The 576716-nt window shown below is 37.6% G+C and overlaps 7 protein-coding genes and 1 non-coding gene across 29 annotated transcripts; 6 read left to right on the top strand and 2 right to left on the bottom strand.

Moving 5' to 3' along the window:
- Positions 1-37781: 37781 nt before the first annotated feature.
- On the top strand, positions 37782-88585 carry G2E3 (G2/M-phase specific E3 ubiquitin protein ligase). 5 transcript variants are annotated; one of them, XM_058540788.1, is made up of 17 exons: positions 37813-37884; positions 48996-49110; positions 51050-51288; positions 51406-51446; positions 56911-57008; positions 59427-59528; positions 62512-62636; positions 64116-64281; positions 68053-68159; positions 68826-68942; positions 72542-72666; positions 72773-72905; positions 75226-75533; positions 77356-77537; positions 81713-81885; positions 85086-85276; positions 86169-88585. In XM_058540788.1, the coding sequence occupies exons 4-17, from the start codon at positions 51410-51412 to the stop codon at positions 86423-86425; spliced, it is 2121 nt and encodes a 706-aa protein (XP_058396771.1). In that variant the 5' UTR covers positions 37813-37884; positions 48996-49110; positions 51050-51288; positions 51406-51409; the 3' UTR covers positions 86426-88585. The 5 variants fall into 5 exon arrangements, with proteins under 5 accessions (XP_058396769.1, XP_058396773.1, XP_058396771.1 ...); XM_058540789.1 differs by lacking the exon at positions 48996-49110; XM_058540787.1 differs by lacking the exon at positions 51050-51288.
- A 3595-nt stretch (positions 88586-92180) lies between these two features.
- On the top strand, positions 92181-189751 carry SCFD1 (sec1 family domain containing 1). 4 transcript variants are annotated; one of them, XR_009220016.1, is made up of 26 exons: positions 92181-92262; positions 96955-97025; positions 98903-98991; positions 101794-101884; positions 106457-106579; positions 108114-108201; positions 111905-111994; positions 114516-114571; positions 117315-117400; positions 119756-119855; positions 129345-129484; positions 132222-132312; positions 132908-132981; positions 133672-133753; positions 147991-148087; positions 152792-152862; positions 155362-155441; positions 158982-159044; positions 161279-161354; positions 169292-169345; positions 171899-171951; positions 174199-174232; positions 175277-175342; positions 176015-176165; positions 184802-184870; positions 189522-189751. XR_009220016.1 is itself a non-coding variant. In XM_058540792.1 (25 exons), exons 1-25 carry the CDS (start codon positions 92205-92207, stop codon positions 189543-189545), a joined length of 1926 nt encoding a protein of 641 aa, XP_058396775.1. In that variant the 5' UTR covers positions 92182-92204; the 3' UTR covers positions 189546-189751. The 4 variants fall into 4 exon arrangements, 1 of the variants encoding a protein (XP_058396775.1); XM_058540792.1 differs by lacking the exon at positions 176015-176165 and having other exon boundaries at positions 92182-92262; XR_009220017.1 differs by lacking the exon at positions 98903-98991 and having other exon boundaries at positions 92198-92262.
- Positions 114826-116983, top strand: LOC131405244 (elongation factor 1-alpha 1-like). Its single transcript, XM_058540339.1, is given in 3 exon segments — positions 114826-114858; positions 115385-116241; positions 116243-116983. Coding segments are annotated over 3 exon segments (1410 nt in total). The 3' UTR covers positions 116763-116983.
- Positions 189752-276137: 86386 nt separating the features above from the next.
- COCH (cochlin) lies at positions 276138-296238 on the top strand. Of its 3 annotated transcripts, none has more exons than XM_058540794.1 (12): positions 276138-276340; positions 282724-282779; positions 282866-282910; positions 284993-285149; positions 285970-286103; positions 286620-286682; positions 287385-287429; positions 287527-287674; positions 290225-290328; positions 291029-291255; positions 291433-291949; positions 294667-296238. In XM_058540794.1, the coding sequence occupies exons 1-12, from the start codon at positions 276231-276233 to the stop codon at positions 294840-294842; spliced, it is 1782 nt and encodes a 593-aa protein (XP_058396777.1). In that variant the 5' UTR covers positions 276138-276230; the 3' UTR covers positions 294843-296238. The 3 variants fall into 3 exon arrangements, with proteins under 3 accessions (XP_058396777.1, XP_058396779.1, XP_058396776.1); XM_058540796.1 differs by lacking the exon at positions 276138-276340 and adding an exon at positions 282428-282552; XM_058540793.1 differs by lacking the exons at positions 276138-276340; positions 294667-296238 and adding an exon at positions 292611-292646.
- A 2377-nt stretch (positions 296239-298615) lies between these two features.
- On the bottom strand, positions 298616-408642 carry STRN3 (striatin 3). Of its 3 annotated transcripts, XM_058540780.1 has the most exons (18): positions 408149-408642; positions 352729-352832; positions 352158-352231; positions 347530-347611; positions 343825-343998; positions 337809-337938; positions 336434-336575; positions 330605-330715; positions 321709-321849; positions 317024-317157; positions 315501-315676; positions 315259-315306; positions 314845-314966; positions 311094-311261; positions 309382-309522; positions 305256-305363; positions 300427-300513; positions 298616-300344 (listed from the first exon to the last, which is right to left on the bottom strand). In XM_058540780.1, the coding sequence occupies exons 1-18, from the start codon at positions 408428-408430 to the stop codon at positions 300175-300177; spliced, it is 2394 nt and encodes a 797-aa protein (XP_058396763.1). In that variant the 5' UTR covers positions 408431-408642; the 3' UTR covers positions 298616-300174. The 3 variants fall into 3 exon arrangements, with proteins under 3 accessions (XP_058396763.1, XP_058396761.1, XP_058396762.1); XM_058540778.1 differs by lacking the exon at positions 321709-321849 and having other exon boundaries at positions 408149-408639; XM_058540779.1 differs by lacking the exons at positions 321709-321849; positions 330605-330715 and having other exon boundaries at positions 408149-408637.
- Positions 364945-365046, top strand: LOC131406705 (U6 spliceosomal RNA). Its single transcript, XR_009220329.1, has one exon. It is a non-coding gene; the product is annotated as a U6 spliceosomal RNA (small nuclear RNA).
- Positions 407366-452469, top strand: AP4S1 (adaptor related protein complex 4 subunit sigma 1). 5 transcript variants are annotated; one of them, XM_058540782.1, is made up of 7 exons: positions 407760-408029; positions 416740-416923; positions 431178-431386; positions 434327-434413; positions 435317-435385; positions 441963-441974; positions 452105-452469. In XM_058540782.1, exons 3-7 carry the CDS (start codon positions 431249-431251, stop codon positions 452231-452233), a joined length of 435 nt encoding a protein of 144 aa, XP_058396765.1. In that variant the 5' UTR covers positions 407760-408029; positions 416740-416923; positions 431178-431248; the 3' UTR covers positions 452234-452469. The 5 variants fall into 5 exon arrangements, with proteins under 5 accessions (XP_058396767.1, XP_058396766.1, XP_058396768.1 ...); XM_058540784.1 differs by lacking the exons at positions 407760-408029; positions 416740-416923 and adding an exon at positions 407366-407540; XM_058540783.1 differs by lacking the exons at positions 407760-408029; positions 416740-416923 and adding an exon at positions 407366-407645.
- Positions 452470-454274: 1805 nt separating this feature from the next.
- On the bottom strand, positions 454275-536692 carry HECTD1 (HECT domain E3 ubiquitin protein ligase 1). Of its 7 annotated transcripts, none has more exons than XM_058540770.1 (44): positions 536607-536692; positions 535094-535365; positions 516817-517051; positions 513696-513923; positions 512626-512907; positions 512257-512527; positions 511412-511488; positions 511228-511326; positions 508325-508439; positions 507589-507763; positions 500273-500411; positions 499917-500087; positions 496156-496378; positions 495337-495600; positions 495164-495240; positions 491369-491503; positions 490120-490266; positions 488893-488987; positions 487337-487442; positions 485611-485658; positions 484933-485067; positions 483859-483998; positions 483259-483582; positions 482106-482272; positions 481835-482011; positions 477858-478694; positions 476953-477174; positions 472511-472644; positions 471468-471590; positions 470108-470264; positions 467172-467394; positions 465972-466026; positions 465570-465752; positions 464963-465170; positions 464794-464879; positions 464441-464568; positions 462916-463117; positions 461531-461668; positions 460666-461273; positions 459182-459260; positions 458963-459056; positions 458103-458253; positions 456403-456547; positions 454275-456291 (listed from the first exon to the last, which is right to left on the bottom strand). In XM_058540770.1, exons 2-44 carry the CDS (start codon positions 535231-535233, stop codon positions 456154-456156), a joined length of 7881 nt encoding a protein of 2626 aa, XP_058396753.1. In that variant the 5' UTR covers positions 535234-535365; positions 536607-536692; the 3' UTR covers positions 454275-456153. The 7 variants fall into 7 exon arrangements, with proteins under 7 accessions (XP_058396753.1, XP_058396756.1, XP_058396758.1 ...); XM_058540773.1 differs by having other exon boundaries at positions 472517-472644; XM_058540775.1 differs by having other exon boundaries at positions 477858-478553.
- Between the last annotated feature and the right edge of the window lie 40024 nt (positions 536693-576716).

Here is a 576716-nt window from a genome sequence, read left to right as displayed (position 1 = left end):
GAATGATGCATAAAGGCAGCCCTGCCCCAACTCTTGGGTTTCTGCAGACTTTCCACTTGTTGTTTATAGAGCCAACTGACTACTCTCTTTAGCTCATATAGAGATACTGGTTGCCTGTGTACTGATAAGCAGACATTCTAAAACTAAAGCCCTGATTTTTAATGTTGCCAGTTTTCATGGTGTAAATGCTCCCACCATGGCTGATTTCAAGCTACCAACATGAGATCACTGAACAGGAAGTTGGGAAGAATTGCACATAATCTGATCCAATAAGAGCCAGTTCCAGCACACCGCAACTAGTGGCCGTGTTTTAGAGATTTTTTTTTCTGATTATAAAGGTAATTGGCATAAAAATATATTTTTAGTTAATGTGTTTTTCAGTTCTATAATTTTTATTTAGTTCTTTTTTTGGTTTCTAGTTCTCTGCTAAAATTTCCCATCTGTTAATTCGTTATATTTTTCTTTAAATTTGGATTATTTATAATAGCAGCTTTAAAATCCTTATTTTTTTAATTACAGCATCTGAATCATTATGGGACTAGATTTTAATAACTGCTTTTTCTCCTGACTATGGATCATATTTTCCTATATCTTTACATATCTGGTGTTTTTTTAATCATATACTAGACATTATGAAAGCTATATTGTAAAGACTCTGAATTCAGCTATATTTCTCTGAAGAATATTGATTTTTGTTCTATCGGGTAGTTAACTTGGCTAGACTTCAAATCCAAACTATATCTCCCCTATAGTGGGCAGCAGCTATAATCTCTACCCAAGTCTTTCATCTTCACCAGGCTATTGCTTTTTCACCAGGCCCAGTGGAGTCTCTCTGGGGCATGTACAGTGTAGTGGTCAATCAAGTGTTCAAGTGGAATTTATACAGATTCTGAGGTTCACTCCCTCTGCAGCAACTTCTGTTCTAGGATTTTCCCCCTGAATTTTCCAGCTTCTCTGCCAGCCTAGAACTCTGTTGTTTTTTACTTCAAGCCAGTAAAATTGCAACTTTCTGTTACCCAGAGCTTTGTGCAGATTGAGATGTATCCTCAGGCAAAAAAGGGCATACTCACAAATCTCACTGGTTACAGTTCTATCTTTCAAGCGTAGACTCCCTCCAGTATCTGAGTGCTTTGTTGTTCTCCAGTACATTCAAATAGTTGGGGGAGTTTAAATATATTTGGTTCATATATATTATAATTGTTATCTGCAAGAAGGTTATTCTGGCTAAATTACTCTGCCATTTCTGAAAGCCTAAGTCTAATATATATTTTCATATTCTGTTTTTTTCAGTTAATATTATATTATCTGGCTTTTCGCATGGATATTTACTGAGTAATATGCTTTATATGTTCTGATAGGTGTATTCATTACATCTGTTGATTATCTGGATTCAGAGCCTTTAATTTGACCTTCACAATAAGAAATGTGAAGCCTCTCAAGTCCTAACATTATTCCGTGCAGTTCGCTGGGTCTGTAACACCTGGTAAAGCATTATTAGAAGGTAAAAAAATCAGTCAAGTTATGTTATGAGGCCGTATTGAGTCTTTTAATGAATTCAACTTTTAGCAATATAATTTAATGTAAATAATATGTTTATAGTCACAGTCAATAAAAAAAAATTTCCTTGTTTTTCCTCATTAAAAAATTTCTTTTCATTCCTCTGATAAATAGAATTGATTTTTGTTCTTCTATTACACAAATTTGTGGAGAAGTGTTGTATTTTTCCATTTTACTTTTACAGTCCTTGGCAAATTTTGGTATAAGAGCAATCAATAGTGTTTTACAGTCTTTGTGGCAAAAAGTTCACTTTTCCATGGATCACACTAAAGTTTATTCAAGGAAGATTTAGCTACAGTTTCTTCATTCATTTATTCAACAAATATTTCATAAGTGTTTATTATATATAAGGCATTGTCTGAGGCACAAGAGGTAAATGGATAGGCATGGCTGTGTTCCAATAAAACTTTATTTTCAAAAAACAGGCAACAGGCTGAATTTGGCCTATGAGCTCTATAGTTTGCCAACCCCTGGATTAGATGATTTGTCTCAAAGCAACAAGATCAGTTATGAAGTGATTGCCATAGTCTGAGTGATCGTGAGAGCTCGAATAGGAGCAGTGGAAGTGAAATTGCAGAGAAAGAGACAATTCCAGAAACATTAAGAAAGTAGAAATGGTAGGACTTGGTAACCAATTGGATGTTGTGGCTGAGGGGACAGAAATTTGGGAGGACTCCAAAGTTTATAGTTTAAGTCACTGGATAAATCATGTTGCCACCGATAAAAATGGGGAAAATAGAGGATCAGAAGGTCAGTGATGCAAAGATGTCATCAGATCATGAATTATAGTTTTTTTTCAATTGTTGCAATACATTAAGTATTTTTGCTCATAAAGTATGTAACAAACATTTTTAGTAGAAAATTGTATTTTTTCACTTAATTGTAGAATTTATTTGTTATGAGAAATTAAATCTGCTCACTTAAGCTATAAATGAACTAACTCACCAGTTTTGTATTACTTAGGTTCCCTTGATAAATGGAAAACTTCAGATTCTCTTGGTCTAGCATTTTCCTTGCAGACTGCTTGAAATAAAGACTATTTCTAGCAGTTTCAAATCTACTAAACGCAGTGTGAAAACACTTTCTCCCACACCTTGGAGGCCTTGTTTAAACAAAATGCTGAGTCGATGGACCATAAATCTCACCCAATGTAGAAATTCCTAAGTTCCTATATCACGCAGTTGATCTCTAACACTTTAGTACGAATGAGTATCAGATCATGTGAGAGGGGAGCGTGTATAGTGTAAAAACACAGAGGTTGAAACTCAAAAATAAATAAAACCCCCCAAAATTAATCATTGTGCTATGATCCTACTTACAGTGATAGTAATTTGTGGAAGTCAGTTGTCAGTAACTATTTATAAAGCCAGTTGGTATTTTATCCATCCTCTCTTCTTCTCTTGCCTTTCTTTTTTCTGTTCTCTGCTAATTCCTTTCTTTTCTTATACCTCTTCTGCTTTATCTTTCTTCTGTTTTTCAGACTTCACTATCCCTCTTTTCACGTTTCCTTCGTTTTCCTTATTTCTCATCCTATTTTTAGCTTCCCTTCTTCACCCAAACACATATCTTTTTGAAGAAGTCATAATTTTTTTAAAGTTGACTTTCATCAACTAAGGGTTTCCTTTTAAATTGGAGAGAGACAGAGACAGAGAAAAAGGGAGAGAGAGAATTGTTTTCTGATTTTTTAACCTAAAGCATGCTAGATCAATATAATGGGAACATAGGAAAGAATACTACTTTAATTCATTTCATTTCGTATCAGGGACAGATCCAGGTTTTGTGGTACCTAAAACTACATAGTACAAAATTAAGTATGAAAGCAAATATTTATTTTTAACAAGAGCAATCAAAACAAATTGAAAATCTTTAAAAGCTTACAAAGGCTGTATGTACCTCAAATACCAGAAAAATAATATAATTTTTGTGACTTAACTACCTGACACAGCTCTATGATACTTTTCTCCCACATCTTTTGGCTTCATTTTCTTTGATTCCTTCTTCATATGGCAATGATTTTACAACATTCTCTATAGAAAGAATAACAGTACTGCTGTTGTGCCCTACAAACAGGAACATGAAATAAGTCCTATCTCATGCAATTCCTATTAGTAAACAAAAAATGGAACATTTGTAACTGTCTCTGCTCTCTTATCAAATATATTCCTGACAGAAGAAAAATTCCATTCTGATTGGAGTCAGAGAGAACGAAATCCTACACTTTTCCACACATTAGTCCTAGTGGATACATTTCCAGCATATTTCTCCTCCATTGCCCACATGTCACTGGTGGTAGCCTGCCACGACAATCCCAAGCAGAGGAGGAGCACTTCAGGCTTAGAGAAAGGACACTGAAGGACTCTGAACAGCGCTTACTCATCTAATTAACATTTCAAAGAAAATTGATAGCAAGAAATTGTACTGTCCCCATGATTTACTGAGAGTAGTTTACCAGGAGCAACACACTGCTGAGAATCTACTACACTTCTCAAAGAGCAAACCGTTTTCATTCTGAGGAAGGTTTTATTTTTTCAGTGGTGTTTTGACGTTAGCAAAATTGGGGAAAAACAATTCGTTTCCACTAATTCCAAGTAATAGATTTTGCCTATTTTCCCCTTTCTTTCAAAAATCCTGCTATCAGGTAACAATTAGCAATTGGTGCATACCAGAGTCTAGGTGACTGAGAAGAGCATTTCTCAAACTGTTCCTTGGAACACTAGTTTCCAGCAATGTTAGTAGGTGTTATATGAAATGCTGCATACTCTCTCTTCTTTGAGAGTCAATACACATATTTGCATGCTAAAGGCTGTGAATTTTGCATAAATAACCCAATTTAACATTATTTAACTAAGTGTTCCCAAATTTGTATAACCTTGGAATCCTCTGTATGTAGGGGATGGGGGGATGTTTATGGGGGGTTTTTTAGTGGAACTGCTATAGAACTAGTAGTGCTCTATGGACCATGGTTTGGAAAATCACCTCTCCCAAAGAAATCAAAACCAAAGCTAAAGAAAGACACTCAGGCCTGCAATTTTAGGCATCTGGAGACAGAAGGTCTTCTCAAAGCTGCTAAAATCACATCAGGTGGTCATTTGTCATTATTCACCATAAAGACCCTGACCAGGCCTATTGCCATGTCATTAATTCTAAAAGGATATGGTCAGTAATTCAGTCCACCTGATTTCCCAGGCCCTGGGAATGTCTGCTTCAATGTGGCACAGAAAAGCTAGAGCAGATTGGGCACATTTTGAGCCACAGGCAAAATATTCTAAGTTCAAGTACTTATTGAATTTTACTTGCCAGTTTTCATGGCATGTGTGATATTTTTAGCTGACTAGTGATAGTCATTAAATCCAACAATAGTACACATTTTATATGAGAAATGCACTGGTATATTGACAAAGACTCTCTCCTTCACCAAACTTCAGTCAAGCTCCTTGAACTGTCTTCTCAACTAGGCCTCAACCTTTGGCCTTGCCTGTCTATCTTTATATCATCCAACTCTAGCAAAAAATCCTGTTAAGTCAGTTTACCAAGAACCTCTACCCTCAGTATCTGATCATTCTTGATATCCTCATACCCCACCCTCTCCCAGGTGATGTCTGATCAGCCTGGCCTACCTTCAGCAAGAATTCTGTCAAGTTGGTTTACCCAGAATCCTCCCTCACCCCTGATATTTCCTGTTAGTAATTTTCCATCCACTGACCCCCACCCTGCTCCTTGGCTATAAATCCCACTTGCCCATGCCATATTTAGAATTGAGCCCAATTCTATACTGAGGTCTCTTTTCCCATATTGTATTACTTCCTGAATAAAATCTGTTTTTACTGCTTTAAATACTGTTCAGATCTGGTTTTTGTTTAATAATACGCAAGCTTGCAGTAACTAATTTGCAGCAGAAAGTAATGAACACTTGCATCAACTTAGGAAGGCCTTACTAAAAGTACTTGAGTATATTGAAAAATTAGACTGACAGCTTTGAAACACAAAGTCCTCTGTTTATCCGTAAAGCATATATATGATTGCCACCAGCTATTCTGTGCTTCCTTTACGAGTGAACCTCTGTCTGCCCCTCTGAAGAGTGACAAGAGGGTTCAGATTCCAGGCCTATTGAATTCTTGGCTCCTCTGCTTGGACTGCCAATTAGAGCATTTTGTGATATGGACATCTGTCCACTGGACTGAGACCAGCTCATTTCACAAAGCAGTTGTCAAATGGTATCAACTTTCTGTGACAACTTGTGTTGGATTCAAACCCATGCCCTTGGAGGTTACATGGCTTCCTCTCCCATCACTAAGTCCTTTAAATGCCCAGAACTTAGGCACATTAATTTTCAAAGCTAATTAATTATAAAATCAGAAAGTCATCCTCATGTCCCTTAATATGGAAATTTTACTGATACTTGCATTTATTGTAGAAAAATGATCCCCTAAGCACATTTTTATTCTTGGAAATCTTGGCATTTTTCAAGTCATTTTGAAAGAAATTTATATATTTAACATTATTTCACTGAGTGCTTTTTGAGCACCTACTACCTGTTAGGCAATGTGAAAATGCTATGTTTCCATTATTTTTATTTTCCTGAACATGTCTGTTGAATAGCCAAGAAATTCATTTTCTCTCTTCACCATAACTAGCTTTTTTTTTTTTTATTCACTATAATGAAAGGTAAGAGAAGCAAAAAGTTTTATGAGGGGAAAGGTAATGTTTGAAGTTACATTAATTTGAATGTAGTTTAGTTTCTCAACTATATATAATTACTTTGAAGGAGAAAAATTGTAAGAATAGCTTTATTGTTATATTTTTGCCAGTGGGTGTGTGAAGTGATTTAACTTACAGGTAATGATTATGTAATTGTATTGATACAGGGCGTACAGCCTACCAAGCTGAGTGAATCATCCAGACTGACAAGGGGAGGTGCAGAAATTCTGCCTGCGTCTTTTCTGTTTCATATCTCTGCCTTGACAAAGGAGAGAAGTCTTTCTCATAAGTTGGGGAGGGCGGTGGTAAGTGAGGCATCAAAGCTCCAAGATCGCAGATATAAACTCATCAAGACAATGTGTCAATTCCTTGTGGTATATTTTAAAAATTAATTGGGTGGGGGTGAAACAACCCAGCTGAAATGATGACCGTGCCATAAGAAATACAATGCAAAAGGCTGTCAGGAGCTACCTACCATTCAGAAATGAAGTTCTAAACTTTACAAAGCTGAACTAAGATACAAATGGACCTTGCTGAACTGTTCCGTGCTGTTTGCCCCTATTTCACCTCTGTAGGACACATTTGTTGCATAAACCAAATGGTTTGTTTGGACAGGAAGAAGCAATACAAAATATAAAGGTCTAGTTGTAGCACTGTGTCCTAAAGTAATTAAAATTTCTATTCTTGCATCCATTGACCCCTTCAGCCATAGCTGATTAAAAGTGCAAAAATTTAGATTTGGAGAAAAATTGTGCCAAGGACAATGCTTGACCAAATGTAATTAGCTGAATTTAGATAAATTCTCAATCTGGCTTGCTTTAACTTGAATAGAAAAATCACACACTTTATTGAACATGAATGGATTTGAAAATGAACATTTGGATTGTATGTGAGGATATTTTCCCAAAATAATAGACCCAAGATTTTTCGATGTGCTAAGTAGAAGCTCTTTGTTGACCCAAAGTCTATATCAGCCTTCTGTTTTTACTCTCCAGTTCTATTTGCTGATTTTTGTTAATATTTATAATAACAGAAATAATAGGTGAGGGAAAGCAGGAGAATAACAGATCCATTTAAATCTTTGCTCTTTGTTTTTTAGTGCTTCTTGTTCTTTTTCTTAGGGATAATTAGAGATAAATGGTATGGTATTATATTTGCTCAGATAGCAATACAAAAATGCCTATTTCCATCATTTTCAGTAATAGACTTTCAAGCTATATTTTCCTCAAACTTGATCCTCATTATTCTAGTAATATTTAAGCTATTAATTTCTCCAAAGAGTGCTTTTTGAAAATGGTAAATTATAAGACAAATCCCAAAATTACATTTTCTTTAATTTACAGTATTGTTCAAGCTCTACTGTTAGCATCAATGAATAGTCTGAGCTGCAGTCTGAAATAAAGCCCTGAGCTTTAAACAGTTGGCTTGGAAACAGAAACATTAAGAATATGATTGAAATTTTTTACAGAAGATGAAATAACAGCGTGCGCAAAAGCTCATTTATGATAATTCTAACATTTCTCCTGGAGTTATAGAAAAGTAACATCACAAAAAAAAAGAAAGAAAGAAAGAAAGGTGAAGGTTTCACTTTCTAACCAGTTGCAACAATATCAATTTTGCCCTTCGTGAAAACTGATTTTCACAGTTATATAGATTTCCTTTTTTTCTAAGTTGCAAGTTTACCCTTTTGAAGGAACACAAAGGGCTTTTCAAAACAAAAGTCAATTGAAGCAAAGTTGTCTTGTTTAATGTCTAAAATACAATCATATTGTAAACACACAACAAAGCAATAAATACAGTCAAATAGCAGGTTACCCTGAAAGACACTGAAGTCTATAAAGATCTATGAACATCAGCACATTTATCTTATTATAAAAGGATATTAATTATGCTAACGTGCAATGAAATCATACAAAATTTCTCCCTGAGTCTAAAGGTATATTTTAAATCACTTATTTAGCCTGTTTCATTTCACACTAGTTCTATCTGTTTGCTTTACTTTTGTTTTGCCTTTGTTAGGGGTGGGGGTTTGAGAAAGGAAGATAGAAAACACTTTTTATAAAATTATGAAGACTAGTCTTCTTAAAGATATTGGTAATCTGACACATTGCCACTGATAACTATCTGAGGCCTAAGCAAGCATTTCTAATTTTTCAAATGAAAAACTTCAAATTCAATCAGAGACTAAGAAAGTCACTTCCTCCATCTAGTGGTAACTGATTGTAATTCTCCCAAATTCTAAAACACGTTGCAACTTTTTAAAAATGTCATCTTGTTTTTATATCCATGTCTGTGTCAGGTAATCATATTTATGTGGGAAATTAAGCCAAATTTTGTTAATTTTCTGAAAGATTTTACTACAGTCTGAAGAAACGTGGCATTACTATCTGCAGTGTTTCACCCTTGAGCCAAAATGAATAAACTATAGTCCCTGTTTACAATCCAGTCAGGGAGACTTGACATATACAGAAAGGTGAATAAAAGAGAACACATATTAATTATCAAATGAGCAATTAAGGCAGATACTACAAGAACAATAAGTAAGGTATGGTTTTAGATGGTCACTATTGATTGAAAAAGGCTTTGAGGAATGCATGGAATTGAAATGGTCTTTAAAGAGATGGTAGGATAGGTGGGAGGAAGAGTTATAAACAAGACTGGGAGACAAGAATGCACCTGGCTCTGGCATTTTGGGAAGACAATGGGTAAATTCTTTCCCCGCAAAAATGAGTCTGTGTGTGGTCAAGAGGGGTGGGGTAGGGCAGAAAGTAAAGTTAATGTAGATTTGTTGTAGAGGGTCTTGATGTCAAGATTAAAATGCTGGACTACATCTCATTAGGTTCAATTCCAGGAATTATGATGGTGGCATCCATGGACCATACATGGTTCATAATGGGCTTTGATATGTCCAATAATTTCTTGAAAAAGGGAAATTTTTCTATGCCTGAGGATATATGCATTTCTCTAGGGAGAATATCCATAATTGTCATCAGATTCTTAATGGGGTTCATTGCTCTGTTAACAGGCAAATATTAAAGGCTTTGAACAACAAACTGATGTCTTGAGCTTCAGGAATATTCTTCTGGCATTGGTGTACAGGATAGTTTGATGTGAGCAGAAAACTTATTATTCATGTTTGGGCTCATATATTCCCCCAGCACAAGCAATACTGAGACATCTGCTGCCCTCGTTACACGGTACTTTGTTCCTCCCCTCTCTGGGTACTTAATACTTCCTTATGAGATATCTGAAGTCTAGAATTAGCTCTATGATAATTAATAGACCCACATAAGTGATCCTTTCAGAAAATGTCCATGAGCACGTCTAAAATTTAGGTTTAGTGAGTATATCTTTCTCAACACTGATGTCCATTCTGACTGCATTTGGATTTGGGATTCAGACCTCATAACGATAGTAGTAATCATAAAAGTTTCCATTTATTAAGGACTATATACCAGGCATTAAACTAGGTACGTTTGTTCAATGAATACTTATCGAGTGCTTATCATGTGCCAGGTAGGTTGTTAGTAATTCTTACAATAATCCAATGAGTTAATTTTATTCTCTCAATTTTATAGATGAGGAAACTGAAGTTTAAAGAGGTTAAGTAGGGCCGGCCCCGTGGCTTCGTGGTTAAGTGCTCGGGCTCCGCTGGTGGCGGCCCGGGTTCGGATCCCAGGTGCACACCGATGCACTGCTTCTCTGGCCATGCTGAGGCCACGTCCCACATACAGCAACTAGAAGGATGTGCAACTATAACATACAACTATCTACTGGGGCTTTGGGGGGAAAAATAAATAAATAAAAATCTTTAAAGAGGTTAAGTAACATTCCCATAGTCACCTTGTTGATAGCTAATACAACTTTAATTCAACCCAGATCTGTCTGATTCAGTAAGATGGGTCAAAGGTGGAACTGAAAGAATTATTTGGCCAGGATACAAGATTTCTGAATGCCTGTATCTTGTCCTGCCATAGCCATACTTTTCCCTTCCCTCTGTCCAAACTGCCCTTACCCTCCTTAGCCCCCTTGCAAGATGCCCAAGGGATACAGGCATAGAGCCCAAAGCCAGGTAAATGTGACTTCTTTATTGCTACGAAGCTTTTGTCCAAAGCCCCAGAGTATAAACTAAGCAGGAACCAGTAGCCAAGTCCCTTTTCATAGTTTGTTGTTTCTCAAACTCTTCTAAGAAATTGTTTAAAAGACGTTAACTAGTACACCATATTAACGTTTTCCGTGACCAAAAATATCATGGAAATACTGCATTGTATATTTCCCTCTTGGCATTTAAAAATGCACATTAACAGATTAAAAACTGAGAAATCCTGCAGGAAAAGAAAGATTGGGTAAGTCTGCTCAAGACAGTTTTTCTCAAACTTATTTGACCAAGAACTCTCTTACCGGGGCTGGCCCACTGGCGCAGTGGTTAAGTGCACGCGCTCCGCCTAGGTGGCCCAGGGTTCACAGGTTCGGATCCCAGGCGCACACCACCGCACCAATTGTCAAGCCATGCTGTGGCGGCGTCCTATATAAAGTAGAGGAAGATGGACACGGATGTTAGTCCAGGGCCCATCTTCCTCAGCAAAAAAGAGGAGGATTGGCATCAGATGTTAGCTCAGGGCTAGTCTTCCTCAAAAAAAAAAAAAAAGAACTCTCTTATAAAACTCCCATTAATGCACTGCAGAACAGTGTCCCGTGTTTGGGAAACATTGGCTATCACGATAACAGGCTTACACAAGCTACAATCCTAAAAACAGACCCCTCCAGTCTTCCACTGGAATTAATGTAACTCCTTCAGCACCTACAAAATTGAGGTCCTGTGACCCCAAACATTTCATATGTTCACTTTTCCTAAATGCCAGAGGTGCAGCATGGTGCATAAAGAATGTGATTGCAAGCCTCACACAAAAAATTACAAAACACAATTAACTTCCAGAATAAATGTGATGGCTTCTTCAGCAATTTACAATAGGAGCATCAATTATTTGTAACATATCATTTCCCAAACAAAACAAATGCAATCAAATCAGGAAACTAAAATGTAGGCCCACGTGCTTCTTACCGGCCATAAACATAGCAAAGAAAACAGAAGAGAGGAAAGGAGAAAAGCTTCTTGGTTTCAGCTTCACGGGGATGCTCTTCAATCCAGGCCAGTTGTCGCAAGACCCCATCTGTGAACTTAAATTTCACTCAGGTGAAACAGCCCGTGAAGAGGTTAACTGTGACCCTAGAATTCCCTATCCTGAGGGGAAGAGGGAGCAGATGGGAAATCCATCATTTATGCCCATCATTCAAGCACTGCCTCTCTCAGAGAGTACTTGAAACACTCCTGTTTTCTTTCAAATTTTAGAAATTGCATTTTGGACACCTTCACTCCTACAGCTTTTCCGAACCCCATTCTACATCTACCATCTATCCCATACATTTAAAACCTCAAATTTTCTTTCTCCTCCTCTCTTTGGTCCCTGCAATCCTGGCACCCGAGTCTGAATTAACAGTGGCCTCCCCCTGGGAAACAGCTTCCGTGCCTCTGTTGAGCAAAGAACCCCACGTTTGTATCATGCAATCACACAGTCCTAATCTCCCTCACTTCCCTCCGTGTTTCTTCAGCTCCAACAAGATCCCGGGATGTTGAGCTGCGGCCTCTGCCTTCTTCTCTGAAATTCTTCAGGCCAGTCCTTCCATCTTCCTAACAGAGGAAGCCCCTTGTTCCCACATTTGCCCTAGCTGAAAAGAATGACTCAACAGTTTTCTGAACTGGACCTGCTGGTGGTGATGCAGCTTAAGAGGTCTAATAATGTGTAATATCCATGTGCTCGTAGTACAATCTAGACCTGCACTGCTATTCTTAGCTGAAGTCCATAACAGGAGTCATCCGGAGAAAGCAGATAGATCCAAAAAATGGAAGAGAAAAACATAAGAAAAGCTTCATGCTTTTAAACTTACTAGAGTATTTGTCAAGTTAGCCTAGAGAAACTAACATCTTTGTGGTGAGAAACTCTGGAAGGACTTTATTATGAGAGTATTCTTATTTACCATTATTTGGTAATTTAGTGGACAATGCTTTAATTCTTGTTTTGTAGAAAATACAAAAAGAGCTGATGAGATTCTTAACTTTAAAAGACATAGTCTCCTACCTTCCTTAATTGATTTTGATACTTATGTGTCCCACAATATTTGCTGCTAACACTACATAATGAGTGGCAAGCTCAAAGTTACAATAAATTATGCATAATTTAGTCCTTTGGAGGGTCTATAAATACAGTGTGAAGTGTTCAGCTTGTTATTTGTTGCAACATCTGAAATCAGATTGCTTTGATGCAAATGTTTATCTCAATGTTATAATTGTGGCAAAAATTCTTCTGAATTTATTTTGTTTGCAAAGAGCATTTTATTAATTAGTTACACCAGTCTTAAAGGTATTAGATTTTTTTAAAGACATCAGTGTCAAAACTTCTGCAAATATAAAATGTTAACTCATTTTTTTTGTGTGTGTGGGGAAGATTGGCCCTGAGCTAACATCTGCCAATCCTCCTCTTTTTGCTGAGGAAGACTGGCCCTGGGCTAACATCCATGCGCATCTTCCTCTGCTTTATATGGGACGCCGCCACAGCATGACTTGCCAAGCGGCGCGTCTGTGCGCGGCTGGGATCCAAACCTGCAAACCCCGGGCCACTGCAGCAGAGCACGCACACTTAACCCCTTGTGCCACCGGGACAGCCCCGAAAATGTTAACTCATTTTTAAAAGAAGAGAAGTTTTATGAAGTTACTTAAAAAATACTATTTGAAGAGCATAAGTACTCCTATGGGGTATATTTTCCAAACATTTCTGGGCATTGAAGAATTTACTAATTTTATTACTTATTGCGTCTCCTTATCATACCATGTTCTTTCTTTTGACAAAATCAGAGTGCAAGGATCTTATCTTTGTGTTCAGTTCTTATGAAATATCCAAGAAATTTTGCCTTATTTTATGATAAAATTCTCTGTAATTTTTGCTTTTAATCCATTCATATGTATTGTCAAACTATCGATTGTGATAAATCTTTGTATAGGACAATTTTGCCTCCATTTAGGGATCTGACTTTCATTCTTGAAAGACATATGTTTTGTGATTTTTTTATTGAAAACTCATGCTTATTGGAACTTTATGTATGAAATTTATTTGAGGACTGAATTTAAGGTGAGTTTCTTCAGAAAGATTTGCGTTTGCATCTAAAAAGTGCCTATGGGAACTACCAACCTGGAATCGCTTTAAAAAAAATTCTTACCTTTTTATTTTGGGAGAGGAGGCATATAGATAGTAGGAATTCCCGCTCCACAACCCCACTCTCAGTACGACTTGTATCAATTCAGTTCTTCCAAAAATTAAATGCCCAAACAGAATTAGATATATAAGAAATTTATTGGGAAAAAATGCCTGCGAACAATAAGGGAGAGAGAACAGGAGTAGATGAGGAGAGCCTCCAGAACACAATGCAGGAAGATGTTCAGACTGTAGCACCATTCTGAGAAAGACTTGGCCAAGCCAATGGGGTGTCCCTGTGCAAAGGGTACCATTGGAGGAGGCCCATGTTGGGCAGAAATAGCTCAGCTCTGTACCCCTCCTGTGCTTAATCATTGACTGGCAGCAGCCTTTAAGAAGCATGACCTCAGCCTTTAAGAAGGATGACCTCAGCATAAATGCCACAGTGGATCCAAAGGTGCAGCAGCTGGAGGCTGTCAGTCAACTAAGCACACAACAATAGATTCTCTAGAAGGGAGATCTGAGAGGCACACCTCCATGGCCGGCACACCCACATGTGCTGGGGAGAGTATTTTTCTAATTTCACCATGGTGGTGTCTCCTGAATTAGAATGAAAGAACAGGCATGCCACCTTCAGAAATTTCAGAGTTGTCATCTCACTGTTGTCTTGGGAATCCCATGAGTTCTACGTGAGGTCCCCAGGAGGGACGTGAAAAATCAAGAAATGAAACAGAAACAGGAGCTGTCTTCAAGAGTCAGTACTCAACCAGGGGGCCAGTTCACGATAGCAGCAGGGAAAGACAGAGATAATGCTCCAGGACAGAAGAAGTAGGTAAGTACGGCCACTTGCTAGGACACATGAAACAGGTCAGTGATATCATTGAACCAGGAAGAAACAATATGAGGCTACATTTCCAGCTAGTTAGACAAGATCCAATTTTAAGTCTGTTGTTTGAATATTATTTTATGACCCAGCCCTGTGGGCCCAGGGCTACATACATAGCTTTAATTTTATTTATTTATTTATTTTTTCCCCCAAAGCCCCTGTAGATAGTTGTATGTCATAGCTGCACATCCTTCTAGTTGCTGTATGTGGGACACGGCCTCAGCATGGCCAGAGAAGTGGTGCATCGGTGCGCGCCCAGGATCCAAACCTGGGCCGCCAGCAGCAGAGCACGTGCACTTAACCGCTATGCCACGGGGCCGGCACCATACATAGCTTTAAATGGGAACCAGTCATCTCCCCTCCGATGTCCCACTCGAAGACCCAGTATACAATACATAGAACTGAACAGACTATGTCACATACTCACATAAAACAAAACATACAGAATGTCTCCTGACCCCTATATTTTCCATCTCATTTGATGGCGTAGTCATCATCTAGTCACCCAGCTAGAAAACTAAGAAGTATCCTTCTCTCTTCACTTTTACTCCCCACAATTTAATCAAGTTTAATCTTATCAATTCCACCGTCAAAATTATCTTTTTTGTCTACTCTCTCTTCCTCTTACTTTACTGTCTTACTTTACTCTTGCAGTAGCTGGTCTGGGTTCAATCTTTCCCCATCTCAATCCATTCTTGTTGTTGCAAGAGTTCTCCTCTCTCAAACACATCACTAATTACAATGTTTTCCCATGTAAGAACATCATATAGCTCCATATTACATGTAGGATACATTCCAACATTCTTTACAAGGCATAAAGATTTATAACCCAGTGTAAACCTCACCTTTCTAGGCTGACCAACACTCTTCCTTCATTCATTTATTCAGCAAATATTTTTTGAGTGCCTACTCTGTGTTAGATATATTTTAGCCACAGGGTCATCTGAACTTGCCATTCTCTTAATCAGGTATTGTCTTTGCACATGATATTTCTGATACCCTTGACTTCACACTCTCAATCATTCAGGACCTAATTTAAATGCCACATCTTCTGTGAAGCCTTCCATGACCCCCTTATACTCTCCCTCCTCTGTGCTCCTTTAAATATTTGTACACAACTTAATATAACACTTATTACAATAGAATATTCAACTACTTAACATTTATTAAGTGTCTACTATGTTGCAGGAACAGTGCTAGGCGCTGAGGATACACGAGTGAGACGTGGGCTCTTCTGTTGAAGTCCTCAGGATCTGTCTGTGTGTTTTTTCTTCATTAGACCATAAGCTCCTCAAGGACTTGTCTTTCTTGGTTCCTAAAACATGGCAAGGATTCAGCTCTTTGTTGGGGAAACAAATTATCAGGTTTGGTTCTGATGCTTTCTCTCTTTTTTAACCTTATATTTCACATGCTTTTCTTCCAAAACTCTGTGTCCTATTGAAGCCAGGCAAAGAAAACTTGTCCTTTCAAGTCCCAGACATATTACTAAGGCTATCCAGTCTGCCAATTCAATTTGCCTCATAGTGGGGTTTGATGTTCTTCCTATCAAAAGTGGCAACTAATTCTCCGATTCCTGATTACGGGCCGACCTTACAAACTTGCTTCTAACTAATGGAAGGCAGCAGAAGGGATGCTGCATGACTTCCAAGGCTAGGTTAGGAAAGGTGATACTGCTTCCACCTGGCCCACTCTTGGAACCCAGCCACCAGTGGGATGCTGGCTCTTAGAACTAAGCCACCATGCTGTGAGGAAGCCATGGAGCTACATGGAAAGACCACCTGTAAGCGTTTTGACCACAGCCACAGCCAGCTGACAGACAGCATCAAATGGCAGATGTGAGTGACCCAGCCTCCAGATGATTCCAGCCCTCTCAGCTGACGCCAAGTAGAGCAGAGGAGATCTGAACTGATGAGCCCTGCCAAAATGACAGATTTGTGAGAAAAACAAATGTCATTATTTTAAGCCACTAAGTTTTGTGGATATTTATTAGGTAGCAATAGACAACTGGAACAACACTGAAATGAGTTGCAACCCAAATGCTAAGAGCGGCTCCTCAGAGAAGCTGCCTAATGGGAACAAGGGCTGTTTTGCAGAGCCTCAAACCCAGAAAGCACCAGAGTAGCATTGGTTCACTTGCCCTTTAAATTTACACTTGAATTATATTATCAGCAGAGCATAAGATGCAGAGAGTGGATCTAAAGCTTTTCTACGCCATGTTATTTATTACAGGTCTCCTCGCTTCTTCCCTTGACTCCCACGCGCTCTATTCTCAACACAGCAGCCAAAGTTATACGTTTCAAACACTAGTCAGATAATGTCCCTTTCCTGCCCCCAAACCCTTCAGTGGCTTTCCATCTTACACAGAATAAAATTGGAATTACTGTGGCCTAAAAGTCTACATAATCTGGCCCCTCAGCTACCTCATCTCTTCCAGTTCTGTCTCATTCACTCTATTTCAGCCAGTTGACACCTTTCCTATTCCCAGAACCTGCCAAGCATATTTTTGTCTCAGGGTCTCATTCTCTCACCTTATTCATATCTCTTTTCAAATGTCACTTTATCAGAGAGGACTTCAATGATCTCTCATTTTAAAATAAAACCTCCCCTCTCTCTATTACTTTGCTCTGTTTTAGTTTTCTTCACAGCACTTGCCATCATCTGACATGTTACATATATATTCGTTTACTTGTTTATTTTGTGTCTCCTTCCATTAGAATGTGAGCTCCATGGGAAAAGGGACTTTGTTTACTGCTCTGTCCTCAGGACTTAGAACAGTACCTGGCACTCAATAATTATTGTTGACTGTATGAATGAATGAATATTTTTAAAGAGAGCCAAGATATAAACATTTTAAACCATGTATTATTGGATTTTATTCAGTCAAAATTCCATTTTTACTCATTCTGATTGTCACCAGAGTACTAGTAAATGATGTTAGCCATATGACTAATGTTTCTGTTTACAGAAATACAAGGACTTGTAAAGTGATTTTAATAAGAATCATAGACTATGAATTGACTATGAAATATATGAGATGAAAACTATCACATACTTAAAAGATACAGCTTGAAAAAGCTGAGATGTAGAAAAATTAATTGGCAATATTTCAGAGGATGTAATGGGAAATGTTTTTCCATTTATTTTATCTGTCATAAATTTGCTTCAAAGATATTTAACTTAATGCTATAGTTAAAGGCTGAAGGGGCACAAGCAACAGACAGTTCCTGGAAACAACTTATAATGCTGTGATCATTCTTGACACTGTTTTACCCATTTCCAGAACTCTTCATCTCTTTGCAAAGATCCAAATCTCCATCTGGTATCATGTTCATGTTCTTTCTGTCTGAAGAAATTCCTTTAACATTTCTTATGGTAGGGGTCTGTAGGCAATAAAAGTCTTAATAAGTTTGGAAATATCTTTATTTCTCTTTCATTTTTTAAAAAGATTTTCATGGGGTATAGAACTCTGGGTTGACAGTGTTTTTTCTTTCAATACTTTAAAGATGTTGCTTCACTGACTCTGGCTAGTGTAGTTTCTGTGGAGAAGTAAAAGGATGGAAATAGATATATCATGCCCACAATAAACAAACAAACAAAAAAGTGGCTATGTTAATATATTCATGGCATATAGAGTAGACATCAGAACAAGGATTACTGGAGACATAGAAGGCCATTTCATAAAGATAAAGGGGTTCAATCGTAAAGATGACATAGCAATCCTAAACATATATGTACCTAATAACAGAGTTTCAAAATAAATCAAGGAAAAACCTATAGGACAGCAAGGAGAAATAGATAAATTCACAATAACAGTCAGAGATTTCATACCTCAGTCTCAGTATTTCATAGAAAATGTAGACAGAAAATTAGTAAGGATATAAAAGAATTCAACAGTATAATCAACTGACTTGACCTAACTGAATTTATAAAAATGCTACCAAAGAACAACAAAATACATATTCTTTACAAGTATATATGGAACATTTACCAAGATAGACCACACTCTGGGCCATGATACAAGCCTCAATAAATTGTTTTTAATTGAAGTATAGTTGATATACAATATTACATTAGTTTCAGGTGTACAACATAGTGATAATTTAATGATTCAAGTCATACAGAGGATATTCTCTGACCACATGGATTTAATTAGAAATTAATAACAGAAAGATTTCTGGAAAATTCCCAAATACTTGGAAATTAAATAGGATAGTTCTAGGGGCCGGCCCAGTGGTGCAAGCGGTTAAGTGCATGCTCCACTGCGGTGGCCCCGGGTTCACCGGTTCAGATCCTGGGTGCACACTGACGCACTGCTTGGCAAGCCATGCTGTGGTGGTTTCCCATATAAAGTGGAGGAAGATGGGCACGGATGTTAGCCCAGAGCCAGTCTTCCTCAGCAAAAAAAAGAGGAGGATTGGCAGATGTTAGCACAGGGCTGACCTTCCTCACAAAAATAAATAAATTAATTAATTAAATTAAATTAAATAAATAAATAAATAAAATAAATAGTATAATTCTAAATAACCATGGTCAAATGATAAATCAAAAAAGAAATTGAAAACATTTTCAACTAAAAGAAAATGAAAATACAACATATCAAATCTTGTGGGAAGCCATTAGAGCAGTGCATAGGGAGAAGTTTATAAAACTAACAACTATATTAGGAAAGAAGAAATGTCTCAAATGGCCTTAGTTTCTACCTTAAGAGACTAAAAAAAGAGATCAAAGAAACACAAAGTAAGAAGAATAAAGGAAATAATAAGAAAAGGGCAAAAATTAATGAAATAATAAACAGAAAAATGATAGAAAAAATCAATGGTTATGGTTTTTCAAGGATATCAATAAAATTGATAAACCTCTAGCGAGAGTGACAAAGAAAAAAGGAAAGAAAACACATATTACCAATATCAGGATTATCTTTAGGTAATGTCACTAAAGATACTCCAGATTTGTAAGGAAATATTATGAACAACACTATGAAATAAATTTGACAATTTAGATAAAATGGAAAAATTCCTTGAAAAACACAAACTACCAAAACTAACTCAAGAAGAGAGAGATAGCCCAAAATAGCCCTATATTTATTAAAGAAATTGAATTTGAGGTTGAAAATCTTACCAGAAACAGAACTCAAAGCCCAGTTAGCATCACTGGTGAATTCTATCAAATATTTATAGAAGTGTAACTGGACTGCAGAGTCCAATCGCCCAGGTTCTTGGTCAGCGTAAGAGAGGAATTGAGACACCTACACAACAGCAACAGCACGCAAGCCAAGATTTATTAGAGGAAAGTTCAGATACACTCCAAGTGAGGAGCGAGCAGTGCCAGAGAATGCATCTGCCTCGTGTCTTGGGTTAGTTTTATTTTCATTTGGGCTGTTTAGAAGGAACTTAGAGTTATCTAGTTATCTGCCAATCATGGTTTTTCCTCCTCCCACATGTCTAGAGGGGGAGTCCTTGACCTTCTAGGGGAATCTCCAGAACTGTCATGGCAGTCATCCCCCATGGGCGGGGGGCTAATGCATATAGAATTTGTATGTAAATTAAAGAAAGGTCAATGTCCTCTAGAGGTGTCTAGCAGAAGGCTTTGTATGCTCTGTTTGTGCACCTGTTATTTTTATCATCACGGTTGATGGCCTCAGACTCTAGTGGTGGCTCCAGGCAGGTCTCAGCTCCCCTTCATCTGCATTTGTAGGATGCCAGCAAGACGCTTCACTGATGCAGCAAGGTCTCCAACTATGATCCCCTGCTCATGTCTACCTAGCTAACTATCTCAGAAGAATTAATACCAATCCTATAAAAACTCTTCCATAAAATTGAAGAGAAGGGAATATTACAGAATAGGACCCCACCTAAGGATGATGGCTGGTTGCCAGGAAAACCAACTATGTAATTAGAGGGTTGAGGCTTTCAGTGCCACCCTCTGACCTCCAGGGTGGGGAGAGGGGCTGGAAGTTAAGTCAGTTGCTAATGGCCAATAATTTAATCAATCATGCCTATGTAATGAAGCCTCCATATAAACCCAAAAGGATGGGATTCGGAGAGCTTCCAGGTTGGTGAGCATGTGGAGATTCGGGAAGAGTGGCACCTGGAGAGGGCATGGAAGCTCTGCCCCCTTTCCCATATACTGTGCCTTGTGCATCTCTTCCGTCTGGCTGTTCTTGAGTTATATCCTTTTATAATAAACTGGTAATATAGTGAGTAAATGGGTTTCCTGAGTTCTATGAGCTGCTCTAGCAAATTAATTAAACCCAAAGAGGAGATCATAGGAACCTCTGATTTATAGTCAGTCAGTCAGGGGGATAGGTAGAGTCTGAAGTCCAAGGAGGGGTTTGTTGGAACCACCAATCTATACCCAGTTGGTCAGAAGCACAGATGATAAGCTGGGCTTGCATCTGGCATCTCAAGTTTGGGGGTAGGGGCAGTCTTGTGGGACTGAGCCCTTACCCAGTGGAATCTGATACTATTTCCAGGTAGATAGTGTCAGAATTGAGCTGAACTGTAGGACACCCAGCTGGTGTCTGAGAGTTGCTTGATAATGTGGGAAACCATCCCTCACCACACACACACACACACACACACACACACACACACACACTGGAATTGGGTCCAGAACATTTAGGCTGTGTTGGACATCCTTTATGTCTCGTCTTACATCCTCTTGGCTCACATTTTGTACAATAGGATAAAAACAAAGAAATATTTTTCTGGCTCATATTTGACTACACATTCTTATGAAAGATCTAATGTATTAGCTGTCTAGAAAAATCTACTATAAAAATTTCAATTAAAATTAGGAGCCTGGAAAAACACCATGTGTAGTGTTTGGCTTCTAATCAGAATTTTTATTGGAATGAGCCTATTATTTCTTCTGCAATGAAAATTTTTATTTACATCTTCTCTCTGCAACAAAATGTTAGCAAGAGTTAGCAAAGGTTGATTGAAGGCAATAGAAGGATAGCAGGAGGGAACCTGAATAAATGCTGGCAAGGACTCCCCTCCTGCTGACTTCACTGTTTTCAAAAGGCAAATGAGGAAGTATGGAATTTATTTAGTGGGATGTTTAATAGTTTTTAAAGGGGTTAGTTTCAGTGTTAAAACATTGACAAGGGCTATTGACGTTAATTTACTTAAATAGATGGAAACATAGTGAAACTTTTATTCCTGGATGTTATAAACAATAAATTTCATGAATATTTATTGCAAAATCTACCAAATTATAATTCTTTACAGTGCATTGTTCACCTAAAATTTCGCTGTCATGAAGTCATAGCACAGTTAGAGTCTGGAATGCCTGGTATAAACATTTACTAAATCAATTAGAATCAGGGGAGATTTCCCCACTATTCTGACTCCTTCCGATACCACCAAGGCTTTTTCTTCTGTACTGCCACACCCAGAGGTGCTCTAGGAGGTAAAGGACCCCATCCTCCAAGAGAGGAAGGTGCTTACTAGTGTCCTGTTAATAAGGGGAACGTGTTCATACGGTGCATTAGATTGGATCCTCAACAAAGTCTCAAGGCGGAAGTAGATGTCCTGAGGAGGTGGCAAGGGAGCTTGGAAGAGAACAGGTATATCTGCATGTATTTTAGTCTCTTAGCTTTGTCTTGGTACTAATTATGGGCTTCTATCCTTTCAGGACCCTAATATTTTATTCTTAAGAGACTTAGCTGAAGTCTTAAAAATAGTAGAACTTGCATTGGTTTCTGCTATAACAATTTTAATTTTGCCCAAGATAATAAAGATAGCACTATCAACTAGAGACCACATTAGGAAGTTCAAGAAAGAAAGAAAAACACACAACGAAAGAACAGATAAGTCAGAGAATCAGAAAGCCTTCGTGTTGGAAGACGCTGTAAAATTGTTGTTCCCAACTACTTTTCAGTGGGCCAATGCACAGAGTGAAAAAGTTTTCCCCAACCTTTGGTTGATGAGAGAGACAGAAAGAAACAAAGGAAGGGAAGCATAAAGAAGAGTCACATTATTTACAAGGTTTCTTTTTGAGGTAATCAAAATGTCCTAAAATTGGACCGTGGTGATTTTTGAGAAAATCTGTGTATGCTAACTACCATCACATTGTACACCTAACATGGGTGAATTTTACGGTATGTGAATTATAGCTCAAGAAAGATGTTTATTAGAAGTTAAAATACAAAGAAACAAAGACAGACAGACAAATTCAAGAGTTTGCTGAGCACTGACAAAGTAGAGAAATGCATTGTTCTGAGGTCTGGAGAGAGGGGTGGATGTTGAAGAGTCAGGGACTTAGAGAAACATTGTCTAGAACTTGCACTGGATATTTCCTTTGCTGGAAGGCTCTTTCCGCTCCTCCACATCCATAAGGCTGACTCCTCTTATCGTTCACATCTCTGGTTTAATATCACCTTGTCATAAAAATCTTCTCTGAATGCTTAATCTAGAATAGCCACCCATTCACTCTCTATCACATACTATATTTTAATTCTGGCATCACAGTTTTAACTATCTGATGTGTTTATGATTTAAAAAGATATCTATTGGTTTTAAAAATTGAAACCACACACCCCTATAAGTTACTGTCTACATAAATATTACTTTATTATTCTGCTGTCTTCACTAACAAAACTTTATTATTGCTCTGTCCTCATTGACATGATTTATTTTTCCAGGAAACTCTTATCCAAGAAGATAAAAGTTACAAACAATTTGTTTAAGTAGCTTTATTGAGATATAATTTATGTACCATAAAATTTACCCATGCCAGATATACAACGCAATGGCAGTTATTATATTTTTAGACTTGTATAAAAATCACCACAATCTAATTTTAGAATACTTTGATCACTCCAAGAAAGAAACCTCATGCCTGTTAGCAGTCAATCCCCATGTCCTCCTGACAACTCTAGGCAACCACTAATCACTTTCTGTTGTGAAAGATGACATGTGTGGAGCCATATTATAACAGACAGCTGGAGCAGCCATTTCAGATGAATTGCCTTGCATGTGTTGATTTCTTTATCTTCCAAACTGGACCAAACTGCCAACATTCCAAGAAATCAGTAAGGATAAGAATATCCTGTTTGTAAGGACTGGTAAAACCGGACTTTGCTGGTGACCAAATCTGAAGCCAATCTATGAAGCACAAACCTAGCCTTACCTTATCTAGCACCAATGAACTCTTCTTTAACACAATTTACCTCATCTTCCTCCCTTTTTCCCATTAAAACTATGAGCCCCTCTTCTGTAATCGGGATGCTATTTGGGTTTCTACCTGAATCTGTGCTCCCTGAATTGCAATTCTTTGATCCCAAATAAATTCTTTGCCCCTTAAGCTGGTTTCTGTTTTTGTAGGTTTACACTGTCTCTATAGACTGGCCTATTCTGGATATTTCATATAAATGGAATCATACAATATGTGATCTTTTGCACTTATTTCTTTCATGGAATATTATGTTTTTGAGACTCACCCATGTTGTAGCATGTATTAGCACTTCATTCCTTTTAATTGCTAAATAGTATTCTTTGTGTGGGTATACTAAATTTTGTTTATCCATTCATCAGTTAATGGACATGTAAATTGTTTCCACTTTTTGGCTATTATGAATAACAATGCTATGAACATTTGTGTACAAGCCTCTATGTAAGCATATAATCTCATTTCTCTTATGGAGATTCCTAGGAGGAGAATTGTTGGGTCTTATGGTAATTCGATGCTTAACTCTGTAAGAAACTGCCAAACTGTTTTCCAAAGTGGCTGCACCATTTTACATTCCCATCAGCACTACATGAGGGTTCTGATTTCTCTACAACTTTGCCAACACTTGTCATTTTCTATTTTTTTAATTATCCCTCTTCTAGTGGCTATATTTCTTGTGGTATCTTTTGTGGTTTTGATCGGCATTACCCCACTGCCTAATGATATTGAGCATTCTTTCATGTGGTTATTGACCATTCGTGTATCTTCTTTGGAGAACTGTCCATTCAAAGCTTTGGTCCATCTTTTAATTGGGTTTTTTGTCTTCTTATTGTTGAGTTTAAAGTGCTTAATATATTCTGGATACAAGTCTCTTATCAGATTATATGATTTGCAAATATTTTCTTTCAGACTATGGGTTTGTCTTTTACGTTTCTTCGTGGTGTTCATTGAAGTGCAAATCTTTTTAATAATGATGAATTTCAGGTTATCAAATTTTTATTTTATCACTTGTGCTTTGGTGTTAAATCTAAGAAATCATCTCCTAACCCAGAGAATTTTATGAATTTCAATTTCTAATTGTTCATTGCTGGAATATATAAATATAATTCATTTTTGTGTATTGATCTTGTATCCAAAAGCCTTGTTAAACTCATGTATTAGCTCTAGTTGCTTATTTGTAGATCCCTTCAGAATTTTACATAGACAATCATGTCATCGGCAAATAAAGTTTTACTTCTCCCTTTCCTATCTAAATGCCTTTTATTTATGTTTCTTTAAATCCCTTGTTCTTAATATTAGTTTTTCTGCTTTTAGTCACTTGTTGGTATGAATCCAACATCTGGCTGCAGTTTACTCACGAAGTGACTAAAGCAAACAATCTTACTGACTCTTGGGTTTGTATATATTTTCCTTTGGGAGACGCTCACTTTCCTTGGCACCAGTTTCTTGTAATGACTCAGTTTCTTGTAACGAATGTCTGGGTAACTGGACTCAAACATTAGGTAATATTTAGGTGGTAAACAACATAATAAGCCAGATAGCCATAAATCTAAAATCCCCTATCATATCGTTTCTGTGATAGAAATGGAGTTGTCTATCTTTGCTGAAACAATATTTGGGGTGCTTTCACAGGAGCTAGCTTTTGTAACCAATTTTTTACAGAAATAGAACTTCAAAGAGCTCTAAGGAGCAGATAGTATATATTTGGAGGCTGTCTCACTGCCACAGACTTTACAAATAAGACACACTATCTCTCTTTTGCTTTCAGTCTATCTAAGCATCTCAGTTTTACAAATAGCATTGTCTAGTGCCAGACCATGAGTGATGCCAAAATGTTACCACACTATTTGACAACTCCTGCAGGTATTCTAGCAGAAAACAGATCATCCAGTGGCCCTCAGTGACTGATATTGGATTTGTGGTACAAAAGCCTACTAGCTACTACCTGAAAACTGGGCAGGGCTTGTACCTTGGTGAAATGATGCCAGACATCACTCGGGATTCATTTTAGTCATCAATGTCCCCTCTTGGAAAAATAAATCTTTAGATAGCTTAGTTAAATGGGCAGAAGAACTGAAGCTTGATTTGAGATCCAAACACTGTCTACTCAAGGGGAATTCTGGACTGCTTCCTTTTCTCCTTAATTTTCTTAAATATATGCTTTACCAAAGGCCACAAAAGTTGGTAGGATGTTAAATGAGATGGGTTAGAGAATAGTAGAAGTGTTAGACAATGTCATCTGGGCAATTGAACTCCTCTCATGAGGTTCATAAAATTGGACAGGCAGTGCTTCAGAATAGAGCCACATAGGTATGATATTGGCCTCTCGAGGGGAAACACATGCTATTTTGAGAGAAGAATGTTGTGCTTACATGCCTGCAGATATCTCTGGAATCTTTACTGTTACTAAAATGATCAAGGAAGCAAACAAAGAAATCTGTGGTATCTCCACATTGGGGATAAGATTTATTCTCTTGGTTTAATTTTGACACTCTTGATTCCTGGTGAGAAGTGGACTTCAAACTCTGATCATGACCCTTCTCTTAGCTAAATCTCTTCTCTTAGATAAATATCTGTGATGTAGCGTTCATATGTGTTGTCTCCAGTGTGTTAAATGATGCTGCATAGCCAGTGTGCCATCAAATGATTCAATAAATAATCCTACTAAAACAAAGCAAAAACAATATCAACAACAACAGGGAACCTGAATATTTATGGAGATTGAAAAGCCAAAACCACACCTGAAAACCTGATTCGCAAACATGACACCTCAAATAGAATGGAAGGTATGACTGATATGTCCCCAGACATGAATGGTCTATCCTTTGGCTTAGACTGAAAATGACCACAATGGAGGAATATTGAGAACAGGAACCATCTACATGCACCCAGCTTACTGTCTTCGTTAATACAACTTTATTATTCTGCTGTCTTCACTAATATAACCTAACTTTCTACTGTCTTCTTCAACTTGATTTTACAATTCCAGGAATCTCTTGCCTAGGAAGGTAAATATTACAAACGACCTTATTTTTGTTTCAGGAACTTGCTGGAAAAATCCATTTAAATGAAATCAAACTCTCAAATTTTCATTAGATGGCATCAAATAACTGTTAACTCCCCAAATCTCTTTGAAACCCTTGCTTCAAAATCTTCACCTTGCTTTGTCCACCTTAAGCTTATATAATGATCCTTACCCAATCCTGACCAAGTCTCCCCACCTCCATTGAAAGAACTCCCTTAACCCAAACTCTAAAACCTTTTGCTCTCTTCCTTTGGAAATGGAATGAATATTCAATGAACGTTGTGCTCTCCTTTACCATGCTAAGAATAAATGAAATTTCGTCTTATCAACCAGTTGTTTGGCAATATTTTAGGGGAGCCTTTCAACAGTATGATTATAGTTTTTCTCTTCCACTATTATGTATGCTCCATGAGAGCAGAGGCCTTGTCTTGCTTGTTCATCACTGAATCTCCAGTGCCTAGAATAGGCCCAGCAATATGAGGAGCTCACTACTATATACATTATTCATTAATACACTCATATTACTGTGCATGGGAATTAATGTGAATTTTTAGAATAATGTTTACTATGCTTAATCTTAATCTGCTATGCTAAATTTAGAACTTAATTCCCTTGCAAAATGTAATTTCACCATATTGAATTTTTCCTAAAAGCTAAGCATTTCAAAGTACAGTCTTCTTAATTAGTTCCTTCCAATTTTTTTTAAGGCTTCAATACATGGTTGTGTATCCTAGTTGTTAGTTTTAGTTCTCTCTGTGAGCCAGCGCCACAGTATGACAACCAACAGATGGGTGATGTGGTTCCACTACTGGGAAATGAACCTGGGCCACAGTGGTGAGAGTGCTGCTGAATCTTAACCACTAGACCACCAGGGCTGGCTCCCTTCCAACTTTTTTGGTGGTAAAATATCCTTTCTTTTGTGAAAAGGTCCTCCTGATAATGATGGAAGTCTGTTTTCTTTTCAGTGTTCTTACTTGGTGTTATAGGTTGGATTGTGTGCCCCCAAAAAGGATATGTTGGAGTCCTAACTCCCCATACCTCAGAATGTGACCTTATTTGGAGCTAGGATCTTTTTTTTTTTCTTTTTTTTTTTTTTTTGTGAGGAGGACCAGCCCTGAGCCAGCATCCAATGCCAATCCTCCTCTTTTTGCTGAGGAAGACTGGCCCTGGGCTAACATCCATGCCCATCTTCCTCTACTTTATATGGGACACCGCCTCAGCATGGCTCAACATCAGTGCGTCGGTGTGCGCCCGGGATCAGAACCGGCAAACCCTGGGCCGATACAGCGGAGAGCTCGCACCTAATGACTTGCGCCACCAGCCAGGCCCCTGGAGCTAGGATCTTTACAGCAGTAATCAAACTAAAATGAGGTCATTAGGGTGGGCCCAAATCCAACATAACAGCTGTCCTTATAACAAAGGGGAATTTGGACACAGACGTGCACACAGAGAGAATGCCATTTGAAGATAAAGGCTGAGATACTTCCGCAAACCAAGGAACGCCAAAGATTCCTAGCAAATCACCAGAAGCTGGGGGAGAGTCATAGAACAGATTCTTCCTCACAGCCCTCAGAAAAAACCAACGAACCAACACCTTGATCTCAGACTTCTAGCCACCTGAACCGTGAGACAATAAATTTCTGTTTAAGCCACTCAGTGTATAGTACTTTGTGAACTGAAGCCCTAGGAAACTGATACACTTACTATCAGTTTACTATTAATATACAGTTAATATCAAGTAAAATAAAGAGTGTTTGTCCTCAAAATTTGGAGAGGACTTTTGGCTTGTTTTTTTTTTTTTTTTGCTTGTGTTTACTGGCCCTTAAAAATCAAAAGCCTAGAAATACCTCTTTAGAGATTATCTAATTCTGCAGCTCTAGACCTTTTTGAATATTATGCTTTTAAAAGCTGGGGGCCCCAAAAGTTTTTGTTTATGTGGTTTACAGTTATTGACATTTACCATATTAGAAATTAAAACTGAGAAATTTAAAAAATAGATGTTTAATTCATTTAAAAATAATAATGAACCCATTACATGTTAACATAAATATTTTTATTTTCCAAAACAAAAATAATTTAGTGGGAAGTGTGTTCCACATTTATGCAAAACTCTTTAATGAATGACAATAAAAACAACTAGATTCTCATATCAGTTTCTGCATTCAGTCTTGCAATATCACACCTCAGGTAGCCTCCAGAAAACTCGATTGTACACTTGTGAGAGAATGCAAGTGAAAAAAAGCAAACAATCTTAATACTATTATGTAAATGATTTGACCTCATGAACCACATTTTAAGAATTGCTGATCTAATTCATTCTCCAACTTAGTACTGGAATCTTCTCTGTACTATATTAATAAAGCCTCTACCTAACACTAGGTGATATCTAAGGTCCTTTACCAAATTAGCACCCTAAAATTCTACAGATGAGTAAGCAAATTTCCCATAAAAGCCAAACTATACTATTAGCTGATTGTTTTAGGTTAATGTTAGTTTTCATATAGCTGCTCATATCTCTCATGGGGTGTGTGAATTAAAATATTGTGGTAGAAAAAGAACAGGCTTTGTATGCAAACAAGCAGGAGTTAAAATAACAGTTCTGCCTACTGTGGCCTTGGGCAAATTACTTAATGACATTAAATCCTAGTTTCATGACCTATTTTATTACTCAGGATTAAGTAAATCAATATCTGGATAATTTTAGCACAGTGTTTGCAACATAGAAAGTGTTAAATAAGTGTTAGTTCCCTTTCTCGTTTCCAACCATATGCCTTTTGTTAGTTAATCTCATTTACGAGAAGTCTAATTGCCCCTTGTGATCACTATCTACATACTGAAGTTTAATATCTATTACTGGACAAATACCAAAGAAGACAAGAGCAGCTTCTGAGACACCAGACTCGCAAACCCAAATTTTTGAAAAAAGGAGGAGGGAGAGTTAGATAGCACACATCACATCTGACTACCCCCAAATGCTCACTATCCATTTGAGCTGCAACATAGCTTGTTATAGCTAATCCATTAATTGTTTATATGAACAAGGACAAATTTTGCAGATTAGTTGCCAAGGTAGAAAGTAGACAGAGAGTCACTGAGGAATTTATCAGAGGCTCTGAAGGGAAGAGGAAAGGAGCAAGAAGCTAAGATCCGGTTGGGAGGAGAGGCCCCGGTGACTCTAAGTGGACCAGCCTAAGGGGACTGGACTTGGAATGCCACGTGCCACTGAGAGGAGGAGGAAGGGGATGCTGCTTGTATGTTTTGCCCATTTTCCTAATGGTAATTACCATTATAAATGTCCTCTCATTTAAAGTTCACAACAAACCTGTGAGGTAGTTATTAAGATTTACATTTTATAAACCAGTAATGACGCTCAGAGGGCTGGGTTCTTCATAGGTAGCTTGTAAGCAATAGTGCTAGTATTTAAATCCCAGCATGTCTAGATCTAAAGTCCAAGCTCTTGAGGTTGTACTATTTGGTCTCCTTGAAGAATTTTCCTGAAAGAACAGCCATAAAGGTCTAAGCTAAGCTTTATGCAAGTGTAATTCTGTGCCCTGGACCTTTGTGCGAATTTGAAGTTTTCTTCCACTCCCATCAAGACATGCAGGTGAGAATCCGGCTCTTTATAAATGAATCGCTTTATCAACTCACTTGAGAAGTCATTTTCTTCGAGTATTCTGGGAGGGATTAAAAAATCAAAGTACACAAAATAAACTGAAAACAGTTTTGATTGCCAGCAATTGTATCCAAGCATTTTTAAGATTCAGTTCAAACATGTTGTTCGTTACTTAATTTATTCCAGGTGGCATTACCAGTGTGTGCGCCTGCATTTGGAGTTACTCTTAACTGGAAAGAGGCTCTGATTTCTGTGTAAACACTTCAGGCCAAAAGATAGCAATTAAGAAAAGCAATTCAGACAACCATTTGTTTCAAACACCAACCTGGAGAAGAGAAATGTTACCGTGAACATATATACCTTTGACCTATATTGGAACATCGTGTCTCATATTGGCTACAAGCAAACTTTGAGCCCTTCTTGCTAAAATCACGCAGTTACCCAGCAGGAACAGTATCATTCCAAATCACTGCTGTTAATAAACCTACTTATTATCCAAACAACCCTGAAACAAGAGACCTGAAACTGCTGTTTTGGGTGGTGCTTGCTGCTGCCAGGAGGTGGTGTGTTTGACTTAAAAGACACGGAACCACAGTTAGATTAAAAATTTAGATCAAAACATTCACGTGACTGAGACTGAGAAAAAATTCTGTTTGGTAGCAAACAACAACCTGCTTTTCCTAAAATACATTTTGATTCCAGTTCAAAAATTGATGTAAAAAGGCTATAAGGAACATTTTAATGTACACATTGAAAACTCCATTCAGAAATTTATTAGCACTGCTGATAGCATAGTAGATGCTTGAAAAATACTTATTGATCCTGGGATCATACGCTAATAATGGTCATATACTTATTTTTACAGTATTCTCATTATAATTTGCACACAAGTGGTGATCAATTAATGGGCTAATTTCTTTTGCAACCATGGGATGAAAACTCTGTGGCATTAATGCCAAAATTAGAGATATTAAGTATATTCCAAAGTATTCAAATATTGCTGAGAATCATAGAAGAAAGCTTAAGAAACAGACAAGGAGAATGAGCACAGATAGGGTAAGAAAAAAAAAACTTCATTAAAGGAAGAAGTGAAAAAAACAAATCTGAGGTAAATATGGAAGGAATAACAAAAAGATCATGAGTAGAGTAGGAATAGTTAAGATACAAAGTTAGTTAGGGAAAAAGTAATTACTTCTATTTGTTGCTTTCTAATGTTTGTTAGAATTTAGTAAAATAGAATTTGGGGAATAGAGTCCCATTGTAAGTGAGCATAAGTGAGGCCATCTTGTTACACTAAATGGCCCCAGCCCCCCTCCGCGTGACTACTCACTGTGCTGCATGTACTCCAAAAAGTTCCCATGCTCTCCTGATTTATGGCCTCCATTTACGTACGTACTCCCCAATAGCTTGATAAATTAAAAACTTGGTTCTATGAGTTTCTCTCCAGGAACAGGCTGACCACAGGCGGGAAACACAAAGTATCCATCAGAGCTGACAGAAGAATGGAACAATGTAACACCTGGGGCTGGTCATACCTGGAGACCAACATCCCTGGACCCCCTCCTCACTGCCCATTTTCTCTATATAACTGCCTCAAGATTCTGTAATCTTTGAAGATGGGTTTTTGAGACATTAGTCACCTGTCCTCCGATTTGCCGGCTGATCTAGTTAAATTTCGTTTCTTGATCTCTAAGTTGTTTTGATTAATTGGCTCAGATCACGGCGAGCAGAGCGAGCCCATTGCTCGGTATCACCATGGTAACCTGTATTCTTAAGAGGGACTAATTGTGACATATTTTAAGCTATGCTGGCCAATATGGTAGCCACTAGCCATGGGTGGCTAATGACCACTTGAAATGTGGCTAGTACAAATTGAGATGTGCTGTAAGTGTAAAATATACACCAATTTCAAAGACTTAGCACCAAAAAAAAAAGAATGTAAAGTATCTCATTAATAATTTGTTCTACTGATTACATGTTAAAATTCTGTTTGCTAGCAAACATAATATTTTAGATGTATTGGGTTAAATAAATATATTATTTCAATTAATTTCACTTGTTTCTTTTGATTTTTTTTTAATGTGGCTACTAGAAACTTGAAAACTATATATGTGGCTAACATTTGTATTGGGCAATGCTGGTCTAAAGAACTGCTGAGGAGAGACTGAATGGGACCTATTCTAGAGTTCCCAAAAGCAGGAGCAGACACCTTGCCTGCTTGTTGTTTCTTTTCTCCTGTTTTTTAGTTGTTTTGTCACCATTGCACATAGTAGACTAGTAAGTAGAACAGAGGAAAAGTGGCATATAAGGGATAGGAGAAGAGGGAGAGGGGAGCCATCTGTTGCTCCCCTAGCATAATCTCCAAAAGAAGTACATTTTTTGTGAGGCAGTATGTTGATACTAGAGTTAAGTCTATAACGATATAATAAAAGATATTGAAAAAAGAAGTGTGAAAGCAAGACTGGGCAACATAAAAGTGACACCTTCTTTACATATTTGCTCACTTCCCCGTCTACCAATAGCCTCAGCCCCCTCCCAGCCCCCCAACACACACCCACCCTCTCTTTCTAGGCTAGGAATTCTATTATAAGAACCTGAGTAAGCCTCTGATTAGACTTTTTGAATGGTCTCTTCTAGAAGTACGCTTCTCATTGTATGACTCTGCTAGGGTTCTGAGTAGCAGGAAACTTAATGTAATAAAAAGTTTTGTTCCAAGATCTCAGAGATGGTCACTAGTCATGGGAGCAGATAGATGAAGTGACCTTGGGTACCAGGCAGAATATTGATAGGGATTGATTTAAGGGCAGAAAGCTAGAAATTTATCCTCAGCGTGGACAGACATTCAGGGACCTAGCTGGGTATAAGAAGGGGAGACGAGGACCTGCCAAAAGTATGAGTCAAGTATTTGCTACAAGTATGGGTAGGAGATGATGATCAAGAAAATCTGACTCATATGAAAGGCAGAAAAGCTTATGAGAAGTTCAATATGGCTGACCCAGGGAAGGAATGAGTTGCTGTAAAGGACGATTTAGTCCAACAACGTGTACTGATTCTAGGCGAGTGCTAATGGAAAAATGAGTGCCATGCTGCAGGGCCATGTTTATCAGCATTACTACAGAGCAGAATATTCCTACTTTTCTAATTAGATAATACCATTCTTCATTTTCATTTGTTTGTCTTGGGGGGTTCAATAGCCCTGACTCTGGAGGCAGCAGTTTAGGGGGCAAAGCAACACAGCTTTGTGAAGTCTCCTAATAGCATGGATGTACCACAACTTATTCAATCACCTCCCTCCTGATAGACAGTTGTTTCTTATTAGGAGTGCTTCAAAAAGCACTCGGATGATTAATTCTATGGGAAAATCCCAAAGTTTAGAAGATTTGGTCAAAGTGACTTTCCAAAAGAGTTGTAGCAGTGCATGCTCCCAGTAGCTGAGGATGTGCCTTTTACCACCACACTCTCCCAATATTGGATGTAATGAATTGTTTGAATTTTTGCCAATCCAAGAGAGGAAAATTCATTTTTGGTTGTATGGTAGTGAGATTGAGGATTTTTTTGTTTATTGTCCTTTCTCATTTCTTCTTCTGTGAATTATTTGTTCATTTCTTTTCTCCATTTTTATTACTTTATGAAAAAATAAAATTATAAAATTTTTTACATGAGTTGTTAACCTTGTATCATATGTATTATAAATATTTTCTCACAGTGTCTCATTTATCTTTTGATGTTTTATGGTGAATCTTTCCAAAAAATTACTTTAAACTTTAACATAGTCATATATATTTGGAGGGGAGGAAAAATTTTGTCTCTACCCTCTTATGTTTAGTATGAAAGTCCTGCAAATTAAACTGATCAAAGGCAGATTAATAGAAAAAAAGGCATAAAAATTTTCGTTTTAATTTTACATGCACAGGGGGGCCACAGAAAAGAGGTGAAAACCCAAAGAAGTAGTTAGGCATATACCATTCTAACAAAGAGCAATAAATTGTGAACTGGCTAGACAAAGGAAGAGGTTTGGGCTTCTAGGAGCAGTAAATTGTGGGATGGTAAATATACGGGAGAAACCAATGGTAGATAAGTGGAGAAACCAATGGTAGATAAGTGTTACTTAGTAAAGCTTTCTTATGCAGACTCATCTCCGTGCCATCTCCATCTCCAGTGATATGGGGTGTTTTCTTCCTCCTGATACAAGAGAGAAAAAGGGGACACCTTCACAAAGGTAAATTTATGCCCTGCTCTTAGTTAGATAGGGAGAGGGCAGAGAGTTCTTCCTGTGTCTGCTCTTCCTCAACTGCCTTCAGCTCAAAATAATCTTTATGCCAAAGTGGCATATTTTGGGGTGGCATATTTATCTTTTATTTCATGGCTTTAAATTTCCTTCCTTCTTTAAGAAGTCTCTTCTAACCTAAAGTTTTCTAATTTTTCTCCCAATACATTTTTGCTACTTTTTTTATATTTCAATCTATGATCTTTCTAAAATTTATTTTGGTATATGGTGCAAGGTAGAGGCCTAACTTTGAATCTTCTGTATAGATAGCCAGTTATTGCTATTTCTTGTTAATTTATGAATGAAAACATCCTTTTCCCACTAACTGAAATGCTACCTTTGTAATTAATATTCCATGTATGGTTGATTTTTTCTGGATTCTCTATTTGTCTTTTTATGCTAATAATTTTTTCTTTCACTACTACTCTTTGATCATAGTAGCTTTGTTGCAAGTTGTACTATTTAGTAAGCCAAATTGTCTATTCCCAGCCTCTGCTAATCTTCTTTTTCTAAAATGTCTTAACAATTCTTATATATTCATCTTCCATTTGTAAATATTGAAATCACCTATGTTCTCCAATTACATCTTTTAAAATATCAGAACCTATACTTTTCTATAAAATTTATTTCTAGGCATTTTATTGTTATTGTCATTCATGTCAGTTGTGATAAGAAATTTTCAAAGTAGGTTCTAGGAGCTTTTCTGCTAAATCACTTTGTATTGGCTCTTGTGTGTGAGCTGATGACCATTGGCCCCACAAGTGTTTTTGTTTCATTTTCTACTGCACATGGTGTGAGTAGGAGGAGGAAAGCAGGTAAGAGAGAAGTAATTTGATTCAAATTTTCTATAGAATCAGTTCTCAGCTAGTTCAGATAACCGTGGGGTTATCAGAAACTAAGTAAAATTCTTTGTCTATTTTTCTTCCGTTTTTGCAGCTTTTATTAAGTGGAATACTCATATCAGTATATTTCACTTGACTAAAAAAATTTGTTAGCTATCAGAATGTCCAGTCTGATGGCTTGATTAGATTTAAATATGTCGTATAATGAATATTTTCTTTAGAAATTTCTTAAATCTGTATTTACTCAGGCTCCTTAATTTAGTCAGTGGGTATTTATTGCAGATCTTCTTTGTTCACGAAATGCTGTCACATTACTTGAATACTGATTTGTATTCAAATTCACCTATACTCACTCTTGGAAAAAAACAGGAATAACAGTTTAAATAGTGCAAATAACCTGATATTCCACTCAATAAACACCAGCCCTAGACAATTTTTGCAATTAAGCCTGGCTAGTCCTGTGGGAAAAAATATGTTAATGACTTTAAGGGGCTCTCCACTGCTGATGAGAAATTAATTGCATTGGTCTGGCTGATGGGGGATGATAACTTTATCAACATTTTGATGGAAAAAAATTGAAGAATTCATTAAGGATCCTAAAGAAGGACTGCCTAAGGAAAACTCAGAGGACGAACATTAAAAAAAAAAAAAGTATAAAAAATCATATATATATGTAGTATTTTACGATTGTTTTGGGGGCTTTCAAGGGCAATTTGAGTATATTTAACTTTTGCTTGCAGATTAACTTGAGAATTTAATTCCTGTGAAGGATGAAACTTAATGGTCGAAAGGTGACAAGAATTATGAAAGACGTAGGAAAATATGTGACACAGTTTCTGCCTTTAAGGAACATGAAAGAACAATACATTTAATGGGGTCATATTAGAAATGGGGGACACTAAATAATACAACACATCGTGAATGACAAAATATGCCGTCAAACCATTACTCTATAATTGTTGAATGAATCAATAAATGAATGAAGGGACACAAACTATTCAAACATTATACATGTAACATTTATTAAACCTGATTCTGTATCTAGAATATACTCAATTTCTAACAATCTTCTTTTGAAAACAATTAAAATTACAAGAGTAAAACATGCTTGTTATTTTAAAGATTCACCTAGTTATAAAGCAAAGGGTAAACAGTGTCTTCCCATCCCCATTCACCAATCTGACTCTCAGAGATAACTTTTTACAATTTATGTATCCATTCAAGAAACTTTGTATGCCATTCGCATACACATACTTTAAAAGAAGGATACAACATACAGTCCTCCTAAAGCTGATTTTTTTCGTTATTTCATTTGAGTACCTACTGATCTACTTCATTGTTTTTAGTGCCTGAACAGTGTCAGTATATTAGATCCTAAAGTATCATAACTTATTTAATCATTTCTGTATTGGTAGACATTTAGGTTATTTCCTATGTTCCACTATTAAAAACAGTATATCACTTAATAGCTTTGCACTCCCTTGTGTCAGATTATGTGTAAAATAAATTCCTAGAAATCGAGTGAATCTTTCCAATGGCAGTTTTGATGGAGGCTTGAAGGTGTTCTGTCATGGCTTGGTCTGAATTGAGCGGTTGAGGTAAATCAATGCTAGCAGAAGTGAGGATGATCTAGGGGGCAACGTCAATATCAGAGTCATTTTCTTTCCTTTTTTTCTTTTGGCCTAAGAACATGTTCAGTCCTTCCTTTCCTTTCTTAAAGCTCCCAGATGTATCCCTTCAGAAGCTTGAGACGTTTTGGATCAAGGATATATCGTGCGATCCTTGGTAACGGAAAATTACACTGTTGTCCCAAGAATCTCACAGGCCAACTACGTAACAATCTCGTAAAACGGTCTCCTACAGAGGGGGAAAAAAGATTCGTCGCTTTCTAACACTTATCCTCAAATATTTTACTTGGGACCAAGAACTGGTCGGACCACTTATTTTCAATTTGTGGCTGGAATAAGGCTGATTGGTGCACTTGGCATTTTTTCTTCCTCAGACAGGGGAGGGAAAGAGCTTAAAAGCCCTGACTGTGCGGGGATAAGACTAAGGAGGCCCAGGGAATCCCCGTACTAAGTGTGTGGAGGGCTTGTGTTTTCTTTCTTGCTGTAGCGTTGTGTACATGAGGGCGAGGGGAGGATAAAAAGTCTGGCTCCATTTCTCTTTTTATTTTCTCCATTCTGTGAAGGAAAGAAACTTCAGCAAGGCTCTGTCCATTTCAGACACAAGAGAATCCCCTCAAGAGCCACGGGGCAGAAACACCGACCCCCCCCCCCCCCCCCCGTTCCCTGTGGACTTAACTAGAGAAAGACATAAGAGAAGCTCTGGCGAAGACGAGCGGACCTCGCGGCTGAGGAGCAACGCCACGCCTCGGCCTGCCCCACCTCCCGCGTCGTCGCGGGCCCCGCCTCCCGGGGGGCGGGGCCAAGCACTGCTTCCGGGTCGCGGGCGGAAGTGGAGAGATTTGAATCGTGTGGGCCGTTGGATGGGGCTGCTCGAGGTTGGCGTGCGGCGCTGCGCGAAAAGGGAAAGGTGTCGCGGCGGCTCTGGAACTTCTGCCCAGCGCGCCTTGGTGAGTGGACGGGGAACGGGAAGAAACGGAGTATTCCAGGGAGAGAGGCGGGCCCGTCGGGTGGGACAGGGATCGGGAGGCGGGACAATGTAGCGGGGGCCTCAGTGCTTTTGGGGGTGTGGGGCGGTCGGCGCCTTGGGAAGTCGGGGCGCTGGGGAGCGTGTCCCGGGCCAGCGCTCCCCACGGTCGGCGCTCACAGGCCGGCTCTGAGTCTTGAGGGTTCGGAGGCCTGACTGCCGCCGAGACTAAGCCTTGTTTAGTCTCTCACTTTCGGGTAATCGCAGTTCAGTATTTCCGCCAGTTTGGCTGGAATGCTGAAGCTTCAGCAGCAGTTAAATCTCGTTGCGACAGCGTTACCACAGGAAGAGAATCTGCCTTTATTAAAGATGGAAGGTTAGGGGCAGGTTTCGAGTGAGGAGATGGTCTACGTGGCTCCGAGTTCTAAGAGGGGTACCCGGAGTAATCCGTATTACTCTCGACTGCAGGCAAGTGACAGTCTTTGAAATGCTGGTGGGGATTTAAACTGAAATCTGAGTATCCTGTGTATTTAAAACCCGGATAGTGTTCTTTCCCGGTTGACATTTTTCGTAGATCGCAAAAATCCGAAACTGTTGCTCATTTAAACTGGTAACAGCGGTGACTCACGAGGGTCTTGGTTTGCCAACAATAGGGATAAGGTTTAGTTAGTTCCGCAGACCTGCCTTTTCACCCCGTTCATTCATTGGCCAGCGGAGTTATTGTGGAGTCATTTTGAAAGTACTCGACTAATATTTCCAGCATCGGGTTTTCTTTGTTTTGGTTCTTTGGTGTTTTTTGTTTTTGTTTTATTTATTTTTAGTGATGAACTACCTCACATATCTAACTCGATCCAACCCCGTAGCAAAGCCGTAACTTCTGAAATAGTTTAAACGTGTACCTTAAATGTAAACTGTAAATGAGTACTTTAAATGTCTAGAAATTCTATATCTTGCCTTATTGAAAACTGTCAGACTAATTTTTTGTTTTTTTAGAGGAACAGGTATTTTATGTTCCTTTAAAGATTTTAACGCCACGGTGTGTATATCCCATACTATATAAATGTATAAATATCTTTTAAAAAGTAGGACTTAATAATATTCATAATAGACAGTTCTCCATTCAGTGTTGGCTACTCCCACTCTCTGATCCCTGGTAATGAACTTTTGTTTCATTATAAGCCAGGAAAAATAGATTTACATATTCAGCATGTGTGATAGTTGAAATTTAAACATTTTGGGTAACACTGCAGGAGACTTAGCTATAGTACTTTCCTAAGGATTGCAGACAACTATTCAGCTCATTTCATATAAGCTACCAGCAAATGGTAATTTTTAAAAAAAATTAGTCTCTAGATTTTAATCTGTTCCTTTTCCTTACCTGAACTCTTATATCGTTGAGTTTTTGCTCTATCTACCGAGATCAGTGAGTTTCAAATTTCAGTGTGTGCACATTACCTTGAAGGGTTTCTTAAGTGCTGATTCCTGCGCTTCAAATTTCAGAGATTCTGATCCAGTAGGTCTGGAGGATGTGGTTGAGGAATCTATAAGTTTAACTGGAAGGCTAGAAAATTTGACTGAAATTTAAATTCAGAATTTTAAGAACACTGACTTGATCTTTCCTAGCGAGTCATCATGATATATTGGTTAAGGGCATGGAACTGGAGCCAGATTGCCTGGGTTTGAATTCCATCTCCAACCACTGAGGAGCTGTGTGATCCTAAGCAAGCCGATTAACCAGTCTGTGCTGCAATTCTCTCAACTATGTAATGGGGATAATAGCAATACCTATCTTGTAGGTATTGCTACCTACCTGTGAGAATCAAATGTGCCAATATGTATAAAAATCTTAGAATAGTGTGTGGCACGTAGTAAATGATACATATAATCTCCTATTATATTGAGTTACTAAACATTGTACAAAATACATTACATACATTATCTCATTAATCTTTACAAATAACACTGCAGTATGTACTATTTTCGGATAGAAAACTGAGGCTAAGGGGGCTTCAGTAATTTGTTCTCACACAACTAATAAAATGTTTGATCTGGGTCAGGAACTAGATTTAGTATAAGAAAGTTTATGCCTCTTTTTTTTTTTTTTTTTGAAGTAATTCTTCCTGCCTCTCTTTGCAGTCTCTCCTTCCAGATGTTGCTCTGTAAAAATCTCTAGTGGCTTCCCATTGTCTACCATATATAATTCAGATTTCTTAGCTTTTTCTTTTTCAATCTGATTCCAACCTCTGTTTTGGAGCATCATCTGTATAATATTCCACCCCTCTTTTCCAACCTGTGAGCTCTAATCATACAATTATAATTCTCCAAATCTATTCTCTGTCTTTTTTATGCATTCTTAGCCATCAATCTTTTTTATTTCCCCTTAAAATTTTACCCGGTGGGTTTCAGATACCTTCCTAGACTTCCCCAGGCACAGAGTACTTCTTCCTCAGTGCAGTTTAGTTGTAAACATAGCCCTAGACGGAGAGCTCCTGTCCTGTTTGCCTTTATATCTGCAGTTCTTGGTGCAGAACAGTGAGTGCCCTTCTACTCTGAAACTGTGTATGTTCAATGAGTGCTTGTTACTTTTACAGTTGAACACATTGTGTCTTGTTAATGCTGAAAAAGTTAAAAGAAAAAAAAACAGCTTTGCTTTTTTACTGAGATGATAGACTATAATTCTGTGTGGCTTAATAGAAAGATTTTAGTGATATCGTATGGTTTGTAAATTTCACAAATGTGGAAAAATAAGTATTGAAATTATAGGCTCAGAAGACATTACAAGTGGGAAAAAAATTAAGAGCAGTATTTGGTAACATTCGCAGAACTCCAAATGCTTTATATGTGTCTTCTCACTCCTTAAAGCCATTTTAGTATTATCCCCATATTAAGATGAAGAAACCGAGGTGAAAGATTTAGTAACTTAAAATAATTTTTTTTTTGCATTTAATTTCTCCCAGTGCAGTTTTTTTAAATTATAAGAATAATATATGTGTAATGAAAAAATTAACTTTATAGTAGAGAATTACCTTCATTTGTTCATGAATGTTCATTTCTACATTAATTCAATTAGAAATTAAGAAAATATTGGAGAATTAAAAAACAGAAAAGTTTGCCTTTCCTTTTCAGTTTGAACAGTTAAGACTGTTGTTACCTGACCTCCTTGCCTACAACCTTTTCTTTAAACACCTGCCCAGCATTGTAGGAACATCATTCTAAGGGCCAGTGAGTGGGTAGGGGTTGATCAAAGGAGCATATGATTCTAGTATGCTCCCATCCCACACACCTTCTCCAGCCAAAGTAGTACCAGGTATTTGAATCAGAGCTGAATATCTGGTGTAGGCTAGACGATTCACATTATTTTTCTTGAATTTTGGAGTTGGGATACCAAAAGACTGTTGGGAGCCAAGCTGGAAAGGTCTTTATGTGCTGAGATGACAGTGGAATCATGAAGAAACATGGACACTGGGCATAGGGAGCCAATATGCAGCGCGGTGGGGGGGACCTGTTTCCTGAGGACTAGTTAGTTATAAAGTAAGTCAGTATAAACTTGTAATTTTATTGCTTTCCTCTTTTTTGTTGAGGCTTTATTTTTTTAGAGCAATTTTAGGTTCACAGCAAAATTGAGGGGAAGATAATAAAGATTTCCCATGTACCCTCTGCCCCCACGCATAAGTAGCCTCGACCATTATCAACATCCCCCACTAGAGTGGTACATTTGTTACAATTTATGAACGTCCGTGGACACACAATAATCACTCAAAGCTCATACTTTGAACTATGGTTCACTCTTGGTGTTATACACTCTGGGTTAGGACAAATGTATAATGACATGTATCCATCATTATGGTATCATAGAGAATATTTTCACTGTTCTAAAAATGCTGTGTATGGTGCCTATTTATCCCTCCCCCCACTTCGCAACCACTGATCTTTTTACTGTCTTCATAGTTTTGCCTTTTCCAGAATATCATATAGTCGGAATCCTACAGTATGTAGCCTTTTCATATTGGCTTTTTCACTTAGTAATATGCATTTAAGTTTCCTCCATGTCTTTTCATGGCTTGATAGCTTGTTTCTGTTTAGCACTGAATAATATTCCATTGTCTGGATGTACCAGAGTTTATTTATCCACTCACCTACTGAAGGACATCTTAGTTGCTTCAAAGTTTTGGCAATTATGAATAAAGACGCTGTAACCATCCATGTGAAGGTTTTGGTGTGGACATAAGTTTTTGCTTCCTTTGGGTGAATATCAAGGAGCATGATTGCATCATTGAGGTAAATCCCACTTGGTTGTGGTGTATAATTCTTTTTATACGTCGTTGGATTTGATTTGATAATATTTTGTTGAGAATTTTTGCATCTATGTTCATGAGAGATATTGGTCTGTAGTTTGTTTTTTTTTCTCGTGATGTCTTTGTCAGATTTTGGTATTAGGATAATAGTGGCCTAATAGAATAAGTTATGAAGTGTTCTCTGTGCTTCTGTCTTCTGAAAGAGATTGTAGAGAATTGCTATAATTTCTTCCTTAAATGTTTGGTAGAATTCACCAGTGAACCCATCTGGGCCTGGTGCTTTCTGTTTTGGAAGGTTATTAATTATTGATTTCTTTGATACAGGCCTATTCAGATTGTTTATTTCTTCTTGTGTGAGTTTTGGCAAATAGCGTCTTTAAAAGAATTGGTCCATTTCATCAAATTTGTGGGCGTAGAGTTCATAGTATTCCTTTATTATACTTTCAATGTCCATAGGATCTGTAGTGATAGCCCTTCTTTCATTTCTGCTATTAGTAATTTGTGTGCTCTCATTTTTTCTTAGCCTGGCTAGAGGCTTACTGACTTTATTGGTCTTTTCAAAGAAACAGCTTTTGGTTTTGTTGATTTTAACTGTTGATTTCTTGTTTTCAATTTCATTGATTTCTGCTCTAATTCTTTTTACTACTTCTGCTTAATTTGGATTTAATTTGCTCTTCTTTTTCTAGTTTCCTAAGGTAGAAACTCTAGATGATTGATTTTAGAGTTTCTTTTCTAATATGTGCATTAAATGCTGTAAGTACTCTTCTGAGCACTGCTTTCACAGCATCCCCCAAATTTTGATAAGTTGTGTTTTCATTTCCATTTAGTTCAAAATATTTTGTATTTTCTCTTGAGATTTCTTCTTTGATGCTTGTGTTATTTAAAAATGTGTTGTTTAATCTCCACGTATTTTGGAATTTTCCAGTTATTTTTTTTGTTATTGATTTCTAGTTTAATTTCGTTGTGGTCTGAGAGCAGATATTGTATGATTTCTATTCTTTTAAATTTGTTAAGGGGCCTGCCCGGTAGCATAGTGGTTAAGTTCATGCGCTCCACTTCAGCACCCTGGGGTTCATGGGTTTGGATCCCAGGTGTGGACCTATACACTGCTCATGAAGCCATGCTGTGGCGGTGTCCCATATACAGAAAAATGGAGGAAGATTGGCATGGATGTTAGCTCAGGGACAATCTTCCTCACACACACAAAAACACATTTAAATTTGTTAAGATCTGTTTTATGGCCCAGAATGTGGTCTGTCTTGGTGAATGTTCCATGTAAGCTTGAGAAAAACGTGTATTCCACTGTTGTTGGATGAAATAGTTCATTATATCCAGTTGACTGATGGTGTTGAGTTCAACTATGTCCTTACTGATTTTCTGCCTGCTGGATCTGTCCATTTCTGATAGAGAGGTGTTCAAGTCTCCAACTATGATAGTAGATTCATCTGTTTCTCTTTGCAGTTCTACTAGTTTTTGCCTCACATACTTTAACACTCTGTGATTAGGCATATACATGTTAAGTACTGTTATATCTTCTTGGGGAATTGACCCCTTTATATCAGGTTTTTCTCCCCCCTTATGTGGGACAGGATGGCTAGAGTTGGCTGGAGTTGGGTATTTCTCTTCCCTCAAGTCATTTAGGCTCTGATAATACTCCAGCAGGAGTATTAACCAAGGTAATACTCTGGTTAACTCCTGAGGGTAGGCCTTGTTAAGAACAGCTGAGTGCTTTGGCAAATTTGAAAATGATACAATTTCCCCTCTCCCTGCCAAAATCACAAGGGGGTTTTTCTGTGGTATTCACTGTGGGATCCTGGTCAAGTTCGTGGTGATAAATCTCACAATATTGTGAGAGGCCCCCATGACTGGGTACCCCTGGAGTTTTTAACTCTCAAAGTTATCCACATTGAGCCTCCAGCAGTTAGTCAATTACAGTTCAGATTTTCTTACCGCAGCACTGGATCCCACAGCAATTTCAGCTGGTAAGTCTCTGCTCAGGTAAGCTGTGACTCCCTGTATTCACCTGTCTCTCCAGTATTGGGGCCAGTGGTTTGCCCTGTGTCCTCCCCTCTTACAGATCCAGGAAGTGTTGTTGATTTCTTAGTCTTTTCAGCTCTTGTTAGGTTGGAGTGGCAACTTACAAGCTCCTTACATGCTGCTTTTCCTTTTAATTTAAACAAATATCTTTATTTTTTAATGAAGGTGGTTAACTTTTAAACATCTATCTGGTAATATAATTTGTATAGAATCAAATTCACCCATTTTAGGGGTATAGTTTAGTGAGTTTTAGTAATTGTATTCCATTAAATGAATATACCACAATTTGTTTTATCCATTGTCTGTTGATGGACATTTAGGTTGTTTACAGTTTTTGGCTATTACAGGTAAAGCAACTATGGACATTTGTGTACAGTGGGCATATGCCTTTATTTCTCTTGGTTGCATCATATGGTTAGCTGTACATTTAACTTTTTTTTTTTTAAATAATTTTATTTATTTATTTATTTTTCCCCCAAAGCTCCAGTAGATAGTTGTATGTCATAGCTGCACATCCTTCTAGTTGCTGTATGTGGGACACTGCCTCAGCATGGCAGAGAAGCAGTGCGTCGGTGCGCGCCCGGGATCCAAACCCGGGCCGCCAGCAGTGGAGTGCGCGCACTTAACCGCTAAGCCATGGGGCCGGCCCTAACTTTTTTTTTTTTTTTTTTTTTGTGAGGAGATCAGCCCTGTGCTAACATCCGCCACTCCTCCTCTTTTTTTGCTGAGGAAGACGGCCCTGGGCTAACATCTGTGCCCATCTTCCTCCACTTTATATGGGACGCCGCCACAGCGTGGCTTGCGAAGCAGTGCGTCGGTGCGCGCCCGGGATCCGAACCAGCAAACCCCGGGCCGCCACAGCGGAGCGCGCGCACTTAACCGCTTGCTCCACCGGGCCGGCCCCAACTTTTTTTTTTTTTAATTGAAGTAAAATTCACATTCATAAAAATTAACCATTTTAAGGTGTACAATTCAGTGACATTTAGTACATTCATAATATTGTACAACCATCACCTCTATCTGGTTCTGAAACATTTTCATTACCCTGAAAGGAAAACTCATACCCATTAGGCAGTCACTCTGCATTCCCCATTCCCCCAGTCCCTGGAAACCACAAATCTGCTTTCTGTCTCTATGGATTTACCCATTCTGGAAATTTTATATAAATGGGATTATACAATATGTGGTCTTTGGTAGTTGGCTTCTTTCACTTAGCATGTTTTTGTGGTTCATCCATGTTGTAGTATATATGAGTACTTCATTCCTTTTCATAGTTGAGTCATATTCCATTGTACGGATGTACCACATTTTGTATAACTGTTCATCAGTGGATGGACAAATGAGTTGTTTCTGTTTTTTAGCTATTGTGCATAGTGCTGTTATGAACATTTGTGTACAAGGTTTTGTTTGAATACCTCTTTTCAATTCTTTTGGGTAATTACCTAGTGTAATTGCTGGGTGATGTGGTAGTTCTATGTTTGATGTGTTGAACAACTGCCAAATCCAAGGTCATGGATATTTACATAACCCTATGTTTTCTGCTAAGATTTTTATAGTTCTGGCACTTACATACTAAGTCTTTGATCCATTTTGAGTTAATTTTTATATATAGTGCAAGATAGGGGTCCAACTTGATTTCTTTGCATGTGGTTACCCAGTTGTCCCAGCACCATTTGTTGAAGAGACTCTTCCTACTGAGGGGTCTTGGCACCCTCTTCAAAAACTAATTGATCATAGATGTATGGGTTTATTTCTGGACATTTACTTCTTTTCTATTGATCTATATGTTTATCCATGTGCTGGTACCATCTTGTTTTGATTATTGTAGCTTTGTAGTAAGTTTTCAAATTGGAAAGTATGAATCCTTCAGCTTTTTCTCTTTTGGATTGTCTTGACTATTCGGAGTTCCTTGCAATTCCATATGAATTTTAAGGTCAAGTTTTCCGTTTCTACGAAAAGGCCATTGGATTTCGATAGAGATTGCATCGAATCTGTAGATTGCTTTGGGGAGTATTGCCATCTTAACAATATTAAGCCTTCCAACCAGGAACACAAAGTGTCTTTCCATTTATTTGGGTTCTTTAATTTCTTTTAGCAGTGTTTAGTGGTTTTCAGTGGACGAATTTTGCCCCTTTTTGGTTACGTTTATTCCTAAGTAGTTCTTTTTGATGTTATTGTAAATCGAGTTGATTTGTTAATTCTTCTATGGATTGTTTTTTGCTATTGTATAGAAATACAACTGATTTTTGTGTGTTGATCTTGCATCCTGCTGCTTTGCTGAATTTGTTTATTAGCTCTAACAGTTTTTTGGGAATTCATTAGGATTCCCTACATATAAGATCATGTCTTTTGCCAATAGAGCTACTTCTTGCTTTCAATTTGGATGCTTTTATTTCTTTTTTTATCTAATTGTTCTGGCTAGAACTTCTGGTACAGTGTTGAATAGAAGGGGTGAGAGTGGACATCATTGTTTTGCTCCAGATCTTAGGTGGAAACTTTTAGTCTTTCACCACTGAGTGTGAATAGATGCCCTTTATTATGCTGAGGGAGTTCCCTTCCATTTCTAAATTGTAGAGTGTTTTTATCATGAAAAAGTGTTGGGTTTTGTCAGACGCTTTTCCTGCATCAATCAAGATGAGCATGTGCCCTTTTTCTTTTATTTTGTCAATGTGATGTGTTACATTGACTGATTTTTCATGTAATGAACCACCCTTGCATCTTGGGATAAATACCACTTTCTCGTGGTGTATAATTCTCTTAACAAGGATCTAGTTTGCTAGAATTTTGTTGATTTTTGCATCTATGTTCATAAGGGGTATTGGTCTATAGCTTTTCTGTGATGTCTTTAGCTTTGGTTAGCACAGTAATGCTGGCTTCATAGATTGAATTAGGAAGGGTTCTCTCCTCTTCTGTTTTTGGGCAGGTTTGAGAAACATCGGTGCAGTTCTTTTTAAAATAATTGATAAAATTCACCAGTGAAGCTGTCTAGGCCTAGACTTTTCTTTGTTGGGAGATTCTTGAAGTATTGATTCAATCTCTAGATATAGATCTGTGAAATTTTCTATTTCTGCTTGAATCTGTTTTGTAAGATTATCTAACTTGTTTAACTAGTTAATTATCTAATTTGCTGGCATACAATTATTTATATAATCCTTTTTATTTCTGTAAAGTCTATAGTAATGTTCCCTGTTTTTTATTTTAGTAATTTGAGTATTTTCTCTTTTTTTTCTGGGTCAGTCTAGCTAAAGGTTTGTCCATTTTGATCTTTTTAAAGAACCAGCTTTTGATTTTATTCTCTCTATTATTTTTCTATTCTTTACATTTATCTCCACTCTAATCTTTATGAATTCTTTCCTTCTACTGGCTTTGGTTCAGTTTGGTCTTCTTTTTCTGGTTCCTTCAGGTACAAAGTTAGGTTATTTTTTGGGGAATCTTCTTTTTTAATGTTTACATTTATAGCTATAAATTTCCTTCTGATCACTTTTTGCTGTACACTGTAGGTTTTAGTATATTATGGGTTTGTTTGTTTTTTTATATTCATTCATCTCTAAGTATTTTCTAATTTCCCTTGTGATTTCTGCTTTGACCTTTTGCTTGTTTAATTGCCACATTTTTGTAAATTTTCCAGCTTTCATTCTTTGGTTTGCTTGTTTGACCATGTTGTATTTGTTTTCTAAAGTATATGTTCAACTCCCAAGCTCATTTTCTGAGACCAGCATTACCCTGATACCAAAGTCAGATAAGGACACTACAAGAAAAGAAAACTGCAGGCCCATATCCCTGATGAGTATAGATGCAAAAATTCTCAACAGAATATTAGCAAACTGAATTTAACAGCACAGTAAAAGGATCATACACCACGATCCAATGGGATTCATCCCTGGATGCAAGGAAGGTTTAACATATGCAAATCAATAAATGTGACATATCACATTAATAGAATGAGAAATAAAAATCAAATGGTCATCTCAATAGATACAGAAAAAGCATTTCACAAAATTCAATGTCCGTTCATGATAAAAATTCTCAACAAATTGGGTATAGAAGGAATGTACCTCAACGTAATAAAGTCCTACATGACAAGCCCTCAGCTAACATGATACTCCATGATGAAAGGTTGAAAGCTTTTCCTGTAAGATCAGGAATAAGACAAGGGTGCCCACTCTCACCACCCCTATTCAACATAGTACTAGAAGTCATAGCCAGAGCAATCAGGCAAGAAAAAGAAATAAAAGGCATCCAAACTGGAAAGAAGTAGTAAAATTGTCTGTTTGCAGATGACATGATCCTATATATTGAAAATCTTAAAGATCCCACCAAAAAGCTGTTAGAATAGCAACCCAGCTAGAATGCGAGGCAATTTGGCTTACTTGATTTTATTACCTGTCTATTCCTGTGTAACAGATCACCCCAAAACTTAGTGGCTTAAAACAATAAACATTTACTATCTGACCGTTTCTGTGGGCCAGAAATTTGGGAGCAACTTAGATGTGTGGTTCTGGCTTAGAATCTCCCATGAAGTTGCTCTCAGGCTGTCAGCCAGGCTGTAGTCATATGAAGGCTTGACTTGGAGGATTTGCTTCTAAAATGGCTCACTCACATGACCGTGGGTAAATGCTTCAATCCTTTGCCGAGTGGGCCTCTCCAAGGAGCATTATGACATGGCAGCTAGCTTCCTCTGGTGCAGGTGATCCATGATAGAGAGCAAGGAGGAAGTCACAATGCCTTTTATGACCTAGTCATACATTGTCATTTCTGCCAGGCTTTTTGGTGCTAGCAGGTTACTAAGCACAGCCACATCAAGAAGAGGGAAATCAGGCTCTACCTTTTGAAGGGAGGAGTATCAAATATGAGGATCACTCACTGACCAAGTGGAGGTAAGCAGTGGAAGAGACTCACAATACCTCTTGACAGTGGCTTCCTGGAACTCTTCATTAAATTGTTAATGATTTCTCAAGGAAGGGGAGAATACTTTGATATTATTTCTAAAACCAAGTCTGTTGTTAAAGAGTTGGGCTGTTATTGAGATATATACTTACATACATCGTTTTCTTCCTTGTGCTTAGGAAGTCTTAAAATTCATGTACTGGATGCAAAACAAATGATAAAATCCAACTAAAAATGTGTGAATAGTCCTTATTTTTCTGGCTCAAGTTTTGTATTGGAGACTGTTGTATGAGACAAAGCAATCATCGATCAGGATTTAGAAACAAAAGTTTTATTTCAGGTGCTGGTTATTAGAAAGAAGGCTAATGTGAACTGGTCAGAAGTATGAATTGTGTAATGTCTTTAGAACATCCAATTTGGGGGTAACTTTTAATTGTGATATAATATTAAACTGAGACAGAAGTTATAAGAATAGTATAAGGAGCTCCTATATACTCCTTATCCAGATTCACCAATTGCTTATGTTTTGGGCCATTTGCCTTATCATTCTTTCTCCAGTCCTAGCCCAGTCAGCCTAAAACCACTAGGGATAAACCTGTAGTGTGATAAAGTTAGGTTTATTGACTCATTGCAATGAGAGAGATTGCAGACCAGAAGAACCACAGGGCTTCTCACCAAACAAAGAGTAAAATAAATTTCTTATAGGATTTTGGAGAAGGGTGGCATTTAGGTGAAATTTGAAGGAAGTAGTGTTTTGATGGGGTCAAAGCAAAGCCAAGGCTGTGTGTAAAGGAGTCAACATCAGGACTGGACTACAAAGTGGACCTAGGGTGTTTACTTGTTTTATGAATTCTTTTAAGAAATACCAATCTTGATGGCATGGGTGATTTTGTAAGGAAGAACCAGAAAATATTGAAGACTGGGAGTCAAAGTGATTCAAAAGACTTGGACTGTGACTTTTTCTGAAACCACAAAAGTGATCTATGAGAAAATCAGTGTTTAAACCCAAAACAGTTCTTATAATCAATATGAAATATAAATTCTAAATTGTAAGAAAGCATTGATGAAATTTGATAATAATCTTTGTTTTTTTGTCCTTCCTTTGATATTTACTATTCTGTATTATTTATTGTGCTCTTTCATTATTTTCATGTGAAGTGGCATAGTCACTCAGTTATGGGTTAGTCTGTTCCCACTGACGACTCTGTGACCTTGGACAAGTGTTTTAACCTCTCTGAGCATTGGATTTGCAACTATAAAATGAGATTACATTCACCTAGTAGCATTGTTATGTTTATTCTTTTCCACTTAAATTCCAAGAGCTTACACATACATTATTGTACTTGAATCTCATAACATTTCAAGTAGGCTTTCTTATAGCCTTGGTAAAGTGAAACTTTGATGTTATTAAGATATTGTTCTTCCTTCATTTGATCTTTTAGCACTAGAGAACAGTTAGAGAAAGTTATATTTCAGTAATGAATATGAGTAATTTCATTTGTTAACTAGTAGGGAGTGAGGAGACAGGCAGATCAGTGTCTTTCAGTATGTAAATGGTTGAGCACTGTGCTAGAAGATGTGATGTGGCAGTCAGATGCTTGCAGCTCTGTATACAATCCCTGCAAATGCACTAACCATAAATATAGCCTGATAAAGGGTTGTTTTGTAGGCTACTCAAATACAAATGGCATTGCTATTAATGTTGTGATTTTTTTTTTTTCCCCTAAACAATGAACACTTCTTGGTAAAATTATGAACAAAAATAAAATACAGATTTCATTGACTTACATAGGAGTTGTAGTTTGGAAATACTCATTTTGTCCTAAAATAGCAAGAAAAAAAAAGAGTTGATATTTATGTGTAAACTGCCTGTAGGTTTCTAGGTTGATGTAATTATAAATAGGTTGTTTTTTTTTTTTTTTTACCTAGTTGAATGTCCAGCTGGAAATTTGGAAGTCTACAGTATTCTTTGTTGTATAGGTCTGTTTGGTGCATTGCAAGATATCCTGCAATCCTGGCCCTTTTCCACTAAATGCCAGTAGTCATCTTAATCTTTCTGACATCTGAAAAACATTCCCTCCGATTTTAACAATGTCTTCAGACTTTACCACCCTTATTGAGGACTATTGGTCCTAGATGTGTGAAAGATGAGGAAGTTAAGTACTAGAGTAAGAAATGATTATGCAACTTATTTGCAATTATGCATTGACTAAATTTAATTAAAATGGATAACTTGAGATTTTTAAAATTAAGATGGCTGTATTGTATGTTTTTATTTTTCCTAGTAAAATGAATGAAAATAAACCTGGTGACTCACAGAATCTTGGTAAGTAACTGTATTTAAAATACTTTCAAATATGATTTAAAATATTAAGATATTTTACTCTCAGTTTTTTTATTACAATAAATCCTTTTAGAATGCTACTCAAACAATAGGAATGAATTCCCTGATCCATGCTTAGTTCATATATTCATATACTAAAGTATAATATTGTATGTATTCATTTCAACAAAAATCTACTATAAGAGGACAATTTGCCAAATTTTATTTGTATTCTCTATATGTATTTATCAGGTATGGTTTGTATCTGAATAAAACAGTGTTATTTATTTAATAAATATAATTTTTTCACCTTTTTGTGTGACTTTTTCTTACAAAAGGAAAAAATCCAGGTGAGAACAATTTAAACAATACACACAAGTTGAACATGAAAACACACAATGAAATTGCTCACAAAAGTCTCCTCTAATAGATGCAGACCTTTGCTTTTAGTTGTTTTCTTCATTTATTAGTTATAAACAGTATATATTGACTTGCTACTGTGGAAGATGAGAAATTTAAATTGTTACTTTATACTTTTCTGCCACTACTTCTCCCCTCATCTACCATTTTTAAGATTTCTTTTTGGATTCCCTTTCAAGTTAAAGTGTTACGCTTCTCTCTATCTTGACCATCACTTACAGAGAGTATCTCTTAACTCCACACCACGTTGGATGAGGAAATTGTGCTCTTAAACCTCTCTCTGTTTTGCTTTTCTGCTTTTGCCTATAGACTTACTAAATATAATGAAGTCAGAACAATTTTATTGGAATTTAAATGTTAAAATTAAACAACAACAAAATCCAAATAAAAAACAAAATCTGCTTATAAAATGCATGCCTGAAACCTAGTCTGTTTGCATCCAGAGTCTCCATACTGGGTGAAGGGAGGAGGGGAGCAAACGGAAAGCCACAGGTCCACAGCATATAGCAGATACAGTTCCATCCAGTGTTCATCATGAGGACTCCTCTTCTGTTTCATTTGTTAGTGCCTTCAAGTAGATTCCGACTCGTAGCAGCCCTGTGTACAGCAGGGAGGAATCCTGTGCCATTGTCTTCACCATCCAGCGGTGTATCAGACAATTCTCTGCTGTATGCATAGGGGTTTCATGGCCAATTTTTTGGAAGTGAGTGGCCGGTTCTCCTTTCTAGTTTGCTTAGTCTGGAAGCTTCACTGAAACCTGTCCACCATGGGTGACCCTGCTTGGTATATGAAATAGCGGTGGCATAGCTTTCAGCATCACAGCAACATGCAACTGCCACAGTATGACAACTGACAGATGGGTGGTGTGGTTCCCTGACCAGAAACAAAGCTGGGCCTTAGCAGTGAGAGCTCCAAATCTTAACCACTAGACCACCAGGGCTGGCTCTTCTGTAGTTCAGCTAATGCCTTGTATTCCTCTTCCTCTTGATAACTGCATGCACACTTATAGCTAAAAGTATAGGCACTGGAGATGAAGGAGTTAAGGCAGGAGCTGCTGGTGTCAGATGTCCAATAAGCACATGGCAATTTGCTGGAGTTAATGTCAGTGACTTTGTATGGGAAAGGAAGGGGGGCTGAAATCTTTTAAAAGATGGGGGGAAGGGGCTTATAGTTATGGCTTATCTCATTAAACTGGAGTGAGGGAGGGCAAATATAGGGGGGAGATTTCACAGTATTAAATATTAGCTCATGCTGTTTCTTTCCAGTCCTGGAATCTATTTTGTGAGTAGCCTATTAACGAATATACTAGTACCTTTCAACACGTAACGTCCATTCTTGATTCATGTATTAGTTAAGGTGAATAAGACTAGCTGCTGTAATTGGTAAACTCTCAAGTCTTAATGGTTTAACACAATAAAAGCTATTACTTGCTTATGTTGTAGTCTAGTGTGGATTGGTTAGGGGAAAGGGGATAGATAGGGAATTTCTGCTCCATGTAGTCATTTAGAGATTCAGGCTCCTTCCATCTCGTATTGATCTGCCTCCTTGAGATCCTCAGTGTTTTTTTCTCTTCAGCTAGTGATCTTCTCATTGTTTTATTAATATGTTATTAGAAATTTTTTATACAAGTAAACATCTTAAGGTAGAAAAGATTGATAATTATAATGCTAACATTTATTTAGTTCTATCTATGTGCCGCACTCTTTTAATTATATTACTATATACTATCTCATTTAATCCTTATTAAGGTGTAGTTTGAGGTAGGTACTGTTGTTGTCCTCATTTTTAAGATGAGGAAACAGAGCCATAAAGTGTTTATGTGACCTGCCCAAGGTTACATAGCAAGAGCGTGGAGCTGAGTCTTAGCTCAGATCTCTCTGACTCTACAATTTACCTTTTTAAAATTATATTATTATTGTGGTAAAATTCACATAACATAAAATTCACCATTTTAACTATTTTGAAGCGTACAATTTGGTAGCATTTAGTACATTAACAGTGTTGTGCAACCATCACCACTATCTAGTTCCAAAACATTTTCATCACCTCCAAAGGAAACTCTGTACCCGTTAGGCAGTCATTTCTCATTTCCCTTGTCCTCAGCCCCTGGAAACCACCACTCTGCTTTTTGTCCGTCTCTGTGGAGTTACCTATTCTGGATAATGTAATCTATTGTGAGCTTTTGTGCTTGGCTTTTTTCACTTAGTGTAATACTTCTGGGCTCCTCCATGTTGTAGCCTGTATCAGCACTTCATTCCTTTTTTTTTTTTTAATTAATTAATTATTTTTTCCCCCCAAGCCCCAGTAGATAGTTGTATGTCATAGATGCACATCCTTCCAGCCGCTGTATGCGGGACGCAGCCCCAGCATGGCTGGAGAAGCGGTGCGTCAGCGCGCGCCTGGGATCCGAACCTGGGCCGCCAGCAGCAGAGTGTGGGCACCCAACCGCTAAGCCACGGGGCCAGCCCACTTCATTCCTTTTTATAGCTGAGTAGTATTCCATTGTATGGATATACTGTATTTCTTTATCTCTTCATCCATTCATGGATGGACATGGGTTTGTTTTCACTTTTTGGCTGTTGTGAACAGTGCTGCTATGAACATTAGTGTACAAGTATTTGTTTGAACATCTGTTTTCAGTTCTTTGGCATATATACTTGAGTGGAATTGTTGTGTCATACAGTAGCTATGTTTAACTTTTTGAGGAACTGCCAGACTATTTTCCAAAGTGGCTATACCATTTTACATTTCCACCAGCAGTGTACGAGGGTTTCGATTTCTCCAGATCCTTGCCAACATTTGTTATTATCTGACTTTTTTTTGTTGTTTTTTTTGAGGAAGATCAGCCCTGAGCTAACATCCATGCCAATCCTCCTCTTTTTGCTGAGGAAGACTGGCCCTGAGCTAACATCTATTGCCAATCCTCCTCCTTTTTTTTTTCCCCTTTTTCTCCCCAAAGCCCCAGTAGATAGTTGTATGTTATAGTTGCACATCCTGCTAGTTGCTGTATGTGGGACACCGCCTCAGCATGGCCAGACAAGCAGTGTCTCGGTGCGCGCCCACGATCCGAACCCGAGCCACCAGTAGCAGAGCGCGAGCACTTAACCGCTAAGCCACGGGGCTGGCCCTCTAACATTTTGATTAGAGCCATCCTAGTGGGTGTGAAGTGGTATCTCATTGTGGTTTTGATTTGCATTTCCCTGATGACTAATGATATTAGACATCTTTTAATGTGCCTATTGGCTATTTATGTATCTTTGGAGAAATGTCTATTCAGATCCATTGCCCCATTTTAAAATTGGGTTGTGGTTTTGTTATTGAGTTGTAAGACTTTCTTATACATTCTGGACACTAGACCCTTAACAGGTATATGATTTCCAAATATATTCTCCCATTCTGTAGATTGTCTTTTCACTCTCTTGATAGTGTCTCTTGATGCACAAAAGTTTTAAACTTGGATGAAGTCCAGTTTATCTTTTTTCTTTTATTACTTTTGCTTTTGGTGTCATGTCATATCTAAGAAACCATTGCCAAATCCAAGTTTATGAAGATTTACCTCTATGTTTTCTTCTAAGCATTTTATAGTTTTGGCTCCTACATTTAGGTCTTTAATTTGTTTTGAGTTAATTTTTGTATATGGTGTGAGATAGGGGTTCATTTTTTATTATCTTGCGTGTGGCTATCCAGGTGTCCCAGCACCATTTGTTGAAGAGACTATTCTTTCCCCATTGAATGGTCTTGGCGTCCTTGTTCAAAATTAATTGACTATAGATATATGGGTTTATTTCTGGACTCTTCTTTTCCATTGATATATATGTCTGTCCTTATGCCAGTACCACACTGTTTTGATTTCAGTAGCTTTGTCATAAGTTTTGAATCTTCTCTCTTTTTTTTCTAGGTCACTCTAGCTAAAGGTTTGTCAGTTTTGTTGACATTTTCAAAGAACCAATTTTGGTTTTTATTGATTCTATTTTTCTATTCTCTATTTCATTTATCTCTGCTCTAATCTTTATTACTTCCTTCCTTCTGCTAGCTTTGGGTTTAGCTTGCTCTTCTTTTTCTAGTTCTTTAAGGTTAAATTAAGTTAGTGATTTGGAATCTTTCTTTTTTCTTATGGGTTTGCACAAGCCTAAAGATCAACTGGAGGTGAAAGCTTAGGGTTTCTGGGGTCTTTTCTGAGCATGCATCCAGCCCTGGGCATGTGAGTGTGCTTCTAGCTTCCCTGGTGTGTGTGGGAGCTTTTCAAAGTCCTTATTCCCCTTGTATCCCCTTTTCCCAGCCTCCTCTTTCCTAGTTTTTTTGCTCTGTTACCTGCTTGTCCTTTCTGTTATCCTTTGCTCCAGGCCACTACAGCTAGTATATTTGTCTTAAATGCTTTTGGCAAACAGTCAGGCTCCAGCCCGGAGAAAGTTCTGAGGCAGGTGAAACAAAGGCAAGCATCTGAGTCCATCCCTCAGGGAGCCACCACACAGATCAAAACACACAATCACATTTCTTTGAGAACAAGGTCCATATTACCTCCTCTTGGACAATCCATACCAGGAACATGGGCCATCCTACCTAAGACTATTGCCCAGCTAGAGAGTGGGGGGATGGTAGGTGAGTAAGTTAAAATGCCACAAAGCTCTCATCAAAATTTAGCAGCTTGTTTCTTTAAAGCATTCTGCTGATTGTTGTAAGGTTTTAAATTAGATTTCAGGGTTTCTGAAAAGTTGATTCTGACAGTTTTTGGCAGCTTAATTGTTGCTTTAGAGGAAAGATGGAGTTTTGAAGTGTTCTAATCTGTTATTTTCAGTGATGATACCCTACAAGTTGCCATTTTAATGACATAGTGGAATTCATCATTAAAGATTAATGAAAAAAATTTCAAGTCACATTATTGTTTTAGAAGTAGATATTGGAAATTCTAAGTTACTGATAAACAATACAATGTGATTTGCTCTCAGAAAGAATTGAATACATCAATTGAGAGAAGCGCCGATTCCATAGGTTCTTTTTGAAAAATTAAAAAAATTTTTTTGTATCTATTTACTTTTTTCACTGTTAGCTTGTGTTTTCTGTCGGAAAAATGATGACTGTCCTAATAAATATGGAGAAAAGAAAACTAATGAGAAATGGAATCTCACTGTACATTACTATTGTTTGGTGAGTATAATTTATAATTAAATCCTAGAAATTTGATATTCTTCTAAAGAAGAGAATTAGATCCTGATGGCTGGTTTCTGAGAATTGGATAAGTCATTTAACTTCTCTGGATCTCATTTTGCCTATATGTAAAAATAAGATTTTTTATTTATCAAATTCTAAGATTCTGAAATTATTTGGTATGTATAAAGACCTGTCATCATTACCTGTTTATTTTTGTCTAACCCTTTAGGGCCTGAGTGAAAAAAAGGAGAAAATGGTTAGATCTCCAGGGGAGTTTGTTCTTATTACCACTTTCTTGTTTCCATTGTTGCTAGTGATAAATCTCAGAAAAGGCTAGTTTGAAGGTTCAGGGAGTAGAAGAAAAGTATTTTATTTCACAGAGAACCTGGAAAGAAAAGTTCTGACTAAAGACAAATATTTGTGGGAAAGGGAATAGACTAATATGGGTCGCTCAGAAGATAGAAGAAGTGATTTTAGACTGAGAATTAGTCTCTCTTTTGTTCCCCCTTAACTCCACCAACTTCTCACATCACTGAATCTGTGCCCTAAGGCATCAGTGGCACCATCACGGCGTTAGCATGCCAAGGTTGCATTAGTACACACACACAATATTTCTTGATATTCTCTTAGTTACATAGTACCGCTTAACGAATTATCCTGAAATTTAGCAGCTTAAACAACATTCATTATCTCAAACAGTTTCTGAAGGTCAGGAATCTGGTATTGGCTGAGCTGGGTTGTTCTGGCTCAGGGTCTCATGTGGTAGCAATTGAGATGTTAGCTAGGGTTCAGTCATCTGAAGGCTTGACTGGGTTTGGAGGATCCACCTCTGATGGCTCATTCACATGGCTTTTGGCCTCAGTTCCTCCTACCTGTTGGCAGGAGGCCTCATTCGTTACTTCCTGTACACCTCTGTAAGGCTGCTCACAGCATGGCATCTGGCTTCTCCCAGAGCAAATGATGAAACAGAGAGCGAGAAACCAAGACGGAACCATATGACCTAGTTTTCACAGTCACATACCAGTGTCACTTTTGCTTTATTCTGTTTGTTAGAAGTGAGTTATTAAGTCTAGCCCACACTCCAGGGGAAGGGAATTAGGCCCCACCTCTTAAAGAAGGAGTATCAACAAATTTGTGGACATATTTTTATACCCACCACAGCATCCATGTTAAAACTCTTTAGATAGCTTCATTGAGAAGCCATCTAACATATTCCTTGGTGGTTCTCTAAGACTACAGTTTTATGTCTCAGGTACCCTGTGGGTTAAATAGACTTATAGACTGGTCTAGGAACCAAATTACTTTGTACCAAGACTTAAGGGAACATGAAGTTAGCATTCTATATTTGTAAGTTGGAATCTGTTATATTTTGCATCACAAAAAAAAAAACCTTTTCATTTTTTTAAGTTTATTTTACTTTTTATGCAGTAGAATTAGGAGAGCTATTTTATTAGTCCGTGGGTTATTTTTTCATAACTAATTCTTAAGTAATATATATCACTTTTGGTCTTCTTTAGGATGTGTTATACTGATTAAAATAAGCGTCTTCTCTAATCACAAATTGGAAGTATTTTTGAATTATTTAATATATTTAAGCTGATCATATCAAAATTTCCCTTATATTGTCTTATTTTATTAGTGAGTATAATAATTTGAAAACATACTGACCCTAGGCTCAGCACTTAAAAGATTCTATTTCATTGTGAACAGGAAAGTATAGTAATGTTACAGATGGTAATGGAATGTTAGAGCTGAAAGAGACTTAGACACAATCTAGCCCAGTGTTATTATTTTTGTGTTTAAGGTCAGAGACATTAAATTACTTGCCTAGGGTTCCAGAAACTTGGACACAGAGCCTGGTTTGCAAGTCATGATTTCTTACTCACAATTCTGTGCTTTTTCTTGATTCATGCACTCTTAACATATGTAAATTGAAGTTAAAATCAAATTTTAAAAAATTTAAACATTTATGTTAACTGCAATTTAATGTTTCCCTGTAAAAATGCCTTTTATGATTCAGAATCCAGCTAGATTTAAAGGTAGCCTGAAATATCACCGATAATGTGAATTATCTCTATTGTATTTACTGTTTTGCACCTTTCAGTGTTTACCACTTTTTTTTTCTAAAACTTAATTATAGGTGTTTTTTGTTTTCCTGCCTTCCTTTTTCTGTTATTTCCTGGAATACTTTCAGAAACCAGTTTGGTTATATGAACTGTTAATGCACAGTGTCTTCCAAATCAAAGAATATGAGTAGCCTCTTACTCTGACCATGAAAAATAACTATTGTAGATAAAAGGTGCTTGAAATCTAAATTATTTTATGTTCATTTTTTATTGGAATATTATAGATATGTAGTTTTTATTCCAAACTAGTTTCTTAGAGTTTATTTTCTAATTGAGAATATATTCATAGTTGATGTCAAGTGGAATTTGGCAGAGAGGTAAAGAAGAAGAAGGAGTTTATGGTTTTCTAATAGAAGACATCAGGAAAGAAGTGAATAGGGCTTCTAAACTGGTAAGTAAATTATTTTACTCATTACACTAAATGCCATAAATATTGTCAATACTAGGGACGCCTTTTTCCATCAGTTTCTCTACTAGAAATTTATGACTGATTCTGTGTTCCAATGCTTATTTTTGTCAAATACAATAAATTTTAGAAGAACATTTTGTATTTTTGCAAATGAAAGAGTTTAACTGACCCTGGATAATATATGTGACAATACTGATTTTACTTCCTTATGTTATTCCAACCTATCCATGATTTCACTCACTTTTACCATCAGAATTACGACCATACTTCCACTCTGCTGTTCTTCAAACCTTCAATCCTGAGTCAACCTAACTGTTCACTTTTCATTCTTATATGGGTTGGAATGATGGGTTGAAGTGGATATTACACAACTATACAGACCAGTAAATTATGATCTCCACACCCCTTATGGCCCTTCTGTGGCATCGTGTGCTTGTGTTCAGTGCCTTCTCCTTGTTCTCCAAGATAAGTACAGGCCTACCTAGTTTTATTGCATTTCGCTTTATTGCACTTCACAAATACAGTGTTTTTTTACAAACTGAGTGTTTGTGGCAACCCTGCGTTGAGCAAGTCTATCGGTGCCATTTTTCCAACAGCATTTGCATTTTTTAGCAATAAGGTATTTTTTAATTAAGGTGTGTACATTGTTTTTTTAGACATAATGCTATTGCACAGTTAATAGACTACGCTATCGTCTAAATATAACGTTTATGTGCACTGGGAAACCAAAAATTTGTGTGAATCGTTTTATTGCAATATTTGCTTTATTGTGGTGGTCTGGAACTGAACCCACACTATCTCCGAGGTATACCTGTATTCTAAACTTTAACCCCTCATTCATTCAATGATAATTTGTGAATCTTCTGTGTGATAGCTACTATATTATGTGCCAGGAAAGGACTGTGGGTCTCCATGTGGTATAGAGTTAGAGAATAAGAAGGTTGGAAGCATAGGAGTTCTGTTCAGAGAATTTGATACTGGAATTGATGATTTCCATGGTGGAGCAGTTTTGGGTGATGATAGGATTCATCATTACACAAGAGTGGACACGAAGGGCATTGACACAGTATAGTTTAGGAAGTCCAAGAAAGGTTGTTTCATCAATGCAGAAGTTGTTTAGAATGATAGCAAGAATTAAAATACAGAGAAAGGTGCCAAAGTCTGGAGGAGGGGTGGTGACCGGGAAGTTAGCAGGTGGCAGAGGGTAAATGTCCTTAGGCTCAAAGGACCAGATTTTTTAAAGTATGAAGATAGAGTGCTGACCTACAGTCTACGACAGAAAAGTAAAATAATGTTCTATTTGTCCACCTTCCTGTCTCTGTCCGTATCCCACTCCCACCCCTTGCCGAGTCTGGAAATTAAGGAAGATGGGAAAATAAGCAGCTTCATCAAGCAATTCTCTAAGGGAAGCATGTAGAGACCTTTATTTTAGTTGAGGCAAAGAAATGGAGGCAGTTATCTTTGAAGATGTTGAGGATGCAGGACTGGATGGTAAAATAGAGGCTCTGGGGCACAAGGGAAAACCTTGGGAGAAAGGTTAGCTGTAGCATTTATCTAAGGGCCATGTGACAGTGTTAGTATCAAAATTCCTCCACCTCCTAATGATGGTGAACTTGTGAAAGATGGCTTCTAAAGGTCCCCTTATGGTTTGGAAATACCTGTTTTCTTAAAACATCTGAATCTTTTCTGAGTATATTATGAACCTTTGAGAGTATCTTGATCCTGAAGAGGTATCTCCATTTTTGACCTTAAACTAGAATTCCATATGTCAGTGGGAGACCCTCCTGTTGACAAGGTGTTCTCTCTAACGGGGTGGTGCTTTAGGAGTCAGCAGTAAGACTGTATAATCCCTCCATCAGTGACTATTATAGTGGCCATCTCAAGGGTTCCAAGATGTTTTAAGTACTGTTCTGTATTTTAGTAATGATTGGTTCATCTAATAGTCTTTCTGTTTATATACCACTGTTATATTTCAGTTAGTGGCAGTGGTGTTGTATTTGTTTCCTAGGGCTGCCGTAATAAATTACCACAAACTGGGTCACTTAAAACAAATTTATTCTCTCTCAATTCTGGAGACCAGAAGTTTCAATTCAGGCTGTCAGAAGGATTGATTCCTTCTGGGAGCTCTCAGGGAGAATTCATTCCATGCTTCTCCCCGAGCTTCTGGTAGCTGCTGGCAACCTTTGGCATTCCTTGGTTTGTGGCAGCATAACTCCAGTCATTGCTTCCTTTTTCACATGGCCTTCCCGTCTGCCTTTTTCACATGGCCTTCCCATCTGTGTGTCTGTGTCTTGAATCTCCCTCTCCTTTCACTTACAAAGGACATCAGTCATTTGATTTAGAGACCACCCCAAATCCAGGATGATCTCGTCTTGAGATCTTTAACTTACTTATATCTACAAAGATCTGATTTCCAAATAAGATCACATTCATAGGAATTCAGGAATTAGGACTTGAACATATCTTTTTGAGCATCACTATTTAACCTAGTTTGGGTATCTAACACTTTTTCATTTGTTTAGGATAGAGTGATCCTAGCCAATTTTTTACAGATCGATTTTTAGTATAGTTTTGCTGTTCTCCTTGGTGAATATTTCCTAATTTATGTGTTTTCTATTGAGATTTGAATGAGACTTTCATGTATACCCATTATGTTTACAAACCCTTCAGTTTAAAATATTTTAGCAGGTAAGAAGGAAAAGAAACTTATCAGTCTCATCCACATGTTAGGTTACAGATGTTTCCTTTATCAGAAATTGTTATAGGGGTGAATCTTTAGTGTCTTTAGATTGTTTCTGGGTAGAACCGTTTTTTCAGGAAATTTCTTTAATATACCATCATCACAGCTGTTGTATGATGAAAATAATTTTCAGACTCCCCACAAGGAATATTCATTTGTACCTTGGTCATATTTTATACTCAATTTTTTGTATGTAGTGACCCCTATTTTCATATTTTCTTTTAGAAATGCTGTGTTTGCAAGAAAACTGGTGCTTCAATTGGATGTGTTGCACCTCGATGTAAACGAAGTTATCATTTCCCATGTGGACTTCAGAGAGAATGTATTTTCCAATTCACTGGCAATTTTGCGTGAGTTAATTAACTATTGAATATGAAAGATGAGTGTTAAAGAAAATTGGAAAATGGATATGGCTATCTCAGTGATATAATACCTTTGTAAAATTTCTTTTCAAAGCTGCACTGAGTTTATACATATACATTATATATATATATAATTTCTCCCCTCCTTTTTTATGGAATCATTTCTGTCTGCAGAGTCTTGAGAATTGCCATGTCTGGAATGGGCTTAATGATTAGTATTCACCTTCAGCTTTCAGCTCTAGAATATAATATGGAACTGTTAATTTATTCATATTCAGTGAAAATTTCCACCTTACGAAATTCTAGATTTTTGTGTCACTCTTTAGATTTAATAGTCCACTTTTCTTTCACAGGGCCATATATATTTCTCATTGAGTAAATTGAAGGCATGTAAGTTGGTGGAGTCCAAAAAATAAATAGTATGCCCTAGGATACCCCTGAAAATATTTACTTCTCAAGTCCAGCTTTAAACATCAAGATTTTATGAATTTTGGTATCGTAGTCCCCCCTTATCCATAAGGGATACATTACAAGACCCCTGGTGGATGCCTGAAACCGTGGATAGTACCAAACCCTAGATATACTATGTTTTTTCCTATATATATATACCTATGATAAAGTTTAATTTATGATTTAGGCACAGTAATAGATTAACAACAATAACTTATAATAAAAAAGAACAATTATAACAATATACTGTAATAAAAGTTATATGAATGTGGTCTCTCTCTCAAAATATCTTATTGTACTTTAATTACCCTTCTTCTTCTTGTGATGATGTGAGATAATAAAATGCTTACATGATGAGATGAAGTGAGGTGAATGATGTAGGCAGTGTGATATAGTGTTAGGCTGCTATTGACCTTCTGACCATATGTCAGAAGGGGGTTTATCTGCTTTAAGATCACAGTTGACCGTGGGTAACTGAAACCGTGGAAAGCAAAACTGTGGGTAAGGGGAGGGTCTACTGTATTTGGTATCAGGAATGTTCTATTTATTTTAGTCTTTGTGTTCTTGAACTATTTAATGGATTGTTAGCATGCACAAAAATGAAAGTTTAGAAATACAAAAGAAATTTAGTGGATTAGAAGTAAGTTATTATTTGTATTTTATTTGTTACATGATTAAAATATTTATTTTTAAGTTCTTTCTTTAATTTTATACAGTGTTGAGTACAATGGTGTATATACTCTGTTGCTAACAATATTACATAGGATTCTCAACGTAATATTAGTTACTGAAATTCTGTAAAGTAAGTCTCATCACCAAAAGTTCACATTTTGCAAGTCCAGCTCTCCTTGATCATAGATTGTAAGACTGATTTATAATGCCAAGGTTCCAGTCTATAGTAGGTTAATTATGAAAGAGATACAAATGAATTTTCTCTTACAAATGTGAATTGTAATGCTAGTCTATTTGTGCTTTGTCATTTATTAGATGTTGTTTTTAAATAATTTGCCTTTTTAGATCGTTTTGTTGGAACCATCGACCTGTTCAAATAATTACATCTAGTAATTATAAAGACTCTTTACCATGCACCATTTGCCTGGAATTTATTGAGCCTGTTCCAACGTATAGCATATTACGAAGTCCTTGTTGTAAGAATGCTTGGTTTCATAGAGACTGTTTACAGGTAAGAGGTTTTGTAAGCTTTTTCTAATATGAAGTTTGTTGCTTGCTGATTTGAAATTTTATTTATTTATTTTTGCTGAGGAAGATTCGCCCTGAGCTAACATCTGTTGTCAATCTTACTCTTTTTGCTTGAGGAAGCAACATCTGTGCCAGTCTTCCTCTATTTTATATGTGGGTCACCGCCCACGAGTGGTATAAGTCTGTACCCGGGAGCCGAACCCGGGCTGCCAAAGTGGAGTGCACCAAACCTAACCACTAGGCAACGGGGCCGGCCCCTGATTTGAATTTTAAATTGGGAAGAATTGACGTGTATATTTTAGCTCTTACTACTTGTAACTTTTTAAAACAGCTTTATTGAAGCATACTTTACATATAACGTTCACCATGTTGAAGTGTACAATTAATATTTTAATAAATACTTTAGATACTAACTTTTAATATATAGTCACACTTAAAAAATTTTGTTGGTTTTATCTAAGGATTTTGTTTGTATTTCACAATGAATAAAACACAGATTTTAATTCCCAAGTTCATTTACATATTTAAGCTTAGAAAACCAAGATATGTGAGATGATAATTTAACTGTAAGCTAAGGTATTTAAATGTTAACAAGCTTTTTTTTTTTAACTACAGTAAACACTTTATCATAACTTCTTGACAGGGAAGTGATTACTGTCTAATGAATTAAAAGTATTAGTTCTTTGAGAGCCACCTTGTATGTCAAATCTGATGGCAAGTTTTCAAGTAAATGAAATATAAAACACATGAAGTTAAACAATATTTAATATTTCTTTGATTCAGAAGGTACTTGAAAATTTTTTAAAGATCCCGGTTATTGATAACATCACGTGTAGTATACATGTGTGAAAGTTCCAACTGATAGGCAGTTGTCATTAATAGGATGCCAAAGTAACAAAGGATTTATTTAAGTTTAATACTGGTTTGTAAAACCTGGCTTTTATTATTTTTTAGTAAAATGAAATGTTATTATTGATTACAAATTATCCAGAAAAATATGTTTTAAAGTTAGGAAATGTTGTAAATCCTCTTATATTTCAATAAAGTCATAAAAGTACTAACAATAGTCAAAGTAGTAAAGCTTGATTACTTTCTGTTCTTTTGTGTGAGCCTTGAACTTTTATATTTAGGATTAGTCAGTTAAAATGGCAGGATGGAGCCTTTGTTGTTGGGTAAATGTTAGAAATTCTGTTAATTCTTATAAAGAAGTCTTTGTAAAAGGATCCGGAGAGTGCAATTCGTAAACATCATGAAGTGTTATCTTTACCTATTGAGGAAGAAGTTCACATTATATGAGAATCTTAAAAAAGTAATTTATCTAAATTAAGCATTTGTATTTGAATAAATGTAATTGCTACCAAATGTATCATATTGTTAATTTTATAACAAGTATATTTTTTTCAAGATGAATAAGATTTGCCTCATTTATGTGTTAATAATGAAACAGAGAGGTTCTCAAACTTGACCTAGTATTCATAGGGCTTTTTGTGAACACTCTGAAAATATCAAGTTTCTAATTCAGTCATTAAAAAGTAGAAATAATATTTCTAACAAAAATGTAGGTCTGCTTTATGCAAATAACATATAAAATCACAGCCACATGGACACCTATGGTACAAATATTAATAAGCAGTTGTTATATGATTAGAACACACCAAGACGAAGCTAATTCTTGAGTCATGTTCTCTAAAGGAGCTTCAGTGGCTTTTCCACTCAGGTACTAGAGTCTTAACTGAAATAGTAAATGGAGTCTACGCTGTCTGGATAGCTGTAACAATACTTGAAGAAATTTTTTTAAATCTCTGAACTTCATTAATATAAGAGTCAAAGGAAGAAAAAACCTATGCAATAGAATGAGAATTGTATGCAGTTAAGCAAATTCATTATTTGTTACTGCTACAAATGCTGTCTATGTTGGGATTTTGTGAGGAGAGACTACAGATTAATATCAATGAAACTGATGGAAACTTCACTCTGTGTATGTAGAGAATTGTCACTATTCTTGTTCAGGTTGGATTTCTCCATCGTTGCTATAAGTCTTGTTGGTAACTTCCATATGTCCTATGTTGTTTTTTTCCCTCTATTCTAGACCCTTCCTTGTATCATATCCTGTATTCACTAAGATCTTGGTATCGGGGTACAAATGCGTGAAGATCCTTTAGGTTCAGGGGTTTCAATAACTTGTTGCTTCCCTTGCATGTGCTATGTGTATATGCCCTTGCTAGTTGTTTTGAACCTGGATTCCTCTTTATTCATTCTTCACCATCCACAAATCATTCCCCAAGTCTGTCAGGTCTATCTAACCAATATTTTGTGGGTATCCTTTTTTGTTACTACCCTGTGCTTTAAACCCTACGTGATTTAACTTGAAACACTTTTTTCTTTTTTTTTTAACTAGACTTTTGCAGGAGCCTACTAAGCTGGTCTTTCTCCTGCATGCCTTATTCCCTGTCAATTCTTCACACCGTTGGCTTTGATTTACCTGTCTATCCTCATTACTTGGTTCAGTATGGCCGCCATGTAATCCCAAAGTATATTATCATTAGTTCCCTAATCACAGGTGCTCTTTCCACTGAGACTTGATATGTGCTATTCCTTATCCTTGTGATGTCTTTTGTCCTATTTTCCTGGCAAACCCCTATTGCTTCTTCCAAACTTAGCTTTGACCTCACCATACCTGTAATGTTTTTGTCAGCCTCTTATACAGACTTAGATACTTACTCCTCTCTCTTCCATGAAGAGACTTTTTAAAAGACTTTATAAAAACACTTGTACGGGCCAGCCCAGTGGCGCAAGTGGTTAAGTGCGCACGCTCTGCTGCGGCGGCCCGGGGTTCGCCAGTTCGGATCCCGGGCGCGCACCAACGCACCGCTTGGCAAGCCATGCTGTGGCGGCATCCCGTATAAAGTGGAGGAAGATGGGCACGGATGTTAGCCTAGTGTCAGTCTTCCTCAGCAGAAAAAGAGGAGGATTGGCAGTTGTTAGCACAGGGCTGATCTCCTCACCAAAAAAAAAAAAAAAACACTTTTACGCTGTATTATATTGTATACCTGTGTGACTACTCACAAGGATTTCTTGAAGTAGGGTCTAAGTCATTTTATGTTGCTATTTTTGGTACATAGCATATTGTTTAGCACCTATATCGTAGGGGTTACATGTTTGTTAAATGAATGTGTACTACACATTTTTTGGGGGGGGATGGTCTACTCTTTCTAGTAGGCTTATAATTTCCTGTCTCCTTAAGTACCTCTGCCTGCTGCTTCTGTATTTGTTATTTGCTGAAGCAGTGAGAATAGATTTTATACTTTGACCCTCTTAGGAAGAAAACTAACTTAGAGATTGAGTTAAAAACAGAACCAGGGATGCTGTATATGTAACACTTATTTAAACATCCTTCCTAGATGAAGTAACTCAAGATTTTTACTGTGTTATTCACAAAGAGTGATGGACAACACAATATTTGGAGACAGAAATGACATTAGATACCAAAGGTTGAAAAAAATATATGGGTGATAGATGTAAAGCTGAAAACAGGCAATTTATTAGCTTACTTTTTTTTTTGACCATTAGGAAAAAAGATCTCCAAATTTTAGCACTGGGATAACTTAGTTTATCAAAATTTGAGAACTACTAGCATAGAGAATGTTTTCATAATAAATTAAGTGAAAAATAGCACATGTTCTGTTAACTCTATAATTCATAACCTGATAATCTGTTAAATTGTTAACGACAGATTTTCTGTTTTCCACTGTAGGTTCAAGCAATAAATGCAGGAGTGTTTTTCTTTAGGTGCACAATATGCAATAATAGTGATATATTTCAGAAAGAAATGTTGAGAATGGGAATTCATATTCCTGAAAAGTGAGTAACATTTAGTTTTTTAACAAAAAGCTGTTTTAAATGTAGGATTTAATAACAGTAGAATTTATCATTTCTGTCTGATTAAGTGATCGTGGACAAGTAGCCATTTCAAATGGGGAAATGTAAAGCCGTCCCGCCACCTCCCCCTTTTCCTCTCCAGGTTGCTAGTTCTTGAGGGCAGGGACTGTGACTTCAGTGTCTCATTAGTTGATTTATCTCTTAATAAACACCTCAGTTGTTACAATATAAATTGATTGATTTATACACAAGTATAAGAGACTTCCAGATGGTATGTATGAATTATCTAAGAGAACCAAGTTGTGGTTTAAAATGTATGAGAAGAATTTTCTTAATACTTAAAGATGAGGAATCCAGAAATGATACTAAACTTGAAATTAAAAAATTGGAAGTAAAATATTAGGAAAAATTTTAGAAAATTTCTGCTTAATTTTTCATTTAGCGTTTGAAAATTCACTGAGACTAATTATCTGTAGGATAAAATGACACTAATGGATTTATATCTTGAAGAGAATGATTACTTCTAAAAAGAACAAGTTTTATCCTTGTTCCTAAGTATGTGAGAAGTTTTTATTTTTAGATTCATTACCAATCCTTTTATGTAACATTTTAGGTCAAAGTATATTTTATATCCTGCTTCAATTACAGAGACGCATCTTGGGAATTAGAGGAAAATGCTTATCAAGAGCTTCTGCAGCACTATGAGCATTGCGATGTCCGAAGATGTCGTTGCAAAGAAGGGCGAGACTATAATGTGCCTGATAGGTATACCGGGCAGTTTGTTTGTGCTGAGTGTCCTTATTTAAACCTTCAGCTGAGAAAGTAGGTTTTCTAGCTAGTAAAATGTACTGTTGCTCTTGGATGTTTGAAGTTTTAACTTGAGATGAGGTATATTTATTAAATGTATATTTACATCTGTTGACAGAGAAATTACTGCAGTCAGCATAGTTGTACCTTATTTTTGTGGTGTATTTTCATGAGGCTCCATTTTCTAGAGCTATGCTGTCCTATGTGGTAGCCACTAGCCCCATATGGCTACTGAGCACTTGAAATATGGCTATTCTAAATTGAGAGGTGTTGTAAAATACACACCAAAGATTTAGACTATATCTTAGTTTGCTAGGGTTTCCATAACAAAATACCACAAACTGTGTGGCTTAAACAACAGAAATTTGTTTTCTCACCATCCTAGAGGCTAGAAGTCCAAGATAAAGGTATTCGCAGGTTTGATTTCTTCCAAGGCCTCTCTCCTTGGCTTGCATGTGGCTCCCTTCTAGCTGTGTCCTCACATGATTGTCCCTCTGTCTGCATCCTAATCTCCTTTTCTTATAGGGACACCAGTCATAGTGGATTAGGACCTATCCATATGACCTCATTTTATCTTAATTATCTCTTTAAATTATCTTAATTATCTCTTTAATTATCTCATTTATCTTAATTATCTCTTTCAAGGCCCTGAGGTACTGGGTGTTAGGACTTCAACATATGAATTTTGGGGGACACAATTCAGCCCATAGCAGTAAGAAAAAAAGAACTTAATAAAATATCCTGTTAATAATTTTTTATATTAATTACATGTTGAACAAAATGATATTTTGAAAATATTTAAATTCATTTCACCTGTGTCTTTTATCTTCTTAAATCTGGTTATTAGAAAAATGTAAATTACATATGTGATTTGCATTGTATTTCTATTAGATAGCACTGTTCTAGAAGTTAATTTAACTAGATTAATCTAGCAGTGTTTCTTTTGGATCACTATAAAAATGGTTTGGTGTTTGAAATTTATTGATTACTCTTTTGTAATGTCAGTAGATACTGGCTCTAATTTTAATCAACAATCATTTTTGTGCCTTTTATGTACACTATACTGTGTTAGATACTAGAAATCAAGAGTATCTTCATTTTTTAAGATGCAGAATAAAAAGTAACAAATCCAGTTCTGTCAAAATTTATGTAGGAAATTTCAATAAATTTTATCCCTGTTATACAATCTTACTTAACATGGCAAACTGGAGCTTAAAGTGCAGAGCAGAATATTAAGAACCTTGTTTCTCATGGAAAGTGATTGGCTGGATCACCTACTACTTATTTGTGAAGACTCAGCTGAGGTCTTGCCAGCTTTGGAAAGTTTCCCCTGAGCAGCTTTTACCACTCCTGATTCTCCATTCTGGGCTGGGTTTTCGCTTTATCATGCTTGTTACAGTGTAATAAATTTGTCTTTGCCATTAGACTAAAAATTCTTTAATGGCAGAGATCTCATTGAAGATGTTGAGTAATGTGTATTCTTGCCTGTGTTACTTAATCTGGTGACCCTGTTTATTCATTTATAAACACTAATAATACCCCTCTCAAGGGATATGCTGAGGCACAGATGAGATAATGTGTATAAATGAGTTTTGTAAGCAGTAAAGTGCTTTAGAGTTTTAAGAAGCAATACATTCATTGGGCCGGCCCCTTGGCTTAGCGGTTGAGTGTGCGCGCTCCGCTGCTGGCGGCCCGGGTTCGGATCCTGGGCGCGCACCGACGCACCGCTTCTCCGGCCATGCTGAGGCCGCGTCCCACATACAGCAACTAGAAGGATGTGCAGCTATGACATACAACTATCTACTGTGGCTTTGGGGGGAAAAAATAAATAAATAAAATCTTTAAAAAAAAAAAAAAAGAAGCAATACATTCATTAATATTGATATTTGCTAAATTCATTTAGACTGTTTTAATTAACCTATATATATTTGTTGTAGACTACTGGTCACCCAATCAGTAGTTACCAAACTCCCATTTCTGTCTGGCAGCTAGACAGAGGCAAGATTGCTATCCCTTGCCTTTTCTCCTGGGATACAGATACCTGCCATCTGAATGCTTTCTTTCCTAATCTCACTTGCTCTCATCCTAGTGATAGGAAGGCAGTTTTGCTGAAAGACAGCATGGTGTGGTGGTTAGGAGCATGGGTCTGAAGCCAGGTAAACTGGGGTGGAAACCACACTATGAGACTTATGAGCAATGTGAACTTGATTGGGCAAGTTATTTATCCCCTATGCCTTGGTTTCCTCTTCTTTAAAATGGATGTCACGGTGGTTTTCCCTGCCTTTTAAAATTATGAGGATTGGGTGGGCCCTGTGGCTTAGCGGTTAAGTGCGCGCGCTCCGCTGCTGGGGGCCCGGGTTCGGATCCCGGGCGCGCACCGACGCACCGCTTCTCCGGCCATGCTAAGGCCACGTCCCACATACAGCAACTAGAGGGATGTGCAACTATGACATACAACTATCTACTGGGGCTTTGGGGGAAAAAAAGGAGGAGGATTGGCAATAGATGTTAGCTCAGAGCCGGTCTTCCTCAGCAAAAAGAGGAGGATTAGCATGGATGTTAGCTCAGGGCTGGTCTTCCTCACACAAAAAAATAAATAAAATAAAATAAAATTGTGAGGATTAAACTTTTCATGTAAGAATGAAAATTGGGCCTGGTGTATAATAAGCACTCATGTTATCTGTCATCTTTCTTTCTCCTCATCATCAGTTGGCAGAACTATCTGGGGAAGAGGGAGGGACACATACCTACACACCCATATCCACACAGAGGGAGATTTGCCCACACCTACCAGAGGGGAGAGTATCCAGCTACCTCTCTTATCACTCACACATCCACGTAATCACGGAGTATATCCATTTCTATACAGAGAGGGTGTGCTCATAACCATGCAAAGAGGAGGCCCCACACCACAACCTACACCCACACTCGTACAGGAAATGTGAATATGGACGGCACACGTCACACAACACAGTGGGGAAACATGGGCCTGAGGGGTTAGGGGGAATAAATGAGAGAGAATACGAATGTGGGCCAGTTAGTAAGTCTGGATCCTCTTGAGCTGCATATACCTGAAGTGTCTGAGTAAGCTTATGGCAGGAAATAATTTATCACCTTGCATGGGAAAGATAATGTTTTAGGTAAAATGATGAATTTACTGAATGGTTCTTCCAAATTAGGCACACTGACAGAGCAATCTTTCTATGAACAGAGTCATCTCCAAATATAAAAGAAAAATTTTTTTCCTCCTTAATCATATTCTTTCTGATGTTCATATTTTGTGTGTCTGTGCATGTGCCTGTATGTGTTGGGTATTTAGGTTAGGTATTTTAAGTTAGAGAATATTTAGAAGAGGAGGTCACAAACATCATAAATGAAATAAAAAAAAAATACTTTAAGGAAAAGTAATGCAGTTTCAAAGCAGATAATCTATTTTTCCTGCTTTAGTAAAAGGGTCAGTTGTTTGTGTGCAACAGACAGTGAGGCCTGTGGCAGTGGTTGGAATTAGACTAAGTTAATACCAAAATGTAAACATCTGCTTCCCTTTATGTCCTCAGCAAATGGGAAATAAAGCGCTGTCAGTGTTGTGGTTCTAGCGGAACACATTTAGCCTGTTCCTCACTACGATCATGGGAACAAAATTGGGAGTGTTTGGAATGTAGAGGTATTCTCTATAATTCAGGTAATATTTTGTAATTTTGAATAAAGATGTTTTCATTCAAATGCATATTACTAAAAAGTTTCTACCTGTTTTTCTATTATGCTAACGTTGGGATTTAAATCTGCAGGGGAATTCCAAAAAGCCAAAAAACATACGTTACCCAACACTAATAATGTGGGCATAACCGATTGTTTGTTGGAAGAATCATCACCTAAATTACCCAGACAGTCACCTGGAGCCCAGCATAAAGATCTGCTGAGGTGTGTATTTTGAATTGGAGAAAAATATAAAACTATTTTGAGAAAATTACAACAGAAAGTGGCTGTATACACTTAGAATATTAGCTGATCTTACAGAAGTCTGGAAGAATATTTTTCAGACTCTAAGACCCAGCATTTGGTAATGAAATCAATGCAAACAACATTAAAAAAAAGAAAAAGAAACAGGATAGAATAGAATATAAAATATCAGATTGCATTACTAATAGAACGTATATGAAATATTTTTAGTCGTGTACTGAGTCATGATGAAAAATATATTTTTTATTATAGATCATTTTCAAGATAGTTTAAAAAGCACTGATCTAGCAAATGTGCTTAAAATTTTATTTGATTATAGAGTAAGACAGGAAATTAAAATATCAAGCATACCATGTTACTTTGTTAAAAGGAAAGAATCATATTTAATAAGAGATGGTTTACTTTTTAATTTTATAATCATTTGTTTAATATACATTTAGTGTCAAGGTGTAAATGTCAGCTCTTTAGAAAGCTTAAGGCATTCTTACAAGTATTATGTATTAATGCCTAACTTTTTGTAAAACAGCAAAATAAGTAACTTGCAAAATCATTCATAAACATTTAAATAACACTAAAATTACGTCTTCATGCTGTGTCAGGTATTCGTTCAGTTGAAGTTAGTATTTTTAAGTACATGTAGCTTTGCAAAAGGGTTTGTATAGAACGTTGCTTTTAGCCAGTAGGAAAAATAGACAAAAATAACATTAGTAGTTAAGCATGATGAAGTACTTCCTTGTTAAAATAGTATTGTTAAAAGTGAGAGGGAAGAGAGAATTTTTATGAAAATATTTGATAACTAGATTTGTAGATAGAAGTGAATAGTAGATTACTATTCAAAAAGTGAAGAATTGCGGTTTTAAGATACCACTTGTGTTAACTGAAAATTTTTATAATATTTTTATTGTCAAAAAATATTCACATTAGTTTTAAATAATTTTAATATTTAGGTTTCCAAAGATGTTTGATTTCTTGCTCCTGCTTTTTTTTGTGTGTGTGAGGAGATCAGCCCTGTGCTAACATCTGCCAATCCTCCTCTTTTTTTTTTTTTTTTTGGCTGAGGAAGACTGGCCCTGGACTAACATCATGCCCATCTTCCTCCACTTTATATGGGATGCCGCCACAGCATGGCTTGCCAAGTGGTGCGTCGGTGCGCGCCCGGGATCCGAACCGGCAAACCCCGGGCCGCTGCAGCAGAGCACATGCACTTAACTGCTTGCGCCACTGGGCCAGCCCTCTTGCTCCTGCTTTTAACTTCCCATCATATTCTAGAATAGCATGGGCATTCCCATTCCAGGCAGGAGCAAGGAATCAACCTGCTACAAGAAGGTATATTTCTGAAGGATTATTGTCAGAAGACTTTGGATTTCCTTCAACCTGGGTTAATGAATAGGGCGTTGTGTGAAGAAAGAAAAAGCAAAGCCTTGCCCACACTAGGCTATTATAATGTCTTAGGATGGGAAAAATTGATACTTGATATAGAAAGATGATCCATGGACGTTGCCCCAAACAGGATTATTTTGAGTACATCAATCTCAATTACAGATGGAGAAACTGAGGCAGGGAGCAATTGAGTTAGTTCATACAGTCGCCTGGAGGTCTTATTAAGAGACAGATTGCTGGGCCTCATGCTCAGAGGTTCTGATTCTGTCTTTCTGCTGTGGGGCTCAAGAATTTCTATTTCTAACAAGTTTCCAGGTGTTTGCTGCTTCTGCTGATCTGGGACCACACTTTGAGAATTACTGGTATAGACTAAAAAGTACTATATAAAGAGTTGTGAATTCTGTTTATCATATTAGCTCTACTGTTAATTAACTTTATGATTAAAAATACATTGTGTAATCTCTTAAAGCTATAGTTCTCTCATATAGTCAGCAGAGATTATGTTTGCTCTATTTTTAAAGGATCTAGTGAACGTGAAATATAAGATACAGTTAGGCGAGTGTATGTTTTAGTCATTGGCCAGAAAGGTGAGAGTTTGAGCTTCTGAATCCACTGAATTGATCAAATTGAGATAATCATCTATCGGCATTCTCATAAATCATTTATGACATTAAATGATTTTAATTTGATAAGACTGGGGAGAGGAAATCAAGAATTTAGAACTAAGGTTATCAAATAACTGTTTTTGGTTTCAGTGGCAGCCATTGTCTGCTTTTGGGTGGGAGTTGGGGAAGAACTTCCTTTTAATCTTTTGTTCTATTCTTTTTTATTGGCTGTATAACTATTATGTCACATAAAGTACTTTAGAGTACTTACCTCTGTTTAAATTCATGTTTTATAGGCAAGGCAGCAAATTTAGAAGAGATATTGCAAGCATTATAATAGAACTAGGATTTCAAATTAAAAAAAAAACTAAAAGATTATATGTCAACAAAGCCAATATCTGGAATAGTGCCTTAAATGGATTCAGAAATAAAAACTTTAATCCTTCATACACAATTGAAGTAGTATATGTTGATGAAAATGATAATTTTGGAAGAGAATATCCTGGATCAAAGCAAGAATTCCTAAGTCTCTTAATGCAGCGTCTTGAGAACTCACCGTTGTTTGAAGGGTCCTTGTCAAAGAACTTGTCTCTAAATTCTCAAGGTAATTATTTTATTTATTATTGTACATACTGAATATACCATGTGTAAAGAAAGAGATAGCTGATTAGAATTAATACTCAATACCTGTGGTCAAATGTGTAATTCACTTTGTTAATAAAATACCGATAGAATCACAGGAAAGAGAGGAGGAGATGTGATATTTTTAAAAGTAAATTTTGTAATGACACGTTTTGTGTGTAATTTCTTTATAGCAATATCCTCCTTGAAGTGATTCCATAATTAAGTGTAACTTCTTAAGAATGTACTTTATATTCGTTCTAATTTTGTTTAAATAGAGTAGCCAAATAGGATGGATGATTATTTGAGCCCTTCTTGTTCAAATATTCGGAATTTGCATTTGGCCTATTTCTTTACAACCTAGGGTTTTTATAATGTAATTTTCTGGTCCACATGAAACAGATTTTTTAATGTACTTTAGCTTTCAAGAATTTTTCTTACACAATTATGTATATGATACTTTTCTATCTTTACTTCTTGCTAGGAATTGATGTGATTAAAACAGATATCTCAAAACACTGATTAATTCTGGCATTCTTTTTTAGGAGCTTTTATAAAAAAGAGAGTGAGAAGACTTATTTCATTCCATTTGAGTTTCCTCCTATGTATTCCTTAGAACTTCCTCACCATTGCCTGAAGCATCATTAAAATAATTGAGAAACTACCAAGGATCATTTGTACTATATACAATACGCACAGCTTAATTCTAAACTCCCTCAAAAAAAAAAACCGCTCCAAATAATCAGTAATGTTCACTCAAGGCAGTTTTGGTACAGTGGAAAGTACATGAATTTAAGTCACAAAATCTAAGTCAGTGTACACACATCTACTTCAGTAGCCTTATATCCTTGGATTAATTACATAGCCTCTCTGGATCTCAGTTTCTTCATCTGTAAAATGTGACTACTAATATGTAGTATATAAGGTTATTGTTGAGATTTTATTATTAGTTCAGGTATTGTTATGTTGCTTGTTAATAAATTGCTTTGAACAATTTTCAGAAAAAAAGGAAAATTTACATATCTTTTTGACTTAACAAAGTAGCTAAAACCTTTTAAATGACAATTTAAAAAATATTGAAAGCTGTGATGATATGGTGATAGAACATACATTGTTGGGAGTAAATTTGTGCTATTTTGGAAGATAATTTAGGACTATGTAATCAACAACCTTAAAAATGTTCATATGCTTTGAACCAGGAATACCATATGTAGGAATCTATCCTAATCAAATAATCAAAGATATATAACCAAGAATATGTAAATAGATGTTGATTGTAACATTGTGTCTCATAGTTGCAAATGTTACTCAGCCAGGGTAGCCAGTAATAAGGGGATGGTTTACATAGTAACACCTCTGTAAATTAGTCTTAATACATTCATTAGCTGTAGATTTGAATAATTTTGAATAATATAAAAAAAGTTTACAATATAGTAAGTGGAAAAAAACAGAAGTCACACTATTTATATTTATATACACAACGGCAAATACACCAAAGTGTGTACACTGGTTATTGTGGTGGTAGGATTATAGGTGTTGCTTTTTTCTTTTTTTAAGATTTTCTGTATTTACATTTCTTCTACAATAGGTTATTACTTTATATTCAGAAAAATATATTTTTTGTATATTTTAGGTGAGATCCGTATTTTATACATGATTATAGCTTCTATGAATTGTTATTTTACATTTATCTACTGCTTAGGGTTTTTTATTTTTAATTTATTATATATGTATTCATTATATATGATGGTTATCTTATAATAATAAAAGAAGTATATTTGATGTATTTTCATCTGTATTTACAGCTCTGAAAGAGAATCTTTACTATGAAGCTGGAAAAATGCTTGCCATTTCTTTGGTTCATGGTGGTCCTTCACCTGGTTTCTTTTCTAAAACCTTGTTTAACTGCCTTGTTTATGGACCAGAAAATACCCAACCAATTTTAGACGATGTTTCAGACTTTGATGTGGCACAAATTATAATCAGGGTAAGAAATGTACCTGTGTATTAAAATGTAGCCTACATCCTAGGTATATTTGAATATAAATAATGGATCTGCAATAGAATAATAATGCTCTTTGTGGAGTAGTTAAGAAGTGTCAATATTTCTGTTTACCAGCAGAGTTCACAACCAGTTAAGAGATAGATGTAAAGGTCAGACAGCTAGAGATCAAAGTACAGGTTTAATGTGATAAAACCAGTTGGATACTGTGACTTCGATCTGTGGTCAAATGGCTTGCTAACACTCCTTAGAACTAGATGGATTTATCTACCCGGCCAGAGAAAATATGAAGCAACTTCCTTGTTGCAGCTAGAGAGCAGATGAAAGTGCACTTTCCTGCAGGCAGGTGAATCTGAAGAGGGGAAGGACTTGGCTTACCGGTCAGAAAACTTATCCTTCCTCCTACAAGGAGGTATGAGTGACAGGTGGAGAGAAAGACCAGGCTGAATTTCTTCTATATGGAAACAAGTGGGGAGGCTCAATGTTCCCACCTAAAAATAGTTACCATTTATTGAGCCCTGTACTACACGTTACATGTACAAATTGTTTAGTTATAATGCCCTATGAGATAAGTATTGCCTACATGTTACTGATTTGGAAATTAACTGAGACATTGAAAGCCATTCAACTTTTCTTCCCTCAACCTCCCCCCTGCTTAAGCCTACTCTATCCGTTGTCTTAATTAATAAGCAGTATAGTTGAGGGTCCGGCCCAGTGGTGCAGCAGTTAAGTGCGCATGCTCCGCTTCTGTGGCCCAGGGTTCGCAGGTTCGGATACCGGGCGCACACTGACACACCACTTGTCAAGCCATGCTGTGGCGGCGTCCCATATAAAGTGGAGGAAGATGGGCACAGATGTTAGCTCAGGGCCAATCTTCCTCAGCAAAAAAGAGGAGAATTGGCATTGGATGTTAGCTCAGGGCTGGTCTTCCTCACCAAAAAAAAAAAAAGAAAGAAAAAAAAACAATGTAGTTTAATGGTTAAAAGCAAATACTCAGAAGTCAGATTTTAGTTTGAAATGACTGCTATAAGCTGCGTGACCTTGGGCATGTTAATCTTGTTAAACCTTAGTTTCTAAACCACAAAGCAAGCAATATGGAAGTGTGTTGTTATAATAATTCCATTTATTTGGCCCAAGACTTCTCATCCTAAAATGGTAATTTAAATTGACCCTTTAAATCTTCAACTTATTTTTCCTTTTCTCCTCTTTACCAAAAAATGTACTTTAGTTTAACTTCATTTTCTCTACTTTCTCTTTCCTGTTATTTCTTAACTTCTTATCATTATACTTCTGTTCTCACCACCACTCTTCCAAGTTAGATAGTCATAGCTGATATCCAGGGATCTAAATCTCCACATGCAAAGGCCTTTCTTCTAATCCCTCATCTTCTCTGACTTCTGCAATCACCACTGTCTTCAAATTCCTCTCTACTGTTTTCTTTAATGTTGTACTCCCTCTTACTTTTGACTGCTACTGTCTTTTTTAATGTTTTTTCTTCCTACCCCTGAAACTTACATATTTTTCAGTCTTGTCTTAACAGTCCTCATTCTATACTGTTTGGAATGCTTCCTCTCACCCATAACCTTTCTTTTTTTTTAAGAAATGTTTTTTTTGTTTGTTTTTTTATAAGCTTTATTTTTATTTATTTTTTGTGTGTGAGAGGAAGATCAGCCCTGAGCTAACATCCGTGCCAATCCTCCTCTTTTTGCTGAGGAAGACCGGTCCTGAGCTAACACCTATTGCCAATCCTCCTCCTTTTTTGTTTCCCCCCTTTGCTCCCCAAAGCCCCAGTAGATAGCTGTACGTCATAGTTGCACATCCCTCTAGCTGCTGTACGTGGGACACCGCCTCAGCATGGCCGGACAAGTGGTGCATTGGTGCGTGCCTGGGAACTGAACCCCGGGTGGCCAGTAGCGGAGTGTGTGCACTTAACCGCTAAGCCACTGGGCTGGCCCACCCATAACCTTTCTGAATGATTCCTAGACCTGTATTTTTGAGCCCCTAGACTTTTATATCTAGATAAGATCTGAGTCTTGCTATCACTTTGAGCCCAACATGTTTAAGACAGAGCTAATGTTTTTCCCTGAATTTGTTTTTGGCCTGATTTTACTATTCTTTTCAAGAGATTTCTTACTTCCAGGCCATTCTGGAGAAGATACTGTTTTCATTCTTCCATACTCCATTTATCAGTATGTGTCAAGTCATCTGTCTCTAAGACTGGCTTATCTTCAGCCTTTCCTTCTTATTTCCAGTGTGTCTACTATACCAAACTCAAATTATATCTAGCCTTAAACAATTAGGATATTATTCTAATCTTCTTATTCAGTGTGATTCTTTCAAAACTATCATTTTGACCACATTCTTCCTCTGGAATCCTCAGTGGCTTCTCGTTGCCTGTTGAACCAAGTTAAAGCTCTTCATTAGGGCATTTAAGACTTGCAACTCTCATGGCTTTATATACTCCTGTTTCTGTACTCCTATTCAGTGTTTGTTCGTTCATTTAGTCAACAAATACTCTGTACCCTGTACTGTTTGATCACTGAAGACAGAGTAGTGAACCAAACAAAATCCTTACCTCCATGGGATTCATTTTTAGAGGGTGGACAGAAGATAAATATATAATATACTGTCATATAGTAAAATGTATTATAAAAATAAATAAAAGAAAAGAAAGGAGATACATAATGCATAGGTATAATAAGTTAGAACTTAGGCTAAGCCTCTGTAAAAAGAGACTCCAGAAGACAATGGCTCAAAAAAAAAAGCAGATAGTTATTTCTCTCTAAAATCTCTTATCTAGGGCCGGCCCGGTGGCTTAGCGGTTGGGTGCGCGCGCTCCGCTGCTGGCGGCCCGGGTTCCGATCCTGGGCGCGCACTGACACGCCGCTTCTCCGGCCATGCTGAGGCCGTGTCCCACATACAGCAACTGGAAGGATGTGCAGCTACGACATACAACTATCTACTGGGGCTTTGGGAGGGGGGGTAAATAAATAAAATCTTTAAAATCTCTTATCTAGATTTTAGGGTAAGGGTTGGCAAATTATGGCCGTAGGCCAAGTCTGTGCTACTGTCTCTTTTTGTAAATAAAGTTTTATTGGACTACAACCACACCCATTGCTTGTGTGTCTATGACTACTTTCTCACTATAATAGCAGAATTGAGTAATTGTGACAGACACCAACCATATGGCTCACAAAGCGTAAAATGCTATATCTGGCCTTTACAGAAATGGCTCTTATTTTAGAGATACAGTTGTGATATATCAAGTCATCCAGAGAACGGGATTACTTCCTGTCGTTGTTGTGTAATCACTTAGGATATTGTCTTCGTATACATGGCTGAAGCTTGCTCTTAAGAGGGAAAGTGGAAATAGGGTACAGGGAAGTTTGCCGCATTTTCACTCACATCTTATTGGACAGCTCTTAGTCACATCTAGCTGTAAGGAAAGTTTGGCTTTGTGCCCAGCTAAAACTCAGGGTGGTGGTTTGGAAGGATGAGGCAGCATAGACCCAAGTATTAGTCTCTGACAGAGTGTGATGGTGGTATTTTGAACCGGGTAGTCAGGAAAAACTTCTGAGATTTCAGCAGAGATCTGAAGTGAATGAGGGAATCGTGTAAATATCTGGGAGTAGAGTTTTTTGGAAAGAAGAAATAAGAAGGAAATTTTCCATTCAAATGTACTATTAACTGCCTCCTGTTTTTATCTTTCTCCCTCTGTAACTTTGTCCAAGAACTAACCTATATGAACATATGTGGCATATAAAATGGTCAAGTATTTCTTTGTTTATGCTGTTCCCTGAAATACTCTTTCAGTTCTCTCCATCTTTTAAGTCTCAGTTGATATTCTTTCTCTTTCATGACATCTCCTCAGGTCATCTCTCTTGCGCCTCTAGTGGTATATAACTGTTCTGTGTCAATTATTGCCTTTTATGTAAATAATTTCCTGGGTTAAAGTGGCGTTATACTCTAGATTTCTTGAAGGCAGAAATATACAATATTTATTGAACTAAATTGTCAAATATTTATTCTAAAAAGATAATTCTTTGTATACTTTCACTCCACCTTGGTGTACTCAAGAATTGAGTATAAAGTAATGTGTCATTTGAAATGTAAATATTCACAAGTAAATGGGTAAGCTGCATATATTTTCTTCATTACAGATAAATGCTGCAACATGTACAGCTGACTTAAACTCAATAGTAAATGAATGCTATAACTACCTAGAGCTTACTGGATGTCTAAGAATTATAACATCATTAAGTGATAAATATATGTTGGCAAAAGACCTACTTGTTTGCCATGTAATTAAGAGAGTCCAAGCACCCTTTGAAAGGTAAGTTGTTTATATGTGAAAGATACTCTCAAATTACGTGTTTAAAGTGGTTAATGGTCTTATAATGGGAGATATATTTGATAAAATAACATTTAAATTTTTATTTATTTAAATTTATTTTTAAAGATAAAAATTCTTTTTATTCCTGCCTCTGAATTTCCTGTTTGGTTGTTTATGTTTTGGATTAGGTTAGTTTCTTCCTTCTTGTGGTCATTTTTTTTTTATTGAGGTAACATTGGTTTATAACATTATATACATTTCAGGTGTACATCATTAGATTTCAGTTTGAGTGTAGATTACAGCATGTTCACCACCCCAAGACTGATTACCATCCATCACCATACACGTGTGCCTAATCATTCCTTTTGCCCTTCCCCCCCCCCTTCCCCTCTGGTAACCACCAATCCAATCTCTGTCTCTATGTGTTTGTTGTTCTTTTCATCTTCTATTTATGAGTGAGATCATACGGTATTTGACTTTCTCCCTCTGACTTATTTCGCTTACCATAATGCCCTCAAGGTCCATCCATGTTGTCGCAAATGGCAAGATTTGTCGTTTTTTATGGCTGAGTAGTATTCCATTGTGTATATATACCATATCTTCTTTATCCATTCATCCTTTGACGGACATCTAGGTTGCTTCCACGTCTTGGCTCTTGTGAGTAATGTTGCGATGAACATAGGGGTGCATGTATCTTTACACATTCGTGTTTTCTTGTTCTTTGGATAAATACCCACCAGTAGAATAGCTGGATTGTACAGTAGTTCTATTCTTAATTTTCTGAGGAATCGCCATACTGTTTTCCATAGTGGCTGCACCAGTTTGCACTCCCACCAGCAGTGTATGAGAGTTCCCTTTTCTCCACATCCTCTCCAGCACTGGTTATTTCTTGTCTTGTTAATTATAGCCATTCTGACAGGTGTGAGGTGATATTTCATTGTAGTTTTGATATGCATTTCCCTAATAATTAGTGATGTTGAAAATATTTTCTTTTTTTTTTTTAAAGATTTTATTTATTTATTTTTTTCCCCCCAAAGCCCCAATAGATAGTTGTATGTCATAGCTGCACATCCTTCTAGTTGATGTATGTGGGACGTGGCCTCAGCATGGCCGGAGAAGCGGTACGTCGGTGCGCGTCCGGGATCCGAACCCGGGCCTCCAGCAGCGGAGCGCACGCACTTAACCGCTAAGCCACGGGGCCGGCCCGAAAATATTTTCTTGTACCTGTTGGCCATCTGTATATCTTCTTTGGAAAAATGTCTGTTCAGATCTTTTGCCCATTTTTTAATTGGGTTGTTAGTTTTTTGTTGTTGAGATGTATGAGTTCTTTATATATTTTGGATATTAACCCCTTATCAGATATATGGTTTGCAAATATCTTCTCCCAATTGTTCGATTGTCTTTTCATTTTGTTGATGGTTTCCTTTGCTGTGCAGAAGCTTTTTAGTTTGATGTAGTCCCATTTGTTTATTTTTTCTATTGTTTCTCTTGCCCAGTCAGACATGGTACTTGAAAATATGCTGATAAGACTGATGTCGAAGAGCATACTGCCTATGTTTTCTTCTAGAAGTTTCATGGTTTCAGGTCTTACATTCACGTCTTTAATCCATTTTGAGTTAATTTCTGTGTATGGTATAAGATAATGGTCTAGTTTCATTCTTTTGCATGTGGCTGTCCAGTTTTCCCAGCACCATTTATTGAAGAGACTTTCCTTTCTCCATTGTATGTTCCCGGTTCCCTTGTTGAAAATTAGCTGTCCATAGATGTGTGGGTTTATTTCTGGGCTCTTGATTCTGTTCTATTGATCTTTATATCTGTTTCTGTGCCAGTACCATGCTGTTTTGATTACTATAGCTGTGTAGTTTGTTTTGAAATCAGGGAGTGTGATACCTCCAGCCTTGTTCTTTTTTCTCAGGATTGCTTTGGGTATTCGGAGTCTTTTGTTGTTCCATATAAACTTTAGGATTCTTTGTTCTATTTCTGTGAAAAATGTCATTGGAACTTTGCATTGAATCTGTAGATTATTTTTGGAAGTATGGACATTTTAACTATGTTAATTCTTCTCATCCAAGAGCACAGAATATCTTTCCATTTCTTTGTGTCTTCTTCAATTCCTTTCAACAATGTTTTAAACTTTTGTACAGGTCTTTCACTTCTTTGGTTAAATTTATTCCTAGCTATTTTATTCTTTTTGTTGCAATTGTAAATGGGATTGTATTCTTAATTTCTCTTTCTACTACTTCGTTGTTAGTGTATAGAAACGCAACTGATTTTTGTATGTTGATTTTGTATCCTGCAACTTTACCGTATTCATTTATTATTTCTAAAAGTTTTTTAGTTGATTCTTTAGGGTTTTCTGTATATAAAATCATGGCATCTGCAAATAGTAGCAGTTTCACTTCTTCCTTTACAATTTGGATCCCTTTTATTTCTTTGTCTTGCCTGATTGCTCTGGCTAGGACTTCCAATACTATGTTAAATAAGAGTGGTGAAAGTGGGCATCCTTGTCTGCTTCCTGTTCTTAGAGGGATAGCTTTCAATTTTTCTCCATTGAGTATGACATTAGCTGTGGGTTTGTCACATATGGCCTTTATTTTGTTGAGATACTTTCTTTCTATACCCATTTATTTATTTTTATTTTTTATTTTTTTGGTGAGGAAGATCAGCCCTGAGCTAACATCTGATGCCAATCCTCCTCCTTTTTGCTGAGGAAGATTGGCCCTCGGCTAACATCCGTGCCCATCTTCCTCTACTTTATATGGGACGCCGCCGCAGCATGGCTTGATAAGCCAGTGTGGCGTTGTGTGCCTGGGATCCGAACCTGTGAACCCCGGGCCGCTGAAGCGGAACGCACATGCTTAACCGCTGCACCGCCAGGCCAGCCCCAGTATACTAACTAGCTTTGAAGTGTAAAATACTTCAGATGTCTACTTTTTTCTTCTTAATAAAAAATTGTTGGCTTAATTTTAAAACTATTCTATAAAGCCAAATAATGTGGCATATAAAATATTCATTTTATATTAATATATTTGCTTGTTATTGATTTGAAAGTATCATATCACGTATAGTACACCCATATTTTTATATCTTTTTCCTCACATTTAACTATCTGTGGTAGTATATTAGCTAGAAATGTTAATTCCCTATTCTAATATCAAACATGTGTATAAATGTTGGCTCATTATTTTTCTTCTCTTAAGTTTTAAGCAGGGTCTGAAAACTCTTGGTGTTTTGGAGAAAATTCAGACTTATCCAGAAGCATTTTATAGCATCTTATGTCATAAACCTGAGAATCTTTCCACAAAAATCCTTAGTGATCTTTTTACAGTACACACATTATCTGACGTACAGGCTTTGGGGTTTTGGAACAGTTACTTACAAGCTGTTGAAGGTATGTGGATGTTTTATTTTTGTTTAACTGTCTTAGAATGTTTGTTTCAGGATATTAGTTTATTTGTTTGAGTTTTGCTTTTTGATAATAAGACTTTATCTGCTAACTATATATTTACAAAACTTATTTCAAAACAAGTTTATATGACTGAGTTGAAAGTGATGATGAGAAGTTACAGAGTAAAGTTATATTTTGCAGTTTTTTTTCCTCTAGCTAATTTGGGGTGAAAGGCATTCTTCCTAGAAAACTTTAAATATATGGGTGATTGCCACAGCATAGAATAGTGTTAAAACTTATCATCTATTTCATCTTTTTTAGTTTTAAGTTAAATTGAATTATTGTTCATCCATTGGTTGGGGCTATGATAATGATGTTTATCACTGAGCATTATCAATGTAAAGTGATTCCATTTAATAGAGTGGGAAAAAATTTAACTTTTAATTGCAGTTTTTTTTAGCTAGGTTGTTTGGTTGTTTTACACCATTTAGTTTTTCTCTCTGCATTGGTTGAACTAGTTTATCAAATAGTGATGATCTAGAAGTGATTTAAAATTGTTTTTAGTATCATACCCCCAAAAAATGGAGTTTCAAAACCCACAGAACCTGTTGGACTATATGATAATTTTATATTAGAGAAGGCATTCAAATATACAATGAGTATTTCAACTAAATGATTTTATGAGTCCTACTTTGAGATTCAAATAAACGTTTATTGACTGTACTGTTTTCCTATTACAACACTTGACTTAGTGATTTAGTTTGCCCAAGATAAATGTGGGAGACTCTTGCCTTTCAACATTCCTAGTCTAGTTGAGGAAGAGTCTATGATGGTAGCAATATATAACATGGATTTATTTTTCTTTCTTTTCCTCTTCTTTTGGTGAACTTTTCAGATGGTAAATCTGCAACAACAGTGGAAGACATTCTTAGTTTTACAACTGGTTGCAATTCTATTCCACCTGCGGGATTTAAACCCACTCCTTCAATTGAGTGCCTTCATATGGATTTTCCTGTTGGAAACAAGTGTAATAACTGTTTGGCTCTTCCAATCACCAATACATATAAAGAATTTCAAGAAAATATGGACTTGGCCATAAGAAACACTCTAAGACTAGAAAAGGAAGCAAGTTCTCATTACGTTGAACATTAAAATGTTTTGAACAAAGAGATGCTTCTTTAAGAGCTGCTGTTGATGCTTTTTGTTTCAGAAATCTGTCCATCATCACTTTTGAACAAACTTGTCAGCTTCTTGGCCCAATAAAACTGTAATATGAACATAAGGAAATGTTTTGGCCATTTAAGCTAAAAAAATTTTTTTGTTAAGGTGTGCCAGTCGAAGTTGATGCTATTTTTCTGTTTTCTTAATATACTTTCTTCTTAAACTTCAATATAAATACTTTCAGAATGGCTGTACAGACTTACTTCAAGTATAATAGCATGGTATATATATAAGAGAAAAACTTGTGCTCACTGTTTTTGTAAATTAGGGTTAGCTATAGGATGCCACAGTGATTTTTCTAGTTATATGCAATTTTCAAACTATTATTTTAAAGTATTAAATAGGAAAGCTAAAATGATAAATCCTGTTATATAAGTCAAAAGCATATATTCTGGGGTGTCTGTTATATGTATCCGTTTCTAGGATGGCACTAAATTGGTTGTTAAAATGTTTTTAGATTACTGATTTATATTAAAATAGACCCACACTGCAATTAGATTATGCCTGATGTGAAGTATTATATAAAAAGCAGAATTGCACAAATATTCTAGAATCTATGGACATTCCATAGACTTAAAAATACTTCTGAGGTGGGTAAAATATAGTTGGAAATACCTAAGAAAGTGTCTTCTTTAAAGCTTTGGCTTTGACAGTTAATTATCTTCAAGATGTTTGTATGATAGGTAAGCTGGCATCATTGCATTATACAGTTATCTTCTTTGATCTTGAAAGATATCTATTGTATAAACAATGTAGAAATATGTAAGAAAGAAATACAAATAGAATGAAAAAAAAACACTCTAATCTCACCATGCAGAAGTAACTACTGTGTTTCTGCGTAATCTTCTATAAACTCTTTAGTACTTAGGTTTCCTTTCTTTAACTTGATTAATGCCACTAAAAGTCAAAGAATACCTAAAAGTAACAGGAAATCATGTAATAACAATTTGAAGATACATAGTTCCATAGTCATGTCCTCATGTTTATACTCTTGCAAAAGAAAAAATTGGAAAAGTCTAATGTCTCTAATCTATTATCAAATATAAATGGGCTTTCCACCAAAGTAAATCGTATGAGAAGTAAATCATTATGAGAGGTAAACTGCTTGGTTTTAACCACATTTTCCTTGATACACAAAGCAGTTATCATCTGTTGTCAAATTCTCATTCTCCCCAAGAAACATCCTTAAATTATCAGTATTTTTGAAGAAAAATAACAGGATTGATTGGATACTGGTAATATATCTCAATACCAAAGGAAAACTAAAACATAATCCTAATATAGTTTTCTTTATTACACTTACTAACAGACCCAGCAAATTAAAGTTTCACTGTAACTTGAAGTTTTTAATTACGTTAAACAAGGCATTTCTTTGTCTTGTGTTGAATTCTGTTAGATTATGGAAAGTAATTAAAGGATCAATTATCAAAAAAGAATTTGAGTATCAAACTCGCCATACAGCTTTTATTCCAAATGTGTTGATAAATTGGGTATTTTATGTCTTAACTTACCTAGTTTTTATAAAATTTAAAAAACCATTAAACCAATACAAACCAAAAAACCTAATTAAAGTTATTTTATGGTTATCTGTAATTTTAGTTAATTTCCCCTACAGTGGTAATTAAAGCTGGTGAACACTCACACACTTTTTGGGTGAGGAGGCATGTTGGGGAGGCAGTGTGCTTGGGTTGGCTACAATTTAAAACAGTACTTCAATTCCTCATTTCACTCACTTTATGTGTAGACAAGGCCTTAGGGATAAGGTGGTGTAAATAATAATTTAGAATATTCACATTTTAAAGTGAAGCATAAATATTCATATTGCAAAATGTTTTCTGGTTTTAAGAATGTTCCATTAGTATGACTTTTGGATTAATATGTGCAGTCAAGGCATATCAGAGAAACCTGTAGGTTATTTATTTTCTGCAGCGTTACTATGTCAAATGGTCGGTATTATGATTGTTCTTTTTCTATTCATTGTTATAGCCAGTGCACAATGCTTACTGACATTGATTTTAAAAAGGAATTATGCTATAAACCTTTATAAATGTGTATATGTATTTCTTAAATATTTCAATCATCTAAATGCCATATATTTCAAGCTTGTTTTCTGTTGCTTTCAATATCTAGGAAAACCATATAAATTTGCCTGTTATACATCTACTGTTAATGGTCTGGTTAGTTTTATTTTCACTGTTTTTAAAGAGTTTTTAAACCTTTTGTTGTGGTAACTTCGTCTGAAGGCTTTTTATACAATTCTCTACTATTCTTGTACTCAAGTCATTTTACTCTTTTAGTATTTAAGGTAAAGATTCTTTAAAATATCAGAAACTAGCTTATGATTTTATACTTTGTAATATTTAATTTCCATATTATGAATAAGTCATTATTTGTTGGGGTCAAGTAAAAAGCCCTCATTTGATTACTAACCTGAGAATCCACTTTGGCTTCTACTTTATGCCAAAACTTTTTATATAATTTTTTTTAGTAATTATATGGAAGCTATTGACACTTTTGTACTCAATGCTAAATGCTAAGTAAAGGAGAGCATAATGGGTAAGTTTTCTCAGTGACTTTGCCTTTAGCATTCAGTCTTTATAAGAAAATGATTAGAACAAGATTCTGTTTATAAATATGTAATTCTTTTATATAGTGATTATCACATGCTTCATTGTTACTTTTACAATAAGCTATTAAACTAGTTTTTATGCTTCAAGTCATGCAATACAAAGCATAAGAACACACTGAATGATGATTTACTTGAATGTGTATTATTATTATTCCTTTCCTGTAGTTTAGGAAAATTTGGAATGCTTTAAAGAGACATGACTTTCAAGTTCTCGTTTTGACTATTATCTTTTTTTTTTTTAAAGGAAGATTGGCCCTGAGCTAACATCTGTTGCCAATCTTCCTTTCTTTTTTCTCCCCAAAGCCCAGTACATAGTTGTATGTCCTAGTTGTAGGTGCTTCTAGTTCTTCTATGTGGGACTCGGCCTCAGCATGGCTTGATGGGTGGTGAGTAGGTCCACACCCAGAATCCGAATCACTGAACCCCGGGCCACTGAAGTGGAGCGCGCGAACTTAACTGCTACGCCACCAGGCTGGCCCCAGTAATACCTTTTCTAGTTGACAAACATTCCAATATCTACTGTATGCCAGGTATTATCCTGGGTAATAGTTGATGTGTCATCTTATTTCTTCCTTTTTTTTTTTAAGACTTCAGATGTAACCAAAAAACATGATGCTTATAATGAAGTTTTCTAAATGAATATGTTTATGCTACTAAATGTGAAGTGCTTACATAAACTAAATTAATTAACTTGTTAGGATTTAACAAGGTTAAGATTCTGACAATACTAAATTACAAGATCCTTTCCTCTCCACATTTGAGAGATGCTTTCAGCAGTTTGTTGGCTGACACCTAGGAACCTCTCTTGAATGAGTTGTTCTGACGTATTCTGTGTTTATCTATCCCCTAATATAAAATAATAGTTTGCCAGAAAAAATTACTTAAGCCAAATATCTGGATAGGTAGAATCAGTTAAAAGGCTGCAGTGAATTAAGTTACCTAACACTTTGAAGCCATAGTTTATTCTTATTATTTCTGATTCTAATAATAACAAATACCTTAGTCTCAGCCTTACGGGGAGTATTTTTCTACTGCCATTGTTCTTCGGTAGGGCATATTTTTCTATTTATTGCCCACACTATGTGTACTCCTTGGTCAGTTTTTTATCATTTTATATGTATATACTGTAAAGGTTAAACATTGTCTTAGCATTTTATTATTAATATGGCTCATATAGTCTTGGGAAGAAGTTTGAGATGGAGCTGAAATGGTTAGATGATAGATTTGCATTTGAAAGTAGAAGTACCCAATTGGACAAGATTGGGCTCTCAGATATCGGAAGGTGGGAAAGCCTGTATATTTCATATTCCGTGGAGACAAAAAATGAAGTAGAACTTTCCCATAGGGCAGTAACTCTCATTTCTGTTTAATTATAACACACCTAGATCATTGTCGAGTCCTTCAAAATATTAGTAATAGCACTGAATAAAACAGTAAATATGCCAGTTAATATGCTAATTAGCTACAAAAATGAGAGATGATGCAATCCTTAAAGGTAAAAAATGTGGGTTCATATCCTTTTACCAACCTCTCCCTATTCCCCACCCCAGCCTCTAGTAACCACTTTTCTGCCGTTTCCGTGAGGTTGACTTTTTTTTAGATTCCACATATAAATCCTATGATGCAGTAACAAACTTTCAGTTATAAGGTAAATGAAGTCTGAAGATCTAATTTATAACATGGTGACTATAGTTGATAACTACTGTATAATTGAAATTTGCTAGGAGAGCAGAACTTAAGTGTTCTCACCAAAGCAGGAAAAAAAAAAAAAATAGGTGAAGTGATGGATGTGATAATTAACTAGATGGGGGGAATCCTTTCACAGCGAATACGTACCTCAAATACCTCAAATCGTCACAATGTACACTTTAAATATCTTACAAATTTTATTTGTCAATTATACCTCAGTAAAGCTGGAAAATAAAAAAAACTTACACTAGGGGAAAAAAATGTAGGTTCAGTTCTAGGGCGTTTCCTAGTGGTGGTAAAATAAGATCACCTGTCTACGTTTCACAAAAATAACTGACTTATCTGTAAATAGAGAAGTTAGTGTCTTATTACAGAATTTTGCTTTTTATGTAATCAGGATAACAATTCATTTCTCATAAATTGGAAAGTTAAGTTTTCAAAGCAGTTTTTGAGGCACAGTAGAATTTCATTTCAGAATTTGGTGCAGCTTCAGAATGAACAGCTAATGCAGTGTCAACAGTGAACTCTATTGAACTATGGGAAATGAGTTGTCATTGTGTATCCATTTTTGACATCAACTAAAAACCTATGGATTAAATTAGAAATCATCAGTATCGGATACACTGTGTCATCACATGGCTTCAAGTGTACATTAAAACACCAGCACTATCACTTACCCCCTCTCCCCAAACCAATGTTTTGTGATTTTGCAGTTACTAAAAGGAAGGGGGGGGAAATACCAAATTGCCATTTTGCACCTTCCTGGCTCCTGTGTCCATGTAGGCAAAACAACACCATAAAGCTAGACCATTTTGCCTAATAGATAAGATTGAGAAATCTGTCAGATTAGAGCAATGCTCCAAAGCCCGTCTGTTACTCCGAAAAAGGGAGCAGAGGGGAGGCCTCTCCTGCTGCACTGGGAAGCAGGAGGGAGCTAGCGTGTAAGTGCCTACTTTGTTCCAGGAGCTTCAATTACATTGCTTAAGTAATGAAGGGTGATCATCTAGGGTGATCCTTAAACCCCTACAGTATTCTAACCACTTAAGTGATCTATAAACGACCAAATTAACAGTTCAGTATTTAATTAGGTTCTTAGAACTACACCACACTCCAACCCTAAGAGCTCAATTTAAAGCAGCTGCCATTTGAGAGGCTGTGGCTTGACAGGATAAAAATTCCTACTATTCCGCAGCTGAAAGGCACTCTACTCGGTGTTCGAGCATTAACCCCCACTGGGTCTCCAAATTCTGCGGAGGGAGCTGACGGCTCGGGAGAGGCACCCTAGAGGAGGCGGGGTCCGGTCTCCTTGGGCCCCGCCCCTCCGGGCTTTGCTTCCGGGGCAGTCGGGCTGGCCACGTCATCGTAGGGCTCCGCTCGCTTGCCGGGCTCCGGATGGTGGGAGTCAAGATGGCGGCGGCCGCAGCAGCCAGTATTAGAGAGAGACAAACAGGTACCGACTTATTCCCCTCTCCTCCCTGCGGTTTTGTGCCCTGCCGTGGGGACATCCTCTTCCTCTGCTTGTCGCCCTCACTCGGTCGCGGTGCGTGCAGCTCGGAGACGGACCTCCAGGAGTTTAATTCAATTCCCAGAGCATCGAGGGCCCCTCCCCTTTTGAGTTTTTAGGGAAGAGATGCCATTAGCTTGAGAACTCGGCCCCTCGTCCGTGGTGCAGGATCGGGGGCTTCAGGGGTGGGCCGGTTGCTACAGTCCTGCTCTTGTCTCTTTCCTACTGGGCCTTAAAAGGCCATCATGACATCTGGCATTTTTTCCCTCTGTTGCCACCTATGAGGTCTCCGGGTTTCTTTCTGTGCGTGGTTCGGTTCTCTCCTAGTTTTAATGTTGAAAGAGTTCATTTTCCGGCACTTCCACCGCAGTTAAAAATTTAGGTATTCTTTTTCAGAGCAGCTTGCGTTTTGCCGTTTCTCTCCTTTGGAACAATCTTTTGGGGATACCTGACGAGAAATGCCTGATGATAAAGATTCAGCTTGCTGGAATGGGATTGAAGAATGACAAAATAAATGAATTAATAGTTTTCCCATTTTAACTGTTTGATGAATTAGTGTTTTAAAACTACATATTACTAGTTTCATCTTCGATAGAGCATGGCTATATAGCTTCTATTTATGCAGTGAAATGTAAAAAAAAAACAGTACATATTTCTTACTTTGAGCTTTGATAGTTTTTTCCAGTTTAGGTATTTTTAGTTTTGCCTTATTTTTTGTGACCATCTGATAAGAACTTGGTTTATACCTGTTAGCTAATTGTCTTGCAAGTTGGCAAGCTGTTACCTCTTAGGAGTTAATAGAAATAAGCCATCAAGAATGTGCATATACTTGGAAATTCTGTCTCTTGTAATTATGTTCTTTTGCATATAAATCTGAATAGGAAAATAATTAGTTACAATTAATATGACCTACAGAAGGGATTTTTGGCTGTGCTTGATTCCTTTGTTTGGAATTCAAAGGAAAAAATGATAGACTTCAATCTAGTAATGACACAGAGTGCATACTGAGTTGTGTTCTGCTTTTCCCAATAGATAATTTAGTATAAGCTGTCACATGAAGTCAGGCATAACTTAAATATATGAAAGTCCAAATAAGATTTGGAGAATACCTGCCATTCATTTTATCTGTGTAAGTAAATAGAGGCCCCACTTGTTTTTACTGTGTGGTTCTGACAGGTTAATGAAGCTCAATGAATTAGGTCATACTACATATTAAAATAAAGAAAACATGTCAAGGAAAACTACCAAAACAAAGGAGCTTTTGAAAAATGAAATTTGTATGGTAGTAATTTTTATATACAGAAACTTTGTAGAATATTAAAATCTAATGGTATAATTTTATGTTTCTATGGAAGTAAACTTCATTATAGCAAGATTTCACATTCCTGGATAGGTTATGCCAGATCAATCATTTATCAAATTAGTACTCTAGTTGAGTTCTGTCTTATTTTCAGAGAAAGATAAACTCCTTTATATGTGCTGTATAGTAGCAGAAGTAAACATTTACCTAATGCCTATTGAGAATATTTTGGGAAATAACTCACAATGCATTCTCAAATATTTTAGATGCAAGATACTTTGATACAGAGGAGTTTGCAGTCTCTTGGGGTTGATAATAGCTGATATTTATTGAGCGTTTATTGTTGCCAGGCACTGTTTTGAGTGATATTTGTATGTATTATTATCTCCATTTTGCAGATGGGAAACTAAGGTATAGAGAGGATAACTAATATGGCTGTTTTTTGCTTTGCCTGCCTGAAGCATCTTTATTCATCTTTTAAAGGTCACCTCAAAAATCATCTCCTTTGGGAAAGTTTCCTGGATCATTCCGCTCTCTATTCTTACCTTTAGTTCCACAAGCAGAAGCCTGTGTACTGTTGTCCTTCATGCATGCATGCCTTCTGTTGCAGGTTCTTCCTCAGCTCCCCCACTTCTCGACATTGGAGAGCCCCAGATCAACTGCTTTCTCCATGTAGTGACCTTATGTAGCCTCTTGGCCTTAGGTATTATCTATATGCTGATGATCCCCAATTTTATGTCTCTAGCCTGAACCTCTCCTCTGAACTCCGTCTGCCCTGTATCAATTAATTGCAGCTCCATCCCTGTAGTTGCTCAGGTCAAAAACCTTGACGTTTTCTTGACTTCTGTCTTCGTTATTCCACGTCAGATTTGTCAGTAAATCTTGTCGGCTCTACTCTGAAAATATCCAGGATCTGACCATTGTCATTGCTGACACCCAGATCCAAGCCACCAGGAATTTCTGCAGTAACCTCCTATTTGGTCTCTTTGCTTTTACATGCCTGTTCGCCTTTGTTTTTCTTCACACAGTGCTTGAAGTGATCATGTCACATATTTGCTCAGAACCCTCCAGCAGCTTCTTCTTTCAGTCATGGTAAAAGCCCAAGTGATCTTAAAAATGGCCTTACAAGGCCTTATATGATCTGCTCCACACTTAACTTTCTGACCTCACTCCCTATTACTCTCCCCGTTCCTTGAACACACTAGAATGCTTCTACTTCAGAGTCTTTTTATTTGTTTCCTCTTTCTGGAATAGTCTTTCAGAGATATCTGTGTAGCCAACTCCCTTACCTCCTTTAGGTCTTTACTCAAATGTTACCTTCTCAGGAGGCCTTTCCTGGCTACTGTATTTAAAATCATACAACTCCCTCTTCCCCCTTCCCTTCCTTGTTTTTCTCCATAGCACTTATCGTGATCTTACATACCATGTTTTACTTATTTTGTTGTCTTTTTCCCCCAGCTAGAATGAAAGCTACTTGAGGATAGGTAATTTTTGTTCAGTCTGTTTTTAGTGCCAACAGCTAGAGTAGTGTCTGGCAGATGGTAAACACTCACTAAACATTTGTTGAATGAATGGTAAATATAGTTAAATATATAGTGAATGAGTGAAGAAAACATTCCAGATAAGGGTGAAATTACATTAACCAAGCCTAGGACTGTGGATAGTATGTTTAGGGCCAATAAAGAAAACTAGTTTGTCGTTTCAGTTAAAAGCAATGATTTAAGCCTTTAGGGAGTTACTCTGATGAAAATAAGATTACATTCTTATATATTCTTTGAACACAGGCCATGTACTCTATTCCACTCTATTCTAAATCCACTGTGTCAAAATACCTGTTAACAAGTTAGCCAAGGTTCAGGGTTGGGAATATTCACCTAGATGGGGCTGAGAAGGCCGTGTGGGAATATCTGCTCATACTGGCCTCTTTCTGTTGGCTAAGGCCTGGCTCTGGAGAACACTCTATACCTGGGGCTCACATGCAGCCCAGGCTGTGGTTCTTCCTGTTTGTCCTGTGTCAAGAGTGTGAACACCTGTTCTCAGAAGCAAGATTTCCTTTCTTTGGCCATCAGTGCCAGGGGGTGGTGTCTGCATTGCCTGGAGGTGTGAGGAAGAGCTCCGCTAAAGCGCAGTGGGAGAGTTAATCCTGGAGCACTCTCTATGCCTCTTGTGTTATTTCAGTTTTAAGTACCAAAGTGTTGTGTTGTTTGTTTCTGTATTTTTTATATAATACCATAACACCTGTGAGCTTCTGAAGTAGATGTAAATTATTGGCTGAGCATTAGGTATTAACATTTTACCAAAAAATCATCTCTGTATGTGCATACACATAAATATATGAATATATCACTGAAGTGCAGTCTCCTATTATTTATCTGCCTCAAGAAACAAGCATTTAATAGAAGTTTTTCTAGTGAATGAATGAGTATGCTATAACTTGGTACTCAGGTGATTTAAGTATTAGATAGTTCTCTAGTGGGAGTTTGGCTTGTCCATTATTCTGTATTACATAATAAAGCCTAATCCAAATGTTTTTAAAAGTCAACCAAGTAGATTTTAGGGTTACCAATCTTTTAAAAATTAAATCACCTAACTAGTACCCTCCCTTGTGAAGTTGCCTGTTCAACTTCACATAGAAGTATATTGAGATTTTTATTTTCCTTAGAAAATATTTCTGAGTCTGCTGTACAACATGAGCAGATGAGCTCTAAAAACCACAAAATACTATTAACGTGTAGAGCATAGTTGCTGTGACTTGTAGAAATTGTGTATTTTCTTAGCAGAAGTTATCACTTATCCACCATCTCTATGGGAAAGCCTCACTTTTTCCGTGGAGCAGATAATATTAAGCAGTATAACTTCTCAGTGAATCTGACAGGATAAATTGATCATAAAATGTACTGCAAGATAACTAAAAAACAGTATGAAGTTTTTGTATATGAATCATTTAAATATATCATGGATAATTTTTGCTTTTAGAAAGACTGATCTTAATCTATGCTTTCAGCCAGACAGTAGACAACAGCACCAGTCATATATTGAGGCCACTGCAAGTTCATGATTGACCAAATTTCTTTTTGCATCTATATAAAATGTAATGTGGGATCATCAGGAGAAACAGAAAAGGCTTCTTCCTGAACATTTTTCACATTTTCACCTGGGGACAGATGCCTGTCGTATTTTAGAAAATCTCCCAAAGACGTGCCAATTAGCTGTTGATGGAATGGCCTTACAAGAGTGATTTGTGCATTTTGTTTTGAGGTAGTAAGTAATAAATGTGGGGAACAAACGAAGTCCTAAAAAACAATGGTAATATTTAATAAGACTATTTTCATTTCCAGTGGCTTTGAAGCGTATGTTGAATTTCAACGTGCCTCATGTTAAAAACAGCACTGGAGAACCAGTATGGAAGGTAAGAGAGTTTGTTTTAAGGGGGACTGTTTCCTTTTTCTCGGCCCTTATTGGTAGTGATTGGAGGGAATTTCTTGTTAATGCTGAACAGTAGCACATTTTAGTTGTAATGCATGCATAGTTTATGTTTATTTAACATGGCTTCTTAATGTGACTCTTTTTGATAAACGTTTTATGGAATGAGACAGGCGATGATAGTAATATTCATCTAGAGAATCCAGCTGATCTCCTGGATGGGGCCTCACTCATAGGTCTTTACTCTGGTTGATGCCTTGTTCCTTAGCTTTGCAAGTCCAGAATTTGGATCTTGAAAGTTTGCTCAGAGTTAGTCAGACTCAGGGGGACTGGTCCATTTTAACCAACTCAGGAGAGAGTGATCTGTAACCAGAATGCCAGTTTATTAAATTAATAAATTATGAGATGTAAAACTGTTTACTGTCAGTAAAACTGTTAATTGGACCAGAAAGCAAGCTATGATCTTTCTCCCTTGAGAAATGCGGGAAAATCTTTAAAAATTCCTGTTCTTTAGAGGAAGATTGGCACAGATGTTAGCTCCGGGACAATTTTTCTCACACACACAAAAAGATTCCTATTCTTTGAGCTCCTTCATTCTAAACTTCATGCTCACTCTCCTTCTTCAAAGAGATTGTACACTTGATTAGATTTAAACTTACTAGTTTACAATCACTTTATACTTCTCTCTTGCTAACTTGGTTACAGTTCGAGGTGTTTTGAAAACTCTCATGAGTCCTTATAAGTCATTTGGGTTAACTCTAAAGGTAGTTAAAGTCATCTATATTGAATTCATAGTTTAAGCTTCAGCGGGTGCCCTAATTTTCCCCTTCCTTCCTTCCTGTTTGTGGGCATCTTCTTATTGCCCCTTGCATAAACTCTACTTTTTTATTGTTTCTAAAGCCTATATTGAGCTTTTGAATTAAATAACTTGAGAATTTCTTGGGTACAGATATGTGCCAAATTCTTTCCCTACCCATCACTTCTGTATCACAAGATTAATAATACAGATATATTGAGATTTAAAGAGAGAAAATTTTTGAGGGATGCAACCCTCTTATAACTAGAGCAGGAAGATTTTTAGCTTTTCTAAAGGAAATGCTGGCATTCAAGAAAACCATGTTTCTGTGATAACATGTTTCATCCTCTCGTTAGCAGTTTCTTACTCCGTAAAGAATTATTGAGATAGTTATGAAAAACACTTAACTAGTTGAAGTGTCTTTTTTATTTGCCTTCTAAAACTAATTTTGAGTTAGAAGACCCAGTTGGCGTTCTTACTACTCCTCAAAGGTAGTTTTAATACTTTATAATGTGAGGAAATGCATGTGGCAGAATAAGGCTAACAAGTACTCTTTAGGAACTTAATTTTTAAAATGAGTATCTCATTAACCTGAGATGCTTAAATTACTAAATTTTCTTTACACTCTTAGGACTTGTTACACATTAGTTTTGAAAGTAACTAAGTTTTACTTCTCTCTTTCTAGCAAGGATATATGTGAACTGGGTAGGGGAGTGTATGTGAGTTTGCTGTATGTTCAAAGTCCTTTATTATAGCTTAAGATGAAGATTTTTTAATCTCTAGCATATTTTTTTAAACCTAGAAAAAGCATTTTATAAGAAGAAATTTATATAATTATTAATTTATTTTAGCTAAGTAATAATGCTTTTAAGAATGGATTACTACATTAATGGACATTTTGGTAAATAATTATGGAAAATGTTAAATTGAGATAAATATAAGAATTCAATATACATGATTTATTAAAAGAAAATATACTTCGACATTGTCTTAATATGGGTTATCTATTGACTGTTCACTAATAATGTTTAAAACACATATGGGTTTTTTTTTTTTTTCTTCACTAGGTGCTCATTTATGACAGATTTGGCCAAGATATCATCTCTCCTCTGCTATCTGTGAAGGAGCTAAGAGACATGGGAATCACTCTGCATTTGTGGGTTTTAACATGTTTCTAGTAATGGCATTTGTTTTCAAATACATTGTTAAAGATTTCTTTGGCCACCCTGAAATCAAGGTATTAAGGGACATTTATAGGAAAGTATAGAAAATAATGTTAGGTTACAGTACTTGTATAGAACAACATTTTTTCCCCATATCTTTTATTCAACCCTGAGGCTTTATAATTTCAGAATTTAAATTTTCTCTCTTGTTTCTTTTCCTACAAACTGGTTTACCCTCTCATGTGAAGGAAAAGAACTGGTTGTCTTAAGGTCTCTTCCAGCTCTGAGAATTTTTTATTCCTTTAATTTAAATATATTTTTTTAAAAGAGAAATATCTAAATTAGTTTATCATCAATATGAAAAATTTAAGTAACTATGAAGTGATGACTGTTAATCACCATAGGAGGCTATCTATGTTGTCTTCTTTTTTTTTTTGTGACGAAGATCGGCCCTGAGCTAACATCTGCCAATCCTCCTCTTTGTGCTGAGGAAGACTGGCCCTGGGCTAACATCCATGCCCATCTTCCTCCACTTTATATGGGACGCTGCCACAGCATGGCTTGACAAGCGGTGCGTCAGTGCGCGACCGGGATCCGAACCGGCGAATCCCGGGCCACTGCAGTGGAGCGCATGCACTTAACCGCTTGCACCACCGGGCAGGCCCTTATGTTGTCTTCTTAACTACTAAATTCATTTGATTATATTGCTTCTGATATGTTTGATAAATAAAACAATTGCATTACTTTGTAGACTTGGCCTAATATAACATTTGGAGAGGGGCTGTATTCATGAATGGATACTAATACTTGTATGTACTGAAAGAGTCCAGTTTTATGGTGTTGTAACATATTTGCATTTTGTTCTGTTTATGATGCTGTAACCAGTTTTCATTCTCTGATGTTATAATATATTTAATTGAAATGTGCTGTTTTATTGGGAATGTAGTTTTAGATTTCTGGTGAGTAACATATCAAAATCTGGTTAAAATCTTAACTTCTTCAATTTTACATTAAATATTTATTTTAAATTAATAGAATATTATATTGCATTAACTCTAAAATATACTTCTCACTTTTTTATATTTCTGAAATTAAGATCTATCTTCTAATTAATGCCATGTTATAGTTTAATTGACAGCATTTTTCTGCCAATTTTAATAGAAATTATTTTAATAACATTTTAAAATTGATAGTGCCTTAGGTTTGATGAAATACAGTATTTGACAGGTTTTTCCTTTAATTTTTATGTCAGACTTAAAATACAGATTTATTGTTGATAACATGTTAATTCTTATGACCTGAACTGAAGTTTAGATTGAAGCCATCCTTAGAAATGGTGATTTATTAATAAGCATTGGTTCCTATTACTGCCTTACTGTTTAACTCCTTTATTTTGCTAATGAAAAGAATAAAGTTTATAGAGTTTAAGTGATTGTCCCACGATTGTATGGCTAGTTAATAGCGGAGTTGCAACCAGATGGCTTGACCACTAATTGTGTGCTGTTTGTCTGCTGAACCATAATGGCTCAATAACAGTGACTAATAGAGGTAAGGACTAACTCATTACTTCCTTAAGGGGTGACAAGATAGTCTGCCAGTTTGAGAGTCATGGATTCTCTCTGCCCCCCTGTTACTGTTGCCACCAGAGCATGGAAAGATTACGCAGCTACCCTGGTGAATTCCTGTGCACCCTGTCTCTGACTGTTCTTCCTTATTTGCTGGAGTATACTTCATCAGTTACTTTATGCTCTACAAGCTGATGTAGGCTGTTTTGTAGGAAACAATAATTAGAAGTTTCCGGAGCGTGAAATGGTAGTTTCAGCCCCTTAGGCGATTGGACAGCCAGCATCAGAAGACATCAGCCAATGGCTACCATCACATTATAGTCCTTTAGCTGTCAGTAGCAGCAGCCCAACAGTTGGAAAGAAGTTATTAAATGTAGACTCACTGGCAGCATGTGCCCCTTTCACTCTTTTCTTTATAAAACGATGACTAAATTATTGTATATACATAAGGATCTATATAGAAGATTGTATATAGGATATTGCTTACAGAAGAATGACTAGAATGTTGTGGAAATAGAATGTTAGTTATATCTCCTGATGTCAGTGTAGTAAAATCTTACAATGAAGAATAAAGACATTTTGTGATTTGATATTGGGATGTTGGAATGAATATACTCCCTGAATTATAGAAAGAGGAAACTATCAAGTGATATAATCTGTGAGATACTTAGAGGATCTCCTGTGCATTCTCTTATGAAGCAATAAATACAAAAAAATAGATAATCTTAAAGTTTTAAGGAAACATTCATATGCCCTTCATTTTAAAAATATATTTGATTTTACTTACGGTTAAGTTTTTTCATTGCTTCTGAAGACTCTTCCAGCTTTCTGTTTTCCCTCTCTTGAAGAACTGCATTTTCCTCCCACTCACCCTCCCGCCAACATATTTCTATGAAAAATGAGAATAAAATTGATTTTGAATGTGCTTTAGTTCTCATTCAAAGAGAATATTGGTAGAAGAGACTGTCTGACCGTAAGAGGTATTAGAATGAGGCACCTGGAGTAGAAGAAATGAAGACTAAGAAGAGATTAGGATCTTACTAATAAATAATATTAGCGCTGATAAAAGGAGAAAGCTGGGTCAGCTGAGTAATTGCAGCAAGAGCTTTTAGAGTACTGGTCGCTGTCTTTGAGCTGGTAATCTTCTAGTTTGAGAAATATTGTTTTAAACTATCTTTTTAGATAAGTGACTAAGGAAAAAGTGAGTTTTGTGTTCTTTATATCTTCTAGGCTTTTGCATTCTGATCGAGATCCTATTCCAGATGTTCCTGCAGTGTACTTTGTAATGCCAACTGAGGAAAATATTGACAGAATGTGCCAGGTAGTATGGGTTCTTATCTTCCTGACTCTTGAATGTGGAAACAGATTTTTTTTAAAAAAAATTCTTAGCTGTCCACTGTGAAAAATCAGAAATTCCCTTACCAATTTCCCACTTTGAGTTTTGAGACTATCTTTGAATTTTAAATAGACTGAAAGATTTAAAATTTTTTGGCTGAAGAAGCTTATATTGATTAAGACTGAATCTGGCTTTAAAAAACAGAAAACCTATCTATATTAGCTTTTAAAATAAGATTTTGGGGGCCTGCCCTGGTGGCCTAGTGGTTAAGTTCGGCACACGCCACGTCAGCAGCCCAGGTTCTGTTCCTGGGTGCGGACGTACACTACTCGTCTGTCAGTGGCCATGCTGTGGTGGCGACCCACGTACAAAAAGAGGAAGATTGGCAACAGATGCTAGCTTAGGGCCAGTCTTTCTCAGCAGAAAGAGGAAGATTAGCAACTGTTGTTAGCTGAGAGCCAATCTTCCTCATCAGAATGAATGAAAGAATGAATGAATAAATAAATAAATAAATAAAATAAGAAAAGTGAGATTTTATTTTTCTAAGATAATAAGATGTCTGGGAGTAGGAAGTCCAAGCAAGTACAGCAGTTCTATAAGGTAATCAAAGACCCAGGCTCCTTCTGTCTTTCAGATCTATCATCTTTAGTTTGTCACTTTTCATTGTCTTGCTTGTTGCTTCATGGATGCAAGGTGACAGCTGCAACTGCAAACATCACATCTGTGTTCAAGGCAAGAACAAGAGGGAATTGGACTGTGCCAGCCCTCACTCTTCATTGTGATCAAGAAAGCTAAGTTTTCCTAGAAACTCCCAGAAGACTTTGATTTATGTCTTATTGGATAGAATTAGCTTCAGGGGAGGCCACAAAAGTTAATATTTGGATGACTGTATTGCCACCCCAAACAAAATCTGGATTTTTTAGCAAGGAAGAAGGGAAAAATAGATATTGGATAGGTAGCTGACAGTATGTTCCACAAGTCACAAGCATCTTTGCTTGTTATTGACTGTTGAATCAAAGTACTATTTAAATTATTAATGAAGGTCACATATTTTGTGTCCTATGTAGCTAATGATGCCTAGCTTTCTCTTTCACCCTGCATAAACCTGACTATGCCACTTTTAAAGAGGTACAATTTATCAATCCCTTCCTCTTTCCTTTTTTGTAACAGCTTTATTGAAATATAATTCACATACCATACAATTCACCCATTTAAAGTGTACAAAGTGTACAATTCAGTGGTTTTGAGTATATTCACAGAGTTGTACAACCATCACCATAATCAATTTTAGAAGATTTTCATGTTCTAACCTCAACTATTATATCCCCAACACCCCAATCCCCATCCCTAAGCTACTTTTTATTTCTGTATATTTGCCTCTTCTAGATATTACATATAAATGGAATCATATAGGTGACTTGTATCTGGCTTTTTTCTCTTAGCATAATGTTTTCAAGGCTTTTTTCTCTTAGCATAATGTTTCAAATGCCACATTGAAGCATGTATCAGTACTTCATTCCTTTTTAATGCTGACTAATACTCCATTGTATGGATATACGAGATTTGTTTATCCGTTTATCAGTTGATGGATATTTGGGTTGCTTCCACCTTTTGGCTATTATGAAGAATGCTACTATAAACATTTGTGTACAGGTTTCTATGTAGACATGTGTTTTCATTTTTCTTACGTCCATAAGCAACTAGGAGTGGAATTGCTGGGTCAAATGATAACTCTATAGTTAAATTTTGAGGAACTGCCAGACTATTTTCCAAAGTGGTTGCATCGTTTTATATTCCCTCCAGCAGTATATGGGGGTTCGTTTCTCCAGATCTTTGCCAATACTTTTTATTACCTAACATTGGGTTGTAGCCGTCCTAGTGGGTATAGAGTGGTATCTCATTGTGGTTTTGATTTGCATTTCCCTGGTGACTAATGATATTAAGCATCTTTTAATGTGCTTATTGGCCATTTATATATTTTTGGAGAAATGTCATTTAGATCTCTTGTCTAGTTTTGAGTTATCTATTTTGGATATTAGACCCTTATTAAGTATATTATTTGCAAATATTTTCTCCCATTCTTTGGGTTATCTTTTCACTCTCTTGATGGCTTCCTTTGGAGCACAAAAGTTTTAATTTTTATTATAAACTTAATTTTATCCATTTTTTTCTTTAGTTGCTTATGCTTTTGGTATTATGTTTAAGAAACCATTGCCAAATCTCTTTGTTTTCTTCGAAGATTTTTCTAGTTTTGGCTGTTACATTTAGTTGTTTGATCTGTTTTGAGTTAGTTTTTATATATGGTATGAGGTAGGTGTCCAGCTTCCTTCTTTTGCATTTGGCTATTCAGTTGTCCCAGCATCATTTGTTGAAGAGATTATTCTTTCCCCAGTGAACAGTCTTGGCAGCTTTGTCGAAAATTAACAGTAGATACATTGGTTTGTTTCTGGACTCTCTATTCTGTTGATCTCTGTGTCTGTCCCTATGCCAGTGCCACAGTTTTGATTACTCTTGCTCTGTAGCAAGTTTTAAAATTGGGAAATTGAGTCCTCCACAACTTTGTACTTCATTTTCAAGATTATTTGGCTGTTGTGGGTCTCTTGAATTTCCGTATTAGTTTTAGGATTAGTTTATCAGTTTCTATAAAGAAGCCACCTGGGGTTCTGATAGGGATTGCATTGAATCTGTAGGTCAATTTGGAGAGTACTTCTATCTTAACAATATTAAATTTTCTCATCCATCAACATGAGATATCTTTCCATTTATTTGGATCTTTAGTTTCTTTCTTTTTGTGTGTGTGTGTGTGAGGAAGATCAGCCCTGAGCTAACATCCGTGCCAATCCTCCTCTTTTTGCTGAGGAGGATTGGTCCTGAGCTAGCATCCGTGCCCATCCTCCTCTACTTTATATGGGATGCTGCCACAGCATGGCCTGACGAGCGGTGCGTCGGTGTGCACCCGGGATCCGAACTCAGGCCGCCGGCAGTGGAGCACACGCACTTAACTGCTACTCCGCGAGGCCGGTCATTCTTTAGTTTCTTTTAACAATGTTTTGTAGTGTGCAGAATACAAGTTTTGCACTTCTTTTGTTAAATTTATTCCTTCATTTTTTTAATGCTATTGTGAATGGAATTGTTTTCTTAATTCCATTTTTAGGATTGTTTATTGCAAGTGTATAGATATATTTTTAGGATTGCTTATTGCAAGTGTATAGATATCCAGTTGACTTGTAGTATTGATCTTGCTTCCTGCAACCTGTTCAACTTCTGTGTCCTTTTGAAATGTCTGCATCATTCTTTCACACTTCCTTACTTTCTGGTACAATAAGATGTTCCGGTCTCATCTTGTACTTCCTCTGTCCCAGCCCAAGATCCAGCCATTTGTCTAAGGAGCCCTGGTTACTTTTTGTAGAGAGTGGTATTTAGAAATCAGTGTCTGCATTAGGTGTACTCATTGCTACTAGAGTGTCGCAATTGTTAGGCCTTCTCACTGGACAGAGCTAGGAAATACATATATGTACATACATGCACACTTTTATATCTATATTTCATTCTATAAATCCTTCTGCTTATCTCTCTAGATAGATAGACAGTCAGACAGACAGGTAGATAACCTCCAAAACTGTTTCAATTCAGAGATACAGGACTCATTTTAGCTTTTTCTTTTTCCATTTATAAATTTGTAACTCCTCTCTCGGACATTGAGAAACATGGCTCCCAATATCCTCACCATATTTGCTTACTTTCTCAGTCCTCTCAATCCTCAGTCCTTTAACCAATCTCCCAGCCCTTGCTAAACCACTGCCCTGCTCAGCCACCTTCCTCACATAGGCTCCAACCCCTGTTTTTCACATTTCAACATCTGAAATCAGGTGCATCTTAAAATCAATGGTGTGTTATAGAATTTTATTGGCAGCATTAATTCTTTCTTAATGTTACATAAAGTAATGTTGTCTGTTACAATTGACAATATCTTTGATTTGAAGAAATATGATTATTTAGATATCTGTTTGCCTAGAGTTTAAGAAAATAAGTAAATTTGATATAAGAATTTGCATAACTTTAAATTATACTACTTTTGGATGGCTGAGAAGGAATACTTCTGGAATTGGTCATTGAATTATCACATGTCTGTACACAGTGAAGCAAGTATTTATTGTATCATCACGTGAGCAGAGCAGTAGAAGGTAGTGTCTGCCAAATATAATAATCATTTTACTATGTAAGAGAGCCACTTCTGGATACTTTTAAGAAAAATGCACATATGCTATTTCAAAGCCATTTTATGCATTGTTGTAATTAATAGGATTGTATGGATAATATAATATCATAACTTTAATTATTAAAATATATGTCAGTTACACATGGTAACCAGGTAACCAATACTTCTTCATAACTTAGTTCTCTTGGGATACTTTTTTTTATTGTCATTTATGTAACCTGTCTTTTAAATAGTTAAGTTATTCTCCAAAACCGTGCTATTATAGTATCTAAGAGATTTTTATTTGTGGTCATCTTTTATACTATCCTATAAGAATGAAGTATTCATTGTATTTGTAGGATCTTCGAAATCAACTCTATGAATCATATTATTTAAATTTTATTTCTGCTATTTCAAGAAGTAAACTGGAAGATATTGCAAATGCAGCATTAGCAGCTAGTGCAGTCACACAAGTAGCCAAGGTAAGAGATTTTGGTTGGTTGATGACATTTTGTTAATGTAAAATTTAATCATATCCTGAAACCTGTTATTTGACATAGGTGTCTAATTTACAAAGGACCAGAACAACCTAAGAAATATTTAGACTCAATAATTTTAGAAAAAGTTCTGATAATATAAATTATCTTCAACTTGAACTAGACAAAATAAACCAAACTAAAGGAACCTATTCAGTGAGTTTGAAAGACAAAAATAGAAAGCTGAATCAGTTTTTGTTATAGACTGGGAATTGTATATTCTTTTTAGCTCAACTTAGAAATAGTCTGACAATTGTGTTATCATAAATTATACTCAAGATACGTTGACATTGTTTTGTCTATAATCATTATAGTCACCATACTACCTCCAGATCTCTTCTTACTTAGGAGAGAGGATCCAAAGAGGCTGTGTTGCATATTATAAGACAGAAGGAATTTGCAACAGGCCTGCAATTCTACATCATAGTGACTTTTTAATCAGGTTCAGCTTAGTTATAAATAAATCTGTAAAATATATTCTTGGTTATAGCCCTGTTGTGCCATGTGCTTCTTGAATTTGGACAAAACATAAATGAAAATTCTAGGGAATGATATAGGGCAAATAAAAGACTGAACAACCATGCATTTACTTCTCATTTTTTCCCACTGATAGATTTTTCACTCTTAGATTTAGATGGTCCACTGCTAGTTCTGGTTAGTTTTTGATGCTTATGTGTTAATGTTCTGGCTCTTCCAAAGTTTATCATGAATTTTACACAAAATAATAAGAATGGTTTTCAATTTATTTAACTAAATTTAGTGTATTTCAAATAGTTTTCTTAATTTTTCTCCTAATTTATACTCCTAAAGAACTAGTATAACTTTTCCCCACTTATAAATGTTCACAGTAGAAAAACAGTTACTATGACTTTCTTAGGGAAGTGTGATTAAAATGAATATAAAAATTGAAATTGTGGAGCTGCCCTGGTGGTGTAGCAGTTAAGTGCGCGTGCTCTGCTTCGGCAGCCCGAGGGTTCACAGCTTCCCATCCTGGGCACGCTTCGACGCACCACTTGTCAAGCCATGCTGTAGTGGTGTCCCGTATATAAGGTAGAGGAAGATGGGCACGAATGTTAGCCCAGGGCCGGTCTTCCTCGGCAAAAAAGAGGAGGCTTGGCATGGATGTTAGCTAAGGGCTGATCTTCCTCACAAAAAAAAAAATTGAAATTGTGGTTTTTCTTTAAAATTGATATCCTTTCCCATCCCAACCACAATTTTTAAAAAATTTTTATATCTTCTTAAATTTTGTTTTCTGAAAATGTTACTCTCCTCTTTAATTGTTTTGACAAAAGGCGTGCTTTTATTGCTTTTTATAATAACTCCTCATTCTTGCCCAGTTAGGCAGTCTGCTACGTGGTATAATTTTTAGATATTGAATATGATTTTAATTTTTTCCATTTTTACTATTGGTAGATTAAATCAAACTAAATATGCTTTCAATATAATAAAATTGACTTGTAAACCTTTTCTTTTGTTCTAGGTTTTTGATCAGTATCTCAATTTTATTACTTTGGAAGATGATATGTTTGTATTATGTAATCAAAATAAGGAGCTTGTTTCATATCGTGGTATGTAAAAATAGGAATATTGTAATTCATTATTAACAAAATGAATGATGTACTGTTAAAAAAAGAAAGTTAACATGTTTAGTGCACTCCAAAACCAGTTTTGTTACAGCAGTAGAGCTGTAAAAAAATTTTAAAGCACATAAAACAAGTTTCAGACTGAATTCTGTCACATATAAACAACATTTAATAAACCTGTTTTGTAAGGTCAATAAAGTACAATTCTCTGACCTTGTAGGTACTGCGTAGTAACTTGCATGAATGGTTCCCTCATGGCAAGTAAGACAGTATTTTAGTAGTAGGATTCAGTTCAACTTCCAGTACTTTGACCTTTGGACAAGAACAAGTTACTTTGCTTCTCTGCTTTAGTTTCTTCATCCATAAAGTGGGGATAATAATACTCTCTACCTCATAGAGTTTTTTGGGAATTAAATAGATAAAATGTATAAAATGCCTAGAAAAGTTTCTGACACATAGAAAGTACTCAGAAAAGGTTGGATAATGTTGCTATTTATCAAGATCAGACAGCAATCAGGAGTCAGCAGCTACTGTACCACTATGGAATCTTCATTCCATAGTCTAAGTGCCATTCTCAAACATAGAGTGTGAGAATTCCTTGATTCTTATACCTTGTTCACGCAGTAGTAGGGATTTGAGTGTAGGTGTTTGATCAAATGCTAACTACCTCTAAGGTTTATGTTCCCAGTGTTGGTAAACTGACCATTCCTGGGATATAGATTAAAATTAAAAGATGCACATACACGTGCACACATGTTTACACCCACACCATGTTATATTGTCTATGTTGATTTTTTTTTTTTTTTTGGTAAGAACGTTTAACATGAGATCTACCCTCTCTACATTTTTAAGTGAACAATACAGTATTGTTGACTATAGGTACAATGTTATATAGCAGATCTCTAGAACTTATTCATCTTGCTTAACTGAAACTTTATGCCCATTGATTAGTTATATTGACTATTTTAGAAAATTGAAGACTACCGAAGCCAATTTAATTAATGAAATAATCATTAATTTGCTACTTAAGAATTGAGATGTTTGGGGATGAAGAGAATATCAGTGGTTCTTAAGTGGGTAGTGTGTCCCCCTAAGGGGGCATTTGGAAATGAGTAAGGACGTTTTTGATTGTCACAATCACCAGGGCTGCTACTAGCATATAGTGACCAGGAACTAGGAATGCTGGATGTTCTGCAGTGTGTAAGCCATGCTCATACAGAAAATTGTTCTGCCCAAAACACCAGTGGTACCCTATTATAAAACACTGGACCAGATGGTAAGCTCCCTGAGAGAAGAGAGCATGAATCTTTTGGTTTCCTTGAGCTCCATAGCATGCTTTCTTGTTGAAATTAAACGGCATCCCTAGGAAGTGTAAGTATTTGCTGAATGGCCCATGTAAGAGACTTTTGATGGTAGTTGTTATTTACAGAAGTCTATTTACAGTTAATTGAGTTTTAAATTAGTTAGCTACTTATTTAAGTTATATGTTTAAAACCTAGTTTCCCTTAAGTCTTTAAAGTAAACTTGTAAATTTTGTTATATTATTTATAAATCCAGTTACATAAAAACAAGCACATTTACTTTTTTGATTGATTACCTCAGATTGAACAGAGTAAATTCTAATCAGTCCCATTTAACAAGCTTAGTCAGCAAACTTAGTTTATTAAATTCCCTTAAACAGTTTAAATTGCATTTATAAATTCAGTATATTAAATTTTCTTTTTTAAGTACTTCAAATACCAAACCAGGCAAATTTATAAATCTGGCAAGCAAAATCTGCCCAGATATTTAAATAATTCTTAAAAATAATTAAATTTAGTCTAAGTTCACTAAACAATCAAGTACTTATAAGTTTAATTTTCTGCCTCTCAACTTAAAAAAAACAAGTCTGAAATTAGTTATTAGTATAATAATTTAAAGTATAAATTTAACTTATTTTAAAGTATAATCGCATGGTTAATTGCTCAGATTCTCAATAATATAATTATAATAGTACTAATAGATTGCTCTATGAGGACTTTACGGTATAAGCTCATTTACTCCTCAGAATAACTTTGTGAAGTTGGTATTATTATTATTTCCATTTTCCAGATGAAGAAACTGAGGCACAGATATTTAGTAACTTGGTAAGGAAATGGCAGAACCAGCTTACTAGTCCCAGGCACTCACTCCAGAGACAACGCTGTTAACCGTTATGTAATTATATACCAAATCCTCTCAAACATTACAAGTAGTTTAACTGATCATCTTAAACAGATTATTCCAAACATAAATCAGTTATATTTATACCATGGATTTGATTTGGAGCACCTACTTTCCATAGATTGGGAATTTATTTATCCAGTAGAGGAAGCAGATTTATCAGCTCAGTTACACCCAGGCTACTATCTCTGACAAACCAGATTATCACAAGTGAATTGAGGTTATTGATGCATAGTTTTTTGAGTATTCAGGGTAGTTCTCATTCAAAAGTGTGGGACTAAGGTATAGGACCTAAGGGCTCGAGGCTTCCATATAGATTTTACCTGTACCAGTTATTGACAAAATGAACTGAATATTTCCCTGGATTTATGACCCCTGAATTTATATAATTCACATTGTATCCTTATGCCATTTCTATCATCAGATTTGTATAGATGCTACCGAGTAGCAGCACATTTCCTCATCCAGATTCTGTATTGCCTGGTTGAATTCTTTATTATTTTTATGTTCTCTGCATGGACCATACTTCTTTAAATACTTTCATATATCTGGTGAGATTCTGCTTTCCTCTCATGCTAATTACAAGTTGTATTAAATTTTATATTTGTTTTCACATTTAGGATGTTAGGAAATTTAAAATATTGTATAAATAATATTTTAGTCCAGTCAGTCTTTTCAACCAATAGTGAGCATCTACTTGTCAGACACTGGGCCTAGGTATTGTGAGAGATAGGAAGATGAAAAAGGCAAGGTCTTTGACTGTCAAGGACAGTCTTCACAGCAATGTTTCTTAAAATGTACCGCAAGAATCACCTGAAGTGCTTGTCAAAATTGCAGATTTCTTAGAATTTTCCCAAATCTATTGAATCGAATCCCTAGGGGTAAGGGCTAAGAATCTTTAATTTTTAATAGCTTCCAGAAGAACTTCTTTCTCTTCTCTCATATTCCTAGAGTGATTCTTATACCTACTGAAGTTTGGGAACCACTTATGTACAGTCTAGTACATCAGAAAAGAAATTCATATAACTTATTATAATACAAAGAAAATGATATGTGATATCAGTCTTGCCATAATTGATTTGCATTGTGCTTTTCTGGAGTAGTTGGATAATAAGATCAATAATTTCTTGAGGCAATCTAGTGTTTATGAATAAAATTATTTAATAGGATATTTATTTTCTGTTTGCTCTAGCAAAAATTTTGTATAGTTTGTGTGGTGGGTTTTTTTTCCTATTGCTACTCTGATATTGATACTACTCTTATTACTGCTACTGATATTCAAGTTTTTTTTTTTTTAAGTAGTGTAATTTTTAATAGATAGTTCTTCACTTAAAGTTTAAAGCATAAAAAATTTTACTTGTTTGACCATGTTACAAATGTTATCAAACTGGTTATTGATTAGGAGTTTAGTAATAATTTTAAGAGTTTTATAAAGATAAAGTGTAAATTTTGGTCACTTTTTTCTCCTTTACCTATGTCATTTTAGCCATTAACAGGCCAGATATCACAGACACAGAAATGGAAACTGTTATGGACACAATTGTTGACAGCCTCTTCTGCTTTTTTGTTACACTGGGTAAGTTTTCAAATTTTTCTGGTTATTTCTTCAAAGTAAATTAATTATCTCATAACTCATTTTGATCTGTTACACTGTAATATGATCCCCTTTTATCTATTCTGGATCTCCACAGGCTCTTCAGAGTTGGGATAAAATACACATTTTGTACTATATAAAAACATAATTCTTCTAATAGTTTGATGTGGTTATTCCTCTTGAGTTAGCGTTTAGCAGATCTATTGAGTTGTTTCCTTAGATGTTTTTGGTAATTGTAACTTTCTAATGAATTACTCTAATAGTTTGGTGGTGACTTCACCTATGTACTTGCTAATTTTCTTTCAATATCTCATTATGAAAAATTTCAAATACACTTCTAAGTAGAGGGATGTGTGCCTGGTAACTTAATAAGGCAAACTCCCAAGACTCCAGAAAAGGCCAAACTTATGTATAATACTAATCCAATATGCTCTCAAAATTGTAAACATTTCTTTGGAACATCTAAATTTACTTATAGTTACGTTGTGTTAAGTATCTAATGTGTGACTTTATGCTTTACTATTACTAATGGATTTGTTTAGAGACCCTCTAACTGCAGTTTTAATTTTGCAAACACTTAAAACCTTTCAGTTAACATGATTCTCATTAGATTAGTAAAATTTCTCTCCATTTCATAAATGAAAAAATTAAGGAAGAGAGGGATACCGTGCATAGTTTAGATTAGAGACAAAAGTTTGAGAAGAATTTGTATGCAGATTTGGGAGCTCCCTCCTTTCAGGGATTTTTCCCTTTAATTTCCAGCCCTGAACTCCATTCTTTGATTCCTCAGCTCAGTAAGTGTTCTGTTTTCTGCTTGAGCTCTTTATCCTGTGTGCCCTGCAAACTGGAAAGTACCCTCGGGGAAAGCTGGTTAAGAGTATATCTCACCTTTCAAGGATATCTCTTCTTTGAAGAGTTTTGCCTTCCTCCGTTTTCTACCTGCTTTTGATTGCTCTCAGTACCTTCAAGAGGGGTTGTTGTTGGTGTTTTTTTTAAAGAAAGCACATGTATACAACTTTTAGTTGTTAAACAGACATAATTAATCTTTCTATTTTGCCATCCCACACCATCTCCAAAATTTTGCTGAATGCTGGGGTTACTGTGGACATTTAAGGTCATTTTTGCTTGGTTAATGCTGTATTTTCAAGGTGAGGGTAGATTGAAAAAGAGAAGTATAAATCAAGACCACTGAAGTGGTAGAGCACCCTTTATTATGTAGAGTATCAGAAAGTGATTCTTTCAAAGGAGAAGTTGAAATTATTGCCAGTGTGACATGGAAGGACGTCAACAATAAATTGTTAAAGGAAAAAAAACAAATTTAGGAACAGTATATGTAATATCCTATTTTTCTTTTTTATGCACTCCACTCATTCACTTATTTAGACTATATGTGGAAAATAACCTGAAAGCATCCATATCTAATTCTTAATGGGGATTATTTTGGGGTGCTAGAATCAAGAGGGTTAACTTTATACATTTCTAATATTACTTGACTTTTTTATGACAAGCATGTATAACTTGCCATCAAAAGAAAACAAAGTCTTAAAAAATTTGCTAATATTCCACATTTTTACTTTCGCAATTGAGCATGCTTTGTATAGAATCTAAAATGCAACAATTTCAGCATATAAAGATTACCATGTTCTCAGTTTGTTTTATGAAATTTTTAGGGCAATTGGATTTTTTCCTATCATTTTACAGTTTTTTAGCCTTTGATAAAATTTGGAATAATAACAAGAAGTTAAGAGGCCTAATGAGTTGATAATGAATTGAAACCAACTTTTAGGAGCATTTCACGTTATGTGGAGAATGTGTTTTGTGTTATCTTTTAAATTAGTATTTTAAAAAATAGACTATAATCCTCCATTTTGTTAATTTGTAAAATGAGTAAAAAATAACAATACTAAACTGCTAAATTAGCTAAGCTCTTTCTTTTCCTTTAAGTCAAATTAAAATGAACCCTGTGAGTGGAGAGTAAACTTAGTCCTTGAAACTGCCTGCAGGGAATCAAAATTCTGATTTAGTCAATTCATTGAAAAAAATGTGATCACACTGATGGGCCAACACCATATAAAAATAGTCTTTTTCTGACTCCCTGTTTTCTTTTTTAATGAGAAGGTCTATTTCTGAAACCTTGCTTTTACTCTCAAGGTTATATAAGTCCTTTTATGTTTGTAGCCTGCACTTGTATACATTTGTTGTATGTTATTTTTTGATGCTTATGTATTTTATAAGTAACAATCATACATGGCTTAACGAAAAGGGTATGTCTGAGAAATGAGTCATTGGGTGGTTTTGTCGTCATGTGAATGTCCTAGAGTGTACTTACACAAACCTAGATGGTATAGCCTACTACACATGTAAGCTATATGGTACTAATCTTATGGGACCACTATCATATACGCGGTCCATTGTTGACTGAAACATCGTTATGCGGCACGTGACTGTATCCATTTTAATTATTAAGAGCTGAAATTATTGCTAATATCTATTGTTAAAATAGGTGCTGTTCCTATAATCAGATGTTCAAGAGGAACAGCAGCAGAAATGGTGGCAGTGGTGAGTTCATGCAAATATCCATTGGGGATAAAGAATACCGTGTCAGTTGTTTTCCATAGGCACCTCAAGTGTTTTTGTTTATATGAAGTATGTGATTGCTTTGGATTATATATTAATTACCAAAGCCAAATATTTTTATTTTGTAACATTGAGATTCCACCAAAAATAAAAGATAATCATTGTGTACTTCTATGTGACAGAGTAAAATGATTTACTCCAATGTGCTATCCCAGCCCTGTTTCTTTTTTAGCACAATGTATATTCCTCGTTCAGCTTTCTCTCTCCAAGTAGTATTTTACATTTATTTGATCCCCTAAACTGTTTAATATTAACTTCAGTTAGCAAATATTTATTAACAATCATAACCATATTTAAAATGGTAAAGTGCATTTTGCTGCCCCACTATGTTAGAGTAAAATATTTAGTATAAATTGAGTATTCGAAGATTTACTTTAAAGATTAAAAAATAAGTAAAGGATTAGAGAAATTACAAAATTATTGAAAAGGAAGGAGGGTAAGTGGTATGGAAAGATGGAGGAAACTATAGTAACATTTTTGAGTTTTACTAGCTCAAATCCATCATTGCCTCTTGGAGAACTATTTTTTTTTTCACATATTCCATTTCTATTCTGGAGCCTCTTGCAACCACCACTATATAGACACTCTTCTTGATACAATAGTGACTCGTACATGGGGAGAGTGGGGTTGTCATTACGGCAAAGCATTTCCTGAACCTAAAGTAAAAGTCAACAGAGCCTTTTCGCAACGGGTTTGCCGCCAGAACACAGGTGTCGTGAAAACCACCGCTAAAAGGAAAAGACTCATATCAACATCGTGGTCATTGGACACGTAGACTCGGGCAAGTCGACCACTACTGGCCATCTGATCTACAAATGTGGTGGGATCGACAAAAGAACCATCAAAAAATTTGAGAAGGAGGCTGCGGAGATGGGAAAGGGCTCCTTCAAGTATGCCTGGGTCTTGGATAAACTGAAAGCTGAACGTGAGCGTGGTATCACCATTGATATCTCCCTGTGGAAATTTGAGACCAGCAAGTATTATGTGACCATCATTGATGCCCCGGGACACAGAGACTTTATCAAAAACATGATTACAGGCACATCTCAGGCTGACTGTGCTGTCCTGATTGTTGCTGCTGGTGTTGGTGAATTTGAAGCAGGTATCTCCAAGAATGGGCAGACCCATGAGCATGCCCTTCTGGCTTACACACTGGGTGTGAAACAACTAATCGTTGGTGTTAACAAATTGGATTCCACTGAGCCACCCTACAGCCAGATGAGATATGAGGAAATTGTTAAGGAAGTCAGCACCTACATTAAGAAAATTGGCTGCAACCCCAACACAGTTGCATTTGTGCCAATTTCTGGTTGGAATGGTGACAACATGCTCGAGCCAAGTGCTAACATGCCTTGGTTCAAGGGATGGAAAGTCACCCGTAAAGATGGCAATGCCAGTGGAACCACACTGCTTGAAGCTCTGGATTGCATCCTGCCACCAACTCGTCCAACTGACAAGCCCTTGCGTCTGCCCCACCAGGACGTCTACAAAATTGGTGTTATTGATACTATTCCTGTGGGCCGAGTGGAGACTGGTGTTCTCAAACCTGGTATGGTGGTCACCTTTGCTCCAGTCAATGTTACAACTGAAGTGGTGTGTTGAAATGCATCATGAAGCATTGAGTGAAGCTCTTCCTGGGGACAATGTGGGCTTCAATGTCAAGAATGTGTCTGTCAAAGATGTTCGCTGTGGCAGTGTGGCTGGTGACAGCAAAAATGATCCACCAATGGAAGCAGCTGGCTTCACAGCTCAGGTCATTATCCTGAACCATCCAGGCCAAATCAGTGCTGGCTATGCACCTGTGCTGGATTGTCATACAGCTCACATTGCTTGCAAGTTTGCTGAGCTGAAGGAGAAGATTGATCGTCGTTCTGGAAAAAAGCTGGAAAATGGCCCAAAATTCTTGAAATCTGGTGATGCTGCCATCGTTGATATGGTTCTTGGCAAGCCCATGTGTGTTGAGAGCTTCTCTGACTATCCTCCTCTGGGCCATTTTGCTGTTCGTGACGTGAGACAGACAGTTGCTGTGGGTGTCATCAAAGCAGTGGACAAGAAGGCAGCTGGAGCTGGCAAGGCCACCAAGTCTGCCCAGAAGCCTCAGAAGGCTAAATGAATATTATCGCCAATACCTGCCACCCCAGTCTTAATCAGTGGTGCAATGGTCTCAGAACTGTTTGTCTCAATTGGCCATTTAAGTTTAATAGTAAAAGACTGGTTAATGATAATGATGCATCGTAAAACCTTCAGAAGAAAAGGAGAATGTTTTGTGGACCATTTGGTTTTTTTGTGTGGCAGTTTTAAGTTATTAGTTTTTAAAATCAGTACTTTTTAATGGAAACAACTTGACCAAAACTCTGTCACAGAATTTTGAGACCCATTAAAACAAAGTTTAATGACCAAAAAAAAAAAAAAAAAAAAAGTCAACAGAAGTGCTTATTAATGAAATCAGGCCTGAGTCACAGTAGAAAAGGCATTCGTCTTTTCGAGTCCAAGTTATGATGATATTGGATACTAAAGAAGCTAAAATATTTAGCTTTTAGAATTGCTATTTTGTAAAGAAATTCCAAGTTTCTTGGTTATGAATCTAAGAACACATTATGTATTACCCTATATAAAGTTCTATGAAACTGTTCTTTAAGAGTTAATATAAAATTTAATTTTTCAGAAACTAGATAAGAAACTTCGAGAAAATCTAAGAGATGCAAGAAACAGTCTTTTTACAGGTGATACCCTTGGAGCTGGCCAATTCAGGTATTATGTTAGTTAATACACTTATAAAACTTGAAGATGAAACTTTTGTAGAGTTTTTGTGTTGTTTTTCTTGTCTGCTAGAATACTCTTGTAATTGAAATTTGTTTTTATTTTTAATGAGGTAATCAGGATCAGTGTTTTGACTCAAATTGCTCTTGAAATACAAATGGAATATTTTATGTAATTTACCTTCTTTTGTTAGAAATTTCTGTTCTGCATTTCTATCATCTGTAGGAGAAATTTTTCTGTTTATAGAAAAGACTTTGAAAGTCAGAAGCCACTTCCTTTCAATTAACATAAGTGAAAAACTTTTGATGCTTATATCTGTTTCTACCTATTAATTAGTTTCCATTTGTACATTGAAGTACTAATAGCATAAATTTGCAAAACATTTTTGTCAGTTAGCATGTCTAGCATGAGTAGATAATGCCAAAGTTACTGGCTGCTCAATTATTATTGAATAGAAATACTTTTTAAAAACCTATACATTATAGTACATTTAACTTTTGATTATTAAAAATAATAGGCAGTATTGGGATGAAGAAGTAAAGAAACCTACACAAATGGCTGCGAATTATTTAAAGGGGAATCGACAGTATCTTGGAAAATTAATTCTTACCCCCAGTTTTAGCTGAATTAATAAATAAAGCCTGTGAAAATAATTTGATACTCAGGGTATAACTGCCCTCTAGGAATAATAATTTCATGGTACCCTTCCATAGACTTCATTTCAAGCCAGTTTGGGTGGCTCTCCTGCAGTCTTATGTACTATTCCTATAATTTGGAGTTAACACTAATGTGTTGAAATTTGTTTGTTCAGCTATCTCAGTGCCCATGTTATTTTAAACTGCTCTGTGATTTCATTGCTGGTCTTAAATATTCTTCAAAATGTTTCTCATTAAGAAGAGCAGAAATAACAAATTCTGACCTGATTTTTTTTCAACAGAAGCAACCATTATGTCATACCTTACTTAATAGCTCACTTTTTATAGTGCTCTCCTATAAGCCTTAGAAACCAATATAAAGGCACTATTTTAATTGGATAATTTTTAAAAATTTATTCACATTATTATAATATGGTTGTCTTATTTTTAGTTTTTTGAAAGCATTTCTAAATTATTTTAATTAGGGGTCAGCAACCTTGTTGGACTATTGTTAAATACATTTGAGTCCAACTGTAGGCTAATAAATCTCAGCAAAGAGCAATTTTGCCCCCCACAGGACATTTGGTAATGTCCAGAGACAAGTTTGGTTGTCACAACTGGGTAGATACTACTGAAATCTAGTGTTATAGGATGACGATAAACGTCCTACAGTGCACAGGACAACCCCCTGTAATGAGAAATTATCCAACCCTGAATGTCAGTAGTGCTGAGTTAAGAAACCCTGCTATGGGCTATCCTCCCTCAACTTCCACCAGCTCTGGAGTAATAAAGGATAGTAAGGGGTAAGGATGCCACTCCTACTTTTTATCACTGAGTGTTATAATCAGTGCACTTGGGAGAGTCCACTGTTTTACACCCAGTAGGTGTACTGAGTTACTAAAATGGTCAGAAGTCTCTCACTGGAAAAAATATAGTTAGCGTAATCAGATAGCAATGCCTTTTGAAAATTGATGTGTACTCCTGATACAATAGTCCCTGTAAAGCAAATCTCTACAACTTTTGGAGACACATGGTAACCAAATGACTTCGTGCCACAATTTACTTTAGGTGTAGTCTGTTTCACTTCTAAATTGTAATGAATTAAACAATATATGAAGTGTCTGGTAAGTGAATAATTATATAATTAGGTACCATTGAGGTATAATGTTTTAGTTTTATATATTATGGTGGGATAGGGTTTTGTGAGGCTCTTCTCTAGAGTCTACTTTTTTGAATTTGTGTTTACAGAAAAAAATTGTAATTTATAATTTATGGAACTGTCAGACATTTGTGTAAATTTATAAGATCCTGCTCTTTTTAATTGTTTTCCCTGAAGCTGACAGTGGCTATTCTTTTTTTCCCTTTTTTTCAAAATGTGAAATATAAATCTGAGTAGAAGGAACTTATTCTTACTTTGATAACTATAAAAATTATTCTGTAAAAGTATTTGTATAGATTTTTTCCTTTAAGGGAATTCCCTAAGTAAGACTTATAATCTAGTATTAGACACAGGCTTTAAGTAGTCCAGAGCATTACTTTACTTGACTGACTGTAATAGAAAATATTTTTAAAAGCAAACTATTATGGAATGTCAGTATTAGCATACTTATTGTTCATATCAAAATGACAAATATGTACTGGAAAGTATTAGAAAATCTAGATGTATACACTGGTATCAAGAGTTACATAATTTCTTTTGATATATTTACAGCTTCCAAAGGCCTTTATTAGTCCTTGTTGACAGAAACATAGATTTGGCAACTCCTTTACACCATACTTGGACATATCAAGCCTTGGTGCATGATGTACTGGTAAGAGGCTAAATATGCCACTTTTTCCTAAAATGTAGTAACATTCAGTGGTCCCCGTAATTTTAAATTAACATCATGGCTACCAAAACACAGATGAGAAGGATGGAGCTGAGAAATATGAACAAAAAGAGAGATGGGATTTGGTATCACTGGATATGGATGCTGGAGAATAGTGAAGCATTGAAGTTTAAAGTTCCAAATTTATGATGTTTAAATTATAGGATAAATTAATGATATTGTTAGCAGTGATGGGAAAGAAAGAAATGGAGGAAAATGAGTAACTTTTTTTTTTTTCATACTGAATAAGTAAATAACTATGTTCTCCCTGGGGAGAAAAGCTATAATTTCTCCCTTTTTTTCTGCAAGTCAATTCAGCCTCATTTTATGGTCAAAGTAAATAGTATTTTTTATGTTACACCATATGTTTTCTGAAGTAATTCCACATATGCAATTTCATACTTGAAATAAGAATCTGCGTTTATCCACGCATATATTCTTCTGCTAGACATTGTGTATAGCATGTAATACACGCAGATAAATAAAACACAGTCCCAGTATTCAAAAGCAATGGGACGAAAATATGTGCACAAGTAATTTCCTTACAGGACACTGTGTATTAGGGCCAGAAGAGTTCCCATTTGGGAGATAGAAAAATTAAGACTCAGAAGTTAAAGGATTTGGAACAAAATCATTGGCTCTGCCAAGACTAGCACTCTAATTTACTAACTCCTAGCCCAGGCCTCATGGGATTATGGTATTTATTAGTGTCATTATTGCAAAGATTGCCTGAAACGTCATATAGAAAGGAAATGAAAGACATGTAATAGATGGTTTTGGTTTAACAATTTATTTCCTTAAAACTCAGATTCTAGCTGTAAAGTATTTCTTTAAATAAATCAGATTTCAGGATTACTGATGGAAATTGGCAATTCTGCACACTTGTCTATCCTAGAGTCCCTTGCCATTGTCAGTGAAATGGTAGTCAACTCTGATTCAGTAGAGAGGGCAAGAAGAATCAAAGGGACCACTGAATTAAGCCCTGAGTGATGGAACATAGAAGCTAGTTTTAGGAGATCAAGAGTCTGAAGAAGAGGAATTCAATTCAACCACTAGTAGAGTGCCTACTCTTCTGACAGAACATTGTAGACGCTGGTTTTAGCAATAAACAAAGCAAATGAAAATATTCCTTTCTTTCTGGAGCTTACGTTCTAGTAGGAGAGACAGGCAATAAGTAAAATAAACAAAAGATATAACATTTCAGATGGTGGGAAATACTCTGGAGGAAAACTAAGTAGGTAATGGTGAACAGGATTGCAATTTTAAAGTAGAGACATTTAAAATAGAGACATTTGAGGAAAGCTCTAAAGGAGGTAAGCTGGTGAATTGTGTAGCTCTGTGGGAGGCAGCATTCCAGGCAGAAGGATGCCTAATTAGCTTAAAAAGATGGCAAGGCAGCCAAGGTGACCAGAGCAAATTAAGGCAGAGGGAGAGTAGCAGGAGATGAAGTTAAAAAGGACACAGGAAGCAATATAGCATAGGACTTGATAGCCCATTGTAAGGATATTGACTTTTAAGTCAAGGGAATTGGGGAGCCACTCACCGATTTCAGTAAAAGAGTGACATCTGGTGCACATTTTAAGAATATAACTCTAGCTGCTATGTTGAAAACAAACTCTGGGGGCATAGGAAGAATCAAGGACCTATTAGGAGGCTGTTGCAGTTATTTTAGCAAAAGATGATGGTGGCTTACACCAGAATGGAAGTGGTGAGGGTTGTGATAATCTATTGAATGTAGAGTATAGGACTTGCTGATGAATTGGATGTGGGATCTAAGAGAAAGAGAGGAGTCAAAGATGACTCCAAGGTTTTGACCTTTGCAAATGGACAGACATTATTTATTGAGATGGGAAAGAATGGAAGGAGCAGTTCAGGGGGAAGATCAGATGCTGAGTTTTGGACCGTGTTAAATGTGAGATGCCTATTAAGATATTCAGTTGTAGATCTCAAGTAGGTAGTTAGATATGTGAGTCTGGAGTTCAGGAGAAACATCTGATCTAAAGAAATAAATTTAGGAGTAGTCCGTATATAGATGGTGTTTAAAGCCAAGAGATAAGATGAGATCACCAAGGGAAGTAGTATAGATAGAAGAGAGGAGATGTCCAAGAACTGAACTCGGAGACATTTCAACATTTAGAGGTCAGGGTGATGAATAGGAACTAGCAATATAGTGTAGTAAGAAGCCACCAGTGAGGTATGAGAACTAGATCTGTGTCGTTTTGGAAGCCAGTGAATTAAATGTTTCAAAAAGAAGCAGGAATCATCTTGGACATATACCAAGAATTAAGAAGTGACTGTTGCCTGTGGCAATGTCAAGGTTATTAGTGACTTTGGTAAGAGCAGCTTCCATAGGGGGCAAAACACTGGAGTGGGTCTCAGATTGGAAAGAGAGGCATAAGAGAGTGAATATAGACAAAAGAGTTTTGCTGTATAGGAGAGCAGAGAAGAAAGGGTGAGTGCTAGAAGGGAAAGTGAGGTCAAAAAAGATTTTTAAATGAGTTAAATTACAGCATGTTTGTGTATCATTGGGAATAATCAAAAGAGAAAAGTTGACGCAGGAGATAAGAGTGTCCTGCAGGTCTGTAGGAGGCATTAGTGACCAGGATGACTGTAGACCAGGATTACTCAACCTTGGCATTGTTGACATTTTGAACCCAATAATTCTTTGTTTTGGGGGGTTTGTCTGTGCATCATAGGCTGTTTAGCAGCATCCCTGGCCTCTACCCTCTAGATGCCAATAGCTAGGACTCCCTTAGTTGTGACAACCAAAATCTCTTCACACATTGCCAAATATGCCCAGGGGGTGGGGAGGGGCAGAATTGCCTCTGAGAACTACTGATAGAGGCTGATGACAGGAGTTTCACAGCTGGAGTTGTTTTAGGGAGGAGGACATGTAAAGAGTCTGGGAGTAGCAAGGAAGACAGCTATGCCAATCCCGGGTCCAGCGGTATGAGATGTGTGACAATAAAAAAAAAAAAAAAAAGGTTACCGTTTGAGAAGGCTATAAGGGGTACCAAGTTGGAGTTCAGTTAGAGCAAGAAAGTCCAGTGGAAGTTTAGAGTAGATGTTCAGAATAGGAGATTTTGCTGATGACTGAGTAGGAGTTCCAGAGGGTATGACAGAAGGGTTCAAGAGTCGAGTAAGAACGAGAGATGGGATCTGAGGGGGGGTATTAGAAAGAGCCATACAGGGATTAATGGGCGTGATGAGATAGTTTTGATAGTCTCTAATTAGATTTGGTTGGTGGGGCCCTGACTGTTGGGTGGGAGCTAGGGGCGAGGTTTTAATAAGAGAATATAGATCAGGGGTTACCTCTTCACTCCTGCCAGTGGTGTCTGGAGGCTGTATAGAGCATTGAGATACTGGGATCCTTTCTAATTCCCGAACTTGAACAGTTCCTGGAGGAAATTAAAATACATGATGCTTTGAGTGCGGGAGATAAGGTAATATGAATAAGTAATTGCAGTATAAAGGAGCATGCTCTGAGTCCCCGTTGTCAGAAAGACAATTGTCAGAAGAGAAAATTAGGAAATCTAACTTAGGGCAGAAATTCCCCAAAACCAGACAAGGCTAATACCAGCGCTTGAGGTTTTCACTGTTCCAGAGTGAAACAGAAATAATGACTATAACGTGAGTTTTTATGACTGACCTCTATACTAATTTTTTTTTAGTGCTTTACCTTTTATTATCCTTGTGTCCTTGTGAAATATACTAATTTTTATTTCCTACTCTTTGAAGTTAAAATATCTTTTTAAAAATACAAGATGGTGAAAGTAGATGGTAGAGTTCTTTTGGTTTTGTTCTGATCTTCTTCATGTGACAGAATCAAAAGTTGACAGCCTGGTGTCTCCAAAGAATTCGCTTCAACAAATATTTATTAGGTGCCTGCTCTGTACCAAATACTGTGCTGGTCACTGGGATCCAAGGTGAACCCAGCAGACGTGACCCTGCTTGCATGGAGGTTAGAGTAGTGGGTCCCTGTGGACGTGTGGGTTATTGTTGCTTTCATTTTCTGTTGTTATAAATAATAGAGCAATGCACAGCTCTAGTTAACTTCCTTAGGCTAGAGTCTCAGATTCCAAATTGCCCTTTAAGTCTTTTCTCAGTAGCATTATTGTTAGAATATTTAGGTCTGATGAAAATAGTCTCTTTGAAGAGATTTGTACAACTTACAATGACTTAGTCCTGTTCATTAATTTTAATGCAGTTTCTAGATGTGAAGAAACTATAACTGGGATATCATAAATTGTAACCATGCCATTTTTTGTTGATTGATAAAACTGCTGTTTTTGAAGTTTCTTCTGAGCTTTTAAAATTCTTAATAATTACACCCTTTACCTCTACAAGATGGAGTAAAAATTCTAGATAGGAACTGTTAACTTGCAATTGCAGCTTGCTTTTTATATTAAGCATCTTTGCCTGAAAATCAGGAACATTGATAATATTTATATCTCAGACCTTGGAAACAATTAAGAAAATTCACACAGCTTCCCTGTGTTCCAGAAAGGTGATTGTTGTCATTTAACGTGGGAAATACATTCTTCTGGTGAAAAACTTTGCAATGCGTCTTCCCTTTTATCGGGATATAAGAAGCAAAATTAGTAATTTAGAAAGTCATGATTCTTTTTTATTATATCTTGGTTGCGGGAGGGGTGGATTTGATTGTTAGCCGCAGTGAGTGCTTACCCTTAGGCAGAGGGATGGTCATTAATTCATTTCAGTATCTTGTCCCTTACTTGGCCTTTGTTTTTTCAAATCTTAGATGCTGTTTTTGTGCCTTTGGTTCTCTGCTGCTGACTCTTATTATTTGAAACTGCTGACTCATTATTTGAAACATTAAATCAGAATTTATGCTAATATACATAGGGACTTTAATAAAGTTTACTTTTTTCTCGCCACTCAAGAAAAAAAAAGAAAATGGTTACCAAATTAGTATATACTTTTAAAAGATTATTAGAAAAGCATTTTAGAAGCACTCATTTTCTTGAAGATGTGTGACTGCAGTATAACGGATGCCTAAGTGTAGTTCAAAATTTGATGCTTTGGGGGTTGATGCTCTGTGGATGCTCTAGACTTTATTAACACAAAACCTCTTGGACAGCACTATGTTGGACTAGTTTCAGGCATTTGCCTAAAAGTCAAAAGTATAATGTAAAATTTTACTCATTTAATCCAAACAGATTACTGATAACTGTACAAACTGTAGTTGTTCATAGGGAGTTCCTACTAAAGGTGTGTAGGCCATGTACAAGCCCAGAAGACATTCTGGATTTCATTTGTTTTCTTAAAGTGGTATCGTTTCAATATATTTACATATTCATTGCTGTTTCTGAACTTGGATTAAAATTTTATTTAATCTGAGGGAAAGAAGAGTATATATTATTTACTATTTACTAATCTAGCTTTAGGTACTGCCTTATATCCTGGTTGCTTAGTATAAAGATTTTGAGACATTTATTTTATCTATGTTTATGATGGAGCATTTTTATAAGCATTTTTTTCCCAACTAAATGATTCTTAGAAATATTCTAAATTAGATTTTTCTTTCCTTTTTTTGTCTTCTGCACATTTTTTCCTTTCCCTCCCTTCTTGTCCACATTGACCAAAGTTCAGTGTTTCTAAATCAGTGCTGTCTAATAGAAATACAGTAGAACCTACAGATGTAATTTTAGATTTTCTAGTAGCCACGTTAAAAACATAAAAAGAAATAGGTGAAATTTATTTTAGTAATATATTTCATATAACCTAATATATCCAAAATATTGGCAATTTAAGACTTAATTTAAAACATTAAATATTTTATATTCTCTTTTTATATATTAAGTCTTAAAAATTTGGTTTATATTTTATACTTACATCACATCTCATTTCAGACTAGCCACTTTTCAGGTACTCAGTAGCCACATGTGACTAGTGGTAACTGTATTGGACAGTGCATTTCTAAATCATTAAGGCCCAAATTCTTTACTAGTTTAGAGATTGAATAAATTGCTTATGCGTTGAGATTATCACATGAAGACTGGTAGAAAATGTTGCATATTGCCAACAATGTATCTGTGGGGGGTTTTCCAGGTCCTGATTCCTATAGTTAAGGAGAATTCTGCTTTAACAAGAGTGAACAAGCTTATCGAAGTGTGCCTGCCATTGCTGAATCTGTATGGAATACCTTGGCCTTTGAATTAGGATAGGTTAGGTTGTGCTGCTCAATCTAAACCCGCAAACCTCAGTGAATCAAAATAACAAATATTTATTTTTTGTTCACAGTATTTCTTGTTCCTTGTCCAATGTGGATGGGCAAGGGGGAACCCTGCTCATCATAGTCACAACCTCAGGGTGACGAGGCCTCATCTCAGCACATACTTTCACAATCGCTATGGCGGGAGGCAGACAGTTGTAGGTTGTACTTTAAACCCTGTTTTTTTGTTATGAATAAAATTTTAGGACTATTTATTAGGAAACATTTCATATAAAAACACAAAGAGAATACTATTTTGAACCCCAATGTACGTCCTTCGGCTTCCCAGGCAATATGCATCTTATCTCAGGCATTATATGATCTTATGCATAAATATTTTGGCATATATCTTTTAAAAAAATACCATGATTTTATTATCATATCCAACAAAATTAACAATTTTTCTTTGGTAATATCTAATACTAGCTCTGTATTCATTGTTTTCTGTTTGTTTCAAAGGTGCATCTTTACAGTTGGTTTGTTCAAATAGAGATCCAAACAATGGTTGATATATCTTTTAAATTTCTCAATTTACAATAATTCCTCTTTTCCCACTTTTTTTATTGCCTTTTTTTTTGCTAAGGAAGATTCAGCCTGAGCTAACATCTGTTGCCAATCTTCCTCTTTTTACTTGAGGAAGATTTACCCTGAGCTAACATCTGTACCAGTCTTCTTCTATTTTGTACATGGATCGCCACCACAGGATGGCCACCAGTGAGTGGTATAGGTCCGTGCCTGGGATCTGAACTCAGGCCGCTGAAGCAGAGTGTACCAAACTTAACCACTAGGCCATGGGGCTGGTCCCCGTTATTGCTGTTTTTTGATTGAAGGAATTTATTTTTCTAAAGAATTTCCTATATTTCTGCGTTTGGTTGATTGTATCTTTTTGGGATACAATTTGATATGTTTCTCTATCCCCAGCATTTCTTATAAACTGATAGATCTGGAGACTTGATTAGATTTAGCTCAATCCTTTACCAAAATAAAAATTACTTTTATTTTACTTTGCTTTTTTTCTCATGTGAATATAAATCTTAGCTCTACATAAATAGGTGTCACCTATGTTATCTGAAGGTAATTTTGTTCGTCTGGCTCTACCAGTCTGCTTTAACTTGCAAAAGGAAAACAAGACTGCTAAAGACTTATCCTTGTGTTTAACCCTTCCTGATGGGATTTACTTATACCTGGTGATTTGGGACACCTTTCTTCAGTCTTCTAAGTCAGGAAAGTGTGAATATCAGTGAAAACAGGTCAGACTCTATCATGTTAAAACCAATTCTGTTGTTTTTTATTTGTGTATAAATGTTCAGTTTCTTGAACATGGTTGAGTACAGCACAGAATGTTCTAGTTTCCCAGTTTTCAAGATTGAAATTACTTTTCTTTATTTGCCTGGCTATTATGCAATGAAAATGTTCTTGCCACTACTATGTTATTTCTCAAAACTCTTCACAGCTTTTATTCCTTTATCATTTTGTGTTTTAAGTATTCCATCAATATTTCAGTAATAATATGCCTTCCTATTTTTAGAGCAGTAATTTTGCTAACAAGTTAATTTTATTTTGAATGAACTGTGTCATCACCATGGAAATAGAACTTCACTAGAAATTCTAGTTAATAAAGCTTAACTATTTAGAAATGTTTCTTCTTCTTTTGTTTTGTTAGATAATTTGTAAAAACAGGGATTCTTCTCAGATGTAGCTGTTAATATCTATTGTTTTAAATGGTTTTTCACAATTATGCTATATTTACTTTGTTCCTATATGGATGATTTGTTGTGCAAAGTGAGGTTAAGATATGGAGATGGGAAAATGAGAGGAATTAAATAAGGTTACTGATATGTTTATCGTATGATAATATGAGGAATCTATAGGAAAGACATGTTTGACAGTCTTTAGTATTAAAAGGGTAATAGATAGTAGATAGTATTAACAGGTTGAAATATAACAGTATATTCTTCTTTGTCAGTAGACTTGTTACTTACTCCAGTATGGCAATTAGACATCTGCATGTTTTGCACTCTTGTTTTTCATGTCATAGGGGAAAATGGCAAGGAAATAAGCTATTGTAAAGGATTTATTTGTTAAAGTTACCATGGTCTAAGGATCTAGACTTAGTATTGCTGACCTTATTTTATCAGGAGATTAAATTGTATTCAGTTCATTTAATTTGCTAAGACCTAGAATTTAATCATTAATCAAAAATTTATATCTTAGAACTAAGATAATTGTATCAGTCGTGCTAGATAATTTCTCCATATAATTTCTTTCTTGCTCATCATTTACTTAATCACTTATTAATAGCCATGTTTTATCTCTAACTCACTATTCTTCAGAGTAGAGTTGAACTTCTATTACATGAAGGAACCCACAGGTCTAATGCAACAGGGAGAGGGAAAGGATAGAAAAGATATTCACTTTTATTTTGTTTTTCATATAGATTTATTTGTTTGTTTCTTTTTTGTTTCTTTTTTTGTTTGTTTTGAGAAAGGGCAAAAAAATGAAGCTTCGAGTAAAATTAGTTCTAGGCAGGAAAGTTTAACAACTACTGGTCTAACTAGCTCTTAGAATTTATGTGAAAGGGAATTCTATTATTATTGTAGCTTCTGTTATAATTTTTTAAAAGTACAATCCATCACATCAGAATGTTAAGACTCTCTAAGAGTTTAAAAATTATATTTAAGATTATATTTGTTACTAGAAACAACTAAGCATCAAGAGGCCTGGTCAAGTAAATAAGTACAGCCAAATATTGGACTACTGTGGAGCCATGATAAAGATGAGGTAGACATACATATACAGATAAAGAGCTCTAAAATACATTGTTAAATGAAAGAAATAAGGTACAAAATACGTATAATGTAATCCCATTCTTTAAAATTAAAAGGATGTGTATGTGCTAGCATATGCAAAAATATTTTTCTGGAAGGATACATAAGAAACTTAAATGGTTTCTATGTATTTTTTGAAACTTTAATCATATACATCTACTATTTTAATTAGAATACATAAACAATTAAAAGTACATTTGTGTGTAACAAAACATTGGAAGGAGTCTTTGAAATTTCAGATCTGTATTTTGTCCTTGGAAATATTAGAAAACACAGCAAGAATCTGTGTTGATTATTTTCCTTGTTTTAGGAAATGTTATGATTCTTAAATTCAGAAAACTGTTATTTAAAATAGTTACTTTTTCCTAGGATTTCCACTTAAACAGAGTTAATTTGGAAGAATCTTCGGGAGTGGAAAACTCTCCAGCTGGTGCTAGACCAAAGAGAAAAAACAAAAAGTCTTATGATTTAACTCCAGTTGATAAATTTTGGCAGAAACATAAAGGAAGGTAAGTAAGAAAAACATCAGTCAGTACAAGATTCACCTCTTAAAAAAAATGAAGATGTTATCTGACTTAATGAATTTGATTTAAAAAAATCAAAAAGGTCATGATAGTTGATCCTCACAATGAATAGGAGCTATAATTAAATAGTCTATAGATACATATTTTTATTGCTTGATTTCTTTCTGATTCCTAGGTTTTTTGTTAGTTGCTTTGCAGGGGCCACTTTCCTCTTCAGTAAGTTCATACCATATGATTTTGTAGATTTTACAGATAGTCTTTCTAAATTTTGTCGTTATCCTCACTGACCCTCTACTAGACCATTTCTGCCTTTCGTTAAAATGGGGTTTTGTGATAGGGAAACATTGAGATGTGATTTTCCCTTTCTGTTCCATGTTTGCCTTTATACAAACCCAATTTTAGATATCTGTGGAGAGAATACCTAAGCCTGAAAACCAGAGATTTATTCAAAGTATGTTAGAAATAATAGGTGAAAAAATTGTAACTTTGCCACGTGGTTTATTGTAGGCAAATATACATATTCCATGTGTTGCTATGTCCCCTTAAGGTACCTCATGGTAGGGTACCTCATGGGCTCAGGAATTGTTATAAAAGTTTTCTGGTGGTCATTATGGCTAGAGAAATCGTTGTAAACAAGCAAAAAAAATCATTGAGAGAAAAAGAATGTTGCTCATCACTAATTATTGAAATATGATGTTTATTATTACTTTTGAATATTTTAAGTGTTACTGTACCTCTGTATGTGTGTATGTCCTTGATATGGCTGTTCTTTTTGGCCTCATTTATGTTTAATGAGTAGTGCGATATAGACTTGGTTCAGCATGCTGGGGTTTTTTTGTGTGTTTTATCTTTTTTACTTATAACTTTTGTTTTAACATTGGAAAATCACATTGTTATAACAAAGAATTCGATTTTCTCTGCAGAGAAAAGTCACTGTTTTCCTCTTTCTGACTATCGCAATTTTAGATACTGTTATAATTTAAGTAAGTTTTTTCTCTTCAGAATTCCATAGTTTACATTTCCTTCCAGACTGATGAAGTACAAGAAATTACATTTACATTATTTATAGAGGATGTAGGAAATTTTAAAGTTCAGATTCCCTAATAGGAAAAAGCTTAAGAAAAAAATCTGTTCGTTCAAACATGGAAATTTTGAATATTTTCTTTAGACATATGTTTAGGAACAATCTAAGAATTCAGTTGAATAACAAGAACTTTAATCTTTTGTTTGTACATAGGAATAGCCCTGAATAGCCCTTACTCTGAATATCGTACTATAATAATAATGTGGGCACAAAGACACTGAGACAGCATAGAGTTAAACAAGTGACTGAAATCTCTCTGAGCTTCAGTTTCCTCATCAGTAAAATGTGAGGATGCTGATTATACCTGTCGCCCTATTTCAGAAGGTTGTTATGAAGATTAAGTGAAATAATGTAAAGGAGTAACTTGCCCAAAGTCATCTAGCTTTCGTTAAAACCCACTTCTGGCAGATCCCAAAGTCCCTGCTCTTAACTATTAATAGTGTGTACGTCACCAAGACTGTGGTCAGGATTAAATTAGAGAATAGAGACAAATTCTTAGCATAGTGTTTGACATACAGTAAGCACTCAATAAATGTAAGCAGTTATTATTGCCTGTTAGCTCCAAGACCTGAAAAGACTGGAGATTTTAAGAATCATCCAGTTCAACCAGCACATTGTACATGCTCGGTGCTATTTCTTGCCCACATAGACTCTGCTGGAGCTGGGGTTAGTGGGGTTAACCTGTGGTTGTCATGTAAAACTGGACTGTGTTCCTCAAAATCCTTTCAGGAACTTCTGTCATTTCTGTCAGTCTGCATTGGATGAAATGTGCTGATCATTAGTGAAGTGTTACCAAGTGTTAAGGCGGGGGAAGGAGGGAAAGGTTTTTGGTTCGTTGCTGGTGAGACATGACCTTTTCTTTCTTAAAGGAGAAGAAACTTCTGGCCTCCCCTAAGGCTGTAGATGAAAAATATTCATGTTAGGAACCATTTCATGGTCAACATGTTCATCTAGAATTATTCAAGATTAGTGCTGTCTGACACTTTTTCTACCTGAGCTGCTCAATAATTGCAGATCAGTTGTGTCTGAAGTCTGTGGAAATTACTGCTAAACTGGCTTCCCTGGAGGAAGATATCAGGCATTAGACCAACAAAACTTGGCCTACGTTCTGTTTTCACCAGTAGTGTTTTAGGATATTAAGATTACAGAATTAAAAGATTTTTTTTTTCACAATTACTTGATGTAATATTTTTCAAATGCCGTCTTTGTGGTTACACAGACCCTTTGAGAGTATATGTTACTGTGGGTGATAATATTTAGTTGAAGTTTGATATATCATGACTTCTCTTCCTTTATTTTTCAGTGACTTAAATATTTTACTTTTTTTTCTAACAGCTTATAGATGAAGAGAAAATGTGATATGGTTAATGAAAAGAACAGAAATAAAATTTTAATTTGTTTAGATGTATAAGTATTATGATATGCATTTTAAAGAAATAGTATTTATAATATAAATAAATGACAAGGACGTGTAGTTGTATTTATGCTAAATGTTTTCTGCCTGTTGTATATAAAATATATTCAAATCCAATTAAGTACATTTAAGATAGTAAGTCCTTATTGTATGTATTTAAAATTTATACAAAAATCAGTATTTTAATGTCATACTCATAGTTCCTCTGTGCAATGCTGTTTCAGTCCATTCCCAGAAGTTGCAGAATCAGTTCAGCAAGAACTAGAATCTTACAGAGCACAGGAAGATGAGGTTAAACGACTTAAAAGCATCATGGTAAGATTCTGTTTGCTTTCTTAGAATTGTAGAGAAGCAGAAGGAGATCTGGAGGGAGAAAGAGGTTAAATTTTTTTTTTTTGATCTCTTAAAACTCAAGGCAATTCATTGCTTTAATAACAACAAAAATATTCTCAACTTATATGAAAGATCTTTTTCAAAAAGAAATCTAAATACTGAGAGGAGCAAAACTTTTAAAAGAATAATATGAATTTATGATTTGAAAAAGTATATAACGTAACTTTGTTTTAGAGATCTCTATTCCAGTGCTGCTCATTCTATTATATTTGATCTAAGTTCAGATTTCAGCTGTGCTATTTATTACTCTGTGACCTCTGGCAAGTCTCTGGGCCTATTTCTTCATCTGAAAATACCAGCTGATCCTTTTTTCAGTCATCCAACTATTTGTTAGACTGGTGGTGACTAGAACTTTTCTATAACTATCAAGAATGCATATGCTTGCTCCTTAGAGGAGAACTGTTATTCTGAGTGACCTAAATTTTACTGTTTATTGGTGATCTTAGGAGTATATTAATTTTTATGCTTGGGCTTGGTATTTCTGAGTAGTTACTGGGACTTGTTTTTTCTTTCCTAGGGACTAGAAGGGGAAGATGAAGGAGCGATAAGTATGCTTTCTGACAATACTGCTAAGCTAACATCAGCTGTTAGGTAAGTAAGTAATATATCCTCTTTGAAGTCTTTCTATTGATAAGATTTATTTTGAAGGTTAAAAAATTGTTTAATATTTTTAATGATAGGAAATAGTAGGTAATAGTATATACCTTTAAGTTTAAAGAACTAAATTGTGTTTTTAACGTGTTCAAGCTGGTTTAAGTTCCCTGTAGTATATAGCAGATCATTTGCTTCTTTGACTAGTTTGAATTGTGTAAGGGGGTAATTTTACCAAGAAGATAGTATTGGTGATAAAATAATACAAGTTATTATTAATTTTATCATTACTATTATTTTATTAGCTAAAGATTAAACAGTTTCTTTTTGATACTTTAAATGCCATCAAGGAGAGAGGAAACATGTTGTAGAAATATCAGTAAAATCGTATTTCCATTTATCTGATTTTATTCTAAACCTCCAAATTTTGGAATCAGAAGGTGAAATGATGGAAATAATGATATTTGGGAGGCAGAATATTTTAAAATAAGCATTTCATCTGTATTAAAGTAGTAAATACTGTATGTGTTCAAGCCGAGAGATTAAATTCAGTTGACAGTTTGTCATTTTGTCACTGATTTACTGTTCCAAGTTTCCTCAAAGGAAACATGTAGGTGTGGGTTTTATTAAAGTCTGTGTCATTTTCTTAGAAAATTTAATGGTTAATTTTCAGTTTTTTGATACTTGTAGTTCTTTGCCAGAACTCCTTGAAAAAAAAAGACTTATTGATCTCCATACAAATGTTGCCACTGCTGTTTTAGAACATATAAAGGTAAATTTAACATTTTTCTCCCCACAATATAACTTCTGTTTGTATAGGGTTTTATACTTTGTAAGATGGTTTCATATTCATTCTCTCATTGAGTCCTCACTGTAACGTTATGAGACATAATTATTGAAGACAGCATTATTAGTTTCATTTTTTGCAAATGAGGAAACTTAAGACTCCAGAAAGATGAGTGATTGGCCCAACATCACACATTCAGTAAAAAAGTTAGAATCTCTGATATTTCTGTTATGTTGCACTACCTCAATACTGTCTCTGCACGTATTACTGTATTAACAGACGACCTGTATCTATCAGTAATACGATTTAGACATCCCTTTTACTATAGTACTATGTAAAATATCCATTAATAACATCAGTTCATTATGTAACTTGGTTTTGAACTTTTTAGTTTTTTTTTTTTTTTCTTTATGAGGAAGATCAGGCCTGAGCTAACATCCATGCTAATCCTCCTCTTTTTGCTGAGGAAGACTGGCCCTGAGCTAACATCTGTGCTGATCTTCCTCCATTTTATGTGGGACGCCGCCACAGCACAGCCTGAGAAGCAGTGCGTCGGTGCACACCTGGGATCAGAACCCCGGGCTGCCAGCAGCGGAGCGTGCGCACTTAACCGCTGCGCCACGGGTCCGGCCCCTGAACGTTTTAATTTTAAATGAGTCTATTAGTGTTAAAGCTTTTTACTGACTCATGTTGTACTATGATTTTGAAATAGATATATTAGATCTTCTGTATGTAGTTATCATAATTCTTTTTTCTCATTACTTTATTCATGATTGCCCCATATCAGCTTGACTTATTCAGTTCTTCAGAATTCTACTTTTATTTATTCTCTGGACGTGGAGCTGAATTCCAGTAACAGATTAACCATACGCTAGGACGTGGTTATTACTGACCCTACTTTCCATTTGATATGATACATTTGAAAAAGCAATGTAAAAAAGCTGAATATACTTGCTGCCTGTCAAAGATGTTGATAACACCTTGGATTTTTGGAAAAGGGACTTAAACATTTTTCTTTTTTAATGATTTAAAAAGTCATAAAGCATTAGAAAGGAGCTACTGTTGATGGATAATGGGCATTGTGCAGCGTTGAATTTAAACCTGCATAATTTCTATTAAGCTCACAACCTAATTTTTTTTGTTGTTATTCCACATCTTGATATTGATACTTGCTATTTTCGTGTACCTACAGGAATAGAAACATAATTGTGCAGTCTATGGATGATTCTGTTGATGATATTTTCACTTCCAAATGTAGCATCTCTGTAAAGTGGAACAAAGCAGATCTGTTTACCTGAGGTCGTTGTCTCCTGTGGAGATAATATGTATAACCAGGTGAAATACAATAGAGAGCTATATTGAGAATTTCCTTCAGTAGGAGAGAAAAGGCTTTGCTTACAAGACTAAATAGGAAGACTGTGAATCTAATATAAAAAGTTAAAGAAAAATTTATTGCACTAAAATAAAATATAGGTTCTGGTTTACATCTATTAAACTATAATTATGTAGTAAAGATCTTATGATCCATTAAACATTTTTTGAGTACTTTCTGTGTATCAAGCAGTGTGTCAGGTGCTACATGCACATAAATAGACAAGTTAGAACAGATTCTAAGAAGTTATGACAGTGGTTAATAGTCCTGTGTGTGCTTTGAGATTAAAGCTGTTCTGAGGATTTCCTTTGACTTACAGTTTTTTTTTTTATTATTATTATTAAAAGTTTATTAATTCTTACATTTTACTTTCTGACCTCAGTTCTCACAGCTGTAAAGCCAAGAAATGCCAAGCTCGGCTCCTACTACCAAACTGAGTTGTATAACCCAAAGTAATTATTGTACCTATGGCAAGTGCACAGTGTCGTGTTATTCATAAAACTTTACAAATGTTATCCTGCTACAAATTTATATGAATATGCTCTAGGTCAGAGACTAGAGCTTATGGTTTGAGAAAATTCTGGTTAAAGTAATTTACTTATTGAATCATGTTTATTGAGTGGCTCTGTGTGTGTTGTACTGGGCCCTAGAGATTCTGTAGTAAACAAGACAAGTTCTCTGTTCTCTTGGAGCTGATATTGTATTGACAATAAACAAAGTAAACAAATTAGAAAGCAAGGTAACTTTAGGCATTTAGGTGATGTGAGGTGATGGAGACTGGCTGAGAGGGCTACTTTAGGTAAGTGGTTAGGAAAATCACCTTTGATGAGGTGATGTTTGAGTTGAGAATCACAAGGAGCCCATTAGTGAAAAGCTCAGGGCCAGGCGTTCCAGGCAGAGGGAGTAATAAGTGCCAGAGGCCTGAAGGCATGAACAAAGTTGGTGTTTTTGAGCACCTAGCAGAAGACTAATGTGCTTATAGTGAGGAGGGAAGGAGTAATAGACTATGGGGTCAAGAGAAATAGGAATTTAAGTATGATGGGAAGTCATTGGAGATTAATCACAAAATCAGATTTATGTTTTAAATAGAGAATTGACTGAGAAGTGTGAGGGATAGGTGAGTTCTGGAAGTAAGTCTGGAACTGGAAGATTGCTAGTATAGGTGAAAAATGGTGTTAAGGCAAAATTTACTTACAAAATTTTTTATGATGCTTATGTATGATTTTACACTAATGATTTTATATGAGTTTTTCAGAATCAGTTTGTGCTAATAGAGGCCATCTGTCTGAAATACTTTAATATGCCACCATGCCTGACCCAAACAATTTGACTTTAATACCTGGTCACTTGGCTTTCTTTATAAAGGAAGTTTTTTCCAGGGCTGCTAATTGTCTGGCAGAGCATCTTGTGCTAAGAAACTAATTTGTGTTAAGTGGTTTTATATAAAAACTGTACATTTTGGAATAATTATTTTGCTGTAACTCAAGGAGGACACCCTTTTCCTAACAAGATCTGATTTAAAGAAACTGCTATAAAGGACCGTCACTTGCAGAGGGAAAATAATGTCATGTATAGGACACAGTATTTCTCTTTGTGTCATTCTGGGAAACCCAATTAATATCAGGGTTTTTTTATATCATAGATAAAGGAGCATATTTATTTTAAATATTTACATATAAATTTAAGTTGTACTTAATAAACCACATATTGTAAAAGAGCTATCTTGATATAAGAAATTATATTAGTATAGAAAAATTGGTGGGTTTTCTGTGAAGAGTCCTCTTTTAATGTTGACCATCTTTTTTAAGCTGTTCTCCCGTGACAAAACTAGCACATAAACTCCATTGTTTCCATTATTTCTCATTACTCCTAGTTATAACATTTTTTCTTATAATTGTCCATAATTATTAAATTTCCAACTTTATAATATTTACTTTTTTCTTTTTTTGGTGAGGAATATCAAGCCTGAGCTAACATCCATGCCAATCCTCCTCTTTTTGCTGAGGAAGAACATCCATGCCGATCTTCCTCCACTTTATGTGGGACGCCGCCACAGCATGGCCTGACAGGGCAGTGCGTTGGTGCGCACCCGGGATCCGAACCTGGGCCGCCAGCAGCGGAGCGCGCGCACTTAACCGCTATGCCATGGGGCCAGCCCCTAATATTTACTTTTTAATTGGCGTGTTTATTCGTACCATTACTGTATTATACCATCTACCTCTGAAGTATTTTTAAACTTTAGTTAAAATTAAAGAAGTATTTTTCTCCATGATCTCTTACTTTTTTCACCAGAATTTATTGACCATCTGAGCTTCATTTCTTTGTAACATTTATTGACCTAAGCAATAAATATTTTTTATTATTATTAGCAAGAACATTATGACTTTTTATGCAGAGCTCTCAGAACACTTCTCTTGGTATTTGTCTGTATTGCAGTTTTGCATGTTTCTCCTTTTGGAATGTTTAGTTTATAGCTGCTTCTTACATTTCCTTAGATCATTTTCTGAAGCAAAATACTAGAAGAAATGAATTTCTTTATAAGTCCTGGCAGTTATCCGGCAATCAATGTTTTGTTGGAAGGTTAGAATAAGCACACTAGTTTGCAACAACTTTGGCAAATATTATCACATAAGTTTATTGATGTTCTAAGGATTTTAGTGGCTTGAGTAGTTAACTTTGATCTAATAGACTAAAAAGTAAATTGTTGAATCCTCATTTGTTTTGAGTAATCCATGCCTTTTAAACCTCTTCTTTAGCAGTTCTTTCATTTCTAATACAGTTATGACTTTCCCCACTTATTGGTTGTTGGGGAATGGCTTCTGGGATTACTTAAACAATTTATAGACAAATTTTAATTTACTTGATTTTTAGCCCACCTGCATAGTCAAAATGAATTAAGCATCAGATACGTAAGAAAAGGAAAAGATGCCTACGTTAAGTCATGTTAGATAAGAGATAGGAATGGCATTATGTGTTCTTTGTCCTAATGCTCTCACCTGAGAGGAAGAGCTTTAACATCTGAGTGCTCCATCCTGATGTAGCCAGCAAAGAATAAGCTGTTAATAAGCTCTTGTGGATTGAGGCTTCATTGGTGCTGAATTCTCTTTTTTGTTTTGCTGCTTCGTATGGAGAAAGTTAAGAAGTACTCACTTAGATCTAAAGACATCATCTGATCAAGCAAACATGTGCTGCCTTAGGTCTACACTCTGAACAAGGCTTAGCCCTTGCTAGCGGTACTAGCATTTAACTTCAGCCCCTCCTCCTGGGGGCTAATTTTTCGTTTGCTCGGCTTCTATATCTTTCTTAAGGCAAGATAAGCTTTTAAAATAAAGTAGAAACTCTCTTAATTGATCTCCGCTAGTCAACACACCAAATTAACTGATGCCCTTTATTCCTTCTGTAAAACATAGAGGGCTGCTGGCCACATTACTGACATGCTGACAACTGGCAGCTAGTCTGCTTCACAAATTGAATTCTTTGCTTACCAAAGAGTTATTTGTGTTTGATTCCAGTTTATTTATGTCAATTGTATAAGTAGGAAAAGAGGATTGTTTCTATAAAACTTAGTTCCATGCCTTAGAAAGACTCAGTGAAGATGACCATTTAATTATCGTTTAAGTTAGTAGTGAGTAAAAAAAACTTAACTGTGAAAGATTGGAAAGTCTTGAAAAATACTAAAATTGCTTTGCAAATGTCTATAAATTTTTTTGTTCCACTTCAAAGAAAAAAATTTCAGTCAGTGAACCTCTGTACTCAAAGAAAAGGTCTTGAACCTACATCAAGATTGACAGACAGTTGTACATTTTAGGTCTTAAGTTAAAAGGCAATGTTCAAAATGTGTATGTACAAGAGATTCTTTTTTTAATCATTCTTTACAGTAACTGACTTTGATTAATTGATTACTACTTTCCTGATCACAGTAGGGAAGAAATTTTACTGTATTAAAAATCAGAACATTTCTCTGGCTAGATTTTGACTGATCTATTTAAAATGATCTCTTTTCCAGTATACATACCAAGTGAATGTTCATATGACCTTAGTGACTTTTCTTCAAGGCAGGGGGAAAATATATTCTGTAGCAGAAAGACTTCAGTGGAGAAGCTATCATTGTCTTTTACCTCTTCTCATCCCAAATAAGATTAGTCACTATCAGAACTTGAGGAAGTTTTCTTTACTCCAGGTATGACCAAAGACAGCTCTTGAGTGAGTGGAATATCTGTCAGCTTCTCACTCGCTATGAATTTCTGGAGACTACTTCCAATTTCCAAAAGAAAGTGTGAAATTACTTTTCTCTAGCTCTTTGCTCTCACTTCTCTGCCACCTGCTTTTGTGAAGATGAAGTATTGTTATTTAGCAAGACCCAGTTTAATAGATTTATAAAGGTTACTTTCAGATATAAAGACTTCTCAAAACTCAAAATAAACAACCCAATTTAAAAATGGGCAAAAGATTTGAACAGAGACTTGACTAATAAAGATATACAGGTGACAAGTTCAATATCAGTAGTCATTAGAAAAATGCAAACTAAAGCCACAATGAGATACTACTACACATCTGTTAAAATGTCTAAAATTAAAAAGATTGATCATGCCAACCTTTGTGTGGGTCTTTTTTTGCATTCTCATTGATATATTTTGTCTATTTTTTCACCAATACCACACTGTCTTAATTACTGTAGTTTTATAGTAAGTCTTAAAATCAGCTATTGTCAATCCTTCATCGTTTTTCTTCTTCAATATGGTGTTGACTATTCTGGGTCTGTCACGTCTTCATATAACCCTTAGAATCAGTTCGTTGATATCCACAAAATAACTTGCTAGGATTTTAATTGAGATCCCAACAGATCAAGTTGGGAAGAACTGACATCTTGACAATATTGAGTCTTCTGTTCATGAGCTAGGAATATCTCTTCATTTATTTGGTTCTTCTTTTGTTTCTTTCATCAGTTTTTTAGTTTTCCTCCTATAGATCTTGTATATATTTTGTTAGATTTATAACTATTTCATTCATTTATTTTTTGAGTACTAATGAAAAGAGTATTGTGTTTTAATTTCAAATTTCAATTGTTCGTTTCTGGCATATTGGAAAGCAGTTGACTTTTGTATATTAACCTTGTTTCTTACAGCCTTGCTATAATCACTTACTAGTTCCAGGAGTTTTTTTGTGTTTCTTTGGTATTTTCTACATAGACAATCGTGACATCTGCAAACAAAGACAGCTTTATTTCTTTCGTCCCAACTGTATACCTTTTATTTCCTTTTCTTGTTTATTGCATTAGCTAGGACTTCCAATATAGTGTTGAATAGGACTATGAGAGGGAACATCCTTACCTTGTTCCTGATCTTAACAGAAAAGCATCTAGTTTATCATCATTTGCATTCTGTTTTCTGGAAGACATTGTAGAGAATTGGTATAATTTCTTTCTTAAATGTTTAGTAAAGTTCACTAGTGAACCCATCTAGACCTGATGCTTTCTGTTTTGGAACATTATTGATTATTGATCAATTTCTTTAATAGATATAGGCTTATTCAGATTATTTCTCCGTAAATTAGCTTTGGTAGATTATGTCTTTCAAGGAATTGGTTCATTTCATCTAGATTATCAAGTTTGTGGGCATAGAGTTGTTCAAAATATTCCTCTATTATCCTTTTAATGGCATGGGATCAGTAGTGATGGCACCTTTTTTCATTTCTAATATTAGTCATTTGTGTCTTCTCTCCTTTTTTCTTAGTTAATCTGGCTAGAACTTTATTGATTTTATTGATCTTTTCAAAGAACCAGCTTTTGGTTCTGGTGATTTTCTCTATTGATTTCTTGTTTTTAATTTCATTAATTTCTGCTCTGATTTTTATCATTTCTTTTGTTCTGCTCACTTTGGATTTAATTTGCTCTTCTTTTCCTGAGTATATCTTTTAAGCGTTCAACATATTGGTGGTATAAATTAAAACTAAATGCTTCTGAGAGTCATGGTAAAATAAGACAAAATAGTTTACAAGTGCCATGTAAACCTCTGTTCTCTCTGGAAATATTATAGCTAAAGCATCTTTTGGTATTTGTTGTAATAAGGTTGCTAATATTAGTATTTTTAATACTTGTCATCTATAAAGATCACTTCATGCACATTTTAAATTTTTTATTACATAGATCATGTTAGAATTTAAATATTTTTAGTAGGAGTTAATATATAGAATAAATGTATAGATTAAATAAAGTTATTTCCTTATTCTAAAACAGATTTAAGGCAGCTACCACAAATAGTACATCCAACAAAAATAATGAAATAAAAACTCAGAATAGTTGCTATATACTTAATAATGGTAATTCTCAAATTTGGCTTTGAATTTTCTGGCAACCAAGATAAAGAAAAGATGTGATTGGGCCAGCCCCGTGGCTTAGCGGTTAAGTGCACGTGCTCCGCTACTGGCGGCCCGGGTTCGGATACTGGGCGCACACCGACGCTTGGCTTCTCTGGCCGTGCTGAGGCCACGTCCCACGTACAGCAACTAGAAGGATGTGCAACTATGACATACAACTATCTACCGGGGGCTTTTGGGGGAAAAAAAAAAAGGAGGAGGATTGGCAATAGATGTTAGCTCAGAGCTGGTCTTCCCCAGCGGAAAAAAAAAAAAAAAAAAAAGATGTGATTAAATTTTTAAAAACTTCTTATCAAAGAGGAGAATTTCTGCTTTTTATTCTAAACAAAGTGTTCTTTAGTATCATATTACAAAAGACATTGCTCGTATTAGACATTACCTAGAGTAAGTGGAGTGATGTAATGATGCAATATTTTAATATCAATTACTCTCATGGATTTCATATGACAACTTTATTGAAAGTCAAGATTGTAATATTAAAATATAATTCAATGAGGGCAGTTTTATGATTGACCAAGATAGTAAGGTCTAGGTTTATAGCATTCTAGTGTTTTTTCTTAAACTAAGAAGAAAATTTTTAGTATCTAGAGTGGAAAAATGGCATATTCTTTAAATAGTTCATGAATATCACCTTTTTATTTGGGCTTTTGATAAGAGTTATATAGCAGAGAAATTGAGGTTACACATTCTGATTTGGGCCTGGAATGCTAGAAATTTGGTGTTCTTGGTTGAGAGAAAAATGCACATATTTGGAAATGAGGTAAGGTTGATAGCCTGTTAGAGAAATTGAAGATCCTAACCAGGTTCCTCACCTTGACAGTCTGCAGTCCCATCTCTGCACAGAAGTGAGGTAGAGGTATCAGGATGAATTTTACTCAAGACTTCCAAGTCATTCTGGCATATGAGCAAGTTCTCCAGAGAAAATATTTTCAGCCATATGTATTATAAAACACCTTCAAATATATTTTCATGGATTATCCGGGTTTTGTGCAACATAATTTTTCATGTTGACAGACCCACGCAAACCCACCAGTGTGAAATGCAGCAAAATACACACCTAAATAGCTGAAAATATATTAACGTGCTATTTTGTTATATTATATGAAGCAGTTGAGTTTTGGAGAATTCCAGTCTTCTTGCAGGGCACAAGGCATACAATAATGAACAAGTAATCTAGTATAAACTAGAGTTTATACTCTAGTGACATATACAGACCACACACTGTTATAATACAACATACAGATGCTACCCACCTGGAGAAAGAGATATCAAATACAGCCCTGAAAGATGATAGGAACTAAACATGTAAAGAAGAAAGAAAGAACGAGAAAGGCTAGGGTATAAATGATCTTCAACTTAGGTAAAGGTTATATGCTAAAAGTGTAGTTCTCGGTTCATTTTAGCTTAGGGATATTCTTTCTTATAGATAGTGTGTGGTGGATAGGTCCCTGTCCTAAAAATCCTATTTAATTCATAATCTGGAATATTCCTAATGTTGTGTTGCAGCAGAGAAGGGTTTGTCATCCCCTCTCCCTCCTGTAAGAAGTAGGAGGAAAAGAAAATTGGGATTCTTAATAGTAAAAGGACGTATAACTCTCTAATCCCTTCTTGCCTTTACTTGCACTGCTGACTAGTGCTAGGGGATAGAATTGGGGCTTGGAGAAGAGAGAAAGCCAACAAGTACCACTGTAGTTTTTGTCATAACCAGTTACAGACTGAGGTGAGAAATGAGAATTGTAGCTAGCAGGGAGTAGGTAGTCCCAGAGTGGTGGTGTCTGTAGCTAGAATGGAAAGAGGAATGGTAAAGAGAAGGAAAAATCCCCCCACAATTGTAGAAAGGAAAAGGGAATTCCTTTCGTGTCCTGTATGGGTCATTTGGCAAGTGTTTCTAGGTAACGGATTTTCAAAAGGCAAAATATGTATACTGCTTGTGCATCCCAGATGACTCTTAAGAGCCGTTTTGGTGAGTGAATGTTTTTAGAAGAGCCCCCTTCTTTTGTTCATTTCAAACCCAGTAGGCTGTCACCAGTCAAAAAAGGCTATATATATATATATATATATATATATATATATATATATAAATATAACTATCTAATGTTAATTTTATATAAATGTTGAGGCAGTGTACTGAAAAGTGAAAAACATCAGCCTGATTGTCCACTGACAACTCTGGAATTTGGAGAAAAACACTACAATTTTTTTTTAATCAGATTCCTCCCTTAGAAAGCCCTAGTAAAGGGGCTTTTTGAGAAATTCATGGCTCTCAGAGTTTATTTTCACTAGATATAATTTGTATTTCGTACATAGTCTTTGGTTTTCTGTGATAGTCCCTTCTTACTCAATTAATCTTGATATTTATTGAAGCTACCAAAAATCTGTTTATTATCTTGACTATGTCAGTTTTTTATATTTTTAACTTGTCTATTTTCCATGTATCACTTGTTATCCAAATTGTAGTCTCCTTTGAACCCATATTGTATAAGAATAATCATCTTTGGGATTATAGAAGTTGTTTCTCTTAGTATTTTCCCTTATTTCAAGAAATTGAGAAAGGACCTGTAGATATTACATCTCTGGACAAAATAACCTTTGCCACATATACTTATGTGTATTACAAAAAAAAATCAAATATGTACTAATTGACAAATATACTTTCTTTCATAAAGCATTTACAAAGGAAGCAATAAATTGTTCTTGAGGAAAATATAATTTTCCCTACTCTTTATCTGTGGTGTACATTGGAGTCTGACCTGGATTTGAATCTCAACTCTCTACTACTTCTACTCTGGTAACCTTGAATAAATTTATGTTTCTGTGTGTCTGTTTCTTCATTTTTAAAATGGGACTAATAACTCCTAGCTCATAGTGTTATTTGGAGAATTAAATGAGATAACCTAAGTTAGTAGTTGTTAAACACTGTTCTCTGGTCCTCTAGAGCTCTATAGAGACATTTAATGGGTCACTTGTATCTATTTTATGTTTAGGGTTCTGCAGAAGATTTGGTTTCAGAAAGAGGGTCCTGAGGTTCTCTGTTTAAAAACATTTGAAAGCCGTAGCTGTAAGTAAAGTATCTTGCACATAACAGATGCTGAACAGATACTAATTCTCTTATGCAGGTTAGAAAATCTCTACTTCACTCCTTTCCCTCCTACATAGGGCTCCCTCCCAATTAGTATATTGAAATTCTAAGTTACATTTGTTTGACTGCTTTATTGAGGTATAATTCACATACCATACTATTTAATTCACACACTACACCTACTTAAAGTATACAATTTGATGGTTTTTAGTATATTCATAGAGTTGAGTGACCACAACCACAGTGTAGTTTTAGAACATTCTCATCACTTCCATAAGAAACTCCTTACCCATTAGCAGTCAAACTAACTTGCTTTTGGATTCTATTTCCATTGCCCATTAGAAGTTAAAGTAGGGGGCCAGCCCCGTGGCGTAGCAGTTAAGTGTGCACGCTCCGTTGCTGCTGGCAGCCCAGGTTCGGATCCCGGGTGTGCACCGATGCACCACTTGTCAGGCCATGCTGTGGTGGCATCCCATATAAAGTGGAGGAAGATGGGCACGGATGTTAGCCCAGGGCCAGTCTGCCTCAGAAAAAAGAAAAAGAAAAGAGGATTGGCATGGATGTTAGCTCAGGGCTGGTCTTCCTCAAAAAAGAAGTTAAAGTGTAAGTAAGTTAATACATAAGAAGAGCAAAATGAATCTAATGTGTGTACCTGCATAAATCAGTGAACCCTGCTTTTTCACTGATGTATGTAGGTGCAGACATTAGATTCCATTATGGCATTTAGCATACTTAATATTATATATAATAAATCTCTAAAGATTTGATTCTTTACATTTTTCATTTCTAGGAGTTCATTTAGCTACTTCCATGACTTTTGAAGATTACTGCTTGATCTGTATATGTCCTGCTCTTAGCTTAGAAATTCAACAAATATTTTATCAAGTACTTGTTATGAGCCAGGTGCTGTGCTAGACCCCTAGGGTTAAATGATTAATTAGACACACTCTGGGGAGTTTACAGTTTTAGAAATGTGGCATGTAAACCAAGAGAGTAATATGGTGTGATCGTTGTTATTATGGAGAGGTGTGTAAAGTGCTGTCAGTACACACTTAAGGGAGTAATAAATTCTTCCAGCGAAGGAGATTGGGAGAGGGGCAGGAAGGGGCAAGAACAGAGATTGAAGAGTTGCAGAGAAGCTGGACCTTGAAAAATGACTAGAATTCACTGGGCAGGTGATAGAGGGGAAATATATTCTTAAAAAGCTAAGAGAATAACCTGAGCCTAAGCCTAGAGGATTAAAAGCATACACAATGTTTAATGAAAAGTCAGTGAGTTATTTAAGTGACTAGAGGGAACTGACCTAGTGAATAGTGATGAAACAGAAAAGGTTGTCTGGAGCAAATGGTGAGGGCCTGAAAGTCAGCTTAACATGTTATTTTATCGCCTTCCCCCTTCCATTCCTGGCTTCACTCTACAGATAAATTAGTCTTTCCCAATTTAATATTCATGTTAACATAGTTCCTACTACCATCATCCTAGTTGCCTAGGAGTTATCTTTGACTTTTTTCACTACTTTGCTTCCCATATCCATTCTCATGTTAATTATTGAATATCTCTCTTCCTTTCCAGTCCCACAGCCACTTCCATGGTCTCCTTTCTGTTTCTTTTATCCATTTTTAATATTATATTTTTCCATTCCTAGGACTTCACCTCTTGTCTATTTTGGTATTGAAAGTAGCTTTATACAGTAGTTAAAATAGTTTCTATGTCAGGGAGTTTGAAGAATATGAAGAGTTTTAAAAAGGAGGAGTTTATAAAAAGGAAAACACTTGTAGAGTTTATTATACTTTTATCAAGAGCTCACTGATAAGGAAATTCTCCATGTACTGATGTAGAATATATTGTTGAGTGAAAGCAAGGGATAGAAGAGTATAGTATATTACCTTTTGTGTCAGAAAGCAGAGGAATATTAGGATATAGACCCTATTTGCTTATATTTGCATAAAGGAACTGAAAAACTGTAGAAGAAATCATCCAAGTAAATATCCATAGAAGCATGTGGAAATGGGGTGGAAAGAGGACAGAGGTGAAGACAGGTCTCCATGTATATCTTTTTATGTTGTTTTGATTTTTAAACTGAATATTTCATCTTTTTAAGCTCTGGCCTTACTGCGGGGGGGTGGGATTGAGGGAGTCTGATTGATTTCCTGTTGCCTCATGTATGAAGTCACTCCTTAGTCTATCATTCCTTAGTCTGAACAGATTCTCCGTTCTGATTGTGCCTTGGTTCGAGCCCTTTAACTGAAATGAACTCTATCCATCCATGTCTCCAAATCACTTTCAAAACTCAACTCAAAATTCATCACTTCCTCCTCCACAATTGGTTAACTGTTTATTTCATTCTGTCATCTTAGCTTAATATATATATTTGTGTTCTATATTTATGTTTTGGTTCTTTGTTGGTATCTCTAAGTATTCTAATATATTTCATGAATGGTTTCTACTCTCCCTTAGATTGTTAACACCTTCAATAGAAAGCATGTTCTTTTTCCTCTTTCATATTATCTGAAGCATAATTTAATAGATACTTGATAATGATATTTTTTATTTACCTTGGAGGATCCTAACATGTTAATTTCATTTGGATAACTTGAATCAACAAATTTTAAATTAGAAAAGATGTCATACAGAGAAGCTAAGTTGGACTACTTTTCCATTATCTGAAACTTTGAAGTATTAAGTAGGAGAATTAGTGAGAAAACAGTTTTATTTAAAAACCATTGAAAATAATTTAATTAGGGTAGCTTTCTGTCCAGTTAAGGTGAAAATATGTGGATTTATGTACTAAAAAAGTAACATGTTGGGGCCGGCCCCGTGGTGTAGCAGTTAAGTGCGTGCGCTCCACTGCTGGCGGCCCGGGTTTGGATCCCGGGTGCAGACCGATGCACCACTTGTCAGGCCATGCTGTGGCGGTGTCCCATGTAAAGTGGAGGAAGATAGGCACAGATGTTAGCCCAGGGCCAGTTTTCCTCAGCAAAAGGAGGAGGATTGGCATGGATGTTAGCTCAGGCCTGATCTTCCTCACAAAAAAAAAAAAAAAAGTAACATGACTGCCTGACGTTCATTTGCGTGGAATACAGTATGATTTGTATGCTAGTTACTAATTAATACAATAATAGAGATTCGTGTGATTGTTTTTCTGTGCCAATATATATGACATGCAGAGTTAATTCTGAATTTATAAGTCAAACATGGTCAACAAAGTAGTCAATCTATTGTTGTTTTTTATGTTAAGTGTGTGATGAAAAGTAAGAAAATTTAAAATTTAAGTTCTATTGGGAAATGAACATTTGTTTTTAAAATTGATCATAGAAAATAGAATAGTAAGCTGAGAGGGCTTTAGTGTGTTTTTATTACTTGATGTATTCTAATCTAATATTTATTTTGAAACAGGCAAGGAAACTGGATGTGTATTTTGAATATGAAGAAAAAATAATGAGCAAAACTACTCTGGATAAGTCTCTTCTAGATATAATATCAGACCCTGATGGTATGTACCATAAATTTGAGATTATTGTTAAGTTTCACATCTGATGATCTGGCATTTTCAGTTTGAGTAAAATTCTGAATAGAAGTATTATTTTTCTGACAATTTGTGCTAATAATGAAATAATTGAGTTATTTTCTCTTGAGTATTTTATACCATACTAATTCCTAAAGTGGAAAAATGATTTGCATTTTTTTGTTGAACTTTTCTTTGATGGTATTTAAGCGCTTTTTATACTCATTTGTTTAAAGTGATACATCTGAAGCTCAGTTTCTGCTGGTTCCAGGAAGATTTGAAGGTGTAGATTCACAGCAAGTGTCTCTAAGTGATATGCTTTTTAATTACTTCTGTTTAACCCTAAAGAGTTTCCTAAAAAGATGTATCTAAAACTGAATTCTGTTTTAAATATTTAGGGAATTCACTTTTAAAGAAAGTCTGTAGTAAACCTCTTTATGTTTATCTAAATGTATGTAAGTTAGATTTTCTTAAAATAAGATATAACTATTTGTACTTTGAAAATGTAATCTAATTATTGCTTTCAATTATAATGATCATGAGATCTACATATGGTTTTAGCCACTAAAATTCTCTAAACTTTAGTGAACTTGTTGATCATTTCAGAATAGTTTTCAATTCAAATCTCAGGTCTTTTCCAAAATGAATAAAAAGCATATAAGCGATTCAGTGTATATTTTGCATACAGACTATTCAGCTGAATGATAATGGTTTTTGTGTTATAGTTTTGGTATGAGTTTTAGACTTTGTTCCAAATAGGAAAGTAATAAAAAAAAATCCAAATTGTTTGTAATTAAAGGGTTCTAGTCATAAAAACTTCTGAGAATCCATAAGTATTGCTCACACTTTTAAAAAGCTAGATTTGTAGGGAGAACTTAACATTTGAAGGTATTTGCACTTTACAATGAAAAAATGCAAAATATATATAAGTCCATCACTTCAGAGCTATTCCTTATTATTTACCTTAAGTTTTGAGTAAAGTTGAAGCAAATAAGTGTGTTGATAAAAAAGCAATCAGGACCTTTGTTTTTCCTTCTTCTTACTTTCTCAAACAATTTATTTCTCAAGACATTAAGAAGGGCAGAGCAAGGTAGGCATTCATGCCAAGTGGCAGTCTGGTACCACTTTAGCCCAGAACAAGGTGTTAGAACCTGAGCAGGATGAGAGGGGCATTCACTTACAGGGTAGAGAGAGGGTTGGTAATCCAGTGTGAGGCGTTGAACCAAGTGAAGTGAGCACTGTCCACATGTGGGAGCAGTCCAGCACAGGGTATAAGAGCCCAAACAGACTAATGAGGGTGACCCTGCACAGGAGCAGCCCAGCATCAGCCTAGGTGGAATGAGACTTATAGCCATGCGTGTGGGTGGGTCCATTGTAGGAATCAGAGCCCAAGTGGAGTGAGAAGGCATCCAGGCAGGCGAGGGGATGGTGGCAGAGATAGGATATTTGTTACATAGGGGACTGGTTAAATAAGTAAATATACCAGATAATATAAAGGGAGCCAAGTTTCCTTTTGTCAGAGAAGGAAGTTATAAATATGGAAAGGGAGAAAACTAGAATGGACCCTGTAATGTTAGATTGGAATTGGAGGTGTTGGTATGGACTTAGTGTTTTCACTATGTATTTGTCAGCTAGAGAAATAATTATAGGGGTGTGTGTGTGTGTACATACGCCTATGTACGTATTCCCTAGCTGTGCCAACTGAGCAGAGCTAGGAGCAACAATAACCCAGTAGTAAACATTTTAGCTTATAGATATCATTTTCCACTAGGACTCATTGGAGAAGTGGTTGATTCCGGGGCTGAGATAGGGAGAGCCGGGAACATTTTGTTGTGTCTGAAAGCAAGGAAAATAGTCAACACACGATGGGACATGTCAAAAGGACCCAGAAGTCAGTTTGAAGAGGCCCCCAGGGGCCAGATCTTGACAATATGAGCATCAAAATAAATAATGATAATGACAGATTATAACCTACTGAATGGAATAGGAAGCCATGAGTCCATACAGATATAATAAATGAATAAATCGAAATTTTACAGAATATTTACAAGTTTCAAACTACCTCCCTACAAAATACTTATTAATTACAAAAGGAGAAAAACTAACTTTACCGTGGAGAAGCCTGATTTCTTATTGGGTAATCACAGTGAAACATCATCAGTATTGAGACATATTGAAATAGTGCACCACCCAGTAGGATGCAGTACAAAGAATACAGTATCACTTTTGTGATATTCCTGCCAAAGATGTATAACCTGAATCTAATCATGAAGAAGTATCAGACAAAACTTAATTGTGAGATATTCTACAAAAAAAACTAGGCTGTGATCTTCATCAAGGCCATGTAAGTGAAGGAAGGACTGAGGAACTATTTTATACAGAAGAAAACAGTATGGACGGTGTGACAACTGTGTGCAACACATGATTCTGAAATTAATCTTTTTCCCATGAAGGATGTTATAGAGACAATTGATCAAACTTGAAATGGCATCTGAGGATTAGATGGTAGTAGTGTATCAGTGCTAATTTCCTGGTTTTGATAGTTGTTATATTGAGGTTATTATATTAGAAAATGTCTTTGACATTTAGGAGTGATAGGACAGCAGGTCAACAACTTACTTTCAGATTGTTCAGGGAGAAAAGAAGCTCTCTGAACTATACTTAGAACTTTTCTCTAAGATCACTCAGTGAGGAATCTCTGACTTGAAAATAGAGAGCAGTTGCAGTAGAAACTTGTGTGTGACAAGAGGATTCAGGCTATAGCTACTGGCTCTAGAGTACTCACAGTTGTAAAGGGTACATTTTTACAATTTTCATTTGGTTCCCCTGTGATTAACGTCATTACAAGCATCAGTTTGCTGTCCAACATTACCATCCATCATATGACTCGTAAAAATCTTAGCAGAGGTTTTAGGGCATTTATTAACACTGTAGCAATTATAAAATATATTTCTCCTTGAAGAAGAATGGGAACTGTTCCTTCTTTAAGCAGAATAAGTGCCTTTCATTAGAAAAGGCTGTGCTACCTTTACATTTTCATTAGAAAATGCTGAGGGTATTAAAAGCAACAGCAGGGACCCACAGGCCCCTAAAACTCGGAGGGAGGGGAACCTTTTCTCTCCTGTCTTAGGAGCCCTGGTCCCAAGAGACTGCGGCAAGCCCCATTCCTCTTTGTCCTCTAGCTGCTTAGTCATAGTTGCAGGAAATGCACAATGGAGCAGGATAACTAAAGCCAAAGCTTTCTGGCTGGAGCACCAAAAAGGGAAGGCCAAGAAGACTGGAAAGTACGAGGGAGACTGCGGAAGGAAGGAGCTCAGGAAAGGAACCACATAAAGTTGTTTATAAATTCCTGGGCTCACCTCTGAGCTGCACATGCGTGAATCTGATCCTAAACAGCATTCCAAAGACAGAGGTGAAGGGCTAGACAACCTCCCACTTCCCGTATTGGCCCCTGGACGGTGGGACAGATCCCAGTAGCACTTCAAAAGGTTTTGAAAATAGAATCCACAATAGAACCACAATCCACAGAAGGCTGCTAAGAACTTTGGCCTGAACCCTGCTAAAACAAAAATATCAGGTTTCTCCTAGGATTAAAACAAGACCCTGAATCTCATAACCTAATTCAAAATATCCAAAATACAATATTTATTGTAAACATGAGAACTTTGGAGAACCCAGTGTTGATCCTTATTACCATTCCTTGTCATATTTAGGGAATAAGAATAATTTGAGAATGATGTCTGGATTCTAAACCTTATAAAAAAATCGATGGTTCATCAGTCATTGTGTTTTGAAAAAATTATCCTAGTTTTTATTCTCTAATAAAGTATAACAATTCTGAGTTCTTGCATATGAGGACACACTTTGAAGTGAGAGCGCATGTTGTTATTTGTTGAGTAGTGAAACTGCGTCACTCATGACCAGTGCCTTATCACTTTGCACCAAAGTACACACAATAGCAGAAGGGGGAATAAATGAGTTTTTCTGGGCAGTCTTGGGCTTTTGGGTAATAGGAGTAGTAGCTCAAAGTACCCACTGCACATGAGAAATTGCTTTGAAATCTTATGTTTTATCTTAAAATTCCAGGCAAATATATTCTGTTGTGTAATACAACAGTGTTTATGTTAATATAAATGTATGGTTTTCCCAAATCTTCATATACCCTTCAGAAAGAGGAGAAATGTATATTTAGTGGCCCAAATTTCGGAAGCATGACTTCAGGCTCAGCTGGATGATTTTAGCCAGCAAAGTTTCATAACATCGTACTTAGAGTGACCATACAACTGGTTTCCCAGGACGGTCCCATTTTTACACCAGTTGTCCTTACGTAATTATTACTAGCATTGCATTTCCTTCTTGAAAGTATTCTATTTGAGAATTGTATGATTCTCCTTCCTATACCTTTCTATGCTTTTTGAGTTTATATTTGAAAGATAAATCTCAATATTGTAGACAGTTTGGAAGATAGAATGGAGAAACTTCCATATCCCATCCCTTTAATCCCAAAGTATTTAATCTTTTTCCATATCTGTATTTTACGTTTGTAATTTAGTGCCTGTAACCTTAAATCAGTTGACTCAAGAACCATATTTTGTCACGTGTGTATGTGCCTTGAATTTATAGTGTTGATGATAATACATAACAACCAGAATTATGAAAGTCTAAAATTTAAATCTGTTTCCCCCTTTGTAGCAGGAACTCCAGAAGATAAAATGAGGCTGTTTCTTATCTATTATATAAGCACGCAGCAAGCACCTTCTGAGGTATGTCCTCTGTATTCGATTATTGGGAAGAAGGGGGAATACTTGTTTGTTTCCAAAATAGAGGTAAAAATCACTGTGACCAAATAACTGCTTCATTCCTGTCTTTAAAATAAAAACAGTTTGTTAAGGCTGGTTCTCTTTACTGCTGACTTTTATACTAGTATTTATTGTCACCAAGAGAACTATCCACTCATGAAATGTCTGACCACTTTTAAGTTTTTGGAATATGACCGAATTCAAGTTTCCAAAATTCTTGTTTCTGGAAATTAACTATTCTAAACTAATTTAACCGAGTTTGCTATGCTTTTTGAAAGGTTGGTCTTAGCGTTTCTCATGATGTGATGATCTTAGAAGTTCCATTTCTTCAAGATGTAGCCACTAATACATATTTGCCTTCCAAGGAGTTTATCTTTAAACTAAAGTGAAAATTTGGTAATATTTTATGATTGTTTTAAAACTAATGTCCATTATAGAATATAGAGAAGTCACTTGAAGGAAAATACCCAGAGTTCCAAAAAGTTATGTAAATATTATAATTTAATAAGATTAAACTTCAGATTCATATCTATCATGATTCATATAAAAATAAAGTTGAGATACTTTGTATTGAAATAAAATAGCCATGTTTATATCAGAGTAAATTTCTAAGAATGATTGAAAATGCCACATTTTCCTTTCTAGAAGATTTTTTCCTTCACTGGAAGAGTGGATTATGGGTAATTTTGTTGTGTTCTTTTTCTGTAATGAGCCATCAGTTGCTTTTGAGGAAAAAAAATTTTTTAGCTGTGTATAGGTAATTGACTGTGAAGGAAAGCACTGGTTTCAGTCTCCGTCTTGTTGCTGGATTAAGGACCTATTAACTCTAATGTTAATTCAGTATAACTTTACTGGACGAGCAACAAACATAAGAACCTCAGAGATGACATCTAGAATCATATGGCTTTTGTAAACTCCTTTCCTTTGCTGGTAGAAATTATTTTTTTTTCATGTCTAGTAGATTGTAAGGCTTCTTTTTATCAAAAATCTTAGGCATGTTAAAACAGCAAACTAAATCTGGTATTTGCCTTAGGCCAATTCAACTTTGTCCTGGGAATACATCACTCAACTTTTATTTTAATTCAGTAGGAAAGTATAGTTTTCTTTTTATTTTTTTTTTTAATTTTATTTATTTATTTTTTCCCCCAAAGCCCCAGTAGATAGTTGTATGTCATAGCTGCACATCCTTCTAGTTGCTGTATGTGGGACGCGGCCTAAGCATGGTCGGAGAAGCGGTGCGTCGGTGCACGCCTGGGATCCGAACCCGGGCTGCCAACAGCAGAGCGTGTGCACTTAACCACTAAGGCGCGGAGCCGGCCCTAGTTTTCTTTTTAGAAGTAGGATGTACCTGTATCTTTGAGGATTCTAATAGCCTGTTTATAATATTTTCTTAAGAATATATGATTTTAAAACTTAATTTAGTTTCCCTTAATTTGACCATGTTATTTTATTTTCATTTATTTTTGGTAAGGATTATGTCTTTTCATAAGTTTAAGTGATCATTAAGAGGCTTGAAGCAAATTATGCTACTGATGTCAGATTAATAGTCCCAAAAATGCGAAGTAGTGAACATCTCTGGTTGATGGTGAGCTTAAAAGTTTTTCTCTTGTAAAACTGTTATGGTGTAGTCACTATGATGATAGGCTCCTGTAACTTACACAAATTCAACTAGACTTTACCCATCAGGAAATAAAAAGAGCAAGAAAGAAAACAATGATTTAAAAAGTATAGAACACTTGCTCTTCAGTTAGTAAATGTGGACCTCTAGAGTGAATATGAGATGGGAGAACCTGAATCTGCAGTTCCTCTCAGTCAGTGCCGTTCACCTTGTGTTTCTGGTTTTGAAATATTCTTGATCAAACCAAATTTTTCACTTAATGCTTATCCCAAGGAAAAGCAATCTATTTCAACAGTGGAGGAAAAACTGACTCTGCTGGACTTACTGAGGGATGACAAAATACTACACTTCAGGGGCTGGCCTGGTGGTGCAAGCGGTTAAGTGCGCACGCTCCGCTGCGGCAGCCCAGGGTTCACCGGTTCGGATCCCAGGTGCGCACCAACACACTGCTTGTCAAGCCATGCTGTGGCGGCATCCCATATAGAGTGTAGGAAGATGGTCACGGATGTTAGCTCAGGGCCAATCTTCCTCAGCAAAAAAAAAAAAAAAAAAGGAGGATGGGCATAAGAGGTTAGCTCAGGGCTGGTCTTCCTCACCAAAAAAAAAAAATACTGTACTTCATAGGTGATTTGGGAGCCTGTCAAAGGGAATTTTCATTATATGTGATTTTTGCCTGAGGTGCTCACTTGGATACCCACTTAAGATACTACTCTACTCTACTTGGGGGTCTAGAATTTAAACTCATGCCTTTGTTCTAACTTTTTGATAAATCAAATGACAACAAACAAAATGGCCTTCTCTCATGAAAGTAAAATTTCTTGTCGTATCATATTTTCTTATTTCAGGCTGATTTGGAGCAATACAAAAAAGCTTTAACAGATGCAGGATGCAACCTTAATCCCTTACAATATATCAAACAGTGGAAGTAAGTTTTATTTTTTTGTTCAATTCTTATCATTTAAGAAAGTACAATGGAAGTCGAGTTCCCAAGAAAATGGAAGTGTTACTAAGAAAATTGAACAGTGCCTTGGTATCTTTTTATTCAGTGGCGTAAATATTTCCTTGTCTGGCCCACCCCTTCCACAACTTAAAATTACACAAGATAGTGATGCCTTTCTTTCTTAGACAGGTTTACATTTTCTTCATTGATAAGATAAGAAAGTCAAAAACTGAAATGTTTTGAGTCAAATGTCTCAAAAACATTAAAAGAAAATTTTAATTTCACTAGTAATTAGAGAAATGCATATTAACATAATGCAAAGATTTAGAAAATATTGTGCCAAGGATCCAGGAAAATTAATTGGAGCATTTATACTCTACTGTTAGAAATATAAATTGTAGGGCCGGCCCCGTGGCTTAGCGGTTAAGTGCGTGCGCTCCGCTGCTGGCGGCCCGGGTTCGGATCCCGGGCATGCACCGACGCACCGCTTCTCCGGCCATGCTGAGGCCGCGTTCCGCATACAGCAACTAGAAGGATGTGCAGCTATGACATACAACTATCTACTGGAGCTTTGGGGAAAAATAAATAAATAAATAAAATTATAAAAAAAAAAAAAAAGAAATATAAATTGTAACAATTTTGCTGGATGGTATAAAAAGTTGTTTTAAAAAATAGTTCTGACCTAGCATTTCTCTTAAGAATTTATCCCAAACAGGTAATTGGAGTTGTAAAATCTTAGAAGCAATTGTAATAGTGAAATTTTGAAAACCAATCTAAATGTCCAGCAATAGGATTGATAAGTGAATTATGGCATTCCATGAGAGAATACAATTGAGTTATTAAAAATCATGTTGTAGAAGACTTACTTAATGACATTGGGAAATGTCCTTGTTATGTTGTAAGGTGAAAAAATAGTTTACAATACCATTCATTGATTTGTTTGATAAATATTCCCTTTGTCTCTGTGTCTAGGGACTCTTCTAGACATTGGGAATACAGTAGTGAACATGCTGTGGAAGGCCCCTGCGCCCACTGAGTGTACATTTGTGTTGAGGGAACTATAAGTCAACAAAGAAACAAACAAAGGAACAGAGTAATGTTAAACCATATTAAGTGATACAAAGAAAATAAAACTAAGTGATAAGATCTTAATTTGTTGTGAGTGATAGCTAAATTCATTGAGATCAGGGAAAAGCCTCTGGGTAGGTGACATTTGAGCTGGAACTTAGATGACATTTTTTAAGTATGATCCCTGTTATCTATTCATTTATCCATTCGTCTGTGTGTGTGTGTGAACATACACATATATACGTATAATTGCATAGCTGAAATCACATACATCTATATGCTAATAATGGGTAACTCCAAGTAGTATTTTTTCCTTTTGAGTGTTTTTCCCTATTTTCCAAATTTTATACAATACCTTCAAAATATTTCTTAAAATAATTTTTTAAGACTACAAGATTGAATATGCTTTCTGATCTCAACTGTATCAAAAAAAATGCATAGCAAGAGAAACAAACCAAATTAACAGTGGCTATCTCTGAGTTGTGAGTTTATGAGTACTTTTTATTATCCATACTTTTGTTTGTTTTTTCAGATATCCTTTTATTTGACTGTGTTCTTATAGTAAAAAAATTGCACAACAAACCTTGGTTTAACAAGATAAGCTTTTTCCTATTTTTATAATATATACACTTACACATTTGACTATGTGGCATATGTCATTGTGTTTTACGTTATGACTCACGTGGAACTCCTTAATCAAACTTTTGGTGCTATACGAGGAAAGGCAGTCTTGGGCATCATTTTACATGGTTACAAAATATATAATTTCTAATTTGTAGCATTTGTCTTTCTAATTATAAGGGTTACACCCATTTATTGAAGAAAATTTTAGAAAATTCAGGAAGGTATAAAGAAAGTAAAAATTTACCTGTGTAATCTCACCATCCAGATTCTACAAGTAAACATTGGCATATATTCTTTTATAAGCATATTACATATATTTTTTTAAACTGGGAAATCATTATTATAAATATAGTTTTGTATTATAGATACTAGTTTTTTTGTATTATAGATACTAGTTTGTGTTATATATACTAGTTCTCCAATATCTTCCATCATGCCAGTTTTTCATTGTCTTACATAGTCTCCAATGGTAGTATTTAGTGTTTGCATAATATTCAGCCATATAAATGAACTATTATTTGCTTAACCCTTCTTTATTATTTAGATATGCTAGTTTCTAGTGAAAACTTTTTGTTAAAGGCATAAATTTCATAATATTATAAACCAGTGTTGCCTCAATTTTTCAAAAAAGGCATAAATTTTGGTCTGCTGTCAAAAATAGTTGACTTACATCCTCCTTTCTGAACAAGATTGTGATTTTTGTGTTTGGGATTTCTCTAATGGTATTATCAAAAGATTTTGTCAAGATTGAAATAGGATATCTTTAGCATTTCAACTACCCCATCTTAGTGATTCCCCTTCTTTTTTCACTCTCAAGATTTTCTTATATTTTTTTCATTTACAAAAGCATTTGAAATAATTAAGAATCATTATAAAAGAATGTTGATTCACATAAAAATGTTTATGGTATGCTATTGAAATATGTTGTAAAATATTATGTACAATATGATGCTAATTTTGTTTTTAAATTGTATATGGTGTATATGCATATGTCCAAAGATTAGAAAAATATACACCAAAATCCTAACAGTGATTACCTCAAAGTGTTCGAGTTCTTTTGGGAGCATTCTGTTTTCTGGATTTTCTACAGTGAACATATTCCCAGAAGGAAAATATTTTTAAAAACACATCTAAGTGTCATCTTTTTGCCCAGCCTTCAAAGAATTCTATAGTTTAGTTAAAGAGATTATGGAAATTTAGGAAGATTTGAAAATAAATGACTATATGCAATTAAATATAAAAGTATGTGGTATAGAGTATAACTAAAAGGAAAAATCATTGGGTAGTAGAATTAGAATAGTATTAATGAAGAAAGTGATTTTGAGCTGAGTCTTAAAAGGAAATGTACAGTGTTTATTGGAGAGGCAGTGGGTTTATATCCCTAAAGGACAGCATGAGCAAAGGCGTGTATCTGGGAACAAAGAAGGATGGAATGTGGAGAATAGAGACTCATGTACTCATCAGTATATGATTGTTCTTTTAAGGCACCAAGTCTCTTTCATGCTAATGATCAGATATAAAAAAGGAAAAGAAGAAAAATTGTGAAGTTTGGGCAAATGATGCTTTTGTGTTTTTTAAAGAATCTCAGTGTTTCACTACTAATTGTACTGTAGTTGGGCATTATTTTACATGGTTACAAATTATATAATCAATGTTTATATAATTGTTTCAGTGCTAATTGTACTGAAACATTGTATTATATTAGTTGAAAAATTATTTCTTTTCAGAAAATATCTGCATAGTAAAAGTTATAGTCAATAGATATTTTAATGCCGTGATACTGAATACTAGCTCTAATAATCAACTTTTAAATATAACTTTTTTATTTTATAGGGCTTTTGCCAAGATGGCCTCAGCTCCTGCCAGCTATGGCAACACTACCACTAAACCAATGGGGTAAGTCTTTTTAATAATTCTGATTGAATAAGTCTAATATCACAGACCATAATTAGATTTTAATGCCATAAAAACACAGTGTGTGACACTTTGAATGTAGAATGTTTTCACTGTGATACGGAATAAATGTCAACATGCCTTTGGCTTCGTTAGATAGTTTAAATTCTCATTTTAAAATGTAAGTTAGTATATTTTACATGGTACGGCTTTGTATGCTTCCTCATTCTTAAAACATTACGTTTTTGATTTTCAGAAGATAACTTGAAGTTAAAGCTATTTTTATATCAATGTTGATAACTAATATAGACTTGAAGCTAGACGCTCAAGACGTAGCTTCAGGATAAACCTAGGCATACTGCTAAATGATAGGGAGGAAATCCCCAGGGCTGGGTATGACTTCTGACTCCAGAGAATCGTGTAGAGTATGTGTGATTTTCAAAGGAGCTGAACAAGATAATTCTAACTACTCTTTTCCATGCCATACTAGTTTCAAATTTCTAGCTTATTTTTTAGAGCTTAGAACAAAAGTGTGAAGCCCAGGGGAAAACAGGTTTTTCCTAGTACCACCCTGAGCTGCCAGTTTCTTTTGGTGTTTTTTTTTTTGGTGCGGAAGATCAGCCCTGAGCTAACATCTGATGCCAATCTCCCTCTTTTTTGCTGAGGAAAATTGGCCCTGGGCTAACATCCATGCCCATCGTCCTCTACTTTATATGGGACGCCACTGCAGCATGGCTTGACAAGTGGCACGTCGGTGTGCGCCCAGGATCTGAACCTGTGAACCCCGGGCCACCGCAGCAGAGCGTGCGCAGTTAACCGCTGCACCACCTGTCCGGCCCCCTGAGCTGCCAGTTTTAATGAAACAATTTCCAAAAAACAAAAGCATTCATCCCAAGGCAGGACCTTGTAAGTGCTTGGCAGAATGAATCCAGCTGGTCCTACCTTCAGACGGTGCTATATGCAGGTTAGCACACTCCCTCAGAGTTACCTGGGGCCAGGGAATTGCCTCAGAACTATCCATTCCAACAGAGATTACTTTCTCTTGTTTCTGTTGAAGACAAAGGATTTCCATCTTGTCATCTCTTCATTTCAGAGGGGAATAAGGACAAGATAGGGAAAAGGAAAATACATTTGGAAAATCACTCTCATGTATTTAATGAAATAGACTTTCCAGTTTCATGTCTTACAAAATTATTAAATGTTAAAAGCTTGTTAGATTTCTTATGGATTTTGTAGTTGAGGATTTTAATAAAATGTGTTGTAAGAAAATCTTGGATGATTTAAAGGGTATGCCTAGTCTCTGATATCATAATGCAGGTTTGCCATTCTGTCCCACAAAGCATCCTTTGATTCCATGTGAGAGACTATTTGAACCACAAACATAAACCCGTTATGGCAAGTCATTTGTTGGTGTTATATTTGTTGTTAAAAATTCAAACAATTGGGAGCTGGCCTGGTGGCGTAGCGGTTAAGTTTGCACTCTCCACTTTTGCGGCCCAGGGTTCGAAGGTTCAGATCCTGGGTGCGGACCGACGCACCGCTTGTCAAGCCATGCTGTGGCGGCATCCCAAATAAAGTAGCAGAAATGGGCATGGATGTTAGCCCAGGGCCAGTCTTCCTCACACCCACACACAAAAATTCAGACAATAAACATTCTTCAGAGTTGAGGTAAAATTCACTAGGTGTGTTGTACTTCACATTTTTGTATGAGAGATTTTACGTGTGGTGAGGAGAGTACAGTGCAGCACTGGATCCAGCTGCTGTGCTGTAGAGAGCATAGTAACTTTTGACCTCAGAATACTTACAGGCATATATGTTTTCAATATTTAGTATGTTTTGAACTCCTAAAGCAAGTTGTCTAAGTTACTATCTTTAATTTTATTGTTTTAGCATTAAGGCAATCAGAAAAGCAAGGAATTCTCTTTAAGTTTTAATTTACCTAAAAGCTATAGCTAAGGCTAAGCAATTAAAATGTTTTTTTGAGGGTAGCTCTTTATTTTTACATTTTATTAGTAATTATTGACTAGTCAAAATATTTTATTACTATTTTATTGTTAAATAAAATCTCAGCAGTAATATCCATGGAAGCAGAAATTCTCAAGTCTCTTCTGTGTGGTGGAACAAAGGTGTTAGGCACAGTGAGCATCAGCATGTGGTGTATAATCAGGCAAATATTTTATCTGTAACAAGTGGAGAGAGACTTTATACTTAGTGTGATCCTCTTCTTTTGCCCCTAGTCTCTTATCACGGGTCATGAATACAGGATCACAATTTGTGATGGAAGGAGTGAAGAACTTGGTATTGAAACAGCAAGTAAGTACACTTGTTAGAAAACACACCAGCAACTTTTGAACATAAATGTTGACAGGTTGATTGCTCAGCTAGAGCAACTTCTAGATGTATTCAAGTTATAAATATCAGGAATAAAATCAAGGGGTCCTTTACTGGTATATTTAAGAATACGAGAGTATTTTTACATGTGTAGTTCAGAGCTCTGTAATTTTATGCTTTTTTTTTAATTGGCTCATTGGACTTTACTGAAATTCTGATTTTCCTTTACCCTCACAGGTTTGTGAAAGTACATTAATTGACAAAAATGAACTTAACCTATTTAGAATAATGAACTGTTACATAAATGTATATCATTGAAGTTTTAACATATATTAAGAGAATATTAATAAGCTAATGATATTAAGGGCCAGCCCCGTGGCTTAGCGGTTAAGTGCACGCGCTCCGCTACTGGTGGCCCGGGTTCGGATCCCGGGCGCGCACCAACGCACCGCTTCTCCGGCCATGCTGAGGCCGCATCCCACATACAGCAACTAGCAGGATGTGCAACTATGACATACAACTATCTACTGGGGCTTTGGGGGAAAAAAAAAAGGAAGGAGGATTGGCAATAGATGTTAGCTCAAAGCCCGTCTTCCTCAGCAAAAAGAGGAGGATTAGCATGGATGTTAGCTCAGGGCTGATCTTCCTCACAAAAAAATAATAAATAAATAAATTAATTAAAAAAAAAAATAATAATGATATTAATAGTCTAAAGTCCTGTGTAAATTAGAGTAAATGAAGTATTTTAAGTAGGATTTATGTTTTGGGGTACTGAAACTATAGCTTGATTTTATACTTCGTTTGGAATAATAGTCTTAGTTTTACACATAGGACATTTTTTAATGATTTTTGTATTTCTTTTGTTTTTCTGTATTCTAATATATAGATAGTCTGCATCAGAGAGTCATCATTAATTGATTTGGTTTCTTTTCAAGGGGATTTGTTTATTACTTTTTGTTATGGAAATTTTCAAATATACCTTAGTATATCAGACTCTCCTGTACCCTTCACCAAGCTTCAATACTCAACAACCTGCCATTCTTGTTTCATCTTCCCCACTTATATTTTTTATTTTATTTATTTTTGCTGGGATATTTTAAGGCAAATATGAAACATAATATTTCACACATAAATACTTCAGTTTGTAATGAGAAGGATTTTAAAGGCCAAATTAAGAAGAGATGGAGTGAATCATCAGGCATTTAGATCTGAATATTAAGTGTTTACTTACTTCTTTTCAGAAAAAACTAGAAGATCTTTTCTTTCTCTGAACTTCCCCCACACTTTTTATCTTTCTTATAATGTTTGCCTGTGGTCTTTTGTACTGACATTATTATGCTTTATTTCTTCTTGATGATAAGTTCCTTGAGGACAAGGAATTTTTTCCCCCATCTTTGAATTTTCCATAGCACTTTGCATAAAGTAGGTATTCAATTCTTTATTTGAATAAGTGAGTAACATTTTATTATAAAAACCATGATGTGTTAATAAAGAACAGTGAAAATGTTTAATTTGCTTTATTTAATTAAAAGGCCGATTACTTTCTAACTTTCCTGCAGATACATTCCAGATTACATTGTTTCCTAAGTGCTTGGGAATACTTTTTAGCTTCATCATTCCTCTTAGGAATTATTTTCAATTCTTCCCATTATACCTTTCTCTTCCTAGGGAGCTACTACAAAATACTTAATGTACTTTTTTACATTAAGTTCTGGTAGTGGTTCACAGTACTTCCCTGAGTCAGTTTATCTTTACTCTCTTGGACTGCAAAAGGTGAAAAAGCACAAAAATAGCAAGTTGGGCACATTAGAGACCAACATACTGTACTTTACGGTTTAACCTAGCACCTGTTAAGAGAAAAGTTACTTATGACACTTGTTAAAGAACAGTAAAGCAGACTTTATTCAGAGGAAGCACCGCAATGGGATTTTTCAGTCGAGGAGAGAGATCGGGCTAAGCTCCAAATATGTCGAGGAAAAATGGGAATTTATAGCCAAGGAGCCAGGATAGGCATCGGTGGATGGAAAATTACTAAGAGGAAACATCAGGGATAAAGGGGGATTCTGGCTAAACCAACCTAACAGGAGTCTTGCTGAAGGCAGGCCTGTGTGATTGGACATTACCTGGGAGATGGTGGAGGATGAGGACCCTAGTCAGGTATCAAGGGTGATCAGATGTCGAGGTGGGGGATTCTGGCTAACCTGACTTAGCAGGATTCTTTCTAAATTAGACTATGCAGAGATGGACACAGAAGTCCAAAAGTCAAGGCCCAGTTGAAAAAGAGCTCAGAAGAGCCTGAGTAGAGTTTCATCCAGGAGAGAATCTTTGTCACACCACTCTATCATGATAAACTATAGCCAAGATCATTTTGTTATGTGAGACAAAGAAGGAACCTCCAATTCCTAAGATTATGTCATCCTTTTGCTAGATAGACTAGCTATTGTATAACTACATGTAGTTAAATTTATTTTTGAGAGTTACGTATTTTTCTTAACACGTCACTGTTAGAAGAAAATCCCAATAGTAAGATTCCCTAAACAAAGTATTCCTTATCACAAATAACTGATGGCATTGAGAAATTACAGGCTTTAATCTTTGGAATGATGATATTTACTTTTTGAACTTATTACCTTAAAGTCACATAATATATGTCCCCTAACAATGCCTGTAATAAGTGTCTAAACTGATTGACTTAAGTATTTTGTTGTGGTAACACAAAAGTTTGTTTTATTTAAAGTTCATAAAATATAAAAACAAATTATCCTCTGTGACCTCAAATCCTCTTGCTTTCCTTAACATTGCAAATAACATACTGCTTTGATATAGGCAGTTTCTCACTTACGAAAGTAAAATTTGAAGTGGTTGCTGGTTACCTCTCTATATATGACATTTCTGACACCACTACTAGAAGAGCCATGCCATTTTTTTTAAGTGGATGTTAATAAGACTTTTAGGTTCAGAATTAGAGGAAATATTCATTGATTTGGGAGGAGTGGTTCATTTTATATTGTAAAGTAAAAATAAAAGTCACATTACAAAACAGTAATTCCGGTATGATCTTTCTTTGTTGTTTAAAAAAAGAAAAAATAGAGGATACTGAAGGATATACACCTAGGTTTTAAATGTTAGTTTTTTCTGGGTGAGTATTCATCTCTGATAACTACAAAATAATAAATTACTAGAATTGAATTATGGAATCAAAAGGGTGAACATTTCTAATTGTTCTTAATAAATATTACCAGATTGCCCCCCAGAAAAGCTGTACCAATATGCAGTGATTTATAGTGCCTGTTTCTCTATATCCTTCCCAAACCTGGACGTGTATGTGTGTGTACATGTGTGTAATCTTTGTCAGTTTAATACTTAAAAAGAGTCTCTTCTTCTAGAAGTATTTAAACTCAGAGAAATCCATTTTAAAAGTTACATTGTCCTAATGTTCTAAAATTTAGAGGTACTGCTTTGAAATATCTAGGGCAGGTTGGGAAGAGAAAAGAGATGTCAGAGAAGTGACTGCTAGAGATGAATTCTGTCTGTTTCACACTTGTAAAACTGAGTAATTTATGCCTCTTAAATCTCTACATATTGTTTCGGATTTTTTTATCTGAATAAACATTTCACGCTATAAATAAATTAGGAAAAACAAGATGTCATGTCCAGTTTTCTATGTCACTTATAAGAGCTTTTTATATTTTGTTTCTTGGGCAGCATAAGTTTTATACATCACAGGTATCAGCTATCACATAAAACCATTTGAATGATAGTCATAGATTTCGAATATATTTGTGTGAGGATAATTGTACAAGGGTGTGATGATGAATAATGTAGCACAAGGTTGCATGATTTATCTTCTATTTCACTTTCTTTGGCTTATTTGCTAAAATAATCTGTCTTTTAAAAATGAATTAACATCAAATAAATTGCAAGCAGTGGAAGTCAATAGATTAAAAAAGACTTAAAAGATATATCTAATTGTGATGTATGGCACTTATTATCATTTGAACAAAAAAACTGTAAAAAATAAATGTATAAAACAGGAAAATTTTGACATTGGCTGGATATTGAGCTGTATTAAGAAATTATTGTTAATTAACAATTATTGTTAAACAATTGTTATTGTTAATTGTTAATTAATAAGTGGTAATAGTGTTTGGTTTTTTTTTTTTAAGAGTTCTTATATTTTGGATATATATACTGAAATATTTATTGCTAAAATGACTTAATATTGGGGTCTTATTTTAAAACAACCTAGGGGACTGGAGAGTAGGCGAGAGTATAGACAAAATAAGAATTTGCCATGAGTTGATAATTGCTGAAGCTGGTTGATGGAAGGTTGTATGTGTTTTACTGGGTCCATGTAATCCTGTTTCTTGATTTTTTGCCATTAATATGCTAGGATTTTGGAAAAAATGCCACTTTATATATTTTATCATTTCCTCATCTGTAAGATGTTGATATGGATTTTGGATTCACTCTGTAGATCCCTTTCTGATTTATAATTTTAAAATTTTAGAAATAGATGGTCTGTCTTGTTCTCCCTCCTCCTATCTTCACTTCACTGACAACTTTCCACCCCTTCTATCCTTGATAATCCCTCATTCCCACTGTGTTTCTGGTATCTGCAAACTCCATCTTATTCTTTACTTGGCTAATTCAGTCTTTAAGATGAGCGTTATCTTCAAGGAGGTACACATAACTGCTTTTCATTCTCCGGGGCTTTCATAATCAGGACAGCCAGCTGCTCTTGCCCCAGCCCCACTGCAGACTTCAGCATCGGAGTATCATCCCAAGCCCACGGCTGCATGGGGAGAGTTAGGAACAGTCACCGTAGACCAGATGGCAGTATAGGGCAACAAGTGGCTAATTCTAGGGGAACTAGAGGAGAAAACTTTTTTAACTGTTTTGGGTATAGGGCTGTATTACTTTTCTTAGATTGTTTTTTTAATTTCTGTGCATCTTTGTTTCAATTTTGTTTTTAAGCAATTACACCATCAGAGATAAAATTAACATTGTTTTTAAATTTTTCTAGTGACTAAAATCATAAAATATGACTATGGTTTTACATAAAACGAGTTAGGGTTTTTTTCTTCAGGTAAAATTTCTAATTTATGTATTTGAAATTTGAAGATCTTAGGAATAGTGATCCTTAATTTAGGATATTTGTGTGTATAGGATTCTGTCTCTCAAATCTATATATATTGGGGTTTTCTACTAATAAAAATTTAGTTACCTATACAATATTTTTCATTTTATTTCTAAAACAGCAGTTTCCAAAAGCAATGAAAAATATGCTTGGGAATTTTTTTAAGGATTAATGGGGGGCCAGCCCCATGGCTTAGCGGTTAAGTGCGCACACTCCGCTACTGGTAGCCCGGGTTCGGATCCCGGGTGCACACCAATGCACAGCTTGTCTGGCCATGCTGAGGCGGCGTCCCGCATACAGCAACTAGAAGGATGTGCAACTATGACATACAGCTATCTACTGGGGCTTTGGGGAGAAAAAGGGAAAAAAAGGAGGAGGATTGGCAATAGATGTTAGCTCAGGGCCGGTCTTCTTCAGCAAAAAGAGAAGGATTGGCATATATGTTAGTTCAGGGCTGATCTTCCTCAGCAAAAAAAAAAAAAAAAGGGTTAATGGGTTTTTCATTTGATTAAATTTCATTTATATCTCTTTTATTGAGGTACACAAATTTTTTGTTACTAAGGATAAGTAAAGTAACAGACTGCTGAGCGAAGAAAATTGTATGGTTTTGTTCCGATGTTTTCTCTGTTGGCTGCCACAGTTCAGTTTTTTCAATCAGCAAAAGTTGATTTATCATGTATATAAATTATTATTAATATAAAATTTATTTTTAGAAATGATTAACTCAATTCAAGCCTTCATTTAAACAAAGAACGGAGGCTAGGTAGAACATTAGTTGGTGACAGAGAGATATCAGGTTGTTTTCTGAAGTACTCTTCCTTATGCCTTTAAAAACATGTATTTCCTTTATCAGTCTCTACTCTGGAAGTTTTCCTTAATCTGTAACAGTATGTGAATATCATATGGTGCAGCAGTGGTAGATGCTTCTTTTGGTGTTACCTGGTTGTAAAGATCAGACAAACAAAGAATTGTCTCTGGGCTCTTCAACTTTTAAACTATTCTGCTAGAAAGAAATTTTCTTATATTATTTAATGACCTATTTACTGAGGCTTATTTTCAGATATAGCAGAACTATAAAATACAAAGTAAAATTTAATTGTAGCTTTTAGAAAAATCTCATTCAAATTTCCAATTTTCACAAATATATTAAAAGTAATATGATTCTTATGGCTTTACCATTACATAAAATCTTTTCTGAATTTTTCTCCATTGCACAGATCTAATAGTACAATTTAGGGAGCTAAACAGAGAGTTAAATGTAAATAGAGAAATGGATATAAAATTAATTTTAGTAAAATCTTGTAATTTATAATGTTCCCTTACTCCGGAATTTTTTTATTATTTCTTCCTGTTATGTTGCAAAGTACTTCATCATCTTTTGTTAGTGTTATTTGGAACAAATATATAACTGTAGTTTTTTCTTTTGGATAAAGCACTTTTATAGATTTAAATCTGCACCCAGTTATTCTTTAGAGAAAGGTATGGTTTAGACTTTTCTTACTTGAACAAACTCAATTTTATTTGAAACAAAACATAAAAGGTAAAATTTTGAGCTACCTTTTTTTTTGAATTCTAAATAGTAAATTTAGGAAGTACATTCAGTCAGCTTGAACATTTGGTGCTGTGTTTATATTAAGAAGTTCCTGGCCAGCAAAAATATCAGAGAATAATGAAATAGCTTTAGTTTTACTTGCCTAAGATCATTTGAAAAGGTTTTTACTTGCTGATCTAGAAAAGGAAAAAGAAATACATATTTTCTATCTGGGCAAAGTAGCATTTTCCTTAGTGATAGTCTATTTTAGTAAAAATAAAATTTTCTATGACCTGTAAAATAGTAATATATTATCTACAGTTATTCAAATAATCACATTTAATATTGCCTTTGTTGTATGAAGTCTCTACGGTGCAAAACTATTCTTTCCAGAACATCCTGCACAGTTCACAAAGGAAATATCAGTTCAGAGCGGGCAGAATACCGTCCCAGTAGGAATGCACTTTGAATAGGCATAATAGTTACTTGGTAAATTTCTGTACTCCATGTATTATTGTGTTCAAAATAATGATAAAAATAGTCAGATTGAAATGTAAAAATAGTGTTTCTTATCCCAATGCACATAAGCATGTCAAGAGACAATCTTCTGCCAACATCAGCGTTACATATTTCATGTTCAAAGTGAAATTTGTTCCGTAAAAAGACAAGGTGGTATGTCATTGAAAATTTGTCATTTATCCCAGGCAAAATAAAAATGATGGATAAAGTTGTGTGTGTATCCATTTCCCCATTTTTCAAAGAGTGCAAGTATCTTTTTGGCTAAAAGAATATACATTAGAAATGAAAGAACTCTGTTAGGTCGTTTAATCTCATACATTTTCACAAACTTTAAATTACTCTGTTTAGAGTAACTCTTACAGTCCACAAAAAGGAAATGAAAAAAAAAATAACAATGGAGTTCTTATTTGATCAAAACAAAAGCTTGCAATTACTAGTATTAAAAAGCAAACATCCAATAAAGTAAAAAGCCCAAACATGTATTTGTACTAAAACCTGGATACACCTATACGTCAAAAGGAGCTTTTGATTTAGAATTATAATTTTTCTATGGAAACTTGAGTAGTGCCTAGAGTTTATAACAGCATTTATAAAATACTTAATCTTAGATGTGTTTAATTGAAAGGTAAGCATACTTAACTGTAGAATTATTAGGTCATTTTGTTACTAGAGAAGAGTTTTGGTTTATTATTCTTCTGATATTTAACAAAATACTAATCTCTTCCACAGAATCTACCTGTGACTCGTATTTTAGACAATCTCATGGAGATGAAGTCAAATCCTGTGAGTATCATATAACATTGTACTTGTAAATTTTTTTTTTTTTTTTTTTTTTTGGTGAGGCATATTGGCCCTGAGATAACGTATGTTGCCAGTCTTCCTCTACTTTATATGTGGGATGCCACCACAGCATGGCTTGATGAGTGGTATGTAGGTCCACACCCGGGATCCAAACCTACGATCCCCAGGCCACTGAAGTGGAGCGGGCGAACTTAACCACTACGCCCCTGGGCCAGCCCCCGTACTTGTAAATTCTTAAACGTATCAAACTTACTGTAGGAGAGGCAATAAAATCAGGATTTGTTTTGGGCTTAATCACAGCAGACTACATGAGAGAAAGAAAAAAGTCCATGTTCTCAAAGAACCTTTTTAGCCATTATCACAGATAATGGGAATTGGTTTTCTTAGCTACTACAACCATTCTGGCCAGCTCTCATCCAAATTAAATGTAGATTATATCCTGTATGTGTAATTCAATGTAAAATATATCCTAAGGAGCAAGTCTATGTGAGTGAAAAAGAACTAGTGCACATCAGTTGATGTCCTATAAAGAATATTAGACCAATTTAATTTTATGAAAACTAAAGTAGGAAAGGAGTACATAGTGAAATTTTTAAGTGCATGTGTTCAGATGGCACTAAATTGTTTTGGGCTAAAAAAGTAATTTGAGAGAAATAAATTGTTGGATGAATAGACAAATAAATATTGTTAGCATTTGCTTAAAGAATGGGTTTCCAAGCTCTCTGTTTACAATTCAAGAAAGGAATAAAATCATCACAATCTGTTTCATAAAACAGCCCATCCTGTTACTGTGGCCACTAGAGGGTGGTTATCACAAGAGTCTGGAATCGAGAAAGGCAGCGTGATCCTACCCACATAAAATCCTGGTTTGGGTTGATCAGGATCACTATAGACTTGGCATCAAGGTTTAGGATACCAGGCTAAGAAAGAGAGAGAGAACAGAACCTTCAGATTAATGTGTTATTTTTTGTAATTGTTAAAACATGATTATAATAACATTAAAGGAAATTAACAAAAACTAGTTTTAAAATCTGCCCGTGTGAAAACAAAGATATAGAATAATAAAACAGCCCAAAAGGAGGCAACTCCAATTATGAAAGGAATGAGAGAATTGTCCATAATGATAAGCTAAAAAGGATTGGATTCTTCCATCTGGAGATCGATACAGAGAAAGTGGTATACAATGTGGTAATAATAGACTTTGTTACTACCTCCTAGACTATATGAAGAAGGAGCTCTTCTTGAGAAGCCTGAGAGAAGTATACATGTATGACTAAGTATCTTAGAGAACAGTACTTCGTAATAGGGAGTAAATTTCTAGAAGCTTTTATGCCAAACAATAATAAAGATTAAAAATATAAATAAATGCAAAATTTTACGCAGATGCCAAATCCCCCAGGGGTTAAGGAAGTTTAGAATATTTTAACTGTCCCTAATCTTGAAGTTGAGATGATGAATGATGACGATACTAATGATAATAGCTAAATACATTTTATATTTAGATAAAACATTTTATTGTACACTTCTTATGTGCCAGGAACCATTCAAAACATTTTTCATGTATTATCTGATTTAATCTTCATTAGACCCTTCTAAGAAAAATACTAATTTGAGGAAACCATGGCACAACAAGGTCGATTAACTTGCCCAAGGACACACAGCTAATAAATGACAGAGCTGGGCAAGCCATGTTTTTCACCACTGCTGTATTCATTAGGGCAAGAACCATGCCCTTCAGGGAATCACAGAACGTTCTAGTTTAAGGAAACATTAGAAGTAATTTTAGCTGTGGAGAAGAGGAAACCGAGAGATGTTAAGTGACTTTTCCCAAGTCACACTATTTTTAGTAGCAGAATTGGAACCAAAATCTGCTACTCCTGTGTTCCTACCTACTGCTCTTTCCAACATATACGTGCCTTCCACAACATTTGTCTCTGTCATAGACACGTTACATACAGTTTATGTACCATGGTATCTAAAATTTTTCTTAAATTCAAAATTGAGAAATATATCTAATTCCAAAGGTTTCAAATAAGAGAGATTGTGAACCTATATTAGGTATTTTGTATATTCAATAAAATCATGGACATATAAGGATAATATAATGAAATTCTAAAAACAAAAATATGGAAGTACATTAGCTTATAAAACAGGTTTATTTTCAAGAAGCAATATAGTATAGTAGTTAAGAGCTTGGGTATTGAAACTAGACTACCTGGGTTTAAATCCTGGAGTTCTCATAGTTACTTGTCATGTGGCTTGAGGAAAGTTAGATAACCTCTGTACCCCAACTTGCCCATCTGAAAAGTAGGGATAATAATCACCACCTTATAGATGTTATGGGGATTATGTAAGTAATTTCATCTAAAGCAATGAGAATAATGTTGAATACGTAGTAAGTGCTCAGTAAATATTGTTGGTGGTTACAAATTCTACCAAATTAATAGATTCATTGAAATAAAATGCTCTAAGCCAAACTTTAACTTTCTAAAGAGAAATTCCATAGTCATGATAAAGTGCTATTTTTTTTAATAGGAAACCGATGACTATAGATATTTTGATCCCAAAATGCTGCGGGGCAATGACAGGTGAGCAGCTCTTATGTCATTTGCTGTAGGTTTCCCCACTCCTGCCAAGAGTGGAAATAATTTAATTGATTTTTTGTTATAAATCAACAATTTCTTATTATTAAAAATTCCAACTATATAGAAAACTAGTAAGTAAACAGTATGTGTAATTTCATTACCCAGAGATAATCACTGGTTATTATACTTAGCATTTTGATGCCTTTCCTTTTGAGTATATACATACAAAATATATGTTCAGATGTTTGGGGGTTTTTTTCCCCTTAATGAAATGATGGCAGTATTACAACTTATGTGTTGGGGAGGGGAATTTGGGTAACATGTATGTTTTTAAATGAATATTCTTATTGGACCAAATGAAAAGATGGGAGCTTGATGGTGGATACCAGTTGTTTTGTTGGTTTTGCTTTTTATTTAACTGATCCATAAAATCCAAGCCCCTGGGAACCATTGCTGTAAATACTTCTTTATGGCAATGAAACATTCTGCAGATAATTTCTATATTTTATGACAAACATGATGTGATAAGGTATTTGTTTACTTTATTATGGATATTATTTTTCAAGATTTAATTCATAGTGGTATGAAAATAGCCTGCAAGATACAGAGAAAGAATAGGCAGAACTGGGAGGTGAAAAGCCTTCCTGGAGTGATTGTCTAGCACCAAAACTTGAGTGAAGCTGGTTTCTTGCCTATACCTTTTGTTTGGGATCTTCAGAACTTTGGTCTTTGCTTTATCTAAGCTTTCACATCTTTGTAGGTAGTCAGAACAGGTAATCTAGTCACTTGATAGTTGATTATTAGATTGTTTTGGTAATTTAAAAGGTTATTCTCATTTCTGAACTCACCAGAAATACTGCTGAAGTTGCAGAAGAAGCTGCTGAGAGCAGCGGCAGAGAGCAGGGGAGAGTGTGACAAAGAGTAAATTACAGAAGGGAGGGAATGAGGAGTGACAGCTAACGGGGTGGGGCTTCTTTGGGGAGTGATAAAAATGTTGTGCAATTAGACAGTGGTGATGGTTGTACAGCTCTGTAAATATACTAAAACCACTGCTTGTACACTTTAAAACGGTGGATTTGCAACTTTTTTCCTATCTTGATATTCTCCAGCATACATTTTTTCCTTCTTTGTATTTACATATGACTAAGTAGATATATGTTGCTTCTTAGAAGCTTACCAAGGAATTCCTTCAACCCTACCTGTAGTTTATGTGTGATAATGAGGAGGAATATTAGCACTGATAAGACAGAGGAGCTCACAGATTCATTTTTAGTAGACTCAGCCTTCTCATCACGATTAGATCTGTGTTATTAATAACTAGTTAATACTTTGCTGCTTACGTCTCACCTCTCCTCACCCCATGTCTACTCTTAGAGGAACTGAAAGCGCTCAAGTCAGAAGTTAACACTGAGGTGGCATTTTAATCAGGGGGGCTTCTGGCCCCTTCTGAGGAGTATTCAGACAGGCCATAGAAATGAGGAAAAGATGATAGAACTGTGGGATCAGCCTCTGAATAAGGGACGTTATAATACCTGTCTCCTCTCGGCTGAGATTTTCAGTAATTGCTTATGAGGAAAACCTCAGTTGTCTTTGTACAGCCTATTTTAGCACTCAATTATAATATCTGACTTAAAAAAGCTTTTAAAAACGTCTTTAGTAAAAGATCTCTTGGGCATCAAGGAAGTATTTTTAAAATATATTATAAATATATAAATAATATAATTAATATGTATGTATATTAATATATAATGATGTATATAAATATAAAGAAGCTACAGCCAAATGCAGATTCCTCCTGTCCCCCTTTCCTTCCTAACTTGTTGTATCCTTCCCATATATGTGTTTACATGGTTTTTTCACAAATGTAGATACCCACAAACTGTAATATGTTGAGTATTGTAAAAATTTCACATAATTTACCACTAAAGTATATATTTTATCAACTCACCTTATACCCAGATTTCTACTCCTTGTGGGAGCTGCTGCTTAGTCGTTCCTTCTCCCTCTCAGTCTTCTCTAGAATTTTATTTTCAAGTCAACAGGTTTGCCCCATTCCCTTTTAGACACTAAGACATGTACCTCTTCTAGCTTTTTCCTCTGTATCCCAATTCACTACCTGGCTTAAGAAGGTGATGGAGAAAGCATTGTAAATACATATCTAATAGAGAGTGTGTGTGTATTTCCCATGCCTATTTTATCTATAAGAAATGCCTTGGGTGAAATTTTCAGTATGGTTTTTCTTTGTTACAGCTCAGTTCCAAGGAACAAAAATCCCTTCCAAGAGGTAAGTTCCATATAAAAATTCTCTGCCCCTAAGAAGGAAAGATGAAAAGGTGACCAAGCAGTCTTGAAGAATAGCTTTGTCCTAAACATGGCTTGATTATGATTACTGTATGACAATCTTGATAAATCCAATTCTGTGCACCCAAGATTCTTTGAAAGAAAAAATTCTTAGCAACTATGTGTTCCTGATTTATAAAGCTGCTTCTACTTAGAATAGTTTAAGCTTAAAAATAACTGACATAAAATTAATTAATTCACATAAAAAGAAGTCTTTAAGATTGCAGTGAAAGTTTTATATGTGTGGAACTTTTTTCTAAAATGGGATTCCAAACTTTTGTGAAGATATTGACTTCATTTGAGATACAAAGAAGCTTCTCAATAAAAATAAATACATTAAAGAGCATGTACTAGGGCCGGCCCCGTGGCTTAGCGGTTAAGTGCGCGCGCTTCGCTGCTGGCAGCCCGGGTTCGGATCCTGGGCGTGCACCGACGCACCGCTTCTCTGGCCATGCTGAGGCCATGTCCCACGTACAGCAACTAGAAGGATGTGCAGCTATGACATACAACTATCTACTGGGGCTTTGGGGGGAAAAAAATAAATAAAATTAAATTAAAAAAAAAATACATCCAAAAAAAAAAAAAGAAAAGAACGTATACTAGAAATTATATAAATACTAAGTTTTCTCTTTTTCCTACCTGCAATAAATAACCTCAAATTCAGAAATGCCCTTTGGATTTCTTTGCTATTACTTATCTGAAGAATGAGGTTTATTTTCCTCTAAATTGTTTCCAGAAAAAATCTCTACTTCGTTCTACCATTCAACAGACATTAGAAATTTATAAATTTGTAGACTTTTTAGAAATAAATTTCTTTACAATTGAAGTAGCATCACACGCTCAGGATGTGACCTTTTGCTAGCTAGTGTTTTTTTACCTAAGGTATGGAATAAGCTCCAGACTAAAAACCATGTTCCTTGCAAGTTAAAATACTGTTTTAACTATTTCTTTCAACTTACCTGTTTTTTTTTTCTGTTTGCATTTGTAGGCAATTGTTTTTGTGGTAGGAGGAGGCAACTACATTGAATATCAGAATCTTGTTGACTACATAAAGGTACATTTTGGCCTTGTTTTCTTTTATCATTTGATCTTTTACGGTTGTTCTGTGTCTTTAGAATCCTAGCTTTCTCTGGTGGCTCTCCTGTTCTTATATACTCCCTTTTCCAGAGGTAAAATCCTGCATATAGGGAAAAATGCCCCTATGTTCATTGTTTCCCTATTCCTATCACATTTATTTCTGGCCTAAAATTACACTTGATCTGGAAAACAATGTATCTTATTGATGTAACATACTTTGCAGCTATGTCTCTTAATTTGACTTTAAATGTTTAGAGACCTCAAGTAAGCTCCATTTCCAAAACAAAGTCTCCCTTGGTGAAATGATTTGCTGAACCCATTTACCTGAATAATAAGCACTTTTCTCCCATCCTCTTTACTTATAAATCAGCAGCATACCTCTAACACACTTGGAATGTCTGCTTTTTCAGCAAACATGAGCTTTAGAGGTAGCAAATGAGAAGTGGAGTGCTATTCAGAGCTGACAGCAGCAGAGAATGACAGACAACTGAACAAAGGATATGAAGGAAAGGGTGTAACTTGAAGAGCAAAAACACCACTTTACGTGTAGGGACAACAGAATTGGTGGTTGTTGGAATGACATTTTGTAGTCTTCATTTATCCACTTAACATTAAATAATGATCAGTCCTTATGTCCTGTGTTGTGTAGAAGGCTTTAATAAAGGTAGAGGTTTTGGTACAGCAGAATGGAAAAAAGCATAGGCAGAAGAACTTCAACACCACGAGACACAACTCCTGGGATCCTATCTCAGTTGCACAGGACATGCTTCATCTTCAGATTGTGAACCACCAAGATCTGTGTAAGATACCTTGGCCCTCGGGGAAGCATCCATCTTGTACAAGGAGGGGTCTTTTATACCCCTCTCTGGTCACGTAGCCAGAATCAGCCTGCATGACCTGGTGTAAAAGCAGAAACCAAGAGAACATAACTGAAACCAGATGCAAACCATCAATCTACGTTTTCTATAAACAGTGCTGACAAACTAGTGCAAGTTGTCCCCTGGTCTGTCAATGACCCTTGCATAGGACTGTATTAATCACTAGTTGGTATCTTTCATTCAGGTTTGGCCAACGATCAACAGCATGACTGGTTCCAGATGTTCCCAGGAATAAACACAGGATTGCAATAGACCAGCTGAAATTAATCCTGTATTTATACATTCCACACACTCCATCCTTGGTTAAGCTTTCATAATTACACTTGTCAGCATTCTTTCTGCATCGTTTTTTTTTTTTTTTACATTTATAGAACAGAAAAACAAGAAGGATAAACACCAAAATACTAATCATTTGTGTAGTATAGTGACCGAAGTACAGGTATAACTTTAAAGAAATATTGCAGTTTACCAAATATTCCAGTGCGAACTTGCTTTTAATCATCAAGTTTGACTCTTACCTCTTTCTACCACAGTAATTTTAATTTTGTGAAATGTATTAATAAATTGATTCCATGTAACAACTAATTGATTATTAACTAAATTGAGTTCTTTCTCTGATTAGTCACTTCCATCAGAAGAACATCAGGGCTGTCAGTGGTAGGTATGTAAACCCACCAAGTTATCCTTTACTTGGTTTCAATTTACAAAGTATTTTTTGGCCTTAATTATTACCCTCCACCCACAAAAACATGGTGTATAGGTAGGAGGGCACATGCCACTATGACTAGTCGGGCATGCAGCAGATATTTCATGTCCCTGAACCCAGGCACCTTTCTCAACAGATCATCGCTTAGGTTAATAGTTACACAGTGGTCTTTAGCTCTGTTGTTGAGCACATTCTTTTGTATGCATTTGAGCAGCAACAGTGTCCTAATTTTGCCTCCTAAAAAGGATCCTCTAGGATATGTAAAACCTGTAAAAGAAAAAGAAGCATTAGAATCATTCTAAGTGTTTATCCCCTAGATGTTGTTAGCATCATCAAAACATATCACAGGGATAACTGCAGATTAAATCCTCCTTAAACCTCTGGGGACCCGCCTTGGACCTTCAGCTTCAAATGAAGAAGGCAGCTTCTGCAGGCCTCCTGGGTATCTGCAAATACAGCTGAGAGTGTTGTTCTCTTGCTCTCAGCCTCTTACAAGGTATTAAGGTTACTGTTAGCTTTCCTTTTTTGTATTGTTCACTTATTGGCTCCCTTTGAGAGGCAAAACTGCTCTTTCTTTCCATTTGTCATTAATTTTTTTTTTTTTAGGAAGATTGGCCCTGAGCTAACTTCTGTTGCCAATCTTCCTCTTTTTTTTCCTTTTTTTTCCCCTCCCCAAAGCCCCAGTACCTAGTTGTATATCCTAGTTATAGGTCCTTCTAGTTCTTGTATGTGGGACACTGCTCCAGCATGGCTTGATGAGCAGTGAGTAGGTCCACGCCCAGGATCTAAACCAGCGAACCCCATGCCACTGAAGCAGAACACAGGAACTTAACCGCTACGCAGTGGGCTGGCCCCTTTCATCATTAATTTTTACCCAGAACTTGGCTCCTGGTTTAGAAGACCATCAGATTCAGCAGGACGACTGATCCATTGGGTTGGCAGCAGTATGAGACTGGCCAGTGCTTTCTTCTTTGTCCATTCCCAGTCATATGAAGTAGGGTTGGGTAAGTGTGAGCTTATGGGACTGTCCTGTTTATTGGTTAGGAAAGATGCAGAAGTTTAGACAGGTGAAAAGAAGAAACAGCCCATTTCATCATTCCTCACACTGTTAGATTTAGAGGTATTGTCTTGGTGTCGTGTTTGCAACTGATTCTTTCTTCAGAACTTGCAGATGTGATCCATGTCCTTGTACTACAGGATCAGGCAAAGTAAAAGAAAAATTTTTAGAGATGTAGAAAAAATTTTTGTTAGTTCTTGTATTATTACCCCACTTTCTCCCTCCCTTCTTTTTCCTGCAGCATCTTAACAATCTATCCACTGTTGATTCTTCCCTTTAATTGCATGCCTATTATGTTTTAACACACATTCCATCATGAAAGCCATTATTTCTGTTTCTTATTAGAAAGAGATGTGCCCAATTTAAAAAGTAGGTGTTTCAAACATCTGTTTCAGTTTTCAGTCAGTCCACTCTTTCGTGTTTGGTAAAGTATATGATAAGTCAGTCTATTGTGTATGAAGCTTCTTAGCACACTGTTGAACTGTACCTGCAGCAAAATGGGTTTTCTTTATCAAGTGAAATATAAAAAGGGAGTCCAAATTGAAACAATTTCTGCTGTGGCCTCTAATAGTGTTGAAAGTGTATACTTCAGTCACCAGGTATACAAATTCAAATCCAAAATGAGTGTCTATTCTGGATAAAACCTGTTGCCATCCACCTGGAACCATAGGTAATAGGCCAGTGTAATTCTGTGTGAATATATGTTTTCATTTCTCTTAGGTATATACCTAGGAGTAAAACTGCTAGGTCATCCTAACTTTGTATTTAACCATTTGAAGAACTGCCAGACTGTTTTCTAGTGACTGCACGATTTTACATTCCCACCAGCAGCGTATGAGGGTTCTGATTTCTCCACATCATCACCAACACTTATCTGACTTTTTGATTCCAGCTATCCTAGTGGGTGTGAAATGGTATCTCATTGTGGTTTTAATTTGCATTTCCCTGATGACTATGACGTCAGGCACCTTTTCATGTACTTATTGGCCATTTGTGTATCTTCTTTGGAGAAATGTCTATTCAGATCCTTTGCCATTTCTTAATTGGGTTATTTTGTCTTTTTATTCTTGAGTTGTAAGAATTCTTTATATAATCTAAATACAAGTCTCTTATCAGATATCTGATTTACAAATATTTTCTCCCATTCTGTGGTTTGTCTTTTCACTTTCTAAATGGTGATTTTTAAAGTACAAAAGTTTTTTTCGTTTTGGTGAAGTCCAATTTATCTATTTTTTTCTTTTGTTGCTCATGCTTTTGATGTCGTATCTAAGAATCCTTTGCCAAATCCAAGGTCATGAAGATTTACCCCTATGTTTTCTTCTAATGATTTTACAGTTTTTCCTCTTACATTTTGGGTCTTTGATCCATTTTGAAGTTAATTTTTGTATATAGTATAAAGTCAAGTCCAGCCTCATTCTTTTGCATATGGCTATCCAGGTTGTCTCAGCACCATTTATTGAAGAGACTGTTTTCTCCCCATTGAATAGTCTTGGCAGCCTTGTTGAAAATCAATTGACCATACATGTATGGGTTTATTTCTGGACTGTCAGTTCTATTTCATTGACCCATATATGTTTATCCTTGAGCCAGTACTACACTGTGTTGATTACTACTGCTTCATAGTAAGTTTTGAAATCAAGACATGTGAGTCCTCCTACTTTATCCTTCTTTTTCAAGGTTGTTTTAGATTTTGTGAGTCCCTTGCGATTCCATATGAATTTTAGAATCACCTTGTCACCGTCAGTTGGGATCTGACAGGCATTGTGTTGAATTTGTAGATCAGTTTAGGGGAGTATTTGCATCTTAACAATGTTAAGTCTTCTGATCCACGATATGGGATATTTTTCCATTTATTTAGATCTTTAATTTCTGTCAGCAATTTTTTGTTGTTTTGAGGTTTCTGTTGTTTTTTTTGTTGTTGTTTTCAGAGTATAAGCTTTGCACTTTTTTCATTAAAATTTTCCTATGTATTTTTTATGCTACTGTGAAATGGAATTGTTTTCTTAATTTCATTTTTGGATTGTTCAGTGCAAGTGTATAGAAATCCATGTAATTTTTATATATTGATCTTGTATTCTACAACCCTATTGAACTCATTTATTAGTTCTAAGAGGTTTTTTTAGTAGATTTAAAATTTTCTATATATAAGATCATGTTATCTTTGAATAGAGTTAGTTTAACTTCTTACCTATCTGGAATGTTTTTCCTTCTTTTTCTTGCCTAACTGCCATAGCTAGAATTTCCAGTACAGTGTTGAGTAGAAGAGTTAAGAGCAGATCTCCTTATCTTCTTCCTGATCTTAGGGGCAAGGCATCCAGTCTTTCACCATTAAGTATGATGTTAGCTATGGGGTTAGAGCCATTAAATTTTTAGCAGCTACTAAATTTTTAGTTTAATTGTCCTGAGAGTTCTTTTTTTAATCCCTTTTAGTCTTATTGTTTCCTTTGTTGTGAATAATCCTAATCTTTTTCCTATCATTCAGCCCTATTCAAGAGAAACTGAGCTAGTAGGTCTGACGGCCTCCCTCATGACATTAGAAACCCATGTCAATGCAGCCTTGTAGTATGAAACAAAACATGGCTGTGCCTACAAGAGGCTTGTAATCGAGACTTATCTAGCACGGCCATGGCCCTTGATTTATACCAATTCACAATACAATGGGCAAGTGCAATTTTTGTTGAGAAGGCAAAGAAAATATTACAGTAATTCTAACTGATTTATTTAATTTTATTTATTTATTTTTTTCCCCAAAAGTCCCAGTAGATAGTTGTATGTCATAGCTGCACATCCTTCTAGTTGCTGTATGTGGGACGCGGCCTCAGCATGGCCGGAGAAGTGGTGCATCGGTGCGTGCCCGGGATCCGAACCCGGGCCGCCAACAGGGGAGCACGCGCACTTAACTGCTAAGCCACGGGGCCGGCCCTAACTGATTTATTTAGTAATGATGTTAATCTAACTCATAATGTAATTGCTATTTGGTATAATACTGATATATGTGATAAAATTAATTAAACTATATTAACTGTAATTGAACTATATTACAAAGCTGTAGTAATTAAAACAGGATGGTATCGGCATAAAAACAGAAATCAATAGACCAGAATAAAAAGTCCAGAAATAAACCCACATATATATGGTCAATTAATTTATGACAAAGGAGCCAAGAATATACAATGGAGAAAGGACAGTCTCTTCAATAAGTGGTATTGGGAAAACTGGATAGCCACATGCAAGAACATGAAACTCAACCGCTGTCTTATACTATATACAAAAATTAACTCAAAATGGATTCAAGACTTGAACGTAAGACCTGAAACTGTAAAACTCCTAGAAGAAAACATCAGTGGTAAACTCCTTGACATCAATCTTGGTGATGATTTTTTGAATCTGGCCCTAAAAGCAAAAATAGGGGCTGGCCCGGTGGCACAGCAGTTAAGTGCGCGCGCTCTGCTTCGGCAGCCCAGGGTTCGCAGGTTCAGATCCCAGGTGCGCACCGACACACCGCTTGTCAAGCCATGCTGTGGCGGCGTCACATATAAAGTAAAGGAAGATGGACACGGATGTTAGCCCACGGTCAATCTTCCTCAGCATAAAAAGAGGAGGATTGGCATCGGATGTTAGCTCAGGGCTGATCTTCCTCACAAAAAAAAAAAAAAAAGCAAAAATAAGTAAGTGGGGCTACATCATACTAAAAAGCTTCTGCACAGCAAAGGAAACCATCAACAAAATGAAAAGGCAACCTACTGAGTGAGAGAAAATATTTGCAAATCATGTATCTGATAAAGGGCTAATATCCACAGTATATCAAGAACTCATACAACTCAATAGCAAAGAAAAACAATCTGATTAAAAAAATGGACAGAAGATCTGAGTAGACATTTTTCCAAAGAAGATAATGGCCAACAGGTACATGAAAAGAAGCTCAGCGTCATTAATCATCAGGGAAATGTGAATCAAAACTACAGTGAGATACCACCTCACACCTGTTAGAACGGCTGTTATCAAAAAGACAAGAAATAATGAGTATTGGCAAGGATGTAGAGAAAAGGGAACCCTTGTGCACTATGACGGGAATGTATATTGGTGCAGCCACTATGGGAAACAGTATGGAGGTTCCTCAGAAAGTTAAAAATAAAACTACCATATGAACTGGCAATTCCACCTCTGGGTATTTATCTGAAGAAAAATGAAAACACTAACTTGAAAGGATATATGCACCCCCATGTTCATTGCGGCATTACTTAATATAGCCAAGATATGGAAACAACCTGAGTGTCCATTGACAGATGAATGGATAAAAATATTGTGAGATGTAGATAGATAGATAGACAGACAGACAGACAGAATATTATTCAGCTATAAAAAAGTATGAAATCTTGCCATTTGCAACAACGTGGATGGGCCTCGAAGGCATTATCCTAAGTGAAATGAATGAGACAGAAAAAGACAAATACCATATGGTCTTTCTTATATGTGGAATCTGGAAAAAAAAATCAGCAAGCTCATAGGTGCAGAGAACAGATTGATGGTTGCCAGAGGCAGGGAGGGAGTGGGTGGGAAAAATGGGTGAAGGGGGTCAAAAGGTAAAAAGAAAAAAAATCACTTGTACTCTTAGGCTAAGACTTAACTTTCAAAAAAATAAATGAGTTCCGTTTTGGTGAGTAGAATACAATGAATCAGATGAATCCAAATTGAGTCCATTCCAAACAATCTCTCCAGGGGCCAGCCCGGTGGCACAAGCGGTTAAGTGCGCACGCTCTGTTGCAGCGGCCCAGGGTTTGCCAGTTCATATCCTGGGCGCGCACCCACGCACTGCTTGTTGAGCCATGCTGTGGTGGCGTCCCATATAAAGTAGAGGAAGATGGGCACGGATGTTAGCTCAGAACCAATCTTCCTCAGCAAAAAGAGGAGGATTGGCATCAGATGTTAGCTCAGGGCTGATCTTCTTCCCAAAAAAAAAAAAAAACTCTCCAGAAATTTAAAGGAGTCATTACCATATTCACACTGCAAATCACATTTTACAGGTGAATATCACTGTCAGATGTACAAAAAGACTCCTGGAAGCCACATTAGTTCTTCTAGGACACTCAGAAACATCCAGTGAACTACCAGAAGTAGTAATTAACAGGAAAATATTACTAAAAAAGATTGCTGTGATTGGTACATAGAATATACTGGCTTTGTCATAACAATGCATGCCTAAAAGGTGCAATAGATAAACAACACTCTAGTGGCCTCAAAAAAATGAATGTGCTTCCCAAAGGCTTTCACACCTCTGAAGGGAAGATGTACCTGCCCTTGCACGTGAGACGTACTGGAGAACAACTGCACAGAGGCTGGCGTCTTCTACATACTGGTAGAGCCAGCTGTGAAATGAAACCCTTTGTCCTATAAATAACCATCTTCTTAACTTGTCTGATTTTGAGAGCAGACCTTTGCATGTTGAGGTGTATTTATTAAAGCAACGCAGAAGTATAGCTTAGAAATTTATAAAATATGATTCATTCTCCAATAACATATTACCAGACATTTTGACATTGTAGAGGTACATTTCCAAAACAAATCACAATTCAGACTCTTGAGAGTGTCTGAGAGCTCAGGCATTTCCGTAGGCGCTCTGAGCAAATATTTAAGGGACACAATAGGCTTTGAATGTGTGTTTCAGTACCTTTTTTCTCCTTATACTTATAGAAATAATATGCACTAATATCCAAAAGCAATTTGGGAGTAAAAATGCTGACCCCAAAAGGAAAAAAATTTGATAATACTAATATCAGTGACCAAATATATTGGAAATTTGACTTAAAACTGCCACAAGTTGTTCTTTTGTTAGAAGATGATTGACTAAAGAATGAACTAAATTTAGTTAGTAATTGTTACATTGAATCAAGGTATTGCCACATTTCATAAAGTTCAATTTTTAACGGAAGGAGCAAGTATCAAGTTTGTGCATAATTAAGAATAAGTTTACAGTGGAATATTAGTAAACTGCAATGTTGAAAATTAAACCTATACCTCATTAGATAATACAAAAGATTAGTATTTTGGTGTTTATCCTTTTTTTTGTGTTCTATAAATTCTGTAAAAGATACAAAAGGCAAAATGATGACAAGTGATTATAATTAAGAAAGCTTGATCAAGGGTTGGGGAGCAGGTGGAGGAGGTTGGGGAGGGGTTGTGGACTGTTGAAGTATAAGATTAATCTCAGCTAGTTTATTTCAACTCTCTGCTTATCTCTGGGAACACTGGGAGCCATGGTGCTGATGTTTGGCCAACCTTGAATGAAATGGAGTAATTGGTGATTAATATAGTCCTGTGCTAGTGTCCAGGATAGACTAGGGGGCAACTTGCACTAGCTTATCGGCGTTGTTTAATGGGAAATGTAAAGATTGACGGTTTGCACCAGGTTTTGGTCAGGTTTTCTTATTTCTGCTCTTGAGCCTGGTCACACAGCCTGATTTTAGCTATGTGATCAGAAAGGTATAAAAGACTGCTCCTTGGACAAGAAGGGGCCTCCTGTGAAATGTGGCAGTCATCAGATTCCTTCTATTTTCAGTGTAAATGGCACCAGCAGTGTACCATAATACACGTTTAAAAAATCCTATGGCCATTTCACCACTGTATTCCATGCAAGTTTAGGATAAACGTGTACACTAAAATCCAACACCCCCGTAAAAGAAAAAAAAAACCTTTTAGAATAACAAAAGGTCTTACTAGGTTAATCCGTCTTCTTGGGAATATTGAAAATATTACTTGTTACTTATTTGTATCTATGTTCTGTCTCTAATTTTACAGGGGAAACAAGGTAAACACATTTTATATGGCTGCAGTGAACTTTTTAATGCTGCACAGTTCATAAAACAGGTAAAGTGTATCTTTTTAGTTTGCTGCTGTTGACATACCCTAAGTTGCTGTTGATATTTTTCAAAAGAGAGCAAGAGAATCATTATATTCATCTAAATGTGCTAAAACGAAAAGCCATAGAGGTATAAGAATGTAAGGTTTTTGCTATGGACAAGGATGAAGAAAACTCTGATAAGTAAAATTATTTCCATTACCCCAGATATATGAAAAGGTAAATTTAGAAAATTTAAAATTGGAGTAATGTACTCAAATAGACAAAATTCAATTCAGTATTTCCTTATATATTGTCCACATTTCTGACTTTGCCAAGCATATCACAAATTGGGCTGAGAAATTAGGTAACTTTCTTGGGGGTAGTATGTGTTCAGTTGATACAATGGAATTACGTTTACCTTGAAAGTTAAGGACAGCAGAAGCTGAGGTGTACAGACTCTATATGTTCTTTTAGTATTGTTCCTGCTAATGTTCTCGGTAATTATAATGACCTTATCTTTTTTAAGCTTTAACTCCCTGGGATGCTCAGTAGGTGACCAATAATGTCCACTCGCCTTTGCCTTGGCTGCCACAAAAATCATAACTGCACCCTGTACTCATTTCTAGCAACTGTTCCTAGCGTCATTTTCCAGCACTACTTTTTTAACTCCCATTATGTGGTTCTTGTATTTTTAACCTTAATGTAGTGGCCCAATGGTATTACGAGAATTTCAAACACACATAAAAACTGAAGAGAATTTGTAGTGAACTCATGTACACTCCCCATGAACATTTTACTCTGTTTGCTTTATAAGATACCTACTCATCTATCCATTCTTCGTTCTGTTCATTGCTTCAGCTTACTTTATTAATTTCAAAGTAAATCATAGATACCAGTACACTTCCCCCTTAATACTTCAGTGCCAATATCATTACCTAGAGTTCATTATTTGTTTAGTTTAGTTTTTTTTTTTTAACCCTATGGAGGTAAAATTTACAAGAGTGAAATACACGAATCTTAAGTGTACATTCCTGAGTTTTGCCAGATGTTTGCCTGAGTAACCCAAACCCCTATCAGGATATAAAACCATCACACCACAAAGTTCCCTTACAGCCTTTCCCAGTTAATCCTTGCCCCTCGTTAATCCCTGCCTCAAAACACTGTCTTGATATTTCTCTACCATAGATTAGTTTTCCCTATTCTAGAACATCATATAAAAGGAATCTTAGGTTAACTAGAGGATTCTCAATTTTGTTAATCTTTTTAATGAACCAGATGTTATCTATGTTAATTTTCTCTGTTGTTTGTTTTCTGTTCATTTGTTTCTACTCTTTATTGTTTCCTTTGCTCTGATTACTTTGGATTTACTTTGTTCTTCTTTTCCTAGCTTCTGAAGTTGGAATATTATTAAATCATTAACTTTAAGTTTTCTTTTCTAAAATAAGTATTTAAAGCCATAAAATTAAAACTCTTGCCAAATGCTGCTTTAGCTGCATTCCATAAACATTGATGTGTTTTGTTATTATCATTGTTTGAAATATTTTAAATTTTCATGGTGGTGTATTCTTTAGCCCATGTATAATTTAGAGATCTGTTGTTGTTTTCAAGTATTTGTGGGTTTTCTAGATATCTCATTCTTACTGATTTCTCATGTTATTTCCTTGTGGTCATAGAACATTCTCCACATAATTTCATTGTGTCAAAATTTATTTGAATTCCTTTTATGGCCCAACATATGGTCTGTCTTGCTAAGCACTGCATGTACACTTAAAAAAGAGCATGCATTCTGCATTAGTTGAAGGAAAGGTTCTGTAAATATCAATTTGGTCAAGATAGTTGATAGCGTTACTTAGGTCCTCATTGATTTTATGTCTTCATTGATTTTTTTTTTTGTTTTTTTTTTTTTGGTCTAGTTTTGTAGGTACTGAAAGAATGGTGTTAAAATCTCCAACTGTTTTTGTGGAATTGATTCTTTCTCCCTTTAGTTCTGTTGGTTTCTGCTTTTTGTTTTTGAAGCTCTGTTATTAGGTACATACAGGTTTATGATTGTTGTAACTTCTTGATGAATGGACCCTTTTATCATTATGCAGTATTCCTCTACACATCTGGCGTTGCTTTTTGTCTTGGTCTACTTTATCTGATACTAATATAGCCACTCAAGCCTTCTTATGCTTACAGTTTATGTGTTAAAACTTTTCCCTTTACTTTCAACTTGTCTATGAATTTATGTTTAAAGTATATATCTTGTAGATAGCATATAGTTGAATTTTTTTTAACCTTTCTGACAATTTCTGCCTTTTAATTGGATTCTTTGGTCTCTTAACATCTAATGTAATTATTGATATGATTGGATTTAGGTCTACTATTTTACTGTTTCCTTCCTATTCGTCTCCTATGTGGCATTCCTCTGTTCCTCCTTTCCTGCCTTCCTTTGTAGCATTTGAACACTTTTTAGAATTCCATTTTAATTCATCCACAGTTTTTTTAGTTATATCTGTGTTATTAATTTAGCAGTTGCTCTAGAGATCACAATATATACATCTTTAACTGTTCATAAACAGTTATTAACTGTTAATATTGTTCCACTTGCATTAAATGCAGAAACCTTGCAACCATATAAACCTATTCCCTCAGCATTTATTCTGTGATTGTCATATATTTTACATGTACAGACATCATTAACTTCACATGACAGTGGACAGTGTTTATCATTTGTGTTTCAATCATGTGTATCATAAAGAAATAAATCTTTTTCTGTTACATAGATATGATTTCCAATGCTCTTCACCCTTCTAGATTCTAATTTCCATCTGTTGACTGAAAAAATTCTTGTAGCATTCATTGTAGCTCAGATATGCTAGCAGTGCGTTCTCAGTTTTGTTTTTTATGAAAATGTCTTTATTTCACCTTTATTCTTAAAATATATTTTTGCTAGATACAGAATTCTGGATTGACAGTTTTTCAGTACTGTAAACACATTATTCCACTATGTTCTGTCCTCCATTGTTTCTGATGGGACGTCAGCAGTCATTCAAATTGAAGTAACTTTATATGTATTGTATAATTTCTCTCTGGCTGCTTCCAAGGTTTTCTCATTGTCTTTCGTTTTCAGCGGTTTAATTATGGTGTATCTGTTTGTGACTTTTTGTGTATTTATCTTGTTTGGGGATCACTAAGCTTCCTGAATCTATAAATTTATACCTTCACCAAACTTAGGGAGTTTTCAGCTTTTATTTCTTCAAATATTTTTATGCCCAGTTTTCTCTCTCCTTTCCTTTTGGGACTCCATTTACAGCCTTTTATATTGTGCCACAAATCCGTGAGGATTCTGTTCTTTAGAGTGTACAAGTTGCTCTGTATTCAGAATCACTAAGTCTTTCCTCTGTTGTCTCCATTCTACTGTTTGAATAGTGTTGTATTTTCTAGTTCTAGAATTTTCATTTGTTTTTTTTTAATAAAGTTTCTGTTTCTCTGCTGGGATTGCTTATCTTTTTATTCATTGTGAGCGTATTTTCCTTTATTTCATTGAGGATAGTTGTCATAGCTGCTTTTAAAAGCTTGTCTATTAATTACAACACATGGATTATCTCACTCTTGGTCTCCATTGTCTTTCCCCCTAGAGAATGGGTCACATTGTCCTATTTCTTCATGTATTGACTAATTTTAGATTGTATCCCTAACATTGTGAATGTTATGTTTTGGAGGCCGAATTCTGTTTCTCTAAAAAGTGTTGATTTGGGGTTTTAGCAGGCAATTAACTTGTTTAAACTCAAACTTCAAACTCTGTCTCTTGGGCTGCAGCTAAATCCCGCTTATTAGTCTTTCTTATTCATGAGTGGCTCAGGGTTTCACCATAGATTTAAGAAAAGTCTATACACAGGATTCAGGGCTCCCTCTCTCAGACTCTTTCCTTTCCAGGATTCCCCCCTCACTTTCAGTGGCTTTAGTTGCCCCAAACTCTCTCCTCTAGTTCTTCAGGCCAGAAAGACTGCAAGTCTTCTATCCGGGGTTTAGCTGCCTATATAGCACCAACTATGGTTTGCTTTCAGGCTAAGAGCCACAGAACCAGGGAACCTAGTGCTGTTCCCTCCTTCCAACTGTCAGCTGTCTTTCAGAATCTTCCTGCTTTCAGTTGCTCTACATTGCCTTCAGGTAGTTGGTGTTTGTATTTTGTTTAAAGTTTATAGTTGCTATTTCTGGGAGAAGTGGTCCAATAGGAGTTTACCCAGCCTTCCAGAATTGGAAACCTTTTCATTTCCTTTTAATCTTTTACAAATATAAAATGAAAACATATGGGAAGTGAATTGTCAGCAGTGAAGCCACACATGACCTTTTTCTTTACATTTTCATACTGAGTTAATAATCTCTTTATTCTCAGAGTTTTTGTTTTCCATTAGTTGACTTTGCACCTATAATGTTTATACACTTTTGTCATGACAATGTTTGTTACTGTTCAGTTTTAAAATATCTACAAATGCTAAACATTTGAGTTAGTTAGTGGTAAACATTGAAAATTTATTATTATTCTAGGAATGCAGTAAATGGAATAAGCCTAAATTTTACCATGATGAAAGTATGCATTTTTAAGGTGTTTACAGATACGTTTGAATGCATGTCTCTTCTGTGATTTAAAAAAAATTGTATATATGATTTTATGGGTTTTTTGTTTTATTTTAGCTGTCACAACTTGGACAGAAATAACGCAGAAGAACCTTAATATGAGAATCTACTTGGAACTTGGATAAATGTAAAAAGAAAAGTCAAAAGAGCCAGATGTTTCTTTTTCCATCTCAATGTCCTAACAGTGAAACTTAGAGTTATTTGTTAATTTTTAAAGAAATTCTATACTTAATATAATGTATACTGATTAAAAGAATAAAACATTTCAGAAATAAATTTTTAACATTGTGCATTCTCTCTCCTGTTATATTTGACAAATGAGAAAGTACTTGGAAAGGAAGGAAAACTCTGTCTGAATATAATGTTAAAATATTAATATAATAACTAATGTGTTATGATTGAAGCTAGTGAAAGTTTAAGAATATATATTACTTGATTGTTTCATGAATCTCCTACTTGTATGCATTTTGATTGTAAAATTACCTTCCCGTAGTTTGTTGATTTCCCATATTGCCTCTAGATTTTAAGTGGAGATTTTAAAGGCACTTTAATGTCTCTTCTCCCTCTGGCACACCTGTGTACTTTTTTTTTTTTTTTTTTTGGTGAGGAAGATTGACTCTGAGCTAACATCCCTTGCTGCTCTTCCTTTTTTTGCTGAGGAAGATTAGCCCTGAGCTAACATCTGTGCCCATCTTCCTCTATTTTGTCTGGGGGATGCTGCCTCAGCATGGCTTGATGAGTGATGGGTAGGTCCTTGCCCGGGATCTGAACCTGCAAACTCTGGGCCACCAAAGTGGAGTGCACAAACTTAACTGCTATGCAACCGGGCCAGCCCTAAACCTGTGTACATTTTATCACATAAAATCCCTCCTTACTTTATACAATGGCAACAGTCAAACACTAACAACATCTAGAATGGACAAATACAAAACATCCCATAAAGTTCTAAAATAGGGAAAAGTAAGTGTTAAATTTGGTTCCAGCCTTCCTGGTTTTCAGCACCAAGAAGGAATATTGATCCATCGTATAAATAAAGGCAGCCATGAGATAAAAGCAAGCCAATTGCTCCAGAGAGAAAACTGTTCATAGTCTAAAGGCCAGGGAGCTTTTCCACCTAATGAGCCTCATCAAGAAGAATCTGTCAAGTTACAGACAACATCCTGATAATAGATACAAGACTCACAGGACTGTTTCTTTCTGCAACTTCCACCCCCCATGAGTCAATGCCATCAGACCAAAGCACAGGTCAAGAAAATGATAGTTGCAGAGTGGTCTGCTGATCTTAGTCCTGGCATAAAATTTAAAGTATGTCTGGATGCTATAACAAATTACCATAGACGAGGTGGCTTAAACAACAAATATATTTCTCACAATTCTGGAGATCCACTGTCTGGCAGATCCACTGTCTAGTGGGGGCCCTCTTCCTAGTTTGCAGACACCCCTCTTCTCGTCGTATCTTCACATGGTGGAGAGTAGAGAGAGCGCTAGTCCCTTCATCCCCTTAAAAGGTTACTAATCCCGTCAGGGTGCTCCACTCCCATGACCTCATCCAAACCCAGTAACCTCCCAAAGGCACCACCTCCAGATACCATCACACTGGGGATTAGGGCTTCAACATATGACTCTGGGATGGGAGGACACAAACGTTGAGTCCTTAGCACTACATCATCTGTCAAAGTGATCACAGTGGTTCATGCTCAGGGCTTAAGGAGAGAATGTTATGTGGAGACAACAAGGCTAATCGAGGTGATAAAATAGAGGAAATAATGTCCCCATTTCCTCAATATTCCTCAACTATTTAATGTTTATTCAGAAAACATTATTAGGTTAAAACTGCATGAAAGACAAAGGTTCTCTTTTCATGTTGTCTTTGCATTTAAAAATAAGTTAGAGGGCTGGCCCCGTGGCTTAGCGGTTAAGTGCGCGCGCTCTGTTGCTGGCAGCCCGGGTTTGGATCCCGGGCACGCACCGATGCACTGCTTGTCCGGCCATGCTGAGGCCACGTCCCACATACAGCAACTAGAAGGATGTGCAGCTATGACATACAACTATCTACTGGGGCTTTGGGGGAAAAAAATAAATAAAATTTTAAAAAATAAATAATAAAAGTTTCATCAATGAATGTACAGTAATTTTTTTCAAGCATGCCTTAAGTTCACATAAAAGAAGATCATTGCCACGGTTGCCATGGTTCTGAGATGGAAACCTTTCTATGGGACCTATAAAGGTTTGGGGCCTTTTAAAAAAAATGTCTCTGGGGAAGCCTTGGCCTTTCTCAGTCTCCACAGCTTAGCCCCGTCTTCCTCGTGTGGGCTACCCAGCATGGCTATCCACAATATTGCAAGGGCTTGGCTGATTCAGAAACCAGTTTTATCGCCTCCTGAAGGGTGATTTTACTCAGAGGAATTAATTGATTCTTGCCCTGGGAAAGCTCAGACCAGGGGTAGAGGTCAATAGGAAAGGGAACTGCTCTGCCAGTTGACTCAAGCAAATTATGTAGATTAACCCTCACATTAGCACTGACAAGTAGGTGGTACAGCTCCAATTTTATAGAGGGAAACAAAGCTCAGAGGGTTGAGTACCTTGCTCAAAGTCATAGCTGGTACATAGGAGAGCCAAAGATGGAACGCACATCTGTCTGCTCCAAGTCTGTCCTCTTTTGGCTGCTCAAAATTGCCTGGCTGAGGGAGCAGAAGGCTTGGAGTCTTACCAAGCCATTCCTCACAGATCAACCTGAGTTGGTCACTTGACCTCTCTTTTTTCTCCTGTGTGTAATGAGTGGTACAGAGTAGGGGCATCTAACATGGGGCCCTCAAGGCAATGAAGCTCACCTGAACTAGCCAGTTCAGGATGTTCAACAAAACACACCTTCCCTAATGAGCTCACACACACACAAACTGGCAGGCTTAGCCACCTGTCTCAAAAAATTTGAGTAGTTTGGCATAAACATGGGAAAGCTCAGTTCACTGGGCATAGATGGGGCTCGACAACGAAAGGAAAAGGCAAAATTAAAAAAAGACTTACTTAGGGGAAATTCAAGTCAAAATGGAAGTTTCCCCTGAAACAGAAGCTTCCATTTCACCATCAGGTAGTTTGGTCGGTGGCAAGTCGCAAGACAGACTCATATCCTAGTGTGATCAGAATTGTGAATTTTCAACTCATGCCCTTAAAATTTACAATTTTTAGGTAATATTCAAAGGAAGTTGAAGCTGAGTGTGAAGATTTTAATTCACTTACATGTACCCGGATCATCAGACTGTGGACATTGGAGAAAATTTTTCATGATTTTTTTAAATTGCAAGGCACAGAGCAACTTGACCCCAGGGGCTGATGAAACTGTACCGATGTCACATGTGAATAAAAGAAACCGGAAACTGATTTCTGATTCGTTGTAGTGACCACATCAAAATAGATGTAGACTAGGCAGAGAAAACTAGGGGACTACTCGACTTCACGTTGTTGAATTGCCCAGGGTTCAACAGAATCATGGAATTTCAAAAATTGATAACCAAACAGATTCCTGGATGTCGATGAGTGTGTGCAAGGCTTTAAATATTTGTAGCTGCATCTACAATGGAAACCTCAGAATGATTCTAAATTATCAAGCATCAGCCCCACCCACGTGGCTCAATTTGAAGAGCAGCTGATCGCACTAAAAGCTAGCTCTATGTACAAAGATGACCTGGTTTCCGAAGAATCCAGCGACAGCTACATGAACTCTAGAACTCTCCTGAAGAATTATGGCTAAGTAGCTATAACAAGATATGTTGATTTGCCTGCCAGCATCATTTTCCTGACTTTTGTCACCCTGATCTTTTCTTCCTCTTCCTTCACCCATACGTCTTAGAGGGAGATGACGCCCTTCCTGACAACAGTAAATGGTTAAGGGATGATCAATTTAATCATTGCAAAATCCTGCCATTGCAACAACATGATAGACCTTGAGAGCATTACGCTAAGTGAAATAAGCCAGACAGAGGAAGACAAATGATAAATAACTGCACAGTATCACTTGTATGTTGAATCTAAAAAGCTGAACTCATCAAAACAGAGAGTAGAAAGGTGGTTGTCAGGTGCTGGGAGTGGGGAGAGGCGGATGGAGAGATGTTGGTCAAAGGGTACAAACTCAGTTATAAGAAGAATCAGTTCTGAAGATTTCATGTACAGCATGGTGACTATAGTTAATATTTCTGAACTGTGTGCTTGATAGTTGCTGAGAGTAGATTTTAAGCATTCTCACCACAAAAAAGAAAAAAAAAGGGTTAACTATGTGAGATGATGGATATGTTAATCTTGATCTTGATCATTCCACAATGTATATGTATATCAAATCGTCATGTAGACACTTTAAATATATACAATTATATTTGTCAATTGTGCCTCAAAAATAATAAAAATTAGAAAAATAAATTGAAATTAAAATATATTTTGAATTGTTAATTCTGTAATTTTTTAAATTATGCAGTTCACACACAAATGAATTTCTGATCATGTATCCTGTACTTAAAAAAAACTTGGATTAGACAATCCTCAAGTGCCCCACCATCATTAATATTCTAAGGTTACAGCTAAACTCACAGAAAACTGATTTATACCTCTATTCCAATTTATTTATAAACTAACATATACTCAGAATCAGCAATGATCAATTGCATAGGTCATACCTTATGAGAGGCAGAAGAGCAGAGAGGACATTAACACTTTTAAACTTCTGCTACCTGACCAGGACTTTGTTAGGTGCTGTAAATGTTAGCTCATTTAATCCTAATAAAAACCCTAAGAAAGTAGGTAATACTATTCCTGCTTTACAGATGAGGAAATATAAGTTCAGAGTTCAGCCACTATCCAAGGTCATTCAGTTAGTGGTGGAATTTGAACTGGTCAGATCTGAGTCTAGATCTAGTCTTTTCCATTTGAAATGAAGAATTAGAGGATATTGGGAACATTAGATTAGGAATTAGAGGATAGAAAACTGAGAGATACTTCTACCAAGTTATTTCAGCCCGATGACTTGTCCGGGTACATGTCTGCTCAGTAACTACGACTGATTAGCAGAGGCTGGTACTTAAAGTGAGTATTTGATGGAAGGACAGATGATGGATGAATGCAGATTCTAGTCACAAACCCTCATTCATTCACTCTACTTCAAAAATCCAATGTGGCCATGTGCCCTGTTCATTCATTCAAGTAGACAAACATTTATTAAATGCCTCTTGTGTGCAAGATACTCTGGGGATGCTATACTTACAAGGACTAAAAGATTTATAACTTCTCTTGTTGCCCAAAATATTGGAGACAGTATCCTGGCTGCTTCCAGCTGATGTGTAAGGAGGTGTGCCATTTTCAGAAATGAAGTTTCTAAATCATAGTGCAGGGTGGTAGGTTGCAAGAAAGCCCCTCAGATGTAAGCTAATTCTTGTCAGGTTCGGTTAGACCCAGCACGGGTACCCCTTAGCACCTGAATGGTCCTCAGCTCTATCTAAGCAGTGACCTCCAGATAGTGACCTTTCTGTCCTTGAAAGAGAAAGCCCTTTCCAGTATCTTTCCTGGATGTCGGTGCTTTTTTAGGGTCAGCTGAAAACATGTCTTCATTAAATAAATTAGAATACATTCATACCATGGAACCCCATGCAGTTGCAAAAAGTAATGAGAAAGCTCTGACTGTACTGTTGTGGGATGGTCTATAAGACCACAGATATATTGTTAAATTAACAACAATGATAAAAGGTGCAGAACACTGCATATAGTATGATACCCTATGTGTAGAAAAAGAAAAAAAGAGTATATACACTTACTATATGTGTATAGAGTATCTCAGGATGTATGCACAATAAATTTGTAATATTGTTTGCTTCCAGGAAAGGGAAATGGCACCTGGGCTGCAGGGATGGGAGGGAGACCTAGAGGCTTTGCACTGTCTTCCTCTTATGTGTTTTGAATTTGGTACCATGTGTACATGATCTATTTCATTAAAATTGAGAGAAGAAAAAAGACCTCCTTGGTATACCAGAAGACAATAGATAGTTTTAGTTCACAAAATCTAACTGCAAATATGATGGAATCTTTCCAGTTCCCATTTTACTTTCTCTCTCTGCAGCATTTAACATTGTTGTCTATTCCCTTCTTGAAATTCTCCTTCTTTGGCCTCCTTGACTTGAGAGTACCAAACGAGAGTCATTTGATTTGCAGTCAGTTCCCATCACTCCTGAGATTCGGACATCCTGGAGAAAAATCACGGTAAGAAAGCATCACTGGATTTGTCACAGAATGTTCTGTATAGGAGCAGCTAGTTTTACTCTATCTCGCCATTAGTGAAAAATTAAGAACTGCTACTCAACGCCACAAAGGTTGTCACTAATGTCTATATTAACACAACTGAGCGTCGACTGCCTGAGTTCAGTCCCAGCCTCATCTCTCCTTAGCTGTGGGGTTCCGGGGAAAAACTTCATCTCTGTAAGCTTCAATCTCCTCATCTCTAAAAAGGGGGAGGTAGTTGTCCAACCTCATTGGGTGGCTGTGCACATTAAATGACATAATCCGTGACAGCGCTAGTGACAAGGTCTGAAGCTCAGTGCGTGTCAGCTATGACTAGTTCCTCTCTGTAAGTTCCTCGAGGACAGGACTCTGCAATCCACTCAGGGGGCTGCTACGAGTCCCAGCAGAGACCTTGACGGCCACAAGGTGCTCTGGGTCCCTTTGGAGTGGTTCTCACAGACAAGAAGCCAGGAACCAGTCCCTCAGCGCTGCAAGCTTTGGGCTCTATGTGGCTACATCAGAGACATGCCTGAGATCTTCTTAAGGACTCTGGTGTCACTCTATTGTTCAAGAAGTCTTAAGGCCATGACACAAGCTCTAGGGTATAGGCACAAGATTCTGTAGAAAGTAAAGCAACGTTCTGTGCCCCATCCTGCAGCTTCCCCAGCTGCTAAAAGTTGGGGTCAAAGGCGCGGCCCTCCTCTGTGCACACAATCATATTCCTCCAGTTGGGGAGGCAAGTCTCCCTCGCTAGCCTCTGTGTAGGCAGCAGTTCAAATACCTCCTGGTGGAGTACCACAAAATGTTCCAAGTTGTCCCCAAGCTGTAGTAACAGGAAGGCAAGGAAATAAGTCCCCCAGTGTTCTCGGTCCTCAGGTGTCATCTGTGATTTGCTCTGCCTCCCTCCTGGCACAGTGTCTGATGTGATCAGCCCCGTGTGGTCTGCATGTGGGTGATGTGTGCAGCTGTCACTTCTCTCTTGGCTGCCCATGTGGCCAAATCTGCCAGGGGCTACACCCCCTGTGTCTGCCGTGGCATGGATTCTGAATCCTGACGCAACATCAAGAGCCTGCTCCAGCGTCCCAACAGAGAGCAGGATTCAGCCTCACGAGCCCTGGCATTCAGGCTCCTGGATTCAGAGAAACATTTGGGGGCCCACGCCCCAGATGCTGACAGCAGAGCCGATCCCGCCCGGAGACAATCCTTTGGCTCCAGAGTGCTCGATGCTCAGGTTCCTAGTAAACTGCTTGAGTTTAGAAGGAAAGCAATCCAGAGGCCAGAGTGAAGGAGACCACTTTGAATCCAAAGCTGGTAAAAATAAAGATGATAGTTTTCAAAATGTAGAAATAAGCTCCTGCATCAAAGGGACCTTTGTCCTTTGTCCGCTTCAGGCAATGGCCCTTCTCATCTGAGGGTTTCTTTCCCTCCTCCACCTCCTCACATCCCCCAGTTTTCATATCAACAGGGAAGGCACAGGCTGATAGATTTACTCCCAATATGTCTAGAAAATAGATGTCAAAGGATCGGCAAAATTAAAGGAGCTTTTCCCCACTGCTTTTAAATATTCCAATTTAATTTACCTTTTAATCCGCGTGTCCCTATGCACACTCATTAAGGGGCTATAGCATCATATCATCTGACCTCAGACTATGTCCTCATCTCTGCCTGTAGGGGCTGTATGCAGTATTTTCAAAAATTATAATAAAGTCATTTCATTTTAAATGAAAGACAAAGAAAGGATGGTAATAAGTGAATAGAGAGCATCAGGGTTTGGGAAACATCGCTTTAATATTTTCTTAGACAAAAGCTGAAACTACAGAATTAGAGAAGCTCAGGATTGAACGGGACTCAAAATGACCCAGGCTAACTGCTCAAATCCCCTCTGTGACCCATCCACCCACCCAGCCCCACCAAGCCAGTCCGTCACGGTCAGGGCTGTACTTTCTTCCTGAGGCAACCAGAGGCATCCTTGGACTGCAGAGCCGGACAATAGGAAATCTCAGGAAAGTCCACCTTCATATATGCACAAGCAAGTCACACTTCTGACACCACGCCGCTCTTCATCATCTGACTATAAAGGTAACAATCTGGCTTGACGGAAATGCTTATCAATCAGCCATCAGAAAGCAGGTAATTCTAGAACTCCTGGTGCACGTATAAAAGCAGACATCTGCTTACAGAGAGAACTCTCACAAATTCGCCAAAAGTCTTCATTTTCACAGAGCCACTGTGGACCCTGACACAGTGTTTCTGAGCTGCACTTACTGAAAAGCATCTCCTCTGTAGAATAAGGTGGGTTCACATGAAGAGTAGAATCCACCGACATCTTCATATAATAAATAGGTCTGCTGGCATCCTCCCAGATGAAAGGCACACACAGCCACGAAGAGGCAAACACCAGGAATGTGCTGTGAGCACAGGAAAACTCAGGCCTCAGATGCTGCCAACAACCTTCCTTTTGCCTGTCTCATGTTTTCTCTGGTGCCCCACGGACTAAAGAAGTGGTGTTGTGGTCATCAGCATGCAAGGCCACAGCAGGGCTCAGACTCTCACTTGCTTTAAGTTTGTGCGGAGATGTTCAGTTCTGCACAAAGGAGAACAGAAAGAGGAAAATCCAAAAGCCCTGTAAAAGTTCTGCCTATTCTTAACGACAAGGTACAAGTTTCTGTCAGAAGAAATTATATCAGCGATGCACACGCAAAATAAACAATAGAAATCTTTCACTTAATTCCTCCTTAAGAAACTTCTGCCTCATATAAGAGGCGCTAAAGCACTAAAAGCTTAACATGGACCACCTAAAAAGCCTTGAAAACACCAAGTATGCTGAGCAATCAATAGGAGTGGCCGTTATTTCAAAGTACAACTGATTATATGTAAATGTGTGTGTAATGTGTGTGTGTGTGTGTGTATATGTGTGTGTGTATTCTGGAGATATATATACATATATATATATATACACACACCACACAGATAGTGTGATAGTTAATTTCGTGTCAGTTTGACTGTGCTGTGTCCAGATTAAACATTATTTCTGGGCGTGTCTCTGAGGGTGTTTCCTGATGAGATTAGCATTTGAATCAGCGAGCTCAGTAAATTGCCCTCCGCATTGTGCGTGGGCATCGTCTAACCCATCGAGGGCATGAACAGAACACAAGGCAGAAGGAGGAGGAATTTGCCCCTTTTCTTCCTGCCTGCCTGCTTCAGCTGGGACGTTGGTCTTCTCCTGCCCCTGGACTGAGACTTCCCCATCCGCTCCCCTGGTTCTCAGGCCTTCAGACTCAGACTGGAATCACACCACCAGTTCTCCAGGACCGCCAGCTTATAGACAGCAGATCCTGGGACTTCTCAGCCCCATAATCATGTGAGCCTATTCCTCATAATAAATCTCCACATATATAGCCTTGCATCGCCTGACGACAAGGATATATTCTGAGAAATGTGTCATTAGGCAATTTCGTTGTCATGCGAACATCACAGAGTGTACTTACACAAACCTGTATGGTATAGCCTACTACACACCTAGGCTACATGGTACTAATCTTATGGGACCACTATCATGTATGTTGTCCATCATTGACCGAAACATACTTATGAGGGTGCATGACTGTGTGTGTGTGTGTATGCTGGAATATATCACATACAAGTGTATAGATACAGACATATATAAGGAATATATATATATATATATATATATATATATATATCTCCTATTGATTCTGTTTCCTTTTTCTCAGGAGAATCATGACTAATACAGATAGATGATTGATGGATGGATAGATAGACAGATAGATATAGAGACAGATAGATATAACCAGAGAGTAATAATTTCAAAGCAGGCATGGGGCAGCAATAAAAATAGTGATTGTGCCAACCATTGACTGAGCGTCTCCCACGTGCTGGGAAGTGGCCCAGCGCTTTACACACGCACCCTGGGGTTGCAGCCAGACAGGAGAGAGGACTGAAAGGCGCTGGCTGTGGAGTTAAAGCGTCACCCTTCAAGAGCTCTTCTGGGTGCACAACACAACCAAGGACTCCCTGACTTCATGGAGCACTCCTTGGTTTCCCTGAACCTCATGGGAGAGAATCGAGTAACTTGCATTCAGACATGAGTAACGAGCAAGGGTGAGAGCCAAGAGAAGCTACTTGAAGAGAAAAATTGCTCTTAAATTAGGAAGAAATAGAGCAAAACCAGCCCTCAGGGGACTGACTATCTGGGGGTCCGGGAAAGGATATATATATATCTTCTTGTCTATATCTATATTTGTATGTGTTATATTCCAGCATATATCTCTATATCTCTCTATATATGTATGTATATATACACATATATACAGAGAGAGAGATTTATCATGAGGAACAGGCTCACATGATTATGAGGGCTGAGAAGTCCTGTGATCTGCTGCCTGCAAGCTGGAGGTCCTGGAGAGCTGGCACTGGTCCTGAGGTAAAAATAAGCTGCCCACTAAAGCCCGATCCATGCCGCTGGGAGTGCCTCATTCCAAAGACATGAGGTGGGTAATGAAAGCTGCTACCAGCATGGGTTCTGCCAACCAGCCACTAGAACTGGACAGAAGGAGGAAAAGGCTATTTCCCTTCTGGTTGGAGAGAAAGAGTTCAGAGGGAAGATGGCCAGGTGCCGGAAAAAAGACACCAAAATCACTGTCATGTCAAAAGAACTACAGATTCACAGGATCACAGCCTAGAGGAGGTAGATGACAACCTCAGGCCCTACCGGGGACTCCAAAATGGCCAAGGGAACAGAGAGGCCTGAGGACCTGTCCAGGTGACATCAGAGGCATTCAGCAGCAGACCACATGTTTCACACTACGCTGCTGAGCCTGGAACACTCAAGATACATACTTTCTCTCCTCTGGCCTCGCTACGACTCCATGACATAGGCACTTATATACCCAATTTACAAATGTGGAAAACTGAGGCATAGAGAGGTTTTCTAACATCACAGGTATAGAAAGGCAGGTCACGGTGCTGGGATTAGAAGCCAAGACTATGATCCCGAAGACTCTGCTCCTCACCTCACTTTGCTACCCATTCTCTTAGCAGCATTTGGATTATCTGGATGAAGGCCCAGAGACATGTAGGGAGACAAGTGATGTGTTAGTGTGAATTCTGTGCCATCATAGCTTATTTATGAATAGCAGGATGGGGTCTGACATTCAGGAGGCCACATCCTTGATCCTTTGTATGTTATATACTTCACTGCTGTGGGCAAGAGACTATGGCTAGTTGCCTTCCAGTCACAATGAAACAGCACCAGCAAGAACTTTGAGTACCTACCTCTTGTTTGGTCCTCTCTGAAGGAGACTGCTGGCCCTGCTACCTGACACATGTACTGTAGCACATGACCTCCCACTTTGGTCATCGGTGATTGGATTGGAGTGACACCTATAAGCTGGCATGGGGCGATCTCAGCCCAAGAGGGAAATCCCATCTTAGGTGGTAGCTGAACCAAAAGATCCTCTCTCGAAAGGAGTTTGCAGAAAGGAAGGGCAGTCAGTAGCAAGTGTAAAAGCAGAATGACATTCAGAGGCAATCAGAACCAAGAGAAGTCAGAGTGGCCAAGTGCGGGTGATGGTAGAGAACTAGAATTGATTTAGTGAAGCCCTGATAAGGAAGGAAGAAGAAAAGACTCTGCCACTTGAGTCACAAGGCATCCTGATTGACGTTTCAGGGACTGAACTATTTTCCAGACTCATTAGGCCTCATTATAGGACCATTCCTGGGTCCCCATGGGCCTGGCAACATGGCTGCAATCTGGGTCTATGCGGATCCTCGTGGTGAAGCCGCCCATTCTTTGAGTTAGTCTGAGTGAGTCTGTACTCATGCAGCTCACAACTATCAAAAGAATTACGCTGTTAAGCCAACGATCAACCAGGGGCGGTTTCTATTTCAATGAAAATATTTTGGGAATGGTGACTTCTTCCAATACAACCTTGAGACTCGGCAGCGGCAAAGCAGGAAGCAGCCGATAGCTGCAGACGGCGTGGTTTATGGGGAACATGCCTGTCTTGGCTTTTCCACGCTATTGTTGCCTTGTTACTATTCCTGGTCCTCATCCCAAATCTCTCGAGCACTTCTCTTTAGCCTCCACATCTCCACCAACTTATCCACACGCATGACCTTGTTTTCTCTCTGACAATGAGATTCTGACACTCCTGGGAGCTGGGCAGCAAAAAGCACTGATTTAAAAAAAACTATGACTTCAACTGCCATCTCTTTCTTGAGAACATCGTCATGTCTTTTGTTGGCTTTTGTCTACCTCCCTGGATCTATGACCAAAGGCAACAGTGGTCTGGCCTCCTTTCCAGACGCTGCAGAAGATCCCATGTTAGTCAAGCTTTGCCGCTGGAGTTGCTGCTCTCTTCCGAATTTTAACAAATATTACTGCTCTCCCACCTCCAAGGCACGCTGCTGGCCTTAACCAAAAGTTGTTTTGTGCTTTTCTCCTGCCTAGGACTTTGGATGGCTATGGGTCTAGGAAAATCTCAGTGACCCATTAGTCTGGACTCTAATTTATTGCTGTTATTAAAAGGGTCTGAAAATATTTAAATTTTTATTTTGAAGAAAATAATCTTTCTTCAGGTGTGAGGCCATTAATGTATTATTCCTAAGAGTCTCTCTCCACCATTCCAGATCTTGACAATGCCTGCTACAGAACCTAAATGATAAAGGTTGCAATATACAGACTTCCCTGCTCGCCAAACCCTAAGGTGTTACTCAACTGTGAGCCCCTCTAGTATAGTGTCAAAGCCTTATTTATCTCCGTCTTCCCACCTACCCAGCACGATACTTGATACATGAAAAAGGCTCACAGATGAGGGAATGATGGAGGCGGAGGGGAAGGGAAGAGCAGAGAGGGCTGAATGAATGAACGAGTGAATCTCAGGATCATACATCACAACGGTGAGTTTCATTCTACAAAATCTCCCGAACACATCCCTTGCCAGGTGAAAAGGAGAGGAAGCACAAACTGCCAGCCTTAGTCCTGACTCTTCCCAACCAACACACTCTTCTTTCAGGTCAAATTATCCTTTGAACACGTAAACTTTGTGATATAAGAAAATAGACGAAATCTTCAAAGTCCTCAGCCTCCAGACAGGACCAGAACTGACCCGCTTGTGCCTATAACAAGGCGGCTATTTTCTTCCTGTTTTTATGGGAACGTTTGGAGATGTCACTGGGCTGTGTGGTCTTACTGGATGTCCTCTTAAATGCCCCCCCCCAAATGACAGTTATTCTAGAACAGAGCTACTCTGGTTATAATAAGCACATGAATAACTTATTTTTGTGTGTGTGTGTGTGAGAAGGACTAGCCCTGAGCTAACATCCGACTCCAATCCTCCCCTTTTTGCTGAGGAAGACTGGCCCTGGGCTAACATCCGTGCCCATATTCCTCTACTTTATATGGGACGCCGCCACAGCATGGCTTAACAAGCGGTGCGTTGGTGCGCACCCGGGATCCGAACCTGCAAACCCCGGGCCGCCGCAGTGGAGCGCACGCACTTAACCACTGCGCCACTGGGCAGCCCCAGCACATGAATTACTTTTAAGCTAAAATTTAAATGTTAAATTATGTACCTAAAACTTCTGGGGAAAAAAAGTGACTCTTACTAGCCAAACAAGCTCTATTTTAAGAATTGGCAACATCATTATCTAGTTTTTCCAATGTGGTTGAAAGATTGTACATACTGCACTTTTAACTACTTCACTGAAGTTCAAAATCAACATTATTAACATGCAAAATAAAAGCTAATTTTTACTGAGAAGATTTCCACAGAGGTCATATGTCTCTGAATTGGGTTTCCAGCAGGAATGACCTCGATGAGGTGAACAATGAAAACTTTATCCTTGACGGCTATTAGCAGGATGACATTGTGTAGGTAAAGTCATCTCCAAGTTGGCAGAAGGCCAATATAATTTATACAGAGAAGGATACTAATTCCTCACAAATGAAAGGCCAGTAAATCACCCCCATGGAGCTTATAATCTAGAAAGAGGACACAGAAAATAATACATTTGATAAATTACCTATTATATTAAAATATTATAAAATCTATTGGAAAAAGAAGTCCTGCAAGGTCAGGGAGGGGAAGTGTGTTGGAAGAGCTGTAGGAAGTAGGCCAGGGCTGGCTTTGTTGAAAAGGTCAGAGTGGAGCAAAGACTTGAAGGAGATGACGCTTTGAAGAAATGCAGTGAGATTCCCTCATAAAAGGAGTCCTGCCACCATGACCTCAGCATACAGGACAAACTGGCCCTCAGAATTCCGATAGAGACACTGGGGCGACTGACAAGAAGAAAGGCGAACAAGGCTAGCGTTTCTCTGCTCTTCATCAGGGTAGGAGGCTGGTGCCGATTCCACATTAGCTACTTAGCAGCGTTCCCAATGGTGCACTTCAGACTTGCTAGTGAATGGGGATGCCAGCAGGTGTTCTAATGACAAAGTCCCTTTTCTCTCCGCTGCCCCAGGCCACCTCTCTAGTATTTTTGGGTCCCTAGCATCATCCTCCATGGACAATTGTAAGCGAAGCTTTATACTAGGTTCATTCTTTTTTTTTTTTTTTTGTGAGGAAGATCAGCCCTGAGCTAACATCCATGCTAATACTCCTCTTTTTGCTGAGGAAGACCAGCCCTGAGCTAACATCTATTGCCAATCCTCCTCCTTTTTTCTCCCCAAAGCCCCAGTAGACAGTTGTATGTCATAGCTGCACATCCTTCTAGTTGCTCTATGTGGGATGTGGTCTCAGCATGGCTGGAGAAGTGGTGCGTTGGTGCGCACCTGGGATCCGAACCCGGGCCGCCCGTAGCGGAGCGCGCGCACTTAACCGCTAAGCCACGGGGCCGGCTTAGCCGGTTCATTCTTATTAAATAAATTTCTATATGCATACTTAAGATACAGTCATGGTGATGAAAATTGATATCAGGACATACTTCTATATTCGTAACACTGGACTTTCATCTGAGAATTTTACCATTGAGCAGACTTAAACCATACCCACAATTGATAACGGTAGGTAGATCGAGTGATCACTCAACACTCTGCGTCTTAGTCAGTTCAGGCTGCTATAACCAATTACCACAGACTAGGTGGCTTAAACAACAGACTCTTATTTCCCACAGTTCTGGAGGCTGGGAAGTCCAAGATCAAAGAGCCAGCAATCCGATGTCTGACAAGGGCCCACTTCCTGGTTTGTAGATGGTCATCTTCTCGTTGTTTCCTCACATGGCAGAGAGCAGAGGGAGGAAGCAAGCTCTCTCAAGTCTCTTCTTATAAGGCATGAACCCCATGCATGAGGGCACTACCCTCATGATCTAATTACCTCCCAAAGGCCCTACCTCCTAATACCATCACATAGGGGGTTAGGTTTTCAGTATGTGAATTTTGGGGGAACACCAAACATTCAGTACATAACACTGTAAAAATCATTTTTAACAATATTGTAAACTTAGATTGACAGCAGTTCTATAAATGTCTATACACTTTGGATTTCATTATATTATACTTCATTCAGATGTTGCTTGCACTTTGAAATTTTAAAACCCTCTGTAACGTTCTCCTTTCTCTTTGGGTGTCCATCGCGGTTGCCAGATATCCGGTTAACCTTGGCCCACACCCCGGGACCATAGGCCGAAAGGGTCAAAAGGCTTCCACTTCTCTAGGCCTTCCACTTCTTGGTGTTCTTGCAGTTTACTTCCTCTCGCTGATTCCACAGTCCCTTGTCTGCCCTGGCTGCCTCTCCAACCCACGTGCACTCAGAGCCCAGCCCCTACATTTTATGTGTGTGTATGTGGTAAAATATACAACATAAAATTTACCATTTTAAAATCTACAATTCAGTGACACTAAGTACATTCACAATGTTGTGCAACTCTTACTACTATCTAGTTCCAGAATTGATCACCCCAAACAGAAACCTGATAACCATTAAGTAATTAACCCACATTACACATTAGCAACCACTAATGTGCTTTCTGTCTCCATGGATTTGCCTATTCTGGACATAAATGGAATGATACAATATGTGGCCTTTTGTGACTGGCTTCTTTCACTTAGCGTTATGTTTTCATGGTCCATCTGTGTTGTAGCATGTAACAGTACTTCATTCCCTTCAATGGCTGAATAGTATTCCATTGTATGGATGTACCACATTTTATTTGTCCATTTGTCCATTGATGGACACTTGGATTACTGCTACCTTTTGGCTACTGTGAATAGTGCTGCTGTGAACATTCATGCACAAGTTTTCTGTTTGAACACCTGTTTTCAATTATTTCTTATATTAAATTTTTTTGTTTTTTAAAGCCACTCATTCCAAGCATGATATGAAGCTGGTAAGTTTACTGCTGATGTGGAAGATCATGAGAAGGAGTCAAGAGGTGTCACATTACAAAGCAAGCTGCCTTCCATCATCTCTCTCGGTCCAGATTGTTGGTTTCCTGCAGGGGCCACAGACACATCTCCCATCTTTTCACTCACATTTGTTCTCTTCCCAATAAGGTCCCTTGAGGTCTTGTTTTTTTTTGACCCAAGAAAGTTTGTTAAGGAAATTCTTCTAAAGAAAACAGCCCTTTCACTGAAAGGAATTCTGCTGAATATCATTTTCTTCATCTTGTTACATAAGGGCCTTTGCAGAACTGGCATGGGGCAACAAGCTGACAAACCCAAAAGCCAGAAAGCACATACCAACATGGGTTTCTTATGATGAGGGAAAAGACACTCACTGGCAGCACAGGTAACTAATTTCTGCCCCTCAGGTAACCCGTTAGTTAAGTGTGTACTAATAGTCAATGAAATAGCGACATAAATCAGGGAAAGTATCTATGGGGTCTGACATAAAAAGAAAGTAACAGAGTTTATGGGGTTGGCCTGGTGGCATAGTGGTTAAGTTCGCATGCTCTGCTTCGGCAGCCCAGGGTTCGCAGGTTCAGATCCCGGGCATGGACCTACGAGCCACTTATCAAGCCATGCTGTGGCAGGCATCCCACATATAAAGTAGAGGAAGATGGGCACAGATGTTAGCTCAGGGCTAATTTTCCTCAGCAAAAAGAGGAGGAGCCAGTTTTCCTCACAAAAAAAAAAAGGGGAAAGTAACAGAGTTTAAAGCTCCCAAACAAATCAAAGCAGTGGGATAGTCTAGCTGTTGACTGAGGCCTAGGTCCCGAACATATTTCACAGTTACCATCTGTACTGTCCTTGTCTTTCCCTACAGAACAGAGAAAGGACAAGACCACCAGAAAATCTAGAATCTAGCTAAAATCAAAATGGAAGAGTTACTCAGCTTGACACAGCAACTGGAATGGAAATGTTCCAACAATTGTACATTCAACTATAGAGAATCCAAACAGTGGTTGAGTGGCAAGAAAGAGAACAGAACAACTTTCCTGTTGAATTTAATACAACAAACTTGTTGATGCCTACTGTATGCCAGACACTGTATGAAGCCCTAGGGATACACTAATGGATCAGACTTGGCCCATCCCTCAAAGGATTCTCATTTAGTAGAGAGAGAAAGACATCCAAACAAACAATTATAAGGTTATGTGATACTAGACTGAACAGAAGTTAATAGAGAAGGTAGAGAAGTACAGAGAAGATAGAACAAGCACGTAACACGACAGGAGGGGACTGTTGATTGTGCATAAGCCTTTTTGAGTCCATCTCTTCCATCTCCTTTGTTGTAGCCCTATTTCAACCCTCATGACTCTCGTCTGATCTCTTGAATTTATTTTCTAACTGGTCTTCCAGCCTCTTAGGCTCACCTCCCTATGGGCTACCCTCCACTCTGTCACCAGGCTTACTCATATAAAATTCAAATCTGATAATAATGACCACTCATTGAGCATTTTCTATGGGATCAGGAATTGTGTTGAGCATTTTACACACATTCAATCTTTACCTTACAAATGAAGAAACTGAATGACAGAGTTAAATAGTTTGCTCAAGATCACCTAGTTAGTAAAGTTACTGAAAAGGTAAGAGGGAGAGCTGGGATTCAAAACCACTTGTATCTGAACTCTGTTTTGTTTGCCCTTAACTACTACCATACATTGCTTCCTCTCTCAGCCAAGATTGTTAGTTGTGTAGAACTGATTTAAACAGAAAAGGAGTTTATTAAAAGAATATTAAGTGTAGTTCTGCTTCCACTTAAGAGGTAAAAAAACCACAAGACACCCTAACAATATGGAAAACAGAATAATTTAGTGTACAAATTTTTAACTTTTGTTGAGCTTGTTAGATCATGACGACCTGCTAAAAGCTTCAGGTAGAGGACATACACTGAGAAAAGCACTCCAGCATCTGGGGCCGCTCATTAAGCTTAAGGCGACAGCAACCCACCACCAGAGGAATTTGAAGTCTGTGGTGCACTGTAGGTAACCATAGAAACAAAACTCAAGCCCATCTAAACTACTGACTAGATTGGCTCAACTCTCCAGAGTAATGGCCTGACAGAATAAAAGGTGCCCATTTCTGATTTATTTCATTCTCTACTGTTCTATACACAGTGTCCAGTATCCAGTGAAACATTATGAGTATTACAAAAAGCAAGAAAAGACAACTCATTTTTGAGATATAAAGCAGTAAACAGAACCAGATCCATAAATGTAACAGATGTTAAAACTATCAGAAAGGAATTTTACAACAGCTATAATTCATCTACTAAAAGATCTAGTGGAAAAGGTGAACAACATGCATAAACAGATGGAGAATTTCAGCAGATACATGGAAATTAATTTTTAAAAGTCAAATGGAAATTCTAGAAATAAAAACATGATATCAGAGGTGAACTATTCCTTTAATGGGTTTATCAGAAGGCTACAGACAGCAGGGAAAAGAATTAGTGAACTTTAAAACAGGTGAACAGAAATTTTTCAAACTGAAGCACAAGGTAAAAGAAGACTGAGGAAAAATACAAAGTGTCTAAGGCATCGTGGAACAATATCAAATACGATTGATTGAAGATCCAAAAGAGAAAAGATAAAGAATGGGGAAGAAGGAATATTTAAGGAGAAAATAGCCATACATTTTCCAAAATTAATGAACCATGAAACAAGAAGCTCAGAGAACCCCAAACAGAATTAATAAATGTAAAGCACACACACACACACACACACACACACACACACACACACCCCTGAGTTAAACTGCTGGAAATCAGTGTTAAAGAGAAAAGCTAGACAGCAGCCAGAGAAGCAAGAAATATTACATAATAGAGAAAAAGGATAGGATATACAGCAATCTTTTTGTCAGAAAATATTAAAACCAGAAGATAATAGAAATGACATTGTTTATGTGCTGAAAGACAGAAAAGATCAGCTCAGAATTTTATACCCAGCAAAAATCTCTCAAAAATAATGATTAAATAAAGACTTTTTCAGACAAACCAAAAAAAAAACAGAATTCGTTGCCAGCCCTGATACACAATGAATATTAAAGGAAGTTCTTCAGGCAGAAAGATTGAAACCAGATGGAAATCTGGATTTATACAAAGAATTAAAGAGTCCTGAAGATGGTAAAAAGTGGAGATAAATTTTTAAGAGTTTTTTCCTTACTTTTAATTTTTTAAAAGATTATTGGGACCTGGCCTGGTGGCATAGTGGTTAAGTTTGTGTGCTCCACTTCAGCAGCCTGGGGTTTGCAGAATCAGATCCTGGGTCTGGACCTTCACACCACTTATCAAGCCACGCTGTGGCAGGCATCCCACATACAAAGTAGAGGAAGATGGGCACAGATGTTAGCCCAGGGCTGATCTTCCTCAGCAAAAAGAGGAGGATTGGCAACAGATGTTGGCTCAGGGCTACTCTTCCTCACACACGAAAAAAAGATTATTGATTGCCTAAAGCATAAATAATAAGTACCTATTGTGAAGTTAATAACATATGTAGAAGTGAAAAGTAAAACAATAGCACAAGGGACTGAAGGGAAGAAATGAAAGTATACTGTTATAAGATAAATTATTTGAAGGTTAAGTGTGAAAAGTTAAAGATGTATATTGTGAACCCAAGAGCAAAAACTTAAAAGAAAAATACATGTAACTAGGGGCCGGCCCTGTGGCATAGTGGTTAAGTTTGCGCGCTCTGCTTCAGCAGCCTGGGGTTCACAGATTTAGATGCCAGGCATGGACCTATGCACTGCTTATCAAGCCATGTGGTGGCAGGCATCCCACATATAAAGTAGAGGAAGATGGGCACAGATGTTAGCCCAGGGCCAATCTTCCTCGGCAAAAAGAAGAGGCTTGGCAACAGATATTAGCTCAGGGATAATCATCCTCACCAAAAAAAAAAACAGGTAACTAATATAATAAGCCAATAGCAGAGACAAGTGGAATTATTAAGAATACCCAATAAATTTGAAAGAACACAGGAAAAGAGAATAAAAGCACAGAAGAGATGGGACAAGTGGAAAACAACTAGCAAGACGGTAGATGTAAATCCAACTATATCAATGATCATATAAAATATAAATGGTCTAAGACAATCAAAAGGTAGAAATTGTCAGATTGAAAGAAAAGCCATTTACAAGGAGGTCACTTTAAATATAAAGACATAGATATATTAAAAGTAAAAGAAGGGGAAAAGATATACTATACTATGTGAACACCACTCAAAAGGGAGCTAGAGAGATTATATTAAAGTCAAACAAAGTAGACTTCAGAACAAAGAATATTTCCATAGGTAAAGAGAAGCATTATCTATAGATAAATGGGTCCTTTCATCACGAAGACACAACGATCCTAAATATCTTTGCACGTAATAACAGAGCCTTCAAAATACATAAGGGACAACTGATAGAACCAAAAGGAAAAATAGGCAAATCCACAACTATATATGGAGACTTCAACACACTCTTCTCTTAGCATTTGGTAGAATAAGAACCAAAAAAAATTAGAAATGATATAGATCACTTGAACAGCACCATCAACTAAATTGACCTAACTGATATTAATAGAATACTCTACCCAGAAGAAGCAGAATAAAGATTTTTTAAATGAACATGGAACATTCATCATGACAGACCACATTTTGGGCCATAAAATAAATCTCAACAAATTTAAAAAGATTGAAATCATAGAAAGTATCTTCACTGAACAGATTAGGATTAAATGAGAAATCCATAACATAAAGATATCTGGAAGATTCCCAAAGATTTGGAAACTAAACAACCCACTCCTAGATAACCCTTGAGCCAAAAGAGAAATTAGTAAATATTTTGAATGGAATGAAAATGAAAATACAACATATCAAAATTTGTTGAATTGGAGGGAAATTTTAGCTTTAAATGCCTATATTATAAAAGAAGAAAAACCTGAAATCAGTGATCTAAGTTTCTACATTAAAAAACTAAGAAAAGAGCAGATTATATCAAAATAAGCAGAAGGAAGCAAATGATAAAGATAAGAGCAGAAACCGATGAAATAGAAAAGAGAAAATTAGTACAGAATATTCATGAAACCAAAAGCTAGTCCTTTGAAAAGTTTAATAAAATGTGTAAACCTTTAGCCAGACTGATCCAGAAAAAGGAAGGAAGTACAAATTTTCAATATTAAGAATGAAAGAAGAAATGTCATTACAGATCTTACAGATATTAAAAGGATAATAAGGAAAAATTAGGAACTTAAGGCCAATAAATTTGATAACAGATAAAATGCATGATTTATTTGAAAGACACAAACTACCAAAGCTCACTTAAAAAAATAGATAACCTGAATAACCCTACATTTATTAAAAAATTGGATCCCTAGTTTAAAAAAGTTCCCACAAAGAAAACTTCATGCTCAGATGATTTCACTGATGAATTCTATGAAACATTTAAAGACGAAATAATACCAGTTCTACACCATTTCTTCCCAATTTGTTATATGAGGCCAACATTACCCTGATACCGAAACCAGACAAACACATTATAAGAAAAGAAATCTAATATGAAAAGTCTTCAACAAAATATTAGCAAGTTGAATCTAGCACTATAAAGAAATGACATGATGACCAAGTGGGGTCAATGAAAGTTGCTTCAACAATTGAAAAATCAATCAATGTAATTTACCATATTAACAGAAAGAAAGAAAAGTTCCATGATGATCTCAATAGATGCATAAAAAACACTCAACAACATTCAGTATCCATTCGTGATAAAAATTCTCAGCAAACTAGTATAAATGGCATGCCTAAAACCGGTAAAGGACACATATGAAAACCTACAGGTAACATCATACTTAGTGGTGAGAGACTAACTGCTTTCCCTTTAAAATTGTCTGTTCTCACTGCTTCCATCCAGCAACCATCAAATAGAGGTCCTAGCTAGAGCAATAATAAGATTAAAAAAGGAAAGAAAAAGCATCAGATTAGAAAGGAGCAAATATAACTATCTGTTTTCACAGATGACAAGATTATTTGCATAGAGAACCCAAAGAATCTGTGAAAAAGAGCTACAAGAATTGATAGATGAGTTCAGCAAGGTTGCAAGATATAAGATCAATATACAAAATTCAATTGTATATACTAGCCATGAACCATAGGAAACTGAAATTTTAAAACAATATCATTTACAAGCACATTATAAAACATGAAAAATTAAAACTACCATGAGATACCACTACATACCTACGAAAATGACTAAAATTAACATGACTGACAACACCAAGTGCTGTTGAGAATGCAAAGGAAGTGGAACTATCATACTTTGGTTATACCATTTTGCATTCCTATCAGCACTTCGGAAAACAGTTTGGCAGTTGCTTATAAAGTTTAACATACATTTACTGTATCATCCAGTGATCTTATTCCAAGGTATTTACCTAAGAAAAATAAAAACGTATGTCCACACAAGGACTTGACCATAAATGTTCATAGCAGCTTTATATATAATAGCCAAATCTGAAAAGAAACCAAATGTCCATCAACTGGTGAATGGATAAACTAATTGTATGTAACCAAATATTACTAGAATATTATTCAACAATAAAAAGGAATAAACTGATACACACAACAACGTGGATGAATCTCAAAGGCATTAGGCTAAGTGAAAAAAACAAGTCAGACACAAAAGTCTCATCTTGTATGATCAATTTATATGAGTGTTTGGAAAAGGCAAAACTCCCAGGACAAGAAGTCAGATCAGATCAGGGGCTGGGAATAGGGAGGGGGATTGACCACAAAGGGGCACAAGGGAACGTTTCTGGGGTGATGGAAATAGTCTATATCTTGTGGTATTGGTTACACACCTGAATACACTTGTCAAAACTCATTGAACTATAAACTTTAAAAGGGTGCATCTTACTAAAGGAAGGAAGGAAGACTGAACTGGACAGCTCACTGGATCTCTTGGAGAGCTGGAGAACCAGGTTCGGAGGCTATGCAGCCAGCAGCAATGCCCAAAATCATGCTGGGGAGACAGCGAGGTAAAGACCTCACTGCTACTGCTGTGCAGAGACACCGCAGCTTCCACCACCACCCTGAACCTGTGGACACTCGGCCCTGACCCTCGGGTGCTTGACCCCTGCTGCCTCTAGGAACTGATGGCTCCATCACCAGAAATGAATTTTGCTAGAAGCTCCTGCTTCTTCATGTCACTATTTAAGGTCTGGAATGGAGACATCTGATTGGCAGAGCCTAGGTCATGTGCCCATTCCCTAACTGCAAGTGAAACTGGGAAAGAGTACATAACACTTTCAGCTTCTACAGTGAGGGCAGACTCTGCATCATAAGGTGGGGAATTTCTCTAACACAGAAAGCAGGCTCCCCTCCGTCTCTCCAGCATAATTCTTTGCTGGGTAGCCAAGAAGAGTAAAGCAATGTCTACCATATGTCCCACATCATGACCCTGATTAAGAATTTTAGATGAATGCCCAGTGCTTACGGGATAAAATCTGAACTCTTTACTTCCATATGAAGCCTGACCTTGATTTGTCTTCTAACCTCGATGCCTTCTCTTGTCCCACCACCTGACTGGCTCTAATTACTCAGGAACGATCACTGCCCCTCTCAAGTCCTTCATTTTCGTGGCTTTGGGACTCTGCTCTGCTTGAAATGTCCTCCTACCCCACCTGCATCTGAGAAGTTCCTACTCATTTGTCTGGGCCCACTTCTGGGAAACCTTGCCCAAATCTATGGGCAACAGAAGCAGGGCCCTCTCTAGATTCTGCTCTGCAACAGCATTTAGTAGGAACGAAATTAATAAATGCTTGGTGGATGAGAATTGTCCTCCGAAATCAAAGAAGAGAAAGATATACTTTAAAAATAAAATAAATAATATTTAAAACTCTACTCATATAGTCAAAAGTAACAAGAAAATTTTTGATCTTTTCCAGAAATTCTGAACAAACAGATGACCTTTGGCCCAATATCCTTATTCCTGTGTCCTGAAGATTCTCCCTGAACAAGTAAGGTAAGACATATCTGAAAACTCTCACTAAGCCAAGAAATACAGAGAAATGAAACACCCTCAGATCCCAAAGGGGCCCCAAACCAGGTCCAATCTAAGCCTGAAGCTGAGATGGCAACATGGTATGTTGTTGAAATGTGTTGCGTAATGCTTCCCGCTGAAAACTAGCAAAGTCAACAATTAGATTAGAGATCCTAAATTACTCCCTGCAAAACAAATAAACAAAGGAAATATATCTAATAGGTACACCTGACCCGACACTGAAATGACGGCCTTGGTCTTATGTCTGTCCCCGCTGACTGACCCGGGCAACCACGTGAGACATGGAGATGGGGAGCTCCAGGCCAGAGCATTCTGGGGCTGGTGCCCACTGGAAGCCCACGAATCCCTGGTCTGGAGGACGGGTCCCACTGCTTCCCACATTTCACATCCCTACCCTGTGTCACTCAACGTGCGCTAGGTGAGAATTCACTGACTAATCAATTCCATTTACCTGGACCTCAAATCAATCAGCCTTGTGTTCATCTCCCTGTGTGGACATTCTTCCCTCTACAAAGATCCCTTCACAGTAACTGATTCTGCCCTCCCTGTTTAAGATGGCAGTGTGCCCTTTGCTGTCTTTCATCTCTGCTTTTCCCTCTACAGTAGCCTTCTGAGCACAGAAGGTTTTTGAATCTCTTATTTGTGGATTTTTAAATTTTCAATTCCATTTTGAAGGCTTCTTGAGGTCTGTAACGAATATGCCCAACGCATATTTTATGGCGCCCTCTTTCCAGGGGGGCTTCAATAATGTTAATTTCAACTAACTGACAGGCTACCTGTGGAAGCCGATGGCCAAGAAGGGAATTGGAAAGAGAAATGCGTTCAGCGCAGCTTAAAGGAGTCGTGGTGGGCACCCGGGGAGGCAGAGGCACCAGGTCAAGAGCTGCAGGAGCCCCTGTAACCGCTCCGCCACACCTCGTCCCAACTTCCACCAAGGGGCGCGGTGGCTGCCCCCCTAGACCACCCCTGCCTGTCCACCTCAGAGGCGAGAGCAGCTCTCAGGGGCAAGAGAGACCATCCAACTGACCCAGCTCCCAACCACCATTCCTAAGAACTTTCAGAGCCGAACTTTTTTTTGTTTTTAAAACAACATTTTTTTTCCCACAAGGGAGAAAGGCTGAAGTCATTAGCAAAGGAAAATCCCAAGAGATAGCACTGCTTTCCCAAACAACCTCTCTAGGCTTGGGAACGCGTACCGTACCCATTTTGTACCCAGAGAGAAAAACTTTTTATAACCTTACAAAAAAGTTACATAAACAACACTATCCCCTCTGTTGGTTTCTTTTTTTAAAAGGATTGTTTTGAAAATAGATAATTTTACTGATCCAGGAGCCAAGAATCGTTGCTGCATCTTGAGGAGCTGTTGGATGCCCCTTCTGGCCGGACTGTTTGTTTGCCTAAGATTATGCAGCTCACTGGGCCATAAAAATGAGCTCCTCCCTGCTCCCAGGACGGGACAGAGCTGCGCCTGTGCCGGCCCGTGGGCCCAGCTCTTAGGGAGCACCAGCCTGCGCACTCACCCACGCTCCCAGGGTTCCCTGGCGTCCAAGCTTTCCCTTAGTGAGCATACAAAGGTGGCTGGGAGTGAGGGTTGACAGTGTCTTCACAGGCAAGTTGACCAAGTAAATGATACACAGAAAAGGAGCATGTAACCTGACCATGTCAGAGGGCAAGCAGGCAAGGGGAAAGAAAAGATGGGAGAAAAGGGAAACTGCCAGGTAAAACATCTCAAGATAGAACTGGTTGTCTTGAGGCTATTTCCAATAAAGAGACGTACCAAAAAAGAAATGAAGAACGCTCCAGGGGAAGAGTGGTTTTAAACAGGGACACTCCCCAGGAACCTGGTTAGGTCTACACATTCCCTCCTCAGTCTCAACTGAAATGTTTCAGATTAACCTGAGGAAATGGTTACAATCCATGCTGCTCTGAAGTACGGTTACTAGTATGCTAAATAATAGGATATGAGCTAGTGGGGAGGGAACTTGAAGAGCACAAAAAGCTTACCCTTTGCATAGTAAATCTGCTTGAAATAGAAGTACAGAAACTTCTCCTACTAACGTATGCTCTTCAATCCAAAAACACAAAACAAGGAACTCAGAGAGAGACTGAAGCTAAACTTCCTTCAAGTGAGAATGCATCTCACGGATGTTCTTTGTGAGGCAGATATCTGAAAAAAATTCTCCTCTACAATCACAAGGCTCTGTGGCTTGAGTTTTCTTCTCTTTGATTGCGGCCACTCAGAATAGTAATTTTGATATTAAATGTTCTTCCCCAACAAAAGGATGAAAAGCAAATCTTTGAGAAGTTATGTATAGTGTATAATGCCACACAACGTTTTTAAACCCACACTTGCAATGTTCAATTTTTCTATGCAATACCACCTCAAAAACAACAAAGTCCTTCCCTTAAATATTGAAGCTTCTCAAGGGTAGAGATTGTTCATCGCTCTGATCCCAAGGCCAACCACAAAGCCTGGCTCATAGAAGTGCTCAATAAATATTAGTAGAATTATCATGAATGTGAACAAACATACACAAAGTTACAACTCATCTACATCCACTTTCTGGACAATGCCCTTTCTGCAAGCACTTATTAGCAGAGTAATTTTCTGAGCGGAGGGGAACGTTTTTAAATTGGCTCGTCAACATTTAAAGAATGAGCTGAGGGTCTGTACTTGTTCGTTTACAAAAACACATCGACTTTATTCGTTTTGAGCTGAGAATCAGCTTGGGAACATGAGAGGAGGCAGAAATGTGGGCATGTGGATTCTTAAGAGACCTTGCCAGTCAGCGACTCCTGTACCTCCACAGAAATGCATTCTTTGCTGTTTTTCTTGGAAAACCATGAGAGGGTGTGTGCAGGATGTCTTATCAGCTTCCAGATGTAGGCAGTCTGCCCGGTCACTTCAAACAGCCAATGGGGAGGAGAGGGACCCTCCAGTAAGGGGACCCAGGATGTGCCTGCTGGGGTGAGAGCCCTTTCAGATACAATCCCTGATTATTTCCATGTCACCTGGACTTCCCACTGTTTCCTTTGGTTTTTGAAAGATCCTTAGTAATGCACATAACGAAGGGTTTTGTTTACTCTTATAAAGAGAAATTAACTGAATACCAACAAATAGGGTGTACCTCTCGCTCTGTCAAACCTGAGTTAACCCTTTGTTATCACATTGATTGAAACGGAAGAAAAGAAAAACAATCGTCCTCCAGTCTAACGCAGATGTGCGCTCTATAGAGATTTCATACTTACATGGTGTTTAAAAGGCTATTTTTTGAAGATCTGAAATCATCCACTTCTCCCTTTCTTCCCTAGTGTTCACAATTAACGTTTTCTTCCTGCACCCCTTCCACAGGCAGTAAACTTGGTGGGGAAGGAAGGCACGTTTCTGACTGTTCCCTGTCCTCTCGTATTTGTTTTGGTTCTTTTTTCTTCCATCATTGCCACGGATGCTCTGGGTTTTCCCTAAGGACTGCTCTTCTGAGCGTGTTATTTTTCTGACACCTTTTAAGTGGGTGTGCCCTTTCACACTGAGAGAGAACTATTCCTGCAGCCCTTCTCCCCAGTAGCTTCAAAATCCACAGCAACCTTCTGAAAACAACATTTTCCTTGAAATGTCAATAGAGTAGAATCTAGCAGTGATTCACATATGGTACTGAATTTTGAGCTGGTGATTCCCATGTGTGAGTTACTGCTGAATTCTACTCTCTTCAGTCCTCAGACCTATTTTCTGCAGTATTGAGACAAGGAGCCTTCTTCCAATCCCAGTTAAATTCTCAGAAGGCACCGAAAGTCATGCTCCTTTCCTATCTAAAATCCCAGGAAAAAGGCTCCTGGATTAGTTTCTCAGTATCAGTGGTTGAGAAACATTCTGTAGCTTCAGGCTACAAAAGAGTTGGGGCGATATGATCTTTGCTACATAACAGGTAAAGGAAAATGGCAAAGAATGATATCAAGGCTTTATGGAAATTTTTAACACCATTTGCAGAACTAGACTTTGAGAGCTACTAATTAAATTTGTTTGTTCATTTGTTCACACATCTAGTCACGTATTTTCAGTGCATACTCTTTGTCATATATTGTGTTGGGGGCTGAGGAAGAGCTTCTATGATTCATGTGCCAGCATAAAAATCTTCCCCAGCATAGTCTGATTGCATATGTGAAATTTAGAGTGCTCCGACTTCATCAGCACACCACCACTGTGGTGTAATAGATTTTATTTAATAAATACTACTTCCATCTCCTTTGGGAGTACAAGTTTGCACATTTCCAGACACCAGGGAAACAGCTTTCTCTTTAACCTACTGAGATGGTGAGGACACTCTGACATCGTCCCGTTTTGTCGACTGGATACAGACTAAAATACAAAGAACTGATCAGGACCATTTGGGGCATCAGCCTGGTAAGAAGGACTGAAGCCTAAGGCCAGCTATGGTCACATAGCACCCAGCCCATGTAAGGACTCGGCCAGCAACGCTTCCTGGTAACGCAGAGCTAAACGGCGCCAGTAAACTCTGCTACACAGGCAGTATACTGTCCAAAACACATGGGTCATCCAAAAAGAAGGAAGTCAAATTAAGAAGGCCAGAATTCCCTTTGAAAGGCCAGCAGACACCATGGCGCCAGCATAGCATCAAGCTCCAGACCAACATCAGCTTCTATAAATCAGTGGTAGCATCTAACCTCTCCCGGTGCAGAGTAAAACTTGGACCTCCACAGATGCCACATCTGACCTCTTCAGCAGTTCCACTAGTGTCACCTTTCAGCACTCCTGAATATTAAACACCAGGACTGATCCAAAGTCACTTAAGTCCTGGGTCTACCAAAATTGAAGTCACATTTATTCTAGTGTAAGTCCACAGATTGGACAGCCACAATACAAAATCATGCCAGCAGTAACCTTTGGGGAGTTATTGGCTGGGAGAGGACATGAGGAAGCTTTCTGGATGGTGGTTACAGAATTGATACACACACACACACACACACACACACACACACGTGGAATTTCTAACCAGCACAGCATCAATTTCACATTAATTGTTTCTTAGAGAACTAGAAAGTTTGGGTTGGGTTTCTTGGTAGATTTTTTTGGGTGGTAGACACAGCTTAATCTCTTACTCTACTAAATACCATTATTTTAATAAATACCCCAGTCTCCTCCTCGACACCTGACTGAAACAGCTGATGAGTGAAAGCGAATACCGAGCCGAACCAACCAGGGTATTATCAAATCATGTGGACAAGAGCTTAAGCTCATATCTCTGCTATATGATTTTTTTCCCTTGAGGAAGCTGGAAAATAGTCCTGCACATACTATTACAGAGTAAGAAGTCCTTTCCAAGTTTCCAGGTCTTCACGCAAAGGCTCTTCTGCTAGATAAGGGCAAAGGAAAGAGATTTAAAGCTAAGCCAGGCTGAATGACTTGACTGATGAGGCAGTCCCAGTAAATCCTGCAACCTCTAGCATTGAACTGTAAGTTACAAACTAGGAAATTAAGGACTTTCAGCTCAGTGTTTCTGGGGAGAAAAGAAAGCACACTGATTAAGACATAATGCTTGATTGTATTCAGGTGCTCTGTTTAGGAATCACAGTCCTCAACCAAAAAGTGAAGGGGATTGATTTTTTAAAAAACATTCCAACAGAGTGAAATTCAGTACAGAAAAGAGATGGGGAAAATGGAAAAACAAGTTCACAAGTTTGGTGCTTTCAACTTGCATTGAATTCATAATTTTGAAAAGCCAATGTATGATGTTTCATTACATAAACTCTAAAATGATAGTGATGGTGCTCAGGGCAAGTTACCCCAGGAAGCACCACTCTAGTATGTGGATTATTTCGAGCTGAAGACAATAAAGACTCAGAAAACTCGGGAAGAATATTTGAGTTTCCCCTCCCAAACTGCCTAAAGAATTTAAAACAAAAGATCTGTTTCAGGAAGGAGTTATTATCATGATGGCTGTAAAGATAATGTAAAATAGAAGTTACATTAGGAAAGGCACTAAGCCCCTTTTATCAAAAACTCTCTCTCTCCCTGACCACATTATCTATAGATGACCCTGAAAAGAATTGTCAGAAAAACATTTGCATTTCTATCTCCATGTGAGTTGTCTTCTTGCCCTCTGAAGTCCCAGACCACTACCCACCCCCAACACCTTCCTCGCCTTTAGCTACAATACTTAAGCAAGCAGCTTAGACAGAGGGACGAGTCGCTCATTTCTGAGTTTCTCCCATGTATACATGTTATTAAACTTGGTATTATTTTCTCCTGCTAACCTGTCTGGTTGATTATTTGGCCAGCCATAAAAACCTTAAGGAAAAGGGCAGAGGGAGATTCTCCCTCTCTCCCGACAATAGCAATGTTAATATGTAAGTTCACAGTGAAAAAGTCCAAAGGTAATGGTGCCTGTAGATTCCATTAGAGTTCATCTAGTTCATTCACCTCACCTTTATAGATGAAAAGAACAGAAGTCATATCTGTGGATTAGTACAAACCACAGGAAATACAGTGCCATTGTCAAGCAAACAGCAACCCTAATGCTGCCCAAAACCCAAGGACCTCTGAAACAGCCTCCCCACTACACTGGCTTTGCCATCTTTCCAAAGCTACATCTGGTTCATAGAAGACTTAAAGATGGTCCAGAGAAGAGAATAAAAGTTCCTGGAAGAATGGAAAGAGAGGTCACAAAGAAAGATGAGAAACAAGGGGAAGTAGATGATGAGGTTGCTGGGTATTGGTTTCTCTGATAGCCACATAGGGTAAAAATGTGCCTCTCTATGCATGTAAGGAACTTGTTAACCATCTTAAATATTTTAAGTGTATACTTTAGTAGCATTAAGTACATTCACATTGTGAATCATCACTATCATGTGATGTGCTATCATCACTACCATCCATCCACAGAACTCTTTTTGTCACCAACTAGGCACCTCCAGACACTCAAAGGTGGGTTTGGAAGCAATTAACTATTTTTCCAAGTTGTTTCTTTTCCTTTTGTGTGTTAAGGAGATGTAATCACCAGCCATCCGGACACTGACCAAGCAAGGCACTCAGGGGAGGTGTAACCAGCAGCCATCCTGAAACTGACCAAGCCTCACCACAAGAGCTATGCCCATGACCTTTGCCTTATTTTAATGCAAAGATCTCTCTAGGAGGAGTTTAGGCCTCATTATATGGAAGCATGTTCTCCAACTGAGCCTGTGCAAGCGAATACCCGCCTCTCCCTTTTGAATATTCATTCCCCCACCAAATAAAAGTTCCTGCTTTCCTTTGTTCAGAGATGCCATGACTTTGGAAATGATTCCTCATGGTCTCCTATCTGATGCAAATACACTTTACTTTGTGAGACAACTTCCACTGGTGTGGAGACTCATTTAACTCACCAGGAGGCGAGCCCACTTGGTTCGGTATCATTTTCATCTTGCAAAATTGAAACTCTATCCTTTAAACAGTAACTTCCCACTGCCCCCTCCCCCCAGGTCCTGGAACCACCATTCTACTTTCTGTCCTATTGAGTTTGGCTACTCTAGTTACTTCACATAAGTAGAATCATATAGTATTTGTCCTTTTGGGACTAGCTTATTTCACTTAACATAATATCCTCTAGCTAAAGATTATTTTTAAGAAGGCATTTAACAAGTATTAGCTGAGGATGCTGACCAGCTGTTTTCCATCTTCCATAAGAATGAAGAAAACAAGAGAAAATGAGTTTAAACGGCAAGGGTAGAAAAAGCTGTTAGATGCTGGAATATAAACTCTTTTAAAGAAAAGACTATGCCTTTTTCTTTAGCACCTGCAGAAGTGCTATAAACCATGTGTTTATACATATTAAGTTGACTTATTTCCTTATGATAAGATTTCTTAAAATTATGAAATTAATTCAACAAGCCCTAATTGAGCCTCTGATTGTAATGGTGTGGGAACCACTAAAGAAATAGAACATACTGTACTTTTCCTTGAAAAACATACAATTTACTGTAGGAAACACTATAACTTTCTTCGAGTTCTTACGGTACTTACCATTTTTACCATAAACCAGGGATGGCAAACAGCTTTCAATGCAAGCGCCAGCTCTTATAAACTGTCAGAGACTGCCTGAAACCCTGAGAGGAATTCTGAGCCCAAGACAGGGCACAGAAAAGACGCTGTGATTAGTTATTGTTGTTTTTCACGGGTCAAGAAGAGACTAACATGGGTAAGAATGTCATATTCTGGCCATTCCTGTCAAAACTCTTGTACTTCGTCATGCATTATTGATCGGTTAGCACTGATCAATATGTTTCATGTTTGTCCCTCCAGCTAAAATGAGCTTCACAATAGTCATCAGTACTGTATCTTCTACTTATTTAGCATTCCCACAAAATAGCACAGTACTAGGAACTGTATAAATACACAATAATGTGACAAGGAACAGCTAAGGAGAGGGCTTCTGGGAAGTGGCAGAGTAGGAGGCACCAGGAAACTGTCTCCCCACCTGAACAACAAGGACACTGGCAGAATCTGTCTGATGTATCTATTTTGGACCTCTGGAGTCTGTTGAAGGCTTGCAACTTACAAGGGAAGACTTAGATGGTAAATTGTGGTTCATTTCAGTCCATTTCAGCTCTTATCACAGTAGCAGCTACCAATCTGTCATCCTCACCCATGTGGCAGGCAGCTGTGCACGTGTTCCTGGAGCAGCCTGCATACAGGTTGCAGGAGCTAGGATCCCTGTCCTCCAGGTATCAGGGATCTGTGCTCTGATTGCGGACTACTGATGGCTGCTTTGATCACAGAGGTGCAGACAAAGAGGTGAGCAGCCATTGTTGCAAGCCCCTCTCCCTCTGGCTGTTTTGACTCCCAGGGGATTTAAAGGGCCAGTGCCCTTCCCTCTCACCTCTATCATTTTTCTCTTTTAACCCTTTTGGGAGCCAGATATTAAAGACTAGACTATTCCAAAAAACTGCATACATGGGGAAAATTAGAAAGTGACCACACGCACCCAGAAGGCTCAGAAAAGACCTGAGAAGACCGTAAGAGAGAGAGAAAGGGGCTGAGAGAATATTTGAAGAAATAATGGCTGATAACGTCTCAAATTTGATGAAAGACATGAATATAAACATCCAAGAAGCTCAATGAACTGCAAGTAAATGAACGAAAAAGACTCATACAAAACACATTATAACCAAACATTTGAAAGACAAAGAGAGAATCTTGAAAGCAGCAAGAGAGAAGCGCTCATCACATTCAAGGGATCCTCAATAAATTATAAGCAGATTTCTCATCAGTAACTTTGGAGGACAGAACACAGTGGGCCAATATATTCAAAGTGCTAAAAGAAAAAACTCAACCAAGAATTCTATATCTGGCAAAACTGCCCTTCAAAAGTGAGAGAGAAATTAAGATATTCCCAGATTAAAAAAAAACAAAAGCTAAGGGAGTTCATTACACCTGCCCTGAAAGAAATGTTCAAGGAAGTCCTGCCGGGTGAAATGAAAGGACACTAGACAGTAACTCAAAGCCATGTGAAGAAATGAAGATCTCAATAAAGGTAAACACATGGGCAATTATAAAAGCTAGTATTATTGTAACAACTTTTGTAACTCTACTTTTTGTTTTCTACATGATTTAAGAGACTAATACATTTTTTTAAAAAAACAATTATTTGTCTAAAAGCTAGTATTGTTGTAACTTTGGTTTGTCACTCCACATTTTGTTTTCTGCATATTTTAAGAGACCAATGCACTTAAATGAATTATTAGTTTATGTTTTGGGGCACACAATGTATAAAGATATAACTTTGTGACATCAATAACCAAAAGAGGTGGGGATGGAACTATAAAGGAGTAGAGATTTTTATGTTATTGAAGTGAAGCTGGTATAAATTCAAATTAGAGTGTTATAACTTTAACCTGTTAAAAGTAACCCCCATGGGAACCACAAAGAAAATAATTATAGAATACACACAAAAGTAAATGAGATAGAAATTTAAACATTTCATTACAAAAAAATCAACTAAACACAAATAGAGACAGTAATTCAGGAAGTGAGAGACAAAAAAGCTCTAGGCATATAGAAAACAAATAGCAAAATAACAAAAATTAATCCTTCCTTATCAGGAATTACTTTAAATGTAAATGGGTTACATTCTCCAATCAAAAGACAGATTGTCAGGGGGGCCGGCCCGGTGGCGCAAGCGGTTAAGTGCGCTCGCTCTGCTGCGGTGGCCCAGGGTTCGCCAGTTCGGATCCCGGGTGTGCACCAATGCACTGCTTGTCAAGCCGTGCTGTGGTGGCATCCCATATAAAGTGGAGGAAGATGGGCACAAATGGTAGCCCAGGGCCAGTCTTCCTCAGCAAAAAGAGGAGGATTGGCAGATGTTAGCTCAGGGCCGATCTTCCTCACACACACACAAAAAAACGACAGATTGTCAGAATGGATAAAAACACATGATCCAATGATATGCTGTCTACGAGAGACTCATGTGAGATCCAAGACACAAATAGATTGAAAAGGAAAGAATGGGAAAAAATATTCCATGCAAATGGTAACCAAAAGCGAGCAGAGGTGGCTGTACTAACACCAGACAAAATAGACTTTAAATCTAAAATCTTTTCAAGAGAGAAAGAAGAACATTATATATTAATAAAAGTTTCAATACAGCCAGAAAATATAACAATTATAAACATTTATGCACCTAATGACAGACCAAGTAGAATTTATTCCAGGAATGTAAAGATGGTTCAACATATGAAAATTGATCAATGTAATACGCCATAGTAACAGAATGAAGGGAAAAACCACAAGATCATCTTAATTGATGCAGAAAAAGCATTTGACAAAATTCAACATCCTTTCATGATAAGAACACCCAACAAACTAGGAATAGAAGGAAACTACCTCAACATAATAAAAGCCATACATGAAAAACCCACAGCAAACATTATGCTCAATGGTGAAAGACTGAGAGCTTTTCCTCCAACATCAGAAACAAGACAAGGATGCCTGCTTTCACCACTTCTATTCAACATACTACTGGAAGTTCTAGCCAGAGCAACTAGCAAGAAAAATAAGTAAAAAGCACCCAAATTAGAAAGACAGAAGTGAAATTATCTCTGTTTGTAGAAGATATGATCTTATATGTAGAAAACCCTGAAGATTACACACATAAACACACAAAAAACTGTTAGAGCTAATATATGAATTCAGCAAAATAACAGGATACAAAGTCAATCCACAAAAATCAGTTTCATTTCTATACACAAACAATGAACAATCTGAAATGGAAATTACAAAAACAATTCCATACACAATAGCATCAAAAAGAATAAAATACTTAGGAATTAAGGTAACCAAAAAGGTGAAACACTTATACAATGAAAACTACAAAACATTGCTAAAATAAGAGAAGAAATAAATAAACGGAAACATATCTCATGTTTATGGACTGGAAGACTTAATATTGTTAAGATGTCAGTACTACCCAAAGCAATCTACAGACTCAATGCAATCTCTGTCAAAATCCCATGATGTTTTTTTCAGAAATAGAGAAACCCATCCTAAAATTCATATGGAATCTCAAGGGACCCTGAATAACAAAATAATCTTGAAAAGGAAGAACAAAGGAGGAATCACACTTCCTGACTTCAAAATTTACTACAAAGCTACAGTAATCAAAACAGTGTGGTAGCATAAAGATAGGCATATAGACCAATGGAATAGCATAGAGAGCCCAGAAATAAACCCTCACATATATGGTCAAATGATTTATGACAAGGGTACCAAGATAACTCAATGGGGAAAGGACATTCTTTTCAACAAATGGTACTGGGAAAACTGGGTATCCACAAGCAAAAGAAAGAAGTTAGAGCCTTTACCTAACAGCACACACAAAAACTAACTCAAAATGGATCAAAGGCCTAAATGTAAGACCTAAAATTATAAAACTCTTAGAAGAAAACATAGGGCAAAACTTCATGACATTGGATTTGGCAATGATTTCTTGGACATTACACCAATGACACAGGCAACAAAAGAAGAAGTAGACAAAATGGACTTTATGAATTTTAAAAAATGTTGTGCATAAAAAGACAATATCAACAGAATAAAAGCACAACCCACAGAAAGGGAGAAAATATTTGCAAATCATATATCTGATAAGGAATTACTCACAATATATATCAAACTCCTAAAACTCAACAACAAGAGCAAAAAAAACTCAATTCAAAAATGGCCAAAAGACTTGAATAGACATTTCTCCAAAGAATATATACAAATGGCAATAAGTACATGAAAATATGCTCAATATTACTTATCATTAGGGAAATGTAAATCAAAACTACAATGAGAAACCACCTCACACTCATTAGGATGGATACTATCAGAACAACAGAAAATAACAAGCACTGGATGTGGAGAAATTGGAACCCTTGTGCACTGTTGGTGGGAATGTAAAATGGTACAGCCACTATGGAAAACAATATGGCAGTTCCCCCGAAAATTTGAAAATCAAATTACCATATGACCCAACAATTCCAATATTGGGCAGATACCCAAAAGAATTGAAAGCAGGGTCTTGAAGAGATATTTGTACACCCAAGTCCATAGCAGCATTATTCAAAGTAACTAGGGCCGGCCCCGTGGCTTAGTGGTTAAGTACACGTGCTTCGCTACTGCGGCCCGGGTTCGGATCCCGGGCGTGCACCAACGCACCGCTTCTCTGGCCATGCTGAGGCTGCGTCCCACATACAGCAACTAGAAGGATGTGCAACTATGACCACAACTATCTACTGGGTCTTTGGGGAAAAAAAAAAGGAGGAGGATTGGCAATAGATGTTAGCTCAGAGCTGGTCTTCTTCAGCAAAAAGAGGAGGATTAGCATGGATGTTAGCTCAGGGCTGATCTTCTTCACACACACAAAAAATAAAACAAAGTAGCTAAAATATGGAAGCAACCCAAGTGTCCATAAAGCAAAATGTGGTATATACATACATTGAAATATTATTCCAGCCTTAAAAAGGAAGGAAATTCTGACACATGCTACAAGATGAATGAATCTTGAGGGCATCATGCTAAGTGAAATAAGGCAGTCACAAAAAGACAAATATTGTAATAATTCCACTTACATGAGATACTTAGAGTAGTCAAAATCACGGAGACAGAAAGTAGAATGGTGGTTGCCAGGGGCTGGGAGGAGCAGGGAATGGGGAGTTATTGTTTAATGGGTATAGATTTTCTGTTTTACAAGATGAAAAGAGTTATGGAGATGGATGGTGGTGATGTTGTACAACATTATGAATGTATTTAATACTACTGAACTCTACACTTAAAAATTACTATGATGGGGGGCCGGCCCAGTGGCACAATATGGTTAAGATCACATTCCACTTCAGTGGCCAAGGGCTGGCCAGTTTGGATCCTGGGCATGGACCTACTCATCACTCATCAAGCCATGCTGAGGTGGCATCCCACATAGAAGACCTACAATTCTACAATGATGATACACAACTATGTACTGGGGCTTTGGGGAGAAAACAGAAAAAAAGAGAAAGATTGGCAACAGATGTTAGCGCCGGGCCAATCTTCCTCAAAAAAAAAAATTGGAAAGAAACAGTTAGGTACCAAGGCAATTACCTCATCCATTACTCATCCATTTACCTGTTCTCTGGATTTCAACCTCCACTCCATCCTTTGGGTCCTTGTTCCATCAATATTCCTTCTCTTTCCTTTATCTCATCCTTTCTTTCTTCAGTGACTCTTTCCCTGTAGTACAAGAACACGCTTCATCTCTTCTATAAGTGAAAAACAGCTCCCATTCCTAGGCCTGTGTGCTCCCAACTTCTAGGCTGTTTTTGCTCTTGTCCTTCACAGTGAGGCAGAGAAAGAGTAGTCTAAAATGGCTACCTCTGGATCTTCATCTCTCGCTCCCTCTTCGAAGCTCGGCAGTCTGGGCCTTTCCTTCCTGTGGCCTCCTGAAATTGGTTTTTGTTCTCATCACCAGTTATCCATTAGTGGCCAAATTCAATGCACTCTTTTCAGCTCTTATCAAGCTTGCCCTCTCTAGAGTATCAGACACCCTTCACCTCTCCATCCTCAGAATTATTTCAGCCCTAGATTTTGGTTACCTATATTCCCCCTGATTATTTCTCTTCCCTCTCTGAGTGCTTCTTCTGACCACAATTTAAATGGTTGTATCCCCAGGGGTCAGTACCGCTTCTCTTCTCGGCATACAAACTCTTTCTGAGCACACTCTTCAACCATGATTTATAGCTGATGACCCAACTGCCTCCCAAATAATCCAACTGAATAACCCCCATGCACCTCTATCTCAGTATATCCAAAATTAAATTCACCATCTTCCTTCCCATTGTCCTCCCTCCCCACATCTATCCCTCCACACACACACACATTTTGTTTCCTGTCTTGATGATCAGCATCCTCATCCATACAGCTGTCCAAGCCAGAAACCTGGGCGTCAACCTCCTCCCATCCAGTCACTCTTTATCACTGTTAATTCTTCCTCCTTGATATATTTCATATATTTTCCCTTCTCTCCATTCCCTCTGACAGCCTCCTAGCTCAGGCTTTCATCATCTGTCACCTGGACAGCTGCAACTGAGCTATAACTGGTGTTCTTGCCTCCATTCTCGTTCCTTTATGCCACCATTAGGACAAACGTCCTAGCCCACAAAGCTGTTCATACTGCTCCCTTGTTCAAAATTCTTTAATGGCTTCTGATCACCTATAGGATAAAATGTAAACACCTTAGCAGTGTATGTAAGGCCCTTCGTGATTTGGTCTGTGTAAACAGCCTCATCTGCTACCTCTACCCCTTTCTACTTTAGTCTCTTGCCATTCCCAGAACACACAATTTTCTCATTTACTTCCATGCTTCCATTTCTCATGTCATTACACCTGCTCTTCCCTCTGCCTGGACCCTGGTCCCTCCCTCGCCCACCTAGTACACAGCCATCACTCTTCAACTCTCAACGCCAATATGAAGTCCTCTGTATTGGCTAGGACTTTTTAAGCTGTGAGTGACAGAAATGCATCTCAACTAGCTTGAGCCCAGGGAAAATTTACTGGGTTATGTAGCTAGGAAGGATCTTAGGGAAGGTAACAGAGGTGGTTCAGCATTTCCTCAAATCCCAGCCTAGCCTCTCAACCCAAAAGGTTATTTACTTCATGCTTCTGCTTTACTGTAAATGTTGACTCAGTTAAGCTGCTTAAAAAGTATTTTTAAAGACCACAGCTGTAGAAATCTAGACATGGAAATGAAGTAAAAGAGTTTATTCCCTAGTTGTCTGTGATATTATGATTATCAATAGCTAGCATTATTTTATGGAGTCTTTCATGGTAATAGAAATAAGAAAAGCACTTGATCTACTTTAAACTGATCAAAAATAACTGATGCAGTTAATGGAATAATTAATAAATATTTCTGTGTCCTCAGACTTAAAAAAAAAAAACCCAGAAGTAGTCAATAATGAGAATAAATTATTCCTAAAAGTGACTCTGATATTGTCTCTGATTTAGTTTTAAATGCCTCAAAGATGCTGTCCTAGCAATAAAAAAAATAAAATAAGGAAGGAGACAAACAACCTCTGCAAAATCAATCAGGTGACCCACCCAGGGCAGTGAGAAGCCATGTCCAGTTGTAAAACATCTGGGTAGGAAAAATAAAAAAGCATCTTCACTTGTTCATTCTCAAAGTTACTATAGAAGCAGATCTTCCCAAGAATATCCCTTTTCTTCTACAGCAAGGATCTGTGAACTTTGCCCAACCCGTTTTTGTAAAAAAAGTTTTATTAGAACATCACCACACTCACTTGTTTACGTATTGTCTATGGCTGCCTTTGCACTATAACTGCAGAGTTGAGTAGTTGAAACAGAAACTCTATCATAGTTCAGAATAACGGGAAGGAGAAAATGAAGCAGAGTACTATTGGAAGAGACAATGGCTGAGAATTTTCCAAAACCAACAGAAGATTCAGGACATGCGACTAACCCCAAAACGCAAGCTAGTAAAACTTCTGAGAACCAAAGACAAAAAGAAAATCCTCTTAAAAGCAGCCAGAGATATAAATTCGAAAAGACACAAAACTAAACTATATTGTTTAGGGATGCATACATAGGGAGTGTAACTCTTTCAAAAGCAAGGAATTATTATTTAAGCATTTAAGATATCTGGTATCTCCAGAGAAGATGATGGGGGATAGGATCGGGACCGGAGACAGAGGAACTTCTTTGTGCCAGCATCGCTCAACTTCTTCATCTGAATGGTGGTTACCTGCGTGGTTACCTTATAATTATTCATTAAGCTGTACACACATGTTGCGTGTGCTTTTCTGTAGATATTTTATATTGCACAATAAAAAGAGAAAAAAATTAAGCAGCACCTTTGTAAATATCTTTTATAAGTGTTATTGCTGGTTTTTTCCTTAGAGACTGTTTGATGACAAAGAGTGCTTTCTGGGGAAATGTTTTTCATGTTGGTGGTTTCATTAGCATCATCACAGTGTTATTTTGACCTGTAGAAGCTTTTCCCCAAAACTTAGAAATACCCACTTTTTGTAGATCACACCAATGAAGAAATTTGACCAAAGACAATATTTTCAAAATTAGGAGAACAGTTGGTGAAAAAAATGACTACTGAATAAAATTGCAGAACCAATAGAAACATGTGCTATAGATAAAGGATAATATTTTGTGGTGAGTGGGTGGACAATTTTTATCTTTTTTGGCACTGAAATCTGTTAATTTCAGTGTCTGCCTAAGAGCTATTTATTTTTAAAAATCAAAACAGATTTTAATGCATAATACATTTTTGTTGTTGTTATTTGAGCCTGCATAATTAGTCCCTTGGTATTTCTTTCTTAAACCAGCAGAAAACTGTTTTTGTATAATAAAATTTCCAGTTCCATGTGTAAACATCCCAGTTGAGCCTGAGCTGCAATGGATCACAGCATGGTTTTTCTCCTAGCCATGTGTGAAAATTGAACTACAATTTCATGGAGCAAACTATCATTACTTCTACAATCTCACTGTCTCCTCAACACGGTGTGCTGCTCTCACTGGGAAGAATATTCCCAGAGCATCCCCCACCATTTGGTTAGTTTGAATCTGCCTCCATCCTGTGTATAAGGATCTACTAAACCTCCTGAAGCTCCTCATTGGTGCTCTGAGGAAAGACGTTTTATAAACGAAAATTGATTTTAAAAACAATAACACACCAGACTTACTGTGAGTGTGAGTTAGAGGAGACACCATGTGTATTGTCCTAATGGTTCCCAAATGCAGTTCTCAGATCTGCTCCAGCCAGGAAATGACTTTGCACCAGCTCACATCAAAAGTGCTGCCCTTAGGACAAACCATCCTTTATCCTCTGATTATGGCCTTCTAACTTCACGTTAAGAGAGGGTTTTTTTCCCTTTTATGAATATGAGGTAGATAAGAGATTGTGGTGTTTTTAATGGTCTTATTTAGTGCCCTTAAATATTTTTTGAAATATTACTGGTCTATGAAATCTAAAAGTCTGGGAGTCACACTTTCTAGAAGATCTCTTCTTAATCCTATGGCTTTTTCGTTGAATCACAGAATATTACCATCCAGTGCTAGTTGTCATCATCTTTAACCAACACTGTCGTATTCGACATATTCAACCACCACCTTCTTCCTAAAACTCCCCTCAATGAACAGGCTGCAGTGACACAAAAACAAACAAACAAGCAGTTCTGTTCCTCTATCTGATTGCTTCTCTATTGCTTTCCTAGTTGGCACTTCTAGTTTACCAAGTGAAAAGTTGTAAATGTCAGCATTCCTAAAGACACCCTCCCTCCCTCCCTCTCTCGCTCTCTCTCGCTCTCTCTCGCTCTCTCTCACTCTCGCTCTCTTCTCGCGCCCGCGCGCGCACGCTCATTGAATTTGGTAAGAACACTTAACATGAAATCTATCCTCTTAACACATTTTTAAGCGCACAATGTCTTCTCTTCTCTTTATTTCTACTCAGTCCTTCTGGGAACTGCTGTCTTCAGACTTTAATACCACCTCTATGCTGATGATTTTCAAAGCTTTAGATCTGAGAGTGTAAACCACCAGAGTTCCAACAGTCTACAAACCATCTGCACTGGGATGGCCCACATCAACTCAAACTTTCCATCTTCCGCAATGAACTCATTTGTTCTCCACCAAACTAGCTTACCCTCGCAAATTTCCCGTTTCAGTCAAGCACTTTACTGGCAACCAAAACCTCATTGGTTCTTTTAACCTTCCTTCATTTTCATTTTCTAAATCCAATCACTCCTCAAGTCACTTTGATCCAATTTTCAAAATTTCAACACAAACTTTGCAATAAAAAAGACCCAGATTTGATTGCAGGTTCTGGCACTTAATAGCTATGAGATCTTTGAACAAATTACTTATTGTCATAAATGGAATGTTTGTGGTCCCTCAAAATTCATACGTTGAAGCCCTAACCCTAATGTGATGGTATTTGGATTTTGGGCCTTTGGGTAATTAAGGTTAGATTAGGTCATGAGAGTGGGGCCCTCATGATGGGATTAGCGCCCTTATAAGAAGAGACACTAGAGAGCTCGCTTGCTCTCTCTCTCCATGTGCACACACAGGGAGGTGGTGGCTGCCTACAAGCCAAGAGAAAAGGCCTCAGAATGAAATCTACCTTGCCAGGACATTGATCATGGATCTCCCAGCCTCCAAAACTGTGAGAACTAATTTTCTGTTGTTTAAGCCCTTCAGTAGATGGTATTTTGTCATGGTAGCCCAAGCAGACTAAAACAGATACCTGCTCTGGGCCTTTGTAAAATGTAACCAGTAATACCTACCCTGCTAGAAAATATTAGTTCCTTCTTTTCTCCATCCCCCTTGCTACCAACTCACCTGCAGCCCTCATCTGCTAACTGCTAGGCTGTTGAAACAACCACCTAGCGGAGTTCCCTGGTCTTTCCTTATTCCAGTCTACCCTGCGTGCTACAGCCAGATTAATATTCAAAGAAATCAAATCAGCCGTGTCACTCCAATTCCTCAGTGCTGTCAGTTAACTATTGGATAAAGTTTAAATTCCTAGACCCGGCAGTAAACTATCTCAGAGTACCTTTAATACCATCTATTCAATTTCCTCTCCAAAAAAACTCTTCACTTCCACAGGATGTTTTTTACTAATTCCTTTCAAACCTAGGTATATGATGCTTCCCCAGGCTGGAAGGTACTTAACCTCTCTTCTGTCAACTCAGGTTCACTCTTCGAGTTACCCCTCTTCCAGTAGGTCTTCTCCAGCTGTTCCAGGGACTCTGATTTCCAGGCTTCTACTCCTCATTTTGATACCTTCCACAGCTTAACTGCTTCATGTAAGGATGTATTATCATTTCAACTAAGAAAGCAGTCTTCCAACGAGCAGGACCCATGTCTTACATGACTTCTCCATAATCCTCAACACCCAGCACAATGACACACACACAGTCGATTCTCCAGAAATACTATTGAATTAATGTGGCACGTCATCACTTGATAAAGATACAGCTTACGTTCTTTTTGTTTTTTGTTTTTAATTATAAAATGTTTAAAATATATAGCAAACTCTAGAGAATAACAATAAACCCCCTGATTTTTAAATTGTCATGTTGGCTTCCCAAATTTTAAGGAAATAAATCTGCAGATGCTGTTCAAGTCTTCTGTGTCTCTCCCTGATACCATTCCTCATCTTCTTGCTCTAAGGGTGTCCATTTAGATATGTGTTTCTACCATCAATGTTTTAATATTTTAAGTACTCATATATCTGGCCAGAGATTCTACTTTTTGTTTTTACAATTTATGTAAATGTTTATACCATATTTATCCATCTACAAATTACTGTTTTCAACTCATTATTAGATTTTGAGATCTATTCACACTGATAAATTGAGATCTGGTTTAGTCATTTTACTGTTCCACAATGCTCCATTGTATGACTGCCCCATAATGTATTTGTCTATTCCCATATTGATGAGCGTTTGTTTCCAATTGCTTGCTGTCATAGCCAATATTGCAATGAACATTCTCGAGAATGTGAGGCAGCCTACTTCCAAAGCAACTAAACCCACACATAAAGTCTGTAGTTCCTCAACAATGGTTCACATGTGTTCTCTAATTTTTAAACTTTCAAATATTCTAATCAGGCCCTTAGGCTGGGTCATAATATTCCACAGCTAACATAGCACAAAGACCAGGACCCAGTCCCCCAGTCTCAGTCTAGTTGCTTATTGCTTTTTCTGGAAGTTCGCCAACCTCTAAATGTTAGTAATTACTATATTCCTCACTGTCAGTGTACAATACACTATCAGTACACCACAGCTAATATCCACCAACAATGTCAAAATGAGTACACTATGTTTTGGTAAGCATTTCTCTTCCCAGCCCAAAGCTTTTTAATGACTGATCAGCCGTCATTGAATAGATGTTTATTGAACTCAGTAGTGTCAGGCACTGTTCTAGGCAGTGAGAATCAAATGATGAAGCAGAACCTGCTCCCACAGAGCTTGAACTCTGATAGGAAAATATAGGCAATAAATAAACAACCAAACGTAAAATATATCAGACAAGGATAAGTGCTATAATAAAAATTAAAATGGTGATATGATAGAATATCATTAGAAAGGGGATCTTAAATGTTCTCACCACAAAAAACGAATGGTAATTACTTGACACGATGGAGGTGTTAGCTAACACTACGGTGGTGATCATTTTGCAATACATAAGTGTATCAAATCAACATGTTGTACACCTTAAACTTACACAATGTTGTATGTCAATTATATCTCAATAAAGCTAGAAAAATAAAAATTTTTTAAAATTTGAAAAAATAAATTAATTTTTAAAAAAGAGTGTGGCTATTCTAGACCAGTGGTGTGCAAAAGAACTTTCTGCAATGACAAAACAGTTGTATAGCTGCACCATCCAATATGGTAGTCACTAGCCACACTTGAAAAGTGTCTAGTGCCACTGAAGAACTAAATTTTTTTATTTTATTGAATTTTAATTACTATAAAGTTAAATGTAAATAGCCACATGTGGCTAGTGGCTACAGTACTGGACAGGGTTGCTTGCCCAGGGTCACAATACTAGTAGGTGGCAGAAATGAAATCTGAACCCAAGGAGTCTGGCATCAGAGTTTGTATTCATAATCACTGCATCATACTGCCTCTACTGTGATATTAGCTGAAAGGAGAGAGATCTTAAGAGATTTTGCTTATTTGTTAGTTTGATAATAGAGTCTGTTTTTATGCTGATGGAAGTTAGTCAGTGGAAAGTGAAAAACTGATGATGTGGAAGACATAGAATGCAAATGGCGACATCTTGAAAAGATGACAGGGAATGAGATCCAGAACACGTAGGAACAGTGAGCTTTGTTTTTGGTAACAGCAGGGAGGGCAGAAACTGGGACTGCTGTGGTAGGTAGACTTGGAGATAGGATACTAAGAGAGTCTCTGCTTGTTGCTCTGACTTCTCAATGAAGTGTGAGGTAAGATTATCAGTGGAGAGTGAAAAAGGAGGGAAAGGTTGAGAGAGGGAAAGGCATGATAGTGGTAATTCTGGAAAATGGTGAGTGTAGTAGAATGGCCGACAGCGTTGAGTGCCTATTTGAGATTTGTGGTCACGAATTTTAAGTGAAACCACTCACTATAGTTGTTTGTTTTTCTCCCGCAATTTTAGCTGTTTGGGTACAGGCACAGAAAAAGCAATTATGTGGTAGAGTATAAAGAAGGAGAGGGGGACAAGGGAGTTAAGGATACTTGCAAGGAAGTGATTAAACATGGAATCCAGGGTGGGTGAGAAAGGAAATGAGGTCATGAGAGTGAGTGACAGTGAAAATGTAGTAAAGTCTGTAATTCCAATCAAAATATGAATGAGGTATTGTTTGTTTTCTTTCATTTTTATGGAACCTGACAGGCTGCTTCTAAAATTTGTATGAAAGCACAAAGGATCAAGAAGATCCAGGGGAGTCCTGAAGAATCAGGCTGGGGGACTTGCCATAGCAGATAACAGGATTTATTTTAAAGATATAGTAATTAAAGCAATATAGTATTGATCACAGACGCCACTGTAGTATTGGTCACAGATAGCTAACAGAATAGAGAGCTCAGAAAGAGACCCATGAGTATACAGAACCCTGATTTAAGGCAGAGATGACATTGCAGATACTGCTGAAAGGACATACAAACAATGAGGCTGGTAAAATAGGTTATCCATATATTTTGTGTGTGTGTGTGTGAGGAAGATCAGCCCTGAGCTAACATCTGTGCTAATCCTCCTCTTTTTGCTGAGGAAGACTGGCTCTGAGCTAACATCTATTGCCAATCCTCCTCCTTTTTTTCCCCAAAGCCCCCGTAGATAGTTGTATGTCATAGCTGCACATCCTTCTAGTTGCTGTATGTGGGACGCCGCCTCAGCATGGCCGGACAAGCAGTGAGTCAGTGCGCGCCCGGGATCCGAACCCGGGCCGCCAGTAGTGGACTGTGCGCACTTAATCGCTAAGCTATGGGTCCGGCCCCAGGTTATCCATATTAAATAAATGAAAATTGATCCTTAACTCACACCATACTTGTGGATTAATGACTTCAATATGAAAGTCAAAACTATAAAACTTTCCAAAGAAAATAAAGAATATATTTGTGATCTCAGGGTAAAGAAGAATATCTTCAAAGGGAAAAAGCACAACCATAAAGGAACGATCTGACAAATTTGGAATTTGAATACATTAAAATTAATAACTTCTGTTCAAACAACATGATAAAGAAAGTGAAAAGATAGACCACAAACTAGGAAAAGGTATTTTTAACACACGTGGCATAAAAGGATTATAATCCAGAATATATAAAGAACATCTACAAATCTGTTGGAGCCAATCCAATAAAGGAAAATAAGGAAAAGACATTAACAGGCATTTCACAGAACAAGAAATATGAATGACCCAGAAACATAAAAAAGATACTCAAGTTCATCACTATTTATGGTAATCAGAAATGCAAATTAAAACCACAATGAAATATCATTTTGTACCCTTAGATTGGCAACATTTTAAAAGTCTAACCATATAAAGGATTGATGAAGAGAGGAAGCATCGAGAACTCTCATACACTGGTGGTGGAATGTAAAAGAATAAGTCACAGAAGACTGTATGCCACATAATTCCATTTATACATGTAAATGCAAAAAAAGTCTTTGAACCTCCAAACTTCTATGCGGATGCAGGCTGAAAAACTACTCAGCTGCAAACATGAGCTGTTTCTTACAGTAAAGGAAGAATGACTCAGTTCAGAGCCAAGAACCGTGGTGAATCATTCCCAAAGAGCAGCATTGGGCCCATTTAAAGGAAGAGGTGACATGTGCTTCAGCTGGATTTCAGAATTTGACTGTGATTACTATGTATCAACCCACCCCCCGTTTGCACAGGAGTGTTAATTTATGGTATAGTTATCCCATCCCTGCATCACCATAGTATCTTGGGTGTGCAGAGGGCAGATACACTTGTCTTTTTAGCTCAAGGTCTTCACATGAACAGAAAACATACTCAAGGTGTGGTACCCCAAAAATTGTACCTGTACCTAATTAGACGACAAGATATTGGACTTTTATCTGATGCTGAAATAAAAGGAGGAGAGAATAAATGTAATTTTGCATGTAGAAGAGATGTGCATTGTCGCAAGAGGCAGACAATGGAAGAAAGTCAAAGATGGCACCGTCAATTCCTTCCCTACTTGCACAGCATGCATGTAGGAGTGTAGAGTCTAATTCTCCCCCTTTGAATCTGGGCTGGTTTTAATGTCTTGCCTTGGCCAATGGAACACAGTCAGGCATTGCTTAAATACAGGGATATGCTCTGAGAAATGTGTCATTAGGCAATTTCGACATTATGCAAACATCAGAGAGTATACTTACACAAACATAGATGGTATAGTCTACTATACACCTAGGCTATACAGCACTAATCTTATGAGACCACCGTTCTATATGCAGTTCGTTGTTGACCAAAACTTCCTTATGCCCCACATGACTGCACAGTGAAAATGCAGTTCCGGGACATCCACAGACAGGTGATAAAAAGTCTTGCAGCTTCTGCCTCAGAACATGTGCTCTCAGCACATTCCTCTTAGAGCCCTGAGCCACCACATAAAAAGGCCAGGCTACTCTTCTGAAGAAGTATGTGGAGGAGCGCTGAGGTTACCACACATGTGAGTGACCATCCAGCCCAGTCAAGCCTTCAGGCAACTCCAGTCCAGCCACAGTCTGACTATGGCCACATGAGAGATCTCCAAGAGAGAACCCCCCAGCTGAGCACAGCCAACTCTCAGAGCTATGGAGAAAATAACAAATTGTTGTTCTAAGCCACTACAGTTTAGGATGTTTGTTACACAGCAATAGATAACCAGACAATGTGGTTTTGAGCCCCCTCACCATCCTCTTGGCTCTGTTCTATACATGGTCTATTTTTTTTTTATCAAAGTCAATGCTATTATAGAAATCTTTTTCTTTTTCTTTATAATCCTGGCTGCTTTCCTAAGAGGGGGGTTCCTGTTATTCTAGAGAGTTCCTTGTTTTGATGAGTGCCGTGATGCCTTTGGATATATTCTTGGAGGGAGGAACTGGAAGTAGAAAGTAGGCTCAAGTTGAATTGCTTTGCTTTATAAAGGAATTCGAAATGCCTGGGGAAAATAGAGCGAGGAGAAACAAGAACCAGGCATGCTGGGTAAAATATCAGAGAAAAGTGAGAAAGAATTCTCAGTGGTGGCACAGCAGCAAAGACACAATAAGACTCAGAAAAGCCTGATGGAAGGATTAAGTTGGTAACTTTGGAGTATGCAATGTAAAACCTCTCCCCTGACTTATGAAATCTTCAGTAAAATCTACATCACTCATTTTTTGGTGTGAGTGGATCCTTTAGTGAAATTTCAAGAGGTAATGCAAGAATGATGGAACAGAAGAAGGATGGGGCAGCCAACATCTGGGTTACATTTTAGAAAAATGTTGTCTAGAACAGGTATTCAATCCTGTAACCTGGCATTAAAGACCTCCCCCAAAACTAAAACTAATTCATTAATAAGCATTTTGGGATAAAGTTATTCAATAATTTTGAGTCATTATTCTTATCCCGCCTATTTCTCTCCATGTTATTTCAAAGAATATCACAGGATACGGTTAAACATCTTGAAATTCAGATGCTATGTATATAAATGGCACTCCTCTTAACTGCCAGTTTAGCAACCATGTCAAAAAAAAGTAATTAGATTCATCTGATGTCGTATGTTCTTAGAATCAGGCAGCTTCCTTACGTGCTCAAAAAAATCCATCCTTTTAATTAATCATTCTACAGTCTTGACAGAAATTGACATTGAGCCCATCAGGATGACACTGGACTTTCTCTGATGACTACGGTATGTCCCTGCGTTTGTACCATTGGTAACACGTACAGATTTGCGGCATGAGTTTGCACCTGAGAGGTGTTGCCTCCCTCCAACTTATTGGCTGCCTCTGAGTATCCTACATCCTAGTTCTCTATGAGTAAGGCAGTATCCTAAGAATAGACGCCCCTGGGAAACATCTGACTCTGAAGTCTCTAAGGTTTTGACACATCCAGTGTCACAGGCTAGCTACCTGCTAGTAGCTCAGCCTTGCCAGGTTTTAAGACAATCATAGTGGTCAACCAACAATTTTTGTTTGAGAACAGAGAGGTGAAAAGCTAAAGTGACCAGGACTGGAAGTTTGATAAGACAGCACAAATTCAGATGGGAATTTGAAAAAGAAGGGATGTTGACTAAGGCTGCTGACCCAAGAAAAAGGAATTTGACTCTGAAATAAAGCTGGAAAGGCAGAATGGGGGCGAGCATATTTCTTAGAATGAGAATAGATGTCTGGACGTGATGACAGATTTAGAAATTCAAATGAAAAGTGAATAACGGGATTAAAAAAAAAGCTGGCATTAGGGCTAGGAATGTCCCTGCATGTCTGGGACTTCCTTCCTGTGAATACACAGACACTGGTGATTCTTTCCCTTACATCTCTTATTACTTTCTGAAGAAAAACTATTTCAAATAGTTTGGCTCTGTGAGTGGTAAGATGAATAAACAAGTTTTTCAGCTTTAACAAAGGTATAGAGACTGTGGAAAATGAATTACCACTTTGAAAAATGAAGATATTCCCATATGCATAAAATCATGTGCTGTAAAGGGGTGCTCTGTAACCCTGGAATGACTGAATTTGTTTCAGGTGTTAGCGTGAACCTTTATGAAAGAAGGTGTATCAGATACCACAAGAGGCTCACCTCTGCCCGTTCTCAGCTTCTCCCACTCCTTGCCCAGCTCTTCTATAGAGGAGGATGTGTAGGTCTGATAATCGCTTTCCAACTCTCGCTTGCAGCAAATATGTATGTGTGCGTGCGTGTATGTGTGTGTGCCGTAAACTATGAACTGTACCATTCCTTGGTATCTAAGTTGTTGGACAAAGTACAACAGAGGAAATAGATTCTTATTGTTCATTCTGTAATGCATTCAACAAGCACTCATTAAGCTCTTTTTAAAACATTACTACATGCCAGACAGTATGGTAGATGGTGGAGCTAGAATGATGAGCAGGACAAAGTCCCAGTCCCAAGGAACTCATAGTTTATCATAGTAAAACAGAGTTGTGAATGTTAGAATAAGGCAATAAGAGATACATTACAGAGTTCTGGGCTGGGACAGAGGAAGAAGAGTTTCACAAAGATGGTGACAGCTAAGCTGCCTCTTAAGAAAGGGATTAAATCTCACCAGATGGACAAGAGAGGGTACGGCTTTTGGAAACACCATGGTCGAGCTGAATTTGCTCAAGGAGTGAAATAATTTTCCGTTTTTGCTACTTACTGATTTTCACAGACCAGACCAACATATCACATGATCTCGTTCAGCATGAGATCATGCATTTCCCACATTACTGCCACAGTTATTCTAATCTGAAGAAATTTGACTGTGTCTCTTTCACCAAAGACAATGCTGTGGTCTGGCCTTCACATATCAAGATGACCTTTGGGATGGTTGTTATTGACCTCAGGTCCCTTTGCTTAGGCATGGTTCAAGTCACAACAGAAAAATCATTGGCTAATGAAGAAGACATGTAGAAATGATCTGTCTTTCCTTTTTCATTCCATTGGCTCTGAAAACTTGTACAACCAGCCTGGAGCTATGTTTAGACAACCATAATACATCCTACACAGAACAGTTAGAATCCCAATTGATCAAAATGACATTTTCCTATAATGGAAAGAAAATGCAAACAGGCTAAGTACCCAACAATTTGGTTTAGTAAATTATGGTGCATCAACATGACAGAAAATTATTCAGCCTCTAAAAATGATAATTAAAATGATTATGTGTGGTATGTGGGAAAAGAAAATGCAAAATAATTTATACACATGATTGCAGTAAAATGCATCTGCTTGTGAAATGTTACTTGGAAATAACATAAAAAATTTGAAATCAGTAATTGCAGGAGGGAAATTTTCCAGCATAATTTTCTTTTCAGATTTTTCCTTAATGCTATTGATGGGTCATCTTTTAATTTTTAAAAGTTGGATGTTTTTAAAGGGTGCTCCAAGTGTGGTATGACTGTTTGCTGAATTCTGTAAGTCCACCATCTTCCTTATACTTCATACTCTCTTACAATTAATACAGCCCAAGGCCACAAGAGCTGTTTCATGTTTCTCTGATTGAGCTTAGTGACAACAACAAAAATATCTTATCTTATACTATGTCATCTACAAAAATTTTAATATAGAACCTTTCCTTTAACACCACTAAATTTTCTTCGCCAGAGTACCCTTCTATCTGTTGGCATATTTTTTGGCTACTTGAGAAAGAATAATGTAATAATTAAGAGCATGGCCAGTCTTCCTCCTTCTGGTTGCATTATCTTGGACAAGTTACTTAGCCTTTCTGTACTTCACTTTCTTGTCAGTAAAATGAGATAATGATAATTGTGGTAATATTCACAATTGAATATTGAATTATAATTGTGATAATAATTCATGTGGTTGTCATAAAGATCCAATGAGATGATCCATGCCAAGTTTGGCCTGTGTGCTCAATCAATGGCCGCTGTTCATTGTCCTTACACTTGACTCATGGTGGGATGCAACTCTTCCTGACACCATATATGCAGTTCTGTGATACTCTTTATCTTTTCTCTTGGCATCTGCCCTTTTCATCTTTTATTCATGTATCTTTAAAATCCTAGTTTATCAGGGAGCTCTCTAGAAATGATATCATCTTCTTTTCCTTGTTTTTTAACTGAATCATTTGTAACTAAAAAGTCAGAATTATTTTATGCAGAAAGTCCTGTTCTGCTTGAACCACATTTTCTTTGAAGAGTCTCATGTCACAGAATCATGACCATCTTTTGGATGAACTTTTCCAAAGCTGTATTCCTACATGCTGAAGTTCATATGGAATGATTCCAGCCTTCTTCCTCTCTGGCTATCCTTAATTGGGGTGAAACTATATCATTTTTTTATTCTTCTAAGTTAAAAAAAAATGCACATGATATACCAAGGAGTATAAAAATAAAAAGTAAGTCACTCCCCTCTTCTCCCAGAAGCAAACATTATTATGTGTTTTGTGCATCCTGTAAAAATACTCTATGTACATTTATATTTGTATACATACATCTGTGTGTATGTCTCATTTTTAACCCAAATTGGATCTGATCTTACACACTGCCCTACAAGTTGCTTTTTACTTAGCAGTATACCTTGGAGATGGTTTCTTATCAGCACAAACAACACTCCCTTTTTGTTCACAGCTGTATCATTTTCCACCATATGGATGAATCCTAATTTTTTCACCAGTCCCGTATTGATGTTCACATGGGATATTTCTATTCTCATGTTGTCACAAACGTGCTGTGATAAGTGTCCTTAACCTCATATACACATATTTTATATAGTCTATACATAACCATAAAGCATAAATAATTTCGTGTTCTCTCTTCCACATATCATACATTTTGAAAGTTTTAGAAACTTATTTTTCAGTTTTGCTATTATAGATAAAGCAAAACAGATATCATCCATAGTGATTTAGATGTCATAAGAAATGTCATTTTGATTAATTGTTGTTCTAACCTTTGTGGGTATAGGATATATTAGAGTTATCTAAACAAAGCTTCCGGCAGATTACAGAATTCTGCAGAGCCAATGAAATAAGAAAAAAACTGATACAAACATTTCTTCTCCTTAACAAACAATTCCCGTCAGCGACACATCAGTCCCATATTTAGAGCTGTCAAGCAAAGAAACTTAAAGTCAATATCTCTGTTGTAGAAAATGTGCAAGGAATAGCTGTTAAATTTCTGGAAATGTGAAAGCTGATTCAAATAACACATGCATTAATTGAAAAATACAGTCAAACGGGGCTCTAAAGAGGTTGTATGTGGTACCTGTCTTCCTCAAGTTTCTCATTACTTGTCCGTTACCAACAAATTTTATCTTTTGGTGAAAATTTGATCAAGAGTATCAGTTTTTCTATTTGCATCCTTAACATTCTGAGTGGCAACTCAAGATTTGTTTCTCTGCCCTGCTTTTAGGCAAACAGATCTTTGGGAAAAGTATAGTTCCATCAGTATCCCTTTCACCAATATTCTATAAGAATTGACTGTCAGATCCTGGGTGGACACCAGTGAACAACTGGAAGACCTGGGAATTTAAACTAAGGGTGGCCCTGACTGTGCAGTACCGTTAGTTCATTCTTCTAAAGATCAGTCAGCTTCACCATTTGGATCTGACTTGTTTAGTGTCTCTAGGCTGTGAAGCTAGTTGCTGAAAACGAAAAATGGATTTCCAGATTTGTTACCATCTTAGCCACTCTACAACAGCGCAAGACACAGAAAAGGAGCTTCTAGGGCAGAAAAGCAAAGTCTTCTTTGGCTGTTTCTGAACTACAGATCTCAATCTATAGCTCTTCGGAGATGATTGCTGCTGTCAAAAGAGTTTATCACAAACCAAAGCAGTATCTCTCAGTGTATAGAGTCTCACTTATTCCTCTTTAAAGGCATAGGGTCATTGCACTGAATCACAGACAGGCCCAGGTGTTTGCTGCACTGTATCCACCCCTTATGCAGAATCCAGTATGAGAGACTATAAGATTCATTCACTAACTCAACAAAAATGTATAAGTACCCACTCCGCCAGACGCTGTTCCAGGTTCTGAGATAGTGATATGAACAAAACAGAAGAACAGTACTACCCTCCCAGAGCTTGCATTCTAGTGAAGTGGATTAAGACAATAAACAGGATAAGTAAAATATAAAACATATTGGATGATAAGAAGTGCTATAGAAAAAAATAAATTTTACTTTAAAAGTTAAAGTGGAAAATCCAAACGATCGGTAGATTGTATCAGCGTCAATATCCCAGTTGTGATATCATACTATAGTTTTGCAAGATATTACCATGGGGGGAAACTGGGTAAAAAGTATGCGGAATCTCTTTGTTTTATTTCTTACCATTGCATGTGAATCTACAGTTATCTCAACAAAAATTTCCATTAAGAATTTTAAATGGAAGTTCCACTTTTAAGTAGAGTGATCAGATAAAGGCTTACTGAAAAGGTAACACAGGGTGAAGATCTGAAGTTGGGGCAAGAGCAAGACATGGCAATGTAGGGACCAGAGGAACCAGACAGAGCTGGCCCACAAAGTTCAAGAAACTGCTCTCAATGAGGTGAGTGGCCAGAAAGCACTGAACGGAAGAGTAGAATGAGGCGACAGGTGATTTTGTAGACTTTGGCTTTTACTCTGAATGAGAAGGAAAGTAATGGGATGGTTCTGGGAAGAGGAGCAGGACAATCTGGCCTACGTTTTATTAGTGTCATTCTTGCCACTGTGTTGATGTTAGACAGTAGAAACCAATAAATGAGTTGCAGCATCAGAAACTGGATGCCATTCTGCTAAAAACACTCAGATGCCAAAGTAAAATGCCTCTGCCCATGCCATTGACTCATTCCAGATTCTGAAATGGAACTCATTGATTCACTGCATTTTCTCAGATTCATGAGAAACATTTTGATAGAATTTTCCCCGGCTCAGAAAACTACAAAATGAATCAAAGTATCTAACCTCTGTGCGTAAACTCCTTCCATGAAGCTTTGCTTAAATTTTTTTTTTTTTTTTTTTGGTGAGGAAGATTAGCCCTGAGCTAACATCCATTGCCAATCCTTCTCTTTTCGCTGAGAAAGATCGGTCCTGGACTAACATCTGTGCTCGTCTTTCTCTACTTTAAATGGGACACTGCCGCAGCATGGCTTGACAAGCAGTTCATGGGTCCTCGCCTGGATCCGGGCCTGCGAAACCCCGGGCCATCAAAGCGGAGCACTGAACTTAACCACAACACCACAGGGCCAGTCCCAAGCTGTGCTTAAATTTTCAAACCATCAATCTTCAGATGCTGTAGAAGAAGAGTAGCTCCAAGAAGTTATAATGGGAAAATATTCCTTTGAAAAACTAATATGTTTCTTCTATTCCCAGAAGCATTTTTTAATAATCATTTTTTGCTTTTCTTGTTGTAATAGTACCTCCTGAATTTGACAGGTGGAGAATCATATACAGTCTTTAAACTTTTGATGGTATAGTGTAAAATAAAGAAATAAAGAGAAGAGATAGTCTTTTACCTTGAGACTGATAACTTAAATTTTAAAAAGAAAGCGGTAACTGATAATTTAGATGAAGACTCTGCAAGAGGTTGGTTTTCACCCATCGTTTTTCTTCAAGATTGGTGGCATCTCTAAGCTATTGAAAACAAGGAATGTAAAAGGTGGCTTATACAAGATTCTAGCAACTAGAAATTTCTACCAACCGGTACCTCTATAAACCCAAAGTACAATGATAATTCATATCTGTAGTGGTTCATAGAAGAAACTGCAATGCTGAAACACTTCCGAGTCACCTAAGGAAAATTGTGTTCAATACAGCATTTTGAACACGTTATTAATTCTGAAGACCCCAGGTTTTTAAATTGTGTGTGGCATGTTTGATGATAAGCTATTAACCAGAATATTTATTACTCAGAACTACCTATTCTCCCTTATCTGTGCTGAGTTTACTGTGTAAAATTTCAAACAGAATTTCTAGACTCAAGATGTAAAATCTAGTCATTGAATATTTGTAAGGAAAACTTCGTAAGACTGATCATTCCAGAGGCAATCATTGAATTTCTGTAAGGAATTTTGCAGATTACCTAATCTAACTCAACAACACTACATATTGCAAATGAGAAAGTTGATACCTTTCTCAAAAAAGGCTGATAAGTATAATTAGTGGCAGGTTCCCAAACAGAGCAGTTTTGCCAAACTAAGGAAACAGATGGTAGAATTCAAAGCAACTGAGGCTCCTGAAACCCACAGGGCAGGGGCTCAGAGAAATGGGGGCTGGATAGAGAAGGAACTCAGAACCTGAACAAGACCCCTTGAGTTTGGAGCCAAATAATAAGCTATGCACGCACAGGATGAGACTTCATAAGGCTAGGCTGAGAAGAAACATCAAGGAAAGAACGACTCCTGAGAAAAGAATAATTACCGGGAGCTGTACAAATGCTGGCACTCACACAGGGCTGGAAGATTCTTTAGTGCTGATTAGCCAGAGAGCTGAGCCCCCACGAAGGGATTGGTGCCCTTAGAAGAAGAAGAAGAGACACTATAGCTTCCTTTCTCTGCCAAGTGAGGACACAGCGAGAAGGCAGCCATCTGCAAGTCAGGAAGAGGGCCCTCACCAAGAACCAGATCTCTGGCACCTTGATCTTGAACTTCGCGGTCTCCAGAACTGTGAGAAAGAAATGTCTGCTGTTTAGGTCACCCGGTCTATGGTATTTTGTTATGGCAGCCCAAGCTGACTGAGATACTTCTTTGCCCACTTATTCTGTCTCCTCTCCAGCCTCAGCCTCCTTGACTTGGAATTTAAATGCAGGGCTCTTCAAGGTTCAGTCCTAAGCCCTTGCTACACTCCCTATCTCAGCTCCAATCACGACCGCCTCCCTCCTGCTCCCCGTATTCACCAGGCCCCCTTCCACCCAACTCAGGGCCATTGTGCATATTGCGCTCTCTGTTAGGAATGTTCCTTCCTCTTTCTCACCAGCCTAAATACACGGACTTCTTTCTTAGTAGTCATCATTTCTTCAGGGATGCCTTCTTCTACTTATCTGACTAGGTCGAACACCCTATTGTGTGCTTTCTTAATGCTATGTTATTCTCAGGAGTACTAAACACTGTAGCAATTTATGTCTTAATTTTTAAATTTAGTGCCTGTCTTTTATACTAGTCTATAAGCTCCTATAGGACACACTGAAAGCCCTGAGTAAATGTTTACAAAATGAATGAATGGATGAATGCCCTCCCAAAATAATGATTTCATAAATTGTTCACAACAAATTTTCCTAATGGTCAATATGTGTTGGTGAAAGAATTAACGAATGTCCCTATGCCCCACTGTTTTACCTATAAAATAAGTGCCTACCTAACGGGGGGCCAGCCCCGTGGTGTAGCAGTTAAGTGCGCGCGCTCCACTGCTGGCGGCCTGGGTTCGGATCCCAGGGTGCGCACTGGTCAGGCCATGCTGTGGCGGTGTCCCATATAAAGAGAAGGAAGATGGGCACGGATCTTAGCCCAGGGCCAGTCTTCCTCAGCAAAAAGAGGAGGATTGGCGTGGATGTTAGCTCAGGGCTGATCTTCCTCACAAAAAAAAAAAAAAAAAAGAAAAAGTGCCTACCTTGCTAATGACATGGGGGCTTTAAACACGTAAAAAATAATTAAAGTGCTTGAGATTAAAATTTTAAATGGCATCTGTATTAGTTTGGCTAGGCTAACTAAACTACTGAATCAAATAGCTGTGAATACATAGTGGCTTGAATACAACAGAAGTTTATTTCTTGTTTATGTAATAGTTCAGAACAGGTGTTCAGGTCTGTAGGCAGCTTTTCTCCATGCATTGATTCAGGAATCAAAGTTCCTTCCATTCTGTGGCTTCACTATGGTTTTGTTATCATCTGCATTCAGCCAGTAGGAAAGAGAATGGAGGAAGAATTCCTATTCTCCAAAAAACCTCCAGTCCAGCAGTGACACACATCACTTCATTGCATCAGGTAACTGACTATGATGCCATCACTATGGAAGAAGGAAAGAATGAATTTGCAGGCAGCCAACGGTCTCTAGCACCATCACTCAAACTTAAGGTCTCTTATCGTTTTAGCTTTGCTAAAACATGTGGCAATTACAAGTAGTAACAACACTCTGGGCTGAAATCAGGTCTGATTGAATGGCAATAAAACCTCTCTCTTACCATTTCCTATTAATGAGAGGCAATGGTATCCTAAGTTTGTTCCACAATGATTTGGCTGTGGAAGTCTTTTCTCATTCTCTCTTCTCCAATGTATAAAAATAGAAAGGAAACATTGAGAAAAACATACCTAGGGTACTATTTACTCACAGGTAATTCACATAATCTCTTCCAGTGACAGTTTAAAAGTTATTAGGGCTAAAAGCTGGTTTACTCTTCCAACACAGTCGGCTTGTAATTACTTATACGCTGGATATCTGTCTGCCCCTCCAGCTCTGTTCTCCACCCTTTTCTGTGCATCAAGAGGCCGACTGTGCTTCTTTGCTTTGATCCCCTGCTGGTGCTTTTCTTTGGCTAAACCCAGCAGGAAGCCAGAGGGTAAGGGAGCCAGTTGATTCAGTCCACACTCCTGGCTTCCCATTGGGTTCAGCCAAAGAAAAGCACCAGCAGGAGATCAGAGAAAAGAAGGGGTCACCATGGACTAGCTACATCCTCAGCTCCTCCAAAGGCCACAGCTCCTGTCAGGAGGTCATCTCCAGGCAGCTTTCCCTCCACAAGTGCTGGTAATCCATTGTTCCCTTACCCCTTTGGAACCCGCGTTGGTGTCTCCTGTCGGCCAGCCCCAAGGTATTGCGATAACTCTTGTGATTTCTCTCAATTCTACTCATACTTTGTAAATCATTCTTTGTTAAAAATCTCCTCAAATTACTCCTCTGTTTCCTATGGGGACCAGGATTTCTCAAAGTGGTTCCCCCATATCCTGACTCTAATGTTAAAATATGCATTAGAAAAATATTTCCTAATTCACCTATCAAAAGATTTTGGAAACACTGAATAAAACAAAAAATAGGCTATTTTTATATTATATGGTGCATTTCCCAGACCTTTTTGATCGTAGAACTTTCCACTTTTTTTAAGAGCTTTGGGGGAAACTGGTGTTCCACAGAATACACCTAGGAAGATTCTGATTTATGTCAATAGAAATGAGAGAAGAAAGACATATATAACTCTATTTGATTTCTAAGACTGCTCAAATTGTTTATATTTTGGCTTTAAAATATGGCCGATGACTCCGTTGATGATGGCATGGCACACACAGTGTTGTCCTCCCACAGACATGCACATACTCTCTGCACCTGGCCTGAGTCCACCGCTAAGACCCAGGACCCACCTCTCTGACTTCAAAGTCATCACACAGGTCCCTAGAGATAGCCTACAAGGAAGTCTGTCATCAGAGATATGCAGTCGTGAACCACTGCAGTTTCCAAGAGCCCCATTGGATAAGGGAAAAACAAACAAACTATAGACACATTTTATCAGAAAGAAAGAGCATGGAAGCTACTGAATTGTTGGAATCATGTCATTTCATGAGCTGTACATGTGATATCTTTACAGGAAATTACTAATTTTCAAATTGAGGATTTCAGAAACACTGAACTTGGAAAAACCCTGAAAGATGAACTTTCTCACTTACAAGACTACACTTGAGTCCTCAGATAGTCAGTAACCTAATTTTTTTTTTAATTTAAACGTCCAGGCAGATCATACTGTCCTTTCCCTTCTTTATTCTCCCTGTTTATATCCTTGAAAACACCTACAACCCTGAATAGTAACTGTTAGTTTAATCTTCTGTCTCTTGAAGCATAACGTAAGCTCTTTGAGAGAAGAAAAGAGCCTTATTGTTTTTAAAGCCTTAACACTTGACACAGTATGTGCTTAATAAACATTTTTGAGCAAATGGAAAAATATTGGCAGAATAAATAAATGTTTCCTTGGGAACCTATTTCACTATCAATCCTGTCTTGAAGTTTTTCTTAATACCTTCTTAAATACCATCTTGTAATTAGAAAAACCCTTAAAAGATACTAGAGGCTACCCACTCTGGACAGAAGCACATTTAAAAAAATAAAATTTTCTCGGATTTGTTCATTGCATTTGTTTTTAATCTTCAAAGAAGAAAACCGTACAACCATTCTTGCCAACGTATTTCAATTTCACAAACCTTTAGAGTTAGAAAAATTCCTCCTCATACACACAGAGCAAATGTCTACACCGGCCAGGCAAGCAAAGTAAATGAGTAAAGCGTGTATTTGGGGATACGGCCTAAAACTAACGCCCAACATTATGTGCTGCCTTGACACCTGGTGAAGTTAGGAGGGCCTCAAATGGCCTAACCACAAGTTCCCCTCCCCGCTCTACTCCCATGGATAAGGTCCCCTAGCCAAACAACCACTTTATCAAGGAGACCAAGTACAGTTCCTGCTGGTCATTCAAACAAGCCAACCACATCTTCCCGTGGGAACCAGGGGTCACCTCACCCTTTTGACACTTAACAGCCTACCTCCCAAAGCCCCTGCTAGTTCACTCTGTTCCTGAGTACAACCCTCATAGCGCCCTGCACGGCCGGCAGTGTCCTCCTTCCCCCAGGCTGTGAGTGTATATGTCACTGATACGCTGCTGTCCATCTCATCTGTCCATGGGTGTCACATGCTTGGCTGTCCCCATAACCCTAGGGCAGGAATCCCTCCCTCACTAATGGGTGAATAGGAGGCAATTAAAACAGGTATTGACCTGGTGCAGGAAAAACAGCTGCCAGATGAAGAACTGTAACAATACCTGGCTTCAGTGCCTTTGAGCTGGGACGTGGTGGGGACATGGAGGACTGGACAGGACGTGACCCAACCTAAAAGGCAGGCTTTCAGCACTAGTTTTTTTTTACCTTTTTTTTTTTTTTTTTGTGAGGAGATCAGCCCTATGCTAACATCTGCCAATCCTCCTCTTTTTTTGCTGAGGAAGACTGGCCCTGGGTTAACATCCGTGCCCATCTTCCTCCACTTTATACGGGACGCTGCCACAGCATGGCTTGCCAAGCAGTGTGTCGGTGCACGCCCGGGATCTGGACCAGCGAACCCCGGGCCACCACAGCGGAGCGTGCACACTTAACCGCTTGTGCCACCGGGTTGGCCCCAGCACTAGTCTATTGTTGACAGGCAGGAATGAGGACCCAAAACTGCCAAATTTTCAAATTTCGAAGACACAGTGAGAATCTGGAATTTATGTCCAAATTTCCCACTTTTCAAAGGTCTTTCCTTCTCTTCCTTCCTTCCTTCTTTCTTTTTTTAGTTCAAACAAGACACATCTGGAGTGGTTTTGTATTTTTGTGAGGTGCCAGGTAGTAACTTCTGTCCTAGAATTTAAGTCCAGTCCCTAGTACACTATTCTGATTCCAACACTTACATAACATTTTGCCATTATGCCTTTTAACACCATGTGCTTTTCCTTCTAATACATCCTACTAATGTTGCTGGTTCATGTTAGGTTTACAAGCCTCTTAAAATTCAAAATTTTAGCCATATTTGCCTATAAGTCCCCATCATATATTAGGGTACTCTGTTTTTCCTCCCAGCAACAATTAACTGCACTGAATTTTATTCTGGCCACATTTCACACTCCTTCAATTACCAGGTCTGTGGTGGATTCTGACAACATCCTTCCAGGTACTTTCCAACCCGCTCAGCTTGTGCTGTTCTCTCCTTATATCACTCCAAACAATAATAAAAATACCAAGGATCCTAGCTCTAAATAAGCCCTCTAAAACACCTGTTGTTATATATCTCCCAGATTGACATGACACAAATAATAACTTTCTTAATTACTTCCAGGAAAAGTAATAGAACATTTTTTTACAGGATATCACTTTTCAAAGACTGGTAAATAGTAGTTTCAGAAGAATTAACAGAACTACTATGGGAAAAAACAACAGTACTCTTTAACCATGCCACAACATTTTCATACGTTTGATGAGTTTTAAAGCATATTTAAAAGAAATACCTTTGAAGCATATTCATTCATCTATTCAGTCAACAAACTTTTATTGAGCACCTACATGTGCCAGTCACTATTTGAGACACTAGGAATATATTAGTGAACAAAATAGAATAAAACTCCCACTCCCACTGAGTTCACATTCCCTAGTATTAGGTAGAATAGAAAATCAAGTACACCTATTAATTACAGCTAGGTAAAAATATGTAAGCCAATGGACAAAATCAGAAGAAAACATGCAAAAACTAAAATAGTAGGTAAGCATGTCAGAGAAGGTACAGATTATTTCTTTCTCTATTCAATATAAAATTCATGAGTTCATAATAAAAAAAATAAAAATAAAAAATAAACAATTCATTGGTCACTTACGAAGGTTGCTAGTGTACTAACTCATTATTCTGAAAATTGATAAATAAACAAAATGATCATTGTCTTAGTCTGTTCAGGCTGCTATAACAAAATACCACAGACTAGGTAGCTTATAAACCATAGAAATTTATTTCTCATAGTTCTGGAGGCTGGAAGACTAACAAGGAACACAACTAAAACCAAATGTGACACACACTTTCAACATCACTATGAAATAGAGAATACCATGAATTTCAGAAGTAGAGAAATAAAACTTAAATTCCAACATAGCTCCCAACATCAATGCAAGCCTGTGGATGTAGAGAGCAGTGACATGGGAGGGCTAAGACACTCTGCAAAAAAGAGGAGAATGCAGTTGAGGACTTAAACAAAACACAAACAAAATTACCTCCAGAAAGAGAGAGTCTGGGGGTGCCAAATACTGAACACAGGGCCAAGGCTTGGTGTTCACGGCACCTGATAGAGGGAAGGGGCTTGAAAGTGAATAGGACCAGAAGAGGTAGAAGAGGAAATATTACTTCTAGGAGAGAAAGAGAGAAACAAAGAAGGGGTGAGGACCCTTGCAAGGGGACAGTGAAGGGAAATAAGGAAGTAAAAGGTGAAAATTGAGGATCTTGCAGAAATAAAAGAAAAAACATGCCAGCCCCTCTCCCACTCACTACCACTGCCAACATCATCATCTACTAGGAAAAAAATGCATTTCACTGAAATGAGAGAAGAGGGTGCTCATGAATCAGAAACCGTCCAGGAAATGCCTTGGATAGAAAACAAAATCAAACAAATTCCATACAAATCTATTGTAGGGAAAAAAATAGAACACATGAATCAAAACATTTCAACTGGTGAAGATTTTCCTAAAAATGCCAACTACAAAATGTAATAGACTCAAACTGATTTAAACAATACCAAACAAACATTTGGAAATACTAACAAGTCTAGAGTCAGAAACCTAAAAACAAATAACAGAAATAGATCCAAGAAGATCTATGCAAAGGAAGAAATGCAATGAGAGTAGATTGTACTGAAAAAAATCAAAGAAAAAGACCAAAGTATCTCAGAAATGAAGAATAAATTACAAGGTGCCCAAGGGAGAATACTGAAAATGGAAATCTAATTTGAATGGAAATCTAATAAGAAACCACAAACATGAAAATGAGATAAGAAAGAAGCAAAAAGCAACAGAAAAAGTGGAAAGTGGTTGAAATGGAAGGCATGCAAAGAAGATCTAACACATGTATAACCAGAATTATACATAATTTTTGTCAGTTTTCCTGACAAAGAAAAACAAAACAGTGGAGCATAACTAATATTTAATACTATAATTCAAGGAAACTTTCTGGAAGTAAGAGAAAACTTAAAATTTATTGAAAGGGCCCATCACTCACCTGAGGATATTGACCTAAAATGATCAACACTAAGGTATATCCTAATAAAACCGTTAGAATTTAAAGGCTAAGAATATTCCTCAGAGCTTCCAGACAAAAAAAGATCAAATTCCAATAGCAGTAAGAAAATTAGACTGGGCTTAGGCTTCACAAGAGCAACATATAAAACAAGGGGTCAGTATTTTCAAGAAACTCAAGGAAAGAAATTGTAAGCCAAGAATTTTACAACATGATGTCCTTCAAGCATCATATCTATATAAAAATAGTTTGGAACATGCAAGAACTCAGAGAATATAGTACTCAAAAGTCCTTTTTGAAGAGTCTACTAAAGCAGGACTTGGCAGACTACAGCCCATGGGCCAAACCTGTGATCTGTTTTTGTATGGCCCATAAACTAAGAATGTTTTACATTTTAAAGGGTTGTAAAAGATGGAGGAGGAGGAGAAGAGGAAGAGGAGAAAGAAAAGGGGGAAAGGAAGGAGGAGGAAGAGGAAGGGGAGGGGGAGGGGGAGGAGGAGGAGGAGATAGAAAAAGCAAAGAGTGTATGTGGCCCAGAGAGCCTAAAATATTTACTCTCTGGTCCGTTACAGGAAAAGTTTGCTGAGCCCTGACCTAGAGGATAAGCTTTATCCAAGCAAGAGATGCATGGAGAAACATCAGTCAACAGACGTCGTGAGGGGCCGGCCTGGTGGCATAGTAGTTCAGTTCACACGGTCTGCTTTGGCAGCCAGTGGTTGGCCGGTTTGGGTCATAGGGGCGGACCTACTCACCGCTCCTCAAGCCATGCAGAGGCAGCGTCCCACACAGAAGAACTAGAAGGACCTACAACGAGGTTATGCAACTATGTACTGGGGCTTTGGGGAGAAAAAAGAAGAAGATTGGCAACAGATGTTAGCTAAGGGCCAACCTTCCTCAAAAACAAAAAATATCCAGTCTCACCCTGAAAAAAATAAATATGTAAATAAAAAGAAAAGAAAAGAAACAGACGTGGTGAGCATTTAATATATCTAATTGTAGAACTAAGAATAAAACAAAGGTGGGGACAGAGTTGGAAGAATATGTGAACATTGTATGTTCTGACAAAGCAGAAAGAGTGCAACCCCCAGAAAAGGGAAATGGAAGACAGAGAACACGATCATTGAGTTTTACAAAGGTGATAGGTAGGAGTCAAAGGATATCATCTAAAACAACAGACCAGCTAGAAGTTAAGTAAGAAAAAGGGGATTAAGGCCACTATTAAAGGGATAAATACAAAGATAACCACAAGAAGAACAATACAAATTTTCCCAAATACCAAAAGAAAAAAATTTTAAAGCAAAGAAGACAAGTAGTTTTGGATTTACAGTCTCTTCCTTGTTTTATGGAGTATTTAATTTTTTCTTTTTATGAACATTTTATTAACATTTTCAAGAAAACTAGCTTCATCTCCAAACTTCTCTTTTCATGTAAAAAATTGGTGCAAATCATCCAGTGAGCAGAATACACTAATATCTATCTAGGTTTGACAATAGCCGGCTTTTACTAGATTTAATCCTCCCAACAAACCTATGAGGTAAGTGCTACTACTATTCTTGCATTCTGACTCAGGACTTGCAGGCACAGAGATACTGGGTAACTTTCTCAGGATCACACAGCTAGAGATGGTGGAGCCATATTGATCCTCAGCAGTTGGGACCCAGGACTCACTCCTGACCACTAGGTTATCCTACCTCCCAACCCACTATTTTGTCATCGAAGCTAACTGTGCATTTTTGAAAGCTGCTGGTCTTTCCCCTGCCTGATGTTGACATGGTGTTTTCTTTCTGTTTCTAGTGATCTCTGACAGTCAAGCCATGTAAATACTTCTCTAGGTCAAAGGCTCAAATCAGCTTCATAGGTTTGCAGTCTCTATCCTCAATTTATGACCAGCGTCCTACCTCCAGGCTGAAGACAGTGGACAAACGAGGTGACCAGCCTTCCCAGTTTGCCTGGGGCCGAGGGAGAGGGGGCTTCCCGGGACACGGGACTTCTGACTAAAATCAAGTAGTCCTGGGCAAACCAAGGCAAGTTGGTCATACTAGTAAATTACACCAAATTGTGCCAAAGGTTATGCACTCATGATAACTAATGACAGTGCATGAAAAAAAAAAACAAATTGCCTAATTTCGGATGATTCTACATATGTGTTATATGCTCTTCTATTTACATTTTAAACTGGCATTGTACAATATAAAGATAAACAGTAAAACTTATGCTGATAATTTAAACTTTTAATTTTTCTTTAGAACAAAATTAAATAGCAAATAAAAAATACCAAGTCAGGGGAGTGACCAGGAAGAAAGGAAAAGCTTTAGTAACCATATAGTGGAGGAACCACAGAACGCCCTGACCGGGTGATGAGAATTAAATCACCAATTAGAGGCAGGCAGACGTGATTCCACAAGGTGGACACAACATCATGTCTGTAGTGTTCTACCTGGAAGTGAAAAACCTGAATCTAATCATGAAGAAACAAGAAACAAACCTAAGTGAAGAACATTTGCTAAAATAACTGACAGGTTTTCTTCAAAATTGTCAAAGTCATGAAAGACAAAGAAAGGCTGAGAACTGTGCTATAAAGGAGACGAGAAAACACGACAACTTAACGCCCTATGTCATCTTCCACTGGATTCGGTACCAAAGTGGGGTGGAAATACACTGCTATGTAAAGGACATTATGGAACACTGACAAAATTGGAATACGGACTAATAAAAAGTACTGGATCAATGCTAAATTTCCTAAATTTGATGACTATACTGTAGCTACATGAGAATATCCTAACTCTTAGGAAATACGCACTGACATATTAAGTCTGACATATTCATATCTGCCATTTATCTATGTACATAGATAGAGAGAGAATGAGAATGTAAATGCAGCAAATGATAAAAAATTGGTAAATCTGGATAAAGGTATAGGGTATTTCTCTGTACTATTCTTGAAACTTTGAAATATTTCAAAATGAAAGCTTAAATGTATATATCAGATCACATCCTTTCCCTGCCCAAACCCCTTTACGCGTTTTCTATCACATTTTAAATTGATCCTTATGATTTAACCTCTGCCTGATGTCTGTTTCCCACCCATCTCCCCAGCTCACTGTGACTCAGTCCCTCTAGCCTTCTCGCTGTTCTTCACACACCTCGAACAAGGGCCACCTTAGGCTCTTTTGGCAGCTGCCCACTCCCTGTAACGCTTTGCCCCTGATCTTCACAAGGCTGATTCCTTTGTCTTATTCAAGCATCAGCTCACACGTGCTTCCTCAGACTGTCCTTTTCTGAGCAAATATAATGTGCCTGACCCCCAACCCAGCCACTTCCTATCTCTTCCCTCTATTTTGTCTTTATTATGATATTTGTCACTACGCAGTGTTTCATGTTTGTTTGATTATTGTCTGTTCTGCTAAAATGCTCGCTCCACGAGACCTTATCTGTCTGTTGTTTACCGTATTTCCAACGCCTGGAACAGTGGAACATAGTGGGCGTACTATAAAATGTTTGCTGAATGAACAGATGTTGCAATAAACAGCCTTGTATATACATCTTTGTGCATTTGTGTCTGTTTTAGTGTAGATTCCTACAGGTGAAATTCCTGGATCAAAGTATGCATGTGAATTTTAAATTTCCGATATCCCTCCAAAAATACTGCACCAATCTACCTTCTTTCAGCAACACGTGAGTGTCTAATATTATTCACTTTTTAAAAATTTCAACATGGTTACAAGGGCCTTCAGCTAATAATTTATTATGTTATGCATTTGTTTCATGTGGTTTTCTGTACCTGTGTTATATTTTACAATAAAAATAGTTTTAAAAGATTTCAATATTATAGTAATAGAGAATGTGTTTGGAGAAATTCAGCAAACAGAAGTAAAAGTCAGCATGATTATTGGATAAGTATCCAATGTTATTCTTACAAAACAAATGTATTCCTGAAATTTTTTTACCTTGCTAGGGAAAGGATTGGATGAAACAGAACTAGAAAATATGTGAAGTGTCCTAGAATTGCTTACATTTAACCTAAAACTAGCAATATCTTAATGTATGCTTTCTAATAAAAGCTTTAAAGGAGACCCCTTTAAAAAAATTTTTAATTGTTTTAATGTATCATTCTTATGGATCTTATGACTTTGTAATAACTTTTGCTGAAATTAAAGAATGTAAGAGTATATAAATTGGCAAATTTAAAATGCTTAATTTCTAAGGACTAAAGCACTATAACTTTGTTACAATGACTTCAATAATATTGACAATCCAACCATATTACAACATAATTTTAAGAACCCCAAACATCAGTGAGACTAAAACTCAGAAGAAGATATATTGACTTCAAATGAAGGACAAAATGAGAATCTCAGTACTTTGGGGTCTAATTACTCTTCAACTAGATGAAGAGCATCTGTCTCTACACACAGTAGTCAAGCTTGCCCTTCTTTTTGTTTTGTTTGTTTTAGGTTCTGTATTTGATTAATTTCAAGGCCACAACTGATGTTTGCAAAAAAATGTAATGGATATTTGAACTAAACAAGCTCTCTTTAATTTTCTGCAGTTTCTATAAAACCTTCAAAAAGAAAGCAATAATTAGACTGACACCTCTGAATCCTCAGTGAAACGACAAATAAAAGGTTTGCAAGAGGGAGACCCATGAGGGAAGCAAATTCAACCATCTGGTACCAAGACTCAGTCCTAAAAGTCAGTCAGACCTGAGCCACAGAAGCCCTCCGGGTTCCATTTCAGAATCACAAATCAGGAATTCAAGGATCATTTATCAATACCATTTCTCAGTTTGCCAGCAGTACCAGGATTCTAACAAATTAGTTCAAAAGTTCTTCGAACAATTTCTTCACCTAATACATGTGAATAGGTCCCTCCCACAGCTGTTAACAATTGCTAAACACGCAAAATAACCCAAGTCTGTTAAACAAATATTTTTCCTTTATATATTTACATGTATACATACACATGAACGTGTCATGGATAACGGTTTCGGACAGTTACACATTCATTCTTATAAACTATCATTTTATTTACTGAGGGTTTACTATGTACCATGTTCTACATTGAGGGCTTTACATACTTCCTATTTAATCCACAAAAACTCTGCTAGGTAAGAATTGTTTTCCCCATTTTACAGACAAGGAATCAAAGCTGAGGGACAATATGGCTTGCTCGAGGTCACATGGTTAATAAGCAGTGGACCTAGACTCCTTACCCACCGCTCCAGGTCAGCTGTTCTCCCCGCACTGAAGCAAATGTGAACAAATCTAAAGAAGCTGTCGGATCAGCAGGCAATGGCAGGCAAGTCCTGCACACTTTCCCTTCCAGTCACACTCGCATGGCCTACGAAGGCCACACTCAGATTTGTAATGGGGAGAGGTACTTCCACTGCAATACTCTATCCAATAAACCACGCATGCTCAGCCTTGATCAGTGTGAATAGGGCCGTGAAGACGTCATAGAACAGAGAGGATATCAAAAACCAGTGAAGATGTGTGTATGTTTTGGAAAAGTCCTCCAAGCCATTCTGAGACCCTGGGGCCCTGATTCAAGTGGCGAATCATTGAACAAGAAATGTGAGAAGCATTTAGAGAATTTCTTCCACCAATTTTCTGTAGGACTGCCTTATCTTCTAAACACGCATTGGTGTGTTGTCTTGTTTGCTGCAACTTCTGTCGCTCGGGTTTAAATTATATTTGATCTGGCTGAAATTCCCACAAGGGCATGGCTTATGCTTAGCGTTATTTCTTAGTTTCAGTGCCAATGCAGTTTTGTTGTTTTCACTTCTTTTTGACCATGTCATTCCGTTATAAGCTTATTTTTATGCCATCACCTTTCCATTGAAGAAAACTACAGATACCACACATATACAAATATGTGCACAAATAAATACTCCTCTATACACAATTCTTGATATATTCAAAAGAACGTATATAATGTATATGTAAGTTTTAAGCAAAATAAGGTAAAGAACACCCTGTATCCCTGACAACCTAAGAGATAGACCATTGCCAAAAATTCATATCTACTTATGTGCCGTCTTCTTACTATGGAGTGTGCACTCTTCTTACTGCAGTGTTTCCTGATTTCAGTGCTGGTGTATTGTGTCCCTTGTTTTCACTCTTGTTAGCCATTTCGTTCAGCTTTAGATTAGGGTCCTTTGGGTATTTATTCATCAATGACTGATGGATTCAGTCTGTATATACGTTAATGAGTAAGACTGACCTGCCATTTCCTTTTTCATACTGACCTTGCCTGGATTTGGTATCAAGGCAACAACGACCTCATAAAGTGAGTTTTCTATTCTCTGCAAGAATTTGTGTTTGCTTCTTGAAAATTTGATAGGACTCGTCTGTAGAACAATCTGGGCCTGGAGTTTTCTTTATGGGAAAATATTAACTGCTAGTTAAATTCTTTAATAGTTTTAGAACTATTTGGGTTTCTATTTCTTTTTGAAATAGTTTGTCCTAGGATCTGTGGAAGAAGTTAATTCTGGAAAACTTAAAGCCCATATCTCCTTAAATACTGCCTAATCACCCTCACTCTATTCTCACTTTCTGGGATGCCAATTAGATATATATTAGATATCCTCATACATCTACTTCCTCTTCATATTTTCCAATTCCTTTTCTCCCTCTGCTGTGGTGATTATGGCTGTATCAAATCTGCTGTTAAACCCTTTCATTGAGTTTTAAATTTTGAACAACTGTATTTTCATTTCCAGAAATTCCCTGTTATTTTCAAGTCTACCTATTCATTCTTGATAAGCTTTTGTTGCTTACTCATCTTTGCAACTGCATCCATTATTTCTTCAAATATTTTTAACATAGCTGCCCTACACTCTGTAACTGATAGTTCTGACAACTGAAGTCTATGGCGGTCTAAATCTGATCTTTGATTGTGAAATGATTGCTTAATCTGCAAACTGAAATTGTTGAAGATTTCCTCCAGAGACAATGGCTTCTGCTCCTGCTCGCACTGGACGTCCCGGGCTCATTTCCTCACCTGGCCACCAGGCCAGGGCCCAATGTCTTGGTAGCGGTGCAGCTATTGACATCTGCTCTCAGGGCAGTCTTGTTTCAGGCTGTCATTGCCGCCTGCTCTACTGGTTGTTATATTTGTGAGGAGAGGGCCCTTGCTCTACTGGTTGTTGTATTTGTGGAGAGAGGGTCCTTGGAGACTTCCACTACCTCTTAGGAGACCAGAGATGCCTCAAAGAGTGTGTCCTAGAGAGCCACGCTGCCCGAAGCACAAGTCTGACTGTGGTGGTTTGGACTGTGTTCACTTAGTTAAGCTGGAACTGTTTCCCAAAATCCTCTCCTTCTGTGGTTGTGCATTTTGAGTTGACCAAGAGGAACTTGTGTGAGATTTAGAAGGCAGAAGTGAAGCCATGGCTGTTACTCTCTGAAAGTTGTTGTGATCAGACACATGACAGAAATATGCAAAGGAGCCCTGCGGGATCCAGCCTGTCTTCCCTCTCCTTTGTGCCACATCCCGTTCTTCTTCCCAACTACTGACCCTGCTGATCAACCGCCACCCCACACCCTTGCCAGACACATAGGTAGTAGTCAGACAGCTTCCCACAGACCTGCCCATGAGGTTCCCCATCACTGGACGTGCTTGGCTTCTCTGATGCCTGGCTGGTGACCCCTTCTCCAACCATCTGACTCCCCTCCTGGACCTTTACTTGCCCAGCTCCTTCTCAATTGTGTGAGATCTAATTCCTATAAAAATCCCTTATCCCAGAGCACTCATAATGTCTCTTCTCTTCAGACTGAACTCTGACTAATATACCCCCACAGCTTTTTTATTTAGCTTAATCAATTATTAAAAAAAAAAAAAAACAAGGCCCAGAATGTCTATGTGAAGCTTTCATTCAACCAACAAACCTTTACCGTGTCCTTTCTATATGCTGGACACTGTTCCAGTCTCTGAGGACATAAAAAAAATGCTTTCAGGGAAAGACAAATACGTAAGAATCACAGTGTTTTGAGGTAAATTAAATGATAGAACTCTGCACAGACCCAGAAGAAGGGCATCCAGTCCAGTGCGGTTTGTCAGAGAGGAATTTCAAATGAAGTAGCCCTTGAATGGAATCTTAAAATAAGCCTCTCAAACTTGAGAAATGTAGGCCCTCTTCTTTAAAAGGGTTTGGTCTGTTCGTGAGCTGTGTATTGACAATTCTGCACCACTTTTCTCTATCCTAACTCAAAATACCCTGTGCTGTAGCTGCCTGTGCTATATTTAGTTTGCAAGGAGTGATTTCATTTTATCAAAACAATACCATTTGTCATATAAAATTAAAGTTAATTTAGAATTAACCAGTTTTATAGTTCTCTGTATTTAATTTGTAAGTATGTTTTGGTTGTATAAGACTAATAAAAGAAATTTATGCCTAATTTATGTATATACATATTTATATAACATTATCATATAATTAATTCAAGTCAACACCAGATGCTGTAAGAATTTTTTTCTTTAGGGGAAATCTCTACGTTGCTCAAACTGGAGAAACATGTGGAGTCATCCTTAACTACTACTTCTCCCTTACCATCCTAACCCTCCTCCCTCAAGAGACAACAGTCACCAAATCATGCTGATTTAACATCATGAACATTTCTTCTTCTCGTTTCCCTCTTCACTACCTCTCCTTTATCTAAAACCCTTCAATGGTTTGTCATCACAGGATCTACAGGATCAGATGCAAGCTCCTTCATATGAAGTCTCTGCAGTGTGTTCTGATCTTCATTTGGTACAAGTGTGTCGTTATATATCAACCTGCCACTGTTCTTTTCTCAAATATGCATGAGATTTATCATAAAGGCATGACCCTAATATAACCGTCATAAACACAGATGCATACGTGGCACTGAAATACGACAGCAGAACTTAGTTATAAGGTGATCAGCCTGAGAACCTAGAATATGTTTACATTACATTTTTTAAACTATCATCAAAAAAAAAATTTTTTTAATTCTCACACATAACTCATTATGGCACAGTAGCTCTCCACCCAGGCTACCTCCATGAATAAGGGATCCTCAGTTAAAAGTTAAAAAGTCTTCATAGCCAATAATACTGCCTACGAGGACAATTATTAGGGATGATTTAACCCCAAAATAAGAGAATTAACTCAACATAGGGTATAACTCAGTATAGGGTAAAAGAGGGTTATTATTAAAACAGAATGAGATGTTGTATTAATGTTACAGAGTCTTAACAATTATTATAAGGAGTTCTGATAACTCAGACCAAGCATTCAAATGTTCTGCCTTTCCCCAGTCTCTTCCAGAGCTCCTCAACTTGTTAGCCTAAATAATTGCTTTAGAATACCATTGTTATTCCCACACGCCACTGATAGAAACTAGTCCTGCAGATCTATAACATTTAAGTGATCCGCTTCGTCAAAGGAAAATGCTAAATCGATTGGTGGGTTGATAATTTCGGAATGAGATAATTTGCTGAACAAGATAGATTCATTCACTCATTTATCAAATATTTGTCAAGCAACAACAACATGCTGGAAACCATTTGGCACTGGGGACCCAGGAATGAACAAGATGAAGTCCCTACCCTCAGAGCATGCACATCAATGGTGACAGATGGTTTAATAAATAAGTAAATGATATAAGTTCTGATATAAGTACTATAGAAAAGATAAGCCATGGTAAAGAAAGGGAGCCCCTGGAGGTGGCTATCTGTGGTAATCACCCCTAGGGATTTTCAGAGAGAGAACTGTTCCTCTTTGCATCCAGGAGTCTATACTAAAAATATCTGGCTTCCTCTCCTACCTTCCACCTAGATGTTACGAGATTGAGGCTCAAGCTTAGTATTTGACTTACTTATTTGTTTCCCTTTAGACCACATGTGAATGGCTGGCAAATATTTCTTTTCCATGAGGTTACTGAAAACAAAAGTAATAATTCCAACCAGCTGTTACTGAAACAGAAGGAAACTCAAAGACTCGTTTGTTTTATTAATTACTAAAAAGCTTCTCATTACAACAGGTCTACTATGCCGATCAAATAAAATATGGTCCCAACAATGAGGTCTCATCTCACTGAGTTCAACAGTGGTTGAGATTTGGGGATCCAGCCTGTGGGATTAATCAAAAGTTGTCTGAGTGGGGTGAGATATTCAGGTCTAACATCTCTGACCCTGGCAACTCCAGGTCTTTCCAGAACACTGACAAACTCCCAAGGTGTAGTAGATGCCACATGGTCAACATAGTTTCCTAAAACTCTTCCAGAGGAAGGTTCCTAGGTTCTGGCAGCTTCTGAACTGATCAGAGTTCCTCTAACTTAAAGTATTATATTTCCTGGAAATCCTTAATAAGAGTAGGCATTTTAAGAACTATTCAGGGGCTAATCAATAAATCTAGTTAGAAGATTGGAGGGCCCGCCCAGTGGCTTAGCAGTTATGTGCACGCGCTCCGCTACTGGCGGCCCGGGTTCGGATCCCGGGCGCGCACCGATGCACGGCTTCTCCGGCCATGCTGAGGCCGCGTCCCACATACAGCAACTAGAAGGATGTGCAACTATGACATACAACTATCTACTGGGGCTTTGGGGGGAAAAAAAAAAAAAAGGAGGAGGATTGGCAATAGATGTTAGCTCAGAGCCGGTCTTCCTCAGCAAAAAGAGGAGGATTAGCATGGATGTTAGCTCAGGGCTGATCTTCCTCACAAAAAAAATAGTTAAAAAAAAAAAAAAAGAGAAGATTGGGACTAATATCTAAGAAACTTATTTCTAAAGCAGTGTTTCTCAAAATGTGATCCCCAGAGCAGTGGCATCAGCATCATCTGAGAAGTTGTTAGAAATGCAAATTATATGGCCCTGCCCCACACATACTGGATCAGCAGTTATGAGGGTGAGGCCCAGCAATCTGTGTTTAACAAGACTTCCAGGTAATTCTGATGCACACTAAAGTCTAAGAACCACTGATCAAAGGCATCCTAAAAAGACATTGTCAGTATTATGAAGAAGCAGCATAGTAGCAAATAATCTGGTAGATAATAGACCTAAAAATTCCAAGAATATGACAAGCTGATGGAAAAAGTAAATCATTAGACTCTCATTTGTTTGTTTGTTTTCTAATTGGGTGCTGATAACATATGGAACCATTTAGTTCTCTGGTCTAAGTAGCTGGCCAGAATCAGGGTCCAGATCTGGACAGAAGGCAGAGCCTAGAGAAGTGACCACAAAAAAAGTTCCAGAACACCAGTGGATTTTAATATTTTATGGTAGAATTGGCCATTCTCATGCTCCACCCATACTCTGGCACATTGAAAACATATCCATCTGCTTTAGGCACAGTCCCACCCTGCCTGTAAATTATTTTTTTGCCCCCCAAATATGACACATATTTAAAAAGACGTCATTGCAGTTTATGGATCTGTGTTTTTTGCAAACGAAAGGGCCATTAATTGCATTCACAGCTGTGGCCTTCCCCATGCTAGAACGTCAGCCTGCCAGTAACGCATTCTCCCTGTGGGCCAAGGAGAAAAGCCTCCTTTCCTTCCTCTTTACCTAGTGGCTTCCATGAGCTCTCAGACTCCAGCAACCAGAAAATTTGGTCCCTTGGTGTCTTGTCAGTAAGAATAGGAAACAAAAAATAACAAAATCCAAGAACTTACAGCCTCCAAGGTAACTGTCATCACTAACCAAAGAGAGGAGATGATGCACTTGGCGGAGAAATACAGAACTTACAATCAAACACACCTGTGGCCCCAATTTCAGAACCCTGGGCTTAGCTAAAAGAAAAGTCCCTTTCTAGGCTAACGCCAAAGATTAATGAAGGATTGGATTCTTTGGCCTTGGGCATCTGTGAACTCAAAGGGCAGACAAAATGGTAAAGACAGTGAAACTCACCTTTGGTGCCCCATGCGACACACTCCCTCCGCCCCCACACACTTCTTTCTGTACCCCTCTCCCACCTCCAGGTAAACCTTCTTCACCACTCACATTCAATCAGTCAAATTACCCCACCTTTGCAATGTCTCACTCACCACCTTGACCCAAATGTCTAAGGCTGTGCAAAAACAGCCTTGTCAGATTTCATAAATGTGCAGCGATGACTCAAACTGAAAAGAGACATTCTCTCATGAGGGAAACAGAGCTTGTCAAAGAAATTCATATTAAAACTGGGTAGCTCTCAAATTATAGGTTAGAGAGCTTTATTTTTAGAGATAAATTTTATATTTTATACTGTTTCTCAAAAAACAAATTTTAATAAATGGCACTTCATCTTAAAAACCAGGACTAGCATTTTACCATTATGAATCCACTAAAATTTATATTTGTCAATAATGAAGACAATTTCTATTTTTAAAGAATTTTAATTTTGAGACTCTATTCCATTTACTCTCGAAATTGAATGACAGTTAATTTTTTGCCCCTTAAAACACTTCGTTCTCTTGCCATGTCTGAAAAACCAGTTTATATGGCTTTGACATTCGAATACCAGTCACTTAACAGTTGGTGTAGCTGGGGGCACTGCCGTGGCGCAGCCCTCAGTAAAGTCAGCATGCTCAACGCTGCTCTCAACAGTATTTAAATATGTGTCTCTAATAGTCTACTTGTAGGAGTCAAGTTCCCAAGTTTTGTTTGAGCTTTCTTCTTCTCTCATCTCTTCTTCTTTTCCTCTTTTGGTTTCTCCCTGAAAACAAAAGGTCTAAGAAAAATAAACTAATGAAAATATTTACAGGGTGTGATTCAGAGAATTTCCATCCTGGACTCCTACTTGAAGGCAAGTGTGAGATTCGGGACTTTGATTTACTGGTTTTGTTTTCCCCTTGCCAAGTGTGGAAGGTCCCCTTGGTGTTCTCTTCTCTACCATCTTACTGGTGAGCAGTCACACTGCTCTGTGTGGTAACCTCTGGGCTGTCCCAGGACGAGGAGAGCAATCAGCTTATGAGGACAGGTGGGAACAGCGTGCCCTCAACAGTCCTTCCTGCCAGGAAAAGCAGACAGCAATGCAACCCACCTTGGCTTTCCTCTTCTCTCCGAATCACACGCTCAGATAATGTTTATAGAGAAGGAGTAACGACCCTTGGACAGACCTCAGTTGATGTGCCCTGTTCTAGACAGGGAGACATTTCCACCAAGACCTAATTAGAGGAAGCTCTCCCAGCAGTGGGGCATCCCAGCCTGGGGTGGGGGGTGGGCAGGGGACAGCTTTAAGTGACTGGTAATTTTCCATCAGACGACACAAGGCCTCCCCAGAGTGGCCCAGCCGGGTTGAGCCTCATATGCGGAAAAGGAAGAGATTACAATTCCATGGTTAAAAAGGAAATCAGCAAGACTTTCTGGGAAGGAAAGACTCCTTTATAGAGAAAAGAGAGGCAGCTACAAAGGCAATAAGAAAGAAAAAAGGCCTGGGAGGAAAAGTCCAGGAGACTTAGAAGGAAAACTATAAAACTTAGACCTATGAAAGAATAGAAAAGAAACTGTACACAAGATATGGTATAACCATGACTTCTTAAAAGAGATGGCTAAAAAATGAATGACTGTGTTTCAGTCTTTGAGAGCTATTTTACAATTCACTCAAAAAAGTAAGAAGGCATAGGGTAAAGAACGACAGGTTTCAGAGGTTATATAGGGAAAAGAACCTCCTGACAGCACAGGTTGATAAACATCAAAATGAGTTATTGAGTAGTTATAGAATTTAATTATGTGGAGAAGTATAAAAAGTGAATTTTAAAAATCTTTATCATATAGCACCTACTACTTGTCTAGCACTTTATAGTTACCTGTTCTGACTACTTTGTAGGGTTGTTCCAAGTATCGCATAACATAATACACCTGGAGGAGATTGAGAAAGAGCTCTTCTAGTTCTTTCTGTTCAGTGAGATTTGTTGAATGAATGTTCCCTACTCTTGACTATCTTATAAATGGCATCTAGTTGAACCCCCATGCTATCCTGTGAGGTTGGTAGGAAACATAATAGTGTTCTATTTTACACCAAGGCCCACGAAAGCCAAGGGTGTGGTCCTCGGTCACAGAGGCAGCCACTAAGATAGTGTGAAGCATAAAATTCCTGTAAAAGCATTTTTGAAAGATATTAGTGCTGGTCCTCACTTAAGAAAAACTTTATTATAGTAAGGGTAGGGAAGGAAAGAAACAGAAGAACTCTTTGATCTAGTTCGTTTGCCCAGAAGAATGGGTATATCCTGTGACATCTTCTCGATGTTTGATAATCTGAGGCACTTATTATATTTGGGCATAGGTGCCCAAGTGTTTTCATGTAACCACTCTCAACCAACAGAGCTGATAAACTAAAACACACTAGGTTGCATTGATTACACTGAAATAAAAAACTGCCTTTTCACCACGACAGATCACTGAGATGAAATATTTTCTGAATAAATATTTTTGGTTTGCTAAGTCACACAGTCAGCTTTCACATTATGCATCAAAACAGACAGTCTTTTCCAAGTTTAAAAAAAATCACAGCTATTTCGTAAATACAACATTAAGCCAACATGAACCTGAATATCTGAAGGGCAGACTTGAGACCAAGCTTTGACGACTGATTCTAAATCCATCTGTTGTAGTTAATTAAAGTGATGTCACTGACGTAACTGAAATTTCTTATATAACAATTAACTCTAGATTATTCAGCTTTTGATTACTCAAGTTGTAAGAAACTTCCATCCAAGATAATGGGAGCGGGCAAAGAAAACCAGCGCTAGATAACCATTCAGGTAGACCACCTCCATAGCTCTGGATAAAAATGCAGGAAGAGAGAAAAAAGCAGAGGGTGGAGAAAAGGAATTGACACCGCTGTGGGTCAGACATTTAGAATCACTTAATCTGCACTAGTTTGCATGGCAGATGATTTTACCCTTATTTTAGTGAAATGGAAACTGATTCACAGAGAAATTAAATGATATGTCCAAGATCATAAATAAGAGTAGAAGCCAAGATTTGAATCCAGATATCTCAAGATTCCAAAGCTCACATGGCCAGAGCTCTGGACCGTGCAGCGACCTATCTCAGCTTCTCCGCCCTCTCCTCGCTCACAGTCCCCAGCTCCAGCTACTCCACCGGGACAAGCTCTTTCCTTCATCAGGACAACCAACCTGCTTTTTCTTTCGCTAGAAAGTGGTGCCTCAATCCCAAATATGCTCCCCTGGTATCTGTCTTCACAGGACTCAAGTCTTTCCATTTTATCCGTCGTGTTCTGCAATTACACGCTTATTTCCTGTTTTGATGCTACCTTCCCTGCTAAACTACAAGCCTCAGCAGTGCAGAGATTACATTTATTTGCTCTTTACTCTCTATCCAGGACCTAGCACAGTGCCCCACACACAGAATGTATTCAAGAAATGCTTTTTAATGAATGAGAAAGTGAGATATGGAAATTGTCTAAATATATCCATAATCTTAAGATGCCCCTAATTCTAGTCTATCTAATAAGGTTAAGTTAGCCAAGAGCATTTAGAATTTATGGTGGCAGAGGACTTCTTCAAGCCTTTACTGGTATGCCAAGATGGGATATTAGGAATGAGAACAGAGACTGCTACCTACTTTATCAAAAACTCACTAATCAAGACAGACACGAGAAAGCCATGGAAAACTTATAGCCCTGAGGCCCCTCACCACACTGGGAGACCAGCGTTGTCCTGGGGACTGACAGTCACTCCCTTAACCAAGAAGCCATGGCTTTTCCTCATTAGTGTCACAGTCATCACAGCGTGTCTGTTCTGGGTTACCAAAGACAGTCTGATTAAACCATGCGCCTAGTCTCATTACCAACTCTTCAACATTAATTACTGCAAACTAATCTAGGCTTAATCCTTTCAGGTTTTATACTTAAAGACACAAGCCTGGCCTTCCAAGGATGTTCCTGATTTTTATTCAGGGCCTCACTTACAACAAAATTTGCTTAGGTAATTTCCTGTGGGTGAAAAGCTATTGCATTCTAATTAAGCAAAGATTGAACGGCAAGTCAAAACAGGTCCGTTTTCGTTCAGTTCTGTTTACCACCTAGTTATATGCACTGGGAGGCCAAATAATTTTAACCCCTCTGACTTCACTATCTTAAATTTCCCATCTGTAAAATTATAATCATCACTCTGACAGACTTACAGCTGGTCTGAGGGCCTGTCAACTTCTCAGAGACCTCTGGGTGACTGAACTTTGCTCTGATTCTGTAGCTCTAAGATCAGAAAAGATCCTAGACCAGACTGCTAGCCTGGGGAGAATGAAGATGTTAAAAGAGGGTGCGTTGATGCTGTGTACACTGTATTATATCAGTCTCTTTAGTCATATCGTATAATACCAAGATTGAGGATCTGATCATAGAGATGCAGCTGGGTTTGGGTGGGGGTGAGGGGTGGTTCTGCCCATTGATCAGTGAAACTTCCTGCAAGTCCCAATGTGATCCTCACTCACTCAGACTTAATCATATGCAATGATGCTGAAGCCCTTTTGGGGGTACCCAGAGGCTTATACGTTGTGTCTGCCATAGGAGAACGTTGTTGATCTCTCTTCTGTGTATCCTGATAGCACCTTCTTCCATCTGTATCCTTTAGATAAATACATCTTGACTCATTTCCCAGGTAGTATCCATGTCTGGCCTCTATATCAGTCAGAACCTACTATTGATACTTGTCAGCTTGATGGTAGCATAGGTTCAAATGTGCTTTAGAAAAATAAAAGTATTTCACAAACACGAGTGATTATCACCAACTGCCTACAAAGCAGAATTTTTTGAGCTCTAATTTCTTTTCTACAAAAAATAGATGCAATAGGGGCTGGCCCAGTCACGTAGTGGTTAAGTTCTCGCTTTCTGCTTTGGCAGCCCAGGGTTTGCAGGTTCAGATCCTGGGCGCAGACCTACACACTGCTCATCAAGCCATGCTGTGGAGGCGTCCCACATACAAAATAGAGGAAGATGGGCACAGACGTTAGCTCAGCAACAATCTTCCTCAAGCAAAAAGAGGAAGAGTGGCAACAGATGTTAGCTCAGGGCCAATCTTCCTCACCAAAAAATAAATAAATAAATGAAAGATGCAATATGGTATTTGCAATGGGCTCAAATTCAGACTGTGCTGCTGCTTGTAAGCTATGCGTCTTTAGAGAAACTACAATCTCTCGAATTTGAGTTTCTTCATCTGAAAATAGTATCATAATAGTAGTATCTATCTCATAAGGTTGTTGTGAGGGCAAGAGATAATGCGGGAAATACCTAGTGCTGTGTCAGCACACTGAAGGTGCTAACTCAGTATTGGACTCTGAAATCAGAAACCCAAAATTTGAGAGAAGTAAATGAATTTAAAATCCCTGTATCTAACAGAATATTTTATGATGAAAATAACAGAAAATTGAACTCAAACTGGCTTAAATAATAGTGGGAATTCTCTGGCACTGTAACTGAAAAGTCTGTAGGAAACGTAAGCATCAGGCATTGTCCACTTAAGGTCCAGCTCGACTTCTCTGCAGTTCTCCTGGCTCTTCCCCTCTCCATATGTTGCCTCTCCCTCAGGCTGGCTTCTCCCACTGTTACAAGATGCTACACACTGTCTCCTTCATGTCCAGGGAAGAGACGACATGACTTCTCACAATGAACAAGAGTTCTCAACTGCAGAGACCCTTGAACTAGCCGTTGGGGCCAGGTGAATGCCACGCACCGGAGCGTGGAAGTGAGGAGACCAAGCAGGGAGGTGTTACACAACGGGGATGGGTGAAATGAATGTCACAAAGACAACCACAACGTCCACGGTAAATAGTGGGACAATAAGTGCTTAGTGGGTGACAATGCACTCCAAAATCTTTTTTTTTCCCCAAGGGAATAATATATATCTATGAAGAAACATTGAATTCTAAGGTTTCTAGGATCCTAATAAGCCCAGACGGCAGGGAAGGAGCTGGCAGGGACTCTCTGAATTGCCCAACCGATTTTTGCATGTTGATTTTGTATCCTGCAACTTTACCATATTCGTTTATTACTTCTAAAAGTTTTCTGGTGGATTCTTTAGGGTTTTCTATATATAAAATCATGTCATCTGCAAATAGTGACAGTTTCACTTCTTCCTTTCCAATTTGGATCCCTTATATTTCTTTCTCTTGCCTGATTGCTCTGGCTAGGACTTCCAGTACTATGTTAAATAGGAGTGGTGACAGTGGGCATCCTTGTCTGGTTCCTGTTCTTAGAGGGATAGCTTTCAGTTTTTCACCATTGAGGATGATATTAGCTGTGGGTTTGTCATATATGGTCTTTATTATGCTGAGGTACTTTCCTTCTATACCCATTTTATTCAGAGTTTTTTATCATAAATGGATGCTGTATCTTGTCAAATGCTTTCTCTGCATCTATTGAGATGATCATGTGATTTTTATTCTTCATTTTATTAATGTGGTGTATTACGTTGATTGATTTGCAAATGTTAAGCCATCCCTGCATACCTGGAATAAATCCCACTTGAGCATGGTGTATAATCTTTTTAATGTATTGTTGTATGCGATTTGCTAGTATTTTGTTGAGGATTTTTGTATCGATGTTCATCAGTGATATTGGCCTGTAATTTTCTTTTTTTATGTTGTCCTTATCTGGTTTTGGTATCAGGGTAATGTCAGCTTCGTAGAATGAGTTAGGGAGCTTCCCCCCCTCCTCAATTTTTTGGAAGAGTTTGAGAAGGATAGGTATTAAGTCTTCTTTGAATGTTTGGTAGAATTCACCAGGGAAGCCGTCTGGTCCTGGACTTTTATTTTTGGGGAGGTTTGTGATTACTGTTTCAATCTCCTTACTGGTGATTGGTCTATTCAAATTCTCTACTTCTTCTTGATCCAGTTTTGGAAGGCTGTATGATTCTAAGAATTTATCCGTTTCTTCCAGATTGTCAAATTGGTTGGCATATAGTATGCCATAGTATTTTCATAGTATTCTCTTATAACCTTTTGTATTTCTGAGGTGTCTGTTGTAACCTCTCCTCTTTCATTTCTGATTTTACTTATTTGTGCCTTCTCTCTTTTTTTCTTGGTGAGTCTAGCTAAAGGTTTGTCAATTTTGTTGATCTTTTCAAAGAACCAGCTCTTGGTTTTATTAATTTTTTCTATTGTTTTTTTGGTCTCTATTTCATTTATTTCTGCTCTAATTTTTATTATTTCCCTTCTTCTACTGATTTTTGGCTTTGTTTGTTCTTCTTTTTCCAGTTCTTTTAGGTGCATTGTTAGATTGTTTATTTGAGATTTTTCTTGTTTGTTGAGATAGGCCTGTATCGCTATAAACTTCCCTCTTAGAACCGCTTTTGCTGTATCCCATAAATTCTGGCATGTTGTATTTTCATTTTCATTTGTCTCCAGGTATTTTTTTATTCCTTCTTTGATTTCTTCGTTAACCCAGTCGTTGTTCAGTAGCATTTTGTTTAATCTCCACGTATTTGTGGCTTTTCTGATTTTCTTCCTATAGTTGATTTCTAGTTTCATACCGTTGTGGTCAGAAAAGATGGTTGGTATTATTTCAATCTTCTTGAATTTATGGGGACTTGTTTTGTGGCCTAATATGTGATCAATCCTGGAGAATGTTCCATGTGCATTTGAAAAGAACGTGTATTCTTCGGTTTTTGGATGGAATGCTCTGTATATATCTACTAGGTCCATCTGTTCTAGTGTGTCGTTTAAGGCCAATGTTTCCTTATTGATCTTCTGTTTGGATGATCTATCCGTTGGTGTAAGTGGAGTGTTAAAGTCCCCTACTATTATTGTGTTACTGTCTATTTCTGTTTTTATGTCTGTTAATAATTGCTTTATATATTTAGGTGCACCTACATTGGGTGCGTAGATATTTACAAGTGTTATATCCTCTTGTTGGATTGTTCCCTTGATCATTATGTAATGCCCTTGTCTCTTTTTACAGTTTTTGTTTTAAAGTCTATTTTGTCTGATATGAGTACTCCTACCCCAGCTTTCTTTTCGTTGCCATTTGCGTGGAGTATCTTTTTCCATCCCTTCACTTTCAGTTTGTGAGTGTCTTTAGGTCTGAAGTGTGTCTCATATGCAGCATATATATGGGTCCTGTTTTTTTATCCAGTCAGCCACCCTATGCCTTTTAATTGGAGCATTTAGTCCATTGACGTTTAAAGTAGCTATTGATAAGTATGTACTTCCTGCCATTTTTTAACTTTTTTTTTTTTCTCTGTGTTTTAGTAGTCCTTCTCTGTTCCTTTCTTCTTCTATACAGAATTGATGGTCACTTTAGTTTGACCTCTGTCTGAAAGCTGTACTCTTTAACTCCCCTCCTCCCTCCTTTTATGTTTTTGATATCATATCTAACCTCTTTTTGTCCATTTGTATCCATTACGTTCTTATCACGGAAATAGATAATTTTTCCTATTTGTGGTCTTCTCTTTTCCCCTTAAATCAGTCCCTTTAACATTTCTTGTAGCACTGATTTCTTGGTGACAAACTCCTTTAATTTTTGCTTGTCTGGGAAAATTTTGATCTCTCCTTCCATTTTGAATGATAACCTTACAGGGTAAAGTATTCTTGGCTGTAAGTATTTTCCTTTTAGCACTTTAAATATATCATGCCATTCTCTTCTAGCCTGTAAGGTTTCTGCTGAGAAGTCAGCTGATAGCCTTATGGGGTTTCCTTTGTATGTGACTTGACATTCTCTTGTGGCTTTTAGGATTCTCTCTTTATCTTTAATTCTGGACATTTTGATTATGATGTATCTTGGTGTGGGCCTCTTTGGGTTTATCTTGTTTGGGGCTCTCTGTGCCTCCTGTACCTGGATGTCTGTTTCCTTCCTTAGGTTAGGGAAGTTTTCATCTATTATTTCTTGAAATAGATTCTCTGCTCCCTTGTCTCGCTCTACTCCTTCCGGGACACCTATAACACAGATGTTAGTGCGCTTGTTGTTGTCCCAGAGGTCCCTTAGACTGTCCTCACTCTTTTTAATTCTTTTCTCTTTTACCTGTTCACCTTGGGTAATTTCTTCTAGTCTTTCGTCCAGCTCACAGATCCGTTCTTCTGTATCCTCTACTCTGCTTTTGAGTCCCTCTAGTGAATTTTTCATTTCCAGTATCGTATTCTTCATTTCTGATTGGTTCTTTTTTATATCTTCCATTTCTTTGTTGACATTCTCACTGAGTTCATCTATTCTTCTCCCCAGATCAGTGAGCATCCTTAACACTCTTTGTTTGAACTCTCTGTCGGGTAGGTTGCTCATTTCTGTTTCACTTAGTTCCTTTTCTGGGGTTTTGTCCTGTTCCCTTACTTGGAATGTATTCTTTTGCCTCCTCATTTTGCCTCTTTCCCTGTGCTTGTGTCTACCTATTAGGTAGGTCAGCTACGTCTCCTGCTCTTGGATAGGTGACCTTATGTAAGTGATGCCTTAGGAGGCTTCCAGGGTGCTTCCCTCTGTTCTCAATGCCCCAGGGGTAACCCCTATGTGGGCTACGTGTGTCCTTCTGTTGTGGCCTATTAGCTCTCCCTGTAGGTGCCCAGGGAGGCTGAGTTATGCTCCTGGCCAGCTGTTGTAATGCTCAGCTGCTTGTAGTTATTGTGGGCCTTTCAGTCTCTTTATCAGGTGTGGGGAGCCCCAGCACTGTTGGCTGCAAGTTCTAATACCACATTTGTGTTGCAGTATTTCTTTTAAGTGAGTAGGCCCCCAGCATGGCAGGTTGTTAGGCTCAGGGCCTTACAATTGCTGTAAGCCTCTAGCCTATTAGATCTCTTGTCAGCTCTCTGAGGATTGCAGCTGGGTGGGGCTGGCCTCAGGCACAGGAGCACCCAATTGTTTCAGGCTTTGGAAGGTGGGGCAAACCCCCATGTGGGTCTTTGAGAAGCACAAGTCTTCTGCAGCTGACAAGCCCTGCCGCCCACAGGTCCACACACACAGTCAACATAGTCCTGCCCCATATGTGCTCCCCTACCTCCCCAAGCGGACCCAGTCTCTCCACGGCAGGAGCCCCACACACTCCGCCACCACCCCACACTCTCCACCCGCTCCTTGTGCACACCCTGCCCCACTAAAGTCGGCTCAGTTGCCAGGCTGCAGAGAATCCAGTCACCAATCTATGCAGGCCCACACGTTGCCTGAGAGCTTGTTGTTGGGTGGGGCCAGTCTCTAGGGTGGGCTGCCTGCCCTGGCTGAGCTGGATTAAATCGGTGCTCTAGCGGGTGGGGTAGACCCTGGGCTAGCAGGCCTCAGGGAGAACTCCAATGGCGTCTGTCTCAGCACGCCCACACCAGGCCACAACAATGGCCGCCGCCAATGTCCCAGTCCCTGGAGAGGTCTCACCCCTCACCGAGATGCACTCAGGGCCTATCAGGTGAGTCTCTTTTCACCCCAGCACTGTGCACCTTTCTTTCTGGTGATTTTAGGATGCTTTCTGGAATGGGTGAGTTTGCGCGCGGGCCCTTTAAGAGCCAGTTTTAGTGTCTTTGTGAACCGGGTTTTCTGGGGGTGCTCCCCAGTGCTTTAGCAGCAGGCACAGCCAGATATTATGCCGCTGGTGTCGATTGTGCTGGGTCCACAATATGCCCACAGCGGGGGCGCTCCCGGCTCAGGGCCCCGCGCCTCCAGGGAGGGTGCGCACCTGTGAGCTGCTCCCGGCAGCCGTGAAGCTGGCGGCTTGTGAAGGCGGCGTTTTTCCTCTCCAGAAGGGAGTCTCTGCCTCTTCCACCTCAGTTAGGATTGTCCGTTGTTGCAGGAGTTCCTCTTATCCAGTTTTCAGTTCCGTCTCAGGGGTAATTTTTCCACGAGTAGTTGTAAATTGGCTGTGTCCACGGGAGGAGGCGAGTTCAGAGTCTGCCTACGCCGCCATCTTGACTTCTCTCTAATGCCCACCTATCTTAAAAGCTAACTGAATCACTTCACATTGGGCTTTTGCTCCATATAGATATATTTTAGAAATTACTGCTTGACCTAAATGTTAAGAATATGTACAAAACCTGTTCTATTTGTGTTTGGAATACATAATAATATTTTCTAACTATCTTGTTATGCTAACGTATGAATTATGTGTTCCCCTTGAGGATGTATCAATTTCACAGCAGATCTCAAGGGCCACACATGCCTGGAATATCTCACCAGCCTCTTCCACACAGGGATGTATTTCCTCTTTTTCCATATTCTCATAGCCCTTGTCATTTCCATCACCTTCCGGCATTTATTCTAACCCTTCCTTGTGGCTTTATTTGGCTATTATGAGGAAAAACACAGTATAAACTAACGGTTACAGGCATGGGCTTTAGAGACCTAGATTTGAATCCTAGCTCTCCTTTCTAGCTGTGTGACTTGGGACATGTCTTTTAATCAATCGGGCATCAGTACGTTCATTTATAAAATTACAATGACATCTGCCTTGCAGGGATGTTGCCAAGATTCTATAAGAACATGTATAAAGAGCTTGACACAGTGTTAGGATCACTATTATTAGTAGTGTTTTGATTACACCTTTGTCAAGAGCCAAATGGGCAACTTTCTGGCCCAGATCTTGTAGTGAGAAAGGATAAGCCATCAGCAGAAAACTCCCAGGACTAGAAGCTACGGAACATCTTTACATTGGTGACTGAGCATCTACTTATACTCCAAAGCATTGTACAAGTCATTGGGAATATAGAGGAGCACATGGAATAGTCTCCGCCTTCAAGGAGCTTACAGCCTTTTGGAGAAAAATTGCCATGTATAAAAAACAAACAGTAAATAAGTAGAAGAGAAGAGACAAATCTCCCTCAGAGAAGAATTTCTAATAATTTACGTAGCTACTCCGCCTTCAAGGAGGTTGAACGTAACTCCCTACTCCTTAGGTGCGGGCTGAACATAGTGACATCCTTCCAAAGAGGACATCATGGAAACAGGGAGCAAAAGAGTAACTTTACAGCAGAGAAACCCGACAACCACCACCTCAGCCAGGTGTCCAAGGTCACCATCAACAGTGATGAGTCATGTGAGAGTATGTACCCTTGATATGATGTGATGAGCATGTTCCTTCACCTCTGTGGTCCTCCTCCAAACCCATAACCCCAGTCTAACGATGAGAAAAACATCAGACAAATCCCAGCTGAGGGACGTTGAACAAAATACCTGACCAGGACTCTTCAAAACTGTCAAGGTCATCAAAATAAGGACAATCTGAGACAGTATCACAGCCAAGAAGAGTCTAAGAAGACATACTGACTAAATGTGATGTGGTATCCTGGATGAGATCCCAGAGCAGAAAGAGGACATTAGGAAATCTGAGGAACTCTGAATAAAGTATGGGCTTTAGTTCATAAAACTGTAGCAGTATTGGTTCATTAACTGTGACAACCGTACCGTTCTAATGTAAGATGCCAATAACAGGGGAAACTGGGTGTGGGTAAATGAGAACTCTGTACTATCTTATCGATTTTTCTGTAAACCTAAAACTGTTCTAAAATAAAAAGTTTTTAAAAATCAATACAATGTAGCAAATGACAAGACAGAATAGGATTGATTCATTCATTCAACAAATACTTCTTGAGGACCTACTATGTGCTAGACACTTCACTGGGGTCTGGGATACAGCAACCAGCAAACAGAGCAAGATCCTTGACCTTGAGGAGCTTACCTGGGATGTGCGCTGGGCCTCGTAGAACTAATTGATGTTCTCTGTCAGCTTTCTTCACTTAGGAGGGAAGGACCAGTGGCATACCAGTGGCAATGTGACTGCCATTACTTCTTGTTAAATAAGGCGCAAACATGACCCAGGCCATAGCTTACCAGTGAGAGGTAAATAGAAAGAGACCTTGCATAAAAAAGGATGGGTCCTGGGACGCTGGGAGCCAGCTGGCACAGACAGTGTTTCCTGAGGCCTTCCAAACCCCAGAAAACAGCACAGCTCTTGAAGCCTATATACACCCAGGGAGCATTCACCCAGTCATAGAATGTGGCCAGTAGAAGGTCCCTTCCAATTGCTTGGTCTAAGCCCCTTCGCTTTACAGGAAAGGAAATTGAGGCCCCGGAAAAGAAAGTGATTGCAGTGGTCATAGGGTTCTCTCTGAATCAATTTTTTAATTTTCAATCCTCAGAGGCTGTGGATATTTATTCTGTTGTTAGAAATCATCAAAACTGAAAGGCTAGACGTACATACTTGCTTAGTATTAGATGTGAGCAATGGAAAAGAATCAAGAAAACTAGACCTAGAATAAACATCAATGTGGGTTAAACAACTCACAGGTGACAGGAGCTTCCACACTGATGATGTTCTACAGCTAATTGCAGAAACTGATGGGACACTGCAGGACAAACGTACACGTGCTAAAGGGAACAAACTGGTTTTAAGGTCACTGCAACCGAAATAAAACCAAGTGACTATGTATTGCGTTAGCTAAAAACAGTTTGCAGGGGAGCTTAAACGATATGGGGGTGGGGCAGGACTGACATTCCTTTAAAAAATAAAACACCAACAACAAAAACATAAAAACTTCAGGGTAACGCCAGATTCATACTTAGGTAAAAACAGAACAGAGAGAGGACCTATAAACTAGGGGCTTATCTATGTAGGGGATGAGCCAAGTCCAATCAGACAACCATGCTGTTCTTGAGCAAGTCTGTTAGGGCTGTCCGCAGCATCCTGGAGCCTGAAGATGCCACGTAGGTGTCAGCTGTAGAGACAGCTCACTCCCTTAACAAAGCCAGTCCATTCTGCACAAAGTTAGAAATGAGACCAGACAGCACACTCAGGGAAAATCACTTTTGAAACTGACTTTTCAACCTTTCTGTTACGGATTGTTTTTAAACAACCATCAGGCCAGAAGATGCTTCCAGGTTTTATCAGGGGAACATAGTAGGCACATTTAAGGTGGAATCTTAATGAAAAGATAATGAAAGAAGAATGAAAAATTAGAATTATTAGCTTAACCTCTAACATTGAGTTCAGTGTTGGGCCCTATGGGCAGCACATCAGAATCACTTGGAGAGCTTTAAAAATTCGAATGCCCTGGCCCCAGCCAGTATCATTAGACTCTCTGCATAGGACTCTGGCTTTTTAGTACTTTTTAAAGCTCTTAGGAATCCATTGCTCTACAGCGAGTTAGTCTAAATTTTGCATATCAAATACTGTTAATTAAAGGTGGATAAACTAACCAGGAATTCTAGGAGTACAATACCCTGGAATGTCACTCAATTCAATACAAAACCACTATTTTAACAAGTAGTCTTTTTAAGTCAGATGTACTCAGATTTCTTTGACTTTCCCTCTCTTCTTCAGGTATTTCCATAGCAGAAGCAATTGTCTCTTAAGTTCAGATATTTTCCCCTCAGTATACTTTGGTGAGCATGAGATACAAACTAAGAGAGAATGAGAAATCACATCCCCTCTCACCAACCCTCCTTGGTCGGCCTTTCAAAATAGAAAAATAAATCAAGACCAACTTCTCTTAAATGTTTCAAAACAAAATAATTAAAATGTATCTTTGGGTAAACAACCATGAAACTCAATGAGGTATTTCCTTTATTTTTTAATAGTCGCAGACTCGGGGTCAGTCATGGAAACAGCTGCATAGTTTTGACTCTGCCAAACGGCTCAGTGAAATGACATCACTGGAGGGCTGCCCTGCGGGAGTTCTGAACAGCACACCCCCCTTCCGCCAACTGGGCACCTGCCTGCTGAGCTGTGGAGTGGTAGCTTTTTTCCAGGAGGTGAACGCTCCCTAATTATATAGCATCGTGACAATTTGCCCAGCCTAATTGGAGGAGGTTATCCAACCCTGATTGAGGACACTCAATAAACAAGAATAAAAAAGACAGCTTTAATCGTCCCGAAGGCTTGAAAGTTCTCCCAAGGAAAACATCAGGGGCAGTGGCTACATTACTGGTTTTCTAAGAAAAGAGCAACTCTCTACCACGGAAGGGATTAAATCTTTAAAGCAGACATGAAAATAAGAATTAAAAACCTTCCAGCCCACAAATGTTATTTAATTAGTCTTTCTCTCCAGAAGAGAAATGTATGGGAACACAATTCAGCAATAAAAAGGAAGTACCCACACATGCTACAATATGCATAAACCTCAAAAACATTAAGCTTAGTAACAGAAGCCATATATTGTATCATTTCATTTATATGAAATGTCAATAAAAGGCAAATCTATACAGACAGGAAGCAGATTAGTGTTACCTAGGGCTCAGGGTGGGAATGGGGATTGACTGCCAACAGCTGGAAGGGATTCTTTTGGGGGTGATGGAAATGTTCTAAAATTGGATTGTAGTGATGATTGTACAACTCTGTAAACTCCCTAAAAATTACGGAATGGTACACTTAAAAAGCATGGATTTTATGGCACACAAATTATTGGTTATTCTTTGGACCTAAATAAAATCTTATTCTTTGGACTAAAGAAAACTTTGAAAAAACGATCTAGTGCCACTTCTGGGTTTGGGGGTGCTTCCTCAGCTGCCGTGCAGATCATTTGTCCGTCACTTACACTCCCTGTGAATTCTGCTCTTTCTCCCATTTCCATCTGTAAAAAGTTACCAGGATGAGAAACGGAGGAGAGGGAGACCACATTACCAAATCTGAGATTCTGTGCAATCACAACGGACACCAGGTCTGGGAATCTGGAAAGGCAATCAAGCATAAATCTCTCCTATCTAGAAAAAAAGAAAAGGAAAGTGTGATGAGGGGCCCGGGCCGCATCACCAGCGTAGCCCTCCCCATCACAGTGAAGGGAGCGGGCTGGGGAAGATCCGACTCCAGCAGAAACCGAGTGGGAAGGCTGGATCCCAAGGTCCAAAGAAGAACCAATCAATTCACAGGGTTTCCAACAAACCCAGGGCATGCGGTTATCAAACCCAGGCTGGCTTTACTTTACAGGTGGTGACCCTATTCCAACAGGAGCACGGAGACGGGAAGTTCTGTTCCGAGGCCGCGTGGAGCCGGTATCTCTCCGGAGCCCACGGCCGCGCCCTCGGCCCCTCGGCGGGGGCAGAGGCCGGCGCACGCCGGCGGGCCCGCCCGTCTCTCGCAGCCCGGGAGCGGGGCAGCCTCCCCGCCCGGCGCCCCGGGCTCGCTCTCGCCCGGCGCGTCCGCAGGCGCGGTCCCGCCGCCCACGCTCGTCCCGACGCCCCCGACGCCGGGTCCCGGGGGGCTCGGGGACTCTGACCCGGCCCGCGCCCCCCCGGGGACGGGCGCGGCGTCCAGGTGTCGGAGCCCCGCGCCGCAGGGGGAGGCGCCTCGGCGCGGGCTCACCCCGGGGGGTCGGGGGAGCCGGACGTCGCCGCGCGGCCCCGGCCCCGGCTCCAGCCCCCGCCCCGCGGCCCCGCCAGTGCTCATGCGCGGGCCCGGCCTTTATAGCGGCGCGAGCCGCGCTCCCCGCACTCGGGCGCAGCCGGGCGGGTCCCACTCAGGTGCGGAGCCCGGGTCCGGCGCGGGCGTGCGGGTCCCTGACGCCTGCTGTCCGTGTCTCTCCTTTGTCGCTCCCAGCCTGCCTGTCTGTCTTCGTAGTGCACGCTCCACCCGGGTCCCGGGTTGCACATCGACTCTGGGTTTGGCTCGATTTGCAGCCCGAGCGTCCCCTGCAGGTCGAGAGGGGCGCCAGCCCCGGGGCGGCGGCCTCTTCGGTCTCCTCCCCCACTTCGGTGGTCCTGGGTTCCCGAGGAGTGCGGGGTCTCAGGAGCGGGCGGGCGCGGGGTGCTGGGGACGTGGGGGCCCCCGTTCCCCGGAGCCTCCCTCGCATTCTCCCTCTCTCCCAGGTCCGAGCATCCCCCGACTACCATGTCTGCAGCCTGGATCCCTGTTCTCTGCCTCGGTGGGTACGCGCCCCTCCCCGCCCCCTTCCCTGGCGCCGAGCCGGGGGGAGCTGGAGCCAGCCCTCGCGCTGTCCTCTCTCCGCAGGTGTCTGTCTGCTGCTGCCGGAGCCCGCGGGCAGCGAGGGAGCCGGTGAGTTGCGGGTTCCCGGCCCGGGAAGCAGGGCTCGGTCCAGGCGGTGGGAGGGGCGGAGGGCCAGCAGGTAGGAGCGCGCTCAGACCGAGCCGCTGGACCTCGGCCCGGGGCCCGGGGCCCGGAGCCGGAGGGCGCGGAGGTTGGGGCGGCTGCCTGGAGCACCCCCCTTCATACCTACAGCCCACGTCTGCTCCGGCTTACCCACTTCTCCTACGCGAGGGGGGTCCTGGGGTCCCATGGGGACATTCTTCCAACGGCGTGGAGAAGGAAGCCTCCCCCCATCCACACCCACATCCCCCGCCCGAGCTCCCCGGCAGGCCGAGCAGGGGCAGCGGAAGGTGGAGGCAGGTGTATTCGTTGAGTCCCACCGAGGGGCACACTAGTCCCGGGTGTTCCCTGCGTTTGAGCTCGAGGAGAAGCCCCCCAGATGGGACTTCAGGCTATCAGAGCTGACGGAGAGACAGAGAGACAGGCTGATGTCGTGGTCCCACCTTGTGTGACCCCTTGGCTGTGTTTCTAGGAGTGACCCCTATAAAAAGCAGCATTTGTGGGCCCATTTCATATTCGATAGAGTCTAAAAAGAGTTTGTTCCACATGTAAAAGCCTGAGTATGGCTGTGTGGTTTGGTGTTTTTTCTGCAATATAAAAGGCAAACTCTTTTCCAAAATCTATCCTTTGTTTTCCTTGAAAGGAGAAATGAGGGTAAGTATTGCACCGGGCTGTGTTCAGCCCTCCCCCACCCCCCAACACACACACACACACGCACTAAAGTCTGTTAGCAGCTAAAAGCAGAGCCTCTGATGCCACCGCAAATGGGAGGAAGAATTAAGGCTGTTTGATAATAGGGATGAGGCCCATAGGTATGAGGCTACTGTTTTTGGTAAGGATTTTAACTTCCTCAGCAATCGGAGCTAAGGAATCCGCGTGGTACCTGGCATCCTGCCTTCCCTTCCGTGGAGGTGTACAGTCCAGGGTACAGCTCACACAGAGAGCTCCTGGAGGAGGGTCCTTGTCAGAGGCAGGCTGCTCAACTGGGCAGTATTACTCTGTCTTGGGGAAAAGTTTATTATTGTTATTATTAACCTCTGTTTCAGAAAGGTTTAGATAACCACAATTTTCTGTATTTGGAAAGTAGTGTTTAATAACATTATTCTTGGTTTAATATTCACAGTAAATTGACGAATTGACATGTTTTATGTTATCTTGTTACGCGTTACCAAGGGCTTGTCTCTACCTAACATCTTTTGTAGTGAAATCTTTGATTCTTTAGTAGTGGGATTGACTGTGTAAAACTTGAGTGTTAACAGTGCTTTCTAAAAATGCATTCACTGCCTGATATATCTCTCTGGATATATCTGGAGCAGAAATAATCAGATAAAAATGCTCCATTCTGAAGGGACTAGCCTCCCTGTTTCCTGTCCTGCAGGAGTTGCTGAACGGTCCTTGAGTTGTGTGACCTTGAGCAAATTAACCCCATGGCTTTAATTTCTTCAACTATAAAATGAGTGATTGAGCTAAATGACATTCTGTGAAGTGAAGCATCTTTTTACTGGTTTGCTTACATTAAGATATAATTTTAAGGCACTGCCTTTGGAGGAAAACTGGTGTAAATGGTCCTCTGAAGCAAAAGATGACTTAGAGTGGTTTGTGCATGTGTCTATGAAAATGTTCCTCACAGGCTCAACCCAGATTTAATATCTTCTCCTCAGGCAACTATGTACACAGTTGTCATCAGAATTGAGGTTTTTATATTTCTAGAATGAATTAATAAATGGCCAATGACTAATGTTATTTTCTAGTCTGATATAGTTCCAATTATGTATTTCCAAACTTATCAGTTTGAGAACTGAGAAAATTCTCCCAACTAGACTTTATAGTGGCTGAAGGTTAGATTAAATTGGAAACGTGATTTTTGGCTTGCTAAAATCTAGAATGGTGTGGAATGGTACATAAGTCAATATTCTTAACAAGGAGTGTAGAAATTAGAGAAGTAAAGCTTCAATCTCATCCTAGCTCCCCCTCTCCCTACCCTTCTAAAAGTCCTAAGAACGGTTATTACATTCCCTCCTTTCTCCTCAGTTCCCATCACCATCACGTGCTTTACCAGAGGCCTGGACATCAGGAGAGAGAAAGCAGACGTCCTCTGCCCAGGGGACTGCCCTCTTCAGGAATTCTCCGTGTTTGGGAACATCGTGTATGCTTCTGTATCGAGCATATGTGGCGCCGCCATCCACAGGTAAGCCCAGACATGCCAAGGGGAGAGAAACGCAAGTGCCTTGATTTCCTTTCCCTCTTTAGCTGTCTGGACCCTGCACACACATACCATTTCTTTGTTTTGGTGCCAATTTTGACCTTAGAAGATGCATACATTTTTAAGGCTTTCCTGGCTATCATTGAAACACCAGCTACACAAGGGAAGCTTTCTGACTAAAGGCAAATTGCATTATTTCTTGTTAGCTAGACTCCTGTGATTCTAAACCATTTCTAATCCTGTAAGATATTACTGAGTTTTTACTACGTGACAACTGTACAAGGTAGGTACAATTTGACTCCATTTTCAGATGAGGAAACTGAGCTGAGAGAGTTGTCAAGTATCCCTCCCGCAGTCACCGTTGTTAGCAGGTGCTGGAGCCAGGACTGAAAGCCGAGGTCTGCCTCCAGAGCCCACATGCATCACCACTCTGCTATCCTCCAAGAGAATCGCTATTATGATGCTTTTTTAAAAAATGAAGACCAAGGACGTGTAGTTAAATTATCTTAGAAAACTAAGAAAATTGGTGCTCTTAACTCTGAGTCTCTGAGCTATAGGGAACACGATACTACAAGTGTGTTCTTATCAACACTTAAGAAGTTTGACAGCACAAAACCATTTCCTCAGGCAGATTTTGTACCTGTGTAAGCAGGTTTTTAAAAAGGCTGGCAGCATCCTTAGATAGTTCCCTGCTGAACGATTTTCTTGATTAATCAGAGCAATAGATGCAACATGGCACTTTAAGTCAGTTGGATCCCCCTGGAAAAGTGTGGATAGAATCTCAGCTGTTATTCTGGTGTTGCAGGGGAGTAATCAGCAACTCAGGGGGACCTGTGCGAATCTATAGCCTCCCAGGTCGAGAAAACTATTCCTCAGTAGTTGCAAATGGCATCCAGTCTCAGACGCTTTCCAGATGGTCTGCTTCTTTCACAGTGACAAGTAGGTACAATTACATTGTTCTTACTTTTGTGTAAATACTATGCTCCCCCCCCCCAAAAAAAAAGTTTTCTGCTTTTCTCAGCCGAACCTCTTTGACTCTGATGGAAAAACCTGTGACCAAGACTGAAGGGGTCAACTGTGGATTAGAGTCAGGGGACCCGAAGAGTCAAGGACCTACTCCAGTCAAATGGGTGAATGGGGGAAGAATAATCTTGCTGCCGGAAGATGGCAATAGACACTTGAATTGTCTGCAGTCACAATGATCTGACATTTACCAAGCAACACTAAATCAAAACACTAGTGAATGAATGTGAATTCATTTTTGGTGATCCTTTTAAAATATGATATAATAGATAAGAATCCATTTTGGTTCTTTGAAACTAGCATGCAGCAATTACTCCTGCAATTGCCACTATTCTAATACATTTATCATCCTAAAGAACTCCAAATTAGATTCATTATGCTTTGATGGAAAATAAGGAAGAGGAAAACATAGTCTTCTCTGTATTTTAACAGAAGGCAAAAGTGGTACCCAGGAAGCCACAGGACAAGCAGTGTCCACAGCACATCCACCAACAGGTATGAAATATGGAACCTATCATCTCCTAGTTGCCTGGCACAGCATTTGGAAGTTATGAATGAATGTGTTGTTGATAGAAACTTTCCTTTTAAAAAAATCGATGTTAAACACAAAGCAAATATCTTAAGTGTACTGGTATATTACATAGGGAATTTTATATTTCAATTTTATTATTCAGATTCCTTATTCTTCTTCTGTTTTCAATTATAAACTCTGCTGCCAAATATTCTCTTGAAGTCCTACCATTTCTCCCTGATTTGATAAACCACACCTAGAAACGGGTCAAAGTAAAAGTACCATGAATTTCCCAGTTCCATTTGTCATGTGAATAAAAGGAATTAGTGTGTGTATATTTTAAGAAATAGCCAGGGATCTCCTTTTCTAAGACTGTGGCAACTTTAAAGTCAAAGAAATTAAGAACGTTAGAATCTAACTCTGAGTTTCCAATCTTGCCTCAACTGTGAGTTTGTGATAGCAAAGTCCTAGATTGGAGGCATATCAAATATGTAGGCCTACTTCAGTCCTGACTTGCTTCTTTGTTAGGGCATTACTTCCCACTCCAGAAAATCATGAGGAAATTAATTTTTTTTTAAAAAGTGTTTTCAAGAAGGACACTCCTTGTCATGAACTTTTCCCTATCTGGGCTTCTTGCTATGGAACTGTCTTCCTTTTGCCAATGCCAGGTGCTTCCTTTGCTTTAGGTAAACGACTAAAGAAAACACCCAATAAGAAAGCTGGCAATAAAGGTAAGAGTCCAGATATCCATTGAGAGAATAACATTCTCTCTTGTTCCCTCCCTCCTCTTGAAACTGCTAACGAAAAGACTTGTTTGGGTGTTCACAGACTGCAAAGCAGACATTGCATTTCTGATCGATGGCAGTTTTAATATTGGGCAGCGCCGATTTAATCTACAGAAGAATTTCGTTGGGAAGGTGGCTCTAATGTTGGGAATTGGAACAGAAGGACCACACGTGGGCCTAGTTCAAGCCAGGTACCAACTTTGTAAAAGTGGGAGGAGACTTGACTGATGTCTTGAATGACAACAAATGATCAATCATTTTAGTAGGTACATTTATTTCAGTTCACTATAAACATATTGAGTTGTGGACAGTCTGGATTTCCAAACTGTAAAGTCAGGATTTAAGCCTGCCTGAACAGACTAGGTAGGTCTAATTGCTTCCTTTTGGGAATAAAAAGATGTAGAGAATTATATGCTATTTGAGGACCAGAGGTAGACTAAAATGTCTTGTTGCTCATACCGATGACCTCTGCACATCTACTCTGCTCAATTCCTAAGTTCTCTCCACAGAAGGAAGAAGTAGTGACTCATCCATTCCTCCTGCCTGTACTGTTCTTCTTCTTTTTAGCTCTCTCCATATTCCTTTGATCGGAGACCTGAAGCTCGACCTTCTTATTGTATTCATTTGAGAATAATATTCACTGATGGCTTTTAGGATTATAATATGCTCACTACAGAAAGCTTGAAAAACATATAAAGCACAAAGAAAACAAATTTCCCAAATATACCTCCCAGAGATCATCATTGTAAAATGTTTTATTTCCTTTCAGTATTTTAAGAAAATATTTGATTGTACATACGTGTATTTCTTTTTCAAAAGCTCCGACTTAAATGCCATGTGTTTTCACCCCTTGGTATTTTGAGCATTTTACCATATCACAAATATTCTTCAAAAAATGTTTCATAATCTTCCCTTGCATGATTATTCTATTGCTTTTTCACCATTACGCATTGCACTGTGATGAACATTGTTATGTCATCCTTGTGCCATCTTTGATTAGTTCATTAGGCTACATTCCTAGAAGCGAGATTGGGTCAAAGGGTTCTGATGTCTTTAAGGCTTCTGATATAAACAGTTAAATTGCTTTCTAGAAAGTTCACCCAGTTTAAACTACCATCAGCAATGTGTAAAGGTGTCCCTACTACTATTACAAATATTAATTTATATTTCATTTGTTCTTATGTTATTTTTTACAATTGGTTCTTAATTTAGATAAAATTTTTTTGGTGTGAGAATTTAACTTTGTGGGTTTCTACATAATTTAATCATTTGTCCCACACCTTTAAAAAAAATGATCTTCTTATTCCAATGATCTGTGATATCAATTTTATATGCAAGTTTTGGCAAGTCTGTTTCTTTGATGCATATACTAATTCTTACATCTTTAATATAATGCTTTGATTATTGTAGCTTTATTGTACATTTTAACATCCCATAGGGCAAATTCCCTTCAGTACTTTTCTTCTTATATTTTTTCTTTGCTATTTTTACCCAATTCTTTTTCAAAGCTATACTACCTTATAGGTTCATACAAAAACTAGCTTCTCTATAAATTTCCTGGTTTATAGTTTTTCTATTTTAGGAAAAACATTAGAATAGAAAAACTGTATCAAGAGTTTATATTTCAGCAGAATAACAGAATATGTCATTAAGGATGCAAAAATAAGACTAAATCTCATAAATCATAATTTGATTAGTTGAAAAGTGACTATAAAAGTGAAAAGACTATCACCCTATGAAATCTGATTTTGTGACCCATCATTCCACCAGGTATACAGAAATTGTCCAATCATACCACCAGGTATGCAGAAATACAGTCAGTGCTATACTTGTCCCTCAAAAATCTTGACTTAATGGCAATTGATAATGCTAAGATCTTAAAATTTTGTACTTATGAAATATTGACATATCTAAAAACAAGAAATTGTGCTTTAACTGTTTTTACTCAACATGGTCTCTAATGAACACAGAGTAGTTATAAGAGTGAGCTGAAATTCTTTTACTACTAAATGTGGAAAATCCCAAATCTCTTACAAGATACATAATTTTAAGATTGGCAAGTGTCAATATCATTATAAGAAAAATTCAATATTGCAATACTTTATAATTCGTTTCCTTATAACTTTTCTCATTTTTAAAATGTTGGCCTTAGTGTCATTGAAATTGCCTCTTCACAGACCTGGGTTAATAGACCCAGAATGTTCAGTGCTTCCAGACTCCCCTCTGGAGCAGACCTCGCCTCACACCCAGCCACCTTCCACCTTTCCAGTGCCCAACTCTGCAGACTTCCCATAAGCCCAGTGCCCTGAGCCAAGCCTGGTTTCAGGTGCTTCATATAGTTTAGGCATGGACTTTGGCGCCAGATAAACCTGAATTTACAATGTGACTATGTTTCGTTGGGCAAATTACCTGAATGCTCTGAGCCTTTTCCTTCATTTATATAATAATTTCTACCTTGTACAGTTATGATGAAATGAAATTATACATGTAATGTGTATTTAGCATATTACCCACAATATAACAAATGTTCAAGGTAGCAATTGTTTTTGTTACATTTCTGAAAGATCCCTAAAAATTCAAGTAAGGATGCAAGGCCTCAGTTGACTGTATACTGTGGGAATGAGAAAGAAACTTGGGCATTGTCCAATTTAAAGACTTTTTTTTTAAGGTATATAATGTTGCTTATTTGTTTTTACCTTTCCAATTCTCCCTGGATAACATTTTTTCATTTTTCCACTTAGTGAACATCCCAAAATAGAATTTTACTTGAAAAACTTTACATCAGCCAAAGATGTTTTGTTTGCCATAAAGGAAGTAGGTTTCAGAGGGGGTAACTCCAATACAGGTAAGTAGACTCTGGCACCTGGCAGGTAACACAGGAGAGGGTTATGAATGACCAGACATGTAAAACAGCATTATGCTATTTTTATAGAAGATGTGACACACTTCCTCCAGGCACTGAAATCTTAGCTAGGTCTGCACTTGATTATCTGAGATATTCAATTTATAATGGAAAATATACCAAAGGGTTAATTGGTATTGCTTATTTTTTAAAAATATAAATCATTGTGATTTATAATCCTTACTTTGGACAGGGCAGATATCACTTTAGAGAAGTACCTGTTTAGAATGTTAAAAAGAAGCGAAGATCAACAGACTTATCTAATGAATGCAGATGTAGCAGAAAGAACTAGAGTAGCACTGTGGACCCTCTGAAGGGAGACTTCTTGCTCTGAGTCCTTAAAGGAACTCATCAGTCACTAAAGGGCTAGATAGAGAGCAAAGTACAGGAGTAGGAGTCAGTTTTGTGTTTCTCACTGGTGATTGATGTAGGAAAAAAGGTGTGAGGCTTCTGAGAGGTGATGGGGGAAGCAGTGTGGGTGGTGATGACAAAAACTAGGCCTGATGGATAATTCAACTTTCCTATCTGATCCATCTACTATAGAACTGAGTTCTTAAAGTTGGTGGCATCAAATTGGTACAGGGAAATAGAAATGTCATTTGAGAAGTTGTGCTGTTCCATTTTGCTTCTTTTCCAAACCTAGGAAAAGCCTTGAAGCACACTGCCCAGAAATTCTTCACAGCAGAGACTGGAGTGAGAAGAGGGATCCCCAAAGTGGTGGTGGTATTTATTGATGGCTGGCCTTCTGATGATATTGAGGAAGCAGGCATTGTGGCCAGAGAGTTTGGTGTCAATGTATTCATAGTTTCTGTGGCTAAGCCTATCCCTGAAGAACTGGGGATGGTTCAGGATGTTGCATTTGTTGACAAGGTAAGGAGGTGAAGGGTGTCTTCTGTTATGGTAGTGATTCAATCTTGGACCTCGAGGTGTGGTGCCGACTGTCCCATACCTGGATTAACTTTGAACATTCAAGATTTAATGTTTTCATAGTTTTTAAGAAACAACTTTTGATCCCTTTGGATATCTTTTATGTGTCTCCTCCATTAGGCTGTCTGTCGGAATAATGGCTTCTTCTCTTACCACATGCCCAACTGGTTTGGCACCACAAAATATGTAAAGCCTCTGGTCCAGAAGCTCTGCGCTCACGAGCAAATGATGTGCAGCAAGACCTGTTATAACTCAGTGAACATTGCCTTTCTAATTGATGGCTCCAGCAGTGTTGGGGACAGTAATTTCCGCCTCATGCTTGAATTTGTTTCCAACATAGCCAAGACTTTTGAAATCTCAGACATTGGTGCCAAGATAGCTGCTGTACAGTTCACCTATGATCAGCGCACAGAATTCAGTTTCACTGACTATAGCACCAAAGAAAATGTCCTAGCCGTTATCAGAAACATCCGCTATATGAGTGGTGGAACAGCTACTGGTGATGCCATTTCCTTTACTGTTAGAAATGTGTTTGGTCCCATGAGGGACAGCCCCAACAAGAACTTCCTGGTAATTGTCACAGATGGGCAGTCCTATGATGATGTTCGAGGCCCTGCTGCTGCTGCGCATGATGCAGGTAAGGTCCTCGTCCTTTGACTGGGAAGGAACTGAAGAGGGGTTCAGTGAATTTTAGGAGTAAATATAAACTTACGCATTTATTTTATTGAACAAACACCTACAGTGTGGCAGTCGTTGTTCTTAAGAGCTTTACCCAATATAACTGATTTAATTGTCAAAGCAGCCCTACTAATCTCATTCTACAAATAAGAAACTTCCTCAAAATCACACAGCTAGTAAGTGGTGAGGCCAATATTCAAACCCAAGCAGTCTGGCTGAGTCCACACTCCTAACCACTGTATTGTTGTAATTGCCATGAGAACCATGTCATATGTCAAAGAAATATGTTAGAGGTGCTCACATTTGGCTCAAACTTGGAATATATTCCTCCCCAAATCACAGTTTATAACAACTTACTATGACTCTATTTGATAATTTATCATAACTCTTTTTTAGTAGTTTTCAGTCTGGCATGAGTTTTCTAGATGATAAGGTTACCCATAAAGACTTGAATCCCATTCCATCTAAACTTCCTTTCTGGTGTCTTTTTCTTGAGATAATGAACACACATGAAAAGGTTTTCTTTCTCCCTTATCCCCCCTTTTTTTTTTTTGTGAGGAGGACTAGCTCTGAACTAACATCTGATGCCAATCCTCCTTTTTTTTTTTTTCCTGAGGAAGAGTGGCCCTGAGCTAACATCCATGCCCATCTTCTTCTACTTTATATGGGACACCACCACAGCATGGCTTACCAAGCGGTGCGTCCGTCCGCGCCGAGGATCCGAACCTGTGAACCCCGGGCCGCTTAAGTGGAGTGTGTGCACTTAACCTCTTGCACCACGGGGCCGGCCACCACCCTTATCCCAACCTTAATATTACTTTTGACAAAGGCCACTAGTTCCTGAGGACATTAGCATAATGCGTTGCTGAGATCAAATAGGCCAACGTAAAGCTGAGGTTCCCTTTCCTGGGATAAAAACTGAGTGACTGGAGTCTGATAATATTTAAACAAACAAAAATGCTAACTTGGGGAGGGGGGAATTAGCAGCCTTGCATTTTTCTACACTCTTCTGTACTTTTCTCTATTTAATTCCTAATGATTTAACCTTTTTCCTTTTGTACATTTATTAGCACCTCTGCTAATGCGTTTATGTACTTTTATAGATTTTTTTTATTACATAGTAATTATAAATTAATAAAACTACTTTTTATTAAGTAGTACAGACAACTGATACATGCAATTCAAGCTACTATACATTGGCTTATTTTGATACACCTGGCTTATTTTATACATCAGCTACTAATCTACGTTGAAGACCTGTTGGCTATCATACTCCTTAAAAACACAGCTTACTGAACTAATTTATGGTTAACAGGATTGGATTCAGGCTAAATAAAGTGAACCAGATTAATTCAAATATATTTTCCCTGTGTGATTAATTGAACTTCCCCAGGAGGTTGGGCCACACTATTTTCATGAAAGTTATCCTTTCGTGATAGTAAAATGAAAGTTAACAAAAGCCAAGAAATAGGGTAGGCTTTCAGGGCTACGTCACAATTCTTTTTTTTTAACTGTATTTTATATACTGGGCCTCTGAGCTAAATAATCTGAGCTTGAATGCAGAACGAAAAGTGAGAAAAATTTAAGGGAAGGAAAATTTACTTTTTCTCTTTTGCCAGGGAGAGAGGAGGATTGGCTGATGGTGATAAATCAGCAATTGTTTCAATTAGCTTTTACATCATAAACCTACTTATTTACAAATAAACCTGTTTATATCTTAAGTATCCACAACTCTGAGCACTGTATACCACTAGAAGCCTTGAATAGGAGGGGACTATTTCAGAAACTCTCAAAACGTTATGGGGAATTTCACCCAGAAGATAGATGGTAGTCTTCACTAAGAATCTGCTAAACCACAACTTCTACAATTGGGAATGAGGTGAATCAAACTGACGTAATATCACCCTAACCAAAATGTACAGTTGGAGTGAAAATCTTCTAGCAGCTCAAGGGATTGCAGACAGAATGCCTCATGTAACTGGAAGAAATCCCACCTTCATAGATATTTCTCTTTGGCTGTTTTTATCACCAGAAGATTTCTGCTTTGGGATTAAAGACTGACAATTTCTGACTATTGGTGTGCCACTGTAACATATAAAGATTGAAATGGAAGAAACAGTTACATTATTCACAGAGGACTAGTCACCATTCCTCCAGACAATGCAGCCTTAGAAAACTTCCACCATTTACATTGTCCTGGCTGTGACTCCAGTATAATGACTAATCAAAGTAATGACAGCAGGCAGTCCTTTCTCATGCCAGTCTCAGAGGGCATGTTTTTACCATCTCACTAAGTATGTTTGCTGTAGGATTTTGATATATATATTTTTAGATTTTTTGTCAGATTAAAGTTTCCTTCTATTTCTAGCTTACTATGTTCTATCATGATGGATATTGAACCTTATCAAACTTTTTTACTATGTAAGATCATATGATTTATCTGTTAATGTGGTAAATTACACTGATGGCAAAGCTTCTGGTTTACACCAAACTGCTTAGCCATTCTCATCATGACTATTAAAACCTACCTAACAATTTGGTACAGGGGATTTAGTTCTTCAGACATTACCAGGCAGTTTTCTCAACTGTGTACTAATGTATGAGAAAGGTACACACGTTAATTTTATATATATGAGATGCAACTTCGCTTTAATTCACGTAATGTTTCCATTGTAGGTATCACCATCTTCTCTGTTGGTGTGGCTTGGGCACCTCTGGATGACCTGAAAGATATGGCCTCTAAACCAAAGGAGTCGCATGCTTTCTTCACAAGAGAGTTCACAGGATTAGAACCAATTGTTTCCGACGTCATCAGAGGAATTTGTAGAGATTTCTTAGAATCCCAGCAATAATGGTCAGTCATGTTTTGACAACTGAAAGACAAAGTGCAATGGGATATAATGTATAAGTTATATTCTCATAATACTGAAATACTATATAACATACTAGGATCAGATACACAACTGTTATATTCAAGATGGCAACTGTTTTAAGCAAATAAGCATTCATTTAAAGCTACTACCTTCTAATTACGACTTAGACTTAATTGTTCCAAACACTCTGCTGAGGCTTCATAATCATGACCCTTAGATACTCAGGAAAGAGGAAATATCATGGATTAAAATCTTACAAGTTCTGTTCTAACATGAGTATTAAATGTATAGACATGCAAATTCCATAGCTCAATAAAAGAATCTGATACTTAGACCAAAAAGCAACATTCCTTCTCTAATCATTCTGTATTAAATATATAAGGAAAACAAAAGAGAAACTTAAATAGAAAACAGCTCTTTGTTCAAATATAATTTTTGTGTGTGAGGAAGATTGGCCCTGGGCTAACATCCGTGCCCATCTTCCTCCACTTTATATGGGACGCCGCCACAGCATGGCCTGACAAGCAGTGCGTTGGTCCACGCCAACGCAGGATTAAGATCCTGATCTTAATCCATGAACCTCGGCCACCAAAGCAGGAGCGTGTGCACTTAACTGCTATGCCACCGGGCCAGCCCCAAAATATAAATATTTTGACCCAAGTAGATGTCTTAAAACCAACAATAGTTATTAATAATTATAGAAGAAATGGAATGGAATTAGGTATCAAGCTTCTTTTGTAGTATATTTTCGTAATAACTTATAAGTGAAATATCACACTGAATAAGACAGCAGGATTGCTTGGTATTTTTCTATATCAATTTTGTGTGTGTTGGGCCGGCCCCATGGCTTAGCGGTTAAGTGCGTGCGCTCCGCTGCTGGGGGCCCGGGTTTGGATCCCGGGCGCGCACCGATGCACCGCTTCTCCGGCCATGCTGAGGCTGCGTCCCACATACAGCAACTAGAAGGATGTGCAGCTATGACATACAACTATCTACTGGGGCTTTGCGGGAAAAAAAATAAAATAATTTTATATGTGTATAGATACATTTGGCTTGTACTCTAAAGCAGTCATCCATGTACTGAAAAAAGTGTTGTTGGTAAATTTTTACTTACCACTTATAAACATTTAGCTTTAAAGAAAAGACATTGCAAATAGCAGAACTTCAGAAAAAAATATTGTAGTTTGACTCTTTAAGCAATAAAACTGCTAGTGACTATTATTCTAAGCTGCCTTACTTTTATTATTCCAAGTGTCTCGCCCTAGGACATGGCAGAAATTCTACATTCACTAATTCATGTGAAAAGACCAATCTGAATTTTTCTTAAAATCATGCAATAAGACCAATCTGAATTTTTTTCTTAAAATCATGCAATAAGACTAAGTATGTTCATTTTCTCTTTCATTCAATTATTTGAGTGTCTACTGTTCTAGGCATTACAGCCACTACCAGGTTAAACAGTATAAGATGTTTTGGTTTACATGGTTCAACAAAAATATTTTGTAATTAACATTATTTTTACTTACGCTTGTGAAGTTGGTTCCTAAGAAAAGCGATCAGAACTCCCTTAATGTAATTATCATTACCTCACCAAGAACTCTCCCCTCAGAGGTGTTCTGTCATCCCTTCCTGCCTATCTTCTCTAAAGACAGCACCTGTCCTCCCGCATCCACTTGCCACCCTGTCTCTCTTTACATATACACTGATCCTATCTGAAATGGTCTACAACCAGCTGGCCTGAAAAAGGTGTTAACTGGTTGGAATAATATAGATACTCCAGTAAATCTTCTGGGTGTAAAAATTTTGCAGCTTGTGTAAAGGGAATGAAAGGATTATGTATCGGAGAGGAAGAACTGAAATTGCCTTTGACACTACATAAAAATTTGATAAAGTGGAGTTATGGGAAGACAATAAACCACTCCCCCTTTATTAAAAGCTTGCAAATATAATCAATTCATGTAACAAGAATTTTCATAAACAACAAAAATGAGTTTAACACCATGATTTCTCCCCAGTAAACAGACCACAAATTCTGTCGAGAGCACCACTCTAAAAAATTAAACTTAGGGGCAAGTCTGGTAGCGTAGCAGTAAAGTTCATGCATTCTGCTTCACTGGCCTGGGGTTTGCCAGTTCAGATCCTGGGCACAGACCTACTCAACCGCTCATCAAGCCATGCTGAGGTGGTGTCCCATATAGAAGAGCTACAACTCTACAACTGTGATACACAACTATGTACTGGGGCTTTGGGGAGAAAAAAGAAAAAGAGGAAGATTGGCAACAGATGTTAGTGCAGGGCCTATCTTCCTCAAAAAAAAAAAAAAATTTATCTTAAATGAAAACCAAGCCTCTAGTCTTTAGCCCTTTTAAAAATGCTTTTTCTCTAACTTCATAAAGAACAAAGTTTTGAGGCACCTGAAGTAATCAGGGAAGCTACTTTGACTTAAAGATCAGCAAGAGAGCAGAAATGAGCACTTTATTAAGTTACTATCAATTATTTTTTATAAGTAAACATAATAAAGGGTTAACAAATGAAAAGTAGAGAGTAAAGAGAATTTTCAAAATGATATATTATAATCCATTTTAGCAGGCACCTCTAAATTTCAAATATGCTAGCCCATTTACAACTTAACACGTTAAATGAGATGTTAGTCTTCAGTGGATAACTTAAAAAATCTGAAATATGAGAAAAGTACATATTAAAGTTGGTATATAAAAAATTCTTAAACTTTTATAAAGCACCACAGAATAGTCAAAGAATCTTTGTAATTTCCCATAAGTCACAAATGGAAGCACATAAATAAAATGAAAATAAGACATTCTTTCTGCATCCATTTAGTCTCTTCCAAATATTTAATATTGTAGAGAAAAATACAACCAAAGTAGATAAGAGAAAAATAAACATATATACTAATTTTTATTCATTTCAGTTTTAATACATTCCAAAAGAGGTGAATGTTTATGCATTGCAATAATGGTAATCACATTTCAGTTAAACACTAAATGCATTGGTTTGGAATAGCTGCCAGAAACAACACTAGCTTTGGAAAAGCTTGTTAAATTATTTCAACAAAAAAAAAAAAAAAAAAAAAGAGGAGGAGGAGAAAAGTGCCCTTTTAATTTATTAAGTTGAATCTTCAGTTCAAAAAGGCAAAAAACTAGTATTTTAAGAAAATTTCTGAAAACTCTGTTTCACCAGCAATGACTAAAATTGGCACTTGGATTTTTATGGTAGATCAAATTTCTCACTGTACACACAATGTAATTTTTTTTTGCAGCAGGCATTCAAACAAAATTTTGCCACATAAGTTTTCTAATGTTACCTTCCAATTCCATTTCTAATTTCCTTCAAAGAAAAAGGATATTACCTTGTTGAAGGAAAAAGTTTCAAGATATTAATATTTAACATTATTTATAAGGACTTTTTATTAATAAATAATGCAGTTTATTCTCTGCTGAACTTTGTTGTGAGAACAGGTATGACTATACAGGAACGACAACACTATTAACTGAAATTCAGATTTAATAAAGTAATAAGATGTCTAAAGAAATGATTTAAAACTGCATCTCTGCATTTTTTGGTTATTTTGAATTATCTAACTTATTTCAGTAGAAGATTTTTTTATCCCCAGATGGCGTGAAATACTTAGAAAGGCATTCTGAAAAGTGTTAACTGTTCTAACCTTATTAGAATATCAACAAACAGTACAAAGTTAAAAAGAACAGCATAAAAATGAAGGACTCACTGAGAAATCATCTCCATTTCCTACTTTAATGATGGAGAGTCAAGTATTGCACTTTATTATTCAACACAAAATAATGTAGCCAACAGTAACTTACAGGTAACACAATTTAATATTTATTATATGCATTTTATATACATTATTTTTCAACAGCTGTACGTTTGCTATGTGGTACAATCTTAAAAATTTGCTGATTCATAGTTTGTAAAACAAAAACCTTACAAAACTCATCAAAACTCGCAAACTGATCAGAAAAGTTTTTTGGAAGACTAGAAAAAATACTTTATTGTCTTAATCATGCATTACACAAACAAAATCTTTAGTTACACCATAAAATTAAGCACATCTGAAAAAATAAAACAGGGATGACTAGTCCAAACACAGCAGATTTCTGTATCCTGATTCAACTATTTTTGTATCCTATTTGTAATGCAAATAAAATTTTACTCCAAATATTTTTAAACAACAGAGTTTTGTTTGGAATCATGGTAAACCAAGATATGTATCTGGGGAGAATCACCTTGGTTTGTAACTCAAACTATAAAATATTCCATTTTTAGTCTATTTTAGACTATTCAAAGAGTTCCAAAATAGATATACAGGTTCCTTTAGCACATTAATAAAAGGATATAAAGACCAACAAAAAGTGAAATAAATAATAGGCTATTAGCAAGATGGATAATCCTTGATAAATAAACTTGTAAATACAGTAAGATGTACAAAATATCACATAGTGATAGGATGCCAAGATTAGGGTTTTTTTTTCTAGAGAGTTCATTTGGAGTACTAAACCCCACTGTTTTAATACACTTAATAGTCCTCGGTTTATGAAGACAATTATGTGATGATGAAAGTGATTTAGCATCTTATGGAAGGACTTAGCTGAGCTGTATTAGGCAAAAGAAGGAAAGAGTGTGGTTACACGGCAGCGGGTCAGTGAGATCTCTGTGTTTTAGGGTTGTATAATGCAGAAAAACTTCAATATAATCTTGAGCACTGTTGTGACAGGCTAAATATATAAAAAGACTTATAAAAACTAGAATTTTATCCAAACATTTTGTGCAACTAATGCTAAAATATTTTAAGTTAAATTTTCTTTTTTTTTTTTAAAGCAAAATAAGTTTAAAAGGGAATCTGTGGCATTCAACTGATAAACAGAAGATCACTAAGAGATGAAAAAAAGCTACTCTTGGAGCTCACTTCCCCCCAACAAGAGCACCACATTCCTAACCCTAAGGCAGCACACAGAGTCCAAAATAAAAGTCTTTTTGTAAGATCAGACTCCACATTGGCTTAAAGATACCTAAAAAACAGACATACGCTCAGTTCATATCCAGTACAGGCCACAAATATTGGAGTCCTTTTTTTTGTCCCACAAAATACAGTAATTACAATTAAATTAATGAGCCTGACATTAAGATGTGATTTCTACCAATTTATGCCTGCCCTAAATAGCCTTCACCAGGCAGATCACATGTAGTGTCATATCAGTAACCTTTTTGATGGCAGTGATGCAGACCCTCTTTCTGTCCAAGCAAATCTGTTGTTATGATGTGAGTTTTTGTCGATTCACACAAACACTTTGGCAAGGGCATCAGCTCCTGCACTGGCAATATATGCTTTTGATGGATGGAAAGCAACATCATAAATTGATTCATCTAATTTCTTCCTATGTGCTGTTATTTCTTGTACACATGTCTTGCTGTCCAAATTCCACAATCTAATAGAACAGTCATGGCCTGTAAAAGAACAAATAAACTATATTATCGAGTAATAATTCTTTTATAAAGTTTGTAGGCAATACAGGAAGTTCAGACTTACTTCCAGACATTAAATAGATTCCATTAGGATCTACTGCTAGACTTGTAACAGCATCCAAATGAGCTACCATAGAATGGATCATTTTACCTAAATAAAACATAACAGAGAAAATTAAGTTTTCACAAATAGTTACTAATTTGAGAGATCAGAAACCATAATATAGCATCAATATAAAATAGACAATCACTACAGCAACATTTTTTTATTGTGGTAAAATATACATAACATAAAATTTACCCTTTTAACCATTTGAGAGGGTACAATTCAGTGGCTTTCAGAACATTCACAACGATGTGCAACCATCATCGTCACCTAGTTCAGAACATTTTCATCACTGCAAAAGGAAACTCCATACCCACTTAGCAGTCATTCCCCATTTCTCCCCTCCCCCAAGTCCTTGGCAACCACTAATCTACTTTCTCTATGGATTGGCCTATTCTGGATGCTTCATACAAATGAAATCATACAACAACATATGGCTTTTTTGTCTGCCTTCTGTCACTTAGTATGATGTTTTCAAGTTTCATCCACTATAATAATTTTAAAGAGAATTTTAATTCTAATGCAGAACTTTCCCAATTACTCCTAAAAAAGACATCTGTGTGACATGAATCTGATAGTATCTGGTAGACAGTGGAAAACAGAATCACTATAAGATTGGGCCGGCCCCATGGCTTAGCGGTTAAGTGACCGCGCTCCACTACTGGCGGCCCAGGTTCGGATCCTGGGCGCACACCAACGCACCGCTTCTCCGGCCATGCTGTGGCCACATCCCACATACAGCAACTAGAAGGATGTGCAACTACGACATACAACTATCTACTGGGGCTTTGGGGAAAAAAAGGAGGAGGACTGGCAATAGATGTTAGCTCAGAGCCGGTCTTCCTCAGCAAAAAGAGGAGGATTAGCATGGATGTTAGCTCAGGGCTGGTCTTCCTCACAGAAGAAAAAAAAAAAATCACTATAGGCTTGCATCAAAAGCTTAATATCACGTAAACTAGAATTAAAATGAAAATAAAATCTTTCTCATTAAGAGATGTAAGGATTATTTTAAATACAGGGTTAATGATAAATAAATCACCAGAGAATATATTCCTCCCCAAAGATTCTAGTATCATCAAATTTATTTATCCTTGGAAATGTCAATCATTTTATATATTAGAAACAAAAAAAAAAAGGTAAACGGTGGGAGTATATCAGAGAAATTATTCTGGATTTCCCCACATAGGAACAAAGACACTGTTCTGGAAAATGTAATTTAATGAATATCTCCGCTGAAGATTTGGGAAGCAAACAAGATTCAATAGCAAGTAGAAATTAAAAAACAAGTTGTGAATACAAAGTTGTCTTGCACAAATACTTTGGCACTGGGCTTCCTCCAGTGGAGACCACAGAAGTCACAAGGCTTCTGACCCCTCCCAAGAACTAGGACCCTTCCTTCACCAACATATACTTGCAGCTTCTCACATTTAACCAATTTCATAGCCCAATGAGTCTGCTACCACTCCTCTTCCCCCACCAAGATTAATTCTTTCCTCCTGTAACTGAGGAAACGAAGGACACATGCAGTCACCTGTTCTCCCCTCCCTGGCACCTTAAGCCCTCTGAGTTGGGTAATCAATATTACAGGCCTCTATGAAATGGAGAAGAAATAGACTGACGTAAAAAAATGTGGACTCTGGAAGCAAACTGTATGAGTTTGAATCCAAATCCTGTAATTTTTCTCTGTTGTGTAACACTGCACAAATTACTTCTTTTAAGCCTTTTATTTCCACTATAAAATGGAGATATATAATAGTACTATATCTACCTTATAGAGTTACTAGAAGAGAAAACATGTTAATATATATATGTAGATCAAATAGAACGATGTCTCACTCACAGTAAGCAATACAGCACTAGGCTATAATTTCTAAGGTGACAGGACATTTTGTTTTGTTCACCAAGCATTGAGAATTATGCCAAGGATATGGCAGATACTCAAAAGTTTTGCTGAATGAATGAGTCCACAACCAGTTCAGGACCTTCTTCCTCCAAGTCCTCCACATCCCTCACTTGTACTACAGCCTCCTCCCAGGCTCACTCACTAGTTAAGTCTGTCAGGCACAGTATATACAACTCGAATTTGTGCCTCTACCAAAATTTTAAAAGTCATGAGCCCTGAAGATCTCTGTGGAATAGTAGGAATTGAAATTTTTAATTTCTTTTCTTTTTGTTTTTGTGAGGAAGATCAGCCCTGAGCTAACATCTGATGCCAGTCCTCTTTTTTGCTGAGGAAGATTGGCCCTGGGCTAACATCTGTGCCCATCTTCCTCTACACTATACGGGACGCCACCACAGCGTGGCTTGACAAGCGGTGCGTCGGTTCACGCCCGGGATCCGAACCTGTGAACCCAGGGCTGCTGAAGCGGAGTGCACGCACTTAACCTCTATGCCACCAGGCCGGCCCCAAATTTTTAATTTCTTTAAAGTCAAGGATCTACCATATTGCAACTTGAATAATCTTTCTAAACGAATTTTCCAAATCCCTGCTCGAATATTTTAAGAGTGATTTTCATAGTGCATAGGATAAACAAAAACCCGTTATTCTTAGCCTCGTTCTGAAAAATTCTCCTCAATAGACTGTTTTCCTTCTCTAAACTTACCTTTTTGGCTTTGCCTATAAGAAACTTCTGTTCCAGCCCAAGTTCCTACCACCGTGCCTCTGCTCGAAATATGCCCTTATTTTGGAATTTCTGGAATTTCCTACTATCTTCTTCACTTAAAAAAAAAAAATTTTACCATCCCTTCAAGGCAAAGCTCAAACTCTCACTCTTGGAAGCCTCCTTTATGTAACAGGGCTCATCTTACTGCATGTATGTATGAGCACACACACTCATACATATCCTATTTTCCCCAGACAACAATAAGCCCCCAGAAAGCAGAAACCCCATATTATACATGATACTAGCCAGTGCAGTGCAGAATACAAAATGCTAAGTATACTTGTGTTGTCAAAATCTAAATATTTATTGAACTCATTCATAGTATCAATTTCTATAATGTTTCAGATAAACTCAATAAATTTACTATTCATTTGATAGAATAATATTCTATTATCAACTTAGCTAATCAGCAACATTGGTTATGGAGATATTCTAGTTTATCACATTTAAACCTATTTTCAAAGAAGGATTTCTTTGAAAACACTATTTCTGAACACATTTTATAGTTTAACTCAATGTTGTGTGTGTGTGTATGTGTGTGTGAGTGAAAGTGAGAGAGAAGTTGATTTAGAGTTTTTCCATTGTTTGGACCCTCTTGCTTCAATTATCTTCACACTACAGACATGGTATTAGACTACTTAACAGAAAGAATAAATTAGGGGCCAGCCAGCCTGGTGGTGTAGTGGTTAAGTTTGCGCACTCCACTTCAGTGGCCCGGGTCCGAGGTGTGGACCTACACATTGCTCATCAAGCCATGCTGTGGTGGTGTCCCACATACAAAATAGAGGAAGACTGGCACGGATGTTAGCTCAGGGACAATCTTTCTTAAGCAAAAAGAGGAAGATTGGCAACAGATGTTAGCTCAGGGCCTATCTTCCTCACCAAAAAAAAAAACAAACAGAAAGAAAGAAAGAAAGAAAAGCATAAATTGGTAGAATTTGTAAACAATTTGAAAGACTATAGGGTCCTTATTTCTGTTACTAAGTAAAATTTTATTACCACTTTCTTCATTTCTGCCAGTAAAACAGCTCTAGAGACTCACTTTTTGCTTTTAATAGAACTACTAAATTTCCTGAACCTCCACTTACAAATGTAAATCTTCAATAATTAATAAAAAGGAATCTTTTTAGAAATACAGTAAAGGAAATTATCTCTCTTCTCTTGCAGCAGAGGAAGATCTTCAGGCTTCATTAAAATGTTCAAAGAATTGATTTGATAAGGTGTTAAACTGAAAACATTCACATGAATATGAATCTTCTTTCTTGTGCAATATATAGACCTGTCAACATCCATTCTCTTCTCAACTTGTTCTGCTGAGTTAAAAGGAATCTGTCTATGAAAGTGTTGTTTGAACAAAGAGATTTATGTAAGACTCTAAAGACTAAAAATTATGGCCATGTCCTATACAACCTTCAAAGAGAAATTTGCAGTTCTGATTTGCTGTCTTGCTTCATAATTTGTTGCCCTGCAATAATGTTGCAATTAACATTTAAGTTTCTTATTTGCAGGTCCTTCAATATCCCTGACTGTTTTAGCTTCTCCTCAAAAAAGCCTAAGAGCTGTCAAGACCTTTCCTGAACGAGAGCAAACAATATTTTATGTAGTATTCTAGGTAATGAGAGATGAAACAGGGGTCCTTAAAGAAACAACCCTATGGCTAAATTAAAATTTGATTTAACTTCTATAGAACTGCTAAGTTTCCTTACAATAAGAAATACAGGGAAGATGACAATAAACAATTTCTACTATATCCTCATTTTATCCACTGAGATATAATTTTAAGAATACATTTGAAATGCCAAACACCAGAAAAAGACCTCTTTTGCTATACTAACTCAAAACAGAATATGAATAAAAAATTTCAAATGCAAGGATTTATATTCAACTAACATGACACGAAGAAATCATAATAGGTAGGCAAGGTATTATATATACTTAAGGATAAAACTTAACATACATTGCAAGTGTGCTCCACTAAGTAAAGCAGAAATCTGAGTTACAATGGTTTAACTTGGCAATTTTGAAGCCGAAAAGTCAATATATCTTCTATAAAAGAATAGCATTTTTGATCATTCCACTATACAGTATTATTAATATAACTGAAAAGAAAATAGGACAACTTACCCGTTTTATTGTCAAAAAATTTGATGTGTCTATCTTCATGAGCAGTAATTGTAACAGGAAGTGTGGGATGACTTACTACTCTGTTAATGTGATTACTGGATTGTAAACCTGAAAGATAAAGAAAGATAACGCACTAAAATTCAAACCTTCAGGGGCCAGCCCGGTGGCGTAGTGGTTAAGTTCGCGTGCTTGGCTTAGGCGGCCCAGGGTTCAAGGGTTCGGATCCCAGGCACGGACCTACACACCACTCATCAAACCATGCTGTGGAGGCGTCCCACATATGAAATACAGGAAGATTGGCACAGATGTTAGCTCAGGGCCAATCTTCCTCAGCAAAAAAATTAATTAATTAATTAATTTAAAAAAAATTCAAACCTTCAATTAGAAGTTGGATGATGAGCTTTTTAAGTCTTACCAAAAAATAACAATCATTAAAAACTAAAGCTTTTGTATAAAACAAAAAATCTGAGAACTAAAACTAGGGCTCTAGAGAGAGACATGTTCATAAAAAAATAAATGTTTAAGCTATCCTGTCCTAGAAAATGGACAGTACTAGGCTCAAGTTTAGAAAAAATTAAACATATTCTAAAGCAGACTGTCAATATAGGTGGTTTAGAATTCTTAAAAGACCCACAATAATTATTACTTTAATAAACAGCCCATAAAAGAATTATAAGCATTTAATGAAGAAAAAATTCATAAGTGATAATTAGATGTTTGGAAGGAAAAATCCATTGTACACACACTGACAAAAAACTGGAGTTAATATTCCTAGGGATAAGACCTTTTCTTTACTACCAAGCTCTTTATTTTTGATTAGAAATGAGGAAGAACAGAGAGAGATCAAAACAAATGGGAAGATATTACCAGCATTATTAGACTTTAAGTAAATCAATCATTCCACATGTATACAAGCTCTTAACTGAACTTAAACACATTACAGAAAACCAAAAACATATATATGTATATATATCCATATCTATATATATATATGGTTACCTATGTAAAAGGGAGAGAGACACCAGGGTGGGAAAGATACTTCTTTGAGTATAACGTGGTTTGAGATTTGACCACAGAACTATATAAATGTTTTACATAACTATAAAGTGATTTTTAAAAAAACAATCATGAAAAATCAAAAGTAAAATTAAACAAAGGAACTTAACTGTATATCCAATTGGTGGTATAAGCACCAAGAAATAAATTATTTCAGGTGACTTTAAAACACCATAAATAGTCTGTCCATCCCTAGAGGAATATAATCTAAGTACAGACTATCATCAGTAATCAAATTATTAGTGGTGGTGTTGGTATTATTATTCTGAGACAACTATGTGTGTACTGTGGGATAAATCAAATGAGATTATAGGGATTTTACTGAGAACCAAGAATTTCAGCATGGTTAAAATGAGGTGAAGATGTAAAATTAATGAGATAAATCTCAATTTGAATTGAAAGGATTTCTATGAATTTATCAGTGTTTTTCCTTCTTAAAAATGCATTTCTAAAAATAAACAAATGGGACTTCATCAGATTAAAGAGCTTCTACAAGGCACATGAAACCAGGATTAAAATGAACAGGCAACCCAGCAGCTGGGAAAAAATATTTGCAAACCATATATCCAACAAGGGATTAATCTTCATAATATATAAAGAACTCATGCAACTGAACAACAAAAAAATCGAACAACCCAATCAAAAAATGGGCAGAGGAAATGAACAGTCACTTCTCCAAAGAAGATATACAGATGGCCAACTGGCACATGAAAAGATGCTCAACATCACTAATCATCAGGGAAATGCAAATCAAAACCACACTAAGATATCATCTTACACCCATTAAAACAGCTATAATCACCAAGACAAAAAACAAAAAATGCTGGAGAGGCTGTGGAGAAATAGGAACCCTAATCCACTGTTGGTGGGAATGCAAACTGGCACAGCCTCTATGGAAAACAGTATGGAGAGTCCTCAAAAAACTAAAAATAGAAATACCTTATGATCCAGCTATCCCACTACTGAGTATCTACCCAACAAACCTGAAATCAACAATCCAAAGAGGCTTATGCACCCCTATGTTCATCACAGCATTATTCACTATAGCCAAGACATGGAATCAACCCACATGTCCCTCGACTGATGATTAGATAAGGAAGATGTGGTATATATATACACCATGGAATACTACTCAGCCATAAAAAAAGACAAAATCGTCCCATTTGCAACAATATGGATGGATGTGGAGGGTATTATGTTAAGCGAAATAAGCCAGAACGAGAAAGACAAACACTGCATTATTTCACTCATGTGTGGAAGATAAACCAACACATAGACAGATAGAACTGTTTGGTGGTTACCAGGGGCAAGGGGGGTGGGGTGGGCACAAGGGGTGGAGGGATGCATTTACATGGTGACTGACAAACAATAATGTACAACAAAAATTTCACACACACACAAAATGTAAACTTCAAAAAAAAAGGAAAAACGCATTTCTAGGTGCTGGCCCCATGGCCTAGTGGTTAAGTTCGGCATGCTCTGTTTCAGCGGCCCAGATTCAGTTCCCTGGCATAGATCTACACCACTCGTCAGTGGCCATGCTGTGGTGGCAACCGACATACACAATAGAGGAAGACTGGCACAGATGTTAGCTCAGGGCAAATCTTCCTCAGCAAAAATAAATAAATAAATAAAAATGCACTTCTAGCTCTGTCCAATGAAAAAGCCTAAGCCAATGACCAACTCAAGAGACATGAAAGCCATGAGGACCAACCCAATAGCCTAGCACCTATACTGTAGTCTCTAAATGCCATTTTCCACAAAAAGAAACCACAGCTCCTTAGAGAAATGGCTGATTGCAGATCTGGGGCACAAAATGAACAAGAGGAACCTGGAACATCTTGTCATATCAGAAAGAAAACTATCAACAATTACCAGGGTCACGTCAAAAGGACTCAGGAGCCAACCTGAATAAGCTCCCACAGGCCAAAGATGAAACAATCTGAGTGGCAACAAAGATAATACCTACAATGGATTGAAACACATCAAATACATTTATATCAAAGAGAGATTACAATGATAATAAAAACAAATAAAACCCAAAAGACTCACTGGTCACCTTCGGAGGATGCTAGGAAATCACCTCATTATTTTGAAAACTGGCAAATAAAAGAGGGGGGAAGTCAATCACATTTATCTTGCTTTTCGTTTATAATCACTAACTCCAAGGTAACCAAATTAGTGATGAGTTATGTTCCTTTTTATAGAAGTATTCTAGCTAATAAATGGAAAGAGAAGGATAGAATTAGAAAATCATTTTTCAACAGTTAATGAATTAACGGACCCAGGCAATGATCATCAAGACTGAAAACATAAGAAAAAGATAAACAACAAGATAATATTTACTTCTGATAAAAGTTCACAAACTGCTATGAAGCAGCCTTGCCAAAAACACTTAAAAAACTTTCAAATTAAGACAAATAAAAACACTGAACCTGCATCCGAATTAGCCTCTAGATCTAGAACCAATTTATAGGAAATAAAATGAACAGAGAAGCACATTAAATGATACAAGGATGCAACTGGCAAAATCCAGACTATGGGAAACTTTATAGGACAAATTACCCAATCTCTTCAATAAAAAAATGCAAGGGAAATAAAAGAGATGGAGGGGGAACCTACAGATGAAGACCTAAGAGACCTATCAACCAATCATAATGCATGGGCCTTATTTGCATCCCTATTTAAATAAACTGTAAAACACATACCACATCCTACACTTACAACCTTGGCCATTTATACATAATTATTGGATTGGATGATGAGTTCATCAAGCTCATTATATTATTTTCTCTACTTTCATATGTATTTCCATTAAAAATTTAAAATTCTTTCCCTTGCTTTCACCCTTACGTTGCTCTACTCATCCCTCTGTCCTCATACACCCTCAAGCTTTTAAGCATAATTTGAGGAAATAACAGAAATAATGTAAATAAATACAATTATAACACACTGAAACTAATTATTTTTCCACCCTAAATTCAAACAGTAAAAATATGAAAATTAAAAGATCGCTCTCTATTGTGTAATAATCCTTTTTAAGATTTCAAAGAAACCCATGAAAACTTACCAGAATCTATCTGTGATGAAAGCATCACCAATGACTGTGATGTTTCTAAATCATAAATTACTGTACTACCAGTGTTGAAAGAGGTCACCATATGAGCTGGATCACAGCCTATAAAGTCAACCGATGTAGGTATTCCATGCTCTGAAAGGAGTCCAAAGAGATACAACGTAAAAATAATTTAGAAATCTCCACTTTTCTAGTAAGAAAGAGGAATTCAAATATTCTTGAAATAATGTTAATAATGAAATAGAAAGCAATTGTGTTAGCATGGTGAAATATAATAGATAACTTTGTCCCTCAATTATTTAAAAAGTCTTTATAACACTCTAACATAAGAAAAACATAGCTAGAGGGCTCTTAAAGTAAGAGCAGATAGGTGCAAAAGTTATTTGTTCTCCTATGCATTTTCTTCTAAGAGGGAAAAAAATGCTAGCTGAGTCTTTTGGCCCACTTGCCAATTCTATTTCTTACTATAAAATGATAAATGAGCATTCTTGCATCACTGTCTTGGGAGTCTGTTCACCTGTCTGAGACTTGTAGGCCTTATCAAGCAGCTAATACAAGTCTAATTTTTGGTTCTGTGACAATGAAGCTCGGACTCTGGAATTCATTGATGCAGTACTATCCTAAAGTGGCCTGAGCAGCAATTTCTCTCTTTAGCTTATTAAACTGGCAGATCAATGCACAACATGGTGAAATCTGGAGTCAAACAATTAATTACCTGGACGAAACAAGTATCTAAATAAATTTTTACCTCAAAAGCTTGGGTAATTGAAAAATTAGTAGAATCACTAAGGTATCTAAGAGATCCAACAAAACTAAGCACACATTATTCATTTATTTATTTATTTATTTTTTATAATTTTATTTATTTCCCCGCCCCAAAGCCCCAGTAGATAGTTGTATGTCATAGCTACAAATCCTTCTCATCGCTGTATGTGGGACGCGGCCTTAGCATGGCTAGAGAAGCGGTGCGTCGGTACGCACCCAGGATCCAAGCCCGGGCCGCCAGCAGCGGAGCGTGCGCACCTAACCGCTAAGCCGTGGGGCCGGCCCACATTATTCATTTAAAATGTTTTAAAACAAAACATACTTTTTTAATAAAAAGGAAAAGTCTGACTTTAAAAAATACTAAAAAATGACTTGGAAAATAAGACCAATACAAGTACATGAATATATATGTATGTAAATAAATGTCACAAGGTGAATTGGTTAAAGCCTTCTTTGACAGGAAAAGATTTCAAATCACGCATGTAACTCAGTTTGTACTTTCCAGTTAAGGGTGCTATTTCAATGATTATGGCTAGACTTCTCAACCAGTGTGCTCATACATGGTTTACAGGAATGCTTGAGACTGTGCTCCCTTCAGTCTTTGTGGGCAGCCACCTGGAGCAGGTGGAGGGCCTCCTCGTGCTGTCCCTGAGTAGCCTTCATTTGTCTACTCCACTGCTACATAATAATAGTTTTATTTTTAAAATAGGACATGTCCTGAAGAAGGTCAAAAAGCACTGAGCTACAGGATATACTTGCAAAGCACCTTTCTTGTTTATAAAAAATGACTAAGAGCAAAAGTTTATCACAAGCTTTATAAAATTCTTTCTATATATCTCTTGGAGCAGCAAGGAAATAGTAAATCATTTTGCTTTGTCCTTTCTATCTTCCAAATTAAAAAAAAAAAAAAAGCTTTTTTCATAGAAGCAAAATTTACTTACCCTTGTCTCCATTGTAAGTGCAAATACATGGCAATTTTTCTTGTGGATTCCATAACCTAACAGTGCCATCTGCTGAACAAGACAGTAATTGATTTTTTATGCCACTATAAGCAAGACCCCAGACAGCATCTGTATGAGCAACTAAAGTGCCAGCTAGAACATTTGGCTCTGAGAAGGAAGAAACAAACAAAACAAAAATTAGCTAAATGAAGTTCAAAAGAAATGCTTTGGTATATAAAGATAACTTTTCATACAATTAAGTGTAAGACTACACATAACGGCCATAAGAAGATAAACCAAAGTATATACAGGGCTCATCTCTAACTTGTGGAGTTATGGGTTACTTTTATCACCCCATCCAATACTTTCCTGTATTTTTGCAATTTTCTATAAGGAACATATACAGTTATGTGTTGCTTAAGGATAGGTATATGTTCTGAGAAATGCATCATTAGGTGATTTTGTCATTGTGCAAATGTCATAGTGTACTTACTCAAACCTAGTTGGTATAGCCTACTACACATCTAGGCTATATGATACTAATCTTATGGGACCACCATTGTACATGCAGCCTGCTGTTGACTGAAACGTCATTATGCGGTACATGACCGTACTTTTTTTAAAACAGCTTTATTGAGACATAATTTTGATACCATACAAACTCATTAATTTAAAGTGTACAACTCAATGGTTGTTATTATGTCCACAGAGTTGTGCAAGCATCACCACATCAATTTTAGGGCATTTTCATCACTCATTAGCCATTTCCCCCAATTCTTCCTCCCTGCCTTTCCTTAGCCCTAGGCCTTTCGTAACTAGCTTCTTTCACCTAGCATAGTTTCCGAGGTTCAACCATGTTGTAGCATGTATCAGTACTTCATTTCTTTTTATTGCCGAATAATATTCCATTGTATGGATATGCTACATTTCATTCATCCATTCATCATTTGATGAACATGATAGCTAATAACATTGTGTATCATTTGTCCTACAATCCTGTTTCTCTAGTAAACTCCCACTTTACATAAATATTTATCATCTCCACAATTCTCATGGTTCCCAACCTCCCTTCCTCATCAATGATTCTCTCTCATATTTCACTGAGAAAACACAGCACTGAAATAGGAACCCCTCCCCCATCTTCCTGCCACCGGATCTATAAATCTATCAGTGTCTAAAACCATCTTCTCCTTGCTTCCAGATACAAGTTAGGAACTGTCCTCCTTCCTATCAAAAGCTAATTCCACCATGCATATTCTGGATTCCATCCAACTCATTCAGTTGCTTTAATGTTTACAGTTTCCCTGCTACATAAATTCTCCTCCTCCTCGAGAACACTACTACAGCAAATATCCTCCAGAATCTCTCAATCTAAACAAAAAAACCATCATTAACCTTATACCATCTTTCCCCAAACAGTAGAAAAGTATGAAGTAAATATGCTTTTTCACCCTCATTTACTCTCCAAATCACTCTAACATAGTTTCTGAGACCATCACCACACCAAAACAAACCTTGCTAAAATTACCAATGACGAACTCTATTCTATCAAATTTAATAAAATTTTTCTTTCTTTGCTGATTTCTTTCTTTCTTTGCTGTTCTCATCACATTGCTTTTCATCCATAGAGTGTGCCCTGAAAGGTTACCCAGAGGTCCCTTCACCCTCTGGTCTTAGCCCCAGCATCCAACCTCTCTCTGTCTGGCCAAGACCTGGGTAACCTATCTGTCACTTATAAAAAAGAACCTTTCGATCCTAACATTTATTAGACCTCTCAGCAACATCTGAAAGTGCCAACTGCTTCCTTCTTCTCAAATGGTTTCTACTGTAGGTGTACTTCCAGGATTCCTACTCTCTGGCACTTCCTCCTGACTCACAGGCCGCTCCTCCTCAGTTTCCTTGTTGACTCTCTTGCTCTAGCCACTCTCCCAATGTCAGAGTTCCTCAGGACTTGGCTTTCTCTCCTTACCCTACACAACACACTCACCCTATACCGTCCTTTCTCATATCTTAATATTGATATTACCTACTTGATATTGCCACCTCTTAACATGCCTAAAAACCGAACTCACCATCTTTTATCTTCTCATAACTGTTCTGCTCCCATTTCAATAAGTGCTACCATCGTATACTCAATTGCTATGTCAAAAATGCAGGAGTGGTGATGAAAATGTTCTGAATTAGGTAGTGGTAATGGTTGCACAACCCTGTAAATACAGTAAAAACTATTGAACTGTATACTTCAAAAGAGTGAATTTTATCATACGTGAATTATATCTCAGTAAAGCTGTTAAAAAAATAAACAGCAAAATCAAGAGTCACTCATCTAACACTTTATCCACTCAATTCAATTTATCAACAGATTTTGTCTATTCTACCCTACCTCTTCAATATGTCTTAAATCCATTTCTCTCTATCACCACTCTAATCCTGGCAACATCATCTCTCACTTAGTCTACCGGACCACTACATTACAACTTTACATTACAATATTACATTGGTATTCCTTTCTCCACACTTCCTGCCCCCAATCCATTCTCCTTGCAACAGCCCGAGTCACCTTTTCAAACTACATTTAGAAGTCACTTCTTGGCTTAAAACTCCTGACTAAAAATTCCCTTTTACCGTTTAGATTTTGCCTTGAATGTCACTATTAGACTACACACAAGGAAGGTTTGCCTGTTACTGTCTCTCATAGTACTATATCGTCATAGCACTTATCACAATCTGTAATCACAGACTCCATCCTCTTATTTGTTTAATATCTATCTTTTCCATTAGATTCTTATTTCTTGATATAATGCTTAATATTATACTTGGCAAATTTACGTACCAAGTGTGTGTTAAATAAAAAGACTAAAGAGCTCTTGAATTCTTTTTAAGTGAACCAACCATAAAGTAGATCACTGTTTATTTAACCATTCTCATATTAATAAACATTCATTCTGTTTTAATTTTTTGTAATTACAAACAATGCCCTTGTAAATATATTTAAATATACATACAGGTATTTCTGTAGGACTGATTCTAAAAGTGGCACTTGTGAGTAAAAGTTTTTGCTTTTAATTAAGGATTTTTTTTTTCCTTTTAAAAGTTGTACAGATTTACACCCTTACTGCCCCATTTGTTTCTATTGCCTTCTGCTAATTTTTTCTTTTTTTTTTTCTTTTTTGGTAAGGAAGATCAGCCCTGTGCTAACATCCGTTGCCAATCGTCTTCTTTTGGCTGAGGAAGATTGGCCCTGGACTAACATCCGTGCCCATCTTCCTCTACTTTATATAGGACACTGCCACAGCATGACTTGACAAGCAGCACGTTGGTCCATACATGGGATCCCAACCTGTGAACCCCCGGCTGCCGAAGTGGAGTGCGCAAACTTAACTGCTACGCCACTGGGCTGGCCCCTGCTAAATGTTTTTGAATTACATAAACTGTTTCTTAAGTTTTAAAAATTTTTCCTTATATTAAATTTTATTCTCCTATTCTTTTTCTAACTAGTACTGAAAATTAATTAATGTTTTAATATAGTTTATTTTTGGACACGATAGAGAAAGTACCAATTTGCAGGCTTAAATATTCATGGCATGATATTTCTTAATTTTTCTCTTTAATAAAGCAAATTACTAATAAATGGAAGAACTAAATGAAAAGACTAATATGTGTCTAAACAACCTTATAATGATATTTGAGGTATTTACTTTTGTCAGGTTCATTCACTTAAAAAAAAGTACGTTTTGAGTCTTTTACTTACCATATGTATCATATGGATCCACATTAGGGCTAGGCATATTCCACCACTGGATGGTTGCATCAATACCACCACTAAAACACTGTTCTCCATTAGAACTAATAGCTAATGATAGAACAGGACCACTATTATAGGAAAAGAGGGAAAAAATTACTTACAAAGCCTAAGAAGAAACTCACATCCACATCCCCCCAACCTCTGAATTTATATGGTATCTAAAAACTGTTTAAGGTAAACATGTACATTTGAACAGTACTGATTATATTCTAATACAATTATTAATCAAATAAAATATTATTCAACTGATATCTTTTCAAATATAAAACAAACATTATGAGAAAATTACAAAGTTTGAGGATAAATAATTGTTAACAATAACTATGGTTGCTAGTTAAGTACTAATTCAACAAAACTTACATGTGGGCCCTAAATGTGTAGATAGGCTCTACATCTAAAGAGGCACTCCTAAAAGAAGGGAAACAAAAGGTGGGGAAGGAGAAGACGATTAAATAACTGTAAATCATTGGTTGATGTTCAAGAGTCATTAGGTAAGATCAAATGAGTGCATAAAAGATACAGAACCATAAGGACGAATAATTACCTACAATAACTAGCAAATTTGGGAGGAAAAAAACACAGGCTAATGTTAAAATACTTGCTTTTTGGCAGGAACTGTTTTTTGCAAGTTCCAAAGTTTCAGAGTGTGGTCCTCAGAGGCAGTAACCAGCACAGCTTCTACAGGATGAAAAGCTAATGCTCGTACTCCATCAAAATGGCTACGTAGTGTATACTTGGGGTTCCATGTCTTTCGAAAGGCATCTTTATTGGCAGGCAACTAAAAAGAAAGAATGCAATATTTAGTGGTAAAAGTAGTAAATTGATAGGCATGTGGAATTTTTGTTTGTCTTGGTGTGTTTAAAACATATATTTAAAACTGCTTTGCTAAAATGTCCAGTGGAAATTTAATGTACCTTAAAAACTATATTACAAATCTTTATCATTTAATAAGAATCCAGAAGAATAATTTCATTAACTTTCAAATACCTAGATCAAATGCAGAGTCTTAATCTGTTTTCCCTAATCATCAGGCTAAACCCAAAGGTCCTATTAAATGACAGACGAGAATAACAAAAGAAACTACCATGCTGCAATACTTTACAAGAACACAATAAAAATTATATAAATTACTACCAAAAATCCAAGAGGACAATATCAACAGTACAGTTGTCATTTACAAAATTAGCATGTGAAAACTTTAAAGGCAGCAAGTTAACGTACTTTCCAAAAGTCTGAACTTAAGACATTTTAAGCATATTTTCATCCCATTTTCGTTATCATTGTTGATACTGATAAGAGGTTAATCTTTTTACCTTCATTTCTCCATCTGTAAAGATAGGCTGTGAAACCGCTTCTAAAGTAGTCAAAAGTTGACTAGAATTTAGTTGCTTATATACTTTAAAAATATTAATGACAATAATCCAGCCCACCAAGGCTCATGTTTCTAAAAAGCATGCTAACGTAAGTATAAAATGTAGAAAAACAAATTTCGTTATAAGAGGAAAAAAACTGATTTGCTGAAAAACTGAAAATTCATTAATATAAAATCTAAACAAGTATAGTTAACTCTCAATTGAGTGTTTATTGTCTATAAAAATTTAATCCAAGACTAGTTTCACCTCTAACAGTGTGCTTCCCATCCCCTCCTCCATCCTCTTCCCATCCCTCAAATGAAGGACTAAGAATTCAGGAAATAGCAAGCTAACTTTAACATTATCCTTAAAAAAATAAAAGTTCAAAAATAAAATGTGCTTTTTAAGACATTTCCTGAAGGCAAATAAGTGATTCAGGTAATCTATTTTTCTCTTAACACCAAAATATGGCTTAATTTGAGTAGATAATTGAGAGTTGACTACTCAAGATAGATATTTATCGACCAATATTTTAAGGTAATCAATCATCCCAAACTCCTGGCTAATCGACCACAATACCAAAGAAAAATTTAAACACCGCAAAGAAAGTAGTTATAAAAGAAAAACTACATGTCACTTCAAATCAACATACTGACACACTTAAACTTATCTTTTCCATGCACCTTGACATTAATTCTGTTTTATAAGTGTTTCCAAAAAATAAGGAGCCTTCTATTAAATCATTAAAAAATTAAAAATAAAACTGCACTTACATCATAACTATAGTCTGCATCATTTGTTACCGTCAAGTCTGCAAGGTCTCCAAGGCCCAGTACACTTAACAAAACATCATCAGAACCCATAATAAATGACTTGCCTCCTCCAGATGGAAACGTTATTGGTTCAGCTATAAAGAACAAAACCGCTTCTTAAATGCTGAAAAATCATACAGTACAAGACAATATTGTGGGGGAAATGTAAGCACTTAACAGTTATAATATTCAGTAATATAATTTTTACTTTCCCACTTCCCTCCTTATTTCTTCCACTCAAAAAATCCTGAGTAGTAATAAACAAATGTTTGTTTACTTAGGAGCTGCAACATAATCGTCCACAAATCAAATATGCACTAGATATATTATTCTAGGGTGGGAGTTGGGGCACAAAAGCTTTGTCTATTTAAGTCACTTATTTCACTACAATTATAACTATAGTTTTTTTTAATGTAATAGGTTGTTGCTAAGTCCTTTTGCTTTGTATCGTATTTGCTTAGAAGTGTTAGGTTTTCTAGCCCCTGATAAAAATTAAAATAAGCATTCAACCGGAACGGTTTCTAGTCTGCAATATAGTGTATCAGTTTATTGAAATGAAGCCTTAAACTGCTCCGATTCCTCCAGTAACAGCAATGGTCTAGGAAAAGGGCAGTTCTACCACCAACAATGTCAGTTTCCTTTCTGTAAATTCCAGCTTTCAAGCTTTGACTACGATTTTTTATTTTAACTTCTCTTTTATTTACCATGATACTTCTAAAATGACTAATCTATATTGACTAACTATAGAACTCTACATTTCTGATACTTTGACCAATTAAAATCAAACTCTTCCATAACTGGAATAACTGTACTATTATATAAATATTTTGCTCTAACAGTTACAGTATAAGCAATAATTCTCAATATCATTTCAAACATGCTTTGAAAGCACAATTTTAGTCTTAAGATGCAAAGAGAAAGTACACAAGTCATTGTAATACAAAACAACTCAACACATCAAAACACATTTAAAATTCATGAGCAAATTTAAAAGGGAAACATATAAAAACTCAAGCCAATTATCAATTTTGAAAAATTCCTATGAAAAATGATGGTATAAATTTAATACACTACAGGAAACATAACAGGTGTAATGAAATTTGTCAGTCATCATTAATACTACTGAAAATAATTCTGAGAAGATACAAATCAACTTCTAGATATATACTATGGCAAAAGTAAAATTCATCTTTATTTAGACTATCTTATTTTATTTATCAAAGTAGTCTATATAATTTGACTCAAATAGGGTCCTAAATGACATTTCTAAAATGAAGCTGTGAGTCAGCAACTGATTTAGAGTAAATCTGATAGAAAATATACATACTGATATTAGTAGTATTTAATTAACCTTTCAATGATTATACTTATTGAATCTGAACAATCTGTAGCACCTATCCTTCCTACCAATATCTAGTAGGCACTTATTGGTAATACCAGAAGCAGATGAGAACTGCAAAATGAATAGTTTAAAATTATGTTTAAGAACAATTATATAAAGTGGATTAGGTAATATTTACTCAAAGCATTTTTGGCCAGTACAAGGACATATTTTTCTTTTAAGCTCATAATTTGTATGTAAGACAAGTTAGGAAAAAACGCCACAATTCCTCCCACCCTCAATTACATAAACACTCAGTAACACAAATCTTGATAAAAGCCCAATAAAATAACTTTAACATAATATCAAACTACTTTGTATTATTAACATATTCTTTTTGCAGTGATATTTCTGGTCAGTTGTTGACCAATTTAGGGGCATGTGAAGGGAAGTGCCTGGGCAACATTAGCTAGTCTTAACGGAGTTTTAAATTAATTGTATTAAACAAAAAGTTAGTATTATATCCATTACTAATTAATCATATGACTACAGTTCTCTATGTCTATATATACATATATTTATTTATATATAGCAAGCTAACCTGCTCACTCAGCATTTATTACATATATACTGATGTGAAAAAAATCTTTTAAGCTGTATTTTACTTTCCATAATCACCCCTCACTGTGGCATATGGTAATCACAGTAAATACTCAATTTATTTGCCCTTGTTTCCTTGCAGAGGGGATTAATTTCTATTCTGTAAATTCATTTTATTACCTACAGCAATAAGCATAGAAAGTGTAATTAGAAATTCAAAGAAAAAATTATTAAAAGTAGTTTTAAGGATGGAAATTATGACACTTTTTACTAGATACAGCCCAAGAGATTTCATCAAGCAATTTAAGAATACTATTATTCTATCAGCATTTCCCTTTATGGAAATCTTAGGATCTACAAAATGGGATCTTACATCAAGGTCCTATTTGTACTTCTAAAACTAATTCTCCATTTTATGGGTACTAACGACCAAGGAAACATATAGTTCACATACCAAACTCTTCCCTTCTCCTTCCATTTTATCAAACCTAAAGAATACAGCCCAATAATTGATTCCATTTATGCCAGTGGCGACACGGTACGTCTTAACTCTTTTACTAAAAATAGTCTGAAAGGTTGTAATGCAGAAGTTTCTCTCCTTGAAAACAGACATTTTTTTCTTTATATGACATGGCCTTCAACAGGAAAGCATTCTGAAGTTGGAGGTTGCCACTGAAAATAAGAGATTACAAACTCTAATGTTCCCTTCTAAGTCGAAGGTGAACTTGAATCTTTTTTAATAACATATTTCTAGTAAGATTTACCCTTTGAAAAGTGTAACGAGGTTGTGTTTATCTCCCCCTCTCTTCTTCCTTCCACTATTAAGAGTTAGATCATTGACTTACACTTTTTTCTTTAAAAACCACATACACATAAACACATACACACAGAGCTGTAAACTGGTTTTTGTGTAGCATGGGCCTTGACTGGCTTTTTCCATAGGTCGTTGATTTGAAGCATTTAAACCAGTCCCTATTCCTGCTAATACGGCTTTGCCTTAAACTGCAAAATCTGCAGTTTAAGTATACAACATTAACTACAAAAAAGTTTGCAAGTTTTCCTATGCATTATTTCATAAAACAGACCAAAAGCTAAAGAAGCTAAACCACTACTAAACGCATAAAATGAAAAACAGTGGTGCTTTTAGAAAATACTTGACAAAGTAAAACAGGAAAATAGCTCAATAATGGAAGAGATCTGGAAAAATCAAGACTACTTTACTTTTCCCGCTGCTTTTCATGCTTTAAAATGTTTTGTTTTGGTTTTATTGTTTTCATGATTTTCCTTATCTTTCCTCAAATTTTCTTACAGAGTACAGTGAGTGGTAAATGCATGCAGAGGTGACTGTAAAGGAAAAATGCAGGGCCGGCCCGGTGGGGTAGTGGTTGAGTTCACGCACTCTGCTTTGGCGGCCCGGGGATGGCAGGTTTGGATCCTGGGCACGGACCTATGCACTGCTTATCAAGCCACGCTGTGGCAGGTGTCCCACATATAAAATAGAGGAAGATGAGCACAGATATTAGCCCATGGCCAACTGTCCTCAGCAAAAAGAGGAGGATTGGCAATAGATGTTAGCTCAGCGTCACTCTTCCTCACCAAAAAAAAAAGCAAAATTATTTAACTTTAACTAGGAAAATGTGCTACTAGAGAACTCTTAAAAGAAAATAAGATGTATTCAAAAATTTTTGACTGGGACATCAAACAAATTCCCTTACACAGCAAGAGCAGAAACATCAATGAAATTCAATCTGCATGCCAAATTATTAGATAATGAATTATATATACATCTATTACAATAAACCTCTGGTAAGAATACAGTCTCATTACTTAGAATTTTAACTATCTAGACTAAGAATTATAAATTATTCAAGTATATCTACATATCTTCAGCTAAAATCAATTTTGGAAAAAATGCCTAAATAGTAATTTCATTTCCTACACAGTTCTAGTTTAGGCAAATTTTAGAAACTTCATTACCAAGTAGTATATACTTGGTACAAACTTAAAGAACAATGATGTTGCCCCATTCTAAAATGATTAAATTAGGCATTTGTTACATATATATTTTGAGAAATTATATGAAAAGTTCCAAGCAAACTGTCTGGTACTTAGTTGTCTCCTAATAAGTGGTAGTTATTATTAGCTGCTAAATTTAAGCAATATGACAAAATGACTGAGTAGTTCTTTTCCATATGTATTATTTAAAGTTTTTTTTTTGCTGGGGAAGATTCACCCTGAGCTAACATCTGTTGCCCATCTTCCTCTCTTTTTTTTTCCCTCCCTAAAGCTCCAGTACATAGTTGTACACTCTAGTTCTAAGTCCTCCTAGTTCTTCTATGTGGGCCGCCGCCACAGCATGGCTACTGACAGACGAGTGGTGTGGGTCTGTGCCTGGTAACCGGAACTCGGGCCACTGATGCAGAGCATGCCAAACTTGAACCACTAGGTCATTAGGGCTGGCTCTAAAGTCTTTTTTTAAACTATGTATTATTTTCCTGCTACTAGATCTCTAAGCTAAAGTTAAATTTCAGAAAGATAGTTTGAATTGACCTATGACAGAAATAAATCCACCTAACATTAAAAACAAAAACAAAAGGTAAAGACATAGAAGCCTAAAATTTCAAAATCACTTTTCAAACAGTAGCAAACTTGCAGTATTAAGGAGATGTGATTTGGAATTAACATCTTCTGCAATGTACATAAACAGGGTAGCTAAATTTTGTACCTTCCTCTGCTCTTACACCTTCATGATCAGTCATTCTAGTAGAGGCTGACCTAGATTGATTAATGATTCCTGAAGGGATGTGGGCCAGCTCACCATCTCCCAGATCAGCTGTCATGTCGTAGAGTTTTGTCCTGTTGACCCCTGTAAATTAATGTCAGCAGTAGAGGTTCATTTAATGGCTACCGCTTGACTGGCTAGCAGCCTTTAAAACCAATTTACTAACAAAACAGGCTATTTTTAAGAAGTTCCAGTTATAAAAATCTCAGATAATTAAAGTAGTCTTCAATTTTCCATAGCATCCCCCCAAAAATATTAAAATGATTTAAATATTTAAGATATTCACTATTTCTGCAGACATATCTCCACTGTTTTTTATGTATATAAAATTGAGTCTTCTGTAACCAAACTTCTGTAAGCTCACAGACACAGAAGGTATCATTAAAACAAAAAGAGATTTTAGTGTTTAATAAAAGAATAAAACATGAGTTTTTCCAACTTAATTCACTATTTTTAAAAGTTAAAGAAATAAGTACAAATGATTTTTATGAGGGTGCAAACAATTAACTTTCCCTGGTGTTTATCTGGATGTTTCCCTGCCACATTCACATAAATTTGTCATTAACTAATCAATTCCAATTTTTCTCAAAATGCTTTTTCACTTTTCCCAAATTTGAAAAACCTGATTTACCCCATGAGTTCTCTGAGTTTCTCATAACAGTAAGAAAAGTCAAAAGTGTCATAAGCCATAAATGTAAGAGGAGAATTTCAGCTGTTGCCTGGATAATTCAGGTCAAAATATACAAAACTCAAAGCATCTGTGGTACTGTGGGATCTCTTTGTTTTAACTTTGAACTTCTCAGAAATGACAGAACCATTTCTCTTATGTATTTTCAAAGAAAATAGTTTTAAGAATGTCAGAAAAAAATAATTTAAAAGACAAAAGGAAATGCTTTCTAGTCAATATAAAAACAAAATAGACAAATCCAAGGTCACACATTATGACCATATTCAGGAATGTCAACATTAATGGACTAATTAGACCGCTATATAACTATTAAATTTCACTATGGCTATTAGAATATTAGTAATTCTACAGGAATTATGTATCATTCATCTGTGTATCCCTAAAAGAAGGTCAGGCAGCATGTTGGTAAGACTTAATAGAAATAGGTGGAATCTTACACATTTACTCTATTTTACAGTAATCCCTAACTTCTTAGAAATGCTTAAGCAACTCTACTTCTGGATGGAAGTACACAATAGGTCAAGTAGTCTGAATTTTCTAAAATAATTATAATGGAGAAACTCAGTATTATCTGAAGATTTTCCCCTTGAAAATGAAGTGACAGTAAACAAATTCTCTAACAAACGAAAACTGCCAACTGGATGTCTAATGATCAGTTAAATTAAACACAAAAGAAAATAAATGTTACCTTTTCTCACAAAATAGCTCTCCTTTGTAACTTTCCCACTTATGAGCATCACCACCACGATTTGGTTTCTGTTCTTAAAATTCTGCAACCACATCTTAATAATTTCTCTTTAACTTATAAAATAAGGTGGGGGGAACTGTTTTTAAAAATAATCCTCCCTTACAGTATTCTTCAGATTAATCTCTTTCTCTCTATTGACTTTATTCTAATCAAAGGTTTCATTCTTATGAATTACTACAAGAGATTCCTAACTGGTTTTCCTATCTCCCAGATCCATTTGCCTTTAACCAAATTTGAATATTACAGCTAAATTAATTTTCCAAAATTATCACATTGATTATATCACCTCTTACTCAGAAACCACACGTGGAACTTCAACAGTCTTTGGATCAGGGCTAACTAAAATTTTGTACTTAACTTTGCATGTGCTTCATGATCTGATCTTATCGTTCCTATCCAATCTCATCTTTTAATGCTCCACAATACAAATCTCCCTAATTTTCCAGTCAAAGCAGTTTCCCTATAGGATCAATATTCACCAAAGTTATTTCTACCATATTTTGTCATATCTGTCCTCACCTATTCCTCAGAAAACAATACGTCCTACATACACACAGACATACAAGTTTCTATACTTTAACATGCACCTCAGCCTATCAAACTTCTACCCGTTCCTCCAAACCAGTTCCATCTCCTCTGTGAAGCCTTTGCTGATCCTTCCCTGCTCACTCTTATTATACTAGTGTGTACTATAAAATGACTTTATTGGACATTATTTTATAATTTCATCATATGATAGCTAATGTCAAATATAATAAAGACAAGAAACAGTTTTGTCACTACAGATAATGTGAACACAAGGAAAGTAGGAGACAACATGAAAGTTATCGTTCAAACTGAGGATCCCAAATTATATAATTATTATTACATTTTTTTGTGCATACTCCAGTCAAACATTAATTTCTGTGTGGCACAGTGCCAAATTTAAGAAAAGATGGAACATCCCTGCTTTAAGTCTAATTTCTCAAAAACTGCCAGAAGATTAAAGCAGATATAACACCTTCACATCTAGCAAATTTAATGCATCTTCATTTTCTTTCTAAATCTATCCAATATCATAAATACAATAAATCTAACAAAATGCAATTTCAAGTAAAAAAATCTGAAGTCTGATTAGCAATAGCAAGAAAATTGTAATGGCATTAGTGTCAGAGAATATTATATACAATATTATGAAAATAATCAAGGGCATAATTAAAGACTCATTAAGCATTAATTAAATACATTCTCAATTATTGGTGAAATCTATAGAGGAGAAATACTCTAATTTTTACAGCAAGAAAAACTTCTTCTTACCACTACAAATCATAAAACCACCCTCCTAACCATGACCACCAAGTCTATACAAATGCACAATCCTCTAAATAGATTATGGGACAATGAAAAACATACTAACTATGCCATATGTAAGCCAAACTATGGACTGACGACTGTGGTGTTAGTGTTTTTAAATCCATACTTACAAACACACACACTCATGACATACAAAATTTAGCTGTCTGTACTCTGCATTACTGTAAGTAAAACGGTACTTTTTTTACTGAATCTAATGTTTTTCCTTTCTCAAATGTTAATCAATTTGAGATTGATTTGTTAATCAATCTTAGATTCTGAAGTGAAACCAACGATTAGCAGGCAATCTGAAAAGATAAGTTTATTTTAGAAGATTTAGTTATGTCATGTTTGTTAGATCTGTTCTATTTTCTATCATTCTAAATTGTAATAAAGCTTTCACATGACAACTGTCATCTTAAAAAAAATGACAATACAATATTAAGAAAAAACAACTAGTTTAGCTGCAAAGTGAAGCGATCCTGCAGTTTAAAAAAGTGTACTGATTGCAAAGGTATCAATCTGTTTCTCTCTGACTCTTGTCAAAATGCCTAAATTAAGATATTTTCTTAGGGGACAGAAAAAGAAACAAAGAAATCTGAGTTGAAGCACTGAATGGTCTGTTTTAAAAGTGTGAAATTAAAGCTGGAAATATCAAACTGCATGTCTTAGCTGAAAATAATATCCCTGGCTATGAAAGAATTGTGTTTTTGTCTTCCATTTGATGTAGGAGCGAGAATATTGAACTGTTTTAGGCTCTTAAAATTTATACTCTCTCCTAAATAGAAGCAGCTTGATCATCAGAGATATTTTATACTACGTGCCAAGCTGTTTTTAAAAGCCTACTGAAAGTTATTGCTACAAAAGAATAATTTCTCCTTAAATGTATTAAAATGCCTAATATACAGATATTTGAACTAAAGTCACTTTACAAAACTATTAAATTTCCTGGTGACAGTTCATCATTTTGGATCTGGAATAGCAAATGACAAATATTAATAGGAAACTTTAAAAAAGGAAAAAGAAAAGGGTCCGGCCCAGTGGCTTAGTGGTTAAGTTGACTCGCTCCACTCCAGCAGCCCGGGTTCGCAGGTTCAGATCCTGGGCACGGACCTACACACCACTGGTCAAGCCATGCTGTGGTGGCGTCTTATATACAAAATAGAGGAAGACTGGCACAGATGTTAGCTCAGGGACAATCTTCCTCAAGCAAAAAAAGAGAAAGAATGGCAATAGATGTTAGCTCCAGGCCAATCTTCCTCACTCCAAAAAAAAAAAAGAAAACTAGAAAATGATCCAGGGATGCTCACTTATAATTTCTATTAAAAGAAATATTGAAAAAGTTAAGACTTCCTCGTTCCAAAGTACTGATAATCAAGTCGGAAGACGTATAGCAGTTCTATAACTCTAGTAAAGAAAAGGGGAATGACAAATCATCTTCTATACATGGAAAAGACAGGAAGGTTAGGATAAATGAGAATAATTAGGAAAATTAAGACAAGTCCATCCACTAAGAACCAAAACTGTAAATACACATATTCTCAGAATGTGAATCTTTGAAATGGGGAAAGCCTATATATCTTTTCAAGTAAGACATGAAATAATCTAACCTTCTTTATTAATAAACCTCAATTTTATAGGTATAAAATAGCATAGGAGTAACAATAAGTCATAAGAGCAAGAGCATCTATCAAAGGAACACATATTACAATCCACAATTTAAACTTTCCAGGCTGAAAAACTAAAACAGAGAAATATCAAAAGGCAGTCTTAATAGATTTTAAACTCCTCTTTCACATTCTAAATAAAGGTTCCAGATTTCAGATGCTTCATACTTATTTCAGATGCTACACACTGTGTGATTTTTAACTGTTATTTATTTACATGTTTTTACTGAGATATAAAATACAGCAAAAATAGAGACCATGGAAAGCTAGAAAAATCCTACCCAACCAAGATTGTAACAAAAAATAAATTTAACCTCCCCCTCATTCCCTTTCCCAATTATAGAAAGCTTAGAAATTATTTAAAAATGAAAGAAAACTGAGTTTCAGGTTAGATAACACTATTGTATCACGCTAATTTCCTGGCTTTCATCATTGTACTCTGGTCACGTAAGAGAATGTCTTCGTGGTCAGGTAACATACACTAAAGTATTTAAGCAGCAACATGTCTACAACTTACTCAGTTTTCTGAACTGTTCAAAATAATAAATGTATATATTTACAGAGAGAAAAGGATAAAGCAAATGTGGTAAAATATAAACATTTGGGGAACCTGGGATTCTTTGTACTATTATTGCAACTTTTCCTTAAGTCTAAAATTATGTCAAAATAAAAAGTTAAAAGAAAAAGGAAGTTTAACCCTTTGGAAGTCTGAGACCAAAATAACTGCATCAAGGCTCTTGAGTTTCACGGTCTTGACTTTTAGAAGTATTAATAAAGTACATCTCTTAAGCATATCTTACTTAACAAGAAACTAACACTGAATTGTATCTACAATCCAAGGCAAGGTTGCCACTTTTAAGTCATTTTCTTTTGCCTCAGGTGGAAAAAAAGAAGGTTGGAGTGGAGTGAACAAGCTAGAAAACATACCAACATTAGCTTCTCGGCTCCTGATTTTAGAATGCTTTCCATTTAAGAGCAAATCATGGCTGAGTCTTTAAAAAAGTTAAAAAGTTTACATTCTTGCCATTTTTTTCTCTCCATTAAGAAAAAGGCATTCAGATTGGATTATATTTGCTAAGTTCATATGGTAAAGTTAGCAAATAATTTTCTTCCCTCAAAGAAGCTAGGAAAAAAAAATCTGTAGAAACTTAGTGCTAAGATCCAGTAGGTGTGATTCATTCACATTTTGAAATAAAGGAAAAAAACATCAAAAGGCTACAGTTTATGAATTATTCTAACTTGTACAAAGCTACATCCTGGAAAATATCAGATTAAAACCCAACAACAACAGATAAGAAAGTAAAAAAAATTCAGAAATTATCATTTCATGTAAAATTGTATCTTAGTATTAGTATGGTGATCTACCTGGATTAAGACCATTAGAAATTTATGATCCATCAATCAAAAAAAATTTTTTTTTTATTTCCTTAAGTTTTATCCTCATGGCAGGGATTCAGAGCCAACATTTTCATACTGATTCAAGAGCAAAAAGTTTTTATTTCTCTAAATTCACAAATAAAGTGTAAAAAGAAACATAATTTATTATTCCTAATTATTCATTCCTGAGACACTTTGCTGGAAACTTCATCTTTATATCTACATACACAGGTAACCTTAAACACACTAATGTTTACAAAAACATTAAAAATTAGAAACAATCTAAAGGTTTAACTAATGGAGGCTAAGTTAAATCCACAAAATGTAATACTATGTAACCATTAAAATTATATTTTAGGGGCCGGCCCCGTGGCTTAGCAGTTAAGTTCTCGCGCTCTGCTGCTGGCGGCCTGGGTTCGGATCCCGGACGCGCACCGACGCACCGCTTCTCTGGCCATGCTGAGGCCGTGTCCCACATACAGCAACTAGAAGGATGTGCAACTATGACATACAACTATCTACTGGGGTTTTGGGGGAAAAAAAATAAATAAAAAAAATTATTAAAAAAATTATATTTTATTTAGATTACTATGAAACTAACAAAAAATGAGTTAAAAATATAATGATATTCTTGTTGAAAAATTAAAAAGGAGGTTTACATATAAAGACATTTAGAAAAAGTTGGAAGGATATATGTCAAATATTAATCTCTAAGTAGTAGGACTGCAGCGATTTTTACTCTTTTCTTTGTTTCTATATACTTCTTATATTGTCTGAATAACAAGGATGTGTTATTTTTACGATTATATAAACAAAGTTAGTTCAATTTTTGAAAAAGCAGATACAAAATCAAAATTAAAGAGGGCTGGCTGAATAATACAGTACACATCTAGAAAATAAAATAGTTTCGAAACATGAGAGCCTCAAGCCACGGCTCCAAGGGCCTCCGGCTCCTGATTTAATCATAGCAGTGCCCTATTGCCCACTTCACATATTAGGTTCTCCAAATTCTTTTTGACAACAGGGTAGCTTGGTTTAAAAAAAAATTGAAAACATGTTATACAGAGGGATATTTATTGACATGAAATGATGTTTTCTATGAACTGTAGGCAAATAAAACTGTGCATACTATGGTCTTATTAAAGAAAATGAATTAAATTAAAATTTTATGGGGATTTGATTTTAGTTTCAGTTCACCTGTTTCTAATATTTCTTTAATTAAACAGGTATCTTTTTAAAACCAAAAACTTTTTTTAGGAAAATTTAAAACCTACAACTGGGGCCAGCCCTGTGGCATAGTGGTTAGGTAAGGCACGCTCCGCTTTGGCGGCCTGGGTTCACAGGTTCATATCCCGGCGCAGACCTACACCACTCGTCAGGCCACACTGTGGTGGCGACCTACATACAAAATAGAGGAAGACTGGCACAGATGCTGGCTCAGGGCTAATCTTCCTCAAGCAAAGAAAAAATAAAAAAGAGGAAGACTGGCAACAGATGTTAGCTCAGAGCAAATCTTCCGCACTAAAAAAAAAAAAAACCCTACAACTAAGAAAAACCTTAAGTTGACCTCAAAAACGTAAGATCTCTAAACCTCAAAAAGGTATAGATCTAATCATATTCTATGAGGAAAAAATGGGATATTTATATTTTAAATTAAAAGCAACATTATATAACATTTTCTAAAGAAACCTTCAGCAGGTAAGACAGTTTATGAAAAACATACATAAAATAAGTAATCTAATATTCAAATAAACTACTTCATTTCTTTAAAAAAAGACCTAAATCCTAAAATTCTAATATTAATCATTGTGTCTACATTAAAATAGGCAATCATGCAAAAGTACTTTTATACTCAACATGCATGAATTATACAGGTAAGTGATGTTAGAGCTGAACACAGCCCTTGCCCAGCACTAAATTTTTTTAAATACAATAAGCAGTTCACACCATACAGCCTGAAACTTCTTAAAGAATAGTCTGTCTTTTTATTCACATGCAATAACATAAATTAGCATAAAGTTATAAAAGAAAACTGAGTAACAGATAAAACCCCCAAAACTCCACAGTTTATTAGTCTCCACAATAAATTAAACCATTCAAAAAATGCTTTATTGAAGGAAATTTACACCCTTTTCCACTACACCTGCCATTTTATAAACTAATGTCCCCAGAGAAAGGAAAATGCAAGAATGCCTGTATGGTTTTTGCCTTTGTCATCCACTGTTTTCTTTCTGACCTAGCCAAAAAAAGTGAGACTAGCAGAAATCAATGGCCAATTCAAAATAAAGTTTCCCAAAAATAATTTTCAAGTTTCTCCATTTACTACACATAGATCTGAAGAAGATTTTCATGTGGCTGTTTTAAGATTTTATTCACAAAATGGAAACGGATTACTTCTTATACTTTTACAGTTCATTGGTCAGGATCTAACATAGTGAAAAATATACTGCGACACCAAAAGACACTTAGCTATTGACCAAACAAACCCTACTGCCGCCACTACCCTCTCCTTTGGCATTCCTGCAACAGAGCAGCCAAGAAAATACTACCCAGGAGAGATTTTTTGCTGCTGTTACTGTTTATGGTTGGATTAAGGCCAGAAAGCAGAACCTACGGAAGGGGCTTTCGTAGTCACTGTATTTCAGGATTCCCAAACTAAGAAATGTAAACTGGATATGAGCTGGTTATAGCTATAATATCCTATCAAAATAGGGAAATTTATACTTCCTCCCTTTTGAACAAATTTCTATTATTTTTAATTCCAAGGCTAACATTCCTTACAATTTGGCAAACTTTTTAAAACTTAAAAAAAAACCTTGAAATCTTTCCTTCATCCTTATCCACATACTTAAAATGATTTTTCACTTGATCAATAATACATACTAAATTATATTCAAGTAAATTTCAATTATACAACAAAGTTTAAACTTAGTTGCCCCCTTTATGAAACAAAGTACACAAAACAGAATCGAAGAATTTTTTTCTCAAAGATTTGTATACAAAAATTATAATAGAATCTGCACTTACTCTTCACCCCTTTCTTCCCCTTTCGTTCCTTCTTGTACTGTTCCTTCAGTTTACTTATTAGTCCCTGGTCTACATCCCAAACCTCAGTAGTTGGGGAGAGGTCATCTTTATCTACATGCAGCATATTATTAAAAGAAAAAGAATCAGCAGTTGGCAATGCAAGCTGTTGGCAGTAAACTGTTATAGCTTTACATAATCATAATAAAAATGTACTAACAGCATATACTCAAAATACTTTAAAGGTGCAGTCTCAGTTTTGATATTCACAACTCAGACTCTAAATGCCCATCTCATAAGTTTCTAAACATTTAATACTAACAACAGTTACATGGCGCTTCATTTCTATGAATCGCAAATTTGAAGGTTATTATTCTTTCAAAACTGATATTCCTTCAATGGACTGACATTAGAAATCTAATGTTATAAAAAATAGATCACTGCATCTTTATAAAAACGTTAATAAAAACCTATTCAGCCAGCATCATAAAAGCAAATGAATGAATTACATGCAAACTACTCGTAAAAGTGCAAGCTGGAAACGTCAGTGCCATTCTATTGATGAAAATCTTCATGCACCTTCTGTCACACTGATTCTGCATGCACAGGATAAGTGTACTAATGGAGAGGCATTCTAGTCCAATATAATACATACATATAGTTCCAAAATACAATGTCTCAAATAATCCATACAAAGCATTCAGAGAATCCCAACTCTACCCCCACCCCACCCAAACAGTTCAACATCTCATTACCTTCTTCCATTGGTTTACAACTAAGATTAGCAAAAAAAAAAAACAAAACAAAACAAAAAACAAAACAAATTCCACTCAAGAATTTTTTGAGTTGATTTTTTTTTAGGGTGAGATAAAAGCAGTGACAAGCATGGACAAGTGAAAACATACATTGCTGTACATCTGCTAAAGATGACACATCAGCTATTTTAGCTTAATAAGAAATCCATATTTGTTTTAAGTAAATACTTGTGCCTGGAAAAAATTTACTCTATAGTAAACTAGAGGAAAAACAGCATTAAAAAGAAGCAGTATAAAAATAAGTCTATTAGCAAACACTGTATGATCTCACTCATATGTGGAATATAAACCAACACATGGACAGAGAAAACTGGACTGTGGTTACCCGGGCAGTGGGGGTGGGGGGTGGGCACAAGGGGTGAAGGGAGTCATATATGGGGTGATGGACAAACAAAAATGTACAACCCAAAATTTCACAATGTTAGAAACCATTAAAACATCAATAAAAAAAAAAAATGTGGTTAATAAAAAAAAAAAAAAAAAAAAAAAAAAAAAAATAAGTCTATTAGAATTATTTTAAGTATTAAGGGTTTTTCCTTCCTTTGTTTAGTTTTAAAACAGCCATGTATTAGGAAGTTTAACACTGTCACAGAATAACAACTAGGAGGTTATATAACTTTGTTATTAAATAAAAATTATACCAAAGCACATAGGCTAAGTCAGTCCATAGGACTGACAGAACAGTGAGATTTTAGGGAAAATATACTTGTTAAATTTTTGATAACTCATTATATTATGGCTCACAAGTCTTGTAACCCTCCTACGCCTCAGCGACTTAATCTATACAGTAGACATAAAAAAGCCTTTTTTCCTTTTAGATTGCTATATGTAGTAAACATAAGAAACTTCTCATATGAATGGCACATAGAAATTCAATTATTTACTGTATCTTGGGTCTTTCCTACGACAATTGTTATCACTTTCTCCCTTATCTATATACCTATGGTATGTAAAAAGCTAAATTCAAAGCTTTAAGTTAATTTGCTGACTTGAATTACCTGAAAATAGGTTGCTCAAGACTGAAATTGACACACAAGATTATCTGTCAAATCTGCAAACTGTAATACCGTTTGTAATATGGTTGTAATAATGATTTAAAGAGAAAATTCACTTTTCATGTACTCTAATCATGAAGTTTCCTGAAAACTATGCTATATCAGGAATTGTTCTGTCAATCTATTGAATACTCCAAGAAAAAAATGTAATCTAAAGAATCAATCATTTGCACTTATCTTAAAAAAGTTAACAATTCTCATTTTTAAAAGTGACTACTTAAAGCAAGACAAATTGACACATTTTGAGAAACTACTTTTTAAATCTCATAGTAACAAAAAGAACTTAAGTGGTATAAACTTTATACAGGAAATGAGATATGACAGAAAAACTCAGTAAGACAGCCAAACAGTTTTTTTAAAAGACCCTTGTAGAAAAAATAAAGCTGTGAATAGCTCTAACTAAAGTAGCAAGGGTAGTGAAGTGGAAAAGCAAAAGGGAATAAAAAAGGATAAGCTTAAAGAAAAAAACAAATATTACTTGCAAGATAACCTCCAGTCTAGAAAACAAAGGTAAACTCAGGCAGTGCAAAGAACAGGTTGGTGAATGCATATGTGCACAAAAACATCCTGAAACTTGCCTGGGAAGTAACAGCTGATTTTGATATTGCTTATAAGGAATAGTTAAGAGCAAAAGGGAAGAAGCAGCATAATCTTCTACATATTAATTCTGTTTTTAAAAAATCTAGGGGAAAAAATACCAAGAAATGAGGTTGAATCAGTTATGGGAACTTTTTTGTTTAAAAGAAAACACAAACATGCACAAAAAAATTGACCCATGACAACTAAAATTCACAAAAACATAAAATTCTATTATGGTAATTCTAACTACCAAAGCAGAGGATTTATACAAATCTACTTAATGTAGCATAAATTGATAACTAACTTTATGCAAATATTCAGTACTTTATCCATTATATTTAAATATAAACATTCAGGTACTAATTGCATTTTGTAGTTTTATAAATTACCACAGATCACAGTTTCAAAGTGTAGGAGAAAATAACTAAACATCCTTAAAATGCTTAATCTCCATGAGAGAAACAGCAAAATTAAGAAATGTCCACTAATATTTTTGATTATGAGAAGAACTAAAAACTACTAAAATTAAACTCAGACTATCTAACGTAGATGACAGAAGAATTTCAAAGCTTTCTAAAAAGCAGTGGTTTCATAGAATAAAAGAGATATATGAGCAAAATTAAAGATATATGAGCAGATTGCTAGTACACAAAATAAAAAATAACACAGATTATCCAACGTGGGTGAGGTACTGGGATATGTTTCATTAGGACAGACTATTTAAAAAAAAAAATCTGTATCCTTTACCCAACAAATTAAATCTGAAAACCACCATCTTCCTATTTATAACTAAATTTTAAGTAAATGAATTAAATAAATATAAAGGAGTGTTTGTATATCCATCCTCTTTGTTTTGGAAAAACTGAATGTGACACCTGTTGAGTAGAAATGATCAATTCAGAAACACTGCATATATATATTTCAACAGTTTTCATTTCTTAAGGAAAGAAACTACTTGAACCATTTTGTTCTTAAAAGAGTCCTTTTCCTTTTCAAGAACTGAAAATGCTTTCAAGTTGTTTCAGTCTCATCTGGGTGGAAGAGACTGTCAGTTACTTCCACTTACACAAAGAGATTCAGGCCACTCTCAAATATTAATAGTAAAGGAAACAAAGTATTGACAGTTGTCATTCACTAATTAGGTCTTCTCTTGAAACTCCGCTCTATAGTCAAAAGTCTTTGGACAGAAGACCAATCAATTGTTCATAATGTTACCTTTTAAAGAAACAATGCCACTTTATACAAATTAACTTCCTGAAATCTTTGTATATTCTTTTGACTGACAATTAAACTTCCAGCAATTTTAGGGGAAGGAAAGAGGAATGGATATGTGCCAAGATTTAGCTATACAGATGTTCGAAAACCACTTTTGATCCTTTTTAATGAAAACCTAAATATGCATCAGTAGAGCCCTGGTTAAATAAATAATGGAACATACAGAATATTATGCAGCTATTTAAAATGATGTTGCAGAAAAATAATATATTAAGTGAAAAGTGTGAGTTATAAAACAGCACACAGCAAAATCCTTTGTTAAATAAAGATATAGGGGCCAGCCCCGTGGTGTAGCAGTTAAGTGCGTGTGCCCCACTGTTGGCAGCCTGGGTTCGGATCCCAGGCGCGCACTGATGCACCGGTTGTCAGGCCATGCTGTGGCCGCACCCCATATAAAGTGGAGGAAGATAGGCACAGATGTTCGCCCAGGGCCAGTTTCCTCAGCCAAAAAAAAAAAAAAAGAAAGAAAGAAAAAGAAAAAAAAAGAGGAGGATCGGCATGGATGTTAGCTCAGGGCTGATCTTCCTCACACAAAAAAAAATAATAATAAAAAATAAAAAAATAAAAATATATATATTTATATAAACGTTAACCATGGTTCTCTCTACATAGTAGCATTATAGGTGATTTTTAATTTTCTTCTTCACATGTATTTGTGGGTTCTAAATCTCCTAAAACATACATGAATTATAAAATAATTATATATTTATATAATTTAAATATATTTATATAATTATAAAATAATCCAGAAAAAAATAAATAGTACTTTAGAAATTATTGGAAAAAAAATAAGGTATTTCCAATGTTGAATGGGTTATACAGAGAAGCTAAAAGAAAACTTGCATATTTTTATCGTTTCTCCCGAGCAAGGCTAATTCTTAAAAAGGGTAAACTTCTAGAATATAGCCATTTTCAAATAATAAATACAAAAATGTATATTCAAAGTCTACAAAGTAATTGTGGAGTTTTTTCATACTTTCAATCAACGTGCCTCTTCTCTTTCCACTCAGAGGAGAGAAGTGAAGGTTTAAAACCAATGCTTGAGAATTATAAATAATGAGAAAGCTGGTAGCAAAATTTGGATCTTTTAAGTACTCGATTTGTATCAAGATAGTCAATAAATATATTACCTATTAGGTTTTGTGTCTCTTGCTAAAATTACCAATATTCAGTTTCAATATGTAAATAAGGCATTTTTTAAATCCAAGTGTGCTTCCTATCACCAAAGTAGTTTTAAGAGGTCTAGTGATAATTCCTCTTACTAGTAACTAAGCTACTTTAGTGTTCATGTGAAACTGCATTAAGGTACTTAGTAACCTCCTCCAATAAAGCTCTGTAAACACAATTTGAGTTCTACCTACCAGATAACCTGCTGATATTAAAAGATGATTGAATGAACATATTTAATAGGAACAATATACTGGTCCTCAGCTATTATCTAAAAATATTTTTTACACTTTTATTTTACTTTCTAATGAAGTTTTTAACCCTGTAAAATAGAACTGTGTTTTCTCCCTTTTAGTTATGGCTGGATTATTATTAGCATTACATACCATTTCCAAAGGCTAGGCCCTAACATTTGCACACTGAATATTATATGTAATAAACTTTAATACTTTCACTAAATCTTGTTTAATATAGAGCTACAATTCAGGATTAGTAGCTTTATTATTTCCTGGCAATAAGCCAAATAACACCATACAAACATACTAAAACACCATACAATAACACCATACAAACATACAAGCGTACTGAAAAAATTGAGCCTTCTTGAAACCTAAATTCATTACCAAACTAAATAATGGAAATGTTTAAAACCGTATACATGCTTTTTAAAAAAAATATGCTAAGAAAGGAATTGGATTTCTAAATTGACTAAATGCTTCAACTTTAAATCAAATTTCAAAAATCAAAATCTACCAAAAGCCATATATTAAACAATTTAGTCACCAAATATAAATAAATTGGTGCAAAACACTCTGAAATTATTCAATACCACTTCCTCTTGCTCTCAGTTTAATTGCCACCATCCATTCGGATACACACATTCCACATATACTATTTAAGGGCTAGATGTTCTCCCATCCCCACATTTCCTATCACCTTACCCCATTCTGTACCATCTCCTGAACTTCGCGCTTCTCCAGCTCCTTCACCATCTTCAGCAGTCACTAAAAAATCAAATTCTTTAAGTGCTTCCTCAGTATCAGGATCATCAGTTAAGTCAGCAGCTAAACCTTCATTACCTATCTGTAAATGGAACATAAGTGAAGAATTACTTTTATCCTAAATTTTAAAGGGATCCTATGTTTTCACACAATTATCTTTACATTTGTACTCCCATTTTTAAATCACTTAGATACAAAATTTTAGATTTTCCATGTAGTTCACTAATCCCCAATTATACCCTAGATAAATGGTTCTCAACAGTGCTGTATGAAGACTGTTGTAAGATGTGATGCAAGTAATGTGGTAGTAAGAACCGTTAAAATGCTAATCGTTAAGAACAGTTGACTTCTTTAATTATGACAGATTCAGTTACTCCTATTAAAGATCCATTCACTCACGCACATTCTGATACACTGTGTTGAACTGACCTCACTAAGAATGGCATATGTAATCCGTAACTCATAGGGATATGGCACAGCTAAGAAGGATATTAACTACTGTTAAGTCAATAGCTGTGGTAATTATAATAGCGCTTTACCTCCCAGAACAAAAAAACAGAAAAGGATCAGAATCTCTATTCACTCATATTACACACGTGAGTATGTTACACATATGAAATGTGGCAGAAAGGCTGAAATCTGCTTTTACAGACTGGAAGCTTTTGAGAACACTGGCATTTTTCTCACGTGACTGTAACATCCTAAAGAACAACTGAACCTATGCACTTTTTTTTTTTTTTTACATACTTGAAATTCTGTACACTACTATGATAATTCACAAATGCATCATCTAATCTACTTTTGCTCCTATAGCTAACCTACATCATCATTAAAATAGATAAACCTGTTTCTTAGCTTATGAGCAAAAGTAAATTTTTTTAATCCTTACCAAAGATTCACACATACATTTAAAATCCGTGGTTTACTCCCTCACCCCAGGTGGGAGTGTCCCCACTGCAGTTTCAGTTAATTTATCACCTGTTTACTGCACACGAAGAGACAGACTTCAGCAGTGATTCTTAATTGTGGCATGAGTGGAGGGGGTGTTGCTTTTTTAAAAACGTTTCAAACCACTGGACTAGTCCTATAAAAACAGACCCTTTCTTGCCATTTAGTGAATACAGCAAATGATAATTTCTACTATATGTGGGTAAGTCAATAAGGACTGAGTATATAAAACTTGCAAGTGACATGATAAAATAAAAAATGATCAATCACTTCCAATGTAATTTAAGACATCTTGAAAATTTCTAGCCCAAATACATGAGTATATGTATACATTTTAGCTAATAAGAAGAGAAAATCAAGTTCCTACTTTGTGTTTATTCATCCGATGTTTGTCCTTTCCCTCTGGGATGCCTTCAATCATGTCATTTTCCTCTTCTTCATCACTGTCATCAGCATTTTCTAAGAAATTGAATGTCTCAAGAACATCACCAGAGGGCCTGTAAGGGGAGAAAAAGACGAATCCAAATATTCCACGATTAATTCTAATATTTCTTTCTGGTTCCTATTTTAACACAGTACTTAAAGGGAGAATAGAGATTCAAATGACAACCTACTTAGAATGTAATGCCTAAATATTTTACCCAAGAAAAGAACGTCTGAAAGATTACTTATGGTCTATGGTTAAAGTGATTGTTCTCTGCTGATTGTCCAAAACATTGCAAGTAATTATTGCATCAAAATAAAATCCTATAGTATTAGACACTCAAATGTGCTATCATTTCTCAAAATAAAGCCATCGAATTAAACTTAATAAGCAAACATAAACATAATTAAACTTAATAAACAAAATAAGCAAGCGAATTAAACTTAGCATTTCTTATAGCTCTACAACCTCTCTTACAGCTTGGCCCAAATGTTTGAGGACTAAAACCAAACTTTAATTTATCAGGCTGCCCAGACTTAAAGTTATGGTAAATCAGATATAGAACATTCCAATTCATTTCACAGATTTTCTTACCTAGAAAATGAGACTCTTAATATACTAAAGAAATACTTTCAAGTTTTTCAGAACCACTCATTTAATAGGTAATAGTGATAGTCTGTTTTTATTTACTCATGACGTCATTTTTTCAACTATAATCTGAATGTACACTATGTACTATGTACAAAAAAGAGTTTTCAAATAGTTGTTTAAATGTCTACCGACAGAGGTAGTAACAGAACAGTGGAAATTTCAGCTCACTGTAGCCTTGAAACGAAAGTCTCTGCTGTTCCACTAACTAGCTGCCTGAATTTGGCCAAGTCACTTAAACCTTTTGGCCTCAATTTCTTTTCTGTAAACTGTGGGAGTTGAACTACATGATGTCAAATGTCCTTACCAACACTAGGAGAGAGAACACAGTAACAAACAGAACAGTAATCTAAAATTTAGAGTTTTTTCCCTCTCTGATTGGTTCTATTTGTCCAAATCAAGGACATAATACAATTCAAACTATTTTTTAATAGCACTTGAATATGCCATAAGGTTTAACAGGTCTACTATACTCTGCCCAATCCAGCATATTGTTTAAGGACCCACATAAAATCTAAATGCAGAAAGAGATGGTTTTTCCAAATGCAAATTAGTAAAAACAAATGCAAACCTACCACAATAACAAAACACACACTTTCCAGCTCAACATTTATAATATGTCGTAATAATTGGGGATTAAACGAAAGGCAAAGAAAATATTTGACAAAATTGGCCCATCAACGACAGAAAAATAGAAAAGAGTAAATTTAAGATGTGACAATTTTGTTTTGAACTTTGATAAATTAAGTACTGTTGTCTCTTGCATAGAAATTTCTGTCTCTAAAGAAAGAACTGCCCTTTTAAGTTTTTAATATTTTATTTGATCACAGTAATACATGTACATGGCTTTAAAAGTCAAACAGAGCACAATCCATAACAGAAAGAATTGGTGAATAAGACTTCTCAAAATTAAAAACTTTTACTCTGGGCCGGCCCCATGGCTTAGCGGTTAAGTGCGCGCACTCCACTGCTGACGGCCCGGGGTTTGGATCCCGGGTGCACACCAACGCACCGCTTGTCAGGCCATGCTGTGGCGGCATCCCACATAAAGTGGAAGAAGATCGGCACGGATGTTAGCTCAGGGCCAGTCTTCCTCAGCAAAAAGAGGAGGATTGGCATGGATGTTAGCTCACGGCTGATCTTCCTCACAAAAAAACAAAACAAAACAAAAAAAACTTTTACTCTTTGTTTTTTGGGTTTTTTTTTTGGTGAAGAGTAGCCCTGAACTAACACCTGTTGCCAATCCTCCACTTTTGTGCCGAGGAAGATTGGCCCTGGGCTAACATCCATGCCCATCTTCCTATACTTTATGTGGGACGCCTGCCACAGCATGGCTAGATAAGCGATGCGTAGGTCTGAGCCCAGGATCCGAACCTGCGATCCCTAGGCCACCAGAAGCGGTGCGTGCAAACTTAACCACTACGCCACTGGGCCAGCCCAGAAACTTCTGCTCTTTGAAAGATGCTGTTAAAAGAATTTAAAGAGAAGCCTACAGATTGGGAGAAAATATCTGCAAGTCACAAATATGATGAAGGACTTGTGTGCAGAATATATAAAGAATATTTAAATCTCAAAAGTAACATAAAAAATGGAGAAATTATTCAAACAGACTGTATCAAAACATATGTGGATGGCATAAACATGCTCAACATCAACAGTCTTTAGGAAAATGAAAATTAAAGCAACCATGGATATGAAGGGTCTGAGACTTCACCTTATTTGCATGCTAACATGCTGTTTCTTTTGAGACGTTTCTTTTTAGCGTTCATGATTATGGCCTTTGTATGGATCTTTTGAAAATTAATTTTACAGTGTACTTGGGGGGAATCTTTTCAATCTAGAAACAAACATCCTTGGAAATATATTCTGTAAATATAATCTGGAAAATTTTATTACTACTTTAATTATCTTTTCAACACCATTTTACCGGTTCTCTCTTTCTGAAACTCCTAGTCAGGTGCTGGCCCTCCCGAATTTTCCTGTCTTTTCAGTCCTGCTTTCTCTTTTCCCTTTTCTGGGAGTCTTTTAACCTCATCTTCCAAGTTTCACATGGAAATTATTTCCACCACACTTTTTAATTTTGTTTGGTTCCTTTGGTCTCCAATTTTCATATTCAAGTCTTTCCCCTTAAGTGTTCACATTTAAGAGCAAGGCACCAAAAAGCTAACTGGATGTATTGTGTATAGGGGTGAGACTTGTCAAGCAGCTGGCTTCACTTCCGCATCAAGGACAGAGACCCAGCCATTTCACTGGCAGATCCCAACTGTCAGTATCATTAGGTCTTTTCTATTAATATGATCAATTTCAATAACTTGCCTGGAAGGGACAGAAGACCAGCTGCTGACATACCAAAAAAGCTGAACAGCAGAAGAAAACAGATCTCATTGTGGACCATTGGGGGGGGGGGGGGCACAAATGTGGCGAGATTCCAAACAAAGTAAAAAGAGAAAGGGAGCAACTACTGGAGGTTCAAAGGTAAATCAGACTAATTACTAAGAAGTAACAGAGCTCTCCCCAGTTATAAGATCTAAGAGAACTCTACCCCAATGAATCCTCATAAAATGGATGCTCTGTGATATGATGCACCCAATACATCCCCCTACAATAAACCAAGAAACACAACAGTGACATTCACTCAGCAGAATCTAGTAAACATTATTCTTGGTTGGGTCACACTTCAACTGGATACACAATATTTCATCACAGTTGACACTTATGTACCAACTATTGTTCTAAATGCTTTACATTAATTCATTTCTTCTGTACATCGAACCTATCACCACCATTTTACAAATGAGAAAACTGAGGCACAAGAAGGTGAAGCACTGTCCCAAAGTCACAGCTAGTAAGTGGTAAAGCTAGGATTCTAACCCAGTTAGTCTGTCTTCAGAATTCACATTCTAAACCATTAAGCATACTGCCTCTAATAATATGAGCAAAAATTTACCATTCCTCTACTATTGAACGTTAAGACTGCTTCTAATTTTTTTACTATTATAAATAAGAATGTGATAAACATCTTTTTGCTGAAATCTCCATCAACATGTTAGATCATTTTCTTATTTCTAGGGGTTTTCAAAGGCCCTGATAATAGCTGAACCATACACATCTACATTAGTGCAGACTCGAAATATATAAGTAGCTCATTAAGAAGGAAATCAGCTTTAATTAAAAACAACTATTAACTAAACTTCTGTGGATGACTGAATGGATAAAGAAAATGTGGTATACATATACAATAGAATATTATTCAGCCATAAAAAAGGAAATCTTGTCATATGCTACAACACTGATGAAGCTTCAGGACATTATGCTAAGCAAAATAAGCCAGTTGCAGAAGGACAAATACTGCATGATTCCACTTATATGAACTATTTAAAGTAGCCACTCACAGAAACAGAATGTCAAATGGTGGTTGCCAGGGGTTGGGGAGAGGAGGACACAGGGAGTTGCTATTCAATGGGTATAGAGTTTCAGTCATGCAAGATGAAAAAGTTCTAGAGCTGTGCTCTACAACATTGTGCTTATAGTTAACAATACTGCACTGTACACTTAAAAATTTGTTAAGAGGGTATAATCTCGTGTTTTCTTACCATAATGGATAAAAAAACCTATTCAAGTCTTAAGCTTGCAACGGCAAGAAGCTTTACAAGAAGAAGATATAGTCTGTTGTGGATCTTTAATTCAGATTTAGGTGTGGTACAGTATACTGTATAACTCTAAAATATGTATAAATCCTATGAACTACTTAACCTGGTTAGCTAACAAGTTTATTTAAAAATGCATGATAATACTTTTGCTTTTTCTCTTATGCTAGAAAAACCCCCTATGCTTCTGGAAATCCAGAGTAAAGAAAATAAGGGCTCTATTAGATGTCAAATTGTTTTTATAAAGAGACCTTATTTCTCAGAAATAAAAAAAGCTAACCCAATGGCTTATGTTAACAGAAAAGTTATAAAACATGTTTTAAATAATTGCATAATGTGATAAAATATATCTAAGGTATGAAATAATGCTAGTTTATCAACTTTACATACTATTAATTTCTTAAGCTCTACATGAACTCATTTGGGTTTTTTTCATTCTCTTTTTCTTTGTCCTTCCAATCCATGCTATTCGAGGTAAAACCTAGTGGAAAAAAAATGAAAAAAGTTCCACCTGTTTGACTCCTTGCATTTATCAAGTCTGTATTAATCAAATGTATTTCTGGTAGACAAAAAACAGCAAGTGTTGATGAGGATGTAGAGATAACAGAACCCTCATAAATTTCTGGTGGGAATGTAAAATAGTTCAGCTACTTTGGAAAAGAGTTTGGAAGTTCCTCAAAAAGGTAAACAGAGTTACCACATGACTCAGCAATTCCACTCCTAGATATACACTCAAGAGAACTGAAAATGCCCACACTTGTACACCGATGTTCAAAGTAGCATTATTCATCATTCTAAAAGGTGGAACCCACATGCCCAACAACGGAAAATAATGGATAAAGAAAATGTGGTATATCCACAGAACAGAATATTATTGGCAATAAAAAGGAATGAATTACTAACGCATGCTACAACATGGATAAACTTTAAAAATATTATGCTAAGTGAAAGAAGTCACTCACAAAATAATCATTTATATGAAACGTCCATAATAGGCAAATCTATAGAGACAAAAAGTAGATTAGTGGTTGCCTAGGATTGGAGGGTGGGAGGAGTGTAGGGGAGAACGGGGAGTGGCAGCCAGTGAATGCAGGGATTACTTTTGTAGTGATGAAAATTTTCAAAACTTAAATTGTAATGATGGCTGAATAATTCTGTGAATATCCTAAAAAACCATTATACTTTAAATGGGTGAAATTTATGGTATGTGAACTGAATCTTATTAAAGACATTAAATAAAAAAAGTACATCTGGTAGCTTTCTGAGCCCACACACAACACAAAGCCTTGTTTCTTTCACACCAGTGTCTAAATAACCACTGCTATTCTAGTTATAGAGTAGCATTATAATTGACTGAAAATACTCTAGCAAAAATTTAAAAATCAGGATGTTAAAACAGCTCTAAACTACATGAAATCACCCTAAAATTTTAATTTTGCACCTATTTCAGAACTACAGCCATTCTCTTGGCATCAAAACGTAAGATAGATAAATTTTAAAAGCACCTAAAGAGAAAGTTTATTTGCCCATAGTACCATTTAAGGGGGAAAAAGTCTTTAATCTAAACTCTATGTGCTTTAAAAATTGTTAACAGTAGTAACAAGCTAAAGAGATGCATAATACCCATCATATAAACAATGTTAATCTACAAGTATAGATCATACCTTTTGACCTCTTGTCCTTTTTGCTTAGGAGATTCACCTCCATTCAGGATCTGTTCTAAATTCTTTGTTTCTACTGATCCATTTGGTTCTGAATTGGATAGTCCAAGCAATGACCTTACCCGCTGAGACCGTACATCTAATATAGTATCTGTGTAACCTACTTCCTGAAGATATCTATAAGAGAAAATTAAAAATATTAAATCCCACATATTGTTAATACCTGCAAACTTGTTAACTCAAAATCATATCAAAGGATTTTAGAAAAACCCATAATTCTATAAAATATATTCTTCCTTTGCCTCAGTAACTTTCTTCTCTATAGACTACTCCCAGTTCTAAGAGAACAAGGCCAATTACAAACCAAAATTTAATTAAGAAAGCATATGCATAGTATGGCTAACACTAATTGTCAATTATCTTGAAACATAAAAGCCCTAGAGCCTTAAAAAGCTTTTAAGAGTTGATGATATATATTATTTAAAACAAAACAAAAAGCCAGAAAGTGGTAAAGAATGAATAGAACTAAACCTCAGAACAGTGACATGCTAAGTTTAAACCTGAGTTCTTCGCCAGAAGTTAATGGATAGGTTAGTTCTCTTCCTAGGATCTAAGGTCTCATGGCATTCCTATAGTCCCATGGTCTTCACATTTTCTGTATATCTAAACCAGGGTACTTAATCTAGGATCCAGGATGAGACTGGAAAAGAAGAAAGGGACTGGATTATGACACAAATATAGATAATGGGTCATGAAAGCCTTTGTGTGACAAATTAAAGCATTTCTTCCTAAAGCATTTGATAGGCTAAGGAAAAATTCAAAAAAGGAACCTTATATATTGCTGGCAAATGAACAAAAGATTTTTAGGTGAAAGCTAATGACAGGGACACTGGTTAGGACAGTGTCCTAGGGACACAGCAAGAAGTAAAACTGAAGAGGAGGCAAATAAACGTGGAAAAAATAAGCAAGATATAATCTTAGTGACTTGGTGCACAAATAAACATGGCAGCAGAATGAAAGAAGATGTAAGAATTTGGGGAATTTTTAAGGTTTCTAGCTTGCATGGTTGGATGGTGGTTCTATTCAATGAAACGAAGAATAAAGGTTTAGAAATAGTTCACAGAGTATCCATCAGATAATCATGTACTGTCTAAGAAAGTGACAATGTTTATTCAATACAATGATAAGAAAGGTCAAAAGGCTCAGAAGAGATTGGACGGGGTATATAGATTTGGGAGCCATTAGTGTTTGGTGGTATTTGAGGCCATGGATTTAAATGAAGTTACCCAGAGAAAGAGAACGTAAATAAGCACAGAAAGCCTAGGGACACAAACATCTAAAGGGCTAGAAGAATAAGCGAAACTCAAAGGGAAATTTTAAAAAAGTACTTGAGAAATTAGGGGCAAAAATCATAGCACAGAGTGGTATTATGGAAATAAGAACAAAAAAGAGTTTAGGGCCGGCCCCGTGGCTTAGTGGTTAAGTGCGCGCGCTCCACTGCTGGCGGCCCGGGTTCGGATCCCGGGCGCGCACCGATGCACCGCTTCTCCAGCCATGCTGAGGCCGTGTCCCATATACAGCAACTAGAAGGATGTGCAGCTATGACATACAACTATCTACTGGGGCTTTGGGGGAAAAAATAAATAAAATTAAAAGAGTTTCAAAAAGGAATGAATAGTTAACATCAAATGTTTCCAAAAGACCAAATATGAACAAAAAAGGTCTGTTAAATATGTTTTGTGATAGTAGCTTCAGTGGAACATCAAAATGGAAAACAGACTAGACAGTTAAAACATGAATAAGGAAGTCTATGGAGATAAACTACTCTTAGAGAAAGGTAAGGAGAGAGAGAATATAAATCCAGGTAATGGGATTAGGCATTTATGAGAGAAATACTGTGCAAGTGATTTATCTACAGCTGTTGCACTCTTCTAAAAAATGCAATCCTCTTTTGCGGGGAACAACTCTCAGCACACTCTAACCATGTGGTGTGAATGAGCAGCCAAGATCTTACACAACCCAGGTAAAAATAACTAACTCATGGGCAGTTATTTGATCAAGACAAGACAAATCTAATCTTTAGAAATTATTCTGACTAAAAGAGGCAGTCCCCTGCCATCTGGAGGAAAGTGGTTTTCAGCAGAAAGGAATAAAATGGATACACAGAGGAGCAGAAAACCAGAGAATAAGAACATATCCTGGGTGTTTCCAGTTCCTGAGAAGTCCTCAGTGCTACCCCAGCTCTTGTCTTCCTGACACTCAGTTATTCAGCACTTCCCTCAATTCTGCTAGCTACTCCAGCATCCTTCCAAACAAATCTGTTCTTACTAAAATTAGTTCGAGTTCTAGTCACTAAGCATTCAGACCAATAAATACCTCCTTGAATGGAACATCAGAAACTAAGGTGATGAATATGAGGTTTAAATACATTTAGAGAAAAAAAAGTTAAGGGAGTTCTCAACTGACAGCCTTCATATTTTCAGTGAAGTAGAACCTGAGGTGTTCTAACAAGAGTAAAGGAGAATGGACTGAGATGTGCTAGATTTAGAATATTCACTGAGGGCAATGGGAGCAGGAGGCGACCAGGGTTATGGAGAAAGGCTCTCTGCAATGTTTAGACAGAAAACCATGAATACGTAATGGCATTCACACAATTCTGTGATTTTTTTCTCCAAGAACTAATGAGCAGCAGAAGCAACAGATAGTAAGACTAAATTAGGGCTGGGATACTGCAGGTAGATATGGTAAAATGACTGCTGGGAGAGGAATGAGAAGTGGGCAGCAAGAAAGCTAAGGGTATTAGCAAAAAGATGATAGATCATGGGGTCTAAGCTGGAGCTAGGGGGAAAAAAAAATAAACAAACAAAAAACCCAACAACAACAAAACAAAATAAAACCAACCATAGGTAGAGGAGCTAAGGAGGAAAATGAAGTAGCCAAGGATCTAAAGATCAAGTTAGGGTCAGAGGGCAAATAACATGGGAACTCGAATGAGAGAAGTGGAATATAAGACGACTGTCAGATCATGGAATATTCCAGAGGTAGGGCAGTTTTAGGTAATAACAAGATCAAGGGTCTGACCATATTTCACTGGGTTACTGAAGTGAAAGTAAAGATGTCTAGAGTTGAGAAGGTTGAATAATTGTAAATTACCCAAAATATCAGTAGTATGCAAGTACCACAAGTTTTCAAACCATAAGAGAGAAGAACAAATAGATAAAGACAATGAATAAGATTTGCCACACAAATACTTCTAATAGCAAAGAATTCCAACATCAAAACGCTTCCTCAAAAATTCAAATAAAAGTAGGATTTGGCAAGCCACACTGAAAGTTTCAGAAAACCAGCTAAATTCCTTCTCTAAAACAGTCACACTCCCACTTGAAACCAAATATGTGAATTTTGCAGTGATGGGATTGGGAGTGTCTACAAATATGAACTCTACGTTGTTTTTGTTCTGGCCTTCAAGTCAGCCAGTCTTTAAGACATTCTACCCCACAAATAAGAAAACACTATCATCCTAAGCAATGTTCAGAGGAAACAAACTTTAAAAAGATCCAAGAGTCTAACAAAGCAAAAGAGAAGCAATTTGGAAACTATACATATTGTCTTATTATCATTAAATTATTTTTCACTTGCAAAGTGACTGCATATAAGCACTTTCATACCTAGATCCTTCAAGAAAGCTGAAAATGAACCATTACTCACTGTCTTAACAGCTGTCTGCCTTGCTTCCATGTTAATTGGCTATTCTGAGGTGCTGTGGGAGCCTCTGCGTCTTTGGTTTCTTCTAAAAATTAGCAACAACAACCAAAAAAACAAGACAAGTTTCATACACATTATTTCAACTCTTGAAAATATTGCTGAAGTTCTCTTAGGGATAAATTTCCACAAAAATACACCTAAATATTTTGTAAAGGACAGAAGAAAATTAACTTTTATTGAGTATTAACTGTGGGTCACTCATTTTAAATGTGTCTATCCCAATAATCCAAACACTTAGGTACTACCCTCCTTGTCTTAAAATTGGCAAAACCTAAGTGTACATTAACTTATTACTACCAGGAATTCGAAATCAAAAGCCCAGGCTTTGAAATAAAATGTTATTTAAATTAATTTTTTTAACTACCAGAATTCTGCTGAGTTGAATGCTTTTGAAATTAAAAAGCTATATTTAATATTTACATAAGCTATTCAAAATCAACACTGTTAAGAAATTAGGCATATATAAAAAAACTACTGAATAATTTAATTTTGAGTCTGTATCAGAAGACTCTAAATCTATATCACAAGATTTTAGCCAGTCAATTGCATTTTTAGAACTAAAAGTTAAACCAGAAAATAGTTTTTACTATAGGTAAAAAGTTATATTTTATTTTCAGCTAACAAAGTGTATGAATTGAAAAAGACTTTAATAAATAGTATAATTTCAGGCGAGTTAAGCTCTCAACAAGTATCCCTAGAGTGAAATTTAAAACTATTTACTGACAGTAATGATATTATAGAAATATTTTCCCATAAATTCCCATTATAAAAATAAAGATAAAGCAAAGAAGAGAGGGCCGTAAAAGATCAGCCCTCACACGGCATGTTGAGAAGTCTTGGAATGGCTCACATTGTTACGCTCCTAGACTCCCCAGTCATGTGAGCAAATACTTATTGGTAGCAATTCAAATATTCCCTGCAGGCATTACTTCTCTAACCCTAACAATCCCATTATTAGTATCTTCCATTCTTCCCCTGAACGTAGGAATTTTTATGATTTATAGAAATAATTATTTCATTCTAATAGTTCCTCTATTTTTCTATTTATAATTAGTTCCCCTATTTTTCTATTTATAATTTTTCTATTTATACCATTTTTGTTTATTTTTTAATCACATATAACACATAATCATTGGGGAAAAAGTACATTTAAAAAAAGAAGATGGGCCGGCCCCGTGGCATAGCAGTTAAGTGCGCGCACTCTGCTCCTGGCGGCCAGGGTTCGGATCCCGGGCACACACCAAGGCACTGCTTGTCAGGCCATGCTGTGGCGGCGTCCCATATAAAGTGGAAGAAGATGGGCACAGATGTTAGCCCAGGGCCAGTTTTCCTCAGCAAAAACAGGAGGATTGGCATGGATGTTAGCTCAGGTCTGATCTTCCTCACAAAAAAAAAAAAAGAAGAAGAAGAAATACTATGGCCCAATCCTACCACCAAGAGTGTTCGTACTTGAGACTTTATCATTCCACATTTTCCATCTGAAAATACATACATAAACTTCTCCCCTCAAAAAAAAAAAGGGGCAATGTGTGTACTGCACTATAAGCTGCTTTTGACACAATGTATCTTGAACATTCTCTCTACGGCAACAAACATAGATTAACGTCATATAAAATGATTACCTAACATTCCATAGAAAGAGTGTGTGTGTGTGTGTATATTTAATATTAATATATATATTTATTTAATCAGTTCCTTAATGTTGAAATTACTTTCCATTTTTCACTATTATAAATAATGCTGCTAAGGATATCCTTGAAGTACACCATAAGCATACAGCTCAACGAATTTTTGAACACACCCATGTAACCAATACCTAGATGAAGAAAGAAAACATTATCAGTACCCCAAAAGCTTTCCTTGTGCCCTTTTCCAGTCACTAGATACTCTTAAAAAGAGTATCAACACTATACTGATTTCTACAAACTAGATTAATTTTTGAATTTGATATACACTAAATAATTCATATCAATTTTCAATTTTCTGTGACCCATCCACGTTGTCAGGTTCTGTTACACATAATTTCTTCACTTTGTTACTAAACAGCATTCCGTTATGCTAAAATATCACAATATATCCATTCTAATGCTGAAGGATGTTCAAGTTGTTTCTAGTTTTTTCCTATTAAAAATAACGATATCATGAACATTCTTACACAAGCCCTATGATGAACATATGTATTCATTTTAAGGAGTGGAATTACTGGGCCATAGGGTATGTATGCTCTGTTCCCTTTAGCAATACTGACATATCACTCTCAGAGTAGTTCTATCAATTTACAATCCCAACACCAGCAGGTCTACAAGTTCTGGTTGTTTCACATCCTTATCAACATTTGACTTTTTCTCTTTTGGATTTTAACCATTCTGGTAGGTGTCTAATTGTATTGCACTGTGGGTTTAAGTTGCATTTCCTCAATAACTAATAACATTGAGCATCATTTCATGTGTTTATTGGCCACCGGATATCCTCTTTTATGGGGTGCCTTTCTAGTCTTTTGCCCATTTTTCCACTGTTACAGTTTTTTTTCCTAAATGTAGGGAAAAAGGAGTTCCTGACATATTTGGATACAACCCCTTTTACAGGGTTAAGTTTAGGATATATATATTGGTATTACTGAGATGGGTATAAAAACATGCCTATCTTGTACTTTCAAATCAATATTTTGCACATTTTCTCTTCTTTACATTTTGATTTATTTGGGGTATATAAAAGGCGACCGTGATTCATTTAATGTTTACCTCTATCTATACTTTGATGTAAATAATTTTATCCCATTTTGTTTGCATGGTGTTTGTTTCTGCCCATCCCTTTGTTTTCCACTAAACATCCTGAATAGTCTTTCTACCTCAGTAAAAACAATTTACTTTGTTATTATTATGTATCCTATAAATAAAATACTTGCATGTTATTTTATTCCTCAATTTGAGGAAGTTTAAACAGTTAAGTTTATACAGATAAAAACAGCCTTGTTTTATCTTACTTCAGTTGTGGACAGGAGAGATTTATCTGCCAATAAATCTGCTAAGTTTGCTTTATACAAACTATTGCACTGGGACCAGCTAGCCAATCCTGACTCTGCCTAGGAACAATGTGGCTGCAAATAGCCTCCTTCCTCACATTTATGCAGACCAAGTTACGTGGGACAGCCCTCAAATTCTAGAAAGTGACTGCTTATTTTCTAAATATTTTAGCCATATTAGAAAGAAAATGAGTCAAAGAAAAGCTCTGAATCCATCAGGTTTTCTCTTATGGTGAAGCCACTGCACTCTCTCTAACTGCAACGGGACTACTGTAATAAATAATAAACATGGCTCAAAATATACAGACCTTCTATCTTTTCAAAATATACAGACCTTCTATCTTTTTATCATTTACTGTTGCTCTTCCAAGGAGAAGACCACAATATTGTTTCCTGGCATCAGAGTGAGGCTTCATAACCACTGAAAAGCCAGATCAAAGGAAACCCATGCCACTCCTATCTTGGTCTCTTAATTTTATATATATGACAACAATTGGAAGATAAAATAAATGGTTGTGCTGCTAAAACCAGTAAGAGAAGACCCAAAAATAAATTCATTGCAGACTGTATGTATGGAGTATTTCTGCTAAGTTCTAAATACTTAATATTAAACTAAAAACCAATTAACTAAATTTTTAAAATTTACTATAACACCTAACTAAAAGAAATCCATACAAAATTTTATTTTCCCTACTATATACGCTTTGACTTTATTAAGTATAGAAACAACTACAGAAGGAGAAGAAAAATTGAATATCCAAATAAAGACACATTTTTTTCTTGTCTTAGTAACCAGCATCCAAGAACAGCATAGAATTCAATTTGACTGCACTATCAAAATGTGTATATAAATGTGTTCTAACCATACCTGAGAAATAAGAAATTGCTAGTAATATTCCCAGATATTGTATAATATAAATCGAAATATTCCTTACTTACTAGACTTTCAGACTACTCCAAGTGTAATCACAGTCCTTTCCTACACCCAGCCCTATCTTCCCTGGATAACTGTTCATCAGATACTACTTTCACACTCACTACCTGTTTAGTAAAGAGCAAGGCCAATTAGAGATAATTTTTTCCTTCTCTTATTTTTACTGGCTCTCTCCACAGTTTCCCAATTCAATCAAATTTCCAATTTCTTTAGAGCTTAACTTAGTTAATCACAGCTTCTTCAGATGAAAAGAACGTTTTAATAATAAAAATTAAGCTTATATAGGATTGGACAAGGATTGCCTAGCAGGCATTACCTTCCACCTCTAATTACTACCAAAAATGGACCCACAGTTTTACAAAAGGTTTCAACACAAGGAAAATAGGACAAATAATCTCAGAATTGAGATGTAGATGAAACTACCTACTAACTTTCATTCATTTACTATTTTCCCCAAAATTCTAGACAGTATTACAGTAGTCAACCACCCAACTAACCAATGCTATCAAAGCAAAATAGGAGAAAAAGAACATGTCTATTACATAAAAATGAGCTTAAACCAATTGCTCTTGAATTGGGGGAGTAGGGAGTGGTTAACAGAAGAACTGAGTTTACCTGATTCAAAGGTTGGCATTTTCAAATCACCTTGGTTCAGTTCTGTGCCATATTTTAATTTGTGATATTTTGCCCTGAAAATTTAATAATAAATTGTTGAAAGAAAAAAAATTTTTTTGCTTTTCTAAACAGTTAAGTAAGCACTAGTATATACTTCTACAATAACATATAAAACATAATACGAATGCATATTTCTTTAGAAAACTTTACTTGCAAAAGAAGCTGGAGAAAAAAATGTACTACCATAAAAAAAAAAAAAGGTAAATTATCCAGCTAACATATAATCCAACTAACATATAAGCCAAAGTTAAAAGAAGATAATTTTTTCCTGAATTAAAACAAAATTCTAAAGCTTAGACTCGATAATAAAAGATAAAAGATATTTCAATTTAAAGACTTTGATCTTTTTCTTTTCTTTTCTCATATAAGAATCAAATCAAAATATCATGCTGTATTTTGGGCAAAGTTTTGTATCTTTCAAAGAGCTTTCAAATGCATCGTACAATGGTATAAAAGAGAATAATATTGTTCTATTTTATTTTATTCATATACAAAAATGAGGCACACATACCTTTCTTGTTTTAATGCATACTCTAACATCTTTATTCTTCTTACTAAATCCTTCTTCAAGTTTTCTTGACCTTTTCTTTCTCCTTGCAAAAATGCTATCCGGGCCTAAAAATATAAAAGGTTCATTTATTTTAATTTTTTCTTAAGTATCCATAGGGGACTGAAAAAAGGAAAATAATAAATGTAAACTTCTGCATTTTTATTCATGATAGCATGATTTAAAATTCAAAAAAGCAGTCAACAAACTTTCTCTGTTAGATAACAAAATCACTTTAAAAATAAAGATAACTATAAATTAGCTATTTGCTTATAATCCTTAAGGTCTCTAATATTAATAATTAATTTTACATAATCTTGAAAGGAAATTTTATACGTAAAAATTGCACCTAATTCCTAACATACGAGTCACAAAGAACTACAAAATAATATTATATTCACAAGTAAATATTTTTCCCAAAATGAGATATTGGTTGTTTCAAAATTACAAATTATTTTTTAAATTATTTCAACATTAATGTTTCATATTACCTCAAAAGCATTTCTTTCATGAAATACTTAAAAATTTATAATCTTTTCCCTTCTACCCACCCCACTCCAAATTATTTCAATTCTTGAAACAGTAATACCAGAGTAATACAAATAGTTTAAGTAAAGCCACCATATGTTCAATGACCTCATTACTTTCTGTGGTCATTTTTCTACTGTGAGAACAATTTTTTTTATTTTTAATTGCCTTATTTCCCAAGAGAGGCAATTCTCCATCTTTTTATGGCTCTTTCCAGCACGTCAGTCTTCTTTATCCACCCTACACTAAAGAATAATGTTGAAAGAGACTGGAATCCGTATGAAGACATTTGCCATTACACACACATTTACAATAAAACTAACTTTCACATGGGGGAGAACACTCTTGCTGAGATGATTCATAGTTGTATTTGTTCATTAAGAGAAAGTAAGCTACTTAGTAAGCTAAATTATAATTAAAATTTTTTTAATTTTTAAAAATTTCAGTGAACATGGAATTAGAACAAATGAATTCAGCTAGATGATTTAACCCATCAGGATGTATTCATTTCTTCTTCTTTTTTTTTTTTGTGAGGAAGATCGGCCCTGAGTTAACATCTGCCAATCCTCCTCTTTTTTTGCTGAGGAAGACTGGCCCTGGGCTAACACCCATGCCCATCTTCCTCCACTTTACATGGGACGCTGCCACAGCATGGCTCAACAAGCGGTGCGACGGTGCACGCCCAGGATCCGAACTGGCGAACCCCAGGCCACCGCAGCGGCACGCGCGCACTTAACCGTGTGCGCCACCAAGCCAGCCCCAGGATGTATTCATTTCTATAATAGAAATACAGTAGCCAGCAGACCAGCTAAATCAAATTAATTAATAAAAATACATTAGTAATAAATGACCACTGCCATCAAAACAAGCTCTTCTCTATTATCCTTAGAAAAAAGAATCATAACACCTGAGAAGTTATAGACAGCTAGTTATATAACACTCCTAAATACAAGTTTCAAAACAAAAGTAAAGGTCTAAGAGGAATGGTAAAGATTCAGAACCTAATAGTCTAAGATCTGAAAGAGAAAAGTAGCACTATGACTCTCTTAAACTATGGAACAAAGGTAAAATATGTCAATTTTATTACACAGCTTCAAGAAATTCTGATTGAGTTTTCTCCTATATTGGCTGCTTTTTTTAAAAGAACCATGAATCACATACTATAGAACCATTATGTGACTCCAATTTCCACATTTCATAAGCATTCTATAATGAGTAGCGGAAAAAGATGAAAGATGTTCATTTTATTCCGCTTCTTAATAAGTAGTAATTGGTGCCGGCCCCGTGGCATAGCCGTTAAGTGTGCGTGCTCCGCTGCTGGCAGCCCGGGTTCCGATCCCGGGCGTGCACTGACGCACTGCTTGTCTGGCCATGATGTGGTAGCATCCCGCATAAAGTGGAGGAAGATCGGCACAGATGTTAGCTCAAGGCCAGTCTTTCTCAGCGAAAAAAAAAAAAAGAGGAGGATTGGCATGGATGTTAGCTCAGGGCTGATCTTCCTCACACAAAAAAAAAGAAGCAGGAAAAATAGAAGTAGTAATTGGTGGTTTTCTGATTAGAGGGGCATTGCAAACTAAGCAAAAGTCACAATGTCCTCTAAAAGATAAAAACAAAAGGACTATAAAATGGCAATGCTTCTTCCTATTAGAATCTTATACTGTTGTGAGAATTCATTTTCACTTCTTTCTTTGGCATTTTCGTGTTAAAAACCATCCATACTTAGAGATTCTAGTTAATTAAGCAAACAAGCACACCCCACACAAAAAAAGCAAGAATCTCAAAGCAGCATCTGAACAGGAGCTGAAGGGAGATAATTCACAAGACACAAGACAAGGAAAAGGTGAGAATTAATTAAAACCAAACCTTTAAAAGGACATGGCCTAACCAAAAACACTTGGAGAGGTGGGTAAAAAGCAGGTGACAGATACATCATGACTACTGGAACTGACCTTATGACCTTGTATCACCAAGTACCCAGACAGATACTTTGACTGAAAAGGTAAATGTTCTATGTGGTGGTGGTAATAAAGACCAATTAAATAAAAGATTTGGCATTTAGTAAAGGATCACTGACAATGGACTTTTCAGCTATTTTTATAGGTCATAATGCACTATTAATAACATCATCTCTGCAAATGAACACTTTAAAAGTAACCACAAAAAGCACATTGACAATGGCATCAGAAAACAAAAGCACCTAGGAATATACCACAAAGATGTGCAAGATCTCCACAGAGAAAATTTAAAACTTTAACTGGACATAAAAGATAACCTAAAGGGACTAACAGACTCGCTACTGAAAAACACCAATTTTCACACAAACTCACCAAGACAGTTAATGTAATTCCAATCAAACTCTCAGTTTATGTGTCTGTAGAACTTGACAAGCTGATTCTAAAATTTACAAAATAATTCAAGACAATCAAGAATAAGCAAGACAACTGTAAAGGAAGAGGTGGTAAAACTTGCTCTACCAGACATTAAGATGTATTATAAAGCTATAGAAATTAAGACAGTGATGGGTGCAAGGATAAACAAACAGATCAAAGAAACAGAACATAAAGCCCAGAAACAAACCAATGCATAGAAGGTCACATGATTTATGAAAAGCAGAAGTTCAGAACACTGAGAAAAAAATGGTCACTTCAAATATAGTACTTAGAAAATAGGGTAAATATATGGGGGAGAAAATGAAAATAAACTTCTGCCTGATACATTACATACATCAGTTCCAGGAGGATTACAGATCGAAATGTGAAGGCAGAACAATAATGCTTTTAGGATATAATAAATATCTTCATAATCTCAGATTAAGGAAAGAATTCTTGAACAAGACAAAAGCACTACAATGAAGAAAAGGACGAATAAATTCATTACAATTAAAAAACTTCTGTTCAAGACAAAGCACGGATTTGCAACCTACCTCAGATTTGGTTTTGGACAGCCCCAGAGTGAAAAATGGGTTAAAAAAACAATAAACAAAAGAAGAATAGGCAACAAAGACCCAACGTGGCCCACAGAGCCTAATATATTTACTATTAAAGTTTGCAAACCTCCTATACAGTCACACCTCCTTTTATTGTGCTTCACAGATACTGCATTTTTTACAAGACCCTCTACCAGCAAAAAGATTACAATTCGCTGAAGGCTCAGGTGATAGTTAGCATCTTTTAGCAATGAAGTGTTTTTACATTAAGGTATGTACATTTTTTTTGACATAATGTTATTGCACATTTAATAGACTACGGTATAGTGTAAATATAACTTTTCCATGTACTAGGAAACCAAAATATTGTGTTAACTTACTTTACCGCGATATTTGCTTTATTGTGGTCGTCTGGAACCAAATCTGCAATATCTCCGAGGTATGCCTGTACTATTATCAGACAAAATAGACTTTTTTTTTTTGTGAAGAGGACTATCCCTGAGCTAACATCTGATGCCAATCCTCCCCCTTTTTTCTTGAGGAAGATTGGCCCTGAGCTAACATCCGTGGCCATCTTCCTCTACTTTATATGGCATGCCGCCACAGCATGGCTTAACAAGCGGTGCGTCGGTGCACGCCCGGGATCTGAACCTGCGAACCCCGGGCTACCGCACCGGAGTGCGCGCACCCAACCGCTTATGTCACCAGGCCGGTCCCCCAAAATAGACTTTAAATCAACAAAAGTTACAAGAGACAAGAAAGGCATTGTATATATCAATAAAGGGTTCAATACAGCAAGAAAATATAACAATTATAAATATTTACATACCTACTGAGACCATCAAAATATTGGAAACAGAAATTGACAGAATTAAAGGGAAAAATACAGTTCCACAATACCCCATTCTCAATAACGGATAAAAGAACCAGACAGAAGATAGGTAAATAGAGGACTTAACACAATAAACCAACTAGATCTAACAGATATATACAGAACACTCTATCCAACAACAGAATACACATTCTTCTCAAGTACACAAGGGGTATTCTACAGGATAGACTACGTTAGGCCACAAATTAAGTGTCAATAGATTTTAAAAGATAGATCATAAAAAATATCTTTTCTGACTACAACAAATGAAGTTAGAAATCAGTAACAGAAAGAAAACTAGAAAAGTCACAAATTTGTGGAAATTAAACAACACACTCAAACAACTAATGGAACAAAAAAATCACAAAGAAAATTAGAAAATACTTAGAAAGGAATGAAAACAAAAACCCAACATAACAAAACTTATGAAACACAGCAAAAGCAGTGTTAAGGGGAAATTTTATAGCTATAAATGCTTACATTAAAAAATAAGAACGACTTCAACAACCTACCTTTACACCTTAAAGAAGTAGAAAAAGAAGAACAAACTAAACCCAAAGCTAGCAGAAGGAAAGAAATAATAGACTAAAGCAGAGATAAATGAAATATAGAATAGAAAAACAAAGAAAATCAACACAACCAAAACTTGGTTCTTCAAAAAGATCAACAAAATTGACAAAACTTTAGCTGGATTAACTAAGGAAAAAAGAAAGACACACAACACTAAAATCAGAAATGAAAGTGGGGACATTATAAGAGTACTATGAACAATTGTATACCAACACATTGGATCAATCTAGAAACACAAAACCTACCAAGACTCAATAATGAAGAAATAGAAAATATGAAAAGACCCTATAACTAGTAAAGAGATTGAATCAGTAATTAAAAATCTCCCAACTAAGAAAAGCCCTAGACTTTGATGGCCTTACTAGTAAATTCTACCAAACATTTAAATAAGAATTAACATCAATCTTTCTAAAACACTTCCAAAAACTAAAGAGGGGATACTTCTTAACTCAATGGGGCCAGCACTGCCTCAATAACAAAGCCAGATAAAGACCATACAAGAAAACCACAAACCAATACCCCTTATAGCCGCTGATGCAAAAATCCTCAAGAGAATACTAGTAAATCAAATTCAGCAGTATATTACAAAGATTACAAATTATGACCAAGTGAGATTTATTCCTGGAATGCAAAGATAGTTCAACCTAAGAAAACTGAAGTGTAAGAGACCACATTAACAGAATAAAGGGAAAAAAACCACATGACCATTTCAACCCATGCAGAAAAAGAATTTGACAAGATTCAACAACCTTTCATGATTTAAAAAACACTCAACAGGGCCAGCCCCAGTGACCTAGTGGTTAAGTACAGCGCGCTCCACTTCGGCGGCCCGGGTTCAGGTCCTGGGCACAGACCTACACCACCATGCTGTGGCAGTGGCTCACATACAAAATAGAGGAAGACTAGCAACAGATGTTAGCTCAGGGCAAATATTTCTCAGCAAACAAAAAAAAAAACAAACAAAAAAAAACACTCAATAAACAAGGAATAAAAGGAAACTATCTCAACATAATAAAAGCCATATATGAAAAACCCACAACATCATACTCAATGGTGAAAGACTGAATGCTTTCCCTCTAAAATAAGAACAAGGCAAGAATGCCTTTTAACACTCCTATTCAACAAAGTACTAGAAGTCCCAGACAGAGCAATGAGGCAAAAAAAGAAAGGAAGACAAATTAGAAAGGAGAAAGTAAAACTATCTCTTTTCACGGATGATATGATCTTATATGTAGAAAATCCAAAAGATTCTGTAAAAATCTGTTTGGACTAACAAATTCAGCAAAGTACCAGGATACAGTCAAAACACAAAAATTAACAGCATTTCTATACACTATCAATGAGCAATTGGAAATTATGAAAACAATTCTATTTACAATAGCATCAAAAAGAATAAAATACTTAGGAATTAACTTAATCAAGGAGGCGAAAGACTGGTACAATGAAAACTACAGAATACTGCTGAATGAAATTAAAGACAGAAACAAATGAAAACGAAGGAAAGTACCTGAACATAATAAAGACCATATATGAGAAACCCACAGCTAATATCATCCTCAATGGTGAAAAACTGAAAGCCATCCCTCTAAGAACAGGAACCAGACAAGGATGCCCACTGTCACCACTCCTATTTAACATAGTACTGGAAGTCCTAGCCAGAGCAATCAGGCAAGAGAAAGAAATAAAAGGGATCCAAATTGGAAAGGAAGAAGTGAAACTGTCACTATTTGCAGATGACATGATTTTATATATAGAAAACCCTAAAGAATCCACCAGAAAACTTTTAGAAGTAATAAACGAATATGGTAAAGTTGCAGGATACAAAATCAACATACAAAAATCAGTTGCATTTCTGTACACTAACAACAAAGTAGCAGAAAGAGAAATTAAGAATACCATCCCATTTACAATTGCAACAAAAAGAATAAAATACCTAGGAATAAACTTAACCAAAGAGGTGAAAGATCTGTACACCGAAAACTATAAAACATTTCTGAAAGAAATTGAAGAAGACGCAAAGAAATGGAAAGATATTCCGTGCTCTTGGATTGGAAGAATTAACATAGTTAAGATGTCCATACTTCCTAAAACCATCTATAGATTCAATGCAATCCCTATCAAAGTTCCAACATTTTTCACAGAAATAGAACAAAGAATCCTAAAATTTATATGGAACAACAAAACACCCCAAATAGCTAAAGGAATCCTGAGAAAAAAGAACAAGGCTGGAGGTATCACACTCCCTGATTTCAAAATATACTACAAAGCTGTAGTAACAAAAACAGCATGGTACTGGCACAAAAACAGACACACAGATCAATGGAATAGAATCGAAAGCCCAGAAATAAACCCACACATCTATGGACAGCTAATCTTTGACAAAGGAGCCAAGAACATACAATGGGGAAAAGAAAGTTTCTTCAACAAATGGTGTTGGGAAAACTGGATAGCCATATGCAAAAAAATGAAAGTAGACCCTTACCTTACACCATGCACAAAAATTAACTCCAAATGGATTAAAGACTTGAATGTAAGACCTGAAACTGTGAAACTTCTAGAAGAAAACATAGGCAGTACGCTCTTCGACATCAGTCTTAGCAACATCTTCTCAAACACTACGTCTGACCGGGCAAGAGAAACAATAGAAAAAATAAACAAATGGGACTACATCAAACTAAAAAGCTTCTGCACAGCAAAGGAAACCATCAACAAAACGAAAAGACAACCTAACAATTGGGAGAAGATATTTGCAAACCATACTTCTGATAAGGACTTAATCTCCAAAATATATAAAGAACTCATGCATCTTACCAACAAAAAAACTACCAACCCAATTAAAAAATGGGCAAAGGACCTGAACAGACATTTCTCCAAAGAAGATATACAGATAGCCAACAGACACATGAAAAGATGTTCAAAATCATTAACTATCAGGGAAATGCAAATCAAAACTACAATGAGATATCACCTCATGCCCGTCAGAATGGCTATAATTAACAAGACAGGAAACATGTGTTGGAGAGGATGTGGAGAGAAGGGAACTCGCATACACTGCTGGTGGCAGTGCAAACTGGTGCAGCCACTATGGAAAACAGTATGGAGAGTCCTCAAAAAATCAAGGATAGAACTACCATATGATCCAGCCATCCCACTGCTGGGTATTTATCCAAAGAACTTGAAAACACCAATTTGTAAAGGTACATGCACCCATATGTTCATTGCAGCGTTATTCACAATAGCCAAGACTTGGAAGGAATCTAAGTGCCCATCAAGGGATGAATGGATAAAGAAGCTGTGGTATATATACACAATGGAATACTACTCAGCCATAAGAAACGATGAAATCCAGCCATTTGTGACATCATGGATGGACACTGAGGGTATAATGCAAAGTGAAATAAGTCAGAGGGAGAAGGTCAAATACCGCATGATTTCCTTCATTAAGGAGTAGATAATAACAACAATAAACAAACACATAGGGACAGAGATTGGATTGGTGGTTACCGGGGGGGAAGGGGGGAGGGAGGAGGGTGAAGGGGATAATTCGGTACATGTGTGTGGTGATGGGTTGTAATTAGTATTTTGGTGGTGAACATGATGTAATCTATGCAGAAATAGAAGTACAATGATGTACACCTGAAAGTTTTACAATGTTATAAACCAATGTTACTGCAATAAACAAAAAATAAAAAAAAAAAAAAGAAATAAATGAGAACACATTCCATGTTCATGGATTGGAAGACATTATCATTAAAATATCGATACCACTCAAAGCAATCTACAGATTCAATGCAATCCCTATCAAAATCCCGATGACGTTTCTTGCAGAAATATAAAACTCCATCCTAAAATTTACATGGAATCTCAAAGGACCCCCAAATAGCAAAAACAACCTTGAAAAAGAACAAAGTTGGAGCCCTCACACTTTCTAATTTCAAAACACACTACAAAGAAAGCAATAGTAATCAAAACAGTATGATAGTGGCAAAAACAGACATATAGACCAATGGTACAGAAGAGAGAGATGAGAAATAAACCCTTACAAACACGGTCAAATGATCTTCAACAAGGGTGCCAAGATTACACAATGGAGATAGAACAGTCTCTTCAACAAATTCTATTGGGAAAACTGAATATCCACAGGCAAAAGAATGAAGTCAGACCATTACCTAACACCATATACAAAAACTAACTCAAAATGGATCAAAGACCTAAAACTATAAAATTAGAAGAAAACATAGGACAAAAGCTTTACAACATTGGATTTAGCAATGATTTCTTGGATACGACACCAAAGGCACAGATAACAAAGGAAAAAACAGACAAAGTAGACTTGATGAAAATTAAAAACTTTTGCGTATCAATGAACACTAACAAAACAGTGAAAAAGCAACCTACGGAATGGCAAAAATATTTACAAATCATAATCTGCTAAGAGATTAATATCCAGAATGTACAGGAGATTCGTAAAACTTAACAACTCGATTCAAAAAATGGGCAAAGGACTTGAATAGGTATTTCTCCAAAGATACACGAATGGCCAATAAGCACATGAAAAGATGCTCAACATCACTAATCATTGGGGAAATGTGAAGGAAAAAAACCCCACAATGAGATACCACCTCATCAAGATGGCTAATATTAAAAACAACAAGTGGTGAAGATTTGAAGAAACTAGAACCTTAGGTATTGTTGGTGTGAATGTAAAATGGTACAGCCCCTGTAGAAATCAGTATGGCAGTTTCTCAAAAAATTAAAAATAGAATTACCATATGATCCAGCAATTCCACTTCTGCGTATCTTCCCAAAAGAATTGAAGGCATAGTCTCAAAGAGATATTTGCACACCCATGTAGCAGCACTATTCATAATAGCTAAAACCCAGAAGCAACCCAAGTGTCCACCAACAGATGAATAGGTTAGTGCAACAAAGAGAAAACAGTTACAGACATGGTAGATATTAATCCAACTATAATCGCTTTAAACATGAATTTAAAGCCAATTAAAACAAAGACACTGTCGGGCCGGCCCCGTGGCTTAGCGGTTAAGTGCTCGCGCTCTGCTACTGGCAGCCCGGGTTCGGATCCTGGGCGCGCACCGACGCACCGCTTCTCCGGCCATGCTGAGGCCGCGTCCCACATACAGCAACTAGAAGGATGTGCAGCTATGACATACAACTATCTACTGGGGCTTTGGGGGAAAAATAAATACATAAAATTATTTAAAAAAAAAAAAAAAGAAAGACACTGTCAGAGTGGATAAAAAAGCAAGACAACTGCATGTTGTCTACAAGAAACCCACTTTAAATATAAACACATAGATAGATTAAAGGTAAAGGAATGGAGAAAGATAAACCAGGCTAACACTAATCAAAAGAAAGCTGGAGCAGCTACATTAATCTCAGACCAAGTAGACTTCAGACCAAGGAAAATTATTAAGGATAAAGAGAAACATTACAATGATAAAGGGACATAACAATCCTTAATATGTATGCACCTAACAATAGTGTGCAAAAATATGTGAAGCAAAAACTGAGAGAACTGCAAGGAGAAATAGACTAAGCCATTATTATAGTTGGAGACTTCAACACCCCTCTATCAGTAACTGACAGATCCAGCATACAGAAAATCATAAAACTGACATTTGTAAAATATTTCAACCAACAACAGAAGACACATTCTTCTCAAGCTCACATGGAACATTCACCAAGACAGACCACATTCTGGACCATAAAACACACCTTAACAAATATAAAAAATTAAAAATCATACAAATGTGCTCTCCACTCTGATAGTGTCTGTCTTTTAACTGGCGTTAAATTCACACTTAAAATATTTATTGATATAGTTGGATTAACATCTTTCATGTTTGTAACTGTTTTCTATTTGTTGCACTTGTTTTTTGTTTATCATCCCCTCTTTTTCTACCTTTTGTGGTTTTAACTGAGCATATTATATTCTTATCCCATTTGTATGTGTTCTCAGACCAACATGGAATTAATTAAACTACAAATCAAAAAAAAAGATAGTTGGAAAATCTTCAAATTCATGGAGATTAAACAACACACTTCTAAATAATACATAAGTCAAAGAAGTATCAAGAGAAATTTTTAAGTATTTTTAATTAAATGAAAAGAAAAAACATCAAAATTTGTGGGATGTAAAAAACACAGTGCTTATAGGGAAATTTATAGCAGTCAATGTTTATATTAGAAAAGACGATCTAAAATCAACAATTTAGCCTCCATCTTAGGAAAGTAGAGACAGATGAGCATCATAAACTTAAAGAAAGCAGAAGAAGAAATAAAAATTAGAAGTCAATAAAATTGAAAATAAACCAATTTTTAAAAAGTCTGTGAAACTGATTATTTGAAAAGATCGATAAAATTGATTAACCTCTAGCCAAGCTAACCAAGAAAAGATAGAGAAGACACAAATTAGTAACAGAAATGAAAAAAGGGTCATCACTAGTCATCCCATGGATGTTGAATGGATAATAAAGGAATATTATGAACTCTATGCCCACAAACTTGATAATTCAGATGAAATGGACCAATGTCTTGAAAGACACAATTTATCAAAATTCACAAAGAAGAAACAGATCATCTGAATAGTCCTGTACCTATTAAAGAAACTGAACCAATAATTATAACCTTCCAAATCAGAAGGTGCCAGGCCCAGATGTGTTCAGTGTTGAATTCTACCAAACATTTAAGAAATGATACCAATTCTCTACAATCTATTAGAGAAAACAGAAGCAGATGGTACACTTGCTAACGCATTCCATGAAGTCAGCATTACCCTAATAACAAAACCAGATAGACATCACAAGAAAGGAAAATTACTGACCAATACCTCTTGTGAACACAGATGTAAAAATCCTCAACAAAATACTAGCAAATTGAATCCAACAATATATATAAAGAATTATATAACAAGTAGGATTTATTTCAGGAATGCGAGGCTGGTTTAACATTTGAAAATCTGTTAATGTAATCTAGCATTAATTGGCTAAACAGGTTAAAGAAGAAAAATCATATGACTTATTAATAGATGCAGAAAAAGCACTTGACAAAATCAAATACCATTCATGACAAAAACTCCCAGCAAACTAGGAACGGAGGGGAACTTTCACAAATTGATAAAGATCCTTTACCAAAAACCAACAGCTAAATATCCTATTTAATGGTGAGAAACTAGATGCCTTCCCTCCTAAGATCAGAAACAAGGAAAGGCTTTCCCCTTTCACCACTCCTATTCAATATCAAACTCAAAGTCCTAGCTAAAGCAACAGACAAGAAGAGAACATTTTAATTGGAATGATACAGAGAAGATTAGCATGGCCCCTGTGCAAGGATGACACACAAATTTGAAGTGTTCCATTAAAAAAAAAAGAACAGGGGGCCGGCCCGGTGGCGCAAGCAGTTACGTGTGTGCGCTCCGCTGCGGCGGCCCGGGGTTCGCCGGTTCCGATCCCCGGCACGCACCAATGCACGGCTTGGCAAGCCATGCTGTGGCGGTGTCCCATATAAAGTGGAGGAAGATGGGCACAGTTGTTAGCCCAGGGCCAGTCTTCCTCAGCAACAAACAAAGAGGAGGATTGGCAGATGTTAGCTCAGGGCCGATCCTCCTCACAAAAAAAAAAAAAAAAATTTTAAAGTATACAGATTAAGAAGGAAGAAATAAGACTCTGTTTGCAGATGACATGACTGCTGATGTAGAAAATTCTAAAGAATTAACAACAATAAAAAAAACTCCTGGATCTAATAATTGATCATAGCAAGGTTGCAGGATACAAATTTAATACACAAAAATTAACTGCCTTTCTATATACCAGCAATGAACAATTAGAATTTGATATTTGAAACTGAAAACACACCATTTATATTAGCACTAAAAAAAAAAAAGTAGGCGTAAATCTTACAAAAGATACACAGGGATCTATATGAGGAAAACTACAAAAAATTGATGAAAGAAATCAAAGAAGCTCTAAATAAATGGAGAGCGATTCCATGTACATGGATAGAAAGACTCAATATTTTTGAGCTGTCAAGTCTTCCCAACTTGATCTGGAGATTCAATGCAATGCCAACAAGAATCCCAGCAAATTATTTTCTAGATATTAACAAAATGATTCTAAACTTTATACAGAAAGGCAAAAGACCCAGAATAACCAACACAATACAGAAGAACAAGAAAGTTGGAGGACTGACACTACCAGACTTTGAGACTCTCTCTCTCTATATATATACACACACACACACACTTATTTATACACTATATATAATATATAAAAAATATATAAAATATAATAAATGTATAATACAAAACTATAAAACTTCCAGAAGATACACAGGAGAAAATCTAGGTCACCTTGGGTTTGGTGATGAGTTTTTAAATACAAAATCCAAAAGCATGATCCATGAAAAAAAACTGATAAGTCGGACTTTACTAAAATTGAAAACACTTCAGCTCTGCAAAAGACATAAAAGAAATGCCACAATTGGGAGAAAATATTTGCAAAATACATATCTGATAAAGGACTCATATCCAAAATATACAAAAAAAATTATAAAAACAAATACTATTAACAACCAACTTTTACTGACAAGTCAATTTTAAAAAGGACAAAAGACCTGAACAAATATCGCACCAAAGAAGATATACAGATGGTAAATAAGCATATAAAAAGATGCTCCACATCACCGTCATCAGGAAAACGCAAATAATAGCAACAACGAGATACCACTACACATCCGTTAGAACGGCTGAAATCCAAAATGCTGGCCAGAATGTGAAGCAACACAAACTATCATTCATTGCTGGTGGGAATGCAAAATGGTACAGCCACTTTAGAAGACTCTGGCAGTTTACTACAAACTAAACATACTTTTACCTTAAAATCCAGCAATCATGCTCCTTGGTTCCTATGTAAATTAGCTGAAAACCTGTGTCCACTCAAAATCTGCACACACATGTTCAAAGCTGCTTTATTCATAACTGGCAAAACTTGGAAGTCAACCAAGATATTCTTCAATAGGTGAATGGATAAACAAACTGTGCTACATTGAGTCACAGGAATATTATTCAGCAATAAAAAGAAATGAGCTACTAAGGCATAAAAAGACATGAAGGAACCTTAAATGCATATTCCTAAGTGAAAAAAGTCAGTGTGAAGAGACGACATACTGCATGATTACAACTATACGACATTCTAGAAAGGCAAAACTAGAGAGAGAGCAAAAAGATCGGTGATTGCCAAGCATTTGCGGGTAAGGAGGAAGATGAACAGTGAAGCACGGAATTTTTAGGGGTGGTGAAACTATTCTGTGTGATACTGTTAACGGTGGATCCCTGACATTACCCATTTGTCAAAACCCATAGACCAGCACAACACAGAATAAACCTTAAACTATGAACTTTAGTTAATAATAATTTATCAAAATTGGCTCATTAATTGCAGCAAATGTACCAGACTAACACAAGATATTAATAATAGAAGAAAATGGTGGTGGGGGGGGAATAGTTCTATCTGCTCAAATTTTCTGTAAATCAAAAATTGTTCAAAATAAAGTATTCGTTAACAAGTGTCAGTGACGATGTGGAACAACTGGAACTCTTGCGTATTGCTGGTGAGATTATAAATGATGCAACTATTATGTAAAACAGTGTGAAGGTTCCTCAAAAAATTAAAAATACAACTACCATATGATCCAGTAATTCCATTTCTGGGTATATAGCCAAAAGAATTGAAAGCAGGGTCTCAAAAAGATATTTGCATATTCACAGCAGCCCTATTCACAATAGCCAAGAGGTGGAAGCAACCCAACTGTCCATCAACAGATGAATGGATAAACAAAATGTGGTATATACATACAAAGGAATATTATTCAGCTTTAAAAAGGAAGGAAATCCTGTCACATACTACATGAATGAACCTTCAGGACATTACGCTATGTCAAATGAAGCAGTCTCAAAAAGACAAATAGTGTATGATTCCATTTTTATGAGGTTATCTACAGTAGTCGAAGTGATAGAAACAGAAAGTAGAATTATAGTTACTAAGGAGGAAGGGAAGGGGAAAAGAGTTGTTTAACAGGTTTAATGGTTCAGATTCACAAGATGAAAAAGTTCTGGAGACCTATTTAACAACAATGCAATATGCTTAACGCTACTGAATTACACGCTTAAAAATGATTAAGATGGTAAATGTTATGTTTTTTAGCACAGTTTTTAAAAAGTATTCAAAAAAAACAAAGTCTTTAAAAAAAGGGCAAACCAGATGGAAGAAGATATTTGCAAAACATATAGCTTAGAATGGGCTCACATACAGAATATATAATACCTATCCGCTCACCAAAGACACGTTACCTAACAAAAAAGGCAGCCTGATGGAAACTGTGTAAATTAAGACTTACACTACCAGGTCACAAGATATTGAAATGCCCAATCGAGATATGAAGCAGTTCTCAACCTCATTAGTATTCAGAGAAATACAAATTAAAAATACAATAAACACAATACCAGATTGGCTAAAAATTTTTACATCTGGCAATACTATTTGTTAAGGAAGATGTGAATCAACAGAAACTCTCATAAATGACTTATGGAACCATAAACTGGTATAGCCTCTTGAGAAAAGTTTTCCATTACCTATTAAACTTGAAGATATAAATACATTAAAACCAAAAATCCCTACACACATACCCAACAGAAACGTGTTTATGTATGTACATACTAAGAGATGTGTAAAAGAATATTCCCAGGACCATTTTTTAATAGACAAAGACTGCAAACAACCTAAATATCCATCAGTTAGAAAACAGATAAATTGTGGTATATTCATGCAATGAAATACTATAGACCAAAGGAAATGAACAAACTACAGCTTCACACAACACAGATGAACCAACATAATGCTGACAGAAAAAGCAAGACACAAAAGACAACATTCTATGCGATTCCATTTATATCAAGTTCACTATCAGGCAAAAATAACTAATACTCATTTGAGCAATGTGCACTTAGACAGCAACATATAAAGAATAGCAAGGAAACAATCACACAAAATGTCAGGATAGGGCCAGCCCCGATGGCCTAGCTGTTAAAGTTTGGTGTGCTCTGCTTTTTTGGTTGCCTGGGTTTGGTTCCTGGGCGTGGAACCACACCACTGTCTGTTAGCGGCAGCTCACATTAAAAAAAAAGAGGAAGATTGGCAACAGATGTTAGCTCCAGGTGACTCTTTCTCAGCAAAAAAAGAAAAATAAAGTAAATAAATTAAAAAAAAAAAATGTACAAAAAAAAAAGCCAAGACAGCGGTTACCCCTATGAGTGAAGGAGGCAGTGGTGATTTGGAAGGGGCAGGTTGTAAGGTTTCTGGGGTGCTGGCAGTGCTGTTTCTTCCCTCTCCAAAAGTAATATCATTCTCTTTATAATAATTGGTTAAACTGTGCAATTATGTTTCATATACTTTTCTGGATATAAATTATATTTCATAATTCTAAAAAGTTTAAAAAACTAATCTCACTCTTAAGGATTAGATTTAAGAAGGTTTTTTGGTGAGGTTTTTTTTTTTGCTGAGGAAGATTCGCGCTGAGCTAGTATCTGTTGCCAATCTTCCTCTATTTCATATATGATCCACCGCCACAGTATAGCCACTGACGACTGGTGTAGGTCCATGCCCGGGAACCAAACCTGGGCCACCGAAGCAGAGCGTGCTAAACTCAACCACTAGGCCCCTGGGGCTGGCCCAAGAAGTATATATATATTTTTGTGTGTGAGGAAGATTAGCCCTGAGCTAACATCCATTGCCAATCCTCCCCTTTTTGCTGAGGAAGACTGGCCCTGGACTAATAACATCCGTGCCCATCTTCCTCTACTTTATTTGAGATGCCACCACAGCATGGCTTGACAAGCAGTGCATTGGTGAGCGCCCGGGATCCGAACCTGTGAACCCCGGACCACCGAAGCAAAGCACACACACTTAACTGTTACGCCACCAGGCCGGCCCCAAGAAGTATATTTTTATTGTGAAAATAAGGTCAAAGACCTAGGTCCTTTAGTTAAGAGGAGAAAAACGTTCCACAGTGGAATGTGTAGTAACTTCAATAAAAGGACTTGAAGAACCATAAATTTTCATTTTTTTAATTTGCCCAAATAATTTTAGTATGTTTTTAATTTGACTTCAAGAGTATAAAAGTGAGTAGATGATTAACTTGAAATTCACTACTACAAACATACTGCAGAGACAGAAATGAACTTTTATAAATTTGTTTCCAAATCCAATCTCAGTTAATTCAGAGTAACAAATCTTGTTACTGATTTTTAAGATAACTTTTCTTTCTCTGAATATAGGTGAAGGTACTCACTGGGACTATATCTTATTTATCACTTGGGTTTATTCAACAATCCACATGTGATTATCACATGAGAATCTAAAGAAATTACTTGATATTGACAACAAATCACTTTTTTTGACTGCAAGACCACTAGAGGTCACCAATGCAAAACATTCAACATTGACTCAGCTAATATCAGCCTAAAGTTATTTCACAATTACTGTAGTTTCCAATGTTTCTAAAATAAGAGTATCTTGCTTAAAACAAAGAGATAAATTACTTAACAAAATTTGTTTTACTGTAAAAGTTGTCTTACTTTAAACAAAATTTAAACTAAATGCAAACACTAGATATAGGTGAGTTTTGTTTTTAATGATTTTAAAACATTATTTAGCACTTTTTGAAAACCTGAGAAATATTTAGAAACTGCAACACTGTTAAGGGACAAACTTTAACATGCAAGGAATTAACAAAGGGTTGGAAGCAAATTAAAGACAAAATCAGGTTATAGTAACTAATAATAAATTCATAACACCACTATTTAAAATAGTAGGCTCTCAACAAATGTCAGTACCCTTTCACCTTAATGGTCAACTAAAATTAAACATGTAGGGGCCAGGCCCATGGCCTAGTGGTGAAGTTTGGCACACTCGGCTTCAGCGGCCTGGGTTTGGTTCCTGGGCGCCAACCTACACCACTTGTCAGCCGCCACGCTGTGGCAGCAACCCACACACAAAATAGAAGATTGGCACAGGTATTAGCTCATGGCAAAATCTTCCTTAAAAAGTACAAGTCGAATCTAAAAAAAAAAAAATTATACATGTGATTCTATTCTAAGCACTTAAATATTTGGGGTTAAGCAAGGTTCAGTTATAAATAATATAAGATACAAGTATAAGGAGACAGCTGACCCACTGACATTTTACATAAAACATAAAATACAAAAAAAATTCATACCATGCAAAGGTTTCAAAACCTAGCTAATTACCAGAATCATCAAGGAGCTTAGATGTTAAAAACACACAGCCTCATAACTGTGTTGAGGCACTGCACAGAAATCTTTGTAGTAATACAAGCAGTCAGCTCCCCACTTAACAAGATACAGTCAAAAGGCATACTCTGTCTTTTCAAGAAGAATAAACCAAAAGCTTGCTTGCAATAGCTTATATGATTTTTCATAAAAGTAACATTTTCCAATTTTATAGATTGCTAAGAATTCCAGGGAAAAGAGAAACACTAACAAAATACAAAGATTTTCAGAAGCAAATAAAACCGATATTTTATTTTTATCTCTTCTATTTATAACAGAGCCTAATACAAAATTTAATAAAAATACCACAACCATCCTCTAAAATCCCAGTATCATTTTGCACGGCAATAGTTGGTTTAAAGCCTAAGAGATTTCCAATTTTTAACTATCAACTCTGTGTTCCAAAAGTTCTCATCTGGTATTTGAAAGCAATAAGCTCCAGGTAAATCCACTTTCCATAAACAGAGGAAGTTTACTCCTTTGAGGTATAAAACTTTAAGCTATTTTAATGGACTCTCTAAAAAAAATGTTTATTGATATCTTGACCATTTTTTAAATGTTATAAATAGCATCATATACAAGTTCATAAAAACTCTACAATATTGCAAAAGCCAGTAACATGGTATTACAGCACTGATTCAGAATCTGCAGAATAACAGAAGAGCCATTTTGATGATGTTGTTGTTGTTGTGATTATTACAGAGCTACACAGAGCCATTTCCCCCTATCAGAATACTATACTTAAAACATTCTACCAACTTTTTAAGAGTTTTCCGACTCCTGGTCAAGCTTGTTATCTATAATATTGAGGTACTGGCAACAAGCTTCCCTTATCCCTCAAACATTCTGTTTTGTACCAAGCTGGGAATCCAAACTATGTGTAAGCTAAGAATAAATGGACTCTGCTACTTCTAACTTATTTTTACTGTTATTTATGTATCTTTGAAAAGAGTATGAAATTCTCTTTGCAGTATGGCTGGGTATAAATTTTTTAAAAACTAAATGGAAAAGGCTTCTATGTAAGTGACTTTCAGCTTTTATTTATTTATATTTTTTTTGGTGAGGAAGATTAGCCCTGAGCTAACATCTGTCGCCGATTCTCCTCTTTTTGCTGAGGAAGACTGGCCCTGGGCTAACATTCGTGCCCATCTTCCTCTACTTTATATGGGATGCCTGCCACAGCATGGCTTGACAAGCGGTGCACAGGTCCACACCCAGGATCTGAACCTGCCAACCCCGGGCCACCGAAGCGGAGCACGAGAACTTAACCACTACCCCACCAGGCTGGCCCCCTCAGCTTTTATTATTTGGGTTTTTTTTCTGTTGATAAGACTGATTCTTTGGGGAAGCCAATAACAAGAGAATGTTGACTAAATGAAAGATTACTGTGCTATCATAAAAACAAAAGGGCTTGCACAGCACTTTACAATCAGAAGAAAGAAAACCATCTTTTTCTTGTCATTACTGGAAGGCAAACTTACATTCTCAAGATTGGAATGTTTCGGGGACCGCCGCGGTGGCACAGCGGTTAAGTGCAGGCGCTCCGCTTCTGCAGCCCGAGGGTTCGCAGGTTCGGATCCTGGGCGCGCACTGACACCCCACTTGTCAAGCCATAGTGTGGTGGCGGCCCATATAAAGTAGAGGAAGATGGGCATGGATCTTAGCCCAGGGCCAATCTTCCTGGGCAAAAAGAGGAGGATTGGCATCAGATGTTAACTCAGGGCTGAGATTGGTCACAAAAAAAAAAGATTGGAATGTTTCCTGAAACCATTTTTTTTTAACCCTCAAGAGATACTTCAAATTTTATAACAAAACAAGCAGATTACAAATAATAAAAAATAATTTTACAAGCACGTTTTCAAGAACAACAGCTTAGATTAATTTATTACTCTGTCTCTTAAAACTCAAAGCACTTTTAGAAATTAAGGCAATTACCAATCAGGTAAGTTATTTAAAATTGTTACAAATCTCGAGATTACTAATGGGAGAAAAAGACAGACTTAGTTACGTAGTGTGATTTTCACTAGTAGAGGTCCATATTCCTTTACCAAAATCCTTTAGGCCAGATGTGTTCTAGAAATTATTACTGAAGTGCATATACCACATATTACCTAACACCTCATCCAATACAAACTATGGCAGTAACAAATCAAACCAATACAACAAAGTATATGAGTTTTCAGTAAGTGGGATAAAGACTAGAAATAGCCTAGTGTCATTTCAGGTAAGGTTTCTGTCCCCAATTAGTTAACAAAAACCTTTTGATTTTCAGAACTTTTGGACTTCAGACTTGTAAATGAAAATGAGGAAGAAGAAGCATCACAAATATTTGTCAAGCATGCTATGTGTTTGGCTGGCTTATAAGTGTGAACTCATTTAACTCCTCACAATGATCCTGTGAGTTGGTATTATTTCCCCCACTTTACAGAAGAGACAAATGGGGTAGAAAGAGGTTAAGTAATTTGATCAGCATCACAACAGTAGCAGTGGAGGCACAAGATTTGAATCCAGGCAGCCTCACTCCAGAGTACCTTCTGCTCACCAAACTATAAAGGTGCTCAACAGAATGGGGAGAGAAAATCAGCTAGAGATAAGGGCAGTGTTGATAATCCTACGATGTTACCATTTCTCCTCCTAAACCGAAAGCAGACATCAATAACTTTGCCTCAGAGTTAGAAAAGAATTCTTAATCTAACTTGGGCTCCAGGCAGCCATGACAAAACTATGAGAACTGGCAAGCATGATGAAAAATATTTGCCAGCCCAACTTCATACTAAGAAAATTGGAATATTAAACCAAATCAACTGTCCTTGTTTTGCCACTAATTAGACAAATGCCACTAGAATGTAAGCTCCATAGCAGTATGAATATTTGGTTTTTGTTCACTGATGTATTCCCATTACCCAGAACAGTGCCTGGCATATGTAAAAACTCAAATATTTGCTGCTGACTAAATGAAGTCATAATTACACAGTTTCTCAGTTTTTGCAACCGGAAAATATGAGAATGACCATACATACACAATCCTTGCTGAATCTCAAACCTGGAAGTACTTAATTCATCTACGATAAATGACATTACTCTAAAAAAATGCAAAGAGCTTTTTCACATGCGTAAAGGAAGAATTCACTTTGGTTAAAAAAGCGTTCGTGATTCCAGAAATTTTGTTTATCTAGTCTATGTTAATTCAGAACATTAATGATCAAAATTAAGAAACTCTTTAAGACATTTAAGAAACTGAGCATGAATAAGCTGAAACAATCCTAAATTTAGGAGTCTTAGGTATTTATACCAACATTTACTGCTATAGTACTAAATCCAACCAATGAACAGTTATTTAACCTAAATTTTTAAATTTCTAGGAGAAAAAATCCTGAACACAATCCCTGATACATATTTAACTAATCTTTAAAAAGTCAATGAAGAAAACAATAATCGTTTTTGGAAATTCCCTTTAACAGCTCATGCAGACACTATTAACTTAATAAAAGTTTCTGCAAAAATAGGATGATCTATAATTTGGCCCACAGCTACCACAGCAATTGATATGAAAAGAAATGCTGGACTTTAGTTATTAGCTCCTTAAAACCACTCATAAATAGAATAAAATGGAGTACACTGCACACGTAATTTTAACACTAGGAATTCTAATAGCTTAATTTGTTGCACAAACCTGTCAAAACTGACTATAGTTGGAACCCTTTTAAAACGGAGTCAGAACTGCCTTTCCTGATGCTGCCTTGCTCTACTGAACCTTGGAATAGGCCAAACCTTTGGACTGGGCCAAAACGGCAATCGTTTTACAAAAAACTGTTGGAGAAGTCAGCAGGAGAACGACCATCCTGATTGCACAAAGACTGTGGATTTCCTGAAGATAGAATCAATAGTCAATCAATGTTTAGCTAAGACTAGATCTCTGCCTCCACCTCCAATTAAAATTCCTTGTAATACAACCTCCCATCTTTGTCTCTAAAAGCCCCTGACTTTTAGCCTCTAGCAGGACACTATTTGGGTTTCTACCTGAATCTGTGCTCCCCAATTGCAATTCTTTGATCCTCAATAAACGCTTTGCCTCTTAAACTGTTTTCTGTTTTTGCAGGCCGACGCAACCCCTTTAAAAGTAACAGATACTGGGGCCGGCCCGGTGGCGCAAGCGGTTGGGTGCGCGCGCTCCGCTGCGGCGGCCCGGGGTTCGCTGGTTCGGATCCCGGGCGCGCACCGACGCACTGCTTGGCAAGCCATGCTGTGGCGGCGTCCCATATAAAGTGGAGGAAGATGGGCATAGATGTTAGCCCAGGGCCGTCTTCCTCAGCAAAAAAAGAGGAGGATTGGCGGATGTTAGCACAGGGCTGATCTCCTCACAAAAAAAAAAAAAAAAAAAAGTAACAGATACTTAATGATGTGAATAGATGAGAGCTAGGCATTTAGAAACACCTAGAATTTGTTTCTTTTTTATTACACTATCTTAAACTCTTTAAAAATGGAATGCAATTCAGGAAAACTATTGTTTTTACTTATATAAAACATAATCAAGATATTTGATCTTTAGTACTGGCTGTTAACAGTTTCATACACACTGCTTATATGAGAAAATATACAGTTACGGAGAATCTTTCAGATCCTCACATAAACATATGTAATGATGATCCATGTTTTGACTTATGTTTATAGTTTCACCATAAGACATACAACACAATATGAAACTTGATAATTATTCCCAAAATTGTCAGCTCATATGTTCCCAAGAGAGGAACTAAGTTTTCCTTTCCCATCACTATCTTTTCCTAATATCTCTTACTCATATTTATAGCTTTCTCCATTTTTTCCTGTCCAAATCCTACCTATTCTTTAAGATCTAGCTCAAAAGTTATCTATTCCATTAATTCCCAGATACCCCTCCATGCTCTCTTCTGGTTCACAACCTTATACATTCTCTTTTAGGAATTCTCAGTCCTAACCACTAGCATAGGATAACCTAGGGGAACAGACAATGATCTTTCTATGGGAGGAGTGAAGGTATGCAAGTTCCCTCTTTATTAAAAAACATGCATAAGTCTTCACTGGATAAATGCATTTGAGCGACAGGTGTGCTTCTAAAATGTTAGGAGTAACACTGGCCACCTGTTGGACTGCTCTAGGCTCAAAAGAATGTTGAAAAACATTTATCTTTATTCACCTTATCTAGTCCAACTCACCAGGTTATTAGGAAAAACAGCAAGGGACTATGATATTGTGATTTCTAATAAATATATATTTGGTCTTCATCCCTAAATTCCAGCAGAGAGCTCCTAAAACTCTTGGAATTTCCTAAATGATAAGAGCAATAAAGGTGTCTTTTGTTATTCATAACAGTCCTTTCAGCCTTACCTGAGTATGTTAATGAGGGGACTTTCGGAAAGCCCCTAGGAATGGGGGCTGGTTGCCAGGGGAACCAACTAAGATTAGAGATGGAACTTTCAGTCCCACTCCCCAACCTCTGGGGAGAGTAAAGGGGATAGAGATTGAGTTCAATCACTAATGGCCAAAGATTTAATCAATTGTGCCTATGGAATGATTATGTAATCATTATGCCTATGTAATCAATCATGAGTATGTAATGAGTAGTGAACTGTGCTAATTAATATGAATTTGTTAATACAAACTCAAATCAAAGGGGAAAAAAAATCAATGCTGAATAATTTTAACTCTCTCACACTCACACTTTCTCTCTCACAGACAAACACAGCCCATATTTAGTGTACTCTGTATAGTGTCTCCCAAATCCACAAAGTTGCTCTAGACATTAACTTTTCTATGCTTATCTCTTTATGCCAATTTCTATATTTAATAAGTTAGTCATATTTTTGCTAGTACCAAAACATATTTTTGGTCATTATTTACTCTTAATTTTGCCAAATATATTTACTGAATAAACATACACGATACAAAGTAGAAACTTGCTGAGCCATAGTATAACGATATTAAAGCATAAAATGGTGATAAAACAGCAAAACTGGGTTAGAATACACATAATTCTTTATGACCTAGACATTTAAAAAGGAAAGAATAATTAATAAAGGAAATTAAATCACAGTACAATTATAGACTTAATGATGACAATAACGAAAAGCTACATTAAGAAATACAGAAAAGCTCTGAGTATATAAGAGCATCTGTGTCATTCCAATCTAGAAATGCGGACTTGGGACAAGGGTCTATAAACTCAGGAAAGAGAGACTCCTGTACGTATTTCCCAAAAAAAAAAAAAATCCTGGCCCAATGACCCAAGGAGCTAAACAGAGGTACTGCGACAGCAAACCAGGGTGTTAGGATACTCTAGCAGAGAATCCTCAAGGGTACTGTGACTCAAGAGATGGCACAGACTTGATTTCTTTTTTAAAAAGAGGAGGCCTTCCTTCACCTGTAAGTTTATAACAAGAGAGCCAGAAAATGTGACCATAACTGCCTGCCTAAAACTGATACTGCAAGGAAGATTCCATCTGTGGCAGTACTGGAAAAGGAAGGAATTGAGACTAAGATAATTAACATAATTATGACTTAGCTTACCCCTGACTGATATGAGAAAAACAGGACACTAACCAGTCTAATCAGCTGCTTCATGGTTAAGTTAGCAATATTCCTAGGCTCTATTTTCATCAGCCTTTGACCAGATATGATCATATCATTTAGCCTTGAATCAAACCTTCCTTAATCAAGGAAGCCATTTGACTGAGTTGGCTTAAACGACTTAGCCTAGTAAGCAAACCAAAATCTAAACCTGTAATGCCTCAAGGTTAAGAAATCAAAACCTAAGGACAACCAATCGCAACAGCCAACTAAGGCTTTCCCAAAAACGCTAGCTTAAGCTATAGCCAATCAGATAACTTCCTTGCTTTGCTTCTGCCTCTTCTGTTTAAGTCCTTCCCCTGGCTCCTGTCTGTGGAGTGCTCCTAATGACTTCTGGTTTGTTGCTGCTCAATTCGAATAGATTTTTGCGCAAATAAACTCTTAAAAATTTTAATATGCCTTAGTTTATCTTTTAACAGTCTGTAGTTTTCACTATTAAAAGGTGATGTGGGGCCGCCCCGTGGCTTAGCGGTTAAGTGCACACACTCTGCTACTGGTGGCCCAGGTTCGGATCCCGGGCGCGCACCGACGCACCACTTCTCCAGCCATGCTGAGGCCGCGTCCCACATACAGCAACTAGAAGGACGTGCAACTATGACATACCACTATCTACTGGGGCTTTGGGGGAAAAAAAAGGAGGAGGATTGGCAATAGATGTTAGCTCACAGCAGGTCTTCCTCAGCAAAAAGAGGAGGATTAGCATGGATGTTAGCTCAGGGCTGATCTCCCTCACAAAAAAAAAAAAAAAAAAGGTGATGTGGAGTAGGGCAAAGTAAGAGGAAACTTGTCTCTCCTCCATTAGATTTTCAGCTGCCTGAATAAAAGAATTTGTGTTCAACTTTGTTATCACCCAGAGTGCCCTGCATATTAGAAATCTGTTGAAATAACATTGGTACTGGTATTCATTCTTGCAACAATTATTTACTGAGTGCCTCTTATGGCGCTGGGGATACAATGATGCACAAGGCCAATACAATCTCTACTCTCACAGAACTTATAGCTTGCTGTAGGAGAGACAGTAAACAGACCAGGCATGTGCAATGCAGCTTAATAAATATTATGATAAAGGAATTTCACTACATAAGAGGAGTACCTTGAGGGACCAGCCTGGTGGCGTAGCAGTTAAGTTCACGCACTCTGCTTCAGCAGCCGGGGGTTCGCGGGTTCAGATCCGGGGCACAGACCGACACACGGCTTATCAAGCCATGCTGTGGCGGCATCCCATATAAAGCAGAGGAAGATGGGCACGGATGTTAGCCCAGGGCCAGTCTTCCTCAGCAAAAAGAGGAGGATTGGCAACAAATGTTAGCTCAGGGCTAATCTTCCTCACACACACAAAAAAAGACGAGTACCTAATTTATACTTGCAGGCTCAAAGATGGTTTCCCAGAGGAAATGACAGCTAAGCTTTGAACTGAAGAGGAGTAGAAGACAGTTCAAACAGGAGAGGAAATGTTCCATGTAGAGAGAACAGCATGTGTGAAGGCCTGGAGGGGAAAGAGGATACACTAACTTTACCAGAGTTTAGAGAAACAAAGTATGTCTGGAACTTTATATGTCTAGGGAGGAGGAAGGTAGAGGAGAGGAAGGAGAAGAGATACAAGGAAGATAAAGCTGGAAGGTTACCAGAAGCCATATTGTAAAAGAGCTTATTAGAAAATACCAATAGGGCCGGCCCTGTGGCTTAGCAGTTAAGTGCACGCGCTCCGCTACTGGCGGCCCGGGTTCGGATCCCAGGCGCGCACCGAGGCACCACTTCTCCAGCCATGCTCAGGCTGCATCCCACATACAGCAACTAGAAGGATGTGCAGCTATGACATACAACTATCTACTGGGGCTTTGGGGGGTAAAAAAAAAAAAGGAGGAGGATTGGCAATAGATGTTAGCTCAGAGCCAGTCTTCCTCAGCAAAAAGAAGAGGATTAGCACAGATGTTAGCTCAGGGCTGATCTTCCTCACAAAAAAAAAGAAAGAAAATACCAATAAAAAGCTATATTTGAATATATCACTACATATAATGTAATATATAGACACTAAAAATGTTTATGAAGCACTCTTTTGGACATTCTCAAATACAACAGTGGAGATAATGGTACAGGGAAAGCTCAACAATAACAAAAAAAACCTGATTAGAAAATGGGACAAGGATTTGAATAGACACTTCTCCAGAGATGATACACAAATGGCCGTCCAACATATAAAAAGATACTCAACACCACTAATCATTGGGGAAATGCATATAAAAACCACAATGCGCTATCACCTCATATCCATTAGGATGGCTCCTATCAAAAAAACCCAGAAAATATCGAGTGTTGGCAAGGATGTAGAGAAATTGAAACCCCTGTGCACTGTTGGTGGGAATGTAAAATGCTGCAGGCCCTATGGAAAACAGTATGGTGCTTCCTCAAAAAAATTAAAAATAGAATTAGCATGATCCAGCATTCCACTTCTAGGAATGTATCCAAAAGAATTGAAAGCAGGATCTCAAATAGATACTTGCACACTCATATTCATAGCAGCACTATTCACAACAGCCAAGAAGTGAAAGCAATCTAAGCGTCCATCACAGATGAGTGGATGAACAAACTGTGGTATATGCATACAATGGAATATTATTCAGCCTTAAAAAGGAAGGAAATTCTGATACATGCTACAACATGAATATACCTTGAGAACAATATACTAAGTAAAATAAGCCAGTCACAAAAAGACAAATACTGTGATTCCACTTACATGAGGTACCTAGAGTAGTCAAATTCATAGAAACAAAAGTAGAATATTGGTTGCCAAGGGCTGAGGGGATGGGTAAATGGAGTGGTGGTGTTTAATGGGTATAGAGTTTCAGTTTTACAAGACGAACAAGTTCTGGAGATTGGTTGCACAATGTGAATACATTTAACACCACTGAACTATACATTCAGAAAGATGGTAAGTTTTATGTTATATGTTTTCTACCACACACATATACAGAAGTCCCTTGTATCCATTACCTAGCTTCCAAAGAATATCAGTGTTTAATTATCTTGTTTCATCTCACCTCCTCCCCACCTATTCCCCTTCTCCCTCCCCCACTGGTGTATTTTAAAGCAATTCCCAGATATCTTATTTCACCCATAAATACTTCAGTGTAGTTTGCTAACAAATAAGGATATTTCATCCACATGAACATAATGCCATTACCACACCTAATAAAATTAACAATAATTCTTTAATATTATCAAATAGCCAGACCATATTCATATTTCCAAGTGTCTCAACATATTTTTACAGATGGTTTTTATCAAATCAGGTCCACATGTTGCATTTGGTTATGTCTCTCAAGGGTGAAGAATCTTAAAAGTGTGGAGAATTGTTTGTAAGTGACAAAAAGGAACACAGGAATAGAAGATATAATGTTGAGCAAAAAAATCTAGACACCAAAGAGTACTTACTGTAAAAGTACAATGTTAAAACGTAAAAGCAGGCAAAAATAATCTGTGATGCTAGAAGTTAGAATAGTAGTTACTTCGGGGAGGGAGAGAGTGTTGACTAAGTGAAAACAAGACAGACACATTTGGGGCACTGGTAATAATTTCTATCTTTTGAGTGGTAGTTACAGTGTTGTATAAATTTGTAAAAATTCATCAAGTTGTAATATTTAAGATTGGAGTACTTTATTAAATGGATGTTATATTTCAATTTACAAGTTCAGGGGAACATATATTTAAAAGATCACATACACATACCCCTATGCCAAAATATTAATAGTGGTTATCTCTCGATGGCAAGATAAGTGACTTTGATTTTCTTTTTTAGGCTTTTCTATAGTCCCCCCACAATCAAAACATTTTAAAATTAAGAATATTGCTCAATCTTAATATTCCCTCTAAACACTGATTTATCTTCTCTCTTCTCACAATGATAAAATACACATAATTTTATTCTTCCATACAATTTGTCCTCCTGCTCTAAATTTCAGGTTTCAAACAGCTCCATTCATAGTCAAAACAAACGAGTATTAAAATCCAACTTTTGGTCCTTGGCTAAAGAAATATAGAGTTTATACTTAGCATGTGCAAGGCACTTGTCTAGGCACTGGGGATACATACACACACACACACACACACACACACACACCCACCCTATTTTCAACTCAGCAGTCAGTGCTCTTGCCCGACAAAACCCTGCAGTGGCTACCCATTTCACCCAAAATAAAATCCTAAGCCCTTACAATGGCTAACAAGGTCTTAATCATCTGGTCCTTGTTACATCTCAGATCTCCTTTCTCATCACTCTCTGCCTACACTTCACTCCACTTCAGCCACACTGGTCACCTTGCTAGTTTCTGAACACATTAAGCACTTACCTGCCTTGGGGGCCTCTGCACTAGCTGTTTGCAATGCCAGTGAGTTCTTCCTCCACATATTCATTTAACTAACTCCCTTACCAAATATTTGCTCAAACGTCATCTTCTCAACGAGCCCTATTCTAACTACCCTTTCAAAAATTACAAACTGCTCCACATCCTCATATACTCTCAATTCCTTTCATATACTCCCAATCCCCTAACCCTCCTCTACTTTTTCTTCTTACAACACATCACTTTATAACAATAATTTCTCATTTATTCATATAATTTCTCAATAACTTATTTATATGGTATTGCATGTCTCCTCCCACCTTCCTCCCAAAGACCCCACAAGAATCTAAGTTCCACGAGAGCAGGGATATTTGTCTGCTTAGTTCAGTTATATCCCAAGCATTTAGAACAGTGTCTGGCAACTAGCAGGCCAGGAAGAAAGGAGGGAAGAGGAGGAGGAGGGAGGGAGGCAGAAAAGAAGAAAAGAAAATAAAAAAGAAGACTTGTGGAAGGTGTAATGACATACCCAGGTGGATGATAATTAGAAGGAAAATTACGTGGACAAATAATGTCTTATTAAGATTATAAAATTAAGGGCCGGGGCCGGCCCCGTGGCTTAGCGGTTAAGTGTGCGCACTCCGCTACTGGCAGCCTGGGTTCAGATCCCGGGCGCGCACTGACGCCCCGCTTCTCCGGCCAAGCTGAGGCCGCGTCCCACATACAGCAACTAGAAGGATGTGCAACTATGACACACAACTATCTACTGGGGCTTTGGGGAAAAAATAAAGAGGAGGAGGATTGGCAATAGATGTTAGCTCAGAGCCGGTCTTCCTCAGCAAAAAGAGGAGGATTAGCATGGATGTTAGCTCAGGGCTGATTTCCTCACCAAAAAAAAAAAAAAAAAAAAAAAAGGATTATAAATTAAAATTAGGGAAACATCTTCTCAAGAGTAAGGACTCAACAAAACTTCTATTGGTACTCAATTCATCATAACTATTTTTATACACATTTATATTCCCCCATTAGAAAGTGAGCAAGCTACATGTAGTGCCTGATCTCTGAATAGGTATTTAATCACTACTGGATTTATCAAGTAGATCTCACCAGCTAGATCATGACTAGTCCATCATAAATACCTATATTCTAATAAATAAAATCTGCCAAAATTTCAACTTAGAAAACAAATTAGGAGGTTTTTTATTACAAGATTCACCACATAATATATATTTTGTGTGTGTGCGAGGAGGACTAGGCCCTGAGCTAATGTCCAATGCCAATCCTCCTTTTTTTTGCTGAGGAAGATTGGCCCTGGGCTAACATCTGTGCCCATCTTCCTCTACTTTATAGGGACACCGCCACAGCATGGCTTGACAAGCAGTGCATAGGTGCGCGCCCAGAACCCGAACCTGTGAACCCCTGGGCCGCTGAAGTGGAGCACGCGCACATAACAGCTACATAATTTTTTTTCAGGAGTTAAGCACATTCAAAAAGCATATTCAGGGGCCGGCCCCGTGGCTTGGCGGTTAAGTGCCTGCGCTCCGCTGCTGGCGGCCCAGGTTCGGATCCCAGGCACGCACCGACGCACTGCTTCTCCGGCCATGCTGAGGCCGTGTCCCACATACAGCAACTAGAAGGATGTGCAGCTATGACATACAACTATCTACTGGGGCTTTGGGGGAAAAAACCAAATAAATAAAATTACAAAAAAAGAAAAAAAAAAAGCATATTCAACATAACATGAGAAGTAGAGTGAATCTTCGAAGACTGAAATTACCAAAACTTCCCCCCAGTAGTTGATGGCATCAAACACTTTATTCAGAAGAAACCTAATTCTTATTATTAAAACTCAAAATATTTTTCTTCTACACAAGAATCTTCCCTTTCCTCCTTCCTTGCCTACACACACACTTAAAATATGACTGGCACGTTCATTATAACTTTCATATACTTTAAGTGGGTACCCTTAGGTGGTCTAACATCAACGTCTTCAACTTAGAACTCTGGAGACAGAGATTCTCAAACCTCAGTAACATAGAGACCCCTTAAAAAGGAGAAATGTTCCTGCAGTTTCTAATATTTACTTAAACTTTTATCCTAACGTTATTTAAACTTGTGCAAGCATAAATCTTTAAGTAAACTCTTTATGCATACAGACCTTACATAAACATAAAACCAAATAAACTAAAAATTAAATACAAAACTTCCAAACAAAATTCAATTTAACAAGAACATTTTGAAGGGTGTGGTTTTGCTGATTTTAAATCTCTGCTCACAACGTGAAAATGGTACTAACTGCACCACCATAAGCTTCCTATAAGTTTGGAATGCCTGTACTACTAAATGCCTCATGTTAAAGCATGTAATCTTTTTCAATTTCACATTATTGAAACATTAATTCCACATGCTAGAAAATCATTTAATCTTCACTTAACTCAAAAGTATCTTATTCATTAAGACTACTTCTACTCTTTTCCTTAATATTAGTCCCCAACAATCAAAACAGTATTACTTGGCACCACCAAAAAACAGATACAAATGCAAATTCTAACCCTGAGTCAAGTGACCGTATTCAATTACGATTCAGATGATCCAGAACATGTTTAAAATAATCTACCATTGAAACTAAAATACTAAATTTTTTAATTCTAGAGCACTTTCAGACCTCATTTGAAAATCATATGTTCATTGTATGATCCTGCCAGCAAATAAACAGTAAAGAGTCTCGTGATAACCCACAGTCATCAGGAAGAAGTTTCCAAAGCTACTGTGGAATCATCCTGCAGGAAGGTTAAAAATAAATCATATTCGTCTGTCCAAAATGATTTCAGGAGTGATGAAAATGATATACTCCAGAAGCTGACTTTATTAATGTTCTTGTTGTTATTGAAGCATCTGCATATTGTTTAACACTGTTCCAGGTAGCAACAAGATGACTTTAAAGGCCATAAAAAATTCTTGCTCAGTTTCAGAACCCTAATACTTTCTTCTCAGAAATTATAAGAAACTGATTAAGCTAAGAAGATAAGGAGCACTGATAAAAGTCGGAGAGTTTAGAGACCTACATTTTAATCCTTAGTTGTCACTAACTAGCTTTATAACCCCTTATCTCTCTTTGTCAAATGAGAGGGCTGAATTAGGTGTCTTTTTAAGATCTGCTAGCTGTAAATTTCAATCCCTATGATGAGCATTTCAGGATTCTATAATGACATTTCTAGTATGAAAATGGTTAACTCATTATTTACACACATCAAAACTAAAACAGCTCAGTGTGTCTTAGGAAGAACTGTCCATCTTATTATGAGTAAAAATGTATAAAGCTTGACGGAATTATACTTTACAGCTTTCTCATGAGAAAAAACTGATTCATTAAAGAAGAAAATTACCACAATTAAAAAAAGATTTTTGAGGGGCCGGCCCCATGGCATAGTGGTTAAGTGTGCGCACTGCACTGCTGCCGGCCCAGGTTCAGATCCCAGGTGCGCACTGATGCACCGCTTGTCAGGCCATGCTGTGGCGGCTTCTCACATAAAGTGGAGGAAGATCGGCACAGATGTTGCCCAGGGCCAGTCTTCCTCAGCAAAAAGAGGAGGATTGGCATGGATGTTAGCTCAGGGCTGCTCTTCCTCACAAAAAAAAAAAAAAAGATTTTTTTTAAAGAAGAAAATTAGAATTAAAAGAAATCACATGCAGCCATATGCAGCAGACATTGATGTGCTACCCAGATCCCGTTCAGAAATGAAGGATTTGTTCTCCAGCTGCTGGGAGTGCTGCTGGCAAACAGCCTTCACCTGTCAGGCCTTTTGAGGAATTGCTTCAGCTAAAGACAGCTGCCTGCTCAAGTGGCCTTCATGGAGTGACTGATCAAAACAGGGGCATAAGAGCCAGGCATCTTGCCACAACTTTGAACAACTGTGGGTTATCCCAGCTTCAGAGTTCCCCAAGGGGTCAAATGTGGCTTTTGTTGATACTATATTACAGCCCAATTTATCCCTTCTGCTTCCTTTCCACTCCTCCCATAGACACTGATTCTAAGAACATTCTCTAATAAAATTCTGCAGGCTAAATCGCCATCTCAGTTAGCTTCCCCAGGGAACCCAACTTGCAGCCAGTGGTGACAACAATGGTCTAAGAAAGCAGGCTCTAAAATGAAGTTTCGGAGTGGATCACCATTCACCTGGCCACTCAGCTGGCACTCCATCACTGGTGGTGAGCAGAACAGAGAGTCCCTAGCACAAGGTGGCAGTACAACTGTTAAAACTTTCACTGTTGGTAAACTGGGTAGTTTTCCACTAGAAGGGAATGCAGAAGTCGGCAAACTTTTTTTAAAGGACCAGACAGTATCTCATGTTCTTCTTTGCTGTTTTTGTTTGTTTTAAAAATAGGACATTACAAAAACAGGCAGGCGCAGGACTGGATTTGGCCTGCAAGCCACAGTTTGCAGACCTCTGCACTAGAAAGTACCAGGTATCAGGCATTTGAGAAATATAAGGAAAACAGTAATCATAAGAACCATGAAATTGGGTTGTGGTTGTTAAAGGCAATTAACCCTTTGGAAAAATATAACAAGAGGTAAAAATGAGTAAAAGGGAATTAAAAGTTAAAATGAAAGCAAGTTCTTTGATAGCATAAAAAGACACTCATCCAGCAGCAGGTGGCCACAAAAGGCTAAGGACCAGGACCAGGACTTAATCATAAGAGTGGCAGAGCTCCAAAGAAAGTTAAAACTCTCAATCTAGACAGGTCTGCTACACCAAGGTTAAGGCCTGTATAGGAAAAAGGGAACAACTGGAAGCCTGAAAAAAAGGGATGGGGACATGGGTTGATTACTCTGAAAATCCTCAGTCCCCAGGTTCCCTTGAGCCCTGTGAGCTTAGAGAAGGAACCCACACATCCTTATTAAGTGCCAGAGTTACTCTCATCAGCAAGAATGGCAGAGGCAAGACAACCGAAATTCTCTCCTTCATAAAAGCAGTGAGAATACTGGAAAAAGTTCTAAGAACCAATTTTTTCAGAACTCTGGAAGTTACAAAGAATTGCAGCAATCTGGGAAGTATTAATTCAACAAATATGGTTGCATCTTGGTAAGAACAGAAAGCTCTGTGGTGTTTTAATTTGCCCTATACCCATTCCACCCTTTCCCAGTTTCACGTAGCCATGAAAACCAACAGCCTGCAATCATAGCGAAAATCAGCAGCCAGGAGAGGGGGCAGGACAGAGTTGGAGTTCCTTAAAAGTCCCATTCACAGAGAACTGTTATTATTTGACATGTCTGGTGGTTCCCCGGAAGACTCTACTAGCAAAGCTGTCTTTATTTGACCTCACTCCGAGCTCATCCAGTGCAAACAGCCTTTTCTCTGGGTATCTTTGTCAAAAACAATCAGAGGCAACTGTCAAACTTGGTGGCTGCCTGAGGTGATGGACAATATTTGGAGCAAAGAATAGGATAATCAAAAAGCTTAAAAGAAAAAGCTGGGGAATGAGATGTCTATGGGGACTTGGGAAAGCTCCAACATATTCCTGAGAATCTACAATGCCACACTCATGTGTAATCTGTGCACATACTCACGAAAGACGTGAGAAGGTCCTAAACACTCACCTCTGGCTAACCTTTAAGCTCTGCACAAGCAGGAAAAGAAAGCTAAGACAGAGTTGTAAACTGCCTGCCTGAGAGTTGAAGACATGTCCCAGCACACACACAGAGCCCCTTAGCAAAGACTGGAAGACTTACCTGTTCCAGGCATCCAAGGAAACTTCTGCCTATTCATTAGCTTAAGCACTAAGCTAACTAGGCAGAGACGTCAGTTACCGTATACAATAAAAAGAAAAACACCGACTTCATAGTATTAGTTCCAAAAAGTCACTAAATAAACAATAACAGCAACAATAAATAATCCTGGGAAGAGGGGAGAATCTGACTTCTACAGCTGTGACATTATATTATTTAAGATGCCCAGTTTTCAACAAAAAATTATGAAGCACACAAAGAAACAAGAAAGTATGGTCGATACACCGGGCAGGGGGAGGAGGAGGAAGCAGTCAATATAAACCGTCCCTGAGGAAGCCCAGACACTGAACTTACTAGACTGACTTTAAATCAGCTATTTTAAATATGTTAAAACTAAAGGAAACCATGTCTAAAGAACTAAACTAAACAAATTGAGAATATCAATAGAGACAAAAATTATTTTTAAAAAAGACCAAACAGAAATTACAGATTTGAGAAATAGGGGAACTAAAATGAAAAATTCAACAGACAGGCTCAACAGTAGATATGAGCAAGGAGAAGAAAGAATCAGCAAACGTGAAGATAGGTCAATTGAGATTAGCCAATCTGAGGAACAGACCGAAATGAACAGAGCCTCAGAAACCTGTGTGACACCATTAAGCATACCAACATACGCATAGTGGAGAGAGAGAGAGAGAAAACAGAATATTTAAAGAAATAAAGGCCAGAAATTTGCCAAATTTGATGAAAACCATTAATTTATACATCCAAGAGGCTCAACAAATTTCAAATAGGATAAACTCAAAGAGATCCATACCAAACTCAAAGAGATCCACACTAACACACATCATAAACTGTCAAAAGCCAATGAAAAAGAGTATCTTGAAAACATCAAGAAAGAAGCGACTCATCACAAAAGATTCTCCCAAGATTAACAGCTAATTTATCATGAGAAATTATGGAGGCAGTATGATAATATATTCTAAGTGGTGAAAAGGGCCGGCCTGGTGCCACTGTGATTAAGTTTACGTGCTCCGCTTCGGTGGTCTGGGCTTCAGATCCCAGGCGTGTACCTACACATCACTCATCAAACCACGCTGTGGTAGCATCCCACATACAAAAGAGAGGAAGACTGGCAACAGATGTTAGCTCAGGGCCACTCTTCCTCACCAAAAACAAACAAAAAACAAAGTAGTGAAAGAAAAAGACTGTCAACCAAGAATTCTATATCCCACAAAACTATCCTTCAAAACTGATGGAGAAATTAAGACATCCCCAATAAACAAAAACTGAGAAAGCTTGTTGCTAGCAGATTTGCCCTAAAAGGAGCCCTTCAGGCTGACATGAAAGGACACTAAACAGTAATTCAAATCCATATGAAAAATACAGAGCACCAGTACAGGTAACTTCACAGGTAACTATAAAAGACAGTACAAATACATTTTTGTAACTTTTGTTTTCTCCTGTCTGATTTAAAAGACAATTACATCAAGGGGCCGGCCCGGTGGCGTAAGTTAAGTGCCCGCGCTCCACTACGGCGGCCTGGGGTTCACCAGTTCAGATCCTAGGGACGCACCAATGCAGTGCTTGGCAAGCCATGCTGTGGCAGCGTCCCATATAAAGTGGAGGAAGAAGGGCATGGATGTTAGCCTAGGGCCAGTCTTCCTTAGCAAAAAAAGAGGACGACTGGCAGATGTTAGCACAGCACTGATCTCCTCACAAAAAAAAAAAAAAAAAAAAGACAATTACATCAAGCAATAATTAGAAATATGTGTTGGGGCCGGCCTGGTGGCGCAGCGGTTGAGTGAGCGTGCTCCACTTCGGCAGCCTGGGGTTTGCAGGTTCAGACTCCGGGCGCGCACCGATATACCGCTTGTAAAGCCATACTGTGGCGGCGTCCCATATAAAGTAGACGAAGATGGGCACGGATGTTAGCCCAGGGCCAGTCTTCCTCAGCAAAAAGAGGAGGATTGGCATTGGATGTTAGCTCAGGGCTAGTCTTCCTCAGAAAAAAAAAAAAAAAAGGGAAATATGTGTTGATGAGGATACAATGGATAAAGATGTAATTTCTAGGATAATAACACAAAAGAGGAGGAAAGGAATGGAGTTTAATAAAGTTTTTGTACGCTATTGTAATTAAGTTGGCATTCTAGCTAAAATGTTAATTATAATTGCCAGCACAACCACTAAGAATATAACTCAAAGAACCACAGTAAAAGAACCACAAGGAAGTTAAAAAGGTACAAGAAAATATCTATTTAACAAAAGAAGGCAGTAATGGAGGAAAATAGGAACAAAAGGTATCTAATCTTCAGCAGTGAGGTCTTCTCCAGGGACTCTGTTTAAATAGTAATCTCTTACACACAAATCCATTTCTTACCCCTCTCTGCTTTACTTTCCTCTCTAGCGCTTATCATCATCTGACAACCTTCATTTTCTTTCTCTACCTACTCCTCTAGAATTTAAGCTCCAAGAGGTCAGGAGCTTTATTTTGTTCAAAGCTTTGAACAGGGTGTCACACACACCTATTGAGTAGGTGCTCAATAAACAGTCAATGAATGAATAAACAAATGAAAAATCAGTAGAGATAAGCCTTATAAGAGAAGAAATGTCTCCCATTCTAAGTGTGGCCTAAGAGAAAGGGATATGTGTGCACAGGCACAATTTGTAGATTTGGTAGCAGGAATATAAAGAAAGCACTCCCCATCTGATGGGTTTCTATTTTCTCTGTTAAGTAGGAGGTAAAGACATCTGCTGAGTTAGAGGGAAAGGGAGTAGGGTTCAAGTTTTACAGAGAGTACCTAGCCACCTTGCATGGTTCTGTTCAAATCAGTATCTAAGTCAGATTCAAATTCTGATAGGTTTGAGTGGGCACTGCTGCCTTAAATTAGCAATCATGTGACTTCATGTAAAACTGCCCACCAGGGGCTGGCCCCATGGCTTAGCAGTTAAATGCGCGCACTCCACCACTGGCGGCCCAGGTTCGGATCCCAGGTGTGCACCGACGCACCACTTGTCCGGCTATGCTGAGGCGGCATCCCACATACAGCAACTAGAAGGATGTACAACTGTGACATACAACTATCTACTGGGGCTTTGGGGAGAAAAAGGGGGAAAAAAAGGAGGAGGATTGGCAATAGATGTTAGCTTAGGGCCAGTTTTCCTCAGCAAAAAGAGGAGGATCGGCATGGATGTTAGCTCAGGGCTGATCTTCCTCAAAAAAAAAAAAAAAAAACTGCCCACCAAAAATTCATGCATTCTTACAACTTAAAAGAAACAAAAAGTGTTCAAGCTTTAGAAGAATCACTAACAAGAAACCAATGCCTTAAACTCAGATTTTGGAAAGAGCACTATTATCAGATGAAAAGAGTCTATAACCTATAAGTACTGAATTTATCAATTTTATTATCAAGTAAAAGTCAGTTATGCCAAAAGAAGTGAAAGCAGAGTCTCGAAGAGATATTTGTACACTCAAGTTTTAGCAGCATTACTCACAATAGCTAAAAAGGTAGAAGCAACCCAAGTGCCCATCAACTGATGAATGGATAAGCAAACCATGGTATATGCATACTATGGAATATTATTCAGCCTTAAAAAGTAAGAAAATTTTGACACATGCTACAACATGGACAAACCTTGAGGTCATAATGCTAAGTAATATAAACCAGTCACAAAAAGACAAATACTGAATGATTCCACTTATGTTAGGTCCCTAGTGTAGTCAAATTCATAAAAACAGAAGGTAGAATGCTGGTTGCCAGGGACCACAGGGAAAGGGGAATAGGTAGTTATTGTTTAATGGGTATAGAGTTTCAGTTTTACAAGATGAAAAGAGTTCTGGAGATGGACTATGGTGATGGTTGCACAATACTAATGTACTTAATACCACTAAAGTGTATACTTAAAAATGGTTAAGATGGTAAATTTTATGTGTATTTTACCACAATAAAAAAAAATGGGGAAAAAAGAATCAGTTACAGTATTTTAGTATGTATTAAAGGGCAGCATAAATGATATACTGTTACTTTTAAAGAAAAAACACTTGACCACATTTTTCTTCAGAGATTGAATTTAAATCAAAAGAAATTTGTACCAGATGCCATGTTTACTTGTTTATACCATATAGCACAACAGAAGCTAAAGGTTTGAGATACCCATTGGCTTAGAGAAGGGGACTTAAAAAAAAAAACTGAACCTGGTTTACAAAAACTAGGATTTAAGAACATCAGAAACTGTGAAAACAATAGCATGGAACACAAGGACACTACAAACTAAAAAGATACAGTATGGCTAAAGGAATAACTAAAGGAAATTCAAGGACACAAGTTTATTTAAGACTGGTAAAGTGGTAATGATAAAAATAGAGGGAGAAAGTGACCATATACTAATGGAAGATATAAGAAAGAGAATTCTGGAAAGAACTGACAGAAGACTTGAAGAAAACCAGATTCCAAAAAGTTCAGCAGAGATAGAATATTATCCTGCATTTAGGCTCTAAACAAAACGCAGTACAAAAACAATAAACTATTTCTATCTAGCTAAACTTTCAAAAAATTACAATGATGGACATCTGAGACCAACAGAAGTCTACACAGGAAGTTACCTGGAGAACTCAGAGAATTATAAGCTCAGAGAACCAATCATCCAATCATAAACAATTAAAATTTTAAGAAAACAAATCTATGGCAAGGCTAAAGCAGATTAAAAGTCACTGTCAATGATTTTTAAAGACAAATATTAGGTAGGCCATTCTGAAGAATAGAAATGAACATGAGTTTTTAAAAAAAGAGTAAAAAAGCTCATAGCTACTATCCAGCCTTATGGTACCTCACTCTTAAATATGAGCAGATAGTCAACGATCACCAATATTTGAGGAAAGCATTAGGTAAGAAAGAAGAGAAACAAAAGAAAAAAGAAATTCAGAGGAAACTGACAATTCAGGGAAAGAAAACTTCAACGACAACAAAAACTCCACTGTGCTCAAAAGAAAATCCATTAAATAAAAATACCATTCTTTTAGAAAATTCAAACAAGAAAATGCTTTTACAAACTTAATAGGACTAAAAAATACAGCTGACGAAAATATCTCAGAAAATAGACCCAAAAAAGAAGAAAAATAGGCGACATAAGAAAAATTTTAAATCAGCATGTCTATCATCAATTGAACATAAAAAGTGCCCTAAGGACTTGGGACTACCATACTGATTTTAAAAAAAGATTAACACTGCCTCCTCCTCAGGGGTGTTTGGAAACGTCTGGGGATATTTCTAGTTGTCCCAATAACTAATGGGTTATACTGGCATTTAGTGCCTTGGAGCCAGGGTGTTCAAAGCCCTGAAAGCACAATACAGTCCAACACAAAAATGAAACTACCACAATGCCTACAGTGCCCTCTACTGGGAAATGTTGGACTATGGAGTTAAAGAATTCTCTCAGTGCCTGACACAATACACATTTCCATGAAATTTAGTAACACCAGGATAAACAAAAGAACAGTGGGCAGAAGTTTCAGAATAACAACTCTATAACAAGTCTTAAGAACAAGTCTAGATCACAGCAAAGGGGACTGACAGCTCTGGAAGGCAAGTCCTCCCCACTCCACTTCCTCCACACAAGAGGAAGAACTTGTAGATAACGTGATGTGTTGAGAGTTCCAAAACCCTGAGAGATTTGTAGGACCTTTTGGAAAAACAGCAACAGATAGATATATATAAAACTAAGTAAATAAAAAAGGAGGCAAATAATTCCAAGAAAAACAACAAATGTACAGAAAGGGAGAGTATTCACAGTCTACTTCCTCACTCACACATTATTATTTACATGGTCATAATAATGTAAAAACTAACAATTTAACTAATTTTATTACCTATATGGGAATTTGGTGAAAGCAGATGTAAGAGGTGTGATAAATCCTCTACTACCATAACAGGAAGTCAAAATGTAATGTTTAATATTGCCAGAGACAAGTAATAGTTGTATAACTCTATTATTTAAAAAGAAGGGAGTAAATATCAGAAGAAAGAGTTGAAAGTGGTTGCTTCCGGAAAGCTGGACTAGAGGGTCAGGATGGGTACTGGACAAGCTATTTTGGCCATAAGCATTCTAGTATTTGGGTGTTTGTTGAGTGAAGTTAATTTGACAAATGGCAGCATTTCATAAATTTAACACTATAACGCTGTTAAAAAATGAGGTAGGTTTGTGTATATTGAAATGAAACAATATTTAAAATAAATTATAGTATGAGTTTATTTTTACTAATACATTCACTCAACAATTATTTACTGCAACAGTTATATTACTGGCAGGCATTTTTCTAGGCACTGGACATGCATGGATATGAGATGATCTATATAAACACACATATAGATGAAGTTAGTTGCATATCAAAGTTTCTAACTTCAGCACTACTGACACTAGATAATTTTTTCATTTGGGGGGTAGGGGGCTGTCCTGTGCATGTTTAGCAGCATCCTTGACCTCTATCCACTAGCTGTCAGTAGCACCCCCCTCTGGTTGTGATAACCAAAAATGTCTCCAGAGACTACCAAATATCCAAAACTGGAAACAAAATTGCCCTAGTTGAGAATCACTGTTGTATATGTATAGAAAAAGTTCTGAAAAGATATATACCCAAAAAGATAGCAGTAGGTGTTCCTTGAAGATAAAGATTACAAGAGAAGGTCACTATTTTTGACATTCCTATAGCTTAATTTCATATAAATGTATTACTTTTTTTTAAATAATTTTATTTATTTATTTTTCCCCCAAAGCCCCAGTAGATAGTTGTACGTCATAGCTGCACATCCTTCTAGTTGCTGTATGTGGGACGCGGCCTCAGCATGGCCGGAGAAGTGGTGCGTCGGTGCGCGCCCGGGATCCGAACCCGGGCCACCAGTAGCGGAGTGCGCACACTTAACCGCTAACCCACGGGGCCGGCCCTAAACGTAGTGCTTTAACAATAAAGATATTAAAAACTAATATAAGAACTTACAAAAACAAATAAAAGCAACTAAATGCAATTACAAAACAAAATTTTAAAACATCATAAAATCTTAATAAGTACTAAAGAGTATTTGGCAGTTTTTAAAGAAATCAGTAAAAAAAAAAGGAAATGAGAAAAAGATAAACTAGTATATAAATACATTAAAAATACTAAGTTCGACATGCTGTTTTATGATAAGCTATCTTTCAACAATGACTATGACTATATATATGCATAAAGAAACAATACATTTCTGAAACATGAATTTTTACTTATTTATTTATTTTTTGGTGAGGAAGAGTGGCCCTGAGCTAACATCAGTGCCAACCATCCTCCATTTTGCACGTGGGACACCGCCACAGCATGGCTTCATGAGCAGTGTGTAGGTCCGCGCCCAGGATCCAAACCCACGAACCCCAAGCCGCTGAAGCAGAGTGCGTGAACTTAACGACTACGTCACTGGGCCGACCCCTAAAACATCAATTTTAATAAAACAAAATACCTACTTTATATAATGTATGCTGGGTCACTCTTTTTTTTAAATAAGGAAACAAAAAAGTTGCCCCAAATCTCATTACCCAAAAATCACAAAGGTTACTTTAAAAATATTTGTATGTCTTTTTGAATGTATTTTTTTATATAGCTGATTTAGCACTTAATATGGAACTCTGCTTTTATGTTTGGTTTATCATTAAGCGCTGCCTAGTCATTAAACATTCTTCATAAAAATCATTCATTATTATTTAAGGGGAAAAAGTAATCCCCCCATCCCTAACACATTAATCCCAAGCAGTTATTCATTTTAATTGAAGTTGTGATTTCTCTTACAATCCATTTCCCAAGAGGGAGAGAAGAGAATAAATAAATAATTTTAAATACCTTATAATAAAAAAAAAAAACCAGAAAGTTTAGTTTCATTCTAATAACAAATGAGGGGGTGAAGGAAGAGTAGTAATTTACTACTGATATGTTATCTCCATCTTGTAGGCTTTTTTTTCCCTATTATATACTACAAAAATTGAAATTTAGTTTCTCATATCTTAAAAAATGTCTTCAGCAACTTCACTCATTTAACAAATATTTAGCAAACACCTATAATGCACCAGGCCCTTTACTGTCACATTGTGTATACCTGAGTGAAAAAAAAAAGAGATAGGTTGCTCCTCTCAAGCAGCTTACAATCAATCTTAAGGGAGAAACAGACAGTAAACAAATAAGTTTAAAACTACAAATTACATTCAGTGTTAAGAAGAAAATGACCAGGGGCCGGCCCCGTGGCTTAGCAGTTAAGTGCACGCGCTCCGCTGCTGGCAGCCCAGGTTCGGATCCCGGGCGCGCACCGACGCACCGCTTCTCCGGCCATGCTGAGGCCGCGTCCCACATACAGCAACTAGAAGGATGTGCAGCTATGACATACAACTATCTACTGGGGCTTTGAGGGGAAAAAAAAAAAAAAGTTGGAGGATTGGCAATAGATGTTAGCTCAGAGCAGGTCTTCCTCAGCAAAAAGAGGAGGATTAGCACGGATGTTAGCTCAGGGCTGATCTTCCTTACAAAAAAAAAAAAAAGAAGAAGAAGAAGAAAATGACCAGGGTGCAGTGATATATGCAAAATATAAAGATTCTTAAGCACAGATTTTCTAGAATACCAATCCCCACCCCCAACCCCTCCTTTTTTAATATAAGCTTATGAGAGTCTGGTCAACTTTTTAAAGCTCTGGAAAATAACAAAACAAATGTTAGTCTAGGCCACTCTGAAACAGTTTTATTATCTAAGACTACTATTAGTGGCTTATTATTACACTCGTCCATTGTTTCTCTGTCATTATCTTTATTCCTCTTCCATCTACCCCACCTCCTTCATTACTAGGTCATCTTTTTCCTTGCTATGTCTTTCTCAGTCTTTCATTCTCCAGGATTTCAGTAACAAACTTACAGCTAAAATGGAACCAAGCCCTGGTTACAGCTTTCAAAGCTAAAACATTAGAAATCCCTAATTTAAATTCACTTTAAATCAAGCCATGAAATAACAAAACATTATACAAATTTAAATTTTTTTACAACTGCTAATAACAACTCTAATAAAACAAAAAAGCAGTACAATAGAATCTACTTTGAGGCAGCAAAGCTGGTTGCTCACACATTTAAAAAAGAACCCAGCTACAAATGTTTTGGGAAAATTGAACACAACCCTCCAGCAAGAATGGAGTAGTTAAATCCACCATGGCACATCCACATAACAGAATACTATGTAGCTGTTAGAAAAAAGTGAGTGCTCTCTATTAACAGAATTAGAATGATCTCTCTAAGAAATATTAAATGAAAAAGTAAAGTGAAAATTAGGGTATATAGTTTACAAACTGTTATATTAGAAAGGGAGTAAAATAAGTATATATATTTGTTTCTATCTATCTGCATAAAGAAGCACTGGAGAGGGGCTGGCCCAGTGGCCTAGTGGTTAAGTTCGGCGCACTCCACTTCCGCGCCCGGGTGCGGACCTACACCACTTGTCGGTGGCCATGCTGTGGCAGTAACTCACATACAAAACAGATGAAGACTGGCACAGATAGTAGCTCAGGGCCAATCTTCCTCAAGCAAAAAGAGAAAGATTGGCAACAGATTGCTCAGGGCAAATCTTACTCAGCAAAAAAAAAAAAAAAAAAAAAACACTGGAGGGATACATGTAGCACTAATAAAAATAGTTACTAATTCTTAGTAACTAATAGTTACTAAGCAGGGGTGGACCTGCTTATGGTGAGTACCAGACAATTCTGAACCATGCATTACCTACTCAAAAAAAATTAAGAGTTTGAAATTTTTTAAATCAGAATTTTAAAAACATTTTACAATGTCTATCTAAAGATGATCCACCATTTCACTACACATTTATAACTGCTTCAGTTACAGTCTTTTAAATCTTGTCACATTGAGCCTATTCATTAGTCATTTATTTACAATTCTTAGGGGGGTGTCAATGAACACCAGGTACTGGCATTACCTTAAGATGGCATAACATACTGATCTAAAGCAACTCAAGAGCTCCTGGTTTCATTACCTACTGTTTTATGTTGAGTAAGTTATTTAACCTCTTCTCCATGTTTTCTTCTCTCTAAAATGGAAATAATTCTTACCTATGATTTACAGATAGTATGAAAATTAGAATGATTCCCAACGCACGGAAAGCACTCATTAAATGTTAACAAGTGTTATTATTAGTAGTTCATTTTATGGACATGTAATGCTTTCATCTATATAATCAAACACCACAGTGTATTTCTAATGAATCCCACAAAAATTCGTAGCATGTTGAAAACCACTAACTTCCTGCTAACAAGTGGCTTCAATGTATTGGAAAGCAGAAAAGTTAAAATAATAATAAAAAAACTAAAGTGCAACAACATAAGTACACACAGTGCAAGTTACTCTGAGTGCAGAAAAGGGAGTGATATATTGCCAAAGTTTAAAACACCTACAGGAGGAATGAGGATGTCAAAGGGAAAGAGGCTGGAGAAATGGATTATACCAAATCATTAAGAGCTTTTGATTGTGCAGGTTCCCAAAACTGGCTGATACTCAGAATCACCAGGTATACATTTAAAAACACAGATTCCACCTCAGACTACTGAATCACAATGACCAGGGATGGAAGCTATATGTTAAAGCATCCCCAGGGATTATGATTATTAACTAGGTTTGGGAGCCACCACAGGTTTCATTCTTTTTTTTTTTTTTTTTTTTTGAGGAAGATGGGCCCTGAGCTAACATCTGCCAGTCCTCCACTTTTTTTTTTGCTGAGGAAGACTGGCCATGGGCTAACATCCATGCCCATCTTCCTCCACTTTATATGGGATGCCGCCACAGCATGGCTTGCTAAGCAGTGTGTTGGTGTGTGCCCCGGATCCAAACCGGCGAACCCCAGGCTGCCACAGCAGAGCCCACACTTAACCGCTTGTGCCACCGGCCCCCTTCATTCTTTTACAATTAGAGACTTGACAACTATCTCCAGATAAAGTAAATTGATTCATTGCCTTGGGTAGCTTCAGCGGAAGGGGAGCCAAAGACAAGGTGATGTTACAACTAGTCATTCCTTTAGATTAAGCCATTAAAGAAGCTTTTAAGGTAAATATACAAGAAGTGTTATAAGTAATAATCTGGCTGCCATTTACTGAACAACTACTCATAAATGACTAGAAACAATGTGCAACATCATTCCATCCAAAAACAAAGTAAATGTCAGGAGGGGGAGATACAGAGAATACAATTTTAAAACGGGCCAAAGACCTTAACAGACACCTCACCAAAGAAGGTATACACATGACAAACAAGCATATGAAAAGATGCTCAACACTGTATGTTATCAGGGAACTTCAAATTACAACGAGATACCACTACTCACCTACAATAGTCCCATCTTACGGTTTCAGTTACCCGCAGTGCAAAACTACTGAATGGAAAATTCCAGAAACAAATAATTCATAAGTTTTAAATTGTGCACCGTTCTGAGTATCGTGACAAAATCTCTCGAGGTCCAACTCAGCCCTTCCCAGGTCGTGAATCATCCCTTTGTCCAGCATATCCACCCTGTATGTGCTACCTGCCCCTTAGTCACTTAGTAGCCATCTCGGTTATCAGAGCGACTATCTCAGTATGGCAGTGCTTGTGTTCAACTAACCCTTAATTTACTTAATAATGGCCCCAAAGCACAAAAGTAGTGATACTGGCAATTGGGATATGCCAAACAGAAGTTATTGTTGTTAATCTCTTACTGTGCCTAATTGATAAATTAAACTGTATCACAGGTATGTATGTATAGGAAAAAACATAGTATATCTAGGGTTCAGTACTATCCGCGGTTTCAGGCACCCACTGGGGGTCTTGGAACATATCCCCCGCAGATAAGAGGCGACTACTGTATTAGAATGACTAAAATCCAAAACACTGACAACATCAAATGCTGACAAGAACGTGGAGCAACAAGATCTCTCATTCACTGCTGGTGGAAATGCAAAAAGGTACAGCCACTTTGGAAGACGGGCAGTTTCTTAAAAAACTAAACATACTCTTTTTTTTTTGAAGCTATCAATTATAATTTTATTTATTTACTTATTTTTCCCCCAAAGCCCCAGTGGATAGTTGTATGTCATAGCTGCACGTCCTTCTAGTTGCTGTATGTGGGACGTGGCCTCAGCATGGCCAGAGAAGCAGTAAGTCCGTACGCGCCCAGGATCCAAACCCGGGCCGCCAGCAGCGGAGCAGAAGCACTTAACTGCTAAGCCATGGGGCCGGCCCTAAACATACTCTTATACAATACAGCAATTGAGCTCCTTGGCATTTACCTAATATTATTTGAAAACTCTGGTCCACATAAAAACCTGCACATGGATGTTTATTCGTAACTGCCAAAACTTGGAAGCAACGAAGATGTCCTGCAACAGGTAAATGGACAAATAAACTGTGGTACATACATACAACAGAATATTATTTAGCACCAAAAAGAAAAGCTTTATCAAGCCACAAAAAGATATTTAATGAGGAACCTTAAATGCACATTACTAAGTGAAAGAAGCCAGTCTGGAAAATCTACATACTATATGATTCCAATTATATTGCATTCTGGAGAAGGCAGAACTGTGGTACACAGTAAAAAGGGCAGTAGTTGCCAAGTGTTTGGGGGGAGGCAGGAAGGAATAAGTGGAGCACAGGGGAGTTTTAGGGCAGTGAAACTATTTTGCACGTTATAAAGGTGGATACACGTCATTATACATTTGTCAAAACCCAAAGAATGTAGAAGACCAAGAGTGAACACTGATGTAAACCATGGACTTTGGTTAATAGTGATGGGTCAATGTTGGCTCATCAATTGTAACAGATGTACCACACTAGTGGGGCTGTTGATAGCGGGGGAGGTTTTGATGGCAGAGGCATTATGTGGGAATTGTCTGTACTTTCCACTCAATTTTGTTGTAAACCTAAAACTCCTCTATAAAATAAACTCTATGACAGAGAGACAGAGAGGGAGGGAGGCAGAAAACACAACTTGGAATCAAAAGAAAATTAATTTAAATAAACTCAAAGGAAAGTCATTTTGTTAAAAAAATTTTTTAATAATAAAAATGTACTTCAAAGTTGAAAAAAAAAAACTAAGGGTGGCCCTGGAACCCTCCTGCATTGCTGGTGGGAAAGTAAAATGGTGCCGTCACTTTGGAAAACAGTGTGGCAGTTCCTTAAAAAGTTAAACACAGGGGCCAGCCCGGTGGCATAGTGGTTAAGTTCACATGCTCCACTTCGGTGGCCCAGGGTTCGCAGGTTCGGATCCCGGGCGTGGACCGACGCACTGCTTGTCAAGCCACGCTGTGGCAGTGTCCCATATAAAGTAGAGGAAGATGGACACGGATGTTAGCCTAGGGCCAATCTTCCTCAGCAAAAAGAGGAGGATTGGCAACAGATGTCAGCTCAGGGCTAATCTTCCTCACACACACAAAAAAAGTTAAACATGGAATTCCTCCCAAAGGTGAACATGACCCAGGAATTCCACTCTTTTCTATATACCAGGGAGAACTGGAAACATATGTTCACACAAAAACTTGTGAACAAACGTTAATAGCATTACTCATAAGAGCCAAAAAGTAGAAACACCCGAATATCCACCAGCTGATGGACAAAACAAAATGTAGTATATCCATACAACAGAATACTACTCAACCATAAAAAGGAATAAAGTACTGTTACATGTTACAACATGGATGAACCTTGAAGACTTAAGAAGCCAGTTACAAAAAGCCACGTATTGTATATGATTCCATTTATATGAAACGTCCAGAGTAGGCAAACCAATAGACACAGAAAGTAGTGGTTGCCAAGGAACAGGAGGAATTAGGACTAACTGCTAACAGGTGCAGGGTTCCTCTGTGGGGTGACAAAAATGTTTTGAAATTAAGACAGTGATGGTGACTATACAACATAGTGAATATACTAAAAACCACAGAAATGTACACATTAAAGGTGTGAATTTTCTGTTATGTGAATTATATTTCAATTTCTTAACAAGTCTTTTAAAAACTAAGGATGGCACTAATGAACGAATGCTCTTAAGCAATAAAATCAAGGCCTGCTAACATCACAAAAGACTCCCTACCAACTGTTCTGTGCCTTCTGATGGAAGACCTCATCACCACCTGTGAAGTGGCCTCCCCGCCCCAAATCAGAAAATAAACCAATTTTATCAACCCCTAGATGCAACTAACCAAGTAATAGGGAAAACAAACCAGTCAACAGAACAAGTTAAACTAATACCATAGGGAGCACTCAGCAAAACAAAGACTCTGGGAACCTTTATAGGACCAAAGACCTAATTTTTTCAACAAAAAATGGCAAGGCAAAGGAAAGAAAGATGGAGAGAGTTCCAAACAATGTGTTATCTGGATCCTGATTCAAACAACTGATTCTTAACAATCTGGTAGACAACTACAACATTGTAGCTGTCTTTTAAAGTTCTTATCTTTTAGATTTATACTGAAATGTTTGTGGATGAAATTATGGGATTCTGGGATTTGCTTCAAAATAATTTGGGAGAGCAGAGCAGTAGACAGAAGTATAAGTAAAACAAGATTGGTCATGAGTTGTTACTGTTTAAGATGAGTGACAAGTTTGTGGGAGGTCACGGATACCATACTATTTTTGTATATGTATAAAACTCTCCATAATAAAAAATTAAAGCAAGGGTACATGTAATACAATCATATTTACAATACAGAGGATAAACTGTTAGGAAGGGCATCGATGGAGCGAAACTGTTAGATTACTCCAGAGAATTCAGGCAGGCGGAGCAATCTGAACTGAGATAGCAGTAGCCAAGAAATGAAAACCACAAACTAAATCAGGGTTATTTCCTTAGGTCGGTGGTTAGGATTCATAGATATTCTAGGCAAAATTTTTTACTCATCCCTTTTTTTTTTTTTAACCAGAAGAGGCTCCACAGCTTTCATCATATATGCAAAGGAGACTATACCCAAAAAATTAATAATCACTGAATTAAATATATTTTAGGACACTGGAGCTATCTCTATTAGCCTCTTGAATTACTACAGTCCAGTTTACACACTTTCAACCAAGCTCTTCCCAGCTTTAGAACCTCTACTAATGCTGTTCCTTCCTACTGGAATACCTATGGTTGTTAGGTATTCATACCTCAGATCTAAAAGTATATTTACCCCTCAGGGACTTTAAGAAAATTAAATAAGCTACATATTAAAGACTGAAAATAATTCTTGGCATATAGAAAGTGCTCAATAAATATTAGCTATTTATCTGAAAGCCTACGATCTACATAGGTTTCCCATCACCATTTATTTTCTCAGCATCCTGTTAATTTCTGGTTTATCACATTTTATTATTTCTAGAGTACAAGCTCCATGAGGGCAAGGTCCTTGTTTCACACATCATTATATACCTGGTGACCAGCACAAAGTAGCACTCAAATATATTCAATGAATAATTATACTAGAATCAATAAAACTCAAAGATAACACATAGCAGGATGACCCACTGATCTCTCTAGCACCTAGTAATGGGACGGATGGTGATAAACATTAACAATAACAGAGAATAAAGGAGATTGAGCAAGTTAAGTGTGTTTTGTAGGGGGAAGAGGCAGGCATTTGAGATGAACTGAACAATGAATGTATTCAATTTGAAGTAGAAAAGTTAAACAGGAAATTAGAAATATGTCTGAGATATCTGGAAGCCAAAGATAGCAGGCAGCCTGTCCAGGTTTAAATCCCAGCTCTGTTGCCTCCTAGTCGCAAGATCTTAGGTAGATTACTTAACCTCTGGACCCCAACATTCTAGTGTCCAAATAAAAAACCCAAACCCAACAACAAAAGAAACCCATTGTGCCAACCTCACTGGGTTGTTTTTACGATTAAATGAGTAAATACTGAAGCACCGGAATAAGACTTAGCAAATGGTAAACAATAAATGTCAGGTATTAAGATGGTAAGCAATAGCTGAAAATCTGATTTTGAATGAAATATACAGTGAAAACAAGAAGAGAACCAAACTCTCAGGTAACAACTGGGAACAAAGGAAACATACAAAGAAAAGTGGTAAGCAGATCAAAGGGAGACTAGGGAATTACAGAGTGGAAGCCGAAAGGATTTTGAAGAAGAAACAGTCAATAGTAGAATGTGTGGGTTAAGTGCCTAGGGTCTGTACGAAGCCCAGAGAATTTGGTAATTTGAAGGTCAATCATCAACAGAAAAAACATCGGCCTACAAAGTGTTCAGATGGGTGTAAGAAGAGAGTAGAGTAAAAAGCAAACTACAGGGCGAGGTTAAGGGGCAAATGGAGGAGAAAAGAATTCTAGATTAGTGGTCCCTACACTTTTGTTTCCAAGGACTTCAGGAAAAAAACCAAGGAGGGGCTGGCCCCGTGGTGTAGCGGTTAAGTGCGCACGCTCCACTGCCGGCGGCCCAGAATCACATCCCGGGCGCGCACCAATGCACCGCTTGTCGGGCCATGCAGTGGTGTCGTCCCATATACAGTGGAGGAAGATGGGCACAGATGTTAGCCCGGGGCCAGTCTTCCTCAGCGAAAAAAGAGGAGGCCTGGCATGGATGTTAGCTCAGGGCTGATCTTCCTCACACACACACACAAAAAAACAAGGAGAATGACAAATGGTTGTGGATTCTTACTTCTATCAAATAATTTTTTTTCTCTTTTGTCACCATCATTTGAAATAGGAAACCGCATAACAGCAAAAATTTATGAAGGCTAACACTCTCAGAATAAAGGGAGCGCCTTTAAGAAAAATCACTATACTGTTATTTTTTGTAATTTCATAGTAGATTCATAAAAATTTTCTAATAGAAAAGGCCCCAGGATTTGCAAATCACTTTTCTAGAATACTCTAAGAAAACTCAGACAGTGAGAGTGCAGGGGAAACAGTTCAAGTTTTCTCCCCTTAAAAATTAATAAATCAGCTAAGTGACATATCTCCTATTAAGATCTTTAGGTGGCAACATCTGTCATGTTATGACAAACCTGTATGTCAGAGTGTGCAAACACAAACACTAATTAAAATTTTCACATTTGCAGGAGAATTAGTAATTTTAGAATATAAACTCCTGGACTACATTTTCTATGTATTATCTATGTCATGTTTTTATCGTTGGCAAACAAGCCTTTTGTATATACCATAAGTGCATTTATTACATACCAACTACAGAGAAAAATATAAGGACATGTTCACAATATACATAAACTAGACCTAGCACATCATGGGGGCTCAATAAAACTTGGTTGAAATATATTGAAGTGGCGGGCCGGCCCCGTGGCTTAGCAGTTAAGTGCGAGCGCTCTGCTGCTGGCGGCCCGGGGTTCGGATCCCTGGCGCGCACCAACGCACCACTTCTCCGGCCATGCTGAGGCCGCGTCCCACATATAGCAACTAGAAGGATGTACAGCTATGACATACAACTATCTACTGGGGCTTTGGGGGAAAAATAAATAAATAAAATTAAAAAAAAAAAAGAAATATACTGAAGTGGCGTATGCCACACAATGGTAGACAAAGAATTACAAGTCAGATTCCATTTCCATAAAAAATCCTAAGATGACAATATAATACAGCGGTTACAAGAGTGGTAATAAGACCACAAACTTTGGATTCAGACAAACCTGGGTTCCAATCTCAGCTGCAGTACTTTATAGCTGGGTGACCCTGGCAAAGTTATTTAACCTAAGTTTTTCTCCTCATCTGTAAAACAGGAATGACATCTACCTCATAAGGTTGTACTGCTGAATAAATGGCAGTTATAATTTCTATATAACATGAATTGCCAAAATCACACAACAGTCCATTTTTCCCAAGTCCTAGACCAAATCAATCCAAATCTCTGCAGGATGAAGCAGAGGCCCCAATATTTAAAAGTTTTACAAGTGACTCTGACTAGCACTCTCACTTAGGAATCACTGTCACAGAGCCTCACTAACACAGCTTTACCCGAGTCACAAAGACAAAACAGCTTTAAGACATAATCCTTGGGTTAAGTTTCAAGTTTCTAAGACAGACTTTTACCCCAAATTCTTTTTACAGAGAATAAAACCATAATGCAAAGTTCCAATTTAAAATCATTTCCAAAGCCAGGGAAAATATGATTCCATATTAAAATTTTACATCAAAATTAGATATACCTCAGGCTCTTTGTATTCATTATTGAAGTTTTATCTTGAATATTAAATATATTTAAATACACTTTAAATATATGTGTAGATGAACAGTATAACCAAAGCTGAAGACAACAATGATATGTAAGCTGTCTTATTTCTGTTATCTTTCTTAAAAATAAGTTTAAATTTACAGTTAAAATTCACTGATGCTTCACTTAAACCCTCCCAATAAATTTTTATTCAACACATACATTTTTAAATCTACATGTCACAAGCAATCTTACTGAAGAATGAATGCACTTAAAGCAAATTCAATATTCCAGAAGCAAACTTGAAACTCTACTAACCCAGTAAAACATTTCAGAGAAATATATAAAAACAAAAACACACAAACACAATCATGAACATTTTATTCCAAAAGAATCAGTATGAAATAATGAAAATCCCTGGAAAAAATTAAGAATGTAGAAACAGGAGAACTACTTCAAAATAATCAAACAAAAAAAGCTTAGAATGGCTATATCAGAACTAATATGCCAACAGATCAACTGAAAGCAAGTAAGCAAAAGGAATCTTCTTTAAAAGACTTTTCTGTTACTGTCAAGGAAAGGAGAACTAGAAAGGAAAGCTAGGGCTAGGGCAGACAATACAGACCTCATTCATGAATAGATTTTACTAATTTAGACACAAGTAAAACATTTTCTCAGCTACTTACATTAGCGAAGCTTATGAACGACTAATGCAAGTGCTAACTTCAGAAGTGTTAAAACCTAAGCTTTCATACAACAGTACAAAGGTCAAAAACACTATATCAGGGACTGGTGAAAGTTATATTTTTAAAAACCCAATAGTATATCAAAACATAATTCTAAAGTATTGAATAGACTAACATGTTAATTTATACTTAATTTTTCAAGACTTGATAAAGTATCAAAATATCTCAGTATTCTCACTTTGTAAAAGTTTAACTTTACCCACTTTGCAGAATCAAATAAAAGTTTACTAGTTCAAAATCAAAGTGAAGAGATATATATATTTGAGGACACTCTTTCAAAGTTAATCCAATCTTCTTTCTTTCAACACTACATTTCCCTAACTATCCACCGCAGGCATATAAGACATATATGTCAGCGCAGAATACTGCTTACATTCTAAATATACACCAGACTGAAGAACAGGTGCAACACTATTTAGATGCATGCTTTTTTCTTCTAAGCCTAAATTTGCCTTGGAAAGGGATTTAAAGATAAACACAATACCCAAAAAAGTTAAACAATCCTTTTAAAAAGATGTAGCCATTCTGAAATCCAAGACATGAGCCCTGTTTAAACTACCAACACCTTCCAAAAGCTAGGAAAACCAGCCTATCAAAGTTTCACCTTAAGAGGACCGAGGCAGGCTCAATTATGCAGGGTCCTGAGGATATCTAACTTTGCTTCCGCTCCCTGAGTTAGTAAGGCGTGTCAAGTACGTTTTACTTCAAGCTAATATTAAATCTTGTCTCACTCGTTTCACAAAGACAGGACAGATAGTCTGGTTTGGCTTTTTACGGGCAAAGAAGGGGAGAGAGGAGGGGGAGGCCTGGTAAAGGGCACTCTAAAAAGAAAAATTCAGTATAGAGAAGCCTGGATGAGTCAGTCACTAGAGTAGGGAAGAACTCAAAGGGAATCTGAGCAAATAAGGCAGCATCCCAGGTAAGAATGTCCTTCAAGTTGGCAGCAGGAAATGAAAACTTCACAGGTCAGCCGCAAGCCATTGTGCTTGGTAGCAGCCCTGGAAGGAAGCGTGGCTGTCAAGGGGTAAGTGCGTACCAACTCCGGGGGAGGGGGCCAGACATGCCAAATCGGAAAGGGGGGTGATCCGGCAAAATGTGGTAAAATGCCCATCCCAGTCCCTCTCCTCGGGCTCTCCATCTTCAGAGGCATAGGCAAGAGCAAGCTCAGTGCCTAGCAGCCCCATGCCGGACTCTCCCACAGAGAGGAGCTCGGCCCCAAGCCCCGGAGACCCGGGCAGGCCGCCTCCAGAGGAGCCCCCGCAGACGCCATACTCAAAGCCAAAATGGCTGCCCCAAGGAAGCCCGCACCGCGCAGCTAGGGAGGGTTGGGGAACAAGCTTCTGCGGAAAAGGGGGAGGGGGAGTCTAGGAAGAGCCGTGGCCAGGAACAACGCCCCCGAGCCGCACAGGTAGGTTCCTCTCGTCGTCCCCAGGCCGCGGGGCTCCGACAGAGGGGAGTCCCGGCCCCACCCCCCGGCCGGGCACCCCGCCGCCGCAGCCGTCCCGCACACCGACCCCAGCGAGGTACCTGCAGTTCGGCCCGCTCCACCTCCCAGTGCGCCCGCTCCATCTCGAAGCGAGCCCACTCGTGCTGGATGTAGTGCAGGATCCCTGGGATAGTGTATTGCTGCGGCCGGGACAGCTCCGGGCCTGCCGCGGGCCCCGCTCCCTCGGCGGCCGGAGGACCCCCGCCGCTCGCCGCTCCATTCCCCCCTGGCGAAAGGCTCACGTTCCCCCCAGGTCCCTGCTGTGGCCGTGGAGGGGCCGCCATCCCCGGGCCGCCACCACCGCCTCCGGCGAGCTCGTCCATTGTGTGTGGGGCCCCGGCCGGGGCGCAGGGCGAGACGCCGACGGCTGGGGGAAGGGCCGGGGAGGGTGGCCCCGCGCTGGTGGCGGGGCGGAGGCCGGCTGGGAGAGGGGCGGGGAGGACGTTGTTGCTGTATGCCTGCCGTGGGTCAGAGCAGGGAGCTGCCGGCCGCCGCCATTACAGTCCCTCCTCCATCTGCCCGTCTCACTCACTCACTTTAGGGGAAGGGGGGGCGGCGGCGGGAGGGGCAGAGGGGGCAGGGTTGGGAAGGGGAGAGACGTAGGGCCGTCGCTCCCGCGCAGCATGCCGGGTAGAGAACGCCGCCGCACGACTAGTAGCCAAATAGAGTCCGGCCTCACCCTACGCAGGCGCACTGACGACGCAGTCGGGGTTGCCGTTAGAGGCGGGGAAGGCTCCCCGGCCCCGCCCCTAGGCCCGCCCTCAGGCTCGCTCCGGGTGTCTAGCGGCCGCTCCGGGGCAGTGGGCCTCCGACTCCGACCTTGGGAAGCGAGTAGGTGTCTGGCTTCCCAGTGGTTTCCCTCGCGCAGTCAGGCCCCGGGCGCCGTTCCCCAGCCAGGGGTGTCACCGACGTGCCTGCTTCCTGAGCTGGGTTTTAACCTGGCTGGTCGCTCCGGTGCCCTCAGCCGGTCCCGGATTCCTGACGTTTCTTTTGCATTCCTTGCGTGTTTCAGGCAGTCCCAGAGGGTCGGGGCTCTTTCTCTGCTTGTCACTCACTCTCCCTCTGGTTTCTTAGCACCAGTCAGTTCCCGGGGCCTTGGGGACGTTCTCTTTTGGCAAATAGCCCGGATCCCACCGGACCTGGGGACTGATTCCCCGTCTACGTTCCGAGTCCCGGCTTTGGTCCCACTTCTGTGCTTCTCGGTCGCCCGTCGCAACTGGTTCTTCTCTGCCTCACCTCTTCTTTCTTATTCTAGGATGGATTCTGTTTGGGGGGTTAGGGAGGGGAGCAAGAGCGCCTGTTTTCGTCTTTTTTATTGGGAGAAGGGGAGTTAATGAAAAACTTTAGATCTTGACGGTGGTGGGTAGAGGGAGACAGATACTTTGGAGGAGACTGGTTAGACTAATAGTTTGATGTTTTAGAAGTGAATTAGCTCACAAGTATTGTCATTCGTAGCAGAATCTTTTGATGGAAATAAAATATAAAAGCATCGTGAATATAACTTAAAATCGTAGATGAATGGCTAAAGGTGTTTTCCTGGGTCATTAAATGTTGCTTGAGTGAATATAATACACACACAAAAGACAAGATTAATCTTTTAAGTGCTGTAGTGTGTTTTTATGTGCTTAGGTTGCCAGGAAACATCCTTAATGAACTAGTAAGTTTATGAAAGTTAATGTAGCTAATAACCATTTGGTTGAAAACTAGGACAAAAATATTTAAAAACATAATTTTTAGGTTTAGTAATTACAGCTATGCAGGAAAATTGCATATAAAATTGCACTTTTAAATTTTTTTTCTTCTTTACTACCAATAAAATTTTCACTATGGAATGTAAGGACCACTCAGGGTGTAATTTCAAAGAGATAAAGTAGTACGTCTTAATTTATCATGTCTGCTTTACTGTTGTTATAGTTCAAGGCAGAGCACATTGGACTTATTCATGCTGCCATGTTTTATTTATGTATGAGGCAAGGTCTTAGGTCACAATATTAAGAACTATTTCTCCACATTCTTAAAGTACTGTTTTTGCATTTTATAGCGACCGACATACAACCTGCTTATTCAGTCTTGTTCTTTTTTGAGGGGCCTCACAGCACATAAAAAGTTCAGAAATACCCTGCTGCCTGAAGCCCATACAGCACACATTTGTGAAAGGGTGTGGTTGACCTCAATGATGTTGGCATCAAGAGAAGAGGAACATGCACACTTAATATTTCCCACTGGTACCTCAAGGTCAAGAAAAGACTGGATTCATAATCCTTCTTTTTTCCTCCCCACTGACTTTCAAAAAACAAAAAACTCTGCTCCTCTTCTATTACCTGTCTTATGTTTTTTTTTAGTTTTATTTATTTATTTATTTTCCCCCCAAAGCCCCAGTAGATAGTTGTATGTCATAGCTGCACATCCTTCTAGTTGCTGTATGTGGGACACGGCCTCAGCATTGCCGGAGAAGCGGTGCGTCGGTGGGCGCCCGGGATCCGAACCCGGGCCGCCAGTAGAGGAGCACGCGCACTTAACCGCTAAGCCACGGGGCGGCCCCCCTATTACCTGTCTTATTAAGTGGCACTACATCCAAACCTGTGGCCTGGCAGTCATGCTGGTACCTTTCTTTCACTCAGCCCCCACATCCAATCCTTTTCTCAGTAACATCTTTCATTATCTTCAATAACGTCTTAGCTAAAACGTTCCCAAGTCTACTCTTCCCCGACCTCCCACTACCACTGATGCTTGAGTGATCTTCAAAAGGCAGATCTGATCCTGTCATTCCCTGCTTAAAATATTTTAGGGATCACCAGATTTAGAATAAAGCCCCAATTTTAGCATAGCATGTAAAGTTCCTTCAGAGGCTGGCCTGGTGGTGTAGTGGTTAAGTGCGCGCGATCCTTTTCAGGAGGCCCGAGCGTTCCCTGGGAATCTGCAGGTTTGGATTCCCAGCGCGCCCTGACGCACCGCTTGTCAAGCCATGCTGTGGCGGCGTCCCATATAAAGTGGAGGAAGATGGGCACGGATGTTAGCCCAGGGCCAATCTCCCTCAGCAAAAAGAGTAGGATTGGCATCGGATGTTAGCTCAGGGCTGATCTTCATCACAAAAAAAATAATAAAATAAAAATCCTACAAATTCTAGATCCTCTCTGTTGTTTAACCTACCATCACACCATCATGGCACTGCATTCGCTCCGCCTGAACTGTGCTGTTTTTGGCTCCTAAATGCATAATGATATTTCATTCCACGGGAATTTAACACATGTTGTGCCCCATTACCTCTCCTTCCTTCCTTTCTTCCTTCAAAACTCAGCTCAAGTGTTACTTCCTCCAGGAAGCTTTCCAGATTCCTGAATTATTTAGAGACCCTATCCTGGTAGTATCCCATGCTTATCTCCTAATACTTATTACTTTGAATTTATCTATGTATCTATGAGTGGTCAGTGATGCTCATACTAAACACTATGAAAGCAACACCTACACATAACAGGTACTGCAAATCTTTGCTTCACTTATTTATTTTATTTCCTGATTGGCTACTATTTTTCAGATACTCTACTAGTCCTGGTGATCCACTGTGAACCAAACAGACATAATCTGCTCTCACAGACGTGACAGTCTAGTTTTTAGGCAAACTACCTAGCACCAACCACCCTGGCTTCTTCAATATCTTGTTCAGCTCTGTCTTAAAACTGCCTCTTTTAAAATTTCACATGTGCTCCCTATTTGAAGAATTCCGATTGAATGTGTCTACATTCACTTTCACTATGGTTTTATAAGTGTCAATAATGCAATCTTTGGCCATGGTCTTCCTAGATCATAGTCCTTTATCTGCAAGATTGCCTCCTAGAGGGGCAAGACCCATGCCCCTCTTGTTCGCAGCTGTCCCCCCAGTGTCTGGGACAGTGTGATCCCCAGTGAATGTTTGATGAATAACTTAGATTTAGACTACACTAATATGAGTATTTTTCCTTCACCACAATCATTTTTTATTAGTTTTTGCTGCTACCATTTACCAGTTATCTCTTAAGGTTCAGTGACCAGAACTGCCCGGAGTATTAAAAGTAAAAGACACCAAGATTTTCTCCTGTGTTGGGAGAATATTTATTACACTTCTGACTTTGTGTCTGTGACTCCTGAGGACAGTCTGCAGTGAGCTCCTAGAACCTTGTCCCCTGTAGATACTGAGCTCTCCCAGGCCCTATACTCACCTACAACTCACCTAACTGGAACTCCCTCCCCAAACTGTGGCTGAGTCATTTCCTCTCTTCCGTCTCACCTTTGAAATTCCCTATTTGTTCTCTCCTTTCATCAGTCTGTTCATCCCTCCTCTACTCCCACTGATTCTCTCAGTTTCAGTATACTACTCATGATCTTCGAGAAAGCCTATTTATATCTTTAATCCGTTTAGGATTTTAGGGTGTGTTTTTTTCTTTCCCATAAGCTAATCTTAGACACCTGTGTGCTTATTCTATCTGACCAAAAAGGGACTTGTCATATTGCATGTGCATATATTATGTCAGCAAAGGTATGTTAAGGCATTCCAGGCTTTTAAATAAGTCGAGAGTAGTTATCACTGAGACACCTTCTTCCCAATTATTGTAATACCTGATATACAGCGAGTTTTGACCCTGTATGGCTCCCTGTAATTACTCACCAGAACATCCAGTTTGATACTTGCTGACTGTTCTAACAAAGAGCTCAGTCTGGCTCACAAACACTAATCTAGTCATCTTTTTGCACCGTCTGAAAAGGTTGTGACAAGTATTCTTATCCCCATGCGGAGGGGAGAAAGCTGAGATAAGAGTTCTGTGTCACTTCCACAAGCCTTCAGAAGAATAGGAAGTGGTCCCGCTCTCACATCAGTGAGTGTATATGTGTGCTTAGAAACAGGAAATAAAGACCCCTCCACTCTTCTGCCTCCTGCTGTCCTATCAGTTAGCTCAGTATTATGGTCTCTGGTTCCCAAATCATTTGCAGTTTTGAAATTCTTTGTAGGTAGTTTTGGGGTCATTCAGTGACTTGGGGAAATTACGTAGTGTTTACATTTATAAATATGGAGAACAAACCAATATTAGAGCCCAGAGGAAGATCTTTGAGAAGAGCTGGCATGTGTTCAAAAACCAAAGGAGCAAACTGTATAATGCAGATGGAACAGGAAAGGAGGGGCAGCTCTGACTGGCACCATGGTTTGACCCGCCAAATAAGATCAGATATCTACTTCTCGTTACAGTAGTTGCCTGTGGCTAAGAAAATTGTAGAAATTCATTGCAGAGCACTTGAACTATTCAAATAATATGTTGTGTAGAAAAGAAAAGGAAAAGGACCTTCACAGAATGTAGAAAAATAGGCACCAAAACCTTTAGGAAGCTCAGCATGCTATATAAGATTCTAGTCCGAGTTCATTCCTGAACTGTCTCCTGGGTAATATGAGTCTGAAAGCAGTAGGCTGTAATAATATTGTATAATAGCTAACTCATAGACATGTCAAAATTGAAGGAAAAAAAAGAATTGCCTGGAGCTGAGTCCCTCCTGGACAATGAGGTCTATAAACATGAGAACCAAATGACTGGAAAATGTGACTGAATGGGAAATTGCCAAAACTTTCCTAGGTAATAATTTAACAATCTTGGAAATGTGATTTGTGTTCTGTTGGAGCAGCAGGAGAGAATGTTCAAAAGAATGATACCAGACGCAGACACCTTGTCTGGGAAATCTATGCTAGAGACAGTGTTCTCTTTGGAGAATGTTTTAAATTTGGCAAAAATTCGCAAAAACTTATTTTTTTGTAACAACATATATTTTTTTTGGTGAGGAAGATTAGCTGTGAGCTAATATCTGTTGCCAATCATCCTCTCTTTGCTGAGGAAGATTGGCCCTGAGCTAACATCCATGCCCATCTTCCTCTATTTTATGTGGGACACCTGCCACAGCATGGCTTGATAAGCAATGTGTAGGTCTGCCCCTGGGATCTGAACCTGCAAACCCTGGGCTGCTGAAGCAGAGCACACAAACTTAACCACTACGTCACCAGGCTGGCCCCGTAACAACATATTTTTAAACGAGAGTAACCTTTAGTTTTGTCTTTCTGTTAATAGACCAACTTAAAGTACATGACCATTGCCCCACAAAGAAAGATAGAAGACTGCTTTAGCACATTTTAAAATAAATCCTATTGCCCTGTGCTCCTTTTGTTTTATAGGTTTTGATATAGTAATCAGATATTTTAAATTGTATTGTGCATCAACTTCTTTTACCTTTTTATTTTCAAAAATTTCAATCATTCAAAACCAGAAAAAAAAAAGTCTAATGAACTACCATTTTCAATAAAAATCAGGATTTTGCCATTCTTAATTCATCTAGTCCATGGGCCGGCCCCGTGGCTTAGCGGTTAAGTGCGCGCGCTCCGCGGCTGGCGGCCTGGGTTCGGTCCCGGGCGCGCACCGATGCACCGCTTCTCCGGCCATGCTGAGGCCGCATCCCACATACAGCAACTAGAAGGATGTGCAACCATGACGTACAACAATCTACTGGGGCTTTGGAGGGAAAAAAATAAATAAATAAAATCTTAAAAAAAAAAAAATTCATCTAGTCCACTTTTTTTCTGTGAGGATTTTTTTTTTTTTTGACTATTACAAAAGTTTATTTAACAAAATAGTTTAATATGAAAATATACGTGGCCTGATTTTTATGTCCTGGTAAAATAGGCCCTTTGGAGAGGAAACATGTGGAAGCACTTGATTTCCCTGGTGAACACAGCCTTTGTTTATGCTCATTCCAAGCCTCTAACACGATGATACTATTTCCTCATATTACCACCATTCCAATATTGTTCTCTTGCCCACCAGTTGCCATCTCCACACATTCACCTATCACAAGGTTCATATAATTTTTTTTTCCCCCCAAAGCCCCAGTAGATAATTGTATGTCATAGTCGCACATTCTTCTAGTTGCTGTATGTGGGACGCGGCCTCAGCATGGCCGGAGAAGCGGTGCGTCGGTGCGAACCCGGGATCCGAACCTGGGTCGCCAGCAGTGGGGCGCGTGCACTTAACCGCTAAGCCATGGGGCCGGCCCTATCACAAGGTTCATAAAGGGATCAAATCCCTGCAGTATTCCTCGGGCATATCTGCCACCATTGAATGTCAATGATAACTTCCTGTCCATACATTTTTTCAACTCAGGAGGGTGAGCTTTGCCCATGGCGTCTCCTCAACAAGCTCCAAGATGCCTTGAAACAGACTTCATGGCCTCCCTCACACTCCCGCAGCAGGCCCCAGGAATATTTTAAAGTAAATCACAGACATCATATTATTTCATTGGTACATACCTCTCTAAGTATCTTTAACAGATTAGGACCTTTAAAAAAATACCATAATACCATGATCGCACCTACAAAATGAATCGTAATTCGTTTATACAGTCTAATGTCAGTCCATATTCAGTTTTCTGCAATCATCTCGAAAAATTTTTTTTAAAGAGTTGATGATTTCAAATCAGGATCCAAATAAAATCCACATATTTCATTTAGTTGATACGTCTTTAGGTCTTTTTTGATTTGTCTTCCCCTCACCCCCCATCATCATGCCATTTATTTATTGAAGAGACAAGGTTATTTATCCTGTATAATTTCCCACATTTGGTTGATTGCATTTCTATGGTATTTAGCATATTCCTTTCTTCTCCATATTTCTTGTAAACTAGAAGTTAGATCTAGAGGCTAGGTTTGATTCAGCTTTTAATTTTTTTGGCAAAAATACTTCTCCATTGGGGATGCAGTATACTTCCTATTGTATCATGTCAGATGGCGTAGAATGTCTAGTTTGCTCAGTTTTAGTAAGGCACTAAACTTGATCACCATGATGCAGCTGTGGTCAACCTTAGCTAGCTGGCTGTCTTTTGACACACGTATTGTGTTCTACCCTCAACTGTTTCTCTTCAGTGTGGAGTCTGTCCTGCTACAAAAGAGCTTTCTCTGGATGTTTCTGGGGCTTTGGGGAGGTGGATGGGACCTTTCCTTGCACTCCTTGGCAAAAGGGACCCTGCCAGGCCTCCTCTCAGTTCCCACTGTGGTTCTTCGATTCACTCGTGAGGTTCTCACTTCAAGGGGGGGCCTGGGTTTGGGTGAGGACTGGGTGATTTCTGGGTTCCTTGGCTCTGTTGACCCTCACAAGTCCACTTTTTTGAACTTGCGCGTCTGCCAGCACAACTGTGTCACCCTATTCTTGTTGCTAAGGGTAGTTTGACCCTCCCCGTTAGTGGTCTAGAGTTCCAGGGGATGTTTTTCACCTGGTTTTTGGTAAAGATGTTGCCTGTAGAATTTTTTTTTCCTATCCTAGCGGTTCTCCCCGTTTTTGTGAGGGGACCCTGGGAGATCCCAAAACTGCTCTGCTGCTATCACCACTCCCTTGCCTCTTCACACTCTTGGCGTCTTCAAGTTTAGATTGCCTGCTATTTAAACTAAAGTTATTTGTTATAGCCTTGCTATTGAAATATTTTTATTTGACCACTACTAAAGTAATTGTGAGATTTTTGCTGTTCAGAGATTGTGAGATATAATGAGTGTCAATTTAAGTATGAATATCCTCTGGGCAACAGTTGGGCAGGCTCTCATCTGACAACTTTAATCTCCTATTTACATTTTCAGCGGGAGCTGTAACATGTTGCTACACTTTGTTGTGAAATTCAGAAAAGCAAAAAGTGCTCCAGGGCCGAGGGCAGCCAAGCAGGCCACCTGAAAGGCTCTGGGTTTACCCTGACATCTGAGCTGAACGAGAATGATACTAAATTCAGATCCGAGGCTGCAAACTGCCATGGACAGCATTCGCTGGGTATGTTTTATTTATTGGAAGTAGAAAGGGAGATTAGCTGAACTCACTCAGAGCGCAAATCAGACATAAGAATTTTGGAAGTTTAGGTCTAATCGCAAATGTTAAACACACCGTAGTAAATGTAGTAGTATGAGCTTTACTGTCCTAAATTTTCACATTATCTGATTGAGCCACTTCTGAGGCATTCCAGGCTCCCTGATGAGATCAACTAAAAGTAAATAATGTGTTAGCATTCTGCCTTTTGTGATATGCTCCAGGGTCAAGATTGAAACTACCAAAATATGCATATTAGCCAGTAAAAGCTTTTGTATAGAGGGTCAGCTGCCCAGAGCTAGATCCACTCTAGCGCGGGGAGTGAACTTGTGCGTCTGTGCTCATCTCACGGCCATCAGGCCATCACTGGATTACTGGAGGCCTGAGGCAAACCTGGAGAGAGAGAGCAGTGGGTGAGAGAGAGCACCAACACTGGAGCCGGGCTGACCGGAATTGGTGCTTCCTCCACCGGGTCACTGAGTGACCTTTGGCAAGTGACTAAGTTTCACATCTGTAAAATGGAGATAAAAACAGTCTCTAACTCATCGAGCTATTGTGAGGATTAAATGAATGTAGGTAAAGTGTTCAAAATACCACCTGGCTGTTTAGTAAGCACTGTGTGAGTGTTTGCCATTGTTATTGTCTCTCCTTGTGAGTTGGTTTGTTGGGTCGTATTAGCACATCATGTCACAAAGAGTGAATAATGCCGTTCAGGGTATAGCAGTGGAAGTCTTTCATGACCACCATCTTACTCATTTGAATTAGAGTTATTTGTGGCCATGTCACTAACAAAAAAAATAGATCCTGTTGGGTAAGTTAACTGATCCTCAAAGTGAACTTTAATACAGTAATTTTTGTGTTGTATTACTTCTTTTAGAGTGATGATCTGCAAAAAGAATTTGTTGTTGGAACCATAATTTTCTAAGTGATATCCTCAAGTCCCCAAAATATTAATATAGGTTTTTATAGTGCTTGATTTTAACCCAGGACACATTTTATTTAATTAGGAAGATTTTAAATAATAATTTTAATGCATAGCTGTAATTTCATAGTAGTATTTTCATGTATACTTTTAAGGAAAAAATTCACATGGTAACTGATTTTTCCCCCAGGTAATGTGAACATTAGAGTAGAAGACTTTATAGTGTTGAAACAAATTAGTTGCAGATAGGTTATGGAGTGATGGTGTTATACAAACATTTTCCATAATTCCATTTTCCATAATTCCAGTATTGCACTCACATTAATTTATAGTCAACTTCTCAGGGATATATTTCATGTAAAGTGAGATTCCTCTGCATGCCAGTGAGGTTTTGTTTATTTCTTTCTTCTTTGTTTGACACAAAACTGTAGGAGCCATCAGCAAATAAAATTTTAATTCTAAATTCCTTTAGTTTGATTTGGATTTAAAATCTGTAACATTGCTGCTCACTCTGTAAGAGCACTTACGCGCTGTCGTTTGAATCCTAATGCAATGCTAATAGGAGATTGCTACTCTTCAGAAAAGGGAAAAATGTATAAGAAAAATCTATCTTTGTATGTCTTTCACAGTTTTCATTAGAAATCAGATGTCCAACAAGAATTATCAAAATCTAACTAACTTAAGAAATGTAGAAGTTAAATATATCAGAATCCAGAACATATGGTTTGCAATATTTCCAATTTGAGGGGGAAACTTGAGTCACCATTTTGTAGGAATGGGAAGTAATACCGAGTAATCCTAGTTCTCTTCTGGAGTTTCTCCTTATCGACACGTTGTAACATCACATAGCAAGTCCTGGGAGGATCCCAGCCATGAGACCCGTGGATAGTAGATCTCAGGTCCTCCTTGCTTCTTTAAAATCAAGATATTGGATGTCTTTGTTTTTTTGTTTTTTGAGGAAGATCAGCTCTGAGCTAACATCCATGCAAATCTTCCTCTGTTTTTGCTGAGGAAGACTGGCCCTGAGCGAATATCCGTGCCCATCTTCCTTCACTTTATGTGGGACACCGCCACAGCATGGCCTGACAAGTGATGCGTGGGTGCGTGCCCGGGATCCGAACCTGGGCTTCCAGCAGCGGAGTGTGTGCACCTAACCACTACACCATGGGGCCGGCCGCTGGATGTCTTTTTTTTTGTTTTTTTTTTGTTTTTGTGAGGAAGATCAGCCCTGAGCTAGTATCTATTGCCGATCCTCCTCTTTTTTTTTTTCTTTTTCCCCTTTTTCTCCCCAAGGCCTCAGTAGATAGTTGTATGTCATAGCTGCACATCCCTCTAGTTGCTGTATGTGGGACGCGGCCTCAGCATGGCCCGGCAAGCAGTGCATCGGTGCGTGCCTGGGATCCGAACCCGGGCCGCCAGTAGCGGAGCGCGCACACTTAACCTCTAAGCCACTGGGCCGGCCCCTGGATGTCTTTGTTAATCCAGAAATTCAATGAAGATTTTTAGTCACTAAGCACAAATGTTTAATTTGTGTGGCTAATTTTAACTGAACAATTTAGAATAAGATTACCCACACAGGAATGTTTCTTCACTATTTCTAACCCAAGCCCATGTTTTGTCAAAGTAAAAATTTAATTCCCTATTTTAATGGCATTTTTAATTTCAAAATAAATTCCCCTCGACACTAAAACCAAATAGAAGATAATTTTAGAAGAAAAAATTTTATTTTGATTTTGAAAGATAAATATTGTTATCTCCATTACACGTAGTAATAGGAAGGTTGAGCCGCTTGCTTGCCTGAAAGCAGTTTTTCTATCCTAAGAAGAGTGGAATGTAAGATATCAACAACAACAACAGGCCCATGTGAACTCCAGCCTTTCACAGTTTGTATCTTTGAACTGTGCACACCTCCCACCACCGCCAGATCTGATCCTCAGTACCTCTCTGGCAAATGACTGATGTGCCATCTCTTCTCAATCCCTCCATCCCCCATGCCTCACACACAGATGACTAATGAATAAAAATAAAACAAGTACTGGGGCCGGCCCGGTGGCGCAAGCGGTTGGGTGCGCGCGCTCCGCTGCGGCGGCCCGGGGTTCGCTGGTTCGGATCCCGGGCGCGCACAGACGCACTGCTTGGCAAGCCATGCTGTGGCGGCGTCCCATATAAAGTGGAGGAAGATGGGCACGGATGTTAGCCCAGGGCCGTCTTCCTCAGCAAAAAAAGAGGAGGATTGGCTGTTAGCTCAGGGCTGGTCTCCTCACAAAAAAAAAAAAAAAAAAAAAAATAAAACAAGTACTTTCTAACAAACAATGTAATGGTCTATTTATAGTATATAAATTCCTCATCTTCAGTTTTTGAAATATGACTTTTCTCCCCTGCCTGAATCATATTGCTATAAAGGACCTTAAAAATTCTTCAGTTCACCCCCCTAATTTAGGATAGAAAGTCTGATACTTGAACATCTCCAAAAATACAATATCTACCCTCTTCAGTAAAACTTCCAGCTTGTCTCTGCTTTAGTTAAGTATGTTTTAAAATTACAAATCGCTACACTTGTTTGGATTTATATTGTATCTTGGACCAGAATATGATGAGACTTTTTGATCAATTTGCCAAAATGACTTTAGATCAAAATCTGAGAGTCACATGAAGCTTTAGAAATTTTTCAGATATACTGCTAGAAAAATGGTAGATCAGACTAATAAGATTTATTCTCAAAGTATTTTCATTATTTTTCTGCAGAACTGGTATCTTCAGGATTTCCACAAATCCTGAATTTGATTGGATTTTAACATTTTAAAGGGTTTTAACTATTTTTAAACTATTTAAATAAAAAAATGCAGCACACATACAAATGTGTTTAATGCCAAATTAATCAAATGTGGTTAAAATATTTCTTGAGTGACCCAGGATTTAACAGAAAGTAAAAGTCTCAGCTGAAGCTACTGAAAATGTATTCTGAATTAGAAAGGAAAAAGAGAGAGAGAGAAGGAGGGGAGAATGGATGTAAAGAAAGGCAGAATGGGTGGCAAATTTCAGTAGTCTTAGAACTGCCATAAGAAGACTGTTGGGAGGAATATGTACTCTACAGTGGGGAAGTGGATGAGGAGGGAGAAGGGTGCTCTATTGAGAGCTTTACATGCCCTTCATCTCGTTTAGTCCTCACAGTAAGTCTATAAGGCAGCTGTCATTATTCCCAGTTGACAGGTGAGAAAACTGAATCATTATAGAATTCCAGTAAATTCTAAGCAAAGAAACAAACTGTTTTAGCTTATAAAAAAAGAATATATAACATATTACAAACTCTGAGGGAGGTGCTCCAAATTAGGTGAAAATCTGCTACTGACTGGTATTTTATTTCCTCTCATTTAAGGATGGAGAAATTCACCAACAGCTAAATCACTTTGAGGCCCATGAAATGAATCAGTATGGTGTAGCAAATAGAATCTCACTGTTATTTCCATGTTTCCTGTGTTTAGGCCAGCCTGATTAGATGCTCTTAGCACATCCATTTTGAAAAACAGTACATATTTTAAAGAAATATGGCATTTAGAAATGCCACAGTAAGTGAAACAATAGCTTCATTATTCAGAGTAAACATTTATTCTTCAGCTGGGTAATTTTTAAAATTATATAATGCAGCTCAACATTTTTTTAACAAACTTTGTGTGTGACACAAAAAGTAATACATCTTTTAAAACTTGAGGAATAAAGCAAAGTAAGGATGGAGAATAAAAATTGCCCCCAATCCCACCATCCAGATTTAAGCAAAATGCATTTTAGTATAATTCCTTCCTTTTCTTTTTTTTTTTTTTTTTTTTTTTTTGTGAGGAGATCAGCCCTGTGCTAACATCCGCCAATCCTCCTCTTTTTTTGCCGAGGAAGACGGCCCTGGGCTAACATCCGTGCCCATCCTCCTCCACTTTATATGGGACGCCGCCACAGCATGGCTTGCCAAAGCAGTGCGTCGGTGCGCGCCCGGGATCCGAACCAGCGAACCCCGGGCTGCCGCAGCGGAGCGCGCGCACCCAACCGCTTGCGCCACCGGGCCGGCCCCAATTCCTTCCTTTTCTGATTATTTCGTAGTAGCTCTGAACTTTGTATAATGTACATGTACAATGATTTTTAGTAAATTTACAAAGTTGTACAAATATTGTCACATGAATAAATCCAGTGTTAGAAGATTTTTATCATCCCCAAAAGAAACCCCATTCCCATTTTTCCCTAAACCTCTCCTGGCCCCAGGTAACTACTAATATACTTGCTGTCTCTATAGATTTGCCTTTTCTGGACATTTCACATTAATAGAATCATACAATAGATAGTACTTTGCATCTGGCTTCTTTCATTTAACATGTTTTTTTGTTTGTTTTGGTGAGGAAGATTAGCCCTGAGCTAACATCTGTTGCCAATCCTCCTCTTTTTGCTGAGGTAGACTGGCCCTGAGCTAACATCCGTGCCCATCTTCCTCCACTTTATATCTGGGACACCGCCACAGCATGGCTTGATAAGCGGTGCCTAGGTCCACGCCCAGGATCTGAACCTGCAAACCCCTGGCCACCGAAGCAGAGAGTGTGAACTTAACCACTATGCCACCAGGCGTGGCATATTAAATTAAATATTAAATTAAAAAACATTTAATATGTTTTTAAGGTTTATCCATTTTGTAGCATGTAGCAGTATTTTGTTCCTTTTTATTGCTGAACAGTTTTCCATTGTATGTAGGTATACCACATTGTGTTTATTCATTTGTTCGCTGGTGGCCATTTGAATTATTTTCATTTGGGGGCTATTATGAATAATGCTCCTATGAACATTCATGTGCAAGTCTTTTTTGTGGACATATGTTTTCGTTTCTCTTGGATATATACTTAGAAGTAGAATTGCTGGATAATATGGTAAAGTTGTGTTTAACTTTTTAAAAAAACTGCCCAATTGTTTTCCAAAGTGGCAGTAACATTTACATTCCCATAAGGGTTTGGTGTCTCCACTTCCTGGCCAGCACTTGTTATTTTCTGCCTTTTTGGTTATAGCCATTCAAGTGGGTGTGAAGTGGTGTCTTGTGGTTTTAATTTGCGTTTTCTTAAGGATTAATGGTGTCGAACATCTTTTCATGTGCTTATTAGCCATTCATATATATCTTTGTTCAAATATATTTTCAAATCTATTGTCCATTTTTTGTGTTGCTTATCTTCCTATTAAGAGTCTTATATATTATAGATACAAGTCCTTCATCTGATATATGATTTGCAAATAATTTCTCCCAGTCTGTGACTTTTCATTGTCTTATTGGTGTCTTTTGAAGTATAAGTTTTTCAGTCTGATAAAATTCAGTTTATCAATTTTTTTCTGTTATGGATTGTGCTTTTGGTCGTAAATCTGTTTTTTCTAAAAGTTTTCTAGTTTTACCTCTTACATTTAGGTCTGTGATCTATTTTGAGTTAATTTTTGTGTATGGTGGGACATAGAGGTCTAAGTGCATGGTTGTAATTTCTTGAGTTGAAATGAAATATTCTAGTCAGCTTCTGGTAAGTCCTTCACAAAAGAATAGTTCTCTGTCTCCTGGAAGCATCTTTGTATTCTAATATATGTACGCTCTTGAGAGAGACCACCTGGGGCCATGAGTGATCGGGCTGCCACCCAGCCAGCCAGATCAGCCGAATGAATCTGAGAATCTCTGGGGCAACGTGTCAAGCCAGATTGCCCTCTCATCCAGCATTCTGTGGATTAAGATCCATGACCGAATGAAAGAAATTACCCATAATACCTGTGTTTCTGTTTACTCTGTTCCCTTGCTGTCTTGTACCTAGTAAGCACTCACTTGATGTTATTTGATTTGATATTGAGAAAGGTGAACTTGATGACCTTGTAGGTGTGTACTTTGATGAGTCTTCTAACACTTAGCTACTCTGAGTATGGTCCCTGCCCCAGACCTACTGAATCAGATTCTGTATTTTAACAAGCTCCCCAAATGATTTGTGTGTTCACTAAGTTTGATAAACACTAGTCTAGAGTGGAGCAAACTACAGCCTGCAGACCACACCCAGTTGCTGACTGTTTTTGTAAATAAAGTTTTATTGGAACACAGCTACACCCGTTTCTTTACGTATTATTTAGATCATATGTGGCTGCTTTCTTCCTACAGTGGCAGAATGGTTCAGTAGTTGAGAAAGAGACCATAAGGCCTTCAAAGCCTAAAATATTACCTTGCCCTTTACAGAGGTAGTTTGCCAACCCCCAGACTTGGGAAAAAGAGGGAAAGTTCTCAAATGGTGATATGTGGTGGAAAGATGACTGGGAGTTCAAGATATTATCTGGGTCAGAACAGAGCCTGACAAAGGGGCAGACTAAGCCATTTATAGAACTTAGACATCTATACACATACACACACCTCGTCTGTTAAAATTAGCATGCATCTTAGCTAAAAGAAAATAGGAAAGATTGAAATGTAATCAGTGAGAATGTTAACAAAAATGAACCTCATACCTAAACATCTATGTTATACTGATAAAAATTTAGATATGTAAGTAATATAACCAAATATAACTAAATAACCAATATGACATAGACTTATGCACTCAGAGAGACATACCAACAAACAAGCCCTCTTCACTTTCATACAAATACTTCTCTCTCCTTTTTTTATTTTTTATTTATTTATTTATTTTTTTGTGAGGAGATCAGCCCTGTGCTAACATCTGCCAATCCTCCTCTTTTTTTTGCTGAGGAAGACTGGCCCTGGGCTAACATCTCTGCCCATCTTCCTCCACTTTATATGGGACGCCGCCACAGCATGGCTTGCCAAGCAGTGAGTTGGTGCGTGCCCGGATCCCAACTGGCAAACCCCTGCTGCAGCGGAGCGCGCGCACTTAACGGTTTGCGCCACCGGCAGGCCCCTCTCTCTCCTTTTTTTAAAAAAACTTTTTATTTGGAATAATTTTAGATTTATAAGAGAAATGCAAAGATATTACAGAGAATTTCTGTATGTGGATTTTTAATTATACCTTAGGATAGATTCCTGAGACTGAAATGCTTGAGTTAAAAGAATCATTTTTTTGATTTTTTTGTTGCATTCAACCAGGTAACACTGTAGAAAATTTGTAACAATTTAAGGGATTACTAACAACATATAGGTATACATATCTATTTCCTTATAGACCTATCAGCATTTTTTTCTAGTTTAATACACATAAAGGGAGGAAATGAAAGAAGTCAGTGTGCTAAATGTTTTACAAGAATTATATCATTCACCTCATTTAATCTTTGCCGCCACTCTGTGAGGGAGATTTACTCCCTGTTGACAGTGCAAGGGCTGGGTGCCAGAGGCCCCTGGGGTTACAGCCAGAGGGCAGATACCAAAGGTCAAGTCCTAGAAGGTTGTAGAAATCCAAACCAGGTCATTAAGAACCCAGGCCAGAGAAGGAATAGGAGCCAAGGCACTGGATCAAGGGGGCAGAGACCCAGGAAAGCCTGAGCTAGATTGGTTCAACGGGAGGGCCTTTCAATGAATTCCAAAACATCTCTTCAGTGCCCTTTTTTGTGTGTGTGTGTGAGGAAGATCAGCCCTGAGCTAACACCCATGCCAATCTGCCTCTTTTTTTTGCTGAGGAAGACCGGCCCTGGGCTAACATCTGTGCCCTTCTTCCTCTACTTTATATGGGACGGCGCCACAGCATGGCTTGACATGCGGTGCGTCGATGTGCGCCAGGGATCGGAACCTGTGAACCCTTGGGCTGCCAAAGCAGATCGCGTGCACTTAACTGCTGCACCACCAGGCAGGCACCTCTTTAGTGCCCTTTTATAGGATCCAGCCAGGGCTTTGTGAGTGGACCAGGTTCATTTCAAGGTACCAGAAGAGAATAGACAGGGGCCAGCTCCGTGGCTTAGCGGTTAAGCACACGCACTCCGCTACTGGAGGCCCGGGTTCGGATCCCGGCGCGCACTGACGCACCACTTGTCCAGCCCTGCTGAGGCCATGTCCCACATACAGCAACTAGAAGGATGTGCAACTATGACATATACAACTATCTACTGGGGCTTTGGGGAGAAAAAGGAGGAGGATTGGCAATAGATGTTAGCTCAGGGCTGATCTTCCTCACAAAAAAAAAAAAAGAAGAAGAAAATAGACACTAGGCTAGCCTCTTGACATTTTAGAGTTCATCGATCACATTAATGTTTAAAAAATAAAGTTGTGCAGCCAGCCCAGTGGCCTAGTGGTTAAATTTCGCCCACTCCACTTCGGCGGCCCAGGGTTCGCAGGTTCGGATCCCGGGTGTGGACCTACACACCACTCATCGAACCATGCTGTGATGACATCCCACATACAAAAAAGAGGAAAGTTGGCAACAGATGTTATTAGCTCAGGGCCAATCTTCCTCACCAAAAAAAAAAAAAGGATAACCAGCTTTTTGTGGTGAGAATCGGGAGATTGGGATAGGCAGGAAAGGCTCCACTGAGGAAAAGGTGACGTATTATCATAATGACATTAGCCAACACTTACAGAGCACTCACCATGTGCCAACTGCCAGGCGCTGTTCTGAGAATGTTACCTATACCAGCTCCTCCAATCCTCACAACCAGGAAGTAAGTACTATTATTATTCCCATTGTACCTCAGACTGAGTACAAAAAGATTCAGTGACTTGCCCAGGATCACAAAGCTAGTAAGAGTCAAGTCAACCTCCAGTTCATGCTTTTGACTGTTATAGTGTACGAGTACTGTACATTTTCTTGGTGGAAATTTGCTTTTTAACTTGGGGAATTTTATTTCAATCACTTTTATGGGGCAGAATTAAATGTTTTTGTCTGATATTGCCTTAGTGTGTGTGTCTGTGTGTCTGTGTGTCTAACAATGTTACGACTCTGGGGTACATAGAAAGCATTTAGAGCTAGAAAGGGTATTAGCCATCATTGGCTTTCGTTTTTATTTCTACTTTCAGTTCCAAAAACTTCATACTCTACTGTTTTCATGCAGTGAATTGTTTGGTATTTTCCAAATTAATTGTGCAGCAGCATTAGAAAAGAGAATATTGACTTGATCATTCCCAAAGCTACCTGAAGTTTATGCTTATTAAGCTCAAATGAACATTTAATGATGCTAACACACTGAGTGAGGCAAAGAGGCCGTGTAATAAATTAGAGACAGCATTATATTAGGAGTCAGGAGACCAGAATTCAGGGCTTCACTCTACACCTCAGATCGTCAGTTTTCCCATCTGCAAAATGAAGGGAGTGTACGTGAGGGATGACAGATACAGGGTGCATATGCTGCCACACCCTGCTTCCTAACCCACGACTGACATTACTAATCATTCATGGTATCCTTTTGTTCTGAACCTGAAAACAATGCCAGAATCCTTCCCAACACAGTGCTCAAAGCAGCTAGTAAAGTTAGTCACAGTTGGCACCCAAGTTGCAATCTCTTTGTCATCTTTGGATATGACAGTCTCTGAACTCTTCCCGTTCTCCCAGAAATACACCATTAGAAATATGAAAACTGTGCCTGACTCAATCTGTATGTACTTCAGTCTTTCCAGTCTCTCTTTTCTCTAGGCATTACGTTTATGTCACACAGGGACATGGGACACTGGTCTGTTCATATTCTTCTGTGAATCTACCCACCTCCCTAGTCTTGGCCTTTAGGCAGCCTAGCACTCTGTGTAATGCTTTCCCCAGTGAAGTTTCCTTTCTTTATTCTTCCTTGATTTTTCATGGAAGCTCTTGGGTATGGAATCTCCTAACTTCCTGGCAGTCAAAACATCTTCCCCTTGGGGCCAGCCCGGTGGCGCAAGCGGTTAAGTGCCCACGCTCTGCTGCGGTGGCCCGGGGTTTGCCGGTTCGGATCCTGGGCGCGCACTGACACACTGCTTGGCAGGCCATGCTGTGGCAGGTGTCCCATATAAAGTGGAGGAAGATGGGCACGGATGTTAGCCCAGGGCCAGTCTTCCTCAGCAAAAAAAGAGGAGGATTGGCAGATGTTAGCACAGGGCTGATCTCTCCACAAAAAAAAAAAAAAAATCTTCCCCAGCGTTGTGTGTTGTTGAATGCAAAGAGTTTATAGACAGAGGAAGTTCACACCTGCTCCCTGACCACTCCCAGCGCTTGTCTAAGCGTATTCCTTCTCATTGCCCAACCTCGGTTTCATAATTTTGTGATCTCCCACCTCCCTGATGATGATTAGTAACCAGGACAGGTGCTTACAGCGTTCATCTTCAGTTCTCAAACATGCGCTTGTCTCGGAGTCTCCACATTGTATATTTTGGCATTGTATGTTTTATAATAGAAACAGTTGACAGTTTTGCCTGTCCACTTTATTACCAGTATGTAATCCTACCATTATAAATTGTGTCGTTGTTCATGAGTGTGCAAAAAAACCGATGTATTCAAGTCTTTAGATGCCTTCAGTTACTATTTTCAAGACTTACATCCTAATGAGTATTAGTTCAACACATCCTTGTTTGTCATCCTTGCTCTTGAAGTCAGTGAGAAGGAATGCTGGGCTTCTGGGGTGGAAACCAATTTGATCCTTTGGTGTAACATCTCAATGGAGTCATCTTACATCTCATTTTACCACTTAATGCAACCAGGGCGTTTAAAGGCAAAGGTTTGGCCATGAGTACCTTTGAGACAATATATATATATTTTTTAACCTGGCAGTTGGAATCCAGGGTATAGGATTGTAATGTCTAACTTTCATAAAGATGTTTTTAAAATAGCTTTGCTGAAAGGGAATAGAAGAAAGGATGGTAATCTTAATTTATTAGTCACCTGCTGTAATTTACTGGCAATAATTTGTAAGAAGACTAAAGCTGTACTTAATACCGAGTGATTAAACAACACAGAGTATGTTGCAATCCCACCTACAGTAGTGAACTTATCTTCCTGGAAAAGGGAGTGAATGACCACAGGGCCTCTGCCGTGGCACAGCTGTCGTATCCCTGGCCGAGCTGGTCTAGCTAACATCCTGTTCTGCACACTGAATGAACGCAGCAGCCCCAGGCTTGGCCAGACTGGGCCTGGCTCTTTCTAGTTCTTAATGTTTGAAATTGTTGTGAGATAACCACCTGTCCCATAGGGTTTAGGAAATAAGAGATGAGCTGAGAGGGCAAAAAATATAGTGTAAAACTTAGTCCAAATATTATCCTATAATCTGTTGCTATTTTTCTGTAAAATTATTCCAAATTTTAAAAGTTCATTTAAGAACTATTGTTAACCTTGGTCTTGGGCACTGATTTTCACAGATATTTACAAAATATGAACATGATATTGTCAGATGAGCTAATGAGGCAGCTCTGATGCTCCCGATGAAAGAAGCAGTGACCGTTGGAATATTTTGTGCTCTTTTGCATGGATTTCTTCAAAATCTATATTAAGTATAAGAGAAACAAACATTAGATTCAATACAACTGAATTAGAAATAAAAGCACAATCATGAACCCCTGAATTATGGGGATAAGTTAGGGGGGTCATGGATCCGTGCATGTGCTTGGCCTCTGAGCTGCATCTCACCTCTGACACAAAGTAATCCAGGGACTGTGGGTGTCTTAACACCCCTAAACTTCAATTTGCGTGTCCCTAAAATGAGGATAACAGAAGTACCTGCCTCAGAGAATTAAGTTCAATAATATATGTAAATTGCTTGGTACAGGACCTTATAGGACTTGTTTAGAGGGCCTTGTTAGAGGACTTTGACCAATACTTGATATAACTACTGCTGCTTCCAACAAAAGAAACTCTTCACTATAGATCTTGTCTCCCTTGTCCATAAAATAAAGTTCATATTCCTTAGTGTGACTTCTTTTTTTTTTTTTTTAAAGATTTTATTTATTTATTTATTTTTTCCCCCAAAGCCCCAGTAGATAGTTGTATGTCATAGCTGCACATCCCTCTAGTTGCTGTATGTGGGACACGGCCTCAGCATGGCCGGAGAAGTGGCACGTCGATGCGCGCCCGGGACCCGAACCCGGGCCGCCAGCAGCGGAGTGCGCGCACTTAACCGCTAAGCCACGGGGCCGGCCCATCCTTAGTGTGACTTCTTTTTTTTTTTTTTTGGATTTTTTTTTTTTTTTGGATTTTTTTGTTTATTGCAGTAACATTGATTTATGACATTGTAAAAATTTCAGGTGTACATCATTGTACTTCTATTTCTGCATAGATTACATCATGTTCACCACCAAAATACTAATTACAACCCATCACCACACACATGTACCAAATTATCCCTTTCACCCTCCTCCCTTCCCCCTTCCCCTCTGGTAACCACCAATCCAATCTCTGTCCCTATGTGTTTGTTTATTGTTGTTATTATCTACTACTTAATGAAGGAAATCATACGGTATTTGACCTTCTCCCTCTGACTTATTTCACTTTGCATTATACCCTCAATGTCCATCCACGTTGTCACAAATGGCTGGATTTCATCGTTTCTTATGGCTGAGTAGTATTCCATTGTGTATATATACCACAGCTTTTTTATCCATTCGTCCCTTGATGGGCACTTAGGAGATTCCTCAAAAAATCAAGGATAGAACTACCATATGATCCAGCTATTCCACTGTTGGGTATTTATCCAAAGAACTTGAAAACACCAATTTGTAAAGGTACATGCACCCCTGTGTTCATTGCAGCATTATTCAAAATAGCCAAGACTTGGAAACTTAGTGTGACTTATAAAGCCAATTTTATCTCATGCGACACTCAATTTCCTGCGACCATTCTTCTTGCCCCCTGAACTGCAACTGCAGTGAACTTTCCAGAGCTTTCATATCCCTGTTTTCTCTGCCTCATAGTTTCTCCCGATGGATCATTCTTCAAGATCTTGCTTAAATGCCTCTTCTCCAGGAAGCTGTTGCCAACTCTCCTGCTGTGTTCCTTGTCCCTCCCTTCTGTGCAGCACAGACAGAAACCTGTCCCAGTTATAACTCATCACCTTGTACTGCTGTTCCTTGTTTACTATCTAGCACCTTTGCTAGGTGTAACAATCAGAAGATCAGAAATCATTACTTCTTCATCTCCATATTCTCCTTCTGGGTGTTGACACACAGTTGGTGGCCAACAAGACTGATGAATCGATGGAATGAATATGAGTAGAAGTACTGTGGATACTCAAAAATATTTTGGAAGATAACTAATGAAAATTTGTGTTTAGTTATTTATTAGAACCTCATTTAGTTCGTAGAAGTGAAAACCAATGTTATCAGAAGACATTTTATTTTTTTCTGGTTCATCTATAGAACACATTTAATATGATTCTTTGAGAAATTTGATCTTGCTTTTTTGTTGTTCTTTCATCCTTCAGGTTCTAGCTACAGCCATCCCTTGCCATAACTTTTGAACTGTATTTGGAAAAATACTGGCCAGAAAAAAAAAATGATAAAATTTTTCCTTATGGTGAATAAACAAGGGCAGACTCGACTTTCTAAGTACTATGAACATGTGGAGATTAATAAGCGTACACTTCTGGAAACAGAAGTCATAAAGAGCTGTCTCTCTCGATCCAATGAACAAGTAAGTTTCTGATTCTCTCTTTTATCTCTGCATTCAGCTCAGCAGTGGCAGATCTGTTCTTACTGAATCTCAAGAGCCATTGTTTTCTTTGAACTACATTCTTTCAACAGCTGTTAGGAAAAATAACAAATGAAGTGAAATGAAGACTGAAGCATAGCTCTCTTCACATCCCCTTAAGGAAAATAAAAACCAGGAAAAGTCTTGGGTTCATATTTAGGTCAGCTTATTTGTCTCAATGCATTGTGGAAGTGGCAGCTCAAATTTACTCCTGCTAATAGACATATCTTCTTTTTTTGTTCATATGAATTCACCCCTTGGAACACTTAGGAGCGCCTGTAGCAGGTGGTTTTCTTTAAACCAAAAGAGGAAGGTCAGATGACCTATATAGAGGTGAACACTCAAGGCCCATTTTGTGCCAGAGGATAATAATATGATTCTCATGTGGAGTGTGGTTTTTTTCTGCTTATCATTTTTGTAAATTTACCACCAATATAATACCAGAACTAGTGATTTAAAAACAAAGCAAACTTGGGCTGCCCCGTGGCTTAGCGGTTAAGCGTGCGCACTCTGCTACTGGCGGCCCGGGTTTGGATCCTGGGCGCGCACCAACGCACCGCTTGTCCGGCCATGCTGAGGCCGCGTCCCACATACAGCAACTAGAAGGATGTGCAACTATGGCATACAACTATCTACTGGGGCTTTGGGGGGAAAAAAAAAGGAGGATTGGCAATAGATGTTAGCTCAGAGCTGGTCTCCCTCAGCAAAAAGAGGAGGATTGGCATGGATGTTAGCTCAGGGCTGATCTTCCTCACAAAAAAAACCGAAAGCGAACTTGATTTGAACTTGTTTTATTTTACTATGTAGATGGGAGAAATGGAAGTTAAAAATGTATATGAAACAACAAATCTATCCATTCTGCCAAAATTGAGGTTAAATTAAATCATTAAAATAATAATAAATAGGAATTTTTAAAACTGTGTCTATTTTTACAAAGAACTTTAACTGGAGAGTTAATCTAGGTCCTAAACTTTGAATCCATTGGAAATCACTAAACAAACTGAGGCAAAAATCAGAAAGCTTGTTTAAATCACCTATTAATTTTGCCAGTTCTCCATTTCACTGCATACGTAGAAAGGCTGGCTGTGGGAACCGCTGCTAAGTCTTAAAATGTTAAGCTACATCAGTGCTCAGAAGTTACTTGTTGAAGCTGTTTCCCTTGGCGTCTAAATTGATTTTCCAGTCGGAACGTCTCTGAGTCCTCTTTGAATTACCTCTTGGGCCTGCCATGGCCCACACTGCTTCACATAGTTGTCAGAAGGAAACAGAAACTATTAAAGGGCCATATTAATAGCCACATACTTTAAAGGTAAACAAACTCCAGAAGCATTCCTGTTGGACCCTGTCTGCAGACGGCAGGCGCTCTACCATTTCAAACACCGATTTCACTGAGAGGTTACCCTTTGAAATATATGCTTTGGAATGAATGAATGATATTTTTGAAGCATTCTAAATTAGTTTAGATTTTTAAAGGGAACCCATTGGGCTTTTGGCCTAATCAAGCACCGAAGTAACACGATCTCAGCTTAGTTTTTATTTTATCCACAAAGGTGCTTTGATACTTTTTTTCTTCATGTCAGAAACTCCTGAGAGGCTTTGAAATATGTTCCTCAGTTCTTTCAATTAGGTGTGTTTCCTTGAAAGAGCCAACTGAGGAGAAATCACGCTGGCTCTACAGTGAGCCAAAAGCTGCAGAATGGTCCTGTGCTTATTACCTTTATCCTAATTTTAAATGAAAGCCTCAAATCCCTCCATTTTCTAGATTGTCAGATGGCTTTCCCATGGAAGAAATTCCATAATCAAAATTTGCAGCTTCACTCCAGGTGCATCTGGGCACCCGAGAGCAACATACCTCAGTGCAGGAAGCCAACAGTTCGTGCTCAGTCACATTTAGTCAAGCACCCCCAAAGTCCAAAGGAGGGCAACACTGTGCCTTCAGCCTGCTATCCAACTCCTGTCCCCCCAGAGCCTTCCCATTACTCTTTGTGCAAAGGCTTTAGGGGAGAGATGAATGGGAGGGGAGTTGGTTTATCCATAAGTCAGTGGTAGTGAGCTAGTTATTAATTCATAGCAAGCAGTGTTTACAATAGGAGATTTTGTCTAGCATCTGCCACACAAAAGCTATCTTTAAATAATTTATAAAAGAGTCTACATTGATCCTTTTCATGGGTCTAGGAAAAAGAAGTCAAGATTTTTTTTGCATGTGTATATGCTACATGTATTTGGCTCTTCAATAACTATTTACATAGTATAGAACTGAATCTCTAATTACTTTCAGGAGAGCCTAGGGGAGGTGGACAGAAGAAAATCTTCTTTATTGTGTTGGCTTATTTTCACATTGGAGGCAGTTTAAAATGCTGATTGTTGGGGCCGGGCTGGTGACGTAGTGGTTAAGTTTGTGCACTCCTCCTTGGCGGCCCAGGGTTTGCAGGTTTGGATCCCGGGCACGGACCTACACACCACTCATCCAGCCATGCTGTGGCAGCATCCCGTATACAAAATAGAGGAAGACTGGCACAGATGTTAGCTCAGGGACAATCTTCCTCAAGCAAAAAAAAAACAAAAAATGCTGATTATTCAGGAGCTTTGCCTGCTGAGTTCCACACACAGCCAAGCAAAGGAAAGGGAAGGAGTACAGGTGGGCACCCATGAGAACACTCAGGCTTTTCCCAAGACCACTTCTCCACCTCCCACTGGAGATGCTTCCTAGCAGTCCCTTGAATAGTGTGAGGAGAAGGCCAACAAAGATTGTGTGACATTTTAATGTTGTGTATTTCTAGGAATGTGTTGAGATATTCAAATCAGAACCTTAAAACTATGCATGCCGTTTTGAAGAAATCCCTGTCAACCGTAGGAATTAATATCTAATTGTGTTTTGTCTAGTGCTCTTTCATTGAATATAAGGATTTTAAGCTGATATATCGGCAGTACGCAGCTCTGTTCATTGTGGTTGGAGTTAATGACACTGAGGTAAGATAATAGAATAGCCTGTGGAAAATGCAGGAAAATTAGGAATAACAGTCTGATTTTTATTCCTCCTTATATTGATATTTTCTTCCCTCTTGCCTCCCTAAGAATTATCTTGACTCTTGAAGGATCTGGGTTTCTATCGAGGCTGGGGAAAGCTGTGTAGAAGAGAAATACTTAGGATTTTTCTTAGATTAGATGAGCAGCTTGTGGAGAAGCACAAAGCCACAGAATGCCTTCCTCAGCCCTAAGCAATGCCAGTGTCCTGCCCTTGTTGTGTGTGGCACAGGGGGCAGCTTAGACAAGTAGAGGCCAATCAGTTGTGGCATTAAACACAGGCTGACGTATCAGAAGCCAGAGCAAACTATAAATATGATTGTGTTGTGATTACATCTCCTCAGATGTGGTTCACTTTTTCAGAAACATCAGTCCCAGATCAACAGCACCTATGGCCATGGAATCCCTGAAAGGGTGTTTAAGATGTAAATACTTTGAAATCCCAGTTGACTGTTTTTTAACTGTGAACCACACTTTGAGGGGGTTTCCGCATCTTCACACATGGAAAAGTGATGGCATGAAGAACCTGGAAAATGGCGTCGGCCAGTTGGTGGTGAAGTCAGGGAGTAAAGCTAGACTCAATCTGGTTTCAGTCCAGCTAGATTCATCATGCACTTCTAAAAATATCTTAGTGGTTAAGGTTTTCTACATTGCCCCTATTGATACGCTTCTTTTAAACAAGTGAGTCATAGAACTATTCCGAATACTTGTCGGTGGGAAGCTACTTTGCTCACATTATCTGTTTACGGAGCCACGTGCTCTAACACCTAGTTGCTGCCTGGGCAGCTCTGTGTCTGGTTTACACATGGGCTGTACTAAAACTAATTGCACCTTCCTTTTTTATTTCAGAATGAGATGGCAATTTATGAATTCATCCATAACTTTGTGGAAGTTTTAGATGAGTACTTCAGCCGAGTGGTAAGTCTAATGACTAAAAAATGGTTTTCATCCTCAACCCAATTTCCCAGAAATGGATCTATATCAAGAACATGTGTTAATATAGAGCTTTAATATGTAAAAGTTAAAATTCAAATGACGCCAAATTCTCTTTACCTTGCCTTCTGGCTCACCCAAAGTGTTACAAACCTTTGCATGCCTTAGATCTTTATAAAGAACCAATTCTACAAGACTAAGAAAATCTTATGCCTTTCTCTCCATTAAGAGATTTTGCTATCTAACTTTCTCTCTTTTCTTCTTTCTGCGGCTTCCCCCCCTAAGATACCAGGACACTTTTTAGAACCATTTTCATCCAAACCCTTGCTTTGAAGGTCAGAACCAACTCCCCTAAGAAACACATGCGTTCCTTTCCAACAGTCCTTTTTTATTCAAACAGCTATATTGAAATATAATTTACATACCATACAATTCGCCCATGTAAAGTGTATAGTTTTTAGTATTTACAAAGAACTGTGCAACCATCACCACAATCAATTTTAGAATAGTTCATCACCCCAAAAAGAAACACCATGCCCATGAGCACTTCCCTCCCAATTATCCCCCTCCACCTGCTCCAGGCCCTTGGTAACCACTAATCTACTTTCTGTCTCTATAAGTTTGCCTGTTCTAGACGTTTTATATAAACAGAATTGTACAATCTGTAGTCTTTTGTGACTGGCTCTTATTACTTAGCATAATGTTTTCAAGACTCATTCATGTTGTAGCATGCATCAGTACTTCTTTCCTTTTTATTGCCGAATAACATTCCACTGTATGGATATACCACATTTTGTTTATCCATTCATCAGTTGATGGACATTTGGATTATTTATACTTTTTGGCTACTATGAATAATGCTGCTATGAACATTCACATACACGTTTTTGTGTGGAATCACATTTTCAGTTCTCTTGGGTGGATTGCACCTAAGAGTGGAATTGCTGGGTGATGTGGTAACTCCATGTTTAACATTTGATGAACTGCCAAACTGTTTTCCAAAGTGACTCCATGATTTAAATTCCCATTGGTAGTATATGAGGGTTCTAATTTTTCCACATCCTCACCAAAACTTGTTATCTTTTTTTTGGTGAGGAAGATTGGCCCTGAGCTAACATCTGTTGCCAATCTTCCTCTTTTTTTGCTTGGGGAAAATTATCCCTGAGCCAACATCTGTGCCAATCTTCCTCCATTTTGAATGTGGAATGCCACCACAGCATGGTCTGATGAGCGGTGTGTAGGTCTGCACCTGGGATCTGCTAACCTCGACCTGCCAAAGTGGAGCATGTGAACTTTACCACCACGCCAGTGGGCTGGCCCCTCTATCTTTTTGGTTATAGCCATCCTAGTGGGTATGAAGTGGTATAGAGGCCAGTCAGTTGTGGTTTTGATTTGCATTTCACTAATGGATAATAAAGTTGAGCATCTTTTCATGTGTTTATTGGCCTTCCGTATGTCTTCTTTGGAGAAATATCTGTTCAAATCCTTTGCCCATTTTTCAATTACATTATTTGTCTTTTTATTATTGAGTTGTAAGAGTTCTTTATGTATTCTGAATACAAATCTCTTATCAGATATGATTTGAAAATATTTTCTCCCATTCGGTGGTTTTCTTTTCACTTCCTTGATGTTGTCCTTTGGAGCACAATAGTTTTTAATTTTGATGAAGTTCAATTAATCTATTTTTTCTTTTATTCCTTATGTTCTTGGTGTCATGTCTAAAAAGGCTTTGCCTAACCTGTGGTCATGAAGATTTACTCCTGTGTTTTCTTCTTAGAGTTTTATAGTTTTAGCTCCTACATATAGGTCTTTGATCCATTTTGAGTAATTTTAGTATACGGTGTTAAGTAGGGGTCTAACTTTATTATTTTGCATGTGGATATCCAATTGTCCCAACACCATTTGTTGAAAAGACTTCTTTCCCCCTATTGAATTGTCTTGGCACCCTTGTCAAAAATAAAAAATCACTTGACCAGGGGCTGGCCCAGTGGCGTAGTGGTTAAATTTGAGCGCTCCACTTCGGTGGCCCAGGGTTCACAGATTCGGATCCCAGGCACGGACCTACACACCGCTTGTCAAGCTGTGCTGTGGTGGCATCCCATAGAAAGTAGAGGAAGATGGACACAGATGTTAGCCCAGGGCCAATCTTCCTCAGCAAAAAGAGGAGGATTGGCAATAGATGTTAGCTCACAGCTAATCTTCCTCACCAAAAAGAAAAGAAAAGAAAAAATCAATTGACCACATTGGGCTAGCCCAGTGGCGTAGTGGTTAAGTTTGCACACTCCACATGGGTGGCCTGGGGTTCGCAGGTTCAGATCCCAGGGGCAGACCTACACACTGCTCATCAAGCCATGCTGTGGCAGCATCCTATATACAAAATAGAGGAAGATGGGCACAGATGTTATCTCAGGGACCATCTTCCTCAAGCAAAAAGAGGAAGATTGGCAACAGATGTTAGCTCAAGGGCACTCTTCCTCACCAAAAAAAATCAATTGACCATAAATGCAAGGGTTTATTTCTGGACTTTCAGTTCTGTTCTAATGATCTATATGTTTATCCGTCTGCTAGTACCACACTATCTTGATGACTTTAGCTTTGTAGTTAGTTTGAAATCCAACAGTCTTTTAAAAAAGAATCAGTGAAGATGTTTTACTCTGCTACCACAGGCCTTCCAGAGCCTTGGTTAGACATTCTTGAGAAGTAGTAGAGGCACAAGCTGATTTGTCAAAGTTGTTTTGTTTATTTCATTTTGCTTTTAAATAAATAGACTGGGAAGGAACTGTTTCCAAGCTGCTTCTTCCTGAGGCAGTGAGTGGCGTCTGCTCCATCATCAGTAATATTTTAGTGCACTAAAGCCTGCTAAGGGCAAAACTCATGTTAAGAAGCTATATCTTCAGCCTGACTCCTAATGCCAGAAGTAAAGTTTGGCAAACTCCATCATGGAACAATCAGCTGGCCTGTCTTCATTGCTTAGTGCAGTGGCTCTCAAAGTGTGGTTCCTGGACTGGCAGCATCAGCATCACCTGGGAACTTGTTAGAAATACAAATTCTGGGCCCACCCCAAAGTACTGAATGAGAAACTCTGGTTGAGGCCCAGCAATCTGTTTTAACAAGCCTTCCAGGTGATTCTGATGCATGCTTAAGTTTGAGAACCACTGTTTTTATGCGTGAGGCTTGCTGTCAGCCATTTCCTAATTCAGGAGTTGGAAAGCTGCCTAGTGGCCTACAACGTGGTAGTGCATCTAGTTAGGAAGGGATTGGTGCCCTCCAAAGCTGAAAGAGGGCAAGAGGTCAGCTGTTCCAGACACTGGCCTTGAGGGGACAGGGAACACTGACACTGGCTTTAAAATCCATCTTTGTGGGGCTGGCCCCGCGGCTTAGCCGTTAAGTGCACACACTCCACTACTGGCGGCCTGGGTTAGGATCCTGGGCGCGCACCCACGCACTGCTTGTCCGGCCATGCTGACGCTGCATCCCACGTACAGCAACTAGAAGGATGTACAACTATGACGTACAACTACCTACTGGGCCTTTGGGGATAAAAAGGGGGAAAAAAAGGAGGATTGGCAATAGATGTTAGCTCAGGGCTGGTCACCCTCAGCAAAAAAAAAGAGGAGGATTGGCATGGATGTTAGCTCAGGGCTGATCTTCCTCACACACACAAAAAAAATCCACCTTTGTATTGATCGCTTGGAGAGAGCACCATATACCAGCACTGTCCAATGGAACTTTCTGCAGTGATAGAAATGTTCTATACCTGTGCCAGCCAATACGGTAGACACTAGCCACATGTGCCTCTTGAACACTTGAAATGTGATTAGTGTAAATGAGGGGTCGAAATTTTAATTTTATTTCATTTTAATTAATTTAACATTAAATCGCCACATGAGGCTGTGGTCACCATATTCAACAGCATAGCTCTGGCTTCTGTTTCTCTCCTAACGACACTCTCTTAAGACAGGCTGGTTCCAAGTCAGCGTCTGTGATTCAGAGCTGGCCATGATTAGCCACTTTAAGGCAACACCTATCAAGAAGAATATAATTTCACAAAATAGCAATATTTTAAACCTGGAAGAATAAAGAGTGGGTACAAGCACTATCATTGCTAAGGTTTCTAAAATTATTATTATTATATTTGGTAACTGAGAATAAATAGCAGCTTGCTGAATTCTAGCTGTAATTCTAGGGAGAGAGTCAGTGACCACGTAACCACAGAAGTAAAGATTAGAATTTAATTTAAACTGAGGGATTATACAGGACTTGGACAGTACTAAGGGATGACCCGGTTTCAGATGACAGTAGCAAAAAGAAGAGAAAGAGGAGGGAAAATAGTACCATGGGAAAGAAAATAGAATTTGTCCCACTCGTGGAGAATGCCTTGTCATCTAAGATTTATTTTTAGGTTTGTGAGTTTTAAACATTCTTTCTGGGGCTATTTTTAATCTTAGAGTTTCCAGATCTTAAATTTGGAGATCAGCCTCACGCTGTCTGGGCTAAAAGAGGCATCTCAGCATCAGAGGATGCAGTTTTGCAAGAGAAGAGGCCTCTTGCTGTTGAGGAAGTGGGATCAGGGCTGTCAGGGCCACCCCTGACAAAGCTTAAGTCCTTTCAAATGTCAGTTTAACTCTGTTTAATTTTTTCTCCCTCTGTGACTTTTTCATGACTTAAATATCTATGTTCATTGAAAAAAACTAAAAATACACATAAGCAAAAAGAAAGAGGAGAAGAGCATGAGTAAGCCCATCACTTATTGATACAGACTGTTAGCTACCTTTCCTCTAAGCTTTATACATCTGTCTATATCTATCTGTGTCTACATCTATCCCTCTCTATGTGTATATACATGGGATAATACTGTGTATGCCATTTTATAACTTGCTTTTTTACTTAACGATAGTCAATACTTATATATCTACATCCTTATTTGTGGATCTGTTGTAATTTATTTAACTAGTCCCCCTTCGATAGACACTTAGCTTGTTTTCAATAATTTGCCACTATAAACAACATTACTCTGAACATCCTATCACACATCGTTGTGGCATTATCTAATTATTTCCTTAGAATAAACTTCTAGAAATAAAATTGATGGATTCAAAGGGTATGCATATTATTAAGGTTTTTTTTTTTTTTTTATTGATATTTTAATGGTTTCTAACATTGTGAAATTTTGGGTTGTACATTTTTGTTTGTCCATTACCCCATATATGACTCCCTTCACCCCTTGTGCCCACCCCCCACCCCCCCTTCCCGGGTAACCACAGTCCAGTTTTCTCTGTCCATGTGTTGGTTTATATTCCACATATGAGTGAGATCATACAGTGTTTGTCTTTCTCTTTCTGGCTTATTTCACTTAACATAATACGCTCCAGGCCCATCCATGTTGTTGCAAATGGGACGATTTTGTCTTTTTTTATGGCTGAGTAGTATTCCATTGTATATATATACCACATTTTCTTAATCCAATCGTCAGTCGACACTTAGGTTGCTTCCACTTCTTGGCTATGGTGAATAATGCTGCAATGAACATAGGGGTGCATAAGCCTCTTTGGATTGTTGATTTCAGGTGCGTTGGATAGATTCCCAGTAGTGGGATGGCTGGATCATAGGGCATCTCTATTTTTAATTCTTTGAGGAATCTCCATACCGTTTTCCATAGAGGCTGCACCAATTTGCATTCCCACCAGCTGTGTATGAGGGTTCCTGTTTCTCCACATCCTCTCCAACATTTGTTGTTTTTTGTCTTGGTGATTATAGCCATTCTAACGGGCGTGAGGTGGTATCTTAGTGTTGTTTTGATTTGCATTTCCCTGATGATTAGTGATGTTGAGCATCTTTTCATGTGCCTATTGGCCATCTGTATATCTTCCTTGGAGAAGTGTCTGTTCATTTCCTCTGCCCATTTTTTGATCGGGTTGTTTGTTTTTTTGTTGTTCAATTGTGTGAGTTCTTTATATATTATGGAGATCAACCCCTTGTCAGATGTATGTTTTGCAAATATTCTCTCCCAGCTGGTTGGTTGTTTGTTCATCTTGATTCTGATTTCATTTGTCTTATAAAAGCTCTTTAGTCTGATAAAGTCCCACTTGTTTATTTTTTCTTTAGTTTCCCTAGTCTGGGTAGGCATGTCATCCGAAAAGATTCCTTTAAACCCAATGTCAAATAGTGTGTTGCCTATATTTTCTTCTATGAGTTTTATAGTTTCAGGTCTCACCTTCAGGTCTTTGATCCATTTTGAGTTAATTTTTGTGAATGGCGATAGCACATGGTCCACTTTTATTAAGGTTTTTGATACACGTACCAAATCACCTATCATCTGTAATGGTTGAGTTAGTTTATTCCCTCTGTGTTCTAAAGATAAATTGTTCTGGCCTGTAAAATTCCTCTAACCTGCAGCCTATTTTTTTTTTAAATCACAATCCCAAACTCGGGGCCTTCCCGCTCTCAGGCCTCTTCATACGGAGCAGCCTCTCCCACCTGCGGCCAGGCTTGCCGCTGACTCTGCGAGGTGCCTTGTGTCCGGAATCTCCTTCTCATCTTTGTACTCTCTTCTCTTTTCCAGAGTGAATTAGATGTATCCTTTTTCAAGGCTGTGAGCCAAATTTTCCACAGTACTTGGCAAGGCACAGGCTAGTCCTATCAGGTAAGTGCCATGGGGTAGGAAAACCATTCAGCAGAATCCAGAATCCAGACTGCTCGTCAGCAACAACTCTAACAAGACAGCCAGAGGCGCAGGTGTGCTGCAGAACCGCGCCCCCCGCCCTTTTTTAAAGACAATTCTTATTCACATTCTTGTATTTTTCAGACAGAGCAATGCTAGGTAATAGTTAGTAATAGCTTATAGGGGCCGGCCCCGTGGCTTAGCGGTTAAGTGCGCGCACTCCGCTAGTGGCGGCCCGGGTTCAGATCCGGACGGGCACCAGCGCACTGCTTCTCCGGCCATGCTGAGGCCGCGTCCCACATACAGCAACTAGAGGATGTGCAACTATGACATACAACTATCTACTGGGGCTTTAGGGGGTAAAAAAGGAGGAGGATTGGCAATAGATGTTAGCTCAGAGCCCGTCTTCCTCGGCAAAAAGAGGAGGATTGGCATGGATGTTAGCTCAGGGCTGATCTTCCTCACAAAAAAATAATAAAAAAATAATAGCTTATATATTAATTTAACTTCTTTTGAGCATATGGAATAGACCTTTTCAGAATTTAAATAACACAGCCAGAAACCACTTGGTCCTCCTAGAGAGAATGGATTATCATGGCTCCAGGTATAAATCTCCAGAAATTCCCCATGTGATCAGAATAAGGCCTTCGGGGATGATAAACTGGAGAGTTAAGTTGCCTGGCTTGTATTCATTTCCTTTTATAGCAGAGAAAGCTCTCCTTTTCTTCTCTTTCTTCTCCCTTTTAAATCAGAGTATCCAAGGGCCCCAACAACAAGCGTGATTTGCGTAGAATACTGCAGGCCTGTGGATTTGGGCAGGAGCCGGCTGGGCTTTGTGTGAGTGCTCCAGAGGCAAGTTGATTTTTAAGTTCGTATTTACTTCAAAAATCTGCTTGCCACTTGAAAGCAATAAATAAAAGACTCGTTTGAGAAAATATCAGGATTGAATCTAAAATAGTAACATTAATTATAACAAATATATACATAAAATATATGTAATATATGATAAATATAGATTATTAATAACATGTTTATGTATATGTATATATATATACCCTAATATGTGTGTATATTAGACACGTATGCGAGAGCCAGTATATTCTGGGAAATGGCCATTTGCCTTTTACTATACTCAAAGAAGACGTCATCATGTTTGATAAACTTTGTTTGCAGGCTGCATGTGGATGCCTCTTTAAATTAACTGGGCAAATCTGAGTGCCCTCTAGTGGTGAGTGACCTAATCTGTGATCCCTTTGACCTAAGAGACCCCAGACTAGGCTGTATATTAGGGTGGATTTTTATTCAGCATGTAACCTTCCATTTTAACTAAGCCCTTTAAAGCAATTCAAAATAAATCTATTCCTCCTTGTTCAGGGGAATAAGAAAAATACCTTTTGATTTAAAAAGTCATCAGGAAGATAGCAAAAGCTGATAGACACTTCACTGGGAACCAGAAACCCAAGTTCTGCCTTCGGTCCTGCCACCAGCTGTGTGTATTGGACAAGACACTCAACCCCCTCATCTCACAATGATAGAATTAGACGAGAAGAGCCTTAACACCCTCCCAGCCTTAATATTTGATGTTGCCATGACTCTAGGTAACTGAGCTGAATTACCTCCACCCAGAACAGGGGAGAGAGTCTTACAGGTCTAGATATTCACGGAATTAAAGGGCATCAGATATAACGGGATATGTAGTATAGTTGGACTAGTTGTATTCGGAGTGTGTCTTACATGTTGACTAGATGTTTGCTAGAAGTAGAGATGGGTTTATTTGTCTTTGTATTCCTCTGCTGTTTAGCATAGGTCTGTGTAATGGGCTCCAGCGTTCTGGTTTGAATTTAATTTCCACACCAAGGCACACAATGTTTTCTCCTCGTTTTATTTGGTTTCATTTTTGCCTTTCCTTCCTCTCTGACCGACTTATCTATTTACTATCCTGAGGAATTACTTAGGCATTTCCATCGGACAGATTAGGGATTTTGCATCATGTAGAGAAAGGAACTGAACCTCTCCAGACCTGGAAGTGTCTGTCTTTGCTCTAGGTGTAATTTCACATGGACCCCTGGGGGGTCTGCAGGTAGAGGAGGTGGCGTGCAGGGCATGGGGCACCTCTTCTCTTGGCAATCTTAAAGGGTTTCCACCCTCAGCCATCTGAAAAACATCAAATTAAAAACCCTTGGGCCTCATACTTAGTTCTTTTTTAACTATCATGTGTCCAGGGAGGACCTCCACACACCACTTACATAGCAGTAAGACAAGGGAGCCTTTTAGAGGTGCAGCCTCAGTGTCCTGCCTCCTCTGTACAGGGCCACAGACCTCCTGCATCCCCACTCTGGTAGCAGGTAACCAGGAAGCTGCTGGAACAGTTAACCTTGTTCAGGTCTGCTCTGCCAGCAAAGCTTTCTTAGGCCTTGCAAAGTTGAAAACAAGCAACTGATAGAACTGTAACCTGGAGCTGGTTCTCCCAACACTCAGAGCACATAATCTTCTTTGTGTTGCCCAGGCTTAAGAAAGCCCTCCTTGTCAGCCCATATGGAAGAGACACAATTTACGGCTTGGTTTTGATGCAGCAACAGGAGGAGGGAAGTCAAAACCTCATGGAATTCCCAAGAAGCCCTTTACATGTAGTCTTATCCTCCAGAAGCTTTACCACCCTGGAGCCTTTTCAGAATGGGCAGTTTTCCAGAGCCTGCACAGTTAGACTTTGAGAAATAAAATGCACCATTTACATTTCTCCCTAGTATGGGCTTGTTCTACTTCTAGTAAGACTAACATCACAGAGCAAGACAGATGGGATTTTAAAAAGAAATGACCTAAGCACAAGAAATCAGGACAGGAATTCTGGCTTGTTGAAAACCCTTCTGGGTGGAAACTCTGGTGCAGTGGTGTCAGGTGGGGCTGACTGCGCCCTTGGGACCAAGCACGTCAATGACCTGAATCATCCACATGCTGTGAATAGGCTCCTGTACACCCTTCACCTGCCACTTCACCCACTGGGCTGACGTGTTGCCCGAGGACTGATGAGGCCCTGCTTCTCCAGGGAAGGTCTACCCTGTCACACACTTTGGTAGACTTACTGAGAACTTCAAATTTTGTGATTAAGATGGTTTTTAGGAGCCAGCTGATGAGCTTCCCAAAATGTGCTCAGCTCTGGAGTCCCAGGTTTGCTGACAATTCATAATTCCAAGGAGCTGTCTCCACCCGCTCCTGCTAAACAGTCAAGGGATGGCGCCAGCGAACAGTGCCGTAGGGGGGAGATGCCCAGCTCCTCCTTGACTCAGTGCACGCCTGCTCTGTGTGTGAAGGTGCAGAAAACCTCAACAGGCTTTTTGGTATTTAAAGAGGCTTAAAGACTTGCTTTATTTTGGCGAGAATGGAATGCAGCAGTACTGCCTCTAGACCTGGACAACCAGGCTGTTTCCTGGGCCCTGTGCTTTAGAGGGCCCTACTCCAGCTCTCCATGGGGTTAGGATGCTTACCCAGAGCCTGCAGGGCCCCCCATCCACTTCGTGACCACCTTCCAGCTACCTTGGTCCCCAGAATTTACTGGGTGCCCAGACATCCCAGAGCCTGCTGCTAGGGCCTGTGCAAGCCTCTCCTCCCCCGACCCGCACCCCAGGACTGGGGGCAAGAATGATTGAGAGGCTGGGATGGTAACTGGGGTATCCCACATGCATGCTTGGGAAGAGAAGTGGGGAGCAGGCTATGGTCCCTATTCATAGTCTTGTGTCCCCTCCCCCACAAATACAGGGTAGGCTTATAATCCAGAATGCTTACTTGATTCAAAAATATCTTTTAAAAAGAAATCTTTAGAAAACATTCATGTTTTTATTTTATAAGTCCCTAAAGCCAAAAGCCTGAGCAATGAATTCTAGAACCTTAAAGCTCATGTGGGTGATGTGAAAGTAGCCTGATTCATGCCCTCTTTACTGCAGTTGAGGGAGGGGGAGTAGGAAAGGCCTCCATCCTGCTTGCGCTCTCTGTGGCTCAGCTAGTTATCCAGCATGGTGCTCCCCGGAGGGACGAAGGCGCCCAGGCACCAGGAATCAGCACCACCAACATTGGCAGTCGGGCTCTGATCAGACCCAGGGCTCTCCTTCCTTCATTACCTTCCTAAATCCCAAACACCTTCAGAGGTCCAGACACCAGAATAGGGCTTCTCCAAGTAGGAGATCATTTCAGCTGGACTTATGAGAAATCACAAGAGTACTTGTTCAACTAGGGGCTATGGAAATACTGCCAAGAATAAAGAAATTCTCCAGGGAAGCCAGCCAACACTGTAGTAGCAGCTTCTAAATTGAGATTTTCTCGATATTCTCTCACAAAGTTATAATAATTAAATCATCACAAAAAGATTTCTTCTGAGGTCTGATAGAACATGTGATTACATCAGGAATGGCTTGATAATATCAGAAAGTAGTAAACTAGCTCCTCTCTCCCTGAAGGTTACTTTTAGTGTCATTTGATTACTTTGCAGGTGGGAGAAACCTACAGAATCATCAAGTGAAAACCTCACTCTTTAGATGAAGAAGCCAAGGCCCAGAGAGGTTCTGTCATGTGTCCCAATGCATAGGGCTACTGTGGGGTCAGAGCTGGTGCCAGTCTCTGTGTTTCCAGGGCCCTTAACTTTTAAGTCTGTAAATTAGATATGAGATTAAACTCGACACATTTTTTAAAAACTCATAATCATATGGAGTAGATCGTGGCAATTTAATCTCTAACAAAGCATTTATAACGTGCCTGTTACTGTGCTGTCTTGGTGTTGTCAAAGCTTTTTCCCCAATTAGGGAAGGTGTTTAGAGAACACCCATCTTTGGTTGGAGGAGTCAGAAATGATGGAAAATCTTTTTTTTTTTTTGTGAGGAAGATCAGCCCTGAGCTAACATTCGATGCCAATCCTCCTCTGTTTTTGCTGAGGAAGACTGGCCCTGGGCTAACATCCGTGCCCATCTTTCTCTACTTTATATGGGACGCGGCCTCAGCGTGGCCTGACAGCGCTGCGTCATTGCGCGCCCGGGATCCGAATCCCGGGCCGCCAGCAACGGAGCGCGCACACTTAACCGCTAAGCCACGGGCCCGGCCCCGAGAAATGATGGAAAATCTGAAAGAGAATATCTGAATGTCTTGATAAGAGCATGATTTCCAAAAGTGGAGCTCACATTGAGATTTCTAAACATCTTTTTTTCCTTTTGAAAGGGCGTAAATTGAAAGCAGGGCTGCAAGGAGTGAGAGCTGGCCCGTGGGCCCGAGGGAATGTGTGCGGCTAGTCCAGTCTTCAGGAAGAGCAGGCACTGAGGGACGAGGGGCCAGGGCTCTCTCCAACAGTCAGTGCTGTCGTGAGTCTCAGAATTCTGAACAGTCCCCAAGGGAGTCAGCCATTCACCTGGGAAACGGATGTGAATGTTCCAGATTAAACAATTCTACCTTCCAGTCTTTGTTGGCTCCCACTAGCCTTAGCCATCTCTCAATTTCCTTTAAATGTGTTCTCTGAGTCCTTTAGGTGCCATATCCATCCGCTAATGTTCCTTTTGTTCCACGCTTCTGGGTTCTCTTTTTCTCAGGAATAGTGACAGCAAGTTGTGAAAAGCAACAGAGTTAGGGAAAAAAACAAGAGAAATGACACGCTCGTCTGACCCAGTGCTGACTGTCATATTTGTGTAATTTTACATAAGCCTACATAAACTTTAAAAAAAAATTACACTTGGATGTCTCATTGCTCTCAGAATATGAATGGGTCTTTAAGGAACCTACTTTAAAAAAACCATATACTCCGTTCCAGTGGCCTAATTAACAAGAGACAAGGCTAAGCCTGAAAAGCACAGAAGATTGTGTTACAAGGCGAGTATATCCAGGACTATGCAGAATCTTCATGAGGATAGTCTTCTATACAACAGGATTCAATTTCCTGTGGGAACTGTGAACAGTGGCCCTTGGCAGCTTATCTAATTTCATGGGAAATTGAATTAAAGTATAAATAATGAGAGCAAATTTTTCCCACCCTACTTAGTGTATTAAAGAACTTTGCTTAGCTAGGATCCTAAAAAAATAAAAAATCAAAGAAGAAGACAAGGAGCTGAGACCAAAATCGAGAGTTAGAAATCTTCATTTCTAGGCTGGGCTCTGCCTTGGAATTGCTTTTGAGGTCCCCTTTGAATATCCTGCTTAGTTTTCTCTCAGTAAAGGATAACTAATCCACCACGGTGATGGTAAAATGCCATGTTGAAAAAGTGTTTTATGAGCCAGAGATCAAAACTCCAATGTAGGAACCAGAAATATTTCAATCACTTTAATTAAAAAATTGATTTCAGTGGCATTAATATTAGTGGGGCCCTAAGATGTTCAACTCAAATCCACATTACATAGAAATTCAGAGAGGCTCTTAGGTTTCAGGGTTGGGAGAAAGTGGGGCTTTATGAATCTGCTCTTTGGGAGGCTATTTCTAGTTCATATCAGCTCCAACTTGAGGGTGCCCATGAGGGGAAGCAAGTCGCCTTAAGGATCTTTAAGTCACTCAGTTCAGTATAGGCCTAAAGTTAGGACCTTCTTGAAACAGTCATTCTCAGCTCGCCACACGAACAGACCAACAGCCTGGGCCTTTCTTGCTCCCTCCTATTCCAGAAGTCAGGGGTGAAGTGTGTTTGCCCGTGTTTATGGCCATGTGGCTTGGTATATAGGGTACTTTTTGGTCCTTGCTCACCTGGCATACAGCCCAAATGCCGTTACTCTTGGCTTCATCACTGTGCACAAGTTGCTCATAAACCAAATCAAGATGTGAACAGCTGGATTCTTATTTTAGAGGAATCACATGATTCCAGGGGGAAATCAGCTTTCAGGCTTTTGCCTCACATTGGATTTGGTCTGTGGTTTCCCTATTTAGTGCCAGAAAGCTGCATGATTATTAGGGGTTTGAGCCAGATACCCAGATAGACAGGCAGTCACATGCCCACAGTACAGAATGACCTCACTGAGCAACTTGTGTTTCCAGGATGTTGGGAAATTCAGACTTGCTGAAGTACCTCGTCCTTGCAATGTGAGGATGTCAGTGATTGATAAGATTCAGCAGTAAATTCTAATCTGAATTTCAAAACACTACGCCAGTTGTTCAAGGGACTTTTTTTGTTTTGTTTTGTTTTTGTGAGGAAGATCAGCCCTGAGCTAACATCCGTGCTAATCCTCCTCTTTTTGCTGAGGAGGACCGGCTCTGAGCTAACATCTATTGCCAGTCCTCCTCCTTTTTTCTGTTTTTTTTTTTTCCTCCAAAGCCCCAGTAGATAGTTGTATGTCATAGATGCACATCCTTCTAGTTGCTGTATGTGGGACGCGGCCTCAGCATGGCCAGAGAAGCGGTGCGTCGGTGCGCGCCCGGGATCCGAACCCGGGCCGCCAGCACCGGAGCGCGCGCACTTAACCGCTAAGCCACGGGGCCAGCCCTCAAGGGGACATTTGAATTACTACTTGCCAAAGATGGAGCAGTCTTCCACATAACTTGATCCTTGAACCAATTCAAGTAGACTAGATTTAGATCCCCTTCTATCTCAAAGAAAATCATCTTGGATGTGCCAACATTTTCAAAGGCACTAAGGCTTTTATTGCCCTTGGTGAATACAACAGGGGGATTCCACAGGCCAGTTTTCATGCCTCCACCTGTGCTCCCCAACTTGCCTTTCTCTGTACCTGGCTGTCATTCCCACTTTCTCTTGACTTCTAAGTTCTGGCTTCCAGGTCTGGTGAACAGGATTGAGTCAAGGGCCTAATATTCCAGTCTGAATTTGGCCATGGACAAAGCAATCATCTATATAATTGGAAGACAGTATTAAGCTTTTTTTCTGGGTCACTTAAGGACAGTTCCCATGGGCTCCTAAAAAACAGTTTATTCTGCTGGAGGACTGCGTGCACAGAGCTTAATGAGATATTAACACAGAGCATAACAGAAACTTAAAAGTCATTCGCGGGGTTATTGCATTCTCTTTAGATGTACTTCACTACACAAATACAATATAGACTTGAACATCTGGAATTACTGAAAAAAAATCAGGTGGTAATGATTCACTTTACAAAGACTCACTATTTAATTATGAACTCCCCTAGTGCATTTAATCACTCATTTGTTGAATGAAGTTTGTCTATTTAAAACAGTCGGTCAGCTGGTTTTTTTTAACAGACCAGGATCATGCTCTTTATCTAATTTAATTAATTAATTTATTTGTGAGGAAGATCAGGCCTGAGCTAACATCTGTTGCCAATCTTTCTCTTTTTGCTGAGGAAGATTGGCCCTGGGCTAACATCCGTGCCCATCTTCCTCCACTTTATATGTGGGAGGCCACAGCATAGCTTGCCAAGTGGCATGTCTGTCCGCACCCAGGATCCAAACCTTCGAACCCCGGGCTGCCAAAGCGGAGCGTGCGAATTTAACCGCTACACCACCGGGCTGGCCGCGACCGTGCTCTTAAGATAGACATGGAAACTCAAGGTTTCCATTCTATTAAAAGTGTAGAATTCAGAAACATTCAACCATTGTCACCGTCTCATTCCAGTTTCCTTTTTCCTTTCACAGAAGAAAAGTTAGGTACTCAAATGAAAGGGCTCCTGGGGGAAGAATTGGGCTCTTTCTCATTAGCTAGACATCATAGTCTAACAATAGCTTCCTCTTCCCCCTTGCGCTCTACTGACTTTCCAATAAGAACATCAGTAAGCTTGCAGGGAAGGCAGAAGGAGTAAAGGGGCACATATGTATGGTGACAGATGGAAACTAGACTTTTGGTGGTCAACACAAGGCAGTCTGTACAGAAGCCGAAATGATGATGATGTACATCCGAAATTTACAAAATGTTATAGACCAATGTGACCTCAATAAAATGATTAAAGATAAACAAAAAGAACAAAAGAACATCAGTAAGCTAAAGTGGCTCCATAATTCTCAAATGAGTATTTTTAGAACTGTCCATTTATAAGAGGTACTCTTTTGAAATTCAGAATTTTTATCTACTTGGGAACTGAGTCAGCATTGCCTTGCCTTCTTCATTCATTTCTCCTCGTGGTTTTTTTTTCTTCAGCCTGTCTGACATAGACGATCGCTTAAGATGCAAGGTTGTCAAGGCATTTGTTTTTGGGTGGAGGTTTGAGGGTGAAGGGAGGGTGTGTACACTCAGTAGCCTGAGGCCCCTCCTGACGAGTCTGGAGCAGAGCAGTCAATCCCAAACTTGGGGCTTGAATTCCAGCTCTGGCAATTACTAGCCATGTGACCTTGGGCAGTGGCCTTGAGCCTGTTTGCTCCTTTGGAAAATGAGGATACTATGTAACAGACACATCAGAGTTACAGAGAAGACTGAAATAATATATGTAAAACACTCAAAACAGTGCCAGGAACATGATGAGTATTCATAAATTGCGGCTATTACTGTTGTTGTTAATGTCTGGGAAGACAACATTACTGAGGTCAGGTCATGCTCTTGACAAATGTCACTTGCTTTATTCTCCAGCTCTTAGGCTTCTCTCTAGCTAAAAGGTGTAGCTGTTCCATTTCTATGCCTATTGTCCAGTTAGCTTATCTGAGGTGAAACTAGGTATGTATGTGTACATGAAAGTAATAATTTCTAATATGGACAACAATTTTAAATTTAATTTCAGGAATTCTATAAAAAAAGAAAAAAGACAACCACCTTCATGCTCAGACTAATTTACACTGGAAAGATTCCAGGCTGGGGCCGGCCCCGTGGCTTAGCAGTTAAGTGCGCACGCTCCACTACTGGCGGCCCGGATTCGGATCCCAGGCGCACACCAACGCACAGCTTCTCCGGCCATGCTGAGGCCGCGTCCCACATACAGCAATTAGAAGGATGTGCAACTGTGACATACAACTACCTACTGGGGCTTTGGGGAGAAGAAGGGAAAAAAAGGAGGAGGATTGGCAATAGATGTTAGCTCAGGGCTGATCTTCCTCACAAAAAAAAAAAGATTGATTCCAGGCTAAGTCATGTTATTACTTACTGAATGTTAACATTTTTATAACTCTAAACCTAATTTCCTTAATATGATCCTAGATAATGTTTAATTTGGATAAAGTACACATCATTTTGGATGAGATGGTGTTAAATGGCTGCATTGTGGAAACGAATCGGGCAAGAATTCTTGCTCCTCTACTAATTCTTGATAAGATGTCAGAAAGCTGAATAGTGCAAGGCTCTGCCAGACAACATCAACTTACAGGAAATGAAAACACCACGGGATACCTCTCAACATCTGCAGCCCAAAAGAATCTGGAAGACCACACATTGCAAAAGACATTTTAAATAGGTGTTTTCCCCAGTTCCTAAATGGAAAACAAATCTGTATTTTAAAATATGATACACAAAGAAAAATTTTCTCTAAGAGACAAGTTTTATTTTCTAACCATAATCATTTTTTCCCATTTGTTTAAATTTTGTTGAGTACGGAGGAAACCTTTTTTTGGTCTCTGCTTCCCTTTGCAAATTAAATTTAGCAAGAGCAGCATGGGTTGGGAAGGAACTGTGGGAGCTATCAGTCAATAAAACTTTAAAATTGAGTTAAACACACATAGCACTTTGAGTAATATTGTTTTCTGAATGTCATCTTTTTCCTTAAAAAGTCAAAACTTTGCTATACTGTATACCTAATGAAAACTACAGAATTAAATTTTATTTGCCAGTTTCTAAAAGCCTGATATCCATTTTACAGGCACTTGGGCAATTACAATGCCATCATGAAATTATCTCTATAGAGAATGTTGCTACCGAATAATGAATGGTTAAACGTTAATAGAGAGCCCTTACAACTATCTGTTATGCCATATCGTAAAGGGTTTGTCTTTGTAAATGAAATTTACTTCAGTTCAAAGTTAAAAAATAGAATGCAAGAGAATATCTGTTTACGTAGGCATGAAATGCATCCCTCTCCACATACCCTAACTCTTATTCCTTCAGCCCCGTCTCCTGGAATGTCTTGAAGCAAAGACAACTGCTAAGTCACTATAGAAGACCAATGCCCTGATCCTCCCAAACCTTTTTATATGCTTTTGCTGCTTATCAATGGTAGAGCATACAGAACTGTCTTAAGTAAAAGCGTGTTTATATGCATGTAGGGGTAGGAGGGCAGGTGCAATAGAGGAAACAGAAATACAATCTTGGTACATTAAGATATTGTGCCATCCTATAGAATTCCAAGAGTTCTTTCATCTACAACACTCTATCCTCCAAAAGAGAATGTAAATGGACAGTCTAGGCACTGATAATTCCTTCAGTACTGTTTGATTTTTTTCTCTCGTGTGTGGAGGGAGAGATTTTGTTTAAATTCTTTACTTCATTTGTTTCTAAAATCTACTCACATATTTCAAAGTTTGCATCTATAAAGACAACCAATCAATAACGGACTCAAAAAGCAAACCTGAGTTGTTTTGGACATTCAGGAAGGCAGAGGAAAGGCGTCTGACCTGCTGGAACAGTGAGTGGTATGTGTGTATAGATCCCTTTGCATTAAGGAGCCCAGGTCTGGGGAAGCCTCATCTTGATCAAAGTGCTTTGGAGGTCTTTCTGAGACATATTAGTTGGGAAACACTGTCCTAGTTGGGAAGCACTTAATCAGTAGCACTTCAGGTAACTGCTGAAACTGGTACACCAGAAGTAACTAGGGAGTGAATAAAATTAATTTTGGGGTCACACCAAAATAGCACTTGAACAACATCTTGGCACAGTTTTCAGTACCTTGAGAGAATAACAATTAAAAAATACGAGGTAAGATAACACAGGAGAAAATACTCCAGAACCCAGTATACGTGGAGACCCTAGCAGACGTCCCTTACACTTGACTCCCGCCAAGTGAACTGTAATGTGACTGTCTGTTCTCGCAGGCTGTGTCATCTCATATCAGGTTTACTGCTGAACTGAGACTACCAGCTTTGAGTGATTTTCACTCATGAAATCTGTGTATCAGACTGGTCAGCTTTACCTTGTTCTTGGACTTTCCTTTCTGCAGGAAGACTCCTGACATTTCAAACAGTTACTGATTTTATAAGACTCATCAGTTTTACCTGCTGTAGCAATGTGCTAGACCAGATTCAGCAAACTGTTTCTGTCAAGGGCCAGAACAGTAAATATTTTAGGCTTTGTGGACCATATGGTCTGTGCTGTAACTACTCAGTTCTGCCACTATAGTGCAAAAACAGCCATTGATAACACACAAATGAATGAGCATGGCTGTATTCTAATAAAACTTTATTTATGGACACTGAAATTTGAATTTTCATAAAATTTTCACATCATACAATGTTATTTTGATTTTTTTCAACCACTTACAAATTTTAAAACCATGCTCAGCTCATGCATGGGCCATAGAAAAACCAGTGGCAGGCTGTATCTTGCTGACCTCTGTACTAGACTGTTCTTAGTAAAAGCTGGCTCCTGACAGACATTTTAGACAAATAATGGCACTACTATACACATAAGCTGGATTTTGATCTAACACTAGTCTAAGTTTTAGTCATGCATCCATGACTTTATTGAGACAATCACCACCACTATTTTTTGGATTAAAGCATAGGTCATACATTTAAATATTGCTATTATGTTTTAACTTTTATTCTCACAGAGAACTGTGAAGCTAACAAAAATGCTGCCTCTGATTACATAGTCACAACATTCTCATGCAGAGAATAAAAACAGTACTCAAATGATTGACTGTAGTGGGAGATATCTCTTCTAATGTAGAAAGGAAATGTACCTTTTAAACAGGTAACCAATGGGCAATTCCAAAAAATGCTTTTCACTCCTAAGAAAGCCATTTGGCTAACTCAGGCCTAGTGACATTTCTTTCCCCTAAAGGCACAGATGTGATAAATCACAGGAATTTGGAAAATAAAAATAGAGCCCCTTCTTCAAAACCAGGAAATAGCAATATCCTGGTGGTTTCTTTTCATACTAACACAACATTCAAAAATCATTCTTAGATCTTAGACTGACTTACACATCCCTGCAGATACAATGGTAAGTAGCGGATCTGGTGCGTAAAAAGTTAACACAAATAACCTGGCCATTTTTAGCTAAAGAATACTTTAAGACAGAACACAACAGTTGAATCACAAGCATGTGAACGTATATTTCTTCTAGATTTCCAATTTCGGTAAGTGTATTTACTATAGAAAACTACAATTCTTCGTGTAGTATTTTCAAAAAACTAAATCTCAATAGTTCAAAATGAGAAGTGTCTGGTTAAGCTCTTAGATCTGATGGTTGCACTGAAATAGTCACATGACACGGTTTTGTACGCTGCAAACATTTTAATGATTATTGTTGAGCATACATTTTGGAAATTTTTTACTTCAAACTGCAACAAGTTAAATAAATGTTTATAATATACAAAGAAAATACAACCAAAAGTAAAACTTGCTTTAAGTGTGCCTTGCATCTAGACCAGTGTTTTCCCCCCGTTAATATATCTTTATTTTTGAGTTGCACAAACACACTTAAGAATTTGATCTTTATAGTATGACATTTAGGAAATAAAAATATACTCCCACCTCAAAGAAATAAAATGGTTGTGCATGATTATATGCCAAACAAAAGAGAGAACGCTAGAATATACTGATAGTGCAGGCATCAGTAAAAAGGAAAAGAGAAAGCTTGAGATGCTCATTAACTCTCTCTGTTTTAAGGAAGCAGGATTTTTGACCAAGTAGCTTAAAAGCCAGCAAAACAGGGATCAGTGATGGCAACTGTAGTGTATGAAGTATGAAACGACAAACTTGACACAAATGCAGTTAGAAATTTACCAGTGAGCACTGAAGATCTGAGAAGCTGCTCTTTGGAACAGTCAAGTAGGACCACCTTATTCCAGTCACAGAAGCCCTTGTAGCAACACACAGTGTTCTGTGCTATATACTTGCTGGCTGGGTAGTTAAAGGGTTTGTTTTGTCATTAGCAGCTAACGAACTTATTCCACATGTTCTTAAAGCCTTAATGGTGGAAAAAAAGGCAAGTGTCATTAGCGTGGAGGATCATACACTTCTCTGCACACAAACACAAGAGGTTTCACTAGTATTTTAAAAGTCTCTATGATGTCTCCCATTGCACTTCAAAGCTCAATTGAGATGAAAGCCTTTCTCCATTGTAGCAGCTAGCAGGCGCTCTCTCATGATCTCCTCTGAAGAATATTCTGGCAACTTGAGATAATGCACACACGTATTCACTGATGGATAGCTTGCATCGGTAGCATCAACCTACAGAAAGAAAAGTGAAAGTAACAGAAGACCATGACTTTAAATATTTATTTCTTTCAGTCCTTAAGTAACTGAATTCCATTTGGATTCCCCATTAGCTAGAGTTTGTACCTTGCGTACAACCGTGAGCCTGGGGTGCAGGTTAGCCAGTCCACCTGGGGGTAGAGTTGAACAACCAGTGGTAAACTGCAAGAATGCTTTCCTTTCGTCTGAAGACATGCCACATAAAACCCTCACGAACCTCAGGAAACCAGGACTAAAAGAAGAAAAATATAGTTACATTGATTTGACAGCTGATTTAAATGAAAAACACTACCACTACTTTGTAAGCCAGCAGTAACCCAAAAAACAATACCCACAGGTCAGAACAGCACTGTCTAGAGCCTCTTGGGTAAGTATGAAATGAGCTGATACAAGCTACTTTAAAAACACTTCAAAGGCTGTCTTGTACTTATAAATGGTAAGAACTGAAACACTGATGGAGCACAGGGATCAAATATGCATCACAGCCAGCAAATCAGAAAAGCTCAAGATGCGCTTGCATAATTCATCCAAATACAGATAAATTACCAAAGGGGATCTAAAATACTCCATTTTCGTTAGTGAAATAAACTGCCACTATCTGCCACAACGCAGATGAATTTCATAAGCATAATGTTAAACCAAGAGAAGCCAGACCTTAAAAGAATACATATTGCATGATTTCATTTATTAAAGTTCAAAAGCAAGCAAAATTAATCAATGGGAATAGTGACTTAATGAGTAGAAAAGAACATGATGGGGAAGAGGTCTTCTGGACTTGTTTCTTATTCTGGGTACCAATTATACACGTTTGTTCATTTTGTGCAAATTCTCCAGGCTGTATATGCAATATGTGCACTTCTCTGTTACACTTAATAAAAATTTACTAAAAAAAAAAACGCTCTATAAACAATGTTAAGTTTAAAATAATTCATAATACTCTCAATTCATAATGTTCTCATTTATGTTAATTTGTGAACTTTTAAAAAAAAAAAGGTAATACAAGGCCTTGTAGTCTTAAAAAATGTTAGTGGTATAAAAGAAAAAACAGCTGAACTGTTCCGGATTAAAAACATATCACAACTGAATGCAGTTTCCTGATATGAGGGATGTGGGGGTGAAGGGGAGTGCTATTAAGGACATTACTGGAATAATCAATCAAACTGGAATAGGGACTATAGATTATTAGCTAATAGTATGGCATCATGAATCCGCTAGCTAATGTGCATACATGGGAGAATATCCATCTTCTCAGGAAATGTACACTAAACTATTACAGAGTAAAAGGACATGATATATGCAACATATTCTCAAATGGTTCAGAAAAAAAGTGTGTGTGTGTATAAATAGATAATATAAAGCAAATACAACAAAATGTTAAATATTGGTGAATCTGAGTAAAGGATATATATGGGAATTCTTTCAACTATTCTTCAACTTTTCTATAAGTTTAAAATTATTTATTTGAAATTTATTTGAAATTATTTGAAAATAAAGGTTAATACAAAAGCAATAAAGCCTAAGGGTTTACAATTTACCCAATTTTTAAAATAATGAACAATTAAAACACAGTAAGAAAAGGAATCTTAACATCAGCCAAGACTCAGTTGTCTTTTCATGTAAACTCAGCCTTTTTAATGGATATGCCTCTTGGTAATGGTGAGACTTAACTGCTTTAACACTTACTTTATGAATGTAATTTGCTGAGTCATAGTTCTTTAGAGATCATCCATCATTTGATTTGGGGACATAGACAATTTTGTGAATTTTAGAAAATAACCAACACATACCTGTCACGTGTATAACCCAACTTAGGTTCAGTATAATTGATAATATCCTCTGCTGCCCAGGATGGTGACTGGTTTCCACAAAGAATCATTTGGACTTCTTCATGGCTGAAGGAACTTAATTTCTCCATTGGAAAAACTTTATTAAACCCATCTACATTAGACACACAGCAAAAAAAAACACACAACTCAGTTTCTAATCTACAATTTCAAAATACCAAATTTCAAATGAAATACCCAGTATCAACTAAATGGACAGATGAATAAAACATTAATAAATGTTTGAAAAAACAAATATAAATTAAAATAGCTTGAAATAAAAACTGTTTTTAAGTTAAGGATTTTAAGTATAGAAATCCCTGTTTAATATCACAATGGGAACAGAGACAGAATATTCAGTCAATATGGTCAGTAGTCAAATTCTAATATTAATTTCCCAACCAGCACTTTGTGAAATACAAGCCAGCCAAACCTGTGTTCTCATCTTCAAAACTAGTAAGTGATAAACAGTCTAATATATTATGTTTCAATCTTCACCAGAGTAATTTAGGTTCTAACATGGTTTAATTCATCCTGATCATATAATGTGGAAAGAAAGCAACCTTACGTCCACTTACAAATGAAGAAATGGAGGCCAAAAGTTGGTACCCCATTACTCAGGAGGAGCAAGCTGAGGGTATGCTACAGCTAGAGAATGTTCCAACCTGTTCTGGGTACTGTGCAGGACCTAACTATCTGGAAGACAAAAAACTAGAGGGCAAATCTAGAGATTACCAGCAGTAATCTTGATCATAGCAGTGCCTTAATTTCAACTGTCTCGAAGTAAAAGGAAAGGGATTACACTAAAAAGCCTTAACAATTACCTCTGAAGGCTTCCATCTGTTTCTGAATACCCGTATGCATACAGAAGTCAAACATCAAATCCACATATTCCTCTGCATTATCCATTGTTACCATCTGCAAAGGAAATTTTGCCAACATTATTGTTAATAACTAGGAATAGTTCAATAACACCTGGTACAACTGGCCTCATTAAGAGGATGATTCTGAACTTATAACTATATCAAAAGCAAAATGTTTACCTCATCTTCACCGCTTGGCTTAAGATCCACAGCTGTAAAACCGTATATTCTTGAGGAAGGGCAAAACTGGAAATTTAAACTGGGAGGACAAAAAAGGATTAAATTCACTAACATTCAGCTACCAGTGGTGTTTGATTTTTATAATATCGCTACCAAAACCATGAACGCCCCCTTCTCCAACAAAATCAGTTTACCAGCTTAAATGTTAAGTATGAAGCATTTCTAAATGCAAAACTCTGTGCAAAAAAAACTATTAAGCCAACTGTTACCAAACCTGGCTTTTCAAAAATTGCATGAAACCTTTCCATACTTCACTGCCCCCTTACGGCACAAAATTAATGAACTAAAGATTTTTGCAATGAATTACGGCAGCAGCATGTTTACAAGATTTATTTATTTATTTATTTTGGTGAGGAAGATTAGCCCTGAGCTAACATCTGTTGCCAATCCTCTTCTTTTTGCTGAGGAAGACTGGCCCTGGGCTAACATCTGTGCCCATCTTCTTCTACTTTATATGTGGGACACCTGCCACAGCATGGCTTGATAAGTGCTACGTAGGTCCACACCTGGGATCCAAACCTGCGAACCCCAGGCCACTGAAGTGGAGCACACGAGCTTAACCACTACACCACCGGGCCAGCCCCTACAAGATTTTTTTTTTTCAAGAAGAAACTATTGCTTCACTAAAGTTATTCATGCTGTGCCACCACCCTGCCCCAAATTAAACTTTGAATATAAGGGAGGGAGAGAGGGAGGGAGGGAAAGTAAGCCTTGCAGTCAACCCAAAATCACAGTGAAATGTACCAAGGGTATAATAATTACATGTATATAAACTTATAGACTTTTATCAAAAGATCTGCAGCATCTGAGTTAATTAATGCAGTCATTGGGGTAAGGCTTACATACAAAGCAAACTATTTTGAGCTTTGCCAAGTAGACTATATATATATTAATTAGCTAATGCATTTGTCAAAATATTTTCAGCTTTGGACTTTTCTTCCTTTTTTTTTTTTTTTTTTTTTGCTGAGGAAGATTCATCCTGAGCTAACATCTGTTGCCAATCTTCCTCTATTTTGTTTGTGAGCCACCACCACAGCATGGCCACTGACAGATGAGTGGTGTAGGTCGGTGCCCAGGAACCGAACCTGGGCCACTGAAGTGGAGTGCCCCAAACTTAACCACCAGGCCACTGGGGTGGCCCTGGCTTTGGACTTTGCACACAAGAGATAAACATTTATCACATTTGATAAATCAGATAATCTTCCAGAGGTTTGATGATTAATAAACTATATTCTGGTATTCTGAGTGTTATTTTTATAATATTCAGAAATCAAAAGTTCAAATCAATAATCAGTATCTCCTACAGCATATTATTGTTCTTAACAAACTGTTTACTCATATATTGAAAATTAGTGGGGACAAAGAAACAAAAGCTTTAGAACTTATTCATCCATTAGGTTGAAGAATGTATATACAGAGCTTACCCTAAATCCTCTATGCTAAGTGGAGGCCCAGATCCTGATGGGTTCTTCAGCACTAGTTCCTGTAATTTTGTGTTCTTCTCATCTTCAGAAAGACCTTTGTTGCTTAAAATCTGGCGCCTCTTGATAGCAAGGTCTTTAATTTCTTTTAAAAATCTGGCTCTGTGTGGGTTTACTAGTTCAAAGTCTTCCCAAGTTAAAATTCCATTAAACCAAGCTGGGGGTTTTGGTTTAGGGGGATCTAGAATAAACTCTGATTTTGAATCTTCTTCAAAGCTTCCTACTGAGAGTGAATCATGACCTTCTTCTGTAGAAGCTTCAGACTGACTTTCAGTATAGTGGAAGTCTCTATCACCTCGTGATTCATAAATCAGTTTACTCATATTGCTTTTAATATCACCCATACACATAAGTTTAAAGAAAGGTTTAGAAATAGGTAAGTCCACAAGTCTATTGTCTTGAATGCATTTGGCCAAGAAAATTCCAAGGAAATGAAAGAGTTTTGTGATCCTTTCAAGCTCATCACTGTCTTGTGGAAATGGCGCCGTGAACAATCCACATGATCTCTGCACATAGTATCCAGGAGGTTTCAATCCACCTCCAAGATCAACCTAATTTTTTAGAGGGAGAAATGCAAATAAAATTAAAAGATCTATTAACATTGAACATCATCCATTTAGCTATCTAAAAATATTTATATACACATTTTATTAAACAGTTTTTGGTGACAAAATTTTACCCTTTAAAAACATTTTAGTAATATCAAGATTATTCAATAATAAATTAGAGTCATGAAAGCATAACCCATTTTTAACACTTTCTAAAGCAAAATCACAAATCATATCACAAAATGGGAAATAAATCTTACATGACGGGATTCATCATCTGGAAAGTTATCATCACAAAGCCAAGCTCCCAGGTCAGTTCTCTGGAATTCTGCTGCCACCAGAGCATAAAACTCTAATGTGGGTCCCAAGCCAGTTCCTTCTTCTCCTAAAAATTCAACCTAAAAGGAATAAATAAATTATGAGGAACAAGTGAGCTTAAAAAAATTTTTTTTAATGATCTCATTCTTGCAAAAATTTGTCATATCCAATCCAGGAATATAAATTTTTCATAGCAGCAGTATATTACAAGCAACATGGAAGTTTTATTCTAGTTTTTCTAGAGAGAGGAATGTATTTGTTGTATACTACTACATGTTTAAACACTGTGGTGAGCACTGTTCATCATTAATTGATTTCTTACAACAACCCTACAAAATAGATTATCATCTCCTTTTTACACCAAAGGAAGCCAAATTTCAGATAAAGAGGTTAAACCATTTACTCAAGAAAATGATGGTATACAGATTGGTATGTGTGTCTATGTAACACCAAAACCTGAACTCTTCTACGTATTTCTGACTTTAGGCAATCACTTTAAAGGTTTTTATCCATACTCTACCTGTTCCAAAAATGATTTGAGGCAGCTTACAAAAACATATAGTGCATGATAAAAAAAAAAAAATAATTGAGGATTATCTAGGTTAGAGGAATATATGGGTAGGAAGAATAAGATGAAGGCAAAGCAAGTTTAAAGTGAAAGCCATAAGTCTTATATATTTTCTAGAGATAGATCATATTTGTCATGATCAGTCTGTGTCCAAAAGATAAACCAGCTGGTTCACATCTATGAGAGAGGAGATATTTCTTTCATTGTCCCTCATATACAGAATAATATGTATATAGCGTATAATCAACAATGCCCACAATAACATCTCTATAGTAAATATACTGAATTTCATACTGCCATTTGCTATAACATCTCTCAGTACAGACCAATGATATAATACCAAGCACGATTTAAGTGAAACAATACTACAAAACAGTGTGCTCCAAAAATGCAGATATCTAACAGCATAGCTTTAATATAAAGGCAAAACTTAGAGTATCAAAAAGAATCGTTTGTGAGTACTGTTATTCGGTCCAGGCTTTAAGAAATGGGTAGTGTCCTTCAAACAGACCAAGCACTTTCCCATCACAAAAATGCAGATATTCTTTGCTGCTCATTAAGTCACAAGATCCTGACCCTTGAGGAAGTGAGCTGACATCCTCTTATGAAAGATGCTCTGCCAGAGAAGGCCTTTACATAGAGGGCAGAGAAATCCCTCTTCACTTCTACCTAATGTGGTTTTTATGCAGTAGAATAAACAGATTGGCTGGTTCTCTAATTGTCAGTCCTGCACACAAAAATAAATTTTATAGGAGGTACCTCAAGAACTGATTTCCGATCTGCATGTATTTGCATGACATTCTCAGCCCATTCCATCAGCGATTCACCACGTGGAACTTTTACTCTTTCATGCTTGAGACGACCGACTCGAAACTCCCCAGGATCATCTCGCCTTACACTGCTTGTGGCCCTTGTTCTTTCCACAGTGGCTTCTCGTCGGTTCTGTAACCACACTATTGCTCTGAAATAGAAAAAAGTCTACGTAGCTGTAACATACAGCAACATAATTCAACAACCAGCGACATAATTCAAAGAACAACAAAATTCAAGAAATTTTAAGAATTTCTTAAAAAATAGTACTTTATCAGATGATAAAATATAATGTTTTTTATTGCATAAATTACTGTTTCTTCTCATAAGTTAAAATATATAAACCCCTTTTATTATGATCTTCCTTAAAGAAACTGAGAAAGAGCTGAGTCTATATTTTCCCCCTCTTTATTTTAGCAATTAACAGATCAAAATAAAGGTCTGTGGTCTAACTATACAAAACACATAAAAATACAGTCATAATACATAAAAATATAGACAAACATTTCCTAACTATCAGAGTAACTAAAAAATGCTTAAGCTATCTGTTACTGTGACACAAATGGAAAGCCACTATTAAAATGGTATTGTGATTTTAAAACATTTTCTTTTTAACAACACAGTGCTAACCCGTCCCAGAGTGGGAGAATCTTGAACTAGGAATAAGGAGGTGAAAGATCTACTCTCGTGTCTGCTACAATTTTTTGGTAATCTCAGGCAAATCAGCTAAGTACTTTGAGAATCAATTTCCTCATCTATAAAATAGAAATCATAACCAATGCCATTTATCGCAGGAGGTCTGGAGTTCCGTGTGTATAAATCCTTTATAAATGGCATAAAATGGTACACCAATGTAACTTATCAGGAAAACAAACAGCTCCATTTTAAATTATAACACTTTTGCATCTACTTTGAAAGTACTACTCAATCATTCAACAAGTATTTATTGAGCATCCAACAAGTATTTATTGAGCATCCACAATGTGATATACACTGCTTTAGGAGCTGCAGCTAGAGCAGTGAACAAACCCGCCAGAAATGCCTGCCCTCATGAAACTTTCATCTAGTGGAAGGAGAGAGAAAAAGAAAGTAGTACGTTAGATGGTAGTAAGAGAAAAATGATGGTTCAAAATGAAGATACGTTTCAATGCTATCAAAGCTATTTGCAAGCATTTAATTTGGTATTCCTGGGAATTTCAGCAACTAATAATTTATGCAAGCTACTTAAGAACTGTACAGTACATGCTAGCTGATGGAAAATAATCCACGAGATTCAATCCATACCACTCCAAAAGAGCAGATGTCCAACTAGAAACAAAAAAATGTTTACATTTTGAAAGTACTTTCCAAGAAAGCAGGACAATATATTTCCTCCATTGGTCTTGATATAAAGTATATTTGTACATTTTGGGCTTATATAACATAAAAACATGTATATATTTACTCTAAAAATAGAAAATGATACACTTCCTACCTTGATGCACCAAATGCTGTACATGTGAAATAAAGCTGTCTAGTTTCAAATGGTATTAGAAAAGGACACTTGCTGGTTAACTGTTCACACCAATCTGGCAGAGCCCCACTTGCCAATGCCAATGGTTCCTGCAAATTAACAAATAACAAATAATTGTCTTAACGCAATTATTTAAAAAGACAAAAAGGAGTCAATTCTTAAATGTAAATTAAACGAATGCAATGGACCATATGGCCCAAATCATTTAATCAAAGGGAAAGGAGAGATGGTGGAGGGTGGAAAAGGAAGAAGAGGCAATACTTTGAAAGTCCAACAATTACAGATTGAAGAGTTCAATTATCTGATTTTTTTACCTCAATCTGCTGCAAAATTTTTGTTGTGATTTTTTTGCTAGTGAATTCATCTGGTGGAAAAGTAAACTGAGGCTGCTCATCACCTTCTGTAAAATTAATAAAATTAATAAAACTATAAACTGACTTGCTTTTAAAAACGCACAGAAACGAAACAAGGCTTCTTACAGACCTTCTTGGGATATTCTTGAGTAAGGGTCACTTGCAACTATATACAGAATACGCAGAAGCTGAAGGACGTCTTCTACTCCACAAGAATTCTGTCCATTGCCTGCTTTGGCCTGAGGTTGTTCTTTTGTCAAACTGAGGATATCACTACTTTGAAGAGTTGAAATGGCCCCTTGGTTTAACCCAGACTTTGTTCCATGCTCACAAAAATCCTATAGAAACAATTAGCAAAACTGGCCATTAATCACATTTTCAAGAAAAACAATCTATCAATCCTATTAGTATTACTTTGCAAAGGCTGGAACTCTTCAAAGAACTGCCTTCTTTTTAAATAAAAACAGTATCATCCAAGTAGAAAATCAATGCATTCTACACCATTAAAATGCCCAAATAAAGTATAACCACTATAAGCCACAGTTGAAACTATGTACTTAGATCCAATGCCACAAACCATATTGGAAATTTTAGCATTGGCATTTTAAGAATGTTAATTCAACCTCATTTTTTTAGTTATGTCCCAATGAACCTCTCTTCCTTAAGCATCTTTAAAAGCTGCAAAACAAAGCACAAAGCTATTCCAATCAAAACAGTGTTTTGATGCCAATGTATACCTTATATGCAGCTATGAGCTGGGAACAATTTCTGTTTTTCCTAATACTTTTATTAGTGCCAGTTAATTTCCAGTGGCGCAGGAAAGCGGCGTCTGCATTCTTCTGCAGGTAGGTTATCAAGTCATTCTTTGGTAATTCATCAGTGCCAAGGTACTGTTCCACATGCTCTATAGACCAACAACCCTACAATAGGAAAATCCACATGTTGGCCTTTCCTGATTACAAAGTCTATGCTATTTAACATGCATTACATAAGGTAGCTTTAAGATCATGCATTTAACCTAATCTAAAGAATTCCATGTTAGTGATTTTTCCTTCAAATGTTCAATTGAAACACAGTGTTAGCTTTTATTTTTTTACTAAGTAGCCAAGAATAAGATCCATTTTCTAAAACTAACTTACCATTTTTCCATTTTCCTTTTCTTTGTCAGAATCCTTCATTTCTCTGTACATGATTCTAAACATGAAGATATTATTCGAGTTAATTCATAAATCAAATGATTTGTGGTTATTTCCAATAAAGCTTCAATTCTTTAAAAAACATGTGAGTGATACCACTCATTAGCCATATGCTTACAATAAACATTGAACTTGGAGAATTTATAAGAAAAAATATTAATTTGTTAAACAGAGGAAAAAGCAGAAATCATATTCCTGAAAAAAGAGTTATGGTTTATAAATTTAGCATTATTGCAAAAAAAACATAACTCAAACCTAGAACTTTTAAAGATATGAAGTAATATGTTGTATCATGTGTTATAAATTTCATATATTGTTGTAAAAAACGAGATGAGGAATGGTTTGCTTCTGTGTCTAGATGGAGAGAAGGATAAGAATAACAAGGACCAGGAGCACTTATGTTCATGTATGGCAGCTGAGATCAAATTTTAAACTCCAACAAAAACTGAATGGAATGCCATGAAATGGCAATGCCAAGATGTTCTGTTCTATCTCAAAAGGACCTAGATTACTTTATTGGACATTATGTAAGATTATCAATGTTGTTAAGAGAACATCATAAAAATATACTAACAAAAGTAAAGTTACATAAGGATGGTTATGATAATTATTACTTATTAAATATATTATTTAATATTATAAAATAATTATTATTATAGGTAATATTTACTCAGTGCTTTCTATATCCCAGACAGTACTAAAAACACTTTATATTATATATTAATTCATTGATTCCTCACAACCACTCTCATTTTACAGATTAAGAAAGTGAGGCACTAAAATGTTAAATAAATTTGCCCAAGGTCACTGATAATTATTTGTTGAACGAATGAAGGAATGAACAAATAAACAGAGATAGGCTTAACTCACAGACCCCAAAACAAATAAAGAGAAAATATTTAGTACTTCATACACAATCCCAGTCAAAGAGTTCAACAATTATTAAATAAGGAACTAGTCTAGATTATATTTCTAAAGTTCCTTCCAGTTGTAAGTCAGAAATGCTCTTATCTGTTCCTGTAAAATAACAGAACAAGACACAAATCTTTTCTGTTCCTTTAGTCCAAAATATAGAAATACAATGCTTCTTGGCACATATACTATGAAAATATCTACTTAAAACATTAAGTTAAAATCTCTTACGTGTATGTTGGCTCCCAGATACGCCTAAGTTTGTCTGATTTCACATTGCCATTACAGGACAATTGAAGCAATTTTTGTACATAGTAAAAGATGGTTGATCTGAAATTAGTGAGTGGTAATTCAACTTCACGAGTAGTTCCAAGACCTGTTACTTTCAAAGTGAGTGCTAAGCGAGGTGATGGAGTACATTCAACTTCTTCCAAGAGCTCTGAATGAGGTGTTCCTAAAAATATGGAAGACGTGAAAAACAATTACACTAAAACAAGCAGTCCAGAAAGAACTCTGCACCAGAAACAAGGCTACATGAAATCTAAACTCTTCTGGCACATATTAGCTAAAGATGTCAGCTACCTAAGATTCTCCAGGCCTCAACATTTTTGTTTTTTTTAAATGAGAATAATACACCTGGGTTACTTAAAAAGAGAACACCAGAGTAGAACTTATGCATATGATATGGATCTCTCATTTTTATTAGGAAACACATGACAACTGTATGTTTTATCTGTACACACAGTTTATCAAAATGTATGACTATTTCAGAAATATTTTGTTTTTATAAATGAGAAAACTAAAATTATTCATAATTCTACATCCAGAGAAAACCACATACTATGGTCAACCTTTTGCTTACATTGAATGAGTGGGTTGTGAGGTAAACACACACACAAATACAATTAGGTTCATAATGTATTTGGTGGTGTACTCTTCTTTTTTTTAGCTCAGGAATCTTTTCCTCATATGATATAGAGTCTTCTAAAGTATTATTTTATTCACTGCATGACATCCATTATACCTTAATTGAACCATATGCCTCTTACAAGACATAATGAAGGTCACTTCCAATTTTTGACAATATAAACAATACTTCTGTAGTCATCATTGTATACAAATCGGGTGCAAAGCTAATATTTCTTTTCTTTTTTTTTCTTGCTGGGAAAGATTTGCTCTGAGCTCACATCTGTTGCCAATCTTCCTTTTTTTTTTTTTTCTCCCCAAAGTCCCAGTACATAGTTGTATATTTTAGTTCTAAGTTCTTCTACATGAGCCGCCACCACATCATGGCTACTGACAGACAAGTGGTGTGGTTCCGCACCCAGGACCCAAACTAGGGCCGCTAAGGGGAGTGCACCAAACTTGAACCGCCAGGCCATCAGGGCTGGCTCTAGCTGACATTTATTGAGCCACACATCAAGGACTAGGCTAAGCACTTTATACATTTTACCTCATTTAATGCTTTTAACTCCCTTGTCAAACAGGGACTATTATTTCACCCATGTAAGAGATGAGGAGATTCAGGCTTATACAGATTAGGTGATTTGCCCAGTGTATTAGTTCCTATTGCTGCTGTAACAAATCACCACAAACTGGGTGGTTTAAAACAACACAAATTTATTATCTTACAGTTCTAGAGGTCAGAAGTCTAAAATGGGTGGGTAGCAGGGCTTTGTTCCTTTGGGAGTCATTAGGGAAGAATCTGTTTCCCTGCCTTTTCTAGTATCTAGAGGCTGCCCATATTCCTTGGCTCATGGCCCCCCATCACTCTGATCTTGCTTCCTCTTGTCAAATCTCCTTCCCTGATTCTGACCTTCCTGCTCCCTCTTATGAGGACACTGGTCATTACATTGGGTTCACCTAGACAATGCAGGACAACCCCCATCTCAAGGCCCTTAATTTAATTGTATCTGCAAAGTCTCTTTTGTCATGTTAAGGTAACATAGTCACAGATTCTAGAGGTTAGGATCTGCATATTTTTGGGGGAGCCACTATTGTGCCTAACATAGCCAAAAAAGAGACAGAGTTGCTGCCCAGGCTGACTGACTCCAGAGGCCATAACTGAAACCACTATAAAGCTTTTCAAAGTAAAAGCTGAACAGGAATAATCTTTAGCAATTCTGATCTAGTAGAAAATAGAATAAAAATCATCCACCTTTAAATGAGGTGTTGCTTTAAAAATTACACAAATACAAAACACTGTGTTTTTTTAAAATACTGTAATTTGCTCCCTTAAAAAAATACAGATTTTTTCGGGGCCGGCCCAGCGGCACAAGTGGTTAAGTGCACGCACTCAGCTGCGGCGGCCCGGGGTTCACCGGTTCAGATCCCGGGCGTGCACCAATGCACTGCTTGGCAAGCCATGCTGTGGCGGCATCCCACATAAAGTGGAGGAAGATGGGGCCAGCCCCGTGGCGTAGTGGTTAAGTGCACATGCTCTGCTGCTGGCGGCCTGGGTTCAGATCCTGGGCGCGCACCAATGCAATGCCTTGTCAGGCCACGCTATGGCAGTGTCCCATATAAAGTGGAGGAAGATGGGCACAGATGTTAGCCCAGGGCCAGTCTTCCTCAGCAAAAAGAGAGGAGGATTGGCATGGATGTTAGCTCAGGGCTGATCTTCCTCACCAAAAAAATAAATAAATAAAGTGGAGGAAGATGGGCACGGATGTTAGCCCAGAGCCCATCTTCCTCAGCAAAAAAAAAGAGGAGGATTGGCAGATGTTAGCACAGGGCTGATCTTCCTCATAAAATAAACAAATAAATAAAACAGATTTTTTTTTTTTTTAAGGACTTGTGGCTGATATAGTTTTTCCTGAAAACTTCTGTTTATAACCTACACATATACAAGTAGCACCTGACTTTTCTAACTATATATAACTATCTTATTTGGTTTCCATTAAAAAAATCACAAAGGGGCCAGCTTGGTGGCATAGTGGTTAAGTTTGCATGCTCCACTTCAGTGGCCCAGGGTTTGCGGGTTCAGATCCCAGGCACAGACCTACACACCACTCATCAAGCCATGCTGTGGTGCCGTCCCATACACAAAAATAAAGGAAGATTAGCATATATGTCAGCTCAGGGCCAGTCTTCCTCTCACACACACACACACACACACACACACACACACACACACAAAAAGTCACAAAAACTAAAATGTACTGTACCTGGGGGCGGAATTTCTAAATCAGTTGTCTGTTGGACATTAGTACGACCAGGTCTAGGATCAAAAGCAGGAACCAAAGCAGAAAATTGCCGCTTTAGCACGTAATCATCATCCCATGTTCTTCTGCGTCCTCCTTTAGTTTCATACTCTTCTTCTTCCTATTACAATAAAATTCCACACACAGACAAACATGACAAGATAAAACTTTTCATTATTGCAAAAGTGATGTGCTAACTATAAAATAAGGTTATGTTAACTACTTCTCTGTAGCTATTACACTTCCTTATTTAGCCATATTTCTTAAGCATGAAATGAGCCAACATAAACATGTATAGCTACATACATTTCTTAATGATTTAAGTTTATCAAAAGTAAGCTGCATTAGCGGTGGTTACACAAATCTACATGTGATAAAATGACAAAGAACCAAACAAACACATTGTACCAATGTCAGTGTCCTGGTGTTGATACTGTACTCTAGTTATGCAAGATATAACCACTGGAAGAGATTGAGCAAAGGGCACATACGACCTCTCTGTACCATCTTTGCAACTTCCTGTGAACCTATAATTATTTTTAAATAAGTTTCTTTTTTTAAAAATGTAAATTGCATTACATACTGAATTACATACAAAATGGATATAATGCTTGGGAGTTGCTTTAAATTACTACGGGTAAAGAGATCAAACAAGTTTGACAAAGTGTTGATAATTGTTCAAGTCAAATGAGGGCTCTTATGGATTCATTGCACTATTCATTCTACTTCTGGCATGTTTGAAAATTTCCATAATCAAACTTTTTGTAAGGAACATTTTCTCCTCTCCTTCACTTTCAGTATCAACAAAAAAGAGATCAATGAATTGTAAATGTTGCAAATGTCTGATGCAATAATTTTTAAATAACGATCATGTATGTCTTTACACGCACACACACAGCCCCTTATATTTTGGACACAATTAAAATTAACTTTGAGTTAATACACGTAAAGTATTAAAAACAGTGCCCAGCACTTAATTAACGATCAATAAATGTTAGCTAACAGACTAACATTACTACCTCTACCACAACTACTACAAAAACTATAAATCTTAGATAATAGCTATTAACCATTTTAGTATATATTTACTACTACCCAGAGGCCAAGATGAAGGAGTTTCAAGTAAGAAACTCCCATATGCATTATGCCAGAGCAATCATGGAATATGAACCCAAGCAGTTGAGCAAGTTTCTTTCTGTTAACTCTATTTGGTAACTTCCTGCCCCACCCCCTGTCCCGTAGATTTTTCTAGGCATTTTGCTGGAGGCTTTATTGTGAAAGGGCAAAAAAAACACCGTAGGGAAGATAAATATAAAGATATTACCTGCTCCCCAATAGGTCGGCTCCCTGCTCCAGCAGGGACCTGTGGTAGCTGTGAAGTGACAGCGTGGTGCGTTACATCAGAGCGGGAGCCAGCTCGACGCTGCAGGGATGGTCGTCTCAGAATCTGAAACAGAAGAATGTGAAGAGACATGTCTAATTATTTGCCCCATATATAGCCCCATTCAGCCTTGACCTTAAACTATCAACCCATGTTACCAAAGCTATCATTAAAAAACTTCATATTCATTAGCCACCTTCAGAAAAATTACAAACTGAATGTTTAAAATTCATTATGCATCATCTACTAACCTTCACAAGAAATATACTAATGTATTGTATTTTCTTAGCAACATATACAAAAAGCAGTTCTTGGAGTTCTTTACCTCATTAAAACTCAGCTTATGAAATTTTTTGAAATCTAATAACATTATATAAAGAGAAATAAAAAATATACAAAAAGTTACAATAAAGGGTATTTTCAGGCAAAAGTTCAATTCAAAGACAATCATAGCGGTTAAACCAATCACCGCTTTAACTGGTTTAACCAGTTTAACCATAGTGGTTAAACATTGGGAGTTCTGGATCATACTGCCCAAGCTTGTGTCTCCACTTTTCTACTTAACTCTGATTAATCACAGCAAATTATTTTTTCTATGCTTCTACCTCATAGCTCTGTTTAAGGCCTGATAATACACAGATTCAGCTTGCAAAACAGTAAGTACTAAAAAATTCTAAGTATAATTATTGTGGAAGAACCATGAAAATTATATTCTTTAGGATGAATACAGTTCTTCACACACTTAAACCTGATGTTAAAAATCAGCATGTGACATTGTATAATTTTTCAAATATAACCAACTTATTTTCTTTTAAAAGAGAATTATAAATGCTCAGATTAAAAGTCCTTTTCTTAATTAACCACATTTTTCATACTGGTGCCTTATTTCCTTGCTTCAAAGTTTAACCAGGACTTTGCTTTTCCTCTCTTGATTTCAATTATTAACATCCTATCTTAGTTAAGAGAACAGGGGACTCTCTCACTACCATAACCTCCTCGTATTCTTGGTCCTCCTGATTGTCATCTTCATTCTCATCATCTTCCTCATCTGGCTCAGGCAAGTCCTCATCATCATCTAGCTCAGCTAACAGAGTACTGGCCCGGCAGCTATCAAGGAAATCTAGAAAACAAAACCAACAACCTTACTCTCAACACAATTAACAATGTTAACTTTGTGTATTGGTTTTACAAAACAAAGGTAAAATTCAAAAGGGACGAGTGAGTATAAAGACCACACTTAGTGATGCCACCCTTATTCCACTACGATACATACAGGAAGACTAATTTTGGTAAACAGTCACAAGCATGGCAGAAAACAAAGATGATCATAAACTAAATCCAAATCCACAAAAACATAACATAAAACAATATGGGCTATGTTAAAAAATAAAAGATCTTATGAGGAAAAAGAACAGAATTAAGTCAATCAGAGCGAGAGCTGGGTTTAGCTATGTGACCTGGCAGGTTACTGCTTAAGGATAATGCCTATTTACTATGGAATAACGTATATACCATCTTTCATATTATCCACATCATCTAGCACATAAGGAAGTTCAATAAACTTGAATCCTTTTTATCTCCCTCCTTCTTAGGATCTCTCCCCCTCACCCCTCAATGAAAACCGTGTCACATTTACATTGTCCCACATAATGACAAGCTGACAACGCTGACAAGCTGTTCTTTACAAAAACTGAAAACAAAAAGAGAAATAAGGGGACTAAAACAGGACGAGTTTTTACTGAACCTGGAAGAAAAAACAACTTCTGTGGATCAAAAGACAGTATATACTCTATATTCCAAAAGAACATCCAGAAGACAATGTATAATTATTTAGTAGAAACTTGGCATCTGCAGACATCTGAACCAAACATATTTTTTTAGTCTAATAATTACATAGGATTGGGCCGGCCCCGTGGCTTGGCGGTTAAGTGCGCGCGCTCCGCTGCTGGTGGCCCGGGTTCAGATCCCGGGCGCGCACCGACGCTCGGCTTCTCCAGCCATGCTGAGGCCGCGTCCCACATACAGCAACTAGAAGGATGTGCAACTATGACATACAACAATCTACTGGGGCTTTGGGGGAAAAATAAATAAATAAATAAAATTATAAAAAAAAAAATAATAATTACATAGGACTAAAAATTCAATGCCTTTTACTGGATGGCTAGTAGGAGAAAGAGGCCTGATCTATATTCAATTTGTTTCTAAGGTACACTTTTTTAACACTTTAATATTCTGAAATCAGAATGTGTCTTCTAAGCAATGGCAAGTCACAGCTAATTTGGCAATATTTTATTTTTAGTGATATAAAAATAATGATGTCTCTTATAATTAATGGCGTCTTAAATTTGATGAAATATATTACCCCTAACACATGTAAGGCGCCATCCTGCAATTTAGGAAGTGGTTCTCATAAACATGATGTAGTAGTACATGAAATAAATCAATTCCACTTTCGGTTTATTTTTAAAGGAAAATCATCTAACTTTATACATTGAAATTCCATCTCATATATGTTACAATTCACTGAGAGGCTTTTTTAACTCATCATCTTCCCTTTTTTATCAGAGTTTAGGAACATAAAAAAAATCCTTTATTTCATAGATTTGACCATATCACAGAATCAAATTATGTCCCTCAAAACGTTAACATAGTAAACGTTTGCACACAAAGAAATTATCTTATTATTATTTTTTGTGTGTGTGAGGAAGACCGGCTCTGAGCTAACATCTATTGCCAATCCTCCTCCTTTTTTTTTTCCCCCAAAGCCCCAGTAGATAGTTGTATGTTATAGTTGCACATCCTTCTAGTTGCTGTATGTGGGACGCGGCCTCAGCATGGCCGGAGAAGCAGTGCACTGGTGTGCGCCTGGGATCCGAACCCGGGTCACCAGTAGCGGAGCACGCGCGCTTAACCGCTAAGCCACGGGGCCGGCCCAAAGAAATTATTTTATAGGACAGATGTTACTCTGATCCTTCAGAGCACAAAGAGTGCTCCAGTTTTAGGAATGTAAAAAAGGAAATTTTAATCATCTAACACTAATTTTATTTATTTATTTTTTGGTGAGGAAGATCAGCCCTGAGCTAACATCCGATGCCAATCCTCCTCTTTTTGCCAAGGAAGATCACCATCATTTTGCTACATACACATTTAAGAGATAAAGCATAAACAGAGAAATGTAACGATTTTCCTAAAACTATAGAACATCAGATCCAATTCTTGGCTTGGAATAGGAAAGGCCACATTCTCAGAAAAAAGAAGAAACGTATTAAATGAGGTATACATAAAACAGTACTATAGGCTATATATATATATATATAAATATTCTTGTATTTGAAATTAATAAAAATAATTTTTAAAAAAGAACAGGCAGTGTGATCAAGGATGTGTGGTAAAAAGTATTCCAAAACAAAAATGATAGGAGGACAACCTTTTTGGAAGGCAATTCAGCAATTACTCATTTAGGAATTTACCCTAAGGAAATACACAAAAATACAATTCAATGATGCTTATTCATAACAATGTTTATGGTAATGAAAAGCTGTAATTTAAATATACAAAATGGAGAATTTATTAAATAACTATAATATAGTCAAACAGTAGTCTATTTGGCAGCCCCTTCAAATATTGTAAATCCACTGAACAATGAAAATATTTTCACAATGTACTGAGTGAAAAGAGCTATCTGGAAAGAATATAATCCTTTTGTTCAAAAAAAAAGAACACATACATCAAATGATATGTATCAAATAACAATGGTCATCTGGGACATGGGGCCTAAATGATTTTTATTTTCTCCTATATTTTCTTTCTATAAAATGTTTTTTTTTTTTTTTTTTTTTTTTGGTGAGGAAGATCAGCCCTGAGCTAACATCCATGCCAATCCTCCTCTTTTTGCTGAGGAAGACTGGCCCTGGGCTAACATCTGTACCCATCTTCCTCCACTTTATATGGGATGCCACCACAGCATGGCTTGACAAGCGATGCGTTGGTGTGTGCCCGGGATCCAAACCCCGGGCCGCCACAGCAGAGCTCAAGCACTTAACTGCTATGCCACCGGGCTGGCCCCTATAAAATGTTTTACTTTTCTAATAAGATAAAATAAGATGATTAGAAACATATTTTAATTGAATCAAATGGTTTTATCACTGGCTATAGCATGGAAGCCATGATGGTGTAATAACAGAACTTTCTAAGCAAAAATTAATTAATTTGAAAAATTCAAATGTTACCTAATTAAGGAATTATTTCCAAAACACCTTTTGATAATAGTTGTGGTACTGGGATTTATATTAAGAAATATATATTTGGTTTTCATCTCTGTTCCAGGCACTGAGCTTCTAAAAACCCTTGGAATTTCCTAAGTGATAAGAACAATAAAAGTGTCTTTTGTTATTCATAACCAGAGCTGTTTTAAAGAGGAGACTTTTGGAAAGCCCCTAATCTAAGGATGGGCTGGTTGTCAGTGGAACCAACCATAATTAGAGGGTTGAAACTTTCACCCCACGCCCCAGACCTCCAAAAGGATGATGTTCAGACACCTTCTAGGATGGTGGACAAGAACACATCCATGGGCCGGGAGGGTCCCCAAACTCCAAGGGGACAGGAGCTTTGGTGCTTGGGACCCTTCCAGACCTCACCTATGTATCTCTTCTATCTGACTGTTCCTGAGTTATATCCTTTTTATAATAAACCAGTAATCCAGTAAATAAAATGTTTTCCTGAGTCCTGTGAGCCACTCTAATAAATTAACTGAACCCAAGGAGGGGGTCGTGGAAACCTCCGATTTATAGCCAGTCGGTCAGAAGCACAGAAGACAACCTGGACTTGAGATTAGTGTCTGAAGGAAGCGGGTGGCAAAGCGTCATGGACCTGAGCCTTTAACGTGTGAGATCTGACACTGTCTCTAGGTATGCAGACAGTGTCAGAATTGCGTTAAATTGTAGGACACTCCGCTGGTGTCTGAGAATCACTTGGTGTGGGAAAACTTCACACACATTTGGCTGTCAGAGATGCCAGAAGTGAAGTATTCTGTGAGTAGAGTATTGAGACTAGAGGAGACACAGGAGGAGGCTTTTTCCGTCTACATTACAGTGTACAAGGAATAATGCTTTACAAAGTTTATTAATCTATTACACTTTTACTCTTCTCTGATAAAAGTGTCAAATGTCTTTGTTATTATGGTTCTAATGAAACTTCATTAGTGACAAAAGGCAAAAAAGGATGACTCACAAGTTTTTAGACATCTGTTTATAATCAGATTTAATAGTCCCTCATATCACTGTGAGCTTTTTCATCTTATATGAAGATGCCATAAATGTAAGAAGAGAGAATAATTCCTTTTGAAGCAAAAATTAGAAACTGCCCAGTAGACAAATGTAATAAAAGCATCACTATACAAATATCTTAAATATTTTAAACTATAACTTACCATATAAGGAATATTCTGCTTCCTGACCTGTGTCACTTTCACTGGAGGTTGAGGTGAGGCTGGTGGTTAAAGTATTACTTAACGACTGACCAACTGATAAAACTGTTGTTGCTGTAGCTACATTGCTGCTGCTAGTAACACTGGATGTTGACATAGTCACAGTTGATGTAGTACCAGGTGTGGTCAAATTAGGGAAACTTTGAGCACCCATAAGAGGAGAAGCTAAAGATAAAAATGAAGCAAATCAGTGCAAATAGGTAGGACTGTATAAACCTTAGAAAAACTAGGTAGCATATTTAGAAAAAAGAATGAGGTCATGAAACACTATTTCTTAAAAGGCTGAAAAGCAACAACTTTGGGAACCCAACTGAAATCCAACTAAAAATTGTTTTTATTGCACTATTATTTTTCAAAAAACGAAGACTAACTTTTTAAAAAAGCGAAACAGGCAATGAAATAATTCCCAATTATATTTTCCAAGGGAATTACTCTGACCCATTAGTAGTTTAAATTAGAATTAAATCCCTTTCAGAAGCTAATATTAATTTAGGACCTAAGTAAAAGTTATACTAGTGTGATGCTCTGATTTCAATTGACTATGCTGATATTTAAGTCATCTATTTCCTCATGCAACTGTACTTAATGATTTATCATAGAAGAGTGAAAAACAGAAGTGTGTTATTGTTTACCCTTTCAGAATAAGAAGTTCTTTATCACACCTGATCTGAATTCTTAAAATATCATGATTCTATAGAACTTAACTTCATGTTTCTGAAGTGCTAAAGTTGATATAGTCGTTAATGATCTAGTTAAAGACTGAGCCAGAACCCACTGAACAAGAAACCCTCCTTTGCATCCCTCAGAGTGGAAAAAGCATTGGGTTCCATAAGGAAAAGCTCACTTACTTGCTGTGCTCATCACATTCCTCCCCAAAGTATTAGTGTTGTTATCACTGCTGCTTCGGCTTAGATTCATGTTGTTCGTGGCATTAGTCCGTGCTATGTTTGCCACTCTCCTTACAAAACTCTCCAAGCTAGATGTTTCTCTTGAGGACAGGTTAGGTACACTTGCACTAGAGCTCATAGGGGCCCCAGCAGCCAACAAAGAACTCACTGACAGTCTGTTACTTGCTGAAGAGCTAAGGGGTCGTTGTGAAGCTGCTTCTTTATTAGTTAACTCAGATACTGAACTAACATCAGGAGAACTAACACTAACAATTCCCATGGATATTGCACTAGACTCCCCAGGAGTACGAACAGAACTATCAGGGCCTAACTTTCTTTCAGCATTTTCACTTCCCGTTTCCGCTGTTAAGGTGCTGGTGCTTGCACTGGAAGATGACCCTACTTCTGTTTGAGGGACGTTTTCAGCAGATGAAAGAACAACAATTGGTTCATGGACATCAGCTCCTGAAACTATACTGTGTTCCATTACAATTTCTGATCTCCGTTCCGTTTTGGTCGAACCCAAGCTGATGTCGCTGCTACTGGCCACGCTACACACAGAACTGCTGCTTCCTTTTCTACTTGAGGAGCCTGCAGCAGCAGACGTCTTGTCTGGACAGTTGTTTTTCACCAAGCTGCTCCATGATTGCGTTGTGCCTGAAACAGTGGATGAAACAGGTTTGGGTGATGCCACTGTATCAGGGTCGTACCCTGGTGCAAGCTTGAGGTCAAATTTTCCTTCTGCGCCCATACGGTAAGAGTTTGAGCCACCAGCATCCCAGGTGACATCAATCCAGCCTGGAAAGGGACAGGAGTTTGTGAGACCCAGCAGAAAGCAGACAGGAGCGTGTCACACAGTAGCTCCACAATATGGGATCAGCTTTTCATCAGTCCTGTACTTCTCTGAACTTCTATAGTCATTTAAGGTCTGCCAAATAAAATTAAAGTCTTCCTTTTATTTCTCTTATTTCTGAACTGTTCACTTTGGTGATATTTAAAAACAATGTAAGGGTCATGTTTACATCTATTGGGGTATCTTTTAAGGGAAAGAACTGTTAAAAATTGTAAAAAGTGATACATATGGTAAAATACTGCAACTTCAGCAAACATAGATGAAATCTAAGTAAAAAGTTTTTTAGTTACTAAATATGATTATGTGGTCAAATGTTCTTTATAAAAAAAAGTGCTGGCTTACCATTAATTTCTATGTTTGGGCTAAATCCTATAATTGACAGACAAAATATTCATATTATCTCCATAGAAATTTTAGGTCACTAGCTCAAATAACACTAAGTTAGCATTTCGGTTGTGTTCTCAAAGTTCAGTGGTTACTTGGTTCTCTTATGATTAAGTTTAACAAAGTTGAATAAACACAGAAAATTCTAAAACAAAACTTAAAAAGTATCCTAAGCTCTTCTATTAGAACCTATATGCTAAAGCTAATAATGTGTCAAGAACTAATGAACATACTGATATTCAATCTATATTTACTCATGCTTGGAAAATGATACTTATTCTTTTTTAAAAATGGTAATTAACTTCCAAAAGCAATAAAATAAATTGCTTACTAAAAATGAAATTAATAGAAATTTTACAATCTTATTTTAGTGTTATAAGCTAACTACTGCAGGGAAAAACACAACATGTAAAAATATTTATTTATTTTTAAGTATAACAAGTCTTTGCAAAGTTTGAAAGTACTTTACCCACACACGCACGTACTCCCATGCACACACAGGTGCACGCACACAAAGGCCAAGTTCAGATATGTTTATGATGAGTCTCAGAGGGGTATAAGTGATATTGAATTACCTGTGGGGATTATCTGCATATGAGTTCTTTGAGAGGAAAACTGCACCAGATCTACATAATCTAGTTTAGCTGAGTTTTCAATTGCCTTAATTTATTCTGTATGCTGAAATAACCTCTGAAGAAACAACATTTAACTATCTCTTCTGCAACATGGAAAAGTGTGAGAAAAGGAAAGGTTCAAAAACATATCCCAATCCCAAATAAAAATAACATTTGTATTGCACGAATTGGTCCAAAAATATACTAATAATTTATTTCCTAGCACTTATCAAAACTTCTATGTTTTATCTGTTTCACTCAGAAGACAAGAGGATCATACTTTTTTGTTGACCATTGTTCATATCTGAAGTTTTATCAAAGTGCCTTTACAAAGCAGGCACTCATATTTGTGGAATAAATGAAAAAATGGATATTCCTAACAACACAACAGATTCTCTAGAAAGGAAAGAGATTTAATTGATATAATGTGGAAAAATAATTTTAAAATGTAAACCATTCATATTAGGCTTAAGAATGTGTTGAAACTGATATCTAAGGGGAACTAAGAAAGAGTACATACAAACTATCCATAAATGTATAGATACAAAACTCTGAACTCTTCCTATGCCCGAAAGATAGATAAAAAGATAAACAGAGTTAGTAATAACTAGCCATTATTAGAAATGGTTGGCTTAAATATTCAAAAGCTAAGAATCCTCTCTGACACAAAGGTTTAAGGTGCAACTTAATAGGAATGGCCATCTTGGTGAACCAAAACTCTGAATCTCTACATGTGCCAAATCAGTAAAAATAAGCCTTTCTTATATGCTAAATTCTGAAATTAAGATTCCAATTTTGCTATACGTTGCTTCAGTTGACTCCAGCCTGAGAAAAATGAACTGCATTCACATATGCCTAACTAGCCCACACACTTGAAAGGCAAAACAAACAATTTAGGGGAAATAGAAAATTAAGTATCATTAAGATGGCTAAAAACAAGAATATTTGAAATTTCTGAGTTGAATGGTATTATCATCATCTCAACTATTATGGTTTTTATGAATTTTGGCAGTTACATTCATGCTCACTCACTATAAACGTGCTATGATGCCAGTGATTTGCAATTAGGGTATGACTACACAGAAATGCATTTGGTAGTGAGGTAATTCAAGGAATTGAATCTTAAAAGCAATAAAACCAAAGTATTTATTTAAGTAAATAAATGCCTTTATCACAAAGAACATGAATATATTAAGATATTAAATGTTAGTCATTCTCCTAAGCACTGACACTCTTATTATAGCTCTTTAAATATTTGGTGTAAATTGAGAATATGAACATTTTACTCTTCTTTTTCTTTTTAATGCTAGGCAAAATTCATAAGAACCCTCTACCAGTTAGGCAAATCATCCGCTAATAAATCATCCTTTTAAGTTATAAGAAAAAAATTAGCCACTATAGTTGCTTCTGAGACTTAACATCAATTTATGAAGTGGGTATGAACTTCCCTAAAATCTATAGCATTAAAGGTTGAAAAGGAACTTGATTTAAACAATAACTCTTACAAAACAAGAAAGTTTAAAATCCCAAAGAAAAGCTGGTAGACTGAGCAACATTGCAAAATGTCTTATAATCTACTAATAAATGAAGAGCCTTTAAATAAAGAGCCTTTAAATAAAGAGCCTTTGTTCTATGCTTTATTAAAACATAGCACCTAAAAACGTTAATGCTTTTTCTTCTACATGGCTTAGAGTAAAAAAATTATTGCCTGATTCCTGTCAGGCTAACAAGATAAAGAAAAGCATAAGAAATCAAGATCAAGATCAATGGAAACTTATGAATAATAAACTAAGAAAAAAAAACCAAACAGCAGAAAATGTGTCTTGAAGGTATTCAACTTATACTAGCTTATAAATCACTTCAAAATATTAGCAATAAGTTTAAAGTCAAAACTTAAAAATTTTAAATTTTCCCTTATTTCTAAATAAATGATGTTTCCATTTTTAATGTGAAATCAATAGATCAGTTCCTCTACATAACGCTGGGACATTTATACAATTTATAAATTATCCCAAAATAACAAAAGAAAAATAGTTTATTATTTAAGTAGTTGATTTCCACATTACAAAAGCTAAGCACCTACTCACCATTATGCAGTTCTCCTGTGACAGTGCCTTCTCCCTGGGGGCTGCCATCCTGATCTCGCCATTTCCAATCAAGGCCTCTGATCACACGAGCACCTGGAACCATGTATTTCAGAACCTGGGAGCGTACTAGACGTCTCTGTCTTCTAAGATTAGCTTCTGCTTCCTTAGCTGCTTTTCCTGTAAGGTAGAAATCAGAGAAATATAAACAAAATCACTTTTTACAAATATGATTGTTTTAGTAAGTTAGAAAAACCTACTACCATCTCTTTACCTAGCTGATCTTCACAGACTCCATTTACAGTGCCATAAAGTTCGAATCCAGAGAGGGAGAGGTAGTGGGTTTGTCCACTAGCATTCTTCCCCATCTGTTTAATTCTCACATGTCGCCACCCTTGTTTCTCATCCTTTGGTGGATCAAGAGGCCAGGTTGCTGTCGACCTGTGAATGTGTTAGGGGAAAAAATTGTGTAATGTTTTAAAACAGATGAAAAAGATGTTTAAGGTGGGGAAGATTTTTTACATAATAGAGAACTCTAGAAAAAATAAACCAACTTTCATATTCAGTCAACAGTTCGCTACACAAGAATCAAGAAATCAAAAGAGAAAAACAGTAGTCAAAAAAATAAGTTAAAAATGAAATGTTAAAATGTTTACTATTAATCTGACTCATAACATTAAATGATTTATGATTAATAAAATCCGAAGAAATAAGACAAGAAATTTTATGAATAATATATTTTTATGAAAAAAATTTTAAATTCTTGCAGTTTTAAATGATATATTAACTTTAAAGCTTGAAAATATTACCTATTAATCCTAATGTTAAGAAGCTCCTTCCAGACTCTATCAAATGCAGAAAATAATTTAACTCCACACTCTATCTACCCATCAAAATGTGCTACAATGTACAATTAAAACCTATTAAAACTAAATTTTTTAGAAATATAATACTGACCGTCTGTCTTTAAAAAAATAATATATGACCAATATATAAAACTTAGGAAAAGAGATACATAGAAATAAAAATTTAAAAGTCAGCCGTAATTCTATAACCAGCAATAGCCACTGTTAATTTGTTGACTATGCACATACATTATGTGACTATATGGAAAGTTTAGTTAAAAGCTGATTTCATTTTTGGGGGGTTTTTATTAGTGTGCTATATATACACCCATACAGCTATATATCTATTTCTTTTTAAATAAATAAGCTCAGCTTTCTACTAATGTTTAAAGCTTTTGACAAAGTTTTGGTGAAGTCAGTATTTCCAAGTTTTAATACCTAAATTATAGTATCAAGTGATGTTTTTAGAAAGAAAATCTTGCTTCAATATCTCACAAAGAAGAGAGCTCTAAGGGTATACAATTAAAAAATAAACAAAGCTCTTTATTGAGTTTTCCAATTTGCAAAGACTCCTCAACTAACCCTGGTTCATTGAGACTGCAGTCATCAACATGGGTATACAAAGAAGTCCAGTTCTGTCCATCTTTGGATACCTGGAAAACCCAATTTCTTAGTGCAGACCTTCCATAACCACGAGCATGACGAAGTGTATATGCTGATGGTATCACCCAGAGACCCAGATCTATGGCGAACCAGGCATTCTTATCATCATTGCTATGACAATTTAAAGCTGAATTATCACGACTTAATATGTCTTCTAAGCGGCCATAAGGTAGATTTCTTCCTTCTGATGATGTTACTACTACAAGTCCGTAAGCAGCTGGATTTACCCATTCATATGCAGTTCTATACAAAAATAAAGAAAAATTAGCAGTTAACACTACTAAAATAATTTCATTTGTTCATATTCGATTTTCTTCCCACAAAAAATTATATTAAGTAAAAAAAATTCTACAATTAACAATTTAGATTTTTTTCCTTCATAAATAGTAATTTGGATAGTCTTAAACTTAACCTATAAAACAAAGTTCCTTGAACTGTGGGATACTCCATTTTATTCTACTACCTAGAATTCTTTTTCCAGGTGAATGTTTTCACTCTACATTAAATTAAATGACTTACTTGGCATTTGTCCCAATCCAGTAAATGATTCCATTCTCATCAAAATCATGCTGGTGCCGAAATATAAAATTTTGGCCTTCTCTTAATTTTCGAACAAAAACAAATGAAGATCGGTCAAAATCATACCACTGCTTTGCTACCTAAACCCAAGAAAAGACAGAAAACACTCACCTTAATAATGCTATTTTCAAATGTACTGCTCACTTTTTTCCTATCCCTTTAATGTGAATTGTTTTATTATAACGAATACTCATTAAAAAGGATTTGGAGAAAAAAAAAAAAACAAACAGAAATTTCCACAACCAAAGTACCCCACTATTAATATCATAGAGTATTTCTTTAGTCTATTATTTCAATAGATAGGCTAAAACAAAGTCTTGATCGTACTGTACAAAAACAGTTTTTCTCTTATCAGTCTTTATATTTTTTATTAGCGACATAATATTCAAATTAATGGAAATAATCATCAACTTGATATTCTGTTAGTGATAGGCATTAAGGTTTTGTTCACTATTTTAGGATTACAAATAACTATAATAAACATCTTTATGAAGAAACCATTTATAATGTACAGGCATACCTCATTTTATTGCTTCACTTTATTGTGTATCACAGATATTGTGTTTTTTTACAAGACCCTCCAGCAGCAAAAAGATTACAACTTGCTGAACGTTCATATGATGGTTAGCATTTTTTAGCAACAAAGTATTTTTTACTTAAGGTATGTACATTGGTTTGTTTTTATACATTTTTTTAGACATAATGCTATCGCACACTTAATAGCCTACAGTATAGTGTAAACATAACTTTTATATACACTGGGAAACCAAAAAACTCATGTGATTTGCTTTATTGTGATATTCACTTTATTGCAGTGGTCTGGAACTAAACCCGCAATATCTCCGAGATATGCCTGTATAAAGATTCTTTTCTTAGAATAGATTCCTAAAAATGGAATTACTAAGTCAAACTGTATTACCATAACTCTGGATACATACTTCTCAAAATACTTTTCTAAAGGGCTAAACCACAGCAGAGAATGCTTATTTCACCATGCTCTTGCCAAAAACTCACCATTTTTAAGAGATACTGTTCCAGAGATTCAACTGTGGCTAAAGGTTCCATCTTCAACATCCTGCCAGTCCTGTCTATCAATGCAGTTTCACCAGGTGCACGTTCCAACCGAAATCTTAATCTTCTTGTAAGTATCTACACAGAAATGATCAAAATGCATCAGAAAATACCTTGTTTTCTTAGAATTGTAAAAATGAGACATGTTACATGAACATAGTAATTGAGATTTATAAAGTATAACCATAAAGGAAGGATCAATGTCTGTCTTACATTAAATGTTTTTTTTTAAGTCCTCTGAATAAATGATATTGGCTTTCAAGAAAGAAACAAAGTTTACTTAGAATTTCTAAACAACTTCAAATACATATGGTTTAAATAAAATTATCACAAAATACTTCAAAAGAAGTATTACATCTCTAACTTATAACTCTCAATTTTCCAGGTAAGTTATGAAAATTAGCTAATTAACTTATTCCCTTAAAGCTAAAATATATAAAATAATCTATGGCTAATAAACCTTAAAAAATTCAAGACAGCTTCTAATCCAATATGTTTGATTGACATGTATGAGACTAGCAATTTTAGGTAACTTCATTTCTATAAAAATCTTAATTCCTATAGACACAAAATTAAATATTCATATGTGCATTTGGGTAGCATTTTAGACTGCAAAATTACCAGAGGGCACCTTCCTAGCCTTCCTGTCTTTGTATCTTGCACAGTCTCCTGAAATGAGAAGCACATAATAAAAGATTTTGGTACTCCTAGGACTGTATAAGCAGGGGAATTTCCAGTCTTTGAGACCTATCTCTACTTCATTCACGTATCCAAGATAAAGACTTAAAAGGGATGGAGGGCCAGCCAGGTGGCCTAAGGGTTAAGTGCACGTGCTCCTCTGCAGCGGCCTGGGGTTCGGATTCTGGGGGCACACCAACGCACCACTTGTCAAGTCACGCTGCGGCGGCGTCCCATATACAGTGGAGGAAGGTGGGCGCACATGTTAGCCCAGGGCCAATCTTCCTCAGCAACAAAAGAGGAGGATTGGTGACAGATGTTAGCTCGAGGCTGATCTTCCTCACAAAAAATAAATAAATAAATAAATAAATAAATAAATAAATAAATAAATAAAATACATTTTAAAAAACGGGTGGATGGAAAAAAAAAATCCCTTTGCTCCTCTATATTATTCTGTTTGAAATAAAACACAAAGTAGATCTCTACATCTTGTTGAATATATATACAATGTCAGGAGCACTAACTATACTGTAATTTCCTGAACAAGCTCTCTCGTCTGGGAGTCCAGTGGCTTCGGTAACACTACTGGGTTCTTGGGGGTACGGCAAGTTTTTTGCCTTGAGTAGGCATTGTTTTGGCAAATATAGATTCTTAGTCACTTATTAAAGGCTATATTTAAAAGAAACTATTCCATGCAGTAGAATGCAGAATAGGTTGGATAAAGTTAAGACCTGCCAGGAAATACTAAAGTAACCCACAGAATATGTGATAAAGATCTGGCTTGGGATATTAGCAGTAAGAGTATTTGTTTTGCCTGTTCATATCTGGATCCCAGCTGCTAACAAAAGAATAATTGAATAAATAAATGAGAATGTCAACCAAATAACATTTAGGAAGAAAACAGGCTCATTATAAAACCATATGATGATGATTGATTTCTGAAAGGATCAATAGGAACGGCTAAGGAAGGCCATCTGGTTCTAACCAATGACATACAGAAAACAACAAAAAAATTGTGCTTAAAATATTTTTACATTTTCTCATATGTTGTTACACACAGAGATGAAGGGACTTAACCTATAATTCCAGAACAAAAGGACCCTTTTTTCCTGCTTTTTCCACTGATAACATGTCTTTTTCCACTTACAATCTACCAAATATGATTTACTACTTACAATAAATATTTATTGAAAATCCATAGTGATTTGATTAAACAAAAGAAAACTGAAATATTAATACATTCATTTAAAAAAACAATCAGGGGCCGCCCTGTGGGGTAGCGGTTAAGTGCGCGCGCTCCACTGCTGGTGGACCAGGTTTGGATCCTGGGCGTGCACCGAGGCACTGCTTATCAGGCCATGCTGTGGCGGCATCCCATATAAAGTAGAGGAAGATGGGCACAGATGTTAGCCCAGGGCCAGTCTTCCTCAGCAAAAAGAGGAGGATTGGCATGGATGTTAGCTCAGTGCTGTTATCTTCCTCACAAAAAAAATAATTAATTAATTAATAAAAAAAAAATCAATCAAATGGCATCAGGGTTAAAGTCTTTAAGGATTAAGCAGAATTGTTACTTTATACAATACGAAAGGAAAGTTTTTGTTTTTAAGAAAAGTACAAGACTGATCCTAAATGCATTCAGCAATAATAGCAACTGCATTTTTCATGGTACCTGGAGGTTATATGTGGATCCGGGAGTATCATACAAATGAAGAGGTAGACGTTCAATAGATTCTAGTACAGCTATTAACTTTCTAATTAATGCAACTGCTGGTCGACTGTGAACGAAAAAAATAATTGTTAAGAGCTTTTATATAATTGCATGCAAAAGTTCATACAGAAACTGCAGTGAGCAACTTCACATAGACCCTTACTGTGAGCGCAGAGTTTAATTTTGTATTAGATCACATCTGAGTAAGCAAAGATACTCATAACTCAATTTCCTTTACTTAAGAATAAAATACTGCACTTATAAATTGCATTCAATGTAGATGTGTAATTTATTTTTTAAAGTTTAAACAATTTTATTATGTAATATTCGATACATATAAAAGGATATATAAAGCAGCAAAGTTTTGAAAATAACAGTATTTGTTGGCAAGGCAACATTGGCATAATGTTTCTGGAAAATAATTTGACAATTTGTATCAAAAACCTTTAAAAATCATCTATAACCTTTAACTGAGTATTCCACTTAAAGGAATTTACATAAAAAGATGTGTCCCTTGAGACAAGTATATTTTAGTATTAGTAATAATTTGCAAAGAGCTAAAATGTTTACTACAGTAATATTTCAATAAATTATTATACATCCATAAAATAAGGCATTTTATTTTACACTTACATTTATTTTAAAATGTAATGCACTCATCTAAAATGGTATTTAAAATTAATGAAATTGAATTTCATTTATTATTTTAAAAATTCAATCACATTCAAAAGTAAATAAAATGAACCTTCCTCAACCCAGGACCCAGCTTCAACTACTGTCTACAAATGGGCAATCGACTTCTATCTACATCCCACCTATTTCTCTCCTTCCCATACATTTTGAAGAAAATCCCAGAGAATGTATCATTTCATCCAGAAATATTTTGAGTATGTATCTCTACAAAGGAAGAATTCTTTAAAAAAATCATATTATCACACCTAAAAAGGAATTAACAATTATTACTTCACATCAAACATTTACGCAGTGTTCAAATTTCCAGTTATATCCTTTTTTTTTGAAGATTGGCCCTGAGCTAACATCTATTGCCAATCTTCCTCTTTTTCTTATTCTCCCCAAAGCTCCACTACACAGTTGTATATCCTAGCTGTAGGTCCTTCTAGTTCTTCTATGTGGGACACCACCTCAGCATGGCTTGATCAGCGGTGAGTAGGTCTGCGCCAAGGATTCAAACTGCTAAACCCCAGGCTGCGGAAGCAGAGCGTGAGAACTTAACTGCTACGCCACTGGGCTGGCCCCTCCAGTTGTATCTTAAAGAGGTATCTGATTTAAACTAAGTGGTCAGCTGCATTTATAGCAGATGTAATTTTTCTTTTATTCTATTAGATTAGAAGTGCTTTAAAAATCTTTTATTATATATTTATAATATAAGCTACTTTCTTATTGAATAAAAACGTTCTGATTTTGTGTATAAATACTATATTAGACTCTATCTTAAAGGAAGTATACCAACTTGCAATCACTGCAAACATCAAATTAAAACAAATTTGGGGATTTACCTTTCTTCATCTTCGTTTTCACTAAAGGCTGTTTTAAAAACATTTATTCTTTCTACCAGTTGACTACAATCTTGTTTCATATCTAAATCCACGGTCTAAACAAAACAAAAAGGAAACAAGCACATAAAAAATGTTTTAAAGCTGTTACTGAAATTTACTGAAAACATATGCTACAAAGATGAATATTAATATATTATTACTAAATAAGCAATACAATCTAAGCGAAATCATCATTTTCTTTCAATTAAAATTCTTTTTACTATATGACTAGTAGGCCACGGCTAACATCTAACATGGATTTTTTTTTTCCTTCTTCAATGTTATAACGGAGTAGCAATTACACTGTTAAGTCAGTTTTTCCCAAAATATAGTATATAAGGTGATTTCAGATTATTTATGAATGAACATTTTGCATTTTAACTGTACTATTTACTTTAAAACTAGTATTAGAAAAAATATAACTGGTATATTACAACAATGATTTCATAGATATTACTAAGTGATAATAATGTGATATACCAATATAATTTTAATAAATGGAAATAAATGCAAATGGTAAAATTAATGAAGGAAATATGAGACTGATTGAAAAAGTGAATCTTAAGAGTGTATCAGTACATACAATGATTAAGATTGAGAAATTAGAAAGGCAAATAGAACTGAAATGGGGAGAAAACTTTCATTTTTTATACTTTTGTTAGAATTTGTTATATTTGTTATAATAAGTAAGTTTCATTAAAAGAGAGGAAAAATTTTTATCATAATAAAGATACTAAAGGTAGTCTAAATTGAAGAGAAATATAAGGTTATTAGCAAATACTTGTCAAATGTTCACATAAACTTCCTAAACTGTCATTGCTCATAAATTAATTTTATGCAAATAATTTAGGTATATAAGGTCTATAGACTAAATCTACTTTATGTAAGTTATGAGGAAATCAGATCAATGAATAATATTAAATCTTAGGCTAAAGTAAGTGTTTTGTTCAACAAAATCTTGAACAAATTATAATCGGGTAACTCAAAAATCTTAACAGACTCAATTATTTCAATTGGCTCAAACTAACAATATAACTTAAAAGCTGGAGAAATAATAAATATTAACACGTATAACTTAGTTTTTTAATATTTCTTGACAAAACAAAGTAAATATCACTCTGATAAATGTGTAGCTACAAATCACTTTTAAAACTATACACTTTGTTCTGTACTACTTCATAAACTTACGTTGTTTAAAACAGTAAGAAGGGCTTGCACCAAGCCACTACTGCACATTTCGTATGGTGAAATTGTGTTTTCATCCTTCAAAAGTACAATTAGATTTTCTAAAGCTGTCTTCATTAAATCTCTCCAAGTGTTCTCACTCTCAATACACTAAAAGAAAAAAAATTTTTAATGAAACAAAAACAACAGGTCTTGATATACTTAATTTAGCAGAACATTTTAATTAGATAATAAATAAGATTAAGAAGATTAAATTATTAATGCAAATTATCTCTACCAGGGTCAGCAAATTTTTTTGTAAAGGGCCGATTGTAAATATTTTAGGCTTTACAGGCCATGTGGTCTGTCACACCTATTGAACTCTGCCACTGTAGCCACCAAAGTAGTCACAGACAATGTGTAAATGAATGAGCAAGGCTGTGAGCAATAAAACTACTTATGGACATTAACATTATACTTTCATATAATTTTCATGTATCAAGAAATATTACCCTTACTTTTTTTGTGAGGAAGATCGGCCCTGAGCTAACATCTGCCAATCCTCCTCTTTTTGCTGAGGAAGACTGGCCCTGGGCTAACATCCATGCCCATCTTCCTTCACTTTATATGGGATGCCGCCACAGCATGGCTTGACAAGCGGTGCGTCGGTGCGCGCCCAGGATCCGAACCAGCGAACCCCAGGCCGCCACAGAGCAGCGCATGCACTTAGCCACTTGCACCACCAGGCCGGCCCCCTACTCTTACTTTTGATTTGTCTTCAACCACTTAAAAATGTAAAATGCGCTTTTTTTTTTTTTTTGTGAGGAAGATCAGCCCTGAGCTAACATCCATGCTAATCCTCCTCTTTTTGCTGAGGAAGACGAGCTCTGAGCTAACATCTATTGCCAATCCTCCTCCTTTTCTTTCCCCAAAGCCCCAGTAGATAGTTGTATGTCATAGTTGCACATCCTTCTAGTTGCTGTATGTGGGACATGGCCTCAGCATGGCCGGAGAAGCAGTGGGTCGATGTGCTCCCGGGATCCGAACCTGGGCCGCCAGTAGCGGAGTACGAGCACTTAACTGCTAAGCCACAGGGCCGACCCTAAAATGTAAAATTCTTACTTCACAAAGCCATACAAAAATAGGTGGCAGGTCAAATTTTGCAAGTGGGTGATAATTTGCTGACCCCTAATCAATACCCGGAATATAAAGGATAAAGGGGAAAAACTAAAGCAAGATCACAGTGTGTCATAAAATCTAGAGGCTAACATACTTGTCTATTTGTATGAAGTTCCCAAGAGGACTCTAACTGAGTTGCGATGTTTCTGAGTGTTACCACTACTCCACGAGGCATGCTTTCAACAGCTTTAAAGTGGTCGTCATACAAATCTCGAGCCATAGTTCGTACCTACCAACATAAAAATAGCAAAGGTGAATTTTCACTACAAGTAATAATTTTACCAAATCTTCCGTTTTACACAGACATATATATACATGCAACTTTTAGAATTATTTGTGCCATTATCAACTTTCAAAAAATGTTACTACTTCTATTCATCTACGTCAAAAGGTTAAATGGCTGAAAAAGTACTCTAGTAAATTTTAGCAGTGTCAAATAAAAGAACTCATAATTTTAATTTTTGGTTATTTAAACTTTGTATTCATATGCCAAATAGCAGCTTGTTTCATTTAAACCAAATTTAACAACCTGCCAAAAATTAACTCTGCTCTTTTTTATAAAAGCAAACTGTTTTATAAAAGCAAACATTTCGACAATACAAATAAGCACAAAAAAAAAAAAAAAAAGAAAAGAAAATTAAGCCATCTATAATTCTATCAACCAAAGTTGAACCTTTTAACATTCTGGGGTATACCTTAGGTTTTCCGTCTTTTTTCTATTTATATTATTCACACAAAGTATATATGATGCTCATATAGTTACATATTTCATCATGAGAAAGAATGACTGTACTGTCAGTTTGGGCACTAATTATTATCTCTCATTTAAGTTAAATTAATGTTATTTGAGAGAATAACCCATACATGTCCTAGGCTTGGATCTGATGAAATTTAGTACCTAACACTCTTTAAAAAAAATGCTTAAATAATGTAAATTTAGGACTTATGCAATTTCATTTAAATCACAAACTAATCTAGTATAATCCTAATGTAATAGAAAAAAATTCACTCTCTAAATGAATTAATAATATCTTTCCATTCTATTTTGATATACTGTTCAAAATTAAAAGATAAGTAAGTTCTGGATATTAGATGACACTGAGGAAATTATCCCTTTATAAAACAATATTAATAAATAAAACTGAGGTTAAAACTAATAGTTAAAATTATTTTTACCTAAATCAGTGTGTTTTTGTTTTTTCTGGTGAGGAAGACTAGCCCTGAGATAACATCTGTGCCATCTTCCTCTATTTTGTATGTGGGACGCCTGCCACAGCATGGCTTGATGAGCGGTGCGTAAATCTGCGCCCAGAATCTGAACCTGTGAACCCCGGGCTGTTGAAGTGAAGCACGCGCACTTAACCACTGTGCCACCAGACTGGCCCCTAAAATTAGCAGATTTTGAAACGTACTGCTTTATACACAAAAGAATAGCCACATGGTCACTAAGTTACCACTGATTTCAAGCAACTGAATCAATTATTTTTTTTAAAAATGAAAATATAGGACTGAGACTGTGTTTTCTTTGATTTACTTTTCTTCTCTATTGTGAAATTTCAGTTCCTGTGAGTTCTATATTTGGTGGGTAATACAACATATCAGGTATTCCAAGAAACTCCTGCGATGGCTGAGTGGTAGTTTTATAAAGAATTACAGTTGATCCTCCTTATTATCTGAGAATTCTGTATTTGCAAATTCACTACTCACTAACATTCATTTGTAATCCCCAAGACAATCCTTGCAGTGCTTTCCCAGTCATTTGTGGGTATGCACAGCGCAGTGAAAAAACTTTTGAGTTGCCTCACATGCATGTTCTCAGGTGAGGTCAAACAAGGTGACACTCTACCCTCTTGTTTTAGCTCTCACACTATAAACTAGTGTCCTTTTCACAGTCTATTTTGTGCCATGTTTTTCACATTTTTGTGCTTTTTTGTTGGTGACTTCACAGTTTAAAATGACTCCCAAACATAGTGCTGAATTGCTGCCCAGTGTTCTAAGCACAAGAAGGTACATATGTTTTATGGAGAAAACATGTGTGTTAAATAAGCCTCGTTCAGGCATGACAGTGCTGTTAGCCACAAGTTCAACATTAACAAATCAACAATACATATTAAATATGGTGTTTTTATACGGAAACACACATAAAACAAGGTTATGTATGGATCAGTTGACAAAAATGTGACCAGAGCCTCACAGGAACATAACCCTGTACTTCCCTTAGGAGCAACAGTTCAGTATTCATGGCAACTTTATACAACATAACAACCATGAATAACGAAAATCGACTGTATTTAGTTCAAATTCCTTTTAGCATCTAATGGCTATCTTCAATTGAGATATTTCTTCCTCAAATACCCTTAAGATATCCTGAATTAGAAGAAATCTCTGGCCTCACACTCTTATTAAAAAACATGGAAGCAGGGGCTGGCCTGGTGGCATAGTGGTTAAGTTCACAGGCTTTGGTGGCCTGGGGTTTGCAGGTTCAGATCCCAAGCACAGACCTATGCACCACTCATCAAGCCATGCTGTGGCAGTGTTCCACATACAAAATAGAGGAAGACAGGCACAGATGTTAGCTCGGGGCCAATCTTCCTCACAAAAAAAAAAAAAAAAAAAAACGGAAGCAAGCATAATATATATAGCTACAGAGGTTATATATATAAATACATATATCTATAATGGCAAGCACGCATGTTCTTTCCAAGGTCTAGCAACTGGAAATATCCTTGGGATGGCCCAGCACATTAACAAATGAAAATGAACCCATTTGGAACCAGTGGGTTCCAAATAAAACCTATTACTACTATTTCTATGGCCAAAGCCCTAAAAACACAAGTATCCCTGCAATCCCAACCAACTAAAAGCATTCTTCGCGTGCCGTATGAAAAAACTATTTTATATCATTATTATAGGTAAAATAAAAATATTTCTCATCATAGAATTTTGAATCTATGAGATTATTTTATTTTCTCTTTTAAAAATAAAAAAATACAGTAACAATGGATATAATAAAGATGGAAATATACTGGCCCTATATTTTTAAAAAAATCAACGTATACTTAATGGATAAAATTTTCAAAATAGTATCGTGATTCTGAAGGTGGAGTCAATAATGCATTTGCTCCTGTATCTTTTTGAAACTGATTTCATCTAAGATGGCCATTAAGCATCAAAACAATCTGAATCTAGAACCAGGCATTCAAGTTGCTTTATCACAAAGTATTAAATCAGGATTGTAAAATATAATGATGCATTTTCAATCTCACTGTATCACTAAAAATATAACTATCATTAATAATAAAGCATGAGTTTAAAGTTTTTGTGACATTAACAACATTAATAAATTTTACTTTTTGTCTCAATTCCATTTTGTCTCTGTTTTAACGTTGGTGTTTAGTATACGTATAAGAATTATAAGTAAATGTATACATATTGTGGAAAAATAACGAGCACAGGGGCTGGCCTGGTGGCGTAGCGGTTAGGTTCGCGTGCTCCGCTTCGATGGCCCGGGGTTGGCCGGTTTGGATCCTGGGCGTGGACCTATGCACCACACATCAAGCCATGCTGAGGTGGTGTCCCACACAGAGAAATTAGAAGGATGTACAACCGTGACATACAGCTATCTACTGCGGCTTCGGGGAGAAAAGGAAAAAAGGAGGAAGATTGGCAGTGGATGTTAGCTCAGGGCTAATCTTCATGTTAGCTCGGGCTAATCTTCCTCAAAAAAAAAAAATAATGAGCGCAGAAAAAGGAAAACTAAAATATGTTAGATTAGGGTAGCTTACGTTAGTTATAGGGCTCAGTTTTTTAAATGCTTAGAATCTACCATTGAAGCCTTACCATGTCAGTATAAAAGACAAGAAAAACCCAGCACACTTTACAAATATACCTTTTGCTTTGTTTTTTCTAACTTAGACTTCAGTTTTCTGCCTCTTTTGCCAGTCCAGCCAGTCACAAATTCTGAACCTTAAAAAAAAAAGGACATTTCACAAAGCATATTTTATTGCAATTTAACATATTCATTTATTCTTATCTGCTAAACTTACATACTTTTATACTTACCAAGAGAAGTTTCTGCAGTAAATGAATGTTTGGTTCCTCTATTAGATTCAAATACAAAACCAGGTAAATCTTCCTTCAGTATTGTTGCTTGCTGACCATCTGAGTTATGAATAGCAATTTCTCCTTCCTTCAAACATGTTAGTGACCAATTCCCTACAGTGAGCTTAGTGGGTCCCGGTGCTGAGAGTATAGGTTGACTTGAAGTAGATGGCTTTACTTGGCCTCGAGCTCTTTGTAACTTCTCTAAGAATTCACTTCTGCTTTCTATAAAAACAAAATGATTGTTTTAAAACTTTATTCCTTTCAAATATTGTTTCAAAACCTTATTCCTTTCGAATATTCCATGTTTTTCTTTTTAATGTAAACTACCTACTGGAATATCAATTTCATTAATAAAACATCATTAACAGAGTTTTATTCTTTGGTATACTCTTACTGGTTTGACATACTTAGGTTCAGGCATAAAAGCAATGCTACAGCCATAATTTTTTAAAGTATAAGGTTTTTGGGAAAAGATCCAACTTGAGACAGCATCACATACACGCAGTTCACCACTACCTGATAAAAGGCAGCTTTATGTAAAAAATTAGAGAGATTAAAAGTAGATACAACGCTATTCCTTGTCTCAAACAACAAAAAGGCATTTATGAAATGCTTTCATGGCACAACACTTTTTCTCTGTTGGTATTAAAGAAACTGGCCACATGATCATCAAGGATGTTGTATTTCTATGACAATGGTAGCAAAAATATGAGCAAAGAAACAAATTACTAAAATTACAGAAATGAGTAAAACATTTTAATAGAAACATTCATTTACCTGAACTATCTGATCCACCTTCAGGACTACCACTTGAATACATGGTGGCAAGTTTTCCGTCCAAGATAAATCTGAACCATCCATTACTGCCATTAGATAATTCCAAGGCTGCTGCATCACTCCATATGTATAAGCAGTCCCTTCCCCTAATGATTGACCAGTCTCTCCAATGGTATGGTTTACCTTGCTGCAATTCTTTAGCATCTTCCTGTGGTTCATCTTCCTAAATGTGTAAAATTATTCAGTGAAACATGGAAAATAATTTCTACTCCAAATATTCCTAAGTATTTTTAAAACATGACCATGAATCAAATTTAGAATTAAAATATCCTGAACATAATATTCAGTTGCCTCTAGTTTAATATGTATTGGTTCAACTAATTACCTGTAACTAAATCTTACAAATAAGTTCTAAAATGTTAAGAAATTCACATAAATAATGACAAGTTATAAAAAAGCCAACAACTTCTAAATATTGTTTGCCTAGCCTGGTATGCTAAAAAATTTTTATTTTCTTGACAACATTTAAATATTGAGACTATTCATCATAAACATATATAAACTTGTAGTGCGTGTGCATGTGTGCATGTATGGGTAAAGTACTTTTAAACTTCATAAAGACTTGTTATACTTTAAAAAAAAAAAAGTATTTTTTTAACTGTTTTTTCCCTGAAGTAGCTTATAACACTAAATAAGATTGTAAAATATGGATGATAAATTTCTCTAAACTTAAGTACTTGTCTTCCAGGCCATGACAGATTAACAAGGACAAAGACTTGCCTATCCATTGTAAAGAACTAAAGACTAGACAAAATATATGAAAAAGTGTTTTCAAACACTAGAAAACAAGCAACATAGGACTGGAATCTCCACAAAATGGAAACAAACAAGGTAAGCCCCTTAAGCTCAGACACAATTTTCTGGCTAAGGTCTTAAGAAGAGGGAACAGAGTCTAGCAGCAGTATGAGTTAAGCAAATGGAGATATGTTTGAAGAGGCAAAGCCAAATGGAATATGTAGAGGCTGAGCTCAGGCTTAGGGAGCCAAGTAAAAAAGACCTCTGGAAATATGCAAAGTGGTCACCCTAAGTCTCTACTGAGTACTAGACCACTCATGTATAGGGTGATACTCTATAAGGTTGGGCAAAGAGCAACTGGAAAAGTGTAAGCTACACAATTCCCAGAGAGCACACAAGGTGGTCAGACGTCAGCAATCCAAACAGCCAGAGTAGAAAATCCCCATCCTAATACCTGAAATTTTTCCAAGTATGACAAGAACTATAAGCCCACAGATCAAAGAAAATTAAACAATCCTGAGCAGGGTTGGACACCCACACATGCACACGCACACACACACCAAATACAGCAAAGCACATCAAAGTGAAATTGCTAAAAAACAGCAATAAAATCTTAAAAATAGTCAGAGGAAAAGATGCGTTACATACAAAGGAACTAAGATGAGAATTATAGCAAACTTTTCGTAGAGACTATGCATGTCAAGTGACAGTGGAAATCTCTTAAAATGCTGGAAAATGATCCGCCAAGAGTCCTTGTAGGCACTGAAAACATCCATCAAAAATGAAGGCCAAATAAAGATGTTCTCAGACAAAATCTGAGAGAGTTTTCTGGCTTGCCTTTTTATTTCCTAAACAATGTATTTTGAAGAGCAAAAGTTTAATTTTGATGAAGGACAATTTGTTGATTTTTTTTCCTTTTATAGTATAATCTTTGAACGTCCTATTTAAGAAATCTTTGTCAAGCTCAAGATCACTACAATTTTCTTCTTTTTCCTCTAGAAGTTTTACAATTTTAGCCAACACATTTTAGTCTATGATTCATTTTCTGTTAATTTTTGTTTTGCTATTATATGGTAAGGATTAAGATTTCATTTTTTTGCATATGCTATCCACTTGTTCAAGCATCATTTTCTGAAAAGATCATCCTTTCCTGATTGAATTGCCTTAGCACTTTGGTTGAAAATTAATTGACCATATATATGTGGGCCATTAATCTATTTTTATACCACTACCACATGGTCTTGATTACTATAGCTTTATAATAAGACTTGAAATGTGCTGGTGTATGTCCTTCAACTTTGTTCCTTTTCAAGGTTACTTTGGCTATTCCAGGTCCCTTGCACTTCCATATAAATGTTAGAATCTGCCTGTTATTTTCTACAAAAAGATTGCTGGGATCTGTAACTTATTTCTTGAATGAAAGAATTCTAGGGGGATGAACCCCAACATCACTTCTTGTTTTGTTTTGTTTTTTCTTAAATCCTCCAGTAATTTAGGAAACACACACGCACATAAACTCACCCCCTCAGGATTCTACAATTATAACCCATACTCTAGGGCCAGCCCCGTGGCTTAGCGGTTAAGTGCACGTGCTCCACTACTGAAGGCCCAGGTTCGGATCCTGGGTGCACACCGACGCACTGCTTCTCCAGCCATGCTGAGGCTACGTCCCACATACAGCAACTAGAAGGATGTGCAACTATGACATACAACTATCTACTGGGGCTTTGGGGAAAAAAAAAGGAGGAGGATTGGCAATAGATGTTAGCTCAGAGCCGGTCTTTCTCAGCAAAAAGAGGAGGATTAGCATGGTTGTTAGCTCAGGGCTGATCTTCCTCACAAAAAATAAAATAAAATAACCCATACTCTACCATTTTCTCAAAAATATTACTAGTCTGTCACTAATATATAGTAAGCATTCACTAAATGTTAGGACTAAATCATTTCCGGCAATCAGTAGAGACAAATAAGGTATATTTTAAATTTGTAATCTAAGGCAAGAACTATTAATGGATACTGAAACTAGTAGGTAAAGGTTTAATGAGGAATGGCATATGTACATAGTCTCAAATTATCTCCCCACAAATTACTTATTAATTCCAAAAGGAAAAAGTAGCTTGACAACAGAGAAACCTGGCAGAGACAAACATAACCAAGTGATCCCAATTAACATCATCAGCAAGAGAGCAGAGAGACCTCACATGCCTCTGAGAAGGCACACTGTGCACTGAGAAAGACATAACATCACCTCTATAGTCTCCCTGCTAAAAGCACATAACCTGAATCTAATCATGAAGAAACATGACATAAATGCAAAGTGAGAGTCAAAGTCCAAATTAAATGGTCTGTCCTGTTCAAAAATGTCAAGGCTATGAAAGAAAAAGAAAAGGCTGAGAAACTGTTGCAGGTTCTCAGGAACATAATAACTAAATGCAGTATGTTTTCCTGTATTGGATTCTGGACCAGGAAGAAAAAAATTGCTACTAAGGACAATGGCAAATTTGAATATAGTCTCTGGATTAGATATGGTTTTATATAAATATTAAATTTCCTGATTTTGATAGCTATACTAGGATTATATAAGAGAATGTCCCGGTTTTTGGTGAACTTTTTAGGTGTAAAAAGGGGCACTGTGTATCCAGCTTCTCTCAAATATTTTAAAAATGTACACACACACTCACACACATAGACATACACATAAATGAGTGTGCAAATGATAAAGCAAATGGGGCCAAATGTCAATAATTAGTGAATTTGGATAGAGGATACCCTGATATTCTTTATTTGCAACTTTTCTGTAAGTTTTAAATTTTATCGATAATATTTGTTAAAAGAAAACTGATCAAATTTTTAAAAATTATATTACTTCATATTGGCATTATTTTGTCAAAACCCATTATAAATTGGAACTAGATTTCCTCAAAAGAACCTCTATTCCTAATACCACTACAATTAAGACCACTCACTTTTTCTGGTTTTGAGTCTTCTTCATTCTCATCGTCAGAGGAAGGACCTGCCAAAGTTGACACTTTGCTAATTACACCAAGTCTGGCTAGCTGATCCAAAAAAATATCACCACCTTTATCTACTAAATCCCTTATGATCTGCAAAGCCAGCAAGTGCCCATCATCATCATCCTGGGAAAAAAAAGGAAATTAAGGAAAAATTATAAAAATAAGTTTAGTTGCCTGGAATAGACAAATACAATAACTTGCACAGACAAAATGATTTACTGAAATTAGGATAATAGTTAAATTTTTTAGTGACCAATATCTAAAGGGAATTAACACTACCAGAGTTTCACAAAAGATAAAAAACTGACCTCTTGATCAAGGACAGTTGCAGTGATTTCCACCAGCACCGTAGGCAAATTGTGACCAACATCAGAATCACAAACTTCTTTTAATAGTGCTTCAGAGCAAAAATGAATCATTTTTCGAATCAGAGCAAGACTTGCTTTCCTTGAAAAGTAAAAAAAGAATTTTAGGAAGCCGTGATAAGCTAAAATAAAACAAAATGCAACTATGAAAACTAAAATATACAATGTTAAGTTTTATATATTCTGCTAAAAAGCACTCAAAAAAATGAGACAATACTAGCACCAGCTTATGCTCATTTTTGAGGTAATTTCATTTATTTTCTCTTATCAATATACTGAGCTCATCAAAACTGAAATTATTTTTATAATTTTCTTAAATGTGCTATTATTCTATTTTATACTTAACCAGCATGAATGTTAACATGCCATGATAATTTTAGAAGAACAAGAGTAATGTAATTACTAAGAAAATAAATGGTATAAATTGTAACTAACCTAAAATTTCCTATAATCCCAAATCCAAAGCTTAAACAACTTAAAACATTTGGGAGTTTATAGGGAAATCAAATTTCAAATTAAGCATTTTTGTCCTCTGTCAAATTCAAAATCCACGTTCATTATAATTATACTCTCATATACATGAAAATAGATCCTAGCAGTCCCATGCCCCAAAATATTCCCACTGTTAACAACCTGGCATGCCTCCTTTCTCTTCTATTTATCCACTGCTCTACTGAGAACATAGGAGATAATAAAGGCACACAAACAAACCTCAATTTTATTAACCTCAAGCAACCTGTTCTTTTAAAATAAAATAGACACATACCCACACACATTTAAATTATATAGACTAAGAGGAGACTGTCCTATTATATAAAAGCCAATAATTCATTTAACACATATCTTCTGAGCATCTAATAATATTCTAGGCACCAAGCTGTAGATATCATTACACTTGAGGTGACTTCCATAGAAAGGATGGCGAGGCAAAAATCGCTACTCAAGTCCAGAGAGGCATATGACAGAGCTATATTTTCTACAGCATGTGGTCTCTATTTTATGTATTTCATAACCCTCTCTAGCAGAAATTCATAACACTGTGTATTCTTTAATTAAATAAAGTATTTTATTACAAATTCATATAGAAAAAGATGGGCAGAGAGACAGCAAAACTGCCCTAACAGGATTAGTTCCTTTCAGTTTTTGTTAATGGCTATTTATATTTGGTTGTAAAATCAGTATTTAGTAGTTTTACATTGTGATTTATTTCAATTAAAACAGCATAAGAATGTTTATATGTTATCTACCTGTCTGTCACTATCACATGTTGAGCCATTATGAGCCAGAAATCCTTTCACGTATTTTAAAAACATTACACCTCATTTAATCCACACAACAAACCCTATGAAATGGGCTTTATTAGCTCAACTATACAGATGAAAGCACTGAGACAAAGAAAGGCATATAAGTCTACTAAAGTCACAGGGCTAATGAATTAGAGCCTAAACTCAAACTCATCTCTTAAGGAGTACACTATACATAATGCTTGTAACATAAAATTTTCCTGTTTAACAGGAAATATTATAATATAAAGGAAACAGTAAACATTTAGTTTACAGTCTTTTCTATTATAAATCACACTATTTTTGTGGAAACAGTTTTATTTCTTTGGCAGAGATTCGTGGATCTGAGAGTCTAAACAATTTCATATGTACTGAATGTGTATCAGTACTAAATCCATACTCGGCAAAATGATTTTAAAAAGGTTGTTAAAGCAACAACATGGATGGACCTTGCAGGCATTATGCTAAGTGAAATAAGCCAGAGAAAGACAAATATTGCATGGTATCACTTATACGTGGAATCAAAAGAAAAAAAAAGTCAAATTCATAGACATAGAATAGAGAAGTGTTTGCCAGGGACTAGGGGTGGGAGACTAGGAAGAGATTGGTAAAACAGTACAAACTTTTAGCTCTACAATGAATGAGGTCTGAGGACCTAAGGTAAAACATAGTGACTACAGTTGATAACACTGTATTGTATAGTTGAAATTTGCTAAGACAGTAGAACTTAAATGTTCCCACCAAAAAGAGAGAAAAAAAAAAGGATAAACGTGAGGTGATGGATGTGTTAACTCAATGGAGGGACTCTTTTCACAATGTATATGTATATCACATCACCAAGATGTACACTTTAAATATCTCATAATTTTATATGTCATTGATACCTCAATAAAGCTGGGGGGGAGAAGACTGTTAACAGCTTAAATTATCAATAGATATGGATATAGTAATTCACTACAATATTGTTACTTTTTAAAAAGTTTCTGAAATGTCTAATGGGTGAAAATAACATCAAATTTTATCTATTTTTAAATGTTTGTTTTTTACTAATAAGGGAATAAATTTTTTCATGTCAGTTTTTTGCTTTGTTGCCTCTTGAGCACTGTGCCATAATGTCTTGGCTAACTTAAATTGTTTCTTAAATTTCACCAAAAATTTGTATGTGCTCTTTGTATAATAAAGGTAGTATCCCTTGGTCATACTTGCTAACAAATACCAATCTGCTGGCATATTTATGTGAATTAAGAGTTTATATTTGTGGCACTTTTATGGCTGTGGGTAATGTCTCTCTCTCTTTTTTTTTTTTTTTGTGAGGAAGACTGGCCCTGAGCTAACATCCATGCCAATCCTCCTCTTTTTGCTGAGGAAAACCGGCCCTAAGCTAACATCTATTGTCAATCCTCCTCCTTTATTTTTTCCCCCTTTTTCTCCCCAAAGCCCCAGTAGATAGCTGTATGTCATAGTTGCACATCCTTCTAGTTGCTGTATGTGGGACGCTGCCCCAGCATGGCCGGAGAAGCGGTGCGTCCGTGCGTGCCCAGGATCCGAACCCGGGGCCACGAGCAGCGGAGCGCACGCACCAAACAGCTAAGCCACAGGGCCAGCCCCTGGGTAATGTTTCTGATACGTAGTTTTATGTTTTTTCACTAGAATAAATTTTAAATGACAAATAGGACTAACACACACAAAAAAATTTTCAAAGTCATTCTTCTTATCAAGCTCTGATAAACATATAAGAATATTTTCTTTTGGTTCTCCTAAGTTTTTAATCTCTTCCTTGGTATTCTAATGGTTAGGATTCAGCGTTCTCTCTCCTAAGGTTTTACTTTTTTTAATTTATTTTAAACCCGTCTAGAATTTGTTTAGATATACAATGTAAAGTAAAAGACTAAGCTGATTTTTATCAAACCACAAAGCAGGTACTCTATTATCATTTACTAAATAATCCTCCCACTCTCAAATGATCTATGAAACCTCCATTATAATACATTCAGTTCCTATATATAATTGGCTCTATTTAGGGAGTGATTCCACTCCACTGATTTATAAACTCTTGTGCTGGTTATCATAAAAATTTAATTATTGATGGGCCGGCCCCGTGGCTTGGTGGTTAAGTGCACGCGCTCCGATGCTGGTGGCCCGGGTTCGGATCCCGGGCGCGCACCGAGGCACCACTTCTCCGTCCATCCTGAGGCCGAGTCCCACATACAGCAACTAGAAGGATGTGCAGCTACGACATACAACTATCTACTGGGGCTTTGGGGGGAAAAAATAAATAAATAAAATCTTTAAAAAAAAAAAAAAAATTTAATTATTGAAAGTTTACACTAGCGGTTCAGATTTTTTTCAATAATCTCACTTATTCTTCCAGATGAACTTTAAGATCTATCAAGTTCTCAAATTCTGTAGTTATTTTCTTTAGAACTGCATAATATATAAATTAATTTTGGAAGAATTTATATCTTAGATTCTTTAATATTCTCATCCAAGAACAATTTCCCCCTTTATCCAACCCAGTCTACTTTTTTCTCAAAGTGTGATTTTTAAAAAACATAAATGGATCTTCAAGGATTTCTGTTGCTGAAAAGTGAACTCAATCTTTGTTCAGTTATTGACACTAACTCCAAAGATGTTTATTTATCAATCATTTTCAAAATTCTATGTAGCCTTCCTTCAAAAACAAAGTGTGAAGTCCTCAGTCTAATATCTTACAGGGATACATATACCAAACCATTATGTTGTACATTTTAAACTAATGCAATGTTATATGGCAATTATATCTCAATAAAATGGGGGAAAATATCTTACAGAGAATAATTAGGTTTTTACAAACTGCTCCACCATTGAATCTGCTACCCTGTTTTGAAGCCTTCACTGATCTGTTGTCTGTCTTTTATTTCCTGAACAGACGCTGTGCATAGGCCAACACTGATCGATACTACCTGAAGTCCATATACATAGCCCCTCCTTTAACTGTCTCATCAGAGTACATATCTTTACTCTTCTGATGGAATTTCAAACTGAAACCGTAAGAAGCTAGGTTGTAACTATTCCCCCTTGTTTTAAACATTGCTAAATAATTTTTTGAAAATGAATTCTCTTGGGGCCAGCCCAGTGGCGTACTAGTTAAGTTTGCGTGTTTTGCTTCGGCGGCCCACAGTTCACAGGTTCAGATCCCGGGCATGGACCTATACACTGCTCATCAAGTCACGCTGTGGTGGTACCCCACATAGACAACATAGAGGAAGACTGGCACAGACGTTAGCTCAGGGACAATCTTCCTCAAGCAAAAAGAGGAAGATTGGCAACAGATGTTAGCTCAGAGCCTCTCTTCCTCACCAAAACAACGAAAAAAATTATCTTTTTTCAAATACCTCTAAAATATTAGGCACTATCCTGAACACTTAACACATATCTAATTTTTATTCTTAAACCTAAAGAGAATTAAGTATAATTACCTCCATCTTAGAGATGAACCAATTAAGATCAAGAGGTTAAGTACCTTGCCCATGGCTACCTCTCGTGGACCCACTTTGAGCTGACTCCAGAGTCTGAGCTCTTCCCTAAGACATATGCTATCTTACTCGCCACAATTAAATGTGTCTGCAAATTATTACTTGGAAGAATTTAGCATCAAATGTGCTAAAACTAAAATTGTGTTTAGATACTCTTCAGACATTTAAAAGGATGATAGAAAATAATCATCCAATAAGAGAACTCTGTTATCTGGTGGCATACTTTATAATTTTTTGATGGCCTTATCATGAAGCAATTTTACTCCAAATATATCTTAATATATCTTTATTGACATGACAGCTAGTCCTCGAAAATTTTCAGACCAAATTATCTGGTTCAAAATTGAACTTGCTCATTTGTTAAGATGATTCAAATCTTTTGTAAAAAAAAAAAAAAAGTGGCCCCACTAACACCTACAGCTCTGTAGCTATTTGGGGAAGAATAAAAACCAAGTTCTTAAATGTTCAGTTATTTTACTGCCACTTTTCTCCTATTTAAAGCAGACTGCTTGCACTTTAATGTCAACTCATAATACTGGTATTTAAGGCACCTGAATCCTACAAAACTACATGTTCTAAAGACCTCCTAAACTTAAAATGACCAAAATCAAATTCTCAATCACTTAAGCAAAAATTCAGCACTCATTCTTCACCCCTTCCTTTCCTTCATTCCTCATATCTAATTGGTCATCAAGCCCTATACAACCTATCTCGCAACCTCTTCTGTTCCCATCAATCCAGTCCCCCAGCAACTGTCTGAGTGCATGTTGCGAAAAACCCTTAAGTAGTCTGTTTTAATTCTTGCTCTCCTCTGGTCCTTTTCTCCACTGGGCTGCCAGAATGATCTTTATAAATCACAAATCTAACTGTAATAAATTTCCTCACAAGTCTTCAATGATCCTTCTTTAACTATAGGGTAAAGTCCACACTCATTATGGCCATCATAGATCATAAAAGGCTCCTGTCTACCTTTTTAACATTATTCACTGAGCTATCCCAACATATCCTATACTCCATTAATATCAAAATACTTGCAATACCTAACAGAACACACTCATTCAGTCACTCAGTAAACATCTACTGAGGGTCTACTAATATCAAGCCCTATTCTACACCTCTTTGTCTTTGTAGGAATACAGCAGTACACAGGCTAGCTCTCAGGGAGCTTACTTTAGAGGGGAGACAGACAATAAAACAAACAAACAAAAAACTCAAAGAGCAAGATTTCAGACAGTGTAAGCTCTGTGAAGACAGTAAAACATCATGATTGATGTGAAAGGTGTCCTAGGGGTAAATTTAAATTAGGTGGACAAATATCAATGGGTGGAACATTTGAACTGTGGCTTGGATGATATGAAGCAACCAACCATTCGCAAGACCTGGGTGAGGACAGAAAGTTTCCAGCAAAGGGAAATAAGTATAAAAGCCCTAAGGTAAGAATATACTTAGAGTGTTCCAAAAACAGAAAGAAGGCTAGCATAGTCTAAGGGTAATGGGCCAGGGGTTAGACAGTACTGAGGTCAGAGAGCTGGGTGGGGCTTATGTAAGACCTTGCAAGCCTGAGAATTAAGGGGTTAGGTTTTAGTTAAGGCCAACTGGAAGCTACTGGAGAGTTTTAACCAGGAAATGATATGATATAATTATGATTTTAAAAATAATTCAGCTTAATATGTAGGAACACCATGTACAGGGGCAAGAGAGAAAAAGAGAAGACTAGTTAGGAGGCAACCACAGTAGTCAAACTACAGACTACAGTATCTTGGACCAGAGTATTAGCAACAAACAGATGGACAGAAACAGCAGATGATGGACACACCAGGACTTGCAACAGGACGGACTGACCCATACCTCCACGCCTTTGCACATACATTTGCCCACCAATCCTTCCAAATCTGTCTGCCTGGAAAACACCCAAGTAGCTTTTAAACCCCAATTTAAATCTCACTCCTGCATAAAATGTTCTCAAATTTGCCCAGTCCAATTAGTTGTTATACCATCTATGTTCCCAGAAAACTCTGATTATATGTGTGATCTAACACTTACCACTCTGTATTATCACTCATGTCTTCCTTACTAGCCTGCAAGGGTTCGGTAAGCAAGAGCCAAGTCTCATTTCTTTGGGTAACTCCTCAAATGGCCATCTCGTACTGACTCTACCAAAAAGGCCTCCATACAGCTCAAGAAATGTTTGCTGTACTTATCAAAATTTCTCTAGAGTTGATATTCAGAGAGCTACAAAAACTATGTTAGGAATCTAGTCGTCTTCATTTTCTAAACTCCTTAAGTCAGATCAGAAGAAGAAAAGATTTAACTCTCCAATCTAATTTCCAATCTAATTTTTACTCTTATCATACCTTTTTAATACTAAAATAAACCTTAAATCCTTCTGGAAACAGGAGATCAATAAAACTACATAACTGGCATAATTTAACTAGTAAATACTAATACTATGAATAACTACCTTATGGAAGGCAGCATAGTTTGCTGAAATGTTTGTGCAAACACTGGCAATAACCTTTTCAAGTATATGGGTGCCATTTCCGGATCTCCTTTTGGCTCATTACATTCTTCTTCATCTTTGTTCGTATCTTTCTTTTTCTTATCATCTCCTTTATTAACTGGACACATCCAATCACCTGCAGACAAATATTGTTCAATAAAATAGTATTGGGAAAACTTTTCTTTCAATGAAAAAGATATTAAGATGTACCCAACTCCAAACTACTAATATCCCTAATTAATAATAATTAAACTGAAATTAGGATGCTGTATCTATCAAAGGTGTTTGTAAGACTACTAAAGAACATTAGCACCTCCAACGAGCTGAATCACAACTTAAGGAGATAATTTTGGATATTCCATTTGATTCCAAAAATTATTTCACAGAGGCTCTGCATTCATCTACTCTGTGAAAACTTAAAACTCCGGTCAAAGTACTTTGTCTATACAATACCCAACTATTCCCACATCCCTTAAACTTTTGATTTAATCACTCTGGAATTATGCAGCCACAGTCTCAAAGAACACAAAACGGTACACTGTTAAACATTTATCAATGTAAGGGTATACATATATTATTTGACTTCATAGGAAAAGTTTGTTTATATAATGCTAATATATCTATAAAAAGCTACTTTTATGGACATGAAGCTAAAAATTATGGCAGATGACTTAAAAGGAAAGATTTTACCCCGCACCTGGAGACTGAAGAATAGCTACTACTTCACTATGGCCCCTTTCCCGAGCTTTATCTAATGGAGTTTTCCCATCTTCATCTCTTAGATCTGGGTTTGCACCATGCCGTAACAGAGTCTAGAAAAGAAAGGAATTTAATTTGGATATAACAATTAACATCTTATTTCTTCAATATCTAACTCTGCAATCTTTAGATTGCACCCATATACTTCAGATTGCAGACTTACTTCAGACTTACATAATTACTTAAATCAAGCAGGTACCAATTCAAATCTGTACCTTTGCTCATATCACCTTAAATGTTGTCTATTTATATCTTGAAAAGAAATTATATATTAATTTCACTTGGTTATTTATTAACAACTCAAATGAAGTATGTTCACATCTGGATCTGTCGTCTTCTCCAACAAACTCCTCTTCCCATTTTCTTTACTTTAACATAGGTCCTAGTATTTAGGATGTAACATGGTAATCATCTTCATCATTTCCTAGACACTGCCAATTACCAAGTTAAATCAATTCTTCTAGAATGAACCATAAAATTTAGGTCTTAAATACTAATTCACATTGTTCACCAATTTTTAATGGACACTCGACTCTGTCCAGCAGACTGTAAACTCTTTCAAAAGAAAACACACCTCACATTTTTCCCAGCAGCCTTAGAGGTGCAGTTTTTTTTAACTTCATTAATAATAGATATAAATAGATACATCAAACAAATAAGTGAATGCATACACACATTAGGCAAGTATGCAGTACGGGCTAAAAATTCCAGATTGCTGGGGTTTGAATTATAATAATTCAGTATTTCATCAAATGTAAGGGTGCCACAGATTATTAGATATATCAAGTACCACTAAGAGAGAAAAAACAATGCCAATTAAAATTTGCAACAATGCTTTCTTATTGGTTGGAATTTATTTTTTTTTAACTTATTCAAAGAACTCTTTTAAACTAAGAATTTTTTTTCATGTTACTTGAACAAACATAAATTAGAAAATGTAAATGAAATATAATACGGTATTTCTGTAACTTCACATTCTGAGCACAATTCTTCATAATTAATTACTTTTTGATTCAAAGTCATGAATATTTATGTTTCTACACACAACGCTGTCATCTGTGCCATAAAGAGCATTAGCGATACAGCATTTCTGAGAGTACTCCTCTATCAGACAAGATTTTTCATTCAAATTACTAAAATCCATTTCATAATTTTTGTTGCATGGACAGGTAATGATAACTATGCTATAATTTCTATCTGGCCAACAGCAATTCTAAGACATTTTCCTATTTAAGAGATGTTAAAATATGTATGGGGGGGAATGTGGAGGTATATCTGAGAATCAATGAAATACAGAAAAACCTGTGAAGATTAAATGATAAAACATGCTAAATGCTTAAGACACTGGCTTGCACAGAATAAGCACCCAGTGAGTACTACCTATTAGATCATTATCAGTTAACAGCAGGTACAGCTCATTGTGAGCTGACATATAATCAAGATAGGTTAGGGTTAGACACAATACACTTGGCTCCTTCTCACCCACTCAGTCACTCATAACTGTAAAATAGTACGGGTCAAAAGAAAATGGTTCAATAAAAATTTTTATCACCCTTAGAAGCATTATTCTCTGTAAAAACTAACCAATTCAAACTGACAGAATTCAAGCTTGAGGAGACCACCTTTCTCAGGTTAGAAAGCTAAGATGTTACCAAAAATTTTCTTATAGTATAAGGATGTCAATAACAGCAGCTACCATTTGAGCATCTACAATGTCCTGACTACTATACTAAGTGCTTTTCACGTATTTTTTCTAATTATCACAATAATCATGCTAGGAATGTATACACATTTTATTGATAAAACTGCAAGTCAAACTTAAAAAACTTGCCCAAGACCACATAGCTTTTTTCCTTAATGAGCTGAGACTTGAATCCAGGTGTGCCTGACTTCTGGCAGACTAACACTACACTATGCCAAATTACTTTACAATATGAAGATTCCAGAGACCCAGATCATACATTTGGTTTGACTCTTATCATTTGGCCTCTCTGTACCTCAATTTCTCCTAACTGTAAAAAGAACTCTCCAAAGTCCTTTGCTAATCTAAAAATCAAAGATGCTGAGATTCTTCTGCAAATAGAATATTTGCTTTACTGATAAATAAAAACAAGAGAAATAGGTACAGGGCCGGCCCAGTGGTACAAGCAGTTAAGTGCAGGTGGTCCGCTTCAGCAGCTCGGGGTTCGCAGGTTCGGATGCCGGGCGCACACCGACACACTGCTTGTCAAAGCCATGCTGTGGCGGCATCCCATATAAAGTGGAGGAAGATGGGCATTGATGTCAGCCCAGGGCCAATCTTCCTCAGCAAAAAGAAGACGAGGATTGGCATCGGATGTTAGCTCAGGGCTGATCTTCCTCACACACACAAAAAAAGAAATATGTAGAATGTTATTCATTGCCAAGAGAAAGAAACTAGAAAGGACCAACTGTTCAGCAATAGATGCCTGGTTGAATAAGTTTGCAGTACATCCACATAGGAAAAGTATACAGATGTAAAAAAGCTCTCCAAATACTAACAGGGAGAGATCTTCAACATATATTATTAAATGAAAAAAGCAAAGCATAGATCAGTGTATATAATATATGTTAAATTTTGTATAAGAAAGAGGAGGAATAAGCATACATATTTATTTTTGCTTGTAGCTGCATTAAGAAACACTGAAAAGATAAACAAGAAAACAGAATAAAAAAACACTTACCTAGAGTGAGCAAGGGGGAATGGAGTAAATGGAGACAGAATGGAAGCATGACTTACCAGAATAAAAGTTTTTGTATCATTCTAATTTTGGAACCATGTAAATGTTAAATATTAAATTAACTTAAAAACCTGGATTTTACCTTTGCTACTTGAGGTCTTCCAAAACATGCAGCATAATGTAATGATGATGACCTTTGACCCCTATTAACATCAGCACCTCTTTCACAAAGAAATTCTACCTGTAAAATGATGAAGAATCATAAAGTTGCCTTATTATTATTTCTATCCTTGATTTAAAACATTAACTTTTATTTATTAGCTTACCATTTCCTGAGTTCCAAAAGCAGAGGCCCAGTTTAATAGAGTCTGACCCACGTCATCCATAAAATTTACTTCAAAGGCTGGAAGTTTGAAGGAAAAAAAATACTTTTTTAAAACCCAACAAAATAATACTGAACTTTTCTAAAGTAGAAACAATTTAAAGACTGTTATTAATAATCACTAAATACAGAGCCAATTTTAAACATTTGGGTCAACTGTAAGTAGTAAATAATCAGCAAATTCTGCTAAGAAAAAGTATTCTAAAATTTTTAAACCACTAAGGATTTACAAGGTTTTAAGCCTTAAAAATGAACATAAAATAAGGAAGAAAAAAACTAAATATATAACACAACTCAACAGAGTACTAGCTGCCTCATGCCGTAACTGTGGAAAAGAAACTAATCCACATCTATAATCAAAAGAACACAAAAGACAGGTCTCATGACCCAGATGCATCTTTCACCAATTTATATTTGCTCATCACCTCATGAAGCAGTCTTAAAAAATTTACTATATATTACTATAATTCACTCGTGTCACTTTCCATTAATCTTGAGAAAACAGCCCTAAATTCAATCTGCAGTTCACCTTAGAATTGGCATGATCTCCTTCTGGCAATAAAACAGGTAAATTTCATTTACTCATTCAACAAGCATTTCCTCAGATCTTACCACGCATCAGGCTGATAACTGTATACATGGGGAGAGGGGAGGATATGGAAGTGGTTGGCCATTCTATTATCTGGCACAACTGCTAAAAATACTGTCCAAAATCTAGAAACCTGAAAATTGCTTATATAATTCCTTATCTCATAGTTTTCTTTTTATATTTAAAAAATATTTTCTGACCTCCTGTGTCAATTGCATCTATAAGCGCGTCAGTATCTTTACTTCGAATACAGTCTATAAGCTGCCGATGTGAGCGCTCCCCAGAACTATCCAGTCTCCGGAGTCCTGGGATTCTGCCTGTAGATCCAGCACTAGACTTTGGCAAAGCCTTTCGTCCTTCAAATAGTAGCACCAAGAGAAGGTCAACCAAACGCATGGTATCAAGCACACATCTCTCATCACCCTGCAATGCACTTTCAATTGAATCTGGAAGCTCTGACCTCAGAAGATCCTAGAAAGAGAAAGGGAGAAAAAAGTTTAATACATGTGCATTATACAAAAACACTTTTTCTGAAAAATTAAAAATCAAAGATTCAAAAACACTCTTACGTGAGTTACTACTGGAGAGCCTCTGCAAAGGGTTGAGAGCAGACTTACAATTGTTGACACCTGGTTACTCAACTTGGAATCGGCAGCTGTGGAAGGGGCTCCAGTGGTGCTGCGACCTGGTTTGCAAGCTGAAGATGGCCCTGATACAGTACCACCAGCAGCCGCCATTCGAGATAACAGCTCCTCAGTTAATCCATGCTTGGCTAATGGAGCTGGGTCAACACCACGACGGGTAAATCGGTCAGCTAGTGATGCAAAACATCGCAGAGCTCCATCTGAAACCTAATGATGAAAAGAATGTGCATATGGATAAAACTCACCTAATAAGGGCTAATACTGCTTATTTCAATACTGAGACTAAGAAAGGCAGCGGTAACAAAGAGATAAGGCATACAATCTGTCTAGATTTGAATCCTGGCTCCATATTCTGCTAACTTGATGACCCGAGGATGTTACTTAACTGCTCAAAGCCTCAGTAACCTTATCTGTAAAAAGGGGAAATTAATAGTAGCTATAATTCATTGTCTGAGCTTAAACGAAATGATATACGTAAAGAACCTAGATGGACAGTAATAGCTCAATAAATATTAACTATTATTATGTACAACTTTGCCAAGATAATCTATAAATATCAGCTGAAAATAATTAACATCTGAATGGTAAAAAGGCATTAAACGTCAAGTTTTATTTTTTAAACTATGCTATTCAACAAAAGTTCACACATTTAAGATTTTAAATAGTGTGTTATTTTACCTCAACGAGAACTATCTTTTTAAGTCAATAAAATTGTTGAGTCAACAAATTACACTGAGTAGTAAGTGCAGCTTTAAAAATTATATATTTCTAAAATGTTTAAATTTTAAGAATAAACACATATCACTTTTATAATTTAAAATGTTTCATTGCCAAAATAAAAAAGATTACCACATTGAGATATAAAATCAGAGAAAAATGGAATTACTTCTACTTCATCAATTGAAAAGTTCAAATTACAGTATATCATAGTTATAAATAGGGGACACTATAAAATCGCTTTTTGAAAACAAAGTTTACAACAGCAATTTACTGACCTGATGATCTTCATGTTTTAATAAACTAGACAGAGATTCTACACAAATTTCTAAAGAAGAATCTTGAGGTTCCATTTTGCCACAGAGTCTTGATACCACAGCCATGGCAGAGTGCAAGGTATCTTTATGAACCAGGTGTCCACTGTCACGAATGAAGGTAAGCACACAATTCAAACCGCCAGCCTCAAAGACTGCTCCTGACTCACGAGTGCATATCAGTTCTAATACCTACAACAGTAAAACAAAATTAACAAAAGAATAGTCTAATTTTAATTTTCTAGAATCACAGATAACATAATGTACCCTCCAAATTATCTGTAGCCACATTTTAAAAAGTAAAGCAAAACAGAAGAAATTATTTAATATTATATTTTACTTAGTCCAATATATCCAAGGCATCATTTTTTTAACACGTAATCAATATAAAAAATTATTGGTATTTTTTACATTCTTTTACATATTAAGTCTTCAAAATCCCATGTATATTCTATACTTATAACATCCTAATTTGGGATAGCCACATTTGAAGTGTTCAATAGTCATATATGGCTACCACACTGGACAGTGTAGGTTTACATGGTGACACCTGCATGGCAAGCTAAGGAACTACAAGTAATTTGACAAAGTTTGTAAAGGTCCTAGACATTGCAAAAAAAAAAAAAAAAAAGAAAGAAAAAACCCTCAATAAATGCTAGCTATTATATTATTCATTAGTCCCACACTTAGACTATAAATATCAAAACATTAAAAATAAACTTTATTTTCTAACTTATGTTCATATGTAAGATGTTCAGGTAGAACTAAAGAATTAATGGCGAGGCCAGCCCCCGTGGCCTAGTGGCTAAGTTTGGTGTGCTCTGCTTCAGCAGCCAAGGTTCGGTTCCTGGGCTCAGGGCAAATCTTCCTCAGCGGAAAAAAAAAAAAAAAAAGAAAAGAACTAACAGTGGTCCATAGATCTTACAGGCATACCAGAAACTTAGATTTTATTCTGTAAGCAAGAAAAATGTTTTAAAACAGGGAAATAATATGATCAGATTTCCAGTTAACAACTGTGGGAAATGGGGTACGGGGAGAGTGTAGAGGCAAATGCAAAAATTAAAGCATTAATATTCAAGACAGGATGAGGGCTTAACTAAGGAAATAACAGCAGGGACAAACAGGAGGAAATAAACTAGAAAAGGACTGGATCATAAATTACATGTCTAGAGTGAAAAAAGGGAAATAATGAAAAAAGCACATTCTGTCTTGAGTGACTGAGTAGAAGTGACGCCAATATCAAAACAGGAGTTTATCCGTAGCGAAAGATAACGAATTCAGACATCCAGTTGGAGATGTCCAATAGGCCTTTGAATATGGAGTCTAGAAGTCAAGAGAAAGGTCAGGTCTACAGACAAAGATGTGAGGGGCATATACATAGTCAATGAACTACACCATTTTACAAGGGACTTGAGAATCCACAGATTTTGGTATCCGCAGGGGTTCCTGGAGGATATCGATCCCCTGAGGATACTGAGAGATGACCATAGTTATGAACGGTATTGATGCTGATAGATGAGATGGTCTAGGCAAAGTTTATATTATTTTAAGAAGGTAAAAAGAGAACCATAGGAAATACTACCATGGAGGAATTAACTAAGAAACAATAATCTGCAAAGGAAAAAGAAAAAGGGAGAACAGGGTATAACAGACAAGGAAGAGATAGAAAATACAGGTCACTGAATAAGCAATGGAGTAAAATCCCAGTTCTGAAAGAAGCATGAAGTGAGGTGATCAAGAGAATAAGAGAAGGAAAAGTTCTGAATAGGACAACGAATACTTCTTCCTCTGAGGCTAGAGACAAAGAGAAATAAACATACAGACACAGAAGCAGAAAGTCAAGACATTAACACCTACAACAGTACTCTCAAAGTGTAGGGAAGACATTTTCAGGGATCCTTTCAGTTAAAACTTTTTCATAATAATACCATAACAGTAATTGTCTTTTTCATTCTCATTCTCTCAGGAGTGTAGGGTGGAGTTTTCCAGAAGCTATACAAAGTGTGATATAGCAACAGACTGAATGCACAAACAGATATGAGAATCCAGCTGTCTTCTATTAAGCCAGACATTTTTAAGGAGACTTTACAAAAATGCTTAACAATGCTACTCTTCTCATTAATTTTCTTTTTGTTTAGGAAATAGTTATTTTCATGAAAAACGTAATGTATGTTAACACATAATGAGTTTGTTATATTTTGGTAAATATAAATGGATATAACCTACATAAACAAAGGCTCTTTGGGGGTCCTCAATAATTTAAGTCTTGTAAAGGGATGCTGAGACAACAAGTTTGAAAACTGCTAACCTAGAGCAGCAAGAATCATAAAAAGAATGAAATAAGAATCATATAAAGAGTCATGTAAAATCTAAATGTGTTCACAATGCAGTTCCAATAAACTATTGACCAAGTACTAACGCTTTTAGAGTCACAGAAAGTTTATAATTAGTCCCACCAGGATAAAAAAGCTAACTCTAAAGGAGTACAGCAAAATAGTTAAATCCATAAGCCCTAGAACCAGACTTCCTAATCTTCAAATTTCTGATCTTTGAATCTTGGCTCTGCCATTAACTACTTGTATCACCCCAAGCAAGTTACTTAACTTTGGTGTCCTCGAATTTTTTTCACCTTTAAAATAGAATTGACGATATTAGCGGCACGGCACCTACCTCATACAGAGTCGTCATGAAGATTAAATGAGTTAATACATGTAAAGTGTTTATAAGGCCTGGCACTGGAGATCAGTGTTAGTTGTCATGATTGTTGTCATTCCTGTTTTTATACAAAATCATTTTGGATAAGAACAGGGATCACTCATCTCAAAGTGTGAGTGTCTACCAGGAACCGAAGAGCACTGAGGCAGCACAGAAGAACATTATCACTGAGCTGCAATTTTCCTTTAAAGATAAGATTTCTTTTCCCAAGCCATATGGATCTCCTTTGGTGCCACAAGGACTGTGACTTCCACTGTTCTCAACCACTCTCAATAAAGTAAGATTGATGATGGAAAGAATTTTATTTTTTAGCAAAATATACTTTTTATTCTTTAAGTGATCTTCAAATGGGCCAATAAATAAGACTTACCTTTACACACTGTTCAGCTAAGTCTCTGCTAGTCCTGTTGTTAAGTTCAACCACAACCAAACGATTACAAAGTGCTTTTATAGCTCCATCCACCCCAACAATCCTTCGGGTGCACTCTGCAGATACATCCAGGTAGTATGTTATGGCACGGGCTGTCACCTCTAACACATTGTCTGGAGCACTTTCATCAAGAAAAATTTTGCAGAGGGCTGGTAAGAAAGTGCGAGGAGGACATCTGTAGTGAAAGAAATCATATTACACCTAGGTGACTAAATTCTTAACATCAAAATATTAACAAAATAATAGCTAAAAACTATAACATAATACGTCATGCTCGATATTGTATATGCATGTGTATCAGGTAATATTTCTCACTGCTTTTGCTTCCATAACAATACTCACATGCTAATTTCATCACTGCTGAAAATACCAGGTTATAAACAGTTTAAAGCAGCAGCATTAACTTGAAACCATGTTAGAAGAAATTCCTATTCCACACTCAGCTCAAACAACAACTGCTCTGTAAAACCTTTCCTCACCTCCCCAAATAGTTAAGTGGTACCTGTACCTAAAACCTCATAAAAACAGTGTCCACACTGTTTATTCTATCACTTTATTTCGTTATTTACATTAAGAGTTCCCAAAGGCCAGGGACATTGTTCAATTCATGTTTTATGGGAATAAGGACTGATTTGGGGTTTAACAGACCAGAATAAAACAGAGAAGAACAGCTATGTAACCTTTCTGGTCCTGTTTCCTCATTTGTAAAGCAAAGGTAATATCTAAACAATATCTACTTTATCTGAATGTTATGAAGATTATATGAAATTATACACATAAAGCACTTAGCTCAGTACCCTGGCACTATATTAAACTAATTAACTTCAGCTTCCCTTCCCTCCTATGACTAGCCTAATACCTGAGTGAGACAGTTTTATCAAAGAAGAATTTGTGGGGTATCAATAATATCCCCAATATTTTATCAACACTTAAAATATGAAAGACTATAACTTACATTTAGTAGAAATCTCAGTTATATGATATCAAAGGCATTATTCTAACTTTTCTGCATACACTAAACCTTAAATGGGCTACGGATAACACAAAAGGTACTCTCAATGTTTTAGTGGAATTATTTTTCCTCTAATTTTTAGTGTGTGCATATCTTTAGCAGCTTTTTAAAAATAGCTGTATGAACGCCAAAGTAACTCTACTGTTTAATATCTGCTTAGATGATCTTTTTTGTGTGTGTGACGAAGATCAGCCCTGAGCTAACAGCATCCATGCCAGTCCTCCTCTTTTTTTGCTAAGGAAGACTGGCCCTGGGCTAACATCCATGCCCATCTTCCTCCACTTTATATGGGACACTGCCACGGCATGGCCTGACAAGCAGTGCATCAGTGCGCGCCTGGGATCTGAACCCAGGCCTCCAGCAGCGGAGCACACGCACTTAACCGCTACACCATGGGGCAGGCCCCTGCTTCGATGATCTTAACTTAAGGGGTTCAGCAGCAGGAATATTACCAAAGAAGATTTTAAAAGATTTCTTGCATTCAATGATTGACCAGTCACTGATTAAACACAGCTGGTTTTTACTAGCCGGCAACACTGGTGCAACCTATGCCACGTAGTCACTTGTAATGTTTCTGAGAGGGAAATGCTCTTGAGGCTGGGTTATAGGAGACAGCCCCCTAGTTCTCAGGTAAGGTCAGAAGACTGACTAGCGTATCAGAATCTTAAAGCATTTTTGCTGCTCTCCATAGGCATATGTAGTAAACTGAAGAGATGAGAAGAGATTGTGAAAGTGTTAATACTACTGAGGAACAACATAGCCTAATTGTTTTTTTCTTTAGAAAAACAGTAGCTTTTGAATAAAGAATAAAATGTTGAAGTTGATAGTTCTTGCATCAAAGGACAAGCATAGATCTAGTATATGCTTAATATTAAAAATAAAATTATCAGGACCGGCCCCGTGGCCTAGTGGTTGAGTTTCGCACGCTCTCTTCGGCGGCCTGGGGTTCAGTTCCAAGGCGCAGACCTACACCACTCATCGGCGGCCATGCTGTTGCGGAGACCCACGTACAAAAGAGAGGAAGATTAGCAAAGATGTTAGCTCTGGGTAAATCTTCCTCAAGCAAAAAGAGGAAGATCAGCAACAGATGTTAGCTCAGGGCCAATCTTCCTTAGCAAATAAATTAATTAATTAAATTAAATACGTAGTACATGCTCAGCACATAAGATACTCAATAAGCCATACAGTTGAAATTGGCCGAGCAGACAAGTTTTTGTATTCTAAGTAAGGAGAAAAGCCTGTGCAAAGGATGGAGCTTGAAGAATGATATGATGTGGCAGATTGTTTCCAATGATATCTACTACATTATCTCCCATCCCACATATCCAGATATTCTTTTTTATAATGTGACTTTGATACTCTTCCCATTGAGAGGGCTTTGTTCCCAGCCCCCGAATCTGGGCAGGTTTATGAATACAGTGAAAGTGATTGCTTTGTGACTTCTAAAGCTAAGCCAGAAAAAGCTTCTCCTGGATTCTCTTGCAACTCTTGCTCTTGCAACACAACCACCATGCTGTGAGGAAGCTCAAGTACGCACATCACAAGAGCAGTAGGTGTTACAACTAACAAACCCAAGAGACGTGCCAACGAAAAGCCAGCATTCAAGGGCATCTGAGAGAACAAGTCATCAGATGATTCCAATGCCTAGTCATCAAGCTTCTGTTATTTACAAGTAGGATCATACCATAAATACTATCCTATAATTTGCTCATTTCCTTAATCGATATGTTATGACCACCTTTCCATATTACATAAATAGACCTAGCTCAATCTTTCTAATGTTTACATAATATTCAATATAATGAATAGCCATACATTATTAACCTTTTAGGTGGTTTCCAGTTTTTTACTATTTCGAAACAGTGCTGCAGTGAACAATCTTGGAAGTATATCTTTGCACACCTGTACCAGTATTTATGAAGGAACAATTCTCAGAAGTGTCTCTGTGTATACATTTTTGGTTTGACAGATAATATCAAACTAACCTCTACAGAAACTATAATCCCACCAGAAGCATTTTAGAGTATGTATTTCTCCACTCCTAGGCCATACAGAATGACATTACCTTTAAATTTTTGCTAAATTGATAAATACTTTTTAGCTTTATTTCATAAAGTTTGGCTGGCTATAACAGAATTAACAAACTTTTAAAATCAAACACAGAATAGTCAAACCCCCACCAAGAAAATAAAAAAGAATCTAACGTTACATACATACACACACACAAACACTTCAAGATATAGAAAATCTCTAATTAGAATAGCAAAGGTCATAAATAAAACCCAAAATAAATTCAGTCATTCATATTTATTTCTGCATTTCTAATACAGACTTTATTTCTGTATCAACACACACGTGAGGGCAGATACAAAACATAAAACTACCACACTGGGTATATATTAACATCATTTTATTTTTTTGTGAGGAAGATCAGCCCTGAGCTAACATCCATGCCAATCCTCCTCTTTTTGCTGAGGAAGACTGGCCCTGGGCTAACATCTGTGCCTATCTTCCTCCACTTTATATGGGACGCCGCCCCAGCATGGCCTGACAAGCAGTGCGTCGGTGCACGCCCGGGATCCGAACCCAGGCCGCCAGCAGCGGAGCGTGCGCACTTAACCACTACACCACGAGGCCGGCTCCTTAACATCATTTTAAAATTTCCATTCCAATCTCTCTCAAAAGATAAAAAATCAAAATTTACTAACCCACTCATTCATTCCTCTAAGGAATGAAAACTTCTCACATTATCTTCAATTAGATTTTCCTACACAACTCTAAAGTTCAAAACAATCAAAAACCACTAACTCCTCTACCAAAAGCAGCACCATTCTGAAATTAGTCATGAGACGATAATCATATACAAACATATATGGTCAGATTTCTAAAAATAATTAAATATTATTTCAAACAGATACAGAAATTTCGATTTCCTCTTATATGTAATTCTGAAGTCAATAGTTCAAAAAACATGTTATCAGGCAAAAATGTATGTATTAAGATGTTCACTGTGACATAACCTATACATCTAATAACAAGGGCATGATTAAGTATATGACACACCCCTTTGACAGACTATGCAGGTTTTTTTAAGCTGCTAAGAACTTATTATGACATAAATATTGTTTGATAGAAATATCAGGTAAAAGAAAAGGAAAAAAATCATATTGTGGTGTTTACCATGTAAAAATATGCAGAGAAGAAACTAGAACAAAAAATTAAAATGGCTTATTTCTAGATGGTGTAATTATAGATAATTTTCATTCTCTAAAATTTTCTGATTTTTCTAAATTTCTGAAACAAACATATTTCATGACTTCCCAAAACATAAAGTTTAGGGCTAGTCAACTGGAATAAGCTTATTAGTGCCTATCTGTCCCAATGATTACAACCAAAAACCTTGGACAGAACACAAAAAAGCAAATATCTAAGGACTGAAAAGTAGACAATAGCAGATGGATTAGGGAAGGAAGTCAAAACTTAAATAATGACCCACGATGGAAGTAGTTTCAAGCGCTTTTTTCTTTTCCTCTTTTCTTTTCCAGCTTTAGCCACGGATAGGCCAACTCCCAGAAGTGTAGCAGAAGCACACAACAAAAGCTCTGAGAGGACCAAGAAAAGGGGCCTCTGGGAGCCAGAGGATGTGGGGAGAAATTCCTGGGCTTTTTCCACCCAGCCTGGCCCCAAGGCCAGCCCCAGGTGTAAAGTCCCAGACTAAACTCTGAGTAACACATGCACAGTGCAGTGGAGGTGGACAAGCATCTCAGGCCCCAGGAGAACCGGGAACTAAAAAAAGGAGCCCCTGTGGTCAAAAGAGCATGAGAGGAATCCTGCTATTTTCTTCTCTCTTCTCTCTCACTACTTTCACCTCAAAGGCAGTTCCAGTCCCAGTAACTAAATGACAGCACAAGCGGGAAGAAGGGTGGAGGGTGGGGGGAAGTATGACTAAAACTTCAAGACGTGGGGCCAGCCCAGTGGTGCAAGCAGTTAAGTGCGCGCACTCTGCTGCGGCGGCCTGAGGTTCGCAGGTTCAGATCCTGGGCGCGCACTGACACGCTACTTGTCAAGCCATGCTGTGGCGGCGTCCCATATAAAGTAAAGGCAGATGGGCACGGATGTCAGCCCAGGGCCAATCTTCCTCAGCAAAAAAAAAAAAAAAAAAAAAAAGAGGAGGATTGGCATCAGATGTTAGCTCAGCACTGATCTTCCTTACAACAAAAAAAAGAAAGAAAAAACTTCAAGCAGCCCCAGCCTTCTAGCTAGAACACTAGTAAAAAGGGCTCCTGGTAGCCAAAAGATGTGGGGGAAATCTCTGAGAGGAAAGAGCTAGAAAAAAGATCCCTGACACAAGTCCCAAGCTCATCTACAAACTGCACATGTGGAGCACAGAGCTAAAGAGCAGCAAAGACTGACAAGTGAACTTTGACATAATTCACCACCAAGTCCCAGACTAAACTGAGTGACACATGCACAGAGTAAACCCAAATACCATAAGAAAGGCTTTGAAACCACTGACATTGAAACCACCACCCACAGGAGGCAAGACAGAACTGCAGTTTAAATCTAACCAGGTTAACTGCATGCCACAACAAAACAACAAAATCAACATTCTCCAGAAGATTTTTATAAAACCCAGTCTCACAGTATAATATTCTAAATGTCTAGGTTAAAATCCAAAACAACTTGAAACACAAAGACTCAGTATAATCTGATCTATCCAACTCAAGAAAAAAAGACAGTCCACAGATGTAAGGCCGAGACGACCTAGATGTTAAAATTATCATATTATAACTATACTTCATGAGGCAAATGTGAACATTCTTGAAATGACTGGAAACAGAAGTTTTCAACAAAGAAACAGAAAGCATGAAGAAGAATCAAATGAAAATTTTAGAAATGAAAAATACAATTTGTGGGAAGACAATAACCTCACTGGATGGGCTCAAGAGCAGAATGAAGATATCAGATAAAGAGTCAGTGAACTTAAAGACAGATCAATAAAATTATCCAATCTGAAGAACACAGAGAAAAAAGATTGGGACAAAAAAAAAAAGGAACAGTCTTCAGGACCTGAGGGAACATATCAAAAAGTGTAACATTTTATGCCACTGCAGTCCCAGAGGGAAAAGAGAAAAAAACTGGTACAGAAAATACGTTTGAAGAAGAAACTTCCCAAATTTGGTGAAAGACACAGATTCAAGAAGCTCAGCAAACCTCAAATAAGACAAATTCAAAGATAACCATGCACAGACAAATCATAATCAAACCGCAAAAAAGTCAAAGGTTAAGGAAAAAACATCTTGAAAGCAGCAAGAGCTGAAAAATAACACCAAAACAGATTAGAATGAATGCAGATTTCTCATGAGAAACCATAAAGGCCAGAAGACAGTGGATCATCTTTAAAATCCGGAAAGAACTGTCACCCCAGAATTCTATATCCAGCAAAAATATCTTCACAGCATGAAACCAAAATAAAGACATTCCCAGATAAAGAAAAACTAAGAGACTTCATCACCAGCAGACTTCCCTTAAAAGAAATGCTAAAGGTCTTCAGGATGAAAGAATATAATACTAGAGAGAGACAAAGGAAGATCAACAGAAATAATAAATACCTGGGTAAATATAATAGATTATTTTTCTCCTATTAAACTGACTGTTGAAAGGAAAAATTATAATATTGCACCTTGAGCTTTTCAATGTAAATTTAATACATATATGACAACTACAACATACCAGGAGAAGAGGGTAAAGGGATCTACATGGTTGTAAAACTTCCTCATTTTACTTTAAATGGTAAAATATGAACTCTTTAAGTTAACTATAATCCCTAGAGCAACCACTAAAAAATATAAAGAGACAAAGCCAAAAACCCAATAGGTAAATTAAAATAGAATGCTACAAAATACTCAAGTAACTCAAAAGGCAGGAAAAAGTAAACAGAGAACAAAAAAACAGAACAAAAAGACCAAATAATAACATGTTAGAAATATACCCAGAAATACCAAATATTACACTAAATATAAATGGTCAAATTCACCAATTAAAAACATAAACTCTCAGGTTGGATTTAAAAAAAACACAAGCCAACCATATATTGTCTACAAGAAACCCATGTTATATATAATGATATAGATTGGTTAAAACTAAAAAGATACACCAGGGCTGGCCCAATGGCACAAGCAGTTAAGTGCACGCGCTCCACTGCAGTGGCCCAGGGTTCGCCAGTTCGGATCCCAAGCATGCAGCGACACACTGCTTATCAAGCCATGCTGTGGCGGCATCCGATATAAAGTGGAGAAAGATGGGCATGGATGTTAGCCCAGGGCCAGTCTTCCTCAGCAAAAAAGAGGAGGATTGGCAGATGTTAGCTCAGGGCCGATCTTCCTCACACACACACACAAAAAAGATACACCAAACAAACACAAAAAGCTTTCTTTTTCAAAAGAAAGCTCGAGTGGCTATATTTATATCAGACAAAGTAAACGTCAGAACAAGGAAAATTACCAAAGATAAAGAGGGACACTACAAAATGATAAAAGGGTCGATTCACCAAGAAAACTTTGCAATCCTAAAGGCACTTAACAGGGCTTCAAAATTCACAAAGCAAAAACTGAGAGAACTGAAGAGAAATCGAGAAATCTACAATTATATTTGGAGATGTTAACAATGCTCTCTCAGTAACCTATAAAACAAATAGATAGAAAATCAATAAGAATATAGACTGAACACTATCAATCAGTTTGACCTGATCTGACACTTGTAAAACATTCCACCCAACAACAGCAGAATATACATTCTTCTCAAGTGCATGTGGACCGTTCACCAAAAACAGACCATATTGTGGGCCATAAAATAAACTTTAACAAATTTAAAATAATTAAAATAATATAAAGTATGTTCTCTGACTATAATAGTAACACATAAATATCAAATATTTTTTGAAAATTCTCAAATATTTGGAAATTAAGCAACACACTTCTAAATAACCTAAGGGTAAAAAAGAAAGCTTCAAAGAAAAATTTTAAATATTCTGAACCAAATGAAAATATACATAAACTAAAGCAGAAAAGAAAAATTTGTAGTCTTAAATGATTGTATTAGAAAAGGTCTCAAATCAGTGACCTTGGCTTCCACCAAAGAAACTACAAAAAAAGAGCAAATCAAATCCCAAACTAATCCAGAAGTAAGGAAATAATAAAGAGCAGAAATCAATGAAAACTGAAAACAGAAAAATAGAGAAACCAAAAGCTGGTTCTTTGACGAGTAATAAAATTGATAAATCTCTAGCCAGATTGATCAAAGATAAAAATTACCAATATCAGGATGAAAAGAAGAATTATCACTACAGACCGTACAAACATTCAAAGGATAAAAAGGTATACTACAAACAACTCTATGCCCATAAATCTTAATTTATATTAAATAGACCAATTCTTTCAAAGACATACTACTAAAATTCACTCAAGAAGAATTAAGTAACCTAAACAAGTCCTCTGTCCATTACAGAAATAGAATTAGTAGTAAAAACCTTCAAACATATCAATTTATTCTCTTATGGCTTGTGCTTTTAGTGTTTGTTTAAGAAATATTTGCCTAACCTAGGGTCACAAAGGATTTCTCCTATGTTTTCTTCCAGAGGCGTTATAGTTTTAGGTTTTACACTTAGGTCTACGATTCATTTTGAGTTTATTTTTGTATATGGTGTGGGGCCTGCATCCAAGTTCTTTTTTTTTTTTTTTTTTGCATATGGATATCCAATTGTTCCAGCACCATAAATAAACTACTCTTTGTCCATTGAATTGCCTTTTCCCTTTTGTGGAAATAAGTTGTCCATGTATATGTGAGTCTATTTCTGAACTCTCCATTTCATTTCATTGATCCATTTATTTTTACACCAATATCTCACTGCTTTGATTACTGTGGCTGTATAATAAGAACTGAAATACAGTTGCAGTAGTCCTCCAACTTTACTCCTCGCCAAAGTTTTTCTGGCTAGTCTAGGTCCTTTGCATTTCCGTATGAATTTTGAAATCAGACTGCCAATTTCTACATCTTGTCAGATTTATCTCTAAGAATTTCAGAAGAAATGAAAACTCATTATTTATACAGAAATCTGTATGCTAATGTTTATAGCAACTTTGGTCATAATCACCAAACCTGAAAAATCTAAATGTCTTTCAAGAAGTGAATGGATAGGGGCCAGCCTGGTGGCATAGTGGTTAAGTTTGCACACTCCACTTCAGCAGCCTGGGGTTCGTGGGTTTGGATCCCGAGTGCAGATCTGCACACTGCTCATCAGGCCATGCTGTGGGGGCATCCCACACACAAAATAGAGGAAGACTGGCACAGATGTTAGCTCAGTGACAACCTTCCTCAAGCAAAAAGAGGAAGGTTGGCAACAGATGTTAGCTCTGGAGCAATCTTCCTCACCAAAAATTAAAAAAATAAATAAATAAAAAATAAAAAAAAAAGAAGTGAATGGATAAACCATCTGTGGTACATCCATAAAATGGACTACTACTCAGCAAATAAAGGAAACGAACTAATACACACAGCAAGATAGATGATTCTCAAATGCAATATACTACATAGAAGAAGCAAGACTCAAAAGGCTACACACTTCATGTATGATTCCATTTACATGACATTCTGGAAAAGTCAAAACTATAGCACCAGAGAACTGGTTGCCAGGCATTGGGGTTGGGGGAGGGTTTAACTTCAAAGGGACAGCTCTAGGGAATGTTTCAGGGTCAGGGAATTCTTCTGAATTTCAATTGTGGTGGTAGTTACACGACTCTACGCATTTGTCAAAACTCAAACTTGACCATATATAATTTATATAAATTTAAGAAAAAAGTTAAATATCATGCATATAATAATCACAGCCTTCCCTGAATAGTGCTAAGAGTATATACCTATGGCACAAAATTTTATACACATTACAATTAAAGACTTATTCAAAATTTTAAACTTGCTAAATATTTACATCTCGCATTACAGGTAGAAATTACTTTTATATATTAAACCCAGAACTATACTATAATACCAATTTATAGGCCAAAAGGTAGCCTAATTAGGAAATTTTAAGATCATTCAACCTACACAGATCTACTGTCAGACCAGTCAATCACACAAATGAGATTAAGAAAAATCTTTAGATAAATCCAAATTTAAGCAATGGTTTCCAAAATGCTCCCTTCAATGACACCAGAATCTTTCCTTGATGGAAGTAGAGCTAAGTAACTTAAAACAAGAACAAAAAAAGTTTCATGAGATTCCAAAGAGAACAACTTTCCCTTGGGAACTGTAGTAATAGTGTAGTAATAGTTTCTATACTATAACTACCATATGCTTTTTCCAGACTATCATTTGGACTTGGGCCAAGATTTCAGAAGATTTACAATATAAAGAAATTTAACTTTTTTTTTTTAAATAAAGGAAGTTATCTACAGTGGTTACATTATACTGAATATAGTCTGTAAACTGACCACTTCCTTTATTTAAAAAACCTAAAATATAATTTAACTGTAAGAGATTAATAAATTCAGTCTCTGAAGGTAATAAATAATATCTTTTGATCCATTTCATCTTTTATTCCATTTTTGCCCCTGCTCCCAGCCCTCACTCTCTCTGTACTGCTTAACCATAAATAAATCCTGGCATAGCAGTTGAAAATTATGGCCTTCCATCTCAAAGAAAAAGAAGTCAAATCCAATATGCAGACTTGCTTTTCTCCAATTAAAATATAAACACAAATAAAATACACATAAACTTTACTGCAATTCATTCAACAAGTATCTACAGAATGCCTTTTTGTGCCAAGTACTGTGCTAGGTGTTGGGGGGTAGGATACCAAGATGAGTAAGGCATCTGGGCTCTGCGGAACTCAAAGGTCTAACGACACAGTCAACAAGTATGCAGGGTATACAGATATATTGCTATAAACTAGAAGAGTGTTTTGTTTTTTACATTTTTAAGATGACAGACACTTTGGTAAACTTAAAAAAAGCTCACCGAAGCTCATTATCTATGGGCCGCTTAGAGCCCAAGGTTAAGAACCCTGACAGAATGTTTTTCATCTTTCAGCATTTTTCTCCGCCGTCCACTGAAAAGAAGCACATACACATTTGTTGTCTGTTTATAGAAATTCACTTATTTAACTTTTCAGGATTACATGTATTTGATACAATGAACATTCTCTATCCAGGGAAGGATCAGCTGCAGGACCGATAAAAGAAAAGTAATTTCACTTCCCTATTACTCTGCCATTGGGTAGAAGAAAACAGGAGTCAGTATGGAAAACGCAGGTGCAGGTGCAGGTACGTTATGCATGCAAGAGGGTAGGGAAAATACACGTTGATGCTATCACTGTTTCTACTACAGAGAAGAATACAATGCTCTTCCTCCTGCATACTTCCCAAGCAATTTCATGACTCTAGAAATACTTTCTGTAGGCATTTTAGGCATAAGCTGAAAATAAGCACAAGCTGAAAAGAGGCACAATATAAAGAATTTCTTCAATTTGTTCAATATCTGGATATTAGCTATTGTATGCCAGGCACTACGCTTAGCAGTGGAAAAACAAAAGTAGTAGTAGTAGGTATGTGTGAGAATGCAGAAGAGGTCTTTGAAGGCTTTTAAATTTTATCCATTAGGTAAAGAACCCAAAAGATTTTACAAAAGGGAGTAGTACAATCAAATCAATATTTTAAGACTATAGTCAATTATATCTCAATACAGCTGGAAAAAAAAGACCATAAAAAGTATTTTAAGACCATAAATCTGGATATAGTTAGCTTAGAGGCAGGGATATCTATTATGAAGCTACTAGCACTACATTAGCATAATCGGTTCCCCATACCAATCCTAGATATTATCATTCTTTTTAATCTACTTCAGGGAGAAAATAGACATCGTCAGACAGAAACCCCTTCAACTTTTTACCATCAAACCTATAACATCTGCATCTCACCTCTCCACCATCCCTGTGTGACAACAAGGAACATGCCTACCTAAAGCCTCTCTCTCCACCAGTACATCAGAGCTTTGCTACTCAATGTGGATTTTCTGACCAATAGCTGCAGCATTATCCGAGAGCATATTAGGAATGCAAAATATCAGGCACTACACCAGGCCAACTGAATCAGAAAAAGCACTGCTCTTGACGAGAGCCAATTCTCTCCCAGTTTCTCAGAATCCTTAGAGTATGGATTATCCATTCTCTCTCCTGTCTCTTTGACCTTTAAAAGAAAAAGTCCCACAACCCCATTCTAATCCAACTTCTCAAAAAAGTTTTCCACACTCCTTGTCTCCATTTCTTCATGTCCTACTTACTCCTCAGCTCTCATTAAAATCAATGTCCACTCAGCTCTCATTAAGATCAATGACCTTGAGAATGTTGCTCAATCCAATGAAAACCTTTTAGTCTTCACCCTACTTGACCTCTCACCAGTATTCAACACAATTGTCCTTGCTCTTCTTGAATCACTTTCCTTCCTGTGTTGACATGTGCACTAATGATGCAAAAGCAATGGTGGATAAAACTGCTGATGCTTCTAGCATGCATCAAGGCAGCAGCACTAAACAGTACTACCAGTAATTGGATTCTTCATGGCCAAGCTCAGGCACGGGGGGGAAAAAAAAAAGCCAGTTTCACTACAGAATAACCTTGATTAAGCAAAAAAATTATTAATTTTACTAAATCTCAACCCTTGAATACATATCTTTTTAACATTCTACTTAAGGAAATGGGAAGTGCATTAAGCACTTTTGCATACAGAAAAATGATGGCTGTGCCAAGGAAAAGTACTTGTACAACTGTTGGAAAGCTGAACTGGCTGCTTTTTTCATGCAACACCATTTTTACTTGAAAGAACTTCAGACAAACTGTGGTTATTCAGACTTGGATATCTGGCAAACATTTTCTCAAAAATTAACCAAGTAAGCCTTTCACTTCAAGGAAAACAACTGACAGTATTTGTTGCCAACGATAACATTCAGGCTTTCAAGCAAAAATTACGATTTTGGAAAACTTTTATCTGCCACCATGAGCTTGACAGCCTCCCAATATTTAAAGACTTTTCTTTAAATATGAGATCAGTAGTCATATTAACAAATGTGAGTTTGTCATACTGTAGAATGACATATGTCAACATTTGGAATATGTATAACTCAGTAGAGTAATATTTTTCACACGACCAGTGCATGATTTTACAAACTTAAACATGGGTAAAAAATCCAAAGTACAAGACAGACCAACAGATTTTAATATAACAGAATGCAAAAAGTTCATTGATATGATTTCAAAACCTACATCATTTAACTAACCCTTAAGAAACTATCACTCGTCCAGTTTTGGTATGGTATCAAATATCCATAATTATGTAAAAAAAACATTACAACATTCCTCCCCTTTCCAGCTACATCTATGAAGGATGATCTTTTTTCCATATATTTCAAATCAAAACAACATAATGCAACAGACTGAATGCAGAAGCAGACATGAGAATACAGCCAAATCCAAACTCATGATCTCAGCTTCTCAAAACATGGTCCTCTTCCAGTGTTCTCTCACTGAATGGCATCATCATTCATTGTACCCTGAGTCATCCATGATGCCTCATCCTTTGTCACCCTCTCATATCCAATCATTCAACAAGTTCTGCCTATTTTACCTCCTTAATCCATCTCAAATCTATCCACTTCTTTCTACTTTTATTACAATAACCCTCTCTCTCTGGATCACAAACTACCAAGTCTACAAGCATTCCTTCTTTCTGTCTTCTCCACCCCTCTATTCTCCATACAGCAGGTAATGTTTTTAAAAGACAAATTGAATCTCATCACTCACTCTTTTATAGCACCTGAATGCCTTCCAATTGCTCTTAAGATAAAAACAAAAGCTTTACTTAGCATACAGAAGAGACTCCATCTCATTCTGCCCCATCAACAAAGCAACCTTTCCTTGCCCTCTTCACACTAGCTTCCTCCAAGTTCCTCAATCATGCCATGCTTATCCCACTTCAAATTCTTCACATACTGCCTTCCCTTTGAACACCCTTCTTACCCCACCTCCTCAGACCTCATCTCATAAACTCTTACCCATTCTCTCTAGGAAAAATCACCTCCTCAAAGAAGGCCACTCGACCATCCCTACCCCTCTAGGTCATGTCCCTGCTACATGCTGTCATAGCACCCTAACCTTTTCCTCCATGACACTTATCACAGTTTGTAACCACAATCTTATTTCTATAATTATTTAATATCAGTCTTCCCTATTGGACTTCTAGGCACCATATGGGCAGAGACTGTATTGTTTTGGTCATCAATGTATCTCTAACACCTAACATAAAGTAGGAAGACAATTTAAAAGGTTAAGGGCCGGCAGGGTGGCACAAGCAGTTAGGTACGCGCGCTCCGCTGCGGTGGCCTGGGGTTCGCAGGTTTGGATCCCGGGAGCGCACGAACACACAGCTTGTTAAGCCATGCTGTCACAGCGTCCCATATAAAGTAGACGAATATGGGCACGGATGTTAGCCCAGGGCCAATCTTCCTTAAGAAAAAAGGGGAGGATTGGCATTGGCTGTTAGCTCAGGGCTAGTCCTCACAAAAAAAATAAATAAAAAATAAAGGGTTAAAAGCCTTGTTACTCTTGTAGGTATTTTTTCTTTTATTATAAATATACAACAGGAGGTTTTTACCACTGTTCAACAACTTTGGCATCCAAACTCAAGACAGTCTTCTTGGGATATCTCCTGAAGGATACACTAGGAAAATGATTAATGATGGTTGCCTCTGGAGAAGAGAACTGATTAGCCAGGAGACAGGAAGGGGAGAGACTTACTTTTTATTGTATATCCTTTTGTGCCCTCATAATTAAGTAAAATGATTGTTTTTTAAATAGAGCCTTCTAGTACCTAAAAGCATTATTGCTAATATTCCATTTTCTAGATCTTCTGGGGAGATCTTAGATTCTTCCCAGAAGACATAATTTTTAAACTATATTATCTGAAGCAGCAGGATCTACAACTGCCTAGAACTTATCTACTTATAACAATATGCATAATAATCATCTATTTTGATGTGACTGCAAAAGCACTCATTTATAACTCATTAAATTTAACTCATATTAAATTTATAACATTAACCTAATGACGTATCACAGATAAAAGCAAAAACTAACCTTGAACTTGAATTTTACCTTCTAGAGCATTATCATAAGTTCAGGCATTAGGTAAGAAGCATCACAGCTTCACAGAAAACACTTATTCCTTAATTTCAAAATGACTGTCAAAAACTGGTACAAAAAAATGGAGAGCCATGTACAATACTAAGTTAAAGTAAAAGAAACACTTCACTATTACGTGAAAAGCACTGTGCTGGCATTTGACATGTATTACCCCACTTGATCTTCACAAAAACCTGAACCCAAGTCTATTCCATTCCAAAGGCCATTATTTCTACCATACCATCTGTCTTTCCTGACTAAACAGACACAACTATTAATACAAGCTAATCAGGCCAAAACATATAGACATTTTTTGCTTTATTCGACATAACTAAGGACTATTTGCTACTATCTTATGAAATCAAGTTGGTATGGGAGATTTTCACCAACATTCAAAATATGCTCATCATCTTGCTTTTCTTCTGCCTTATTTGTTGACTGTTTCAAAGAATTTAAAAAGACTCCGCCAAATCAATGACAGTTTCATGAAATAAAGTCCCAAAATAAAATTCAAAATTAGGTATTTAATAATAACATTAGGGGCCAGCACGGTGGCGCAAGCGGTTAAGTGCACGCGCTCCACCGCGGCGGCCCCAGGTTCGCCGGTTCGGATCCCGGGCGCGCACCGACGCCCCGCTTGTTAAGCCATGCTGTGGCGGCGTCCCATATAAAGTGGAGGAAGATGGGCAAGGATGTTAGCCCAGGGCCAGTCTTCCTCAGCAAAAAGAGGAAGGATTGGCAGATGTTAGCTCAGGGCTGATCTTCCTCACGAAAAATAAAATAAAATAAATAATAATAATAATATTAGTGGGTAGCCCACTTTACTCAAAACACTTTTCATATATATTCTTTCCTTTATCCTCACAAGGAGCCTACCAGAAATAAGATTACCGCCATTTTACAGAGGACGAAAGTAAGGCTCTCAGAGGCTAAATTATATGTAGCAAACCGAGAATCTGAACCCAGGTCTCTGATGCCACAGCTGATTCTTTCCACTTCACCACACTGCCTCTCTAGCTTAAAGGAACCAAGTCAATTTCCTTGCGACAACAAGAAAATCTGGCTGTAGGTTGAAGAGAGCAAACAAAGGTTTAAAAAAAAGACTGTCATAAATTTAATCAAATGTCTATTTTTGATAAATTACTAGTATGCTACATGAAACAGGTCTAACCATTCTAATTTGAAATATTCTCGTATCCTCACTGAGTAAATAAAAAATATAAATCACATCTGAGTTTAATTTCATCTTTCTTAAAATTACATTATATCAACTACAAATAAAGCCTGGAAGGGAAAATAGAAAGAACAACTATTATGTTAGGATGGTAGGATTTTATACAAGGATGAGTTTTACATTTTAAAAATTTCCTTTAGAATTGTTTTAATATGGTAACACTCTTTTTTAATGCCATTATAAATACCTCACTATATATTAGTACTTAATAGAAGATATGAAATGATAGTTGATTGGACTGGCAAGTATGACTGACTTTTTAAAATACCAAAAGTATTCTCAGGTCAATGAAGACTCTCTAAGGAAATCTATGAATACTCAAAAATCTACCTCACTTTTCCACGCATCCTGCTAAAACAAGTGTCAATGGAGGGGCTAAATTATTATATACTCAAAGTTTGTCAATAACAAAAACTAGTTGAAACAAATGGGACACTAACAGGGGCCAGTCTGGTGGCGCAGTGGTTAAGTGCTCGCACTCCACTTCAGTGGCCCGGGGTTCGCAGGTTCGGAGCCCGGGCATGCACTGACACACTGCTGGTCAAGCCATGCTGTGGCAGTGTCCCATATAAAGTAGAGGAAGATGGGCACAGATGTCAGCCCAGGGCCAATCTTCCTCAGCAAAAAAAAAGAGGATTGGCATCGGATGTTAGCTCAGGACTGATCTTCCTCACACACACAAAAAAATGGGACACTAACAGATTGTGATTTGGCAACTGTTTATAAAGACTTTTATCATAATAGTACTGTTTTAATGAGATTTACAGCTAAGAATTATTGTTTATCAATTCATCTCCATTCACTATTCATTCAAAAATGAAGACAATTAAAATAATGTTAATTTAGTAATACAGCCTTTATTTCCACCTCAAAAAAATTAAGATAATTATACCAAATTTTATGTCAACATCTCAAGCATTTTCTACTAAATACTTTAAAATAGCATTAAAATACAGAAACATCTGAGTTTTCATTTACTTATAACTGGAATTCACAATTATAAATACAAATATAAAATAAACAGTAAAAACGAAACGTGTTGAGCACTCAGAAGAATGGTTAATCAAACAAGTATTACATAAGAGGAAAAACATGGCATTAATAGCCAATCCAGTGACGAATTCTCTTTTACATTTCTGCACAAATTCTACATTATAACCTCTTAATAAAATCGTTTAAACTCTCCAAACTTCAAAATCTGTTTCTACTATTCCAAAAGGATGCTATTTGGGTAACATCCAACTTATACCCTCCAAACTGAAATTTACAAACCAATGATTTGCTTTAACAAAAGTACAACGTCATGACTTAACACCAAGGAAGAAACAAGCAGTCATAAAACATAAGTTTATTATCATCTGTATTTTCACGCCAAAAATTTCAAGTCAATTTCTTGGTACAGAAATAGCTACCTTTAAAGAAGATAAGTATTTATATTTTCCCAGTTCATAACATATTTTGAAAATGAATCAACCAAGCTATGCATTAAAATTAGTATTTTCTACTAATTTCTACTCATTCAACAAACGTGTATTTGTGTCATCACAATTATCATTACTGGAGTTACTTCACCTACCAGTTTTTATTTCTCAGAAAAGTTTTAACTGCAAAACTGCAGAAACTTTTAAAAAGATAGCTGTAAAACTCACTAGAGAAAATTCCTCACAAACTGAAGTCAGCAAATGGTTGAAAACAGATGGCACTACAGTAACCCCAAAGGAAGATGATGAAGGGATGTACTTACGTTTCAAAACAACGATCCACGTTGTCAGACATCAAAAGCAGCATGCATAGCTGTTCAAGGGCTATTAGTTGCATGTCCCTTTCATCTCCCTGTCCCATCTGTAGCCATTCCAGCAACGTATCTGGATCCACATCTGCCATGGTTTTTTAAAAGCCTTTTTGCTTAAATTAAAAAAGTAAAGTAAAAAGTCCTTTAAATGTCCAGGACTGATCAGCTTGGGTTTAAAAAGTTTTCTTTTACATCAGCTAGAACCAAATTTTCGTGGTGTCCTCCTAGAATTAGAGAAAACTCATAAGTATGTTTGGATAGAGCGCTTAATGCAGTTTTTCAACTTTCCTTATTCCTCAGGTTTACCGTTCACTTATCATACTAACTAAAAACCAGTTTTGCACAAGAGTATAAACTGATTAGGTTGTTGCTTAACTGGAAACCAGAGCAGTCTTTGTCAGTCAAGCTTCGGATCCCACTACTGCTATCACTAACTTCTGTGCCAAAAGGCAAAGAACACCTTACTAAAGGTTCTTTTTTTTCCAGCAAACTTCTCCCGTCCAACCCAAAACAGATCTTCAGATAAGGGTTAGATTCAGTATTTTGAGGAAACTAAGCACTTTGATCCAATCCCCCTTCAAATTAAGTTGCTGCTTTAAAATTGACAAAACCTGCTGACGACTTAACTTACCGCTCTTCTTAAGATGTCCACCCCACATACAAACGATAATTAGACACCAAATCTATCTATGACTAAAGGCTTGGTTAGGAATTTTGGCAGTCTTGGCAACTGTTCTTAAAAGTTTAAAAAGAATCACTAAGAGCAAATGCAAGGGAATAGCACGTTACGGATCAGAGTATAGGCCAATCTACGGCCCTCTCTCCCCATCTCTACAGAATGGGACAGTTGGCTAAGAAAAGAGACAAAACAGAGAAGCAGCCCCAACAGGCAAGTGCTTACAAAAGCTCGGAAGCGCCCGGCGGGAGGACAGCTTCGGGGCCCGCGTACCCAGCTGCAGGTGTGGGACTCCAGCGGCGGGGCGCGGTGGGCACCCAACGGCGGCGGCCAGCAGGGTGACCCAACACCCCGGGCCCGGCCGAGCCCCGCGCCGGGAGGCGAAGCCCCGCGCCCTGGTTTCCCGGCACCAACCCCGCTAAGTTAGCTCCCCGTATCGGGGAGGAGGGGAAGTTCTGGAGGAGAAGCAGCCAGCCTCCGGGCCGAGCGGCGCCCGGAACTCCGAGGCCCGGCGGGACGTCCCCGGGCCGGCCGGGAGGCGAACCCTTCTCAAGGGCAAGGGGGGCCCGTCTTGGGCCCGGGCTCAGGCAAGCCGGGCCCCGCCGCGGGCAGGGCCGGGGGAGGGGAACAAAGGGGCTAAGCCAGGGAGTCGGCAGCAGCCCCGCCGCCCTCACCCGGGGCCGGGGTCTCGCTCCCGGCCCGCCGCCGGGCATCCCCGGATCCCGGCCCCAGGCCTGGCCCTTCCGACCGCCCACGGCGCTCCCGCCTTCCCTCCCCTCCGGCTCTTACCCGGGCCTGTCGTCCCAAAGCGCTCCGGTCCAGCTCCGAGCAGGCCGCGGGCAGAGCCAGGCCCGGCCGCGGCCCTCGAGTTCCCAGGAAGCCGCAGGCCGCGCAGCTCGAGCCGGGCAGGCGGCACAGGAAAAGCCGCGCCTCGTCCCTCCCCTTCCTCCGCGGGGAGCCGGTGACAGGCAAGCGAGAGGTTCCCCCGACCGGCGGCCGCCAGCGCACTTCCCGTCCCCAGCACGCGGCTCCTCAGGCCCTGCAGCTCAGAGGCCCGCGCGGTGCTGCCGGCGGCGGCGGCGGCGGGAGGCCGCGTCCATCGCGATTCCGGAGGGGGAAGGGAAGAGGGTCCGGGCGCGGAGGCTGCGGAGGGCAGCCGAGCTCGGCGGGGGCGGAGCAAAGCGACGCTCCTTGGCAGCGACCCCGCCGGCCGCCACGAGGGGCGCTGCGGAGACCCGTCGGCCAGCGGCGCGGGGGCGCCGGCCCGGGCGCTCTGGCCACCGAGCCTCGGGCTCGCTGGCCTCGCCAGCTGTCGCTTGTCTCTCCGATGCCCTGGCGCCTTTACGCTTCGCTGTCAATCCGAGCGCGCTCCCGGGCCCCGCGCACACCGGCGCGCGCACGCTCCGCTTGTTTTGCACGGCGTCTACACACTTGGCGTGCTCCCGCCGAAGGCCCCACGCTGCGCGCCAACGCTGCGGCCCAACCCGCGCCGGCCGAGCCTCCGGCCGCGGCGACCGGTCCTCCGCCAAGAGCGTCGCCTCCTCCCCGCCGGGCCTCGCCTGGCCTCGCGCACACGGAAGTGCGTCGCGAGAGGAAAAGCAGACCGCGCCGCAGTTCGCCAGGAAGAAAAGCTTTCACCACAACCCTCGGAAGTAAATATTATCGAGTGTTATCGCCATTGTGCAGATGGGAGAACTGAGGCTCCAGAAACCGTAAATTCCACTGGCGTCCCCAGTGAGCAGCAGCGCTGAGTGTGCTTTTGACTCTTTTTTTCTGCGGGTTGAGGTCTCAAATGTGTCCGTGGTTATTCCCTTCAAACGTTTTAGTTTACACGAATTGAAAATAAAATATGCCTGCTTATAGGTCGTGGTTGGAGGTGTTTAAGCTGTAATGAATTGGAAATGTGAGTCAAATAAGAAAATGAATCCCTTGGTTTGTGAGATAAGTAAATCCATGCCTCAGACACTCCCGCTGTACTCTCACTTTTTCATCTTTTAAACAAAAATGAATCTTACACGATAGTCTTTGAGATGTATTCCTTTAAGCAATCGGAGGAGCTGCTGCATATGCTTGAAGAACCAGTATTTTGGAAATTACAGATTTGCACTTCACATATCTGTGGCACATGTGCTACTGTCGCAGGTAATGGTCCCTAGGTCACCTATTAACAGATCAAGTCAGGAGAAAAAGGTAGAGGATTCTACTAACTTGTCACAACTACAACACATGAGAATAATTATTTGGGAGCTATGAATATGACTTGGAGCTGCCAGGAAAATCTTCAAGGAGGAAGTGGCATTCTTTCTGGACCTTGAAGAATGGGTAGAATGTCGACACTACAGGGAGGGGGAAGAATACAAAGCCTGGTATGTTCTGAGACAAAGGAAAGAGGCCCTGTGCCCCAAGCAAAGCACCTGCATTAAGCAATGGGAGGGAGAGAAGGTAGCAGCTAAAGTAAGCAGGGCCTTGAATGCTGAATGCTGAATGCAGAATTTAGGCTGGAGTAAGTAACAAGTTACTACAAGTTACTAGTAACAGTGGACTAGAACATTGACTGGAAAAATTAAGTCTTAGAAAGATTTCTAGGGCAAAAATGTCCAGTGGCTAAAAGGAGCTACCTAGACAAGGAGATTAGCTGAGAGGTTGCTGAAATCCTCCAATAGTGGATGGAGGAAGAGCCTAGTTACTGGCAATAAGAATGGAGAAGAAATACATCTAAAAAAAATTTTTTTTAAAGATATGTCAAAATTTAAATGATTAACTTCAATTAGTTTTTTAACCTGCAGAAAGGTCTTGGAAGCTAGGGAAATGATGATGCTATTAACAGAAAATAGAGAAGTTGGAAAAAGTGACTACACTTTTCAAAGTTTTGAAGGTATATTTTCCTTTATTCCCTCACCATCTCTATCTGCACCACCCACTTCCTACCCCCCCCCCAAAATTAATGACTGTGGTATGCTTTAAAGAAATCTATCAAGAAAATGCTGTGACTTTTATTGTGATTTTATTATGACATTATTATCTTAAATTCAAATATGAGATCCTAGAACAAGAGCATTAAAGGAAAGGAATTAAGCCCTGAAGAAAACAGAGGAAGCAGATGAAGGCAATACTGCCCCTACTTGAATCTATATCCCAGGAAACCAGGATATGTTTACATGCTAATAATCCACCTCAATGTTAAAATCTAAGAATAATGGACATTGAGAATTTTTATGTGCCAGGCACAGTAACTCATAGGCCTCATCTTCAATAAACTATAAAAGTCTAGGAGAGGGTAGATGTAAACACACTTCCCGTGTCGGCCTCTACGATAGTACTTATCCCATAACATTGTCAGGTACGCTGGAAACATCAAGGAGGTAATGGTGTCTTAGAAGGCTTCGAAAATGATGCGCGGGCTGGATCTCAGATGTTGAGTTGGAGCTAGCCAGACCAACTCCATTAGGTCTCCATTAGGAAGACCATGTGGAGAGGCATGGAAGTATGAAGAGGGCTCCTCTTGGGCGAGCAGAGGGAACAGGCCACCTTTTGAGGTAGGCCTCACTTTCACGAAGGATCTTCAATATACACACAGTCACTAGAGTCCTTTCACAAGATCAAGAAGGAAGAGATTCATCATTTACATTTAAACTCTTATCCCACCCACAGGCATTACTATAAATTAATTTTTTAAATAAATCATTATCTTATGGATAACACAACTATATGGCATTAAATTTTTTATGTATCAAAAGCATCCAATGGAAAATTCCAATAGAGTAAAAAGAAAAAATAATAATCACCTACCACCGTGAGACTGTCATTAACACTTTGATAACGTTTCTATGGCCTTTTTTCTAGGCATAAACATGTAAAATCATATATATTACAGTTTGTGATCATATTAGTAAACAATATGAAGTTAGTATGACATTAAACAAGTCTTAAGCCCTTTTCTTGGACTTCTTACATCACCAAAGTCCAAAATTCATCTACCCATCCCCATCCAAACTCACGTGTTATTCAGGGAATCGTTTTGATCCCTTTTATCAGCTAGCTAAAGAAGCCTGAGGGCCAGGTTTAAATTAGCTGAGCCTGGAAAACTAGCTGCTTTACTTCAGCCATGAGGATTAAACTTCTACTCTCAGAGATTATGTGTCTGCCATAGCAGAGTTCGAGAGGTGAGCAGTTATTCAAGTAAAGCTGCTTAGGAGACAAATCCATCTAGGTCATTCAAAACCAAAATTATCTTTTACTTCCCTGGAGGTCATTTGCCATAGATTATCTGAATCCTTGTCTTTAAGACCCAGGAACGTAAATCGGAATTTAATGTAAATGTGGAGCCTGGGGAATAGTGTGTGATTTACTAGGTAAATGCAAATGGCTTGATAACACCCGCAGACTAGATGTATGTATTATTAACGTGGGAATGTGGATATACTGAGGTATTCTAGAGGTTAAGGCAGGGAGCTTCTTGACCAAGGAAATTAACCACCAAGCTTTCAAGGAAATGTTATCTGTACTAGTTTTTCTTTGAAAATCATCATGACTGTGATTTCAAAGTTTTTTATTATTCAATTTCTTTTTTTTTTTAATTTTTTATTTATTTATTTTTTCCCCCCAAAGCCCCAGTAGATAGTTGTATGTCATAGTTGCACAGCCTTCTAGTTGCTGTATGTGGGACGTGGCCTCAGCATGGCCGGAGAAGCAGTGCGTCGGTGCATGCCCGGGATCCAAACCCGGGCCGCCAGCAGCGGAGCGCGTGCACTTAACCGCTAAGCCATGGGGCCGGCCCTATTATTCAATTTCTTTAGGCTTATATTCAATTTTCTGATGTGTACATAATATGTATACACAAGTGTATATATTTTTATATGTATAAGTATATATGTATATGAAGTTTATATATACATATATGTGTACACGTCACATATATGTATATATAAACTTCTAATAACAGCTTTATTGAAATATAATTCACATACCATGATGTTCATCATTTTAACATGTACAGTTCAGTGGCTTTTAGTATATTGACAAAGTTGTGCATCAGTTACCACTATCTAATTCCAGAACATTTCCATCACCCTTAAAAGGAAATCCCATACCCATTGGCAGTCACTCCACATTCTCTCCAACCGCTAGTCCCTGGAAATCACTAATCTACTTTCTATCTCTCTGTTTTTACCTACTCTGGATATTTCATATAAATGGTATGTGGCCTTTTATATCTGGCTTCTTTCATTCACCAGTATGTGTTCGAGGTTCATCTATATTGTAGCATGTGTGAAAACTTCCTTCCTTTTTATGGCTGAACAATATTCCATTGTATGGATATTCTACTTTGTCTTTATTCGTCAGTTCATGGACATTTGCGTTGTTTCCAGTTTTTGGCTATTATGAATAATGCTGCTGTGAACATTCATGTACAGATTTTTTGGTAGACTTATATGTTTTCAATTCTCTTGGGTATATACCTAGGAGTGGAATTGTTGAGCCGCATAGTTTAGCTTTTGGAGGAACTACCAAATGTTTTCCAAAGCATCAGTACCATTTACACCAACAGTGTATGAGGGTTCTACCTTGTTATTATCTGTCTTTTTTATTATAGCCATCCTAGTGGGTATGAAGTAGTATCTCATTGTGATTTTGATTTGCATTTCCCTAATGGCTAACCATGTTGAGCAGTTTTTATGTGCTTATTGACTATTCATACATCTTCTTTTGAAAAATGTCTATTCAGATCCTCTGCCCATTTTTAAATTGGGTTCTTTGTCTTTTCATTGTTGAGTTGTAAGAATTCTTTACGTATTCTGAATAGAAGTCCCTTGTCAGATGTATAATTTGCAAGTATTTTCTCCCATTCTTTGGGTTGTCTTTTCAATTTCTTGATGGTGTCCTTTGAAGCACAAAAATTTTAAATTTTTATGAAGTCCAATTTATCTGTTTCTTCGTTTGTCACATGTGCTTTTCATATCTAAGAAACCATTGCCTAAACCAAGATCACGGAGATTTACATTTATGTTTTCTTCTAAGAGTTTTATACTTTAAGCTCTTACATTTAGGCTTATGATCAATTTTGAGTTAATTTTTGTATATGTTGTGAGGTAGGAGTCCAACTGCTTTCTTTTTTGCACATGGATATCTGGTTGTCTCAGCACCATGTGTGGAAAAGACTATTCTTTCCTCATTAATTGCTTTGGCACCCTTGTTGAATATCAACGGACCATAAATAAAGGTTTATCTGGACTCTCAAGTATGTTTCATTGATCTGAATTTCTATCCTTATTCCAGTACCAACCTGGCTTGATTACTGTAGCTTTATAGTGTGTTTTGAAATCAGAAATTATGAACCCCTCCAACTTTGTTCTTTTTCAAGGTCGTTTTGGCTATTCTGGGTTCCTTGCATTTCCATATGAATTTTAAGGTCAGCTTGTCAATTGCAAAAAAAAAAAAAAAAGCCACCTACACAAAACACAACAAGAAAAAAAAAACAGCTCTGATTTTCACAGGGATTGCATTGAGTATGTACATCAATTTGGGAAATACTGCCATTTTATAATAAGTATCCAATGTATAAACATGGAATGCCTTTCCATTTATTTTGTTCTTCTTTAATCTCTCAATGATATTTTGTAGTTTTCAGCGTACAAGTTTTGTGCTTTTTTTGTTAAATAATGGAGACATTTCCAGGTACACTTGAGAAGAATGTGCATTCTGCTTTTGTTGGGTAAATGTCTAGTTGGCAGGTCTAGTTGGTTTATAATATTGTTCAAGTTTTGTATTTCCTTGTTGATCATCTCTCTGGTTGTTCTAGCCATCATTGAAAGTGGAGTATTGAAGTCTCCAGCTATTATTGTTGACTTGTCTATTTCTTGCTTCAATTTTGTTAGTTTTTACTTCATGTATTTTGGGGCTCTGTTGTTAGGTGCATATATATTTATAGTTGTTATGTCTTCCTGATAGATTGACCCTTTTATAATTATAATATATCCTTCTTTAGCTCTAGTAACAATTTTTGTCTTAAAATCTATTTTATCTGATGTTAGAATTGCCACTCCAGCTCTGTTTTGGGTACTGTTTATATGGTATATATTTTTCCATTCTTTTCCTTTCAACTTATTTGTGTCTTTCAATCCACAGTTTCTGATTTGTGGACAGCATATAGTTGGATCATTTTTTTTCATCCATTCTGCAAATTTCTGCCTTCTGATTGGAATGTTTAGTCCATTTACAATTAATGTAATTATTCATAACATAGTTTTTACATCTGCCATTTTGCTATTTCTTTTTTCTGTCTTATGTCTATTTTGTTCCACTATTTGTCCATTACTGCTTTCTTTTGTGTTAAATAGTTATTTTCTGCTATATCATTTTAATTCCTTTGTTGTTTCTTTTACCATATGTTTTTTAGTTCTTTTCTTAGTGGTTGTCCTGGGGATTACAATTAACAACTTAAAAACAATCAAGTTTGGATTAATACTAACTTAATTTCAATAGTATACAAAAATTTTACTGCAATATAGCTCTATTTCCTCCTCCCTCCTTTATGCTGTTATTGACATACAAATTACATCTTTATACATTGTATACCCATCAACTCACTTTTATAATCATGGCTTTATGTAGTTGTCTCTTAAATCAGATATGAGAATAAAAGAGTTGTAAAAATACATTTATACTATCTTTTATGTTTACCTATGTATGTACCTTTACCAGTGCTCTATACATCATATATTGGCTTATTTTAGATGATTATTAAAATTTTTCATAATATTCATTTACATCTGCAATTTCCCTCAGATATTTCCCCCTTTCCGTAGTTTTTTTTTTTTTTTTTTTACTCTGTAATTATCTAAAGTAATGTGGTTTACTGGAAAGACTGAGTTTTGAATCAAAAGTCCTAGCATCTACTAATGGCTTTCAGTCCATTGACTGATATTGTAAGCTGGATTAAGCCATTTAGTCGCTTATCTGGGCTTCAATTTCCTTAACTCAAAAGTGGAGAGGATAGCATCTGGCAGTATTTGCTGATTTCAAAGGTACCACTCTCCCAAGTATAGGTCATGCCACAGATGAGAGAGGTTCTCTTGTAATTCTAGTATAGCAGCTGATATCCAGAAAGAAGGTCGAAATATTTATAACATCATAGACTAGTATTCCAACAACAGAAAATGAGAATACATAAAAAATTATGAAAGTTGCTTCAGATGATCTATTGCTATTTGCAATATGCTTTTTAAAAAATCCCTCAACTTGCAAATTGTTTTCTAGGCACATTTCTGTGAAGAAAATATAACTAAAAGAATTATCTCATGAATATTTTCAACAATATCATAAATACTCATTCCTCAAGTAAATTCATTTAAAAAATCTAGTCATAGCCCAGCATAGGGATCAAGAATACCTGAGTCAACCTATTTGAAATGAGTTTGAAAGAAACCTATTCGAAATGAGTTTGAAAGGAAAAAAATAAAGGAATACCTGAGTCTCCAGAGTTGATTTAATATGTTGTCTTAGTCTCCTGTTTCCCTGGGTGTGAGGTCTATTCTTCCCATCAATTTTTTGCTTTTGTTTTGTTTTTAGGGAAGAAAATGATCATATTCACCTTGGAAGTGATTTTGAACAAGCCAGGTAATAGTTTTAAAGGGCCAGAATCACTATCATTTAGAGTATGCAACCCAGTGACCCATAAAATATATTTTGGCAGTTTTCCCTGGCCCCACTCGGGGGGCGGGGTAGGGGGAGCACTGTAGTAAAATGAGGCTGAAAATAATTCTTGTGTATGTAGGGGCCAAAGGTGAAATTCTTCATCATGGGACATTTAATTTAGGGATTGAATTTTAGCAGGAATACCAATTACACCTAGAAACAAAAGGTAGTTGTTCTTGATTCATTAAATAGAAGGCGAGTTTTGGTCTTCTGCTCCTCCTGTCCAAGTTGGAAACACCTTCCCCTCAGGTTTTGTTGGTTGATGAGGTTCTGACTATGGTAATTCCCGAATATTAACGAAAGAGCAAGTCAAAGTAGATGATCTGGTTAGTGTGTATGGGTATGATTCAGACTTGTTATACAAAGAGACTCATTCTAAGGAACTTACTTTGTCTTCAGACTTGAGAAAATGTGGCTAGATTGACTGGATGTAATCTCACTAACCATCACATAACTTTCTATATGATCCTACTTGATCAAAGGGCAGCTATCCTTTGCCTTACTGTCTTACGCTAGTATTTAAAAACGTACTCTTTGTAACCAAATAAAAATGAAATATATTTTGCTCTTTTTTCACACTCACAAGAAGCTTTAGGTGGATATTCTTGTTTTCTTTAGCTAAAGAACCCTATGTCCTTTCCTTAGTGGTCTCGAATCTTATTAGAAAACAAAATTTGCACGTGGCTTTTACATTAGCGTTAGTGTCACACTGTGTACACCGGGGAGATGGAAGACTCTAAAAATAACTAATCTAGCTTCAGTAAATGGACCGAACTATATGAGCTGCATATTCCCACACACTTAACGAGCTGAGTAAGGTAATATTTATTCTCGGAACAACTTACAATTAAAATCCTTATTCTCCTCTCATTTAGGGTTTTTCCCTCTCTTTCCCCCAACCAGGGCATGGCTTCGGCTTTTTTTAAGAAGCATTTCTTCTTTTTTAAGAAGCATTTTTAAGAAGAAACAAAGCATAGAACCATCTTTTCATAATGGTTTCTTCTGTTAGACACATTCTATATTGTAACATTGATGAAATTATAACAGAATTTTAAATAATAGGATGATCACTTCCCCATTTGACCTATTTTAGTCACTGAAAAAATGTTCCTGCCTCAGAGATTTACTTATTTCTTATTGATGGATTAAAAGAAACATATTAAGAGTGTTGATTCGTTGGCTTGTACTAGTTCTTAAATTCTAAAACTTAAGAATAAGTTTATTTGCATCTACAACCCATTAAGTGCCCAGCTTTTCATTTCTTTCAGAAATAAAGCAGAAAGTGATTAATATCCTCATCCGCTTCTGCCTCTTCCTCATAGGTCCTCCCCCGCCCCTGCTCCTTCCCTCATGTTACACAGCACTGGGGAGCCTGGAACACAATGTCAGCGTCTTTCAAAAGGCAGTGGGTGATGTTTACACGCTTAAGCTGCTGGCACTGACAAGGTGACTGGAGTCAAATGTAAACCACGGTGTTTATCATTCCTGGTCAAATATATTGTGCAATGGGCAGCAATGGGCACTGTGTGAAAGGTTGCCCAATAAGCCGCCCCAGCGTCAGGATTAGTCAGCTTCTTGCCTTGAGGTGTGTGTGACCAAGATACTGGAGATTGTTGGTGATGGAAAGGCGGGCTGGCCAGTGGCAGGAAGGAAAAGGAGGGGAAACTCAACTCTTGGTAAACAATTGAATCTTAGCACCAGGCATTTTCCTCTGAGGTGCAAGGCTGAGAGGCTACAGAGAAACATCTGAGGGAAAGATGTCCTTTTCTGACTTTTTGCTGTTTTCCATGAAAACTTTCCTCCGTATAAAACCTTAGAAGCCAGTGCAATTTCTGGTCATGTGATTTATATAATTTATAGTGGGACCAAAAAATGCTTTCTGGGGAAATCTTTTTTTCTTTTTGTAATAAAAAGCTTACTATTAAAAACAACATAACTACACTAAAGAAAATTAGAAAAACAAAGCAAGGGGGAAAACATTCATAATCCCTTTTGCTAAAAACAACCACAATATCATAGTAACATACATTCTTATTCTTTGAACTGTTTTACATGGTTGTAATCATACAGTTATGAGATTTTGTCTCATGATTTTTTTTTGTAACTTATTATAGGCTTTTTCTCCCCATAGTGCTACATAACCATCTTTTAAATAACTGAATAATATTCCATTCAGCATATGGTTGAACCAGTGTTCACTTTAATCATTCCAACAAATAGGCTGCTTCCTTTTTATGCTGTTTTTATTATAAATAACACTAAAATGGATATAACTTGAAATACAGCTTTTTTTAGTACAAAGTTTTTAAAAATCTAAGTGATTTATATCAAATACAAAACTTGTATAAAGTATATACCAACAGCTTAAAGATTAGTAATAAAATGAACAGCTGGGCATCCACTTCGAATTTAAGAAATAAAACATTGGGGGCCAGCCCTGTGGTGTAGCGGTTAAGTTCACGAGTTCTGCTTTGGCAGCCTGGAGTTCACCAGTTCGGATCCTGGGCATGGACCTACTCACTGCTCATCAGGCCATGCTGAGGCAGCGTCCCACATAGAAGAAGTAAAAGGACCTACAACTAGGATATACAACTATGTACTGGGGCTTTGAGGAGAAAAAAAGAAAAAGAGGAAGATTGGCAACAGATGTTAGCTCAGGGCCAATCTTCCTCAAAAAAAAAAAAGAAAGAAAGAAAGAAAAAAAACGTTGCCTGTAACTTAGAGCCCCACCTGTGTGCTTCTCTCTGATCACATCCTGCTCTCATCCTTCCCTACAGAAATAAGCACTAACCTAAATGTTTTGTTTATTATATGATTTTTTTTTACATTTTAGATTTTTCCTTAGGGTATATTCTTTCTAGGAGAATTTACTAAATAAGGTAAGTGGTTTGCGTGTTTATCAGGGCTAGTTTCTGATGTGGGTGGAAAGGATTGGCTTACATTTCTCCTTCAGAAATTATCAGGCTTGACACACTCGTGTAGGGAGGGCGGGCCCACAGACCAGAGAAAAACTTGCCTCATGAGGAGGTGCACCCTGTGACAGCTTTCTGCAGTATGAGGATATTAGAGGTTGGGACTGAGAACCTTTATCCTAGAGAGAGACGATTCTGGTTTACCTACGTAAGAGTTACCCCCTTCCTCCCAGTCCTTCCTCCATTCCCTAGTTATTTTGCTTTTGGTTTGTTATTTGTATGTCGTTGTTTTGATCACCCATTCATTTAAAACAGGCAGTTCTTTTCGTTCAACCTCTGGTGTCTATCTTCTGGGATAAATGCCAACATAATCGTGTTTGTCTTTACCTAACCCCAGGAATCAGATGGGTCAGATTTATCTTCTCAGTTCTGAAAATGGAGAAACTAAAACAGTTTAAAAATAATTGGCCAATAAGAGAACCAATAAGGATGGTTAGCTTTCAGGTCAATAGTAGAAATCCCAAACTAGTGTTTCTGATCACCAGCATCAGAATCAGTTAGGATATTTAGTAAATATGGAGATTCCTGGACCCCACTTGACACCTACTAAATCATGATCTCTGATTTGGGGGCCCAGGAATCTACAGTTGTAATAAGCACCCCAGATGACTTTTCAGTACCCTAAATTTGAGAAGCACTACCCAGATCAGGGGCAGCAACCTCAGAAAAGTGATGTAGTAAATAGTCCCATATTCTCTAGTGTGTTTGTCTTTGTTTAGCACTGAGATGTGGAGTTAGGTGTCCACTTAGGGATCCTTTCTTTTTTTGGGGGGGGGGGGGGAGGAGATCAGCCCTGTGCTAACACCTGCCAATCCTCCTCTTTTGCTGAGGAAGACTGGCCCTGGGCTAACATCCGTGCGCATCTTCCTCCACTTTATTTGGGATGCCGCCACAGCATGGCTTGCCAAGCAGTGCGTCGGTGCGCGCCCGGGATCCAAACCGGCAAACCCCGTGCTGCAGCCCTGGAGCACGTGCACTTAACCGCTTGCACCACCAGGCTGGCCCCTAGGGATCCTTTCTATGGAACCCCCTGTGATGTATTTTGCTGGATGTGAATGGAAAAACCCAGTCTTGGTTTTTTGTTGTTTTTTTTTTTTTTTTGAGGAAGATTAGCCCTGAGCGAACATCTGTCACCAATCCTCCTCTTTTTGCTGAGGAAGACTGGCCTTGAGCTAACATCTGTGCCCATCTTCCTCTACTTTATGTGGGACGCCGCCACAGCATGGCCTGACAAGCGGCGTGTCAGTGCGCTCCCGGGATCCGAGCCTGCTGACCCTGGGCCACGGGCCACCGAAGTGGAGCGCACGCACTCAACCGCTACGCCACAGGGCTGGCCTGAAAAACCCACTCTTTCCTCCACTATCATTTTGAATTAATACTGAGGGAAGAAGTCACACTTCAAGTGAGGGCTAGGAATCACCTTAATCATTTGTATGAAATTAGCAGTAGATTTTCATTGACTGTGGCCAAGAGCAGGGATGAGCTACAGGATGGGCGCAAGTTAAGGTGTTTCACCTGAAGCAAAGGCCAGGGTTCAGTTAACAGTTTGTGTGAAGCACACTCTGTTTTCTTCTCAGTTTTTAGTAGTGACTTTGATGTTCAAAATTGTTTTGCATGCCACCTTTGGCCTGCATAGTACCTGTTCTACAATGATTATCTTTGAAGCAGGAATCTTTATGATCTCACCAAGTCTGGAGGCACTTATAAAAAAGAGAAGTGGGAAAAATTAGTTGTTGAAAAGAAAAGCTAAAGGACAGGAGTTGGAGAAATGGTATAAAGGTAGAAACAGAAAGCCAAGTAGCGTCAGGAAAGAAATACCAGAAGTAACCTGGGCGACACTGCCATTCTTCAAATTCATCTTCAATTAATGTATCTTGGGAGATTGCTAAGCAAAACTCTTCTGAGAGTTGAACCTGAGATCCTAGTTAATCCATATCTGCTGTCTGGAGCAGTGAAGGAATTCCCTCTAGCTGAAAATCAATTGCTCTGTGAAAATGATCATTACTAAAATAGTTGTTGCTGAAACTACATAATATTTGACAGAGTTTCTCTGGCTTCTTCCATCTCATTTTTATATCTATGCTGTCAGAAATTTGCCATATTTAAGAACATAGCAATGATAATTAGGAATATTACACATTTCAATAATTAATATGTTTAGACTCCCTTAAAATTTGAACATAATATTTAACCCAGAAAAAATGAAGTTGAGATAAGCTAATCAGTGAAATGTCAAATATGCTGCAAATATACTAAGAATGTTCAATTATAGGAATAAGAATAATAGTAACAACATGAATAAGGAGGAAGAACCAAATAAACTATATGTGTCCTTGCATTTTAAGGGGGCTATTTTAATAACATCTTAAATCAAAATTGCATATTCAAGATATCTTTTTAATGTTTATTTGTGTGCTTGGTGATCTGCACTTTGAGTTAAGTTCTGTCTCTGTAATACGGAAAAGTATCAGATTGACCTCAATAATATTTATGGAGAGAAACTATAAAGATGTGATAACATAAGTAATAATTTAGGATTTAAGAAATTTCAGACCAATAACCAACATCATACTAATTGACAAAACACCAGTTAAAATTAGGATAAAGCAAGGTTTCCCACTTTAACTAGACACTGTTCAAAAACAGAAATCATATGTATATTTACAAAAAATTATAGATGCATATGAATCTGATGCCAGGGTGGAGTTTTCTTAAGCAAAAAACAAAGAATTATAAAGGCAATTGAATGAAGATAATACATTGATTACGTCAAAATGTAAAACCTCTCTACATAAAAACATAGACAATATTAAAGAACGATAAAATAAGAAATCAAAGTGACCTACAAACATGAAAAAATGTTTAAACTCATTAGTAATGAAACAAATGCCAATAAAAACAATGAGAAGGCCGGCCCCGTGGCTTAGCGGTTAGGTGTGCATGCTCCGCTGCTGGCGGCCCAGGTTCGGATCCCGGGTGCACACCGACGCACCGCTTCTCTGGCCATGCTGAGGCCGTGTCCCACATACAGCAACTAGAAGGATGTGCAGCTATGACATGCAACTATCTACTGGGGCTTTGGGGGGAAAATAAATAAATAAATAAAATTATTAAAAAAACCAAAAAAACAAAAAAAACAATGAGATACTATTGATCCACCATCAAATTGCTCAAGACTTAGAATAATGAAAATACTCAGCACTGGGCGAAGGCAATGAAATGGGAACTTCTGAACATTATTTGTGGGAATGCCCTCTTTGGCGAGCAATTTGTATCAAAATTCTTTTTTTTTTTTTAAGATTTTATTTATTTGTTTTTTCCCCCCAAAGCCCCAGTAGATAGTTGTATGTCATAGCTGCACATCCCTCTAGTTGCTGTATGTGGGACGCGGCCTCAGCATGGCCAGAGAAGCGGTGCGTCGGTGCGCGCCCGGGGTTCCAAACCCGGGCCGCCAGCAGCGGAGCACGCGCACCTAACCGCTAAGCCACGGGGCTGGCCCCAGCCTGGGATCTTTCCAGTGTAAATTAGTCTGAGCATGAAGGTGGTTGTCTTTTTCCTTTTTTTATAGAATTCCTCTCTGTACTGGGAAGAGGGGAGATGACCTCATCTCTAAAAACTTGTCAATGTGAAAGTTGAGGCCTTAAATCTGCATAATAACCTTACTCTTGTTTACTGTGCTTTTCTGGTAATCTCCCATAACCGACTCCCCCCCACCCCCAACATACTTCTTTGTCTTTGGCTGAAGATGGTATTTAAGAAGAGAATCTCTGCTATTGTGTTGAGAAACTCAGTTTCCCTGGTTTCTCCCATGTATACATGTTATTAAACTTGGTATTATTTTCTCCTGCTAACCTGTCTTTTTAATTATTTGGCCAGCCATAAGAACCTTGAGGGAAGGGGTGGAGGGGGATTCTCCCTCTTCCCCGACAATGATCAAGCAGCTAGTAACTATGGGGGATCAGAATTTGCCACGTCAAACTATGTCTCTGCCTGAATGACATTTTGACCCCCACCCCCACTAACTAACCAAAGGAGTTTGGGATGGGAGGCCCACCCCCAGAAAAGGCCATTACCATAGACATCTCCTGGTACCTGGGTGGGTCCACGCTAAGCCCATTCTTAGTTCTGGTTACCCTTTATACGAGACACTTATTTTATTATTTTATTTGATTTCATTTCATTTTTATTTTATTTATTTTATTTTATTTTTATTTTATTTTATTTATTTTGTGTGTGTGTGAGGAAGATTAACCCTGAGCTAACATCTGTCACCAACCCTCCTCTTTTGGCTGAGGAAGACTCGCCCTGGGCTAACATCCGTGACTATCTTCCCCTACTTTATATGGGACACCGCTACAGCATGGCTTGACAAGTGGTGTCAGTGCATGCCCGGGATCTGAACCCCAGGCCACCGCAGTGGAGTGCGGGCACTTAACCACTACGCTACGCCACCCGTGTGGGCCCAAGAGACATTGACATTTGTAAAGAAAATCTCCATTTGTAAAGGTATCTTCTTCCCTGTACCAGGAAGAAGGAGGGAGATGGCCTTACCTAGAAACTTATCAGGACAGAAGGCAAGGACTTAAATCTGCATGATAAACTTATCCATTGTTAACTGTGCTGTTTAGGCGATATGCTATCTTACTCCCACTAGGTTCCTATAGGTAACATCCCCCTGGAGCCAGGGTCACCATGGTAATGGGTGTTTGAGCTATTTTTTTTCAGGTACTGAACTGCTTGTCCACTTCAGGCCAGATTGAGACCACCAACCCATCAACTGGGCCCACACAGACATGTGTCCGATAAGCAGACAAGTGTCTGATAAGCGACCTTTTGATGGCAAGAGGTTGGAACCCCACCCTCAGGGCATGCTACTGCCGCCATTCTGTGCACACGTGTCCTGTGAAGAGGCCTGAAGCCTGACTACACTTGCACGGATCATCAATTACCTCACCTCTCCTCACCTCCAACCATTTCAGACCACCTTGCCCCTACCCCATAAATATCCCTGAGTCCCTATTTTCGGGGAGGTGGATTTGAGACTTGTTCTCCCATTTTCCTCACTTGGCTGCCTTGTGATTGAACCCTCTCTCTGCTGCCATCTCGTCCCCTTGGTGATTGGCTTCTGGGCGGCTGGCAAAAACGGCCCTGGTGCGGGAACAATTCAACAAGATTTATTGATGTGTGAGTGTTCTTATCTCCCTACTCCCTAGAGAGATTTTTGTCCTTCTCATGTTAGTGTCTTCCTTCTCTTCCACTTCTAAGAAGAGTTTTCTCCCTTCCACTCTGCCCATAGGTTTTTGTGACTCAGCGCAAGGAGAAGGGAGAAGGAGATACTGTGTTAGTGCAGGCCACGGGAAGCAGGGTAGGATGTTAGCTTGCAGAGTGTCCTTTGTTATGGAGAATGCAGGCTAAGGGCAAATTGGAGAGAACAAAACCTTTAAAATAATATACATAATAAAAAACTAAAAGGGGGTGAGAGAGAAGGTAGAAATAAACTACTAGACATGCAGGTTAGGGATGAGTAGGGGTTTTTGGAGGTTTGGAGAATGGACAGGCAGGCTTTGGAAGCAGCTCTGGAAGAATGAGAAAGAAGAAAAAGGAGGATTTTAAGTATTGCTGTGAGTGACAAATTGGATCTTTTAAAATATTTTTTGAAAAAAGCGAGTAAAGGGGGCCGGCCCAGTGGCACAGCAGTTAAGTTCCCGCATTCCACTTTGGCGGCCCAGGGTTCACCAGTTCAGATCCTACACACTGCTTAGTAAGCCATGCTGAGGCCATGTCCCACATAGAGCAACTAGAAGGATGTGCAACTATGACATACAACTATCTACTGGGGCTTTGGGGAGATAAAAGGAGGAAGATTGGCAACAGATGTTAGCCAGGGCCAATCTTCTTCTTCAAAAAAAATAATAATTAAAAAAAAACTTAGAAAAAAGTGAACAAAGATGAGAATTCCTCTTGAAAAAATTTTGGCTGCTGGACCTTGTTTCTTTTTTTTTGAATAATTTATTTTATTTTTTTATATTTATTCTTTTTCCTTGCCCTATTTTTTTGTGTGTGAGGAAGATTAGCCCTGAGCTAACATCCGATGCCAATCCTCCTGTTTTTGCTGAGGAAGACTGGCCCTGGGCTAACATCCGTGCCCATCTTCCTCCACTTTATATGGGACACCACCACAGCATGGCTTGACAAGCAGTGTGTTGGTCTGCACCAGGGATCCGAACCTGCGAACCCTGGGCCACCAAAGCAGAGTGCATGAACTTAACCACTACGCCACCAGGCTGGCCCATGGACCTTGTTTCTTAAATGTGAAACTGAGGAATGAGGAGTCCACACTGAACATAAAACTAGCGCTTGAAGAGCCAACATTTTGCTAACCTCACACAAACCGTAAGGGGCTAAGCCGTAAGTGAGCCCAGACCCCTCCAGTTTCAAAGCCTGTCAGTTTTCATTCCCAGGTGCTACCTGTGGTTCAGAGATCTGTTGAGTCACACCTCTAAAAATTCCATTGAAATTGTAATAGGAAATCATGTTTCTAATAGCGGTTCCTCAGTTATGAGCTTTCAACATGAGAATCTTGTTTCAGGCATGGCGGGAAACTTGACAGGTCGGTTAGTGAATCCTTTTCTTGCCCTGCTAATTTCTGCCTTTCGTTTATGATTCTAGTCTTTCCGCTTAAGAATATCCCCTGATTTAAAAGACCTTCAAAGAAATAATAACTCCAAACCCTAAACTCTCCCCAGGGATAAAAGAGGAAACATGTCTGCGAGTATGATCTATTTATAAGCATCCCCCTCCATCTGGGGAGGTGACAGTATTTTGAATCATAAGAAAAAGGAAAGATCTGAATTTAAAAGACTAGGATATATTGTCTTGGGAGTTTGGAAGTATAAGAATCATTGGCATGTGAATGCCAGGGGAAACATGGACAAGATGAAATAACAATAGTGATGAAGATGAACAAGATGATGATGATGATGGTACCAGCCATTATTGAGTGCTACTTGGAGCAGGCACTATGCAAAGTGCTTTACATGTGTGCTGGATAATATTTTGAGATATTAACTTTTCTCTCTCTTTTCCCTTTTCTTCTCCCATTCTAATCAGACAGTTAGTTCTTTGCCTCAGAGGAGGTAAGTATCAGGATAGATTATAAAAGTGGCCTACAAGTTTCTGTCTTTTGCTTACCTTAAGTCTTCAGAAGAACTTGGAGAGTTTGTGAAAGTAAAAGGGAGAGGTAGATTTCCAAGAATAGCTAGAGTGGTGATTCTCAAACTTTTTGGTCTAAGGACCTCTTTATATTCTTGCATATTATTGAGAACCAAAAAGCGTTTTTGTTTACCTGTTATATCTATCAATATCTACTACGTTAGAAATTAAAACTAAGACAAAAATTATAATATGTTGTTATTAATGCATTAAAAATAATAAAATAGCATAAGTAGCATATTTTTGTGAAAAATAACTCGATTTTCCCAAACAAAAATATATTAGTGAGAAGAGTGGCATTGTTTTACATTTTTGCAAATTTCTTTAATGTCTGTTTGAATAAAACGTAACTGGATTCTCATCTTCTGTTTTCAATCTGTTATGACTTGTTTTGGTTGAATTATATGAAGACACTCCAGCCTTTCACCTATATGTGATTGGAAAAGGAAGTAGTATTTTGATATTTATTAAATAGATAATAGAATTATTTTCAGATAATTTGTAGATTTTTTGGGGGGTACTACACTAAAACTCAACAAGTGGTAATTTCTTTATAGTTTAGTTACAATGTGGAATCTGAAGCCAGATAAATGAACTGTTTGTATACCATTACATTAAAATCCATTGATCTGTGTTGCACTTTGAATAGATCTTCTATCTCTGCATGATTTTGTAACATCAGCTACTGGCCATTCAGAAAATAATTGGCTCACTGAGTTATGCAGATCTTCCAAATATTAACCTTTTTCACATTATAATATAAAAAGATTACATTTGTTATTATTACTATTGATCTCATGAGAAGAGTCATTAACATGTTGGGAAGCTGTCAAACTCAAATTAGCAGGTATAGGTTTTCCAAAATTCTAAAATTTATCATAGTTAAATGTTGTCATTTAACTAATTAATTTATTTATTTTTAAGTAACAGTCTCACTTTGTTCATTTTCTAGAAAATGCGAGCCTAATGCCCAAGTCTGAATAAGATGTTTGTCCGTAGTTCGTTTTTTTTTTTTTTTTATCAGTAGTTCTTTTAACTAAAATGGTGCTCCATGGAAGCAACTTAAGTGTCCATTGGTAGATGAATGGATAAAGATGTGTGTGTGTATATATATATGTACACACAATGGAATATTAATCATAAAAAAGAATGAAATCCTCCCATTTGCGACAACATGGGTAGATCTAGAGGGTATTGTGCTAAGTGAAATAAGCCAAACAGAGAAAGAAGAATACTATATAATTTCACTTATATGTGGAATCTAAAAACAATAAACAAATGAACAAAACAAAACAGATGCAGACTCGTAGATACAGAGAACAAATTGGTGGTTGCCAGAGGGGAGGGGCTGGGGGGGAAGGGTGAAATCGGTGAAGGGGACAAGAGGTACAAACTTCCAGTCATAAAATAAGTAAGTCATAGGGATGTAATGTACGGCATAGAGAATATAGTCAACAATATTGTAATAACTTTGTATGATCACAGATGGTTATTAGTGTTATCAGGGTGATCATTTTGTAATGTAAATAAATGTTGAATCACTATGTTGTACACCTGAAACTAATACAATATTGTATGGCAACTATACTTCAATTAAAAAAAAGGTACATGACCCACAAAAAAATAATAAAAAATAAAATGATGGTCTATGAAAAAAAAGCTGCCTGCTTAGCTCACAACTCAATCACTCAAGTGCTTTGTACTATTATATGTAGCAGAAGCACATTATGTATATTTCCCACTTCACCACATAGAGTATTAAAAAGATGTGTAGGGGCCGGCCCCCTGGCTTAGTGGTTAAGTGCTCGCGCTAGGCTACTGGCGGCCCGGGGTTCAGATCTGGGCGCACACTGACGCACTGCTTGTCCAGCCATGCTGAGGCGGCGTCCCACATACAGCAACTAGCAGGGTGTGCAACTATGACGTACAACTATCTACTGGGGCTTTGGGGAGAAAAAGGGAAAAAAAAAAGGAGGAGGATTGGCAATAGATGTTAGCTCGGAGCTTGTTTTCCTCAGCAAAAAGAGGAGGATTGGCATGGATGTTAGCTCAGGGCTGATCTTCCTCACAAAAAAAATAATAATAATAAAATAAATAAATAAATAAATAAAAAGATGTGTACACATGGGTAAGGATTTAATAAAAGTAATACTTTTTACTGCTTCATCAAGGATATTCTTAAGTGAAACTGTTTTATTTGTTTTTTACTGCAAGTGTGTGGAGGTAGAGAATACTGTGACTATTAGCATAGCTTGGTGTCGTAGAGGAGGAAAAACTTTTCCTGTACCCTCTTAGATTCTGTTCCTGGGAACCTGCGAATTTAACTGAGAAATGACAGGTTAGCAAGAGAAAAGATAGATTTTTATTCGAGTAAGGACACGCTGGAGTTCACAGAAAAATGTAACTCAAAGAGGTGGTTAGAACTGGGGGCTTATAGCCCACCTTCGTAGGGGAAGGAGAGAGGGAGAAGAGTACTTACGATAATAAAAAATGACCTCTTAATAACGGGAGGGGGAGAAAGAGCACTTGTGGGAAAACAAACGATTCTTTGGAAAGATAAACGGGCCTTTAGGAGCAGGTCTGTTCACCTGTGATGTGAGACTGCTTGTCTCCAGGGATAAGAGTCAATCCTCCTGGTTGCTCCGGGGGAGGGGATTTACGACAATCGAGTTCTTTTGAGTTCTTTTGGAGGCTCTACTTTTAGGCAGATAAAGGATTTCAGGAACTCAAATGCCTTCTGCTCAAAGTAATTTTTATGCCTCAGTGGCATCTTTTGGACCCTTTGGTGCCACTGTCTTGATTGGTGCCAGAGCACCAGCGGTTTCACCATTGCTTTTGTATCATGGGTGCAAATGCCAATGTGGTGAAAAGGACAAATAACACTTTACTGTAATTATGAAAAAAGGTTTGACTTTTCCAACCCCCTTAAAAGGTCTTGGGGGCCCCCCCCCAAGGGGTCTGTGGACCGCGTTTTGAGAACCACTGAGCTAGGGCATCTTGGAGAAGTGGAGGGGAAAGCAGCTATTACCCTTGGAGCCTGAAAAACAGATTCCCCCATGCAGGTGGCTCGGAGGGAGGAAGGGGAGGCCTGCAAGCCCTGGACACGTGGACTAAATCTGCAGCTGACTTTTTGGCACCAGCCAGGGAGGCAGCAAGACTCCATATAACGCACCTTGGCAGATAGACTCTGATCTTGGCAAAAGGTGTCTTTGCTTCAAGAATGGTGTAGGCACTTCAGAGTGCTGAGGAACAAGGGACAACGGACACCTTAGCTGTCATCAATGTGGACTGATGGTTACTGAAGGTTATTCAAAAGGAAACACAAACCATACATACACATACCATACAGTAGGGCCTGAACACTTTGTAAGATTCTTGGTACAGCCCTGTGGAAGGGCAAGGAAAGCTCCTAGAATGACCATCTTGGCAGAATGGGAGCCAGATCAGATATCAAGTAGAATTATAAATATTTTTTAAATATTACTTCTTACAACTGAGTTTGTAGGCTTACATTTGTTGACTCTACATGCATCGTCTTGTTTAATCCTTGACAACCTTATGAAGTAGATATTATTGTTATTATAATTCCCATTTTATAGATGGGGAAGCTGAGAGGATAGATGACTTGCTTTATGCACAGCTAGTAAGTGGCAGAGCCAGGATTAGAACGATCCCCTTTGAAAGCCTGTGCTCTTAGCCAGCACTCTCTCTGTGTGTACTTAGTGTAGATAATTTCCCTATCTTTGCTCTCTCCATTTATGTAACTAATAACTTCCTGATCACAGGATCAGGGAGAGAGAAAGTAAGATGTTAGTTGGCTGGTATTTGCCCAGTTGTTTGTTGCCTATTCTCGCTCCAGCAAGAAATGACCCAGCAGATCCTGGATTCCTTAGTCTTGAATGATCTCTAGGAGGAAGGGATGGTAAATATTGAATGAAGCTGTAAGTGCTATTACACTTGTTGTGAGACTGCCCAGGAAGTCTATAGGACTACAGGTAGCGTGAGGCTTATCTCCCTACTCTCTAGGCCTCAGACCCAAAAGGAAGGCTGATGATCCGAGATACAGAGGCTCAGAGAGCTCTAGGGAAGGGGTAATCAGATGTCGTGAACATGGGATCAAAGACACATCCCTGTCAAATGAAGTGAGTGTATTTCCGGTCTGGTATTCCTTTCAGTAGGGAAACACAGTATCCCCAGCTGGCATACTCCCAACATTCCATGTCATCCCAGAACTTGAATACTGTGGTGACTTTAAAACGCGTCTACAAATCAAATTCATTGACGCTCTTCCCATCAAGAGCTGGATTCTAATCCCTCTTCTCTGTAACATGAGCTGGTTTACCTCCCATGATTGACCTCCATGAAACTGAGCACAGCCGAGTGACGGTGAGTGACTTCCAAGGCTCGGTTAAAAAAAGGCAACACAGCTTCTGCCTGGTTCTCTCTAGGGACACTCGCACTTGGAACTCAGCACCATGCTGTGAAGAAGCCCAGTCCCGTGAAGAGCCACGTGTATGTTCTGGCCAACAGCCCTGCTGAGGTCCCAGCTGACAGCCAGCATCCACTGCAGCAGTCACCAGACACAGGAGGGGAGAAGTCTTTGAGATGGCCGCAGCCCAGTCAGCATTCCACTTCACCTGCACGAGACAACCCAAGTGAGAACCTCCTGACTGAACCCAGCCAAGCCCCAGGACCCTGAGAGATGACAATAACAATAAGAAGTGATTGTTGCTGTTTTACACCACAAACTTTGGCATGGTCTGGTTGCCAGCAATCGAGAACTCAAACCTCTTCCTTTATGGCTCTTCCTGCCAGTTGCCATTCACTAATTTAACGACTGTCCCTAGCGTACCCTCTCTGTGCCTTGTCAGTCCGACCGTGTTCCTTCTCCCTTCCCTAATGCCAGTGACTTTGTTCTGAGGCTTAAGAATGGAGTGTATTTCACTCATATGTGGAAGATAAACCAACGCACGGACAGATAAAACTGTTTGGTGGTGACCAGGGGCTAGAGGGGTGGGGGGTGGGCACAAGGGGTGGAGGGAGGCATTTATATGGTGACTGACAATAATGTACAACAAAAATTTCACAATAAAAAAAAAAAGAAAAAGAAAAGAAAAAAAAAATAATGGAATCTAGGCCTCAAAAACAAACCAAAAATGTCACAAAGGTATAAAAATGCTTCAGTCCCTATGGTGTCCCTAGACCCACAATTATTCAGGAGCTCAGGAGCGAGCCTCTTACACCCTTGGGTGAGTCCTTTCTGTGGCTGCTGAGGCACTGTGCCACCCCTGGTGGTGCGTCTCCAGCCAAGGAAGCCATCCTAGAGACAGCCTGAGCTGGGCTAGTTGAGATGGTAGCTGGTCCAAGGCGTGGCGTTGGCTTTGGGTGGAGTGAGACTCTTTACGGCTTGCTGTGTCTGCAGTGGCTGCTACGGGAAACAGAAAAAGAACAAATAGGTAAGAGAAGGGAGAGGAGTGGGAGAATTTATGGCAACAGGCAAAGGAAGGAAAAAAGGACGGGGAAGTCTATAGGAGGAGAAACAGGAGAAAGAAGAGGGTATAGTAGAATGAGGAGATAGCCAGAAGGAGAACTACTAAGTTTTATTTTTTTAATTAATTAAATTTTTTTTTTGCTTGAGGAAGAGTGGCCCTGAGCTACGATCTGTTGCCAATCCTCTTCTATTTTGCTAAGGAAGACTGGCCCTGGGCTGACATCCGTGCCCATCTTCCCCTACTTTATATGGGGCACCGCCACAGCGTGGCATGATGAGTGGTGTGTAGGTCCACACCTGGGATCCAAACCTGAGAACCCCAGGCTGCCAAAGCGGAGTGTGCAAACTTAACCACTACACCACCAGGCCAGCCCCTGGAACTGCTGTTTTAAAACATACAAACATTGAAAGAGAAGCTCTTAGTAAATAAGAAGAACTGAAATATATTGACCACTTACTGTGTGCCAAGTATTACTCTAAGTGCTTTAAATATGATCTCACTGGATCTAGTCCACATCCCTAAGAAGGGGGTACTATTATTATCTGCACTCTGGTTTTGCAGGAGGCAAACTCACTAGACAGAGAGGTTAGTGGTAGAGCTGGGAGTCAACCCCAAGCAGTCTGCTTCCGGAATCTGTGCTCTTAACTAGTAAAGAATATTTATTTTCATCATATCCAATGTTTTTGAGGCTGCCCCTCTGAACACAGAGGCATATTTGTTCTTCACAAAAGAATGAGGATGGAAGAAAAAGAAAGAGGTGAAGGCAAGAAGAGAGAAGAAGGAAATAAGAGCCATAAAATCAAAGAGAGAAATAAAAATTGCAGGACAGAGTGTATAATATGATCCCATTTACAATTTAAGAAATAGTACATACACACACACGTATTCTTTGGAGGGAAAAAAGGATTTTTCAGACTCACTGGTTTCCTGAACTGTTTGATTAGTTTTTTGTTTGTCTATTTGTTGTTACCTTTAGTTTTCGGAATACTATTTATACCAGGGGTGGTGAGAAAGTTGTTCCCTGGGAAAGAAGAAACAAGTCCTGAATTCCCTAATCCAAAATCAAGCAGATTTGGGGGATGTTGTCCTCCAGCTGGTCAGGAATCTTGAGAGAGAAACCCTTTGGGGAACTTCCTCCTTCTAACTCTTCAGTGTGTATATAAGACTCAGCCCCTCGTGTAGTGAGAAGAACGGGATATCGTGGCTTAAATAATAAAGGCAGCAACGCGAGACCTCCAGATGAGGGTCCCGACTGCTTTTCCTGTTATCTGAATTAACAATGCTGTTCAAAAAACAAGACCCAAGCTGGGATTCTCTGCTGTCCTCAAAAGACAGACGCAGAAAAGCTGGGCTGATCGGTGGACGGTGGCCCAGTGCCTTCTTGGAGCCTTGTGCAAAGAGGCCTGGATCATCACCATGGCTCAGTGGGCTCCATGGATAGGTGTGTGATTTTGTCACATCCTATAGTGGGGCTTTGCCCGGCAGCCTCCAGGATCCGAGGTAGGGCAAGAGCTAGCTGCCTCTGCTGAGCTCTCCTCCCTCATCCCAACTGCCCTGCTGTGAGCCACAAGTGTGTGCTCCCTAGCTCTGGATGCCGGTCACTACTCTCTAGACAGAAGCCTGGCTGCTACTGGCTCTGAGCTTGTGTTCCTTGCAGCTGGGTGACCGAGCATGAGCCTCTTCCCCTGATGGTAGCACCTACATCTACAGGTTCCCTGGGATCGGTGAGCACACTTATATAAAACAAATAATTGTTACCATTATGTAACTAACCAATGATGAAAACATCATGCTGGGACAGAAGAAACTGATGCCTTAGAAACGAGAAGGTATATTTAGAAAGGCTCAACAAAATGGAAAAACTTCCCCAGTAGTCCCAGTCCTTTTGATTCTCTCAGTCTCTCAGTGGCTAGCTGGAAAGCAGATGGAGTAATTAGAAGATGACAGAGTCACCTTGGGACCTAACTGCCCTCCCTCCTCTAAGAAACAGAATTCCAGAAGGATCTTCTCACTTGGTTACCCCATGGGAAGGGCTATGAAAACATCTAAACATCTAAAGTAAAGAAAGTGTGTGTGGTGATTTACAACAGCACCACGGACACATTCTCCTTTCCAGCATGAAGATTACCCAGTTCACCCAAACACAGAAGCTGGTAGAAGGGCTTAACGCACTAATGCTTCTTGTGGGGGTTCAGTAGCCTGAATGACTAATGAGGACTCAAAAGCTGCCATCAAACGGCAGAATTTTGTTGAACACAGATCCAACTCTGAGATTCTTGATTTTCTTTCTTTTTTTTTCTTTGTGAGGAAGATCAGCCCTGAGCTAACATCCATGCTGATCCTCCTCTTTTTGCTGAGGAAGACCGGCTGTGAGCTAACATCTATTGCCAATCCTCCTCCTTTTTTCTCGCCAAAGTCCCAGTAGATAGTTGTATGTCATAGTTGCACATCCTTCTAGTTGCTGTATGTGGGACGCGGCCTCAGCATAGCCCGAAAAGCAGTGCGTCGGTGTGTGGCCAGAATCTAAACCCAGGCCGCCAGTAGCGGAGCGCGTGCACTTAACTGCTAAGCCACGGGGCCGGCCCCAGATTCTTGATTTTCAACATTAGGAAGGACAATTATGTTTCCAGAGTGGTGGCTAAGGTAACCTCTTAAATGCATTAAAATTTTTTTGTTGTTCGTCAGTATTTTAAATGATAAACTTTGTGCTTATGTAAGAAAATTCAACAGTAAAGTATGAGGTAATTTCCTAGTCCTAGTCCTTAATCATCATTAATAGTTTCTTACATATCCTTCTAGAAAATTTCTATGCTTATAAAGGCACACAGACACACAAAAACTTCAACAAATATAAAAACATATACAAATAAATATATTTATATTATATATGTATAATCTATTTATAAAATCATAAATAGGAACATATACATTCTATTCTGCAATTTTTTTTTGTACAATTAAGTGTATGGTGGGCATTTTCACAAATCAGTATAACCAATCTGCTACACTTAGAAAAAATAGTGCCAGGGGCCGGCCTGGTGGCATAATGGTTAAGTTGGTGCACTCTGCTTCAGTGACCCTGGGTTCGCAGGTTTGGATCCCAGGTGTGGACCTACACGCCGCTCATCAAGCCATGCTGTGATGGCATCCCACATACAAAATAGAGGAAGATTGGCACAGATGTTAGCTCAGGGCCAATCTTCCTCACCAAAAAAATAAAAAGTTCCATATTATTCCAGTATTTATATCACTATGCTCTAACCGGAACCTTGCCAATGGACGTTTATGTTGCTCACAGATCTTTTTTTAAATAGGTATTATTTAATTGGCCTCCAATATGTTGCACTGATTTATACTCCCACCAATGATGTATGTGCATGTCTGTTTCTGAACATCCCTATTGTCACTGAAGATTATTAAAACTTTTCTAAATAGATTTTAAAATTTGTCTAAGTCAGTCCTTTGCAGTAGAGATTTGTATATAGTAGAGATGCATGAAGTCAGCACATTTACCTGAGTAAACAAACCGTAGATTGCCAGGTCAGCATGAGAGAAAGGTACAGGGAGTCACTGATTTGTGATTCTCTTCTTTATTTCTCTAAGATTTGGGACTTGGAAAGCATTTTCTCTACAGTGCTCCAAGTGGTGAGTAGGTTCACAGGCTAGACAGCGATGTAGCCCTGTAGACTGTGCTAGGCCTGTTTCCAGCTTCCAAGGCACTTGTTGTTAACAGCCCCAAAGTATAAGGCTGTGCTGGTAGTTTGAGACCCTAATAGTTGTTAACCATGGTTTTTTTTTTTTAACATATTTTATTTATTTATTTATTTATTTATTTATTTATTTATTTATTTATTTATTTATTTTTGTGAGGAAGATCAGCCCTGAGCTAACATCCACCCCAATCCTCCTCTTTTTGCTGAGGAAGACTGGCCCTCAGCTAACATCTGTGCCGATCTTTCTCCACTTTATGTGGGACGCCGCCACAGCGTGGCCTGGCAAGCGGTGTGTCGGTGCGTGCCCGGGATCTGAACCCAGGCCACCAGCAGCAGTGCGCACGCACTTAACCTCTACACCACGGGCTGGGCCCAACCATGGTTTTTTTGAAAATGAAACCCGCAAAAAGTTAGCCATTGATGATTAAGCAGCTAGGGACTAAAGACTGAAGTTTTTTTCCTTTTTGCAATTAGTGGCTATAGTTTTCAGCTGTTTACCTGCCCATTGTTATCTGTGCTATTTAGGCAATCTGCTATCTGACTCACACTAGGTTCCTATAGATAATATCTCCTTGAAGCCTGAGTCACCATGGTAATGGATGTTTGACCTGTTTTTCAGAAATTTGAACCCCTTGTCCATTTCAGGCCAGTTGAGACCACCAACCTGTTAACTGGGCGTGTGCAGATGTCCGATAAGCGACCTTTTGATTTCAAGAGGCTAAAAACTCCACCCTCGGCTGGTGCCAACACTGCCATTTTGTGAACATGTGTCCTATGAAGAGGCATGAAGTCTGACTACGCCTGCGCAGATCATCAATTACCTCACCTCTCCTCACCTCCAATCATCTATCTCCACATTTCAGACCACCTTGCCTCCTTCCCCATAGATGTCCCTGAGTCCCTATTTTCAGGGAGGTGGATTTGAGACTCATCCTCCCATTTCCTCATGTGGCTGCCTTGTGATTAAACCTTCTTTCTCTGCAATCTTGTCTTCTCAATGATTGGCTTTCTGGGCGGCGGGCAAAACAAACCTGGTGCGGTAACAAAAATACATTCAGACATCTAGTTTGGGAGTCCAAAAACACATTTCCCTCTACTGTAGTGATATGGGCACACCCACCATCTCACCTCTCCTATATTCCTCACACCGAGAGACAAGTCTTCCTCAGAGTTTGGATCTCCGCAGGAGGCCAGTCCACATTACATATCTCCTTGACTGAATGAAAGACAAACTGAGAAGCACAGACTACTAAGTGGGAGGAGGGGACAGAGGAGTGGGAGGAGGTCAGAAAATCCCCTTTGGCTGTGGAGGAAAGGCAAAGGGTTTCAATTCCCTTGTTGGAGGCAAAGATGGCATGGAGCCCCAGGAACGGGCTCTAAAGAGCGACCCTGGCGGGGCATACCAGACTTCTGAGACTGATCAGAAAGCTTCCAGCTTATGAGGTCCCCAATGTCTTTTTTCAGCCAGCAACTGGAATGCCGAAGGCAGGGCGTCTTTCCAGTCCCTTGATGTACTTCCTATCAACCCGCAGCTTCTTCAGACCTCCTGAGGGAGGAAGTGAAGAGTTCTCTCCTACGTTGAGGGGAAGGAACCTGTTTCCTGGAAACAGCTCTGCCCTGTTTCACCAGAAACACCTGCATGGCCTCAATGGTTGTATTGCACAAGGCTCTGATGATGCTCTCTGTTCTCAGAAAGCAGGGACAAGTAAACCCAAATCCGCTTCAGCATTCTGGATGCCTGGGTGCACGAAGCATAGAATGTATACCCTCATCTCTGTACGCACCAGAGTATTGGTTTCTGGTACTGAGAAAAGAAACAACGTTCAATGAACCTAGAAACACTTGGTTTTTGTACAACGGTTATTGTGGGTTTTTTTGGTTTTTTTACAAATCTTTACCTTAAAATGTCTGACTATCAATTGGATTTTAAAATCTAAAATTACAACTTTATTTTGCAGGTTTTTAAAAAAAATTAATTCATTAAAGCTAAGTATTAAAGAAATTCAGATGGTTATCAAATATTTGCCCTAAAATATTACCTAAATAAATCCAACAAGGATTTAAAAAATCATGCATCAAAATCTAGTAGTTTATGGGGCCAGCCCAGTGGCGCAAGCGGTTGAGTGCACGCGCTCTGCTGCAGCGGCCCGGGGTTCACCGGTTCGGATCCCAGGTGTGCACCAATGCACCGCTTGTCAAGCCATGCTGTGGCGGCATCCCATATAAAGTGGAGGAAAATGGGCACGGATGTTAGCCCAAGGCCAGTCTTCCTCAGCAAAAAAAAAAAAAAGAGGAGGATTGGCAGATGTTAGCACAGGGCTGATCTCCCTCACACACACACAAAAAATCTAGTAGTTTATCCTAGAAAAGCCAACTGGTTCAAAAATGGAAAATCTACCAATGTAATTCACCACATTAAGGAACTAAAAGAGAAAAGTCATTATCAAAAAATTAGATAAGTTTTAGTGCCTATTTATGATTTTTTTAAAAAGCAAGATCTCTTAGCAAATTTGGAGTAAAATGGAGCTTCTTCAATTTGATAAAGATTTTACACTAACTTTAGGCACATGTCTGAGAGATTGGAGACAAGTCTTTGTAATTTAACATGGTGCTTGTAGGGGAGGAAAAATAACTTTCTCTCTACCCTTCTGAGTTCTTAGCTGAGATCCCTGTAATAAAAGACAAATTAACATAACAAGAGAAAAACAGAAGTTTATTAACATGCATACCTCATGTATACCTGGGAGATACCCAGGGAAAAATGAGTGACTTCCTGAGAGGTGTTTTAGAATTCAAGATTAAATACCAACTTAATAGGGAAAGGGGAGGGGAGATGTAGGCCTCTTAGGGGAGAGTAAATGATTTTTAGGAAAGATGAATGGGCCCTTAGAAGAATAGATGGGAAGTATGACAGTTGGTAACAAAGTTTGTCTGGGTGTGGTTTCCACTTCTGGTCTCCTCTCCTGGGATAAGAGTCAATCTTCCCTGGTTGGTGAAACTCGCAGGAGGGGATTTATGACAATTGAGTTTCTTTTCTTTCTTTCTTTCTTTCTTTTTTTTTTTTGCTGAGGAAGATTTGCCCTGAGCCAACATCTGTTGCCAATATTTCTCTTTTTGCTTGAGGAAGATTTGCCCTGAGCTAACATCTGTGGCCATCTTCCTCTATTTTGTATGTAGGTCACCACCACAGGATGGCCACTGATGAATGGTGTAGGTCTGCACCTGGGAACCGAACCTGGACCACTGAAGCAGAGCACACCGAACTTAACCACTAGGCCATGCGGCCGGCTCCACAATGGAGTTTCTTTTGGAGGATCTGTCTTTAGGCAGATAAGGGAAGTTCAGAGAAAGCCTCTCCCTGCATTTGCTGTTTTTCATGTGCCTATAGCTCACAATAACCAATCTATCAAAGCAGCATATTTTCGGGTGGCATGCCCTGAGCTCCTACACTCATATTTTGGGGCAGCATTATTCTGCTACCCTTCATGCTATAAGGAAGAAAAAAGTCATAGTAGTTTATCAGATTCCACACATAAGTTTCTTGAGGATGATTTGTAAAGTATTGAAAACATAAAGAAGGAAAAATTGCTGCAGACGTTTGTAATTGTTTTTTAGTTGTCCAATTTTCAACTCCTCTTCCCATATGGGAGAAATCCTTTGTTGTTTTCCATATAGGGGAGACACGACGCTCTGCTTCCCACAGTGGCAGCTGAGATGGGGACGTCTTCCTCCTCCTTGAACCATAGTCCTTCTGCAGCCAGAGTGGGATATATGATCCTGGATTAGCCAATGGGATGCTCCTCCCAGGCCTCTCCTCTAGACAGATGGCCCATGATGGCTGGTTGTGCTGGCTGTGGTAGTGCCCAATGGGGGCAGTGTCCAGCACCTTCCTACTTCTTGGTCTTCCAGAGCTACCTTGACTCCTGCCTGTCTTCTAAATTTGGTGTTCCTTTCCCATTCGCTCGTTGAGCCCATGAGAGCCCTCAGTAAACTCTCATTTTTCTATTCTTGTAAAAAAACTTAAGATAGTTTTGTGTTGTACGAGGGTAAGAACCTCGACTGACACATCTTTATTTCTATCACCTGGAAGCAATCCTGTTCATATTTTATTCTATTTCTTTCCAGATTTTCGCTTTGCATTTTTTATATAATTATGATCAAGCTCTATACATTTTTTTGTGTGTGTGTGTGAGGAAGATCAGCCCTGAGCTAACGTCCATGCTAATCCTCCTCTTTTTGCTGAGGAAGACGGGCTTTGAGCTAACATCTATTGCCAATCCTCCTCCTTTTCCGCCCCCCCCCAAAGCCCCAGTAGATAGTTGTATGTCATAGTTGCACATCCTTCTAGTTGCTGTGTGTGGGACGCGGCCTCAGCATGGCTGGAGAAGCAGTGAGTAGGTGCACACCCGGGATCCAAACCCGGGCCTCCAGTAGCGGAGCGCACGCACTTAACCGCTAAGCCATGGGGCCAGCCCCATTTTTGTATTTTCTTATCTAGCTTAACATGCACAAATAATTTTAAATACTATGTAAACACATTTTAAAGTTTATGTAATTATTCCATAGTATTTGCACTATAATTTTCTTATCCATGATCATATTGGATATTTAAGTTTGTTCCAACATATATGGATTATTATAAATAATTCTTCAAATAAATCATCGTTTATGTTTTTCTCAGTTGTTTTTAATATTTCCTTAGTATAAATTCCCAAGAGGAGAATTATTATACCAAAGGCAGGCTTCCTAATATTAAGTTTGTGAACAACAAATACAAAAATGCACGGGTCCAGAGAATAGAGAAAAGTGGTCATCATAATTATCAAAAAATTTATTGAGCACCAATTAGATATATGGCCACATTGGTGACTGCGACATGACCATTGCCGTTACAATTGAGTCAAAAATTTTCACGTCTTCTAACTTACAAACAAGCTCTACCAACATATAATCTACAAAAACAAAGAGAGGGCAATGTGTCAACAGGACACTGTACTAGAATACGCCATGATGGAAGACAGAGAGTGTTAGTTCTCGTAGGGACTGTGGTAACTTTACGGTATAAATAAAGGGAAATAAGGCAACAGAACTCATAAGTTTTTCTAGGTTTATAATTATAAAGGTTTGAACAAATAGATAAATGAACCTAAGTACTTTAGATAAACTTAAAAAACTTTTTTTTTCTTTCTATAGATTTATTCAACACAAAACAATTGCCTCTAACCTGAGTTGGCTGACCAAGTTCAGCACTATATTTGCCTCTAAACTGGAATTCGGTTGCTGACTCAGCAGTCTGTCCGTAAGTGCCTCTGTTGGCTTCCCTCAGGTGAGTCTTGCAGGTCACTCGCCCTCTAGACCTTTCGGCCTGGCCTGCCAGTCTCAGGATGGCTGTGGCACAGCGTGACAGGCACAATCTCAGGGGACAGATGGTGGTGATCATGGAGACACTGGCTACCCCTTTTGGAAGGTACCAAGTGAAATGTCTCGACAAACTGTTTCTTCAGTAGCATTGTGACTTGAGAGACTGCATGGCCTTCATGACATGAAGGTTGGGCGCCATCTTGTCTGCCAGCCTGGAGTGCTTTGGCATGTTGACATCCTTCTTGGCAACATGACTCCCTCCTTCAAAAGAAGTTCATAAATGGCAATCCAGTTCTTCATGGGCATCAACCCATCCAGGGCCGGGGCTGGAAAGCCAAGATAAACTAACAAAGCTACTCCTTTACAAAAAATATTCAGAGAGTCTGCATCTTAGGACCAGAAGGAACTGCTGGAGGAGGATCCAGTTCTTTTCTTGTTCTCCATGTATGGCTATTCCCAGAGAATATTAAAGAGCTCAATTTCTTAGGAAGGTTGAGGTACTTGGAAAGGAGAAATTCTTATCCATAGCAATGAAGAAGAACAGCAATATCTTTTTACAAGTCTTATTTCATTTATGCTTATGACTAAAAATGGAAAGGCAATAATGATCAATCTCTAGAATTCCCTAATCAATCATTTTTGCTTCATTGCTAAACCTTACCTTTGTACTGACCAGGTGCTGCAAATTCCAAAGGCAGTCAGAGATATTTTTAGTCTGCCAGAGGGAACAGCACTGTACAGCAAGACTTTCAGCCCAAACAGACTAAATCACTGACCTGCAAAAAAGGCACAAAATGCCTGAATTTCCTGGAAAGTTTGGAAACATGCTGAAGAATGTGTCCCCATTTGCGCGGCAGAAGGTGGATCTATTCCATTGTATTTTATATTCTTTAGGTCCAGAGCCTGCAGCTCTGAGCTTTTTGGTTGCAGCAGGAATACCATGTGCTGCAGCCTAGAACATTCAGGTCCAGAACACTCAGTGCAAATGCCATTTTCCTGGTCAGAATAGACTTCTACCCCACCCTCAGTCAGCATTCCACGTCCACATTAGGCTACACGTGCCCAGAAAGCAAGGTGATACTACCTTCTGGGTAGCAGACCTTAATGTGGCCATGAATCTAGCCTTTTTCCTCTCTACAGAATGGTGCCTTAGATCTGCATTAGATTTGGAGGAGAACCAAGTGGTGGATGACTTTCATCCTTAGCCTCAGGAAGAACAACTTAAGGAAACAAAAACTCCTGGTTTCAGAGGACCAGGACAAGGTGGCCAACAGAACCCCTGATGACCAAGTTTCAGAGATCAGTTTAGTGCACATAACTTTACTTTACTTTACATAACTTTTACTTTAACATACACAAGACAGTCTCTGACAAAAATAAGCCTTTCCCATGAACTCACCACGCCTACAAACTCTCTGTCTTACAGGAAAAGAAAACGTGGGCAGGGGTTTGTGCACCTCCTGAGCTAACTGTCCTCAGCACACAGTGGGTGCCCAGAGGATGTCTCATGAGCGGGACTGCACCACGAGCCTGACCGTGAGTCTGATCTTCCTGATACATACTCAGGGCTCAGTCAGGCTTTCATTGGACCTATTTAGTGACATCTGATCTTTTGTCAGAAATTCCTTCCCAGGAAGGATTAAAGAAGTTGAAAGCTCTCCCCCACCCGTTGTCCCCCAGCTCCACAGATGAGGAGTCAACAGCCTCAAAGGCCAGGGGACAGGGCAGGGGGCCCAGTCTCGTCAATTATGAGAACTTTGGCCCCCTGCCAGGGTGCACAAAGCAAACCAGCACATATCTTTCAATCTCTTCACAGCCCATTAGGCAACATGGAATACTCTTCAACTGAAAGAATTTAGTCACATGTCTAGAGCCCTCTTGTTTAGCCAGTCTCTCCCATGTTGACCACGTATTGCCAAAAATATCTTCTGTAGATATTCATGCTACTAGATCCCTTTGCTACTATCTTGGTTATGTGTAAACAGGAATTATCATTTGAGTCATAATTAGTCTCCAGATAATTAACTCATGAACTTATGGCTAAAAATTTCCTTTGTTAGTAGCCTTAGATTCTACTAAAGCAGAGCTCGCAGAAGGGAGAGAAGGGTAAATATAGTTAGGGGAAATATTACTATTTGGCGCATATTTCTTAAACCAGTTTAACTTGATTTTACTGTACTTTTGACCGGTTAAGGGTAGGTAAGAGACTTTATATAACTGCTGTCTTAATTTGCTGAGTTAAAGAAGTTCCTTGATTTGTTACTTAGTTCCTTAAATAGCTTGTTAATCGAGCTCTTTTGACTTGCTCGTTGAACATTCCTTCTCTCACCACTCTAATTATTTGGGGCTGTGTTTTGGATCCAGCTGTTTAAGAAGCACCACTGAGAAGGAAATTGGGCCAAATTTATTCTATGAGGTGAGATCGAAATAGGAGCTGATCTTAAGTGTAAAGCCAAAATGAAATCAGGCACACAGAAAATGCACAAGGTGTTTATGAAGTTTGCTTCTAAATTAAACATAAATTTGCAGCAAGCTACGTCTCTCTTCAGAGTCGGCTCAGGGCCAGCTGGCAGCCTCTGTGGTCCTTGCAGTGTGGTAAATCCACTCAAGACCTTGAGTTCAGCTGTCTTCCCTCTTGATTCAAGTCATCCAAGGATCCTTTTCTTAAAGTCATGAAAATAGGACAACAAATTCAGTTGTCAACACCAGCAGTGGCAGTCACTTGCTCTGTTTTTTTTTCTTTAATTTTTAAAACTTTGTTAGAAAGTTGATTTCATACGACCTCATGCTGGAATGAGTCTATATCTGAAGATGCTAAAAGACTTACTGCCAAGCCAGTTTTAAATACAGTCTAAACTGGGAAAGGAACCTTCATTGGGCTGACGGCCACGAAGCCAGTCAGTTGTAGACATAGCTTAGAAGGTCATTGGCTCACTTGCAAGAATGCTGGCAGCCTCAACATTTGCTACAAATTCCTCTCATTAGTCAATTGTTTTCGAATTTCTTTCCCACTGGGAAACCCAAGAATGTCTCTTGCCTGAGTGTACCATTCTCAGCTGATCTCTCTTCCCCTGAGATGTGAGGAATGTTGTCCCATGGCATCCCCTGAGTCACAGCTCAGGAGTTCTTTGCGTGGAGCCACCACCCTCCCTGTCCGTGACTCAGTCTACACTCTCAAAAGGACATAGACAATATGCCTTGAGAAGCACCTGAAGCTTAGATCCAGAAGTATCAGAACCAGAAAGGATCTCAGATAGTCTTTCCAAGAGGGGAACTAACCAACCTGCCTTACCTGGTACTGAGAAGTTCCGTGGGACACAGAACTTTCCGGGCTAATACTGGGAATACCAGGCAAACTGGGATAGCTGGTCACACTATGCTCAACTATTTTACAGAGAAGAAACTGAGGGCCAGGGGCTGACTTGCCCAAGCTGACAAAATTAGTCCATGGCAGATCTGGAATTAGAATCCAGATCCATCTGTGCTGGAGTTCAGTGCTCTTTCTATGCTGCTACTTCCTTATGTTCCCACAGTGCATTGCATGCAATAGGTGCTTAAGTTTCTGTGGTGGTTGATTTTTAAGTTCAAAGGAGGTGCTTTTCACAGACATGATCATTCCTAACTAGCAATGATCTCACTCAAGGTCATCACGAACCAATGGTGAAATCAGGTCTCTGCTTCCAGACTGAACAGAACAGTGAGCGAAGGGGAGGGAAGCTTAGTGAGCAATACAAGTGGTTAAGAAAACAGAAAGATTGTGCAAAGATGAAGAGACCTATGTGTACAGGTGGGCTGAGCAACACTGCGGCAGGGGACACAGAAACACAACAAAGAGTGTCAACACCAAAGAGAAGGGTGTATTATTTCCCTGATCCCAGAAAAAGAGTAGTGTTGAAAGAAAAGCACCATCATTCTTCTGACAAGGGAAGAAGGTAGATGTGGAGGGGCCGGCCCCATGGCATAGCAGTTAAGTGCAAACGCTCTGCTGCTGGCGGCCCAGGTTCGGATCCCGAGCACACACCGACTCTCTTCTTGTTACGCCATGCTGTGGCGGCGTCCCGTATAAAGTGGAGGAAGATGGGCACAGATGTTAGCCCAGGGCCAGTCTTCCTCAGCAAAAAGAGGAGGAATGGCATGGATGTTAGTTCAGGGCTAATCTTCCTCCCCCCCCCCAAAAAAAAAGAAAAGTAAACGTAGAGATACACAACCCCCTCCATGTGGTCAGGACCAGGTGATGAAAAATTAGATCACGTGATATTCATGGTTCTATGTTTTCCAAGGACTACAAAAGAACCTAACTTCCAGCAGTATTCTTTGTCTTCTAGGTCTGATATCTGCCCTGTTTTTCTTGCTAATTTTCTCCCCTGGATACTGAGTTTTTAATAAAGCAGCATAAATTACTAGGGATCATTAGTGTGTTAGAATTTTGTGATCACTTATCTAAACACTGCTGTCTCATCCAGTGCTCTAGTCTTCTCACCTGCAAGAGGCACTGGTGTTATCCATATCCAAAGGAACAGAGAAAGCATTAGGAATGTGATTAGCTGAGGACTAAGACTGGAGAAATGACTCTTGGAAACAAGGGTCCAGGAACATCATTTATCGTGGCCGTCTTCAGCAGCTCATTTTGTGGGGTGGTGCTTGGCACTTGATTTCTTTCACCTGGGATGGAGCCCAGGGAAGTGGTACAGGGAAAGGGAGCAGCATAAACAAAATTATAGTGACTAAGGTGTTTTGACACTCATTAAGATGGGTGTTACTCTCAAAATGGAAGCCGGGTACCTACTTCTCTATTCTGCCACACCTTTCCTGCTTATGACCAGAGACAGAGTTACCTGTTCTTCTGGCTAATCCCTAAGAACACAGCTGAACAGAGGCTGAGCTGACCTACTTTGCAAATAGCTGTATTAGTGTTAATCAGCAAACTTACTGCAGGCAGTGGTCCTGGGGCCTTACAGCTGTTCGGCTTTAGGCTGAAGTCCAGATTGGCAGCTGACCTTAGATAGGAGGGTGCTTTTCAAAGAATGGACTTGTGACCACCCATCAGAAGCAAGCAGCAAGGTAAGAAACATGTGCTGGTTAAAAAAGCAAATTACTGGATGTTACCCCCAGACGCTCTGAATCAGATTTTGTTTTTTTTTCTTCTTCTTTTTTTTTTTTTGGTGAGGAAGACTGTCGCCGAGCTAACATCCGTGCCCATCTTCCTCTATTTTGTATGTGGGATGCCGCCACAGCACGGCTTGATGAGTGTTGTGTAGGTCTGTGCCGGGGATCCGAACCCACAAACCCCAAGCTGCCAAAGTGGAGCAAGGGAACTTAACCACTACCCCACTGGGCCGGCCCCTCTTTTTCTTTTTAAATAAACTTTTAAATTTAGAATAGTTTTAGATTTACAGAAAAGTTGTGAAGATAGTACAGAGTGCTACATATACCACACACCCAGTTTTGCCTGTTATGAACACACTACATTAGTATGGTACATTTGCCATAACTAGTGAACCAATACTGATACTTCATTATTAACTAAAGTTCACACTTTATTCAGATTTCCTTGATTTTAACCTAGTGTCCTTTTTCTGTTCCAAGATCCCGTCCAGGTTATCACATTACATTTAGTCATCATGTCTTCTTAGGCTCTTCTTGGTTGTGACAGTTTTTCAGACTTTCCTTGTTTTTGATGACCTTGACAGTTTTGGAGAGTACTGGCCAGGTGTTTCACAGAACACCCTTCAATTTGATTTAGTCTGATGTTTTTCTTGTGATTAGACTGGCTTTATGGGTTTTGGGAAGAAGACTATAGAGGTGAAATGCCATTCTCATCACATCGTATCAAGGGTACATCCATCAACATGACCTATCGTGTTGATGTTAATCTTGATCACCTGGCTGAGGTTGTGTTTTAAGCTTTCTCTAATGTCAAGTTATTCATTTTTCCTCCCCTTTTCTTTGAAAGGAAATCGCTAAGTGCAACCTACACTTAAGGAGTGGGGAGTTAAGTTTCATCTCCTTGAGGGTGGAATATCTACATAAATTATTCGGAATTCTTCTACATGGGAAATTTGTCTATTTTCCACCATTTATTTATTTATTAAATCAATCGTTTATATCAATAAAGACTCATTGACATCTGTTTTAGACTTGGGCATAGCCTCATTGTTGATTTTTTTTCAGCACTTCATTACTTTCTGGCCTTTATTTCCGGGCAGGGGGCACTTGTTTTTTTTCAACAAGCTTTCCTCATGTTTCCAGGGACACTAAGCGTAGGCAGGTATTGGTAGGGAAGAATTTCCCAAGATTGTGAAATCACAGGAGTCTCATGGACCCTCATTAAAAATCAGAGTCTCAGGCCCCTTCTCTAAAGATTCTGATTTAGTAGTTCTAGGGTGAGCCTCAAGGATCTGGATTTTATAACAACTATCCTCAGATAGTTGGTGTTTGGTAAACACAGCCTGAAGGTCATTTTAATTAAGACTTTTGAGTAAGGCTTAATTTAGATAGATAGCTACAATCCACGGCATTGGAAGAACAATGCTTTACAGTTGGGGTTCCAAGTGTTTTCAAATGCACTCTCTCATTTGATTCTCATTATTGAAATACGAAGGAGGAAGAATATTTGTAGATGAGAAGAGTGGAAACCCAGACAGAAAGGTGGCTTTCCTGAGATCACGCAGTTCGACACACCACCGTACTATGGTCAAGGGGCAGAAAAGGAAAGCAACACTGAATCTGCTGTGTTTTGGGAATTGAAATAGCATCATTAAGTAAGATAACGAAAAAGATAGGTATTAGTCTGCTGATTTTTGAGCAATAAAGGTTTATAATCTACCCGAATAAAATTGACCTACACAAGCAAGGCGCTGTTCCCAGTTCCTTCCATCACAGTAAACTACGTTCACTTTGTAGACTAACTACTATGTGCCAAGTATATCCTGGTCTCTTAACTTCTTTGTAACTGACTCCTTTTTTAAAACTTGAGATATAAATTTGTACGAGTTTTCTAGGGCTGCCGTAACAAAGTAACAGAAACTAGTTTTAAACAACAGAAACTTATTTTCTCATAGTTCTGAAGGCTAAAACCCAAAATCAAGGTGTTGGCAGGGCTGTGCTCCTTCCAAGGCCTCTGGGGGAGGATCCTTCCCTGCTTCTTCCAGCTTCTGGTGGGCCCAGGCACTCCTAGGCCGGGCAACACGACTCCAGTCTCTGCCTCCATCCTCACACATCCACCTTCCCTGTGTGTCTGAGTGTCTCTGTGTCTCTACATGACATCTTTTCTTCTTACAAGGACACTCATCAGATTGGATTAAGGACACTCATCACCCTACTCCAACATGACCTCATCATAGCTATACACTTGTAATGACCTTATTTCAAGATAAGGCCACATTCTGAGGTACTAGAGATTAGGACAACATCTATTTGGGAGACACAATTCAACCCATAACAAATTCACATACT

The sequence above is a fragment of the Diceros bicornis genome, chromosome 5, assembly GCF_020826845.1.
Source record: "Diceros bicornis minor isolate mBicDic1 chromosome 5, mDicBic1.mat.cur, whole genome shotgun sequence".
NCBI classification, from domain to species: domain Eukaryota; kingdom Metazoa; phylum Chordata; class Mammalia; order Perissodactyla; family Rhinocerotidae; genus Diceros; species Diceros bicornis.
This window is presented reverse-complemented; position numbering and strand designations above follow the sequence as displayed.

Excerpts from the sequence above, each read along its gene's own strand:
- G2E3 (XM_058540786.1), top strand. The coding sequence starts at position 51,410 with ATGAATGAAAATAAACCTGGTGACTCACAGAATCTTG. Across the intron at positions 72,667-72,772 it reads AGGTATTCTCTATAATTCAG|GGGAATTCCAAAAAGCCAAA; the intron begins GTAATATTTTGT and ends TTAAATCTGCAG. Across the intron at positions 77,538-81,712 it reads TGGCACAAATTATAATCAGG|ATAAATGCTGCAACATGTAC; the intron begins GTAAGAAATGTA and ends TCTTCATTACAG.
- SCFD1 (XM_058540792.1), top strand. The coding sequence starts at position 92,205 with ATGGTGGGAGTCAAGATGGCGGCGGCCGCAGCAGCCAGTATTAGAGAG. Across the intron at positions 106,580-108,113 it reads CAGTCACACAAGTAGCCAAG|GTTTTTGATCAGTATCTCAA; the intron begins GTAAGAGATTTT and ends CTTTTGTTCTAG. Across the intron at positions 108,202-111,904 it reads GGAGCTTGTTTCATATCGTG|CCATTAACAGGCCAGATATC; the intron begins GTATGTAAAAAT and ends ATGTCATTTTAG.
- COCH (XM_058540794.1), top strand. The coding sequence starts at position 276,231 with ATGGCGTCTGTCTCAGCACGCCCACACCAGGCCACAACAATGGCCGCC. Across the intron at positions 282,911-284,992 it reads CGCGGGCAGCGAGGGAGCCG|TTCCCATCACCATCACGTGC; the intron begins GTGAGTTGCGGG and ends CTTTCTCCTCAG. Across the intron at positions 291,950-294,666 it reads TGCTGCTGCGCATGATGCAG|GTATCACCATCTTCTCTGTT; the intron begins GTAAGGTCCTCG and ends TTTCCATTGTAG.
- STRN3 (XM_058540780.1), bottom strand. The coding sequence starts at position 408,430 with ATGGACGAGCTCGCCGGAGGCGGTGGTGGCGGCCCGGGGATGGCGGCC. Across the intron at positions 337,939-343,824 it reads AAAGGACAAGAGGTCAAAAG|GCCCTCTGGTGATGTTCTTG; the intron begins GTATGATCTATA and ends CTCCCCTTACAG. Across the intron at positions 330,716-336,433 it reads AGGAGATGGTACAGAATGGG|ATAAAGATGACCTCTCCCCA; the intron begins GTAAGGTGATAG and ends TGCTGCATGTAG.
- AP4S1 (XM_058540784.1), top strand. The coding sequence starts at position 431,249 with ATGATAAAATTTTTCCTTATGGTGAATAAACAAGGGCAGACTCGACTT. Across the intron at positions 431,387-434,326 it reads TCTCTCGATCCAATGAACAA|TGCTCTTTCATTGAATATAA; the intron begins GTAAGTTTCTGA and ends TGTTTTGTCTAG. Across the intron at positions 434,414-435,316 it reads TTGGAGTTAATGACACTGAG|AATGAGATGGCAATTTATGA; the intron begins GTAAGATAATAG and ends TTTTTATTTCAG.
- HECTD1 (XM_058540770.1), bottom strand. The coding sequence starts at position 535,233 with ATGGCAGATGTGGATCCAGATACGTTGCTGGAATGGCTACAGATGGGA. Across the intron at positions 487,443-488,892 it reads GAAAACGAAGATGAAGAAAG|TCGACCAGCAGTTGCATTAA; the intron begins GTAAATCCCCAA and ends TTTCGTTCACAG. Across the intron at positions 477,175-477,857 it reads GAATGTGATGAGCACAGCAA|CTTCTCCTCTTATGGGTGCT; the intron begins GTAAGTGAGCTT and ends TTTTATCTTTAG.